At 37.5% G+C, this 456,374-nt stretch overlaps 1 protein-coding gene across 1 annotated transcript; it reads right to left on the bottom strand.

Annotated features, from left to right (window-relative positions):
- Positions 1-22,153: 22,153 nt before the first annotated feature.
- Positions 22,154-436,789, bottom strand: scat (VPS54 subunit of GARP complex scat). The gene is made up of 24 exons (XM_090376331.1): positions 436,317-436,789; positions 402,264-402,577; positions 387,743-387,842; positions 365,349-365,383; positions 300,674-300,805; positions 284,546-284,688; positions 252,952-253,051; positions 252,704-252,846; positions 232,326-232,452; positions 213,337-213,444; positions 193,839-193,897; positions 193,643-193,739; positions 180,980-181,071; positions 139,696-139,828; positions 130,290-130,421; positions 111,651-111,700; positions 85,950-86,032; positions 80,543-80,642; positions 61,913-62,018; positions 57,291-57,378; positions 52,034-52,155; positions 34,503-34,583; positions 34,199-34,401; positions 22,154-22,259 (listed from the first exon to the last, which is right to left on the bottom strand). The coding sequence occupies exons 1-24, from the start codon at positions 436,564-436,566 to the stop codon at positions 22,154-22,156; spliced, it is 2,904 nt and encodes a 967-aa protein (XP_090232457.1). The 5' UTR covers positions 436,567-436,789.
- Positions 436,790-456,374: the final 19,585 nt, after the last annotated feature.

The following is a 456,374-nucleotide window of genomic DNA, read 5'->3' on the forward strand; positions in this document are numbered from 1 at the left end:
GAGTACAGAGAAGGGCAACAAGATTAGTGAATGGAACAAAGGGGTGCTCTTACGAAGAAAGGCTTAAGTTTTGCAAATTACAGTGTCTGGAGACTAGGCACCAGCGAGGTGATCTGATAGAGGTGTATAAAGCCTTGAATGGTTTAAGCATGCTCAATGCTGATGGGATTCTTCCTCTAGCTCAGAAAAATCACCTGAGAGGGCATAAATTCAAATTGAGGAAAGACAGATGTAGGATAGACGTGCGGAAATTTGCCTTTAGCCAGCGGGTGGTTGGTTGGTGGAACAGACTGCCATCCCTTGTGGTGGAGGTTGATAGCCTAAATAAGTTTAAGGCTCAGCTGGACAGGTATTTTGAACGAACAGAGGGGTGAAGTGGAAGTGGGTTTTTTTTTTTTTTTTTTTTGGCTGATGCTGCATAAGCTTGCTTTCTTGCATCAAATGCCTCTACTAATGCTAATGCGTCTGTTAAAAAAGGTATGAAGCAGAAACAGAATGTCTATGAGACAGAGTGGAGAGACTTTGTAAGAGATGGGTCATTAATTAACCTGAGTGGAGTTTAGAAGCCTAAGGACAGTTATGGGGTTACTACCCTAGAAGTGGTAACAATATTTCGTGGTAGAGCAGATTTCGTTGAGCGTAAAAGAAAAAACCCAATTTTTTAATATGTGCATTGCTCTGCACTCATCACTAATCTTGTTGCCCTTAAGAAACCTCTGCAGATTTTTTTTTTTTTTTTTTGTTCCAATGTAACCATTGTCTTTACAAGGTAGTGGTTAGACTGCTAACCATTCATTCCTTTCTCTACTAAGATCATATAAATCAGACAGAACATCATGTGCCTTGCTAGCTGCCTGTTAGATTGTATCATAATACCTGTGTCAGTATCATCTATTAAAATTAGAAATTGGGGGAGGGGGCTTGGCACTGATCCCTGAGGGACCCTATTTATTACATTGGTCTACCCTAAAGACTGACTGTTTATTATAGCCCTTTGTATCCTATTTTTTAATTAGCTTGCAATTCAGTGTAGGAACTTACCAATAACTTCAGCTTCTTCCAGTTCCAAATTGAGGCTAAAAGTAAATAATGTACCTGTGCTGATGGAGTCTATCCAATTATATTAAAAAGAAGCAGTAACGAGAAGTAACTTCTAGCCATAATTAGGAGAGCATGGTCTCCTCTGTTCATAAAGGGGATCCAAGGGTAAAGTAAATAATTATAAACCTGCTAGTTTAACTTCTGTTACAGTGAAAATAATGGAGTCTGTGTCAAAGAAGTAATGCAGGTATTCTTGATAGGGATGCAATTATATGGCAATCACAGCACAGATATTGTCAGATTGCTTATAATCAGACCAATCTGATTATATTATATACTATGAAATAATTTTGACACATGCTTAGGATTCAATAAAGCTTTTGATACTGTTCCACACAAAAGATGTATACAAATTGGAACAGTGTGGCAATAGGGACAAGTTACTGCTATGGATAAATGGATGGTTGAGTGGCAGAAGACAGAGTGATTATTAATGGGAACTGTTCTTTTTTGACTAATGTTGTTATTGAAGTTCAGTTCAGCGCCATCTATTGTTCTCTGTTTATTAGGGATGTCGATGAAGGCATGTTAAGCTTAACTTCTATAAGTTTTGAGATGAAAGGTTGGCATGTTGACAGGAATCAGTAAATGCTACTGCAAGACCTAGAAATATTACAAATGGGCTGAAGTGCAGACAGGTTGCTAAGACGGCTCACAAGGTTCCGTGTTAATCTGGCATATACAGGAACTTCACCAGTAGAGAGACATGTAGCTTTACATGTCCCTTTGTGTAAGACAATCATTAGGCTGCATCTTGAACACTGAATAATAGGTCTGGAAACCTCATTTTAGGATGGATGTAGATCTGCTGAAACAGGTGCAGAGAAGAGCAACAAGATTAGTCAAGGACACTAAAGGATATTTCTACCAAGAAAGACTTCAGTTGGATACCTGAGGAGACCTGATTGATGTGTTCAAGGTCTTAAACAGATTGAGTAAATTAAATGGTGTTGGCATCTTAATTCTTGGTTCAGATGACACATGTAAGGAAACATAAATTTAAACTGAAATGGATGGTTTGAGGATAGATGTGTGCAGAGAGTAATTGATTGTTGGACCAAACTGCAGCTTGTGTTGTTGTAAGTAGACAGTTTGAATAAATTCAAAAAAGGGCTAGATAAATTAGAGGGCATGGGCAAATTGATGTGGGCACTTTTTTTTTTTCGTCCTTACATAATTTGCCACCCAAAAGCCAAAATGCTAATCTGCCATTTAGCTATTGCCTCATCGAAAAAAATGGCTGGAAAGGTTTAGTCACCATCTGTTTCAGCAAATGTGAAAATACCAATGTGTACTTTGCTTCTTTGTGTTATATTCATATAATGCCAACTTTCCAAAGCAAGCAATATCAATGAATTTCCCACTGTGATATTGGTTCAGATTGTCATGTCCATTGATGAATAAAATCTTTTAAATTTCCTTATATGATATATTAACCATTACCAAAGTACTGAAGCAAAACTGTTGAGTCAGTCCTGGAATTACAAACATAGAAAATATTTGTGCAAACAAAGATTCATAAAATAAGCAGTATAATGTTTTTACAAATGAAAAATTAAATCTTCAAATATTCATTTAAGAAAGGGTAAAATTTGCTACATCAACGTTGAATAGAAAATAATTATGAAATGCTTTGAAATGTTATTATGAAAAACAGCTGATTCTCAAGTGGATCATCAGATTTATTCATTTTCCTAACAGCCAGAAAACTATATTTTACTTTTATTCTATAAAATATTTGTTATGTTGTATATTTTTATAAAGCTTTATTTCTTACATTATGTCAGCATTTATAAACATGTTTTAATGTGCTTATTCCCGATGTACAAGGCCTTTGGGTAACTTTTAGATATGGATTGGCATGTTACAGGGTTTTTCCTATAACAAAGCTAGGAATATGCACATTCTTTGAGGTATCATGCATCATAATTTTTATCTCACTGATTTAAGTTTTATGTACCCAGGCAGTGCATGAATCTGAGATTTATCCTTTCCACCAGAAGACAAATTTAATGCCATTGTTTGCAAGGCTCATAATGATTATTTTGTTGTTGTTGTTGTGGGGGTTTCATGGCACATAAGCTACTTTGGCTATGAATGCGCCTATTTGTTTTTTATAAAAAGGAAATGAGAAAGTCTTGTACTTCTGAAAAGTCCTTAATCAGAAAAGAATAAAAATTCCAGTTTGCTTGAGGAGGTGGTTTGGTTGATGAAGGTTAACCAGTGATTGCAAAGTTGAAATCCTATCTTGTTTATAATAGGGGCAGTCAATGAGAATGTGTTTAACAATCAGATTTCCAGTTCATTTCCCAAAATAGCGTGAGCTAGAATTCAACAGAAGGTGACCACCCTGGTGACGTTCTTCAATTTGCAGTAATAAGTTTCTAATTTCATCAAGAACAGGGTGAGCTTTATCTGATGAATTACACAATGCCTTGACTGAGAGAATCAGTGTAAATTACAGATTTTAAGGAACAGTTAGAATAGAGATTTTGTAAAGCTAGTTTAATTGCAAATAATACAGCTGAAAAGATATTGAATTCAGATGGGATGCTGATACAATTGGATTTAGAGCCATCTGTGTATATTGGGAAAAAAAATCATATCTTTGAGAATGAACTGCATGAAGTTGTCTGATATTTGATGCTTTCAAAATATTCTTTCCCCATTGACAGAGGTAAGTGTCACAGGTCGGTATAGGATTTTTTTTTTTATTCGTAGTTGTTGGCGCATAGGTATTCTGTGGCCATAATGCACCTCACAAGGTTTTTGCAGTACTTTGATCCAAGCCCGAGGCGGGAATCGAACCCACGACCTTTGGGTTGCCAGGCAGGCACTTTACCCACCCGGCTAGCCCGGTCGGCTCGGTATAGGAGATGGAACCCATAGTGGTTGAGCACAAGTTGCTACCTTTTGTACAGAATGAATGTAAACATTCGAAACCTGCTTTTGTTCAAGAAGGCGAAGGCCAGTTGGTTTTACTATGCTAGGTTTATTTCTGTACAGATTTTCTAATGGTGGATTGAAAAGGTATGACTGAATGAGATGCAAGGCACAACTTTATCTTGACAGCATACTTCAGCAATAGCGATAGTGGGGACTACTCATAAGCATCAATGTCAAGGAAATGTTCTGAATGCACCAAGTGCAATCCTCAGTGCACTGTGTTGAACTGGATCAAGCCAGCATAATGTGCTCTTTCTGCTAGAATCATAGATGGGAGCTCCATAATCGAGACAGGATCTGATTAATGCCCTGTATAATCGAAGCAGGGATGTACAATCTGCATCCCATGTTAGGGCAGATAGTGCTCTCAGTATGTTTATATTTTTTAGACAGGCAATATGTACATTTTAAATGTGCTCTAAGAAATTTAACTTGTTGTCCAGGATTAATCCTAGAAATCTGATGTTATTAGTGACTGGGATGGAGATATTAGAGATTTGAAGTTCAGGTTCTGGATGAAACTTGCATTGTCTAAAAAATTGGATAGAAACTGTTTTCTGCTGCAAGAGTCGATAGCCATTGCCCATTGCTGTATTTTATTAAGTGATATCTGAAGTGATAGCCATTGCCGTATTTTATTAAGTGATATCTCCTGTCATTCCCAAAACATGAGATCAATAGATCTCATGTTTTGGGAATGACAGGAGATGGAAAGGTCATCTGCATAAAGGTAAGTCTCAACTGTATTTGGAAGTTTAGTGATAGTCTATTTAAGAGCAAAAAGAATGGCACTCAGTACTGATCCCTGTGGAACACCTTCCTGAATGAACGTTGCAGAAAGGGCATGCTGGTATTGAACTTGAAATGATCTAGTATGTAGAAAATTCTTCACAAATATTGCAGGTTGCCCCGCAGACCAAGAGAATAAAGATCTCTAAGTTGTTATTTGTTGTTATTTGGTTTTTAGGAGCATTAGCAACTAAGGCCATATTGCTCCGGGATATGCGGTGGTCATTCCTTGACCTTTCCGCATACTCCGTATTTGGTGGTGACGGGCTCGAACCCCGGTCTAATCAAGAAGCATGTGCTACGCACTGCTGCTCCTTCCCACCTGGCTGCGGAGGCACCCAATCTCTAAGTATGCTGTGTCGCCAGGTGGTGTCAAAAGCCTTCTCTATATCTATTGAAACCATTACTAGATGCTTGCATTTAACAAAGACATTAATAATAGCAAATTCAGCCTGATCTGTTTTGATGAAAGCCATATTGATTATGGCTCATTAACTTGTTGTTATTTGGTTTTTAGGAGCATTAGCACCTAAGGCCATATTGCTCCGGGGATATGCGGTGGTCATTCCTATCCTCTGTATTTGGTGGTCACGGGCTCGAACCCTGGTCTAATCAAGAAGCATGTGCTATGCACATCTGCTCCTGGCTACGGAGGTGCCATGGCTTATTAACTGTTCTGACTCAATGATGCAGATGAATCTACTGTAGACAATTTTTTCAAGGATTTCGCTGAGGCAGCTTGATAGGGATATTGGTCCATAGCTATGGGCATTTGTTGGGTCTTTTCCAGGTTTTAGCAAAATAGTAGAATGATGCCAAGAAGCTGGATAAACATTTTATAGAAAATACGGTTGTACAAGACCAGGAGGAGGCAAAAAGCTTTGTCATCAATATGTTGTAGTATGATATAATAGATCTCGTGTGGTCTGGCACCATTATGAGCTGTTCCAATGCCTGCATGCAAGAGTTCAGACTATTGCAGAGGTTTGTTATATGGTAGAAGATGTTCGAATGTTCGAGCAGTTCGAAAGTTAATAGAATGTTCTTCTGCAGTGTTTTTAATTCTTTGGAATGATGGAGTATAAGCTGATGCTGCTGAGATTTCAGCCAATGTGTTGCCCAAAGCATTTGCAATATCTAAAAGACTAGATTAGATCTCGCCTATTGCAGGAGAGGATTGGAGAAGGTATGGTAGGAAACTTACCAGAAAGCTAATTTTTTTCCATATTATTTTAGTGTCAGCATTTTTGTTAATGCTTGATGCAAAACAAGTCCAGGATTCTTCCTTGGCTTGCTTTTGCGTGAAGTGTGCTTTTGCCTTTAATTTCTGATAATTAATGAGCTTGGTTGTGGTTAGACATTGCTGGAATAAATTCCAGGCTTTCTTTGCTTTGGTGCAATCCTTATCACTAATAATTATAATGCTTTCGGCCTGGGATATTTGATAGTGGTATTGTCTTTATAGCCACACGATGTAATCTGTCACATTATCAATTGGCTGGAGGCGGATTTTTTCCTCATCAAGGCCAGTTGATGACTGAAATTTTGCCCAATTTGTTCGGACAAATTTCCATTTTCTGCAGGGTTGAGTTGAAGGAGTCTGTGCTATCAAAAAGTTGGCATACTATTGGTCAGTGGTCACTGCCCATGGGATCATTTATTACATACCACTGTATGGTCAGATGCAGTACTAGAGAACAAATTAAGAGATCTACTGCTGAGGTGTGTCCAGTTGGGAGCTGTACGTGCATGGGTGCACCAGTAATTGAGTATGGTGAGATTTAGTGCCTGTAAAAAGCTTTCAATTAGTTGACCCCATCTATCTAATTTAGTAGCACCCCATAAGGGCCCATTAAAGTCCCCTAATATACAGAGAGGTGGAGGTATCTGTATGAAGAGGTCTTCGAGATCATTTAAAGAGTAAATATGACTTGGCAGTAGATTGAGACAAGTGTTATTGCAATATGGAGAGTTATACAAACAGCAACAGCTTCTATTTCCATTTGATGTGGTATGTTTAGTTGGGATCTCTGAATTTACTAAGATAGTCACACCACCATGGACAGCATTAGCTGTATTTTGCGAGGTTAGGTACGTTTCCTGAAGACAAAGGGCAACTGGAGAATAACAGTTAATTAGATCTTGGATATTGTCTGTGTTGCAATGAAAGCCATAGCAGTTCCATTGTAAAATACAAGGCGATATTTGTGTTTAGTTGATGGAGCTGAAGGTGCCTGGTTTATGACATTCCAATTTTGGTTTTTTTTTTTTTTTTTTTTTTGGGGAAAACTGGCCGACCAGTGTCCATTTCTTCTTCTTCAGCATGGATTTCTAAAATAGGATCTTCCTGTATAGATGTGCCATCTGTATCCATGGTTTTGTCCTGAATATTTTTAATAGCATTTGAGTTTGTAATATGGGATGTAGTAGCAATCACTGGAGGAGGGATATTATTTGCTTTGTCTGAGGTCTTGGATTGTTTCTTGCGTACACTTGATTATTGCTCAATCAGAAATTGATTTATTAGTAGGAACTGTGCCATCAGTTTGAATGGAGACTGATCTTATTTTACTGCATTTGCATAGGTAATATTTTGATTTATAGTTGGTGCAACTAGTTTTCTTGCTTCTTGGTAACTGACTTTGTTCTCAACTGTGTACGTTACTATATTTTTTTTTCTCGGTTTTCCACTTTTCATGTCTTGGAATAAGCAGGATGGTCACCGTTGCAATTTGGACAGGTCATTTTGTAGCTGTATAGTCCATTTTGTATGTGAGGACCCACAGTTGAGAATGGCTATACTTTTGGCATTTATAACATCTTAAAAGGTTGGGAATGTAGGGACGAATTTTTTTGCTTCAATTATGTTCTGTCCCTGCAGTTCTTGGGTTAATTTTTCCTTGGTGACATTTAATAAATCCCAACTAGATATGACATCCTTAGATGAGATGAATTTAGGGTTGCATGAGGAGATATTTTTACAGGAATGCCAGCAAAGCTTGTTAATTATAAAAGCTTTTCAGAATGTCTTTGGTTCATGGTTTCTACTAGTAGGTCTCCTGATTGCAGTCTCTTCACTGTCTTGGGAGATCCTGCAATACCCTCCAGATCTGTATGACAAAGGGAGACAATTTACTCATTGGATGATTAAGAATGATGGACAAGGTTGTTCCATCCGATCAGTCTTTTGTCTCTTTGGATTATCGTTTTCAATATCCTGATGGTCTGTGTTTGCTCCTTTTAGCCCTTGGCAAGAGGAGTCTTCTGCCAAGGTTTCCAGCTGTGCCATGGGGAGGCAGGAGCAGTGGTGCTAGGAGGCCAAGCGGTTAAAGTGGTAGTTGATTAGTGAACTAGAAATATATGGATAAATAATTTGTTTATTCTACTGAGGCTATAACTAATTTAAAACTCTGCGAATGCAATGGTGTGGAGCAATGGTTCTCAAAGTGGGTGCCGCATCGACTTACATCGTGGCCGTCGCTACAAAAGGTAATTGAATTTCATGCAACTCTGTAAATTAGAAATCGTCATGAAATTATTGCTGACTGCATCGCAGTGTTTATGTACATACACCTACATATATGAAACAGCCGAGCCGTCTGTCGCATACACTATTTGAAACAGCACCACCTTACAAAATATTCTGCCAGTGCCCATTGCACCTGGTGCCGGGGTGCCTTCTCATTAAAAAGTTTGAGAACCACTGGTGTAGAGTAATACATATAATTTAAACTTGATAGTGTAATATGCATTATAACATTTAGGTATCTATCAGCTTAGTGTATTATTTTCCAAGTTAAATTGAATTTAAATGAAAATCATGCTTCAAACTAGAGCAGCAAAACAACAGGCTCAAAGTAGCAAGATTGCTATGGGGGAGAACTGAAGGGGTGATTCTGCGAATAATGGCCTAATGAAATATATTACTGTGTACTTTGTGATGATGAACTGATCTGGAACTGGACATGATAAAGTTAAGAGGGATGTCTTTATGCGTGTTCAGTGCAAAGAATATGAAGAAATTAGGTGAGAAATTGGAACCCTGATTTTGGATTTGTCCATTTCCAGCCCATCTCATTTACCTTGGGATGATTTCCTGATTTTGTCTGCATTAGCTTTAGTGGTTATCTCAATTACCAGTCCAGTCTGTCTGGTTTTCCTGAGTCCCTTGATTTTGATTGACTGAAACTAATTTTCCAAGTTTTTTGTGATGGCCTCATTTGTGTCAAGTTTTCTTTAATGCTTTAGAAGGTCTTAAGATTGAGTTTGTTGCTTCTGTATTTCAATTTCTGTCTCTTTTGTGTTTAAATTTGTTCTCAAAATTTGATTTTCTTTGTGTAGATCAGTCAGATGTAGATCATGTTCAAGTATTGTCCAATAATGGATTATCTTTTCTCTAGTTGTAGCAGTGATCCTGCCAGTTTTCTTTGTCATTACGTGCTAAAGTTTGAGCCTGGTCATGATAATTTTATCCAGGGCAGTGCCAGCTGCCTAGAAGGAAGTATATGTCCTCTATGTTGGCCTCATCAGAACCCCAGGTATTCTCTTCTGGTTTTGGGGACTCAGAGATAGATCTGGTTTTTGTATTTTGCTTTTTTTTTGAAGCAGAAGCTGGAGGGATTTCTCCATCCTCTCAGGTGATTTGCACATTTACTTTGTTTGTACAAGTATGGTGCACTTTAGGTTGCAGATTATGACTGCCAGTGTCTGAATCTGTGTCCATTTCTCTGTGGAATTTTTGCCTATCAAAGATTGGTTCAGTTTCAGCTTTGCTTCTGAACTCCCAAGGTCCAAGGAATCCAGAAATAAATCATAAATAAAGTAGCTCTTTACTGTAGGATCAGTATAAGACTGTAAGCTTAGTTCTGTAAACAGGGGACATGTGGAATTGAACAGTTAAGTTTGCAGGATAGTCGATTCGAAAATTGCAAATGTTTGACATGTTTAACAGTCTTATGTAGTTTTAGTAGGATCTATGGTAATCTCACACTTACCTTTCAGGTTCAGCCAGATCAATAACAACAGTGATCATGATTGAGATCGCCATTGTTAGTGCTCAGAACGTTGAAGTGGTCAGATCCAGTAATATACCTCAGAAAATATTGTTAAAATGAATCTCACTAATATATCTCTATTTTTCTGCCTTTAGAGAAATAACACATATCGATTTCTATAAATAAGTAGAAATTATGCAAGAAAGGCTCTGACCTTGATCTCCAATACCCACTGTGATTATCATCTTTTGCCGTACACATAGAAGTTTTCATTGTCCTTCCCTAGTGGAGATATTCTGCCATCTACATCAAGAGCAGCTCGGCAGCACAAAACTGTTCACCTTGACACTCTAGCAGACCATTGCAGAAAGGACAGACAAGATGGGGAGGGATTATGCTCTTGATTAAGAAGCACATAAAATCTAAGGCATTGCAATGGGAACGCAAAAGTAAAGAAAGCCAACATAAGAATTACAGCAAAGAACAGGAAAATTACAGGACAAACTGGTTTGCTACTATTGTAGTTTCTCCCTGCATTCTCTGTAAATAGATGGTGCATATTATCTGTAGTGGCAGTAGAAGTCGAGAACGATATACTGATTGGTGCGTGAATAAAACAGATAACATCATAGCGTTAAGTGATTGATTGACGTTATGATACACACACACATATATAAAGAATCTTTCTTTCTTTTCCTATTATTTCCTAACCTAACTTTTAAGATTAGGTTGGGAAATATAACAAACGATAAAGAAATCTTCGTAAAACTTCAGAACAGGGTAAGCACTCCAGCATAACATAATCTAACCTTTTTTCACTAGCCTGCTTGAATCTGTCCCAAATTGGTGTTAACTAACCTAACTTTTTTCACTAGCCAAAGATGAATCTCTATTAAAAAAAAATAAATAATAAAAACCTCACTAAGCTGGAATGGGCACCCTGTTCTGAATTTAGCTAAAACTGGTCAAGCTCTTCCTTTTTTAATAATTTAATCTTAAAAACGTACAAAGAAATCACTAATATGATTTTTAGTAGTAAAAACACTATTGAACCCCAATAATCTGCTTTTAATAATGAGAAAAAAACTAACCATTGCCTTGTCTGTAACACCTACATGCCAATCAATACAGTGGACCCCGCTTTACAATATTAATTCATTCCAGAGACACCATCGTATCGTGAAAATATTGTAATGTGAACCCAATAACACATTGTTTTTTGGTAGTGCGTTCCAAGACTTCTGAAGTTGAAATATTCACTATACAGTATAACTAAGCTATTTATCTCTCTAAAAGGTGATTTTTATGGTGGAAATTGTACATATTGATTAAAAATAATTTATTATTAAAATATTAATTAAAGCACAACAAGCCAGAAACTAGCAAATCCGCTATATACATACATATATTATATACTATGAACCAGAGCTGTAATGCTCAATACGTTCTATATTGATATCAATATTTGTAAAATAATAAGAGGAGTTTACCTCAATATAGTATGCAGAACACTTCCATATAATACTCTCCAGAAATTAAAACAAAAATATCAAAAACCTTACATGAGAGTAACAAATAATTAAAAATAAAATTAATTAAAAGAATTTTAATGAAAAAAATGCAAAACGATTTTTCTTTCCTGAAGCTGACAGTGCTATTCGACTGTATGTCGTGATCTCAGGAATGAAAATATGCAATTTTTTCGTTAAAATTCTATTAATTAATTTTTCTATTTTTAATTGCATTAAATTGAGTTTTAATTATTTGTTACTCTAATGTAAGTTTTCAATTTTTTTGTTTTAATTTCTGGAGAGTATCATACGCTTTGCAAACTCATTACTCTGTATCTCACTTGTGTGTATCTTGCTAGTTGCAATTTGTGCGTGCAGTGTTTTTTGTTATTGATAGCTTATCTTTTTTACTGTTTTAAATTTTACAACCCCAAAAAAATGTCAGTGAATAGAAAAATCAATTAGTTAATATGTATATATTACAGTATTAAATGGCGCCTCCATAGCCAGGTGGGCAGGAGCAGCAGTTCGTAGCACACGCTTCTTGATTAGACCGGGATTCGAGCCCGTGACCATCAAATACAGATGATGTGCAAAGGTCAGGGAATAACCACCGCATATCCCCGAAGCAATATGGCCTTAGCTGTTAACGCTCCTTAAAAAAAAAAAATAATAAAAATAACAGTATTAATTAAACTATGTAAGTAAGTGTCAATTTATTTTTATTTTGCGAACGTGCGGAAAATATTTTTCCAATTTTCACATATCGTTTAATTTTGTTAATTGGTAAGCGAATAAAGTGTAAATTTTTCTTTATATCTTTACTTTTATAGCCTGTGGATAACATTCCTCCTATTTTCACTTATTAGAATCTCTGTTTAATAGAATTAAAATTCAGTTCGCAAAGGTGATCACAAAGACCGGCACTTACCACGTATACTGAATGGTATTTTATTATGGAGAGTTCATCTATCGTAAAGTGATTTGATCATACAGTGAACCAATAATAAAGCTGGGGTCCACTGTATATTGTTCTTGACTTCTACTGTGGATAATACGCACCATCTGTTTGCTGAGCATGCTGATGGGATTCTTCCTCTTGCTCCGATTAAGAACCTGAGAGGGCATAGATTCAAATTGAGGAAAGACAGTTGTAGAATAGATGTGTGGGTAGTTGATTGTTGGAACAGACTTCCATCTGTTGTGGAAGTTGATAGCTTAAATAAATTTAAGGCTCAACTAAACAACCATTTGAAGTGACCGAATGGGTGAAGGTATGAAGTATAAGGTATGTTCATGTCAGACAGCACCTGGGATTTCTCCCATCTCCGCGTGTGTTTCGCTGTAGCGAGGACAGTACACTGTCAAGCCAGAGACTTGAAAGTGTGTGGGCCGTGTCTATGCAGTGTGATATGTCGTGCCCATTGTTTATCCGGCTTATTGGCCGCCGGGGCCCGACGTTGCCCATACCCTGCCACGTGGAGGCTAGCCAGGTGTATCCAGTATCATAACAAATTGCTCTGGCAGGTCCTGCCACCTAGTTTCCTGGGATTTCAGTGGCTAGGATCTATTTAAAAAAGAAAAAAAAAATTGCGTTTGACATTAATGCTTAATGGGATTGCTGTTAGGAAATCGCTGGTTGGGGTTGAACACTAAAGAGATGTGTTAAAGGCCAAATAGGTTGGGCAAAATTTTGGTGTTATTAAATTTAGACATGTGAGGCTATACGCTAGATAAAAGCTAATAGTGTTAGTTGTCTTAGAGATTTACAGGAAACCGGTAGAATTTAGACGTTGATTAGAATTTGGTGGCATTGTGGTGTACTCGGTCGATTTAGTGAGAAAGGGAGGAAGACTGAAGACTGGCGGGAAAACAGAAGAATAGGGATGATAGAGTAGGCATCCCTAAAGAGGTCAGTGGAGACAAGCCCCCACCAGGCAAAGTATGGGGGTAGGCAGGGAGGAGAGGAGACAGAGATCCGTCTCCTCCCTCCCCTGCCTGGGGATGGGGTTTTAAAGGGAACCAGGTTACAGTACCCAGTTCAGATCGCCAATGGTGCGTTGGCAGCAAAGCTGCAGAATGTCTTCATCGGTGTCATGTCCAAGGAGTGTTGAATCCGGTATGAAGGTTAAGCTGCCCATCCCGCTCCGGGGGTGGGATATGTTAGCTGGCAGTGGGGAACCCATCAGGCGAGGGGGTGGGAGAGAGACACATTTACTTCATTCATAATCTGCATTCTTTTTTTTATTTATTTTATTTTTTTTTAAATACTTTTTTTTATATATATCTATATATATATATATATATATTTTTTTTTTTTTTTTCACTCAACTCATTCATCTTTTTCTCACACACCAGGAGGGGATGCAATGATGTGTAGTGTAAATTTAAATACTAATTAAAACTAGGGTTAGTGTGTACTTAACTGTAGCATTTATGGTTTGTGTTCTTTTTCTCACATGCTTACACTTTTATTCATTCTTCTAGCTCTCATCTCATTTATTCGACTCTTACTTTCTGCACTGCACTCTCTGGGCACCTCAACTTACTGTTATGGTGGAGGCCTAGCTTCAAATTTTTTTCCCCGCAAGTTTCACGGAATGGGTGAAATGGGAATTTTTTTTTTTTTTGGCTGATGCTGTATAAGCTTTCTTTCTTGCATCATATGCCCTAACTAATGCTAATCTCATTTACAAACCGAGTCCATTGAATATCTCGATTTGTGAATTTTCTTACATTTCATATGAACGTTAATGCAATAATCATCATCTATACTCCGTGGCAAATGATTGACCATCAAATTAACATTTATAATTTGGTCCAAACCATCTTAGTCTCCTAATTTGCATGAAAGAATACAAGAAGAAATATTCGGTCACTAAATCCAATCAAGGCAGATGAATAGCAGAATACAAGAAACTGTTGCTCTTCGAAAATGTTGGAATGGAATCATTTTTGAGAGATGCTCGACAAGCATTACAAATCTTCATAGTCGTTACATCTGCAGTTGGAAATTCTAAGAGAAGTAACAGATAACTTGGTGGAGTGCACAATTTTGCATCATTTTCATACCATAATCGATCACAAACAGCTCCAAATGTTATTTTTCAGAAATTGTTGTTCAGATTCTTTATAGGAGTTACAGTCATGTTCACTGTCCTTTTAAATTATTTCATGCTCAACTACTGTTGAAGCCTGTGGCGGGTCTACAGCAGGTGCTTGAGCTCATCAAAATATCTGTTCTAAAATACATGAGTTGATAGAATGTTTGAATTTGAATTTAAAAAACAATTAATAATGGAAATAAAAGACTCATTTCTTTTCTGTCATATTAGATAACTCGGAACATTTAAAAAAAACATCATTATCTGTACACATGTCAAAATGTTCAACAACAGTGACACTGTAAATAAACTTACAGGATTAAAAATCAGAGTCTCTTCTTGGCTTCATTCATGTAACCAATTGAACTGCTGCAGGTATAGCGACGACTATTTTTTTTTTTTTTTTTATGTGAACCCCAAACACGATTAGAACCTATAGTACTTAGTACCGTGCTTGGGTTGGAGGTTGAGAAGATGAAAGAAGATATTTGTTGACATTGGACTTGAACTTCTGTAGATTGTAATTGTCAGGAAATACGTATGAAGGACGGTTGTTCCAGAAAATGGCAGTTGAATGAATAAATGAGGAAGATGAAAAGTTGGTTCTGTGGGTTTGAAGTTGGACAGTAAATGGATGTTGGCTGGTGGCGGCACATGTTCGGACTGTTTTGAAAGAGAGAGTGGGAATTATAGAAGCCAGTTCAGAAGAACAGTGCCCATGGAAGTATCTGTACAAGAGGCATGCTGCAGAAACAGTACGTCTAAGAGAAAGCGGGTGGAGAGACTCTGTTAGAGATGAATCATTAATTACCCTAACTGCCCTCTTCTGAATGGAATCAAGAAGCCTGAGAGAGGTTTTGGGGGCACCACCCCAGATGTGGGAACAATATTCCATGGCAGAGCGGATTTGTGATTTATACAGAGTGAGCAGCTGTTTGGAAGAAAAGTAACGCCGAGAGCGAAAGAGAAAACCAAGTTTTTTAGATGCAGAGGAAGCAATATTTGTAATGTGCTTGTGCCAAGAGAGATTAGAAGTCAGGGTAATCCCCAAAAGAGATATATCATTTTGTCTAGAAATCAGAGTGTCACTAAAGATAAGCATAGGAGCAGAAGAATCCTTTTTCCGAGATATAAGACAACCCTGAGTTTTAGAAGGGTTGAAATCAACTAAGTTGTCTTTGCCCCACTGGAGAATTACCTGGAGATCGACATTTAAGGAATTGGTAGCAAATTTTCGAAAAATTGAAGCTGATTGAGCAGGACAAGGTTTCTCGAAATGGAAAGTGGAATTTAGCTCAATTTAAGCTAGCAACTTCCACAATGACAGATGAAAGTTTGTTCCAGCAATTAAACACCCCTTGGCTAAAGGCAAATATCCACACATCTATTCTACAACTGTCTTTCCTCAATTTCAGTTTATGCCACCTTAGGTTTGTAATCTCAGCAAGTGGAAGAATGCCATCAGAATTCAACACGCTCAACCCATTCAAGGCCTTATACACCTCAATCAGATCACCTGCCTAGTCTCCAGCCACTGCAATTTGCAACACTTAAGCCTCTCTTGGTAAGAGGATCCTTTCATCCCCTCACCAATCTTGTTGCTCTTCTCTGTACACGTTCAAGCAAATATATATCCTTCCTAAAATAAGGCCTCCAGACTTGTACGCAGTACTCAAGGCATGGCCTGACCATTGCCTTATACAAAGGGATAATCACCTCCCTTTCCCTGATAGCAAAATTCCTGTATATCATTGACAAAACCCCATGACATGCTCTTGCAGCCTGTCTGCATTGCTAAGAAAACTTCATATCTGACTGCACAATTACTCCTTATTTTTCATTTTCTACCACCCTAAGTGTAGTACTACACAGTTGGTACGTTCCTCTTCTGGGGTTACTCCTACCCAAAGGCATGCTCTGCATAAGAAATATCAATTACTTTGAATTTGTCAATGTGAAACTTCAGTTGCCACTTCTCAGCCTGCTCGTACAAATTTTCTAGATCCTGCTGCAGTAGCACACCATCACCAACCTTGCCAACCTTTGTATCATATGCAAAATTCGGACACTAAGCCTGATATACCTTCATCAATATCATTGATAAATATACAAAACAACAGTGGGCCCAACACCGAACCCTGTATAACTCCACTAATAACCGCACCCTCTGTCTCCTCCTACTCAACCACTCTTTTATGCATTGTAGCAACTTACCCTTAATACCATTCTGCTCCAATTTCTACAGTAGTCTTCCATGCACAAGTGACAAAAGCTTTCCTGAAATTATTATTATTATTAGCTATATGGTGCAAGGAAGCCTAAGGCTTATGCTGCACCAGCCAAAAAAAAAAAAAAAAAAATCCCCTGAGAGAGATAAGTAGAAGGGAATCACCAAGAAAGAGATTGATAATGATATCCACGGTGTGCCAAGCCCAAACTCACCAGAAGTGAGCCACTGGGATAATCCAAGTATATGATATCAAAATTATCTTTGCCATTCAGTTCCTTTGTGACTACATCATAGTATCTGATCAAATTGGTCAGACAAGACTTTCCCTTAACAAACCCATGCTGTGTCTGAATTATTGCTGCAGTCTTGTCTAGATGATCCTGCAATGCATCTTTAACCAGTGACTCCATTATTTTACCTGGAACAGAAGTTAAACTAACTGGTCTGTAATTACTTGTCACCCTTCAATCCTCCTTTGTGAATTGGGGATACATCTGCACATCTCCCGTCCGTGGGGACCTACCCTGAGTCCAAGTCCCATTGAATGCACAATAAGAAAACAAGATGCAGGATGCAGCACAGCTTCTGTTTAGTTTCATATTAACCATGTTTTAATCTTCAGGTGAAGAACCGATAAAGGCTTTAAAAAAAAATAAATTCAATATATTTCGATTTCCCCCCCCCCCTTTATTTACTTCTGTGGAGCCATAAAAGGGTGCATCCACTCACAAAATAGCAGGTATTACACATGCAAGCAGGATACTAGAGTTACCTAGACGCTCTAGCCATATATTCAACAGGTCTTTACTATATTCCAAGAGCAAAAGGATGGAGGTCTACTGAAGTACAGCTGATCAGGCCAACTCAGGACTTCCCACCTTGGTCAAAGCATGGACCAAACTGGTTTATTAATGCTGTACCCCTCAACCACCAATCTATCCCTTTCTGGCAAGTCTATGGGTCACAGCAAATGGCAAACATGCTGGATTCTAGCAATGGTAATCTAGAACCTATAACCTGAACGGATCTTGGCAGAAGCATCTGTAGTTCAACTTCCTTATTAGGGATTTTGTTGGATTGCTTCATACTGTTTGTCAATTATTCTGTCTCACCCTGTCACTTAATCTCCCATACGCCATTAGTGAAGGTGCTCACAGACTGGAATGCACACTGGATCCCAGTGATGCTAACCTGAAACCTAGTAGCCTCACTGGGATGTCCCTTTATCATATACAGGTGCACCATAATCTAACCAAGAACTGATTAGGACATGGTATAGAAAACAGTGTACTTGTCAACACACATTGTGGCAAAATAGCTCTATGGATTTTTTTCAAACAAAAAGTAGGTAAGTTTAGTTTACTATTGAGTATTCAAGCCACAAAATGGATATTGTTAGTAGGTGGAATAATGTGATTTTTCAGCCATAATTCAGGTTCAGAATGTGAATATTATCATTCCATATTATGTGAATGGCACGAAATAGAAAAATAGTTCCCATGCAGACTACCTTGCAAAATATTCCATATAATATTTGGGATACCTTGTGCCATGTGGTTTATTTTATTATAGAGAGTGTGGCATGTTGCTGCACCCAGTATCGATTGTTGGGGGCAATGCCTTCATTTCTGTAAATGAGGAAACTGATTTAGTAGTGACAGAACTAGAATTCGTATGGTGTACAAATCTTGGAGAATACCGTAATGTGTGGTGTTACAGGCCCTGCTCTCTATCCAGACCTAACTTAGTATGACTAATGTTCATTCTTAATAAATGCTTATTTTTGCATTAACCATCAGGTTTAGTGAAGGTCTGTTTCATCAATAGCTGTGTTGATTTTGATTCATAATGGCTTTGGAGTCAAGAAGCCTGTATGTACTGTTTATTCCTAGGCTGCTTAAGAAACTGGTAACTCCAATATGCGGTTAATCATGAGTTCATTTCCTGCTTTGGGAATAGCTACGATAATTGAATTCACCAGGAAAGAGGATAATTCTCAGAGAATTTTTTTCATTATAGAATTTTAAGAATGAGTATATGGCTGTTCTATTATGAGGTGTGATCAAAAGAGGTCTGGGACTGAACTAAGATTTTGGAAATAATGAAGCTTGCTTGCTGGCTATTCAGATGGATCTCTTTTGAAGTAGTCTCCTTGACACTGTATACCCAGCACCTCTGCAACTTCTGGAAACATTCCTGATAGGCTTCTTTTGCAGTTGCTAATAGTTGCTGTGTCACTTTCTGACTTTTCAAGGGGACTTAACTTGGCGATTTCACAGGAAGCTTAATCTAATGATGGAGTGCTTTGTAAGAAATTCTTTAGCGGAAAACACTGGTGTGCAGGGGTGTTGTCATAATGGAAGCACCAATTCCATGAAGCCCACTGCACAAAAACACAGTAGAACTGTTGTTTGACCACATGGGACAAATTCATAATGCCTTTCACCCCAAACTTTTGATCATACCACATATATATGATCTGTATCAAGTAGCACTATTGGATATTTTATGTAGGGATTCTTTTAATTCTTTTCAAATATTGTAACAGCTGATTATAAGAGTGACTGGTGTTAAAATTTATTCTCTACTTTTTCTGCTATTGGAATGCTGAATCATATGATGCTATTACAAATACTTTGAGAAAGGTTTTGGATAAGGTACTTGCCATTTCGATGGTTTGATTAGCTGCCATCTATTCTAATATAAAATGGAGTGAAAGGGAGTCAGAGCGTATTGTTTGTTTGTTATTTGGTTTTTAGGAGCATTAGCAACTAAGGCCATACTGCTCCGGGATATGCAGTGGTCATTCCCGACCTTTCCGCATCCTCCGTATTTGGTGGTGATGGGCTCGAACCCCAGGCTAATCAAGAAGCGTGTGCTACGCACTGCTGCTCCTTCCCACCTGGCTACAGAGGCGCCTCAGAGGGTATTTTCCGATGAGTTGCTGAACTTTCTTCCAGATCAACTTAGTATTTCATCTCTTTTGTTATGATGGAGGCAGATTGAAACCAAGAGTGTTGGTCTTTAATTTTAAGTTTCTTTTAGTCAATGAGGTAGAGTTTGGTAGGTACTTACAAAACAGGTGTCATGCTTTATTCCAAAATGCCATCAATGATGATAATCATTAATGGCATGTTTTACTCATTATATTACTCATATAGGAACAGAGAATAAGATTATAGGTTAGTAGCAACAACAAAAAAGAAATATGGATTTTCTTTCAACTCATAAGGTGAAATTCTACATTATGGAAAAAAAAAAAAAAAAAAAAAAATGGATACAAAACTAAATACAATAAACTCTAAAATCAACAACTCTCAGGGATTGAAAGGTACTCAATTTTAAAATTTCAGATTTTAGAGAGGTATACATAGGGGATGTGAGCAGTTTTGGAAAACCACATTCAAATGAATATGAAGTACTAACTGAATTTGTTTAATTATAAATATTTATGATGAATATCTTGTCCTTTCATCTGTTTTTGTAAGCAGGATTTAATGCCATAATGCATTAAATGGTCTTAATTCTCACAGTAAAACTTTCATTTGTAATAAGTTGTTCTAATATTGCACAACTTTCAACTCAGAATTAGCTGTATTACAGCTGTCACATTGACAGCTCATGTCACATTGACATGAGCTGTCAATGTGACAGCTCACATTGAACAATTTCTTTACAATTGTTTTGTTTGCATGTTGTTACTAGAGACCACTTGCTATCTAATAAGAGACTAATTACTTCTGAGGCAAGCTATCAAGGCAGCCACATCTTTTAAACAAATGGCCAATTAACCTATCAGCAAGCCATCTATTTGAAGGTAGTGCAATACCAGGGAAACTTGTTGCAAAGGCTAAGTTTGTTCTGCTGTGAGAACCAAGACTATTGCATTATATATGGAGTTTAAATCCTTCAGCATCTTATAAAGAAAAATATCACTCTTTTTGGTGCATTAATTCTTAAAGACAAATGCAATCATTGATAAGAAACTGGATTTTTTCTTAATATTTCTAGATTCTGCACACATATTGACACCATATTGATATCTGCTGTAAGTAAACCACTAAGTTCTCCACTAAATGTAGTATGAGAATATATAAATTCCAGTGTGCAACCATATCTTGGCCTCATTCGTGTTGCAAAAGGCAATATATCCTGAAATTGTCATCTTGGACAGGTTTGCCTGAGTTGTCTACTGAGAGCCAGCAGGAGACCGGAAGTGAGTCGGTAACTGTACCACTTTACAGAATGGCTTGATGTGCCATTAGTGAGTTGGAATAATAGCAAAGCAAGGCAAAGAGGATAATAATTCTCACAGAATGTTCAATTATAGAATTTTAACAATGAGCATATGGCCATTGTAGTATAAGGTGTGATCAAAAGAGAGTCTGGGATTGAGCTAACATTTGGGAAATGAAAGCTTCGTCATTTCTCAAATGTTAGTTCAGTCCCAGACCTCTTTTGATCACTTTTGCTACAACATCCATATGCTCATTGTTAAAATTATATAATCGAACATTCTGTGAGAATTATTATCCTCTTTGCCTTGCCTTGCTATTATTCCAAGAAACTGATTTTACAACTTGCTGATGGCACATCAAGCCATTTCATCCATAGGCAAGGCTACACTGCATTTTCTCCTTGCTTATTGCAATGAACACTATCCAGCTCAGATGTTTTGTGGCAGTGACCCACATTGTAAGGTCAGAAAAATGTGGGCACTTGTAAACATGTAATTGGACTGACAAGAAATGGCACCATGTTATTATTATTATCATCATTAGCTATGTGGTGTAAGGAAGCCTGAGGCTTTTGCTGCACCAGCCAAAAAAAAATATTCCTGAGTTACCCAGAGAGAAGGGAATCACCAAGAAAGAGAAGAATGATGATACCCAGCTCAGGATCCTGGGTGTGCCAGGCCCATACTCACCAGATGTGAACCCCTTGGGTTAAAGTGCTCTTCATGAGTCCGGGTAAAGCCTGCAGTAGGATACCCAAGGAAGACAGTGCAGTGAAAAACTGCACTTAAAAAAGACTGGCAACTGATTCTGCAACAACTCATTGATACTTTGCAGATATGAAACATGTTTGCCAATTGCATGGATCATACCAAAGTCAATGTCCATGCTATCCACAAAGGTGACAGGCTATTTCACACTTAAATTACATCAACAGGTACATATGCCATTACACAAATATCACTCGACGTTGTGATCCCATAACGGTTTTGGCCAGTGTATTTTAAAAAATAATATTACACCTGGAATTTCACTTTGAATTTGAAATTAATGCTTGGGAAAACCAGTAAATCTTCATTATAGTTCAAAGTATGTTTTTACACACAATATCAAAACTCAACTTCAAAAATAAAAATAGTATTTTTATGTTTCAACAAAATCTGTACATTTTAATTACAAAGATCACATTTTCTGGTATTGAAAATATTTTGAAAGACTGTCACATTTCATCCATAATTAAAATTCATCTTGACATCCATAAACCTTCTAATCCATTGTAGTTATTACCACAAGGAATGTTCATACTCTTCATATTCTGTGTATAAAATGTTACTTCCTGAGTTACCAACCTATCAGGTAAATAAAAAAAAAAAGTATTAAAGGATAGGGTTTTTTTAAATTATCAGTATTCTAAAAATGCTGTATGCATGAATTCAGTAGTTTAATCCTAAGCACAGAAAAACTTTGAAATATGTAAATTGAGTGCCTACACTAAAGTAACTTCATTTCAATGGTATCACAGGATTACCTATCGTACCATTAATTTTTTTGAATTTAGTTTACATCACCAAATGCATGTTTACTTAAGTTTTTAAAAAGTGCATACCTTAAAAATTAATTGCAGTCTCATATCATCAAAAAGCAAAGCGCCATAGCAGCACCAGTTTAAAGTGTCTATATTTTGCTTTTCACAAGGTTTCTCAAACTGGAAGGGAGAATAAAACATGCTGTCATCTCAGCACCATACCAAGATATTTCTGTGCCTGGGCAGAAAGATTTTTCGGTGCCCTTTATGAAGGATATATATTTTTTGCCTCCCCTGCTAGTCCTTGCCTTAATCTGGCACTGTGTCATCTGCAAAACTATGGATAGGATTTTATGACAGTAGAAGAAGGTCATTTAATATGCAAGGTAAAAAGAATGGGAGAAAGAACTGAACCTTGGGGAACACCAACAGAGAGAAAACGAGATATCCAAACACGTTCAAAAGTCTTAGAAACATCACAAGCAAATGCTCAGGTTTTACCAACCTTTTCCGCTGGATTGACACGCAAAATCCATATTGGCAATCATTGATCAGATGGAAAGGTTTGGGTGGTTGATTGGTTTCTCCATTATTCTGGAAAGAATAGAGAACTGAACTTTAGCATTTAGAGGTAAGTGCAATGGGACAATAACTGGCAGAATATGAGCAAATCTCCAAGGAGGAGGAAAGATATTAGTGAAATAAGAAAATGTAAAAAGGTAACATAGAACAGGAGCAAGTTCAAGATCACAGGTTTTGAGAACAAGTGGAGAAATGCTCCTCAGGACCCGGAGCTTTCTTGACACCAAAATATCCTCTTGATGGAATGGTAGGAGGTGGTTTGCCAAGACTGTCAATACAAGAGTTAGAAGAAAAGTAGGAAGCTAGTGAGTGTTGGCTTTATCTTTAGCTGCTACAATAATAAAACTATCAGGTTTTACCAGAGGTGGAAAAATAGATGGGCAAAAGTTTGGGCCAATAGCTTTGATAAGAGATCAGAATGTTCAATTAATGTGCAGACAAGGATCAAGTTTTCTACTCTTAGCCTGTTCACATTCTAGTTTGGATTGATTAATAACTGCTTTATAATTGTTGTAGGTATTGGAGGTAAGCCAATTGTGATATTCTCATCGCAAATAGCCTTAACACATTTATGAGAAAACCAAGGTTTAGATATAGGATGAGACTTAAAACTAATCCAACCAAGAATTTTGCATTCTTATAAGGACAAACAACATAAGGCTGAGAATGGCCAGAAGACCACTCACCTCTATTATGTACTTGGAATGGTTGTTCGTGAGAAAGAGTGTGTGACGCATGTGTGTGGTTAAAATTGTCTGGTATTCTCGTAGGTAAATGAACAATCTTTGCAAGATCATTATTAGTAATTGCAAAAGCCTCAGATTCTATCCCAGCTGGAGTTTTGTATGTTAAAATTGCCAAAGAAAATTATCTCATTGTTAGAAAAGCTGAACAGGAACTTAAAGAATTCTAAGTGTTAGAGGTGGTGGGAGAATGATAAAGAGATTTTAAGTCAGAAAATTAACAAAGGATTCCAAATTACGAAATATTTGACAGGGAACATCAGAGCAGACATATGCAGAAGTACCACCTTCAAAGTGAAAGGAATTGTACAGCAAATATAATGAAGGCAACTGAGATCATCCATGTGGTGATGCAATAAGTTTGCAGACTGGTGCTGTTGAGGTTATGTTCGATGGTGGTACAGAGATTGTCCAGTAGGGAAAACATTGCAAGTAAAATCCAGTTTCATTAGAAGCATTGAACAAATATCAAAATTTGCTTTAAACTGGGGCAATTTGCAACAGAAATGTCACAATGATTCAAGAAATGGGGGGGGGGTCGTCAAAATTTTGAAATGGTACAGAGATGCGATGCAAAAGTTCAAGGAACTGGAAAGAGATCATTGTATGGCCTGAGAATAACTGGTGATGAGTTGAATAATGTATAAGGAGACAATTCGTCAAATTCTCTCTGATGATTTAGGGAAAAGGAAGGTCTCTGCAAAATTTGTGCTTCAGAGACAAGCAGAAGCAACCAAGAGTGTTATCACAAAAAGACTTCATGCAGACTTGTCAAGACAATCCTAATTTCCTTGACTGAAGCTGAGAGTTGGATGTTGCAGTAGACTTCAAAATAATTACCACCAAGATCCAAAAAATTCCATTTACACAAGACATCCAGGATCAAGACTATGTTGATCATGTTTTTCGACAACCAGTGGGATTCACAAGAACTTTGTATCTGAAGGAGAGAAAGTTAACACTGCATTCTACACACACAGGTGCTTCAACAATTACTGGGTGAGACCACAATTTCTAGGGAAAAGCAATTGGTTTTTGCTGCACGATAGTGCCTCTGCCCAATCCACACTTTCTGATGAAACAGGTGGGGCTTCTATGATGGTTGGGCAGAAGTCTGTTTGTTTCCAAAATGAAATCTGAATTAGCTTCTCTCAACATAGCAGAGAAAGAATTTACCACCACTGCGAGGTCAGTTGTTCCCACTGACCTCTTTGGGGATGCCTACTCTATTTACCCCATGCTTCTACCTGCTTTCCCCCAATCTCCGCTCCCCCCGACTCTAACTAAACCAACCAAGTACATCCCTAACAGTGCTGCCAAATTCAAATCAGCATCAAAAAATTCAAGTGCTTTCTCATAAACCTCTTTCGGCCTTTCCAAATTCTAGTGTTAATTGCCCCCCCCCCCCTCTAAATATACAGATCTTGCCACTGAAATCCTTGGTGGTAGAGCCTGCCAGAGTATTTAAATAATCCACTGGGTGCTTGACCTGCCTCCTCGTGGCAAAGTGTGGGCAATGGTGGGTCCCAATAAGGGCCTAACTGCTAAATGGTCAAAGAAACAACAGAACATAACACTACCCACACACTTTAAATCTTTGGCCTCCACAGAGTCCTGTGTCACTTGCAGAGATGGGGAAAACCCCCCGTACCATCAGACAACTAACACACTTTACACTTGCAAGGTCAGTTACGAAAATGTTGTGTATAGTTGTTTCAAGCATAAATTTCATAAAATCACCAATTAAACAATTTCTTGAAGAGCTTGAGACTGAATATGGAAGTCTTGTATACTACTATGAGATTCATTGGTTGAGTAAAGGAAAAATGCTACAATGATTTTATAACCTTAGAGAAGAAATTTGCACATTTATGGAAATGAAAGGTAGAATACCCCAAAGTTTAGAAGTAGTGACTGGACTCATGATTTTTTTCCTTGTTGACATTACACTCCACTTAAATAATCTGAATTTAAAATTGTAATGGGAAAAGTTGACCCTAACCATTCCCTTACAATTAGCCAATCACAAGATGTTTGAATATGTTTTTTATGCTGATAAGCTAATGGCCATTTACAAAGAATTTAGTTCAAGCTTTAACGACTTCAGAATGAAAGAAGTGGATTTAAACCTTTTTTCAAATCTAATTAATGTACATGTTGAGCTGCCGAAAAAGGAACTGCAGATGGAATTAATTGAACTCTAGAAATGAGCTTCTGAGACAAAAATTTCACGAATGTTCTTTATTGCAATTAAGATTAGGAGTACCTATAACTGTAAACAACTATTTTCTCAAATGAAAGCTGTCAAAAACAAGATCAAGACTGACTGACATACACCTTGAAAACAATTTGTGAGCTGCAACATCTAAGATTCTCCCAAATGTTGAAAATTTAGTCAGTACAAATATTTTTTCGTAAACTTTACCACCTAAAATTTTATAAGTGTATTGCTTAAATTCCAATCCATACTGGGGGCCTTTTTGTTTTATTTTTTACGGCTTGCCAGGTTCCCAGATGTTTGCTGACAGGTGAAAGTGCAACATGTAAATAATTAATAATTTATTACACCATACAAGTCTACAATTTAATAAAGAATGTATCATTTTATTTATTTACAGATCTATTTGATGTTTAAATATTTTTGCTAGAAAATCAGTTAGGGCTGCCTTGAAAATCTCACATGGCCTGCAGCCAACAAAAGGTTGCCCATTCCTGACTTATGGCATCATACCCACATTTCCAGTCAGTCTTAACCCTGTCCCAGGGCCAAAAGGAAGAATGCCTAGTGGAATGCAGTTGGCCTTAGCAGTAAAATCCACCCACCAACTGATCCCAGTTGTGCTGTTCCATGACCTACTGTCTTGTCGAAGCAGGGGCCAAAGTGGTGATTTAGGGTTAGAATTTCCTTTTTGGAGTTTCCATGGGTTGTGGTGCACAACTGCACATTAGCATCACTGGGAAGTCACCTCATCATGCAAAAGTGCCCACATCAAGGAGGGGGGGGGGTAAAATAAAAAGAAAAATCATTTAGCACAGTAGCATTAAAAATGACTAGGAGTCTATTGTGTTCAGATAGACAGGGGGTAGAGTGATGCTAGAGCAGCATACCATAATTGAATTAAAAAAATGATTTTGTCAACACCTTCCAAACACATGGTTCCATTCTGAATTTAAGTTTTTTAACCGTTCTTTCTTTTTTCAGTAATGTCTTAGAAAAAATCCAGGTCATGATATTTACAAAGTTGTATATCTATAACACAATGTTAGTTGGTTGATTGTTTGGTGTCAAAGCAACTTTGGTTGGTCATATTGCACCTATCTGTTAGTATTATGAAAAAATGATGTTGCTTAATTATGATTTATATCTGACTGAAATGTTCTATTAGTTTTAAATAAGTAGATACATTTTCAATGTTAGAATTATCACCTATGATTTGCGATAAGGTCAGGGAATCATGAATATTTACAGGAAGATGAATTGTTGTACTATATGGTACTGTGGACATTCGATAAAGAAACAGAATGTCCATAGTGTGAGATAAGTATGTCCAATATAAGAATATTTAATTTAGAAAGACTTCATTGTGCCAATTTCTATGGAGACTCAATTTCCATAGTTGAAAGTTCCTATTGTAGCTTCAGAAGTTTATTATTTAGTTGATTTTTGCAAGATTTGTGATTACTAGTATTGAGAGTTTGATGGTGTCTGTAACCAGAATGTGGAACTTTATAGAACAGTAGATTTGTATTTGTAGTATTCTTTGCTGCTCGATCAGCACATTTATTTCCATCAATGCTTGCATGTTCTGAGATCCAACAGAAATTTACTTGCCACCTTTTCTTTTTTGAGCTTGTATCGGATGAAGGATGGGATGAGATGGTGCATGCTTTTAATGGAGATCAAATATTATTACACTTAATGAATCTGTATATGAGATGTGTCAGAAGAAGAGGGTTTCAATATATTTCAAGGCTATTTGCCATTCAAATAGCTCAGCAGAATAATTATAGCAGTTGTTTGGGAGTAACTGTGAGATGACAGTGTGTAGAAGGACCACTCCAGTGTCCAATTGGGTATCTGTTTTAGAACCATCTGTATATATTTGAAGATATTCAGAGAACTGTAATGAGTAGGCTGCATGCATCTGTTTTATGTTGACATTTATCAGAGCACTTTTCCCATCTGTTGAAAAGTGTCACAGTTAGGAGTGAAAGTGTGCCATGATGGATTTGTTATACTATTATCATCATATATGTTGTCTAAGCTTAGGCCCAGTTTTGAAACCAGTTTTTGTAGTCATATTTCAGTTGGTTTATTTCTTTAGAGGTTCTCTCACTGTGGATTGAAAAGATATTGCCAAGTAGCCTGATGAGAAAGACTTTAACGGCATAGTTTAACAACAGCATTTGTCTCCGGAGATATAGTGGAGGCTCATAGGCCTCTGCGTATAAGCTTTGTATAGGTGATTGTCGGTATGCACCCAGAGCAATTTGAAAATGATGTATGGAGTCAAGCTATTTAACAACACTTGGTCTAAATGAGTTGTAGATGGGGACTCCATAGCCTGTAATCTGATGTAAAACATGATATAAGTGAAGCAGTTTGTACCGGATCAGCTCCCCATGTCAATGCAGAAAGAACTCGAAAAATATTTAGTTTTTTAGGCAGGTTTAGAGCAATTTGATATGTTTGAACATCCTTTGCATGTTCCAAGGATCATGCAAAGGAAATGTATGTTGTTTTCTAGAGGTATCAGCTGATTTTCTAGCCTTATTTCTGGATCTGGGTGCATTTTTAACTTTCTACAGAAATGTATGGCCATTGTTTTTTGTCCACAATTCTATTTTTTTAATTGCATTTCAATCATGCTCATGTTTTGTGAAGCATGAAATGGCAATGTCGTCTGCATAAAGGAATGTTTTAAACTGCGTTTAGTAAGCCTTTTGTAATAGAATTTATTTCGATTCCAAACAAAGTAGCACTAAAAACTGAGCCGAGGAACTCCTTTTTCTTGAGTATGTGATCATTGAAGATTCTGTGCTTCAGAAAATTTTGTATTAAGACTGGTAGGTGTCCTCTCAAGCCATAGCTATGGAGGTGGTTCAGAATGCCATATTGCCAGGTAGTGTCGAAGGTGCCTTTTGCTCTATCAAGACTGATCATAATTAGATGCTTATTCTTTAAAAAGCACTTCAAATATTTGCCTTTGCTTTTATTATGGGGTCTGGAAATGATCTATTTTACGAATTATGATTTATATGTAGTACATTACATGTGTCCAAGAACCAGGTTAGTTGATTATTCACCATTTTTTTCCTGCGGGCAACTTGGGAGGCTTTACTAGTCAATAATTTGTGGGATTTGTATTAACTTTTCCAGGCAATAGAATGACGCCAGGAGAGTTTGAATAATAGTTTTCCCATATAAATTCTATTGTATGATAGAAGTAACGTATTTAGAGATTTTTGACTAAGTTGCCATATCATTTGATAATTAACACCATTGGTTCTGCTGCACCCTCCATGCCTTAGCCTACATTGAAAGACTGGTTATATGGGAGTTGTTGATTGGTATTAAAGTTTAGTTTATATTTTTCAGCTAAGGTTTTCATTTTCTGAAAGGACAGGAGGGATATATGCCGATACTGCTGATAAATTTGCAACAGTATCTGCAAGAATGTTTGCGATTTCCTCAGAATTAGTGATATCCTGTTCATTCTAGTTTGTTGGAACTGAAAGGTATTCTAATTGAAATATCTTTGAAGCATGATTTTATTCTATATTTGTAGGATCTGTTGATTGTGGAGGCAAAACGTATCCATGATTCCTTTCTACAATTATGCCAGATATATCTGGCTCTATCTCTGGCTTTCTTAAAATTTATAGGGTTGGTGAAGGTGGAATACTTTCAGAAGAGATTCCAAGCCTTATTCCTTTTCTCTCTTTGCTATACTGCATTCATCATTCCATCACATGGTGGCATGTTTATAATATTTTCCAGAAAACTGAGAATAATATTTGGTTTTTGACATAGGTTATAGCTTGTCTACAGGCTGAGTAGTGATTATTTGTTCAGTGTTGTATATTTTGTCCAGTCAGCTTCTCCATCTTTTTGGCCTTCGTGATGTATAACATTATTTGTTAATATTCTGCAGACCACAGGGAGATGGTTGCTATTAAGTGAACCATTCAGTGAATGGGTATAGGACTGGTAAACTTATGTCAATGGCAGAGGCTATTCCTGTTTGTACTGGTGTAAAGGAGTGAGAGATTTTGCTTTTCCAATAATTTTTAAATAAAATTTCCTCATTTGTCTTGATAGTTAAGACACCCACAGGGGGTGGTTGCTGAGTTACTTACACTTGATTTGAGGGAAGGTAAAGTGAGACCAGTGAGAATGTAAACTGGACTGAGATTCATACTATAACTGCTTCCAAAGATGTTTGCAGCAGGTGAAGGAGTTTAAATTTTGGAGTGGATCAAAATAGTCACTCTACTACTTTCTCCACAGGAGGGAAATCGGTCTTGTTGATTTGTACCATAACGATTCACTGTTATGTTTGCTTGTGGAGTTAGGTTAGTTTCTCGAAGGCAGACACCTACCAGATGATATTTATCAAACAAGTCACAAATGTCATCAGCAGAAACCTTCACAATTCCACTGTATTATTTTGGTTTTTATCTCTATTAGTATCTGTCTTTTTGCATTATTTAGGCTTTTTCTCTTTTTGGAAGAAAAATGGAAGAACATCCATTTCTTCCTCAGCATATATTTCTAAGATTGGTTCCTCTAAGACTTCTTTTTCATCTGTATCCATATGATCATGGATAGAGGGTTTGTCTTCTGTATCTACATCTTTAGCATTTGTGGTTGGCTGCGAGGTAGTTTTAACTGGCGTGTTGATGGCTTCAGTGATGGAGCTAGGTTTGAGCGAGTCCAATCAGCTATAGAGATGTTGGGAGGAACTGTAACATTGGTTTGAACTGTAGTAGTAGTGTTCTGTTTGTGTTGTTGGACAGTTTGCTGCATATTTTTTTTTTTTTTTTTTTTATTAAAACCCCAAACACGAAAGGTATCAAAACCTATAGTACTTAATACTGTTGGGGGGGAGGGGGATGCCGGAAACTTTGCTCTAGAGACTAAACATGGGTTTCACCACTTCAAGTCTTCAATAAGCAAAGGTGGTATTTCGCCGGTTGATGGAAGTCATCTACCACCTGTTTTGCCACTACTAATGCCAATACTAATATTACAATGTGGATAAAACAGTTACATACACTTATGAGTAGGTAGCCAGCCATGCCCTGAAATTTTAACGGTTCGAGTCCTAAATTTGCACCATTTTGCATTAGTTCTGCTTTACTAGTTCCGCACATACAGAAACATGGATTACAATTCCTTATCAAGTTGGTGTCATAAGCTAATCACCAAAAGAATTAATTCGTTTGATATGTTCCAGATAATTCGCCTGCCATTGCAAAGGGCCATAAATATTGAATTAGCAAGGGCAGCCGGATTTTCGGCACCACAATTAAAATGGACTTTGCATTTTTTTTTTTGACAGTGAACAAATTAGAACACACAGTCTTCTTATCTGTGGTCGCGGAAGCTAACCAATGGACACTGCTGGTGGGTTACCAGGAATTTGTTTCCTCCTAACATACTTGCTAGCAACTAGCTAGATTCAACCCAGAGAATTTTTGCAGAGCCAAGATTACAGACAATATACTGATGCATCATACCTTTATTGGCAATGCGGCTGAACAATACGTCTCACCACCTAATCTCAAGGTAGCACAGTGATTATGATCTCTATAAACTCCCTTTACTTCCCCTCCCCATCTGTGTAGAAAAGGCCGGATTCGAATCCCGTATTGATAACAAAATGAGATGAATTTTTATGATTTTTTTTTTTTTTTCGGAAACTCGCGGATATTTATTCAGCAAACCAGTCAATCCGACCACGAATACACTGTCGCCTCAACACATTAGTTGCCTTAGCGTTTAACACATACATACATGTGCTTCCATCTAGTAGCAGCGCTGCATACTAGTGATATCTTTGATCTCTTGAAATAAAAACTGGTTATTTTACTTTCGCATACTGATGCAAAAAGCATGCTCATAGAGCATCAACAAAATACTGCATACTGTGTATATATATAAATAACACTACCAACCTCATATCATCTATACAACCACTCTAACAATTTTCTAATTCTTCTTTAAATTTATTCAAATTGCCTACAAATTGTCCACAACGACAGATCGAAGTCTGTTCCTATAATCAATCACTCTCTGGCTAAAAGCAAGTTTTCATAAATATATCCTGCAGCTATCCTTTTTCAATTTATGTCCTACACTCATTGGCCAAAAATTTATAAACCTTCATTCAATATCCATTAGGGCCACTTTTTGCCCATATTACAATCCGTACACGTCGTGGCATAGATTCCATCAGGTGTCTGAAGGAATCTAGTTCCACATTTGACCATTCTTCCATTGGGATATTTGTCAGCTGCTATATACCGTGAAGCCAAACTGCTCCTAATAGCTTATCCCAGACGTTCACAATTGGATTCAGATATGGAGTTGGTTGCCTAAAAAAATCATAAGTGCATGTTACTGTAATTGGTGATATTTGTGGAGTGTTACTTGTGCTTTGAGATAACTTTATGCTCAGTTTTGTATTTCTGAATCATTTTTATTTTTTACATGTTTCAGTCTTTAGAAGACTAAAACATGTAAGATATAAAATATGAGAAAATAATAAGTGATCTGTAGAGTTTGACTTTACAGTTTGGAAATTGTAAAGACTGTGCAGAACCATTCAGTACGGATATGATCCTTGGACTCATACAAAGCACATACTGCAGTCCTCGACATACTGTGAATGCCCAAATTTGAAGCATCCGATAGGGTTCAGTATATGTGGTTGAACATGACAGTTCAGATATTTGGCTTTTATTTGGGTTCAACTTCCCAAATCCACCAGATGCTGGTGGATTTGGGAAGTTGAACCCAAATAAAACTTCCCAAATCCACCAGATGCTGGTGGATTTGGGAAGTTGAACATTAGTATGAAGTTTCTGGTTGGAACTAATGAGCCATTCCTTTTAATTGGGATTCTCTGTTTAATTTTTTCGTCAGATAGTTGTAGAAGGTCCCATTATGTTATCATTCCTTTCAAGTAGTTTAAGGTAGTATGAGGAGGTACTTGTATGGAGGTTCCCTCCAAGTGTTTTCAATTTAAGTAATTGTACAGCATTCTTTAAACATTTCTGGATCAGAAGAGGGAAGAGCTTACTGAGTGGTTGGTCAGTCAGTGAATGTATTATAAGGAAGTGAGGCCAGACATTCTGGTCTGTATCTGTCTTTTAGCATGGGAAGGGTTCCTGTTCCCTAGAGTGTGGTGGGACATTTGTCCTGCAAGAGTCAGTATTGGTATAGTCTATATTTGTTCCATTCAGCACTTGGCAGATTAACTCTTCTGCCAAGTTTTTCAGCAGTGCCTGCTGCCCCGTTGCAATGACTAAGGAAAAATTAGTAGGTGTTAGCAATAAAATTGTGAGAAACAAAGAGAGGTGCCTTTCCTTTCTTGCTCTGTACGAGTACTTTTGTAACAAGAGCTGTTATTAAATAAATAGATTTCTTAACAACAGGAACATAAAAGAACTATAATTTCCTTATAGGAAATTATAGTGAAAGTTATAGAAATTGCTCAGTCACAATCATTTGGTACCTAGTGCCATAACACAATGTGTGCTGACCACCACTTACTGTGAACACTAAGAAACTAATATGAGACAGCATTGAGTAAAATGCTACCCTTCAGTGTGATGATAAAATAGTTACAGATACATTCTCATTTATTCAAACCCCCCAAATAGTGTTTTTACGATGGTAATATTCTAGGTCTGAATTTGATGTGCAGCACCTCTTATTGTTAATGAAAGTTATAATTGTGCATAGGTAAATGCATCAGGTCAATGTTACTTTGCATCAGATGGTTCCGTATCAAACACAAAATCATCAATATTTTGTAAATAAGTGACCTAATATGTGAATTTAATGCATTGCAGCAACTAACATATACTTAAATTCCATCTTTTATTAACAATAAGAGTGCCATACATTTATATGTAAAAAATTTTGATTAGCATATTGAATAGTTCTGCAGGCCACACTGACTAAAAGCATAACATTCATCAGATCAGTCTTTTATTTCTTTAAGTGCAAGTTTTTTTAAACATCCATTGTTGAAATGAAATTTGATAGGCCACTGTTTGCCTCTCAAATTTCATACCAATGATTTGTGAGGCTACGTTTTCACATATTCATCGATGCCATGTATTCATTTATAGCATTTGTTTGTTCTGGAGTCCCTGTAAAAGTTATCTCTACAATATTAAGACAAGAGAAAGCAGTTAAGCTTACCCATGTTGTGGTCCACCATCATTATTCACTTGAAGCCGTATTAAATGATGCCTTAGTTTGTTTTTGAATACATCATTCATTCTTTGAAATAGTTCCTCTAATTGATTTGAAGGCAGCAGGTCAGATATCAGGTCATATAACTTTCCAAGTTGCTTAGATATGGCTCGAAAGCAAGGTGAAGGAACTGGAGCTTTCACTTCCCACTGTTGATTCAGTAAAATATCAGAAGATTAGGAGGGTCTTGAATAAAAGTACATATGATAATCATTTTAAAATTTGTCTACATTCATTTTAAAGGACCCACCTTGCAAAGTTGGCTTTCAAACATATCACTGATGATTGCAACCAGTTTGTCAGATATTTCTTGAATGTGTTTGATGTAATCCTATTTAAAGAAAAAATCCACTTTTATTTAAATAACATTCTGTAATTGGAAATTATCATTTAACAGATCAACAATCATTTGCCAACAACAATTAAAAAATCTTGAGAATTCCTAATACCTCAGCAAACAATGACAACCTCCACCTGATTTAAATTTAAAAAAAAAAAAAAAAAAAAAAAACAACTCTTTACTCTTTCCTAACCTTAAATCAGATTGACGGTATCTTTAAAGAAAAGTATTTCCTGTTTTATTTACCAATTGTATGAAGTATTTTATGACATGGTAATTATTTGGGAGTCTATCATTGCTCCTGAAATCATATATTCATGCCTTCATATTTTACATTTATGTTAATTATGCAGGGTCTGAAAATGTAAAACCTCTTTTACTGCAAATTAAATTATTTATTCTTCCATGTCCATGAAAGACTTTTTCAACTGCTCCTTATTTTGGCCTAAAATTTTTGAAAATAGTGCCTCTCAATATTTTGCTAGATAAAACTAAAAAAAAAAAAAAAAAAAAAAAAATCAAAGCAAATGTCTATGAATCTGGAGAGAAAACAAATGAAAAACAGTTAGTCAGCATGTACTCTTAAGCTTTCAGTTTCAGGAGGCAGCCAAAAAAAAAAACCCCAATTTCACACATCCATTCCCTCCTTGAATTTATTTAAGCTATCAACTTACACAACAACAGATGGAAGTTTGTTCCAGCAATTAACCACTCGCTGGCTTAAGGCAAATTCCACACATTTATTCTACAACTGTCTTTCCTCAGTTTTAATTTATGCCCCCTCAGGTTTATTATCTGAGCAAGTGGAAGAATCCCATCAGAATCCAGCATGTACAACTCATTCAAGGTCTTATATGCTTCAATAGGATCACCTCGCAGGTGCCAGTCTCCAGCCACTGCAATTTGCAGAATTTTTAAGCCTTTCTTGGTAAGTGGGTCTCTTCGTTCCCCTCACCAATCTTTTTGCCTTCTCTGTACACACTCAAAAGCAACTCGACATCCTTCCTAAAATGAGGGCTCCAGACCTGTATGCAGTACTCAAGGCCCTGACCATTGCCTTATACAAAGGGATAATAACCTCCTTTTCCCTACTAGCAAAATTCTTATATATCACTGACTGCTCTGGCAGCCTGTGTGCATTGCTCAGAAAACTTCATATCTGACTGCACAATTACTCCCAGATATTTTTCATTTTCTACCACTCTAAGGGTAGTACCACAGAGATGGTATGTTTCTTTGAGATTACTTCTACCCATATGTAGTACTTTGCATTTGTGAATGGTAAACTTCAATTGCCACTTCCCAGCCCATCTGCCCAATTTCCTAGATGTTCAGCCAACTGCCGAACACCTTGTAGATCAAATGTCTCCATGAATCTGGAGAGAAAACAAATGAAAAAAAATGTTAGTCAGCATGTGCTCTAAGCTTTCAATTTCAGGTCTATAAGATGTTCATCCAACTGCTGGCTTACCACAGAATGGCCATCCTTATTCTCTGATATCTTAGTGAAACAAATGAAAGTTGAAATGGGGTGGGGACAGTTAAAGAGGAACCAATGGTATAAATGTGTCTCTACATATTAGCAATGCAGAAATAAAAGCTCTGATCTTTCTCATTTTAAAGGGATTCATTAACAGTTAAATTTTGACCCAAACATCTATTACTCCTTGCACAACTCTTCAATTTTCATATTATTTTATTGTTTTATTTGTATGTTTATTTGGTACAAGAAAAATGGGAGTAAAACCTTTTGTGAGGGAGGGGGATAACTTCGCAACACAAATGATTTTAACCATCGTGTTCCACAAACGCTTCAATGTTATAACTTCATGATTATGTATTTGCAGCATCTTTCAGGGGCTCCAAGGCAGACTGTTAACTATTAATAAAAAGCACTTTATTAGTGGAGACCACTGATACAATGTAAAATTAAGGCATCTGAACTGGGTATATTCATGCAAGCGTGTGTGTGTGTAGAATCAGTGGTGAGCTATAGTGAGCTCACAAGAGCCCATTGTTATTTATTATTTTTAGTTTTTGAAAATTTGCAAGCCCATTGTTGAAATAATCATTTATTTTACCAATTAAATCCTGAATTCCATAATTATAATTATGAGATGCAATCATCTCGCCTGCCTGGTCACTCCAAATGTTTTTCTAGTTCAGCCTTATATTTATTTGAGCTATCAACTTCCACAACAGATAGAATTATGAGGGTAGGTGCAACAAAGAATGTAATCAGTTGAGTTTCAGTGCAAGGGAGAAGTACTGTGTATTGCTCATTATTAAGTATTTATTACAAGTTCTATGCAAATAATATTTAAAGCACTTTTTTAAATTTATTAGCCATGAAAAGACAGTCCAATTTATTTTTTTTTTTTGGAAAAGACAAAAGAAGAAATCTGCTTCTACAGATACTGCCAGTGTAATGAACAAAATTGTTCGTAGTGAAGTTATTTCGTCAAATAATTCTACGAATAGTAATGTTGATAAAGTGGAACAGCAACTACCTGATTATTGGAATGAGAAACAAGCTTTTTTTTTATAAACTCGGTACAAATGGCTATACATCCAAAATGGAAAATTAGGTTGTTCTGTTTGTGCTAAATATAAAAACTTGGGTGTTAAATAAGAAAAACATTGTCATGGTTTTTTCAAAAGAATGGGTGGAAATTAATGCAGAGCCAAATGGAAAGAATAAAAATAGTACACAGGTATCTTGCACAAAAAACTATCCATTCAGTGGCACATAAAAAATTCTTAAGAACAAATGAAGAATCACAAAGGCATATGCATCCAAATGTCATTGGCAAACTAAATGATAAAGAAATTTGAACTGCCAAAATTTTTAATTCAGCGTATAGTCTCGTAAAAAGAAATCGGCCAATGTCTAACTTGCCAGCTGAATTGGAATTAGAGTAAAAATGGTGTTGATATAGGAGTTTCATTGCATTCAAGATTTTTAGGCATTAGAATCTCTGAACATATTTCAAAGGAAGTAAAAAAGGAAACCTTTACTAAAATAATACAAAATGCCAAAACCTGCATAATAATTGATGAGTCCACAACATTATCCAAACCAAGTGCCTTAATTATTTTCCTACGTAGCTTGCTGAGCCATGTATGATTTTTATAGATCTTACTGAACTAGAAAAGACAACCGCTGAATGCATACATGCTAGCATAATTACAGCTGTAAATAGCTATGGTTTTTCTGAAAAATATTTAAAAGAAAATCTTACTGGATTTTGTTCCGATAGTGCTGGTGTAATTCTGGGTAAAAGTCCGGTGTTTCAACCAGACTTTTACAACAATTTTCAAACATCATTATTTGGCAATGCCTGGCTCATCATTTGAAATTGGCATTAGATGATTCTATAAAAAATATAAAAGAAGTGAATCATTTTGAAATATTTCTAGATCAACTTTATGCAATATATCACCAATCTCCAAAAAATCAGCGCAATTTAAGGATGACTGCTAAAGAACTTGATGTGGAAATTTTAAAGATCGGTAGTGAGTTCGGGCCACAATGGCCAGCTTGTAACTTGCAGACAACAATTGCACTTTGGGGGAATTATCCAGTTTTGTGCAAACATTTTGAATCAGAAGTTAAATATTTGGGATTATTAAACCGACTTTTAAATCTAGAATTTCTTAATGATTTAGCTCTAATGATCGACATACTGTAGGAACTCTTTTACCTTTCAGAAGCTTTACAAAGCCACAGCATCATTGTAAAAGCAGATAAATTATTTATTTGAACTATCAATGCTATTGGTAATTTGAAAAATTCTGCAGGAAATTATGAAGATAAAAGTGAGAGCATGTTGAAGTCAAAAGAATTTGAAGGAATCGAAATTACAAACACATTCAAAAAATTACCTTGTGACTGTGACAAGTTATTAAACTGTATTGTTTTATCCTTATAGGATAAGCTAGCTAATGCAACAGAGTAATTTTAAATTCTACTAAGTAAAGCAGAAGATCGACAACAAATATTAAGAAAATAAATTTTTCTTGAATATTTGTGTAATATTTTTTTTATGTAATCTGATTTTTGAGTACCTTTTCTAGAATAGTTTGTGTCTTTTGTAATATTTGTTTTTATATTCCATAACGTTTTGTGATAGTGTTTTATGCTATTTGTGATATTGGAAATATTTCGTGTTATTTTTTATTCACAAAATTAAATTTATCTAGTTGTAAAATAAAATAAAATTAAAAAAATCAGCAAAACTGCCAGATCATTGTTAAAATATTCACAGCTCACCACTGTCTATAGTTCCATATCAGCTAGGAACACTGCAGTATTATTGTTGTGCGTGTGCATCGCATAATTACTATGATAGTAGTGTAATACTGATGTATAATTTAATTTTTTAATGAAATTATACCTTGGATTAGAGTAGCAAAGTGTATGTTCCAGAGAAGTGAAGATGTCTTAGTTCAGGGACAAACTGTTGGAGGCAGTTCTCCTACAAATCACATACTTCTCTACACTGTTTGTGGCATATGTGCTGGCCATGCTTGTAACAGAAACACTGAATATATGACAGAAAGTCTGTCTTCTGACTTAATTTTACTATTTCTCTTTTTCTTTTCACAAAAAAATTATAAAATTATGTTAAAATTGGAAATTTTTTAAAATTTCTGATTTTGATTAATGAATTGGCTGTTAGATGAGTGAGTAAGTCTATGTGCCAAAACAGAAAAGCAGAATAACAGCATTGTTCTCTGTAACATGCAACCAATACTTGTGTGGTGTGAAGTTAATTACCATTGTCTTTCAGCAAGAATATACTACATATATACATCGATGAGCAAAAACATTATGACTACCTACCTAATATGATGTTGGTCCTCCACATGCAGCCAAAACAGCTCGTACCCAACGAGGCATGGACACTACAAGATTTCTAAACGTATCTTGTGGTATTTGGTACCAACATGTAACCAGCAGATCCTTTAACTTCTCTAAGGTCCGCGGTTGAGATGCCACAGATCAGAATTGCTGTTCCAACACAAACCACAGATGCTCAATGAGATTGATGTCTGGGAAATTTGGAGGCCAGGGCAATACCTGGAAGTGTTCCTCATGTTCCGCGAACCAGTTTCGAACAATTTGGGCAGTAGGTCATGGTGCATTATCCTGCTAGAAGACGGCACCACCAGAAGGGAAGACTGCTGTCATGAAAGGGTGTACCTGGTCAGCAATGTGTGAGTGTGTGTGTGTGTTACCTGAGCGGAGCTCGGAGTTTTCCCCATTAGCTGCTTCATGTCTTCTTGTTTCTTTCTAACCGTCAACTTAGCAAGTGGGGGGGCAGAGACACGAGGAGGCGCCAGGTTCTACTATCATCTGGCTGAGTGTCCCTGAGAGATTCAGAAGCACTCAAGTAAGGAAGAGTGATAGAAAGGGGACAACTCCAAAAATAGGACCACCCTAAGAAGAAGTGATGAGAGTTTTAGTAAGGATAAAATATCTCTCACTCAGGGTGGTGAGAGAGAGGAAAGTCTGTTGTCTTCAGTCAGGATCAAGGTTGGTAGTTATGTTTAGCTGTGTGTGCGCGCGTGCGTTTGGGTTGCCTGAGCGGAGCCTGGAGTTTTTTTTTCTAACTGGCAACTAAGCGAGTGCAGGGCAGAGACACGAGGTCTCTGCCCCCATTCCTGCCACAAGGAGGCATGCCAGGTTCTACCGTCATCTGGCTGAGTGTCCCTGAAAGATTCAGGAGTACTCAATTTAGGGGGAAGTAAGGAAGAGTGATAGAAATGGGGAAAATCCAAGAGTAAGACTGTCGGAGGTTGAGCTGGCAGCATATTTGAATAATGCATAAATGCATCTGGGTTGGGAGCTTCAGATCAGGAAGCTATATGTCTGATCTGTGGTTCCTCAACATGTACCACTACGGTGGGTTTTTTTTTTTTTTTTCCTTCTTGGTTTTTGGGTTTGGGCAACCTGAGACCAGGAATGTTGGCACCCGACAGTATTGCACTTTTTCTGTCGGGTGCAGGATTGTGCTTTGGCACTAAAGATCATAATAGTAGAGCAGGTCCGGCTCCACGTGCCGGGTACGGGCATCACTTAGCAGCTGTGGATGACAGCTGCTTCCTGATGGCAAAGTGACCTGACATTAACAACACACTATACACACAAACACTTCTTTAATACAATTTTAACCTTTCCTATACAAAATTCAGTTATTAGTTTTAGATCACTGTTCAAAATTGAATCCATCTCAAAATTTTCTTCTTTTGAATATTCTATTTCTTAGCTATAATTCAGGCCCACTTTACAGTTTTTCTGTTAAAATGTTTTAGGTGGAGATGGACACACACACACACACACACACACACACACACACACACACACACACACACACACACACACACACACACACATGCCCTAAGAAGTGATGAGATGAGAGTTTTAGTAAGGATAAAATATCTCTCACTCAGGGTGGTGAGAGAGAGAGAGAGAGAGAGAGAAAGTTTGTTGTCTTCAGTCAGGTTCAAGGTTGGTAGTTATTTGTCAAATCCTGTTGCCCTCTCTCCTAATGGACTTTCTTCTCTTAAAGGCCTTAGTCGTGAAGGTGTTGAATGCTTTGAAATTGTCCTCACTTTTTGTGAGCTTTGCTTGTCAATTGGTAAGGAGAAGAGCTCCTGCCTTAGATCCTGGTAACAATGACGATCGTTGAGTACATGGTCAGCAGTTTCAGGCTTGCCGCAGTAACATTGTGGTGTCTCTGATAGGCCCAGTTGGTATAATTTAGTGTTTATATTTACTGCCATGGCCCGTCATTAAGGAGGAGGCATATAGGCCTGGCACTAGCTATAATTTTTCCTTCTTGATTAGCTCTTTCACATTCAGGATGTATTGTCTTGTTGTTGCTCATTTTTCCGTGGTTGTCCAGGTGTTTTGCCAGTTCGCCCTCATCACATTCCTTATTCTTGCTATTTCCGTTTTCTTTTCAGCCTGCAGGTCAAACAGTGATGTCATCAATAGTCGTGGGTATTCTTTTGTTTATACTGTACTTCAGGTATCTGAATTGTACTTCTAGATTTGCTAGCATTTTCCCTAGTAGAGCTTATAATGCCATTGTTGAAGTTGTTCGGCATGCCCTTGACACGGTTAAGAGCACCAATCTTTGTGTTTGTTCCAGATGATTGCTCTATATCACCACGCACCCGCTCCGTAAGTAAGAATAGAAAGGAAAACACAGTTATAATATAACCTTAGCATGTGTGCTTTTAGGCCCCATTCTCTTCTGGTTATTTTATTGAGGGCCATCAGGAAGGTCTTGGTCTTCTCTCTTAAGTATTTTGTGTGAGGGAGGAAGCTGAATGTTTCATCCAACTAGATACCTACGCGTCTAGTTGTTTGTGTATATTTGATTGTTTGATCTTTGTATTTGACGAGTAGTGGGCATTCTCTATTGAGTTTCCCCTTGATCAGCATTTGCGTTGTTTTTTTTGTTGTGGATACATTCAATTTGCATTTATCTGCCCATGTGGCAAGGCTCTTCTAGGATTTGGTTTGCATTATTTTCTATCTCTCTCCTGGAGTTGCTGGCTGTGACAATAGTGAGGTCGTCTGCGAAAGCTATTAATGTTGTTGATTGGAAGGTCTTATGTAACCAGGTGTTGAAAACAAGGTTCCAACAGTGGGCCCAAGACTAAGCCTTGTGGGCATCCCCTTGTGATTTTTATTCTGATTTCCTGAACACCGCTCCAAACCATCACCTTCCCGGTCACAGAAGTAATCAGAAAGCAAGGAGAAAAGTGGAGCAGAAATGGGCCTTCTCTGAGCCTCGCAAGGGCGCTCTGCCACCAGAGTGCGTCAAAGGCCTCCGCAAAGTCCACGAAGATGGCTAGGAGGTACTTGCTGTTAGAGTTATCTCTTGTGGCAATCAATTCTGAGATGGCATCTTCTGTGCTGCACCCGAGCGTGAATCCATACTGCTTTGATGAGTATAGGCCTTTTGTTTTGTAAGTGTGAATCAGTCTGGCTGCAATGACCTTTTCCAGACTTTGCCCATGACCAGGAGGAGAGCGATCAGACGTTATGAAGTAGGGTCTTGCCGAGGTTTGTCAGGACTTTTCAGAATGATTTTGAGGTTTGCCAGCTTCCAGGTCCTGGGGAAGGTGCCAGAAAGGAGACAGGAGTTAAGGGTACTTTGGATGGTGCAGGGGGCCACTTTCCATGCCCTCTTTAGGACTTCCAACTCCAAGGCATCGTGCCCCGGGCATTTCCTATTCCTCATAGTGGCTATGGCTTGGCCTATCTCCTCCAAGGTGAATGGCAATTCCTCTGGGAGTCCTCGATATGCTCTGTTTTGTTTTCTCATTTCTTTTTTGGTATAACGTCTCTTCAGTTCCAGGTCTTGATAGGTGATCGTACCCAGGATCACATTGATGGTTTTGCCAGGTCATTTGTGGAGGTATTTCCCTGGACTGTGAGGGGATATTGCTGTTGAGCAGTTTATAGACTAGACCCCATGGGTCTGTGCTTCCTTTCGTTTGAATTAGTCTTTCCCAGGCTGCTTTTTTCTGTTGTATGGTTTGCGTCAAGGATGGTAACGTTGTCTCACCTGTCTTGCAAGTTATTGAGTTCGTCTTGTGGCCTAGTTGGTACTCATCGAGCTCTTTGATACTCCCTTCTTGTTGTCCTGCATTGTTGTTTCAATTCAGTGAGGGTCACCGTCCACCAAAGGAAGTGATACTTTTTTTTCCCCCTCAGCTTCATTGATGCTTTGCATACTTTGATTTTATCTTGTAATTCCAGTATGTGTTGTTCTGTGTTCAGAGTCTGTAGGGCAGCTACTTGTTCCTCAGTTAATTCCTCCTTTAGGGAGGTATCAAATTTCTCCCAGTTTGCTGTTTTTGTTTGGAATCTGTATTGATCTGTGTGGTCTGCTCTTGTATGCTGAAGTACAGAGAAGGTTATGGCATTGTGGTTGCTTGTTGAGATTGCCGGTTGTACCTTCCAGTTTTGCACCTTCTGTCCCACAACTGGGGTAGCTAAGGAGGCATCAATGTATGAGGTATCAAGTGGCATGACACAGGTTGGAGAATGTCCTTGCATATTGAGTACCTGCGGTCTGTGTGTGAGAATGATTTCTTCTATGATCTGTCCTTTTTCATCTGTTTGCTGCAGACTGTTCCAGGGGGTCCAGTTAGCATTGACATCAGCCAGGATAAGCACGCTTTTGTTTCTAAGCTTGTTGAGTGCTACCTCCAAGTAGCCAGCGTATGGCTGTATTGGATTAGCTGATTGTGAGCACTGGCAGTAGAGTGATATGACAAAGAGCTGGCCAAAACTGCCCTCCAGGCAGGTACGAGCAGCATGTGTCATGCACAGTGAGGTGACCTTGATTACTATAATGATGGGATCTGCTATGACAGTGGCATCCCAGATCCATCTTCTGGCATTGCCGTCATGTCCCACTGTTATTGAGTTTGATTGGATTAGCCGATATGACAGGGGTATCGCCTTGACCAGGTCCTTGTGTGAGTATGGCTCTTGAATTGCTGCAATGTGTATGGTTTGCTCTATGATAATTTTTGTTAGATCATTGATGACAGCTATTGACCACTGGCAGTTTAGTTGAAGAACTTTTAGGTGTTTGAGATTGATTTGGTTTCGTCTTCAATTTTTATTAATTGGCGTGTTATTCATAATCTGTTTTTGACCTGATGAATTCAACTGCTTTGGTATATTCTGGGCATTCGGGATCTTTAAAGTGATGGTTATTATTTCCTTTCCTTTTAGTGCAGCTGGGACAATCCTGGGTGCTGTGTCCTTCCTGCACACAGTGATCAGGTGATTTTTGGTATTTGGTATGTTGAGGGCCTTGCGGCTCCTGGGATTTCTCCCATCTCCGCGGTGTTCTCTGTATCGAGTGACAGTACCCTGTCAAGCCAGAGATTTAAAGTGTGTGGATCGTGTATAGTGTAGTCTGTTGTGCCCATTGTTCATCTGGCTTATTGGCCATCAGGCCCCTGATGGGACCCGATGTTGCCCATACCGCACCACGTGGAGGCTAGCCAGGTGTTACCAATAAGGAATCAGTACTCTGGCAGGTCCTGCCACCTACTTTCCTCAGATTTCAATGGCTAGGACCTATATAAAAAAAAAAAAAAAAAAAGAAAGAAAGAGACATTGCTTTAATCACTGTTGGTGCTTTGTTTGGTCATAGAGATTTGCCTTAAGAGCGAGAATGGATTGTATGCTGGATGAGTTTTATTTTTGGCCGAAAAGGGTCGGGTAAGCAATTTTGGTGTAGTTACAATTTTGATATGTGGGGCTGTGCGCTGTGAAGGTAGACAGATTTGGGTGGGGAGAAGGAAGGCTGGAGGGTAGAAAAAGAAGAAAGGGACCGATAGAGGAGGTGGCTGCCAAACGTTCAGTGGGCATGCCCATGCCACACCAGAGGGAAAGTGGGTTTTTCAGGGAGAGAGGGAGACAGGGGTGTCCTCCCACCGGGAAAAGGAGATAAAGCAGGCCTGGAAAGGTGTCATTTCTGGGTCGCCATTGTTTCAGGGTGGTGGGAGTGCTCTTTGCCTCGCTAAGAGATTTTGAGTGAAAAGCGTGAAAGCCTTATAGTTTTCTTCTTCCTGCAGCACTATGTCCTCCTGATTTCTAAGGATGGAGCGTAGTTTGGTAAACAGCAGGCCACGGAGGTCTTCATATATATTACATTCATAGAGCAGGTGCTCCCAAGTTTCTTCTTGTCCACATCTACACTGCGCTATGTCTGAGATTCCAAAATCGTGTAGCTTCTTCCTGAAGAAGCCATGCCTGGACTGTCAGGAGAGTACCAGGTCGGGGAAATGGGGTAAACACATCCAATGTCTGGTATGAAGCTTCTAGTTATGCGGCCTTTAGTGGAGTCGTTCCATCGATTCTGCCACACTGTCAGGAGAGTACAGTCCAGGAGAGTACCAGGTCGGGGAAATGGGGTAAACACATCCAATGTCTGGTATGAAGCTTCTAGTTATGCGGCCTTTAGTGGAGTCATTCCATCGATTCTGCCACACTGTTCTCAGTGGTGTGTAAGACGTCTTTTTTCCTGTGGTCTAGTCAGAGTTGTGATCAGATAAGCGGGATTCATGAGTACACTGTGCTATCTGATGACCATATCCCAGGCAGTTAAAGCAACGTGGGACCACAGTGTAGTCTTTAACCGCATGGGCTGTCCAGCCAATGTAGACCCCCCCCCCCTGGTGTTTGTGAGTAGCTTTCTTCTTATTTCTCCTGTCACTTGGAGGATCCAGTTTACATTTGTTTGATTTTCCTTGGGCCTAGTAGAAAAGAGAGGTTTAATTTGCAGCTTGACTTCCTCGGTGTATCCAGATCACTTATTATTTGGTCATATTATGAATGTCATAGATGGGACCAAGTTTTTTAGGGACCTCTGCTTGTAGTAGCCCTGCCTGGTGCAGCCCCGGGCATCCTTTGATCTCGCCTAACTCTTCCTTGTTAGGTGCCTCTATGATCACCCCCATTCACTCTTATTTTTCTGATGGTTGTGATTTTCACGTCTCTTAGTACTGAGGCTAATTTAGTCTTAACTTCTTTTATCTCCTCATTTGTTGCATTTCTTCTTTCCGTAGCTTTGATGATATTAATGTTAAGTCTTTGCAGCATTGTGTTTCTTTTGGGGTGGTATATGTCAGTTATTTGGGCATAAGATGCCTGAGTTCAGCTGTTTCCGTCTTTTTGGTTTAACTTCGGCCATGGTGTGCTTCCATCCCCTGTGGAAACTCCAGGAGGGTTTTTTTTCTCTTTTTCCTTGGCTTCCAGTGTGTTGGGCAGCTTGTTTAGGAGCTGTGTCAGGATATCTATTCTTGCTTGCAGTTCAGTTGCCTGTGCTTTCCATCTCTCACTGTCCAGCAGAAGTGTCGTGTTGAGGATCTCCTACTCAGCCCATAGTGAGAGAACACAGCTTGCAGTATCATTTGGGATATCTTCATTTGTTGTGAGACATTTACACAGTGCTATTTTGTTTGATTCTGGAATTTTCCTCTTCAGGTTCAGTTGTTGGGTCATCACATCTACCTAGTAATATTCTTGAGGTTCTTTTCTGTCCATCTGTTGGAGTCATAGTTCTTGTTTCAATGTCATCCCTTTTCTGCTCAGGGTTGGGTTGTGAGATAAATGCATCTTTTTCCTTCCACTGGGATTGTGTTTCTGTGCATGTTGCATCCAAACCAGAATGGGCCCCTGTTCCAGTTAGGTGCTGTAGAGTGGATGTCGCGAAGTGAATTTGTTTTCTCCCTTTCTTCCTCTTTCTTTTTATGGCTCTTTGCAGTTTCCTTATCATGTTTTTCTTTTCAACTAGGCTTGATTTGATTTTTTCTCTGTCCAGAGTCACTTCATATATCAGTTTCTCCAACTGAGCCCACATCCTTTGTGCTTCGTTGAATGTTTTCTCAGTGAAGATTGTATAGTGTCTATAATCGATGAATCTAGTTCTGTTTGGGTCAGATTGTCTCTTGTTTGCAGGGAGTTGTTGGGATCTTCAGAGTTCTGTTCATGGGGTACCTGTTCTGACATGAGGTCGCCAAGTTTTGCAGAGGGATCTTGTATTTCCACCAGTGCTTCCTGTATGGCCTCTTGGGTAGTGGAGACCTCAAGGACTTCTGCCAGATTCATGTCTGGGGTGTAGACCACTTCTGGTCCCTGGTCACAATTGCTTCTATTATTGTTCCTTGTTGTTTCCATTTGCTGCCTTGCAGGCTTAGGAGCCTGTAGGCAGGGGGTCTCTGCCGTGCTGGTTGTCCTCTTCTTCCGAGGCATATGTTGTATCATATTACTTGTGAGTTGTTTGGTTTTGCATTGTCACAGTTTCTAGATAAGTTTAACACTCACCTTTCAGCTCACTGTGTGTGTGTGTGTGTGTGTGTGTGTGTGTGTGTGTGTGTGTGTGTGTGTGTGTGTGTGTGTGTGTGTGTGTGTGTCGTGAGGTTCAAGATCAGTTATGTTTATAATGATGCTATAATGCTAAATTACAGCACAATTCAGTTCAATAATTGAAGTTCAAAAGATAAGGCAGTCTGCAGAGCTAGAAGAGGGGGGGGAAGAATCCCGCAACCACCCAAAAGTGGAAGCCAGCAGGGTTTTTTTTTTTTTTTTTGTGAGACATGGAACTATCCAATCTCAGTCCCACCCACCTCAGCACTGCAGACCGCTGGGCAGTTTAAGCTGCCATATATAACAAGCCACAATTCTAAAGGTTATAATAAAATCATATATAGTGGGAGTCACAATTAAACATTTATCTAGAAGAGTAATGCACTATTTGTGTATATTAACACGTGAGTACTGCAAGTATTCTACAATTACTACTGCATTTGGAACATAACATTTTTGTCTTATATGCCATTTCATGTGGTTTAACTAGGGCCATGTTTTGATATTAATATTTTCTCTTATATTGAAAATAGACTTTTAGGAAGGATTTCCTTTAATAGAGGGACCCTTTACCTTTAAAATGAGGTATCAGGGCTGGCTATTCGATTCATGTAACCTCCTAAAAAATTTGCCGATTTTTGGTTAATTTTCCTGCATTAAATTTACGATGGCCTCATGGAGATGGTTATGACCACATGCACTGGGGATATAAATATATTTCATTGCTAGAATCAAACTTTATAAAAAAAGAAATAACAATAAATAAATATATATATATTGTAAGGGTTAACTGTTGTTATTTGAAGCATGTATCAATACCGAATTAATTTTATCTGCATTATATCTTTAGATTTTGTCCTTTTACTCGTTTCCGATCCAATATGGCGTTGCTATTGTTACCTCAAGTGTCGGATCAGGAACGCGTGCGGGAGCAAGTAAAAATACATTTTGTAGTATATTTGAGGTATTAGAATAGTAAAATTTTAGGTATACACTGGTTAGAAGTTATATTAAGCCAATAAATAAGCTATTTTAACATACCAGAGGTTCACCTTCAGCAAAACAAAAGCCATCAATAATATTCATGTTGAAGTATAGGCAAGTATACCGTTACAATAGCACTGTATATAAGAATCACATAAGTTTACATTGTGACTAACAAAATCACTCGTATTTCTAAAATTAATGACTCTAGTAGAGTCCTAAAATTTCACCTGATTGTCCAGATTTTCATTCTCTTTCATCTAACATCTTTCTTCTGCATTAAATCCCAATATTTCCTGAAATATAAAAACTTTTCGGTGGAGCAAACTTTTCACAAGTTTTGACTCGAACAAAAGTTTTCTTTTTTTTTTCCTGTTGTTTAGGTATGTATTTGTCTTGGGAATGTTTGTTCATCTCCGCCACGCTTCAATTTTAAATTAGAGGATTCTGCAGAAATGGCCAGAAGTGAACTGGCTGTTTGGCTACCCAGAATCGGCAGGTCGGAAACATGCCACCACCACAATGGGAAGGTAGACCAGGAGTAACCAACCGGCGGCAACAGAAGAGAGGGACGCCAAGAGCCCAACAAAGTACGAGCCAAAAATAGTAAAAAAAAAAAGGAACTTATACAACTATACAAAAATTAAATACTGTACACAAGATAACCTCAACAGATTGAGGTAAACCCAGATGATACTTTGAGGTTTCAAAGTAAGCAATGCAAGTAATCTTTTGCTTATTTACATAAATAAATAAAAAAATAAATAAAAAAACAAGGTCAAATAAAATAATTAAGGTTAACAGTACCATTCAACCAACAAAACCCTTACACAAGTATTTTAGCCCAGAAGCAGGCACAAACCTTATAAACAGTTGAGGTTAAATCCAGTAAGTCCTGCAGTCATTAGTAGCAAAGTCACAGTCAATCACCAATAAGAAAGTCACAGTCAGTTAACAGCCATCCGAGCAAAGGAGCACAGGAATTTTCATCGCCAAATTGAGTTGTAGTTCACTTGTAGAGTTTCAAAAAAAAAAAAAAAAAGAGCACAAGTCCAGAATTGTAGATCTTGTTGAGAAAATGGACGTTGTTGCAGTGAAGGTGAAGAGTCCCGAGCTGAATTTGAAACATTCGCATGTGCAGTCACATTGCAGAAAGGATTGCAAGCCTTTTATTGAAGGTTGCCTTAGCAAAATCCTGAAGGGCACAATAACTGGTGGCATTTGATATAAAATTAGGTTCCAATCCTGATGAAAAGTTGGGAATTGCATTCTGCAGAATTACTCGAAATTCATTGCATGAGGGACAAGAGTACAGCACGTGCTGCCAATCTTCCAGACCACCACAATGACAGAGTTTCGTAGGAGACAAGCGAAATTTAAACAGTTTCTTATTTAACGATCCATGTCCTGATATCGAATAGGAGGTAAACAAATTTAGGTAGGTGGTAGATGTCAAAGTGCATTGCACATGGATGACTGGACTCTGGTATCCCAGCAGAACATCGCCCAAAGCACAACACCACTGCCACTGGCTTGTTTTCGTCCCATGGTACATCCAGGCGCCATCACTTCCCCAGGTCTCTAATCATGGCAGGGTAGTTCTGGGGGGTACCCAGGTCAATCCGGTTTTGTCTGTCAGGGTGCAGAATACGGCTGTCCCAACAGTTTTTAAGTCATCATCTGGATGATGTGGGCAATTTTAACTATTGATTATTGTTTAATTGGTGGGGGGTTGAATTTCCATTTTTTGGATAGTTCTGTGCATTTCGAATACTTTCTGTGTGAAGGTTGTAAAGGCTTTATAATTTCCCTCTTCTATGATGAACAGATCTTCTTCTCCCCTGGGAAGGGGGGGGACAATCTGTGCTATTAGCTATGTTCTGGTGATGTCATAAATTATACATTCGTATAGAATGTGTGCCCAGTCTTCACTCTCGCCACATGTGCAGTTTGGGCCATCAGTCAGCCCTAAGTAGGTTTGTTTCGCCTTTAGAGAGCTGTGATCTGCCAATATAAATGTTGTAAAAAAGTTCAAGGGCATACAACTTAGGTGGCTTTGGGCTAGCCATTGCCACCAGCGGCAATGGTTAGCCCAAAGTTTCTGGTAACCAGATCTCTGGTTTTCTGCTCCCACTTTGTTTGCCATAGCTCATGGAGCTTTGTGTCTATTTTTTTATCTCAGCATTCAAGGTGCTGGCTGTATCAAGGGCTATCCCCAGAAATTCTGTGGGTATGTCCATAATATAAGCCTCTTTTGGCTACTTCCAAGTAAAGTGTGAGAGCTCGGGCCAGCAACTGTAGCGCAGGTGTGCTTACTGTGCGACATGCTCTGGTAATAGTGAGTAGTATTGTCCTTTGTATCAATCCTAATTTTCAGTGGATGACATCAAAGAAAACAGCAAAGCGACTCTATATGCAACACTATAAAAACACAGATGGAGCATGTGTGCATGCGCAGAAGAAAGGTACTTTGAGAGTGATCAGGTCCAAGTTTTAACTCAAACTTTTATAGTAAAATTACAGTAACTCTTTTCACTAATAGACCATCTATTAGCAATCCCTACTGCTATTGTAATACAATTAAATAATACACAATAATGCATGTATTTTAATCTAAGTGTGAAATTATATTTTCAAGGAATTTTAACACCCATAAATCAGAGTAGCATCAGTTTGTTTTATAGTAAAATGATGATAGCTGATATTAGATATTTAACACTGAAATGCAGAAATGCAAAAACAACAATACAAAAATCTGTGTACTATTTTAAATAATCCAGAATTACAAAATTTACTTTTTTTTAAAACTAATATTTTAAAAATAATGCTAATTATTTACATATTGATAGGAATTTCTATAGGCACTTACGAACATATGTATGATTTATTAAATATTTATGATGTTAATTATACACCTACAAAATCACATATTCAAGAATTACACCTATTTCTGGTTCTATATGGAAACTTCCCAATTCTAACACTGGAATTAAACTCAAAACTATTATACTTGTGAATTTCTGCCCAAATACTTATTGATGGCAATGGTTGAATTTACAATAAACTATTAAATTCAACTTTTAAATATTTAGATAAATACAAAAATAAGTAAATCTATATAATTAAGATGATGCTTAAAACTATTCCTTTACTATAAATTATAACATTAGTTAAGCACAAAACCAATGCTTTCACCTCTTAAAAAAGAGTAAAAGCATTATCTCTGGGTATTGCTCAGTGAAATTTTCTTATTAATTTAATTTGTTTAATATTAAAGTAAACTGCTAAACGCATAAACTAATGTGGATAACACTACCTGAAAGTTCCCTGATTGGTTCAAATGATCCATAGTTGGATAACTGATAATTACTGTACAGTGATATCCCACTGTACAATAATTCTTTTGTGTAAACAGTTTTTTTTAGCATTGTCCTGTTTAACGCTAAATGTCTATGGAGGCAGTGCTAAGTGATGGGCTTTCCTATAATTATTTATCCCTTAAATCAAACAAAATGTGCCAAATTCTATTTTAGTAGGGCCTTACCTGAAGTACCTGATCGAAATGTTTGGTCATAAACTGTTGTTTTAGTGTTAACAGTACTTCAAAATGACATTTCACCTTTGGAATGAAAAACACCATGAGCTGAAGACATCTAGAGGCCAATGCTAAAATTCCAAAAAAAAAAATGAAAATAAATAATTAAAAATAATGCTAACATACTAAGTCATTTTTTAGAATAACACAGTATGAATAAAAGGTCACAATAAACAACTTCTAAGTCTTTAATGTATGCAAGCATTATGATTTGCTTGATAGCCATTATGATTTGCATTCCTTATATGTTTGAAAAATACAGTAATTGAAAGGAAATAAAATTTGTATGCTTTACTTTGCTAAATTTTTGATTATGGGGGCCATTCTACTCCCACTGAAGATCTATGCTGAGAATTTGGTGTTAAGACTTTGAATTATTTCACAACTTTAATGCAAAATTTGTGAAAAAATACAGTCATCCACAATTCTGCCTAAATTACTAATATATATATATTTTTAAATTGTACAGCATCACTTAAACAGGTGAATCTGCTACCCATTTAAAAATCTTCTCAGACACTGCCAGGACAGCTGTTTCAAAGCACTATTGATTTCTCATTGGCTGGCAGTTGGCTTCTATTTATGAACATATACTGAACTGTGAATAATGTATTTTGTCTAAGTAAACAGCCAAGCAGTATATGGAAATAAATTTCCATTTAAACACAACCATTGTGTGTGCTTTACCCTACACATGGGGGGGGGAACACAGTTAACTGGGCTGTGTTTCCCTGTGTAGTACAAATACTATAGGGTTACAGGGGAATATTTCAGCACAGTAGATGAAATCAAATAAAATTCATAACACTTTACTGTGTTTGATTTCCAATCATGGGATCATTCTGCTAACTTAACTAAAGATAGTATTCACAAGGGTTGTTCAATAAAGAATGAACTCCTCCCCCCACTACATTAATCATCTTTATTTTGATGGTCCTTTTCAAAGTAGTCCCCATTTGATGAAATGTACTTACTCCAACATTTCTGCCACTCTTCAAAGACATGGAAGCAATTTTTTTTTGACATTTTTGAGAATCACCTCCAATGTCTGTACAACATCTTCTGGTGACTGGAAACACTTTCCTCGCAGCTCCTTCTTTAACTTTGGAAATTAAAAAAATTATAATAAATCAGAGGGTGCGGGGGTAAGACTGAAGTGCAGATGAGGAACACATTTGATATTAATGCTGACTCAATGACAGTATGAGCAATGCAAGGCTCACCCAGTTGTGATTGTTTGCGACCAATGTGATCCTGCAAAGTGTACAGTTCAGTTCTCCCATAACAGTCATATGACTGTGGCACAATATGCTCGTAAACCATTCTATTAATGCCAAAAGAAGAGATGATCGTTACCTTTTCAGTAGAAGCCACAACTTTTGCTTTTTTCGGTGTTGGCGATGAGGTAGCCTTCCAAACAGAGCTTTGTTCCTTATAGTCCGAGTTGAAATGGTGAAGCCATGTATTATCCACCTTATAACCTTGTGGTAGATGACTTTCATCAACCGGTGAAATACCACCACTTTGCTTATTGGAGGCTTGAAGTGGTGAAACCCATGTTTAGTCTCTAGAGCAAAGTTTCAGGCATCCCCTTGCCCCATACTTCTCCTTCAACCCATGCACGGTACTAAGTACTATAGGTTTTGATACCTTTCGTGTTTGGGGGTTTCATAAAAAAAAAAAAAAAAAAAAAAGAACCTCACCATCTTCAGTAATCATCTGTTGAAGCTTTCCATGCGAACTTGCTGTTGCTCAGGTTTGAGTAGTCTTGGAACCCAGTGTGCACAAACGTGTCATATGCAAATAGTCATGGAGAATACGGTGTGTGCTTCTTACTGACATTCTCAATATCTCTGCCAGTTGCCTTACTGTTATATGATGATCTCTCACTATTACAGAAACAGTGTTATGGTTTCTGTTGTGACAGCAGTGGTTGAAGCTCCAGGACCACTGACTTTTGTGATTGAATAATGTCCATCTTTAAACATTCTAAATCACCTGCAAGCTGTGCTATATAGAAGTGTATATTCATAAGCCTATTTTAACATTTTATATGCTTCAGCTGATGTTTTCTTGAGATGGAAACAAAATTTGAGATCTGCATAATGTTCCTCGTGTGTCATGTCCATTGTTACTTAGGCAAAACAACAGGCATAAACTTGACCAACTGTCAAGGTCACAATGCGCACAAATGAACTGCACACCTGATATGTAATGCAACTTGGTTTGGTCTTAGGTTCTGCAGATCAGCTAGAAATAGCAAGCAGTACATTCTTTGTGAAAAATAATGATTGTTCTTTACTGAATAGCCCCCGTATTTGTCTCCACATTGAACATAAGTCCAAGGCATAGCTGGCAAGTTTTGAAAAGCTAATTAGTTATTTGTAGGTAGGTAGAAAATGAGAAAATTTTCAAAAAAAGCAGGTTTTTTTTATTTCACACTGCACTATAAATTAAATTTCACTGACAAAATACACATTTTCTATTAAAATACAGCTATAGGACTGTTTACCAATACAGGATTCTTATAAACAATAGCTTAACTACCATTTTCCTGTCAGTGGATTTTTGTTTAGATTGACTGTTAGACATCAACTGATTGTGATTGCTTCTAGAAAGGTATTACAGCAGACTAAATAACTGGACAGATTTGGATTCAAGAATATTTCCAAAACTGCACTGGAAAGACCAATCTATGTTTGTTTTTTTTTTATTTCACTTTTCTTTTCTTTTTCTGGCTAACTATTGTGGCAAAATATTCTTTATCAAGTTCATATTTTTTAATGAAATTAAGGAAAAACAAAATCAGATCTACCGCGCATGCATGTGTACTGAGCATGTGCGGTAGATCTGAAACATTCTTCATGTTTCTTTTAAGTATTTTGATTTGTATATATTGATTACAAAATAAAAGAGCTTTTGTACTATAAATATTTTATTGATCACTCAAAATTTCCATAATTTCTGCTGGAAGACAAGACAGAAAAGATTTATGATAGCTAAAGTAAGAGTATACTTCCGATTGCAACATATCTAAATGTCTCTGGAAAACAGCATTGATTATGGTACCCAATTTCCTAGCTGTTTCAAATGTTTCTTGTAGGAAAATAATTAATGATTTGGTTTCTTCCAATCCGAAGTTAATGTTGAAATCATTGCTCATGATCATGGGTATTTTACATAAATCTTTCTTTATCAGTGCTGCACTATGAGTGTGGCAGCAAACAAAATGAATGAAGTCAATTATATCCTGTACTCACTGTTAGGAGAAATAAAGACAACCATTGTATCACTTGGCCATTGGATAACAAGCACTCCGCTGTAAAAAAATCCGCCAATGGGTCAAACGCTGACTGTCGAACCAGTTGTTTGTTGACAAATGACATCTAAGTATGGCATAACAACGTGTACCTTGTCCTTGTTGTGATGTATTGTGGCTCCAGCATCTGTTTGGTTTCACGCTTGAATTGAACTACACAATTGAAGTTCAGGCTGTTGACACTCTTGTTATTATCTAACCAAGTCTCAGCAAGATCGGCATTGCTGTGTAACAGTGTCAGTGTGGTGAACCTGTGGGCTTTGGCAGTTGAGTGAGAGAACTGAGAGTTCCTTCCTATCATGGATGAATTTGAGCAAGCTGTCCTCGTCTTGTTTGTAGCCGATTAGTCAAAAGCCTGGCAAACTCATTCTGTAGATCGGTGGTGGATGCAGCATTTCTCTGGAGCAATATGGCCTTAGTTGCTAATGCTCCTAAAAACCAAATAACAAAATAATAATAACAAGGATCTTGTCTAGGTCTATACGCTACTTATAGAAAAAAAATTTTATATAACAATTAGTCAATTAAGCAGCTAAATATAGCTAAAAAACTTCCTGTTCGCCAAAAGCTGCAAAACTTGTAAAACATGAGGATTGGGTACCCTTACCGATACAAGTAATAACCTACAAAATCTCTATCTAAGTTAAAATTTAAACTAAGTATCGTAACTGGAAATAGATAGCTACTCTAGAAAATAAGTTAATATGCCAATTTAAGTTAATATAACAGAAAAATCTTCTGTATTTTCTAGAGCCGTAAAAGCTTTGCCTGCACAAGGCTACTCTCGTTTCCAATCTACACAAGAAGTCCTGGAACATATCTCTTACGTAGACTTACTGTATAAATGAAACTTGTGTGGATAAGATGGTATTCTTAGGGAATTATTTGACATAAGAATTTCAATGCAGAGATAAATGGGAAAACTTTAAGCCCAATTTTCTTTCCCCTCCCATGGAAGCAATGAATACAGAATAGCAGTTCAATTCTTTTCATAATCAGAACTGCTTCTGAAAATTTGCGATGAAAGTTTTGATTCTTTTCTTTTCGGATCTCACTTATAATATTCTGCTGACGTGTGTACCAGATTTAATGTGAAAATGTCAAGCTATTTCCTTTCAAGTACAGCTACACAAATTTCAAGTACTGCTACACACCCATTACTTGAACATTATGTAGTTAGGTTTTGATAACAATTCTTGAGTACAGTCAACATATTTAGTAGTTGAGAAGATATGTTTTGATCACTGAATGCATCCAAAATGTAATGCAATGTGTACATTATTAAACTTCTGCTTAGTGTTATAGAAGTGGATAGTTTTGAAAAAATTGAAAGAAGGTTTGGACAAAATTAATTGGCAGAAATGGGTAAAAATGAAATGGGCAATGTTGTGTTTTTTTTTTACCCCTGCTGGTACTGTATATGCTTTGTTTCCTAGCATCATGTTGTCAATACTAATAAAACTTGTTTAATGTTAAGAGGCTCACATCTGGTGAGTATGGGCTTGGCACACTCAGGGTCCTGAGCTGGATATCATCATTCTTCTTTCTTGGTGATTCCTTTCTACTTTTCTCTCTCTCTCTCTCTCTCTCTCTCTCTCTCTCTCTCTCTCTCTCTCTCTCTCTCTCTCTCTCTCTCTCTCTCTCTCTCTCAGGGTAACTCAGAAATTTTTTTTTTTTTTTTTTTTGGCTGGTGCAGCATAAGCCTCAGGCTTCCTTTGGCTAATAATAATAATAATAATAAAAAAGGCAGCTGACTTCTTGATAATAATTTAAAACTAAATGATAAAAAAACAATGTTTTTATATTTCACACATGCATTATTTCTCAGTTAATACTACTCTGATGCTAATAAGAATATGCAATGAACTTAAATATTTATTCACTTACCTAAGTGTCTTGTAGTGATAGTTTTCAATCCCACCAAATGAAGAGCACCAGCTCCAAGGACAAGCTGACATGTTCTTGAATTAAACAGCTACATAAAAAAAGTGGTATGATACGTTGTTACATAAAGCACAGTGAAGCAGCAACGAATTCATATTTATTACAGAAGAATGCAATTTTCATAACTCAAAATCTGAATTTGAAATCTGATGTAATAACGTGTGTACTGCCAAGACTAGCATACGTTTTATTCACCCAGTATAAATTAGTATATTTTATCAAAAAAAAAAAAAAAAAAAGTGTAAAAAAAAACAAAACTAAATTTGTGGAAAAAAGTTACTGGCCATAACTTTTACCATCTATACCCACGGTGGGCAAATGCAGCTCTTCGTTGAGTTAAGTGTGGCTCCCATTGAAAATTTAAATCCGTTTTTTTTATTATTATTATTATTTCAGAACTTTTTTCACTAAATCTTGTTAAATTAACTAAGTAACTAATATTTTGTTATATGGATTTTATGTTGTGTTTATTTTTTTTAATGTCTAGATATTTTTCTATTTTTATTTTAATTATAAATAAATCCGCGCGCAAAAAGCTGGTGCCATCAGCAGACTTGTACGTAAAAATTACGAGTGTAATTTTTCCATGCCGTAAATTAATTTAATTATTTTGTTTCAATTTCAGACTTTGGAACTAAATTTATTTAAAATTTTTGATAACATGACCTCAGAAAATATCAAAAAACGAAAATACGAACAAGAAAATAGAATCTTTCAAGAATGGGTAGAAAATTTTGCCTTTATTGACAATAATGGAAAGTCGTGTCTTATTTGTAAAGTTACAATTTCAAACTACAAAGTAAGCAATTTATATCGATATTACGAAGTAAGTCATCCCCACCTTTCAACTCAATATCCACTCAATTAAAAATTGCGAACAGAGAAACTTAAGTCCTTGCAATCTGGTCTTCATAAGCAACAAGGACTCTTGTTTTCTTTTAGTCACGAAGATGACAGAGTAAACGAAGCTAATTTTTTGATAGCTTGGAATATTGCTCGTGCCAAACGTCCATATGGAGAAGGAGAATTTATTAAAAGAAACTTGGAAGAAGTGGTTAAAGTTTTGGATCCAGATAATACAAAACTGCATAAATTGATTGCACAGGTTCCTATGCATACAACTGAGTGTTGTATTGGTGCAATTAATAAAAATGTTGAAAATAGTTTGATGTGTGATTTGAAAAATTGTACGGCATTTAGTTTAGCTCTCGACGAGTCTACAGACATTCAGGATGTTCCACAATTGGCCGTTTTTTTGTCTGCTATGTATCTGCAGACGTAAATGTGAAGGAAAAAAATGTTAGACCTAGTAGCTCTTATCGAAACAACTCACGGTATCGATGTTAGAAATGCTCTTGATGAAGTAATGAACAGGTTTGAATTGCCTCGTGATAAACTTGTAAGTGTTGCAACTGATGGAGTGCCTGCAATGACAAGAACAAACCAAGGTCTCATTGGTCTTTTAAACAACAATCCTAAAATTCCACGTTTTTTACCTCTTCACTACATAATTCACCAAGAGCATCTCATAGCGAAGTACTTCAAATACAAAAATGTGTGGAAGACTGTTTTGCAGATTGTGAATTTAATTAGAACAAATGCCAAAACACATCGTCAATTTACGAACTTTTTAGAAGAGTTGCGAGTGAATGACGAAACAGATGAATTGCCCAGTGATTTATCCCTATGGTGTGTTGTAAGATGGCTGTCAACTTACAATGTTTTGAGCCATTTTGTGGAACTCCTAAATCCTATCATAACATTTACAAAAGAAAAAGGAAAAAAATACCCAGAATTAGAAAATGAAACTTGGCTCATAAGGACTCCTTAAAAATCAAGAGCATGATTTACCCTTAACAAAGCTAATGTTCCTTACAGACATTATAGAACATTTGCAAACACTTAATTTGGCTTTACAAGAGAAGGAAAAAATTATTATTGATTTGTCACAAACTGTATTAAGTTTTGGAGCTAAACTTCGGCTTTTTGTGTACGATCTTAAGAACAAAATATTTAATCATTTTCTACGAGTAAAAGCAAATATAATATAATTAATATCAAAGAAGAAAAGTTAGACGAATACAAAGAAAAATTGGAAGAATTGCAAGAAGATTTCAAACGTAGGTTTGAAGATTTGAAAAGTTTAAAATCTACATTTATTTACATATTTTGTGAACCCATTTATTTGTGATATTATTGAAGATGGATTTCCAATTTCTGAAATAATACTTGTTGAAAAAGCGGCTGGGGAATTGGAGTTATTAGAGATGAAAGAGGATCAGGCATTGCAAATGCAGCACAAATCTACTTCTATAATTGAATTTTGGAAACTCATGCCAGAATCAAAATATCCACATTTAAAGAAAGCTGCTTGCCGTCTTTTTAGACACAAAAATTTGAATTTCAATGTATAATTTCAAATATTGCTGTGAATCTTTGTACTCCACAATGAAGTTCGTGAAGTCGAAATATTGTTCACAGTTGACCAATCATCATCTCACTGAATTGCTGCGAACAGCTTTAACAAATTTTACGCCAAATTTCAAAGATTTGACCAAACGTCTTCGTTAAATGTTTTACTTTTTATTAATGCATTTTTATTATATTTTATTTTTATTATTAAAATTTTGAAATAATTATTTTGTATTTTCTTTCTCTTAATTATATTTTCTTATATATGTATACTTTACATAGCACTTAAGACTTGTGTAGAATATGTAATCATATTAATTAAATTAAATTAAATTTGAATTTGTGTATTTAATACTATGTAACTATGGTGTGGCTCTTTATAATATATGAAAAACCGGAATGCGGCTCTCATTGACCTCATGCGTGCCCACCCCTGATCTATACTTAACCTCTTAAAATTTGATGGTTCTATTTCCTCCTCAGGTAATACAATCAACTTACAAGCATCCTTTATTCTAATTATTGCATTAATAATCTAGGTAAGCCACTTTCCAGTGCACAACTCAATACCTCCTGTGGTTTTCCATTAAAAGGATGTCAGAAGAATTTTAAACAATCTTGATGCAAAAAAAGTTCCAGGTCCTGATGGTATTTCTCTACTTGTTTTCAAAACCTGTTGTGTTACAGATTTAATATCAAAACCTGATCCATAATTACTTGCTTAACTGGCTTAACCCATGGCTTACATAGGTTGGCAGAGGCAATTTGGGAGAATTCTGGTGAAATTAATGAACTCATTTCTATTATAAAAAAGATTTTGTCAAAAGCACCTTTGAGAATAGTAACTTGCCTACTCTTCCTCTCCCACCTGATCCTGTTTTCATAAGATGGAGAACATGGTTACAAGCAGCATTGTTTTATGCTAAAAATTTTTATTCTATAAAAAGTTGCTGATTCCTTAGATAGTATACATTCAGCAGCTATTGGTAGTACTAAGGCAATGCTTTCTGATTCTTATTGTTCATTCAGACCCATTTCTATATCTAGTTATATAACCAAACTTGAAACATGAGGACTTTCTTTGAGTGGCACAATTGGAGAGATGGAAAAAAATTGAATTGCAAATTTCAACTATGCCTGGATTCAAAGGAAAAGAAATAAGAAAATGCAATAATATTTTAGAAAAGAATTCAGAATTTCACACGTTAAGGAAAATAGATAAATTCATAAATGGGAAAGGAAATGAACTTCCATTTAAAGTGGAGGCTTCAAAGAGCTCACATTATTAAATACAGCCAGTCACTTCCATAAAAGTAGAAAGGTCATTCTCTGCATATAAAATGATGTTGGATGATAAATGCGAATTAATTGAACCATAGTTCAATAAGTATTTTTGACTTGTTTTTAGTGCATATAATCTGATGTCTAGTTATCACAAAAGTCTCCCAGTTATAACTTGGAATATTTCTCATATTCCCATCCCTAAAGACCTTTTCACACGAGAATGTAGATGCAAACTATTTACTGTCTGTCAGCAACTTGAAGAGGATCATCAATAATTATGCCATTCATATTTAGTGGACCAGTGTGTTTCATTGTTTCCTTTAAGTATTAACATAAGCAAAGAATTCTTTACATCCTTAGCCAAAGACCTGTAGCTTGTGTAACCCCCCCCACTATTGACTGGACTGCAGATTAGTTTGTACTGATTGTAAGTTTTGTATCCCCTGATAATTTATAATCATTCTGCATTTTTCTTCTTCTTCATCACCAATCTCATCAGTTTATATGACATCTATTGAGGTCCGAACCTTGAACACTATCTCTTAGTATAAAAAGCTTAGCAGCTTCAATGATTACCTCTCTGAATGCTTCCCATTTAGAACTTGTAATCGGTAACATCATCAATAATAATAATAAGTATAGATAAGAATAAATATTGTAATTTTATTTACTTCTACAGTAAAATTTAATTTAAAAAAATTAATTTTAATAAAAAAAATTAATTTTAAATTTTAATTTGAAAAAAGTGTCTTTCAAACAGTGAGTGCAATATTTTTGTTTGACACAACTAGTTGGAAAAATTACATATTAGATTACATTTATATAAATATTAGTTATAAACAGTATTTCTTTAATATCAAAATTCCTACCTTTAATAGTTCTAATACTTTAGTCAGCAAATCAGGAGCAATCAGAGGAATATCTTGTGCACATTGACAGTACTCCACTACCATTTTCAACAGCAAAAGTGCAGTTCTATAACAACAGTTTAAAAACTGAAATTTATGACAAGTTAAAAAATCTCCAGCAGTATCTGTGAAGTAAATGCATACTGCAGTCATTATCTCATGTGGAATAATTCTTATGAAAAGTAATTAAGAAAGAATTTACTCTTAACCATACAACATACCTCATGCTATTCTATTAAATATTAGCATTAGTAGTGGTAAACGATGCAGGAAAGCAAGCTTATACAGCATCGGCCAAAAAAAAAAAAAAAAAAAAAACCATCAAATGTTATATAGAATGTAACATGTTTTAAAATATTGTCCCATTTCTTGATCATGTGTGACACTGGTGATGGATACAATCTTATATATTCTGCAGTGGCATGACTGTTTCACCAGATCAGAGGCTTTTTTAAAATATTTTTAATGATAATCCCAAATGCAAAAGAAATTTAGAAAAAGCAGTACCCATAGAAGTGTCCAAACAAAAGGGATGCAGCAGGGATGGAACATTTAGTGTGGTAGGTAGTAGAGTGAGTTTATAAGATACTGATAATTAATTTGATTGCTTTCTTTTAGAGTTGGGCAGTTTCAGAATTTTAGAGGTATCACTCCAGATGTAGGAACTATTCCATGTTAAAGACGTATCTGAAATTTGTATAATGTTAGCAGCTGATCAGAAGGAAAACGATGCCAAAGGCTAACAAGAGCTGTTGTTTTTTTTTTTTTTTTTTTTTTTTAATGCAAAGGAATTAATATTTTGCAGTTTCTATTTATTAGACCAAACAGGTGACCTGGAGAAGTATAGTTAAGAGGGAATTCATAGTAAAGTTACATAAAATCAAACCAACTGTTGGCTAATTTAGGGAAATTCCTTGAAAGAATTCTATTACAATTCCTTCTCTCTTTCAGGATTGATATTTGAATTGCTAAAAATCAGTTTGGTTTCAATGCTAGTCTTGACAAAGAGGAGGTACTTGTTGAGCTTATTCACACAGAGGAGTTATTAAGGGAAGAAAATGCCAGAAGTTTATCAAACTCTAACAGAGTATTTAATGATTTTGTAATAACTGAGACAAAGTGGAGGAGAAATTGTTAAAGCTAAACATAAGAAAGGCACCTGGGGAGGATGGGATCTATCCAGTTATAGCAAAGGAGATGGCAAAGGAAGTAAGCAAACACTTAGCCATAATTATGAGAGCATCCTTGAACTCAGGGGAAGTCCCCAGGGACAGCAGATGTGCAAATATATCCTCAATTCACAAAGAGGGATCTAAGGGTGACATAAGTAATTACAGACCAGTTAGTTTAACTTCTGTTCCAGGTAAAATAATGGAGTCACTGGTTAAAGATGCATTGCAGGTTCACCTAGACAAGATTGCAGCAATAATTCAGACACAGCATGGGTTTTTAAAGGGAAAGTCTTGTCTGACAAATTTTATCGGATACTATGATGTAGTTCCAAAGGAACTAGATACAAAAAATAATTTTAATATCATATAGTTGGATTTCAGAAAAGCTTTTGACACTTGCGCATGGAAGATAACTGTAAAAATTGGAGCAGTATGGCATTAAGGGTAAGTTGCTACAACGGATAAAAGGGTGGTTGAGTGGGAGAAGACAGTGGTAAGCAATGGATGCTGCTCTTCGTGGACTAATGGTATTAGTGGAGTCCCCAGGGTTCGGTGTTAGGCCCACTGTTGTTTTGTATATTTATCAATGGTATTGAAGAAGGTAAATTAGGCTTAGTGTCCAAGTTTGCAGATGATACAAAGGTTGGCAGGGTTGTTAATGACAGTAATGGCAGTGTGCTACTGCAACAGGATCTAGATAATTTGGGCAGATGGGCTAAGAAGTGGCAACTGAAGTTTAACCTTGACAAATGCAAAGTACTGCATATGGGTAGCAGTAACCCCAGAGAAACGTACCAACTGTGTGGTACCACACTTAAGTTGGTAGAAAATGAAAAAGACCTGGGAGTAATTGTGCAGTCAGATATGAAGTTTTCTGAGCAATGCAGACAGGCTGCCAGGGCAGGTCATGGGGTTTTGTCAATGATATATAGGAATTTTGCTAGCAGGGAAAGGGTGATTATCCCTCTGTATAAGGCAATGGTCAGGCCATGCCTTGAGTACTGCGTACAGGTCTGGAGGCCTCATTTTAGGAAGGATGTAGATTTACTTGAGCGTGTACAGAGAAGGGCAACAAGATTGGTAAGGGGAATGAAGGGATCCTCTTACCAAGAGAGGCTTAAGTTCTACAAATTGCAGTGGCTGGAGACTAGGCACCTGTGCGGTGATCTGATTGAGGTATATTAGCATTAGTAGAGGCATTTGATGCAAGAAAGCAAGCTTATGCAGCATCAGCCAAAAAAAAAAAAAAAAAAACACTTCCACTTCACCCCTCTGTTCGTTCAAAATACCTGTCCAGCTGAGCCTTAAACTTATTTAAGCTATCAACCTCCACTACAAGGGATGGAAGTCTGTTCCCCCAAACAACCACCTGCTGGCTAAAGGCAACTTTCTGCACTTCTATCCTACATCTGTCTTTCCTCAATTTGAATTTATGCCCTCTCAGGTGATTATTCTGAGCTAGAGGAAGAATCCCATCAGCATTGAGCATGCTCAAACCATTCAAGGCTTTATACACCTCTATCAGATCACCTCGCTGGTGCCTAGTCTCCAGACACTGTAATTTGCAAAACTTAAGCCTTTCTTCGTAAGAGCACCCCCATTGTTCCATTCACTAATCTTGTTGCCCTTCTCTGTACTCGTTCCAGCAGCTCTACATCCTTCTTGAAATGAGGCCTCCAGACCTGTATACAGTACTCTAGGTGTGGCCTGACCATTGCCTTATACAATGGAATAATCACCTCCTTATCCCTGCTGGAAAAATTCCTGTATATCATTGACAATACTCCATGAGCTACTCTTGCAGCCCGTCTGCACTGCTCAGGGAACTTCATATCTGCCTGCACAACCACCCCCAAGTCCCTTTCATTCTCTACCACTGTCAGTGTAGTACCACAGAGTTGATACGTTGCTCTGGGGTTACTGTTTCCCATGTGTAGTACTTTACATTTGTCAATGTTAAACTTCATTTGCCACCTCTCAGCCCATCTGCTCAACCTTTCCAGATCCTGTTGCAGCAGCATAGTGTCAGTAGTGTCCTTGACAACTCTGCCAACCTTTGTATCGTCTGCAAACTTGGACATTAAGCTTGATATACCATCATCAATATTATTTATAAATACAGACAACAATAATGGACCCAACACTGAGCCCTGAGGGACTCCACTAATAACATTAGTCCACGATGAGCAGTGTCCATTGATTACCACTCTTTGTCTTCTCCCCCTCAACCACTCCTTTATCCATAGCAGCAATTTGCCTCCAATGTCACACTGCACCAATTTGTGTAGCAGTCTTCCATGTGCAACAGTATCAAAAGCCTTTCTAAGATCCAAGTATATAATATCAAAGCTATTCCCTGCATCCAGTTCTTTTGTGACTGCATCATAGTATCCAATCAAATTGGTCAGGCAAGACTTCCCCTTAACAAAACCATGCTGTGTCTGAGCTATAACTGAAGTCTTGTCTAAATGATCCTGCAGTGCTTCTTTAACCAGTGCCTCCATTAATTTTCCTGGAACAGAAGTTAAGCTCACAGGTCTATAATTACTTGTGTCAGCCTTTGATCCTCCTTTGTGAATTGGGGTCACATTTGCACATTTCCAGTCTATGGGTACCTCCTCTGAGTCCAAGGACGCTCTCATAATTATGGCTAAGGGTTTGCTTACTTCCTTTGCTGCCTCCTTTAATATAACTGGATAGATCCCATCCACCCCAGGTGCCTTTCTTGTGTTTATCTTCAACAGTTTTTCCTCCACTTTACTCCCAGTTATTTCAAGATTCTGTAGCTTACTGCTAGAGTTGAATACACCTCTGGCATTCCCCTCGCTGAATAACTCCTCATGTGTAAATGTCGATGCAAAATATTCATTTAGTTTGTTAGCTACCTGAGCAGGATCATGAACAGTTGACCCATCAATATCAAGTGGACCAATCTGATTCATCTCCTTCCTTCTAGAGTTTACATAAGTAAAGAACTCTTTGCTGTTTTTCTTTGCATCCCTTGCCAAGGATTTCTCGTAATCTGCCTTCGCCTGCCTAACCTCCTTTGTAACTTGGCTGCATATCAACTTGTATCTATCATAGGCTTCTGTGTCATGTGTTAATTTGTAAGTTGACCCATTCAAGGCCTTAATATAAGGCCTTGAATGGGTTGAGCACGCTGAATTCTGATGGGATCCTTCCACTTGTTCAGATTACGAACCTAAGGGGGCATAAATTCAAATTAAGAAAAGACAGATGTAGAATAGATGTGTGGAAATTTGCCTTTAGCCAGCAGGTGGTTAATTGCTGGAACAAACTTCCATCTGTCGTTGTGGAAGTTGATAGGTTGAATAAATTTAAGGAGGAACTGGACAGGCATTTGGAGGGAATGGTGTGATTTTTTTTTTTGGCTGATGCTGCATAAGCTCATACACTTGCTTTCTTACATCACATGCCACTACTACTACTACTGCCAATGATAAACAGGAATTTTGCTAGCAGGGAAAAGGAGGTGATTATCCCTTTGTATAAGGCAATGGTCAGACCAGGCCTTGAGTACTGCGTACAGGTCTGGAGGCCTCATTTTAGGAAGGATGTAGAACTGCTTGAGCATGTACAGAGAAGGATAACAAGATTGGTGAGGGGCAGGAAGGGACCCTCTTACCAAGAAAGGCTTCAAGTTGTGCAAATTGCAGCAGCTGGAGACTAGGCACCTGCAAGGTGATCTGGTTGAGGTGTATAAGTCCTTGAATGGGTTGGGCATGCTGAATTCTAATGGGATTCTTCCTCTTGCTCAGATTACGAACCTGAGGGAGCATAAATTCAAATTGAAGAAAGATAGTTGTAAAATATGTGTGGAAATTTGCCTTTAGCCAGTGGGTAGTTGATTGCTGGTACTTAAATAAATTAATTCAAGGAGGAACTGGACAAACTTTTAGAGGGAATGGATGTGCAAAATTTTTTTTTTTTTTTTTGGCTGATGCTACATAAGCTCAAATGCCTCTATTTCTACTACTCAGGGAGGTTCCTAGAGTATGTGGTGCCCGGGTGCAAATCGCAATTTCGCACTGGGCTGCTAATTGAAATTTGGCATCCCCTTAAAAATTTTCTTCATATGTGTATGTAAGTTTCAGGTTTTCAGGCGCCCCTTGAAATTTGCCAACCAGGTGTAGTGCAACCCTTGCACCCTCGGTAAGGCCCTGCTACTACTACTTTTCTCAGACAGGTCTGTGTGGAAGTTATGATATCTTGCCTCATTTGCTTTGTGTTCTATATATAAGGATCTAAGAAATGAACTATCTATTGACTGGAATAACTACTTCTGGGCAAGAATGCAATTTTATTGCAAATTCTACTTTTTTCCAACAATTACAGCAAGTAACTTCTCCTTTGTAAAGGCATTACAAAGAAGAAGTTATTTGCTGAAGAGATAGAAAAGAAACAACTAACTTCAACATTAGATATCTTTAAAGACATTGGAAAGCAGTGCAGGATTGGTTTCCAAATGCAGAGAGAGAGAGAGAGAGAATCCTCCTGATAGTAAAGAATTGAAAGTATGGAACTTTCTGTAACCAATTATCACTGTAATATATGCAAGTAATTTGTTCTATTACATTACTTCCTTGTAAAAACCAATTAATACCAGATATCAAGAATAGCACTCATTGTATTTATTTTTCCATACTTTTTTGTAAAAATAATAGATATTATACACTTTTAAACTGTTTTCACCATCTTCACTCTCATGTATTAAAATGCCATGCCTTCTTTCTTGATATGCCTACATACTATATTTTTAAATCTAACCTATATGATGAGCCTCCATATTTCACACTTTCAGAATTGGAAAAAACAGTGAGAGCAAATGAATGAACATTGGATTAAAGGCAGAATAGATCACCCCTCCCTCAATTCATTATGAATTATTTCTCAACTATTTGATATTTAATTTTAACAAAATGCAATAAAGGAAAGCAAAACTGATTCAGAGTTTAATTCCCACAGAACTTGGAGAAGAGCCAGTGCTTGTCTTTCTGAATACCAGTTATCTTATATTGTAAATAGCATCTCTTAATCATTGTTACTCGATCTCCTACTCTGTTTCACCCATTACTTGCCCCAGTTAGAGTTTTCCCGCTAACACCCTTTGTATTTGTTACAAGTATAAGATTGCATCTCTAGAATGACACAATCTGAGCTAGTATTAGGATAAAAATATTTAAAACAGTAGTCAGAGACTCCACTGTAAAAGAGACCAACAAGTTATCATCCTAAGTATCTAAACACACAACACACAATTGCTCTCTATAGAGGACAACGTATTCTTGTATGCAAATATACTGCTGAGTCATCTAACAGCAAAGTGCCAAGGCCAGCATTAAAAAGAAAAAGAAAAAAATCTAATGAAATGTTTGTATCTTTATGTGTATATTAATGTGTGTTTTGTTGTATGTTGTAAGCCAGCACCTGGCATTTAGCAGTCAGGGGGCAGGGGAACAAAGGTCCCATCCCAAGCCATGAGGAGGCAGCCAGGTTCTACTATCAAGAGACATGTATTGAGGTTATCACAAGGAGAACCCCAAAATAATTTAGAAAGGAAGGCGGGAAAGGGGGAGAGAGAGTATGAAGAGAAAGGAACAAAAGAGAAGAGGAATAGAGATATCCTATAGAAATATAAGAAGAATATAAAAGAGAAAAGTAAGAAGACTACAAGGAACATGTAATTAAAAACTAATTATCAACAGCTATGCAAATATACATACAATCAATTTTACCCCAGTAATCACAATAAACCCAGTCATAATATCAACCATTAGGGCAGATAATAACTTACCAATAAGCAATTGAAAGACTGCAAATCAATAAGATCACAAAACCTTGAAAAACGTACATCTAAAACAGCCAATTAATCAGCAAAACACCCAACAACACAATTAATGCAAGATAACAACACATAACAATGTATTTAATCTAATACCACTTCCAAAACCCAATCGGAGAGCAAGTCCAAATAGGCAACTTGAAATTTAATTTAACAATAATCAAGCAGTATTTTACATTTTAACAATTGATAGTCTGAACACAACCCCGACACCAGAAAACTGGGATCAGCATCAAGCCAGCAAACACATAAATACAGGCTGTCATGACAGAGACATCCAATTAAAATAAGAAGAAAACACTAATGTTGAGAATCTTTAACCAGTACTGATGGCAAATTACTAAACAACCATGACAACTTCTATAATATACAAGTTCAGCTGAAACTATAAGTATGAACAATCAAATAGAAGTTAACACGACAAAACAGGACATAAAATCTAAAACCCTTTATGCAGCGACTCGCATAAAATCATTTTAAATAAGTTTAGGTTTAAACAACTATTAAGGTTATTAAGACAACAGAGCCCCTGCTGCCAAAGACATATGACCCAAGCCATGAGTGAAAGGTCCGACTAAAACCCCAAATCACCAGCTAAAAATAATTGGGATGAACAATTCATCAACAAAACAAGGTGAATTAACAAAATATAGTTAGCCAACTAAATGCAATGACCCTCTGCAACCCGCAGAAACAACAGGATGATATATAATTCACCAACGAAATGGTCTTCTGCAACCTGCAGAGACAACAAAATAATACAGTGGAACTTCTCTATTACGAACTTCTATTTAATGAATTTCTCTATATTACGATTTTTTTCGTGAAACATTGCACCTTGAAACGAAATTACATGTAAAATTAACCCCATATAACAAAGTGTTAGTCTCTCTATAACGAACTTTTAAAAAAATGAGTAAAAGCATATTTGAAGATTTTCAAGCATTTACTGCTAAACAGCCACTCAAATACTGCTTTCTTCCTTCCGAAATTGCACATTAGCATCTGGAATTAAATAATCATCCTTTTAGTGAACACTTGTGGCCATTAATGCCCATAGGAGGGTCTTTGTTTCATTTTTGTTATTTATTAAACCAAATGGGTTTTCTTAAAAGTGGTCGTAAACTTTACAATAAATAGGGTAGATTTGTAAATTGATGTTGGCTCAGGGGAAAACGAAATTCGCTGCGGTAAACCCTTTAGCATGCTGTGGCGGCAATACATAGAATGCTACCATAGTCGGTTTTTAGTAACGCCTACTGAGTGACATTTGCTTCTCACCTCAATTGTACCACGTGACCTTCGTGTCAATCATTATATGATATGTCCCTTCTCGTCTAACTGGATTCCCAGTAGATGGTTTTCATGATTTTTTTTTTTTTTTTTTTTTTCTGAAAAGTAACATACAGCATACATTAATAATAAATTTTATTTCGTGTATATATGAATGAAAGCAAAATAAAATAAATTCATAAAGTCGTATATTTCTTTAAAGGGAGTGATACTGTTGAATTGGCAAGCGAATGTCATTGAATAGGCGGTACCTATACTAACAATTCACTATAATCCCAGCACAGCAAAGTTTGCGGTGTATGTATCGGCAAGAGCTGCAGTCCAGTAATTTTTACAATTGCGAAAACAATGTCGAAGAGAAAGTGTTTAAGTCTTCTTCTTCTTCTTCTTTGGTCCTTAGCTGGCAGCTGGGGGAGGCGGTTGGCCACGCAACCAGTATGCTGCTGTAGGTGCCGCAGGGTTTCGGACTTGCTCTGTGATGTTCTTCCATACCTTACGATCCATGGCGTCGGTCCTGGCCTGGTTAAGGTCGAGACGTCGGCTCTTCAAGTCATTTTCCACTTGCTTGGCCCACGTTTTCCTAGGCGCGGTCCGTTGGATGCTCCATTGGGTGGGTCGTTGTCTCCAAAGGAGTGTGGATGGTATTCTGTTCGTGCCCATTCTACATACGTGGCCAAACCATCTAAGCCTTCGCTTCTGGATTTGGTCGGCAATGGTTGGTTGCTGTTGGCATCTGGCGCGGATGGTATCATTAGTGATGCGGTCGCGAAGAGAGATGCCCAAGATCTGCCGCAGGCATCGCATTTGGAATACCTCAAGTTTGTTCAAATCTAACTTGAGACAAATCCATGTTTCCGATCCGTAAAGAAGAATGGGCAGGATCAAAGTCCGGAAGAGTCGGATTTTAGTCTTTGTGGAAATGTTGGTCCTCTTCCACAGACACCATTTGAGCGAGGCGAATGCAGTGGCCGCCTGTCCAATTCTGCTGTGGATTTCCATGGTGGATGCAACTTTCTTCTCCTGGACCAGCGACCCAAGGTATTTAAAGTCCTGCACTTGCTCGGTCTGGACGCCTTCGAGATAGATGGTGGCTTGCGACCCATCTGTTGTCAGGGCCTTTGTCTTACCAGCATTGATCTTCAAACTGTATGGCCGGGCAATGCGGGCAATGTCGTAGAGGATGTCCGTGGCTTCAGCGTCGTTACCAGCAAGGATAGCACTATCATCAGGTCAGTCACATAGTGATCCTTGTCATATTGTATGCCCTGTCTGTTTCTGAATGCTTGCCTCATAATGGCGTCGACCACGATGTTGAAAAGCAACGGGGAGGCTACATCCCCTTGGCGGACTCCAGTTTCGATGGTAAATTCCTCAGATAAATCGTTCTGGATGCGCACCTGGCTAGTTAAACCGTTGTATGCAGTTTGGAGGAGTGTGATGACTTTTCGAGGGACATGTTCAACCTCTAGTAGTTTCCATAAGGCAGGCCGGTGGACACAGTCGAAAGCAGACTTAAAGTCAATGAAAACAATGACGGTTCGCTGTCCACACCGGATCCTCTCCTCCATCAGCTGACGAATGGCAAAGATTTGATCACAGCATCCTCGCCCGGGTCTAAATCCTGCCTGTTCTTCTCGACTGGTTTGCTCGCGATGTTTTTGCAGACTTGACTGGATGATCTTCATAAAGACCTTTCCGATGATGGAAAGGAGGCTGATGCCACGGTAGTTCTTGCAGTCCCGGTTATCACCTTTCTTGTGGATCGGTACGATAATGGCTTTCCTCCATGTTAGCGGAATTTGTTCAGTGCACCAGATGGTTTTGAGGAGTGAGTGTAGTCAGCAAAGCAGTACATCTCCCCCAGCTTTGATAGCTTCTGTGGTGACTTGGTCCACTCCTGGTGCCCTGCCATTCTTCAGGGATTGTATGGCTGCTTTCACTTCTTCTACTGTAGGCTCAACATCGACCATGGAGACCTCAGGGGGGGTCGATCGAGAGTGCTGTTGCCGGCGGTCCCTGAGGTGGGTCGTGATTATACAAAGCTTTGAAGAATTCACTCCACCGTTGCAGGAGTTCGGATGGTGATCGCACGAAGGTCCCATCAGCATTCTTGATGTTGTCACTAGTCAATTTGGTCTTTCCACTGAGACATCTGAGGGTGCGGTAGAGAGTGCGGTACTCATTCTTGGATGCCGCCACTTCAAGATCGTCTGCCACTTGGTTCCAGTATGCTTCTCTTTCTGCTGTCATTCTTTGTCGGACTTCTCGGTTTAGCTGCCGGTACCGTTCAAAGTCGACCAACTTTGCCTGTTTCCATTTGTCCACCAGGTCGAGGCACTCGTCTGATATCCATGGTTGTGTTCGACGTCGGGCAGGTGGACATAGGGGCTTGGCACATTCCAGGATGGCATCAGAGATCTGCTTTTCTTCTTCATTTATATCCTTGGGCACGGCCAGCATCTCGAAGTGGTTGGATAGGGCGATCTGATATGCCTGTTTGTTGGCAGCATTCATTAGCTGCCTCCAGTCCAGCTTGGCTGACCGAGATGATCTTTTTGCATGCCGTAATTTGAGCTGCACCTTAGCCCGGATGAGGTAGTGATCAGATCCGCAATCAGGTCCCCTCATGGCACGAATGTCCATGAGTGATGAGCGAAATTTGGCATTGATCAAAATGTAGTCCAGGATTGCTGAGTCCTTGCCAGATGGATTTCGCCATGTAAGTTGATGTTTTTGAGGGTGCTGGAAATGGCTGTTTCCAATGATCAGGTTGTTAGATGCGGCAAAGGACATCAAACGTAGTCCGTTGTCGTTGATCTTCCCATGGCCAAACTTGCCCATTGTTGTTTCCCAACCAGATCTGTCCACGCCAATGTGGGCATTAAAGTCCCCTGCAAGGATGATCACTTCTGTCTGCGGAATTGAATCCAGCGTATGTTGGAGCTGGTTGTAGAAGTCATTCTTGGTCGGGTCCAGGCTAGTCTCAGTTGGCGCATAGGCGGAGATAATATGGGTCTTGATGGTGCCCTTGACAATAAGGACTGCCAGGCGGTCCGATATTGGTTGGAAAGCGATCACACTACTTGTGGCCTGAGCATCGACCATAAAGCCCACTCCTGCTTCTCGTTTCTCACCACCAGAGTAGAATAGCATAACCGCTTCGTTAGGTGCTGGTGGTTGGATGATCATCGTTCCAGACCCGGTAAGCCTTAATTCGGATAATGCCGCGATTGATATTTAATGATAAAGCAAAGATTGTTATGATATTGACCAGGGTTTTAAGAAAAAAGATGTTTCGGAGAAATATGGCATATTTGCAAGGAGTTTATCTAAAATTTTTAAAAAATCGAGGATAAATTTTAAATGCAACTGAAGGAGGAGCAGACAAGAAGCAAATTAAGTTGTGTATATACGAAGATGTTGATAAAATTGTTCTAAAATGGGTGCAAATGATACGTGAAAAGAATATCCCAATATTGGGCCTAATAATTAAGCAACAAGCTCTGAAATTTGCACAGTCCCTTGGACATACAGAATTTAATGTGAGCACTGGGTGGCTAGATAAATTTAAGAAGCACCACAGAATTGTGGAAAAGGTTATTTGTGGAGGAAGTGTTAATGTAAGCGAAGAATATTGCAACAGTTGGAGGAACAATACCTTAAAGAAGATTTTGGAAGAATATGAGCGTAAGGATGTTTCTAATGCTGATGAAATGGGTTTATTCTTTAAATGTTTACCGAATAGAACACTTGCTTTTAAGAATGATAAATGTTTTGGCGGAAAACAAAGCAAAGAAAGAATTACTGTGCTAGCTGGAGTCATCGGAATATCAAAAAACCCAAGATGTTTTAGAGGCACAAAATATTTGGAAGTTGACTACACCTTTTAATAAAAAAGCATGGATGACAAGTGATATTTTTAAAGAATGGATATTAAAACTAGACATGCGTATAACAAAAGAAAAAAGGAAAATCGTGTTGGTAACTGACAACTGTCCACCACATCCTGCCAGTATTTCTGCCAAACTTTACCAAACGTAATGTCAAAACTCCAGCCAATGGACCAAGGCATTATTAAAAATTTTAAATTTCATTATCGAAAGAGAATAATAATGAAGATTGTCAATGCATTACCAGAAAATAGAAACTTGGAGGTTACAATTAACCTTAGAGATTGCATCTCTGAACTGGCAAAAGTTTGGACAAACAATGTCACTGAATATACTATTCAAAATTGTTTTTCGAAAGCGGGATTTGCACTGAATACAGAAGTCGAACAACAACTGAATGAACAAGATGAACTGCCCCCTTCACAACTGAAAAACTTTTGGACATTAGAATCGTCCAGAAACATCGAAAATGAAATAACACTGGATAGTCATGTTTATGTAGATCACAGCAGAACATCCAAATGAACATGAAATACTGCTGAACAATGTTAAACGCGACCATGATCACGAAGAAATTAACGATGATGCATCAGAACAACCTGTAGAAAATCCAACTCGCGAAGAAATGATTAACGCTTGATTAACGGTTCGTATGGGTCTACAGTTTTGTTAAAATGTTCCTTATAATGTTTTTAATGCTCTGAACAGATGTGAGGTTTTCTTTGAGAATTGGACAATTTTTTAATTGTACTGTGCAAACGAAAATTACAGATTTTTTTAATTTGTGATACTTACCGGCGAAAATTGTGTAAACGTAATTTAAATAAGTATGTTTTTGAAATAAAATACATTAAAAATAAATGTAGATTCGTTTTCATTTTCTAATTAGATAACAATTTCTAATAAAAAAGATATTCTCTGTATAACGAAGTTTCTCTATAACGAATTTTTTCACTGGATTTCTTGAATTTGTTATAGGGAAGTTCGACTGTATTTACATTATTAACAACACAGTAATTTTATAACCCTTAGAAGACAGTTCACAACATTATCGAAGTATATAGTTGGAGCAATATAAGGTGCAGAAACTGCAAAATTCAATTTACATTATTAACAATACAGTAATTTTAAACCCTCATAAAAGAAAATTCACAACGCTAATTAAAGTATGCAAAAGAAGCTTACATAGATATTACTAATAATAAGCTAGACTTACCACACAAAATATCAAGTAATTATCAAAATACATTTAAATAATTGTACAAGATAATTCAACAAGATAAAAGTTTAATGCCACCTGCAGTAGACAACTAAAACAAACAATTTTTTACATCAATCACAGAGAAGCTTTGTTTAAGAACCCATTAATAATAATAATAACAAGATTTAACTCAAATCATTATATACAGAAAAATACGATCTAGAGCTGTTGACAATAACCAGAACCACTGATTTAAAAAAAAAAAAGCAAGAGGGATACAACCAAAACATGAAAAAAGAAAAACAGCACCCCAAGCAACCAAAATTCTATCAAACAAGCAACAGCACAAAAATAGTAGCTTTGAAGTCCAAATCCAAGAAAAGACAAAACTATAAATCAAGAGAAGTCAATGTCTTATGAAGTTTGAAGATTTTTTCCACAAAAGTAGAAAAAGCATTAAATATATTAAATATATAAAAAAATTAAATATATTTATATTAAGTATTGTTATATATTAGTGTTTTTTGTCTCCACCAATTTTGGAAGATCATCAACATGAAAAATCCCAGTGATCAGTTGAAATTCAGACCTAAAGTCAACGTACTGAATACAATCAAAAATTAGGTGAATGGCAGATTCTACCTCACCACAGGAACAATTTGGGGAAGGAGCAAGACCCAAGTCACCTTAAGTAAATCTTACATCAGTACACTGTGATCACTGAGACCTAGTAGTTGCTTTATCTGCAAATTCTTAATGCACGAATTATCACTGCTGGTAACCAGATCAAGAGTATTTCTGGTTGCCTCTCGAACATGTTGCAGCAGAAAACAATCATCTAATAAATCCACAAAAGTCTTGCTAGTGTGTGAGTGACCAACCACAAGTTCCAGTTAATATCTGGGAAGTTAAAATTCCCCATTATAAGACATTCTGATTTACTGGCCCATACTATTCCTCTGTACAACTGTTTGTTGAACTCATTACAGTCATTAAGCCTATAACACACTGGTTTTCCCAGTGCACATGCCACAGGCAAACTGATTCAACAGTGTCAACTGGATGCGCTTTCTTAGATTTTGTGTTTCTTAACTAACAGCATAATCCCTCTTCCCTTCCTATCCTTTCTGTACACATTGTATTCCTCAAATTCCAATGAGCCCAACTGTGTGACAATGTGTCTCTGATATCCCAACAATTCTGCCTTTGATGTTTTGACCAGCACTTCAAATTCATCAAATTTATTTATTATACTCCTAACATTGGTGTACATGCAAGTATACATGCACCTATTCTTATTTTTAGTTACCTTAACATAGCCAATGTATTTATTTGTTCCATGATGACTCTCACCAGTCCCTGAAACCCCCAGCACCCTGCACTTCCTGCCACTGTTCATTCTAATAGTTGTTGTTGTTGTTGGTGGTGGTATTGGGTTTAATGACAAAAGGGCTACTAAGGTCAAATTGTGTCTGTTCATCGTTAATTCACAAGAAGCATATCATTAGAGATGTTAAATTATATGCTTCTATATGTTTTAGATACAATAAAAGTTCTTCAATATTTGCTTCATTTTGTAAGAAATGAGATAAATCAGGTGGAGAGAGTGAATGAGAAGTGTTTGACCGGATGGTTGAATGTAAGGGACAATCAACCAGAAAATGACAGACCATAAGTTGCGTCTGACAGGATGAGCACTGTGGTGTGTTTTCTCCCAGTAATAGGAATAGATGAGTAGGATGAGTGTGTCCAGTTCTGAGTCTTGTCAGTACCACTTCCTCTCGCCTGTTTTGTCGGAAGCCAGCTTTGGATCTTCTTTTATCTGGTAGAGTTTATTGTTGGTGTCACTTTTCCAGATCTGAGACCATTTATCATAGCATGCTTTGCATATGACAGACTTATAGTCAGTGTAAGGAACCTGAGGATGTTGTGAGAGAGCGCGTTGAGGATGTTTAGCGGCAAAGTCAGCACTTTCATTTCGCGGAATGCCAGAATGGCCAGGGATCCAGCAAAAACTGACTGCAGGAGAATAACTGGAAATGAATCTGTTTCAATGTAGAATGAGAAGACGAGAAATTCTTATTTCTCCTTCATATTTGACTACACAATTACCTCCAGGTATTTTTCACTTCCCTGATTTGACTTTTGTATGTAAAAGAAGCCTCACATACTGTTCTTCATTATCAACACAAAAATTTCTGAAAAGGCGATCATATTTGCTATGTGGCTTTATTTTATTGATGGTTTTAATAACTATACTGAGAGATTGATAAAGAACTGGACTAATATTTTTTGCAACCAGATGTCAGTGCACAATGCAGTGTATTGCAAGAACTTCGGGACATACTTCCTTTAGGCGGGTTATAATACCTTTGTCTTCCAACCATGGAGGTAGTACCATCAGTGGCACAGGATACCAAATTTTCAAACAGTACTTGTTTTTCCATCAAACCATGTTTTTACAGCAACAAAAATGAATGCTCCAGTACAGCCAGTTTCTATAGATTTTACAAGCAACATTTCTTCTTGCAATTTACAATCATCATCGAAATAACGAGCATATGCCATTAAAAGGGCCTTATGTCAGCAACTTATGGATTCATCAATTTGAATAGAAAGTTTTCTCATTTTCAGTTTGTCAATTAGCTGCTCTTCAATGTTAACTGACATCTCATCAATTCATTTTTGAATTGAATCGTTGCTCAATGACAATGCTTTTAAAATATTGGAAGGATTCTGATGCATCACTGATGATGATGTTGAAATTACAGTCTCTAATGCAGATTGTATAACAGTTTCAGAAACTGTATTTGCACTATCAGTTTTTGCAATAATTTCTGCAATTTTATAAGAGGCAATCATTCCATCATCATTCGTTTATATGTTCTTCTTAAATAAGGAAGTTATGTTGCTGAAAATTCTGTTTTAAATTTTTAAAATATTCGATATGTTTACCAACTTGATCAGGATGTTTCCTTTTTAAGTGATCTAAAAGTATTGATGGTTTCATAGCCTCATTTGAAAAAGAACTATTACACATAAGACACATAGGCTGTCTTGGGTTGAATAGGCTTTCAATAAAACCATAAACTAGATATTCATCCAGTTACTGTCAACACTTTTTCTTTCCAGCACTTGACATGATTGATGATGTGTTGAATAACTACAAAGAATTAAATAATAAAATATAAACTATTTTTATTTAACTCTCACAGTCCATGTCCCCTCACAAAAGCACTGTGGATCAAAAATAAACAACTTCCACAAGGAAACAATAAATCAATTCTAATTGTCGCTTAGAAAATACAAACAATACTATACACTGAAACATATCCTCATTCCATCCATGCCTCATATATTGACCAAAGAAACAAAAGAATAAATAAACACATTGCCACCAAGGTCATGGCTGTCGGAAATGCGCAAATGGCAAGGAATGCTGAGACATTACCTCTGAAAGTACTTAGGCATTTAATGCCTATGAAAAGCAAAGGTGGTTAAATTAAATCATGCCCACTATCTTCCTTTTATCAAAATTTCTCACTCACACCTAAAAAATATATCTATATGCCTCAGATGAAAAGAAAACCCAATGAGAGAAATTAAATATTAAAGAATAAGATGTTGTCAGGTAGGGTTGAACTTCGGAGGGCCACAAATCATTGTAATATACACGGTTTTTTCGTCCCCCCAATAAACAATTTCCCCCCCCCAATAAACAATTTTCGCCCCAGTTAAAAATCCCTGCTATAAGCAAATGCTTATATTGTGAAACTGCAAATGCATCACAAAAAGTTGAGACCAGTAATGGAGACATTTGGAGGATTGTCTTTTGTGAGTAGATACAAATGTATGGTGATCGTGTCCAATACACATTCTTGCTAGAATCTTGCACATGAAGAGAGAGATGGAATGCTGTGTCCCATTATTTGATCAAGCACAACGACATAAGCAAATGCTTGTATTGTAGCACTGCAAATGCTTAGCAGTAAGTTGACTGCTTAGCAGTAAGTTGACAGCAACAGCAAAGACATTCTTGAGGATTGTCTTTTGTGATTAAGTACAAATATACGGGTAAGTGTCCATACATATTCTTGCTAGAATGGCTTCTTCATGCTGATCACATGGAAACTTGATTTCCATTGCATGAGATCCTGTTTTATTTGTAACAGTTCATTATTTGCATAAACTTCACACGACTTGCACCTACTGATTTAAGTATCCTGTTTGATAAATTTGTTGTTGTTGTTTTGGTTTTTAGGAGCATTAGCAACTAAGGCCATATTGCTCCGGGATATGAGGTGGTCATTCCCTGACCTTTCCGTATTTGGTGGTGACGGGCTCGAACCCCGGTCTAATCAAGAAGCATGTGATACGCACTACTGCTCCTTCCCACCTGGCTACGGAGGCGCCCTGATAAATTTGTAGACAGTATATAGAATTTGACAAGGTAGGTAGGTAGGTATGAAGTTTGACCTTGAGTTTTTTGCTGCCCAATCAGTATGCTTATTTACCAGGATACCAAATTGAGTCTCATAATCCAATCTTTAAGTTTCATAATCCAAGGATGAATTTTACACAGTACTGGATTTTTGGGTGTGTGTTTTTGTCAGAGGACATGCATTACACTCAGTGAGTGAATATAAGACGTTTCGAAAGATATTTTTAATGAATTCCAATACTACTAACATAGCAAATAACTCAACTGAGCAGTTGCCATATTCATAAGGTCCAATACACATTCTTGCTAGAATCTTGCACATGAAGAGAGAGATGGAATGCTGTGTCCCATTATTTGATCAAGCACAACGACATAAGCAAATGCTTGTATTGTAGCTATTCCAGCCCACCTCACTATTCCAGGTATGTCTGGAATAGTGAGAAACCTATAAGAATGCTGTATGTACTCTCATATTAATATTTTCCAGTTTGTTCCCCCCCCACCTGCTGAAAGTAACTATCACATTCTGGTATAAAAGATTTTCAATGCTAATTTGTTACAATATTATTGTGGAATGTGTTATTGAAACTACTCAGTTTCTGGTACTATGATGGTTTATTTCCATATAGATTAAAATCATAGCATTTTGTAATTTAATAGCAGCATTTGTCTTCTGAGATTCAGTGATGCATGCCAGGAATAATCAGAATATAATGCAGTTAACTACTTACCCAGTAACAATATAACTTTCTAAAGAAACACTTAAAAAGCTTTGAGGTTGTCTTTTTTCACATTCTTCCCTCAAACTTTTCTTAGGAATGGTGAGGGAACCTGTATAAAAGATATAAAATATATATGTGAAATTCAAAAATACACTACAAGATCATATACGTGCTCGATTCACACTATGTTGCATTTAAATTGATTGAGAGAAATAGTTTTTAATAGCACTTACATGAAAGTACACCCACAGTTCTCAACTTTTCAGCTAATTGTAAGGAAGAAAGCAAGAGATTTTTGGGTCATAACAGGAGGGAAAAGAAAGTTTTTCAGAAAAAGCTAGAGAAGGGCAGATTTTCTGTTTTCTATCAGTGGATTTCTGTTTGGATTGTCTGTTACACATCAACTAAGATAATTCTGCAGACTGCATTCAGAAATGAGTCAAAGTTTTGCTTACAATGATGTCTCTGCTGACTAAACTCAGCTGTCGAGAGCATTTATAAAGCTTCAGCAGAAAAAGAATTGAACTCAGTTTTTGTTTTTTAATCTTGCTGAATATTCTCACATGCTCAGAATCCCTATAAGGAATTGTTAAATAGCAAACATGATTTGTGATAATTTCAGTTTAAGTAACCTGACATCTTTATTTTGAGATCCACCATACAGCAATTTTTTTCTTCTTTCACAATAGATCTTCTAATCAACTTCTGATCAGCTCTCATGCTGAAATTGGCAGAATTGATGCTGTGAAACATCTACCACACTTCATCTAGTTTTTTATCTTCAATGATACCAAGAAATACTAGAAACCTGTAAACAAAAATTTCCAATTTAAAAATTCACTGCCAAATGATGAAATCTGTGCTAATTTTGCAATTAAAAGAACAAATTTTCAATGGGAAATTGTGCACAATGTAATCACACATACGGCAATAAAGTACTTCCTCATTGAACAGAACAGAATCTTCTCTTGTTGTACACTCTCTAAAACTTTGACAACAGAAATGACCATGCCTAAGTCAGAATCGCCCTTCTGATTCAATCCAGTTGGGTAATTACTTCTAAAATGGAAGTGGAAGATTAAAACTGTTGATATATGAAATTTACACATTTACACTCTTCAACCTACCTAGGAGTTTTTTTTTTTTTTTTTTTTTTAATTTGGTAGTTATTGGCGCATCGGCTTCTGTGGCCATAATGCACCTCCCAAGGTTTTTGCAGTACTTTGATCCAAGCCCGAGGCGGGATTCGAACCCGCGACCTTTGGGTTGCTAGGCAGGCACTTTACCCACCCGGCTAGCCCGGTCGGCTACCTAGGAGTAATGATCTAAGTGCATTGATGTGCACTTAGATTGGTTGTAGAATAGATATGTGGAAGTTTGCCTTTAGCCAGCAGGTGGTTGATTGCTGGAACAGGCTTCCATCTGTTGTTGTTGTGGAAGTTGATAGCGTAAATAAATTCAGGGAAGAACTGGAAAAAATATTGGAGGGAATGAATAGGTGAAACAAGAGGTGTCAATTTTTTTTTTTTTTTTGGCTGATGTTGTATAATCTCACTGCCTTACATAATTTGCTACTGTTAATATGAGGTCTGCTGGAGTGAAGGTTATGTGTTGATTTTCAATGCCAGCATATTCAAAAGAAAAAAGAAAACTGCTTTATTCCAGCCAGAATAGAGAGGCACATGAACAGACTTTCCAGACTTTTAATTTGTTTTCTTTTAAAACTGGATAAGGAACTGGATTTGAACATGGGACAGTACCATTCACTAGTGATCGCTTCTTATATTTTTCAATTTGTTAACTATGAAAAGTGCTCATATGGCTTTTTCACCACCTCTAACCTTTTCTTTAAATATGCTTGTCAGAGGTTACCGCTGTTTTACCAGTATAGCTAAACATTCACCCAAAGAGAGCCAATGTCTACACACATGCTACAAAATCCTTTTTATTTTAGTGGTACATATTATTTGAAACTATTTTAATCCATCTTTTCTTTTAGTACTTCTTTCTAAATAGCAGAAAAATATCCACTCTCACAAGAGTGGTACAACCCTCTTTCCATCACACAAATCATATTAATGAGATGACAAGGGATAGCCAATTACCACCATGTGCTCAACTCCACTTTTAACATCCTTACTATGTCAGCTTTTCAGCCTACCATAACAGATGACTTATCAGCACTAAGTGCAAGACAGCTTTTCAATGGAATCCCACAGACTTTCAGTTTTTTAAGAAATCCAAGCTGACTTTGGAAGATGACCCTGTAAGGAACAACCTTTGCAGAGTCACCTTCCAATGCTGGCACTGAGAGCAAGTTTCTTTCAATTTCACATTATTATGATTATTATTAGAAGAGATCACCACAATGCAATATAGACCGAGTCACACTGATTGCTGCCATCTGTAGCAATTGAAAATAAAACATTTTTCAGAGCCATCACAACCTCTTTTTCCGTGCAATTTCACTAATAGCACCTGCTTGGTTTTTGTTCTTCCATAACCATTATTTTTTTGTTATTTCACTACTGGAAAACGTTTCTGAACAGCACAAGTGGATGAACAGATAAATCAGAGGAAGACTATATTTTGTGATGAACAATGCACATAAATATTCATTATAATATGACAGTATCATTGTCACTGTGAAATGCCACATTTATTTTTGTGTTCCTTCCTATTCAGTGTATATCATCTTTATGATTATTTGTTTGAAAATGTATTATTTGTTTGAAAATGTCTGATTACATCACACTTCCCACCTCTTGAAATTAAAAAATTACATCTACATATAGTACACAAAGTAAACATGTTACTGATTTCTCAAACCAAAATATTTCTCAAATTGATTTCTCTAACCAGATTTCTCAAAATATTGTGCATATATCTTCTGAAATTTTGCCTTACTGCTTTGGCATTTTAATGAAGAACACTTAATTTCATGCCACACAGTTATGATAAAATGCTGCTGTCACATATTACTGAAAACAATGCTGTTTCACACAATCAAACTTTCACAAATATAGCTGCCAAACCTGACTAGCAAAAAAGCTGGAGATTAGGTATTTGTAAGCAGAAGGAAAACAGGAGGGTAATATTATTGAGGTAGTCTTTCTACCTCATTATAGGTAGAAAGACTGCATGATAGTACAGATTCAAGGTGCTAGATTTTAAAACCCATTCCTTGTTTGCTATTCTGACAATTAGCCCAGAATCCTTTTTTAATTTTCTCTTTGATGTTTGGCATGATGAGTAAAGGAGAATTTATTGTCTATAATGGCACAGAGGTAATTGTAGTTGGTTGCTGATCTTATTTTGTTCTTCATTATATTTTATGAGAGGGAGGTCTATTCTGTCTAGTGAGCCATTTAGTAGTATCTGAATTGTTTTCTTGGTTGATACTGTTAGTTTGTGGTTTTGCATCCAGATAGCAAGCTCCTATAGTACCTGATTTGCCTTCGTTTCCAAGTTGCACTTAGAAGTTCCTTTGATTAATATTGCCGAATCATTGGCATACATGATGAATTTAACATTGGGATACTCCCTGGCCAGTCAGATATCAAAAACCATATTCCATTATGTCGGGCCCAGTATGAATCCCCAAAAACACCCTTATGACTTTGTGGATTACCTTCCCGTATTTTGTTTGTATACAGGCACTCCCCGGCTTACATAACATTCAACTTACGGAAATTTGATACGAAAGCTTCTGCCAGCTGGTGCAACCTTAAAACAACTGTGGAAACATATTTTGCATCCCGTAGGAATAAATTATCGTGATAATATCGTAATGTGAACACAATAACACGTTGTTTTACACTGGGGTTTTTTTTTTTTTTTTTTTTGGTAATTCGTTTCAAGACCTCGGAAGTTGAAATTTTTGCTATATAACTAAGCTATTTATCTCTATAATGGAAATTGCGCTACACTTTCATCGTTATTATATGTGCCGATATAAGAATCAATTTTGAAAGCCTTTGTAATATTTTTCTAAAACATTTCTGGAGGTCACTACCATAAAACAATAAAAACAATTGCACTTTCTGGTTTATTGGGCTCTTCTGTTAGCAAAATCTATTATAAACAGGTAGTAAATTCAATCTTATTGTATTGGCGATAACTGGAACTCTGTGGGTTTTTCCGTTACGGATTATGGTGAAATGAGTTACCCTTCACTGAAATCTTCAATCATATAAATAAATTTTCAGAATCTTCTCTTCATTCCTATTTACTTATTACGATAGTGAAGGGATCGATGGAAAGTGCAAGTGATGGCAGTGCTAAGAAACGAAACGAAACAAAACAAAACTGATTTAGAAATAAAGATGAAAATGATTAGGAAGTAAGAAGCAGGACAAAGTTTATCATCTATTACACGGAATTAGGTCTTACTGCTTCAACAGTGAATACTATTTTAAGGAACAGTCTGCGTATAAAAGAACATGTTAAAGGATCAACGCATTTAAGATCAACATTGATCACAATTTTTTTTAATATATATATATATATATATATATATATATATTTTTTTTTTTGCTTAAAAAAAAAAAAAGAGTAAAATGTTGAGGAAAGACTTATTCTATTTTTTCATTATCTGAAACTCAACAGTAGTATAGCATTGTTGGAAGGAGCTGTAAGACAAAAACAAAAGGCTAAGAGAAATGCCTGGAAGTTGAAGCTGAGGGAGATGCTTGTAAAATTAGAAAGATCTAGTTGACAAACTGCTTGAAAATTACAGAAAAATGGTGTGGAGAATGACAATCAATCAAGCTCAAATATATGCACTTTCACCGGGATTTTTTCAGATATGTTAGTGAAAAATTCCATCAGGATATAGTATCAATGGAGAAGAAATACTAAGGAAGGTGGGATGAAGCCATGATGGGTGGCTCTTGTGGTCAATGTGATCCATGATGGGTCACACAGACCACAAAAGACAAAAATGTTCAAATGTACATTTTTAAGAATTTCCTTTTTCTTTTTTTTTATAACTCAAACAGGGTTCCTACTTTATAATTTCTGATTTTTTTTAGCTTGTTTATTTGTAACAAGATTAATACTCTACTCCATACAGAAGTTAAAACATTGTTAATAAAACTGATGCAGTGTAGTATTATTGCATATTTACATTTCTTTTATCTATGGACAAACTGTTGATGCTATACAAAAACTAAATAGTATCCAGAATCATCATACCCAAGTTAATACAAAATCATCAAGAAATCCAGAAACGTTTTGAAATTTTGTTATGCAGCCTTATTTAAAATGAAAAATTAAGCATTCATTATAAAAACAAGGGAATACTGTAAACAGATACAGTATTCCCTTGTTTTAATTTCTATTGTGATACAGAAAGAACAGATTACAGCCAGAAAGAAGTGATTATATTTTATATAAATTATTTTTAAGCAAGTACCTTCTTTAAGTATATGGTCAACTAATTTCTGAAATTCTACTGGGACATCAGCTTGTTTCCACTGCTCACTCTCCAAAATAAGTCTAACAAAATAAAAATAGTCTATTAAAATTAGTTCACTTCAAAGAGATTTTTATTTTCAGTATGTAAAGGATTAAATTTTAAGGAATTCCAAGAGTGCTCTGCACATATACTAACCATGCTCACATTACATAATTGGCAAGATTAAGTGCAGCTTAGAACCAATATACATAATTTTTTAAACAGTAATCTATCAATTGTCAAAAAAATGTATATATTGTATCTAGTAGTACAAACAAGCAGGAATATATATTAGATGTGTTGGTATATGGAACAGGCCCACTAAGAGCAACTTCCACAAATAGGAAAATTATGTACATGGGCCAATTCACTAATCACAAGACTACTGATGCATCAACACATAAAAGTTAGAGAACCTGTGATGAGGAATTATCCCCAGCCTAGTGATCCTGTTACCAGTACTTGTCTATGGATGAAGTGAGTTTAGGGTTAACATGAACTTGTAAAGATGCAATCAGTCACGAACAGTTACTATTTGACATGGAGTAAAGATAAGCAGTGATGGGATTAGATGAGAGCAAATAAAATTTGTCCATACGTATGGCATACCAAATCAGCAATCCAGGTGTCCCCCGAATGCAGCACAGTTACCATGTATGTGTGTGTGTGGCTTCCTGGTGGTATGCTGTAATTAATTGGGAAAAATATGATAACCTCAATTCCTGACAATAAAACAAAAAAATGTTGTCTAAAAAATGCAATATATGGATTGTGGAGATAATTATGTCAGCAAGACAAATGTAAGGCAACAGTGGGCCCAACACCGAACCATTCCAGGGTTCGGTGTTGGGCCCACTGTTGTTTTGTATATTTATCAATGATATTGATGAAGGTATATCAGGCTTAATATCAAAGTTTGCAGATGATACAAAGGTTTGTATCATCTGCTCACTCTCCAAAATAAGTCTAACAAAATAAAAATAGTCTATTAAAATTAGTTCACTTCAAAGAGATTTTTATTTTCAGTATGTAAAGGATTAAATTTTAAGGAATTCCAAGAGTGCTCTGCACATATACTAACCATGCTCACATTACATAATTGGCAAGATTAAGTGCAGCTTAGAACCAATATACATAATTTTTTAAACAGTAATCTATCAATTGTCAAAAAAATGTATATATTGTATCTAGTAGTACAAACAAGCAGGAATATATATTAGATGTGTTGGTATATGGAACAGGCCCACTAAGAGCAACTTCCACAAATAGGAAAATTATGTACATGGGCCAATTCACTAATCACAAGACTACTGATGCATCAACACATAAAAGTTAGAGAACCTGTGATGAGGAATTATCCCCAGCCTAGTGATCCTGTTACCAGTACTTGTCTATGGATGAAGTGAGTTTAGGGTTAACATGAACTTGTAAAGATGCAATCAGTCACGAACAGTTACTATTTGACATGGAGTAAAGATAAGCAGTGATGGGATTAGATGAGAGCAAATAAAATTTGTCCATACGTATGGCATACCAAATCAGCAATCCAGGTGTCCCCCGAATGCAGCACAGTTACCATGTATGTGTGTGTGTGGCTTCCTGGTGGTATGCTGTAATTAATTGGGAAAAATATGATAACCTCAATTCCTGACAATAAAACAAAAAAATGTTGTCTAAAAAATGCAATATATGGATTGTGGAGATAATTATGTCAGCAAGACAAATGTAAGGCAACAGTGGGCCCAACACCGAACCATTCCAGGGTTCGGTGTTGGGCCCACTGTTGTTTTGTATATTTATCAATGATATTGATGAAGGTATATCAGGCTTAATATCAAAGTTTGCAGATGATACAAAGGTTTGCAGGGTAGTAAATGACAGTAATCGCAATGTGCTACTGCAACAGGATCTAGAAAATTTGGGCAGATGGGCTGAGAAGTGGAAACTGAAGTTTAACATTGACAAATGCAAAGTACTGCATATGGGCAGAAGTAAACCCAGAGAAATGTACCAACTGTGTGGTACTACACCAAGGGTGGTAGAAAATGAAAAAAGATCTGGGAGTAATTGGGCAGTCAGATATGAAGTTTTCTGAGCAATGCAGACAGGCTGCCAGAGCACGTCATGGGGTATTGTCAATGATATACAGAAAAATGGAGGCGATTATCCCTTTGTATAAGGCAATAAAAAACAACAATTTTGGAATTCAAAAGTACATCACCAAGGGTGTCAAGACTACTACTCAGGATTTCTAAGAGGTATAAGCTAACGGTTATAATGATTTATGCACCACATCAAGCCACGATGAAAAAGAGGTTGAAGAAATGTACACCGAAATTGAGAGTCTTCTAGATGAACAGAAAACTCATTAAACTATCATTATGGGGGACTTCAATGCCAAGATTGGAAAGAGACAAAACAGTGCAGAAAGGGGAACTATAGGAAATTTTGGAATTGGTGAAAGAAATGAAAGACTTGTGGAATTTGTAGAATCTAGAGGAATGTCAGTAATGAACTTTTTTCAAGAAAAGGGTGAACAGAAAGTGGACATGGAAGAGCCCAAATGGATTAACAACTAATGAAATCGACTTCATCCTCACTAACAGAAGATATATCATGAAGGATGTTACTGTCCTGAACAAGGTAAATGTTGGAAGTGATCACAGAATGGTAAGATGCACACTTGCTACAGATGTAAGAAAAGAAAGGAAAAAAAAACTGACTCGAGTAAATAATCCAAAAGTCTTTGAGATAACAGAAGAGGAGACAAAGCAGTATGTACTGGAATTTAAGAACAAGTTTGAGCTTCTGCAGACTGTTCAGGACCAAGACATCGACGAGGAATATTACAATTTTCTGAAAGTGATAAAGCCCAAGAAAACTATAGGTAAAAAGAAATCCAAAGAAGAAAAAAATCAGTCAAGAAACATTTGTCATGATGAACCGAAGACGAAAAACAAAGAGCAAGGAAAAACACTGACAGGGAGAAAATTGAGTATACTGAGTTATGCAAAGCCATTAGAAAGAGACTCAGACATAAGAAAATTTAACTCAAGAAAAGTAGAACAAGCATTAAGGGAAAACAAAGGATTTAAATCAGCAGTCATGAGCAGTAATACAGAAAGACATAATTCAAATAGCAGAAGACTACTACAAAGAGTTATACAAGGAGCGAGGGAATGATGCCAGCAGTGGGGAAGATGGATCGCAAATTAGTAACACACATAACATACCTGATATCCTTCCTGATGAGGTAGAACATGCGTTGAAGAAAATGAAGAATCAGAAAGCTCCGGGGGAAGATGAAGTTACTGTAGAGTTGTTAAAATTGGGAGGAAGAGACATAACACAAAAACTGGCAAGATTCGTCACAAAATGCATTAGATAAGGTGTGACGCCTAAGCAGTGGAATAATGCAATCATAGTTTTGCTGCATAAGAAAGGAGATAAATCAGAAATTGAAAATTATAGACCAATTAGCTTGTTATCCCACATCTGCAAGTTGTTCACAAGAGTCATTACTAATAGATTAGAAAGAATACTTGATGAGAATCAACCGAAAGAGCAAGCTGGCTTTAGGACACGATTCTCAACTATGGATCACCTTCACGTAATGTCACAGCTAATGGAGAAGGCAAATGAATATAAAACACCACTATGCCTGGCAGTTGTGAATTATGAAAAGGCATTTGATTCCATACAACATAAGGCAATGTTTCAGGCACTGGAAAGACAAGGCATAGATACCCCACATATTGTGATTTTGAAGAAAATATATGAGAATGCTACCTCCTTTGTTAGACTAGACAAAGACAGTAGGAAATTTAAAATTGAGAAAGGAGTTCGACAAAGAGACAATATCTCCGAAGCTGCTTACTGCTGCCCTTGAGGAAGCTTTCAGAAGATTAGACTGGTCACAGAAAGCAGTCAATGTGAACGGAGAGTACCTAAACCATTTACGATTTGCAGATGACATTGTGGTCATAAGCCACGATCCCAAAGAATTAGAGGAAAATCTTAATCAGTTATGCATGGTTAGTAAGGATTTTGGACTAAAGTTGAATATGGCTAAAACAAAAGTAATGACGAACAAGTATGCCACAGAAAGGGATATAATGCTTGAAGGAGCAGTAATTGAAAATGTGGATTCATATACTTATCTGGGACAAGTCATTAGCTGTAATAACGATAAATGGCTGGAAGTCAAGAGAAGAATAAATTTTGGATGGATAGCATTCGAGAAATATAGTCACATACTGAGGAGCAATATCCCAATTTGTCTGAAACGTAAAATAATGTTTGTTGTTTGGTTTTTTTAAGGAGCATTAGCAACTAAGGCCATATTGCTCCAGGATATGCGGTGGTCATTCCCTGACCTTTCCGCATCCTCCGTATTTGGTGGTGACGGGCTCGAACCCCGGTTTAATCAAGAAGCGTGTGCTACACACTGCTGCTCCTTCCCACCTGGCTACGGAGGCGCCGTAAAATAATGAACCAACGTATACTCCCCACCATGACTTATGGAAGCAAAACATGGGCACTCACCAAAAGAATGGAAGAGAAGCTGAGAATTGCACAGCGAAGAATGGAACGAATTATATTGGGAATCAGACTGTTAGATAAGAAGAGAAACACATGGATTAGGCAGCAAACTGAAGTAAAGGACATTCATCAAAACTAAAGAACTAAAATGGTCTTGGGCAGGACACATAGCTCGAAGACAAGATGACAGATGGACTAAGAAAATAACAGAATGGTATCCAAGAGGAGCTAGAAGAAAACCTGGAAGACAAAGGTGGAGATGGATAGATGAAATTCATGAGTTTTTGGGTAGTAAATGGATGGCCATTGCACAAAACAGAAGGAACTGGAAAGTTGCTGGAGAGGCCTTCATCCTGCAGTGGATTGAAAATGGATGATGATGATAATAAGGCAATGGTCAGGCCACATCATGAGGTCTAGGTCTGGAAGCCTCATTTTAGGTACAGGTCTGGAAGCTTCATTTTAGGAAGGACATAGAGTTACTTGAGTGCATACAGAGAAGGGCAACAAGATTGGTGAGGGGAACGAAGGGGTTTCTTACCAAGAAAGGCTAAAGTTCTGCAAATTGCGGTGGCTGGAGACTACGCACCTGCAAGGTGATTTGATTGAGGCGTATATGGCTTTGAATGGGTTGAGCACGCTGAATTCTCATCGGATTCTGCTTGCTCAGATTATGAATCTGAGGGAGTATAAATTCAAATTGAGGAAAGACAGTTGTAGAATAGATGTGCAGAAATTTGCCTTTAGCCAGCGGGTGGTTAATTGCTGGAACAAAACTTCCATATGTTGTGAAAGTTAATAGCTTAAATAAATTCAAGGAGGAGCTGGACAAACTTTTAGAGGGAATGGATGTATGAAATTGTTTTTTTTTTTTTTGCTGATGCACTTGCTTTCTTGCATCACATGCCTCCATTACTACTGCTACTATTATTATAAAATCAAATTTCATATACAGTCGAACTTGGTTATAAAGAGCATCAAGGGACCGACAATTTCCTCATGATAACCATTACTCACTATATCAGTGATAATGGCCAGAAGAACAACGGCACATGATATAACACATTCCAAGATCCACGCACTTTAAAATCTCTGGCCTTTACAGCACACTGCATCACACCACAATGTAAACTACATGGAGATGGGGGAACCCCCTGGTGCCATCTGACGCTAAATACACTCAGTGATGAGTTAGCTTTCTTTAAAGATGATATTTTTTAGTATTGGTACCTCATATGGGAATCATATTACCACTAACAGTTCTTGATCATAAGGACTTGAGTGAATGAAGGAAGTTTCTCTCACAGAGGGCAAGTTTTTCTTGAAAAGGCAGCATTCCTTATTATATATTGTTTTAACCTGTATAAGTGATCTTCAAAACTTAAACTACTAAAAAAGTTTGAACTGACATACTATTTTTTTAATTCTCAATAACTTGATAAAAATATATATTCAAAAAACAAAAGAAATATTGGAGAGAAAAAAAAATAATACAGTGGATTCCGGTAATTGGGGCACCGGTTAATCGGGACAGCCATTTATTTGGGACAAAACATGAAGAACAGAAACAAAACAGGAATTAACCTGAATTTGTTTTGCTTATTTGGGCCAACTCGCCACTTAATTGGGGCAGTGAGGGTCGTGATCGAACAACAACTGCTGTATGTATGTATGTAGATGGCGTGCATGCTCGTAACACAGAGATCAGGCGGACAGCAGCTGAGTCAGTAGTTATTGTGAAGTCTTGCTTGTAGGGTGGTTGTGTTGCATTTGTTCTGTGTTGTGGTAATTAGATTCTGATAGAAATTTTGCTTGCAGTATACAACTGTTTACGATCACACCAGGTACATATACAGGGTGTCTCAAAAATACACAGCATAACTTCAGGAATGAGTTCCTCATATTAAGACAATAAAAATATTTTATATCAACATAGTTCCAGAAATGCTTGGTTTCCGAGTTTTGAAGGTCTGTCTATGACACTTAACTGTTCACATCACCTTATAGTAATTATTCAAAATGACCACCTCCTGCCTGAATACAGGCCTCACATCGACGTCTCATGGACTCGTGAAGACGGTGCCAAATTACTGGGGCATGTTCCGTATTGTCTCACAACCTGCCACAGTTCGATTGCGGAGAGTTTCCACATCAGCTAACGGAGTTGAATACACTAATGACTTTAAATGGCCCCACAAATATCTGTGAATATTACTAAGGCAGAAAAGTGAGGAGTAGTACCACACTGCTGCAAGAACCACTGGCAGAACAACATTACTCGCACAGGGTAATCTGCTGGTGACAAGGCCTGTACCCGTTGCAGATGGTGAGGATACAGTTGGTGTTCTCGCAACACTCTCCAAATAGCTGAATGTTGAAAAGCCAGTTGCATTGCTATTCTGCATGTGCTGATTCCAGGAGTGGCATGCATAACATCCAAAATCTCCTCCTCTACTTCAGGAGTCGTAGATCTTGGTTGTCCTCTGTTGGCAGCACAAGGTGTAAAGGTCCCATGTTCACAAAGGCAGTGAAGGCAGTGATGGATCCCTTCAAACATTTTCCTGTCTGGACATCTTCGTTCTGGGAACCTTTTGTGGTACAAACAACGATCCTCCAGAGTATTGCCATCCGCCAAACCATACATAAAGTGCATATCCGCTTGCTCCTGATTTGAGTACATGGCCGGAATGCAAAACCACCAGATTCTGTCAGTACCTTGTAATGAAGCAAATCACCTGTGGGAGATAAGACATTATGGTTAATAACTCGGGAACCAAGCAATTCTGGAACTATGTTGATATAAAATATTTTTATTGTCTACGTATGAAGAACTCGTTCCTGAAGTTATTTTATTTTATTTTTTTTTTTGATTTGGTAGTTGTTGGCGCATCGGCTTCTGTGGCCATATTGCACCTCCCAAGGTTTTTGCAGTACTTTGATCCAAGCCCGAGGCGGGAATCGAACCCGCGACCTTTGGGTTGCCGGGCAGGTACTTTACCCACTCGGCTAGCCCGGTCGGCTCCTGAAGTTATGCTGTGCATTTTTTGAGACACCATGTATATACATCTTGTGGGTTAACATAGATTAAAAACTGTACCAAACAGTGCACTGATTTTTCCCCCCAGTACATTTAAGACCCCTGTCAAGATGCCACGTAAAGATTTGTCACTTTCAGAACAAATCACTATTCTTGACAAGATAAAAAGTCAACCTCCTAACAACAGTCATCGTCAGCTGGCAGAGATAATTAAGGTGCCAAAATCTACAATTTCATGACTGCTACAGCAACAAGAAAAACTTAGAGAGGAGTGGACATTGCATGTGGGTTTAAAGAAAACATCTGATAAGTGAAAGAGGGAAGGCAAAGATCCAGATGTCCGAGATGCTTTAAATCAATGGTTTCCTACTGTATCTAAAAGAGGTGTGTAAGAGTTGGCCAAACAGCTAGGTTACATAAATTTCAAAGCGATGGATGGTTGGTCATCTCGATGGAAATGTAAACATGACATTAGTTACAAAAAAGCACATGGCGAGAAGGATAGTGCTGATGCTACGAGCACTGAGCAATGGAAATCTGAAAAACTGTCAGAGTTGCCTAAAAAATCTAGTGGGATGACATTTACAACACCGATGAAACAGGCTTGTATTATCATCCTACGCTGAATAGTTCCCTGAGCTATTAACACATAACACGGTTCAAAGAAAGCAATGGATCGTGTAACAGTGTTGTGCTGCTAAAACATGTCAGGAAATGATACTCAAACTTTTGGTTATTGGTAAAAGTACTAAACCTTGTTGCTTCAAGAGGCTTACAATAGGCAGTTTTCCAGTTTTGCATTATGCCAATAAGAAGGCGTAGATGACCACATATATTTTTAAACAATGGCTAATGAACTGGGACATAGAACTGCAACTGAAGTCCAGAAAAATTGTTGTTATTGGACAACTGCACAGCACACCCTAATGTAGATGGTTTAAAAAATATTGAACCACAATCTTTACCCCCTAACGCCACATCCCTGATATAGCCCATGGACATGGGAATTATAAAAAATTTGAAGACCTATTATTGCAAAAAACTGGTCAATCACATCCTTGAAGCAACTGAGGAAAATCTGCTGACATCATCTTCAAAATCAATAGAAGTTAGTTCAAAGTTTCAATGTTAAAATCTGTACAATTATAATGTTAAAATCTGTACAATTTATCACCGATAGCTGCTGACAAATAAGCAGCAAAACAAATCAGAATTGTTTTGCTAAATGTGGTTTCGCAACTAATTTTGATTTAGACATAATGAGCTGTACAGAAAATGAAATAGCTTTGGAACTGCAACACATCCAAAATTGCAAAGCATTTTTGAGGATTGGCGATAATCTTCAATGCTATGATGAAAATGAAGATTATGAGGAAACAATTATTGAACAGATTGTGGAAAAAACATCCAGATACACCAGAAGACCAAGAAAATGATGACCATGATATACCTAAGCAAGTGACTAACCGGGATGCCAGGAAATATATCGCTGAATTGAGATGCTATTTCATTCAGGAAGGCAGTCCTTTATCAGCATTAAATACCTGCACCGACTTTGTTCAGTTGCAATTCATAAAGAGAACACATCAGGGTACACTTGATAATTTTTTAAAAGTAAGTTCCCTTAAGTAATCTGTAACGTTTGCTTGATACAGACATTATTATGTATCATCAATTTATTTATGTACATACATTTTTTTTTTTTTTTTTTTTATGAAAACCCCAAACACGAGATGTATTAGAACCTATAGTTTTATAAAAAAAAAAAAAAAAAAAAAAAATAAAATTAAAACTGAGAAAGGAGTTCGATAAGAAGACATAATACCTCCGAAGTTGTTTACTGCTGCCCTTGAGGAAGCTTTCAGAAGATTAGACTGGTCTCAGAAAGGAGTCAATGTGAATGTATTAGTATTAGTATTAGTATTAGTAACGGCCGCATGGTGCAAGAAAGCCTATGGCTTATGCTGCACCAGCCAAAAAAAAAAAAAAAAAAAAAAAATTAAAAAAAATAAATCCGAACAAAACAATGATAAAAACAAAAAAATAAAAATAAATAACTAAATAATAATAATTAATAAAATAAAAAATAAATAAAAAGGAAATTAAACCTATCATCCTATGTGCTTCCCTTACCCGAAAGTACTATCCAGATGACCTTTGAATTTCCCCAAACTGTCGGCCTCTACCACCCATGAAGGCAACTTATTCCAGTAATTTATAACTCGCTGGCTAAAATAGAACTTCCTGCAATCCAATCTAAACATTTCCCCCCGTAACTTGAATTTATGTCCCCTAGTTCTAGCATCATTTATAATCTTGAAAATTTTGTCCTCATTCATTTTACTGATGCCTCTCAGAGCCTTAAACACCTCAATCAAATCTCCTCTAAGGTGTCTAGTTTCCAAACTCTGCAACCCACATATTCGAAGTCTTTCTTCATAAGGACGCCCTTTTGCCGATCTCACCAGGCGAGTTACCCTTCTTTGCACCCTTTCAAGAAGCTCAATGTCTTTCTTCAGGTGCGGTCTCCATACTTGAACACAGTATTCCAAGTGTGGTCTAACATAAGCCTTATATAATGGGATTATCACGTCCCTATCTCTACTTGCAAAAGTTCGATAGATCATTGATAGGACACCATGGGCCTTCCTTGCAACCTGTTTACAATGCTCAGAGAATTTCATGTCTGACCGTATCGTAACACCCAAGTCCCTTTCCTCCAGTACTGGCTTTAGTTGAACTCCACCAAGTGAATAAGTTTTTTTGGGATTACTGTTTCCCAGGTGTAATACCTTACACTTTGTTGGATTAAAGCACAGCTGCCATTTTTCTGACCATTCCTGAAGTCTATCTAGGCCTCTCTGAAGAAGCTCAGCTTGACAGTGATCATTAACTACTCTCCCAATTTTAACATCATCTGCAAATTTAGACATCACACCCTCTATCCCTTCATCAATGTCGTTTATGAAAATTAAAAACAACAGTGGTCCTAATACTGATCCTTGGGGAACCCCACTTCTTACATCAACCCAATCTGAGGAATAGCCATTTATCACAACCCTCTGCCTCCTGCCCTGAAGCCATCCTTCTATCCATCTAAGGATTTTCCCAGTGATTCCAACCTGTTCCAGCTTATAAAGCAACCGCTCATGTGGGACTGAGTCAAAAGCTTTGCTGAAATCTAAATAAACAATGTCGAAATTATTCCCTAAATCCAGCTTGTGAGTGACCCTTTCGAAATAGCGAACCAGATTTGTTAAACATGATTTTCCCTTTACGAAACCATGCTGAGTATCCTTGAGAATTTCAATTCGATCCAAATGATCCTGAATTCCACCCTTGATCATTGCCTCCATGATTTTCCCTACTACTGAAGTCAGACTGACAGGTCGATAATTTCCAACTTCACTTTTAGAGCCACCCTTATGTATGGGAGATACATTTGCACTTTTCCAATCCAAGGGAATCTCCCCAGAGTCTAATGATGCTCGCATAATTAGCCTCAATGGTTCAATGCACTCGCTTGCCGCCTCTCTTAAGATTATAGGGTATATTCCATCAACTCCAGGAGCCTTACTGGTCTGTAGGCTCGAAAGTTTTTTCATTAAATAATCTTGCGAAATTTCAATATCATTAATTACATATTTTTTAACTTCGCTCCCACAATTTCCCTTTGCCACAAAAGGCTTTTCATTTGTAAATATCGATGCAAAATAACTGTTGAGTTCATCTGCAACGGCAGCTGGTGTATTTATTACTATCCCCTTTCCCTTACATAAAGGTCCGATCTGGTTTGTCCTGCTCTTCTTGGCATTTATATATGTGAAGAATTCTTTATCCCCCCTCTTTGCTCTGTTTGCTAGTGATTTCTCATAAACTGCCTTTGCCTGTCGAACCTTTTCTGTGGCTCTATTACACATCACCTTGTAGCTGTTATAGGCTTCAGTACTTTTTGTTGTTCTGTAACCTTTCCATGCCACCTTTTTCTGCTCAAGTAATGCGGCAACTTCACTAGTCATCCAACTTGGAACCCTCCTCGTGGAGTATTTTTTTAATGGTATATACGCATTCAAGGCATCTGTGATTAATGTTTTAAAAGCGTACCACAGTTCAATTGTATTCATTCTCTGCGCGATATCTACCCAGTTAATAGAGGCCATGTAGTACCTTAAGGCATCGTAATTTCCTTTTCTGAAATTAAAACCCATTCCTTTGCCTTTTATTTCTGCTACCTCTCTTGTCATCATCCACCGTAGAACTCCGTGATCACTTCCTGCTACTGGTTCCTCTACTGTCAGCCCTGTTATGTCATCTGATTCATGTGTGATGATGAGGTCTAGGATACTCTTTTCTCTAGTATTTTCCCTGACATGTTGATACAAATAACAGTCATCTAGTTGATTTAAAAATTTTGTTCCCCATGTCGAGTTTCCTTCCCATTTACTCCATGGAGAAGTAAAGGAATGGAGAGTATCTAAACCATTTACGATTTGCAGATGACATTGTGATCAAAAGCCTCAATCCCAAAGAATTAGAGGAAAACCTTAATCAGTTATGCAGAGTTAGTAAGGATTCCAGACTAAAGACAAATATGGTTACAAAAGTAATGATGAACAAGTATGCCACAGAAAAGGATATAATCATTGAAGGAGTAGCAATTGAAAAGGTGGATTTATATACTTACCTGGGACAAGTCATTAGCTGTAATAATGATAAATGGCTGGAAATCAAGAGAAGAATATATTTCGGATGGATAGCTTCAGGAAATATACACAGGAGCAATATCCCAATTTGTCTGAAATGTAAATCAATGAACGATGTATACTCCATACCATGACTTATAGAAATGAAACTTGGGCATTCACTAAAAGAATGGAATGAATTATATTAGGAATCAGACTGTTAGATAAGAAGAGAAAAACACATGAATTAGGCAGCACAAATAAAGAACATTCTTATCAAAACTAAAGAACTGATATGGACTTGGGAAGGACACATAAATTGAAGACATGATGAAAGATGGATATAAGAAAATAACAGAATGGTATATCCAAGAGGAGCTAAAAGAAAACCTGGAAGACAACAACGTAGATATTCACGAGTTTGTGGGTAGTAAATGGATGGCCATTGCACAAAACAGAATGAACTGGAAAGTTGCTGGAGAGGTCTTCATCCTGCAGTGGATTGAAAATGGCTGATGATAACTTGTAGTATTAAAATAAGATGATATGCTCGATTAAATGCTCCTTGACTTAAACACGAACAAGATGCAACTTTCTCTATCTTTAGTAGCAACCTGAAGGGAGATGTTGCAGTACTGGTTATGGGGGGGGGGAGAAAACACACACTAACTAAACTGTGTGAACTGCATATGATCATAAAGATAAATGCCACACTAGTGAATACTAGATCCATTTATATTTCTTCAGGGCTGAATGATAATATAAGAACAGAAGTCTTTATTGCTGTTCTTTGAATTCTAGGACAGTTGTTGTTATTTGGTTTTTAGGAGCATTAGCAACTAAGGCCATATTGCTCCGGGGATATGAGGTGGTCATTCCCTGACCTTTCCGCATCCTCCATATTTGGTGGTCACGGGCTCGAACCCTGGTCTAATCAAGAAGCGTGTGCTACGCAGCTGGCTATGGAGGCGCCCTTCTAGGCCCGAGAGTTCTCATTATCTGCCTTAGCTTGCATAATCTCTTTTGTGACTCGATTACAGAATTATTTATATTTATTTATATACTGGACCCTGTATATATATTTATTTATATATACAGGATCCAGTCACACTATTATGACCACTTACCTAGTATCCAGAATACGTGCCTTTTGCAGAATGCACCGCATCTAGCCGCCATGGGAGGGACTCAATAAGTCAGCGGAAGGTTGCTACAAGTATCTGTGACCATGCAGACTGCAGTGCACCCCGAAGTTCCTGTAGGTTCCTTGGTGGAGGATCCATCCATCTGATGTCGATCGAGGTGGTCCCATAGATTTTCAATTGAGTTAAGATCTGTGGAATTCAGTGGCAAAGGGAATAGCTTGAAGTCTTCATTGTGCTCCTCAAACCACTCACGGACAATTCTGGCGACAGGGCATGGCGCACTGTCTTGATGATAGGTACCATCGCCTCCGGGGAACACTGTAAACACGTACAGGTGTACCTGATCAGCGACAATCGAAAGGCAACCATTTGCATTCAGGGTGCCCTCTAGAGGTATCAGCAGACCCAAGCCATGCCATGAAAATATTCCCCAGACCATAACACTGTCCCCACCAGCTTGCCTTCTGCCAACAATCGTGTCTGGGTGTCTGTTCTTGGAGGTTTCATGCCTAATATGCCACCGTCCTACCAATCGATGGTGGCCTTCTCCGATGTGACTCATCGGAGAAGGCCACCCATTGCCACTCGGCCGGGGTCCAGTGTTGGTATCGCTCTACAAACTGACGGCATTGTTTGCGGTGAATGGCCGTCAGCATGGTGGGTGCTATCACCAAGCATCTTCTCTGGAGCCCAATACACAACAGGGTTCGCTGCACTGTTGTGTTGGAGACCTTTCTGGTGACCCCATGGTTCATTTGGACAGCCAGGTGAGCAACAGTAGTGTGCCAATCAGTCCTGACCAACCATTTCAGCCGACGTTCACCTCTGGGATCAATGCCACATGGGGCTCCACAAATGGCATGTTGGGTTGTCAAAGCTGTCCCATTCGTCCCAGTCTTAATACTTGCAGCACGTTACCATTTCACAAAGTCCGCTGTTTTGGAAATGCTGGCTCCCCTGGCCCATTAGCCGATGTTCATGCCTTTTTCCAGGCCTGATAGGTCAAGTGCTTTGCCCATGACAGAGGCTGTTACTGTGTTCACGGATGCTGAACATCAAGCCTTATATGCTTGCGGTGTGTGTGTGTGATATCTGCATTGGTGGAGGGGAGTCATAATATTGTTACTAGACTCTGTATATCATAGGCTTCTGTATCACCTGATAATTTATATGCATCTCATACATTTTTCTTTTCTGCTACAAGTCTGATTTGACATCACTTTTGGGTGTAAAAAGTACCTTGAACAGTATTTCTTAGTTGGTATGAAAAGCTGAGCAGTTTCTAAGATTACTTCCCTGAATGCTTCTCATTTACAATTTACAGTTGGTAACATTATCGGTTGGTACCATTACATAGATTTAAAAAATGTCTGAGATCACTGTAGTCACTTTTATGAAAGGTTCCCCCTTTACCCTTGACAATAGTTACGTCTTTAATTAAATTCCACATTAATACACTGTGATCACCGCCACCCAGTGGATCTTTTACCTGCAGTGTTATAGGCATAATTACTGTAATGAGTATAATAATCAACTAGACATATACTGAAAAACAAGCCAGTAAATCAGAATGTTTTGTAATGAGTGAATCGTGGATTTTATCTTCTCAGACACTGACTGGAATTGTGGGATGGTCACTCACACAGTAGCAGGAGTAGTTTATTATCAGGTGATAAAGATGCCTACATTATATGTATATCTGCAATCAAGTTACAAGAGAGGTTCGGCAAGCTGAAGTACATTACAAGTCTCTGGCAAGAATGCAAAGAAAAGCAGCAAAAATTTCTTTATTTATGTAAACAGTAGAAGGCAGCTGTTGAATCCCATTACCCTGCTAAATATGAACTGATTACCAATTGATGATCCTGATTAGGTTACTGATAAACAAACAGTATTTTGCACCTATATTCACATAAGAGGAATTTTTTAGGAATGGGATGCCATAATGTGTCAAATTGTCATAGGGAGCTGAATGATTATACAATGACTGGAAAATGGAGAAGAAATTGTTGAAGCTAAATCTAAAAAAGCACCTGGGTCAGATTGGATTTATCTTGTTATATTAAAAGAGGCAGCAAAAAGAGATAAGGAAAACTTTACTCGTGATTACGAGAGCATCACTGGATTCAGGGAAAGTCGCTATGGATGAAATGTGCAAATGTAACTCCAATTCACAAAGAGGATCAAAAGGGAGACATAAGTACAGTCAGTTCTGCTACAACATGCATTTTCGCAACGTGAATTTGCTCCAACGCGACTGATGATATATTAGGGAAAAATGCGAGTGTAATGCTATTTTCGCACTGGCTCATGTACAATTTCGTCTGTGGATAACACCGGGTGAATGCAAAACCGGCACATAGCTGAACATAACGAGCTGCGCAGCAATTCATACACGTTTACAAAGCTTAAAAAATGTCAAACGTCAAATGTGTGAGAGCTATATTCCCATTTACTGTAGTTGTATTGGTTGGAGACACACACACTGTTGTGATTCGCTGTATTCACAAGATAATAGATAATATTGTAGGCTGACTCACGTTTTCAGGAGCTCACATTTTTCTATTCCAACAAAAATTTTGTGAGGTGGGATAGCATGAGCAGAGGAGCACATTTCTGGAGATCAATACCATAAAACAATTCCCAGTTTATTAGGCTTTTCTGTTAGTGCAATCCAATTATAAACGGGTAGTAAATACGATCTTACTGCATTTTGATAAAACCGATAGCTGGAATTGTGTGTGTTTTTACGTTATTATGGCAAAATGTGTTTCCCCTTCCATGAAACTCCAGTCATATAAAAAACAAATATCAATTAGTATGTATATATAATGTAATATAAATTAAAGCCAAATAATAAATATATACATATATAAATAAATAAATAATAAATATATTTATTATTTATTTATTTATTAGAAATTTAAGATGTTTAAACCGGTGATTGTAGGCTGACTCACGTTTTCAGGAGCTCACATTTTTCTATTCCAACAAAAATTTTGTGAGGTGGGATAGCATGAGCAGAGGAGCACATTTCTGGAGATCAATACCATAAAACAATTCCCAGTTTATTAGGCTTTTCTGTTAGTGCAATCCAATTATAAACGGGTAGTAAATACGATCTTACTGCATTTTGATAAAACCGATAGCTGGAATTGTGTGTGTTTTTACGTTATTATGGCAAAATGTGTTTCCCCTTCCATGAAACTCCAGTCATATAAAAAACAAATATCAATTAGTATGTATATATAATGTAATATAAATTAAAGCCAAATAATAAATATATACATATATAAATAAATAAATAATAAATATATTTATTATTTATTTATTTATTAGAAATTTAAGATGTTTAAACCGGTGTTAGCAATTTTATTGGGTTTCTAACTTTTTTTCAGTGTTTTGCTTACCAGACTAAACATTTTTTTAATGCTCTGCCCCATCCCTATTTTTCCCACAAGCCCTGTTGTTTTTAATGCATGAAATACCATAACACGGAGATTTTTAGGAACACATATACCGCATTATACCAGAACTGACAGTAATTGCAGACCTGTGAGTCTGACTTCTGTGGCAGGGAAAATAACGAAAGCACTAATTAAAGAAGCAATGCAGGATGATCTAGACAGGACTGCAGTTAAACTGCAGTCACAGCATGGATTTGTTAAGAGGTGATCTTGTCTGGCCAATCCGAATGGATACAATGGCACAGTAACAAAGGAACTGGATAAAACAAATAACTTTGACATCATATACTTATATTTCAGAAAAGTTTTTGATACTGTTGCACATAAAAGCCTGCTATATAAATTGGAGCAGTGTGGCATTAAGGGATGTTGAGTGAAGAAGACAGAGTTGTTATCAATGGACACTGCTCTTTGTGGACTAATGTCCATAGTTCAGAGCTGAGTCTACTGTTGTTTTCTATATTTATTAATGATAACGATGAAGGCATATCAAGCTTAATGCTTTTTTTTTTTTTTTTTTTGTAGTTGTTGGCGCATCGGCTTCTGTGGCCATAATGCACCTCCCAAGGTTTTTGCAGTACTTTGCACCCAAGCCCGAGGCGGGATTCGAACCCGCGACCTTTGGGTTGCTGGGCAGGCACTTTACCCACCCGGCTAGCCCAGTCGGCCTCAAGCTTAATGCATAAGTTTGCAGATGTACAAAGGTTGGCAGGGGAGTTATTCATGATATTCTACATGCAACAAGAACTAGACAAATGCAATGTACTTCATACAGGGAGCAGCAATCCCAGAGTAATGTAACAGCTGTGTGGCAATACACTCATAGCAGTAAAGAATGAAGAAGACCTGGGGATAACTGTGCAGATATGAAGTTCTGAAATGAAACATAAGTAAAATAGATATGAAATAGGCTGCCATGACAGCTCATGAGGTTTTGTCAATGATATAAAGGAATTTTGCCAGCAAGGATAGGGAGGTGATTATCCCATTGTATAAGCCAATAGTTGGCCACATCTTGAATACAGTCAGTTCTGCTAAAAAACAGTACATGTTCCTAAAAATCTCCGCATTATGGCATTTCACACGTTAAAAATAACAGGGCTTATGGGAAAAATAGGGATAGGTGCAGAGCACTAAAACAAAATGTTCAGTATGGTAAGTAAAACAACAAAACAGTTAGAAACCCAATAAAATTGCTAACACAGGCTTATGGCATCCCATTCTCTTAAATTTCTAATAAATAAATAAATATTACAGTAAATATAGCACTGTAATATATACATACTAATTAATATTTCTGTTCACTGACTTTTTTTTTATTGTAAAATTTAAAACAATAAAAAAGATAAGCAATCAATAACGAGGAATGCGGCATGCACAATTGGGATACACAGTGACAATTTCGCCTTTTAAAAATAGGAATGAAGAGAAGATTCTGAAAATTTATTTATGTTTTTATATGATTGAAGATTTCATGGAAGAGGAAACACATTTCACTACAATAAAGTATAAACCCACACAATTCCAGCTATCAGTATTATCGCAAATACAATAAGATAGAGTTTACTACCGATTTATAATTATATTGCACTAACAGAAAAGCCCAATAAACCAGGAACTGCAAATTGTTTTATTGTTTTATGGTAGTGACCTCCAGAAATATACTCCTATCTCATGCTATCATGCCTCAAGAAATTTCTGTTCGACCTGAAAAAGTGAGCTCCTGAAAACGAGTTGGCCTATAATATCTTGTGAATACAATGAATGACAACAGTGTGTCTCTGACCAATACAACTACAGTAAATGGGAATTATAGTGGGAAATATAGTGCTAGATAGCTTCTTATGCAGCCATATAAATTTTTCAGCAGTTGGGCAGCCCTGAGTCTTGTGAGGATGCTCAGCTACGATTTTTTTTTTTGATTTGGTAGTTGTTGGCGCATCGGCTTCTGTGGCCATATTGCACCTCCCAAGGTTTTTTTTGCAGTACTTTGATCCAGGCCCGAGGCGGGAATCGAACCCGCGACCTTTGGGTTGCCGGGCAGGTACTTTACTCACTCGGCTAGCCCGGTCGGCTGCTCAGCTACCAGAGGGCATTGAACACCCTCGAAAAGTCTATAGAGATGAGAAAATATTTTTGTCAGTAGCTCTCCACCATGTTAAGGATACATTCCAGTGCATCGAGGGTTGACTTTCCTGGCTTAAAGCCAAATTGTTTATTTGCTGTTAAGCTAGCAGTGAGATAGTGCAGTTTAATCCTGTCTGAGCAGCTGCTCCAATACTTTGCTGAGCACAAACAGAGAGGCATTTGGCCAATAGGAGTCGGGCTTATGCTGTAGTTTTGATGGATTTTTGAGGATCAATTGTTTGCCACCTTCCAGTCCGTTGGGAACCAGCCTGAGTGGAGACGGGTTGTAAAGGTCAAGGAGCAGATCCGGGGTGTACTCTGCCACTTTCCTAAACAGTTCCGGCTTGAGTATATCTAGTCCTGGGTATTTCCTCTTTCTTATCTTGTTAATGGCAGTTTGGATTTCTGTATGGGTGTAGGGCTCCTCCGTCCTGGGGGATTTGTATGCAGCAGTGGCCTGGCATTGCAGTTGCTGTTCAGGGTTGTTGTCTGCTTCAATGAGTTTAAAAGTGACATCTAGTATATTGTTTACAGTGTCATGCCAGTTGTTGATAATGGCACCCTGGGGGGTGATGGTGGTGGCTACCTCCGCCTTGACAGCTTATTTGTGGTTATCTAAAAGATGATACTCCAGGGGTCAGAGTTGCCTAGCATAGAGACCAGATGCTCCCAGGACAGCTGCTTCTGCTGACTGATTATCGCAGTATAGGTGTTGCTGGTCTCCCTGTACAGTTGCCTGAGTGGTTCCACTTTGGGGGGGGGGGGGAGGTCCGCCTGGCTCTTTGAAAGGCGCGTCTCTTCTGTTTCACTGCTCTTCCAAGCAGATCGAGTTCTTGCGACCATCATTGGACAGCTCCCGGCCAAGGAGTCCTTCCTCCAGATTGTTTGATTAGCTGCACTGACAATGGCACTGGTAACAGTGCATTGGTGTTGATCCAGAATCTGCTTGTGGAGCTGGTTGGGTGGACGGTTGTGTGCATTTCTAGTGATGGCCTCTTTGAATTTTCCCCAGTTTGCTTTATTGACAGCATATCTATTCTGTTTGCAGCAGTTTATCTGGGTATGGTGGAATGACCTAGGCATAGTAAAGGTGATGGCCCTGTGGTCAGAGGAGGTCCAATCCTCTTGCACCATCCAATTATTGAGGTGACCGGCTAGGGATCTAGTGGCCATGGTAGCATCCAATCTGGCCTCCTAGAGAGTCGAACTGAATGTGGGAAGATTGTTAGCACGATTTATGACAATGAAGCTGCTGTTGGCCAGGAACTCCTCCATATGTTGCCCCTTTCTGGAGACTATGCTCTGGGGTCTCACTGTGCCTCTGAGGTGAGCGGCAGTTTCAGTCAGCGGACACGAGGATTTTGGCTCCTTTTAGTTCAGTTTGCACTTTATGTAGATATTGAATGCACGAGAGGATATCTTCTTCTGGATGACAGTACAAGGAAATAACAGAGTTCCCTTAGAGAGGTCACAATATGTGCACAGGATGCCCACTTGTAGCGTGAGATCCTGGTGATGGTTATATTAGAGTTTCTTACAACAGCAGCCCATGGGGTTGCTCCTTTCATCTGGACAATTTCATAGCTGAGTGGGTATCCTCAGACAGCACACCTGCGCAGGTATAAGGTTCCTGCAGCAGGAGGATGTCTTGATTTTCTTCTTCAGCCCCTTGCCTTATCAGTACCACTACAGTGATAGCTCGTTGTGCATTGAGCTGGAGGAATTTCATACAGCTGTTGTAACTTTTAGGCACAGTCCCCATAATGAATTCTTAATTGTTGGGTGCTTCTTGTTTTTATATATACTGAGCATTTGTTACTCTGACTGAGTGTGTGTTGGAGAGCTTTTGCCACTTGCTGTTTGTGCAGGCTTGGTCGCTTTCTTTATTTAGACAGTTTGCATAATCGTGCCCCTTCTCGGCACAGTGTCCACAAGTTGGCTCCTGCTGGACGCACCTGTGAGTAGTGTGGCCGAATCGGCCACACCAGAAGCACTTTGGCACAGCGATGTGTTCCCTGAAGTGATGGGAGCTCCAGTTTATATATATCCTCTCTTTTTTTTATTATCACCCTCCATGCCTCAGGGGCCAAACTGATCAGCCAATTTATTGAGCCACCATTCCCAATCTTGGTTTGGTGTTTGGGCATGATTAAGCTTGCACGGTCCCTGTCAGGTAAGTCTTGTTAGAGGTTTCATTTGTATATCTGCTCACAGATGGATGTGTGAGCAGATATACACAGCTCTTTCGCTTTCTAGATAAGTATTGTGCAAAATTGTCTCCATCTTGTGGAAGAGGGTGACAATCTGTGATCTCAGGCCAGAGGATACCCTATTGAGATTTTCCTTGCAAATGTTTTCAAGGGCCATTTTTAGGAAGGGAGTTTTCTTGTAAACAGAACCCTCAGGTAAAGTATGGTCCAGGGGTGGTTCTTAGTGTTTGTCGTCATTAGTTTCTTTCTGCAATGCAGTGGCTTCCAGCTGTTCAATTGCCTCGGTTTGGGATCGTGTTTCCTGTTCTGATTTAGGAATCACTTGCTTTTGATTTTTCAGCTTGGATGGGGGGCCCCTGACCAGGCATCCTCCATCTATTCTGGTTAGTCAATTATGACGGGGTTGTCATTATGGTTCAGTCAGGAGATCTTTGTGTATCTAATTTCCCCTCCATTTTGTTGATTCCAGATAACCAGGACTGTTCGGTTTATCGGGTTCACAGTGTTGAGATCACATAGATTGTGAAGAATGTTGGCGCTTGATGCCCACCACCAGTTCATGGGTGCTTTTGGAGGCACACAATAGTTTCTGGAAATTTTGGAGTGTCCTAATTTCTATATTAGGTGTCCCCCCCACAGAACTTTGGGGGGACACCTAATATAGAAATGCTCCTAAAAAGACGAGACTACTTTCCCGGGGGGAGTTCAGTGACGGTGGAGACATTGATGACATTAGAATTTCTGGTAGCAGCACGAGTATGCAGATAGTTCCTATCCATGGACAGTTTATGGTTTGGGTGGGGGAAGAGACACTAAAACACATATTTCGCTGATAAAATTGTTCATTGAAGACACCTTTGATGGAGCACAGTAACTGCTCAGTTTTCACTAGTAGGAGCACCTCCCAGTCAAAGTGTCAGGTGGAAACGTGGCCACCACGTTATATTGGCAGCCTCTCTATAGCCCTGTTCGTCGGTCACATGGTGACCATGCAGTCTGGCAACAAAGGATATAAAGGATACCAAGGCAACAAAAGATAACGCTTCAACCCGACCAAATTTCCTGGTAAATTGGCAAAATTTTCTCACCAGTAGGTTCCTCAGTTCTTTATAATCCTGTGAGTACACTTTTCTTGAGCTAGAGAACACTTAAAACACATATTTAAGTGTAAACAGAACCCTCTTAATACACATCCGAATAGTAAGGCAGCCATATTGGCGATCTTGTGTAGGTGTGGGATTTTGTGCGTTTCGGCATTACAGGTGATAGAGGACCCAGGCCAGGCTCCTCGTATCTTGGGACGGTGTCACTGGGCAGCAGTCGCCCAGGTGTTAGCTGCTCCCTAGTGGTAGAATGGCCTGGCACAAGCAGTACAACAACACATGCACGTTAGGCTGACACACAAGTGCCAACACTTTTTGGGCCACTCTGCCGAGGTACTGCACCACCACCACCACCATAGATGAACAAGGTGGAGATGGGCAAATGCCTAGGAGCTAAAAGTGATAGTTTCAACATTACTTATTAAGTTGTTTGGTATTTCTTTTGGGGCAACGTGAAAATATTACCCAGACACTAAGGGCCCTGTCAACTGAGAAAGTTTGGGAATCTCTGCTCTATTCTATACATATATTTACTTTTCTTTCATTTCCCAGCACACCATTTATGCTATGGAAATACTAATTATATAAGTCCAAAGTGAGACCCATAAATTCATAAAGAAATACCAAGACATGCTGATAAACAGAATGTTTTTAGAAATTTGTTACATCATCATCATCATTAGCCATTTTCAATCCACTGCAGGATGAAGGCCTCTCCAGCAACTTTCCAGTTCCTTCTGTTTTGAGCACTGGCCATCCATTTACTACTCAAAAACTCATGAATTTCATCTATCCATCTCCGCCTTTGTCTTCCTTTGCCTTTGTTATTTGTTACATAGCATTATCCATCAGATACTCATTTGTCTAAATGTGGGATAAAATCAAATTTGGATTCCTCAGGCCACCTACTTTATACTTCTTCTACAGGATGCCTCAAAAATATTGGTACAAATGTTTAGGGGAGGTAGGTAACATCTAAAGGAATGTGAATTGCATAGGAACCCATACCGGAAATGTCAAGGGAAAGTAGTAGCAGAGGCACAAGAAGCAGAAATGACACAATACAGTAATTAGTGGCAAACATTTATTTGACATAATATTAACAATACAGTACGAGATGGATGCATTTCATGGTGTTACAAGAGATGCTCGAAGGTTCCACCATGAGACGTGATGCATGTGTGACACCGACGGAGCATGGACTGGTGGACACAGTCGAACACACATGGAGTTTCTTTGACAGTAGCAGCAGCGCAGACGAGTCTCGCCACAAGATCCATTTCCATCTCCACAGGCGATTCATACAAGATAGATTTGAGGGGCCCCACAGAAAGAAATCAAGGCTCGATAAATCAGGTGAGCGCGGGGGCCAGGCAACGGGTCCACCACAGCCAATCCATCGACGCCCAAAATGCCTGTTCAAATGGTCACGAACACACCTTCTACAATGGGCAGGCACCCCATCATGTTGAAACCAAATGTTGCGTCTCACATTTGCTGGAATATCGTCAAGTAACCCTGGTAGAACTTGTTCAAGAAATATCCGATATTTAGCGGAGTTCATGTGGGATGGTAACAGGTATGGGCCGACTAAGCAGTCACTGACCATACCTGCCCACACATTTATTGCAAAGCGATGTTGTGCCGCATAGGGGCACACGCCGTGAGCCCACACATGAGCATTGTGCTGATTGAATAAGCCTTCCCGAGTGAAATAAGCCTCATCCATGACCAAAACATAGGCTGGAAAATTCAAGTCTTGAACACTTTCTTGGAGAAACCATTGCACAAAAGCCACACGTGCAGGATGATCTTGGGGGAGCATTAACTGAACCCTTTGGAGATGAAAGGGGTGTAAGGAATCGTCATGCCAAACACGCTGTACACTGCAACAAGACACTCCTAAGGCAGAGGCAACGGCATGTGTGCTGGTAGTAGGATTATTCTGGACGGCATTCAACACACTTTCTTCTGTGGCAGGAGTTCGCGTCGAATGTGGTCTGTCCGCACTACTCCTGTTACCTCTAAATGACCCATAATCGTACAAATTTTGATGCACACGTGCAAACAAACGGTGGCCCGGTACATGTCAGCCTGGGAAGTATTCTCCATAAATTCGCTGAGCGGCTCGTCCATTGCCCTCTGCTAATCCATACACTAGGTGCATGTCTGCCAGCTCACAGTTCGTATATCGATGCATGCTCTTCATGCAGCGACTACTGTTTGAATGAATAAACCAGAAATTTTCCCTTTCGCGAACTGATGAACAGCACCGTGTACCGACTTACATATGAGCATTGTGCTGATTGAATAAGTCTTCCCGAGTGAAATAAGCCTCATCCATGACCAAAACATAGGCCTGGTTATAGGTTTCCAGTTATGGGTTCCTATGTGATTCACATTCCTATAGTGTTACCTACCTCCCCTAAACGTTTGTACCAATATTTTTCAGACACCCTGTATATGCCAATGCACAGTGAAAAGAGCTACACAGAACTTGTGCAACTAAGCAGCAAGGGACATGGCAGGCAGGTCTCTTGGTCAGTCAAATTAAAAAGAATGAGGCAACTGTTGTATCTCACAGCAGCTAATTTGTTAACAGATTAAAATCAAGTTCAATTAAAATGCAGACTTATTCAACACAAGGAGAGCCAGCAGGCCTTATGACTATCACAATCAGAGAGTACAATGGCAAGATTTTAAGGGAAGCAGAACATACTGTAAAAATCCATATAATTTCATTAAGGACTGTTTAAACAATAACAGCTATGAAAAACAGTGACGAAAACAGAAGATTTGGGAAAGAAAACAAACATTTCCCAATCGTGGAATGTCACATGAATAAAGACACTAAAGTTGTTTGTTGGAATTTATCATTTTCCTTAGGCAAGACTATCTATATATGTCAACTGCTTACATAGAGTAAACTCTTTTATAATACACCCACCTTTGGCACTATTCTTCTGGTCCCATAATCAATCTTATGTGTGCATTTGCTTTGTTTGGTATTAATCTTTATTCCTCATTTATTTAAACTAATGATACATGTACAAATATCAGCAGTTATCTTAAACATAAGTCACATAAGTCCAGTGATGATGTAAGAGGTAAAATATGGGAATGGATGGGAATAGATAAAGACACACTGGACAGAAGAATTTTAGATTCCATTGCAGTTTCACAAGAATATCTGGACACAAGACTTGAAAAGTTTTATTTTACAGCCGAAATTAAATTTAGGAAAGTGCAAGTGTACATGCTGGGGAAAGTGGCATTTCAGATTTAAAACAAAGAATAAACCACATATAATATATAATCTTAAAAACAAAAAATAAAATAAACTTACCCAAGCTTGGTTTTCCTTTCCTCATGAAAACGAGTCACAAATCTTTCACACTAGAAAATAAAACTATTTTTATATTAGTGAGCAGACACCAACTATAAAAGTGTTTTATAAAACAATAGTATACAACCTCCATGGAAACTAATTACATTATTTACCTAAACGTTTCTCTATAGCTATAATATAATTACAGCTTTCAGAATGTTTCATTTCCAAAATAAAATTTTCAAATATTTTTATCATTAACAAACTAAATAATTTTTTCTCAGCAGAATCAGCATTCTTTCCTAATTATAACTAACCCAATGACCTAAGCTAAGAAAGCATTAGACTCTTAGTTCTGGCTCAACATTTCTAAAGTTAAGTGCACATGATTTTAGAACACAAGTTTTTGTAATAAGTTGACATTATGTCACCTCTTATTAAGCATACTTCTAAGTGTAAGCATTAATACAATGATTTCAATTAAGAAAACTAATAGATTTTAGTTTTTTAATTATACTTTTTCACTATTAAGAAATATTAATATATTAAAGAAACATTGAAAATATTAAGTTATGTTTATATTAATACAATCAAATATAGTAAGAGAATTAGTATATTAATACAGTCAGCCCTCGTATAACATGTGTTTACACTACATGAATTCGATCTTACACGATTTATAAATAGGGGAACGATATCATATATAACACGAACGGAATTCGCTTATGCACGATTCCCCTTCATGTTTACAAGAAATGGCAGTCGAACACGGAATCACCCCAACTAAACGCAACACGATAGGAATGAAGAGAAGATTCTGAAAATGTACTTATGTTTTTTGTATCAGTGAAGGGGAAACACATTTCACCCATAATAATGTAAAAACCACACAATTCCAGCTATCGGTATTATCGCAAATGCAATTAGATCGAGTTTACTACCAGTTTATAACAGATTCCACTAGCAGGAACGCAACTGGAAATTTTTTTGTTTTATTGTAACCCCTAGAAATGTGCTTTAGTAAAATGTGAGCTAGTGAGGTGTTAATAGTGTGTCTCTGCCTTTACGGTGTTGTTTATTCAGTTGCTACACGTGTGCAGCTTAGTTTATGTGTATCAAGCGTGCCTCATTTTGTAATTGTGCTTTATTCCCTAAAAATGAGTAAAATACTTAAAAGGTGTGAAAAGGAAGCGTCCTGGTGAAGACACTACAGATTCAGAGAAAAAAAGAAAAGCAATATTGATAAACAGGGGCGGACTGGGTCAAAAATTCTTACCTGGGAAAATTTGTAGTGGCCTCATACTATGGTTTATGGCCAAAATCACACTGGCCCCCAGCCCACCGGGGTTTCCCCAGTAAGCCTTATGGCCAGTCCGCCCCTCTGTCAATAGAGAAAAAATATGAAATTGTGAAACGCTTTGAGCGAAATGAAAGACCATGTGATATTGCACATGCTACAGGCCTAAATTAGGCAACGCCGAGAATTACAAAGAATGCAGAGAAAATAAAAACAACTTTGATAGCAGGAACAACTCAAAGTGTAATTAAAATCCATTAGATCAAGATACAAAGAATTGGAAGAGATGGAATGGCTGTCATCTGTTTGGATAGAAAATCAAACAAAAAACAAGTTTGCTTACGATAGAAGCAAAAGCATTAGCTTTTGTATTACGTAATAGTCGTAATAAAATAGGTAAGTATTTTATTACGATTATTTATTGTGTTTGGTAATGTTTTGGTTACAAATGTGTTCAATCTTGGGTAGTCGGCACCTAACCCTATTTTTCCCATGGGGCCTATTGTTTATACTGCACGATTTTGCATTGCACGGGCGTTTCTAGGTTTATTGTTGTTTGTTTGTTATTTGGTTTTTAGGAGCATTAGCAACTAAGGCCATATTGCTCCAGGATATGCGGTGGTCATTCCCTGACCTTTCTGCATCCTTCGTATTTGGTGGTGACAGGCTCGAACCACGGTCTAATCAAGAAGAGTGTGCTACACACTGATGCTCCTTCCCACCCGGCTATGGAGGCACCTACGAGGGTTTCTTGGAACACAACTATCATGGTATACGAGGACTGACTGTATCTTCTCCTCCAAAATCTTCCATGTTGTGGTTGGCCAGTTTCTTCCTACAAACTCATTGAAATGAGGTTATCCAAGTGTTGGATAAGATTTTGCAGCTCAGGCAAATACTAAGTTTTTATTTATATTTAGCCGTTTTATTAAATTAATTGTCATATTAACTTATTTTCTATAAATAGCTTTATGGTCCTAGTCAGGATCCTTGATTTATTTTGAATTTAGATAGCGATTTTGAAAGTTAATACTTAGTGTGCATAGATTTTACCATTTATAATTTGGCACCATTTTTATACAATACAGAATAGCATAACACATACTCCAAACTTGATAGCGTAAGGTATAACGTAAAGCTAGAAAGCAAAATACGTAGCACTATATTAGAAATCTGATATCTTAGTATAGTATTATAAATTAATCAGTAAAATTTATTAATCTTTGACACATACTAGAGCAGCAAAGCAACGTGCAGAGATTAGCAGGAATGCTGTGGCTCGTGGGAGAACCGAAGGGGGCGATTCTACGATGCATCGGAGTCTAAAAAAATGTGCGAAATGTGAAATGTTTGCAGACCTTTCTAGAACAGAACATGATCTAGCCAAGGAGAATGTCTGTGTGTGTGTGTGTGCTAGGTGCGGAGACTGTGAAAAAATTAGGCGCCAACTCGCGTCTATGAGAGTTTGAAGTGTAGAGTAGATGGCCCCCTTCGAGGGAATTAATATGAGGCGCTCATCACGCTCTCAGCTGGCCAACTCAACACAAGAGCTCACATCCAGAATTTAAAACAAATACACCAACCGTTTAATTAAAATGGTTTAATACCAGAAACTAAAATGAACCAAACGATATTACACTGTAAAATGATATATGCAAGATTTACAAAATAAATATATACGATGAAACTTTAATATACAATAAAATAAATAAATAAATAAAATATTTAAAATACAATAAAGCTAAAAGCGATAAAACATTGACTGAAGCTTTCGGAGGCTTCCGCCTCCTTTCTCAACAACAATGATGTTAAATCAACACATCCTTAAGTAACAGGCTCACGGCACACGTGGTTGACCAGGCGCATACTCAATACTTCTTCCATACGATCCAGAACCGGAAGCGGCTCGGGAGCGTGGAAATATAAAACGCTCGTCTTTTGCCAGGACCACAGCTTCTAGTAGGGGGTGAAATCGAACACCCCTGTCCCTATTCATATTATTGTTCTCAGACGAGCCTATCCACAAACTCTCTAGCCACTTACGGTCCCAGAACCTATGCGCCCGGTCAAGGATGACAGCATTCACCGGGGAGACCTGATGATGTTTCTCCCAATAATGCTGAGCAATGGCGGACTTATTGAACTCTGCGGTCTGTATAGCTCGCATGTGCTCCCCCAGACGGTCTTTTAGTCGCCGTCCTGTCTCACCCACATAACATTCCCCACAGTCCGGGCATTCGATCTCATATACGACCCCACTACTGGAATCCCCAGGAATGGGGTCTTTGACCTGAGACAACACTGTGTGCAACTTCCGACCCGGAAGCTGCACACAGCGTGTCTGAAAGTCACGTAGCATTCTTGAAACACGATCTGACAAGCCCGGATAGTAGGGAATATAAACTGTGGCGACTGGAACGGACGATATTTCATGATTAGGCTCCACGCCTCTATTATATTTATCAATCACCCTCTGGGGGTAACCGCATTTCATAAGATCCGCCCTAACTCGCCCAATTTCTTTCTCTAACGTCCTGACACATTTAACATGTGTCAGGACGTTAGTTCATAATAGGGTTGGTAGGATTGCACATTTATATAAGATGAGGCACATTAGCAAATTCAATACGTTATTGGAAGAACAGGCAAATATGTATAGGGCTAATAAATCTAATTTTATTCATAATCTGAGTGGTAAACCTCTAACAACAGAGCAAGAGGGGCTATTGGCTTTAGGGCCTAAGTTTGCCTTGTTACCCCCTAAACCTCCGATTACTGAGACAGCTATGGGTATTGAGAGGGCAATTCGTAAATTGCCAGAACCCATTGCTAATCGTATTCGGGTAAAAGCCTCAGCCATCCTATGTCAGGCCAGAAAGGCTACTCCTAATCTCACCCGTAATCAAATGAAAGCATTAAAGGAACTTAAGCAGGATGAAGATATTGTGGTTCTGCCGGCAGATAAGGGTAGATCTACAGTAGTATTAAATAGTGATGATTATCATAAAAAAGCACTAGATTTATTACAAGATGATAATACATACAAGGTCATCCACAGAAACCCTCTAGCCGGTTTAGAACAACGTGTTAATAAGATTTTACAGCTCTGGCTAAAAACGGGTAAGATTTCTAAAGAAAAGTACTGGTCTATGCATGCAACGGGGTGTCAGCTGCCCAGGTTTTATGGGCTGCCGAAAACACATAATTTGGGGGTCCCGTTACGACCCATTCTTTCTTTTGTTGGGAGCCATACCTATGCTTTGTCAAAATTCCTGGCGCAGCTGATTTCTCCTATAGTGGGACGGTCCATGTTTGTGGTTAAAGACAGGGTAGATTTTGTGAACTTCGTTAAAAATCAAAATGTAGGGGAGAATGAAATAATGGTGTCGCTGGATGTGGTGTCATTATTTACTTGTATACCCATAGCCCATGGGGTGGAATGTGTAAAGGTGGCACTGCAAAGAGATGATACCCTAAGTGCTAGATCGCACCTAAGTGTAGAGGATATATGCTGTGGTGTAGAGTTATGTCTTTCGAGTACGACTTTGCTGTATAAAGGAGTGATGTACAAACAGGTTCACGGCACAGCTATGGGTTCTCCTATTAGCGCCATTGTCGCAAACCTGGCAATGGAAGAGTTAGAAAATAGGGTTTTTACAAGTTTGGAGTTCCCTATGCGCAAGTAGAAGAGGTACGTGGATGACACGTTCACTTTGGTGCAAAAGGGGAGGGAAGAGGATGTAGTTGGCTTTCTCAATGATTTCTCTCCTTTTATACAGTTCACCTCAGAGGTGGAAGTGAATGGTTCCCTCCCATTCCTGGACGTAATGGTGAGTAGAGAAGGCTCCAAGCTTAGTACTACAGTGTTTAGGAAGCCTATGTGTAGGAGCCAGTACACCCATTATAGGTCAGCACAGACTGCCCAGCATAAAAACAGCGTGGCCAGGGCACTTTTGGGTAGGGTTAGGACACATTGTAGTACCTCTGAGGAGAGAGGGAAAGAAATTGGGCGAGTTAGGGCGGATCTTATGAAATGCGGTTACCCCCAGAGGGTGATTGATAAATATAATAGAGGCGTGGAGCCTAATCATGAAATATCGTCCGTTCCAGTCGCCACAGTTTATATTCCCTACTATCCGGGCTTGTCAGATCGTGTTTCAAGAATGCTACGTGACTTTCAGACACGCTGTGTGCAGCTTCCGGGTCGGAAGTTGCACACAGTGTTGTCTCAGGTCAAAGACCCCATTCCTGGGGATTCCAGTAGTGGGGTCGTATATGAGATCGAATGCCCGGACTGTGGGGAATGTTATGTGGGTGAGACAGGACGGCGACTAAAAGACCGTCTGGGGGAGCACATGCGAGCTATACAGACCGCAGAGTTCAATAAGTCCGCCATTGCTCAGCATTATTGGGAGAAACATCATCAGGTCTCCCCGGTGAATGCTGTCATCCTTGACCGGGCGCATAGGTTCTGGGACCGTAAGTGGCTAGAGAGTTTGTGGATAGGCTCGTCTGAGAACAATAATATGAATAGGGACAGGGGTGTTCGATTTCACCCCCTACTAGAAGCTGTGGTCCTGGCAAAAGACGAGCGTTTTATATTTCCACGCTCCCGAGCCGCTTCCGGTTCTGGATCGTATGGAAGAAGTATTGAGTATGCGCCTGGTCAACCACGTGTGCCGTGAGCCTGTTACTTAAGGATGTGTTGATTTAACATCATTGTTGTTGAGAAAGGAGGCGGAAGCCTCCGAAAGCTTCAGTCAATGTTTTATCGCTTTTAGCTTTATTGTATTTTAAATATTTTATTTATTTATTTATTTTATTGTATATTAAAGTTTCATCGTATATATTTATTTTGTAAATCTTGCATATATCATTTTACAGTGTAATATCGTTTGGTTCATTTTAGTTTCTGGTATTAAACCATTTTAATTAAACGGTTGGTGTATTTGTTTTAAATTCTGGATATGTACTCTCCCAACCTTAGAGGCCTTTTTGAAGACAAGAGCTCACTCCTGTGCATCAGGCAACACAGCGGCAATCTCCAACGCAGAATGCGCTGGTCCCACGGGATCTAGTTATTGTCGGTGAATGTAATGTCAGGGAGACGGGAAATATATTAGGCAAAAAGTGTAGGTGGAAAGGACCACGGTACGTATGTCAGGGGCAAAAGTTGATGACACTTTAGAGCAGATATCTTTTAAGGCCAAAAAGGATGCTATTGTTGTACACATTTGACCTTAAGAGATCTGCAGATTTACTTAACAAGCACAGGTCAATGTTAGGGTTAACTTTGAAAGTGTCTGCAATCCTGCCCAGACATGATAGGAAGAAGTATATGATGAGAGCATTACCAATCAATTCGGCCCTGGAGAGATTGTGCAAGACTCATGGGGTAGAATTTTTTCAGCATGTTCTGTGCTTGCTAACAGGAGGGACTGCTTCTACAGAGATGAGATACACTCAAATAGAAAGGGTGCAAGAATATTTCTGATTGGTGATGCTATCGAGGCAGTGATAGGTGGGAAAACTGCAACCCTGGGGGGAGGGGTATTCACAGAATAAAAGATTAACAGTAGCCCCAGGCAGAGGCGAAAGTGATTCTTGCACTGCTTCTATGGTAATGAGCAGCAGCCTAGAGAGAAATTTCTGGGGATTTCAAGAGCTGCTGGGAGTCATCATAGAACAAGTAAATACATAGGCTCTATTAGGGTAACTAAGAGTAAGAACAGGTGCATGTATACTTGCATGTACACCAATGCTAGAAGCATAGTATATAAATTTGATGTATTTGGAGTGCTTATCAAGACATCAAAGGCAGATATCACTGGGATATCAGAGACATGGTGTCACACATATATATATATATAAGCAGTGCAGAATTGGAATTTGGGGAGTACAATATGTATAGAAAAGATAGACAGGATAGGAAGGGAGGAGGGGTTATGCTGTTAGTCAAGAAACAAAATCTAAGGAAGTGCATCCAGTTGACATGGGTGGTGAGTGCAATGTTAAGTCAGTTTGGTGTGACATTCACACAGGGAAAGAGAAAATGAGTAGGAGTGTGTTATAGCCCTAATGACTCTATTGAGTAAAACAAACAATTCTGCAGAGAAAGAGTGGGCCAGTAAATCAGAATTTTTTGTCTAAGGTTAAATTTAATTCTTCTAAGAGAGGTTTTATTCTCATAACCAAAGGACGATTAGCATTAGGGCGGTTTTGGTATAACCTGCTGTGCCGTGATATGAAAAGTATGGGCCAGTTTGGGTGTTCTGGCATAGATCTAATTTTATAGGCATAATGTAGTATCAGTTGTTGTCGCCTGAATTAGAAAGGGGGTTCGTGTGCTTCAGCATATAAGCTATGTGTTGGAGATGTGTGATATGCCCCTAAAGCAACGCATATTCCACTATGATGGATAGGATCGAGCCAGCGAAGGGCACTAGGTCTTGCTGAACTATAGACTGGTGCTCCGTAGTCAAGTTTTGATCTTATTAATGCTTTATATAACCGTAATAAAGTAAGGCGATCAGCTCCCTAATTAGTTGCAGAGAGAATCCGGATGATATTTAGTTTTTGTTGACATCAAAGTCTTTTGATAAGCTCAACGAAAGTGAGTTTATGGTCTAAAGTGATTCCTAAGAACCGTATGCTGGGATGAACTACTGTTGGTTGGCGATTCAGTTGTAGCTCCGGATTGGGATGGAGTTTGTGTTGGCGGCAAAAATGGATGCAAAATGTTTTTTCCGGACAAAATTGAAATCCATTAGTCTGAGCCCATGAACAGATCTTACTTATTGCCCCTTGCAACTGTCTCTCAATAGTATTCATGTTTTTCGCATGACACCAAATACTAAGGTCATCTACAAACAGTGCTTTATCAACAGTGTTTGGAATTTGTCCGGCAATGGTGTTTACTGCAATTATAAAAAGTGAAGCACTGAGCACAGAGCCTTGAGGAACTCCTTCTTGTGAAAATACTTGGGACAGTGAGGTTTTAAATCGAACCTGGAATGTACGCTTGCATAGGAAATTCTGTATGAAAATCGGGAGGTGACCCCGAAGTCCATGGCGATGTAATTCACGGAGTATTCCATACTTCCACGGGGAATCATAGGCCTTACTGATATCAAAGCAGACTAACACATGATGTTCCAATCTGAGGAATGCATTCCGAATGGAATTCTCTAATCTGACTAGTATATCTAGTGTAGATCTGTTTTGTCGAACACTGAATTGTGCAGAATGTAGTAGATTGAAATTTTTGAGAATTTTGCAAATGCAACTGGTCAAGGCGATTGGTCCATAATGAACTGGTTTAGGGAAGGCAAGGACCGTAGCACGATGCCATTGATTAGGGAATTTGTCTTCCAGGAAGAGTCTATTGAATAGATGAAGAAGTGGCTGTAATGATTCGGTACTTAGTTTCTGTATCATGGAATAATGAATATTATATGGTCCTACAGCACTGCGTCTAGATGTTGACAAGGCTCTATGTAATTCGTGGATGGTAAAAGGTAAGTTGTATTGTTCATCTCCTTTTGAAGGGAAGTTTAACTTTTGTTTTTCTAAACTTGTTTTTAATCTTCTGAAGGTTGGTGTATAACTTTCTATTGCTGATGTTTTTGCAAAGGTTTCACCTAGTATATTGGCAATTCCAGCACGATCATTTACATTCTGCCCTCTCCATTCCATGATGGGTAGAGGTATCGTTTCATATTTACCAATCATTTTTCTGATTGCTTTCCAAATTTTATGTGTAGGAGTTGCTTGATTGATAGTCAAAGTGAAGCGGATCCAAGCAGCCTTTTTATTGAGGCGTCTAACATATCTCGCTCTTGCTCTAGCGCGCTTATATTGAATGAGACTGGTTGTAGTTGGACTCCGGCGAAAAGAATTCCAAGCTTTGCTTTGCTATTTTTAAGCCACAAGGTATTCATCACTCCACCAGGTTTTTGGATGAATCGGTAATTTTGAAGAGGATTTCGGCACGGTTTTTTCTGCTGCATGTAATATCGTTTTTGTGACATAGTCAACTGCTTCATCAGTTGTGGAATTTTGGATTATTTCGGGATCAAGCTTAGTTAATTTTTTATAGGACTGCCAGTCTGCTTTTTCAGTGAGCCCATGTGGAATTTTAGTAGGATGATGAGAGGGCTTATTAAGTAATTCAATTATTATGGGGAAATGATCACTATGTAGTGGATCGTTGTTTATCGTCCACTTTAGAGTAGGATATAAGATTGCTGAGCAGATAGTTCAGATAAGGTTGCTTCAGGAACAGTACTTGTTCCTGAAGGAAGGTGAACGTATGTAGGTGAACCGTCATTTAGAAGAAGGAGGTTGTTATTATCTAGACACTGTTCAATTAGTTTTCCTCTTTGATCGATGTTGTTGTTGTTACCGCACAGAGTGTGATGCCCATTTAAGTCTCCCAGGATGAGGAAAAGTGTTGGGAGTTGAGTTATAAGATTCTTGAGATCATTTTGTTGGAAGGTATAGCTTGGTGGGGGGGGGGGGTGTATAAGGAGTAGATTGTCATATGGATGTCAGCAGCTACATGGACTGCTATTGCCTCGAGGTGGGAGTTCAGTAAGACCTGTTTGGTAGGAATATGTGGGTTTGTTAAAATAGCTACACCACCATGTGCAATATTCTGATTGGTTCTGTCTTTTCTAATAATGTTATAACGAGACAGTTTTGGTGTATTTTGATGTTTTAAATACGTCTCTTGAAGGCAGAGACATATTGGTGAGTATTTACAGGAAAGATCGTATAGGTCATTGACATTGGCACGGAATCCACGACAATTCCACTGTATTATTCTGTTCGTTATTTATCTCTTTTCAGACTTTCTGAGTGTTTACTGTTTTTCACTTTTGTTTTTATCTTTTTTTGGGAAGGAAGGCCCTTCTGGTGTCCATGTCTTCTTCAACAAAAATTTGAAGGACAGGGTCATCTGCTGATTTTTCTTTAGTGTCCATTTGTTGTTGGTGACTAGAAGTTAGGATATGTTTTTCTTTGAGTCCTTGATCTGGAGTGTGGAGATTTTCTTGTAGTATGAAAATTGGTGTATTGACTGCTTGGGTTTGAGTTGCACTGTACAAAGATTTTACGTAATTCGAGAAAGACTCTTTTGGGGGTACTGTTAGTTCAGTTTGCAATGCGGTTGATTGGAATTTTTTGGTCGCTTGGGCATACGTAGGTCTGTTTGCACGAGTTGGTGGTGAGATGATTCTTTTTGCTTCTTGGTAAGAAACATTATGCTCGGTTTTATATTTCCGGATAAGTTTCTCACTTTTCCAGCGCTCACATGTTCTAGGATAAGCGGGATGATCTTTTTTGCAGTTTGGACATACTGATTGAGGAGCATTACAGTTTTCGCAATCATGTTCAACTGAACCACACTTTGTGCAAGTAGGGGTTCTCCGGCAAGCTGTCTGGGAATGTCCATACTTCTGACATTGGAAACACCGTAGCGGGTTTGGGACATATGGTCTGACATTACATACCAGATATCCGGCCTTAATGGATGATGGACGACTCGGTGTATTAAAGGTCAAGATCAGATTGCGGGTAGGGATCAGATTGCCATCTTTTCTGGTGGAGATTCTCTTGACATGAATAACTCCTTGTTCTTTCAGTTCTTCTAGCATTTCTTCTTCAGATACATCTAGTAAGTTCCAGTCTGAGATCACTCCTTTAGAGGTGTTCAGTGATCTATGGGGCGTTACAGTCACTGGAAGTCCTGCAAAGAAATTAGTTTTCAGAAGTCGCTCAGAATGTTTGGCATTAGATGTCTCAATGAGAATATCTCCTGATCTGAGTCTTTTTACAGATTTCGGAGATCCTGCTCTACTTTCCAATTCCTTTTGAACTCTAAATGGAGAAAGTTTGCCAACTGCATTCTCACCAGTTGAATGAATGATCAGATAGGTTGGAATTGGAATTGGATAGGTCTCTAGCTCAGTTTTTTGGCACTTTGCAGTTCCTGCTATGGAACTATCTTTCTTTTTTGATATCTGGGTTGCGTCTGGCAGCCCAGATAAGTCTGAGTTTGACTTACTCGTGATATGCTCTTTTTGGCCCCGGGAGATTCTTTTTCTCCCAGGTTACCAGCCCCGCCACGTGGAGGCAAGAGCGGTGCCACCTAGTGACCCAAGCGAAGAAAAGGGTTAGTATTAACTAAAAGTAAAAGAGGGATTAAAGAAAGGTGGCTTTCCTTTTTAGGTTATAATATTTGAATATATCTATTTAATTATAATATTCAGGAGTTATCGGACTTTCGAAACTCAGGAGAAACGTATTTACAGTTAAGCGTACTAGATAATCACTCTGGAAAGGCGATGTGGTCACTAATATCGCTTGGCACTCGGGGCCCTTAATTCAGGTTCAGGATGAAGATTAAGCTTATGACAAAAGTGTATGCAAATGGTCTTCTGCAGCAAGAACCTGAACCCATTAGCAAGTGCCCAGGAATTAAGGTTTTCAATGGCTTGTTGCAGTTGTCTTTCAATAACCCTCGTGTTACATGACTGAAAAAATATTCTAAAGTCGTCAACATAGAGGGCACTCTACAGTTTGAGAAAGTTGTTCTGTGATGGAATTTATCTTGATGGTGGAAAGAATGACACTTAATACTGATCCTTGTGGTACTCTCTCCTCTTGGCAAAACGGATGAGAATGTGAGGATCCCACACGAACTTGGAAAAACCAGTTGGCTAAAAAGTTTTTAATAAAAACAAGGAGATGCCCTCTCACACAAAGACTATGCAAATCTTTTACAATGCCAAATCTCCAAATTGTGTCATATGCTTTTTCCATATCATACAATACAGACATAAATGTTCACATTTCAGGAATGCTTCCAGTCTAATAAGACAGTCCAGAGCAGACCAGTTCCTTTGGAAGCCACACTAGACGTTGGAGAGAATTATTTGTTTTTTTGTTTTTTTTTTAGGAGCATTAGCAACTAAGGCCATATTGCTCCAGGATATGCGGTGGTCATTCCCTGGCCTTTCCGCATCTTCCGTATTTGATGGTGACGGATTCGAACCCCGGTCTAATCAAGAAGCGTGTGCTATGCACTGCTGCTTCTTCCCACCTGGCTACGGAGGCGCGTGGTTGAAGAGAAAGTCATTTGATTCTAAATACTATATTAAATGAAAATTAACCACTCTCTCCAGGATTTTGCACAGACAGCTAGTTAGAGCAATAGGATGATAATTAGTAGGGATTTCAGGATCCTTTCCTGGCTTTGCAGAGGCAGGAATGGTGGCTATGTGCCAGGCACCTGGAAAGTGCTCTTCAATATAGATTCTGTTATATAGAAAGAGCAGGTGATCCATTGTTTTTGGTGAAATGTGTTTAGTCATTTATACTGGATGCCACTGGTCCAACAGCATTTGACTTAGAAAGCAAGAAAGCTCTTTTACATTCCTGTATAACGGATGGCCCGTTGTAGGGATAAAGGCCCTTTGATAAGACATTAAGTGCCTGTTTTTCACTTTTATGTTTCAGAACCAAGAATTCTGGAGAATAGGAAGATATCGGATGTTCGAAAATGTTTCCCCGAGTCCATTGGCTATTGCAGTTCACTCTGCAATAGTGCATCCATTATATTCTACGATTGATGAAGGGTGATATGTATATTTTCTCATCATTTTCCCAATTTTTAGGCCACCTTAGTGCTGGTGGGCTGGGTAATAGATGACGTAAAATGGATCTATGATTCCTTTTGACTCTTATGGCAAATGTAGTGTGCTTTGGCTTGTGCATGTTTAAAAGCTATTAGTTTGGCTGTGGTAGGATATCATCAGAATAACCCCCAAGCTTTGTTTTGAGCCTTTTTTGCTGCTGTGCATTCTGAATTCCACCAAGGTTTGGAAAAGGTTGAAGCCGGGTAGATGTTTTCGGAATGGCATTTGCAGCTGCATGGACGATATTTTCTGTGATGTATGTGACTACATTATTGAGAGGCTCCTGACTGACTGCAGTGATGTCAGACTCTGCCAGATATTGAAAGGCATTCCAGTCAGCCAGATCAATCTTCCACTACAGTAACCTAAATGGAAGACATGATCTCCCACTATGTAAGCAGGTTATCAGAGAGAAGTAATCACTTCCATATGGGTTCTCCTCCACTTCCCAAGTGAGCAGAGAAAGGAGCAGATAGAAAGATCAATGGCATATAACATAAGGGTTGGCATGTGGAAGGTGTTACTTCTCACATTTAGAAGGAAAAGGTCATTTTCAGTGAGCATATGCTCTACGACATGCCCCCTTCCATTAATATCGGTAATACCTCATAGGGTATCATGTCCATCGAAATTCCCAAGAAGTAGGACAGGGGATGGAAGCTGGGCTATGTGATCATCCAGGTCTGTCTGGGGGATGTCGGCAGCCCCAGATGGCAAATAAACAGAACAGACTATTAATAAAAATCTAACTGTAAGGCAAATCGCTACTGCTCCTAAGTTGATGAAAAGCAGTAGAGGTTGGTTGTTTTTGTTGTTATTTGGTTTTTAGGAGCATTAGCAACTAAGGCCATATTTCTCTGGGGATATGCGGTGGTCATTCACTGACCTTTTCGCATCCTCTGTATTTGGTGGTCATGGGCTTGAACCCCAGTCTAATCAAGAAGTGTGTGCTACGCACTCTGCTCCTGCCCACCTGGCTACGGAGGCGCCAGTAGAGGTTGGAATGGGATCTAGTTGCCCACAAGGATGGCAACTCCTTCATTGCCAGGTTCATCCTCAGTTCTATCCTTACATATGATAGTAGTACAGTAAACCCCCACTATTCGCTGGGGTTACGTTCCTGAGAAATGCCGCGAATACTGAGTTATGGCTCCCATAGTAATAAAAGGGTTCCGTTCAAAAGTATGAAATATATAAGAAAAACTAGTCTAAAATTTTGTCTATGTATATATATATATATATATATGTGTGTACCTTTATAATATGACTATGTACATAGACAGTACATAGTGAAATACAAGCATAAGGCATTGAAATGAAAATAAGAAACAATTTAATATTAAATGTAATATTTATTAGAAATTTCAAACAAATCTTTCAAACCAGCGCCTTTGCTAGCTAAAAAAAACTTAACCCTCCAGTGCTATCACCAGTTTTGCTAAAGTGTTGATAAAGGTGTTTTGCCTTTTCACGAATGATGAGTGAAATTAACGGAATTTTATTTTGAGTTCGGTCTTCTATCCACATATTTAAAGCCTTTTCCATTTTTTCTAATTTAACATCATGAGTTACAGAGCAAATTTTTGAAGCAATTATCGTGTTTTCATGGACACTACAGTGGATTTTTTTCTTCCAATTTCTAGATTGATTGCACCATTGGCTCATTGATTTTATAATGTTTTGCCACAGACAAGACTCACCATTAGAAATTTTGTCTAAAACTCAATTTTACCCGCTAATGTTATCACCTTTGATCTTTTCACAATTCCCTTGTTATTCGTAGCCAATATTTTTGTAGGGGTTAGAAAAGAACTTGTCCACAATAAAGTCACTTTCTTTTCACCGTTAACACACTCGAAAAAGTCTGTTTACGCTAACACACTGCAAAACGGTAGATTTTTCACTTTTGTAAACATCAATTTATAAATTTATTCAATTTATAAGCATATCAATTAAAAGCAAACAATGAAACCGTCCATGACAAGCACATAACATATATTGAACAAGGATTAACAGGGAACATCCACTCTCACGATTTTGTCACCCCTCAAACTGAGCACTGTTTTGACCAGGAAAGATGATTTTAACCATACCCATGTTTTTCTATGGTGGAAAATGTTCACGGCACTTTAAAATTCACATTTTTTAGGTTTCATTTTATATTAAATCAGCAACCACGAATACAGATACCGTAAACAGCAGGGGTTTACTGTATTATGAATTAATGGGTTTTCTTTAGCCTTTAAATATGTCTCCTGCAAGCCAAAATAGACTGGCCTTATCTCTTCAGTATTTCGCTAGAATTCTCAACAATTACACTGTAGGAATTTAGCCATTATTTGGGCTTGGTGGGGTCATCAGGTGACTTCCGAAGTGCTGAAGACTTACTTTACTCAGTCTTGGATTTATCTCTTTTGGCAAAGTATGGGCACTGTCCCGTGTCCATTTCCTCCTCCACAAGGAGTTCCACGGTTGTTTCATCAGGTACCTCCTTCTCGACATCCACTTTTTCTTGAGAGCTAGTATGTACATCAGGTTTCTTATTCTTTTCTCCAGTGATTTCTTTTGTTACTAGTGGAGCATTAGGAGGTACAGATATAGGAGTGGCAGCTGATTAATCCTTCTGTGCAGATTTTGTTGAACTTAGCAGGTAGCATGCAATGGGAGCGGATGACTCTTTTGGCGGGATGGTCATTTTGGTCTGAGTTCCAACGCTTGCTACCTTCTGAGTGTAGGTTAGTTTATTTGCATTCATACTTGCCTCCTGACACATGTTCAGCTCTGCCTTAAGTCTTTGTATTTCTTTTTCTTCCTTCTACCTCTCATGCTTGCAAGGTGTTCTCCTTGGCAGTTAATGCAGGTGGGTTTTGTGGCTGAACATGATGTAGTTTCATGGTCCTTTGCAGCCATCGAGCACATGCAACAGCTCCACGGCAGGCCATTTGCAAGTGTCCATATTTCTGGCACTTAAAGCACATTAACAGATTTGGGCCATATGGACATACCAGACAGTTGATATAGCCAGCTTTGATCTCATTAGCAGACATTGGCAAATTACAGGTCAGGATGATGTTTCTAGTGGGAACAAGTTTTCCATACCTATGTATGAAGATTCGTTTGGCAACTGTCACTTCTTGGGGTTTTAATTCAGAACAAATTTCCTCTTCTGACACTTCTATGAGATCCCACGGGATGAGTTAAGTGTCTTGTGGGGGGGGGGGGCTAACTGTGATAGGCATTCCCTCGATAAATGTGGCTCACAGGAGCTGTTCTGAATGTCTGTCACTTCTGGTCTGCACAATGAAGTCTCCTGACCAAAGCTGTTTTACTGAATTTGGAGATCCTGCCAACCCTTCCAAACCTTCCTAGATAAAGAAGGGTGACATTTTTCCTTGATAACACACTTTTAAAGTGTGTTATCAAGTAACAGGGTGTTGGACCTGATATGGTTTCAGTTTTCTGTCTTTTTTCTGAATGACATCAGCACGGTCAATTTTAAAATTTTTGGATAGGAACCATGTTAGGGCCCCAGAAGAAAGACCTTTACCAGGATCATAGTTTTTTTTTTTTTTTTTTTTAATTTGTTCAGTGTCTGGGCTCCCCACCATGGAGCCCAAATAGGATGCCCACAACCCAGCAAGCAAAAATGCACTCAGGAGTGGGATGCAAAGACTACCCAGACACTATACCTGTACTGCCAACCATCCTCATCCTGCTCCTTGCACCATGACAGCAGGCAAATGGCATTGTCACAGTTGACCCTTGCAGGCTAACCCACTAGCCATTTGATCCTGGCTGATATATCCAGAACCACCTGTCTTTTCGAAGCAGAGGCCAAAGTGGTGTGTTGAAGCTGCCCCCCCAACCATCAAGATCCCCCTTTCCAAATTTCCATGGGTTGCAGTGCAGGGCAAACACGTTGGATTCCTAAGTTGTTAAGCCTGGAACCTAGGCTGTGGGCAGTGGATCTCAGTGACACTAATCTGGAAGACCAGCAGCATCACTGGGAGGTCCCCTCACCTCGTACAGGTGCCCACATCAAGGACACCTGTACATGGAATAACTTTAGGTAGTCTATCATACTTCAAATTTCTATCCACTCCATGAGCGAGCACTGGCTAATTATCTATTCTCTAACATCACCTCTATCGTGGTAATCGGTGATATAATTCCCATTTGAAGATTTGCAAATTGTTTCTGAAATTTGTTTATGGAAATATATTCTGTTTCATCATCCTTTACAGGCAAAATGAAGGAACACAATTTCAGAAAGTAGTGAATACAAGAGAAACTTGAAATTTCAATATGAACAATTCTGACAATCTCTACATATTTTGGCACTTCACTCTTCAAAGGAACCTTATTAACAACATACTCATATGACAGTTCCCAACCACCATATCACTGTTCTCATTTTGGTTATGAATAATAAATAGAGCAATAATGTACCACCCCAGAAATGGGCTGCTTTTAACAGCACTAGGATTCACAAATTTTACAAACAATTTTCTCAATAATTCCATTAAGAGATCTTAAATTGTGAATCCGTATAGATGCAGTTTAAAGAATTATGTTAATTAATCAAAGGTGGGTAATGATATTAAAGTAAAATTACATGTAATTCATGGCTCAAATCAGAATAAGGAAAAACAAATATATTTTTCTAATGACTTAGAAAAGAATTTTGACAGTAAGGAAAATCTTGGCATCTGTATCATTACTGCGATCAGTTAAAAGAGAAAATGGTTTGTTTTGCAAATGCTGCATAACTCTAGTAGTAGTTGTAATCCAATGCCACTACATTCAAAACAGCTGCTGCTTCTGTCTTACCAAAGCTGCACTGTTTAGCACTTTACAATTTAGGAAATATTTTTCTGAACCAGCATAATCTGTCAGAGTTAGGGGAAGATTATGAGCTACCAAAAATGGAGTAAAAAGACACTCTGCATAAATTCAAATTGAGAAAAGACAGTTGTAGAATAGATGGGCAGAAATTTTGAGTGGTTGATTGGTGGAACAAACTTCCACCTGCTATTGTGGAGGCTGACGACTTAAATAAATTCAAGGAAGAACTGGACAAACTTTTGGAGTGAATTGGAAATTTTTTTTTTTTTGCTGATGCTGTATGAGGTTGCTTTCTTCTATCATATGCCACTACTAATGCTAATGATCAGAATTTCAACTACTTACATTAAAAAAAAAAAAAAACTTTTTTTTTTATTTTCCTCTTGACACCCGATGTTACTAATGTTTTTCACATTCAATATGGTGACAAATATCACTTTCCCACTATGATCACAAGTCATTAAATGTAAACTGAGAATATAAATTTCACAAAGCACAAGACAGCACAGAAAAAGACTGCCAAGTTGTACATTCAGTATACAACATTCAATGAAGAGCTGGTACTATGTCAATAGTTAGATAAAAAATTGGCAATGAATTTTTATATGACCCTGTCTGATTTACTTATGATTTGAAAAAGATCTTTTCCAATTTTTTGTGCAGAATAACATTGCACTTAAACTTTTAATTCTATTAATTATTAAAAATATAATAGATGAAGATAAATTTCATTTTCAATAAGATAAAAAAAAAATAATAATAATAAAAGGCAACTAATGAATGAAAACTGAGAAACCTTTAATTTTTAATTTATACCTGACTCTGAAGGGCTAATTTTAAAGCTGTACTCCTCCTTCCACATAATTTCGCACATTCTGAGGTAAATGACTCAATACTCTGAGAAATGGATACAAATTCCAGAGGTGTTAATTTTTGCAATGAATTATCCTGAAAAATTCAAGAAATACAATATAAATTTTAAAAATCGTTATTTTTATTCAGTGTTTACAGTGTATAGGGAAGATGATTTGCAAATTTTTTCAAGTTGAAAAAATCTGATATGTTGGTATATACAGATACTGGATAAAATTAATCACTTGTGGTATTTATGGCATATAATATATTGAGTACACGTACCTTCTATGCTTACAGCACTGAATTAGAGTATAAGGTTAACCTGTTATTTACAGGTATGCCAGCTTTCCACCATGAAAGATGGAGTGCAGAAAAGATGTTAGTGAGTGGAAAAAAAGGAGTAATAGTATTTGACAGGTATAAAGGACATCCTGTTAAAGAAAGAGCTGAATTTGCTGGTGCTTTAGAAAGAACGGTAATAAGAATTTTTAAGAAATAATTAAAAAATCAACCGAATCATGGTTGAGAGTCTGTATAAAACAACAGTGATTGAGGAAAAATATGGCTTCTAGTAAACTAAACACGATTTCAAAGATGAGAACTGTTGCAAAAACACTCAACTCTTCTCAGAAATTGGATCTCATTGGCCAATTTCTGAGAAGCAATGTAAAGAGAACTGCATAACATGGATATCAGGAGTAGACTCTCCCCCAACAAAAAAAAAAAGCCAATGTTAACAGCTATGCATAAAAAATGCCCAGCTAATATGGGCTAAAAGGAACAAAAAGTGGACTGCTAATGATTGAAAAGCTGTGACGCCGTGTCATTCCAACAAGACTGTGTGCAAGATGTCATACAAGCTGGTGGTTGGGTCAGCAATGCTTTGGGGATGTTTTACCTATTATGAACTGGGTCGTCTACATGAAATACCAAATAGGATGAATCAAGCTGGCTATACAACTGTTCTGGATAATCAAGTTGTCTTTTGCTGAATGTTGGGGGGATGTTCACAATTTCAATACTTGTGTATGCCAGGATGACAACCATCCGGGGTCATAGAGCCTTTACTGTTTTAAATTGGCATGAGGAAATGGAAGGGCATTTAAACTGGCCAGCCAAGTCATCATATTTAAACCCTACAGAGAACATATAGGACTATCTTGAATGGAAAGTGAAAACACAACAGCATCGGGGAAACCTGAATGAATTATGGCCTCAATTGGTTTTCAGAATGGCCTAATACTGATAGCAACTGTTCAATGGACCTAGCTGAATCCCTACAAATGAGAATTCATGAAGTGATTCATGCTAAAGGAGAGGTTACACTTCATTAATCAAAATATTATTACACATATGACTAATTTTTTGCAGCAACTGTATGATACAAACAAAAGCAAAGTGGGGAAACCAGGCATTCCATAGATTGCTTGAAAAAATAGGGGGAAAATTTTTTTTTTTTTTTTTTCATGTTACATTTAGTACTTTAACTAGGTATTATATTAAATAACAAAATTAATTTAAGCAAAGTGTTACTTTTAATATTCAATAATAAAATATGAATGAAATATATGCATGTAATGTTCTTTACTGTCAACAAATTAATGAACAAATATTATAATCAAATGTATCAAAGAATTAAAATGATTACAACAAGTAAAAATAACTTGCAACAAGTTTACTTATTGCAGCAAACAGAACTAGAGTGACATTTATAATTGCAAAGTACCTTCTTTTTCACACAAAAATATTTTGTGGTTTGGGGTGTATGAGTACACTCAAAATATACTTAAGTGTATGTGCAAAACTTACCTTTCTGCATAACTTAAGAATCCCTGTAGCTAGTTGAGTAGCTCCTGACCTGAAGAATATTTATTTGTATGCTGGGACCTCTTTGTATGTGAGGCTGATGATGCAATAAGGGCAGCATTTCAGGCATTTGCTTAAGTGGTAGTGGAAATACCACAAAACATGAGTGAATAATCTCTGGTCCTTTAAGAAATTAAAGACAAGTTACATTCTATGCAGGTTATTCTATGCCGGTCCTTGAGGTTGTCACAGACATTCTCTCAGATATGCCAGACATGCTGCACTTGTTACCTGGGAGTCTAAAATGCTAATGGAACTGATATTTGGGTGACACTTAAATCAAGTGGACCCAATTTCGGCAAAGTACGGACGGTCTGTGACAGCCAAATCCTCTGCTTGCACCTTCACGATGGTGGGACTGTTAGTAATCCTGGGTATAACCTCCATGCACAAGTACATGGTGGATGACCACCCAGGTGTGAACCAACATAAGCAGGGGTCGAGATGTGGCGCCCACACCACATGGAGGAATGCTGCCCCCTCTATGTTACCAGGCAGTACTAGGGGGCAGATAACTCTCATCAACCGGTGCAATACCACCACTTTGCTTATTGGAGGCTTGAAGTGGTGGAACCCATGTTTAGTCTCTAGAGCTAAGTTCTGGTCAATTCTTCCCTATCTCTTCTATCATGCAGTATGATTGATAACTTGAGGTTATGATGAACATCGTGGCGAGATCCAATATTCCTTACATTTCAAGGGTTCAACTCTAAAACGGTGTTCCCAGTCCGGCTGCCAGTTCGTACACAGGACTGAACCTATTGGCAACTCTCTAGGAGGCTTCCGGATCAGCGAGTGTATAATCTTGCTACCTCTACTCTGCCAGATAGTGACTGGAGGGAGTCCGAATAGTGTGTATGCGGGGAGCATTTTCGAGGCCACGTTATCTCAATGATATGGGTATATTCTTACCATGTGTATGCCATATCCAAAAATTTCATTACTTTATACAGCATGTCTCCCCCCCTCCACTTTTTCTTACTATTGAATACACCATGAATTGTCAAACTAATTGAGCAAGCTTATCTGCGAAAAGATCTAAACCTCCCAAGCACTTCCTAATTCATTTCACAAATATACGTGGTCTCAATTCTAATCTTAACGATGTCCATTTCCACTTGCAGTCTACCAAATACCATGTACTTTTTTTGACAGAATCTCAGTTATCGGTTGATTCAACTACTGCTCATCTCTGCATATATCCGTTCTGATATTCCTTGTCAGAGATTTGGCAATTTGGAATCTCCTCTCTTTGATCTTCTCTGGTTTAAAATCTCTCTACCTAATTGTGTCAAATTCATCTGCAGCTTTCCACCATGATATATGAATTTGTCTCATACAAATGTACTCCTGTATTTATATTTGGTAAGACATCTGCTGTCTCTACCGTTCTCCCAACTCCACTAATCACTTGGAGCTCATTTGACTTCCTCTCTTTGCAACTTGACTTTCTCCAGTCCAACTTTCCTAACAGTGAGGTAATTTTCCTTGGTGATTTTAATGTTCACAACTCCAGCTGGCTTCCGTTTTCTAGTCACACTGACCCATCTGGTCGCGATGCTGAGGCTTTTGCAATTACTAATGATCTTGCACAGATTGTTCATTTACCTACAAGAATACTGGACAATCCTAATCATACAGCCAACACCCTTGATCTTTTTCTCAAAAACAATCATTCTAAGTACACGGTCGAAGTGAGAGATCCTTTAGGTACTTCAGATCACAATTTGGTGATTGTCTCTTCTCCAATGGAGCCTTTATCTCATGGCTATTCCCAACTTCGTGTTGTTTGGCATTACAAGAATGCAAAATGGGATGCCTGTGAGATTTCTTTTCTTCTTTTCCTTGGTCAGATTACTGTTTCAAAACTTCTGATGTCAACGTTTGCTCAGATCATGTCAGTGAAATTATTCTTGCAGGAATGGAATCCTTTATCCCACAATCCACTTTAAAATCTCGTCCTTTATCTAAACCTTGATTTTCCAATAAATGTGCTAAGGCTGTTCAAGAGAAGAATGTTGCATATCGTAATTGGCTTGTTTCTAATTCTTCAGTTTCATTTTCTGCCTACACCAAAGCTCGCAACAATTGTAAAGCAGTTATTAATCAGTCCAAACTAGAGTTTGAACAGGCTAAGAGTAGAAAACTTGCTTCTTGCCCTAATGGTGGCCGAGCATTCTGATCTCTTGCCAAAGCTATTGGCCGCAACTTTTGCCCATCTCTGCTCCCACCTCTGTCCAAACCAGATGGTTCTGTTGTCACTTCAGCCAAGAATAAAGCTGACCTGCTAGCATCCCATTTTTCTTCAAACTCATGTATTAATGATCTTGGTAAAACACCTCCCACCATTCCCAACACGCTCCATTCAGTGCCTCGTGTGGTCTTCTGTCAAAAGGATGTCAGAAGGATTTTGACGAATCTTGATGCTAAGAAAGCTCCAGGTCCCGATAGTATTTCTCCACTTGTTCTTAAAACCTGTGCTTTTGAACTTACTCCTGTTCTTTGCTACCTTTTTTCACTTTCTTATTCCAAAGGTGTGTTTCCTTCTGCTTGGAAATTTGCTCATATCTAGCCAGTTCCTAAAAAGTGTGACAAATCCCTCCCATCCAATTATCGTCCCATTGCAATTACTTCTACTCTTTCTAAAGTAATGGAGAAATCAATTAACTGCCAACATTTAAACTACCTAGAAACCTTCCATCTGATCAACGATCGCCAGTATGGATTCCGTCAGTGTCGATCCACTGGTGATATTCTGGCTTATGTTACCCATTTATGGACTAATTCAATGGAAAGGTTCGGTGATACACAAGTAGTTGCTCTTGACATCTCAAAGGCTTTTGATCGTGTTTGGCATAAAGGTCTTCTAAACAAGCTTCCATCTTATGGTTTGCCAACTGTTTTTAGTAATTGGTTATCCAGTTTTCTCTCTGATCGCTCACTGAGGGTGATGGTAGATGGCTCTCTGTCTTCTAACTTCTTTCCCCTACTCTTTTCCTCTTGTATATTAATGACCTTCTTCCATTGACTGGAAATCCTATCCATAGTTTTGCCGATGATAGCACATTGCATTCCATGTTCCATTTTGAGAAACCTTGCCCTGTTCAATCAGCTTCAACTTCTCAAAAATCTGCTACCAATTCCTTAAATGCCAATCTTCAGGTAATTCTCCAGTGGGGCAAAGACGACTTAGTTGATTTCAACTCTTTTAAAACTCAGTCTTGTCTTAAATCTCACAAAAAGGATTCTTATGCTCCTATGCTTATCTTTAGTGACACTCCGATTTCTAGGCAAAATGATATATCTCTTTTGGGGATTACCCTGACTTCTAATCTCTCTTGGCACAAGCACATTACAAATATTGCTTCCTCTGCATCTAAAAAACTTGGTTTTCTCTTTCGCTCTCGGCGTTACTTTTCTTCCAAACAGCTGCTCACTCTGTATAAATCGCAAATCCGCTCTGCCATGAAATATTGTTCCCATATCTGGGGTGGTGCCCCCAAAACCTCTCTCAGGCTTCTTGATTCCATTCAGAAGAGGGCAGTTAGGTTAATTAATGATTCACCTCTAACAGAGTCTCTCCACTCGCTGTCTCATAGACGTACTGTTTCTGCTGCATACCTCTTCTACAGATACTTCCATGGGCACTGTTCTTCTGAATTGGCTTCTATAATTCCCGGTCTCTCTCTTTCAAAACAGTCCGAACATGTGCTGCCACCAGCCAACATCTATTTACTGTTCAACTTCAAACTCAACTCACAGAACCAGTTTTTCATCTTCCTTGTTTATTCATTCAATTGCCGATTTCTGGAACAACCTTCCTTCATGCGTATTTCCTGAAAATTACAGTCTACAGAAGTTCAAGTCCAATGTCAACAAATATCTTCTTTCATCTTCTCAACCTCCAACCCAAGCATGGTACTAAGTACCATTGGTTCTAATACCTCGTGTTTGGGGTTTACATTTAAAAAAAAAAAAAAAAAGAGGCTAAAGTGCTTTGTTCTTAATAATTTCCATCTAATACTTTTTTTGGTTGTGTTGCTGGGCTCAGGTTGACCTTGGGCAAAATTTTCATACACTCTCTCATCATTAATATTTTTCTCGATCAAGTTAACAATCTTTTCCAATACTTCCTCCTTATCAACATTTTTAAAAAAATTCCTGTGGGAAATTCAGTGTTTTCAGCAAAATGGCTGAAATAAAATCAAATTCATATGTATTACCTGTATTGAATTTTAATTGTGGAAAACTTTCTGTTCTTGCCAATGCAGCAAATTCAAATTTTGGTATTTGGTGAGACAGCAAATACTCTATTCATGATCAAAACTAAGCATACATAACACATACAAATTTTTATTTTAACTAAGAAGAGTTTATGTAAAATTTGTATAAAGGGGTCATTTTACAAAAGCTCCTTCTGGCTAAAATCAAAACTCGTGCATTTGGTTTCAATCATGTAGAGACTTTCCATTCTCACTGAACACCAAGCAGTAAGTCTTGGCCCTAAAGCTCTAACTTATGTTCAGCTTAGAGACAAATACCCTTATCCACAGTTCTGTCCAAGTTGCAAAACTGTGGCATTGCCGGAACAGAGGAATCTGCTATACATATAAACATCTAAGGCACTAACCATTTTTAAATGTACAATGAATTCACCTACTCAGGTTATTAGCATTAGCAGAGGCATATGAGGCAAGAAAGCAAGCTTATATGGCAACAGCAAAAAAAAAAAAAAAAAAAAAAAAACCTTCCCATTTCATCCATCCATTCACTCCAAACGTTTGTCTAGTTCTGCCTTGAACTTATTTAATTTGTTGACTTCCACCACAACAAATTGAAGTTTGTTCCAACTATCAACCACCCGCTGGCTAAAGGCAAATTTCTGCACATCTATCCTACAATTTTCTTTCCTCAATTTGAATTTATGTCCTTGCATTTGAGTAATGTAATCTGAGCAAGAGGAAGAAATCCCATCAGCATTCAACTTGCTCAAACCATTCAAGGCTACACCTCAATTAGATCACCTTCCAAGTGTCTAGTCTCCAGATGCTGCAATTTAAAGAACCTAAGCCTTTCTTGGTAAGAGCACCCCTTTGTTCCCTTCACCAATCTTATTGCCTTTCTTTGTACTTGTTCCAGCAGCTCTACATCTTTCCTAAAATGAGGCCTCCAGACCTGTATACAGTAAGAGATGTGGCCCAATGATTACCTTATACAAAGGGACACCTTCTTATCCCTGCTAACAAAATTCCTATATATCATTGAGAAGACATCACGAGCTACTCTTGCAGCCTGTCTGCACTGCTGAGAAAACCTCATATCTGACTGCACAATTACTCCAGATCCTTTTCATTCTCCACTACCCTGAATGTAGTACCACCCAGTTGATACGTTACTCTGGGGGGGGGTTACAGCTACCCATATGCAGTACATTACATTTGTCAATGTTATACTTCAGTTGCCACTTCTCAGCCTATCTGCTCAACTTTTCCAGATCCTGTTGCTGGTAGCATACTATCATTACTGTCATTAACAAGCTTGGAAATCACAGTTGGTAGTAGGGTGATCCGCCGCCAGGTGTCACTTGGGAAGTAGATTTCTGTAGCTGCTGCAAGCCGACAAGTTTTCCTTGAAATTTTATCGTATTTTTGATTAGTTAATGTATTAATTTGTTTTACAAATAGATTAAATAGGCTTAGTAATGTTGGTTAGCATAAACAAGTACAGCAGACTCTCGATTAACTGGGACACTTCAAAACTCCAAATTAAAAAAAATCAACCAGAAATCAAAAATTCAAGTAATAACCTAGAATAGGTATAAACAAATATTTTGCAAGTTGTAAATAAGCAACAAGCTGCATTATAAGTTGTCATTGAGAGATTAGTGCACCTAAGGTATTATCTTGCAATCCCCGCTGTCTTCACACCCACCGCTCAAAAAAAAGAAAGAAAAAAGAGAGCAAATGTTTAGTTTGTTTTAGTGTGTCACGTTGATTGTTGTGTTCCATTGCAGTGCAAAAGGACAAATTTTGTTTTGTTATTTATGTCAGGGATGTCGGAATTTTTTTTTTTTTTTTTGTTTAGAAATCACGAAAATGGTGGGTAAACGCAAAAGAGTTGCGTTTTCAGTTAAACAAAAACTTGAAATTATTCAAAAGTTTGAAAACGGTGCATCTGTTAAATCTCTAAGGAATCATTATAATAAGGATGTATTAAAATGGCCAAACATTAACAAGTATCGTGCGGAATTCAGATTTGTCAATAATAATATAGTAGCAATACATTATTAGTCATTCTTGAGTTACGTAAAACTGAACGAAGTAAGAAGTCCTGAAACGTATCTCTTACATATGTTGGGGACTTTTGTATTTTTGGATTAACCGGGAAATTGATTATCCAGGATTTGTTTTTTACCATCTATCCCGGAAAATCAAGAGTCTACTGAATTTTGGTTGGTTAGCGTAAATAAGTATTTTGAAGGTTTTAACCACTTTTTGGGCATATATCTTTTGTATTTAGCTAAGGATATAGCTAAGGTATAAGATACAACTATATAGCAGAATACGTATTACTCATCATCAGCCATTTTCAATCCACTGCAGGATGAAGGCCTCTCCAGAAACTTTCCAGTTCCTTCTGTTTTGTGCAATGTCCATCCATTTACTACCCACAAACTCATGAATTTCATCTGTCCATCTCTGTCGTTGTCTTCCAGGTTTTCTTCTAGCTCCTCTTGGGTACCATTCTGTTATTCTCTTAGTCCATCTGTCATCATGTCTTCAAGCTATGTGTCCTGCCCAAGACCATTTTAGTTCTTTAGTTTTGATAAGAATGTCCTTTACTTGAGTTTGCTGCCTAATCCATTTGTTTCTCTTCTTATCTAACTGTCTGATTTCCAATATAATTCTTCCATTCTTCGCTGTGTAGTTCTCAGCTTCTCTTAATTTCTTTTGGTGAGTGCCCAAGTTTCACTTTAATAAATCATGGTGAGTAGTATACATTGGTTCATTATTTTATGTTTCAGACAAATTGAGATATTGCCCCTCAGTATGTGACTATATTTCCTGAATGCTATCCATCACTTTGTCTTGCATCTTGTAGGCCATACTACTAATAATGAGAGACGATAGATAAAATAAGAAATCTGGTATAACTCCATGAAAATGTAAAAGCACTGTAGGTCAAAATTCACAAAAAGGAAATGTGATAGCTTATAGGCCTTCTGAAAAAACTGGAGCCATCCTATTCCACTTCAAGTACTGCTTTTATTTTAAAATTTTAACTATATTTTTTGATGTATGCTTATAAATATTTTCAAAAAGAAATTACTCTCAAAATTCAAAAATTTTGCTTATATACTGGAATAGAAATAGTCTTAGGGCAATTACAAAATTTGTAAACTAAAATGAAGTAAATTTTGCATTTTTCCATTTGTAAAATGAAAACACGTAAAAAGCAAATTAAGTTCTAACTATATTATACATAAAATGATAGTACTAACTCTGGCTCTTGCAGCAAGAAGTTTAGCACAACGTTCATTGGCATGGTCACTAACTGCACACAGTGATTCTTTTAATGATGAAATAAGTTGCACACGGTGTTCTTCTGTTATCATTACTTCCATTTCTTCATCTCTAACAGAAAGAAATAATATCTTATAGATCTGAAAACATCACAAAAAAAAAAAATAAATAAATAATATATATACAGTCGATTCCGGTTATTTGGGACACATCGGGACTAGTGCATTTTGGCCTGATTAAGCGGCTGCCCCAATTATCCGAAGTTTTACCCCCCCCCCTTTACAATTAGTTCACTGTACAATCAAATCACGTTACGACGAACTCAAAATAGTAAAGTACCGTTCACTATACGATGTGCAGTAAGCGCCGGTCATTATGATCACGTTTGTGAATTGAATTTTAATTCTATTAAACAGCGATTCTAATTAGCGAAATAGGAGGAATATTATCCATAGGCTATAAAAGTAAAGATATATTAAGCACAAATTTACCTTTATTACCTTACCAATTAAAAAATTAAATTATATGTGAAAATCGGAAGAATTACGTGATAATCGGAATAATTAATACGTACTGTAATATGTACATACTAACTAAACTAGTTGACATTTCTGTTCACTGACATTTGTTGGTGGGGGCTGAAATTTAAAACAGTAAAAAGATAAGCAATCAACAACAAAGAACACGGCACACACAAATTGCAAGTAACACAACACGCGCAAGTGAGAACGGAGTAACAAATTAGGAAGCTTTAAAAATAGGAATGAAGAGAAGATTCTGAAAATTATTTTTTTTATATGATTGAAGATTCCATGGAAGTGTAAACACATTTTACCATAATAACCCACAGAATTCCAGCTGCCGGTATTATCGCAAATTCAATAAGATCGAGTTTACTGTCCGTTTATGATAGATTGTACTAACAGAAAAGCTCAATAAACAGGCGACTGCTAATTGTTTTTATTGTTTTATGGTTGTGACCTCCAAAAATCCGACCGAACTACGTGGTACGGTCGGAGACAATTGTAGGGTAATCTCCAGTGCTGAGGTCTCCTGCCCCGATTAAACGGCATTTTGTCCCAATTAAGCGAAGTAAACCCTGGCTATTTTCTCGATTGGTTTTTGTTTTTTTAAGATTTGCCCCAAATAAACGGCTGCCCTGATTAACCGGTGGCCCAAATAACCGGAATCCACTGTATATATTAATGGGTGATTCACTACCAGTGCGACAAACTTGCAGTAGGTGTAGGGGGCACAAAGACGAATCAGAATCACATAGCATTGCAGGGTCCAAAATGCCTTCTTCGCCATGCGATAGAGGACATTGAATGGGAGGTTGCGTGAACAGCGATCCCGCTGGAAGTCAGCATTTGTGAACCATTTCTGTTGAAGAAACCAAGTAGCAAAAGTCCTCCGGAGTGGATAATCCGCAGGCTCCAATGATTGGACGCATTGCAGATGGTATGAACTCATTTGGTTTGTTGACAGTATCCTTCATACAGTGGATTGGGAAATACCCAATCGTTGGCCTGTCGTTCGAGTACTCATACTCAGATTGCCTTTTGCAAGACGTAGGACATTCTCCTCATTGTCTGGCATCCTCATCGTTCGCTCTTGATTCATGGTACCTCTCGTGAAACAACCAGTCTCACGTAACCTTCTGTGCACACGTGCGAAAATCGTATGATGAGGAGCATGCCTGTGCGGGAAACGTTCCTGGTACAAGCACAGAGCGGCGCGTACGTTACAGTCCACAGCTCCATATGCGAGGTGCATGTCGGCCAGTTCAACGTTTGAATACTCGTCCATCCTACTGCCTCGGGAACTGGTTCGAAAATGCTGACTTCCAGCGGGATCGCTGTTCACACGACCCCCTGTTCAACGTCCTCTACTGCATGACGAAGGCATTTCGGACCCTGCAATACTATGTGATTCCAATTTGTCTTTGTGCCCCCTACACCTCCTGCCAGTTTGTCGCACTGGTAGTGAATCACCCTATATATAAAAATATACCAGATGCCACAAAAGGTATATACCAAATTTAAATCTTTATTTCTCCTTAACTATTGTGAATACCAAGTTTATTCAAATAGTATGCAAATCAATTAACCATAGAATTTATTTTTTATTTATTTTGTTGCAAGTGATGTGAGGATTACAAAATGGTGTCATACACATGAAACAGTGAATATCCATAACTGGAATACATGTGAAATATTTCACCAATAATGTTTCAGAGAAGAAGTAAAGATTAATATCGAAGTAATTACAAAACCTCTCCTTCGGCTCCCTTTGATGCTAGCTAAGGAGTCAGTGGGAGAGAGTCAGATAAAAATGCAATTTGTTAATTTTATACATGACTATACTGTCCATTAAAAAACTTACAATCATTGCACAAAAATTAGCTGAACCAGGAAACTGCTATATGTAATTGTCAATGAGCAAAAATGCCAACTTTAAATGGCAAGCTGGTTTTATTGGCAGCTAAGCCAATTCTTGAGATTTAAAAATCGGGAAATCACGGTATGGATTTGTTATGGGGCTGTCATTTCTAACCAATCTAATGAGTTATTGTGATGCAGTGACCAAGGAACTAGATGCAAAAAAATAACTTTGTTATCGTATATTTGGATTTCAGGAAGGCTTTTAATACTGTTGAACATAAAAGACTGCTGTACAAACTGGAGCAATGTGGCATTAAGGGCAAGTTAATGCTATGGATAAAGGGATGGTTAAGTGGAAGAAAATAAGAGTGGTTATGAATGGGTGCTGCTCTTCATAGATTTATTAGTGAGTACCTCAGGGTTCAGTGCTGGAACTCTTCTTGTTTTCAGTATTTATTATTGATAAAGGTATGTTAGGCTTAATGTTTAAGTTTGCAGATGATACAAAAGTTGACAGGATAGTTATCAACAGTAATGAGAGCATGCTATGCAACAAGATCTAGAAAAATTAGGATGATGGACTGAGAAATGGCAGTTGAAGTTTAACATTGACAAAGGGTAACAGTAATCCCAGAGTAATTTATCAACTGTGTGGTACCACACTCAGGTAGTGGAAATGAAAAAGACCTTAGGGTAATTGCACAGTTAGATATGAAATTCTCTGAGCATTGCAGACATGCTGCAAGAACAGCTTGTGGGGTTTTGTCAATGACATACAGAAACATTTCTAGAAGCAATAAGGTGATTATCCTCTTGTAGAAGACCATGGTTAGGCCATATCTTGAGTACTGTATACATTCACCTTAATTAATCAATTCAAGGCTTTAAACACCTCAATCAGATCTCCCCGCAGGTGAAGCCTTTCTAGGTAAGAGCACCCTCTTGGTCACTGCTTCATCAGCTTGGTTGCCCTTCTCTGCACCTGTTCCAGCAGATCTACATTCTTCCTGAACTGAGGCCTCCAGATCTGTATACATTACTCAAGATGTGGCCTAACCATGGCCTTATACAAAGGGATAATCACCTCATTATCCCTGCTAGCAAGGTTTCTGTATATCATTGACAAAACCATGTGAGAGGTCCTGGCAGCATGTCTGCACTGAACAGAGAATTTCATGTCTGACTGCACTATTACCTTCAGGTCTTTTTCATTTTCCACTACCCTGAAATTGGGTCAATGTTGAACTTCAGCTGTCATTTCTCAGCCCATCAAACCCAATTTCCCATATATCTTGTTGCAACAGCTCACCCTGATGACTGTTGTTAACCACCCTGCCAACCAACGTATCATCAGCAAACTTGGACTTTAAGCCTGATATACCTTCATCAATATAATTGATAAATACTGAAAACAACAATGGGCTCAGGACTGAACCCTGGGGGAACTCCGCTAATGGCATTAGTCCACGAAAGATGGTGCCCACTGATAACTACTCTGCCTTCTCCCATTAACCATCCCTTTATTCACAGCAGTTAACAGGAGAGACTGCTTCTACAGGGATGAGATACGCTTAATTAGAAAGGCTGCAAGAATATTTGCTGATGCTATCAAGGTAGTGAATTAGAAAGGCTGCAAGAATATTTGCTGATGCTATAAAGGTAGTGTTAGGTGGGTCAGAAAACCGCTAGCTTGGGGGATTCACAGACTAAAAGGTTAAAAGTAGCCACAGGCAGAGGTGAAGTTGATTCTTGCCCTACTTCTATTAGAATAAGCAATGGCCTGGAGTGATGGATGCTGGGGGTTTCAGGGACTGATGACAGTCACCAGTCCCTGTATTTGCAGATAAAGGAACCATTGGTGGCAATGATCACAGTGTACTGATGTGGGATTTACTTAAGGATATAATTCTCTAGGGAAACTGTTGTCATCTAATTCCCATGTTTCATGCACTGCAATGTAAAATAGCAGATAAATATTTTGCATAAACATTATAAAATGACCCTCGTCAACCGGTGCAATACCACCACCTTGCTTATTGGAGAGACTAAACCCATGTTTAGTCTCTAGAACAAAGTTTCCAGCATACCCCCCCCCCCCCATTCTTCTCCTTCAACCCATGCACGGTACTAAGTACTATAGGTTTTGATACCTTTCATGTTTGGGGATTTCATAAAAAATCAAAATTACCATTAGGGGTACAAGAAAGGGTTTTTGCTTCCATAAAGGTGGCTACCAGTGATCTCAGACAGTTTTTAAATTCTATAGAGTGGGATTCAACTGATGATGTTAGCAACAGCATATTCTAATTGGGAAGCATTCAAGGATTTAATCATGGAAGCTACTAAAAGTTTCTTACCTATTAAGAAATATTGTTCAAGGTTTAGGCATAAATGGTTGTCAAATGAACTAATGAGACTCGTGGCAGAGAAGAAAAATGCATACGATGCATATAAATTATCAAGCGACACAGAAGCCTATGGCAGATATAAGTTAGTCTGTAATCAAGTCACAAAGGAGGTTAGGCAGGCAAAGGCAGAATAAGAGAAATCTTTGGCAAAGGATACTAAGAAAAAGAGCAAGGATTTCTTTACTTATATAAACTCTAAAAGGAAGGGGATGAATCCGATTGGTCCAGTTGATATCAATGGTTCAGCTGTTTATGATCCTGCTCAGATAGCAAACAAACTGAATGAGTATTTTGCATCTACATTCACACATGAGGAGTTAAGGATTGAAAATGCCAGAAGGTTATCAAATTGTAGAAGGGTGCTTTGTTTTCGTAAAGGCGACTATGATGGTCTGAGACAGTATTTAAATTCTATACAGCGGGACCAACTGATGATGTTACCAACAGCAAACTCAAAATGGGAAGCATTCAAGGAACTAATCTTGGAGGCTACCAGGCTTTACATACCAACTAAGAAATATTGTTCAAGGTTTAGGCCTAAATGGTTGTCAGATGAACTAATGAGACATGTGGCAGAGAAGAAAAATGCATGGGATACATACAAATTAATGGGTGACATGGAAGCCTATGATAGATATAAGTTGGTATGTAACCAAGTCACAAAGGGGATTAGGCAGGCAAAGGCAGACTACGAAAAATCCTTGGCAAAGGATGCAAAGAAAAACAGAAAAGAGTTCTTTACCTATTTAAACTCAAGAAGGAAAGGGATGAATCAGATTGGTCCACTGGATATTGATGGTTCAACAGTTGAGGATCCTGCTCAGGTGGCTAACAATCTAAACGAGTATTTTGCATCTACATTCACGCACGAGGAGTTATTCAGGAAGGAGAATGATTTAGGTAAAGTAAACATTGGCAGTGAGCTGAATGATTTGGTAATAACTGAGAGGAAAGTGGAGGAGAGATTGTTGAGGATAAACATAAAAAAGGCACCTGGGGTGGATGGGATCTATCCAGTTATATTAAAGGAGGCAGCAAAGGAAGTAAGCAAACCCCTAGCCATAATTATGAGAGCTTCTTTGGACTCAGGGGAGGCACCCATAGAATGGAGATGTGCAAATGTAACCCCAATTCACAAAGGAGGATCAAAGGCTGACAAAAGTAATTATAGACCTGTTAGTTTAACTTCTGTTCCAGGTAAATTAATGGAGGCACTGGTTAAAGAAGCACTGCAGGATCATCTAGACAAGAATTCAGTTATAGCTCAGACGCAGCATGGTTTTGTTAAGGGCAGGTCTTGCCTGACCAATTTGATTGGATACTATGATGTAGTCACAAAAGAACTGGATGCAGGGAATAACTTTGATATTATATATTTGGATCTTAGAAAGGCTTTTGATACTGTTGCACATGGAAGACTGCTGCACAAATTGGAGCAGTGTGGCATTGGAGACAAATTGCTGCTATGGATAAGGGGATGGTTGAGTGGCAGAAGACAGAGAGTGGTAATCAATGGACACTGCTCAACGTGGACTAATGTTATTAGTGGAGTTCCTCAGGGTTCAGTGTTGGGTCCGTTGTTGTTTTTGGTGTTTATGAATGATATTGATGATGGGATATCAAGTTTAACGTCCAAGTTTGCAGATGATACAAAGGTTGGCAGGGTTGTTAAGGACACCACTGACGCTAGGCTGCTGCAACAGGATCTGGAAAGGTTGAACAGATGGGCTGAGAGGTGGCAAATGAAGTTTAACATTCACAAATGTGAAGTACTAGATATGGGAAACAGTAACCCCAGAGCAACGTATCAACTCTGCGGTACTACACTGACAGTGGTGGATAATGAAAAGGACCTGGGGGTAATTGTGCAGGCAGATATTAAGTTCTCTGAGCAGTGCAGACGAGCTGCAAGAGTAGCTCATGGTGTCTTGTCAAAAAAGATAAACAGGAATATTTCTAGCAGGGATAAGGAGGTGATTATTCCCTTGTATAAGGCAATGGTTAGGCCACATCTTGAGTACTGTATACAGGTCTGGAGGCCTCATTTCAAGAAGGATGTAGAGCTGCTGGAACGGGTACAGAGAAGGGCAACAAGATCAGTGAATGGAACAAAGGGTTGCTCTTATGAAGAAAGGCTTAAGTTTTCCAAAATTACAGAGTCTGGAGACTAGGCACCGGCGAGGTGATCTGATAGAGGTGTATAAGACTTTGAATGGTTTGAGCATGCGCAATGCCAATGGGATTCTTCATCTTGCTCAGAATAATCAGCTCAGAGGGCATAAATTCAAATTGAGGAAGGACGGATGTCGGATAGATGTGCGGAAATTTGCCTTTGGCCAGCGGGTGGTTGGTTGGCGGAACTGACTTCCATCACTTGTTGTTGAAGTTGATAGCCTAAACAAATTTAAGGCTCAACTGGACAGGTATTTCGAGCGAACGGAGGGGTGAAATGGGAGTGGTGTGTGTTTTTTTTTTTTTTTTTTTTTTGGCTGATGCTGAATAAGCTTGCTTTCTTGCATCATATGCCTCTACTAATGCTAAAGCTAATGCTTCTGTAATAACTGAGAGCAAAGTGGAGGAGAAATTGTTGAAGTTAAACATAAGGCACCTGGGGTGGATGAGATCTATCCAGTTATATTAAAGGAGGTGGCAAAGGAAGTAAGCAAGCTCTTAGCTATAATTATGAGAGCATTCTTGGACTCAAGGGAGGTCCCGACGGACTAGAGATGTGCAAATTTATCCCCAATTCACAAAGGGGGATCAAAGGGTGACACGATTAATTAGAGACCAGTTAAACTTCTGTGCCAGGTAAAATAATGGAGTCAGTGGTTAAAAATGCATTGCAGGATCATCTAGACAAGACTGCAGCAATAATTCAGCATGGGTTTGTTAAGGGAAAGTTTTGTCTGACAAATTGGATATTATGATGTGGTTACAAAGGAACTAGATGCAAAAAATAATTTTGATATCATATACTTGGATTTCAGGAAAGCTTTTGACATTGTTGTGCATGGAAGACTACTGTACAAACTGGAGCAGAATGATATTAAGGGTCGTAATCAATGGGTGCTGCTCTTCATGGATTAATGTTATTAGTGGAGTCCCACAGGGTTCAGTGTTGGGTCCACTCTTGTTTTATATATTTATCAATGATATTGATGAAGGTATATCAGGCTTAGTGTCGAAGTTTGTGGATGATACAAAGTGTTGGCAGGGTTGTTAATGACGGTAATGGCAGTGTGCTACTGCAACAGGATCTAGAAAATTTGGGAAGATGGGCCGAGAAGTAGCAATTGAAGTTTAACATTAACAAATGCAAAGTACAGTCAGTCCTCGTATAACACGTGTTTACATTACACGAATTCGATCATACACGATTTATAAATAGGGGAACGATATCTTATATAACACGAACCGAATTCGCTTATGCACGATTTGCCTTTGTGTTTACAAGAAATGCCAGTCGAATGCAGAATCACCACAACCGAATGCAATACGATAGGAATGAAGAGAAGATTCTGAAAATATATTTATGTGTTTTATATCAGTGAAGGGGAAACACATTTCACCATAATAAGGTAAAAATCCACACAATTCCAGCTATCGGTATTATCGCAAATGCAATTAGATCGAGTTTACTACCAGTTTATAACAGATTCCACTAGCAGAAACGCACCTGGAAATTGTTTTTATTGTTTTATGGCAGTAACCCCTAGAAATGTGCTTTAGTAAAATGTGAGGTGTTAATAGTGTATGTCTGCCTTTACGGTGTTGTTTATTCAGTTGCTACACGTGTGCAGCTTAGTTTATGTGCATCAAGCGTGCCTCCTCAGTTTGTAATTGTGCTTTATTCCCTAAAAATGAGTAAAATACTTAAAAGTTGTGAAAAGGAAGCGTCCTGGTGAAGACACTGCAGATTCAGAGAGAAAAAGAAAAGCAATATCGATAAACAGAAGCGGACTGGATCAAAAATTCTTACCCGGGAAAATTTATAGTGGCCTCATACTATGGTTTATGGCCAAAATCACACCGGCCTCTGGCCCACAGGGGTTTCCCCAGTAAGGCTATGGCCAGTCCGCCTCTGTTGATAGAGAAAAAATATGAAATTGTGACATGCTTTGAGCGAAATGAAAGACCATGTGATATTGCACGTGGTACAGGCCTAAATGAGGCAACGCCGAGAATTACAAAGAATGCAGAGAAAATAAAAACAACTTTGATAGCAGGAACAACTCCAAGTGTAATTATAATCCATTAGATTAAGACAGAAAGAATTGGAAGAGATGGAACGGCTGTCATCTGTTTGGATAGAAAATCAAAGAAAAAACAAGTTTGCTTATGATAGAAGCAAAAGCATTAGCAATATTTTATTACGTAATAATCGTAATAAAACACGTAAGTATTTTTTTACGATTATTTATTGTGTTTGGTAATGTTTTGGTTACAAATATGTGTTCAATCTTGAGTGGTCGGCACCTAACCCTATTTTTCCCATAGGGCCTGTTGTTTATATTGCACGATTTTGCATTGCAGGAGGGTTTCTAGGAACACAACTATCGTGCTATACGAGGACTGACTGTATTGCATATGGGTAGAAGCAACCTCAGAGAAAAGTACTAACTGTGTGGTACTACACTTAAGCTGGTAGAAAATGAAAAAGACCTGGGAGTAATTGTGCAGGCAGATATGAAGTTCTCTGAGCAATGCAGACAGGCTGCCAGGGCAGGTCATGGGGTTTTGTCAATGATATATAGGAATTTTGCTAGAAGGGAAAAGGAGGTGATTGTCCCTCTGTATAAGGCAATGGTCAGGCAATGCCTTGAGTACTGTGTACAGGTCTGGAGGCCTCATTTTAGGAAGGATGTAGATTTCCTTGAAGCATGTACAGAGAAGGGCAACAAGATTGGTAAGGGGAATGAAGGGATCCTCTTACCAAGAGCGGCTTAAGTTCTGCAAACTGCAGTAGCTGGAGACTAGGCACATGCAATGTGATCTGATTGAGGTGTATAAGGCCTTGAATGGGTTGAGCACACTTGAATTCTGATGGGATTCTTCCAGGATCCGGAAAAGTGGCCCTCACATTTCACCTCCGGCACATTTCGCCCCCAGTAGGTAATGAGTAGGCTACAAAAATGTAAATAATATATGCCTAATTTTTTAATAATTCTTATTTATTTTGTTTTAATAGAATAAATGCACATTATTATTGTTTAAAACTCGAAGTTGTATGCAATGCCTCTAAGGTAATCAATCACATTACGATTTTGAAAATCTTGGGCTAATCTTTTAATTCTAGCAGAAATTGCAGCATACTTCTTGTTTCTTTGATTGCCTGAATTACCAGCAATTAGTTGTATAATTCTGAAATTGTGCAGCCCTTGTTGTTTCTTTAAAGAATCAATGAATCGATAAATATTTGGTAATAAAGTAGCACAAGTTTCCTGAAATCCCCTGTGCTACTCCTCCACGCCATTGTTGGTACATTGCTGATCATTCAGTGTTCGTGTGTAAACATTCCACAATTCGATGGGAAAAATGGGTAATTGCCGGCCTCTCCATTGTCTTCTTCCAATATATGTATCTTCAAAGTAGTTTGCAATCACCATAGCTTCAATGGGGAAGTCATCAGCTTCAACTAAATCTTCAAATGCTTGAATAACGTTAGCAGGAGGAATAAATGCCAATGCCGGAATCATTCGGATCCAACGAGCAAATCCATGGTCTTGTTCATATCAGGCTTTTAAACCTTCATTCTGTACCTTTTGCTAAATGCTTTGGGAAAGATGAAAAAAAAACAACCGGTATTTACAATACCAGGAAATTTTTGTTGGAAGGCTTGCATGGCACTCTGCTCGAGATCTGTAATAAGTCGCTGGGATTGGGGATCCAGTTGTAGATTTTTAACTTCTTGAAGCAACTTGACATATGTGGCATGAGTTTTGTTTGGCAGAAGCACTTAGACCACTGGAATAACTGCATTGAATTGAACCACATGAATTGTATAAAGCTGCTGGAAATGCGTGGGTACTGTGCTAAGAGTTCCATCAGAAAACCACTCCTGGCTACGCGCCAATAACTGAAGATTGTTACTAGTGGAAAAAATAAGCATACGACCCGGGAGCAGTTCATGCTGAGAATCATACATCAAAAACTGTTGTACATTGCAATCGATAATAATTTCTTGATAATTTTGTGGAATTACTAGGTCCTGGAGATTGCTCAGTAAAGCAGGAGTACCATTGTTCCATTGAACATGACGAATGATTTGTTTAACTGAATCTTTTTTAGGAAGTAATGCTGTCACATTGGCATGAGCCTCTGCAATTACTAATGCAACAATCTGCTGTGGCCGCTCGTTCGTGGTTGTTGCATGTTGCCGTATTTCACCAATCAATTGCAACGCTTCCGACCTTGCAGCTTGAGCTGCATGGTTATGTTCAGTTATGACTTTCACAACTGGGCCCACCCTCTGTCCAAACACACCCTTTGCAGGTGGAACGTTTTTCACAAACCCAAATTCCATGTTGTTCATCTACAGTTCCCTTTGAAAACACGTAAATGTGGTTGTCATCATCTACCAATGTTCTTTTGCCTCTTAATGACGGAACACTTTTTGCCATTGTATCATCATCATCATCATCAGCCATTTTCAATCCACTGCAGGATGAAGGCCTCTCCAGAAACTTTCCAGTTCCTTCTGTTTTGAGCACTGGCTATCCATTTACTACCCAAAAACTCAGGAATTTCATCTATCCATCTCCACCTTTGTCTTCCAGGTTTTCTTCTAGCTCCTCTTGGGTACCATTCTGTTATTTTCTTAGTCCATCTGTCATCATGTCTTCAAGCTATGTGTCCTGCCCAAGACCATTTTAGTTCTTTAGTTTGCCATTGTATACACAGGATTAATTAATCAAGATGCAAAAATAATATGCAGATATTGCACTGCCTTCAACGCTCAGCTTGTTCACATGATGCACCGCCGATAATGAGGTGCCAAAAACAGCAATTAGGCTCTGTCCACTGTGCCAGGAAATGTGAGGAGAGCCAGATGCACGAACTTTTGTTTGAATTTAAAGAAATCAGAACAAGATTAACTTGTTACTGAAAAGACTCCTATAAGATTAGTCACTGTTTCCTCCCCCACGTGTCCATCACTAACCACGTGACTATCGCCCTCGTGGTCGAGTATGTATTCTTTCCATTGTGAAAGGATTAACAGTTCCAGTTAATCCTTTCACAATGGAAAGAGAACACTGAAGACATACAAAAGGGGAGAAATTAGTTTAAAAGCTACATGACAATTTGTACACAAATGTAATTTTGAAAATTTGTTCGGAAAAGATAGAGTTATCTGAAGTTCAGTTCGAGTAATCGAGAGAGTTTAACGTTCAATCTCCACTAAAGGGGCTTGGACTTCAATAAAAATTCGAGTTATCGAGAGTTGACTGTATTTACATTTTTGTAACCTACTCATTATCTACTGGGGGCGAAATGTGAGGGGCCACTTTTCTGTAAAGCGATTCTTCCACTTGTTCAGATTATGAACCTAATGAGCATAAATTCAAATTGAGGAAAGACAGATGAAAAAAGATAGTGTCCAACAGTGTCTAGAACTTTCAGAAGATAGAACAGATGTGCAGAAATTTGCCTTTAGCCAGCAGGTGGTTAATTGTTGGAACAAACTTTAATCTGTCGTTGTGGAAGTTGATAGGTTAAATGAATGTAAGGAAGAACTGGACAAACATTTAGTGGGAATGGTTGTGTAAAAAAAAAAATTTTTTTTTTTTTTTTTTTTGGCTGATGCTGCATAAGCTCATATGCTTGCTTTCTTGCATCACATGCCACTATTACTACTACTACTTGCCCTTAATACCACATTTCTCCAGTTTGTACAGCAGTCTTTTATGTGAAACAGTATCAAAAGCCTCCCTGAAATCCAAGTACAGTCCATTCTGGTTATTTGGGACACATCGGGACTAGTGCATTTTGGCTCAATTAAGTGGCTGCCCCAATTATCCGAAGTTTCACATAAATAGTTAAAAATACAATGTACCCCCCCCCCCCCCCTTTACAATTGGTTCACTGTACAATCAAATCACGTTACGATGGAGTCACCATAGTAAAGTACCGTTCACTATACGATGTGCAGTAAGCACTGGTCATTGTGATCCTGTTTGTGAATTGAATTTTAATTCTATTAAACAGCGATTCTAATTATAGAAAATAGGAGGAATATTATCCACAGGCTATAAAAGTAAAGATATATTAAGCACAAGTTTACCCTTTATTACCTTACCAATTAAAAAATTAAATATGTGAAAATTGGAAGAATATACATGATAATCGGAATAATTAATACGTACTGTAATACATACATACAAACTAGTTGACATTTCTGTTCACTGATATTTGTGGATGGGGGTCAAAATTTAAAACAGTAAAAAGGTAAACAATCAATAACAAAGAACACGGCACACACAAATTGCAAGTAACACGATACGCGCAAGTGAGAGCGGAGTAACGAGTTACAAGGCTTTAAAAATAGGAAGAAGAGAAGATCTGAAAATTAATTTTTTTACATGATTGAAGATTTCATGGAAGTGTAAACACATTTCATCATAATAACCCACAGAATTCCAGCTGTCGGTATTATTGCAAATTCAGTAAGATTGAGTTTACTGTCCATTTATGATAGATTTCACTAACAGAAAAGCCCAATAAACAGGTGATTGCTAACTGGTTTCGTGGTTGTGACCTCCAGAATTTCGACCGAACCACATGGTACCGTCGGAGACAATCGTAGGGGAATCTCCAGTGCTGGGGTCTTCTCCCCCGATTAAACAGCATGCGGTCCCAATTAAGCAAAGTAAACCCTGGCTATTTTCTCGATTAGTTTCTGTTTTTTTAAGATTTGCTCCAAATAAACAGCTGTCCCGATTAACCGGTGGCCCAAATAACCGGAATCCACTGTATATGATGTCAAAATTATTTTTTGCATTCAGTTCCTGAACTTTTGCATTCAGTTCCTGGTAATTGCATCACAGTAACCTATAAGACTGGTTAGATAAGACTGCCCTTTAACAAATCCATGCTATTACTGCATATAATTGCATGACTTTCCAGAGTTATTCAAGTTCAAAGGGCTTTCTGGACAGAGGGACATAAACAAATTATTATAATAGACTGAGGAACACGAGAGGTATTAGAACCTATAGTAATTAGTACCGTGCTCGGGTTGGAGGTTGAGAAGACAAAAGAAGATATTTTTTGACATTAGACTTGAACTTCTGTAGACTGTAATTTTCAGGTAATACATACAAAGGAAGGTTGTTCCAGAAAACGGCAGTTGAATGAATAAATGAGGAAGATGAAAACTTGGTTCTGTGAGTTTGAAGTTGGACAGTAAATGGACGTTGGCTGGTGGCGGCACATGCTCGGAATGTTTTTAAAGAGAGAGCGGGAATTATAGTAGCCAAATCAGAAGAACAGTGTCCATGGAAGTGTCTGTAGAAAAGGCATGCAGCAGAAACAGTACATCTATGAGACAAAGTGGAGAGACTCTGTTAGAGATGAGTGTCCAACAACAGTGTTTAGAAGTTTTGGAAGATAGGATACATTCTGGATGATTACTCTCAACATAGCTGGTCATCAACCACAAGAACATTCAAAAACTGAGAGAAACATTTGGGAGAAGTCCAAAAAAGTCCATCAGTCTGCAGTGCATCCTTAAGCCTGACCTGCATTTGTTTTCATACAAAATATAAACATGATAACCACTCACAGAGGGCAATGCTATTGCAGGATTAGCCTTTGCTAATGATAAGCTGAACATATCTGAAAAAGAAGAAATTGACCCTGCCTAATCTGGTTCTCTGACAAGACACATTTTCCCCTTCATGGATTTGCAAACAAGCAGAGCCGTCTCTGAAAATCTCCACGTCACAGTCTCTGCCTGTTACTGTTTGGTGTACATTCTCCACATGTGGAATTTGTGACCCAATGGTCATCAAGGAAAATATCACCTCTCATCTATAATTCCCTTATTGCAGGGTTTCCAAGGCTCAGAATTTGTAAAGGCCTCAGTGGTCATTACTTTATGCAAAATGGAGGCTGACCCCCCCCCCCCATCATTCACATTTTCGACCTTTTGAATGGATATTTCTGGGAGAATGTCATTGCTCTGGACTATCAGAAGCACTATGGAAGTGGCACTGAATGGCCTGCCCATTCTCTGGATCTCACTCCATGTGACTTCTTTCTGTGGGAATATGTCAAAGACAGAGTTTACCAGTGCAACCTCATGAACTTTGGAACAACTTCATCATCAATTCAGCATCATGCATGTTTTTTGATATTTTGAGCGAGGTTCTCCAGAGCATCATAACAAATTTTAGAGTAAAGCTCAGGAAAGTCATTGAAGTAGGGGGATACCACATCAAACACAATATCATATAAATACGGTGAGTAGTTCATTTGCATAATATTTGAATAAACTTTGTACTTTTGATAGTTACAAAGGGTACTAGGAAAGTTTTCAATACAGCTTTGTTTATTTAATTTTTTCAAAGTAATTTCCTCTACATTCAATACACCTCTCCATCCTCCGAAACCAATCTTTAAACCAGTTCTGCCAAGTTTCACTAGGGAGTACAGCACACTCATTGTCCCAAGCCCGTAGAAGGTCCTCATCACTGGAAAACCGCCTCCCTTTTAGCTTCATTTTCACATGCGGGAACAGTGCAAAGTCGCAGGGAGCAAGGTCTGGCCTGCAGGGAGGGTGCTCGAGAAGTTTCAGTCCTGTCGTGGTCAAATATTCGGTGCAGGCTTTGGCGCGGTGAGCTGGAGCATTTTCGTGATGGAGGTGCCAGGTGTCTATTCTTGACTTTGGCCGCAGGTTCTTCATAGATCCAATGACTTTAGGCAGGCATTGTTCAGTATACCACTTAGCTGTGACTGTCTTCTGCGTGTCCAAAACGACACGTTCCACAATTCCACTCGATTTGAAAAATACAGCTATCATTTTCTTCTTTACAGATCGGGATTTTCTGACAATTACGGGTGTGTCGTCATCATCAAAGACCCAAACTTTGTTTTGAGCCTTGGTCGGCAGATCGTAATAGTACAGCCAAGTCTCGTCACCTGTCACGATGTTGTTCACATACCGAGATTGTCCCTTATCAAACTTTTTTAACATCTCCCGGCACCAAGTCACACGTCGTGTCATCTGCTCTTCAGTCAGTTGATGCGGCTGGCACCCAGAGAGAACAAAGTTTCTTCGCGTGCAAATGATCTTGCAGAATCGAACGAATTGCTGGTGCATTGAGGCCCAAAGTATCCTCTATCTGTTGGTAGGTCACTCGCCTGTTTTCGTCAAGCATTTTCCTCACAGCAGTAACGTTTTCCTCCGTAACTGACGTTCGTGGCCTTCCCGGCCTCTCAGAATCCTCCAGAGTGAAATTTCCCCTTTGGAATTCTCTATACCACCTGAATATCGTTGTACGATGTGGACAATCATCATCTAGTGCAAGAGTCATTTCTTCTAAGCACTGGTCTATGGTTAAACCACGCACGAAATTATACCGCAAAACGTCCTTATCTCATTTCGTGACCACGATGCCATCGTAAGCACTTTACACTCTCACTACTAATGAATAACTGAGCCCATCGACTTGGCGCGGCGGCTACTATGCACGTATGAACATGTCTCAACATGCAGCAACAAGCAGCTTCCTGTGATTCATTGTTGCGTCATATTGCAAAACTTTCCTAGTACCCTTTGTATAGAGAAATAAAGATTTATACTTTGCAGGCACCTTTTAAGCCACCCAGAACATACAGTAATTTAATGAACTGATAATTAACATATACAGTAGACACCCGCTTTATGACTGGTTTTCTGTATGATCACTTTACGATGGATGCTCCATAATAAAATACCGTTCACTATACGATATGTAATAAGCGCCGATCACTGTGATCGCATTTGCGAATTGAATTTTAATTCTATTAAACAGCAATTCTAATAAGCGAAAATAGGAGGAATATTATCCAGAGGCTGTAAAAGTAAAGATATAAAGCATGAAGTTACACTTTATTACCTTACCAGTTAATAAATTTACACTTACATACATAGCTTAATTAATACTGTGATATATGTACATATACACTAACTCCGTGGTTTTCAACCTGTTTTTTAAAAATGGCACCCCTACTCAATTTTCTGTCTGTTAGATCTGATTGTGTGTGTGTGTGTGTGTGTGTGTGTGTGTGTGTGTGTGTGTGTGTGTGTGTGTGTGTGTGTTATTAAAAAATATATATGTTATATGATATTTATTGTAATAAAATAATTATAAAAATTACATTTCATAATCCAAATTATATATATATATATATATAGTATATAATTTTATTCTTTATATAGAGGCACTAAGTAAACATCAATTATAGATCACAACAAAATTAAAAAGATACTGTACACCTTTTTATAATGAAATAAACATATAAATTAAAAAATAATAAGTTTAAGTAACTTAAACCCAAATTACGTGGCACCCCTGGAATGTTGTTGCGACACCTTGGCACCCTGGTTGAAAACCACTGCACTAACTAATTGATCACCTAACTAATTGACTAACTGTTTGCTGACATATATTTTTTTTTTGGTTCTAAAATTTAAAACAGTAAAGATAAGCAATTATTAACAAAGAACACGACAGGCACAAATTGCAACTAACATGATATGTGCAAGTTGAGGTATGGAGTAACAAGTTTATGAAGCTTAAAAAATTGGAATGAAGAGAAGATACTGAAATTTTTGTTTTTTTTATATGATTGAAGATTTCATGGAAGGAGAAACACATTTCACCAAAATAACATAAAAACCCACATAATTCCAGCTTTCAATATTATCACGAATGCAACAAGATTGCATTTACTACCTTAATAGATTACACTAACAGAAAAGTCCAACAAACCGGAAACTGCTAATTGTCTTTATTGTTTTATGGTAGTCACCTCCTGAAAATATCACAAAGGTGTTCAAAATTGATTCTTATAACCGAACATATGATAACAATGAAAGTGTAGTGCATTTTAATGATTTTAATTGGTTTTTTGAAATTTGTTTCTATATAAGTGGCTGTTTGTAAATGTGTTGGCCTCGTGTTTTGTTTTTGCATCCTTTAGTTGAAGTGATTTTTTGTGCTGTGCTTATTTGACACAAATTTACTAAATACAGTATTCCATATAAAACGAATACAATTTCGATTATAAAAATAACCTTTTAAAGAGATAAATAGCTTAGTTATATAGCAAAAATTTCAACTTCTGAGGTCTTGGAACGAATTACCAAAAGAAAAAAAAAAAAAAAAACACAATGTGTTATTGGGTTTACTGGGGGTTTTTTTTTTTTTTTTTTTTTAGGAGCATTAGCAACTAAGGCCATATTGCTCCGGGTATATGCGGTGGTCATTCCCTGACCATTCTGCATCCTCCATATTTGGTGGTCACGGGCTCGAACCCCGGTCTAATCAAGATGCGTGTGCATCTTGATTAGACCACTGCTGCTCCTGCCCAACTGGCTACGGAGGTGCCATTGGTTCACATTATAATTTCATGATACAATTGTGTCTCTGGAACAATTAATATCATAAAGTAGGGGTGCACTGTATACAAATATGTATCTGCCACATTACAAACTACAAAAGTAAACAATTTTTATTTGGACCATTAAACTTTTCTGGTACTCCTATTATTCATGAACCATTTCCTATTTCCAACCAACTCCTATTATTATCCAATGATTCCATCCATTAAATTAATAAGTACAGTGATGAAATATAATGATAATAATAAGTAGAGTGATAACTATTTGTATTCTTCAAATACAAATAATTAAATAATTATATTCATAAAACTAGTTGATTTCTTTAAGTATTTATGGAGAGGCAACTAAGGTCATGAAATTCAGTATACTGTGTAAGTAAAACCAGAGATTCCCAAGTTTAAAAAAAAAAAAAAAAAAAAAAATGAATCCTTGCGCTAAACTATCTATTTTAACTATAGTGCCATAAAAGCTACCCCCCCCCAACTAAATCTTAACGAAATTTGAACCTTACCTTCTCCACTGTATTAAAGAACACTGAACAATTTTATTATCAAGTCAAAACATAACGGTTGAAAGACACGAAGGGATATTAATATTAGTGAAAAATATGCCACAATATATTGCACAGATATAATATGGAATATTTAATCAAAAGATATATTGTAAAATCTCATTACAACAAAGTTCACGGAGGGTTCACAAATCATTTTATTGTACATAAATTTTTATTCTAATGAATTCTGCTTAAATTATTTTAAAAAGTCATTACTCAAATATCTTTTCTAACATACAAAAGTAGTAATTTCTGCTTTGTTTTGCTTAAATATTGACTTTGAAATCAATTATAAATTAAAAAAATGACAGAAGTATGTATTAGAAAAGCAAAATGTGTATTCAGGATGTGCAAGTTAAATTAGATTACTAATTGTAAGAAGGTTTTTAGGGGGAAAAATTAACATTTCACATCACCCCTACTCTTTTTTTGGGGGTAAGAGGGAGGGCAGTATGCTGTATCAATTGAATTTGAACATAATCATTTAAAAATATAGAATTTTTTTGCCGCATCTTTCAAAATTTTTTCCCCCCAACTGAAATCCATCCATATGAGGGATATTTATAGCGTCATTCATAATTTTCACATACAAAAACCAATACCTTTTATGTATAAGTGGACTTGGAAAGTAATTTGTATTACCAAATTTTCCAACAGAACTATTTCGTTTAAACAATATTTAAAACTCATTATTATTTATATAAATAATATATAAAACACTGTATAAACTATTAGATGCAATAATGTGATATGTGTGCTACATGTGATATGAGTGACATGTCTGTTGCCTTTTTTTGTAATTTGCAGCCCAACAGTACTTCCTGCAAGTTCAATTGGGGGGCAACAACTCATTCATTCTTGTTGGGGGGGGGATAAGTTCCAATAAGATATTGGTTGTTTTCAGGGATGTACCTGATCAGGTGAATTTCATGTTTCAAGGTATCAGTGTGCAATTTTTTAGGGCACACAAGGATTAATCTCTTGTTATAGAAGTATTAACTAGAGGGTATGTGGTGTAATAGTTCAATACTATTAAAGTATTGTGTTTGTCTATTGCATACTGAAGTGCTGAACTGGTCATAAGATATATTAATCTTGATTGGTAATCTTGACTAACTTTGTTTAAATACTTATATTTTAAATTTTAAGATTTCAAGAACATCTCACATTTTAGGAATCTGAAGACTGGTAGTGGATGCAGGGGCTATTAATACAAATAGAAACCACACTACACTGTGATGTTTAGCATACTGAAAACTGTCTGAAATGTATATACACCGCACTCTATAGACATAATTTTGAGTATTCAATCTAAACATATAGACATATATTCACTAAAATAAAGTACACGGAGGTTGAATGTTCTTGATCTAGTTCTCAACAAGGATCTGTGCAATATCAAAAATATGAAAGTTCAGGAACTGACTGCAAGAAGTGATCATTGTCATAAAATGGACAGTATCCAAGCCAAAGGTCATCAATATGGAATGAACAGGTGCCTTGCAACTATCTTTACCGTTGAAACCATATTAGTGCCAAGGAAGAACAGTGAAGCTAAGGTGAACCACTGTAAAATAAGTGACAGAATAATATTAGAGAAATGCCTATCTGAAAAGCTACTGAGACTGAGCAAATGTAAAGCCCCAGTGGCTGACTGTGTGCATCCAATTATACAGGGTTTCTCAAAAATATTGGTACAAACATTTAGGGAAGGTGGGTAACATCTAAAGGAATGTGAATCGCATAGAAACCCATAACCAGAAACGTCACGGGAAAGTAGTAGCAGAGGCACAAGAAGCAGAAATGACACAAGACAGTAATTAGTGGCAAACATTTATTTGACATAATATTAACAATGGAGTACGAGATGGATGCATTTCATGATGTTACAACAGATGCTCAAAGGTTCCACCATGAGACGCGATGCATGTGTGACATGCATCGCGTCTCATGGTGGAAATGGCCCCTCGGCACCATCATAAGGCCATTTTATGAAACACAAAGCAAAAAAGAAACAATACCTTCAAATACCCCTGAGAGGTGTCCACAACAGTCCAGACTCTGACTAGACGATGTATATTTATTCCCAGCTAACAACCAAACTGCTCTACATGGGATTGGCCATAGCAAAAAGGTAATTCCATATTTCGCCCTAACATACCTATGGAAAGGGGGCTCCCAACAGTGAACGGTGATTGAAAACTACTCAATATCTCCGGCATCTCTATCTCCGAATTTTACGATCCCTGTCATCGTTTCAACAAATCAAAAACCGGCAATGCATCACACAGACAGATCAGACAGTGTACATCCGTCGTCAAGGTCAAGAGAACAGCTTCATTCCAACTGCTATTTCAAAATGTGTGATCCATTAGGAACAAATTGAATGAAGTTGAAGAGCTCTTGCTGTCTCCCAATAAAACTAGATCACATTCAACCAGAGTGGTATGTACTTGCCTGTTCTTATCTGGGACCTGAATGGGGGGGGATCACTTGACAGGCCACAAGATACACAAGTTCCCAATGAGCTCCCAATTACTTTTGTTTCTAGGGCAAGCATTCATTTTTTTCAGGACTCAAATTCTTCTCATAATGCACCAAGTTCTAATTTGAGATCGGTACACTTCTTACATTGGGTGCAAAGGGAAAAAAAAAAATCATCAGTTGCGCTAGGTTTGTCCACTAGAGCAACCTTAGAATACATGCCACAGGCTATATAAATGACACACTCATAACTGACAACGGAAATGTCTCTGAGTATTTCCGTCTGGGTCATGATGTCCTTGCACTTTGTATTAAAGGTGAATCTTGTAGGTACCATTATTAACGTAAAATTTAAACTTCAGAAAGATTACAAAATTTAAATTCACAATATATTACAGAAATGAAACTGTTGACAAAACTTTAACTACCAGATAAGCTAAACTAAAGCTAACAAATGAAGGTTACGAAGTTCCTGCGAAAATATTGATAACAAATGTCTTCTGAATATTAAGCTGCAGCTTTATAAATACTTAACTGAATACAAAAATAAACTAACCAATGTGACTATATGAATTCAAACTATATATGAACTACAGTTTAGTGTATTAAATAAGAAAACTTAAAATTATTCCAAAAACTAACCTGCTATGAGGTACCAAAATGCACAGCCACTGTATACAATCAAGTTCGGCAATGTGCTATAGGTCTGCAGAAGCTGACATCCATTCCAACAAAAGCACTGGGAAAACAAAAATGAGAGCACGAATGACTCTGATGAGTTCAACGAACAACTGTACAGATATAGGTACAGAGGTATAGTGAGCCAGTATATCAGAATGTCTTATAATGGTGGATTTTAACTTTCCAGATACTGACTGGTAGGTTAGTCACTGCCACACTAGCAAGGGTTTTGTTAATTTATTGGATGACATTTTCTACAGCAGCATGTAAGAGGCAGCAAGTGAGCAATTCAGGCATAATGATCTGCAGATAAAAGAAATACCAGATGGCAGTGATTACAATGCATCGATGTGGGATTTACTTAAAGATTAACTACCATCAAGGTTAAAGGGAAGAGAGTTTTTAATTTCTATATAGTGGTACCAACTAATGTTGTTATCAAGAATAAATTCTAAATGAGATGCATTCATAAGGGAAATAATCACAGAAGCTACCAAGCTTTTCTTACCAACTAAGAAATATAGTTCAAGGCTTGGACCTAAATGGATGTCAGATGAACTATTGAGACATGTGGGAGAGAATAAAGATGCATGGGAGGCATATAAATTATCAGGTGATAGAGAAGTCTATGGTAGATATAAACTAGTCTGCAATCAAGTCACAAAGGAGGCTGGGCATGCCAAGGCAGATAACAAGAAATCTCCCACAAAGAATGCCAAGAAAAGCAGCAAACACTTCTGTACTTTTATCAACAGTAGGAGGAGGAGTTGAATCACATTGGCCCACTTGATGTCAATTGTTTAACTGATGATGATCCTGCTCAAACTGACGGCAGGCAGAATAAGTATTTTGCATCCACACTCACACAAGAAGAATTCTTTAGGGAGAGGGATGCGAAACGTTTATTGAACTCTAACATTGTGCTAAACAATTTTGTGATATCTGAAAGGAAAGTGGAAGATAAATTTTTGAAGTTAAACATAAAAAAGGAACCCGAGGTGAATTGGGATCTACCAGATTATATTAAGGGAGGCAGCTAAGGCAATAAACTAACCATTAGCAATAATTATAAGAGCATCTCTGAAGTCAGGGGAGATCCTGTGAACTGGAGATGTGCAAATGCAGTCCCAATCCACAAAGGGGGATCAAAGGATGACATAAGTAATTACAGACCTGTTAGCTTAACTTTTGTCCAGGAAAAATAATGGAGTCACTGGTTAATGAAGTAATGCAGGACCATCTAGGAGTGCATTTATACTCCAGTCATAGCATGGTTTCTTAAGGGGAGATCTTATCTGATCAATTTGATTGGATACTATGGTGCAGTGACAAAGGAACTAGATGAAAAAAATAATTTTGATATCGTACACTTGGATTTCAGAAAGGCTTTTGATACTGTTGAACATAAAAGACTGTTGCACAAATTGGAGCAGTGTGGTATTAAGGGAAAGTTGCTACTACAGATAAAGGGTTGGTTAAATGGGAAAAGACAGAGCGGTTATCAATAGATACTGCTCTTTGGTTGGGTCCCACAGGGTTCTGGGCCCATTATTGTTTTCTGTATTTATTAATGATATTGGTGAGGGTATATCAGGCTCAATGTCTAAGTTTGCAGATGATACAAAGGTTGGTAGGGTTAATAATGGCAGTAATGAAGGTATACTCCTGCAACGATGTCTAGAAAAATCATGCAAATGGCAATGTAGTGTAACATTGACAAATGTGAGGTACTGCATATAGGCAGCAGTAATCCCACATTAACATATCAACCATGTGATACTACATTTGCAGTGGTAGAATATGAAAAGGACGTAGAGGTAATTATGAAGTCTGATATGAAGTTGATGAGCAGTGTAGACAGGCTGCCAGGACAGTACATGGGGTTCTGTCAATGATATACTAGTTTTGCTAGCGGGTGAATATCCCATTGTATAAGACAATGGTCACATCACATCTTGGGTGCAGCATACAGGTCTGGAGTTCTGATTTTAGGAAGGATGTAAAGTGTCTGGAACAGGTTCAGAAAAGGGCAACAAGGTTGGTGAGGAAAATAAAGGGATGCTCTTACTAATAAAAGCTTTATTTCTGCAAACTGATCTGACTGAGGTATTTAAGGATTTGAAATCTTTGAGCAAATCCAATGCCAATGGGATTCTTCCTCTTGTTGTTTGTTGTTTTTGGTTTTTTTTTAGGAGCATTAGCAACTAAGGCCATATTGCTCCGGGATATGCGGTGGTCATTCCCTGACCTTTCCGCATCCTCCGTATTTGGTGGTGGGCATGCACTTTGTGCATGCCCACCACCTTGTGCGTAGCACACACCTTGATTAGACCGAGGGTTCGACCCCCCCCGGTCTAATCAAGGTGTGTGCTACGCACTGCTGTTCCTTCCCACCTGGCTACAGAGGCGCCTCTTCCTCTTGCTCAGAATAAACACCTGAGAGGGCATAAATTCAAATTGAGGAAAGACAGATGTAGGATAGATGTGCGGAAATTTGCCTTTAGCCAGCGGGTAGTTGGTTGGTGGAACAGACTTCCATCCCTTGTTGTGGAAGTTGATAGCCTAAATAAATTTAAGGCTAAGCTGGACAGGTATTTCGAATGAGCGGAGGGGTGAAGTGGATTTTTTTTTTTTTGGCTGATGCTGCATAAGCTTGCTTTCTTGCATCATATGCCTCTACTAATGCTAATGATCCTGAACTGTAGATTACTGGAAAGAATTGCCTTCAATAGTGGCCGAGGTAGACAGTCTGATAAAGATGTCCAGATTATGGGAGTAAAGTTCACCCCACGCTCCCACTACACAAGAAACCCCGGATCCAGAATAAAAATTTGGCACTATTCTATTGGCTAATGTTGTTAATCACTCACTTAAATTAACTGCTGGCAGATAAGAATTTAATGTCTTTGTATTTACCTTATATTTAATGTTTTCTTTTGTAATGGCAACTTAATACTTTTAGAATAGTAATTTGTAAATTGGTAATTATAACTGTAATATTCAAAATTTGTAACCTTTCCTATTTTCTGTTTCCCTTTTTTTTAATGATTTTTTGTGTTTTGTTTTTTATATGATTGAATATTTCATGGAAGGGGAAACACACTTCACCATAATAACATGAAAACCCACACAATTCCAGCTGTCGATACTATCACAAACGCAAGAAGATTGAGTTTACTATCCGATTATAATTGATTGCAGTAACAAAAAAAGACCAATAAACTGGAAACTGCAAATTGTTTTTACTGCTTTATGGTAGTGACCTCCAGAAATGTGCTTCAGAAAAATATCATGAAGGCAATAACAACTAGCGAGTCAACAGCAGGGATTCACAAACAGGAATAGAAACATTGAAAATTACATCTAACATAATAGCAGGGTTTTCCCAGCACAAAAGCTCAAAAAATACCGTGTTATGCGATATTTCCAGCAATTCTCAAACAGTGTTGTGTGAGGATTGCTGCACTATCAATCGTGTTAGAGCGAAACCGTGTTATACGGGGGTTGCCTGCACTAACATCATCACAACAGTATTCCTTTAAACTTGATATTATTACCAAGTGAATTTGTTCCTTAATGGTGTTAGGTGTTATGCCATTCTCACAAATCAAACTAAATGGATTGAAATACAACATTAACAATTTGTGTACATATTAAGTTCTTAAACTAACATAATTACAGTGGCTAAGCTGGAGAGAAACAGCTTTAATAACAGGAATACCAGTTCTGAAATTCACTTGCATTACAGCCTAACACAGTGATCTACAATACAACTGCCTGAAGGTAAATTTTATAAGATCCTACCTTCTGTTATTACTCCCCAAAACTTTATATTTATGAACTCTAGTTCAATTTTTCCTACTGGTAAAAAATATATATATACCTATCTTGTTCATTTCACTGATTCCCTTCAGGGGTCTTAATATACCTCAATCTTATCCACCCACTGAGATGTTATATAAAGGGCAATGACATCCTACATATCAGAAACAGGACACCATATTCCTTTCTAACCACTTGTTTACAACTGCATTGAAAATTTCATGTCTCTCTGAATCATAAATCCATAAGTATTTTTTGTCTTCAACCATTTTAACTTCTTTTCCCTTAGCTCAGAGGTTCTCAAACTTTCGCAGTTCACAGGTTCCTTAGTGTCTCAGTAATTTTTTCACGGTGCCCCTATGCCAAAAGAAATACCTAACAGTTCCGTTTATTAAGTAGTTAAGTCCAAACAACTTAATAAGTAGTTATGTCCTAACAACTTAGTAACCGCTTGAAAAATAATACACATAAATTGAAAGAAAAAATAATATTTTTATTTCATTCTAAAATAACCACAATTACTTACTAATATTTTCCCTTGAAAATTTAAAATATCCTGTGGCGCCCCTGTGAGTTCGCTGCAGCGCACAGTTTGGGAACCATGGCCTTAACTTATAAGTAACTCCTGCATGTCTGTTCTCCAGGTGCTAATCCTTATATTTAGAAGCATTATGTTTAGAAAGATGTCTAGTTGTTATTATATTCAGAAAGATGTCTAGGTGATAATATATTTAGAAAGATGGCTAATGTCAGACCATTTGTTCAACCTATCTTAAGTCATTTTGAAGCAAAAAGACAGCCTGCTTCTGGTTGTTAAACATCCCTTCCTACCTTTATATCATGCAAACTTTAAGTTAATTGCACTCCATCAATGTCATTAAGGAAGACAAGTAGAAGTGGTCCTAATTTTATCTACATCATCATCATACTAATTTTATCTACATCATCATATACTTTAGGAAGGATGTAGATCTGCTGGAATGAGTGCAAAGAAGGGCAATGAGAATGGTGAAGGGAAGAAAAAGGTGATCTTACCAAGACAGACTTCAGTTCTGCAAATTGCACTATCTGGAGACTAGGCACCTGCAAGGTGGTCTGATTGAGATGTTTATGGTTTTGAATAGATTGAGAAGCTCAATGCAGATGACATTCTTGTTCTTGCTCAGACTACACACACAAGGGGAGCATAAATTCAAATTGAGGAAGGATGTTTGCAGGATAGATGAGCTGAGCCAGTGGATGGTTGATTGTTAGAACAAACTTTTAAGGTGTTGTGAAAGCGAGCAGTTTGAATAAATTCAAGGAAGAACTACACAAATTATTAGAGGTGGATGAAACAGTGATGTGGAAGGGTTCATTTCACACCCTCTTTTCTTTTCTTTCTCAGCTGATGCTTTATAAGATTGCTTTCTTGCATCATATGCCACTACTACTACTAATAATAATACCGATCGCTGAGGGACTCCACTTGATATGTTGATCCGCACTGAGGAATGTTCATTTACGATTACTCATCATCATCTATTTTTTAATAGACCCCTTGATCAAACAAAGGATCTTATCAGTAAACCAATCTGCTCTGGTTTATATAATAGCCTTTCACAGAGAACTGTGTCAAAATATGAAAGTTGTTTCAAATTAACTCAGAATAATTAACTAGGCTGGTCAGGCAAGCCCCCCCCCCCCTAACAACCTGATCTCAATTAAGCCATTCCCATCAACATGGTTCTTTATCATGTCCTTAATCAATGAGTTCATGATCGTTCCCACCACTGAAGTGAAAAGTTAGTACTTTTCCATTCCAGTGAGAAATGTCTCACAATCTACTAATGATCGCATTAACATTCCCAATGTGATAAAAACACATTCACCTTTTAGTATGTATTATAAATGGAAAAATGATACAAGGAAGTGGGCATTTCTTCATCTGTAAAATGAAAAAAAAAAGGGGGGGGGAATTAATTTCACTCATATCACCCCTGTCGCTAAAATGGGTCTATCCAATTCCGCTTTGAACTTTACAAACTTTACTACTCTCCACCTCAAGAGTTTGGTAGAGTGGTACTGTGACAGGCAATTTATTCCAATGATTTACAATACTTTTCCCAAAAGTAAACTTCATGAGAACCAACTTTCTGTTACTCCCTTAATTTTGTATTTGTCCCCCCCCCCTTCTCTATTCTACCATTGAAAATACACCTATCTCATTCATTTTACTGATTCCTTTCAAGGCTTTATATACCTCTATGAAATAGCCACCCTAGTTGCAAGCTTTGCAGTTTACACCTTTTAAACTATTCTTCATTTGGATATCAATTACCAGTCTCTTATATTCTCTTACCAATCTGGTTGCTCTTCTTTGAACCATTTCAAGTGTAGCCTTCAGATCTGAACGTAATCAAAATTCAGTCTTACTATTTGTCATATAAAGAGGAATGATATACTTTTCCCTACTTGTGAAAGACTTGTTATATCATAGACAGCATACAATGTGCTTTCCTCACCACTTGCTTACACTACGTAGAAAATTAAACAGAAAAAATTTCATGTCTGATTGAATTATAACCCCCACCCAAGACCACCTAAACATCCCACCCCTCCAGCTTATAAGTAACTTCGGGATTCTTTTTCCCTCAGAACTTAACATAAATATTACATTAGGAAGCATCAAACTGCAGTTACCATTTGTGCCAATCAATTTTGAAACAAAATGGCCTGGTTCATTTCACTGACATCCTTCCAACCTTTAAATCATCAGCAAACTTTAATAAATTTTACTTTTTTTGTCTAACATGATATATACACTGAGTGATCACTGAATTATGACTACCTCCCTAATACTTCGTAGGTCCTCCTTTTGCCCTCAGTACAGCAACTATCCAACTTGGCATTGATTCAACAAGATGTCGGAAGCGTCCGGGAGTTATAGCCAACCAAGCAGTTGACAATAGCGGAGACCAGTGATACGTTGTTCCACATGTACCAGGGGTCCAAGTTCCTGCAAGTGAAATATGCCCCACACCATACAACCACCTCCACCGGCCTGCATTTTTGATACCATGCATGATGGATCAAGAGCCCCATGTTGTTGACCCAAATCTGTACACAACCATCCATGGTGTGGAGTAAATAAAGTGACTCATCTGACCAGCACACCTTCTTCCAGTCTTCTAAGGTCCAACTTGCATGCTCTTTGCACCAGGCGAGTCTTTTACGCCGATGAACCTTGGTTAGAAGAGGATGCCATAGGGGTTGTCTGCTGGTATAGCCCATGCGTGTGAGCGTGCAATGCATGGTCATGCCAGATATTGTTCTTAGTTTGCCCACGTTGTATTGAGTAGTCATCTCTTCAACAGTTCTGCACCTATTCGCCTGTACGAGTCATCAGACCCAGTGCTAACCTCTAATGTCAACCTCTTGCTGACCTTTGCAGTTTTGCCGTCAGGTCATTTTTGATGCTAGTCTTGGTACACTTTAACAACGGCAGCTCTCAAACAGCCCACCAGTTCGGCTGTTTGGGAAATCGATGCACCAGCTCATCGAACTCCCACAATCTGTCCTTTTTCAAAGTCCGATAAATCCTTCCTTTTACCCATCACACTCGGAATTTTACTACCTACTGAACCACTGACACCTCATCTATGCTACATAGGTTGACTAACTGCACACTCTCGTACCTCACATGGTCAACGGGTCACATTCAGTTTTCATAGGGGTGGTCATAATTCAGTGATCACTCAGTGTATATGGTCCACTCTTGGAGCCTTACCTTTGCTCAGCTTCAGCAATTTTACCTAGAGACTATTCTCCAAGATTGCTATATTATTTAATTTACAGCAGTCTGATTCCTTGCACTGTTCCCATATGATTGGAATGGTCTTTCAACTGTAAAAATCGTTACAAAGTTATATTTACAGGTTTTCAGGAACAGAATGGAGTAGATGACACTAGAAACTATTTTAATGCAATGGCAACTACAGCAGTATATTTACATTTACACTGAATAAAATACTTGCGCTATACGGGTATGCTGTGATCTGCAGTAGAGACTGTTTTGAAATGAAAGCAAGTACATGTGTCCTTGTGCTGCATTCCTAAAAACAAGACATCTCTATCAATATATCTCACACTGAAACACAGCATTCAAGATGTAAAACAAATATCTCTACAGTTCTCATAAAGCTGCCTTGCTAAATAGTTTGTTTCAGCTCTTTCTTTTGTTCATCAACATGCCAAGTAGCTGCATCTTTCAGGACAACTCTGCCCCTTGTCATTGGGCGAAAAGTGTAAGTATGCACTTCTGTAGTTACTTCAGCTTGATTTCTGCATTACCTCATGTAGTGGTAATGTCTATCCATGCATTTTGTAATGATCTCACTTCAGTAAATTACCACCAGTGGGAATGCAGCAGTGCATGACAATGGTGAAAACTAATATTTTATTCACATTTTATGTATTTTCCAAGGAAAATATTCTTTTTATCAATCAAAAGTACAAAATAGTGGTGAACACAACTGATGTAAATATATACAACAGATTATTCCCTGCATTTTACTTCTGAAGGTATCATCACTTATAATTACCCATATCAAACAGGATAAATACATAGTTTATTTACATACAAGCTATGTATTATTGTCATCAATCTTTCTAAGAATTAATTTAATTAAATCAAAATAACCCATGTTAAAGGTTTAGACCTTTAACATACATCAAATGTGAAAAAAAAAAAAATAAATAATAAATAAAATAATAATAATAATAATAATAATAATAAATAAATAAAAAAAATTTTTTTCTTGGTTATACTCTGGTATGAACACCAGGTCAGTGGAGTTTACAATAAATCAATCAATACAAATGTTAATAATATTTAGCAGTCATAGGTTTGAACCCTGGTCCACTCAAAGAGTGTGTGCTATTGCACTCGTGCTCCTGAACACAGCTACTCAGGCCTAAACTCTCTTCACACAAAACACAGGAAAACAATCTCAAATTTCTAGATTTAAACAATGGAAATAGCATTTAAAACCAAATTCTAAATAGTAATTTCAACACCATAAAAATTAAAGCCAACTAATTTTCTAAATTACTTTAATCAATTTAATTTGCAAATTAGAATTACAATGTAGGAAGAAAGTTTAATGACTAGACATACACTGGTGTTCAAAGAAAGTGCATCACTCCTTAAAATTGTAATTGTTGTCCGAATAACGTAAGTATAAGGCAATATTTCTTACGAATTGCATCAGATAAGATTGACACACATAAGGGATGATGTAATATTGCATCAGCTATATAAGCACACTCTGCAAGAGTTGCAGTCATTCCTTGCTTGTGTCAGGATGGACAGTTATGTGCAGTTGATGCCACGAAAAAAAGTGTTATTGTTGCTTTACGTGAAGGAAGGATGTTCTTCCCATCATATTGCTTATAGAGTGTCTTGTAATCAGTCGACAGTGAGTAGATTTCTTTCCAAACTCAAGAATACTGGTTCTGCTGATAGGAAAAAAGGAACTGGACACAAATGAGTCTTTGTGCCAAAACAGGACTGCATTTCCAAGCGCATATGCCTTAAAAACCATAAACCTTCTTCGTCTGAGCAGAAAAGAGAATGGGAAGAACATACAAGGGTAGTAGTAAGTGCAGTAACAGTCAGAAGATGCCTCTTCAAAAATGGACTCCCCACACAATAAATGAAAAAGGCCCAATTAATTTGGTGTAAGGAGCATGTCAAATGGACCCCCGAGCAGTGAAAGTCAGTTATTTTCTTGGATGAGAAGAAATTCAACCTGCATGGCTCTGATGGGAGACAAATAATTTGCTATAGATGTGGTAAAGAATACCATCCAGACTGTATGGTGTCTACGATGAAATTCCCTACCAGCCAAATGATATGGGGGTGCATTTCTTATTGCAGAGTAGGTCACCTGCAGTTTATAAAAGGTTCTGTAAATGCCAATGGATACCTAGCTATATTGGAAGCAAACTGCTGCCAGCCATTAGAGACCATTTCAACCTGCCAAGTAGCTGCATCTTTCAGGACAACTCTGTCCCTTGTCATTGGGCGAAAAGTGTATGTAGGCACTTCTATAGTTACTTCAGCTTCATTTCCGCATTAGAGGTTTGACAGTAATGTGTTAACATTTGTTACAGGTGAAAAAATGGTTGGAAGAACGGTCCATTACAACTGTTAGCTGGCCAGGAAACAGCCCAGAAAGGAACCTATAGAGAACTGTTGGCATCGTGTGGAATCTGCATTTGCCAGAAAGAAACCAAAGACCCTTCGTGAACTCCAGCAAGCCATAATTCATGTTTGGAACCAAGACCCATTCAGTTGATTATCTTCAGAAACTGATCTTGTCAATGACTTAACTCAACAGCATGCCGCTGGCTATCATCAGGGCCAGAGGCGGTTCAACTAAATATTAGTTTGCACCTGGTGAACTCTTCATTTTGTTTTCCATTTAAAATGATAAACTGAAGCAAACTGAGGGTTTCTGATAACATTTCAGCCATAATTGTCGTGTTTACCAAAACTGGTGTATAAAGGTTGCAAATGCTCATTTTGGAATATTTTGAGAGCAACTATCAAATATTACTTAGCTTTGCCTTAACTATTAATAAACATCTTTTGTTTATATTTCTATTTGTGATGCTAGACATTAATGTAACATACCATTGTGAAAAAGGGTTAGAAATGTGAAATTCCTAGGTGATGCACTTTATTTGAACACCAGTGTATATAATATTTATATATAATTATGCATTAAATTTTACAAAAAAACAAAAAAAGTATAAATAACCAAGGGTCATTATCTTGTGCTATTTACACTTTTTTTTCCAGTTATATAAATGCAAAAAACTTTGAGTCCTTTTTTTGAAAGTTCCCTGATTGCACATCAAAGCTGTCATAAGTTTTGTTTCACTGTAAAATACTTCCTTTAATGAGTTTTTAGTTTACAAAAAAAATAAATAAAAGTAGCATGATAATCACAGAAAATTAAGGGAGTGAGGTCAAAATTTTCAGACGATATCAAGATTGGGAGAATGATCAATGCCATGCAGGACTGCTTCAGAATTATTTGGAGAGGCTTCAGGGATGGTCCGAAAAGTGGTAGTCGTTTCAAAGCTGAGAAGCGCAAGGTTTTGTATTTGGAAAACAGCAGTACCAAAAATGACATACCATTGGTTCCCAAACTGTGCTCCATAGGATCCGTGGATACACTTCTGTAATGACTGTAGGTTTACTTATTTTTTTTAATTAAAGGAATGTTTTGTTCAAAATAATCACAAAACTTCATAATTGGTGATATGTTTATTTTGCATGAACACTAGAATATCTAGTTAAGAAACCCCCTGAAGCAAGTGACAATCAGTTTAATTAAGGTCAAATCAATACATAACAATGCAATGCATTATTACATATGCTACTAATATATATTCATGACCATCTGATTAAAAGTATGTTGCATGTGAATGCAGAACAAAAAATATGCATGTTAAATTAACAAACTTGCATTGTTGCACCTACTACTATAATCTGTTGCTATAGTAGTCTCTAGCTGTGACTTCCACCACAATGGATCACTAGTTGTTTAGTTGTAGTTCATTTAGCATTAACATAATTACAAGGGAAGTGAAATAGTTATTTTTATTAGCTACAGTAGTGTCAGTGAAATAACGTGCAGTAATTTAAATGTTAATTTGTTTTTATTTATCATGGATCAGTGGCTAAAAAGGCGTTGTTTAAGTAAACAATCAAGTACTGCTACAATAAGTACAGATGTAGCCAATGTTATCTCAACGTTTTACATCACCATCCAATATTGGCAGTTCTAGAACTGCAGAAAGTAATAATATATGGAAGTACAATGATACCTATTTGTCTTTGGGTTTTGCATATACAGGTGGCGAACTTGCCCCTGATGTCTTATGTGCCTTGTGCAACAAAGTGTTATCAAACATTTCTATTTTACCTGCCAAACTTCGTAGACATTGTGATACTAATCATCCTGAATAAAGACAAAGATATAAGTTTTTTCAAGCATAAGCTTGAGGCATTAACAAACTGTCAGAGCTTCATGGTGAAAAGTTCAAAAACTGATAATGGAAATGCTACTGAGGCTTCCTACAGAATAAGTTACCATATTGCACTTGCAGGAGAAGCCCATAAAATTACAGAAACCCTAATTAAGTCATGTGTGGTGGAAATAGCAACTTATGTGCTTGGTGAACAATTGAAAAAGAAACTTAAACCAGTTCAATTATCTAATAATACTGTTTTTATCTGCTCACAGATTCAGGATCTGTCAGCAGATAAAAAAACAATTGGTGTTACAACTTAAATCCATCTTTGCTTTTTTGTTAAAACTTGACAAATCAACAGACATATCAGGGCTAGCAATATTACTTGTATTTGCACATTACCTGTTCCAGAACAAAATCAAAGAAGATTTACTGCTCTTTAAATCTCTTGAAAGTCACACGACTGGAGAAGAAATGTATAACGTCATAAATAGTTACATGATAGAACATGAAATCAATTTGAAAAAGTATGTTGATGTGTGCACTGATGGGGCCAGAGCAATGATAGGAAAAACAGCAGGGATGATGGTGCGTATCAGAGTTGGCGGCATCTTGTTTGAGTAGTCACTGGGTGCTCCACTGACAAGCGCTTGTCACCAAAACGATGGAAAGAGACCTAAACACTGTTGGATGATGCTGTAAATCTAGTGAACCACATTAAATCTAGACCACTTACAGCAGAGTGAAGAAACTGGCAGTGAACACACAATGCCGCTGCTTCATAGAGAAATAAGGCTTTCTAGGGGAAAAGTTCTTGTTGAAGTTTGCTTAGAAATTAATTCTTTTTTTTATTGATCACCCATTTTATCTTTCTAACTGTTTGGTAAATACATCTTGGCTGCAGAAACTGGCATACTCAGCAGACATTTTTACAAGAATTAACTGAACTAAATCTAAAACTGAATTAATGTCAAGGAATGAGTGTGTCAATATTCACAACAAGGGACAGAATTGTGTCTTTTCAATGTAAACTTGAATTTTGGAAGAGGTGCGTAGAAAAAGGGCAGTATGAATTCTTTCCAACTCTGAATGACTTTTTGATAGAAACTACATATGGCAACATCATCCAATATTTAATTCGTTTGCAACAGGTGTTTTAGAAATACCTCCCATCTTCTGCCGATGACGCTACAGGGATCCAAAATCCATTTTGTGTTTAAAGAAACTGGATGGCATGTCTATGCAAAATTATGAGTGTTTGAGAGATTCTACATCTGATATCAGCTTGAAGCAGAAATTCAGTGAGATTTCTCTGGTTGAATTTTGGTGTGGTCTTCTTCAAGAATATCTGCAAGTGTCTAAATATAAAGTGCTCAAACTTCTTCCTTTTCCCACAGCTTATCTATGAGAAGCTGAACTTTCAAGGTATACAGCAACAAAATTTAAATATCATTACAGACTGAACGTTGCATCCAACATGAGAATTCAGTTGTCTATAATCACACCCAACTTTAAGGACTTTGCGAGATGAAGAAACAACACCATTCATTGTTCTTCTGCCTAGTAGTCTATGGGATATGATTGAATGTATACCCAGATAGTGATAGTTTATAAAAAAAATCAGTTCAGAGACAAATTTTTAATATTGGATACCTATCATCTGGGCACCTTATATTTATGTGAGAAGGATATCAGGATCTGTGGTTATTTTTTGAAGCAAAAAGGGGGTCCACTAGCAAAAACATTTGAGAAACACTGATTATACACATTAGGAGATTAGTTAAAGAAGTGGTAGAGAGATATTTGGAGGTTACTATCCAAGAAGACAAAGCTTTCCATGTTGTGTAGACTGGCAGCAAGGTAGTCCATGGTGTCTTATTGATAATTTATAAGACATTTGCTTGTAGAGATAGGAAAGTCATAAAGCAATGGCAGGATCAAACTTTGAGTACTGTGTCCAATTTTGGAAACCACATTTAAAGAAATGTGGAAAGATCCAAAGATCAAAGATACAGTTGGTGAAATCAGTAAAAGGACACTGATAGAAGGAAAGACTTTGAATATGACAGCTACATAACTTGGTAAATAGGCACCTTCGAAAGGAGTTCACTGAGGTCTGTAAGGCTGTGGGAGGGGATAGTAAAATGAATCAAGGTGCAATTTTCATGGTTATGAATGATGTTAGAACTAGGGAACAAAAATTAAAATTATGGGGTTGCCCCAAAATCCCCAGTAAAGACCAAATTTTAGGAAATTTTCTTTTAGTCAGTAAGTTGTACAGTAGACTTTCAAAATAACAGCACCTTCAGGGATTCAAGGTGCTATTATTTCGATTTTTCTGTTATCTAGAAAATTTTATTTTTAATATATTTAATGCAGAAATAATGAGGCTAAATAAGAAATAGAGAGAGTAAGAATGCAATTTTATTAACTGCACATAAAAACCAAACATGTTGACAATCCAAGGTTATATTCTGTCATTAATACACCCCTGCTCATGCCCCATTCTATTTTCTTTATTAGATCCAGTTTGTCACTAAGCTTTAATGTTGTTTTCCTGAGTGAGGGGTTTTAAATTTAAAATAAATGTAAAACAGCGGTATAATCCATGATATCAGTACAAAATTCACTTTCAAAACGGTGAACATAAACAAATACAGCAATCGTGTGACTTGCCATTTTCTCTTTTCGGCACTGCAAAATGTCTTGCAGTGCCATATCTGCACTGTATGTAAACGTCCGATCTCAATGTGGCATTAGCTCCAACGTTCCATTATTTGGGGTGCCGTTATTTCGACAGTCTACTGTAAATTGTTGGAATAAGTTATTTCATGTTTAGCTGAGGCTGAAGTTTGGAAAATTCAAAGCTCAGCTGGACCAGGGAATGCATGATGAGTGGAATATTTACTCTTTTTCTCATAATTATGTAAATGCAAAGAAAAAAGTTTCAGATCTTTTTTTCTTTCGCTTTTTTTTGTAAGTTCCTTGATTCCACATGTCAAAGCTGTGATAAAGGCACCTGGGGTGGATGGAATCTATCCAGTTATATTAAAGGAGGTGGAAAAGGAAGTAAGCAAACCCTTAGCCATAATTATGAGAGCATTCTTGGACTCAGAGGGAGGTCCCCACAGACTGGAGATGTGCAAATGTATCCCCAATTCACAAAGGGGGGATCGAAGGGTGACATGAGTAATTACAGACCAATCAGTTTAACTTCAGTTCCGGGTAAAATAATGGAGTCACTGGTTAAAGACGCATTGCAGGATCATCTAGACAAGACTGCAGTAACAATTCAGACACAGCACGGGTTTGTTAAGGGAAAGTCTTGTCTGACAAATTTGATTGGATATTATGATGTGGTTACAAAGGAACTGGATGCAAAAAATAATTTTGATATCATATACTAGGATTTCAGGAAAGCTTTTGACACTGTTGCCGGATAAAAGGATGGTTGAGTGGGAGAAGACAGAGGGTGGTATCAATGGGTGCTGCTCTTCGTGGACTAATGTTATTAGTGGAGTCCCACAGGGTTCAGTGTTGGGTCCATTCTTGTTTTGTATATTTATCAATGATATTGATGAAGGTATATCAGGCTTAATGTCGAAGTTTGCAGATGATACAAAGGTTGACAGCAATGGCAGTGTGCTACTGCAACAGGGTCTAGAAAATTTGGGAAGATGGGCTGAGAAGTGGCAACTGACAAATTTTAACACTGACAAATGCAAAGTACTGTATATTTTTTTTTTTTTTTTTTTGTTAGTTATTGGCGCATCGGCTTCTGTGGCTATAATGCACCTCCCAAGGTTTTTTTGCAGTACTCTGATCCATGCCCGAGGCGGGATTCGAACCCGCGACCTTTGGGTTGCCAGGCAGGCACTTTACCCACCCGGCTAGCCCGGTCGGCAGTACTGTATATGGGTAGAAGTAACCCCAGAGGAAAATGCCAACTGTGTGGTACTACACTTAATGTGGTAGAAAATGATAAAGACCTGGGAGTAATTGTGCAGTCAGATACGAAGTTATCTGAACAATGCAGACAGGATGCAAGAGCAGGTCATGGGGTTTTGTCAATGATATACAGGAATTTTGCTAGCAGGGAAAAGGAGGTGATTGTCCCTCCATATAAGGCAATGGTCAGGCCACACCTTGAGTACTGCGTACAGGTCTGGAGGCCTCATTTTAGGAAGGATGTAGATTTGCTTGAGCATGTACAGAGAAGGGCAACAAGATTGGTGAGGGGAATGAAGGGAAGTTCTGCAAATTGCAGCGGCTGGAGCCTAGGCACCTGCGAGGTGATCTGACTGAGATGATCACCTCTGACTTGAATGGTTTGAGTACGCTGAATTCTGATGGGATTCTTCCACTTGTTCAGATTATGAACTTATGGGGGCATAAATTCAAATTGAAGAAAGACAGACGTAGAATAGATGTGCGGAAATTTGCCTTTAGCCAGCAGGTGGTTAATTGCTGGAACAAACTTCCATCTGTCATTGTGGAAGTTGATAGGTTAAATAAATTTAAGGAAGAACTGGACAAACATTTAGAGAGAATGGTCGTGTAATTTTTTTTTTTTTTGGCTGATGCTGCACAAGCTCATATGCTAGCTTTCTTGCATCACATGCCACTATTACTATACATTCTGCTATACTTTTCCAGTGAAGCAAAACTTATTAGAAGGATTTTTTATTTTATTATTATTTATTTTATTTTGCTGGTGTAGCAAAAGTCTAGGTCTTCCCTGTATCACATGGCCAATAATAGTACTAATACTAAATTGTCATGGTGTACTTTACAATTTTAATTTGACCTCAAATCAGATCTCTTCCTTTGAATTGCACCTCTCAAGTGCTTAATGATTTCTTTGCACATTGTCTTATTAACAGTAAGCTCTTATTGCATAAAGTCAACTTTGCCTTTAGAGTCATAAAATAATTGTAGCATTTAGATAATAATTTGCTTATCTCCCTCCGTTTTCCCTGTCGAGGTGCTCTTTGAACTTAACTCAAAGACTAAACAAGCTTTTTGCCTGATTCTTTTCACAATAAGTTTGTTTAGCAGTAAAATAGAGGGAGTAAAAAAATCAAAAAAATTTCCAACTGATTTTTAAATCCTAACAATTGATTTAGCTCCAAGTGAAACTAACTTGCCATTTACTTTGAAGAGAAGACAATTCCCTAGCTTTTGTCATCACAATCAACAAATCTCAGGGTCAGATTTTCAACAAAGTTGGCATTTCTCCTGATGGACAATTTTACATAAGTTTCTAGGTCCAGATAATTTTTGTACGATAATTGTAATTCTTCTATAGAACAATATAGTCATAGATGTAAAAAATTGTCAAACTGCATTTTTACCCAAGTCCGTACCACTGACAGCTTGGGTAGCAGCAAAGGGAGCCGAGGGAAAAGTTTTTGTAATTACTACGATATTAATTTTTACTTCTCTAAAACAGTTTTGGCATAATATCTGCCATGGTATTCTAGTAACTTTAGAACTATCAATCCAATTTTTTTTTTTTTTTTTTTTTTAGTTCCTGAGAGAGAGAGACTTCAGATGACAAACTTCCATCTGAAGAATTTGTTTTTCCTATGAGACATAACAGTAACACCACATTTAATCCCCTTTCACTATTCTTTAAAAAATCCTAGAACACAATCACATATTTCAAATGGTGTTTTTAAAGTTCAACTCTTGTTTCCATCTAATTTGCTGGTTTTTTGTTTTTCCCCCCACCCCTACATTTAAAATATCAAATATAATGACTTGAAAACTACCATATGATATTCTGAATGAGATGCTATGTCTTCTATTCTCATTTGATGATCAGCCAGAATAATGCTTCTAACATGGAAGAGTAATTCAACATTTGTTGATGTGCAAAGATTCCACACCTTGCATCATCCTTAATGATACTGCATCCATTTTTGAGGCATTTACATCATTCAAATAGCTAGCCAATTAAAAAAGTTGTTTTTTATATATATATATATATATATATATCATAAACCTCAAAAGTCATTTCAGGTCTCTGAGACAAATTTCTTTAACAAAATGCAAAAAAAAAAATTCTGATTCAATGTTTGCAGGTGGTAGATGACTTTCATCAACCGGTGAAATAGCACCACTTTGCTTCTTGGAGGCTATGTTGAAACCCATGTTTAGTCTCTAGAGCAACGTTTCCGGCATCCCCCTCCCCCCCCATACTTCTCCTTCAAGCCATGCACGGTACTAAGTACTATAGGTTTTGATACCTTTCATGTTTGGGGTTTTCATAAAAAAAAAAAAAAAAAGATATTTTTAAACAAATTTGGTCCCAGAATTTTTTTTTTTTTTTATCACATCCTGTATATAAAGTTCATCAAAGTGATAACGTAATGGTTTGGTATACAATACAACCAGACAACAAAATTCAAATATATACAGATTTTGAAAAACACAACAATTTATTTATTCACAGTAGAGCACCAAAAATCCAAATGAGCCAGTATTTATTTATATTTTATGCTGGTGCCATAAAATAATTACAGTAAGCACTGGTTATTGCTATCACATTTGCAACTTGAATTTTGATTTTATTAAATGGCAATTCTAATAAACGAAAATCAGAAGAATATTATCCAGAAGCTATAAAACTAAAGATATAAAGCACAAATTTACACTTTTATAACCTTACCAATTAACAAAATTAAATGATAATGTGAAAATCGACAAAACAAAAAAACTGTATGCTCAATCGACAAACAATCAATAAACTGAATGCTTTCCAACTCAACTACTCTTGTGGAAAAGAGTGAGAGATCTGGCAGCAAAAAAAACAAAGTTCGAAAATGGTGCAGCAAAAAATAAGTAATTACTTTTGTTAAAGGCCTATATATATGTGTTATTGTGGCTGAAAGTTTCTTTTTGTTTTTTTTTTTGTTACCTATGAATAAATATACTTAATTACAATTTAGTGCTTTTATTTCTAAACTTACTAAACTTTTTTTTGTTTTAAGTCTCCAGAACAGTATTTTTGAAAAGTTTGAAAACCTTTTTGAAGAAATCGGAAGTCCAATTAGTCTCAATTTGTTTGAATTTTCGATGCGCTACTTTTTAACTTTCACTGGAAAGCATGTTACTGAATCACTGAAACTCAAATACATTCACTACAGTACAATACAATACAAAGTGCTTGATGAAAATTACATTTATCTGTTTATATAAAGTTTATATTAACATAATTTGGTTACTGAATTTTTTCAGACTGCTTCTGTATAAAACAGCACATAACATAAAGATATTTTAAGTATCACTTACATAGAAACTAAAACTGAAGTACCTAGCACTCTGGAAGCATGACTTTTGCCTGCAGCAATATTTATTGTATCAATCATCACTGCCTGTATCACCTGCAATTAGTTGTTAAGGCAAAAAATTATTACTTTTCCAAATATAAATGATATATCTGCAATATAATAATAAGGCAGAAAGCACTTTTCCAAATCAATAATCAGGAAAAACAAAGCACTTGCAAACTTTTAATAATCAGTTGACAGTATTAAATTCTGTCATCATTGAACTTCCTGCAAATTGATCATACATATATATATATATGATCAGATCTATATATATATATATATACACACATACATACATACATGCACACAGGTAGTTCTCGACTTTGAGTTAATTCGTTCCTAGCACATGCTCGTAAAGTGAATACTCGTAAAGCGGGAATTTATTTCCATAGACAATGTTAAAAATAGGGGATACGTTCTCAACAACGAAATTAGTTAGCATTAGTTTATGTTTAAACAATGATTGATTTATACAAAGAAATGAAAACATAGCCTGTAAAATCAAGCAAATTATAATAATAGAGAAATTATTTACGACTTACAAATGTTAAAGAATGTTTATTCTTCATTATTGACTAAATGCACACTCGCCGATCACTCATTATTGGCTCAGCACTCGTTGGTTTGTTGCACAAGGAGTAATCTTCTTCAAAAATGCTTCAAGAGGCGTTTGTTTCCAAAATAATCTTCTTTTAATTATAAATTTCATGATTGCTTGCATAAGCATTTTTTAAAGGGCCACACAAATTGCAACTAACATGTTTCACGTGGAGTAACAAGTTTATGAAGCTTCAAAAAAGGAATGAAGAGAAGATTCTGAAAATTTATTTATGTTTTTTATACGATTGAATATTTCAGTAAAGGGAAAACACATTTCACCATAATAATGTAAGAAACCACACAATTCCAGCTATCGGTATTTTCACATATGCAATAACATCGAGTTTACTACCCATTTATAATTGATGGCACTAACAGAAAAAACCGGAATGTGCAAACTGTTTTTTTGTTTTATGGTCGTGACCTCCAGAAATGTGCTTTAGAAAAATGTCACAAAGCCATTCAAAATTGGTTCTTATAACAGAACATATGATAACGATGAAAGTGTAGTGCATTTTAATGATTTGAATTTGTAACTAATACAATTTACAAACCACCCTCACAACCTTTTATATGGCCTTAAAGTCACGCTTGTGACCTTAAAAATTACATTTTAGAGAGATAAATAACTTAGTTATACAGCAAAAATTTCAACTTCCGAGATCTTGAAACGAATTACCAAAAAACAATGTGTTATTGGGTTCACATTATGGTATTTTAACGATACGATGGTGTCTCTGGAACTGATTAATATTGTAAAGCGAGGTACACTGTATTGTATATTACATGAATTGTATATTTATGAATGTTTAACATTCATTTTTTGCAATTAATTTTCACTTGTTTTTGCTTTACGAAAACTCGTAAAGCGAAAGCTGCCTGTATATATAAGGTCAAAGTCCCGATTGATTTTTGTTTTGCGAGTGGTAGCGAAAATTTTTATTATTTTGGGCAGGAGGCATTACCGGTAATTAAGGCCTAACTAACTGGCTAGCCATCGTTGTTCTAGCAGTTGTTGATTCACCTATAATTCTATGTTAACAATTAACATGAACTAAAGTTAAGAAGTATATAAATGTAAAGTTTGGAAAGATTCGAGGATAAAGGAAATAAAGGGAATTATTACAGATTAAGTCAAGAAAAATTAGGAAAGTAGCTAGGAAGAATTAGGAAGGTAACGTTTCTTCATATGGCCACATCTCTGCTACTTCCTTAGGGGTTTTGATCAGACAGATAGCCATACTAAAAGAAAGTCTCATGCATACCCCGTTTCTGTAGTCTCAATAACAGTTTTGCTTAGTAAGTATTCATGTTTAGTTATGGATGTCCTAATGTAATAAGGCAAATAAAAATTTTGATTGTTAATTTATTTTAGTTTTAAATTTTTTGTATTATAATTAGCTGCAAACTGGGATTGGGACCAAAAGCCCAATGGGTATGCATCAGAGTAAATATAAAAAGTATATAGGTATTTACCTGCAAACATTATAGCTGGTGGTTGGTATGAGAAAGCATATGCAATCTGCCCAGAAGTCGCTTTATAAGAGGCCAGGGTGCCATCTGGTCTGATTTGTTGGTTGGTCTGTCATTATTAATTATATATGCTTAAGGGATGGGTTAATTTGTTTGTTTGTAATTATGTGACCTGTGTCAAATTTGTAATCAATGGTTAGGAATTATGGTGAATACCTATATAGATGTTTAGGTTAATACATTTTAAGATTACACTTTTTTTTTTTGATAAATCAAATTGGTAATGTTATCCACTGGACAAGGACGGGTATAACCTTTCTACAGCATAACAGCCCGTGTATGCCTAGTGGGATAACTATATACATATTTACATACCCCCCCCCCCATCGGTGATTTTAACCTTTTGGTGGTTTGGACTTTATAAGAATTTTAAGCTGAAGGCGAGGTGTAGCATATTTGCTTTTGTTGCCATTTATAAAGAGTTGGGATTGGTACATTCAACCCCATACCAATCTCAACGCTATATAAATACCTATATACTTTTTATATTTACTCTGATGCATGCCCGTTGGGCTTTGGGACCCAATCCCAGTTTGCAGATAATTATAATACAAAAAATTTAAAAAACTAAAATAAATTAACAATCAAAAATTTTATTTGTCTGTTATTGAGACTACAGAAACGGGTATGCATGAGACATTCTTTTAGTATGGCTATCTAAGCCATACTAAACGAATACTGCTCAAAGCCACTGAGGAAGTAGCAGGGAAACGGCCATGGTGAAAGAATGTTACCTTCCTAATTCTTCCTAGCTACTTTCCTAATTTTTTTTTGACTTAATCTTTAATAATTCCCTTTATCCTCTAACTTTAAACCTCTAATCTTTCCAAACTTTACATTTATATATTTCTTAACTTGAGTTCGTGTTAATTTTAACATAGAACTATAGGTGAATCAACAACTGCTAGAACAATGATGGCTAGCCAGTTAGTTAGGCCTTAATTACCGGTAATGCCTCACGCCCAAAATAATAAAAATTTTCACTACCACTTGCAAAACAAAAATCAATTGGGATTTTGACCTAATATATGAGTGTGCATGTAATGTTTAATTGTTTAATCCTACAACAGCATTAATGCTGCATAATTGCAGCATTGTCACAACTTAAAATTTAATAAAAATAGAACATAGGCTTAAAAATAGGGTCAAGTGTATATACAGGTAGTTCTCGACTTTACGAGTTAATTCGTTCCTAGTGTGCACTCGTAAAGCAGGAATTAAATCCCATAGACAATGTTAAAAATACGGGTTACATTCTCAACAATTAAATTAGTTAACTAATTAGTTTATGTTTAAACAAAGATTGATTTATCCAAAGAAATTAAAATGTAGTCTGTAAAACCAAGCAAATTATAATAATCAAAAAATTATTTATGATTTACAAATTTTAAAGAATGTTTATTCTTCGTCATCGACTAAATGCACATTCGTTGATCACTTATTATTGGCTCGGGCCCTTGTTGGTTGTTGCACAAGGAGTCGTCTTCTTCAGAAATGCATCAAGAGGCATTTGTTTCCAAGATAATCTTCTCTTTTCTTTATGAATATAAGCAGTTTTTAACGGAATGCACAAATTGCAACTAACATGATTTGCGCAGAGTAGCAAGTTTACAAAGCTTTAAAAAAAAAACGAATGAAGAGAAGATTCTGAAAATTTATTTATCTTTTTTATATGATTGAAGATTTCAGTAAAGGGGAAACACATTTCACTATAATAATGCAAAAAACTACACAATTCCAGCTATCGGTATTTTTGCAAATGCAATAACATCAAGTTTAGTACCCATTTATAATTGCTTGCAGTAACAAAAAAAGCCCAATAAACCGGAAAGTGCAAATTGTTTTTGTTTTATGGCCGTGACCTTCAGAAATGTGCTTTAGAAAAATGTCACAAAGCCATTCAAAATTGGTTCTATAACAGAACATATGATAACGATGAAAGTGTAGTGCATTTTAGTGAATTGAACTGGTAACTGATACAATTTGCACTATAAAAACGACCTTTTAGAGAGTTATATAGCGAAAATTTCAACTTCTGAGGTTTGGAATGAATTACCAAAAAACAATGTGTTATTGAGTTTCACATTACAATATTTTCACGATACGATGGTGTCTCTGGAATGGTTAATGTCGTAAAGCTGGGTACACTGTATTGTATAGCTACGCGTGTGGTTTGAAATGCCGTATTTTTTCAATGAATGTTTGTATTTTCAATTTTGTTGATAATTGATACTTTGAAGAAAAATAAAACACGTAAACCAGGGAACTCGTAAAGAGAGAACTGCCTGCCTGCCTGTGTGTGTGTGTGTGTGTGTGTGTGTGTGTGTGTGTGTGTGTGCGCGTGTGCGTGCGTGCGTGCATAATATCTCTGAGATTCCGTGGATCAACCCACCATTTGGATCCTCCACCATGATCTATTCCAGTTCTATGGGAGACAATCCTGGTGATGTGGTACAGATACCTCCTGCAACATTGAGTCTTTGTAGAGTTCATGCCTTGATGTGTGGTAGTATTAGTGGAAAGAGGGGGAGATACTTTTAGGTAGGTAGGTAGTCATAATGTTTTGACAGGACAGTATATTTTTTTTAATTAAAAGAAAAATTTTAGAGAAGCACTTGTGAGAATTGTCATGCGATACCAACAGAATTGAGTATTAATCTAAAAAAAACACACAAATTAAAAAGTAGAAACTCTCCCTGGGTTAATAAAAAAAATTTCCTAAAAATGCCCATGTGAACATCTTTGTGGTTAAGTGCAAACATCCTGAACCCATCATAGTGTCATCCCTTGGTACTTTTTTTTCAGTGACTGTAATGTCTTGGTGGAATCTCCCAATGCTCTTAACATTTTTGCAAATTTTAAGAAATTGGGAAAAATTAAAAAAATTTAAATCTGATCTGCAAAAATACAGGTGAAACTGCAAGTAATGGAGCTTGCGTGACATTTTCAATTTTTTTTCCCCCTTTGTTTTTCAAATTTTCAATTAACTTGTAAACTAGTTATTTGCAATTACTCTTAACATTACCAAGAAACCATCTCACTACTGTCTGAAAGAACTTCCAGAAATTTCTCTATCAGGAATTCTGTCATCCAGTTCTTTTGGTGCCAACATCTGAGTACCTTGTGGACCAATAAATATGCTACCTTTCACTTTTGCATTAAACAATTTGGAAACAAATTATGTGCTTCAAGGTGTCACCTTCAGGAACTAATGCTTTAACAAATTGTTTAACCAGTCCTATATGAGGTTCAATGGTGAACTTTGTTTCTTAGAACATGGATTGTTTACTACAATGGATACACTAGGCTACATCTCAATTCTTGCAGACCATTATCTTCTCTGTAGTGCACTCTACTGCCCTGATGTCCCATAGGCAGAGAAAACAAAGGAACTCCAGCATCATGAAAGCCAACACAGACATCCCATTTATACTGCTCATACTAGATCTTCTCTAACACATGCTTCATATTACTGTAGTCTTCTTCATACTAAAGAAGAATGCATTTCTATAGTCTTCTTTAATATGAAGAAGCAAAACAGGAATGTCGAAGGTAAAGATTTTTTTCCTGTCGAAGGCACGCAAAAGTTCAATAAATTTACCAGTAAAAGTACTTTGACGTAACGGCATTTGTATTGTTGCTCGCTCAGTATACATACAGTGGGTGCTATCGGTCAAGAGTAGAAATTGAATCCCATGGGAGATTGAAACCCTCCTGAAGTGGAGGGTATAACCTGACCTTTTCTCTTTAGAATCACTGGTGGAATAGTGGATAAATTGTTTATTAAGAAAAAAAAAAGGCAACGGTAAAGGAAGCCCACACGAGAAGCACGGCAAACTTCAAAAAAGTTTAATGGTGAAACTACGTTATGAACATTTTTTACGACGCCAGAACTTCCAATATGACTCAGTTCATGATTCAATTAGTGATTCTAAAGAAAAAAAGGCCAGATTACCCCCTCCACTTCGGGAGGGTTTCAAGCTCCCATGGGATTCAACTTCTACTCCAGACCGATAAACCCACCACCTGTTTACAGAGCGAGCAACAATACAAATGCCGTTACAGCAAAGTACTTTTACCGGTAAATTTCATCAAACTTTTGCATGCTTCTCGTGTGGGCTTTCTTTACCTTAGCCCAGGAATCTATGTGTGTGTGTAAAGTTTTACTTGAAATGTCAATGAAAAGACTCCTCACTTCCGAATTTTGACTAATGCCAATTTCTTCATAAAGACCAATCAAAATGATACACAGAGACTCTGCAACAGTGTAAAAACATATTTATAGCTGACCAGGGTGAGGCATAATCTCAATCCCCCCCCCCATCAGCTTCATCATCCAAGTTTGAATCCTTCTTTGAAAGATGGACTGGAAATTGGCAGGTCTTCATTGTGTGTCACTGGAGAAATACAGGATGGTATGTTGGGATACACTACAACTTTTACACATTTCAAACACTGATATACTATACACACACTTTGACATACCACACAAAAGTAGCTGACGTCATGATTTGTGGGCTTTCTCCATATTTGAAGTATAACAAAAGCTATACACTGAGAACTACCACAATAACTATTCCCCTATTGTTGACTTGCAACTGGCACAATAAAAATGAGCTACCCACTACCTGTCTTGATCGTCCATAGGCATTTCAAAATGGGGTTGGTGCCACCAATGAAGTTACATTTCAATTTTTCTGTGTTTATATAATACCCACAAACATGGCAGAATGAGTCTGGATTTAACTTATACCTTCATTTGGTAGCCACAGCAAACTGCAAAATAATAATAATAAAACAAAAAATATAAATCATTACATGATTATAAGAAGCTCTTAAATAACACAATACTGATATGCACTTATGAAAGTACATATAAATAAAATCAAGGCATTGAAATGTAACAAAATCATAAAATCTTCAACTGCCATCAAAACAGATGACCTTTTCTGAGAAAGGTCATAACACTACAGGATTCAGCAAAGAAAATACATATAAGAAACAGTTGGCATTAGTAGAAGCATATGATGCAATAACAAGCAAGCTTATACAGCATCGGCCAAAACAAAAAAAAAAAAATTCTCATTTCACCACTTCATTTACGCCAAAAGTTTGTCCATTTTTTTCACTGAATTTATTTAAGCTATCAATTTCCACAACAACACATGGAGATTTATTCCAGCAATCAACCACCTGCTGGCTAAAGGCAAATTCTGCACATTTATTGGACAACTGTCTTTCCTCAATTTCAGTTTATGCCCTGCCAACCTTTATATCATCTGCAAACTTTGACATTAAGCTCGATATACCTTCATCAAGATCACTGATAAATAAACAAAACAACGATAGGCCCAACACAGAACCCTGGGAGATACCACTAATAACACTAATTCACGAAGAGCAGTGTCCATTGATTACCACTCTGTCTTCTCCCACTCAACCATCCTTTTTATCCATTATAGCAACTTGCCCAATTTATACAGTAGTCTGCCATGTGCAACAGTATCAAAAGCTTTCCTGAAATCCAAGTATATGATATCAAAATTATTTTTTGCATTGAGTACCTTTGTGACCATGTCATACAAACCAATCAAATTGGTCAGACAAGACTTCCCCTTAACAAACACAAGCTGTGTCCGATTTATTTTTTATTATTATTTTTTTTTTTTTTTGGTAGTTGTTGGCACATTGGCTTCTGTGGCCATAATGCACCTCCCAAGGTTTTTGCAGCACTTTGATCCAAGCCCAAGGCGGGATTCGAACCCGCGACCTTTGGGTTGCCAGGCAGGCACTTTACCCACCCGGCTAGCCCGGTCAGTGTCTGAGTTATTACTGCAGTCTTGTCTAGATGATCCTGCACTGCTTCTTTAACCAGTGACTCCATTGTTTTCTCTGGAACAGAAGTCAAACGACCAGGTCTGTAACTTGTGTGTCTGTAATCATTTAAATCCTTGTTAGAGTTTGATAAACATCTGGACTTCTGCTCCTTGAACAACTCCTCATGTGTGAATGTAGATGAAAAATACCTATTTAGTTTGGCAGCTATCTGAGAATGATCATCTACAGTAAAACCATTGATATCAAATGGATCAATCTGATTCATCCCTTCCTTTTAGAATTTATATAACTAAAGAAATCTTTGCTGTTTTTCTTTGCATCCTTTGCCAAAGATTTCTCATACTCTACCTTCACTTGCCTAACCTCCATTGTTGTTGTTGTTTGGTTTTTAGGAGCATTAGCAACTAAGGCCATATTGCTCCAGGGATATGTGGTGGTCATTTCCTGACCTTTCCGCATCCTCCGTATTTGGTGGTCACGGGCTCGAACCCCGGTCTGATCAAGAAGCGTGTGCTATGCACTGCTGCTCCTAATCACACGGCTACAGAGGCACCAACCTCATTTGTGACTTGATTATAGCTTATATCTACCGTAGGCTTCTGTGTCACCTGATAATTTATATGCATCCCATGCATTTTTCTTCTCTGCCAGGAGTCTCCTTAGTTCATCAGACATCCGTTTGGGACTAAACTTAGAACAGTTTTTCTTAGATGGAACAAAAAGCCTAGTAGCTTCCAAAATTACTTCCCATTTAGAATTTGCCGTTGGTAACATCATCAGTTGATCCCACTGTATAGAATTTAAAAAATCTCTGAGCCCACTGTAGTCACCTTTACGAAAGCATAAACACTTCCCTTTACCCAGTACACTATGATCACTGCCACCTAGTGGTTCCTTTATCTGTAAATTTTTAATGTATGAATAATCACTGCTGATAATCAGATCAAGAGTGTTCCTCCCTCTGGTTGCCTCTTTAACATGCTGCTGTAGAAAACAATCCTCCAATAAATCCACAAAAGCTTTGCTAGTGTGCGAGTAACCAATCCACAAGTTCCAGTCAATATCTGGGAAGTTAATATCCCCCATTATAAGACGATCTCATTTACTGGCCCACTCTATATTTCTCTGTATAAGTGTTCATTGTACTGATTAGAATCATTAGGTCTATAACAAACTCCTACCCTCATTTTTGCTTTCCCAGTGCTTATGTCACACCAAATAGACCCAACATTGTATTGTCCACCAACAACAATTGGATGCACTTCCTTAGATTTTGTGTTTCTTCACTAACAACATAACCCCTTCTCACTTTCTATCCTGTCTATCCTTTCTGTACACATTGTACTCCCCAAATTCCAGTTCTGCACTGCTTATGTCTGTGTGACACTATGTCTCTGATATCCCAACAATATCCACATTTGATGTCTTGACCAACAATTCAAATTCATCAAATTTATTTACTATACTCCTAGCATTGGTGTACATGCAACTGGTGCATTGGTGTATATACACCTGTTCTTATTCCAATAGAAGCAGTGCAAGAATCACTTCCACCTCTGCCTGTGGCTACTGTTTTAATCTATTAGTCTGCAAATTCCCCCCCACCAAGCTAGCAGTTTTCTGACCCACCTAACATTGCCTCGATAGCAACAGCAAATATTCTTGCATTCTTTCTATTTAAGTGTATCCCATCCATGTAGAAGCAATCTCTCCTGTTAACAAGCACAGACCACACTGAAAAAAATTTCTATCCCATGAGCCTTGCACAATGTGTCCAGGGCCAAACTCATCGACAAGGCTCTCATCATATATTCCTTTTATCGTATCTGGGCAGGATTGTAAACATTTTCAAATTTAATCGTAACTCGCAACTTTTTTCTAGCATTTACCTGTACTTGTTAAGTAAACCTGCAGATCTCTTACTCTTAAAGTCATTAGTGCCAAAGTGTACAACAATATCACCTTTTGTGCCCTTAAAATATATCTGCTCTACAACGTCAACTTTTGCCCCTTGCAGACATACCCTGTTCCTAGTCCACCTATCCTTTTTGTACAATATATTTCCCGTTTCAATGACAATCGAGTCCCCAACGATAACTAGCTTCTGTGGGGCCAGCGCATTCTGCCCTGAAGATGGGCACTGTGTTGCCTGGTACACAAGAGTGAGCTCTGGCATTGAGTTGGGCAGTTGACAGCCTGATGTGCCCTGCATTTTAATTCCTTCGAGGGCATCTATCTGACTCTTCAAACTCTCATAGATGCCCATCAGAATGCCGAATTGGCAACTAATTTCTTCACATTCTCTGCACCTATCATAAACAGACTCCTCTATGGCTAGATCATGTCCTGTTCCAGAAAGATCTGCAAACATGTCACATTTTGCACATTTTTTAAGACTGATTTGTAGGAGAATCAACCTCTTCGGTTCTCTCCCAAACCACAGCACTTCCGCTACTTTGTGCATATTGCTTTGCTGCTCATGATTTCCATTTAAATTAGCAATAAAAATTAATAAGATTTATAAATTTAATTGATTAATTTACAATACTATACTAAGCTAACAGATTCCTAATACAGTAATAATATTACGCTATCTAGTTTTCCATTATACCTTATGCTATCAAGTTCAAGATATATTTTACGCTTTCTGTATTGATCTAATAAACTACAATGGCAGTAAATTTTTAACGGTACATGTTTAATTGATACTAAGTAAGATAATAAGATACCTAAGTAATAACCTACAAATTCTCTATCTAAATTCAAAATATACTGAGTATAAAGCTACTTCCCTTATACTGAGTATAAAGGAATATAAAGCTACTTCTAGAAAATAAATTAATATTCCAATTAAGTCAATAAAATGGCAAAAATTTAAGAAAAACTTCTCTGTTAGCTAGAGCCGTAAAAACTTCATCTACACAGAGCTACTCTCATTCCAACAAACATTTTTTATCATAGCATTACTCTCTTCACTATTTGCTGTATAAAGTATTATAAAAAAGCCCCACTTTATTTGTATATCTTTTGTATACAACTTGTATGTATTTACCACATATATCAGTGTGTGTTTGATGTCTCTGAACTAAGCATTCTTGGAAGAATGTGCTGCTCCCAGTGGTAACATATTTAAAAAAGATGTCACAATGGCAAAAAATATTGCTTAAGTTCATTATGCACCACTGAAAGGTGCCTGAAAACAGAACTAGGATGAGATATTTCTGTGCTCAAGGCAACTATTTAAAAATATTGCCCCACCACACCATGTGAACTATATCATAACAACTTACATAATTAAATCCTTAATCCTTTTAACTCTTGCTTCCCTTTCAGCCATGTTCCTGAAGAAGATGCCTCTGTTGCTATACATGCAGTCCAGCTCTGTCTGAAAAATCTGCAGAACTTCATAACTTGAATTTGGAGAATTGTCAATGTATAGGATTGTACAAAAGAGATATGACACTTTCTGTACAGCATTCAAATCCAGCAATCTTCTACTGGCAGTGATAAAGCAGAAGAGGCCACTTCTATAACCAAATTATTAAATTTTAAATAATCCTGCGAAATGTATGGCTTATAGATGATGCCTCAACTGCATGGCCCACAGAAAACTCAAATGAAATGATGCAGACTGATTTAAACCTCTCAGAAATATACAATATGATGTGCTCTTTCAGTTCGTGATATTGTTGACCAACTGACTGTTGACAGTTATCTAGGTGCAGATAACTATGAATAGTTATCTGCACCTCCTTGAAGAACAATGTATCCTATATCTACCAAAGTGTAAGTGTCAATTTTGACCAAACATTTTTTTAAACTGGATGGAACCTGACTACAGATAGCAAACACATTGCTGGATGTTGTCAGTATTTTCACAACTGAATTTTTTATTTAACTAATTTTCTGCACATTTTGAGTATGGATATTTCTGGCCTCTGACTTTTCAGATCTAAACCTGTGAGTACTTCTTAAGCAGTTTTCTAATGATACTGCTTACATAAACAATCCACAGAATTTAAAAACTAAAGCAAGAAAATTTAGCAGTTGTTAAATAACAAAACTGCATAAGTATGCTATATAAGCTTGCTTTCTTGCATCATTTGCCGCCACTACTACTACTTCAGCCCTCGGGCACATTTTAGACTTACCGTATTTCCCCATGTATAAGACGCACCTTAATTTTGGGGCCCGAAACTTGAAAAAAAAAAAAAAATGTATTACATAAAGTTATTGAACTCAAGTTTTATTCATCATAAAATTCATACAACTCCTCATAACTTGAATTCAGCACTGTACGAAAATCTTTTCTGAGCCATTTCTGGCCAGAACGTGGCAAAACGTAACCTAATATACCGGGAACAAGTGCGAAACAATGAGCGCAAAAAAGCAGGAAATGCAAGTAAAAAAAAATCTACAACCACTATATAAGACGCACCCAGTTTTTAGACCCCAAATTTTTCGAAAAAAGGTGCGTCTTATACATGGGGAAATACGGTATATCAAGTTAGCAATTGCTATAATTTCTGAATATGAGAAACAGCTGCTTTGCAAACATTTTAGCAAATTTCTTACTGATCTAAATGCAATCTATATAATGATATAGTGTTAGATAGCAAAATGAGAATGAGATGAAATTAAACTTACTTACATGAATTCGTTTTAAAAGTTTCTTTAAGTTTTCAAACACTTCTTGAAATAAAAGAAGCCAGCTTGGAAAATCCAATTGTAATATTTGGTCTGCTAAACTAAAAGAGACAATTAAACACAAGTGAGAATTTTATATAAAAAATGAAAACATCATGATGAAATATATTTAGGGGTAAAAAAAATAAATGCATATATACCTTCCAGTATTTGGTTCTGAATCAATGCTTTCAACTTCTGATATAATTTCAATTATAGTCTGAAATAAATAAATATACCAAAATTAGGCTCTTTGTGTGAGAGTGTGAATAAAATCTGCAAATACAAATTATAAAAAAAAAAAAAACATGTGCAAGCGCAGAACACATAAGCTACATGAAAATTAATATATATATATATATATATATATTAATTTTAAAAAAAAGTAGTAGTAGTATCAAAACTACTTTTGGCAAGTAGTTTTCTACAGAAAACTACTTGCCAAAAGAACAGAAATTCCGAACAGTAGAAACAGAAATGGCAATGTAATTAAATTAATAATGTGGAATAAAAATAATATCACTCATCATGGCTAAAAATTAAAATTTTTATATCTGGCAAAATACAAATTTTGCCAGATACAAAGAGATCAGAACCACAACCATCCAAGTGAGCCAATGGTCTAAATTGTGAAATATCACATACACAACAGCAGCAATTGCATTGAATGGCTGCAACAATTATGCTGCCAAAACACCATAAAAGGAAAGATGCTATAATATTAAACAAACCTAGAACTCACCATAACATAGGCATAAAGAAGCAAAAACTGAAAATGAAATCCAATATAAACACACGTGAATACTAGAGCTCAAAACGCCAAGTAAATCTATACAAACTATAAACAAACAAAATAATTTTTATAGGACAAGGTTATGATGGGCAACAACCAAAGTGAAAAGCTGCTTATAAGTACAGTAATACCCCGAAGTTACGCGATAGGTGGGTCCGACGAAAATCGCGTAAGTCGGGGTACAACTTTGCATATAAATACATATAAATTTTGCTTAATTGGGACCAAGGACTAACAAAAACACTAGTTTAGAAGAAAAATATTAATAAAATTGCAGTTCTTTATACATATTAATACAAAATATGTATTAAAAAAACAAATGACTTACGTAAAAAAGTTATTTCGATGTCGATGGCTTCATAAAATCTAACAAATTCGTCTGACGACACAGCGCGTTCTTTTTTTCACGCAGAATTTCTTCGTAGCAAGCTAATAATTTTTTTATTCCTTGCTTTGTAGCTATAACGCGTTCTTCGTTGGAGTCTATGTTTTCTAAAATTTTTAAGCCCTTTACAATTGAGCCCTTTTCAATTTTCAACCTGTCAAGTTTGCAATTGTCATGTGCTTTTCGCCTCATTTAGGCCTGTAGCACATGCAATATCACATGGTCTTTCATTTCACTCAAAGCGTTTCACAATTTCATATTTTTTCTCTATCGACAGAGGCGGACTGGCCATAAGCCTTACCGGGGAAACCCCGGTGGGCCAGTGTGATTTTGGCCATAAACCATAGTATGAGGCCACTATAAATTTTCCCGGGTAAGAATTTTTGACCAGTCCGCCTCTGTTTATCGATAATTGCTTTTATTTTTCTCTCTGAATCTGCAGTGTCTTCACCAGGACGCTTCCTTTTCACACCTTTTAATTAAGAATTTTACTCATTTTTAGGGAATAAAGCACAATTACAAAACGAGGAGGCACGCTTGATACGCATAAACAAAGCTGCGCGCATGTAGCAACTGAATAAACAACACCATAAAGGCAGAGATACACTATTAACACCTCACATTTCTAGGGGTTACTACCATAAAACAATAAAAATCCAGTTGCGTTTCTGCTAGTGAAATCTGTTATAAACTGGTAGTAAACTCGATCTAATTGCATTTGCGATTATACCGATAGCTGGAATTGTGTTGGTTTTTACGTTATTATGGTGAAATGTGTTTCCCCTTCACTGATATAAAAAAACATAAAAGCAGCAAAGTTGAATTTTGTTCATCTTTCGCTCTCATTCTCCGCCGTCGCACCGTATATCGATAACATACGAAAAACGACCTTGAAGATAGTGGGTGGCAGCGTTGCCAAACGAAAAAATCAAGAACCGCGTAACTCCGAGTTCGCGTAAGTCGGGGTAGCGTAAGTCGGGGTATTACTGTATATTTAAAATATAAAAGCTGCAAATATAAATTATAAAAAATAAAAAAAAGTGCAAGCGCAAAACATATAAGCTACATGAAAATTATGTGAACAAATGTGGAAACCATAACAAGATAGCACTGCAAAGTTGCAGACACTAATTTTGCTGGAATATATCACTTAAAAAAAAAAAAAAAAAAGTCATAGAGAGAAATAATTAAAAAAAAAAAAAAGGCAAAAGCCAAGAACAATGCACAAACAAAAGGGTAAAAAATAAAACTACCGAAGAGACTATTTAACATAAAATAGTATGAAATATCACATAATTCTACAGAAAACTACTTGCCAAAAGAACAGAAATTCCAAACAGTAGAAACAGAAATTATTTTTTCCTTTGTCACTGTTGTATGGAGTGTACCGAACTAAAGTTAAAATTTAGTGCATTGCTAGAAGAATTTAAGTCACTGAAAAAAAAAAAAAAATGGGTGCTTGTCCTTGAGAAAAATGTAACTGGGAGCTTGTCAGGAACTCAACAGACACTAGTAACCTACCAAGTGCTGCACATCCGATTCAGGTCCCTAGAACAGAGTAACCGAGTGCAAACTGCTCTGGTTAAAAAGGACTTAGTTCTATTAGGTGACTCCACTGTCAGGGAAACAGGAAACATTTTTTGTAATAAGGATAGGTGGATTAGAACCAGGGTATGTCTGCAGGTGGGCAACAATTAATGATGTCACCAACAGACTATCGATATTTTAAGGGGGGGTAAAGAAAATATTATTATTCATGTGGGGACTAATTATATTACGAACACATAATCTGATGACTTGTTAGACAAATATAGGACCATGCTGAAGAAATGCATAGAGTTAGGTCAGAATATCTATGTGTCTGCAATTCTACCCAGGTGCAATAGGAGGGATTAAGCTGAAAGCCTTGTAGATTAACTCTAGACTTGAAAGACTCTGCAAGGCTTTTGGGGAGAAATTTTAATCAGCTTGCTCTGCACTTGTAGGTAGGAGTCTGTTTTGTAGACGAAACACATTTAAAAAAAAGTGGTATAAGGGTTTTTGCCGTGTTATTGAGGATACCTTAAGGTTCAGGGAAACTGCTAGTTTGGGGAGACAAGGGTAATACAGATATGCATTTCTCTGATGATACTTGTCAAAATAATGGTTACATATACCTCAAGAGTTCTTGTATGTTACTGCAACAGATCATATTAGCAAGATGTTCTAAGGCAGAAACGTTTCAAATGAGCAGGTAGCTAAAGCCAGGGAAGCAAGCTTAAACTTCACGGTGGTGTGTCAGGGTAATTAACTATACAAGAACACCAAGTCACAATACAGTAATGTCAATAAGTGTTGTCACTGAAATGACTGAATTCAAATTGCTGGTTAGGACAAGTAATGCTGACATAATAGGACTTACGGAAATCTGGTGCCACCCGGAAATACGGGATGATGAGTTTCATATGGTACGTACAATGTATTTAGAAAGGATAGGCAAATAGAAGGGGTGATGGGGTCATACTTCTTTTCAAAAGCAGCCTGAGTGCAACGAAAGCTTTCCCAGATTCAGATGTTTTGCATACTAATATAGAATCTGTATGGTGTGAGATAGTTGGAAGCAAAGGTATAATGAGAGTGGGAGTAATCTACAGGCCAAGTGATTGAGAAGATTGTGAAGAGAGCCTCTACGTGCAAAAATGGGCAAGTAAGCATGAATGTCTTATTATGGGTGATTTTAAAACTAGGGGCAATAAATTCAAGTTATGGGTGGCGGGGGGAGATGTTTAGGCTGGATTTCACGAAGTTTTATTTTAGCCAGCAACTTATAAATTACTGGAATGTTACCTACATGGGTGGCTGAGGCTGACAGTTCGAGGAAATTCAAAGGTCAGCTGGATAGTCACCTACAGGAGAAGAAAATGCATAGGTTGTCTATTTCCTTTTCTTTTTCTTATTTATTTTACTGTGTTTTTTTTGGCTTTTGTAGAATAACCCTTAGGCTTCCTTGTATCATAGGGTCATTACTAATACTAATAGTAATAAAAATTACAAAATATATAGTAGGAAGACAGAAGTGTTGTGACTGTGAAATACAAATAAAATTAGGGATCCAAAAGAATAGGTAAAAGCCAAGAATAATTTAGAACAAAAGGTAAAAAATATGGTCCCTGAAGAGACTAGCTTAACACAAAACAGTGTAAAATATCACATAATCCAATGGAAAACTACACATTCCAACCATTGGAATCCACTGAATTACAGAATATTCTGTAAAAGCATCAAAATCTTACTTCAGTGGCATGCGTCATTGAAATTGTTCAATTCAATCTTTGATTTTAACACTTCTTTCTAGATAGTAGTAAATATTAATTAACTATTCACCTACTTTCATGGGAAGGCACACAGCTCCCTTTTCAGCATACAAATTAATAAGATGACAAAAACAGTTTACTACCAGCAAGTGTTCAACCTCTTCTAATGTCTTTGCTACTCCAGTTTTTAGGACTACTATAATAGGTGCACTATCAAGAATAAGTGTCAGACAGTTTTCTAGAACAAATCCCACACGGTTAAATAAGATGTCCAACATTGTACCCTGCAGAGACATCTTCCAATGTTGGCACTGAGCACAAGCTGCTTTCAATTTGATGATTTTTTTTTTAATTACAAAAAGTGAACACAATAGAACATAACTTGGAATCACTTTGATTAATGCCATCTATCTGTAGCAATAGAAAATGTCCCATTTTCAGAGCCATCTACACCCCTCCACTCTCTCTATCCATACAATTTATTTAACAATTCCTGTTGTTTTTGTTAAATTCTTCTGCAACCATATTTTACTGCTATTTCACTATCAGGACACATATTTCTGAACAATTCATTTGCATGATTAGCACAACTCAGAGGAAAATTATGTTTTATGACAACAGATGCAAACATTGGCACTATGAAATGCTACTCTATTTTTTGCATTTCTTTCTATGCATTCAACACTGTCCTTATGCTTATTTGTTTGCAAATGTCTGATTATATCACATTTCCAAACACTGGCATTGAGAAATCGCATCTACATATGGTAAACAAGGAAAACAATGTTGCCTTTTCCAGATTTTATAATATATGTAAAATTCTGAATACATATCCTCAGAGATTTTACTTCATATTTCTCTCTTATCTTACTGAAAGACATTGTTAATTGGCATAAAACCACAAAATACAATGAAATGTTGCACATTATGGAAAACAATGCTATTACCCTATCAGGTGTGCTAGCCTACATCTGTAAGGTAGAATAGTGCACCCTGCCAACCTGTTATCAAAAATAAGCAGAGATTCACAAATTTCTTTTAAAAAACATTCGTGTGTATGCACAGTAGTTCTACTATTGTTTTTGGACTATAAAGCAATGCTTTCACACTATACTTATACATAGTCTATTGTTTTTGTTAAAAGTAATAAACAAAATGAATTCTTCAGAAAAAAATAACAAATGCTGTGGATAGAACTTCAATCCAATGAAACAGATTTAAGCAGGAGGTTTAAATGAATTCTCCTAACACAAATAACAGTTTCCTTTAACCCTTAACCTGGCAGTCATGGCAGGTAACCTGACAAATGATCCTCGAAAAATGTTTTTGCTTCAACTGTTAATTAACTAAAAATCTGAAATTTTTTCTATCTTCCTAAATATAGTCATACTTTCACCACAATAGTTTCTGAAGTGATTTTTTTCATGGTTTTCATACATAAATTGTGAGTAGGAACTTATTAAGTTTCCTGCTACCATATTTGCAACTATTTGGACTTATGCTTGAAGAGAAGTGTGATATCAGATGTGTGACTATGCTGTGGTTGTTTAAAAGTTTCAGGTTATTCATTGCCCACTAGTTCAATAAAAATCTTATTCTACATTCTTATCCTAAATGTTTTAAAAGATTTAATATCATTTTCACAGCACAGAGAAAAAATGATTAAACGAAACCCAATATTCTCTCCAGGCGGTCATTATGCTGAAGAAAGCAAGATAAGTAGTTTTGAATTTTGCACACTATGAAGCACGCCAATTTGGAATAGGTTCTGAAATAAACAGAACTAACTAATAATCCAATATATATAATATGCAGAAATATATGCGGATGCACACATTTGAATTTCATATACTTGACAGTCTTTTAAACTAGAAAATGGAAGAGAATTATGTCTAAAACATTTTTTGCAAGTTTCAGCAGAATTCATATTTTTTTGTTCTTTTCAAAAATAAAGGGTGAAAAAGCCAGCATATTTTGAAATTTTTTTATTTTTTATTAAAACTTAAAAAAAGTACATACAATAAGTATTACAGGCCATTAAGAAGAGATGAAATATTGGCACTTTTTAAACAGAATTCAAAATATCCAACACATTTTCCAGAAATTAAGAGAAAGTTCAGCATCTGTCAGGTTACCCATCACTATTTTTGCTTCATTTTGGGCACTGCCTTGTTAATGATACTGGCAAAGACTCTTGCACCGCCCATGTTCAAAGGTATTCCTTCTCTACAAAACAGGTTTCTTCTAGGAAGTGCAGACCATGCTGATAACAACTTTTCCTCAAAAGCTTGTAGAGCCCTTGACATCTTGAGTTAACACAAAAGGCTTTCAGAATATAGTCTTCCATATTGTATCTGGGCAGAACTGCATGCGTGCATGCACACACTAATTCAAACTTGTAGAATTTTGTTTATGTAGTCTTCCTATAAGCTTCTAACAAATCAGTAGTTCATGTGCACTTAATATCAATACTCCCCACATGAATAATGCTCTCTTTAACACCACCTCCCTTAAAAAGTGACAATCTCTGTTGGTTACATTATCAATTGTTGTTCCAAGCAGTTATCTGGTTCTCTAACAATAAAATTTCACAATAAAATTAAATCCATCTGAATCACAGTAGTATGCACTTGACTATTCTGTTCTGAGCCCCAAATCACAGGTAATTAGATGGTTCAGTGTCTGACAATTCCCAGTTTTGTTGGTGCCTACAGCTCAACACTGTTCCTTCAGTGTCTGAATTTCAAATTTCTTTCAGTGACTGAAATCCAATTTTTAAGAGTGGCACACTTCTTACACTGGGAACAAAGAAAAGAGTGATCAGTTGATCTAGCATTAGTTGCTAGATTGACCTTAGAATATTTGCCACAAACAATAAGTGATGAATTCCTGGTGTACATGAGTACGTCATGAGCTCATCATATTATATAGCCAATGGTCTGTGTAATTATATCTTTGTACAAAGTATTCAAAGTGGAACTTGCACACAAAAAAAATGACTGAATTAACTTCAATATATTACAATAAGTAATTTAACAATTTTTCGTTTTAATGAAACTGCAAACACAAAAAGGTATTAGAACCTACAGTACTATTAGAAACTACAGTACTGAAAAGATACTTGTTGGCAGTAGGCTTGAATATCTGTAGATTATAATTTCTGGGAAATACATATGAGGGAATGTTGTTACAGAAAATGGAAGTTGAAGAGATAAATGAGAAAGAATAAAAGTTTGTTGCTCTTGGCATTTCAAAGGCTTTCTAAATGTCAACAGCAACTGCTTCAGTTTCATCAAACATCCAATGAATGTGTTCATAGATGGACAACATAAGCCGTATATCACCAGTGGATTGACAATGAAAGAATCCATATTGGTGATCACTGATGAGATGGAAGATTTCTAGAGAATTTAGGGGTTGACAGTTAATGCAATGGATTTCTCTATTACTTTAAAAATAGAAATGGGACAGCAATTGGGTGGGAGGGATTTGTTACCCCTTTTTAGGAAGTGGCTGGATACAAACAAATTTCCAAGCAGAAGAAAATACACCAGTGGAATAAAAAAAAAAGGGGTTAAGAGGCAATACAGATTCCAAGAACAAGTTGGGATTTTGATTTGATTTTTTATGGTGCATTGGCAGCTAAGACCAACAAGTTGGGAATACCATCAGGAGCCTCCTTAGCATCGAGATTGTTTAGAATTTTTCTGATATTGTTTTAATGAAAGACCACAGGAAGCAGTGGATGGTTGTTGTTGTTGTATTTGGGCTTTCTGGCACAAGGGCCTCTTGGGCCATATTGTGCCTGTTCGATATTTGCTTATCACAAATTTCTCATGTTATTGTGATCATAGGCTATTATAGTGATTTATCTGTTTCAAATAAGTAAACAATTCCTCAAAATTTGCGTCATTGCCAAGAATCTGCAATAAGGTTATTGGTTCCTTCAAATGGGATAGAGAGGTAAAGCTTGATTTTCTGGTAGTTGAAAGTTGGGGACATTCAATGAGAATATGATTTATTGTCAACTGCGACTGGCACAACAAACACTGAGGAGGGTTCTCTCCCATAAGCAAATACAGATGAGTTGGATGTGAATGTCCGATGCAGAGCCTTGCTAGAATTACTTCTTGTCACCTGCTTTTCCTGATACTAGATGTCCACAGTTTTGGCTCTTTTTTTTTATCTGCAGAAGTTTATTATTTATTTGAGCTTTCCAGAGGTCAGACCATTGCTTCCTACATGATGTTTCAATGATGGATTTGTAGTCGGTGTAGGGCACTGTTTGTTGCCTGGAAGTGCTTGAGTCAGGGTGTCCGCGGCGTCCGCTTGTTCATTATCTGGAATGCCTACATGACCAGGTATCCAGCAGAAGGTAACCTTCTGGTTGGCTTTTTGACAGTAAAATAACTTGGACCATATCTCTTTAAGAATCGGATGAGAGGGCGACAGGGTAGTTTGAATGGCAGTGATTGCGCTTAAGGAGTCTGTGTATATCAGAGATTGCTTTATACAGCTGTTGTGTATTCTATCTAGAGCTAGTTTAATTGCAAATAATTCTGCAGTATAGATAGTGCATTCCACAGGAAGAGACGCAGCAACTGAGAAGGCGGAAGAAACTGCTGCAGCATCAACGGCTGCATCTGTTTTGGAGCCATCAGTATAAATAGGTACTTTATCTGAGTTTTCCAACGAATGAGTTTTATGGAGCTGTTGATAGTTTATATTTGCCAGAGAGGATTTTCCCCATCTTAAAAAGAAATTGTTGCAGAGAGGTGAGAATTCAGTCCAGGGAGTTTCAGGAGTAGCAAGGTCATGGAATATGTTGTGAAATTTAATATCCCAACTGATCATGAGTTCTTGCAGCCGAATCCCTGCGGGGCGGTTTTCATTAGACTTATTGTGATATAATTCAGCATATTGGGGATCAAACAGGTACTGCCAGCTGGGGTGGGATGGAATGCTTTTAATTTTTGCTGCATAATTACACAATAAGGATTTTCTCCAGACATGCAAAGGGAGTTCATTTGCCTCAATATACAGGCTGTGGACCGGAGATGTTCTGAAGGCTCCCACAGCTATCCTAAGAGCACTATGCTGTATGGTGTTCAGACGTAATAGTGAACTTTTCCTAGAGGAGTCATAGACAGGTGATCCATAATCTAAGCGTGATCTTATTAAAGCTCTATACAGATGAAGGAGAGAGCTTCTGTCAGCACCTAAGGACTTAGCAGAGACTGCTCTCAGGATGTTCAGTTTTTTAAGACATGTAGTTCGAAGGAAAGCAATATGGGAAGCAAAATTAAGTTTGTTATCTAAATATAACCCCAACAGACGGAAATTGTTAATGACAGGAATCAGGTTGTTTTTTAAAAATATTTCTGGATCCGGGTGAAGTTTGCATTTTTTACAAAAATGAATTGCACTAGATTTCTTTTCTGATAGGGAATAGCCATTCCGCAATGCCCATGATTCAATTTGAGCGATGGAAATTTGAAGTTGTCTTTCAATGGTGTTCATGGTTTGGGATTGACAAGAAACAACAAGGTCATCAGCGAACATATACGATTCTACTGTATTAGGTAAATCCTGTGTCATGTTTGTAATTCTTATTGAAAATAACGTCTGACTAAGAATGGACCCCTGAGGAACACCCTCCTCTTGTTCAAATGATTTGGATAAATTGTTCATGTATCTGACCTGAAATGTTCTATGGCATAGGAAGTTTTGTATAAAGTGGGGTAAATGACCTCTCAAGCCAAAAGAATGAAGATCTTGAAGTACATCGTATCGCCAGGTGTTATCAAAGGCTTTCTCAATATCAAGATTGATCATGACCAGATGTTGTCCCCTTATGAAGGCATTTCGGATGTTTGCTTCTGCTTTTATCATTACATCTAATGTGGACCGGTTCTTTCGAAACCCATACTGATTGCTATTTAGCAAGTTGTTAGTTTCCAGGAACCATGTTAGCCGCCTGTGAACCATTTTTTCCAGGACTTTGCCTAAGCAGCTGGTCAGTGAAATCGGCCTGGAATTATGTGGAAAGCTGCGATCCTTTCCTGGCTTTGGAAAGGCTAGTATAATTGAGTGATGCCAGGAGTTTGGGTAAGTATTTTCTAGAAATATTCGATTGTAATATTTTAACAATGCCCTTTTTGTTCTGTTGTTTAGTTGGCTTATCATGACATAGTAGATCCCATCTGGACCAGCAGCACCACTGGAAGTTTTATTGAGCGCCCCTAAAAGTTCTGTTAATGTAAATGGCTGGTTGTACGGGTGTGAAACTCTAGTGGAGAAATTGATCTTATGCTGCTCTGATGATTTTTTAATTTTCTGAAAGATTGGGTTGTAGGTGGATACGCCTGATATGCTGGCAAATGATTCGGCTAAGGCATTTGCAATTTCTGCCGGAGAGGACAACTCCTTTCCATTCCAGTTTAATATTGAAGCCGGGGACTGGACATATTTGCCATCAATTGTTTGTATTTTCTTCCATACGAGTCTGATATCTGTGTCCTTGTTTATACTAGAGGAAAAGCTAATCCATGCTTCTCTTTTTGCTTTCCTTCTTATTTGGGGGAACTTAGCTTTCATTCTTTTAAAACTAATTAGGTTACTGGTTGTGGGGAATTTGCGGAACAAATTCCAAGCCCTATTTTTTTCCTGTTTAGCATATGTACAATCCAAATTCCACCAGTAATTATTGTGTTTGCGTTTCCCAGGCAAGGACTTTGGTATTGTAGAGTTGGCAGCTTGTAATGTTTGATTAGTTATATGTTGTGTGACATAATCTATAGGCTGAAGTTGAATTATTTCATCATCTAACTGAACATTTGAAGCATATTCATTCCAGTGTGCCCTACGAAATTTCTATTTGGAGCGACCCGGCAAAGGGGAGTTTACATGTGTTTGCAGCTTGCAGAGAATTGGTAGATGATCACTATTTAGTGGATTTTCAAGAACAGACCACTCCGTATTAATACATATGGAGGGAGAGCAGATTGAAAGGTCTATTGCACTCATGGATCCTGTAGAAAATGTATATAGGTAGGCTCACCAGTATTCAAAAGGGTAAGTTGACACACATCGAGAAGATTTTCTATTTGTCGATTGTTGGAGATCCCCACAGCGAATGATGAGCATTGAAGTCTCCGAGCAAATAGAAAGGAGGTGGTAGCTGGTCTATTAGATTTTCTAGATTTTCTGAGGAGATTGAGGAATTTGGGAGAATATATATAGATGCTATTGTAATAGTCATGCCAATTTCCGCGCGCATTGCCACTACCTCAAAAGGAGTCTGAAGAGCAACAGGTTTAGATGGAATATTATTTCTAACAAGAACCGCCACGCCTCCACAGGCCAGCGAGTCAATACTCCTATCTCTTCTGAACATGGTATAATTTTTAATGGTAGGACAACTTGTGGATTTATATAGGTTTCTTGTAGGGATATACATGCTGGTTCATAGTGGTTTACGAGATCATGCAAGTCATCTTTTGCATTAAAAGCCTCTACAATTCCACTGAAGAATTCTTTCCATTATGCATTCTTATTAGTTGTTTTTGCTTCTGACAGTTTTTTGGTTGTAGCTTGTTTATACCTCTCTATTTTTACTTTGTCTTTCTTAGGAAAGAAAGGACATGTCGTGTCCATCTCATCAGTTGCGTGGAGTTCTAAAATTCCATTATCTGAATTTTTCTGCTGATCAATATCCATTTCCGTTGAAATCCGTGGATGCACCATTGGGGTTTCTGTAGCTTTTAGTTTCATTGTTGATGCATCAGCTGGAATGGAGATTGGAGTATTGCTGGCTTGTTCGGTTGTTTGTTGTGAAGGACACTATTTGGGAGAAGTGAGTATGGATCGTGCCCAATTCACGATAGATGTATTAGGAGGAACTGTAACGTCTGTTTGGATACTTACTGATTGCATCTGTTTGGCAGCTGTGCCATACGTACACTTTGGCTCCATTTTGATTATTTCTCTTCTCGCCTCTGAATAAGTGACTTTGTTCTCCACTTTATATTTCTGTATTTTTTTTCCCTTGTTTCCATAGTTCGCATATTTTGGAGAAAGCTGGGTGATTACCTTTACAATTTGGGCAATGGGGAGTGGAAGCATTGCAATCGGATTGGTTGTGGTCCTTCGGTCCGCAGTTAGGACATATTGCCTCACCTCTACATGCAGTCTGAGAGTGTCCATATTTTTGGCACTTATAGCACCTGATTGGGTTTGGGATGTAGGGTTGGACACGGCAATGGAGACAGCCTGCTTTGACAGATGTTGGTAAGATGGGAGAGCTAAAAGTGAGGATTATGCTCCTTGTTGGAATGAGAGTACCATCTTTACGAGTCATGATTCTCTTGGCTTGGATGACTCTTTGTTCTCGTAGCTCTTTGACTATTTCCTCCTCTGATACGGTTAATAAGTCCCATTCTGCAATTACTCCCTTGGAGGAATTTAAGGTGGCATGGGGAGTGACTTTTATTGGATGTCCGCCGAAAGTTGTCAGATTTAATAACTTTGCAGAATGCTGGGATTTTATGGTCTCTACCAGAAGATCCCCATACTGGAGTCGCCTTACTGATTTTGGTGAACCTGCGACAGCCTCTAAGCATTTTTGCACAAGGAATGGGGACAATTTACTCAAAGGCTCGTCTGATGTAGAATGCAGTATGAGAAATGCTGGTATCTCCTCTTGAGGATTTGTTTTCAACCTCTTGGGTTGGGAAAAGTCATCATCGGTGTGTTTTGTCGCTAGTTTTGAGCTCGGAGGCTCTAAAGGTGGGAACGTATTGTTATCCATCTTTGCTCCTTTCAGCCCCGGGAGAGTGGATTTCTTCTCCCAGGTTACCAGCCCTGCCACGGGGAGGCAGGAGCAGTGCCGCTAGAGTGACCAAGCGGTATAAAGTTAGTATATTAGTTTAAATGGAAAAAAGAAAGGTGATTTGCCTTTCTGAAACTTAGTTACAGATCGTAAGTCTAAGTTTACTATTATTTAATGAAAACGTAAGAAAACTTTTATAACTGAACAAAAACTGCACTTTCAAGAAAAATGCTCTAGAAATCACTGAGAATCGCTTGATCACTATAACACTTGGCACCCGGGGCCGCAGTGGATGGTAGAAATAGGTTATGTTACAATAAATTAAGCAGATACCAAATTTTATTGATTAATGAATTTAAGCATTCGAATTTATAAGATACTGAAAAAACACTAACATATGAGAATTAGCTGTATAAAAGTTAAATTTACAAGATATCACAGAAAACTTCAAAAATGACCAAAACTGAATTTATAAAATAATAAAAATTAAATTTACAAGATTTTAAAGAAATAAGTAAAAACAAAAATTAATCTACTGAATTCTTTACCCAAACTTCTAATATTTTAGAATATAATCAACCAAACAATAAAGCTACTTGAGATGCATTTGTTCTCTGAAAATGTTCCAGCAGTCTTCTCAGCATAGGAGTGAAAACATTCCTCCATCTCAACAATTGATGGAGAAAGTAAAAGCTTAATCGAATGAAATGAAAACTGAAGGTGAATGCAATTATTTTACCAGATGGTTTCAGAAATCATCTAAAAATTTCTTGCAAAACAACTAACTGCCGATCATGAAGCTGCAGAACAATTCTTGACAATGATATAATAACCACAGTTAAGAGCACATCTATAACAGTGACAAGAGATTAATTTTGTGCAGAATGCTTCTTTTCTAAAAAGTATATTAAAAAAATAATAAATCAGCATTAGGTGTTGAGGAATCCAAAGAGTTACGAGGAATCCAAACGGTATTAATGTGTGGTAATGCTGAAAGATAACCACAAGTACAAGCTTATTGTGATAAGAAAGAATGTAAAACCTTGCACCTTCAGGTATATTAAAATTTTTGGTGAAATTCACTTTCAACAAATGTGTTATGATTATTTGACAAATCTTAGTGATTGGTTTAAGTATAATTTTTTGATATAGGCCAGGACATGTGCCAAACAATGCAAAAATCTTAAAATTCTTGCTCATCCACAAGGAAGACTTAGGTCCATTTCAAACAGTTTTGTTACATATTTTCCACTAAATTACAAACTAGTTTTCACTTCAGAGTGAGATGATGAGACCAGTTAGTGGTGGGGGATTTTGGTTAATTTCAAGGAATTAGCCAACAGCAAAGAAAGCAGCATGGTGTATAGGGAATGTCTATAATTAGTTAAACCTACAGTTCTGAAGCAGTGTTGGCACAATATTTTTCCAGTTAATGTTCACTGATGCTAATTTTTCATGTACCAGGTGGTTATAAAATAAGTTTCCCTATTCAGGAGACCCTAGGGTCAAAATGGTTAGAGTTAGCATTGTAAATAGGTGGGTATAGGGAAGTGATTTGTAGAAGAAAAAACATTAGTTCAAATTTCCACCACTAGGGTGGAAACAGCGTGCACATATGTAAACGTTGTCAGTTACTTCAAGACACGCTGCTTACGCAAATGACATCCGGCTAGATAAAAGCAGAAAGGCCAATGTCATCAATAACCATTATAGCTCTTACACAGAAAAAGGAACGTGCTCTTTAAGTAAAACTGTTCTACCATAATGCTAAGGCAGCACTACGTGAATATCGGAAAGTTGAAAGGTTTGTGTAAAGGACCTTTGACATCAGTAGGGCTTCGAAAACTAATAAAGAAATTTTAAATGACCAGGGAATTAGGTGTAATTCCAGGCAGGGGACAACCATATATCAGAATGGAGGGTAGTGAAGTGGTGGTTGCAATGGTCAGAATGCGAAACACTACCAGTCAGTAGTGCCTGACAGAGGTGTGTCAAGAGACTTGAACCTTCTTTGGTCTACTGTATGTAAAGTACTTCGAATAATTTTACACTGGTTCCATTACAAGATTCATGTAGTGCAAGAACTAAAGTCTTGTGATCAGCAACAACGAATAGACTTTACTCTACGATTTCTGGCTTGTATGGAATTTGACGATACATGGGCTACAATGATCTTGTGGTCTGATGAGGCACATTTCACTCTTCGTGGGGCAGTAAATGTGCAAAACTGCCAAATATGGGGAACTTTTCGTCCATCTGCTGTGCATGAAAGACCACTACAAAGTCCATATGTTACAGTATAGTGTGGATTCACAGCAGAGTTTATAATTGGATCATTTTATTTTGAAGAGTCTACTTATGGTCCCGTAAAGTGTATGGTAACTAGTGCATGGCACTGCACTCTTCTAAGAGTGCACATTATTCCCACTCTGCAGAAAAGCAAAGCTTGGAGACCATAATGTTCATGCAAGATGGTGCCATTTCCCATGTTGGTCGACAAGTGAAGGAACTGCTCCGTTCAACATTCGGAAATGATCATATCATTTCTAGAGACTTTCTGCAGTTCTCGCCAGCCCGATCACAGATCTCAATCCCTGTGATTTCTGCTACGGGGATACCTGAAAGACAGAGTTTACCGTGGTGGCACAGATGCTTGTCGATTTGAAAGCAAGCATTAAGCAGTATATAGCATTAAACAGCTAACAATCCCAATGAGATGTTACACGAAACTGTGTCACATGTTGTCCTCCGTTTTCAGAATGTCATCTCAAGTGAAGGAAAGCACATAGAACAATATCTGAAGATTTTTAAGTTCTGATATCAAAATCTAATCCTAAGTTAAGTATTCCAGCTCATGTTCACAGTGCCAATTTCTTCCCTGGTGGCGGAAATTTTTCCCCCCGTCTAAAAATCGCTTCTCCACTGATTTTCACAGTGCTATCTCTAACCGTTTTGACACTAGAGTCTCCTGAATAGGGAAACTTATTTTATTACCACCCAGTATTTTAAGTATCTGAAAAAACTAGTGAAACTTGCTGAAATAATGAGTAATGTAAAGGGATTAAGTGATACTGTTACAAACATTAATAATTCTGGCAATGTTTTGGGAACTCACTGTTTCCTATCTTCAGGCCTTTATTGTTAGATACACTGGTTTGAGGTACAGTTTCATAGAAATTTTTACAAAATTCTATTAACAATCTAGTTACGTTATAGATTTAATTAGTTAAAGTTGTAGAATTGTCAAAATCTTACTAATGTGATTACATTTGCTTGGTTTCCACTTTGGGTTACAGAATAATTATTTTATGAATAATGTTGAATGTTGATAACATTCAACATTATTACAATATTATACAATATCCAATTAATTATAGCATTTTTATAAAGACAGTAATAAAGTATTCCATAAGTAATTAATTAATCTTAATTCACATAGTTTAGCTGGAATTCTTAGCGTTACTCTCCTGTGATATTAAGTTGGAAAAGCTTACATGTTTATGTGCCTTTGGAGTGGAGTTTCCTCCACTGGAATGTACTTGGAGTGGCCTGTGAAAGGGTTTATATATAGGTAGGGTTCATTTTTGTGTGGCCAATGGAGGGTTTTTCTATGAGACAATTTTTGGGCACAGGGATACATATTTTTTTATTATTATTATTATGGGCAATTTACCTCCAGGCGTGCTGGTAACAAGAATAAATTTATGGATTTTGTTTAGGGTTGTTGGAATCTTCTTTTTCTTGTGATCTTTTCCTAGAATTTCTGCTTGGAATAAATTATAACAGGCACCGTGGAAAGTGACTCCTTGTTTCTCGAGCTTCCGAAACATTTTATAAAGTATGCTTCCTTATGTGTTCTTCTGGAGTATGATGAATCTATTAAAAGTACTAAGGTGTTCGTAAAGTCCCAAGTGCCTCTGTAGGAAAGGGCATGGGCGGTTGTTTCATATCTGTGAATTCTACCATGCTGGATGTCTTTCTTGAGTTACTATATTTTTTTCCTTTAATCTTCTATATGATTTGCCAATGTAGGCTGAGTTGCATTCTTGGAAATGCTTCTGCTTTAGGGATTGGTTTCCTGCATAGAATGTAGGTACGTTACAGGTTTTTGCTGCTTTAGCTATAATGTTGCTGATTCCTGGAATGTACAGTATGATGAGTTGGTTCTTTGGTTTTTTTTTTTTTTACTTTCTTCTGCTGGGGTTGTAACTATCGTTGAGAGTTCTCTTAATCATTCAGTTTACTAATGTTAGAGGATATTGGTTCTTCAGAGCTATAGCCTTTATGGTTATGATTTCCTGTTGAAGTAATTGTTGACTGCAAATTCTTAGATATCTCTCTCTCTCTCTCTCTCTCTCTCTCTCTCTCTTAATGTAGGTCCTGATCAGCCCTACCTATATATAAACTCTCTCTCAGACAACTCTAAGTACTTCCCAGAAAACTCCACTCCAGCATCACATAAAAAGGTAAGCTTTTCCAACTTAACAGCACAGGAGAGTAACTCTAAGGGTTCCGGCTGAACTATATGAATTAAAAATTAACTAATTAATTACTTATGATATATTTTATTACTGTCTTTGCAAAAATGTTATAATTATTGTAATTGGATATTGTATATTATATAGTGTATACATTGTAAAATATTGCAATTAAGACTCATAATAATGTTGAATGTTATCAAATTACACTTAAAAGAATTATTCTCGAACTCAAAAGTTGAAACCAAGCAAATGTAATCACATCAGTAACTTCTACAACTTTAATTATTTAACATAATTAGATTATTAATAGAATTTTGTGAAACTTTCTATAAAATTGTACCTCAAACCAATTGTTCTAACGATACAAGCCTGAAGACGGGAAACAGAGCATTCCCAAAATGTTGCTAGAATTGTTTAAGTTGTTGGAACTGAGGTGTTTCAATCATTCGAACTGTAGTATTTCAATAATAAATTACTGAACTCTACCACATAATATGATAGTGTAGTCTCAATTAATTATCTCACAGTAATGAACAGTCATTTATATCCCCTCTTTCAATTAATGTGACTACACTGTTATATGCCCATGAAGAAGATCCTACCAATGAGGATTTTATTGAAATGGTACAGATGGATCATGGTGAAGAAGTTGCAACTCCTCATATATTTACAGTTCAAAGACTTTCAGAAGCATTCGAATACATTGAATGAGCACTGAATTTTTGAGACTTATACTCCATATTGTAAACACAGTTCAAAGATTATTGCAGCAGTAAGGAATGACTGAGTATGCTACAGAGAGAATTATCATGAGGAAGAAGGTATCCTCAGTTCAACAATCACCAGACTTATTTCAAGCCACTCAATCTTCAAACAAAATCCCAATTACCAACAAAGTCCCTTTAATCTGCAAATCCTCCAAACTCACCTTACCATCTATTATTCATTGGTCTCCATGTACTTTCTAAGTGAGGAAGGTTTTAAATAAACTTTAATGTGTACGGTTTTTTTTTTTTTTTTTTTTAAACATAAATATTTTTAATTGCACTTTTTTGGATTTTATTTCATGTATTTTAATGGTGAAAATTGGCATTTTAGTAAAAGCACATTTCACATTATAAAATATTACCATGGCACTTGTGACACTCACTTTTGTGATGCATAGCAACAATTTGTTGTTATGCATCTATTTGAAAGCTATACATGGACCATTGTGCATGGAAGGATAACAAACCTGAACTAGTGTAACTTGAAAATTTGGGAAACCAACAGATTATATTTAAGATTCTAGATTCCATTCAAAAGAGAGCAATTAGGTTAATTAATGACTCATCTCTAACAGTCTCTCCACTCTCTATGTCAGAGATGTTCTGTTTCTGCTGGATGCCTTTTCTATAGATTCTTACATGGGCACTGTTCTTCTTAATTGGCTTCTATAATTCCCGCTCTCTTTTCCAAACCAGTCCAAACACATGCTGCAACCAGTCAACATACTTTTACTGCCCACCTTCAAACTCACTGAACCAACTTTTCTTCATTCTATTTCTCTGTCTTCTGGAGCAACCTTCCTTCACACATATTTCCTGAAAATTACAATCTACAGAAATTCATATCCAATGTCAACAAGTATCTTCTCAACCTTCAGCCCATGTAGGTTCTAATACCTCTCATGTTTGGGTTTTGTTAAAAAAAAAAAAAAAAAAAAAAAAAAACACACATTAAATTGAAAAGTTATATGCTAATAAGAGTTACACTGTTTAAGCTGATGCTCTGTGAGAACACACTCAGCTTGTACACAGAAAGCAGAGTACACAGGAATGTGGCATTTAGAAAAATATGAGGTCTAAGCTTAAAAATAAATGAAGTTTCTGTCCTACCTGTTTGACAGTGGCTTTTAAAGCAGTACAGGATTCTTCTTTATAAATGCCAATGAAATTATAACGCTGAAGTCTCAACATTCCCAGAAGAATTGCAATTAAACGTTCCTTTAAAAGGGAAAAAAGAAAAGTCAAATACTTTAAAGAAAACTGACCAATTAGAAAAATGTTACCAACAGATCTTTCAAAACTCATAAACACTGCTTATTATGTAATCATTATATATGAAGAAAATAATAATATAAATGAATTAACTAATAAGTAAAAAGAAATCAATTAAATAATAAAAAAATGTTATAAACGCCTGATCAAGTGAAAATGGCAGTTTACATACTGTATTTAGTATTTGTATTGTTAACATGATGGAGGAAGCAAAGCTTATACAGCACCAGCTAAAAAAATAAATAAATAAATCTTCATTTGTCCATTTCTTCCAACAACACAGACCAACAAGTATTTTTCATTAGAAAAAGAAAAATGTGAAATAGATAGATCTTTGGATGTTGATTCCAAACCTATGAGGGGCGTTCAATAAATTATCTACCTATGTACGCACGCACAAAAATGAGATAGAGGCAAAAATCTGGTTTTATTTTTCAATATAACTTCCCTGAAGTTCTCTGAAGGAGGAAATACCAGACAAATAAAATTCTTTGTCCTATCCATCAAAGAACGCTGAAACAGCAGACTTTTACTATAATCAGCAAAGCAATGCCCACGTACATTTTTATTGAGGTATCAAAACAGGAAATAGTCACTGGGGGCCAGATACAAACTAAGTTGGATGGGTAAGTTCTGTAAATTCAGTCTCTCAAAGCAGCAACAGCATGTGACCTGTGCACTGGTGTGTGGTCGTGAAAAAGCAGCATACCTCTGGAAAAGTTTTCCATGGCTCTTTTCCTTTATAACATCCCTTAGATTGTACAGTAGGGATGCATATGACCCCCCAGTGATAACAAACTAATCAAAGTGAAATACGAGGGGATAAGAATTTTTCTTCTATCCTCTTTTGCCTACTTAAAAATCCCCCCACACGTTTGAAATACTACAATGGAATGTGCCTGGTCCATATAAATACAGCCTTCAAACACGTTACCTTCCCCTGTGAAGATGATATAAGCAAAAAGCCCCCATCAAGCTTTGGGTATTTATCTCCCTTTATACCTCTAATTATTTGCCATGCATGGATTCAGAATCAAAGCTTGCTTTCATTCCTTTGTCCTGTTACAAGGTTCATCTCTCTTTAGGCAGGCCTTTCAATACTATTTCCATCTATTCTAATTAAACCTTACCTGGATGCAGTTATTCCTGAAAAATTTGAAAAAAATCTCAGGTAAGAGAATTCTTGGCTTAAAAGTTCTAAAATATCTATAATATTTCTTAATATCCATATATTTCATTTAATATTTTATTTTTATTTGATTTAAAATCAGATCTTTTAATTTAAAAAAAATCAAATTAAAAAGGACATGGATCCTCTACAAGAGAAAAATCACAATAAGTTAGCATTTGTCCGATACAGACAACTCGTGTAATCGTGTCTCGATTACACCATTTGTCTGTCCAACGTGCCGTTACAATTCTGGAGATGAAAGTTTCGGGATCAATTCCATAAAGTTCTAAATTCTCCTCACAACACCGTACTCTGAATTGCTTCTGCACAGGGATCAGAAATATGGGGACCCAAGTTTCACTGACCTTGTCACCTTGACTAATCACCAAATGTTCAGGAAAGATGGTTATCACTGTTCCCTCAGATATGTCATATTCCCTAGAGATTTGGGACACCTTTAAACGCCTGTCATTTGGCACATTTCTGGAGTGGTCGCTGTCACAGGCCTTCCTGAACGACGGATCATCTTCGATAGGCTCTCTAACCCACTTGAATTGTTTTGACCAGAATTTCACCTGGTACTCTGAAGGTGCACTGTTACCATACACAGCCACCATATCCCTTCATGAATGGCCTTTGGCCCATTTCCTTGTTTGGTAAGAAACTTGATGACTGAACAGTGCTCCAATTTCAGCAAATCAATAATTTGATACAGGTGTCTTTCTTCTTTATGTTACAGTAGCACAACCTAAAAATATAGTGGGATCAAAATTAGTATGGTTCAAGTTGAGATAAGTAGGAACATGATAAATCATGAATCATTGAAATATAACTATGAGAAGTACCTTAGGTAGATAATTTATTGAATGCCCCTCATATTTTTGATTTTCATATAATATCTAGTTTTTGTGACAAGACCAATTACATGGTCACAATTACACTGATTATACCACTCAGTATATGCAGCCACCTATGTGAATATAATTTTTATTTATTTATTATTATTGTTTATACATTCGCATTTATGTAATTGTTTGAATATATCTATATCCTTGTTATATCAAAATTTAATTATATTATACATTTTCATGTAAGATTCAGTAAATATTTTAGCATTAAATCAGCTCACACACCAACCATAAGAATAAGTACTTACTGTAACTAAAATATATACATATTAAAATAAAATAAAATAACTATTTACAAAAACTGCTATTATATTAAATTAAATTATATACATGTAAAAACATTAAAACTGTGATAAAATCCTTAAGATAAAATACACTAAAATAAACCGGATTAAAAGCGATAAAAACAATAAAAGTTTCTGGAGCTTTCGGAAGCATCGGCTTCCTTCCTCAGCAGTAACAAAACTTCCTGCAGCACGTCCATATATAACAGGCTCACGGTACCTATACACGTGGTGCAGTCGGTGCATGGTCTGAACTGGAAGCGGAAATAGCTCGGGAACGTGTTAAGCAGAACCGTTCATCCGTACTTAGGATGATAGTTTCAAACAGAGGATGCATACGCATACCTCTGTCCCTATTCATAATATTGTGGTCGGATGAACAGATTCATAGGCTCTTGAGCCATTTACGGTTCCAGAACCCATGCGCTCGATCCACGATAACCGCATCCTCTGGGGAAATTTGACACGTTCAAATTTCCCGAGCTATTTCCGCTTCCAGTTCAGACCATGCGCCGACTGCACCACGTGTATAGGTGCCGTGAGCCTGTTATATATGGACGTGCTGCAGGAAGTTTTGTTACTGCTGAGGAAGGAAGCCGATGCTTCCGAAAGCTCCAGAGACTTTTATTGTTTTTATCGCTTTTAATCCGGTTTATTTTAGTGTATTTTATCTTAAGGATTTTATCACAGTTTTAATGTTTTTACATGTATATAATTTAATTTAATATAATAGCAGTTTTTGTAAATAGTTATTTTATTTTATTTTAATATGTATATATTTTAGTTACAGTAAGTACTTATTCTTATGGTTGGTGTGTGAGCTGATTTAATGCTAAAATATGAATTTACCCAACCTCAGAGGCCTTTTTCAGGAGATTCAGTAAATTACTGAATCACATTCATCATCACACCTCAAAAGTGTAAGAGTCATCCCTAACAAATTCTGCTTGTGTGGCTATTTCACAATGGCATATGAACACAACAGATATTCATAAAATTTACCAACTATACTTCAGTTGTTCCCAAGGTGATCCAAACAAGGTGTGAGCACCACATATCCTTTGTACCATTTGTTCAATTCAATACACGACTGGATGAACAAAGGGAAAAGCCTATGCCATTTACCATTATGATATGGAGGGAGACAAAAGATTGCGATGGTGACTGTTACTTTTGTAATGTTATGTAACTGGATTCTCCGTGAATAATAAACACAAGATTGTTTATTAACCAGCATTCAGCAATGAGATCAATCCTTACAATGAAAGTACGCCAATGTGATGAAAGTGCAATTGATGGAGACCTGAGAACTTTGGCTAATCCTGAGTGCATACGTGATAAAGAGATGTTGGAGTTGGACCTATTTATCCAAAATTGGTTGAATAACATCATTAGAGATCTAGACCTCTACAAAGATAAAGCCAAACTCTTCACATCAAGTCTGAAGTAGAAACACTTAGTTAAGGAGAACATCAGAGTGTTTCAATATCAAAAAATAAACCAGGTTTTGGGGATATGCTTAATAATAAATAGTCTGCTCTGTTAGTATCAGGACAACAATGGGGTTTTTAGGGAACTGTCATAAATACACATTACATCTGGATGATGCCTCTTCAAGAGTGAAGTTTGATAGCTGTTCTCTTGCACACCTGGAACTTACAAGCCATCTATCCCCCCCTCCACTCACTCTGTTCATCTAAAGATGACATACTATAACATGAGGAGATTACTCAAAAGCAATTTAATATAGCACTCATGAATGTAATATCTGCAGAAACCTCAAAAATATTGGTATGCTAATGGCCATACAAGGAGTGTCTCATGCCTATGGGACAGCATTACATCAGAAACGACTGGCCTCTAAGAAGCATGTATGAGTCTGGAATGAATGGTGTACAGTATGTTCCTAGTGGAATGAATGAATATTTTCTTTCCACCTCTCTACTTGACCTAATGAAGGATTTTGTAAAGTTTTACTTTTCAATGAAGAGTTTTTATTTGAGAGGATTTCATTACTCAAGTTAGAAATTTCCAAAAATCAGTGCTGTGAAAGCGAAAAAGAGACTCTTTGTGGGCATCAATTCAGAGTTTCTGCAGGATGGAGCCCAGAAAGTGCTTGATCAATATAAAGAAACGGGATGTTGTATGTCACTGAAACTTCATTTTTTGCATTTCCATTTAGAATTCCTTTGCAAAAATTATAGCACATTGAGTGACAAGCAGGTGGAATAATACCATCAAGATATTAAGTCAATGGAAAACCACTACCAAGGTTTATGGAATGAATGTGTGCTGGCAGACTATTTCTGGATGTAACACCATGACATTGCAGACAAAGCGTGCCAAAGGAAATCATCCATACAACATTTTTTAAATTGTATATTTATATATTTTTACAATAGTGAACTATATTATTTTAACTATGGGTATAAAATGTATTGGGTTTAAACTATAAAAGTGATAAAAATGTAACTGTAACCAGTCTGGTAGTTTTATAATGAAATCCTCTTTTAACTTGTACTGATATCACTAGAAGTTGTATTATGAAGATGATGTGTATTACAAAAGAACCAAGAACATATTTGATCAGGTCACAAAACTGGTTTAGAAAAGTTTGTTTACACCTTTAATGTGGTGGGAGGGGGTCATTTTGTTCATCAATTTGTCCAAACTACCCACTTCCACAACACTAAGTTTATTCCAACAATTAATTATACTTTGGATGAATGCAAATTTCTTCATATCTATCCCTTTTTCAATTTATATTTATAAATACTTGTGTGTGTCATCTGAAAAAGTAATGAAACCATTAGCATTTAATTTACTTAGCTGATTTATAGAGCTTCTAATTAAGCTCTTATTGCTATTATTAAGCATTTAATTTACTTAAACCTTCTGGAGCCTTATACACTTCAATTAGTGTCATTGTGCAGATTCCCACTTGCCAGAGACTGCAATTTACAGAACCGTAGCCTCTATGGCAGGAATAACCTTTTGTGCCTACAAGTAACCTTTCACTTTTCTTTGCACCCTTTCCAGCAGATGTATGTACTTTGTAAATGAGATTTCCAAAGTTACATGAAGCATTTCAGATGAGGATTGCTGTTTCCTAACCATCTGCCTTATACAGTGGTATAATCATCCCTGCTGGAAAAATTCCTGTATATCATTAACAGAACCTTGTGGGCTGTTCCAGCTTGTTTGCACTGCAGAGAGTATTCCATGTCAGACTGCATAATTATCCCCAGATCTTTCTCATAACCACTAACTTGAGTTTGTGGACTATGTTATATCAAATAGTATGTTATTAATATCAGTATTAGCAATGGCCACATGGTGTAAGGAAGCCTAGCCTATGCTGCACCAGCCAAAATATATATATATATATATATATATATATATATAATAATAATAATAAAATAAATAAAAAAACAAAATAATAAAATGAAAATAATAATAATAATAATAATAATAATAAGAAGAAGAGAAGAAGAAGAAGAAGAAGAAGAAGAAAATTAAAAATATATAATAATAATAAGAGAAAAGGAAATGGACAACCTATGTGGTTCCCTCCTCCCATACGTAATTATCCAGCTGACCTTTGAATTTCCCCAAACTGTCAGCTTCTACCACCCAAGTAGGTAACTTATTCAAGTAATTTATAACTCGCTGGCTAAAATAAAACTTCTTGCAATCCAGTCTAAACATCTCTCCTGTAACTTGAAATTATGGCCCATAGTTCTAGAATCCTTTATAACCGTGAAAATTTCGTCCTCATTCATTTTACTTATGCCTCTCAGAGCCTTGAACACCTCTATCAAGTCTCCTCTAAGGTGACTAGTTTCCAGGCTGTGTGACCCACATATTTGAAGTCTTTCCTCATATGGAGGCCCTTACACCGATCTCACCAGGCAAGTTACCCGTCTTTGGGTCCTTTCAAGAAGCACAATATCTTTCTTTAGGTATGGTCTTCATACTTGAACACAGTATTCCAAGTGTGGTTTAACAATAGCCTTATACAGGGTTATTCAAAATGAAGTCCGGTGTTTCAGAATTTTTTTTGGGAAAGCGCATGTGTCATAATCATTTGTAGCCATCTCGAAAGAACGCATAACATCTCAAGTTTCGTTCCCATGCTCACTATGTTCGGTATGCTGCACGGTTAACCACCAGATGGCATTGGATGCATACCGCCGTGCTGTCGTTCGTTTGCCTGTGATGCCAGTTCTGCTCTGTTGCCACATGGCTTTGGAATGTAATGAGAAAGCTTTTACTGTGTTGGAGTTTCATGTAAGTAAATCTGCCACCGTTGTGTAACGCCACTTTCGGACAGAGTGATTTTTTCTGATGAATCGACCTTCCATTTTTCGGGGAAAGTGAATAAGCAGAATGTGCGATTTTGGGCAATTTCACTAAAGGCTCTCATATTGAACATTTATGAGGTATGTAAAAAAACTTCATTACTATACTTGCATTCTGGAAATATTTTTTTCTTCTTTTTTTCTTTCATGTCTGCTCATGTGTGTACAGGAATTGTTTGAAACCCTGGACTTCATTTTGAATAACCCTGTATAATGGGATTATGATGTCCTTATATCTACTAGCAATTGTTCGATAAATCATTGACAGAACACCATAGGCCTTCCTCGCAACCAATCTACAATGCTCAGAGAACTTCATGTCTGACTATCACATAATACCCAAGTCCCTTACCTCCACAACCGGCTTAAGTTCAACTCCACCAAGTATATAAGTTATTTTGGGGTTACTGTTCGCCAGATGCAACACTTTACACTTTGCTGGATTAAAGCATAGCTGCCATTTTACTGACCATCCCTGAAGTCTATCTAGAATCCTCCATATGGAGGATTCTAGATAGTGTTCAGTCAGGTGTTGTCAGTCCAGTTGGCGATGTCTAAATCAGTGGTTGTTGATTTCAGAAGGTTTGTTTGGAAGTGGCCAAGAATTGTCCTACCTACAGTTCTGTTATTACTGGTGGGCATCTTGGTTCAGCGGATATATCTGTATGACAGTGCACAGTAGGACCGTGTTCATTTGATTGAGTCCATTCTCAGTTTTTGACGTGAGATAAGATGGCCCATTAATAATTGGTGAGTGCTGCATTGCATGGAGGGGGAGATGGTAAGTTGATGATGTCAGCCTCTCCCTCCCGAATTACCTCCCCAAGCTGCTGTTGTTGTAAACGTTGCAAAATGTGGATTATGTAGTTTAGAAGTGAATTGTATTATGAAGTTTTCGTATTTTTTGCAATTTTGTCGTTAGTTATTTATTATGCCCTTCTGTTTTATCTGTTATTAGTGTTTGTGTTTTACAAACATGCCTACATGGTCCAATGTGGTGATTTTTGAAGACTAGGTGTGAGATGGAAGAAGAGGATTCTAAGCCTAGGCCTATGGACAATTCTGGTTAATGATGAAGAATTGCAATCTTCTGAGTCATTTCACTACAGTAGTTCAACAAGGGATATACAAAAAAGTCCGTCTTTACAATGAAAGCTACTTATCAATGGGTTTTGCATCAGCTGGTAATCAAAGTTGTCCTATTCCACTGTGTGTCGTCCGTGGCAAACAACTCACAAATGCAGCAATGGCTCCAGCAAAATTGAAAACACACTTAACTACAAATCACAGTCTTTGTCAAGTAAAAGTGCTGATTATTTTAAATGGCTATTGGAATCTCAAAACAAACAGAGTAAAGCTTTTGTTTAAAAAGTCTCATTCAGTGAAAAGGCTCAGGAAGCAAGTTATTTAATAGCAGAACTTATTGCCAAGAAAAGGAAAAGTCACAGAGTCGGTGAGAACCTAATAATGGCACCATGTAAAATTATAGTGAGTAAAATGCTAGGACAAGATGCAGTACAAGAGATTGAAAAGGTTCCACTTGCTAATTAGGGCAAGTAACGCTGACATAATAGGGCTTACAGAAATGTGGTGCCACGTGGAGATGGGGGATGAGTTTCAGTACGGTATGTATACTGTATTTAGGAAGGATAGGGAAGATAGAAGGGGTGGTGGGGTTATGCTTCTTAACAAAAGCAGCCTGAGTGTGATGAAAGCTTTCCCGGAATCAGATGTTTCATGTGCCAGTATAGAATCTGTACAATGATGCAAGATAGTTGGAAGAAAATAAGCATAGGAGTAATCTACAGGCTACGTGATTGTGAAGATTATGATGAGAGCCTCTACATGCAAATGGAATGGGCAAGTAAGCGTAAATTATGGGTGATTAAGCGTACATTATGGGTGATTTTAATTTACCTCTAATTGATTGGAGCAAATGGGAAAGAAACTCCACATGGGGGACAAAATTTTTAAATCAACTAAATGATTGCTGTTTGTATCAACATGTCAGGGAAAGTACTAGTGAAAAGAATACTCTAGGCCTCATCATCACCCATGAACCAGATGACATAATAGAGCTGACAGTACAGGAACCAGTAGCAGAAAGTGATCAGTTTTATGGTGGATGATGAAGAGAGGTAGCAGTAGTTAAAGGCAAAGCAATGGGTTATAATATCAGGAGAGGAAATTATGACAGCTTAAGATGGCCTCTATTAACTGGGTAGGTATTGCACAGAGCGAATACAATTGAATTATGGTATACCTTTAAAACATTAACCACAGAAGCCTTGAATGCACATATACCATTAAAAAAATACTCCACAAGGAGGATTCTAAGTTGGATGAATAATGAAGTTGCCAGATTACTTGAGCAGAAAAAAGACGGCATGGAAAAATTACAGAGCAATAAAAAGTACTGAAGCCTATAACAGCTACAAATTGATCTGTAATAGTGTCACAGAAAAGGTTAGGCTGGCAAAGGCAGATTATGAGAAATTGCTGGCAAAGAGGGGGGGGGGGATAAGGAATTCTTCACATATATAAATGCAAAGAAGAGGCCAAACCAGGTCGGACCCTTATGTAATGGATGTGTGATAGTATCAGATATCCCAGCTAAAGTTGCAGATGAACTCAACAGTTACTTTGCATCGATATTTACAAAAGAAAACCCTTTACAGCAATCAGAAATTATGAGAGTGAAGTTAAAAAAAATGTAATAAATAATGTTGAAATTTCACATGTTTATTTAATAAAAAAAAAAAACTTTCCAGTCTACAGGCCAGTAAGGCTCCTGGGGTCGATGGCATATACCCCATAATCTTAAGGGAGGCAGCAAGTGAGTGCATTGAACCATTGAGGGTAATTTTGAGAGCATTAATGGAATATGGAATGATTCTGTTGGATTGGAAAAGTGCTAATGTATCTCACGGGTGTAATTCAGTGATCAAGGGTGGTGGTGGTGGTGGTAGTAGTGGCATGTGATGCAAGAAAGCAAGTGCTTATGCAGCATCAGCCAAAAATAAAAAATAAAAAAATAAAAAATCACACACCTTTCCCTCCAAATGCCTGTCCAGTTCCTCCATAAATTTATTCAACCTATCAACTTCCACAACGACAGATGGAAGTTTGTTCCAGCAATTAACCACCCGCCGGCTAAAGGCAAATTTCCGCACATCTATTCTACATCTGTCCTTTCTTAATTTGAATTTATGCCCCCTTAGGTTTGTAATCTGAACAAGTGGAAGGATCCCATCAGAATTCAGCGTGCTCAACCCATTCAAGACCTTATACACCTCAATCAGATCACCGCGCAAGTGCCTAGTCTCCAGCCATTGCAATTTGCAGAACTTAAGCCTCTCTTGGTAAGAGGATCCCTTCACCAATCTTGTTGCCCTTCTCTGTACACGCTCAAGTAAATCTACATCCTTCCTAAAATGAGGCCTCCAGACCTGTACGCAGTACTCAAGGCATGGCCTGACCATTGCCTTATACAGAGGGACAATCACCTCCTTCTCCCTGCTAGCAAAATTCCTATATATCATTGACAAAACCCCATGACCTGCCCTGGCAGCCTATCTGCATTGCTCAGAAAACTTCATATCTGACCGCACAATTACTCCCAGGTCTTTTTCATTTTCTACCACCTTAAGTGTAGTACCACACAGTTGGTACGTTTCCCTGGGATTACTTCTACATATATGCAGTACTTTGCATTTGTCAATGTTAAACTTCAGTTGCCAGTTCTCAGCCCACCTGCCCAAATTATCTAGATCCTGTTGCAGTAGCACACTGCCATTACTGTCATTAACAACCCTGCCAACCTTTGTATCATCTGCAAACTTCGATATTAAGCCTGATATACCTTCATCAATATCATTGATAAATATACAAAACAACAGTGGACCCAACACCGAACCCTGTGCGACTCCACTAATAACATTAATCCATGAAGAGCAGCGCCCATTGATTACCACCCTCTGTCTTCTCCCACTTAATCATCCTTTTATCCATTGTAGCAACTTACCCTTAATACCATTCTGCTCCAATTTGTACAATAGTCTTCCATGCGCAACAGTGTCAAAAGCTTTCCTGAAATCCAAATATATGATATCAAAATTATTTTTTGCATCCAGTTCCTTTGTAACCACATCATAATATCCTATCAAATTTGTGAGACAAGACTTTCCCTTAACAAACCCATGCTGTGTCTGAATTATTGCTGCAGTCTTGTCTAGATGATCCTGCAATGCATCTTTAACCAGTGACTCCATTATTTTACCCGGAACAGAAGTTCCGGGTAAAATAATGTGTAAAACTTTACCCGGAAGAATACTCAGCATGGTTTTGTAAAGGGAAAATCATGTTTAACTAATCTGGTTAGCTATTTTGACAGAGTCACTCAAGAGCTGGACTTAGGGAATAATTTCGACATTGCTTATTTGGATTTCAGCAAATCATTTAACCCAGTCCCACATGGGCGGTTACTTTATAAGCTGGATCAGGTTGGAATCACAGGGAAAATCCTTGGATGGATAACTGGGTGGCTTCAGGACAGGAGGCAGAGAGTTGTGATAAATGGTTATTCCTCAGATTGGGTTGATGTAAGAAGTGGGGTTCCCCAAAGATCAGTATTAGGACCACTGTTGTTTTTGATTTTCATAAATGACATCGATGAAGGGATAGAGGGCGTGATGTCTAAATTTGCAGATGATGTAAAGATTAGTAGAGTAGTTAATGATCACCACCAAGCAGCGCTTCTGAAGAAGCTCTGCTTGGCGGTGGACACTATCAGAAGAATACTGCAGCCAACAGTTCTTGGTGAACTTGCACCAGGCTCCCTTGCCTAGTGCCCTTTAACCATCCCACCTTCACCCCTTTTTTCGCCTGGTGGAGTTCAACTTCACCTTACCTTGGGGATTCCTTCACCCATTTCCCCAATATTTCTAACTGTTGCCCCCCCCCTTCCTTCACTAAATCCCACACACTTAACTTTTTTTTTTTTTTTTTTTTTTGTCTCTGTCAAGAAGCTCCAGCGACTGGCAGAGACCAGCCAGAGAATATGGGACTGCCTAGGGCTTACCTCTCGGATGTAGTGGTAGGCAATGTGGGGTCCCATTAGGGGCCTTGTGGCAGGAAGCCAGATGAACAACACAACACAACACAACCCAACATGACTTCTGCACAAAACATCACAATTCTAGCTTTCACAGAGTTCTGTTTTACTGCACAAGAGAAACAATGGCACAGCTGTGGGAAACCACCAGTGGTATCACCAACCCAAACACTATGCCATATGGGGCTGAACAAAAATGCTAACAGGGCTGCTCGGTCACTGTCCATCACTACAAGCTCTAGTGTCGTGCAGGGCACAAAGTTCAAAAAAGATGTTTATTTATTTATTTATTTTTAAATCACAATCTCTTGCGGAACTCCTAGCGACATCTCGCAGAACCCTGGTTGAGAAACCCTGAGCTAAACAGACTGGTGAGGTGTGATTGCCCTTAAACAAATCCATGCTGTGATTTGCCTTATGACTCCACTCCATTAAGATGATCTTACATTACTTCTTTAACTATTGATTCCATTATTTTTGACTGGTACAAGAGGTTAAACTTACAGCTCAGTAGATACCCACTTCACCCTTCGAATTACCCTTGTGAATTCCTGAGTACAGAGATATATTTACCCATCTTTAATCTTCAAATACTTCTGAATCTAAGGAAGCTCATATTATGATGACTAAAGTTTTTAGCCATCATAATGAGAGCGGCTTCTTTTAACAAAATATTTCATCAGCCAAAGTTGCTTTGTTCACTTTTATCTTCAGCAATTTTCCCTCACTTTTCTTTCTGTTATTTTAAAATCATTTAACTCCTGAGCAGTATTAGACAGACTTCTACTAACCCCATTTTTAAAAACATCATGTGCGAATGCATATGCAAAATATCTATTCAGTTCCTAAACAATCCATACAGGATTGTTAACAGTTACACGATTCTTATTCAGTGGACAAATGTGATTCATTCCTTTCCTTCTACTTCTAATATACACAGAGAACTTTGCTTTCTTTGCATTCCTGGCCAAAGACTTATAATAATCAGCCTCAGCCTGCCACACTATTTGATTACACATTCCTTTGTACTTAATATATGATTCTGTATCCACTGACTTTTTTTTTTTTTTTTTAATGAAAACCTCAAGCACAAGAGGTATCAGAAACTATAATACTTAGTACCGTGCAAGGGATGAAGGCTGAGAAGGTGAAATAAAACACTTGTTGACATTAATTACACTTAAAATTCTGTAGATTGTAATTTTTAGTAAATACATATGAAGTTGAAGGAATACATGAGGGCTAAGAAATGTTTGTTCTGTGAGTTTGAAGTTGGTATAATTTTCTCTCTTTCTCTCTCTCTCTCTCTCTCTCTCTCTCTCTCTCTCTCTCTCTCTCTCTCTCTCTCTCTCTCTCTCTCTTCCAAACCAGCATTCAACCTGGGGAAGAGAGAGAGAGAGAGAGAGTGGGAATTATATAAGTCAATTGAGAAGAACAGTGCCCATAGAAGTACCTATAGAAAAGGCATGCATCAAAAACAGAATGTCTATGAGACAGAGAGTGGAGAAACTTTTAGAGATAAATCATTAATTAGCCTAACTGCCCTCTTTTCAATGGAGTCAAAGCCTGAGAGAGGTTTTGGGGCACTGCTCCAGATGTGGGAACAGTATTCAATGGAACGATAGATTTTAGATTTGTACAGAGTGAGCAGCTGTTTGGAATAAAAGCAACAATGAGAGCAAAAGAGAAAATTTAGTTTTTTTTTTTTTTTTTTTTTATGTTGAACTAACAATATTTATGATGTGCTCATTCCAAGAGAGATTAGAAATCAGGGTAATTCCTAATAGAGATAGGTGATCATGTCTAGAAACTTGAGTGTCATCAAATTTAATCATAGGAACAGAAGAATCCTTTTTGTAAGATATAAAGAGGGACTAAGTTTTAGAAAGATCGAAATCAACTAAGTTATCTTTGCCCGACTGAAGAATTGCTCGGAGATCAGAAATTTCCATGCATTTAAGAAACTGGTATTGAATATTCAAGAAAGTGAAGCTGTTTGTGCAGGGCAAAGGGTTCTCAAACTAAACAGGAAATGCAATGTACTATCATCAGCAAAACTATGGATAAGATTTCTAGTCAATGGAAGAAGGTCATCAATACAAAAGAGGGGGGAAAAAGAGTGGGAAAAAAACTGAACCTTGTGGAACACAAGCATTATTGGAAAAGTTAGAGGACATAGAGCACCAGCTACTATCACACAGTTAGAGACAAAACTGGATACTCAATTACAAAAAACATTACAAAGTTGGAAAACATGATTCCATCTTATGGTTTTCCAACTTTGTTTGTATAAAGGAGACATTTATACAAACATGATCAAAAGCCTTTGAAATGTTAAGAGAAACTACTTGAGTTTCACCAAATTTTTCCATTGAATTTGTCCATAGTTTGGTAACAAAAGCCAGTATATCACCAGCAGTTCGACACTCACAAAATCCATATTGGCATTCAGTGATCAAATGGAATGATTCTAAGCAGTTTAGGAATTCACAGTTAATAGACTCCCACACTGCTTTAGAAAGAGTAGGAGTAAGTACAATGGGACAATAATTGGAAGGGATGGATTTGTCACCCTTCTTAGGAACTGGCTAGATACGAACAAATTTCCATGCAGAAGGGAAAATATCAGTGTAGTTAGAAAGTGTAAAAATGCAACAAAGAACAGCAGTAAGCTCGGGAGCACAAGTGATGAAATACCATCAGGAACTGGCACTTTCTTGTCATCAAGACTGCTCAAAATGCTTCTGATAGCCTTTTGATTGAAGACCATAGGAGGCACTGAATGGAGTGTACTGGGAATGGTAGGTGGCAGATTACCAAGAGTTAGAAGAAATATAGGATGCAAGCAGGTTAGCTTTATCTTTAACAGAGGTAGAAATAGCACTGTCCGGTTTTGAGAGAAGTGGGACCAGAGATGGGCAAAAGTTGCAGCCAATAGCTTTGGCAAGAGACCAGAATTCTTGGCTACCATTTGGACAAGAAGCAAGTTTTCTACTATTAGCCCATTCGAATCTAATTTGAACTGATTAATAACTGCTTTACAATTGCTGCGAGCTTTGGTGTAGGCAGAAAATGAACCTGGAGATTTTGATGCAAGAACAAATGTGATATGGAACATTCCTATCTTGAACAGTCTTGGCACATTTATTGGAAAACCAAGGTTCAGATAAAAGATGAGATTTTAAGGTGGAGTATGAAATAAAGGATTTCATCCCTACAACAATAATTTCACTGACACAATTTGAGCAAACACTGACATCAGAAGACCTAAAGCAGTAATCCAACGAAGGAAAATAATAGAAATTGCACAATTCATCCATTTTGCATTCTTGTAATGCCAAACACATGAGGCTGAGAATAGCCAAAAGAGAAAGGCTCCACTGGAGAAGATACCATCACAAAGTTGCGATCTGAGGTACCTAGAGGATCACCCACTTTGACAGTGTACTTGGAATGGTTGTTTGTGAGAAAAGATCAAGAGCGTTGGGTGTTTGTTTTGGATTATCTGGTATTCTGGCAGGTCATTGCTAATTACAAAAGCCTCAGCATCTCGACCAGCTAGGTCCGTGTGACTAGAAAACAGAAGCCAGATGGAGTTGTGGGCATTAAAATCACCAAGGAAAATTAACTTACTGTTAGGAAAGTTGGCCTGGAGAAAGTCAAGTTTCAAAGATAGGAAGTCAATGAGTTCCAAGTGATTAGTGGAGTGGAACGATAGAGGCAACAGACGAATCTGACTAAAAGGGTTTTAAGTGAGAGAAGATTGAAAAGAGGAAATTCCAAATTACTAAGTTTCTGACAGGGAATATCAAAGTGGACATATGCACAAGTTCCACATTGAAGTGAAAGGAATCGTTTGGAAAAAACTAGGGCAACTGAGATGAGAAGCGGTTGAATCAATCGATAATGGGATTTTGTTAGAAAATGTATGTGGGGTTTGGGAGACTGGAAGTGGAAATGGACATCAGTGAGAATGAAACTAAGACCACATATTTGTGATATGATTTAATCATCCCATGCATTTTCCTTCACTTCCACTAAACTAATCAGCCTAAATCTTGAACAATGTTTCTAAGCTGGTATAAAAAACACTTACATTTTTTAATGACATCAGTTAGTCCCACAGAAAAGAGTCTCAGAAATGTCAGAGCACATTAATAATCATCTTTGCAAAAGCAAACTCCCTTCCATACCCGTAACAGTAATTATTTCTTTAAATAAATCCCACATCAATAAGCTATGAACACTGCAGCTTAAAGGTTCCTTTAGTTGAAGTTTCTAAATACATGGTAAAACTGATAAATAGGTCAAGAACACTGATTTCTTTTGTTGTTGCTCTAAAATGTTGGCTTAGAAACCAGTGCAAAGCAGCAAACTGCAAAATATATGTATCATTTTAGAGTCCAAAAGCATTATTCCATCCCATATCTGCCATGTCTATCCTTTCAATAAAGTAAAAATATCACATGCATAACACTCAGTATCTGAAGTACTGAATGGAACGTAAAAGGGAAAAGTGTTGCTGCTTCTCAATAATTTGTTTTCATCGCCACTGTCACATTTTTGGCTGGTATCTAGTACCACAAGGCCACTAAGGCAATGTGAGAGGCAATGTAACAGAGATAAATTGAGCTCCAGACAAAGGTTGATGATACTTCTCATCATATGATGAGTGGTAATCAATGGACACTGCTCATCGTGGACTAATGTTATTAGTGGAGTCCCTCAGGGTTCAGTGTTGGGTCCATTATTGTTTTCTGTATTTATAAATGATATTGATGATGGTATATCAAGCTTAATGTCCAAGTTTGCAGACGATACGAAGGTTGGCAAGGTTTTCAAGGACACTACTGACACTATGCTACTACAACAGGATCTGGAAAGGTTGAGCAGATGGGCTGAGAGGTGGCAAATGAAGTTTAACATTGACAGATGTAAAGTACTACATATGGGAAACAGCAACCCCAGAGCAACGTATCAACTCTGTGGTACTACACTGACAGTGGTAGAGAATGAAAGGGACCTGGGGGTGGTTGTGCAGGCAGATATGAAGTTCTCTGAGCAGTGCAGATGGGCTGCAAGAGTAGCTCATGGTGTATTGTCAATGATATATAGGAATTTTTCTAGCAGGAATAAGGAGGTGATTATTCCCTTGTATAAGGCAATGGTCAGGCCACACCTAGAGTACTGTATACAGGTCTGGAGGCCTCACTTCAAGAAGGATGTAGAGATGCTGGAACGAGTACAGAGAAGGGCAACAAGATTAGTGAATGGAACAATGGGGTGCTTTTACGAAGAAAGGCTTAATTTTTGCAAATTACAGTGTCTGGAGACTAGGCACCAGCGAGGTGATCTGATAGATGTGTATAAAGCCTTGAATGGTTTGAGCATGCTCAATGCTGATGGGATTCTTCCTCTTGCCCAGAATAATCACCTGAGAGGGCATAAATTCAAATTGAGGAAAGACAGGTGTAGGATAGACGTGTGGAAATTTGCCTTTAGCCAGCGGGTGGTTGGTTGGTGGAACAGACTTCCATCCCTTGTCATGGAAGTTGATAGCCTAAATAAGTTTTAAGGCTCAGCTGGACAAGTATTTCAAACGAACAGCGGGGTGAAGTGGAAGTGGTTTTTTTTTTTTTTTTTTTTTTTTTTTTGGCTGATGCTGCATAAGCTTGCTTTCTTGCATCAAATGCCTCTACTAATGTGTGCATGTAATACTGACTCCACACCAGCACTTCATGTGATTGCTGGTAAGCTTCCTTTGGACCTTGTATCTATATTTCTTTAGCCTGGTTTCAATTGGATTAACTAAGGCTTGCTGAGATTCTTGGCAGTAAGCTGAATCTGGCCACTGATATTAAAAGGAAAAAGAAAGAGTAATAAATCCACTAAAAAATATTTGGAAAATCCACTCGAACAATGAGAGTAAAGGTGCTATAACCAAAGAATTTATTCCAAATGTAACCTATACAAACCCCAAAATCAGGAAATGGTACTAACGTAGTACTTAATGACCTACTGATTAATGATCCCTCCAAAATCCCTTTCTTCCTGTACCATTTTTAATTCAACCCCACCAAGTGTATAAATTATTCAAGTTATTCATTCTTCAAGTCTGTCTAAAGCATCTTGAAGAAAAACTCCGCTTGGCCCTGCCAACCTTAACATCTACCAGGTTAGCTAAGGCTTTCATACATCTATTAGACAAGTGTCTGATCTGATTCATTCTGGAAACTGGAAAATGACATGAGCACTTAAATCTCCATGGGGTGTAATCTGCATTTAATTTCTTCAAGAATTACAGATTATTCTCAGACGTTTCATGGTACTTCCTGTACCACTTCTTCAGTAAGCTCCTGCAATGCTGTCATTATGATACCATCAGCCTCACATATTTATGTATGTCGGTATGTGAGGATGACGGTATGAAGCATGCATGGAGACTGTCTAAAACTAACAATACTACTGCATTAAAACTACATTTAATCTATGAATTTATTTTTAAGAATTGTCGAATTTCTATTTGTCTAATTTTAATGAAATTTGAATGTAAATATAAAATTTCTCAAATATAAAATTTCCTGAAAATCCATCTTCTGGGAGTTGAGTTTCAATGTAGACAGATATGTTGAAGACAACATGGGCATTACGCCTAAAAAAATTTTTAAAAAAAAATCATTCCTTAACAAGCAAATTACTGCTTATGAAACATGATAAACGTGATGAAATATAATGCAATACCAGTGAGCAAACATTAGTTTCACAGACTTTTCATGCTGCATAACGATTGTTTATGGTAACAAAAACTTACTAAAATTTATAATTTCTTTTTTTATTCAATTATTGATTGCCAAAAAAATTAAGTCTAAATAGATCATTAAGAACAATCTGATATGAAATTACTGGACCTAAACAGTGCTTAAATATTACTTTCTAATAATTAACAGCAATTCAACTAGTGGACTATGGCTATAAGTCAACTAAACTTACTTCCTCCATTAAGGTAGCATCCTCAGTTAGTGGTCTATTTAGATCAGCAGATATATATCTAACAAAGTCTGCCTGCATCATCTTATCTATGATTTTTTCAATCTCTGCAAGCTGAGAACCAAAATGCCTATTGAAATAAAAGTATTAATAATAAAACAGTAATATAGAGGAAACAAACCTAAACTTTAGCAAACCCATCATTTCAGCCACATATTAACTGACAGATTGTTATTTAACAAAATAAACTTTGTGATACTGAAACTGCAGTACCCTGAAGGAAAAGGATAGTTAGACTAATGATAGCAAAAAGTTCAAGAAAACACACACACACACACACCCCAGATCAATACAATGTAAACCCACCATAATTGCAGATACATTGAGCTAAGCATTTTGAAATTGAATCATACAGGTGTCAAATAGTTCCTGCTATATTTCCAACCAACACTCTTGCACCTGGTCCTGCAGACATGTGGGCGCCTCCGTAGCCAGGTGCAGCAGTGCATAGCACACGCTTCTTGATTAGACCGGGGTTCGAGCCCGTGACCACCAAATACGGAGGATGTGGAAAGGTCAGGGAATGACCACCACATATCCCCAGGGCAATATGGCCTTAGATGCTAATGCTCCATAAAACCAAACAACAACAACAACAGCAGTAGCAGCAGCAGAACATGTGTAGTCTATGCTAGCTGCAGGTGGCTCTGTAGATAGAATCAAAACATGGCTCACATGTGCTTGATGGAAAAAAAATCCAAGGATCTGGCTGGCCAAAATATTACATCCACATCAAGAAGACACTCGGAGGAAACCCCATGCAGCATGTGTGCAGGTGCTGTCCTGGTGAAAAATTGCATGAGGCACTGTAGTAAGAAAGGGGAGGGCAACAGATTCAAGAATCTGTGGCAAGCAGGAAAATTTCCACTGATGAATTTGATGGAAAGCAGCCAAATTGCCACCCACCGATAACAACTGACTACCAAAACTAATTGCTCTCCATAGCATAATACTATAAGGTGTGCAGTATGGTGATCAACAATGGCAGTTGTCACAGCTCACACATTCCATTACACAAGTCACCCAGCCTCTCAAAAGCCAATAAACTGCCCTCTATCAAAGTTGCCAAATTAGTATTAGTAATGACCAATATGGTGCAAAGAAGTCTAAGGCTCATGTTGGAGCAGCAAAAAAAAAAAAAAGTAAAATAATAATACTAATAAAAATAAATAATTAATAAATAATAAAAGAAAAGGAAATAGACAACCTATGTGTTTCCTTCCTCGTGTAGGTAACTATCCATCTGACCTTTGAAATCCCCAAACTGTCAGCCTCTACCACCCACATAGGCAACTTATTCCAGTAATTTATAACTTGCTGGCTAAAATAAAATTTCCTGTAAGCCAATCTAATTCCCCTTCATGACTTTAATTTATGGCCCCTAGTCCTAGAATCATTTATACCCATGAAAATTTTGTTCTCATTCATTTTACTTTTGCCTCTCAGAGCCTTAAACACCTCAATCAAGTCTCCTCTAAGGTGCCTAGTTTCAAAGCTGTGCAACCCACATATTCGAAGTCTTTCCTCATATGGACACCCTTTGGCTGATCTCGTCAGGAAAATTACCCGTCTTTGGACCCTTTCAGGGAGCTCGATGTCATCTTTTAGGAGCAGTCTCTATACTTGAACATGGTATTCCCAGTGTGGGGTAACAATAATCTTATATAATGGGATTATGATATTCTTATCTCTACTAGAAAATGTTCGATAAATCATCGAAAGGACACCATGGACCTTCCACTGCAACCAGTCTACAATGCTCGGAGAACTTCATGTCTGACCCTATCATAACTCTCAAGTCCCTTTCTTCTACTACTGACTTTAGTTCAACTCCACCAAGTGTATAAGTTATTTTGGGGTTACTGTTTCCCCAGATGTAAAACCTTGAACTTTGCTGGATTAAAATTGCTGATATCACGTGGTCAAATGTGATGTCTCGGCATTCTCTATAATCTTCTTGCTGTGAAGTTGGTTCCTGTGAGAAAGAAGCCACACAAACACACATTGCTTTGAACTCCACAATCTCTAGTTCGTTTTTATATCAGCCAGAGCTTCCATCTGATTGGTTCCATATTTTAATCATTTGTATATATTGGAACTCATCCATCTGCTGATTTGCATGCACTTTCTATCATCCCTTCTGGGTGTTGCAATTTCAATGTCACAGAATGTATTACTCAACTGAATATTTCCAATGTCAACTCCAATTATAAAAAAGTCAACCATCATAGTACATCACTGCATTATTACTAAGAAACCATGATATTGTATAATTAACTATGATACAATATAATTAAGTGTTATTTGTTTTCAATATATGTTGTTGTTTGATTTGTTAGTGTATCAGCAGTTAAGGACATAATGCACCTATTAGTGTATTGGAACGTGTGTTTGATATGAGGTTTTTCAAATAAATAATATTTATTCAATATTAGGAAAATGAAAAGACCATCAATATCCTTTCAATCGTCCAGTACATGTTGTAATGTCAGCTGATCACAAGAAGAGAATGCTACTTGCCACTCCCTTACATACCATGTACACACTCTAAGAAGATATGTTTTACTGTTAGTAGGGATTGACACATATTGCAGTGTGGGGAAGGCCATCTTTTGTGTTATGTTCACCAAACACTACACGTTAGGTGAGAATGACCAATTAGTAATCTGGAAAGTATACCTCTTCCGTCCTATTCTTTCTTGGGCTTGACAACAATTGCTAGGGCTCAGTTTTGATCAAGTAGTTTATTGTTCATTTGCTCTTTCCAAATAAGTATCCATTTATTTTTACAGGTCTACTGTATAATGGGTTTATAATCAATATAAGGTATCTTGAAGAAAAGCAAGATCAGGTTGAAGACAATTCTAGCATAGCAGCAGCACAAGCATGTTCACTTTCTGAGATTCCAGATTGCCTGGGATCCAACAAAAAATTATGAACTGATTATGTGTGTGAAACTGTATTTAACTGTTTTCAGATTTTTTTGTAATAGACCAGAACTAGGAGAAGAATTACATTAAAGAATCACACAGAATGTTTAAGGAGTTATTATATTGCGTGGCATTTTAGGGCAAAATGCCTCAAGTTGCATAGTGAGTTAACATGCTTACAATTAGTGCAAATGCATCAGATCTGCTCGCAGCTGACTACTAAATAGTTATAAGATTGGCATCATTATGTATATCTCATATTGTGAATATGAGATATACATAATGCCCACCCACTGAACAGGAGCCAATCAGCTCCAAAACGGTGGCGCCTGGGTGGTGGCATCTGCTGAGAATAAGTAACAATAGTCTTCTCCTATGGTAAAGAGTTACTTATTGAGGTAGTGCAATATCATGGCAACTCATTGTGAAGGTATTCACAATATGAGATATACATAATGATGCCAATCTTATAAGGAGTTAGTATATATAACAGAATGTTATAAATAGAATGTTAATGTTAATATTATAATATAATTAAGGTTATCCAAGGCTAGTAAGATGGCATATAATTTTGCAGTAAAAGTACTGCATTCCAAAGAGAGCAGGTGAGAGATGAATGTGACATGGATGTTTCCTGATTCAAAATTAATCTTGAAAAAAAATTTGGATGGAATATGCAAGGACTGATCCACAGGAAAAAGAAGATGTCAAATTATATGCTATTCCTCCCATTTTTAATATTATATTCAGAGTATTTGTGAAGATATTTTCAAATGTTTCATTTTTTTGTACTCTTACACCCCCCCTTCATTCTCTGCAGAATGGGAGGCATAACGGGTTGATCTACACAAGGGCAGATCCAACCTTCATTCTCTCCATGTTATCACCCCCTTCCAGGGCTGTGTTAACGCTAGGGTCAACCCGACCATGGCCGAGGGCCTCATTTTCAGTGAAATTGCTAGTAAAAAAAAAAAAAATGTGTAATATAAACTTACAAAAGATATAAGAATAAAATTTAAACACTTGTTAAGTGTTTAAATTTTATTCTTATATCTTTTTATTAAAGCGTCTAACATGGTATGGACATGTAAAACGGATGCAAAAAAACAGATATCCAAAGGCTATCCTGGAATGGATACCTCCTGGAAGAAGGAGAAGAGGAACACCTAGGAGGACATGGATGGATGGAGTACAGGAGTGCATGACAGCCCGAGGCTTAACCGACCAAGACACCTTGAACCGCACTTTATGGCGGGAAAAAATTGTTAACAAGAAATAACTTGTAGCCTGAGGAAACCCATTGTAAATGGAAACACTCCTCTTGAAAAAGAGATATCTTTTTATTGTACAATAAGTAAGTTAGTTTCTATTAAAATTGTTTTTATTATTGCTTTATTTTTCACGTCAAAAACATAAAACATTTTTGACTTCTTAGTTTACATTTTTATCAACGAATTATTAATCACAATATAAATATAAAAAACTTACGTAGTATTTGTATCTATATTTATATATATACAGGGTGTTTCACTACCAGTGCGACAAACTTGCAGAAGGTGTAGGGGGCCACAAAGACGAATAGGAATCACATAGCATTGCAGGGTCTGAAATGCCTTCATTATGCGGTAGAGGATGTTGAATGGGAGGTCGCGTGAACAGCGATCCCGCTGGAAGTCAGCATTTGCGAACCGTTTCTTTTGAAGAAACCAAGTAGCAAAAGTCCTCCGGAGTGGATAATCCGCAATCTCCAATGATTGGATGCATTGCAGATGGTATGAACTCATTTGGTTTGTTGACAGTATCTTCCATACAGTGGATTGGGAAATACCCAATCGTTGGCCTATCGCTCGAGTACTCGTACTCAGATTGCCTTCTGCAAGACGTAGGACATTCTCCTCATTGTATGGCATTATCGTCGTTCGCTCTCAATTCATGGTGCCTCTCATGAAACAACCAGTCCCACGTAACCTTCTGTGCACACGTGCGAAAATCGTATGACGAGGAGCACGCCTATGCGGGAAACGTTCCTGGTACAAGTGCACAACAGCGCGTCCATTACAGTCCGCAGCTCCATACGTGAGGTGCATGTTGGCCAGTTCAACGTTTGAATACTCGTCCATCCTACTGCCTCGGGAACTGATTCGCAAATACTGACATCCAGCGGGATCGCTGTTCACGACACCTCCCCTTCAATGTCCTCTACCGCATGACGAAGGCATTTCGAACCCTGCAATGCTATGTGATTCCGATTCGTCTTTGTGCCCACTACACCTTATGCAAGTTTGTCGCACTGGTAGTGAATCACCCTGTATATATATACAGTCAGTCCTCGTATAACATGTGTTTACACTACACGAATTCGATCATACATGATTTATAAATAGGGGAACGATATCGAATATAACATGAACGGAATTCGCTAATGCACAATTCGCCTTTGTGTTTACAAGAAATGGCAGTGGAACACGGAATCACCCCAACTGAACACAACACGATAGGAATGAACAGAAGATTCAGAAAATGTATTTTTGTTTTTTTATATCAGTGAAGGGTAAACACATTTCACCATAATAACGTAAAAACCAACACAATTCCAGCTATCAGTATTATAACAAATGCAATTAGATCGAGTTCACTACCCATTTATAACAGATTCCACTAGCAGAAACGCAACTGGAAATTATTTTTATTGTTAGCATTAGCAGAGGCATATGATGCAAGAAAGCAAGCTTATGCAGTATCAGCCAAAAAAAAAAAAAAAAAACTTCCACTTCACCCCTCCATTCGTTCGAAATACCTGTCCAGCTGAGCCTTAAATTTATTTAGGCTATCAACCTCCACAACAAGGGATGGAAGTCTGTTCCACCAACCAACTACCCGCTAGCTAAAGGCAAATTTCCGCACATCTATCCCACATCTGTCTTTCCTCAATTTGAATTTATGCCCTCTCAAGGTGATTATTCTGGACAAGAGGAAGAATCCCATTAGCATTGAGCATGCTCAAACCATTAAAGGCTTTATACACCTCTATCAGATCACCTTGCCGGTGCCTAGTCTCCCGACACTGTAATTTGCAAAACTTAAGCCTTTCTTCATAAGAGCAACCCTTTGTTCCATTCACTAATCTTGTTGCCCTTCTCTGTACTCGTTCCAGCAGCTCTACATCCTTCTTGAAATGAGGCCTCCAGACCTGTATACAGTACTCAAGGGGTGGCCTGACCATTGCCTTATACAAAGGAATAATCACCTCCATATCACTGCTAGAAAAATTCCTGTATATCATTGACAAGACACCATGAGCTACTCTTGCAGCCCATCTGCACTGATCAGAGAACTTCATATCTGCCTGCACAATTACCCCCCAGGTCCTTTTCATTCTCTACCACTGTCAGTGTAGTACCACAGAGTTGATACATTGCTCTGGGGTTGCTGTTTCCCATATGTAGTACTTTACATTTGTCAATGTTAAACTTCATTTGCCACCTCTCAGCCCATCTGCTCAACCTTTCCAGATCCTGTTGCATCAGCATAGCATCAGTAGTGTCCTTAACGACTCTGCCAACCTTTGTATCATCTACAAACTTGAACATTAAGCTTGATATACCATCATCAATATTATTTATAAATACAGAAAACAATAATGGATCCAACACTGAACCCTGGACTCCACTAATAACATTAGTCCACGATGAGCAGTGTCATTGATTACCACTCTGTCTTCTCCCCTCAACCACTCCTTTATCCATAGCAGCAATTCGCCTCTAGTGCCACACTGCTCCAATTTGTGCAGCAGTCTTGCATGTGCAACAGTATCAAAAGCCTTTCTAAGGTCCAAGTATATAATATCAAAGTTATTCCCTGCATCCAGCTCTTTTGTGACTGCACCATAGTATCTAATCAAATTGGTCAGGCAAGACTTCCCCTTAACAAAACCATGCGGTGTCCAAGCTATAACTGAAGTCTTGTCTAGATGATCCTGCAGTGCTTCATTAACCAGTGCCTCCATTAATTTTCCTGAAACAGAAGTTAAACTCACAGGTCTATAATTACTTGTGTCAGCCTTTGATCCTCCTTTGTGAATTGGGATCACATTTGCACATCTCCAGTCTATGGGTACCTCCCCTGAGTTCAAGGAAGCTTTCATAATTATGGCTAAGGGTTTGCTTACTTCCTTTGCTGCCTCCTTTAATATAACTGGATAGATCCCATCCACCCCAGGTGCCTTTCTTGTGTTTATCTTCAACAATTTCTCCTTCACTTTACTCTCAGTTATTACAAGATTATCAAGCTTACTGCCAGAGTTGAATACACCTCTGGCATTCGCCTCGCTGAATATCTCCTCATGTGTGAATGTTGATGCAAAATATTCATTTAGTTTGTTAACTACCTGAGCAGGATCATGAACAGTTGAACCATCGATATCAAGTGGACCAATCTGATTCATCCCCTTCCTTCTAGAGTTTACATAAGTAAAGAACTCCTTGCTGTTTTTCTTTGCATCCCTTGCCAAAGATTTCTCGTAATCTGCCTTCGCCTGCCTAAACTCCTTTGTAACTTGGTTACAGATCAACTTGTATCAATCATAGGCTTCTGTGTCACATTTTAATTTATATGTATCCCATGCATTTTTCTTCTCTGCCATATGTCTCATTAGTTCATCTGACATCCATTTAGGCCTAAACCTTGAGCAATATTTTTTAGTTGGTATGTAAAGCCTAGTAGCTTCCAAGGTAAGTTCTTTGAATGCTTCCCATTTTGAATTTGGTGTTGGTAACATCATCAGTTGGTCCCACTGTATAGAATTTAAATACTGTCTCAGTCCATCGTAGTCGCCTTTATGAAAGCAATAACCCTTCCCTTTACCCCTGATGGTAGTTACCACTTTGAGTAAATCCCACTTCAGCACACTGTGATCACTGCCACCTAGTGGTTCCTTTACCTGCAGATTCTTAATGCATGAAGAATCAATACTGATAATCAAATCAAGTATATTACTCCCTCTAGTTGCCTCCCGAATATGCTGATGTAGAAAACAATCATCCAATAAATCTCCAAAAGCCTTGCTAGTGTGTGAGTGACCAATCTACAAATTCCAGTCAATATCTGGAAAATTAAAATCCCCCATTATAAGACTCTGATTTACTGGCCCACTCTATTTCCCTGTACATTTTCTTATTATACTCATCAGAGTCATTAGGCCTATGGCACACTCTTACTCTCAATTTTGATCTCCCAATGCTTATGTCACACCAAACTAACTCGACACTGCACTGTCCAGCGATGTCGGCTGGCTTCACTTCCTTGGATTTTATGTGTTTCTTAACTAATATCATAACCCTACTCCCTTCCTATCCTGTCTATCCTTTCTGTCCACATTGTATTCCCCAAATTCCAGTTCTGCATTCCTTATATCTGTGTGACACCACGTCTCTAATATCCCAACAATATCCGCCTTTCATGCTTTGAGCAATATCTCAAATTCATCAAATTTATTTACCAAACTCCTAGCATTGGTGTACACGCAAGTATACATGCACCTGTTCATATTCCTAGCTACCCTAACACAACCCATGTGTTTACTTGTACCACGACTCCCAGCAGTCTCTGAAATATCCTGCATCTTGTTTTCCAGGCTTCCACTCATTCCAATAGAAGCAGTGCAAGAATCACTTTCACCTCTGCCAGTGGCTACTGTTAATCTATTAGTCCATGTATCCCCACCAGGCAGAAAAAAATTCTACCCCTTGAGCCTTGCACAATCTTTCCAGGGCCGAATTGATCAACAAGGCTCTCATCATATATTCCCTCTTATCGGGTCTGGACAGAATTGCAGATACTTTCAAATCCAACCCTAATTCACGGCTTTTATTCAACAGTGACCTGTACTTGTTAAGTAATTCTGCCAGTCTCCTACTCTTAATATCATTAGTGCCAATGTGTACAACTATATCACCTTTTGTGCCCTTAAAAGATGATATCCACTCTACACTGTCATGGTAATTGTTTTATGGTAATAACCCCCAGAAATGTGCTTTAGTAAAATGTGAGCTAGTGAGGTGTTAATAGTGTGTCTCTGCCTTTACGGTGTTGTTTATTCAGTTGCTACACACGAGCAGCTTTGTTTATGTGTATCAAACGTGCCTCCTCATTTTGTAATTGTGCTTTATTCCTTAAAAATGAGTAAAAAGGAAGCTGAATGCAGAGAAAATAAAAACAACTTTCATAGCAGGAACAACTCAAAGTGTAATTAAAATCCATTAGATCAAGACACAAAGAACTGGAAGTGATGGATTGGCTGTCATCTGTTTGGATAGAAAATCAAACAAAGAACAAGTTTGCTTACGATAGAAGCAAAAGCATTAGCAATATTTTATTACGCAATAGTCGTAATAAAATACTTGTGTATTTTATTACGATTATTTATTGTGTTTGGTAATGTTTTGGTTAAAAATGTGTGTTCAATCTTGGGTGGTCGGCACCTAACCTTATTTGTCCCAAGGGCCTTGCACGACTTTGCATTGCACGAGCGTTTCTAGGAACACAACTATCGTGCTATACGAGGACTGACAGTATCCTCAAATTTAAATATGAGGGGCTCATTTCATTCTTAATCCAACCCTGCTCCTCTCCCCCTTTGGGAATCGAGCTGGATTCCCAAAACTACAAAAAAATAAATAAATAAAAAAAAAATTTATGTATACATATCAAAATAAAGTAAATATTCCAATTTATATAATTCATAAAGTCTAATTAATAGAATGGTTAAAATTTATTTAATAACTTTTTTCTTTCTGAATGGTTCTATACAACATTTGAGCCATGAACAGGACATTAAGTTTATGTATATATGTTACAAATTGAATTTTAACTATATATTTGTTTAAATTTCAGGAAGAGAGCTGTAACAAAATTTTTTGTTTAAAATTTAATTTGACCAAACTTTTCCTATAAGTGTCAATACAACATGACAGCCTCATCCTGTCTTATCACAGTGGCCACCTGTTACTGGCATCCAATGTGCATGAGCCAAGTTCATTGTTTAATTGCTAATAGCATAGTTGCCAAAAGAAAATCACACTATGACAATCTTCTAAGTCATACACATAGATGTGGACCAATGAAGATGAATATGATTACCAAATTTAAATTGAAAACACAACATAAAAAGTGCTTTTAAACTAATTAAATTAAAACCATTTTTGTATTAGTCGTATGGTGCAAGGAACCGCTAGGATTTTGCTGCAAGTCGCAAAAATTAATTAATTACTAAATAATAAATAAATATTAAAATAAAATAAATTACCTATTTGACTCCCTCCTGATACAGGTTTTATTCAGCTGAACTCTGAATTTTTTCAAGCTGTCAGCCTCAAGCTTTACCCCTCCCATATGAAGGTAATTATTCCAATGATTAATAACTTATTGGCTAAAAAAAATCTCCTGAAATCTAGTCTAAATCTCTTCCCCATAATTTGAATTTATGGCTCCTAGTTCTGGAATCATTCCAAGTCTTTTGTCATACAGATGCCCTTATGCAATATTCACCAAGCAAGCTGCATGTCTTTGACCCTTTCAAGATGGTTAAATTCTTTTCTTAGGTGTGGTTTCCATACTGGAACACAGTATGGAATACAAGTATGGTCTTACCAATGGCTTATAGAATGGGATTATGACTTATCTCTAAAAGCTACTGTTCAATAAATCATCAAAAGAACATCATAGGCCTTATTGCTTGGAGAACTTTGTGTCCAACCATATTGTAACTGTCAAATTGCATTTCTCCTGGACTGTCTTCAGTTCAACACCACCAAGCATATAAGTTATTTTGGGTTTGCTACTCCCAAAGTAAAAGACCTTGCATTTTCTTGCATTAAAATATAACTGCCACTTTTCTGATCATTCTTGAAGTTTATCTAAGTCATTCTGAAGGAGTATTGCTTGGCACTGATCATTAGGTACCCTAGTGATCTTGACACTGCATAAATTTTGACATCATACTCACTATTCTTACATCAGTATGATTTAAGAAGATCAAAAATAACAGTGGTCCAGTTACAATCCCTGGGGCACCGCACTTCTTACATTACCCCAATCTGAAGAATAACCATTAATCACAACCCTCTTGTCTCCTGCTCTGCAGCCATCCTGCAATCCATCTAAAGATTTTCCCCTGTGATTCCAGTGTTCCAGCTTATACAGTAACCCCTCACATGGGACTGAGTCAAAAGTTTTTCTGAAATTCAAGTGAACAATATCAAATTATTTCCTACATCCAGTTCATAAGTGACCGTAAAATAAGCTAACCAGGTTAGTTAAACATGATTTTCCCTTTACAAAACCATGTTTCCTTCAGAATTTCATTTCTATCTAAATGATCCTGTATTGTACACTTGATCATTGCATCCATGATTTTCCTTACCACTGAAGTTAAACTAATTGGTTATTAGATAGCATTTCATCCTCAGAACTGCTTTTATGTATTAGCAACACTGCCACTTCTCCAATTTGAAGGAATTTCTGCTGAGTGACACACTCATAATTAACTTTAATGGTTCCATGCACTTCTCCCTCAAATTTACAGGGTATATGAAATCACCTTTAACCCTGAAAGTTTTTTAATAAATAATTTTCTGAAATCACAGTATTACTAATTTCATGCTTTCCAGCTTCACTTGGCATGATTTCTTTTCACCATGAAGGATCTTCTGTAAATATCAATTAAAAGTATCTGTTCAATTCATCCGCAACATCGGTTGGTTATCTAAGAATTTCCTGCACCCATTACCCAAGTGTCCAATCTGATTCATTCTTCTCTTCTTTGTATTCACATATGTTAAAAAATTAATGTCCCCCCTCTCTCTCTCAGCCAGTGACTTCTCATAATCTGCCTTTCCCAGCTTAAACTTTTCTGTGATATTATTACAGATCAATTTGTAGCTGTTACAGGCTTCATACTTTTCCATGCCATCTTTTTCTGCTCTATTAAACCAGTTAGTTCATCCATCTCAGACTCCTCCTTGTGAAATATTTTCTTAAAGGTATATATGAATTCAAAGCTTTAAAGGTATACCATAATTCTAATATTTTTGAGCTCTGTGAACTATCTTCCCCATGTTGACAGAGGCAACATAGTACCTTTAGCTGCTATGAGCTTCTTTCCTAAAATTTAAATGAATTCCTTTACCTTTAACAACTGCTATCTCTCTCCCAGTGTCATCAAGTTAGAACTTTGTGATCATTCCCTATTAATGGCTCCCCATACTGTCAGCTCTATTATACCACATGGGTGATGATCAGGATTAGAATATTCTTTTAACCACAGCTGTTTTAATAACACCAAAAGTAAAAGCCACAGCATCACACTATAAGAATATCTACAAAATTTATAAACCAAGAATGTCCACAAGTACTATCATCCCCCAATTTGAGTATATTTACATACAGTACAAAAAATGTACAAAAGGGTACAGCACAAAAATTTACCTCAGAAAGAAACATGAAAATTATTACTCATTCCATATGGACGGAGCATACAGGTTTATATATATCATTTTCTTTTATCTTTTTTTTTTTTTTTTTTTAAATTTGATTTTTATAATTTTTTTTAAAGCAGTAGCCTCTAAATTCCCCTCCTTCACACTTTCTTTCTTATACCAATTTCCAATTACCTCACACAAGTACAGGTTATGAATTTTAAGAGTGTGATAGTGAACCTGATCCTTTCAGCAAAGAGTCTTCCATATGCAGGGTGTCCAAAAAATAATGGCAGAGTTTAGTGTTGGTTTATGTGGTAATAAACACTACACAATATGCTGTGAAATATTTTATTACAGTTAATAGGTAACATAGATTCTTAAAATCATTACAATATTTCTGTGTGTGTGCCATTAACAGCACTGCACACATCTAAACGATAATCAACCTCAGTCCACACTCGAGCAAGAACGTCAGGAGTAATGCTTGCAATTGCTGCAGTGATTCTTTCCTTTGGATGGACAAGATTCTGAATCTTTTCACTGTAAACCAGGTGTTTTCACATGACTCCAAAGAAATCAATGGGGTAAGGTCTGGGCTTCATGGGGGCCAAGGAATGGGTCCATTTCGTCTAATCCTCCATCTTGGAAAACAAACACATTGTGCACAATCGTTGCAAAGTATGGTAGTGCTCCATTCTGTTGAAAGATGATGAGATCAAATTCATCCATGTTCTCGATTTGGGGAAAGAAAAATGTCTAGATACACGCTGCTGTTGACAGTACGTTCTGTAAAGAAAAATGGTCAAAAAATCCTTTTGTGCATTAAACCACACCAAACGTTGACCTTTGGAGAGTCTCTAATGTGCTCACATATTGTGGTAGGATTTTCAGTTGCCCTTATCTGACAATTGTGACGATTTACACACCCACTGATATGGAATGTAGCCTCATCCGAGAATATGATGTGATTTAAAAATCCTGGCTCACTGTCGCATCTCTGCAGCATGGTGACAGCGAATTCCACTCTACTCGACTTGTCATTGGGGTGAATTGCATGAAGGAGTTGAATTTTGTAAGGAAAAAGCTTTAGCCTTTTCACACAACGTCATGCACAGTCGATTTCGGGAGACACAATTGTCAACTTCGCCTGCAAATGGACTTCCGCAGACTTCGAACACAGGACTGCCATATTGCTTCCACATTATCATCCGATGTCTGTGGTCTTCCTGGTCGTTTATGTTTATCAGTACTGCCTGTCTCCTTAAACTGTTTAAACCATCGGCGGATATTGTTCTGATGGGGTGGATCCTTGTGATATTCTCGTATGAAATGCTGTTGAACCTCGATTACGGATTGGCATTCCGCCAACCACAAAACACACGCAGCTTTCTCTTGCACGGTAGTCATTGCCAAACTAACTGACATACCACTGACTGTCCCACTGAACAGCTATTATAGAGGGTGCCTCGCTGCGTGTGCTGCTGACTGCCTGCATGCACAACATGGCACCTGCCACAAACTTGTTGCCCTATTGACTTCATTTGAACACCTTTCCAGCCATGGTGCTTGCCATGTGTTGCATAACATTAGTACAAAACCCCACCATTATTTTTCAGATACATTGTATATTGTGCTTAAGGTACTGACTTTTTGGTAAGATATGACTACATTAATCTGAACAATGAATTTGTTTGTGAAATTTTGAAGTCTGATAAAAATAAAAATTTTGATTATAAATGATTTTAAATATTAATCTGTTTCAATTTTGACTTCATTAGTATTAAAGTGATAGTAGTACTAGTATTAGAATGGTAAATAATGCAAGGAAGAAAGCTTATACAGAATCAGGAGAGAAAAAAAAGGTACCCATCTCATTTATCTATCTCCTCTAAGTCTTGTATTTGTTCATTTCTTCCTTAAATTTATCCAAACTACCCACTTGCACAACCAGATGGAAGGTAGTTCCAACAACCAATCACTTACTCACTTACTTACTCAAATCCAATTAATTTTCGCACATCTATCCTGCAACCATCCTTTTTGAATTTAAGCTTATTGTCCCTTCTTATGTCATCTAAAAATAATAATACTAATAATAATTCGTCAAGACTAACTTCATGGGACTACTGAATCGCCTTTTAACCTTACTGACTGTAAGTAAATTCTGGGTAGGTTACTAACAAAGTAGCAAGACTTTTCGGGATTTATTGGATGACTGTTTACTACATCAGCATGTTGAGAGAGAGAGAATGAGAGAAACAATACAAATCATAAGAGGGCTCAGACAACACTGATCTGATTATCACCAGTGACTCTGTGCATTATTAATTCTCAGAAAAAGGAATCTAATAAAAGATGTAACTGATGTCAAAAGGATGGGATTTTGCTTTTGTAAAGGTGACTATAATAGATCTCATACAGGTAAATTCTATTCAGTGGGATCAACTGATGATACAAACTGCAAATTCTAATCAGCATAAATCATAAAAACTACTAATAGGCTTTTTATGACAACTAAGAGACACTGTTCAAGACCCAGACAGATGTCAGCTGAACTGAGGAGATTAATCGCAGAGAAGAAAAATACACGGGATGCATATAAATTTATAAGGGGATACAGAAACCTACAGTAAGTATAAACTAATCTGCAAGCAAGCCAACAAATTATGAGAAGGAAAGAGAAGAATCACACTGGCCCACTAGATATGAATGATATAACCTTTGTTGAATCAGTTCAGTCTACTGACAAACTGAATATATATTATATTCTGACAGGGAGCTAATTGATTTTGTGATAATTGAGAGGAAAGTGGGAAGAAAATTTGAAGATAAAAGTAAATAAGACACCTAGGATGGATGGAATCTATCGATTCTATCCATCATCGCAAATTCAATAAGATCGAGTTTACTTTTATGATAGATTGCACTAACGGAAAAGCCCAATAAACAGGTGACTGCTAATTGTTTTTATTGTTTAATGGTTGTGACCTCCAGAAATCCGACCGAAATCACATGGTACGGTCAGAGACAATCGTAGGGTAATCTTCAGTGTTGTGGTCTCCTGTCCCGATTAAACAACATGTTGTCCCAATTAAGCAAAGTAAACCCTGGCTATTTTCTCGACTGGGTTCTGTTTTAAAGATTTGCCCCAAATAAACGGCTGCCCCGATTAACCGATGGCCCAAATAACTGGAATCCACTGTATATACAATGGGACCAACTGATGATGTCAACAACAGCATATTCTAAATGGGAAGCATTCAAAGAATTAATCTTGGAAGCTACTAGGCTTTTCATACCAACTAAGAAATACTATTCACGGTTTGGGACTAAACAAATGACAGATGAACTAATAAGACATGTGGCAGAGAAGGAAAATGCATGAGATACATATAAATTAACTGGTGACACAGAAGCCTATGGTAGATATAAGCTTGTAATCAAGTCACAAAGGACGTTAGGCAAGAAAAGGCAGATTACGAGAAATCTTTGGGAAAGGATGCAAAGAAAAACATCAAAGAGTTCTTTACTTATGTAAACTCTAGAAGGAAGGGATGAATCAGATTGGTCCACTTGATATCAATGGTTCAACTGTTGATGATCCTGCTCAGGTAGGTAGCAAACTGAATGAGTATTTTGCATCTACATTTATACATGAGGAGAGGAATGCCAGAGGTGAATTAAATTCTGGCAGTGAGCAAAAAGACTCATTACAAGCATGTAATTTATAATGGATTTGTTTTATAACAGGGTGAGAGGAGATGGTATTACTGTTTATAGCAGAGACAGCACTGAGTGAGTCAGTGAATATTAAAGCAGATGGAATTAGATGTTCAATGTGATCAAGAGCTAAGTTTATAGCATAAAGCTCAACAGTGAAGATACTGCACTCTACTAGTAATGAGACAGAAGTGGTGAATAACAGAAATATTACCGCAGCGCCCACTTGGGGTCTCAGTTTTTGATTCATCTGTGTAGATTTCACAGGCCTGTGAATGAGAAAGAGAGTAAGCTGCATGTAACTGTACGATATTGGAGGGAGATAAGGTGTTCTTTCCCCCACTGTTGAAAATAGTCATCATATATTACACAGATATTTGTCCAGGGTGGATCTGGTGCTGTCATATCCTGAAATATATTACCGATTTCTATATTCCGTGATTGAGTCAGTTCCTTAAATCTAAATGGAGCAGGCTGGTTTTCACGTGGTTTACTATTGTAAAATGACTCTCATTCGGTTTTGTATAGACATCTCCAACTAGGGTGAAAAGAAAGACTGCGAATTTTTGTGCCATACAGCAGAAGTACATTTTCTGCGAAGATGTAAGGGTGGTTCGTGGACTTCGATGTAAAGACTCTGAACTGGGGAGGTTCTCAAAGCACTGTGCTGGATAGTGTTTAATCGCTCCAAAGTACTTTTTCTCGCAGAGTCATACACTGGAGAACCACAGTCCAAGCGAGACCTGATGAGAGCTCTATAAAGAGGGATAAGGGTGTGTCGATCAGCATCCCATGACAAGGATGACACACACCGGAGGATATTCAACTTCTTCAAACAGATAATTCGAAGATAGGCCACGTGCTTGAAAGTTCACTTTCCTATCTAGTATCAGGTCAAGAAATCGGATAGCGTGAGCAAGAGGAACTGGCACATTATTTATCTTTAGCTCTGGATCAGGATAAAGTGACTGAAGTTTGCAGAAATGAGTGGCAGTGGATTTCTGTTCAGTGAGATGGTATCCATTGCATAAGGTACAGGAATGAACTCTGGTTAGAGCAATTTGTAGCTGTCTTTTGATAGTATTCATACTTGGATATTGGCAGGATATGGTGAGGTTGTCAGCATACATGTATACTTCAATCGTTTTTGGAAGATCTTCCAAAATATTGTTGACCCTAATCACAAATAGGGTTGGGCTCAACATGGAACCCTGTGGGACACCCTCTTCTTGAATGTGTGATGCTGACAGCATGTTTTGATATCAAACTTAAAATATGTGTAGTTTTAAAAAGTTCTGAATTATTAAAGGGTGTTAGCCTCTCAGTCTTAACTGATGCATATCTTTAATGATACCTGGACACCATATGGTGTCAAATGCTTTATGAATATCCAGGTTGACCATCACTAGATGTCTCCTGACGAAGGCACGTCACATATGTTTGATTCAATTTTTACAAGTAAATCGAGAGTGGACCTGTTTTTACAGAAGCCATATTGGTAATCAGAAAGTAGATTTTCGGAGTCTAGAATCCAGGTGAGCCTCCTATGCACCATCCATTCAAATATTTTGCCCAAACAGTTTGCCAATGATATCGGTCTATAATTCTGAATTAGAGATGGATCTTTGTGGGGTTTTAGTAGAGTGCAAATATAGGAATGATGCCAAGAGAGAGAGAGGAGGGGGGGGGGATGTATTTTCTGAAAAGATCCTGTTGTAAAAGAGCAATAATATGCATAGATCAGCTTCACATAGATGCTTCAGAATACTGTAGTGAATACCATCTGGTCCTGCTGCACTAGATGGAGATTTGCTCAGGGTTGTTTTGTTTGTTTGTTATTTGGTTTTTAGGAGCATTAGCAACTAAGGCCATATTGCTCCGGGGATATGCGGTGGTCATTTCCTGACCTTTCCGCATCCTCCGTATTTGGTGGTCACGAGCTCAAACCCCAGTCTAATCAAGAAGCGTGTGCTACGCACTGCTGCTCCTGCCCACCTGGCTATGGAGGTGCCATTTGCTCAGGGATTCTTTCAGCTCAGCGTAAGTAAAGGGCTGGCTATATGGAAGTGAGCGACTAGTTGAAAAATGTTCTATCTTTCTAATACCCTTTCCTCAACATCAGGTGTTATGCTTCTGGGACTACCTCCTCATACTCCATGTGCAAAGCACCCATGTTCTCTAAGGTGTTGATGTATCCTGATGAATGTGTGCCAGTTTGGCTGCCTTCAGCAGGGAAATGCTTCTTGGTACAAACAAACGTGCAGCCTTGAGTGCACTGCCGTTGGCTTTACCAATACGTGAAGTGCATGTCCTCATACTCTTCATTGGTATAACCTCTTTCCAGGTTGACTATCCTTTGACAAGTACTGTTTGTTGTTGTTGTTTGTTTGTTATTTAGTTTTTAGGAGCATTAGCAACTAAGGCCATACTGCTCCGGGGATATGCGGTGTTCATTCTCTGACCTTTCCGCACCCTCCGTATTTGGTGGTCATGGGCTCGAACCCCGGTCTAATCAAGAAGCGTGTGCTAAGCACTGCTGCTCCTGCCCACCTGGCTACGGAGGTGCCTTGACAAGTACTGGTATGCCTGCTATGTCTCAGAGCATTGAGAAAGGGAGAGAATGAGCATAACCTAACCTAAGCAAACAAGTCAGTGGGGGATCCCAACTCTGTACAGTTCACCTTGTCAGTGGTGGATCCCAACTAGAAATGTGCAATATCTCAAAAACGATTCACTTAAGGACCCATGTTTACTAGGCTTTTTTTTTTTTTTTTTTTTTTTTCATATTGTAGTCTGTGCAGTTCACCTTGAAATTATTGACTATCACTTTTGACACACCCTGTATATAGATATCTTTATTTATTTATTATTATTTTTTTTTTGTGCCCATGCACACAAAAAAAGTTCATATGTGTTGTATAAAAAGGAGCAAAGCCATTAAGGGCATTATTAATGCAATGGATAAAGTTGGTTGCTTATTTAGTGTTTAATGGAGTATTACAGCAGATAAAGGAATGGTTATGTGGTAGGGGAAAAGAGTAGTTATAAACGGACACTGCACCTAATGGATTAATGTTGAGTGCTGTGCCACACTCATAACATTAATCCATGATTTGGTTCTTGGCCCCCTTACTGTTTCTATTATTCATTAATGATGATCTAAGTATTTCAATTTTAATGTTTTAGTTTGATGATAATACAAAGACAGGTTAGGTAATCAGCAGGGCAAGCTACTTCACAACAAGACTTATCTGGATGGGCTGAGAAATGGCAGCCGAGATAGTGGCAGGCCCCCTCAAAAATAATGTTCCCACATTAACCATTAATTAATGCTCAAGAACCTAAAATTTTTCCTATCTTCCTAAATACAGACAAATGCTTACTGCAACATTTTTAATGCTAATAACAAATTTTACAACTCTCTCTAAAGTGATTTTTTTTATGGATTTTGTATAGAAATTATGCACAAGAACCTATCACGTTATTGTAATTTTTATTTGGTAAACTATCAGATATAAATCAAACATTTTCTCAATAAATTAATTAGACATAAATAATGATGCAGTATGTTAGGCAAACTCTGTTTCCTCTCTGTATCCCTTTTCTAATTTTTAAGAAATTTCCATGTCTGGTCAAGTTGAGTTACTATAAAACACGCACAAGTTGTGGAACCGTGGTATCTTCTAAAAAAACATGAGATGGTTCATATTGAGTTCCAGTAATCACTGAACAAGTCTTTCAGAAACATAAATATTCTCTCTCCCTCTGCAAAATATATACAGAGAAAAACTTTAGGATGTTACACAGCATTTAAAGATAAAGTTGGTATATAAACATTTAATTTGTTCTATCTGAATAAATTCGGGTAGCCATCTGCTAAACTGATTTTTTTAGAACAACTAAACTCTACTCTTTGTTGCAAGAGAAAAGTTTATATTAACAACTTTCGATGTTTATTTTAATGTTCTCTTGTATAGCCATCTCTTTCTTAAAAGCTTTATTTTCCTATATGCCAACTTGAGTGAAGATGCCAAGTTGGTATAGTTAGATTTCCTTGATGTCAACTTGGTATAGTCAGTTACTTTTGAATTTTATGTAGCTGTAAATGGATTAAAAGACACAAAATTTAAATAAAAACTGACTATATCAATTAAAAATAATGTATACTTTAGGTTTTAAAAAAAAGTGACCTTACCTGAAACTATGAATACCAGATAACTCTTGAGCTAGCACTTCTTGACTAGTATATATGAGATCTAAGGCTCCAGCAAATTCTGATGTTGAAAGTAAAAGTTGAATTGTAGGCTGAGTTTGATGAACTGTTGCCATTAACTTCAGCTAAATTTAGAGGTGATATATATATAATTATTTAAAACACATCTTTACACTGGTTTTATCAACAGTATTATCAAAAAAATACTACCACTGCATTTATTATACTACCTTTTTGTAAACTTGAATATGATTGGAATACGCTTGTTTTAACTTCAAAATTTGAAAAGATCCTCTGACTAGAATTCCTTGTATAATATTTATTTTCTTTCTGAAAAACACAAGTAAGTTTCATAAAACAAGTAACAGTCAAAAATTTAAATACTTTCAGTATTAAGATATATGGCATGCACACCTATATTTATACAAGTAAAATTCTCAATTAGCTAGGTTGCGGTGGTTGTTCTTACATGTTCCACTTATAAGTTATATTCCTCACATATATGAGGAGTGGAGCATAAACTCAGCGATTTATGACCACATGCCTAATACTGTGTTGGAACACCATTCACACAGATAACAGCTGCTATTCACCTAGGCAGTGACACCACTAGATGTCTGAAAACATCTGTAAAGATCTGCAGCCATTCTGCCTGCAAGGCTTTCCACAGCATCAGAATAGATAAAAGATGTATGTCCATACATCCTCACTTTCCATTCCAAAACATCCCACAGGTGTTCAACTGAATTAAAGTCAGGCAAATTTGGAGGCTAATCAAGATAGGTGATATCCTCACTGTGTTTCTTGAACCATTCATATACAGTGCGGGCCTGATGACATGACTCATTATTGTCTTGGATGATCCCATTTCTATCAGGGGAAAAAATGCAACGTGACATGATGCACGTAGTCTAAAAACTGCCAGTAAAACTCACCAGTGAAATATTGGTCCAATACGCGAAAAAGGAGGTGATTTTCCCTCTGTATAAGACAATGGTCAGGCCACGCCATGGGTACTGCGTACATGTCTGGAGGCCTCATTTTTGGAAGGATGTAGATTTGCTTGAGTGTGTACAGAGAAGAGAAACAAGATTGGTGAGGGGAATGAAGGGATCCTCTTACCAAGAGAGGCTTAAGTACTGCAAATTGCAGTGACTGGAGACCAGGCACCTGCACAGTGATCTGATTGAGAAGGCCTTGAATGGGTTGAGCACAATGAATTCTGATGGGATCCTTCCACTTGTTCAGATTACAAATCTAAGGGGGCATAAATTCAAATGAAGAAAAGACAAATGTAGAATAGATGTGCGGTAATTTGTCTTTAGCCAGCGGGTGGTCAATTGCCGGAACAAACTTCCATTTGTCGTTGTGGAAGTTGAAAGGTTGAATAAATTTATGGAGGAACTGGACAGGCATTTGGAGGGAGTGGTGTTATTTTATTTTTTTTTTTTTTGGCTGATGATGCATAAGCTCATACACTTGCTTTCTTACATCACATGCCACTGCCACTACGTACTAGGGATCCTAATTCTTACCATCAAAACATGCCCCATATCAAGCAACCACCAGCCGCATGGATAGTGAGAACCATGCACAATGGGTCCATGGACTTGTGTTGCTTTCTCTACACACAAAAGCATCTGTCTGTGTGCTGCACCAGATATCTGGACTCATCTGCCATTTGGGTATTGTTCTCGCATTCTCCACATTGTATTGCAATGTCAACTGTCACATAGTGATCTGCTGTTGAACCTGTAAACGCACTGCACCCTTTGCTCACTATGAACATCCACCTTGCATACTCCTTTAGAATTCTCTTAGCAGGAGGTGATTTGACCTGTTGAACACCATTCTTTGTGCACCTTAACCACAATGAGCAACCGACAAAACATGTTGTTCATGATATGAAAGCACCTGATGCACAAGCTCCCACAATTATGCTCTTCTGAAACTCTGTAATAACCTTACTATGTCCCGAAACTGCTACTTTATCACTTTGAATTGCACAACCAGATGCACATTACCAATGCTCTAGCATACGAAACTGTTCACTTTTCTATACTGCGAGCTATGCAACATAGTCCATTATGGATAGGGTAGTCATAATTCAGTGATCACCGAGTATAAGTGTGTCTGCGTGTTTCCTCACCACTGTTGCAGCAAAAGCAGAGGTCTTACTTACACCATATAACAATAATGCTAATACTAACACACTGTACTAGCATGACAGCTTCTAATACCTTTCATGTTTGGAGTCAACATAAAAAAAAAAAAAAGAAAAAAAAGACTGGAAACTTGCTATTCCGCACATAAAAACAGATGTTCTATTCTGTATTAGTATTGATAGTTGCAAATATTACAAGATAGCAGGCTGATATACAGCATCAGCTGGGGGGGAGGACTATTTCACCTATACATCCCATCCAATAGTAGTTCTTTCTTGAATTTATTCAAATCATCTACTTCCACAACAAAGGATGAAAGCTTGTTCTAGCAATCAACCACCCATTAGCTGAAGGCATATTTCTGTTATCTATTCTGTGACCTCAATCTGAATTTATACCCCCTCATTTGCATAATCTGAGCAAGAGAAAGAATCCCATCAGAACTGAGTTTGATCAAACCATTCAAAGCCTTAACCACCTCATGCAGAGCACTTTGCAGGTGCCTAGTCTCTAGATACTGCAATTTGCACAACTGCAGCCTTTCTTGATAAGGCTGCAGTTGTACAATAAGAGCACCCCTTTGTTCCCTTCTGTACCCATGTGATGCCTGCAGACCTGTATGCAGTACTCAAGGTGTAGCCTGACCACTGCCTTATACAATGAGATAATCATCTCTTTACCCCTGGTAGCAATATTTCTGCATATAATTGGCAAAACCCCAGGAACTGTTCTGGCTTTCAGTTCTCTGAGCAGTGCAGACTGCTCAGAGAACTGAAAACAACAGATTGCACAATTACCCCCCCAGCCCTTTTCATTTTCCACTAACCTGAGTATAGTACCACATAGTAGATACATTATTCTGGGATTACTAATACTCATATGCGGTACCGTGCATTTGCCAATGATAAAGTGTATAAGTGTAATTTCAAAATTACACTTGTGCACTTTTCTCCTGATTCTGCTTTTATGTACTGCTCAAAGGTCTACAAACTATAGTAGACTCCAACAAAAAAAAATTAAGAAATTAGAGTAGCTTATCAGAAAACTCTAGTTTTCAATAAAATAACCAAAAAAATTGGAGTTGATGTGGATTTCCCAAGAGTCTACACAAAAATAAGTACAAGAAGAATTACAAGGAACAAAGGATCAAGCATTCTTATGTGTTTTCAGCTAGTTATTCTTTAAAAGTTCTGCAACATTCCATTCAAAATGATGCTCACAAAGTTAGAGATCATAACTTGAGTATAACCTTGTCTTTGGAATGGCATTCATTCAATGTGCAATTGAAATTTAAATATGGAACATAAGTGACACCTGGAGTTGCTGCACACCTACTAAGCATAAAATGTGCAGCACATGCCAGGTTCTTTCACATTACACCGTGTGAAAAACATATAAATATTACTTCAAAAATAACGGAGATAAAACTAGATCTACATTTAAGAAGGTAGAGAAAATTCCAGAAATTAATCTTGAACCTACAATTAACATGCCAAACTTTTTCTCACAAGGCACCTGATGTCCTACATGTCTGCTGCCAAGTTAAAATAAAGCTTAAATAGCTTGTGCAAAATATTAATCCAATGGACAAGCTAATTAACTGACACAAAGTGATAAATGTTTGGATGGCTACAATTCGCAATTAAAATCATGCATAAACTAACGGGCGCAAAACTGAGTGGTATAAGGAGATGATTATTCCATTGTATAAGGCAAACCTCGATTATTGCATACAAGTCTGGATGCCACATTTTAGGAAAAATGTAGAGCTGCTGGAACAGGTACAGAGAAGGGCAACGAGATTGGTGAGGGGAACAAAGGGGTGCTCTTACCAAGAAAGACTTCAGGTTCTGTAAATTGTAGCTGCGAGGTGATCTGACTGAGGTGTTTAAAGCTTTGAATGGCTTGAGCAAACTCAATGCTGATGGGATTCTTCCTTTTGCTCAGACTATGCACATGAGGGGGTATAAATTAAAATGTATACCCCCCTCATGAGAAAGACGGTTGCAGAATTAATATGCAGAAGTTTGCCTTCAGCTAATGGGTGGTTGATTGCTGATTGCAAAAATCTTCCATCCATTGTTGTAGAATGGATAAGTGAAATGGGATTTTTTTGGCTGATGCTCTATAAGCTTGCTTTCTTGCATCATTTGTCACAATTAATACTAATAAGAATGGATAGTTTTATTGAATGGTTTGATAATGTTTCCTAATAAATCATACACTGGGGAACATGCTGGAAAACTTTTTTTCTCCAGTATAAGTAAAACCAAAAGATAAATGGCTAAGATTATATTAGTATTAATTGTGATATACGTAGATAGATTTTTGGTAGACATATTTGAAGTTGTTTCCTTGGTTGACTGGCTGGAAGTCGAAGTTCTGGAGTCCAGTGGCTAACCATCAGTACTTTTCAAAATGACACATGAGAGTCATTTTACTCTCATGAAGTCTTCTTAAAGACCAAGTCTTTAACCACTTATCAATATTACAAATTGCAATAAACAAAATAGCTTTTACCACTCAATTAACAGTACAAATTCATAACATTAACAATGTACAATGGTTAATAGTTATTACTATAAACGAAGAGATACAATATCTATATCTGAGTGATTGTTGGTAGTTTAAAAAATTATATCAATTAATATTAATTATTGATATATGCACATAATACAGAAGTGAGGGCAAAATACAAACAAAATAATCTACTGTTGTGTAAAAAATATATATTGTGGATAACAAAAAAAAAAAAAATAAATAAATAATAAATAAAAAAAAATGCAAGAAACCAAAATCTTATTTTTTCCCCCTAATGAAAATCCCAAGCACAAGAGATATTAGAACCTATATAGTAATATGCATGGGTTCAAGGTTGAGAAGATGAAAGAAGATACTTCTTGACATTAGAGTAGAATTTCAGAAGATAGGCATGAAGAGAGGTAGTTCCAGAAAATGGAAGTTGAAGGAATAAATGAAGGAAAAAAAGTTCTGTGAGTTTGAAGTTCAACAGTAACAGGATGTTGACTGGCTGCAACCTGTGTTCAGACAGCTTTGGAAGAGAGTGAAAATTATAGAAGCCAACTTAGAAAAACACTGCCAATAAAAGTATCTATAGAAAAGGCACACAGCAGAAACAGAATGTCTATGAGACAGAGAATGGAGAACCTTTGTTAGAGATGGATCATTAATTAACCTAACTGCCCTCTTATGAACAGTCTAGAAGCCTGAGAGAGAGTTTTAGGGCCACTGCCCCAGATGTGGGAACAATATTCAATGGAAGGGTGGATTTAAGATTTGTATAGAGTGCGCAGCTGTTTGGAAGAAATGTAATACCGACAGCAAAAGAGAAAACCCAGTTTTTTAAATGCAGAGCTAACGATATTTTTGATGTGCTTACGCAAGAGAGATTAAAAGTCAGGGAAATCCCCAATAGAGATATGTGATCTCGTCTAGAAATCTGAGTATCGTTGAAGACAAAAAATAGGAGAAAAACAGAAATCTTTTTGTGAGATATAATACCGGACTGAGTTTGAGAAGGAATGAAATCAACTAAGTTATCTTAGCCTGACTGGATAATTACCTGAAGAATTGGTAGTGTATATTCAAAAATTTGAAGCCGTTTGTGCAGGGCATGGTTTGTCAAACTGAATGGAGGAATGCAAAGTGCTATCATTAGCAAAACTACAAATAGAATTTTCCAGTTAATGGAAGGTCATTAATACGAGAGAGAGAGAGAGAGAGAGAGAGAGAATGGGGTGGGGGGAGAAAAAGAACTGAACCTTGGAGAACACCAGCATTAGTAGGGAAATCAGAAGAAAGAGCCATCTATCATCATACAGCGAGTGGTCAGAGAGAAAACTGGATACACAATTACAAAAAAACAGTTGGCAAACCATAAGATGAAATCATATACAGGCAACTCTCGGTTTACGAGTGTTCAATTTATGAACATTGACTATAACAAACGTCACAATCATTCAAAATTTCTTAAAAGTCGCTAATAAATAGAGTTCCTTATAAAATGAAATGCCAAACGTATAGTGAACATAATTGTAAGATTTAAATAAATAAACTTTTAAAAAATGTATTTATTAAGAATAATTATCAGGAAATTGTTGAACTGGGCAATAAAATGGACCTCGACCTTGATGTGACTGATATGAGAGAGCTTTTGGACTCGCATTTTGAGGAATTAAAAACTGATGAAATAATTGAAATAGAGACATGTCTAAATTCTGAAGTAACAGAAGAACCTGATATTCCACAGCCTCCTAGAACATTTACAAGGCAGAAAATGGCTACAGCTTTTAAATCAATTTCTGAGGGGTTGGCAATCATTGAAGACGATGACGCAAATATGGAAAGAATTGCAAAAGTGAAAAGAGACGTTTATGACTGTCTAGCATACTAAAGTGAGATTTTTGAAGGAAAAAAAGAATCTAACTGGGCAATCTTCCATAAAAACATTTTAAAAAAGTGGAAAAACCAGCTGTTTCTTCATTATCAGATGCCCCTCCATCTACCTCATCTGCACCTATAGTCATCACTTATGTGGAAAATACTGAACTCTGATGAAGATACCGATGAATAAATATGTATGTAAAGTATATATATCATGTTAGTACTCATTTTCTTTTCTTTTTTTTCTTTTTACTTTTCTTTATTTTGAAACTCTATGTTTTTAATTAAAATTAAAAAAGTACGATGACATGATATCTTCTTTTTTATTATTTTTTATTTTATTTTATGTTAAGTATTGTATACAATAAACCACCGACGAGGCTAGTGGGAGTCAGACGTGTTCAAAGCCCTAAGTGGATTTTCTTATTTATCGATTTGAAATTATTGTTTTTCTAAAACTTTTGATTTAAATTTAGTAGTATAGCATTATTTTGTGATTTTCTGATTAATCTGGTGTATTTATTCTTTACTCGGCCTTGTAATTGCATAAAAGTATCGGTAAGGGTATCAAATCCACGTGTTACAAGTTGCAGCTCCACTGAACGAGAAGTTTTTTAGCCATATTTAGCTGCTTTATTGACCAATTGTTACATCAAATTATTTTCTATAAGTAGCTTATAGACCTAGTCAGGATCCTTAGTTTATTCTGAATCGAGACAGCGAGATTTGGAAGTTAATTAATACTTAAGTGTCCGTAGATTTACTGTTTGTAACTTACCACCATTGTTATACAACACAACGTTATATTCCGAACTAGATAGCTTAAGCTTAGTATAGTACAGTATATAACATAATATTGTCAATTAATCAGTAAAATCTATTAATTTTGTTAAACTTCACTGTCAATTAAATTGTACTTTTAACTAAATACATATAACGACTTAGATTACAAACGTAACATAATTAATTAATACATAACATTAGTATTTAGTATTAGTAACGGCCATATGGTGCAAGAAAGCCTATGGCTTATGCTGCACCAGCCAAAAAAAAAAAAAAAAAAAAAAATCCGAACAAAACAATGATAAAAACAAAAATTAAATAAATAAATAAATAATAATAATTAATAAATAAATAAAAATAATAAAATGAAATAAAAAATAAATAAAAAGGAAATTAATCCTATCATCCTATGCGCTTCCCTTACCCGAAAGTACTATCCAGATGACCTTTGAATTTCCCCAAACTGTCGGCCTCTACCACCCATGAAGGCAACTTATTCCAGTAATTTATAACTCACTGGCTAAAATAAAACTTCCTGCAGTCCAATCTAAACATTTCCCCCCGTAACTTGAATTTATGTCCCCTAGTTCTAGCATCATTTATAATCTTGAAAATTTTGTCCTCATTCATTTTACTGATGCCTCTCAGAGCCTTAAACACCTCAATCAAATCTCCTCTAAGGTGTCTAGTTTCCAAACTCTGCAACCCACATATTCGAAGTCTTTCTTCATAAGGACGCCCTTTTGCCGATCTTACCAGGCGAGTTACCCTTCTTTGCACCCTTTCAAGAAGCTCGATGTCTTTCTTTAGGTGCGGTCTCCATACTTGAACACAGTATTCCAAGTGTGGTCTAACATAAGCCTTATATAATGGGATTATCACGTCCCTATCTCTACTTGCAAAAGTTCGATAGATCATTGATAGGACACCATGGGCCTTCCTTGCAACCTGTTTACAATGCTCAGAGAATTTCATGTCTGACCGTATCGTAACACCCAAGTCCCTTTCCTCCAGTACTGGGTTTAGTTGAACTCCACCAAGTGAATAAGTTATTTTGGGATTACTGTTTCCCAGGTGTAATACCTTACACTTTGTTGGATTAAAGCACAGCTGCCATTTTTCTGACCATTCTTGAAGTCTATCTAGGTCTCTCTGAAGAAGCTCAGCTTGACAGTGATCATTAACTACTCTACCAATTTTAACATCATCTGCAAATTTAGACATCATGCCCTCTATCCCTTCATCAATGTCGTTTATGAAAATTAAAAACAACAGTGGTCCTAATACTGATCCTTGGGGAACCCCACTTCTTACATCAACCCAAGCTGAGGAATAGCCATTTATCACAACCCTCTGCCTCCTGCCCTGAAGCCATCCTTCTATCCATCTAAGGATTTTCCCAGTGATTCCAACCTGTTCCAGCTTATAAAGCAACCGCTCATGTGGGACTGAGTCAAAAGCTTTGCTGAAATCTAAATAAACAATGTCGAAATTATTCCCTAAATCCAGCTCGTGAGTGACCCTTTCGAAATAGCGAACCAGATTTGTTAAACATGATTTTCCCTTTACAAAATCATGCTGAGTATCCTTGAGAATTTCAATTCGATCCAAATGATCCTGAATTCCACCCTTGATCATTGCCTCCATGATTTTCCCTACTACTGAAGTCAGACTGACAGGTCGATAATTTCCCACTTCACTTTTAGAGCCACTCTTATGTATGGGAGATACATTTGCACTTTTCCAATCCAAGGGAATCTCCCCAGAGTCTAGTGATGCTCGCATAACCAGCCTCAGTGGTTCAATGCACTCGCTTGCCGCCTCTCTCAAGATTATAGGGTATATTCCATCAACTCCAGGAGCCTTACTGGTCTGTAGGCTTGAAAGTTTTTTCATTAAATAATCTTGCGAAATTTCAATATCATTAATTACATATTTTTTAACTTCGCTCCCACAATTTCCCATTGCCACAAAAGGCTTTTCATTTGTAAATATCGATGCAAAATAACTGTTGAGTTCATCTGCAACGGCAGCTGGTGTATTTATTACTATCCCCTTTCCCTTACGTAAAGGTCCGATCTGGTTTGTCCTGCTCTTCTTGGCATTTATATATGTGAAGAATTCTTTATCCCCCCTCTTTGCTCTGTTTGCTAGTGATTTCTCATAAACTGCCTTTGCCTGTCGAACCTTTTCTGTGGCTCTATTACACATCACCTTGTAGCTGTTATAGGTTTCAGTACTTTTTATTGCTCTGTAACTTTTCCTAGCAACTTCACTATTCCTGGCAACTTCACTATTCATCCAACTTGGAACCCTTCTCGTGGAGTATTTTTTTAATGGTATATACGCATTCAAGGCATCTGTGATTAATGTTTTAAAAGCGTACCACAGTTCAATTGTATTCATTCTCTGCGCGATATCTACCCAGTTAATAGAGGCCATGTAGTACCTTAAGGCATCGTAATTTCCTTTTCTGAAATTAAAACCCATTCCTTTGCCTTTTACTTCTGCTACCTCTCTCGTCATCATCCACCGTAGAACTCCATGATCACTTCCTGCTACTGGTTCCTCTACTGTCAGCCCTGTTATGTCATCTGATTCATGTGTGATGATGAGGTCTAGGATATTCTTTTCTCTAGTACTTTCCCTGACATGTTGATACAAATAACAGTCATCTAGTTGATTTAAAAATTTTGTTCCCCATGTCGAGTTTCCTTCCCATTTACTCCAATCAATTAGAGGCAAATTGAAATCACCCATAATAAGGCATTGACGCTTACTTGCCCATTCCATTTGCATGTAGAGGCTTTTGTCATAGTCTTCACAATCACCTGGTCTGTAGATTACTCCTACTCGCATTGTACGTTGTTTCCAACTATCTCACACCATACAGACTCTATACTAGCATGTGAAATGTCTAAATCCGGGAAAGCTATCGTCGCACTCAGGCTGCTTCGGATAAGAAGCATTACCCCACCACCCCTTCTATCTACTCTATCCTTCCTAAATACATTATACAAGCCATACTGAAACTCATCATCCCCAATTTCCGGGTGGCACCACGTCTCTGTAAGCCCTATTATGTCCGCGTTACTTGTTTTAACCAGCAGTTCAAATTAGCCCATTTTATTGACGACACTTCTAACGTTACTGTATAAACAATTAAGATTTACTGTTCTTGTATATTTAACAACCCTAACACAACCCTTGAAGTTTTTTAGGCTCTCTTCCCTGATATTAGCTACCCGCTCACGTGAAACGTCTTTGGCCCCAGAACATCTAGATAATACGTCCAGTTGGGGTAACAGATAAGAACTCTTAAGGTATGTGCAAGAGTTACATTGACCAATATTATCAGATAAACGCGTGTCAGTATTACCCACATCCCCCCTAACTAGCAGTTTCCCTGAGCCTTTAAGGTATCCTCAATAATACTGGCAAAAACCTTTCCACCACCTTTGTTTAAGTGTATCCCATCTCTACAAAACAAATTCCTTCTACCTACAAGTGTGGGCTAAGCTGATAGAAATTTACCCCCTAAAGCCTTGCAGATTCCTTCAAGTCTTGAGTTAATCCACAAGGCTCTTAACATATAATCCCTCCTATCGTGTCTGGGCAGAATTGCAGACACACAGACATTATGGCCTAGCTCGCGACATTTCCGGAACATGATACGGAAGTTATATAAACGGAACTCATAGATAATACTTAATACTGAAAAATATATATAGCGTTATAACTGTGTTGGGATATAAGTTTATGGTTATAATTTTGTACTGAAATTGAAATTTTATTCAAATTAAATCTAAATCATGACTCAGACCAGAGCAGCCAAGCAAAAGGCTCAAGCTAATGGGAGTGCTGTGGCTCCGGGGAGAACTAAGGGGGGCATGCATGATGTTTGTGGAGAAATTGGGTATACAGGCCATGATATTACCATGGGAGATGTCTTTGTGTGTGCACGATGCAAGGAGTGTAACGAAATCAGGCGACAACTCAGCATTGTTATGGGCCCATATGAGAGTTTGAGGGACAGGGCGGATGCCCTTGAAGGATCTAAATTGAGGCACCCATCAAGCTCACATCAATGCCAGAGCTTGCACTTGGTCATCACGCAACACAGCGACAACCCCCAAAGCAGAATGCGCTGGTCCCACAGGAACTAGTAGTTGTTGGTGACTCCATTGTCAGGGAAATGGGGAATATGCTTTGTAAAAAGGATAGGTGGAACAGAACCAGGGTATGTCTGCCAGAGGCAAAGGATGATGACTTTTAAGGGCACAAAAGGTGATATAGTTGTACACGTTGGCATTAATGATATTAAGAGTAGGAGACCGGCAGAATTACTTAACAAGTACAGGTCACTGTTGAAAAAAAGCCGTGAATTAGGGTTGAATTGAAAGTGTCTGCAATTCTGCCCAGACACGATAGGAGGGAGTATATGATGAGAGCCTTGTCGATCAATTCGGGCCTGGAAAGATTGTGCAAGACTCAAGGGGTAGAATTTTTTTTCGGCCTGGTCTGTACTTGTTAACAGGAGAGACTGCTTCAGCAGGGATGGGATAAACTTAAACAGAAAGAGTGCAAGAATATTTGTTGATGCTATCGAGGCAGTGTTAGGTGGGTCTGAAAACTGCTAGCTTGAGGGGATACAACGACTAATAGATTAACAGTAGCCACTGACAGAGGTGAAAGCGATTCTTGCATTGCTTCTATTGGAATGAGCACAAGCCTGGAAAACAAGACGCAGGATATTTCAGAGACTGCTGGGAGTCATTGTGGTACAAGTAAACACATGGGTTGTGTTAGGGTAGCTAAAAATAGGAACAAGTGCATGTATACTTGCGGGTACACAAATGCTAGGAGTTTGGTAAATAAATTTGATGAATTTGAGGTATTGCTCAAAGCATCAAAGGCAGATATTGTTGGGATATCAGAGACGTGGTGTCACACAGATATAAGGAATGCAGAACTGGAATTTGGGGAGTACAATGTGTACAGAAAGGATAGACAGGATAGGAAGGGAGGAGGGGTTACACTATTAGTTAGGAAACACACAAAATCCAAGAAAGTGAAGCCAGTCGACATCGCTGGACAGTGTAGTATCGAGTCAGTTTGGTGTGATATAAGCATTGGGAGAGTAGGAGTGTGCTATTGGCCTAATGACTCTGATGAGTATACTAAAAAACTGTACAGGGAAATAGAGTGGGCCAATAAATCAGAGTCTTATAATGGAGAATTTTAATTTCCCAGATATTGACTGGAATTTGCGGTTTGGTCACTCACACACTAGTAAGGCTTTTGTGGATTTATTGGATGATTGTTTTTGGATGATTTGATCATCAGTAGTGATTATTCATGCATTAAGAATCTGCAGATAAAGGAACCACTAGGTGGCAGTAATCACAGTGTGCTGAAGTGGGTTAAGGGAATGGTTTTTGCTTTCGTAAAGGCGATTACGATGGTCTGAGACAGTATTTAAATTCTGTACATTGGGACCAACTGATGATGTTACCAACAGCAAATTCAAAATGGGAATCATTCAAAGAACTTATCTTGGAAGCTACTAGGCTTTACATACCAACTAAGAAATATTGTTCAAGGTTTAGGCCTAAATGGATGTCAGATGAACTAATGAGACATATGGCAGTGAAGAAAAATGCATGGGATACATGTAAATTAACATGTGACACAGAAGCCTATGATAGATATAAGTTGATCTGTAACCAAGTTACAAAGGAGGTTAGGCAGGCAAAGGCAGATTACGAGAAATCTTTGGAAAAGGATGCAAAGAAAAACAGCAAAAAGTTCTTTACTTATGTAAACTCTAGAAGGAAGGGGATGAATCAGATTGGTCCACTTGATATCAATGGTTCAACTGTTGATGATCCTGCTCGGGTAGCTAACAAACTAATTGAATATTTTGCATCGACATTCACACAGGAGGTACACTGTTATTCACTGAGAGTAAAGTGGAGGAGAAATTGTTGAAGATAAATACAAGAAAGGCACCTGGGGTGGATAGGATCTATCCAGTTATATTAAAGGAGGCAGCAAAGGAAGTAAGCAAACCCTTAGCCATAATTATGAGAGCTTCCTTGGACTGAGGGGAAGTACCCATGGCCTGGAGATGTGCAAATGTGACCCCAATTCACAAAGGAGGATCAAAGGGCGACACAAGTAATTATAGACCTGTTAGTTTAACTTCTGTTCCCGGAAAATTAATAGAGGCACTGGTTAAAGAAGCACTGCAGGATCATCTAGACAAGACTTCAGTTATAGCTCAGACACAGCATGGTTTTGTTAAGGGGGAAGTCTTGCCTGACCAATTTGATTGGATACTATGATGCAGTCACAAAAGAACTGGATGCAGGGAATAACTTCGATATTATATACTTGGATCTAAAAAAGTCTTTTGATACTGTTGCACATGGAAGACTGCTGCACAAATTGGGGAAGTGTGGCATTGGAGGCAAATTGCTGCTGTGGATAAAGAGGTGGTTGAGAGGGAGAAGACAGAGAGTGGTAATCAATGGACACTGCTCATCGTGGACTAATGTTATTAGTGGAGTCCCTCAGGGTTCAGTATTGGGTCCATTATTGTTTTCTGTATTTATAAATGATATTGATGATGGTATATCAAGTTTAATGTCCAAGTTTGCAGACGATACGAAGGGTGGCAGGGTTGTCACCCTGCTGACACTATGTTACTGCAACAGGAACTGGAAAGGTTGAACAGATGATCTGAGAGGTGGCAAATGAAGTTTAACATTGACAAATGTAAAGTACTACATGCGGGAAACAGCAACCCCAGAGCAACGTATCAATTCTGTGGTACTACCCTGACAGTGGTAGAGAATGAAAAGGACCTGGGGGTAATTGTGCAGACAGATATTAAGTTCTGTGAGCAGTGCAGACGGGCTGCAAGAGTAGCTCATGGGGTCTTGTCAATGATATACAGGAATTTTTCTAGCAAGGATAAGGAGGTGATTATTCCCTTGTATAAGGCAATAGTCAGGCCACACCTTGGGTACTATATACAGGTCTGGAGGCCTCATTTCAAGAGGGATGTAGAACTACTGGAATGAGTATAGAGAAGGGCAACAAGATTAGTGAATGGAACAAAGGATTGCTCTTACGAAGAAAGGCTTAAGAGTTTTGCAAATTATAGTGTCTGGAGACTAGGCACCGGCGAGGTGATCTGATAAGAGGTGTATAAAGCCTTGAATGGTTTGAGCATGCTCAATGCTGATGGGATTCTTCCTCTTGCTCAGAATAATCATCTGAGAGGGCATAAATACAAATTGAGGAAAGACAGATGTAGAATAGATGTGAGGAAATTTGCCTTTAGCCAGCGGGTAGTTGGATGGTGGAACAGACTTTCATGCCTTGTTGTGGAAGTTGATAGCCTACATAAATTTAAGGCTCAGCTGGACATGTATTTTGAACGAACGGAGGGGTGAAGTGGAAGTGGGTTTTTTTTTTTTTTGGCTGATGCTGCATAAGCTTGCTTTCTTGCATCATATGCCTCTACCGAACAAAACGTATAACAAACATCGTCTTGGAACAGAACTTGTTCATAAACTGAGAATTGCCTGAATAGATCTTTATGCCAAACACGATGAAAAGCCTTTGAAATATTAAGAGTTACTCAAGTTTCACCAAACGTTTCCACTGAATTTGTCCATATAACCCATTATATCAACAGTGGATCAACACTGATTGAATTCATACAAGCAATCATTGATCAGATGGAAGGTTTCTAGATAGTTTAGGAGTTGGCAGTTAATGGATTTCTCCATTAGTCTAGAAAGAGTAGAACTAAGTGCGATGGGACGACAACTGGATGGGAAGAATTTGTCATCTTTTTAGGATATGGCTAAACATTAGCATTTCAAGCAGAAGGAGAAAACACTGGTGGATTAAGAAAGTGTAAAAAGAACAGGAGTAAGCTCAAGAGCACAGTATGGAGAATAAGTGGTGAGATACCATCAGGACCTGGTGCATTCTTGGCATGACGACTGCTCAAAATTCTGACATCCTTTTGACAGAGTTTGAGTTTGTTTTGGTTTTATTGGCGCAAAAACAACTAAGGTTATAGTTCACCAGGAAACCCTTTTGACAGAAGACCATAGAAGGTATTGAATGGAGTGTAATGGGAATGGCAGGAGGTGGTTTACCAAGATCAATACATGAGTTAGAAGAAAAGTAATATGCTAGCAGGCCAGCTTTATCTTTAACTAAGCTGGCAATGAAACCATCCAGTTTTGAGGGAGATGGGAATAGAGATGGAAAAAAGTTGCAGCCAATAGCTTTGGCAAGGGAGCAAAATACGTGACTACTATTTGGGCAAGAGGCAAGTTTCTACTCTTAGCCCATTCAAAATCTACTTTGGACTGACTCATAAATGCTTTACAATTGTTACAAATTTTGTGTATGCAGAATATGATTACGAAATTTGTGTAGGCAGAAAATGAACCTGCTGAACTGGATGCAAGCCAAATCTGATAATATAAAATATTCTTATCTTGAACAGCCTTAGCACATTTATTAGAAAACCAAGGTTTTATTTAAGTATGAGATTTTAATGTAGAGTGTGGAATAAAGAATTTCATCCTTACAACAATAATGTCACTGACACGATTGAGCAAACACTGACATCAGAAGACCTGATGCATTAATCCAACTATGGAAAAGAAGAATAATAGAAAATGGTCACGAGAGAAAGGCTCCATTGGAGAAGAGACCACCATCAAGTTATGTTCGGAGGTGTCTAGAGAACAGCCCAACTGTGTACTTAGAAAAGGGTTATTTGTAAAAAAAGATCAAAGGATGTGGACTGTGTGGTTCAGATTGTCTGGTACTCTGTTAGGTAAATGAACAATCTGTGCAAGGCCATCAGTAATTGCAAAACACTCAGCATCTCAATCCACTGGGTCCTTGTGATTAAAAAAAAAACAGCTAGCTGGAGTTGTGAACATTAAAATCAACAAGGAAAATTATCTCACTGTTAAGAAAATCGGACTTGAGAAAGTAAAGTTTCAAAGAGAAGAGGTCAAAGAGTTCCAAGGTAGGTGGTAGATGACTTTCATCAACCGGTGAAATACCACCACTTTGCTTATTGGAGGCTTGAAGTGGTGAAACCTATGTTTAGTCTCTAGAGCAAAGTTTCCGGCATCCCCCTCCCCCCATACTTCTCCTTCAACCCATGCACGGTACTAAGTACTATAGGTTTTGATACCTTTCGTGTTTAGGGTTTTCATAAAAAAAAAAAGAAAAAAGTGATCTGTGGAGTTAGCATAACAACAGAGGCAACAGATGAATTTGACAGAATGGGGGTAGAGAGATTTTATTCCAGAAAAGATCAAAAAGAGGATATTCCAAATTACTAAGTCTGTGATTTGATTTGATTGGGTTTTAATGGTACAAAAACAACTACAGTTATAATGGGCCAGGAAATGGTTGAGATTCAAAACGATCAGGATATTGTTTTTTTTACATATAATGTTAATCCCATCAAAGGATTTTTCACATAAATCAATAAATAAAATACGGTACAACTAAAAATCAATTGCCAATTTATGCATGTATATATAATAATATCCTGTAGGAATTTAAAAACTGCTGACATGAGGTCATTGTCAGATAAAAGCTGAATGAGTGCATAAGGCTCAGTCAGATGTTTAAAAGTGATAAAACAGCATTTCTAAAATTTGTACATTCGATTAAAATATGCTTCATGGATAAAATGGTGTTGCATTGCTCACATATAGGAGGCTCATTGGCCCTCAGCAGAAAGGAATGTATCAGATGACTGTGTCCTGTGCAGAGCCGAGCAAGAACAACTTCCTCTCCTTACGATTCCTGCACATAACAGACTGCCATAATTTGTTTACAGGCTTAATCTGATACAGTTTGTTTGTTACATGCCCATGCCATGAGTCTTGCCACAGAAAGTATAATTTATTGTGGATTACTTGCCTATATCTGTATAGGGGACTAACAGTTCAAGGTGATTTGGCTGCATTGTCAGCCAGACAATGTTTCCTTGAATGCTGATGTGGCTAGGGATCCAGATATCGAAACCATGTTCATAGAGGGTGTTATTGTTATTTGGTTTTTTTTTTAGGAGCATTAGCAACTAAGGCCATATTGCTCCGGGAATATGCGGTGGTGATTCCCCGACCTTTCCGCATCCTCCGTATTTGGTGGTGACGGGCTCGAACCCCGGTCTAATCAAGAAGCATGTGCTACACATGCTGCTCCTTCCCACCTGGCTACGGAGATGCCTTAGAGGGTGTGTATTATCTGCTGAATCCGGGACAGAATTGAATGAGTAGTATGTCGCGTCACTGATAAAGCCTATAGCACACCTAAGGAATCAGTGTATATAATAAACTGTCAGTATTGGCAAGTTCTAATGTGGTCCAAGGCTAACTTTATAGCATGCAAATCTGCAGTGTATATGCTGTATTCAGGAGGAATCTGCTCAGATATAATACAGTCAGAAAAGATAGAGGCAGATCCCACAGACAATTCTGACTTCAGGCCGTGTGCAAAAATGGGCAAGAAGTCAGTGTTTGGCTTGGTGTTGTGAACAGAACTAATGGCAGATGGCATAGCAAACTTCATCCAGTTTTTAAAGAAGTCACATGCTGGAATTTGAGCATGCCATGGTGTTTCTTTAGTTATTAGCATTAGTAGAGGCATTTGATGCAAGAAAGCAAGCTTATGCAGCATCAGCCAAAAAAAAAAAAAAAAAAAAGTAACATAAATAAATAAAAATAACCACTTCCACTTCACCCCTCTGTTCGTTCGAAATACCTGTCCAGCTGAGCCTTAAACTCATTTAGGCTATCAACTTCCACGACAAGGGATGGAAGTCTGTTCCACCCACCAACCACCCGCTGGCTAAAGGCAAATTTCCGCACATCTATCCTACATCTGTCTTTCCTCAATTTGAATTTATGCCCTCTCAGGTGATTTTTCTGAGCTAGAGGAAGAATCCCATCAGCATTGAGCATGCTCAAACTATTCAAGGCTTTGTACACCTCTATCAGATCACCCTGCTGGTGCCTAGTTTCCAGACACTGTAATTTGCAAAACTTAAGCCTTTCTTCGTAAGAGAACCCCTTTGTCCCATTCACCAATCTAGTTGCCCTTCTCTGTACTCGTTCCAGCAGCTCTACATCCTTCCTGAAATGAGGCCTCCAGGCCTGTATACAGTACTCTAGGTGTGGCCTGACCATTGCCTTATACAAGGGAATAATCACCTCCTTATCCCTGCTAGAAAAATTCCTATATATCATTGACAATACACCATGAGCTACTCTTGCAGCTCGTCTGCACTGCTCAGAGAACTTCATATCTGCCTGCACCACCACCCCCAGGTCCCTTTCATTCTCTACCACTGTCAGTGTAGTACCACAGAGTTGATACGTTGCTCTGGGGTTGCTGTTTCCCATATGTAGTACTTTACATTTGTCAATGTTAAACTTCATTTGCTACCTCGAAGCCCATCTGCTCAACCTTTCCAAATCCTGTTGCAGCAGCATAGTGTCAGTAGTGTCCTTGACAACCCTGCCAACCTTCGTATCGTCTGCAAACTTGGACATTAAGCCTGATATACCATCATCAATATCATTTATAAATACAGAAAACAATAAAGGCCCCAATACTGAACCCTGAGGGACTCCACTAATAACATTAGTCCACGATGAGCAGTGTCCATTGTTTACCACTCTCTGTCTTCTCCCCCTCAACCACCCCTTTATCCATAGCAGCAACTTGCCTCCAATGCCACACTGCTCCAATTTGTGCAGCAGTCTTCCATGTGCAATGGTGGAATGGGCTTTGCTTGGGCATTGTGCCCAAGAGGAGAGGAGGCTTGGGCATGAATACAAAAAGGATTATTGGCAGTCTGACATGTGTTATAAAGATTTTCCCATCACGGTTCAAAAACTGATGTCCACATGGAGTGGTCTGGCAGGGAGTTCAGTTTAAAAGCATATTGTACAGACAACTGTTTTCTTCAAAGGAACAGGGATGGTTGGTTAGCTTTCACATACAAACTTTGGACAGGTGATTCTGAATGCACCAGTAGTAATACAGATGGCCTGATGAATGGGGTCAAGCCACTGAAGGGTGCTATTTCTAGCAGACTCGTATACCCGAGATCATAATTTGTTTACAGGTCACAATCTAATTTTGACCGCATAAATGAGCGATATAGACTGAGTAAAGTGCACCGGTCTGCACCAAGACGTAGAGGAGAGAGCACGGAGAATGTTAAGCCATCTCATGCATTTTGTATGTAGGTGACAAATATGCTGGAGGAATGGCAGCATTTTGTCAAGTATGAGTCCCAGGATTTTTGTCCCTGCTACTATTGGGATGGTGCTTTGTCCAAGTCTTAATTCAGGTTCAGGTTGAAGGTTACGTTTGTGGCAAAAGTGGATACAACCGATCTCTGGTGAGAACCTGAAACTATTTGCCATTGCCCAGGAGTTTAGGTGAACAATAGCTTTTTGCAGTTGTTGCTCAATAACCCTCATGTTGAATGATTGAGAAAATATGCCAAAGTCATCAATGTAGAGTGCTCTGTTTATAGTTGGAGGAAGTTGTTCGGTATTAGAATTAACTTTAATGGCAAAGGACATAACACTGAAGACAGATCCTTCTTGGCGAAATGGCCAAATGAAGGTGGATCCTATTTGAACTTGGAAAGAACAATGGGATAGAAAAGTTTTTTTATAAAAATAGGCTGAGGTTATAAAGATCTTTTAAACTCCTATATTTCCAAGTTGTGTCAAACTTTTTCCATGTCAAAGAAGATGGCCACCTGGTGCTCTCTTTTTAGGAAAGAATCTCAAATAGATGTTTCCAGTAGAAGTAGATGGTCCAGAATGGACCTATTCCTTTGGAATCTGCATTGAAAACAAGAGAGAGAGAGAGAGAGAGAGAAGGTTGTTTGATTCTAATTACCATAAAAGATGAGCGTTGACCATTCTTTCCAATATCTTGTACAAACATCTAGTCAGAGCAATTGGTAATTTTTTGGAAATTTAGGATCCTTTCCTGGCTTAGCAAAAGCAATAATAATTTCCTTGCACCAGCTGTCCTGAAACTGATCTTCAAGGAAAATTCTGTTATATAGGAAGAGCAGATGGGCCATGGATTTAAGTGACAGATGTTTAATCATCTCATAATGGGTGTCATCTGGTCCAAGAGCACTAACTAAGTCTGTGACGGAATATCAGAGCATATATATGTGCAAGTACCACTTTTGAAGAGAAAAGGAATTGTATATCAAATAATCAGAGCAACTGAGATGAGCAATGGTTGAATCAACCAATAAGTTTGATTCTGTAGGAAAAATTAAGTGCAGCATGGCAGACTGTAAGTGGAAATGAACATCGCTGAGATTGGAACTGAGACCACGTATATTTGTGAAATGAATGACAAAGTGTTTGGGAGATTTAGATCTTTTCACAGCTAAGTTTGTTCTATTAGTTTGACTATTCATGATATATTCAGTAGTAAGAAAAGGCGGGGAGGGCATGTTGTACGAAGTAATAAAATTTTTGAATATGGCTTACACGTGGTAAGAATATAGCCAGCTCCTCCAATGTGGCCTCGGCAATGCATCTCTCATACACACTACTCAGCCTCCCTCCAGTCAATATGTGGCAGATTAGAGGCAGCAAGATAATTACCAAGGTAATTCTGGAAGCCTCCTAAAATTACCAATAGGTAACTCTAGGAGGTGAACTATCTAGCAGCCAGCCTGCAAACACAGTTTTTGAGGTTACCCTCAGTGTAAGGAAGACGGAATTTCATTATGATGCCCATCATAACCTCAAAAGACATCAATCATACTACATGATGGAAGAGATTGGCGGTGGGGTTAGCCAGAGCCTTTTTTCTTTGAAAACATAGGTTCCACCACTTTGAACCTTTTGATGTGATGTGACATGCCGCATTATAGCCATAGTTATTTTTTTGCGCCATAAAAACAAAAACAAACTTCAAACCTCCAATAAGCAAAGTGGTAGTATTGCACCAGTTGATGAGAGTTACCTACCACCTGATATTGCCTGGTAACACAGAGAGGCAGCATTCCTCCATGTGGTATGGTGTGGGCCACACACCTGGACCCCTGCTCATGTTGGTTTGCACCTGGGAGGTCACCTCCAGTATACTACATGACATATTTTGGAACTTGCACACAGGTTACACCCAGAATTATTAACAGTCCCACAATCGTGAAGGTGCAAGCAGAGGAGCTGAGAAGAACGTCTGGACTTCACTGAAATTTGGTCCACTTGACTGCAGTGTCACTTGAATATCAGTTCCACAAGCGATTTAGATTCCCAGGCAGCAAGCCCAGCTTGTCATGAGAGAATGTCTGTGACAGCCTCAAGGACCAATTTTGCCCATTTAGAAGAAAACCATAATTAGCTTTTAAAAAATCTGAACTTAGAAAGAATTAGAAAGACTGGCTGATAGCAGGAATTAATTATATAATGTTGCCAGAAATACTGCATATTAGTAAATATAAGTAGCTTTGTTTTACTTTTTTTTTTTTTTTTTAATTTCTATCCTTTTTTGTATTTCATGGTTTTTTTTTTTTTTTTTTTTTTACCAATGAACAGTGGCTGGCTAGTATGTGTGCCACAGTTCAAGAAACCATGCTCTATATAATAATAAATGTCTACCAAATATTTATCCAATTTCACAGGAAGGCATGTATGTTGATCCCTTTTCAACACACAAATTAATAAGGTGACGAGAACAGCCTATTACCACCAAGTGATAGAAAAAGTTCCTGGTTTGTGGCTATGAACAGCACAGTGAGAAAATTTATAGCTCATCAAAATCGGGTTTCTTTCTTTTTTTTTTAAGTAAATATGTTGCTGTTTTTTAATAAATTAACATACTAAATTATGTTCATTAAATAGTTTAGACAGTCATATTCAAGTTAATTATAATTAGATTAAGGATTTATTTAGATTTAGATTAAGGATTTATTACAATACAACTTAATATTCTTTGTGATTGGTTATTTTGGCATGAATATTGTGTCTCATAATTAGTAACTTTTAGTGTAGTGCACCTGTAGTAAATAAGTACTTGAGATTTCTAATCACATGGGTTGGTATCTTTTTTTGCTTTCAGCAAAGCTAGAAATGAAGTAGTTATTTAGAAACAAAATAGTATAGCATATAATGTTACACAAACTGGTAACAGCACATGCTGTTACCAGTTTGTGTGGTAATTTAAATTTTTATTAAATTTAAACTAGAATCATGCCTCAAACAAGAGCAGCAAAGCAAAAAGCTCAAAGTTGTAGGAAAGCTGTGGCTCAGGAGAGAACCTTCAATGGTGTTTATCTTACAAGTCATACCTACATTCGTTCTGCTACTTGTCAGCCTTTTCGCAGAATTATCATAGTGGAATATGATACGGCCAAGAGGAATGTCTTTTGAGAGCTATCATTGTAGAGAGTGTGAAAATCTTAGGATCCAAGTCAGCATTCTGATGAATACAAGAGGGCTTGAAGAATAAGAGGTTGCACTGAAATAAATTAAAAAGACGGGCCCATTAAGCTATCAGCTACCCAGCAAAACACTGGCAACTACACTCAGGCAACACAAGGCACAGCAAGGTCCTCCACAGAAGGGTGCCACAGGATGTAGCTGTTGTCAGTGAATCTACTGCCAGGAAAACAGGAATATACTTTAATAAGTTAGGCGGAAAAGGATCGAGATTTGTCTGCTAAGACTTAAAACTGACAATGTTTTAGAGCAGCTATCATCTTTTAGGAGCACAAAAGGTGATACTGTTGTTAGTGCTAATGATATTAAGACTAGGTCTGAGAATTTACTCGAATAGTACACGGTAACATTGAGTTAGGATTGAAACTGAACAATTTAGGATTGAAATTAAAGTGCCTGCAATTCTGACCAGACGCAATAGAAGAGAGTACATGAGAGTCTTGACAATCAATTTGGCCCAGGAAAGATTGTACAAAGCTCACGGGATAGAACTTTTTCAACATAGCCTGTGCTTCTTAACAGCAGAAACTGCTTTTACAGGGATGGAATACACTTAAATAGAAGTGCAAGAGGGGGCTGGAAACCTACTAGCTTGGTAGTATATACAGAGTAGTCGTTTTAATAACAGGCAGGGAATTAGCTAAGAGATTCTTACACTACTTCTACTAGAACAAACAGCAGTCTGGAAAGCAAAATTTCGAGAATTTTGAATGATTTTGTGATAACTGTAAGGAAAGTGGAAGAGAAATTGTAAGTTAAACATAAAAAAAAAAAAGGCACCGGGGGGGTAGATGGCATCTCTCCATTTATTTATATTAAAGGAGGCAGCAAAATGGGTAAGCAAACTTTAGCCATGATTAAACGTGCATTCCTGGATTAATGACCTACAGATGTGCAAATACACCCCAAAATCACAAAGGGGATCAAAAGGAGTCATGAGTAATCACAGACCTGTTATTTGACTTCTGTTCCAGGGAAAATAATGGAGTCACTGGTTAAATAACTAATGCAAGATCATCCAGGAATGCATAGCTGCATTCCTGGATGATCTTTGAAGTCACAGTATGCATTTGTTATGGGACAATGTTGTCTGACTAATCTGATTGAATACTATGACATAGTTACAAAGGAACTGGATGCAAAAAATAATTTTGACATATAGATTCCAGAAAAGCTGGCGCCTCCATAGCCAGGTGGGCAGGAGCATCAGCAGTGCGTAGCACACGCTTCTTGATTAGACCGGGGTTTGAGCCCGTGACCACCAAATACCTGCCCACACATTTATTGCGAAGCAATGTTGTGCCGCATGGGGTGCACACCGTGTGGGCCCTCTGCTAATCCATACACTAGGTGCATGTCTGCCAGCTCACAGTTCGTATATCGATGCATGCTCTTCGTGTGGCGACTACTGCTTGAATGAGTAAACCAGAAACTTTCCCTCTTGCGAACTGATGAACAGCGCCGTGTACCAACTTATTGTGACGTTTCCGGTTATGGGCTCCTATGTGATTCACAACATTCCTTTAGATGTTACCTACTCCCCTAAACGTTTGTACCAATATTTTTGAGACACCCTGTATATATAATTTGTATTACGAAATATAATTTTTATAATTATATTATTGTAATAAATATCATAACATATATATATATTTTTTAATATTATATATATATATATATATATCGTTATTATAGTAAACACAATAAGTACTATACAGCAGCTGAACATGTATATGAACACTTCAATATACAGCTAACAGTAAACCATTACTTAGCTGTATATTGAAGTGTTCATATATACGTTCAGCTGCTGTATTGTACTTATTGCGTTTACTATAATAACTAGATTACAGACTGATGAAACATACAATCAGCTATTGATGGCATTAATCCGATCTGAATATTATGCTTTCATATCTATACTTATCCCTATTGTTCTTATATATATTGAGAAAATTGAGTAGGGGTACTGCAAAATAAAAATAAATTACTTAGGGGTGCCGTTATTAAAAAAAAAAAGGTTGAAAACCACTGCCCTATGTAATGGGTGTGGGAAAGTCTTATATAACCCAGCTGATATTGCAGATGAATTGAACAGGTAGTCTACATCAATCTTTACAGAAAAACTTTTGAATAATTTTGATGTCAAGAACGCTTCACATCCTGATGGTAATTTTCCACTTGTTCTCAAAACCTGCGCTCCCGAGCTTACATCTGGTCTGTGTCACCTTTTTACACTTTTTTTATTCCACTGGTGTTTTTCCATTTGTTTGGGAATTTGCTCATATCTAGCTGGCCCCTAATAAGGGGAAATACCCTTCCTATCCAATTATCACCCCATTTCACTATCTCTACTCTTTCCAAAGTAACAGAGAAATCCATTAACTGCAGTCTCCTAAACTATCTTGAAACTTTTCATTTGATCAATGATCACCAATATGGATTCCATTAATGTCGATCCACTGGTCATATAGGGGATTATGTTACCCATCTATGGCCAAATTCAATGAAAATTTTTGGTGAAATTCTACCAGTTGCTCTTGACATTTCTAAGGCTTTTTATTGGGTTTTTGACATAAAGGTCTTCAAAACAAGCTCCTATCTTATGGATTGCTGAGGTGTATCCATTTTTATTTCTGATTGCTTGCTGCAGGTGATGGTGTTACTCTCCACTTTACAATGGTGGTGTTCCCAAAGTTCAGTTCTTTCTCTCACTCTTTACCTCTTATATATTAATAACCTTCTCCCTTGACTGGTAATCCTATCCATAATTTTGCTGATAACAGTGCACTGCATTCCACCTTCCAGTTTGAGAAACCTTGTGCTGAAACAGCTTCAACTTCTCAAACATCCACCACCAATTCCTTAATGGATTGGAATGTTAGAGATGCTAGATGCAGGAAATGCTGATCTACAGGTAATTCTCCTGTGGGGCAAAGATAACTTGGTTAATTTAAATCTTTCTAAAACTCATTCCCGTCTTATGACAAAAAGGATTCTACTGCTCCTGTGCTTATCTTCGATGATACTCAGATTTCTAATAGAGATCTGAGTGTCATCAAAAATCGGGTATGTCGTATGTGTTGCTACTTTGCAATACATACTCTCTTGGCATAACCACATCACAAATACTGGATTTTTCAGATCTTCTGGATCTGAAAAATTTGGTTTCATCTTACGCTCTCAACATTACTTTTCTTCTAAACAGCTACTCACTCTGAAGAAATTTCGAATCCTCCCCCCCTACCATGGAATATTGTTCCCACACGTGGGGATGCCCCATAACCTCTCTCAGGCTTCTACTCTCCATTCAAAGGAGGGCAGTTAGGTTAATTAATGACCCATCTCTTATAAAGTCTCTCCACTCTTTGTTTCACAGATATTCCATTTCTGCTGCGTGCTTTATCAATAGATACTTCCATGTGCACTATTCTGAAGTAGCCTCTGTAATTTCCTCCTCACTTCCAAACCAGTCTGAACACATGCTGCACCCAGTCAGCATCCATTTACTGTCCAACTTCAAATTCATAGAACTAACTTGTCTTCTTCCTCATTTATCTTCTGTTTTCCTTCAATTTCTGTTTTGTGGAACAAACTTTCTTCACATGTATTTCCTGAAAATTACAATGTACACAAATTTAAGTCTAATATCAACAAGCATCTTCTGTCTTCTCAACCTACATATGATACTAAGTACCATAGGTTCTAATATATTTTGTGTTCGAGGTTTTCATAAAAAAATAAAAATATTGTGTGTACCCTGTATGCACGAAAGACGTTTTATTTTATGTGAAAACATCCTTGGCTTGGACAAGGTTAAAGGGGTTTAGTATGAAAAGAATCCGAACACGTTTAACATTTTAAAGCATTTATTTATTTTTTTCAACAGTTTCATGAATTCGAGGTTGTAATACATGTTCAATAAGTAATTTACTTACAATGAGTTTGTGATAGCTAAAATATAATACATACACTTGAGATTATAAAGAGTGTAAATTGTCTTAGAAACACAGCATCAATTATAGTTCCATGATTAGTAGTCGATACAGATCAAGAAGTATTTAACATTAGTCCAAATTTATTTTCTAAGAAATCAGTCAAATGTTTGGATTGAGTATCTGCAAAATTAACATTGAAATCTCCACTAAGTGTCATTGGTATTTTGTCACATTTCTTGTGAGAAAATTGTTGTAGCAATGCAGCTCCTTCAATTGTGTAAGGAAGTACGGCATTCAGCTGCACAAATGTTTCCAAAAGGTCTAACACTCACGGATTTGCCAACAGTTTCTCGATAAATCACTTCCATATATGAGTAGTAACAACATGAGTAAGATTTTCTCTCTTATGATAATCTGCTACACAACCAGCTTGTTGATCTTCTCGTTTGAATTGAATGATACAATCAAAGTTAGATATACTTACTTTGTTATCTAGCCAAGTTTCAGAAAGTAGAAGTAAACTGGATTGTTGTGTGACTGCATCAGTGAGATCGTAAACTTTGATAATTTAATGTTAGAATGGAAAGCTCTTGTCATTTACTGATGAACTAGTATAAAGTATCTTGCATGGTAAATAGAGGATTACTCAACAACCTGGTCATTTCAGACTGAAATGCATAAGTGGATAATGTAAAGAAATAATGTAAAGATCATTGATATCGGTAACTCAAGATAATGCAACATAAGCTAGTGGTTATTCGTGACATTTCTCATATTCATAAACTTCGGAATCAAAAGTATCTCTGAGATTTATGGATGGTAACAGTACAAGCCAGTATTAGTGGAAAATGATTTTGTTTAGCCGAGATTGTTCTGTTGTTATTCAATGAAATACACTCATACTTCTTGCGATCGGTATAGCTTCTAAATTGATTTCTCTAGCCATAGCAAACCGATAAGCCTTCATTCTAACAGATCCCTCAAATTCGAAGCTGGTTGTTGCAGTATACTCTGTCTAGCCGGTTCAGGAATCATTTGAAAATTCTCAAGTGATTCATTTGAACTCAAATCTTCTGAATCGAAATCTTCAGGAAGTTCTTAAATATAATTTTGTGATGCCGACAGTCCAGCTTCTTGATGAGAAGCTGATGTTGATCAAAATCTTGTGAAGCAGATTTTATTAAACTCTGCCTTTTTTTTTCCTTCTCATGTTTTTGAACTCGTTCCTTTGTCAACATGGGAAGCTTCTTTGGTGGCTTTGAAGCTTTTATTCTTGCATACTTCTCTCAATTTCCCTCAGCTGGGGTTTTAGCCATCTTCAAAATACTTTTATAGGTATTTTTACAATTCAATAGTTAGCAAAATCCATTTGTAGACTAGTATGACGACATAACCAAAAACAACTGCAAGTTATTGTTTGTTGAAGTGATTGTATTATTGTTGCGTTCTTGAATCAAAGCTGTTTAAATTTTAAGCAATGAAATGGTCTTGTGTGAAAGAATATTCTTTAACAAAATCTGCAGATTTTATTAAAGTCTGCATTTTTTTCGTTCTCCATGTTTTTGAACTCGTTCCTTTTTGACAAAAGAGGTTTCTTCGATAGCTTCAAAGCTTTTATTCTTGCACAATATTACTACCCGCTGCTTACTCTAACAAATCAACATTAGTGACTGAGTTAGCCGCTTTTAGGAAGTGACATCATTTCTATATCTTAGTATGAACTTACTCTATTGAATCAACTACTTACCCCAGCAAATCAACGTTAGTGACTGAATTAGCATCATTAGCGCCATTTAGAAAGTTATGTCATTTGCATCATTTAAAATCTAACAGCCACCTAATAAGAAGTGATGTAATTTGCTTCATTTAAAATCTAAACAGTCAGCTTTCTTCATTACCAATAAATTGCGTTATTTTCGTTACAAGAAAACTTTGTTACCAAACGATTTACTCTAGTGCCACCATAGATGTTTTCACATCAAAAAATTCTGAGAGAAACACAACATTGTATTTGTAAAGGGAAAATATTTAACCAACTTGGTTGGCTGTTTTGATAGTCATTCATGAGCCTGGATAAAGGAAATTATTTTGACATTGTTTAGCATTAGCATGAGTAGAGGCATATGATGCAAGAAAGTAAACTTATACAGTGTCAGCCCAAAAAAAAAAAAAAAACTTCCCATTTACCCATTCATTGGCTCCAAAAGTTTGTACAGTTCTTCCTTGAATTTATTTACATTATCAACTACATCGACAGATGGAAGTCTGTCCTAGCAATCAATGCCCACTGGCTAAAGGCAAATTTCTGCACATCTTTTCTACAACTGGCTTTTCTTAATTTGAATTTATATTCCCTCAAGTGTGTAATCTGAGCAAGAGGAAGAATCCCATCAGCATTGAGCTTGCTCAAACCATGCAACCAATCAGATCGCCTCACAGTTGCCTAGTCTCCAATGCTGCAATTTGCAGAACTTAAGCCTTTCTTGGTAAGAACAATCTTTTATTTCCCTTACTTGGTTTTCAGCAAAGTACATTTGAATCTGTCCCATATGGTTACTGCAAAAGTTGGAATATGCTGGAATCACAGGTAAAATCCTTAGAAAGATTGCAGGGTGGATGCAGGACAGGAGGCAGAGGGTTGTGATTAATGGTTATTATTCAGATTGGACTAATGCAAGACATGGGGTTCCCCCAAGGCCCATTTCTGGGACCACCAGTGTTTTTCATTTTCTTAGATAATATCAACAAAGACATACAGGACATAATGTCAAAAACTGATGTTGATGTCAAGCTAGCAGAGTAGTTTATGATCAGTGTCAAGCAACAATTCTTCAGAATTAGTTAGATTTTCTGACTAATTATTTAGAATTAGTCCGAAAAATGGCATTATGTTTTAATACAACAAACTACAAGGTAAAACAAACTAGTTAGTTAAACTAGGGGAAATAACAACCTGAAAATAACTTATACACTTGAAGTCAAATTAAAAACAGCAGAAGAAAGGGATCTGGAAATTAAGATATACGATTAGATATGAAGTTTTTAAGATATACGATTAGATATGAAGTTTTTAAGATATACGATTAGATATTAAGTTTTCTGAGCAGAGTAGAAGGCCTTATCAATGATTTATCAAACAGTTGCTTGTAGAGAGTTCATAATGCCACTATACAAACTCTCTCTCTCTCTCTCCCTCACAATATCAAGCTTCTTTAAAGGTTCGGTGACTAGGCACTTTAGAGGAGACATTAGACATTACTGAGATTATAAGGTTCTCAGAAGAGAAAGTAAAAATGAATGATGGTGAAATTTTCACTGTTATAATAATTCCAGACTGTAATTTGAAATTAATTCTAGGTGCATTAATTTCAAATTACAGTGAAAGAGATTTAGACTAGATCACAGGAAGTTTTATTTTTGCCAGCGAGTTGTTAATTACTGAAATAAGTTGCCTTCATGGGTGGTTGATGTTGGCAGCTTGGGGAAGTTCAAAGGTCAGGTGGCCACATGAGGAGGGAATCAAAGGTAGTTTATTTTATTATTTATTTATTTATCTAAACATGGTGTATAAAGTATTTTCAATTGTTAATTTCTGGATAGATATCATCCACAAAAGAAAATGTTTTTTAAGGCCATAATTTAAAAAAAAAAAAAAAACACACACAATTTATAATTACTGTTTAGCTGTAGCTGGCCTGTATTTGTCCTCTTAATTTTTCTGATACCTGCTATTCTTATATTCTATTCTTAAGTGGTCAACCAATGAGTGTCATACATGTAAAGGCATAAGAATTAACTACTTAGTACTGGCACACTGATTGTATACTTTGCAGTAATGCTTGACTTTTGTTTATAGACTTTGGCACAATTTTATTCGTTCTTTGCTTGTGTTGACATCAGTTTACATACATGAATAAACTTTTAAGATTTGTTCCCATTTACAGTTCAGTGTAAGTATTCATTTATGGCAATGAATTCCAAACTTTTAAATATTCAACCAATTGTTGTTGTTGTTATTTGGTTTTTAGGAGCATTAGCAACTAAGGCCATATTGCTCCGGGATATGCGGTAGTCATTCCTTGACCTTTCCGCATACTCCGTATTTGGTGGTGACGGGCTCGAACCCCGGTCTAATCAAGAAGTATGTGCTACGCACTGCTGCTCCTTCCCACCTGGCTACGGAGGCGCCCATTCAACCAATTATGTACAAATTTTCGGAATACTGATTTTTCCAATATTCGAAAAATTACAGCACACTGAATGGGTTCCCTCACATTTAGGTGGCAGTAATTGTGTCGTTATTTAGTTTTTTTTTTTTTTTTTTTTTTTTTTTTTAAGGAGAATTAGCAACTAAGGCCATATTGCTCCAGGGATATGCGGTGGTCATTCCTTAACCTTTCCATATCCTCTGTATTTGGTGGTCATGGGCTCGAACCCGGTCTAATCAAGAAGCATATGCTACGCACTGATGCTCCTCCCACCTTGCTACGGAGGCACCAGCAATTGTGTTAAGCTTCTGACATTGACAGATAGACTAGATAACTGCATAAAATAAATTATATATAACCATCAAGAGAGGATCCACTAAACTATGCTTAGGATTATTAGGTATAATAAATCACACCTAACCATCCTAAACATGCCAAACCATATGAATTATGATTGCAAAGAATCATAAATTAAAATGTGAAAAATACAGGACAGAAGATTCACAAATCATAGTCAAAAGTTAAATTACTATATAAGAAATCACATAACAAAATAATTAAATAAAATAATCCCTCTGTGGTGGCTATCACACTAAACAGAAGATGACAATAGTTTCAATCTACTAACATTAAATAAAATAAGTTTAACAGAAAAAGGTTTTAACAAATTAAATTTATAATAACCCTAAAATTTTTAATAACTTCTAAGAAATGCAAGCTATTGTTTATGGAAAATTGCTACCAAGGCACATTAACAACCGTTCCTTACCTAAGCTCACAAACTGATTTTATGACATTAGATAATTGGTCCATCACTGCATCTCTAGATGTCATTGCATGGAAAAAAGCTTCTGAACGCACAGATATCTGCTGTGCTATCTGTACTTCGACTATATCCAAATAATGACTTAGCTATAAATAAATCCAATTTATATGTGAAGTTTTCTGTTGAATAATAAATTTTATTACTATAATAACTGCAAATGAATCAGAAATAATACAATAATATACGGTGTAGAATAATTATGGTGACGTGAATAATATGACAATGAATCAATTGTGACCTTAGTTTTTCTATAGTCAGAAATGATTTATTTCATTTTCAGGTGTGGTAAGATAATGGAGGTAACCAAACACCAGCTACTCTCTCAACCCAGCTTTGTGGTAGGGTTTGGGGATTTTGTTAAATACTATTTCCATTATTCTGTTTTTATTATTTATACAGCCCTTTTGCATATAAGGTCATATTTTCTACGTCTGTACAAGTGTATGCTCATGGGCCAATTTGCATGTTGTGCAAGCTGGAAAACCAAAATGTAGAAAAGCCCTACTCCTGCTGGCTGTTTTTGAGTTTCAGGTACATCAGCAACTCAGAAAGCAACTATATTATGCCTGTAGGAGCTGATCTGCACATTTTACTGAACCCAGAATTACACATCCCTATTTCCTCCACTTGGCAAGCAGATAAGTACAGCCCCCAATTAAAGAGGCCTTTAGAAATTCCTCCAGTCTATGAGGAGATTAAAATCAGGACCTTTCAAATGAGTTATAAGTGATGAAATCACTATACTGTCATGTTGGATAGTGAGACTAACTATAACCAGGTGAGACTAAAGACTAACTATAATCCCCTATCAAAGAGCCTTTAAGAATTCCTCCACTCTCCAAAGATTTTAACCAAGACCTCTCTAAAGGAGGATGACCTATTCTGTTATGTTATAGATGGGGCCTTGGCAGATGAAATCCTTCATATAATTTTAAAGGAATTTATGTTTGGCTTACATTAGTGTTATCAGATTTTATGTTCAGCTTTTGCACTAATCAGGGTTTCATAATCACGGCATTGGTACACATGATTTATTCCTAGGTAACTGGCACAAGAGACAATAAATACCCTGACAAGTTCATGGAATGGTTTTTCATTTTTATATTATTTCACAAACTTTTTTTTTTTTTCCCCACAGTCAAGGTTTTATAATCTGATATTGTCAGTGCGTCAACAAATCTTTTACACACCAAATAAATAGAATCACTGACTTTTACAAGAAAGTGTATCATACTTATTTTGGTATTAGAATTGGTGACTAAAACAATCATGGGACTTATATTATATCTGACATCCATAAAACATGAAACAATGGGCAAATAAAAGACAAAAATCATTAGCATTTGGTTTGCCTGTACTCTGACATGAACCCAGAGAGCAGAAGCTGGACTGCTATTTTTGCATGTAAAAAATTAAACATTATAGAATCAGGAAAAAGCTGTAATACAATATCCAAATCTACTATCAACTATTTATCCTCTTCCCAAGATGTACTAATTCAGCTAAACCTTAGAACTCTGATATTTCTAGTACAGACCCTGATTTTGATGTTTCTCAAAAAAGCAAAGGGCTCGGCAATGGGAGTATCCACAAGCCAGTCAAAGAATTTTCAGCTCCAGGAAAGAGAAAAGTTTTCAAAAAATTTTACCGTTTTATTGACCTAACTGTCATATTAAATCATAATCTATAAGTAGTGGGCCAACCGTACTCTATAAGTAGTGGGCTTTATAGTCCTGGTCATTCTCGTTAGTTTATTTTTTAATTTAGCTAGACATTTTGTAGGTTACTACTTAATATACGTAGAACCTTTGTATTGTTCGAATCTTGCCACTACTGTTATAGTCATAGAGCAAGGGATAGGGATATTCTAATTTTTAAAAAGTGGTAAATAAGTAGTTATAAAGTTCAAATCACTTAGGTTGGCACTAGTTGGATATTTTTTTTATAAATATTAAAATTAACTTATAACTTTCAAGTGCAACAGCCATAGCCTAATACACATAACACAAACTTGATAGCATGGTAGTATTATTGCTGCATAACTGGGGAAATGGAGTAGGATTGTTATTGAATTTAACTTTTCATTTAGAATTAAAAGGATAGTTATAATTTGTGATTCTCTGATTACGCTGGTGAATTTGTTTGTTACTTATTTATAATTGCTTAAGGAACCACATTTGATTTCTGCTGCCATTTATTTTTTGTATTAATATGAACATTTGAATTTTAATTATACAAGGTGTTTCAAAAGTGATGGTCAATAATTTAAAGGTGAACTGTACAGACTACAATATGCAAAAAAAGCCTAGTAAACATGGGTCCTTAAGTGACTCGTTTGAGATATTGCACATTTCTAGTTGGGATCCACCACTGACTTGTTTGTTTAGGTTAGGTTATGTTAGGTTAGGTTCATTCTCTCCCTTCCCCCTCTCTCAATGCTCTGAGACAGCAGGCATACTAGTACTTGTCAAAGGATAGTCAATATGGAAAGAGGTTATAGCGACGAAGAGTATGTGGACAAGCACTTCATGTATGGTAAAGCCAATGGCAGTGCATTTGAGGCTGCACGTTTGTACCAAGGAGCATTTCCCTGCTGAAGGCAGCCCAACAGGTGCACATTCATCAGGTACATCAACATCTAAGAGAGCATGGGTGCTTCACACATGGAGTATGAGCAGGTAGGCCCAGAAGCGTAATATCTGGTGTTGAGGAAAGGGTGTTAGAAAGAATAGAACAAAATCCAGGAATTTAGACAAGGAGGGTTGCTCTGCAAGAGCGTGTACTGAGTCATAGCAGTGTGTGGCAAATTTTACATCGCCGAAAGACTGTATCCCGACCATATCCAGCACGTACAAGGTCTCAGCAATACAGACTATCCTCCCAGAGTGAACTTCTGCCAGTGGATGCAACAGTGTGTCCCGAACCCTCAATTTTTACTAAGAAAGACTTAAGTTCTGAAAATTGCAGTGGCTATAGACTAGGTACCTGCGAGGTGATCTGATTGAGGTGTATAAGGTCTTGAATGGGTTGAGCACGCCTAATTCTGAGAGGATTCTTCCACTTGCTCAGATTATAAATCTGAGGGGGCATAAATTCAAATTGAGGAAAGACAGTTGTGGAATAGATGTGCGGAAATTTACCTTTAGCCAGCAGGTGGTAAATTGCTGGAACAAACTTCAATCTGTCATTGTGGAAGTTGATAGCTTAGATATGTTCATGGAACTGGACAAACTTTTAGAGAAAATGGATGTGTGAAATTGAGTTGGTTTTTTTTTTTTTTGTTTTTTGGTTAATGCTACATAAGTTCATATGCTTGCTTTCTTGCATCACATGTCTCCATTACTATTACTATGATATTGGCAAGGGGGGGAGGGGGTGTATTTTCATGTGCTCAATGTAAGGAGTGTGAGGATATTAGGTGTTGTTATGGGACTTTATGAGAGCTTGAAGAACAGGGCAGATGCCCTTGGAGGAATTAAATTGGTGGGGGTCCATCAAACTCTCAACTGACAAAATCAATGGCAGAGTTTGAACTTAATCATCAGACAACACAGCGGCAACTCACAAGGCAGATTGCACTGGTCGCACAGGAGCTAGTTGTTGTCGATGCCTTGATTGTCAGGAAAATGGGAAATGTATAGTGCAAAAAGGATATTGTAATCAGTGATAGAAGGTGAAATAGATCCAAGGTATGTCGACAAAAGTTGATGATATTGTACAGCAGATACCATCTTTTAAGAACATAGAAGGTGATGTTGTACAGGTTGGCACTAATGACATTAACAATAGGAGATCAGCAGACTTACTTAAGAAGTACAGCACAATGTTGAAAAAAAAGTTGAAAGTTAAGGTTAAATTTGAAAGTGTCTGCAATTTTAAATTTAAGTTAAATTTGAAAGTGGGATGCAGCAAAAGGAGGTAAGCAAACCCCTAGCCATAATTATGAGAGCATCCTTGGATTCAAGTGAGGTCCCTGCAGACTGGAGATGGGAAAATGAATCCACAATTCACAAAGGGGGATCAAAGGGTAAAGAGTAAATATAGCACTGTTAGTTTAACATCTGTTCCAGGTACAGAACAGATGTTAAACTGTTCTGTACCTGGAAATAATGAAGTCATTATTTCCAGGTACATAAATAATGAAGTCACTGATAAAAGAAGTAATGCAGGATCATGTAGACAAGGCAGCAATTATACTTCAAACAAGCAGCAAGAGCTTGTTAAGGGGAAACCTAGTCTGACAAATATGATTGGATACTACAAGGAGGTCACAAAGGAACTGGATGCAAAAAATAATTCTGACATCACATACTTGGATTTCAGGAATTAAGGGTAGGTTGATGCTATGGATAAAGGGATGGTTGAGTGGGAGAAGACAGAGTGATAATCAACGGACACTGCTCTTTATGGACAAATGTTATTAGTGGAGTCCCCTACATCCGGCCCACTGTTGTTTTCTATATTTATGAATGATATTGATTAAGCACATCAGGCTTAACATCCAAGTTTGCAGCTGATAAAAATGTTGGAAGGGTGATTAATGACAAGATTGACAGTGTGCTATTGCAACAGGATCTAGAAGTTAGGCAGCAGATGGGCTAGGAAATGGCAATTGAACTTTAACATTGACAAATACAAATATTGCATATGGGTAGCAGTAACCCCAGAGTAACATACCAACCGTGTGATACTACACTTGGGGTGGTAGAAAATGAAAAAGACCTAAGAGTAATTGTGCAGTCAGATATGAAGTTCTCTGAGCAATGAAGACAGACTGGACTCATGGGGTTTTGTCAATGATATACAGCAACTTTGCTAGCAGTGATAAGGTGATTAGCCCATTGTATAAGGAAATGGTGAGGCCACATCTTGAGTGCTGCATACATGTGTGGAGACCTCATTTTAGGAAGGACGTGGAGCTGCTGGAATGGGTACAGAGAAGGGCATTGGTGATGGGAACAAAAGGAGTGCTCTTATCGAGAAAGGCTTCAGTTCTGCAAATATAGGTAACTGTGAGGTGATCCGATTGAGGTGTATAAGGCTTTGAATGGATTGAGCAAGCTGAATACTGATGGGAATCTTCCTCTTGCTCCATCTGTTGTCGTAGAAGTTGATAGCTTAAATAACTACTGGAGGGTACTGATAGGTGAAATGGAAAGTTTTTTTTTTTTTGGATGATGCTGTATAAGCTTACTTTCTTGCATCAATATGCCATTACTAATGCTAATGCAGAAACATCTACACAGAAATGAAGTTATATTCCAGTCACAGCATGTATTTGTTACAGGAGGTGCTGTAGGGCCAAGCTGATTGGATACTTTGATGCAGTGAGTGAGGCAGAGGATTACACGGGGCAAAATTTTAGTATTTTTTCTTCCAGCCTGAAGAGAGTTCTGTCCAAATGCAAAGAGTATTGCTGCTCTCTGAGCAGGGCCAAAGCATGAAGACCATCCAGCTGAGCCCATCCAGGCCTCTTAACTTGACTATTGAGTGGTGTATCTCTTCATACAAACTGGCAATTTTGTTAGAATTTTTTTCTAGATTGAAGTTATATCATATCATATGATTAATCAAGTTGTTTTGAACTCCTTCTGATGAGTGTTCTAAGAAGTCATAACAATTATTACTCTCACTTTTTTTTAATGCATGGCTTGAATGTACATACAGCAACTTATTTTACTGGTTGTTTTTATTCAATCGAGCTAAATAACAGCTACAGAATAGATGTACATAAGAATGTCTTTAGCCAGCAGGTGGTTGATTGCTGGAACAAATTTTCATCTGTTGTTGTGGAAGTCAATAGGTTAAATAAATTCAAGAAAGAACTAGACAAACTATTGGAGTGAATGAATGGGTAAAATGGGGTGGGGTGTTTTTTTTTTTTTTTTTTTTTTTTTGCATCATTTAGCATTAGTAGAGACTTTTTTTGTAAAATAATAAGAGAGGTTTACCTGAATATAGTATGTAGAACACTTCCATATGATACTCTCCAGAATTTTACAAATTTATTTTACAGATATTGATATCAACGTAGAATGTATTGAGCATTACAGCTCTGGTTCATACTATCTAATTAGTAGAGGCATATGACATAAGAAAGCAAGCTTATATAGCACCAGCCAAAAAAAAAAAAAAAAAAAAACATTCCTATTCACTCATCCATTCACTCCAACAGTTTGTCCAGTTCAGCCTTGAAGAATTTAATTTAAGCTGTCAACTTCCACAATGACAGATGATAGTTTGTTATAAAAATCAATCACCCACTGACTAAAGGCAAATTCTGCACATCTATTCTACAAACCCCAGGGGCTCACATCTGGTGAGTATGGGCTTGGCACACCCAGGGTCCTCAGCCGGATATCATCATTCTTCTCTTTCTTGGTGATTTCCTTCTACTTCTCTCTCTCTCTCTCTCTCTCTCTCTCTCTCTCACACACACACACACACACACACACACACACACACACACACACACACACACACACACACAGGGTAACTCAAATTTTTTTTTTGGCTGGTGCAGCATAAGCCTCAGGCTTCCTTGCACCATATGGCTAATAATAATAATAATAATAACTGTCTTTCCTCAATTTGAATTTATGCCCCCCCCCCACATGCAGAATCTGAGGAAGAGAAAGAATCACATCAGCACTGAGCTTGCTCAAACCATTCAAGGTCTTATACACCTCAATCAGATCACCTTGCAAGTGCCTAGTCTCAAGATGCTGAAATTTGCAGAATTTAAGCCTTTCTTGGAAACAGCAACCCTTTGTTCCACTCACTACTCTCATTGCAGTAGCTCTACATCTTTCCTAAAAAGTGATCTCCATACCTGTATGCAGTAGTCAAGGTGTGTCGCCTGACATATATATCATTGACAAGAGCTACTCTTTCAGCCTGTTTGCACTGCTCAGAAAACTTCACATCTGACTGCACAATTAACCCCAGGTCTGTTCATTCTCCACTACCCTGAGTGTAGTACCGTACATTTGGTATGTTACTCTGGGGTTACTGCTACCCATATGCAGCACTTTGTATTTGTCAATGTTAAACTTCATTGCCACCTCTCAGCTCATCTGCTCAACTTTTCCAGATCCTGTTGCAGTAGAGTGTACTGTCTTTACTGTCATTAACAACCCTATCAACCTTCATATCATCTGCAAACTTGGACATAAGCCTGATATCCCTTCATCAATATCATTGATAAATATAGCAAACAACAATGGGTCCAACACAGACCCCTGAAGGACACCAATAATAATATTAGTCCATGAAGAGCAGTGTCCATTGATTACCACTCTGTCTTCCATTTGATTGTAAACGGTACTTGTTGGAGTTGACATTTAATGTAAATTGTTGCTGAAATGTTAATTTTGTTTTGTGTTGTGTGGAACATTGCTATATTCCAAAAATTTTGTAAAAGTTAAGCCTAGTTTCCATATAGTGAGGTTGTTTTGTGGTAGTTTGAGCAATATGCATACTTTTGCCTTCATATATTAGCATTAGCTGAGGCATATGATGCAAGAAAGCAAGCTTATACAACATCAGACAAAAAAAAAAAAAAAATTCCCATTTCACCCATCCAGTCATTCCAAATGTTTGTCTGGTTCAGTCCTATATTTATTTAAGCTATCAACATCCAGCAATCAACTACTCACTGTCTAAAGCCAAACTTCCGCACATCTATTCTACAACTGTCTTTCCTCAATTTGAATCTATGCCCACCTCAGGTTCTTCATCTGAGCAAGCAGAAGAATCCATTAGCATTGAGCCTGTTCAAACCATTCAACACCTTGTACACCTCAATCACATCACCTCGCAGGTGCCTAGTCTCCAGATGCTGAAACTTGCAGAACTTAAGCCTTTCTTCATAAGCGCACCCCTTTGTTCATTTTCACCAATCTTGTTGCCCTTCTCTGTACTCTACATCCTTCCTAAATTGAGGTCTCTAGACCTGTATGCAGTAGTCAAGGTATGGCCTGACCATTACCTTATGCAAAAGGATAATCAAGTCATTGTCTCTTCTAGCTTCCTATATATCATTGACAAAACTCCATGACCTGCTCTGGCAGCTGGTTTGTGCTGCTCAGAGAACTTCATAACTGACTGCCCAAATACCCCCAGGTCTTTTTCATTCTCCACCTCCCGGAATATAGTACCACACAGTTTGTACGTTTCTCTTGGGTTACTGCTACTCATATGCAGTACTTTGCATATTCAATGTTAAACTTCAGATGCCATTTCTCAGCCTATCTGCCTAACTTTTCTAGATCCTGTTGCAGTAGCATACCATCTTCACTGTCATTAACATCCCTGCCAACCTTTGCATCATCTGCAAACTTGGACATTAAGCCTGATATACCTTCATTGATATCACTGTTTGTTTGTTTGTTTGTTTATTTTTAGGAGCTTGGCAACTAAGGCCATATTGCTTCGGGAATATGGGGTGGTCATTCCCTTGACCTTTCCGGATCCTCCGTATTTGGTGGTGACGGGCTCGAACCCCGGTCTAATCAAGAAGCATGTGCTATGCATTGCTGCTCCTTCCCACCTGGCTTTGATATCACACAAAACACAAAACAACACACAAAACAACATTGATAAACACACAAAACAACATTGAGCACAGCACCGAACCCTGGGGGACTCCACTAATAACATTAGTGCACGTAGAGCAGTGTCCATTTGTTACTACTCTCTGCTGTTTCCCACTCAACCATCCCATTGTCCATTGCATCAACTTACCCTTAATGTCACACTGCTGCAATTTGTACAGCAATCTTTCATGTGCAACAGTATCAAAAGCTTTCCTGAAATCCAAGTATATGATATCAAAATTATTTTTTACATCCAGTTCCTTTGTGGCCACATCGTAGTATCCAATCAAATGGGTCAGACAAGACTTCGCTTAACAAATCCATGCTGTGTCTGACCTATTACTGCAGTCTTGTCTAGGTCAGTGTTTCCCAAACTGGGATCTGCAGACCCCTGGGAATCCGTAGACCAGTTCCAGGGGGCCGGTGAAACGGTGGTTGACCATATATATATATATATATATATATATATATATATAACATATGAATGTTATATAAAGGGCCACACAAAGCTTTTTACAGTTTTGAAGGGGCCCATGAACTTTTTTTGATTTTTGAAAGGGTCCGTAGATCTCAATAGTTTGGGAACTACTGGTCTAGGTGATCCTGCATCACTTCTTTAACTAGTGACTCCATTATTTTCCCCAAAACAGAAGTTAAACTAAGAAGTCTATAATTATTTGTATCACCCTTTGAAACCCCTTTGTGAATTGGGGATACATTTGCACATCTCCAGTCCATGGGGACTTCCGCTGAATTTAAGTATGCTCTAATAATTATGGCTAAGGGTTTGCTTACTTCCCTCATTGCCTCCTTCAATATAACTAGATAAATTCCATCTGCCCCAGGTACCTTTTTGTATGTTAACTTCAACAATTTCTCCTCCACTTTACCCTCCATTATTACAAAATCATTTAGCTCCATGATAGAGTTTAGTAAACTTCTGTCCTCTCCTTCCTTACAGAATTCCTCATGTGAATGTAGATGCAAAATACTCATTCAGTTTGTCAGCTATCTGAGAAGGATCATCAACAGCCCAACCACTAACATCAAGTGGACAAATCTGATTTATCCTCTTCCTTCTAGAGTTTACATAAGTAAAGAAGTCTGTTATTTTTCTTTGCATCCTTTACCAAGGATTTTTCATAATCAGCCTTTGCTTGCCTACCCTCCTTTGTGACTTGATTACAGACTAGCTTATAGCTGCTGTAGATTTCTGTGCCGCCTGATAATTTATATGAATCCCATGCATTTTGCTTCTCTGCCACAAGCCTCATTAGGTCATCTGACATCAATTTAGGTCTAAATCTTGAACAGCATTTCTTAGTCGGATGAAAAGCCTAGTAGCTTCCAAGATTAACTCCTTGAAGGTTCGCATTTAAAATTCGCTGTTTTTAACATCAGTTGATCCCACTGTATAGAATTTAACAACTGTCTGAGATCTGTGTAGTCACCTTTATGAAAACAAAAACCCTTTCCTTTACCCTTGATGGTAGTTACAACTTTAAGTAAATCCCAAATCAGTACACTGTGATTACTGTCACCTAGTGGTTCCTTTATCTGCAAATTCTTAATGCATGAATAATCACTGCTGATAATCAGATCAAGAGTATTACTCCCTCTGGTTGCCCCTCAAACATGCTGCTGTAGAAAATAATCCTCCAATAAATCCAAAAAGTCTTGCTAATGTGTGAGTGACCAATCCACAAGTGCCAGTCAATATCTGGAAAGTTAAAATCCCCTATTATAGGGTATTCTGATTTACTGGACCCCTATTTCTCTGCACAACTGTTTGTTGTACTCAGAGTCATTAGGCCTATAACACACTCCTACTCTCATTTTCTCTTTCCCAGTGTTTATGTCACACCAAACTGACTCAACATTGCACTGTCCACCCATGCCAAATGGATGCACTTTCTTATATTTTATGTGTTTCTTAACTAACAGCATAACCCCTTCTGCCTCCCTACCCTGTCTATCCTTTCTGTACACATTATACTCCCCAAATTCCAATTCTGCATTGCTTATATCTGTGTGACACCATGTTTCTGATATCCCAACAATATCTGCTTTTGATGTCTTGATCAGGACAGGAGGTACCATGGCAAGGCATAAGAAGGGTAAAGATACTATGGTATATAATAATCAGGTTGAGGATGATGAAGGTTCTGCTGATGCTAGTAGTGAGTTGTTAGACTCATCGCATCAGACAGTAAAAGCTCTATCTGTGCAATTGAAAAGATTAGAGGATATGGGAGAGAATAGTTGTGAAGAAGAAGAGGAAAGAGTAAATCAAGGGAAGGAGAAATATATTCCTGAATTTAAAGATATAAGTGAAGTGAAGATGCAATTACAAAAATTTTTGTTTTGTGATGCTAATAAGGTGACTAGAGCTGCCATGAGTTTCATACTTAAAATGTGGGATATTTTGTAAGCTAGAGCCATACAAATTTTTATAGAAAATCCAGTGGAGAAGGCAACAGTAAGAGATTGTCATACAACTGCAGAACATGAGTTAAAAGAAAAATGCTGCTATTACAGCAAGAGATAGTGATAAAGAGAATGAAAAAAGAGAAGTCAGTGTATACTGTATTGGCTAAGTCTGATATTGAAGAATTAAAACAAGCAAGGTAGAGCAACAAGAGTTAATGAAATGTGTGAAACCAGCTTTGAGAACAGTTAAAATAAAAACAATAAGGAAAATAAAAAATAACGGTGTCATGATTGAAGTGGACTCGCAAGATGATATAAATTTAAAACTGTGAAAAGTTTTCTGAAATTGGAATGTAGGTAAAAAGCCAAGATTGATAGAAAAACAATTGTGTATGGTCTAGATCTTTATATAGGAAACAACACCTTGATGGAGCAAATATATGAAAAAAAATTTGAAAAAAACATGGCTATTCCTATGAAGATATTAAAGAACAAATTGACGTGCATTCTATTAATAGAGCAACAGGATAATTGTTGAGGAAATGGATACTAGAAGTGTCTTCTGGTATAGGTAAAATACTTGTGCAGAGAAAGCATATATATAAATTGGTCATCTTTACAGGGTACACAACATTGTTATTGTACCAAAGTGTTTTAAATTGCCTTACTTACGGACACACTTTCAAATTTTGTAAAGGAGAACTGATGGGTGGGCATTGTACCAGGACAGAGCATGTATATAAAGACTGCAATTATAAAGAGGAAAGACCAGTATGTGTCAACTGCAAGGCCCAAGAACATTGGGAGAAAATGGAGATACAATTTTGGGAGTAAAGTAATTTTAATTTAAATCTCTAATTTCTTGGTGAGCTGGAGAATCAAGAACTGGGTCATCAGGAAGAAATAATTTGTCTACATGAGACTTTAGTAAAATTCCAATTCCACCCGGGAGTAGTAATTTCTCTGTTAATCTTTTCCCTGAAGGAAAATGTAGTGAATTTATAATAGTGTTCTGAAGAAAAAATGCAGTGGTCGGAAGATAAGTTAGAGAGGGTTTCATCAAAATCAGAATTGAGTTGGAAGGATAAAACAGAATTTTGACCAGTTTGAAGTTTTAAGAGAAAAAGCAAGGTAAAACAGATGAATCAGATGTTAAATTAGGAGAGGAGATTTTAAAAGAAATTATACAATGATCAGATAAACACCAGTTATCATGAACAGTTCAAGAGCGAAGAGAAAGAATCACAGAAGAACAAATTGTAACATCATTTCATCTTATCCTATCCAAGGAGACAAAAGAAAGTGAAAGGCATATCAGGTAAATTAAATACAAAAAAATTAGGATTAAGAATAGAGTCATCTAAAAGACAACCATGTTGATCTGTAATAAAAAAACAGTATCAGGTTGAAGATTTTGCATTAAAATCTGCACAGATACAACATCTAACAGAACCAAGAAGGTGAAACACACAATCTAAAAAAGATAATAGTGGGTTCCAAATCATCTTTGAAAGTTCAATAGACTGAAAAGACTAGAGATCAAAACACAAGAAATGAATTGAGTACAGAATTTGTTAATAAGAGTAACTTATAAGGAATCATTAAAAATAATTAGGGCAGTATGAGGATGGTCATGATTATAGAAAATGATTCTTTTAATAAGGAGGTATCCAACAATTTTCTCAGCACAGTAGTAAGGTTCTTGAATGACAGTTAGATCAAAAGATTTTTCAGTTGCTAAATGGCAAAGTACACCAGCAACATGTTTTGACTTATGTGCATTAATCTGCATAAAAACATTCCAAAATTCAGAACCTATGCAAATTCACAAGTACACCAAGTAATGTCAGCACCCTCTCTACTCAAATGTAATGTTATAAATAATTCTAGAATGGCCATAAATTCAAATTATAGGGGAAGAGATTTAGACTACATTGTAGAAAGTTTTCTTTTAGCCAGCAAGCTGACAACAGAAAGTTTTCTTTTAGTTAGTGAGTTGTTGATTACTGGAACAAGTTGCACATAGTTGAGCTTGCCAATTTGAAGAAATTCAAAGGTCAACTGGATAGTTATGTAAATGAAGAGGGATACACATTTTTTTTTTTTTTTGGGCTAAAGCAACAAAAACCTGTGGCTTCCTTGCACTATATGGTTAAATCCAACACACTAAAGAAAGACTGTATAACCGTTGTATATTTTCATTGTAAATAGCTGATTACAATACTCTGCATTTTTAAAAAATATTCACTGATGTTTTCTCAGAAAAGGATGTTTCTGAATCATTTTCTAATGCTCATTTCAAAAATGACTTCCATTTGTTTCTGTCATGGTTGGTTTCTTCAAAAATCACGAAATTTAGATTTTCACATATTTTTATTAACTTTGGCAGAATTTTTGCATAGAAATTATAAAAAAATGCTACTTTTATCAGACCTTTATATTTAAATACTACTTAAGGGCAGCATGGTAGAAAGTACATTAAATATTCACTTCTCATTTTAAACACTGATCTACAATGGGCCAAATTTTCGTTTCTTTGATTTTCTTTTCAGATGCTTGCATTTTACTGTCCCTCTTCTCTTCTCTTCATGTGAAGTTATACGATATAAAGTTAGAACATATAAAAAAAAGGTAAATTTTCATTCTGTTAGAAATTAACATGTTTACTGATACAATCATATATAAGTATTAAAAACCAAAGTGGAAAAATATACAAGTTATTTTATTTCATACCTTTGTTTAAAAAATGAGATCTTAGAAAACGAAATGCACTGATAGTCTCATCACTGAGTCACAAGAAAATTTTTTGTGTAGATATTACCATCGCAGAGAAAGCTCATTCCAAATCAATGCCTCACAGAATGGTGAGCTGGTATTGATGTCAATTCCAAATATTTCCCTCTAATTTCTTCCTCTTCAAATATTATATCTCTTGTTTTTTTAATTTTGAGATCTTTTTGGGTGTTTTTTTTTTCTTTTTTTTTTTTTTTTGTAGAGACTAGGGATCTTTTTATTGATGGCAAGCTCTATATTTTGTTTCACCAAAAGCATTTCTGGCTCATCTTTACCTTCTTTAGGTTTATCATGCATACATGAAGGGGCATAGCAGGAATTAGTAATTTCAACCTCAATAGTGTCTTCTTGATATTCCACTATTTCAGAAAGTTTTTGAACTAGAATATAAATAATTCTATCAATAGAATCTCTGCTTTGTCAATTCCAATTTTCTTCATACTCTTGAGGTTTATGGAGGTAAAGAAGAATGCTTTCTAAATCGGTGCACCTTTGTTCTACTTGAAATTTTAATGCAGCATACAATTGTTTGGAAAGAGAAGAGTTATGTTCAGCAAGTGATTTCATCATAAACTATATAGTGGCACTTGTAAATAGCAAATTGGTGTCTTGGCGACACAAAATGCTTCAATGGCGATTGTCACTGGAAGAAGTGTTGAAACTGTCATTGATACAGTATTGAATTCGTCCTCAATGAAAATAATTTTAGAATTAAGATCAATCAATGATTTTGAACAAATTTCTCAATTTATATAAGACCCATACTGAGTTCCTATGATTCGCTTTTCTGTCTTTAAATTTAATGTTATTCATTCTAGGCAATATTCTGTAAAATACATTAAATACAATAACTAAATTATGAATTATTAGTAGATATAATAATTAAGTATAAATTATGTATTATGTTAATATTAGCAGAATGTATTAGAATAATCGATCAATAAATTATGTATTATGTTAATATTAGCAGAATGTATTAGAATAATCGATCAATTCATAACAGGGAGAAAAAAAACAAGAAAACCTTGTCTCCCCCCCCCTCAAGTTGGGGCAGTCCCAAGCCAGACTGTAGCAAACCGGGCAGGTGTTTATGTACATTTGTCCTTTCAATTATATCACACTAGTGTGATATAATTGAAACTTGGAAAAGTTTTTGAACTCCAAATTTGGGAAGCTCTTCATTAATTGGCTACAAGGTGCCACTAGCCCTGACTGTTGAAAATCCCATTGCTTACAGACAATCACATAGGCATATTATCGCTTTACACAAGTGGCTTGTTTATCACAAATCGAAACAGTTTGTGTGTACACACATATCTAAATTGAAAATTTACCTTTGGTTCTAGAATCTAAGGCTGGAAAGCCAAAATACTGATATTTTACTACTTTAGGTATGCCAGAAACCAGTATTGCAATCCTTATAACTGATCAAGGCAATTGGCCAATGAGAACTTTTGTCAACTATGTGTATTTGTTACAGGAAGTTTAGAGTAGAACAATGTAAGGTTTAAAGTTGCAATAAACAGGTCAGTTTCTGCCAAAATTTGCAGAAATCACTTTTTCTCCTTTTGTAAGCAAAGTTTTGGAATGTGAAGTTGTGTTTTTGTTCAAATCATGTTTTTAAAAATGAAATGTGCATTGCATATGAACATGAATTTTCTGAAATTTCCCTCTTGCATGATGAGGCATAAATGGAAATTTGCCACATGACTGCTATACATAACTTTATATGGAATAAAAACAACTAATTTTGAAATGTTTCCAAACTTATTGAGCACAAACACCCGTGGCATATGTTAAATGAAATATTTTGGCAATTTCTCTCATCCATAAAGTCCCAGAGGTTATCAATACTAATTATGAATCAGGCAAACAAAAGCATCAATAAGAAAGAGATTTCCACTTTGAAAACAACCACTGTATATGAACTGGCTGCTCTTTGAAATCATAAAACATACACTGATATGTTGTTATGGGGGTTTGATGGTGCATAAGCTACTTTCACTATAATGCATATGCTGATATAAATAAATGTTATCTACATTCAGTGTTAATGCTTAATGGAGAGAACCTTTGTCTTCACTTATTTTAATAACAATATAAGTTTGAAATAATAAAAAAAAAAAAACATTCCTGTTTTTAATGTTAATAAGCTCTTTTTCTTTTCAAGACTTAATAAAGTGACTACTTCTAATCTGATATATATGATTCTGACTTATATTATTATTTTTATCATAACATGAATTTCTACCTTTTCTTGTAAAAGCTTGGTAGAATTCCTAAATGGAATGGTACCTTTTTTCTGAGGATGTTTGCGGAACCATGGGAAAACTGCATCAAATGTTTCTGGATTGTCAAGGGCAAACTCAGCTTGTAAAAATATCTACAAGTAAAAACAAATATATAAGCCTATGCATGTTTAAATCAACAAGTAAAAACACAGCAGTTCATACTGCTCATTCTGCAATATGTATAAGGTATTTTGACCTTTAAAAATAAGTTGTCAACATGAATAATTTAAAGTAGTAAATTCCATATAGATGACATTTTTAAAATTTTGATTATTTGTTCAATCCCAATTAAATTTTATTTATTTTAGTTTAGTTCTAAATTATTGTATTTTGATAATATCCAAATCAAGCTACATTTTTTCTGTCCAATACAATGGGCAAGTAGAATTTACTCTCACCTAGAAATAGCTGAATTAGAGATTTGATATTATGTATATGTGTACTATAAGTCTCATAAGTTAATGCATATTTATTTGTTTTTCTAGTTTCATTAGGTACTGAACTAGGCCATGAACACAACAGCAGGTAGTATAGTGAAGATTGAGGTCTGATATGTTATAAATTTCTTAATTTGCAAAGCAAAGAAGCAAAACAAATCCATGAGGAGATGAAAGCTGCGTATGGAGAAGATTGCCCATCACACGAGACTGGAAAAGATAGGTCAGGTGTGGGCAAAGCAGTGTGCACATTGACCCAAAAGAAAGAACACTGATTTCAGCCACAGTTCCTGCCATTTGTGGCTAAAGTGCAACAGCTAGTCCTTGAAGATATATGTGACTATAAATTTTTTGGCAAATGAAGTGAACATTAGCCATGGGTCTGTTTGCAACATAATGTAGGAGTTCTGCAGATGTCTAAGATGGCAGCATGATTGGTTCTGAGATCATTGATAACCCCTGAAAAGTTCCACGAGAAATAGTGTTCTGTACAATTGTTGAAGCTTTGTAGAGAATGTTGATTTTTTTTTTACCAAATTGTGATGGTGGATGAATTGTGGGAACTGGGGTTTTTGTTTTATCTTATTTAACTATATAAACATCTCTGTACTTTGGAACCCAACTAGATAGTTGTTATAATTTTTCAAAGGAGAACAACTGGTTCCTCACTCCTACAAAGCCCACAAGCTATCTGACTGCTCAACTATTTAACCTTTTCTTGTATCAGAAGATACACAATTATGAGGTTTTCTTTTATTTTCCCCAATCAGGATAATTCTCAATGTATTTTTCTTAGGGCTGTGTGAACTTCTCTTGAGTAAAGAGACATATTCAGTATTGTAACCATAGCAGAAATTTATTTTCAATATCAAAATTTACATATAATATTACAGCATTCTGAGTAAAATGTACAAATATCTTTGCACTTTACCACTTTCCGTCTCAAAACATGTGTACATGAATTTCTGCTTCAAGTAAAGAAAATCTAGCTCCTGTACCAAATATCTTTTCAATCCTTCAACACATATAAGTTAATATACATAACCTTTGTTACTTTGCTGGACTTCTTGGGCTAAACTACCAATATTAATTCTATCTGTCTAGTAGGCTGCTATTTCCCTAGCCAAAGAACCAATTACCTTTCTTATGCTGCTCAGCTATACATAATTTAATGAGCACTTATGTATATATTCCCTTTATACATTCTTTTAGACCTGAGCATACAATCCTCATATTCTGACGTCTTCCCTCAAACAACAAACTTGCATAATGTAAGAGTTAATTAAACATGTACATATATACTTACATAACCTTAACCACATCAATATTAAACTAGAACATAAATCTTACACTTTACCTAAGATTCCTTCCTGTAAACAAAGAATTTCAAAACCTTTTCTCACAATGCTTTTGAATCATAGAAGGATAATACATTCTCTCTCATCATTCTTTCCTAATAATTAACACAGTTTCTCCACTTTTATTTTAGTTAGTTATTTCTACAATGCTACCTAACTCATTGCAGTCTCTAGATGCAGTTAATTCCATCAGTTTCTAAACAATCAATACTAGGGGACTTACTTTTCTTTGCCTTTCTCTTTCCTCCAGTTGGCAATCATTCGCTTTTTATCTTTCCTACACTTCTATGTGGCTGCCTTCCTGGGTCTGGCTTACTGGTCCGCTAGGTGTACATCTCTAGAGTCGCTCTTGGATCCTTCGTTTAGGGGCCGGGTTATGAACTTCATTCTTTGCTAGTTCTCTCAATAAGACAAGGCTCTTGCTTCTGGAACATTCCTCTGGCAATCCATTTAGACTTTCTTCTCATTTTCTAGCACCTAGCAACGCTTCTCTGCACATTACACCTAAGCACTTGTACTTCTCATAACATTTTCTTTCTTAACCTTTCCCAACACTTACTCCTAATTACCCGCTGAACTGCTCTGGCCCTTTTCTCACTCCCCTCCAAAATCTTTCTCCCCACTTCTTCACATCACTTCCATTCTCTCTTCTCAATTGCTCCGTTCCTCTCTTCTCCTTTTTGTTCTCCCTTTCCCTTCTTTTGACCAATCATTTTCATTTTCTATTTCTGCATCTTTATTCTGATTTGCTCTTGTCTTCTTCCTTTGTCCTTAACGAGTCCTATATGGAGAAGCCATCCTTAACAAGAAGTATATGTGTTGTTTACGACGCTGCCTCCCTCGGCAGCTTTTCCGTGGTGGTTACCCCTCTTAATCCCTTTTGCTACACTCTTTACCAGACCTAGTCACCTTTTCCGTTTAAAACCGCATCACAGGGTCGGTCACTTTGTACCTACCCAAAGCTTAAGGTATCTGCCATCATCAGGGTCACGGCTTATTTTTTCCTCTGAAGTACAGACCATTTCTTTGGCAGAGTTGTTTTCTCTCCGCAGTCAATTCTAACTATCCATCCTTTTATCTTTACCATACCACGATTTATCCAAGTCATGCGCTTACTGGCTTTAAGGAGCAATTCGGGGATGGTGCCTTTTTTCCTTTCCCAACTTATCCTATTGGCTATTACCTGAGTGTTGAACCACTATAATTTTAAGTAAACAGACCAGTCTCCCACTGACCCATTTCAATTGTTCCGTTCTTAGTCCAAACTGTCCCCACTGTGGGGACACAGTGGGGACAGTGCTAATAATGCACTCTACCTCAACGAACACCAGTGGTAACTTTATGTACAAGGAATTAACCTAAACTTATCTATTTAAAAATAATTAATTCCAAAGACAAAAATTTATAATTTTTCTAGACTTGTAAGATAGGTATCTTACAGAATGCTGGGTACATCACTATGACCTAGAAATAAAACAGATGAGCAAGCTATGGAAACATTCACCTTCACAAACCCCCAAAAAGACACGGTTCAATTTTCTGCCAGCAAGACCATGTTGTCAGCCTTCTGGGACTCTCGAGGTATGGTCATTACAGATTACTTCTAAACAAGCATCACTGGGGAGTACATCAGAAACCTCCTGGGAAAGTTAAGAGAGGCTATTAAGTTGAAGAGATGTGGAAAACTATATGCCTCCTGGCCAACAGTGTACCTACTCACAGTGGACTTTGCAATCAGGTGTGGTTCTCTACATCTACCTTATTTTCTCAAACTCTGACCTTCAGACTCCTTCCTCTTTCTTAAATGAAGAAACCATCACAGGGCTGCAGATTTCATGCTGAAATTGAGTTCTATTTCATGAGGCCTGAAAAAGCATATCCACAGATGGGAAAAATGAGTAGCTCTAGAAGGTAGCTACATAGAGGAGTATGAAAGAGCCATTCAAGTTTCAAATCCCTAACTTAAATATTTCTAGGTGACGGTAAACACTTATTAACTACCCCTCCTATTTGAACTGATTTATCATTACATGATCTGTAATGCTCTTTAGTTACTAATCTCTTCAAATTTCTATCTTCACTGTCATCCAATACATGTGATATGAACACTTATCCAAGTTTTGACAATAAGAGCAGCATTACTGCACAAGGTCATACATTGGTAACATAGCAATACATTGTCATTATTATTATTATTACTGCACCTTCATGAATCTTCAACACTTCCAGTCTGAGTTCCAACATGCAGACTGATGTACTATCTTTACAAATCTGTAGAGAAAGCACCAACTTCAAAGAAGAAAAATGTCTTGTTTGAAAATAATAAAGCACTCAAAACCTACACTGTTATTATTATGTTTTATTTACAAATTGGAAATATGTACATAATGGAGTCAAACATTTCATGGTATTTTCTTACCACTTCAGTGACTGCAAAGACAGTAACTAAGGGCTCCTATTATGGAATTCTTAAATTTTTTTTTAGTAGAATTAAATTTCAGTAAATCAAACTTAGATCAAATTCAAAGAATTTTGGTTTAAGGTTAATTTTATATTGTAATTAATAATAATAACAACAATAATAATACATCACTTATGAGCTGCTCTCTCTTTGCAATATCACTGTCACAATTGCAAGCAACCCTCCAGCCAAACCCTCCCCCCAACTAAGAAGTAGATTATGACCTAAATCAATCCCTACCAACCACCTTAGAAACAGAAGGTCTTAATCTGGTAAAGTTTTTCAACAATATTATTTAGATTATGTAATTTAGTTTATTTAATTTTTTCTATTCTATTTTAATTTAAACAATTTTTATTTCTATTTATTTACTTTTTATCACATATCCTTAAATGTGTACCAACATCCCCCACCATTACGCCAACAACATTACACCTGCAATAATGATACCCTCAGGGCACAAGTAAACCCTTAAATTCTTGTCCACCAAACCACCTGGAAATGAGATTAAGCAAACCAAAGTATATATATGTTTCACCCACAAATAAATCAGTAAGTTCTTTTGTGGCAGTAATATTGCAAAGATAGCTGGTTTAAGTGTTTATATATTATTAGTGTTATTTACAATACAAAATTAACCTTAAAACAAATTTCTTCAAATTAGATCAAAGTTTGATTTACTAAAACTTTTAATTCTACTAAAAAAAAAAAAAAATTTAAGAATTCCATAATAATAACTCTTAGTTACTGTCTTTGCAGTCACCAAAGTGGTAAGAAAAAAACCACAAAACATTTGTCTCCGTTATGTACGCATTTCCAATTCAGAAATAAACATAATATCAATGGAGGCAGGCTGGTGCCAGGATATTTTGTGCCCTAGGCAAGGCTAACTACTTGCACACCCAAAAAAAGATGTCTTGTACCAAAATTAAAAGTACAAAACTTGAAACTGCCAAATTTCTTTTAAATTAGAAGAATAAGTAATACAACAATCTTTGATTATCTTTCTCAAATACAAAAGAAAATGTTTTAGCACACAAATCATTTTGAATAACCTTGTGAATTGTGATGTTAAAATTTAAGTTTTTTAAAAGTTTCAATTTCAGGTGGAAAAAAATTATGCAAAAATTGCAAAAACAGACTGTTACTCACTCAATGACAACATGATGTAATGTATCCTGCTATGAACAACACATTTCCAACTAAGATCAATAAGAGATTTTTTTTGCTTAGCCAAAAATATCACTAAATTTCAAAAAGAAAAATAGAACATATAAAAAGGATAAATAAAAAAACAGAGTATAAAAAAATTTTATAAGACTTTATAAGGTGGGTGCCTAGTTGGCCTAATGATAGCACCAGCCCTGAATGTAGGTATCGAGTTCTTTATTATCTTCAAAAAATACAGTTTACCAACGCATCATGCCTCTGGAAGAATAGCTTAAATAACAATGTCTGTTGCTATATGTTTTGTCACAGTTTTTTTTTTTTTAAGAATGATTGAATATTTTCTTAATATGACCTGGAAAGGAGGGTGTGTCTGTTGATTCACCTGCAAATAAGTCTTATTTCTTCTATTCAATGTAGTACATATGTGGAACTTTTTCTAGCTAATGTTGATGAAGTTGTTGATTACTAATGAGCTAGCACAGATTGTTCATTTACCTACAAGAATACCGGACAATCCTAATCATACAGCCAATACGCTTGATCTTTTTCTCTCAAACAACCCTTCTAAGTACACGGTAGAAGTGAGAAGTCCTTTAGGCACTTCAGATCAAAACTTGGTGATTGTCTCTTCTCCAATGGAACCTTTATCTCATGGCTATTCCCAACCTCATGTTGTTTGGCATTACAAGAATGCAAAATGGGATGACCTGCGAGACTTCTTTTCTTCTTTTCCTTGGTCAGATTACTGTTTCAAAACTTCTGATGTCAACGTTTGCTCAGATCATGTCAGTGAAATTATTCTTGCAGGAATGGAATCCTTTATCCCACACTCCACTTTAAAATCTCGTCCTTTATCTAAACCTTGGTTTTCCAATAAATGTGCTAAGGCTGTCCAAGAGAAGAATGTTGCATATCATAATTGGCTTGTTTCTAATTCTTCAGTTTCATTTTCTGCCTACACCAAATCTCGCAACAATTGTAAAGCAGTTATTAATCAGTCCAAACTAGAGTTTGAACAGGCTAAGAGTAGAAAACTTGCTTCTTGCCCTAATGGTAGCCGAGCATTCTGGTCTCTTGCCAAAGATATTGGTCACAATTTTTGCCCATCTCTGCTCCCACTTCTGTCCAAACCAGATGGTTCTGTTGTCACTTCAGCCAAGGATAAAGCTGACCTGCTAGCATCCCATTTTTCTTCCAGCTCATGTATTAATGATCTTGGTAAAACACCTCCCACCATTCCCAAAACGCTCCATTCAATGCCTCCTGTGGTCTTCCGTCAAAAGGATATCAGAAGGATTTTGAAGAATCTTGATGCTAAAAAAGCTCCAGGTCCCGGTGGTATTTCTCCACTTGTTCTCAAAACCTGGGCTCCTGAACTTACTCCTATTCTTTGCCGCCTTTTTTCACTTTCTTATTCCAAAGGTGTTTTTCCTCCTTCTTGGAAATTTGCTCATATCCAGCCAGTTCCTAAAAGGGTGACAAATCTCTCCCATCCAATTACAGTCCCATTGCAATTACTTCTACTCTTTCTAAAGTAATGGAGAAATCAATTAACCGCCAACTCTTAAACTACCTAGAAACCTTCCGTCTGATCAACGATCGCCAGTATGGATTCCGTCAGTGTTGATCCACTGGTGATATTCTGGCTTATGTTACCCATTTATGGACTAATTCAATGGAAAGGTTTGGTGAAACACAAGTAGTTGCTCTTGACATCTCAAAGGCTTTTGATCGTGTTTGGCATAAAGGTCTTCTAAACAAGCTTCCATCTTATGGTTTGCCAACTGTTTTCAGTAATTGGCTATCCAGTTTTCTCTCTGATCGCTCACTGAGGGAGATGGTAGATGGCTCTCTGTCTTCTAACTTCTCCACTAATGCCGGTGTCCCCCAAGGTTCAGTTCTTTCCCCACTCTTTTCCTCTTGTATATCAATGACCTTCTTCCATTGACTGGAAATCCTATCCATAGTTTTGCCAATGATAGCACATTGCATTCAACTTTCCATTTTGAGAAACCTTGTCCTGCTCAATCAGTTTCAACTTCTCGAAAATCTGCTACCAATTCCTTAAATGCCGATCTTCAGATAATTCTCCAGTGTGGCAAAGACAACTTGGTTGATTTCAACCCTTCTAAAACTCAGTCTTGTCTTATATCTGGCAAAAAAGGATTCTTCTGCTCCTATGCTTATGTTTAGTGACACTCTGATTTCTAGGCAAAATGATATATCTCTTTTGGGGATTACCCTGACTTCTAATCTCTCTTGGCACAAGCACATTACAAATATTGCTTCCTCTGCATCTAAAAAACTTGGTTTTCTCTTTCGCTCTCGACGTTACTTTTCTTCCAAACAGCTGCTCACTCTGTATAAATCGCAAATCCGCCCTGCCATGGAATATTGTTCCCACAACTGGGGTGGTGCCCCCAAAACCTCTCTCAGGCTTCTTGATTCCATTCAGAAGAGGGCAGTTAGGTTAATTAATGATTCATCTCTAACAGAGTCTCTCCACTCGCTTTCTCATAGACGCACTGTTTCTGCTGCATGCCTCTTCTACAGATATTTCCATGGGCACTGTTCTTCTGAATTGGCTTCTATAATTCCCGCTCTCTCTTTCAAAACAGTCCGAACACATGCCGCCATCAGTCAACATCCATTTACTGTCCAACTTCAAACCTACAGAACCCAACTTTTCATCTTCCTCATTTATTCATTCAACTGCCGTTTTCTTTAACAACCTTCCTTCATACGTATTTTCTGAAAATTACAATCTACAGAAGTTCGAGTGCAATGTCAACAAATATCTTCTTTCATCTTCTCAACCTCCAACCCAAGCATGGTACTAAGTACTATAGGTTCTAATACCTCTCGTGTTTGGGATTCACATAAAAAAAAAAAAAAAAACAGACGGACAACCGAGTGACATTTTAAGGATCCTCTGTTAGACTATGCACCCTAAAAATAATAAGTAAAAATAATTTTTTAATGAAGTTTTTGTAGAATATTCAAAAATTTTTAAGTTATCATCCGACAGACACCCTATGCCGACTTCTTTTCTTAATCTTTGTGTGTCTGAATGACTTTTCCGAAGCGGACACGAATCAACATGTTTTGCTGGATCGAAGCGGGTCAGTGGTGGGCATACAATTTTAAGAAAAAGTAGTGAAGAAACTGTTTTTGTCATCAACAAAGCGCTGGTTGAGCTGACAATCAGATTCATTTGTGAAAATCCTCGTTCACATTCACTCGATAAAATTGGTATTGTACTCAGAGCGTTCATCAAATGCTTCAATTCTTCCGAAACCATCTTTTCAATTAGGTATTCCTGAAATCCCCGAATTGCATTTAACTGTAACCTAATTGACAATTTTCTAACTTAATTTTCACCAAATGCCAACAATTCATGCTTAGAAGGTTTAATACCTTTGTAGTCCTCGTTTTCCTTCTCTCGTCATCAGTATTGTCACTAGCTCTTAAATTTGAATTTTTTTTCTTTTCTTTTTTTGAAATTGTCCAAAATATCGGTGTCATTCAGATATTCAGGTACTGTGACCATGTAAACAGAGATAGGGAAAATTTACGGAAAAATATGGATAACGCACTTTCGCGAAACAACAGATGATTATTTGTCGGGGTAAAAGAAAATCACTTTTCTAATTCTCGGAGGGAGAGGCTTACAGTTGATTCACAGAGGTGTCCAACCTACGGCCCGCAAGGAAAGTGAACTAAAACAGCATTTTAAATTTTGTTAATTATCAAAAAATTTTCTCATTAAATGTTTTTGTTCAGTAAATGTAATTGTGTATTGTACTTAATAAAAGTTTCAAATATTTTCAATTTTACTTGGTTTAATATGGCCCCTGTACGGGAAAAGGTTGGACACCACTGCAGTAGAAGGTGGTTTATTTCAGAGCCCATTGGGAATACCCCTTGATCTGCTCACTGCAGACCAGTGCAACTTCTCCGTATGTGGGGATGGGTGGTCAGATAGATTTTACCAGGTACCACTAAGTTGTAGAATGGTAATCCCTTGAGCTCTCTTAATTTGGGCAGCAGTTGTTGCTGCTGTTTGATTTTTAGGAGCATTAGCAACTAAGGCCATATTGCTCCGGGGATATGCGGTGGTCATTCCCTGATCTTTCTGCATCCCCCGTATTTGGTGGTCACGGGCTCGAATCCCAGTCTAATCAAGAAGTGTGTGCTACACACTGCTGCTCCTGCTCACCTGGCTGCGGAGGTGCCTTCACACAGCACGGCAACACTAATTGCCTAAATTGCCAGAAATGCGAACAGTGCGTACCGAGTTAATTCTCTCCTAATCCGATTGCTATATGAAATTTTTCTTCGCTCAACGGAAACTATTTTAAATGTAACTTAACTTTCAAGGGGAATTCAAAATAATTAAACAGAGGTCCGACTGAGTAATTTAGAATTATAAAAATGGTTATACAGTTTTATATAGAAAATATCTTAACAATAAACAGTGAAAAATGTAAATTTAGTTAAATAATTTTAAGCTTATTTGAATAGTATGTAAACATGTGAAAAAAATTTACAGAATATTACAAATTTCAAAGTGCACTGCATCCAAATGTCACACATCACTGTTAATAAAGGTGCCTGTACGGCGTACCATTGTGTACCGTCACAAAAAAAACACTGTCATTACTTATCCTTTCTCAGCCAGTAATAAACAAGCTTCCTTCGAACTAAAATGGACCTAGAGGAGGAAATGAAAGAGCTCCCCACCCCCAATAAATGTCCTGAGGTAATAAATTCAGACTTCAACAAAGATGCTATTTGCACCCATTTCCTGTTCTGTTCCGCACCCACTACCATTAGGCGACAAAGATCAATCAGAAAGTCGTTAACAGAAGTTGCTGACAGCACTGACAAAACAATGACCTTTGTTGCAGGAGTACGCTTTTGATTATTAAAAAATATCAATAAACTTAACAGATGTTGCAATCTACAATCTATGTGTAATACACAATTCAAAATATTAAATATTTTTCTTAAAACTAAGGTTACGTTACATTTAATTCCCTGTCAGATAATGCCAAACAACTTGTGTCATAAAAGTGAGCTATACTACTGCCGGGTTAAAAAAACTGGATTGAGCTATGCTGATTTGCGTGGAATTAAATTTATTGTTTGAGCATTAATTAAGTTGCTTTATATGGTATCATAAAATCATAATCATAAATTTAAAAATGATAATCATAAATTTAAAAAAGCAAACATTTTTACAGCTGTACCCAAACTGGACATTTTTGATCTCTCCCAGCTCTCAGCTGTTTTAAGGTGGCATCAAACTGGTCACTGGCTCACGCAAGCAGTAATAGGACCAGCAAATATAGCTGTAATTTGTAAAGGCAGTTCACATGCTAAATTATAAAGTTTACTGAATAAGTGAAAGCACTAAAAGAGAGAAATACCACTCTTTTTTGCATTGATTTTTAAACTACCAATACGAGTGATAGACAGCTTTATCTATTAACTCCTATTAACTTTATTCAGCAGACTGCAAAAAATGATGATTTTTTATTTATTTTTTATTTTTTTTTGTAAAATATGCCATATTTTAAAGAATTCTGGATTGTAAAGGGCAAGATTTTACAATCCAATACTTGCTTATAGAAGGCAAACCAACCATGCCACCCATAGTCAGTTTGTTTTCACAGTAGTGGAATACAGTAGTTGCTGCAATTCTCCAAAAATTGTGTTATTTTTCACCTTAGACATGTGTGCATGCATGTTGACATTTCCTTAGGGTTTGTGCATGTGTGTGTATGGAGTTCTTGCTTTGGCTGCAGATGCATCAACGTTGCAGTTCTATGGCCAACATACAAATTGGCCCATGTATTCACAGGCCAATTTGTATGTCATGCAGGCTGAATAATTTATAGTGAAAATCTTACTTCCTCTATACCCTTTAGAAGGAAGTCTGTACAAATTCCTGTATGGTTTGAACTTAGGCTTCTGCAAACAAGTGACAAAAGCATGTGGAAAGTAAAAAGTTACAATGAAGTTGTAAATTCCTTTGGCTATAATAACCAGTGTCGGCAAGTGACTCTGATGTATGGGGGGTGCTGCTTCTTAAAGTTACATAAAATTGCCTTGATTATAAGACATGCAGACATAGATAGTAATAATAATAAGCAAGTTAAAAATACTACAAAACATTAACTGGAGATTTACCATTAACAGACTTGGGTGATCTTGAAATTTTATTTAAAAATAAAATCCATTCTTCGGTTTTTATTTGTGGAAAATAGATTAACTTTTTCATTCAAGTTTTATGCACTGTTGACTAAGCTTTTCTCTACTGAAAGCATTGCTTGAGCATTTAGCCTTTCTTGATTCATAGTGCTCCTTAAAAATGTTTTTATTCTTTTTAATGTTGAATGGCAGTGTTCAGGCTCTGAAGTAGTCATCGGAATGGTTAAAAGAATTTTATGAGTTTTGTAAGTTCACGAAGAATTTCAGCTAGATTATTTTCTGAGATAAATTTCAGCAAGTCAATTAATTTGCAATAATTGTGTAGATCATTGTCTGCTATAGAAAATTTGTAATTTCGTAAGAAATATTTCTCTTTCAATCATGGGATATGCTTCAGTAGTCTCCCTTACCTCTTCCATAGGCATTTTCGTACAAAAAATAACAAAGTTCTCCTTGTTAAACAATTTAACAGCAATTAATTGCTTTGTAAAAGAATATCTCTCTCAGACTCTCACCTGTGTCAACACTTACATAGTTACATACTTCCTTCGCTTCAATCATGAGTGTTTTTGAAGGATTTTCACAGTAATTTTCACTAATTCATTTCCCCGGATCCCAATGTGGCTTGGGATCCAGCAGAAGCGAATGTCAAATTCTGATTCAAAGGCAGAACAAAGCATCTGCCGGATCCGGGACAGGACCGGATGAGAGTTGTACCTCATCGATACTAGAGCCTGTAACACGCTCAATGAATCACAGTAAATCATGTACCTTTGGTAATCGCTATTTATAATGAACTCAAGGGCTATTTCAATTGCATGCAACTCTGCAGTATCAATGCTAGCTTCTTGTGGGATCTTGAATGATAATGTCTTCTGAGGAAATACAACAGCAGATCCCACATAAGATTCTGACTTTGAGCCATCTGTATAGACTGGCAGAAAGTCAGAATACTGCTCTCTATGTGATGCGAAGAGTTGCAGATAGACGGTCGCCGGTGTATTAGCCTTCTCCATGATCTTGAGAGAGAAGTCACACATTGGCAAATGTGCATACCAGGGTGGAAGGAGTTGCCTTGGTGACTGGGCAACATTGTTTACCGTCATGTTTAGTTCATTTAATAGCCCTTGCATCCGAATACCAAAAGGTCTGTTGGCAGTCCGACGGGTGTTATAGAGATTTTCCCAACGTGGCTCAAAAACTGATGCGCATGTGGGATGATCAGGCAGGGCTTTCAATTTAAAGGTGTAATGTAAAGACAACTACTTACGTCGAAAAGATAGGGATGGTTCATTTGCTTCGACGTAAAGGCTTTGGACTGGAGATGTACGAAATGCTCCTGTGGCTATCCGAATGGCCTGATGGTGAACTGGATCTAACCACCGAAGTACACTATCTCTAGCAGATCCATATACCTGGGACCCATAATCGAGTTTAGAACGGACAAGGGCTCGGTAGAGATGAAGAAGAGTAGAGCGATCTGCACCCCATGAAGTTGACGAAAGGGCACGAAGGATGTTAAGCCCTTTAACACACCTTGTCCTAAGCTGACGAATATGTTGAAGAAATGTCAACTTTTTGTCGAAGGTAAGTCCAAGGAATTTGACTACTGCTACGATTGGGATGTTGTTTTGCCCAAGCCTTAAATCCGGTTCAGGATGAAGATTACGTTTGCGACAGAAGTGTACACAAACGGTCTTCTGTGATGAAAATCTGAACCCATTAGCCAATGACCAAGATGTAAGGTGATCAATGGCTTTCTGCAGTTGCCTTTCAATGACCCTCATATTGCATGAGTGAAAAATATAGTAAAGTCGTCAACATAGAGGGCATTGTTTATTGTGGGCAGAAGTTGTTCCGTGATAGTTTATTCTAAGTGTCACGCTTCTTCAAAAAGCGTGACACTTAGAACGGACCCTTGTGGGACTCCCTCTTCCTGACAGAACTCTCTCTCGAGAGTAGATCCTAAACGCACTTGAAAATGACGATTCGAAAGGAAGTTTTTGATAAAGAGAGGAAGGTTACCCCAAGACCAAAGTTGTAGAGGTCTTTTAATATTCCAAATCGCCAGGCTGTGTCGTACGCTTTTTCAATATCAAAGAAAACTGCTACCAGATGCTCGGATTTAATAAAAGAGTCACGAATATATGTTTCAAGTCGGATTAAATGATCCAAAGTGGTTCTGTCTCTTCGGAAGCCGCATTGAGTCCTGGAAAGCAGATCATTTGTTTCCAAATACCACACAAGGCGGGCATTAACCATTCTTTCCAGGACCTTGCACAAACAGCTTGTCAGAGCAATAGGATGATAGTGACTTGGATATCTAGGATCCTTTCCTGGTTTTGGGAAGGCAAGAACAATTGCTTTCCGCCAGGAATCCGAAAATTGTTTATCAAGAAAAATTCTGTTAAATAGAATTAATAAGTGATTTTTAGAATGTGGTGACAGATGTTTTATCATTTCGTAGTGGATGTCATCGGGCCCGACAGCACTTGCATGCGTATGAAAGAGTGCTGCATTTAACTCTTCTTGTGTAAAGGGCTTGTTATATGGTTCGAGCCCTTTTGAAGAGAAGTTTAATGGATGTTTCTCACGTTTTTCTTTCAAGGCCAAGAACTCTGGAGGGAATGATGTTGTTGCAGATATTTTCGCAAATGTTTCCCCTAGAGTATTTACAACTGCAGTTCGGTCTGCAATTAGACATCCATTGTGCTCGAGAATCACCGAAGGGCACGGTGGGTATTTGCCCTTCATTTTCCGGATCTTGTCCCAGACTACTTTTGAGTTGGCAGTCTGGGTTATGGATGATGTAAAACGGATCCAAGATTTCCTTTGGCTCTGACGTTGGATATAACGTGCTTTTGCACGCGCACGTTTAAATGATATTAGATTATCGGTCGTGGTATATCAACGGAATATCCCCCAGGCTTTGTTTTGTGCCTTTTTTGCTGTTGTGCACTCTGAATTCCACCAAGGTTTAGGAAATAGTGGAAACCGACTGGATGTTTTTGGGATTGCAATTGCAGCTGATTGGACAATACTTTCTGTAACGTACGCGACTGCATCATTGATATGTTCCCGACTGACTGTAGCGATGTCAAGATTTGCCAGATGTTGAAAGGCATTCCAGTCAACCTGATCAATCTTCCACCGCGGTAAACTAAATGGCTGACACGGTCTACCACTAGTTAAGGTGGTTATCACGGGGAAGTGATCACTTTCATATGGGTTTTCTTCCACCTCCCATATAGCTGAAGGAAGGAGGGAAGGGGAGCAGATAGAAAGATCAATGGCAGAAAAAGTACGGGTAGGCATGTGGAAGAAAGTGTGTGTTCCCACATTGAGAAGGGAGAGGTCATTGTCAGTGAGCATATGCTCTATGACTCGTCCCCTTCCGTTAATGTTAGTACTACCCCACAGGGTGTTATGCCCATTAAAGTCCCCAAGAACTAATAAAGGGGGAGGCAATTGCATGACGAGATCATCAAGGTCTTCCTGGAGGATGTCAATACCAGGTGGTAAATAAAGAGAGCAAACAGTTAATAAGAACCCCACTTTAAGGCGAATTGCTACAGCCTCTATGTTGGTTGTAAGTTGCAAAGGCTGAAAGGGAATCTGGTTGCTCACGAGGATTGCAACTCCTCCATGAGCAGGACCGTCCCCAATTCTGTCTTTACGAATGATCGTAATGTTACGTATGGTGGGGTCATCATTCGCCTTTAAATAGGTTTCCTGTACACAAAAGCACAATGGCTTGTACTTTTGCAGAAGTGCCTTGATGTCATTAATGTTTCATCGGAATCCACGACAGTTCCACTGTAGGATTTTAGCCATTATTTTGGCTTGGTGGGTCCATCAGGCGGCTTCCGAGGTGCTGAGGGCTTACTTTTATCAGTCTTGGATTTGTCTTTTTTGGGGAAGAAAGGGCACTGCCCTGTGTCCATCTCTTCCTCCGTAAAGAGTTCCAAGACTGAATCGTCATGTACCTCCTTGGTTTCGACATCCATTTTTTCTTGTCCTGGCATGGGCTCTTGATTTTTTTGTACTGTTACTTTAGTGCTCGCTTTTGATAGTGCTTGAGCACTGGGAGGTACCGATATTGGAGTGGCAGCTGACTGAGATTTCTGTGCTGGTTTTACTGAACTTAATAGATATCGGGCGATGGGCATGAATGACTCTTTTGATGGCACAGTCATATCTGTTTGGGTGCCAATCGAGCATTTATTGGATACCTTTTCGGCGTATGTTGCTTTGCCGCTATTTACTGGTTTAACTGCTTTCCTGACCTCTTGGTATGAGATGTTAAGTTCTACCTTTAGTCGTTGTATTTCCTTTTCTTCCTTCCACCGCTGGCAAGCTCTTGAATATGCAGGGTGTTCTCCATTGCAGTTAATACATACGGCTTTTGTAGCTGAACATCCAGTTATTTCGTGGTCCTTTGCACCACATCGAGTGCATGCAAGGGAACCACGGCAGGCCATTTGCGAGTGTCCATATTTCTGGCATTTGAAACACCGTAAAGGGTTCGGAACATATGGACGCACGGGGCAGTTTATGTATCCAGCTTTAATCTCATCAGGAGATTTAGGTGAATTGAATGTCAGGATAATGTTTCTGGTTTTAACCAGTTTCCCATCCCTACGTGCACTAATTCTTTTGACTGCAATAACTCCCCGGGACTTCAATTCCAAGCAGATTTCCTCTTCGGTAAGGTCGAGAAGGTCCCACTCTGAAATTACACCTCTCGATGAATTTAGTGTTCTGTGTGGTGTCACGGTTACAGGGATTCCTCCGATTGATGTTACTCTGAGTAGATGTTCAGATTGCCTGTCATTTTTAGTTTCAATCAAGAGATCCCCAGAACGGAGCCTCTTAACTGATTTGGGTGAACCAGCTAACCCATCTAACCCTTTCTGTATAAAGAAAGGTGACATTTTACCAATCGGTTTTTCATTGGTGGAGTGCATGATTAAAAACCGTGGGATAGGCCCTGATGGTAGTTCAGTCCGCTGCCTATTTGAAGCAATAGTGCTGTCGGTGTCTATATTTTCAGATAGGGACCGGGTTGGGGCCCCCTGAAGAAATAAGTTTATCAGGATTCATGGAGTTTTTTTAATTATTCAGTGCCCGGGCTCCCCACCCACCACGGAGCCCAAAGGGACACCCACTACCCGGCATGCAATAAATGCGCTCGGGAGTGGGACGCCAGGGCTACCCAGACACTATACCCGCACTGCCGCCAGCCTGAATCCTGTCCCTCGGACCATGAGGGTAGGGGCGTGGCATTGACACAGTTGACCCTTGCAGGCGAGCCTACTAGCCGATTGATCCTAGCCGGGCCTTCCAGGACCTCCTGTCTTGTCGAAGCAGGGGCCAAAGTGGTGTATTGAAGCTGGGCCCCTCAACCACCAGGATCTCCCTTTCCGAATTTCCATGGGTCGCAGCGCACAGCAAACACGCCGGATTCCGTTGATGTAAGCCTGGAACCTGGGCTGTGGGCGTTGGATCCCAGTGATGCTAGTCTGGAAGTCCAGCAGCGTCACTGGGAGGTCCCCTCACCACGTACAGGTGCTCACGTCGAGGGGTTCTTCACAAAATTTCATATAACTCCATTGACTATATATTTAGATTTAAATATCTGGGGGTGCTGCAGTTCCACAGTGCCTACCAACGGAACCATCCCTGATAATAACTGTACTGAATATAAATGGAAATTTTTTTATTTTTTTTAATCATTTTATGGCATTGAAAAAGATCATCTTCACTTTACTTATTAATCTTCAACAAAATTCAATCCTTAACATTAAATAAAATCATCTTAAAAGAACATCTCTGCAGGCTTTCATCAGGGCAGTACTTTCTAGATTGTTTTCATCTACTACACATAAAAAAGTGCTCTATTCTTATACGTCTGAATGACAAAAAATCTGGTATATTTTGAAAAACAGTGTGTTCATACACTTTAATCTATGCTATCTTGAGTTATTCCAATCAGTTTAGTCTACACATTAATCCTATGATGCTCATTATGTCTTCAATAAGCAATCTGTTTCCATTCAGTCACTGCCCCATATTTGTGAACACTATTAAAACTGTGACTTCACAAAGAATGGTACAATGGCTCTAAACTTCAATTTCACTTGCATACAAATAATCTAAAACAGTGGTTGGCAACCTTTTTATCTAAGGCTAACTTTAACCGCCTCCCCCCCACCCAGACACAGTGTTCCACCTCTGACAAGTAAATCATGGAACAGGGTTTCCAGTCAGTGAACAAACTAACAAAATAATGGGTTTTAGTTTTGTAATGACTACTTCTGAAATTCTCATTTATCTAATTTTACCTCCTTTTAGCTAGTAGAAAACTAATGTCTCATAAGCATTACATTGCTAATCTCTGACCTAAAGTCCTTCTCCTTTAATATATAGGCTGACTCATTAGTCAAAAATTAATCCCTAGCACTTAACAACTGACATAACTTTTTACTTCGTTATTTGATACTGACTTCTTTTCTCCACAAGAAAAGAAAAATCTGACATTCTGACTTCTAAAATCTCCACTCCCACCTTCAACCTAATCCCAACACAACCATAACACACATCCAGTTTTCAGCAAATGAGTCTTTTCTCTCCCTTCTTAGGTTTTCCAATTTATCCCTTTTTTCTTATCATTGCCATATTCATGTTGCTATCCTAATTCAAATTTTGTATCCCTCTCTTCCTGCTGCTTTTAAGTTCCTAAAATTTGGATCAGATTTCTGAGGTAACAATGGTGGACAAAAAAACTACATCACCTTAAAAAAAGTAACATTTGTAGTGAAACGTATAAGATATTGTTTGATTATAGTCATTCTGGTTGTCGCAAAGCTAAGGTATTGCATCACCCGTTTCTATAAATACGGTGTTGGAAGGGTATACACACTCATTAGTATCCTGTTTTGCGGAGGTGTAAATTTGGCTTCATATGTTCAGTTGACACCAAGAAAAAAAAAAGTGTAGCTGGTGCTCTGTCCCAGGATTGGCTTTCTAAGCGTATATCGCTAATAAAATAGGCTGCCACTAGTCAACAGTATCTCAGGTGATCAAATTAAAGAGTGAAACAGATGATGTGAAGAGAAGACCTGGATCAGGCCATAAGAGAGTGACTACGCCTTCCCAAGATCGATATTTGAAACGGCTATGCCTTCGTAATCACCATGCTAGTGCTCCTGATCTAAAACTGGACTTTGAGATGGCCTCTGGTGTTGAAACAAGTGCACGAACTATTCAAAGATGGCTTTTGGGATGTGGTCTGTATGCCTATCAGCCCAAGAAGCCTTTGTTGACTCAGCAAATGAGGAAGAAGCGACTTGCTTGGGCTAAAACGTATGTTTCTTGGACAAAAGAGCAATTGGACACCATCTTTTCTGACGAATTGAAATTCAACCTGCATGGCTCGGATGGGAAGTGATATGTTAGAAGACGAAAATCAGAGGCATACCATCCTGACTGCATAACACCGACTGTAAAGTTCCCCATCAGTCAGATGATCTGGGGATGCATAACAAGCAAACGGGTGGGGCAAATTAAGTTTATTAACGGAATGGTGAATGCAGAAACCTACACTGCTCTCTTGGAGGAGTGCCTGAAACCCATTATTAGGGATCACCACACAGACGTACAAAACTGCATTTTTCAAGAGGACTCAGCACCATGCCACACAGCAAAATTGGTAAGTTTTATGCTATTTAGATTTAATGATGAGTTTGTCTTGTCTCACATGGCTTAAAATATACTACATAATATCGGTGTAGATACACCATAGCTTACCCATAAATTTGAACTACGTATTTAGTGTAAAGGTATCATTTTAATTGTATCTCATATTGTGGGTGCCTTCGCAATGAAATAGCTGGTATTGCACTACTTCAAATAAATAATGCTTCTCTAGTAGAGAAAGCTACTGTTATTTATTTTCAGTGGATACCACCACCCAGACAATCGTTTCGAAGCTAGTGGACTTCATCATCAGTGGGTGGGCAGTTACCCTGGTAATGCAACATGCCATCACAGTTGAAGTCATTTCCACAATATGTGAGATGCCAAATGGTGTAGGTAATAATAATGTATTAGAAGATACAAGGCACAAGGAAAATATACTTACACCAATGTTTTCCCTTGTTTTTCTCCCTTAAGGTGCAGTCATACCTCAGAAATGCTGGCATTACAGTGTTGGACTGGCACAGCAACAGACTAGATTTGAACCCCTATTGAAAATGGCTGGTACATAATGTCGTCTAAAATTGCACAGAAGCCAACAAGTAAGATTCGGCTGCAGGAGAGCATTGTAAGGGTGTGGTACCATGAAATTGGGCAACTGTATATCCAGAAGTTGATTAACTCTATGCCAGATCGTTGCAAGGTGTAATTGCAGCTCGAGGAGGAACAACAAAATATTGAGAACTTATTTTGCTGATTTTAGCATTAGCATTAGAAGAAGCATATGATGCAAGAAAGCAAGCTTATGCAGCATCAGCCAGAAATAAAACAAAAAAAACTAACACTTCACCCCTCCGTTCATTTGAAATACCTGTCCAGCTGAGCCTTAAATTTATTTAGGCTATCAACTTCCATGACAAGGGATGGAAGTCTGTTCCACCAACCAACTACCCGCTGGCTAAAGACAAATTTCTGGACATCTATCCTACATCTGTCTTTCCTCAATTTGAATTTATGCCCTCTCAGGTGATTATTCTGAGCAAGAGGATGAATCCCATCAGCATTAAGCATGCTCAAACCATTCAAGGCTTTATACACCTCTATCAGATCACCTCGCCGGAGCCTAGTCTCCAGACACTGTAATTTGCAAAACTTAAGCCTTTCTTCGGAAGAGCAGCCCTTTGTTCCATTCAGTAACCTTGTTGCCCTTCTCTGTACTCGTTCCAGCAGCTCTACATCCTTATTGAAATGAGGCCTCCAGACCTGTATACAGTACTCAAGGTGTGGCCTGACCATTGTCTTATACAAGGGAATAATCACCTCCTTATCCCTGCTAGAAAAATTCCTATATATCATTGACAATACACCATGAGCTACTCTTGCAGCCCATCTGCACTGCTCAGAGAACTTCGTATCTGCCTGCACAACCACCCCCAGGTCCCTTTCATTCTCTACCACTGTCAGTGTAGTACCACAGAGTTGATACGTTGCTCTGGGGTTGCTGTTTCCCATATGTAGTACTTTACATTTGTCAATGTTAAACTTCATTTGCCACCTCTCAGCCCATCTGCTCAACCTTTCCAGATCCTGTTGCAGCAGCATAGTGTCAGTAGTGTCCTTAACAACCCTGCCAACTTTTGTATCGTCTCCAAACTTGGACATTAAGCTTGATATACCAACATCAATATTATTTATAAATACAGAAAACAATAATGGACAAAACACTGAACAATGAGGGACTCCACTAATAACATTAGTCCACGATAAGCAGTGTTCACTGATTACCACTCTGTCTTCTCCCCCTCAACCACCCCTTTATCCATAGCAGCAATTTGCCTCCAATGCCACACTGCTCCAATTTGTGCAGCAGTCTTCCATGTGCAACAGTATCAAGAGCCTTTCTAAGATACAAGTATATAATATCCAAATTATTCCCTGCATCCAGTTCTTTTGTGACTGCATCATAGTATCCAATCAAATTGGTCAGGCAAGACTTCTCCTTAACAAAACCATGCTGTGTCTGAGCTATAACTGAAGTCTTGTCTAGATGATCCTGCAGTGCTTCTTTAACCAGTGCCTCCATTAATTTTCCTGGAACAGAAGTTAAACTCACAGGTCTATAATTACTTGTGTCAGCCTTTGATCCTCCTTTGTGAATTGGGGTCACATTTGCACATCTCCAGTCTATGGATACCTCCCCTGAGTCCAAGGAAGCTCTCATAATTATGGCTAAAGGTTTGCTTGCTTCCTTTGCTGCCTCCTTTAATATAACTGGAGATATAACTTGTGTTTATCTTCAACAATTTCTCCTCCACTTTACTCTCAGTTATTACAAGATTATCTAGCTTATTGCCAGAGTTGAATACACCTCTGGCATTCCCCTCGCTGAATAGCTCCTCATGTGTGAATGTCGATGCAAAATATTCATTTAGTTTGGTAGCTAACAAACTAAATATTCATTTAGTTTGTTAGCTACCTGAGCAGGATCATCAACAATTGAACAATCGATATCAAGTGGACAATCTGATTCATTCCCTTCCATCTAGAGTTTAGATAAGTAAAGAAAACTCTTTGCTGTTTTTCTTTGTATCCTTTACCAAAGATTTCGCGTAATCTGCCTTCGCCTGACTAATCTCCTTGGTAACTTGGTTACAGATCAACTTATATCTATCATAGGCTTCTATGTCACATGTTAATTTATGTGTATCTCATGCATTTTTCTTCTCTGTCACATGTCTAATTAGTTCATCTGACATCCATTTAGGCCTAAACCTTGAACAATATTTCTTAGTTGGAATGTAAAGCCTAGTAGCTTCCAAGATAAGTTCTTTGAATGCCTCCCATTTTGAATTTGCTGTTGGTAACATCATCAGTTGGTCCCACTGTATAGAATTTAAATACTGTCTCAGATCATCGTAGTCGCCTTTACGAAAGCAATAACCCTTCCCTTTACCCCTGATGTTAGTTACCTCCTTGAGTAAATCCCACTTCAGCACACTGTGATCACTGCCACCTAGTGGTTCCTCTATCTGCAGATTCTTAATGCATGAAGAATCACTACTGATAATCAAATCAAGAGTATTACTCCCTCTAGTTGCCTCCTGAATATGCTGATGTAGAAAACAATAATCCAATAAATCCACAAAAGCTTTGCTAGTGTGGTGTGACCAACCCACAAATTCCAGTCAATATCTGGGAAATTAAAATCCCCCATTATAAAACTCTCTGATTTACTGGCCCACTCTATTTCCCTGTACAGTTTCTTATTACACTCATCAGAGTCATTAGGCCTATAGCACACTCCTACTCTCAATTTTGATCTCCCAGTGCATATGTCACACCAAACTGACTCAACACTGCACTGTCCAGCAATGTCGACTGGCTTCACTTCCTTGGTTTTTATGTGTTGGTGTACACGCAAGTATACATGCACCTGTTCTTTTTCTTAGCTACCCTAACACAACTCATGTGTTTACTTGTACCGCAATGACTCCCAGCAGTCTCTGAAACATCTTGTTTTCCAGGCTTCTGCTCATTCCAATAGAAACAGTGCAAGAATCACTTTCACCTCTGCCAGTGGCTACTGTTAATCTATTAGTCCTTGTATTCCCCCAAGCTAGCAGTTTTCTGGCCCACCGATCACTGCCTCGATAGCATCAGCAAATATTCTTGCACCCTTTCTATTTAAGTGTATTCCATCCCTGTAAAAGCAGTCCCTTCTGTTAACAAGTACATACCACTGAAAAAAATTCTACCCCTTGAGCCTTGCACAATCTTTCCAGGGCCAACAAAGCTCTGATTGACAAGGCTCTCATCATATACTCCCTCCCTATCGTATCTGCGCAGAATTGCAGACACTTTCAATTCAACCCTAATTCGCAGCTTTTTTCAACAGTGACCTGTACTTGTTAAGTAATTCTGCCGGTCTCCTACTCCTAATATCATTAGTGCCAACATGTACAACTATATCACCTTCTGTGCCCTTTAAAGATGATATCTGCTCTACGTCATCAACCTTTGCCCCTGGCAGATATACCCTGGTCCTGTTCCACCTATCCTTTTTACAAAGCATGTTTCCCTGACAATAGAGTCACCAACAACTACTAGTTGATTTACAGTACATAATACTATTACGTTAACTTGCCATTTCAGTTTTTACATGTAAATGCAATAAAATGTATGTTTGGGTGTCATGATTTCTCATATTTCCATTAATTATGCTTACTCAATTATTCTTACCCTTTGGGAAGATATTTATGGAAATTAGGTATATATCAGGTGGAATCTTTTTATTGGATTTCATTCACAGAGATATATATCCCATCTAACAAATGCATTACGAACATTTCTTCAACCCACGATGCAATGCAAAACATTTGCAAAATTAATAAGTAATGCAATTTTTTTGTCCGCCACTAAGTAAATCTGCAATGTACTTTTAAATACAGTATAGAAATTCGATATCTGGAATGGATGAAAATTTAGAATTTTATCCTTTGACCAAACTAATTCTTGTAAAATCTCTGTTGTACTTTTCAAAATTTTTTTACAAATAAAATATGTGCTTTTCACATATCTTCCTAGATTGTCAACATCAACACAAACTCTTGATGGGAGAATTCTAGCCTTTCCAGATGTTTTCCTAATCCTGTCCTACAAAAAATTAAACTTCACAAAACTAATTTATCTTTAATAAATGTTGATGCAACTTACAAAAGGTGGGATTTACATTATTAATATACTATCAGTTTATATCAGTTGTTTTTCAAATAACTTTTTCAGTCACAGAACCTTTTGTAAATCCATACTCTACCCAAAACTCTATATATATATATAGTGGGAGAATTAAGATCTTCAAAATAGATGGGTTTTTTGGAAAAAATTTGATATTTTTTGTTAATTAACATACAAAAAACTGAGTTCACTAAATAGTTTTAATAGTTCTAATCATTCATTTGCATATTTTTAAATTTATGCTAAGGATTTAGCAAGTATTAAAATCAGCAGCCATGAGCAGTAATACAGAAAGACAAATGATACTGAAACTGAAGAATAGTGATGGTGTACTTATAAACAGCAGAGAAGGCATAATTCAAATAGCAGAAGACTACTATAGAGAATTATACAAGGAGCAGGGGAATGATGCCAGCAGTGGGGAAGATGGATTGCAACGTAGCAACACAGACGACATACCCAATATTCTTCCTGATGAGGTAGAGCATGCATTGAAGAAAATGAAGAATCAGAAAGCCCCGGGGGAAGATGAAGTTACTGTAGAGTTGTTAAAATTGGGAGGAAGAGACATAACACAAAAACTGGCAAGGCTCTTCACAAAGTGCATTAGAAAAGGTGTGACGCCTAAGCAGTGGAATAATGCAATCATAGTTTTGCTGCATAAGAAAGGAGATAAATCAGAAATTGGAAATTATAGACCAATTAGCTTGTTATCCCACATCTACAAGTTGTTCACAAGGGTCATTACTAACAGATTAGAAAGAATACTGGATGAGAATCAACCGAAAGAGCAAGCTGGCTTTAGGACAGGATTCTCAACTATGGATCACCTTCATGTAATATCACAGCTAATGGAGAAAGCAAATGAATATAAAACACCATTATGCCTGGCATTTGTGGATTATGAAAAGGCATTTGACTCCATACAGCATAAGGCAATGTTTCGGGCACTGGAAAGACAAGGCATTGATACCCCATATATTATGATTTTGAAGAAAATATACAAGAGTGCTACCTCCTTTATTAGACTAGACAAAGACAGTAGGAAATTTAAAATTGAGAAAGGAGTTCGACAAGGAGACACAATATCTCCGAAGCTGTTTACTGCTGCCCTTGAGGAATCTTTCAGAAGATTAGACTGGTCGCAGAAAGGAGTCAATGTGAATGGAGAGTACCTAAACCATTTACGATTTGCAGATGACATTGTGGTCATAAGCCATGATCCCAAAGAATTAGAGGAAAATCTTAATCAGTTATGCACAGCTAGTAAGGATTTTGGACTAAAGATGAATATGGCTAAAACAAAAGTAATGATGAACAAGTATGCCACAGAAAGGGAAATAATGATTGAAGGAGCAGTAATTGAAAAGGTGGAGTCATATACTTATCTGGGACAAGTTATTAGCTGTAATAATGATAAATGGCTGGAAGTCAAGAGAAGAATAAATTTTGGATGGATAGCATTCAGGAAATATAGTCACATACTGAAGAGCAATATCCCAGTTTGTCTGAAACGTAAAATAATGGACCAATGTATACTCCCCATCATGACTTATGGAAGTGAAACTTGGGCACTCACCAAAAGAATGGAAGAGAAGCTGAGAACTACACAGCGAAGAATGGAACGAATCATATTGGGAATAAGACTGTTAGATAAGAAGAGAAACACATGGATTAGGCAACAAACTCAAGTAAAGGACATTCTTATCAAAACTAAAGAACTAAAATGGTCTTGGGCAGGACACATAGCTCGAAGACATGATGACAGATGGACTAAGAAAATAACAGAATGGTATCCAAGAGGAGCTAGAAGAAAACCTGGAAGACAAAGGCGGAGATGGATAGATGAAATTCATGAGTTTGTGGGTAGTAAATGGATGTCCAGTGCTCAAAACAGAAGGAACTGGAAAGTTGCTGGAGAGGCCTTCATCCTGCAGTGGATTGAAAATGGCTGATGATGATTATGATGATGAAATCAATTTAATATTAATATTCACTAAATAACTTAATATTAAATTGATAATATTCGTAGTAACACTTAATATTCGTAGTAACCTTTATTATCAGTGATTTTGGCTAGAATAGTGTACAGGCAACTCTCGGTTTAAAAACATTCACTATAATGAATGTCACAATTATTCAAAATTTCTTAAAGTCGCCAACAGATAGAGTTCCTTGTAAAACGAAATGCCAAATGTATAATGAACATAATTGTAAGATTTAAATAAATAAACTTTAAAAAATTTATTTATTATAATAATTATCAGGATATTGTTGAACTGGCAATAAAATGGACCTTGACGTGAGAAAGCTTTTGGACTTGCATTTTGAAGCATTAACAACCGATGAAATAATTGAAACAAACATTTAAATTCTGAAGTAACAGAAGAACCTGATATTCCACAGCCTCCCAGAACATTTACATGGTAGAAAATGGCTGCAGCTTTTAAATCAATTTCTGAGGGGTTGGCAATCATTGAAGAAGATGCAAATATGGAAAGAACTGCAAAAGTGAAAAGAGGCATTTATGACAGTCTAGCATGCTACAGTAGGATTTTTGAAGAAAAAAAAAAAAAAGAACCGAACTGTGCAATCTTCTATAAAACATATTTTAAAAAAGTGGAAAACCCAGCTGTTTCTTCATTATCAGATGCCTTTCATCTACCTCATCTGCACCTAGTGCCACTTATGTGAAAATATTGACGAATAAAAGTTGAGTACATACTTATGTACTCAACTTTACATATATTATGTTAGCACTCATTTTCTTTATTTCTATTTTGTAACTCTTTTTATGTTTTTAATTAAAATTAAAAAGTACGATATCTTGTTTTTTATTATTTTATGTTACGTATCGTATTCGATAAACCATAATGGATACCTACATTATAATAAAACGTATTGCATAGACCAGTGTTTCTCAACCTTTTTGCTGTTACAGCACACTACAATCACTATTATACTCATATATAATAATTATATATACCTATATATTATAAATATATGTAAATAATATATATATATATATATATAAAAGTTTGTATTAATATATTGAATAAAGTATGCATAAATGGATGTGAAAGTTATACAAAGTGCCAGTAACTAGAAGGGTGAGGAAAGTAGAAAAGAAGTGTAGTAGATTTGTGAAAGGTGAAAGAATGTTAATATCCTAAAGGTTATGATGAATTAAGAAAATTATGGTCTGAATTACCAAGCCAATAGAAAGTGGAAGAACTGTAAAGTAAAATTAGTACATCAAAATACTAATAAAATAAAAATAAAAAGTAAAATGCAAATAAAATGAAAGTGGTATAGCTGTCATCAGATATGGGGAGGGAAACATATTTAGAAAATGGTCGAATATAGGTAAGGCAAATATGCTTGATCTGATGTCAGCTGAAATAAATATTGATACATGATCAGGTATTTCATCAGGGGACTACACCTGATGTGTATCGGGAACTGCGTTTCTATACTTGTCCATAGTAGTAGAAGAAAAGTGAAAGGCCAAAAAGCAACGAAAATTAAATTAGCACATTCTAATACAGTATGGGCAAGGCAGTGTGATTTATTTAGGTAAAAATAAGGATCAAATTAGAATAAATATGCATACTTTATTCAATATGTTAATACAAACTTATATATACTCTTGCATCCTTTAATACAGCTTTGCACTTTTAGGTGCATCTGTCATACCTGACTTATTAATATTTCATTCACTCAAACCATTTCATCAACTGAATACCTCTTTATCCTATGTAACTATTTAAACATTTCCTTTAAGGGGTTACATTTAATATTCATTTATATATATATATATAAAACTTATATTAAATATTAAATCAAAATTAACGCCAGTAGCATGGCAAAACTGTTGAGGGAAAAATAATAAATTAAACATAATAAATCAATCAACAGGGAGGGAAAAGAAAGGGTAAGACCGAAAAATTGTAGCAGAAAATCTTCAAATAAATTTAGAAAATCCAATTCAAAATAATAAATCAATTTTAAAATTTTATCATCATTGACTAAATGCACACTCGATCACTCATTATTGGCTAGGCACTCGTTGGTTTGTTCCACAAGGAGTAGTCTTCTTCAGAAATGCGTCAAGAGGTATTTGTTTCCAAGATAATCTTCTCTTTTCTTTATAAATTTCAATAGCATGCATACGCATTTTTTAATGGAACGCACAAATTGCAACTAACACGATTTGCGAGGAGTAACAAGTTTACGAAGCATAAAATAAAAGGAATGAAGAGTAGATTCTGAAATTTTATTTATGGTTTTTTATACGATTGAAGATTTCAATAAAGGGCAAACACATTTCACCATAATAACGTAAAAAACCACACAACTCCAGCAATCGGTATTTTCAGAAATGCAATAATAAGTTTACTACCAGTTTATAATTAGATGCACTAACAGAAAAGCCTAATAAACTGGAAAGTGCATATTGTTTTTTTTGGTTGTGACCTCCCAGCAAGAAATGGGATAACTTACTGGGGTCGTGTAGGTTTTGGCAATCTGTACTGCTGTGGAGAAATAAATGGTTTAAGTTGAGTGTGGGCTACAGTATATGGTATAAACTAGCGACCCCTGGAGTAAGAAATTGGGAAAATTTAAAATTAAATAAATTAATTAAATAAGTTGGGCTAGTTACCCCGTGCATCGCAAGTTGGAGATGTATTAAAATACTTTAAATTGGCAAAGTAGTAATTAAATTAGTAAATTAAAATTAATTACACCAATATGTTACGAATATAAAAAGGGGTTAGTGGTAGGGTTACCCTTTGCATTCCGTCACCTGTTTAACAAGGTTAAACAGGTGAAGGAATGCGTCCCAAGATAGAAATGAATATTGCTTGTTATTCTTTTAATCTTTACTTCCAGCATCTGTCGAGTCAGCCATGAAATATTCGTGCCTCGTAATTAAAATAATTAAAAAAAAAATTTTTTTAACTAACTTTACCTACTTTTCATGTACACCTTGTGCGGCATGTATTTCATGTCAGAAACAGAGGCTTTACCCACTCATTGCCGCTCCCTCCTTTGATTTCGACGGCTGGCCCTTGAAAAAGGCACCAAGGGCACAGGACAAATGGCACTAAGTTATTCTTATTACTTCCCCTTTATCTTAGCACCCTTCTTTGTTCACCATAATAGTGATTTCTGTTCCATTCACCCTTTGTTCTCCATACTTAGCATTACTAGTACCGTAACGTTAGCACGTTGCCTTTCACGATTACTAACTTATATATATATATATATATATATATATACACACACACACACACACACACAGACACACATGAGTATATATATATATTAATAATTGTGTCATTTTCGATAAGCCTGACAAATGCTATGGGGCTTTCCCGCTAATATCTGTAGAATTATCTACTTGAAATGCAAACAGTTGCTCAAAAGTATTAATATGTTGAACAATTTATCCTTCAATATCATTGGACATTTCTTTTATACACTTGCTAATTGTGCTGATCGAGAGTGGCCCATAATCTTTTTTCCAACTTCCTCTCCCAAAATACTTTTCACAATTACTCGACATGCTGGTAAAATCAGACACTCTGCAATCAGGTGAGATTTTTTTTTTTTTTTTTTGCCACCAGTTTGGCTACTAAATAGCTGGCTTCTTGAGCTTTATCAGATATTTTACCCCTGTTATAAAATTCTGTGCCTTGTTTTCTAATAGAGGCCTGCAGTTTTTTAAAATATTCCATAGTTTTAGACGATAAATTCTCGTGTTTCATAGAAAAATGACTCTGCAATTTACTCGGCACCACTGATTCATTTGACAATTTTAAACCACATACCATAACATAAAGGTAGAGGATAATCTCGGGTACCAGTATATGAAGATCTCATTGCCAAAAATAAATATCATCATATTTACGAAGTGTTTTCTTCCCTTTTGAGATGTTGATGGTCACTTGTTTTTGTCATTTTCTCCAAGCTCGTTATCAAGTTGCGTCTTCTGATTTCCTTTCACTAACAATTTATCCATCGCTAATACTTTCTAAAAAAATTCAAGTTGCTTCTGAACGTACTAATAGAGTTAACTGAAAATGCCTGTTCTATACGACTTAACTGAATATGGCATTTTAGTAATAAAAAACCAAAAAGTACTTTTAAAACAAAGGAAATTTCTTACTATGCTGCTGACAAGTTGCACTTATATAACTGCAGGGTGCCTGGGAGAGACTCTCGAGTGATAAGAATGGCCGAATAAAGGTCAACAGATGTACTACTAGGAATCAAAGCTGAATAAAGGATTAAAGGTGAATAGATGTAGTACTAGGAATCAAAGCGTGACGTCACAATGACCGCTGGAAGGTGATGGGATCACTGCAGCATAAATAAATGAATTTTTTATTTGAATTAATTATTATAAAACCCTAATTTATTATTTTTTTTTTTTTTGTTCGCATTTTCTGCGGCACACCTGAAGCATACTCGCGGCACACAGGTTGAAAAACACTGGTATAGACCATTCAAAGTTTAGTACATGGTTTTAATGCTTTAAAATGGCTGTAATTTATATGATACGTATTATTAAAGCTCAGAAATGCAAGGTACACATACCAAACAAAAGGTATAACGAACAATGTCTTGGAACGGAACTCGTTCATAAACCGAGAGTTACCTGTATCTCATAATTAATAACTTGTGGCGTGTTGCATCATAGTAGTAATTGTAGTGTTTTAATTATATTAAATAAGGGTTCTAATCATGAAGGTTGGTATAATTTTTTGATTTTAGCGACGAAATTAGAAAGGCAGTAGTATTTAAAAACATATCATAAAATATAACAAGTAACATAATCTGGTAATAGCATGCACTGCTGTAATCTTATCTCTTAGTTTGTGAGGTAATTTTAATTTTTAATTAAATTTAAACTAAAAGTGCATCTCATACAAGAGCAGAAAAGCAAAAATCACAAAGTTCCAGAAAGAGTACTGTTACTAATAGTGGCATATGATGCAAGAAAGCAAACTTATAAAGCAACAGCCAAAAAAAAAAAAAAAAAAAAAATCCTACATCACCACCTCCAATAATTTGTCTAGTTCTTCCTTGAATTTATTCAAACTGCCCATTTCCACAAACAACAGATGGAAGTTTGCTCCAACAATCAACCACCCACTGGCCGAAGGCAAACTTCTGCACATCCATCCTCCCTCAATTTTAATTTATGGCCCCTCGTGTACGTAGAGTGAGCAAGAGAAGAAAGCCATCAACAATGTTATTGAGCTTGTTCAATCCATTTAAAGCCTTAAACACCTCAATCAGATCACCTTGCAAGTGCCTAGTTTCCAGATGCTCTGATTTGCAGAACTGAAGCCTTTCTTGGTAAGCCACCCTTTTCTCCCTTCAATCTCGTTGCCCTTCTCTGCACACTTTCCATCAGATCTACAGCCTTCCTAAAATGAGACCTCCAGACTTATATGCAGTACTCAATATGTGGCCTAACCATTGCTTTGTACAATGAAATAATCAACTCCTTATCCCTGCTTGCAAAGTTGCTGTATATCATTGGGAAAAAAAACCCCTTGAGCAGTCCTGGCAGTCTGTCTGCACTGCTCAGAGAACTTCATATCTGACTACACAATTACACCCAGGTCTTTTTCACTTTCCACTACCCTGGGTGTAATACCACGAAGTCTGTACATTACTCTGTGGTTGTTACTGCTACCCATATGCTGTACTTTGCACTACTCATCAAGGTTAAACTTCGAATGCTTTGGTTCGGAGGATAACTATCAATGGTGGTTCTCTTGCAAATCATAGCTACATTTCTTCTGCTACCTCTGGCCTTTTGTTGAGAAGTTATCTATGTGAAGCATGAAATGGCCAGGGGAGGATGCTTCCATGTGCTTTGCTTTCATTGTAGAGTCAGTCAGTGTCATGTGTTATGAAGGCCTTATATGAGTGCTTGAGGAACAGGGTAGAAGCCCTTGAAGAAATTAAAAAGAAATTAACCCTTTAAGCACTCAGCCAGCACAACATTGGAGACTACACTCAGGCACAACAAATCATCCACAGTTTGTGGATGATTTGTTGTGCCGAGTGTAGTCTCACAAAAAGTAGCTGTTGACTACTGTCAGTAAAACAGGAAATACGCTTGGTAAAGAGGATAGTGGAATACAACTAAAGTATATCTGTGTGGGACAAACGTTAATGATGCTGTAGAGCACCTACCAGCTGTTAAGGGCACAAAAGGTGATAATATTATACACATTATTATTAATGATATTAAGAATAGGAGAAGCAAGAACTTACTCAACATGTACAAGGAAGTGTTCGTCCAAAGTCATGAAAACCTTGACAATCAATTTGGTTGTGGAGAGACTGTGCAAGGTTTATGGGTAAAATTTTTCTCAGTATGGTCTGTGTTGCTTGTTAACAGGGAAGGCTGTTTTTACAAGGATGATACACTCTTAAAATAAAAAGGGTGCAAGAACATTCTCTGCTATCAAGGCAGCGTTAGAAGGGTTGAAAAAATGCTGGCTTCAGGGAACACACAGGATAACAGCAGCTGCAGGTAAAGGTGTGACTCTTGTACTGCTTCTGTTAGGAAGCAAGCAGTAGCCATGAAAGCAAGGTGTTTGGGATTTCAAGCACTACTGGTGGTCCTCGTGGAACAAAAGATATATCAGCTGTGTTAGGCTAACTAAGAGTAAATAGTTGCATGTATATCTGCATGTACACTTATGTAAGAGCATAATAAATAAATTTGCAGCATGGGTTAAATCAAATGCAAACACTGTAGGGAAATAGGAGACATGGTGTCACTCATACATAAAGGATGCAGAATTTGTATACAGGAACTATGTGTACAGAAAGAACTGAAAGGACATGAGGAGGGTAAGCTATGCTCTAAGTTAGGAAGCCCATAAAATCCAAGGCAATACATTCATTGAAATGGATGGCAGTGTAATGCTGAATCAGTTGAGTGTGACATGAGCACTGGGAAAACAAAATTAAGAGGAGGAGCATTATAGGCCTAATGAATTTGAGGAGTATAATGAAAAACTGCACACACAAACAGATTGGGTCAGAAAATTAGATTGTCTTTTTAACGTGTGCTTTTAAATTTCCTGATACTAACGAAAATTTTGGTTGGTCACTCACAGAGTAGCAAGATTATTCTAAACCAGCATGTTAGGGATGCTGCACACACATTTTTTTAAAATCTATTCAGTGGGACTGATGATGTTATCAATGGTGAATTCTAAATAGGAAGCGTTAGTTTAGTAATGATAAAAGCTACTACTAAGCTATTTATACCAACTTAAGAGAAGCCATTCAAGGCTAAAATGACTGATGGTGTATAGACAGCTGATGAAATGTTGAAAGCTGTGGCAGAGAAGAAAAATACATGGATGCATATAAATTATACAGGAAAAGAAAACTGATAGTAGATATAAACTAGTATGCAATCAAGTTCCAAAGGAAGTTAGGCAAACTGAGGTAGACGGAGAAGTCTCTGCCAAAGAATGCAAAGAAAAATAGCAAGGACTTCTTTACTTATGAAGGAAGGGAGATGAACCTCACATTGGTCTACTATACATGAATGGTTTAACTGTTGATGCTCATGCTTAGGTTGTTGACAAACTGAACTGATATTTTGAATTTACATTCACAGAGAAGAAATATTTTAGAGATGGATAAGAAAGAAGTGTATCAAATTCTAAAAAGTAGTGATTTTGTGATAAAGGAAAGAGGAAGAGAAATTTTGAAGCTAAACATTAAAAAAAGGTTGGTTGGTTGTTGGGTTTTATTCGCGCATTAGAAAAAAAAAAAAAAAGGCATCTGGGGTGGATGGGATCTATTCAGTTATATTAATGTAAGCAGCAAAAAGAGGTAAGCAAAACTCTAGCCAAAGTTATGAGAGCATTCTTGGATTCAGAGGACATCCCAATAGACTGCAGTTGTGCAAATGTATCCTGAATTCATACAGAGGAACCAAACAGTGAACTGCATAATTACAGGCCTGTAAGCCTGACTTCTGTGCTCAGGAAAATAATGGGTACTGATTAAAGAAGTAATGCAGAACCATATAAACAGGAATAAAGTTATACTGAGTCACATTATAGAACTGTTGGGGAGGGAGGAGGAGAGAGATACTGTCTGACTGATCTGATTATCTGTTGTGATGCAGTAACAAAGGAACTGGATACAAAAAATAATTCGGAAATCATATACTTAGATTTCAGAAAAGTTTTTGATACTGTTGCACATAAAAATACTGCTATACAAATTGGAGCAGTGTGGCATCAAGATCAAGTTACCTATGGATAAAGCGATGATTGAGGGGGAGAAGAGAGACTGGTTATCAATGGGCACCACTCTTCTTAGACTAAGATTATCAGTGGATTCTCCCCAGGGTTAAAGTGCTAGGCGCAGTGAAGAAAAATTTGTTTCTTTACTTTTCTGTTGATACAATAAAGGAATATTGGATATTCATGTCAAAATGTCAGATAATGTGAAGTTTGGCAGGGTGGTTAATGACAGTAATTAGGGTGTGCTACTGCAACAAGAACTATAAAAATTAGACAGATCAGCTGAAAAGTGCCAATTGAAATTGAACATTGAAAAATGCAAGGTACTGCATACAGATACCATTCATAACAAACCATTTGTGTTGCTGCACACTCAGGGTAGTGGAGAACAAAAGAGATCTGGCTGTAATTTTGCAATCACACATGAAGTTTTCTGAGCAGTGAACCAGGCTGTTAGGAAAGCTCGTGGAATTTTGTCATTGATATACAGGAATGGTCCTTGAGGATATTGCAGAATTCTCTCAAACATGCCAGACAAGCTGTACTTGCAACCTGGGAGTCTAAAACGAAGATGGAACTGATATTCAGGTGACACTTAAGTCAAGTGGACCCAATTTTGGCGAAGTCTGGACAGTCTGTGCCAGCCAAATCCTCTGCTTGCACCTTCACGAGGGTGAGACTGATAGTAATCCCGGGTATAACCCCCATGCGCAAGTGAACTGTGAGTGACCACCCAGGTGTGAACCAACATAAGCAGGGGTCGAGATGTGGCACCCACACCACATGGAGGAATGCCGCCTCTCTGTGTTACCAGGCAATACTAGGTGGTAGACGACTCATCAACCGGTGCAATACCATTACTTTGCTTATTGGAGGCTTGAAGTGGTGGAACACATGTTTAGCCTCCAGAGCTAAGTTCCGGTCAACCCTCCCCTATCTTTTCCATCTTGCAGTATGACTGATGTCTTTTGAGATTATGATGAAAACTGTGGTGATATACAAACTCCCTTACATTTCGAGGGTACAGTTGTAAAACGGTATTTGCAGGCTGGCTGCTAGTTAGTACACTGGACAGAACCTATTGGTAACTCTATAGAAGGCTTCCGGATCAGCTAGTATATAATCTTGCTACCTCTACCCTGCCAGATAGTGACTGGAGGGAGTCCGAATATGTATGTGGGGGGGGGCACTGTCAAGGCCACATTACGTCAAGGATGTGGATATATTCTTAGCAATATGTATGCAAGGATGTGGATATATTCTTACCAATATGTATGCAAGGATGTGGATATATTCTTACCAATATGTATGCCATATCCAAAAATTTTATTACTTCATACAGCATGTTGTTCCCCCCACCTTTTCTTACTATTGAATACACTATGAATTGTCAACCTAATAGAGCAAACTTATCTGCGAAAAGATCTAAACCTCCCAAATATACGTGGTCTCAGTTCTAATCACAATGATGTCCATTTCCACTTATATTTTGCCAAACACCATATACTTTTTCTGACAGAATCTCATTTATCAGTTGATTCAACCACTGCTCATCTCACAGTTGCCCAAATTATTCCTTTCGCCTCAAAGGTGGTACTTGTGCATATGTCCGTTCCGATATTCCTTGTCAGAGACTTAGTAATTTGCAATCTCCTCCTATCGATCTTCTCTGGCTGAAAATCTCTCTACCTCATTGTGTCAAATTCATCCGTTGTCTCTACTGTTCTCCCAACTCCACTAATCACTTGAAGCTCTTTGACTTCCTCTCTTTGCAATTTGACTTTCTCCAGTCTTAACTTTCCTAACAGTGAGGTAACTTTCCTTGGTGATTTTAATGTTCACAACTCCAGCTGGCTTCTATTTTTTAGTCACATCGACCCAGCTGGTCGAGATGCCGAGGCTTTTCCAATTACTAATGACCTAGCACAGATTGTTCATTTACCTACCAGAATACAAGACAATCCTAACCATACAACCAACACGCTTGATCATTTTCTCTCAGACAACCCTTCTAAGTACACGGTCGAAGTGAGTGGTCCTTTAGGCACCTCAGATCACAACTAACTTGGTGATTGTCTCTTCTCCAATGGAACCTTTATCTCATGGCTATTTCCAACCTCATGTTGTTTGGCATTACAAGAATGCAAAATGGGATGACCTGCGAGATTTCTTTCCTACTTTTCCTTGGTCAAATTACTGTTTCAAAACTTCTGATGTCAATGTTTGCTCAAATAGTGTCAGTGAAATTATTCTAGTAGGAAATGAATCCTTTATTCCACATTCCACCTTAAAATCTCGTCTTTAATCTAAACCTTGGTTTTCCAATAAATGTGCTAAGGCTGTTCAAGAGAAGAATGTTGCATATCGTAATTCACTTGTTTCCAATTCTTCAGTTTCATTTTCTGCCTACACCAGAGCTCGCAACAATTATAAAGGAGTTATTAATCAGTCAAAACTAGATTTTGAACAGGCTAAGAATACAAAACTCACTTCTTGCTTTAATGGTAGCCGATCATTCTGGTCTTTTGCCAAACTATTGGCTGCAACTTTTGCCCATCTCTGCTCCCACCTCCGTCAAAACCAGATGGTTCTATTGTCACTTCGGCCAAGGATAAAGCTGACCTGCTAGCATACCATTTTTCTTCCAACTCATGTATTAATGATCTTGGTAAAACATCTCCAACCATTCCCAGCACACTCCATTTAATGCCTCCTGTGGTCTTCTGTCAAAAGGATGTCAGAAGGATTTTGACGAATCTTGATGATGAGAAAAACTCCAGGTCCTGGTGGTATTTCTCCACGTGTTCTCAAAACCTGTACTCCTGAACTTATTCCTGTTCTTTGCCACCTTTTTTCATTTTCTTATTCCACAGGTGTTTTTCCTTCTGCTTGGAAATTTGGTCATATCCTAAAAATGGTCGACAAATCCCTCCCATCCAGTTATCATACCATTGCAACTACTTCTACTCTTTCAAAAGTAATGGAGAAATCAATTAACCGCCAACTCTTAAACTATATAGAAACCTTCCACCTAATCAATGATTGCCAGTATGGATTCTGTCAGTGTCGATCCACTGTTGATATTCAGGTTTATGTTACCCATTTATGGACAAATTCAATGGAAAAGTTCAGTGAAACACAAGCAGTTGCTCTTGACATTTCAAAGGCTTTCGATCATGTTTGGCATAAAGGTCATCTAAATAAGCTTCCATCTTATGGTTTGCCAACTGTTTTTTGTAATTGGTTATCCAGTTTTCTCTCTGACTGCTCTCTGAGGGTGATGGCAGATGGCTCTCTGTCTTCTAATTTCTCCAGTAATGCTGGTGTCCCCCAATGTTCAGTTCTTCACCCATTTTTTTCCCTCTTGTATATTAATGACCTTCTTCCATTGACCGGAAATCCTATCCATAGTTTTGCTGATGATAGCACATTGCATTCCACTTTCCAGTTTGAAAAACCTTGTCGTGCTCAATCAGCTTCAAATTCTCGAATATCTGCTACCAATTACTTAAATGCCAATCTCCAGGTAATTCTCCAGTGGGGCAAAGAAAACTTAGTTGATTTCAATCCTTCTAAAACTCAGTCTTGTCTTATATCTCCCAAAAAGGATTCTTCTGCTCCTATGCTTATCTTTGATGACACTCTGATTTCTAGGCAAGATGATATATCGCTTTTGGGGATTATCCTGACTTCTAATCTCTCTTGGCACAAGCACATTACAAATATTGTTTTCTCTGCATCTAAAAAACTTGGTTTTCTCTTTTGCTCTCAGCATTACTTTTCTTCCAAACAGCTCTGCATCTAAAAAACTTGGTTTTCTCTTTCGCTCTCGGCATTACTTTTCTTCCAAACAGCTGTTCACTTTGTACAAATCGCAAATCCTCCTTACCATGGAATATTGTTCCCACATCTGGGGCGGTGCCCCCAAAACCTCTCTCAGGCTTCTAGATTCTATTCAGAAGAGGGCAGTTAGGTTAATTAATGATTCATCTCTAACAGCACCCCTGGAATGTTGTTGTGGCACCCTAAGGTGCCTCGACACCCCCGTTGAAAGCCACTAGTCTAGTCCTTCCTTGTATTTATTCAAGCTACTCACTTCCACAAGAATACATGGAAGTTTGTTCCATCAGCCAACAACCCACTGGCTGAAGTCAAACTTTCACACATATATCCTGCAACCATCCTCCTTCAATTTCAATTTATCCCACTTCATGAGTAGTCTCAGCAAAAGAAAATGCCATCAACACAGAGGTTACTCAATCCAATCAAGGACTTAAGCACATCAATCCAATTTCCTGCAGCTGCTCCAGATGCTGCAATTTTCAGAACTGAAGCCTTTCTTTGTAAGAGCAAATTATGAAATTTTGAATGAAGTGTAGAGAAGAGTAACATTTTGAAATGTTGCCCCTCTCTGCACCTATTCCAGCACGTCTACATCCTTCCTAAAACGAGGCCCTGATACAATAAGACCACAAAAAATCTCAACAACTGAATAAATTGGCTGCATTTCAAATTTCAATATCAAAATCCATATTCAGGCCAAGGTTTTTAGATCTGGGAGGAGTTCTAAAAACTGACTAGGAGAGACTACAGAATACCACTAGAAAGCGAGCAAGACCAAATTGTATCACACTGAAGAACTCTAATTAGCAGAGCTCCTAGAGTGATACAGTATGGTCTGTCATGTTCAAGTTTTAGAACTCGTCCAAACCCAAAAACTTTGGCGTGAAGACATATTTCAATACTAAAATCTGAAACAGAGTCAATGTATTTCTGTTTGGGGTTTAACTATACCAACTGTCCTTTGCACACCAATAAACTAAATAAAATACTTCACTTGAAAAAGTATCTTATTTTAAATCTTTTTTAATTAATAGTAATCCACTAACTGTTCTCAAGTTTAATATATGATTTTTATTCATCCAACCTGAACATTCCTGCATAACTACACAGAGGCTTTCCATGGATTAATATTCAATATTATGGAATTAAATATTCTTAAATAATATTAAATTCTAAGATAATTTAGATTTGCATTGCAAATCTAAAATATCTCTCTTATAGATGAGACAAAAGATTATACCAGTGATGATGGAAATATAAACTTTTTCTATTCCTAAAAATTGCATAGCAGTTGGAGAAATCATTATTACAGTAGATAGCAACCTTTTTTCTTGTCACTATGACTATGAAAATCTTCATGCATGCCAACTGGACTGGGGGATTTAAAATACAGGATAGTTCAAAAGTAGTTTCAATATGTATGTGTTCACTACAGTCAATATGTGCTGACAGTGGTAAAACTAGTGTTGAAGTTTTCGTGATACTTTGTTATTGACATTATGTTATTTGTTACTGAATAATTTGCTATTGACATTATACTATTTCTGAACCATACAATTATTCAGAAAAAGTATGTCAGTAAAAATTACTGAAAAGAAGGGATTACTGAAAGATATGAAAAGAAGTAAATAACACGTTAAGCCAAAATTTCTTAAAAGGTTCAGCAAAACTCCATCAAGCAGACATTTGGTCTATAATTGAAAAAAAGCCTGAAAAAAAGCCTGTTGAAAAAAAGCCGTGAATTAGGGTTGAATTTGAAAGTGTCTGCAATTCTGCCCAGACACGATAGGAGGGAGTATATGATGAGAGCCTTGTCGATCAATTCGGCCCCGGAGGGATTGTGCAAGGCTCAACGGGTAGAATTTTTTTCAGCCTGGACTGTACTTGTTAACAGGAGAGATTGCTTCTACAGGGATGGGATACACTTAAATAGAAAGGGTGCAAGAATTTTTGCTGATGCTGTCGAGGCAGTGTTAGGTGGGTCGGAAAACTGCTAGTTGGGGGGGGATACAAGGACTAATAGATTAACAGTAGCCACTGGCAGAGGTGGAAGTGATTCTTGCACTGCTTCTATTCAAATGAGCAGAAGTCTGAAAAACAAGATGCAGGATATTTCAGAGACTGCTGGTAGTCATTGCGTTACAAGTAAACACATGGGTTCTGTTAGGGTAGCTAAGAATAGAAACAGGTGCATGTATACCTGCGTGTACACCAATGCTAGGAGTTTGGTAAATAAATTGGATGAATTTGAGGTATTGCTCAAAACATCAAAGGCAGATATTGTTGGGATATCAGAGACGTGGTGTCACACAGATATAAGTAATGCGGAACTGGAATTTGGGGAATACAATGTATATAGAAAGGATAGACAGGACAGGAGGGGAGGAGGGGTTATGCTATTAATTAAGAAACACATAAAGTCAAAGGAAGTGAAGCCAGTTGACATCGATGGACAGGGCAGTGTCGAGTCAGTTTGGTGTGACATAAGCATAGGGAAATCAAAATTGAGAGTAGGAGTGTGCTATAGGCCTAATGACTCTGATGAGTATAATAATATATTGCACAGGGAAATAGAGTGGGCCAGTAAATCAGAGAGTCTTATAATGGGGGATTTTAATTTCCCAGATATTGACTGGAATTTGTGGGTTGGTCACTCGCACACTAGCAAGGCTTTTGTGGATTTATTGGATGATTGTTTTCTACATCAGCATGTTCGTGAGGCAACAAGAGGGAGCAATACTCTTGATCTGATTATCAGTAGTGATTCTTCATGCATTAAGAACCTGCAGATAAATGAACCACTAGGTGGCAGTGATCACAGTGTGTTGAAGTGGGATTTACTCAAGGAGGTAACTACCATCAGAGGTAAAGGGAAGGGTTTTTGTTTTCGTAAAGGCGACTATGATGGTCTGAGACAGTATTTAAATTCTATACAGTGGGACCAACTGATGATGTTACCAACAGCAAACTCAAAATGGGAAGCATTCAAGGAACTAATCTTGGTGGCTACCAGGCTTTACATACCAACTAAGAAATATTGTTCAAGGTTTAGACCTAAATGGTTGTCAGATGGACTAATGAGACATGTGGCAGAGAAGAAGAATGCATGGGATACTACAAATTAATGGGTGACATGGAAGCCTATGATAGATATAAGTTGGTCTGTAACCAAGTCACAAAGGAGATTAGGCAGGCAAAGGCAGACTACGAAAAATCCTTGGCAAAGGATGCAAAGAAAAACAGAAAGGAGTTCTTTACATACTTGAACTCGAGAAGGAAAGGGATGAATCAGATTGGTCCACTGGATATTGATGGTTCAACAGTTGAGGATCCTGCTCAGGTGGCTAACAATCTAAACGAGTATTTTGCATCTACATTCACGCATGAGGAGTTATTCAGGAAGGAGAATGATGTAGGTAAAGTAAACATTGGCAGTGAGCTGGATGATTTTGTAATAACTGAGAGGAAAGTGGAGGAGAGATTGTTGAGGATAAACATAAAAAAGGCACCTGGGGTGGATGGGATCTATCCAGTTATATTAAAGGAGGCAACAAAGGAAGTATGCAAACCCCTAGTCATAATTATGAGAGCTTCTTTGGACTCAGGGGAGGTACCCATAGACTGGAGATGTGCAAATGTAACCCCAATTCACAAAGGAGGATCAAAGGCTGACACAAGTAATTATAGACCTGTTAGTTTAACTTCTGTTCCAGGTAAATTAATGGAGGCACTGGTTAAAGAAGCACTGCAGGATCATCTAGACAAGAATTCAGTTATAGCTCAGACGCAGCACGGTTTTGTTAAGGGCAGGTCTTGCCTGACCAATTTGATTGGATACTATGATGTAGTCACAAAAGAACTGGATGCAGGGAATAACTTTGATATTATATATTTGGATCTTAGAAAGGCTTTTGATACTGTTGCACATGGAAGACTGCTGCACAAATTGGAGCAGTGTGGCATTGGAGGCAAATTGCTGCTATGGATAAGGGGATGGTTGAGTGGCAGAAGACAGAGAGTGGTAATCAATGGACACTGCTCAACGTGGACTAATGTTATTAGTGGAGTTCCTCAAGGTTCAGTGTTGGGTCCATTGTTGTTTTCGGTGTTTATGAATGATATTGATGATGGGATATCAAGTTTAATGTCTAAGTTTGCAGATGATACAAAGGTTGGCAGGGTCGTTAAGGACACTACTGACGCTATGCTGCTGCAACAGGATCTGGAAAGGTTGAACAGATGGGCTGAGAGGTGGCAAATGAAGTTTAACATTGACAAATGTAAAGTACTACATATGGGTAACAGTAACCCCAGAGCAATGTATCAACTCTGCGGTACTACACTGACAGTGGTGGAGAATGAAAAGGACCTGGGGGTAATTGTGCAGGCAGATATGAAGTTCTCTGAGCAGTGCAGACGAGCTGCAAGAGTAGCTCATGGTGTCTTGTCAATGATATACAGGAATTTTTCTAGCAGGGATAAGGAGGTGATCATTCCCTTGTATAAGGCAATGGTTAGGCCACATCTTGAGTACTGTATACAGGTCTGGAGGCCTCATTTCAAGAAGGATGTAGAGCTGCTGGAACGGGTACAGAGAAGGGCAACAAGATTAGTAAATGGAACAAAGGGTTGCTCTTACGAAGAAAGGCTTAAGTTTTGCAAATTACAGAGTCTGGAGACTAGGCACCGGCGAGGTGATCTGATAGAGGTGTATAAGGCTTTGAATGGTTTGAGCATGCTCAATGCCAATGGGATTCTTCATCTTTCTCAGAATAATCACCTCAGAGGGCATAAATTCAAATTGAGGAAGGACGGATGTCGGATAGATGTGCGGAAATTTGCCTTTGGCCAGCGGGTGGTTGGTTGGTGGAACCGACTTCCATCACTTGTTGTTGAAGTTGATAGCCTAAACAAATTTAAAGCTCAACTGGACAGGTATTTCGAACGAACGGAGGGGTGAAATGGGAGAGGTTTTTTTTTTTTTTTTTTGGCTGATGCTGAATAAGCTTGCTTTCTTGCATCATATGCCTCTACTAATGCTAATGCTAATTGGCATAATTTTATAACTACTGGATGTTCTGCATACCATGGTAAGAAGACCAGTATGCTTAATGCAAAAGATGATAAACCATTGAGGAAGGAAAAGACGTCATCTGCTGTGAAGAAAAATCAATGTACTAGGTGTACAGTTTACTAAAAGAAAGAATGTGATGAGTATTGCACAAGCAGTTGCATTTAACATATGTTGCAGTAAGTATAAGTCATTATGGCTGACAACAAGATCATATGTCACACATTGTGTATGGACAAATACCAAGATTACAGAAAATGAAGAGCTATTTAAACATTGTTTTAAGTGACAAGCACACATTCCCAGTCACAAAGTGAACACACATGCATGCAAGCACGCACGCATACGCACGCACGCACACACGCACGCACGCACGCACGCACGCACGCACGCACGCACGCACGCACACGCACACACACACACACAGCATAAGAATATTGGAAAATAACCCAAAATTAGCATGTTTTGTGTTGAAATTGTAGGCAGGTGTGTGGCCCCATTCTTTCTCACAGAAAGAATAATCATAAGTACTGTGTATCGAGAAATGCTGGAAAATTACTGGTTGCTGCAATGGCTCTGAGTGATGCCAGCAACAACATGCTCTTCAAAACAGAATGACACACACACACACACACACACACACACACACACACACACACACACACACACCTTATTACCAACGTGTATTTATTGCCGGTCTCCTACTCTTGATATCATTTACTAATGATATCAAGAGTAGAAGACCGGCAGAATTACTTAACAAGTACAGGTTACTGTTGAAAAAAAGCCATGAATTAGGGTTGAATTTGAAAGTGTCTGCAATTCTGCCCAGACATGACAGGAGGGAGTATATGATGAGAGCCTTGTCGATCTATTCGGCCCTGGAAAGATTGTGCAAGGCTCAAGTGGTAGAATTTTTTTTCAGCCTGCACTGTACTTGTTAACAGGAGAGACTGCTTCTACAGGGATGGGATACACTTAAATAGAAAGGGTGCAAGAATATTTGCTGATGCTAACGAGGCAGTGTTAGGTGGGTCGGAAAACTGCTAACTTGGGGGGAGACAAAGACTAATAGATTAACAGTAGCCACTGGCAGAGGTGAAAGAGATTCTTGCACTGCTTCTATTGGAATCAGCAGAAGCCTGAAAAACAAGATGCAAGATATTTCAGAGACTGCTGAGAGTCACTGTGGTACAAGTAAACACATGGGTTGTGTTAGGGTAGCTAAGAATAGAAACAGGTGCATGTATACTTGTGTGCACACCAATGCTAGGAGTTTAGTAAATAAATTTGAATTTGATGTATTGCTCAAAACATCAAAGGGAGATATTGTTAGGATATCAGAGACGTGCTGTCACACAGATATAAAGAATGCAGAAATGGAATTTGGGGAGTACATCTACAGAAAGGATAGACAAGAGAGGAAGGGAGGAGGGTTATGCTATTAGTTAAGAAACACAAAATCAAAGGAAGTGAAGCCAGTCGACATCGCTGGACAGTGCAGTGTCGAGTCAGTTTGGCGTGACATAAGCACTGGGAGATCAAAATTAAAGAGTAGAAGTGTGCTATAGCCCTAATGACTCTGATGATAATAAGAAACTGTACAGGGAAATAGAGTGGGCCAGTAAATCAGAGAGTCTTATAATGGGGGATTTTAATTTCCCAGATATTGACTGGAATTTGGGGGCTAGTCACTCACACACTAGCAAGGCTTTTGTGGATTTATTGGATGATTGTTTTCTACATCAACATGTTCAGGAGGCAACTAGAGGGAGTAATACTCTTGATTTGATTATCAGTAGTGATTCTTCATGCATTAAGAATCTGCAGATAGAGGAACCACTAGGTGGCAGTGATCACAGTGTGCTGAAGTGGGATTTACTCAAAGAGGTAACTACCATCAGGGGTAAAGGGAAGGGTTATTGCTTTCATAAAGGTGACTACGATGGACTGAGACTATTTAAATTCTATACAGTGGGACCAACTGATGATGTTACCAACAGCAAATTCAAAATGAGAAGCATTCAAAGAACGTACCTTGGAAGCTACTAGGCTTTACATATCAACTAAAAAATATTGTTCAAGGCTTAGGCCTAAATGGATGTCAGATGAACTAATGAGACATATGGCAGAGAAGAAAAATGCATGGGATACATATAAATTAAAACGGGACACAGAAGCCTATGATTGATACAAGTTGATCTGTAACCAAGTTACAAAGGAGTTTAGGCAGGCGAAGGCAGATTACGAGAAATCTTTGGCAAGGGATGCAAAGAAAAACAGCAAGGAGTTCTTTACTTATGTAAACTCTAGAAGGAAGGGGGTGAATCAGATTGGTCCACTTGATATCGATGGTTCAACTGTTCATGATCCTGCGCAGGTAGTTAACAAACTAAATGAATATTTTGCATCGACATTCACACATCAGGAGTTATTCAGCGAGGGGTATGCCAGAGGTGTATTCAACTCTGGCAGTAAGCTAGAGAATCTTGTAATAACTGAGAGTTAAGTGGAGGAGCAATTTTTGAAGATAAACACAAGAAAGGCACCTGTGGTGGATGGGATCTATCCAGTTATATTAAAGGAGGCAGCAAAGGAAGTAAGCAAACCCTTAGCCATAATCATGAGATCTTCCTTGGACTCAGGGGAGGTACCCACAGACTGGAGATGTGCAAATGTTACCCCAATTCACAAAGGAGGATCAAAGACTGACACAAGTAATTATAGATCTGTGAGTTTAACTTCTGTTCCAGGAAAATTAATGGAAGCACTGGTTAAAGCAGCACTGCAGGATCATCTAGACAAGACTTCAGTTATAGCTCGGACACAGCATGGTTTTGTTAAGGGGAAGTCTTGCCTGACCAATTTGATTGGATACTATGATGCAGTCACAAAAGAACTGGATGCAGGGAATAACTTTGATATTATATATTTGGATCTTAGAAAGGCTTTTGATACTGTTGCACATGGAAGACTGCTGCACAAATTGGAGCAGTGTGGCATTGGAGGCAAATTGCCGCTATGGATAAAGGGGTGGTTGAGGGGGAGAAGACAGAGAGTGGTAATCAATGGATACTGCTCATCGTGGACTAATGTTATTAGTGGAGGCCCCCAGGGTTCAGTGTTGGGTCCATTATTGTTTTCTGTATTTATAAATTATATTGATGATAGTATATCAAGCTTAATGTCCAAGTTTGTAGATGATACGAAGGTTGGCAAGGCTGCCAAGGACACTACTCACACTATGCTGTTGCAACAGGATCTGGAAAGGTTGAGCAGATGGGCTGTGAGGTGGCAAATGAAGTTTAACATTGACAAATGTAAAGTACTACATATGGGAAACAGCAATTCCAGAGTAATGTATCAACTCTGTGGTACTACACTGACAATGGTAGAGAATGAAACGGACCTGGGGGTGGTTGTGCAGGCAGATATGAAGTTCTCTGAGCAGTGCAGACAGGCGGCTGGTACCTAGTCTCCAGTGTCTGGAGACTAGGCACTTTAATGGTTTGAGCATGCTCAATGCTGATGGGATTCTTCCTCTTGCTCAGAATAATCACCTGAGAGGGCATAAATTCAAATTGAGGAAAGGCAGATGTAGGATAGACGTGCTGAAATTTGCCTTTAGTCAGCGGGTGGTTTGTTGGTGGAACAGACTTCCATCCCTTGTCGTGGAAGTTCATAGCCTAAATAAGTTTAAGGCTCAGCTGGGTAGGTATTTCAAATGAATAGAGGGGTGAAGTGGAAGGTTTTTTTTGTTTTTTTTTGGCTGATGCTGGGACATCAGCTTGCTTTCTTGCATCAAATGCCTCTACTAATGCTAGTAGCCATTTGGATCTCCACTTTCCAGTTCAACTGGTATTGCACACAAGTCCAATTCACTTTAAATTTTTTTTTTTTTTTTTATTCTTTTTAATGAAAACCTGAAGTATGAAAGGTATTAGAAGCTACAGCACTAAGTACCATAAATGGGTTGAAGGTTGAGAAAACAGAAGACAGTTGTTAACATTAGACTTGAGTTCTGTAGATTGTAATTTTCAGGAAATACATGTGAAGGAAGGTTGTTCAGAAAACAGTAATGGGAGGGATAAACAAGAAGAAAAGTTGGTTCTATGGGTTTGAAGTTGAGCAGAAAGTGAATGCTCATTCGTGACATGTTTGAACATTTTTGGAAGAGAGAGAGAGAGAGAGAGAGAGAGAGAGAGAGAGAGAGAGAGCAGGCATTATGGAATATCTACACAATATCTACAGAAAATGCCTGCAGAAGAAAGAACATTTAAATACCATCAGGGGGTAAAGGGAAGGGTTTTTGCTTTCGTAAAGGTGATTACAGTGGTCTCAGAAATAGTTTAAATTCTATACAGTGGGACTAACTGATGATGTTACCAATAGTAAATTCTAAATGGATAGCATTCAAAGAATTAATCTTGGAAGCTACTAAGTTTTCATACCAACTAAGAAATACTGTTCAAGGTTTAGGCCAAAATGGATGTGAGATGAACTCATGGCAGAGAAGAAAAATGCATGTGATGCATATAAATAATCAGGCAACACAGAAGCTTATGGTAGATATAAGCTGGTTTGTAATCAAGTCACAAAGGAGGTTAGGCAAGCAATTATGAGAAATCTTTGGCAAAGGATGCAAAGAAAAACAGCAAAGACTTCTTTACTTATATAAACTCTAAAAGGAAGGGGGTGAATCAGGTCGGTCCACTTGATATCGATAGTTCAACCGTTAGTATTAGTAATGGCCACATGGTGCAAGGAAGCCTATGGCTTATGCTGCACCAGCCAAAAAATAAATAAATAAATAATAATAAAATAAAATTACAAAAAATACATAAAATAAAAATAAAAATAAATTAATAATAAGAAGAAAATTACAAAAAATAATAATAATAATAATAATTAATAAGAGAAAAGGAAATGGACAACCTATGCATTTCCCTCCACCCTTAGGTAATTATACAGCTAACCTTTGTATTTCTCCAGACTGGAAATGTTGATGATCCTGCTCAGATAGCTGACAAACTGAATGCGTATTTTGCATCTACATTCACATACAAGGAATTTTGTAGAGAAGTGGAGGCCAGAAGTTTTTCAAATTCTAATATGGAGATAAATGATTTGGTAATAACTCAGAAGAAAGTGGAGGAGAAATTGTTGAAGTTGAACAGAAGAAAAGCACCTGGGGTGTATGGGATCTATCCAGTTATATTAAAGGAGGTGGCAAAGGAAGTAAGCAAACCCTTAGCCATAATTAGGAGAGCATCCTTGACTCAGGAGAAGTCCTCACGGACTGGAGATGTGCAAATGTATCCACAATTCACAAAGGGGGATCAAAGGGTGATACGAGTAATAACAGACCTGTTAGTTTAACTTCTGTTCTGGGAAAAATAATGGAGTCACTGGTTAAAGAAGCATTGCAGGATCGTCTAGACAAGACTGCAGTAATAATTCAGACACAGCAAGGGTTTGTAAAGAAGCATTGCACGATTGTCTAGACAAGATTAGTAATAATTCAGACACAGCAAGGGTTTGTTAAGGGGAAGTCTTGTCTGACCAATCTAATTGGATACTATGATGTGGTCACAAAGGAACTGGATGCAAAAAATAATTTCAGTTTCATATACTTGGATTTCAGAAAAGCTTTTGATACTGCTGCATATGAAAAACTACTGTACAAACTGGAGCAGTGGCATTAAGGGCAAGCTGCTGCCATGGATAAAAGGATGGTTGAGTGGGAGAAGACAAAGAGTAGTAATCAATGAACACTGCTCTTCGTATTATGTTATTAATGGTGTCCCCCAGTTTTTTGTTTTGGGCCCATTGTTGTTTTGTATATTTATCAATGATATTGATGAAGATATAACAAGCATAATGTCGAAGTTTGCAGATGATACAAAAGTTTAGTAGGTTTATTAATGACAGTACACTACCGCAACAAGATCTAGAAAAGTTGAGCAGATGGGCTGAGAATTGGCAACTGAAATTTAACATTGACAAATGAAGTACTGCATATGGGTAGCAACAACCCCAGAGAAATGTACCACTGCATGGTGTTACACTCAGGGAAGTGGAGAAGGAAAGAGACCTGGAGGTAATTGTGCATTCAGATATGAAGTTTCCTGAGCACTGCAGATAGGCTGCCAGAGCAGATCGTACAGTCTTGTTAATGATATACAGGAATTTTGCTAGCAAGGATAAGGAGGTGATTATCCCCTTGTATAAGGCAATGGTAGAACAAGTACAGAGAAGGGCAAGAAGACTGGTGAGGGGAACAAAGGAGTGCTCTTAGGAAGAAAGGCTTAAGACTAAAAGCAAATTGAGATTTGTACATAGTTGTTTAGAAGAAAAGTAATGTAAAGAATAAAAGAGAAAACCCAGTTTCTTAGACGCAGAAGAAGCAATATTTGTAATGTGCTTATGACAGAGATTAGAAGCCAGGGCAATCCCTAATAGAGATATGTGATCTTGTTTAGAAATCTGAGTGTCATCAAACATAAGCACAGGAGCAGTATACTCTTTTTTTGCAAGTTATCAGAGAGGACTGAGATTGAAATTAACTAAGTTATCTTTGCCCCAATGGATATTTACCTGAAGAGCAGCATTTAAGGAATTGGTGGTAGATATCTGAGAAGTTGATGCTGTTTGTACAGGGCAAGGTTTCACAAAATGAAAGATGGAACACAATATTCTATCATCAGCAAAACTATGGATAGCATTAACAATCATGGAAGGTCATTAATATACAACAAAAAAAGGCAGGAGAAAAAAAATGAACTGTGGGCATTTGTGGAAAAGTAAAAGGACAGAGAGCTATCTACCATCACCTACAGGAATTTGTCAAAGAGAAAACTGGATACCCAATTTCAAAAAACACTTGGCAATCAATAAGATGGAAGCTTGTTTGGAAGACCTTTACGACAAACATAACCAAAAGACTTAGAAATATCAAGAGCAACTGCTCAGGTTTCACCAAACTTTTCTACTGATTTTGACACAGATGACAACTTAACACCAGTGGTTCAACACTGATATAATCCAGACTGGTGATCAGTTGGAAGGCTTCAATACAGTTTAGGAGTTGAAATTAATGGATTTCTCCATTGCTTTCAAAAGTGTAAAAAGGTGCCGCAAAATAGGAGCAAGCTCAGAGCACTGGTTTTGAGAACAAGAGGAGAAATGTTATCAGGACCTGGAGCTTTTTTTGACATCAAGATTGTTCTGACATCCTTTTGGCAAAAGAACATACGAAGCATTGAGTAAAATGTATCAGGAATGGCGGCACTTCATTAAACCAACTCCTACCGTTCCCAATACACTCCACACAATACAAGAGTTAGAAGAAAAGTAAGATTCTAGCAATGGGGAGTATACGTGGGCAAAAGTTGCATCCAACAGACTACCATTTGAACAAGAAGCACGTGTTCTACACTTTATCCTCTTCAAAACCTAGTTTGTATTGATTGATAACAGCTTTACAATTTCTGTGAACTTTACTGTAGACAGAAAATAAACCTGGAGATTGAGATTTCGATGCCAAGCCAAGTCCAATAGCACACTCTTTGAGTGGACCAAGGTTCAAGCCTGTGATTGCTAAATATGATTAACATTAGTACTGATTGATTTATTGTAAACTCCACTGACCTGGTGGTGTGCCAGAGTATAAACAAGAACTTTTTATTATTATTATTTATGGAAAAATCAAGGTTTAGACAAAAGACAAAATTATAACGTGGAATGTAGAATAAAGGATTTCATCAGTACAAAAACAATTTAATGTTCTTGTTTATACTCCGGCACGACTACCACGTCAGTGGAGTTTACAATGAATCAATAAATACAAACGTTAATCATATTCAGCAGTCATGGGCTTCAAACCCGATCAACTCAAAGAATGCATGCTACTGACCACTCGGTTTCTGGCATTACTGCAGCAAACATTAGCATTAGTAGTGGCATATGATGCAAGAAAGCAACCTTATACAGCATCAGCCAAAAAAAATTAAATAAATACAAAAATCCCATTTCACCTATCCATTTGCTCCAAACATTTGTTCAGATCTTCCTTGAATCTATTTAAGCTATCAACTTCCACAATAACAGATTGAAGTTTGTTACAGCAATCACCCACTCACTGGCTAAAGGCAAATTTCTGCAACTGTCTTTTCTCAATTTGAATTTATGTCCCCTCAAGAGCATAATCTCAACAAAAGGAAGAATCCCATCAGCATTCAGCTTACTCAAACCATTATACACCTCAATTAGATCACCTCACAGGTGCCTAGTCACCAGTTGCTGCAATTTGCAAAACAAAAGCTTTCTTGGTGAGAGCACTCCATTGTTTCCCTCACAAATCTCTTTGCCATTCTCTGTACTCGTCCCAGCAGCTCAACATCCTTCCTAAAATGAATCCTCCAGACCTGTATGCAGTACTCAAAGTGCAGCCTGTCCATTGCCTTATACAGAGGGATAATCACCTCCTTATCCCTGCAAGCAAAGTTCCTATATATCAATGACAAGACCCCATGAGCTGCTCTGGCAGCCTATCTGTACTGCTCTGCAAACTTCATATCTGACTGCACAATTACCTCCAAGTCTTTTTCAATCTCCATTACAACTGAGTGTAGCAATGCACGGTTGGGCATTACTTTGGGGTTACTACTACCACTATGCAATACTTTGCATTTGTAAATGTTAAACTTCAGTTGCCACCTCTCAGCCCATCTGCCCAACTTTTCTAGTTATTGTTGCAACAACATACCATCCTTACTGTCATTAACAACCATCCAAACCTTTTTATTGTCTGCAAACTTGCATATTAAGCCTGATATACCTTCAGCAATATCACTGATAAATATAGAACAACAATGGGCCCAAAACCAAACCCTGGGGTACTCCACTAATAACATTATTCGACAAAGAGCAGTGTCAATTGATTACCACTCTCTGTCTACTCCGACTCAACCATCCCTTTATCCATAGTAGCAACTTGCCCTTAATGTCATACAGCTCCGATTTGTAAAGCAGTCTTTTATGTACAACAGTACGAGACACTTTCCTAAAATCCGAGTATATGATGGCAAAATTATTTTTTGCATCCAAGTTCCTTTGTGACCACATCACAGTATCCAATCAAACTGATCAAGCAAGATTTCCCCTTAACAAACCCATGCTGTACAGAAGTTAAACTAACAGGTCTGTAATTACCTCTGTCACCCTTTGATCCCCCTTTGCAACTTGGGGATACATTTGAACATCACCAGTCTACGAGAACATCCCCTGAATCCAAGCATGCTCTCATAATTATGGATAAGAATTGGCTTACATTCTTTGCTGCCTCCCTTAATATACCAAACATTACGGGATCATCAACAATTGAACCATCGATATCAAGTAGACTGATCTGATTCATCCCGTTCCTCCTAGAATTTACATAAGTAAAGAAGTCTTTGCTGTTTTTCTTTGCATCCTTTGCCAAAGATTTCTCATAATTTGTCTTTGCTTGCCTAACCTCTGTTGTGACTTGATTACAGACTATCTTATTTCTACTGTAAGCTTCTGTGTCACCTGATAATTTATATGCATCCCATGCATTTTTCTTCTCTGCCATGAGTCTTATTAGTTCATCTGACATGCTTTAAGGCCTAAAGCTTGAACAGTATTTCTTAGTTGGTATGAAAAGCCTAGTAGTTTCCAAGATTAATTCCTTGAATACTTACCATTTAGAATTTGCTGTTGGTAACATTATCAGTTGGTCTCACTGTATAGAATTTAAAAACTATGTGAAACCACCACAGTGACCATTACGAAAGCAAAAAAAAAAACCTTCCCTTTACCCCTGATGGTAGTTACATCTAAGTAAATCCGACATCAGTACACTGTGATCACTGCCACCTAGTGGTTCCTTTATGCATGAATAATTACTGTTGATAATCTGATCAAGAGTATCACAATCCACAAAAGTCTTGATAGTGTGCGAGTGACCAGCTCACAAGTTCCGGGCAATAACTGGAAAGTTAAAATCCATAGACAGTGACATAAGAAGATTCAAAACAGTAATATAACCAACGAATTGAAAAATAAAAATGTCAGAAATCATCCTATTTCAGTGGTTCTCAAACTTTTTTGCCCCATGCACCCTTTTCACCATATGTCAGAATGTCATTCTCCCCTTTCCATGATTGTCTGACACAAAAGGTGCATTCCAAAAAGATAAAAAAAGTGAAATATTTATCTTTATTTTTAACTTAATATGTGACATCCAATGAAGTGTGATGTCCTGTACATTATGTACAATCTGTAGAACTATAGTTTGTAGAAAGATCAATATTCCAACAGTTTGAATCTGTCAAACTGTGATCCCAATTCACCCCCCCCCCCAAAACTCTAAAATCCCCTCAGTTGAGAACCCCTGTCCTATTTGGTATTCTTAGAATGCCAAACATGGTCAATTCTTAGGCTTATGTTATTTAGCATTCTTAGAATACCAAATGATGCAAGGCTAAGAATGGCCATGAGAGAAGGCTCATGTGGAGAACAGACCATCAAGTTGTAATCTGAGAAGTCCAATGACCACACACCTTAAACATATACCAGGAGTGGTTATAAAATAAGTTTCCCTATACAGGAGACCCTAGTGTCAAAATGGTTAGAGATGGGACTGAAAATCGGTGGGTATGTCATTTAGAATATGGGGAAGAGATTTGTAGAAGAAAAAAAATTAGTTCAAATTTCTGCCACCAGGGGAGAAATTGCTACTGTAAACATGAGATGGAACACTTAACTTAGAATTAGATTTTAATATCAGAACTTAGAAATCTACATATATTGTTCTATGTGCTTTCCTTAACTTGAGATGACATTTTGAAACTGGAGGACTGCGTGCGACACAGTTTCGCACAGCATCTCATTGGGGATGTTAGCTACATGCTGTTTAATGCATGCTTTCAAATCAACAAGTGTCTGTATGCCCCACTCTGTCTTTCAGGTATCCCCATAGCCAGAAATCACAGGGATTGAGATCTGCTGATCGGGTTGGTCAGAACTGCAGAACTTGTGCATATGTCTCTAGAAATTATGTGATCATTTCCAAATGTTGAACGGAGCAGTTCCTTCACTTGCTGACCAACATGGGGAGGGACACCATCTTGCATGAACACTAACTAGTCTTCAAGGAGTGCCTTTCTTGCAGAGCGGGAATAATGTGATCTCTTAGAAGAGCGCAGTACCGTGCACTAGTTACCATACACCTTACGGGGCCATGAGGTATACTCTTTAAAGAAAAATGGTCCGATTATAAACTCTGCTGTGAAGCCACACCACACTGTAACGTATGGACTTCGTAGTGGTCTTTTATGCACGGCAGATCAACAAGAAGTTCTCCATATTTGGCAGTTTTGTGCATTTAGCCCCATGAACAGCAAAATGTGCCTCATCAGACCACAAGATCAATCTAGCCCATGTATCGTCAAGTTCCATATGAGCCAGAAATCGTAGAGCAAAGTCTATTCGTTGTTGCTGATCACGACTTTAGTTCTTGCACTACATGAATCTTGTAGAGGAACCAGCATAAAATTATTCGAAGCACTTTACGTACAATAGATCAAGGAAGATTCGAGTCTCTTGACACACCTCTGTCAGGCACTAGTGACTGGTAGTATTTTGAATTCTGACCACTGTAACTGCCACTTCATCCACTATCTCCGTTCCGATACGTGGTCATCCCCTGCCTGGAATTACACCTAACTCCCCGGTCGCTTCAAATTTCTTTATTAGTTTTTGAAGTCCCACTGACGTCAAAGGTCCTTTAAGTTTCCGATATTCGTGTAGTGCTGCATTAGCGTTAGTATTATTCTTGTAGAACAGTTTTACTAAAAGAGCACATTCCCTTTTTTGTAAAAGCCATAATGGCTATTGATGGTGGCATTGGCCTTTCTGCTTTTATCTAACAGGATGTCATTTGCGTAAGCAGTGTGTCTTGAAGTAAATGACAACTTTTACATATTTGCAGTGCCGTTTCCTCCCTGGTGACGGAAATTTGAACTATTTTTTTTTATTCTACAAATCGCTTTCCCATACCCTAAATGACATACCCACCGATTTTCACAGTGCTAACTCTAACCGTTTTGACACTACGGTCTCCTGAACAGGGAAACTTATTTTATACCCACCCAGTACTTTGAAGTGATTTCCATGACAAAAAAATGTTAGGAGTGTGCTTAGGATTGTTGGTATTCTAGCAGGTAAATGAACAATCTGTGTGAGGGCATTAATAATTGCAAAAGCCCCTTAGTATCTTGACTAGCCGGATTTGTGTTGCTAGAAAACTGAAGCCAGCTGGAAAGGTGAAAATTAAAATTGTGAAAGCAAATTACATCACTCTTAGAAAATTTGGACTGGAGAAAATTTAGTTTCAACGAAAAGAAGTCAAAGAGTTCCGAGTGATTAGTGAAGTATGGAGAAAGGAAGCAACAAATGAATTTGATAGAATGGGTTAAAGAGGTTTTAAGTCAGAAAAGACTGAAAATATGAGATTCCAAATTATTAAATCTTTGAGGGAATATCAGTGAGATGAGCAGTGGTTGAGACAACCGATAAAGCCAAAAAAGAAAGTTAAAACACACACACAAAAATAACAGTGTGAGTAAGGAAAAACCCAACATGATTTTAGAAGAATTTTTTAGGGAATGGGTAAACCAGAAGAGAGTAAAATTCTGTCAGACAGCTGAATGATTTTGTGATTATGGAGAGGAAAGTGGAGGAGAAATTATTGAAGCTAAATGTAAAAAAGGCACCTGGGGTGGAATTAGCATTAGCATTAGTAGAGGCATTTGATGCAAGAAAGCAAGCTTATCCAGCATTAGCCAAAAAAAAAAAAAAAAGAAAGTAACATAAATAAAAATAACCACTTCCACTTCACCCCTCTGTTCGTTCGAAATACCTGTCCAGCTGAGCCTTAAACTTATTTAGGCTATCAACTTCCACGACAAGGGATGGAAGTCTTTTCCACCTACCAACCACCCGCTGGCTAAAGGCAAATTTCCGCACATCTATCCTACATCTGTCTTTCCTCAATTTGAATTTATGCCCTCTCAGGTGATTATTCTGAGCAAGAGGAAGAATCCCATCAGCATTGAGCATGCTCAAACCATTCAAGGCTTTGTACACCTCTATCAGATCACCTCGCTGGTGCCTAGTTTCCAGACACTGTAATTCGCAAAACTTAAGCCTTTCTTCGTAAGAGCACCCCTTTGTCCCATTCACCAATCTAGTTGCCCTTCTCTGTACTCGTTCCAGCAGCTCTACATCCTTCTTGAAATGAGGCCTCCAGGCCTGTATACAGTACTCTAGGTGTGGCCTGACCATTGCTTTATACAAGGGAATAATCACCTCCTTATCCCTGCTAGAAAAATTCCTATATATCATTGACAATACACCATGAGCTACTCTTGCAGCCCGTCTGCACTGCTTAGAGAACATCATATCTGCCTGCACAACCACCCCCAGGTCCCTTTCATTCTCTACCACTGTCAGTGTAGTACCACAGAGTTGATACGTTGCTCTGGGGTTGCTGTTTCCCATATGTAGTACTTTACATTTGTCAATGTTAAACTTCATTTGCCACCTCAAAGCCCATCTGCTCAACCTTTACAAATCCTGTTGCAGTAGCATAGTGTCAGTAGTGTCCTTGACAACCCTGCCAACCTTCGTATCGTCTGCAAACTTGGACATTAAGCCTGATATACCATCATCAATATCATTTATAAATACAGAAAACAATAAAGGACCCAATACTGAACCTTGAGGGACTCCACTAATAACATTAGTCCACGATGAGCAGTGTCCATTGATTACCACTCTCTGTCTTCTCCCCCTCAACCACCCCTTTATCCATAGCAGCAATTTGCCTCCAATGCCACACTGCTCCAATTTGTGTAGCAGTCTTCCATGTGCAACAGTATCAAAAGCCTTTCTAAGATCCAAGTATATAATATCAAAGTTATTCCCTGCATCCAGTTCTTTTGTGACTGCATCATAGTATCCAATCAAATTGGTCGGACAAGACTTACCCTTAACAAAACCATGCTGTGTCCTAGCTATAACTGAAGTCGTGTCTACATGATCCTGCAGTGCTTCTTTAACCAGTGCCTCTATTAATTTTCCGGGAACAGAAGTTAAACTCACAGGTCTATCATTACTTGTGTTTGATCCCCCTTTGTGAATTGGGGTCACATTTGCACATCTCCAGTCCGTGGGTACCTCCCCTGAGTCCAAGGAAGCTCTCATAATTATGGCTAAGGGTTTGCTTACTTCCTTTGCTGCCTCCTTTAATATAACTGGATAGATCCCATCCACCCCAGGTGCCTTTCTTGTGTTTATCTTCAACAATTTCTCCTCCACTTTGCTCTCAGTTATTACAAGATTCTCTAGCTTACTGCTAGAGTTGAATACACCTCTGGCATTCCCCTCGCTGAATAACTCCTCATGTGTGAATGTCGATGCAAAATATTCATTTAGTTTGTTAGCTACCTGAGCAGGGTCATCAACAGTTGACCCATCGATCTCAAGTGGACCAATCTGATTCATCCCCTTCCTTCTAGAGTTTACATAAGTAAAGAACTCTTTGCTGTTTTTCTTCGCATCCCTTGCTAAGGATCTCTCGTAATCTGCCTTCGCCTGCCTAACCTCCTTTGTAACTTGGTTACAGATCAACTTGTATCTATCATAGGCGTCTGTGTCACGTGTTAATTTGTATGTATCCCATGCATTTTTCTTCTCTGCCATATGCCTCATTAGTTCATCTGACATCCATTTAGACCTAAACCTTGAACAATATTTCTTAGTTGGTATGTAAAGCCTAGTAGCTTCCAAGATAAGTTCTTTGAATGCTTCCCATTTTGAATTTGCTGTTGGCAATATCATCAGTTGATCCCACTGTATAGAATTTAAATACTGTCTCAGTCCATTGTAGTCGCCTTTACGAAAGCAATACCCCTTCCCTTTACCCCTAATGGTAGTTACCTCTTTGAGTAACTCCCACTTCAGCACACTGTGATCACTGCCACCTAGTGGTTCATTTATCTGCAGATTCTTAATGCATGAAGAATCACCACTACTGATAATCAAATCAAGAGTATTACTCCCTCTAGTTGCCTCCCGAACATGCTGATGTAGAAAACAATCATCCAATAAATCCACAAAAGCACTGCTAGTGTGTGAGTGACCAGCCCCCAAATTCCAGTCAATATCTGGGAAATTAAAATCTCCCATTATAAGACTCTCTGATTTACTGGCCCACTCTATTTCTCCGAACAGTTTCTTATTATACTCATCAGAGTCATTAGGCCTATAGCACACTCCTACTCTCGATTTTGATCTCCCAATGCTTATGTCACACCAAACTGACTCGACACTGCACTGTCCAGCGATGTCGACTGGCTTCACTTCCTTGGATTTTATGTGTTTTTTAACTAATAGCATAATCCCTCCTCCCTTCCTATCCTGTCTATCCTTTCTGTAGACATTGTACTCCCCAAATTCCAGTTCTGCATTCCTTATATCTGTGTGACACCACGTCTCTGAAATCCCCACAATATCTGCCTTTGATGTTTTGAGCAAATTTATTTACTAAACTCCTAGCATTGGTGTACACGCAAGTATACATGCACCTGTTCTTTTTCTTAGCTACCCTAACACAACCCATGTGTTTACTTGTACCCCAATGATTCCCAGCAGTCTCTAAAATATCCTGCATCTTATTTTCCAGGCTGCGGCTCATTCCAATAGAAGCAGTGCAAGAATCACTTTCACCCCTGCCAGTGGCTACTGTTAATCTATTAGTCCTTGTATCCCCCCAATCTAGCAGTTTCCCGACCCACCTAACACTGCCTCGATAGCATCAGCAAACATTCTTGCACCCTTTCTATTTAAGTGTATCCCATCCCTGTAGAAGCAGTCTCTCCTGTTAACAAGTACAGACCAGGCTGAAAAAAATTTTACCCCTTGAGCCCTGCACAATCTTTCCAGGGCCGAATTGATTGACAGGGCTCTCATCATATACTCCCTCCTATCGTGTCTGGGCAGAATTGCAGACACTTTCAATTTCAACCCTAATTCACGGCTTTTTTTCATCAGTGACTTGTACTTGTCAAGTAATTCCGCCAGTCTCCTACTCTTAAGTTATAATAAAGGAGGCAGCAAAAGAGATAAGCAAACTTTAGCCATCATTATGAGAATGCTCCTGGAATCAGTGAAGTCCCTATGGACGTGTGCAAATGCACCACGGGTTCACAAAGGAGATTAAAAAGGAGGCCTGAGTAATCAGACCTTAATGCCTTAATGATAAAAATTAGCATTAGCATTAGTAGAGGCATTTGATGCAAGAAAGCAAGCTTATGCAGCATCAGCCAAAAAAAAAAAAAAAAAACCACTTCCACTTCACCCCTCTGTTCGTTCAAAATACCTGTCCAGCTGAGCCTTAAACTTATTTAGGCTATCAACCTCCACCACAAGGGATGGAAGTCTGTTCCACCAACCAACCACCCGCTGGCTAAAGGCAAATTTTCGCACGTCTATCCTACATCTGTCTTTCCTCAATTTGAATTTATGCCCTCTCAGGTGATTATTCTGAGCTAGAGGAAGAATCCCATCAGCATTGAGCATGCTTAAACCATTCAAGGCTTTATACACCTCTATCAGATCACCTCGCTGGTGCCTAGTCTCCAGACACTGTAATTTGCAAAACTTAAGCCTTTCTTCGTAAGAGCACCCCTTTGTTCCATTCACTAATCTTGTTGCCCTTCTCTGTACTCGTTCCAGCAGCTCTACATCCTTCTTGAAATGAGGCCTCCAGACCTGTATACAGTACTCTAGGTGTGGCCTGACCATCGCCTTATACAATGGAATAATCACCTCCTTATCCCTGCTGGAAAAATTCCTGTATATCATTGACAATACTCCATGAGCTACTCTTGCAGCCCGTCTGCACTGCTCAGAGAACTTCATATCTGCCTGCACAACCACCCCCAAGTCCCTTTCATTCTCTACCACTGTCAGTGTTGTACCATAGAGTTGATACGTTGCTCTGGGGTTGCTGTTTCCCATGTGTAGTACTTTACATTTGTCAATGTTAAACTTCATTTGCCACCTCTCAGCCCATCTGCTCAACCTTTCCAGATCCTGTTGCGGAAGCATAGTGTCAGTAGTGTCCTTGACAACCCTGCCAACCTTTGTATCGTCTGCAAACTTGGACATTAATCCCGATATACCATCATCAATATCATTTATAAATACAGAAAACAATAATGGACCCAACACTGAGCCCTGAGGGACTCCACTAATAACATCAGTCCACGATGAGCAGTGTCCATTGATTACCACTCTCTGTCTTCTCCCCCTCAACCACCCCTTCAAGAAAATAATGAAGTTACTGATTAAAGAAGTAATGCAGGATCATCTAGACAGGAATGACCAAACTGATTGAATACTATGACACAGCAACAAAGGATATGGATACAAAAAATAATTCTGACATCATATATTTATATTTCAGAAAAGCTTTTGATACTCTTTCACAAAATGACTGCTATACAAATTGGAGCAGGTGGCATTATGGGCAAGTTAGTGCTATGGATAAAGGGATGGTTGAATGGAAGACAGAGAGTGGTTATAGATGGGGCACTGCTCTTCTTAGAATAAAGTTATTAGTGGAGTCCCACAGGTTTCGGTGCTGGGCTTATTGTTGTTTTCTATGTTTACTAATGATACTGATGAAAGTATATCAGGCTTAATGTTTAAGTCTGCAGATTGGCACAGCAGTTAATCACAGTTATTAGAGTACACTACTGCAACAAGATCTAAGTAAATTAGGCAAATAGGATGAGAAGTAGCAATTGCAATTTAATATTGACAAATGCAAGGCACTTCATATGGAGAGCAGTAATCCCATATTAACACATCAGCTGTATAGTACCACACTCAGGTCAGTGGAAAAGGACTGAGATAAATGCGTAGTCAGATACGAAGTTCTCATAGCAGTGCAGACAGGCTACCAGGACGACTCATGAGATTTTGTCAATGATATACAAAAATTTTTCCAGCAGGGATAAGGAGTGATTATCCCACTGTATAAGGCAATGGTTAGGCCACATCTTGATTACTGCATACAAGTCTAGTAGCCTCATTTTAAGAAGGATTTGATTTGATTTGGTAGTTGTTGGCGCATCGGCTTCTGTGGCCATATTGCACCTCCCAAGGTTTTTTGCAGTACTTTTAAGAAGGAAGTGGATCTGTTGGAACAGTTGCATAGAAGGGCAACTTGATTGATGAGGTGGAGCAAAGGCTGCTCTTACTAGGAAAGAGTTCAATTTTGAAAATTGCAGTATCTGGAGACTAGGTGCCTGCAAGGAGGACTGGCAGAGTTTAAGGCCTTCAATGGATTTAGTAAGCTCAATGCTTGTAAAATCCTTCCTCTTGCCCATATTACACACACACACACACACACACACACACACACACACACACACACACACACACACACACACACACACACTGCAGGTCCTGGCATGGGCCCTACCTCTGGACCTGGAGATTTTAAGATGCAGCCTGCTCTATCACTTGTCAAAAGGAGTTTCAACGACATTCATGGGCTTCACCATGGTACTGGCAAATGGCAAGACAGCAGAAAAGAATCGACTGCAGATTCAACTGAAACAGGAATGGCCAACCTCAAAAAGGAGAGAGAATGCAGAGATATCTAGTTCCAATAAGAATTAGATAAAGCGCTAAACAGGTGAAGTGCCAACTTTTTTTCTCTTCTTTCTTTTTTTTTTCCCTTTTGACTGATACTGTATAAGCTTGCTTTCTTGAGTCATTTGCCACTACTATATCCGAAATGGTCCCAAATTAACATGTTATAGGCTGAAAGTCATAGAAAGGGCAATGTATGACCCATTCTACCTCACAGAAAGAACAATCACTAGTCTTGTGTATTGAGATGTGCTAAAGAATTATTGAATTATTTAAATTGCCCAGGATGATCCCAGCAAACAATATGCTCTTCCAACAAGATGCCACACACCTTACTTCCAATAAGAATATTTGAAGCTGCATGGATCTTCACTTTCCAGATCATCAGATATGGTTCACAAGTCCAATTCACTTATCAAACCTTACACAATTGGGCTTCTCTGTAGAGTTACATAAAGGACCAGAGGTACAAATTCTCTTTCTAACTGATCTGAACTACTTGAAGAGAATGATCAAGTTGTTTAGATCAGCTGGACACAATTATACTAACCATGTAATAACACATCTGGCAAGAAGTTGATTACTGCTGGGATGTGTGTTGCATTACTGCTAGAAGCCATAATAAAATTCTCAACTGTTACTTTCACTGAAACTTTAGGTTTCTACTAATTTTCTCTTAGTACAATATTTTTTCATCTAAAAATATTAAAAAGTTATAAGGCACCAAAATATGAGCAGCTGCTTTTAACTTACCCTGTACAATATGTGGAAAATTTAGAAAACATACCACCAGTATGCTGCAGATAATCATCTTCATTAACACATCATAAGGTTGCCAATGTATGGATTATTCCAAAAACAAAACTGCAATCAATATTTTTGAAATGGTCCTCATACGTAGTTGGTAAGGTAATATATGCAGGGTACAGGAATAGAACATTTACAACTGCATGTAGCATAAAATCAACAACCAAAGTGAAATAATTGAAATCTAACTAATGAGAGCATGGGACTGAACAAAACTATAAGGATATTTTGGTGATCTCTCATCAAATCTCAAGTACAAAAAAAAAAGCATGGATCAAAACAAAACTTAATAATACAGAATTATGTAATAATGATAAATAAAAATATGTAGGGAAATTACTATAAAGTGTTAAAGGGCAAAGGCCTCATGCTACGAGGTAGAATGACTATCATGTAGGTTAGTGCAAATGCATCATTTTAACATAGCTATCTACCAAAGTAGTTGAATTAATTAATTACATTGGCATCGTTTTGGTTATATCTCATATTGTGAATGCCTTCACAACAAGTTGCCATTGTATTGTACTACCTTGAAAAAATAACACTTCACCAGTGGAGAAGACTATTGTTATTTATTCTCAGTGGATACAACCACCGAGACTGCACCGTTTCAAAGCTTGTTGGCTTTGAAACAGTGCCATCCGAAGAGAAGCCAACACGTCTGGGTGGTGGTATCCGCCGAGAATAAATAACAATAGTCTTCTCCACTGGTGAAGTGTTATTTATTCGAGGTAGTACAATACCATGGCAACTCATTGTGAAGGCATTCACAATATGAGATATAACCAAAACGATGCCAATGTAATTAATTAATTCAACTACTTTTGTAGATAGCTATGTTAAAATGATGCATTTGCACTAACCTACATGGTAGGGAAAATACCCAATCAAAAGATATTAAAAAATATATATATATATGTATTCTTTGAAAAAATAAAATGATTCTAGAGAATATTTGTGAATAGAAATATACAAAAGAATTATAATTAGTTTAGTGTAAAGGAATATATTAGAAATTGCTTACGAACCTAACCAGTACATAATTTCAGCTGAGGCTGTCTCACTGCAGCTCATAAAGTAAAATAAAGTAGAATGTAAAATACTAAGTTAAGAAGTGAAGAACTAAACAGTAAAAAAACTCTGAACCTAACAAATAGATATATTCAGCCTGAGACTACTCAGGCTGAAGTATGGTGATAAAAATAAATAAGATAGAAAAAGCTCCTTTAGGGAAAAATCCTTAAATGGGGTGAGCAATAGAAATCAGTAAAAACTTGTGGAACCTGGATATTCTATATTAATGGCTAAAAGAAGTCTTAATCTTCAGAAGGGGGGAAAAAGTGGGGGGAATAGGAATGGAATCCTATTTATATAATTTTTATTCTATTTTATTTTACAAATTCCACACCCTCAAAAAATGCAAGTTACAGAGGAGACATGATAGTCTCATATGCATTATGTACTTTTCTTAAGTAGTTTCCAAAACATTCCTTTTAATTAAAACCAATGTAATGCATAATATGTACCATACAAAGTGCCATTATTTTAGTTAAAAGAACAATTTAGAGATAAAAGTATAAATTAAAAAAAAAAAAAAGGTACAAGTAAATTTCCTAAGGAAATTTACCTGTACCTTTATCTTAGTTTCATTTTACATTACATATCAACACTGATGCAATCACTTCTACTACAATTAAACTTGTAATGAAAAGAACCTAAGTGTTCAGTATTAATGTTCTATTTTTGAATTAAAAAAAAAAAAAAAAGGTATAATGATATATCATACCTTAGGAATACTCTCAGAAGTTGTGGACATTTTATCTGAAAAATTTAACAAATTTATAATTAATTTGTTAATTGTCATAATCTACATAAAATTCAAAACTAAAACACAATTAATACATGTTTTCATAAGATTCAAAGCTGCTGCTTTTCCAGAATCTACCATACTATTCCATATTTTCAAGGCCAGTATTTAACAATCCTCTTCTTAAATGCATTACATACTTTTATGCACATTCATCACTACTATAATCAAGCTCCCACGCAGTTGCATTCACTTTCTCTTCGACACTTGTAAAAAATCTAATATACATAGTCTGTTCAGTAAGAAACTGACACTGGGATTTTAACCAATCCCAGTAAAGGGATTTTTTTGACACTGGGATTTTAACTAATCTCAATGCATCTATTAGTTATTCATAAATGCACTTCTAACATTCATTACTTGGAAAAAAGCATGAATGGCCTTCTTAGCTCTGTTCTGTTAACATTATTAGTATCAAAGCCACAGTCGATGTTTTACTGACGAACAATTCCCTATGTTAATGTCAGCAAGCAAAATGGTGGTGGTTAATCCACATTAAACTTTAAAAGAAATGACCAGCCCCATACTTAGATTCCTGAGGTCTGTTGTAAAAATTCTTCCAGTAATGACTTAAGCACCTAAAAGCAAGTAAAAAAAATGCTGATGGAGCTGATACTTAGGTTCCACCCATGAGTCAAGTGGGTTAAATTTTGGCAAAGCCCAGTTATTCTGCAACAACCAAATCTGTCTGCACCCTGGGTATATATCTCCCATGTGCAAGGTCTTAAAACACTGCCTAATGTGCTGGAGGTGCCCACACAGATTAGAACCAAGGTAAGCAGGGTATGATAATGGAATTCAGTCTTTTGCCAAATTTAACACATTCGCTGGCTGAACACAAACTTACATCAAAACAAATGGCAATTTTTTTGCCAAGGCAAATATGCATCCACTGAACTGCAGTCAATAAATGAGTGCCATAAAAGAAAAAGCATATAAAATGAACAACTGAGCGGTATCAGCACTGACTGAACCATGAGCTATTGCATTACATCTGAGAATTTGTTAGCATCAATCGCACTGTCTAGAGAGCACTATAAAAAGCTGTATACTTGGTTCACAATTTCATATGTTCTTTGCTTATGTTGAAGTTATTTTAGTTTAGTATTTCCCACAAGAAAAGGTAAAATTTTTTGATGAAGATAATGCTTGCTAAATTTTAATTCTTTAGTTTGTGACAAACAAAACATCATCCTTATTTACTGATAAAATTTTGTGTAAAAAGTGCTTCCCCATAAAATTTTACTCTAAAGGGTTGTTATAATGGATCCACAGCCTGGAAGATCAGGACTGAAAAGGAACAGGGATGGACAGTATGTTGAAGCTGATGACATTGAATCAGCTCTTTATAATATGACATTTGATACTGAAATAGTATTTAATTTAAGTGATGCAGATTCTGAATCTCGTTAAATTCATCTGTTGATGTTAGAATGCTACAAAACACAGATGCCGGTGTTTCCTGGATTGATGATTCTTTACAGATGAAATACAGATGCTTATTTTAGTAAATGGACTTATTTAGTAAATGGGATGAATCCAACACTGAAAAAGATGCTGCTGGATTGCAAAGGAGTATTACTCACCTGATCTCAGAACTTAGTTTGTTGCTGGTCAAATAGGATAGTTTGAACCCAAGCAGAGATTGATAAGGTAATAAGGACCATAACAGCAGTTTAGGTGGTAAATAGTTGATGCTTCTGTACAACACTGACATAGGTAGCAAAAGTTTGGGTATATTAGATGCAATTAGTTTCCTTTCTTCTCATAGCTAATTTTGTGTTCAACCTTATGTTTTACTATTCTTTTTTCTCACTCCTTCAAATGTCCTAACCCTGGTTGCAGCCTCTGCTGCAGATATCTCCCTAGGTCAAATTTAAATTCATAAATTCTATAATTTTTACTCTGTCTACAGAGCTGAAACTCAGCATAGCTGGAACCAGAACTGTTTTCTTGAATTTTCCCACTTAAAATTTCAGAAGGTTCCAGTGATTTTCAATGCAAATGACAAAAATGCGACATCAAGTGTGCATTTTTTAGGCCTTTTTCAGTTATTTTCTTTATCCCATGAAACGAGGTACTCCATTCCTTCTTTTTTTAGTGACCACATGCTGTGTTTGCAAAATATTTACCTTGCCATCAGAGCTCTCCACACCGCATTATCAAGAAGGCAGAGGCAACTGTTTGTTGCCATAAGAAACAACAAAGGAATCCACAACATTTGTTTTTGAAAAAGAAAAGAGACCGTATTTCTTTCTTCAATGTGTATTGTATCTACAAACAGAAAATCAAAGAAATTCATTGTTGGAAACCACACTGGAAATAGGAAAAACTCGTGTAAAAATCAAATGCACATTTGATAAAAAAAAAAAAAAAATTGCTTTATTGGAATTGTTTTTAGAGAACTACACCAGAACAGCAGTTTCCTGGATGTATATTTGATCTTCTAACAAAATTTCTAGAAAATATTTCTACTGATAGCTGCATTACAAACTTCGAAAATTTGTGCACAAAAGAAGAGAAAAAAAAAAAAAAAAAATCATCAGCTATGAATAAAGAACTGTTTATTGAAATGTGTATTCTTCACAAAATTGCAATATTTTTTAATGATACAAAGCTAATTACGACTAACGCAGCTAATGGGTTGTTCAAAAAGTATTGTTAGAAAATATTTCAATATTTCCTTGGTATGCTCTGATGTTATCACAAAGAGAGAAATTCTTTTTTAGTACACAAGCCGAATAAATTCACCATCCACGTTCATATGCTGTTCTGAGCTGCAATAAAAAGATATACCCTGCTGAAAAATAAATTTACTTCCTATCTCTTCTTTTTGTTTTTACTGTGGGAAGGTTATTTCACACAATCAAGCCTCATGACTGCTAAATGTGGTGCTCTTTCGTGTATTCTCTCTATCTTGGGAACTCCTCTGACCATGTGGTCATCCCAGAAAATATAAACAGGAAATTTGACCAAAGAACCCTGTGAGGTCGGGAGTTGGATATATGTTTACTTGCACCGACTAAATGAAAAGAACTTTATTACTAAACGAGCGAGTACGCACAGTAAAACATAAAATCGAAACTGACACCTGGCATAGATATTCAAGAGAAAACATATTAAATTTAGCACAAATCAAGAACATAACACAGAACAGTGGTTTTCAAACTACTGAGATCTATGGACCACTTCAAAAAAAAAAAAAAGATTGTGAACCCCATATATATATTTCTATGTTGTGTGTGTGAACACTGGGTTTTCTGAAAAGAAAATTCAAAGTTTTATGTTTAAAGCAATGTAACTTTATTCTTATTTTTGCATAAATATATAATAACTTATACATATGCAGTAAACCCCCGCTATTCGCGGTCACTGATTTAATATAAAATGAAACCTAAAAAAATGTGAATTTTAAAGCGCCGTGAACATTTTCCGCCATAAAAAAAACATGGGCGTGGCTAAAATTATCTTTCCAGTCAAAACAGCGCTCAGTGGGTGGGGAGGGGGAGGGTTGACAAAATCCCGGCGTGGATGTTTCTCGCTATTCCTTGTTCAGTATGGGTTATTAGCATTAGCATTAGTAGAGGCATATGATGCAAGAAAACAAGCTTATTCAGCATCAGACAAAAAAAAAAAAAAAAAAAACACACACACACCACTCCCATTTCACCCCTCCGTTCATTCGAAATACCTGTCCAGTTGAGCTTTAAATTTCTTTAGGCTATCAACTTCAACAAGAAGTGATGGAAGTCGGTTCCACCAACCAACCACCCGCTGGCCAAAGGCAAATTTCCGCACATCTATCCAACATCCGTCCTTCCTCAATTTGAATTTATGCCCTCTGAGGTGATTATTCTGAGCAAGATGAAGAATCCCATTGGCATTGAGTATGCTTAAACCATTCAAAGCCTTATACACCTCTATCAGATCACCTCGCCGGTGCCTAGTCTCCAGACTCTGTAATTTGCAAAACTTAAGCCTTTCTTCGTAAGAGCAACCCTTTGTTCCATTCACTAATCTTGGTGCCCTTCTCTGTACCCGTTCCAGCAGCTCTACATCCTTCTTGAAATGAGGCCTCCAGACCTGTATACAGTACTCAAGATGTGGCCTAACCATTGCCTTATACAAGGGAATAATCACCTCCTTATCCCTGCTAGAAAAATTCCTGTATATCATTGACAAGACACCATGAGCTACTCTTGCAGCTCGTCTGCACTGCTCAGAGAACTTCATATCTGCCTGCACAATTACCCCCAGGTCCTTTTCATTCACCACCACTGTCAGTGTAGTACCACAGAGTTGATACGTTGCTCTGGGGTTACTGTTTCCCATATGTAGTACTTTACATTTGTCAATGTTAAACTTCATTTGTCACATCTCAGCCCATCTGTTCAACCTTTCCAGATCCTGTTGCAGCAGCATAGCGTCAGTAGTGTCCTTAACAACGCTGCCAACCTTTGTATCATCTGCAAACTTGGACATTAAACTTGATATCCCATCATCAATATCATTCATAAACACCGAAAACAACAACGGACCCAACACTGAACCCCGAGGAACTCCACTAATAGCATTAGTCCACGTTGAGCAGTGTCCATTGATTACCACTCTCTGTCTTCTGTCACTCAACCATCCCCTTATCCATAGCAGCAATTTGCCTCCAATGCCACACTGCTCCAATTTGTGCAGCAGTCTTCCATGTGCAACAGTATCAAAAGCCTTTCTAAGATCCAAATATATAATATCAAAGTTATTCCCTGCATCCAGTTCTTTTGTGACTACATCATAGTATCCAATCAAGTTGGTCAGGCAAGACCTGCCCTTAACAAAACCGTGCTGCGTCTGAGCTATAACTGAATTCTTGTCTAGATGATCCTGCAGTGCTTCTTTAACCAGTGCCTCCATTAATTTACCTGGAACAGAAGTTAAACTAACAGGTCTATAATTACTTGTGTCAGCCTTTGATCCTCCTTTGTGAATTGGGGTTACATTTGCACATCTCCAGTCTATGGGTACCTCCCCTGAGTCCAAAGAAGCTCTCATAATTATGGCTAGGGGTTTGCTTACTTCCTTTGCTGCCTCCTTTAATATAACTGGATAGATCCCATCCACCCCAGGTGCCTTTTTTATGTTTATCCTCAACAATCTCTCCTCCACTTCCCTCTCAGTTATTACAAAATCATCCAGCTCACTGCCAATGTTTACTTTACCTACATCATTCTCCTTCCTGAATAACTTCTCATGCGTGAATGTAGATGCAAAATACTCGTTTAGATTGTTAGCCACCTGAGCAGGATCCTCAACTGTTGAACCATCAATATCCAGTGGACCAATCTGATTCATCCCTTTCCTTCTTGAGTTTAAATATGTAAAGAACTCTTTTCTGTTTTTCTTTGCATCCTTTGCCAAGGATTTTTCGTAGTCTGCCTTTGCCTGCCTAATCTCCTTTGTGACTTGGTTACAGACCAACTTATATCTATCATAGGCTTCCATGTCACCCATTAATTTGTATGTATCCCATGCATTTTTCTTCTCTGCCACATGTCTCATTAGTTCATCTGACAACCATTTAGGCCTAAACCTTGAACAATATTTCTTAGTTGGTATGTAAAGCCTGGTAGCCTCCAAGATTAGTTCCTTGAATGCTTCCCATTTTGAGTTTGCTGTTGGTAACATCATCAGTTGGTCCCACTGTATAGAATTTAAATACTGTCTCAGACCATCATAGTCGTCTTTACGAAAACAAAAACCCTTCCCTTTACCTCTGATGGTAGTTACCTCCAGGAGTAAATCCCACTTCATTCAAAACACACTGTGATCACTGCCACCTAGTGGTTCATTTATCTGCAGATTCTTAATGCATGAAGAATCACTACCGATAATCAGATCAAGAGTATTGCTCCCTCTTGTTGCCTCACGAACATGCTGATGTAGAAAACAATCATCCAATAAATCCACAAAAGCCTTGCTAGTGTGCGAGTGACCAACCCACAAATTCCAGTCAATATCTGGGAAATTAAAATCCCCCATTATAAGACTCTCTGATTTACTGGCCACACTATTTCCCTGTACAATATCTTATTATACTCAGAGTCATTAGGCCTATAGCACACTCCTACTCTCAATTTTGATTTCCCTATGCTTATGTCACACCAAACTGACTCGACACTGCCCTGTCCATCGATGTCGACTGGCTTCACTTCCTTGGACTTTATGTGTTTCTTAACTAATAGCATAACCCCTCCTCCCCTCCTGTCCTGTCTATCCTTTCTATACACATTGTATTCCCCAAATTCCAGTTCTGCATTACTTATATCTGTGTGACACCACGTCTCTGATATCCCAACAATATCTGCCTTTGATGTTTTGAGCAATAACTCAAATTCATCAAATTTATTTACCAAACTCCTAGCATTGGTGTACACGTAGGTATACATGCACCTGTTTCTATTCTTAGCTACCCTAACACAACCCATGTGTTTACTTGTACCGCAATGACTCCCAGCAGTCTCTGAAATATCTTGCATCTTGTTTTTCAGGCTTCTGCTCATTTCAATAGAAGCAGTGCAAGAATCACTTCCACCTCTGCCAGTGGCTACTGTTAATCTATTAGTCCTTGTATCCCCCCAACTAGCAGTTTTCCGACCCACCTAACACTGCCTCGACAGCATCAGCAAAAATTCTTGCACCCTTTCTATTTAAGTGTATCCCATCCCTGTAGAAGCAATCTCTCCTGTTAACAAGTACAGTCCAGGCTGAAAAAAATTCTACCCCTTGAGCCTTGCACAATCCCTCCAGGGCCGAATTGATCGACAAGGCTCTCATCATATACTCCCTCCTATCGTGTCTGGGCAGAATTGCAGACACTTTCAAATTCAACCCTAATTCACGGCTTTTTTTCAACAGTGACCTGTACTTGCTAAGTAATTCCGCCGGTCTCCTACTTATGTGCTTGTCATGGAAGGTTTCGTCGTTTGCTTTTAATTTATATGCTTATAAATTGAATAAATTTATAAATTGATATGCTTACAAAAAATGATAAATCTACCGTTTTGCAGTGTAAAACAGATTTTTTCAAGTGTGTTAACGGAAGAAAGTGACTTTATTGTGGACAAGTTCTTTCTAACCCGTACAAAAATATGGCTACGAATAACAAGGGAAATGTGAAAAGATGAAAGAAGGTGATGACATTAGCGAATAAAATTGAGTTATTAGACAAAATTTCTAATGGTGAAAGTGTCTACTCAGTGGCAAAACATTATAAAATCAATGAGTCAACGGTACGATCAATCTAGAAATCGGAAGAAAAAAATCCGCCGTAGTGTCCGTGAAAACGCGCTAATTGCTTCAAAAATTTTCTCTGTAACTCGTGATGTTAAATTAGAAAAAATGGAAAAAGCTTTAAATCTGTGGATAGAAGACCGAACTCAAAATAAAATTCCGTTAAGTTCACTCATCATTCGTGAAAAGGCAAAACTCCTTTATCAACACTTTAGCGAAACTGGTGATAGCACTGGCGGGATAAGTTTTTTAGCTAGCAAAGGCGCTGGTTTGAAAGATTTGTTTGAAATTTCTAATAAATATTACATTTAACATTAAATTGTTTCTTATTTTCATTTCGATGCCACATGCTTGCATTTCACTACGTACTGACTATGTACATAGTCATATTATGAAGATACATATAATACATACATAGACAAAATTTTAGACTAGTTTTTCTTATATATTTCATACTTTGGAACGGAACCCCTTTATTACTATGGGAGCCATAACTCAGTATTCGCAGCATTTCTCAGGAACGTAACCCCCACGAATAGCAGGGGTTTACTGTATATATCATTAATTTGCTATACATAGAACGAATCATTTGACCAGTTCCAGAGGGTCCATTTCCAGCCCCCACTTTTTTTTTTTAAATCAAATGTGCTTGTGTTAACAGTTTTATGCCAGTTTTTTTTCTGTTTCCACTGTAGCTTCCAATAGATGAATTTTCTTGATTTTTTGTTAGTAGATACAATACATACTGAAGAAAGGAAATATATTTTTGTTTGTCCAAAACAATTCATTGCAATTCTTTCCATTACTTTCTTATGCCAAAAAACAGTTGCATACGTATTTTTTTCCTCCCTGTTGGCTATGTCAGTCACCTTGGTAACTCTGACGGACTTAGCTTCAAAGTCAATCATGGCTCCATGTAAGCTGATTCGTTCTAGCCAGAGGCACCACGATCACACAGGAAATTCCAACGTATGGAGTGAAGTGTTATATAGTCAAAGAGATCGGCTGCTTGTTTTTTGCAGGCATATTTCGAAAATGCCTATATGATTGCATATTTTTGCTGTTTTTGAGTTAATAGTTTTTGCTGAACTTTAAAGGTAGGAAATGAAAGAAAAAAAATTTTTATTTATGTATACAGTAATACCCCGAAGTTATGCGATAGGTGGGTCCGACGAAAATCGCTTAAGTCGAATTCGCGTAAGTCGGGGTACAACTTTGCATGTAAATTTTGTTTAATTGGGACCAAGCTTGGCAACAAAAACACTAGTTTAGAAGAAAAATATTTAATAAAATTGCAGTTCTTTATACATATTAATACAAAATATGTATTAAAAAAATAAATGAGTTACGTAAAAAAGTTATTTCGATGTCGATGGCTTCATAAAATCTAACAAATTCATCTGACGACACAGCGCCTTTTTTTTTTTCATGCAGAATTTCTTCGTAGCAAGCTAATAATTTTTTTTATTCCTTGCTTTGTAGCTATAATGCGTTCTTCGTTGGAGTCTGTGTTCTAAAATTTTTAAGCCCTTTTCAATTGAGCTGAGACCTTCTGTCAAGCTTGCAATTGTCACGTGCTTTTCTGGGGAAACTGGGTCTGAAGTGTCGGATACTTCAGTGACGTTTTGCTCAAGCATCTCTATGAGCTCATTCATTGTCAGCTCCTGACTATGTGAATTCAAAAGCTCATTGACATCATCACCATTGACTTCCAAATCTAATTGCCTGGCAAGATTAACAACTTCTTCTATCACATGAGCAACATGATCAGTTTCTGGCATTGTTTTCCTCTCGTTTTTGAAAAAAAAAATGGACAAAGTTTCTTCCAGACACCATTCAATGTTTTTTTGTGAATTTCATCCCAAGATTCTTCGATAATTCTTACAGCATCTAAAACATTGAATTGTTTCCAAAAATCTTTAACAGATATCTCACTATTTTGTCTCATAGCTTCATTCAGACGTGCAAACGAACGCCTCATGTAGTAAGCCTTGAATGTTTTGATGACTCCCTGGTCCATCGGTTGAAGCAGGCTGGTTGTGTTTGGAGGCAAAAAACACAACTTTCACACATGGGTCGAAATGATTAGGGTGGCAGGAGGGTGACCGGGTGCATTGTCAATAAGAAGCATCACTTTAAATGGAATCTGTTTAGACGGAATAACGTTCGACTTCGGGTATGAAGTGGTGACCAAACCAGTCCTCAAAAATGGAAGCTGTCACCCAAGCTTTATGATTTGACTTCCAAATCACTGGTAAGCTAATTTTAGATATACACCAAATGAAAAAAATCAAGAACCACGTAACTCCGAGTTCGCATAAGTTGGGGTAGCGTAAGTCGGGGTATTACTGTATTGACAGTTTCAATTTTGTAGATTGAGTAGAAATTTTAGAAATAATTAGTTTCTATCACGAGGGCAATTTTCAAATTAAACTTAAAAGTAGGCTTAAAATAACGTCGGCCTGTTTAAGGGTTAAAGGGTTGGGAATGTAGAGATGAATGAGGGTAAGCTGGGGATACTTGAATGTGAGAAAAATATTCCTGGTAAGAATAAGTTAATTTTCTTTTTAATTATCTTTTTAAGCTAATTATAATTCACTTGGCTTGAATTACATTTGATTCCGATAGTTTAACTCTTGGGAAATGTCTTCCTCTGTAACATTCAATAGATCACAGCTGTAACATTCAATAGATTGTGTGGATATAACACCATCAGATATATTTAGAGTTGCATGAGCAGATACTTTTGCTGTGATTCGAGCAAAGTTTGCAAGTTGCAAGGGTTTTTCAAAGTGCCTTTGTTTCATGGTTTCTACTGAATCCTCTGATTGTAGTCTCTTAACCATTTTGGATTTCCTGCAATACTTTACAGGTGGTCCTGAATAAGGAAGAGAGACAGAAGAAGGGTGTTCTGAATAAGGAAGGGTTGTTGTTGTTGTTATCTGGTTTTTAGGAGACCTTCACTTCATCAAGAATGGAATCCTAAGGAATCACAGCATGGGTTCATGAAAGGTAAACCTTACCTGACCAATGTGATTAAATGTTGTTATGCCTCATCATATGCACTCTACCACATATCAGATCCATGACAGCAGAAATCAATCATTTCTGCTGTCTGGTTCAACTGTTGATGAACCTGCTCAAATAGCTGACAAACTGAATGAGTATTTTGCATCTATATTAACACATGAGGAATTCTTTAGGGAAGTGAAGGCCAGAAGCTTATTAAACTCTAACAGGGAGTTTAATGACTTTGTAATAACTGAGAGCAAAGTGGAGGAGAAATTGGTGAAGTTAAACAAAGGAAAAGCACCTGTGGTGGATGGGATCTATCCAGTTATATTAAAGGAGGTGGCAAAGGAAGTAAGCAAACCCTTAGCCACAATCATGAGAGCATCCTTGATTCAGGAGAAGTCTTCACGGATTGGAGAAGTGCAAATGTATCCCAATTCACAAAGGGGGATCAAAAGGTGACACAAATAATTACAGACCTGTTAGTTTAACTTCTGTTCCAGGGAAAATAATGGAGTCCTGGTTAAAGAAACATTCCAGGATCATCTAGACAAAACTGCAGTAATAATTCAGACACAGCACGGGTTTGTTAAAGGAAAATCTTGTCTGACAAATTTGATTTTGATACTATGATGTGGTTACAAAGAACAGGATGCAAAAAATAATTTTGAGATCATATACTTGGATTTCAGGAAAGCTTTTGATACTGTTTCACATGGAAGCCTACTGTACAAATTGGAGCAGTATGGTATTAAGGGCAACTTGCTGCAATGGATAAAAGGGTGGTTGAGTAGGAGACGACAGAAAGTGGTAATCAATGGACGCTGCTCTTCGTGGACTAATGTTATTAGTGGAGTCTCCCAGGGTTCGGTGTTGAGCCCACCATTGTTTTGTATATTTATCAATGATACTGATGAAGGTATATCAGGCTTAATGTCCAAGTATGTTGATGATACGAAGTTGGCAGGGTTGTTAATGACAGTAATGGCAGTTTGCTACTGCAACAGGATCTAGAAAAGTTGGCAGATGGGCTGAGAAGTGGCAATTGAAGTTTAACATTGACCAATGCAAAGTACTGCATATGGGTAGAAGTAACCCCAAAGAAACATACCAACTGTGTGGTACTACAGTTAGGGTAGTGGAGAATGAAAAAAAAAAACCAGTGTAATTGTGCAGTCAGATATGAAGTTTTCTGAGCAATGCAGACAGGCTGCCAGAGCACGTGATCATAGGGTATTGTCAATGATATACAGGCATTTTGCTAGTAGGGAAAAAGAGGTGATTATCCCTTTATATAAGGCAGTGGCCAGGCCACACCTTGAGTATTGCATACACATTTGGAGGCCTGATTTTAGGATGTAGAGTTGCTTGAGCATGTACAAAGAAGGGAAACCAAGATTGATGAGGGGAATGAAGGGGTCCCCTTACTAAGAAAGGCTTAAGTTCTGCAAACTGCAGGGGCTGGAGACTAGGCACCTGCGAGGTGATCTGATTGAGTTGTATAAGGCCTTGAATGGGTTGAGCACACTGAATTCTGATAGGATTCTTCTGCTTGCTCGGATTACGAACCTCAGGGGGTATAAATTCAAATTTAGGAAAGACTTATAAAATAGATGTACGGTTGTTGTTATTTGGTTTTTAGGAGCATTAGCAACTAAGACCATATTGCTCCGGGGATATGCAATGGTCATTCCCTGACCTTTCCGCATCCTCCTTATTTGGTGGATCACAGGCTCGAACCCCGGCGTAATCAAGAAGTCTGTGCTATGCACTACTGCTCCTGGCCAACGGAGGCACCTAGATGTACGGAAATTTGCCATTAGCCAGTTGGTAGTTGATTGCTGGAACAAACTTCCATCTGTCATCGTGGAAGTTGATAGCTTAAATAAATTCAAGGAGGAACTGACCAAACTTTTAGAGGGAATGGATGTCTGAAATTGGTTTTTTTTTTTTTTTTTTTTTTTTTTGGCTGATGCTACATGAGCTCATATGCTTGCTTTCTTGCATCACATGCCCCTACTTTTACTTTACTGCATGTAAATGACATAAGCATTTATAAAATTTTTGAAACCTAAACAAACCTCAGATTTCAATCTCTTCCTCGACTAGTAAGAAAACTAATATCACCATTCAGTTTCAAGTTCTTCAACTGTGCTAAGGAAATGAAGAAATGAATGGAGTTTTTGTTTTTTTACCACAGCTGAACATCTCGAGAAGGAGATCAAAATACAGTAGATTCCGCTTATTTGGGGCAAATCTTAAAAAACAGAAACCAATCGAGAAAATAGCCAGGGTTTACTTCGCTTAATTGGGACAGCATGCCGTTTAATTGGGGCAGGAGACCGCAGCACTGGAGATTACCCTACGATTGTCTATGACGGTACCATGTTTTTTTTTTTTTTTTTTTGATTTGGTAGTTGTTGGCGCATCGGCATCTGTGGCCATATTGCACCTCCCAAGGTTTTTGCAGTACTTTGATCCAAGCCCGAGGCGGGAATCGAACCCGCAACCTTTGGGTTGCCGGGCAGGTACTTTACCCACTCGGCTAGCCCGGTCGGCCACGGTACCATGTTGTTCAGTCGAAATTCTGGAGGTCACAACCATAAAACAATTAGCAGTCACCTGTTTATTGAGCTTTTCTATTAGTGAAATCTCTCAAAAACAGACAGTAAACTCAATTTTACTGAATTTGCGATTATACCGACGGCTGGAATTCTGTGGGTTATTATGGTGAAATGTGTTTACACTTCCATGAAATCTTCAATAATATAAAAAAATTAATTTTCAGATCTTTTCTTCATTCCTATTTTTAAAGCTTTGCAACTCGTTACTCCGTTCCCACTTGTGTGTATTGTGTTACTCGCAATTTGTGTGTGCCGTGTTCTTTGTTATTGATTGCTTATCTTTTTACTGTTTTAAATTTTAACCCCCACCCACAAATGTCAGTGAACAGAAGTGTCAACTAGTTCGTATGTACATATTAATTATTCCAATTATCACGTATATTCTTCCGATTTTCACGTATATTCTTCGATTTTCACGCATCATTTAATTTTTTAATTGGTAAGGTAATAAAGGGTAAATTTGTGCTTAATATATCTTTGCTTTTATAGCCTGTGGATAATATTCCTCCTATTTTCACTAATTAGAATCGCTGTTTAATAGAATTAAAATTCAATTCACAAACATGATCACAATGACTGGCACTTACTGCACATCATATAGTGAATGGTACTTTACTATGTTGAGTTTGTCATAATGTGATTTGATTGTACAGTGAACCAATTGTAAAGGGGGGGATACATTGTATTTTTAACTATTTACGTGAAACTTTGGGTAATTGGGGCAGCCGCTTAATCGGACCAAAATGCACTAGTCCTGATGTGTCCCAAATAACCGGAATGGACTGTATATTAGTTTAAAGTTTCTTAGCATAACTGTTATTACATGCAGTGAAGGGTTCTACTTATTTTACATTACCCTTTTTCTATATTCCTCCTCCACATGGGCATTTTTTTCAAAATGATGCATATTTTGTAATTATCCCATCAGCTGTCGAATATATTGGCTCAATGTAAAGATGTGTTATCCTCAAGTTCATCACCACTCAATTTGCATCCAACTTCATACCATGCAAATCCAGATATAATGGAAGCTAAAAGCCATCATCTGCCTACTGACATTTCTTGCATCAAAGAATAATTTCCTTGAGAACTGGACTTCACAATTGGCTTATTCCCCTGGATATACAAGATCTGCACCCACTCTGCTTAAGAAAAAAAGGAGTCCATCATCTTCAAACTTTACCAGACTGAAGAAGATGGACTCCTTTAAAGCTGTGAACTGGCCAAAAATCGAAATCAGAAAAACTTGACCCTGATTTTTAGTTTTGAAATTTGGCCTATATGAATAAGGCAAATATGACTAAGACAATCTCTCAATTTCCAAATTATTGTGTAATTTATATTTTTATATAATTTATGCATTAATATATAATACAATATATACAGGGTGTCTCAAAAATATTAGTACAAACGTTTAGGGGAGGTAGGTAACATCTAAAGGAATGTGAATCGCATAGGAGCCCATAACCGGAAACGTCACGGGGAAAGTAGTAGCAGAGGCACAAGAAGCAGAAATGACACAAGACAGTAATTAGTGGCAAACATTTATTTGACATAATATTAACAATGGAGTATGAGATGGATTCATTTCATAATGTTGCAACAGATGCTTGAAGGTTCCACCATGAGACGTGATGCATGCGTGACACCGAAGCAGCATGGATTGGCGGACACGGTCGAACACACCTGGAGTTTCTTTGAGAGTAGCAGCAGCGCAGACAAGTCTCCCCATGAGGTCCATTTCCGTCTCCACAGGCGATTTGTACATGATAGATTTGAGGGCCCCCCCCACAGAAAGAAATCAAGGCTCGATAAATCAGGCGAGCGTTTGGGCCAGGCAATGGGTCCACCACGGCCACTCCATCACACCCAAAACACCTGTTAAAATGATCACGAACACACCTTCCATAATGGGCAGGCGCCCCGTCATGTTGCACCTCACATTTGCTGGAACATCGTCAAGTAACCCTGGTAGAACTTGTTCAAGAAAGATCCGATATTTAGCGGAGTTCATGCGGGATGGTAACAGGTATGGGCCGACAAAGCAGTCACCGACCATACCTGCCGACACATTTATTGCGAAGCAATGTTGTGCCGCATGGCGACGCATACCGTGTGTGTCCTCTGCTAATCCATACACTAGGTGCATGTCTGCCAGCTCTCAGTTTGTTTATCAATGGATGCTCTTCGTGCGGCGACTACTGCTTGAATGAATAAACCAGAAATTTTCCCTCTCACGAACTGATGAACAGCGCCATGTACCGACTTACGGTGACGTTTCTGGTTATGGGTTCCTATGCGATTCACATTCCTTTAGATGTTACCTACCTCCTCTAAACGTTTGTACCAATATTTTTGAGACACCCTGTATAATATATATTAAATATTTATATTTATTATTATTTATATAAATAAATATAAATTAGTTTTCAATTAAATATTTTTTTATATAACTTATACAGGCAAGTTACAAAACTTGCTGAATAAAGTACCAAGTTTTTATACCAACTCTTTTATTGTGAATCCTCCCCTGTAGTTAGCCTTTCCTAGGGTATTCTCCTATGTCAGAACAAATTAACAACGCAGTAGGTATAATGTAGTAGATGTAATGTTTGTTGCCAGGTGGCTGAACTCAGTCTGTTTTATACTGTCAAAGTGTAATCGTGTTGACTGCTTTCCAATTGCACTGTTAGTGAACAAAAAGCTGTGATCAGATTTCTATGGTCAGAAGAAAGTACATTCCTCCTAATTTATAAAGAATGTTAGCACAATATGAAGAAAAGTATATGAATGGGTATGTTTTAGAAGTGGTCAAACAAGTGTTGATGACAAGGACCATTCAACAACAAAACAATACTATTCACGTTAATGCTCTCATCAAAGGAAAGAGACAGATTACAGTTTCTGCTGCCAGAAAGTTAGGCGACATCTACAGGTCTGCATATTCAATCACACACAACACTTATCCAACAAAACAAATTCACACAACACCCTCAAATTGCAAAAAAGAGTGTGCAAGGAGCCCCACACTTGTCACAGAGGAGTATAAATACAGGCAATTAAAGGTTTGCATGCAATTCTTGCAGCAGTATCACAACTACAAGCCTGAAAGCAAGCAGTGTAGTATATACTCGAAACACACATCAACCCCAACAATCAAAAAATTTAAAAGATGTACCTTATTCCAGCAAAGTCACATTGATTTTTTGTGATTTGAACAGGCCTATTCTGTAATAACACTACAAGGAATATGGAGAAACTATCAATAGCGCAAGTTACTATGCCACATTGAAAGAGAAACTTAAACCTTCTCAGCAGGCAAGCAGAAGTTTGTTCAAAAGGTGTTATATTCAGGTGTCAAAAGGTGGTTCTGCTGCAGTATCACAATGCCATTCTCAGTCAGTGCATAGGTTTTTAGAAACAATTCAAAAACATCATTTTGAACTTCTCCCTGACCCACCACACTCCTGACCTTTAGACTGTCACCTTTTTTGGCCCTCTACAAAAAGCTTTCATGAACAACTGAAAATGTTTTTCTTAGACAGCATTAAGAAGATTATGGATGAATGTGAGATGAATTTGGAGAAGCAAGGGACTATGTGGAAAAGTAGCACTAAAATTTCTGTGTATTTTCCCTTTCTTAATTTAAGAAAAAAATAAAATGCTTTTACTTTTTTTGATTTATCCAATGTATGTGTGTCACTCTACCCCACTTTCATAGCTATTACATAATATCATATTTGAAAATAACATAAAGCAAAAAAGCTCAAAGGTCAAAATACATCTAATTTTTTTTATTTTAAGTAAAAATAAAATAAACAATATGCTTAAAAAGATAAACTTATTTTTAAAAGTACAAAATGTTAGTTTAGTGCCATCAACCAATGATGGCTGCTGAAATTTACCACGTGTTACCTAAAAATGCCTCCACATGTCACTGTTTCACCATCATGCAATTTACATTATAAACATTACTGTTCAACAAGTAAATAGTAAAGTTGCAATCATTCTTTAATTAAAAACTAAAAAAGAAAGATAACTTATGTCTGGAAAAAATTTAACCCAAAGAGGCTACAACTGTCATACTAGGGCATTAAGAATACCAAAGGTTACTATGGCAATGATAGTGTAAATTCATTGGTTGTTATTACTTAGAATAATCTTAAGTAATAGACACTTAAGTCCACATAAATTCTTAGCTTAGTTTGAAAATTATTAGATATTGAGTATAATTCGATTACATTTTAGAGAACTAATTGAGTAAATAAATTGACCTTGAACTCAAATACTTCACAACTTTGCTGTTATTAGAATGAAGTTTCAAACGATGTTTGGATTCCTTCTGAAGTCTAGGGAGGAAGAGGAAGAAGAAGAAAAGGCTTTGTTTTAGTACTCCGTTATATGTTACAAATTTTTTTGTAGAGATTCTATTGTATTATGAAAATGAACTCGAAATGACAAACCCTTAATAATATTTATATAACGTACAAGTTAGTGCAAACGAATCACATTAGTACGCAGCTAAACTGTGTTTGCACTAACTTGTACACTGTCTAAATCTATCGCAGCCTGAGGCTAAAGCCCTTAACGTATTTTAATATTTATATATTATTATAGAAAATGTGAAATCAATTAATTACTTTGATGATGTTCCTGTAATTCCTGTTTTGTGCCTAACTTGAAAGTATGAACTGTCATGTTGAAAAGGTATGGCATTTATTACTATGTATTGGTGCTTTGTAATTGATTACTCCATTAATCTCTAACATTCACTTATGACGATAAATACCACACTTTTTTCACATGACAATTTCACACTTTCCATTTAGCCACAGGACAGAAACAAATCACAGTAATTAAATGACTGCTTTTATACATTTCATTTCATCAAATGTAAATAGCAAAGTAAATATATTATTATTATCTAAAATAATATGTAAATTATTAAGGTTTAGAATAATGTAAAGTAAGTTGTTTTTCAAAATACAACAGAATATTTACAAAAATTTCCTAGCCCATAAAAGAATACTACAACAAAACCTTTCTTCTTTTCCCTAAAATTCAGAATAAGCCTCAAAGTTTGGGCTCAAAATATAATCTTTAAAAAGAGTGACGTTGTTAAGTGGTTAAGTATAGGGTCAACTTACTTACTCATTAGCTTATGTTCATTTAGATAGTATTAGGACACAACATATGTTTATTCAGATAGTATTAGGGCACAAATATGACGAAAGAAAAATGAACTGATGGAAATGTTTATATTCAAAACAAAATTGAATGCAAATACATGTAGTTAAAATGAACTATAACACAAAAAATATGATTATGTTAGGTAATAAATTTTAATTAATGTGCTAAATATTATTCATTTTAAATTTAATCATATGCACATGGTCCCTCCAACTAGTCTTTTTTTGAAGAAATTGTAAATTTTTCAATGAGTAAAGGTCCTATTGTACTGTCATTTCATAACATGGTTCTTCAATTCTCTCAGAGCATAAAAATATTTTTCAAACTCCTCTCAGAATTAGCTAATTTAAAAGCAGTATCATGGTAGTCTCAGGCTCTGTCTAATTTAACTTTCCTTTCTTTACTTTCTTCTTCTCCTAGATAGTTTTCCCTTTAAAATTCTGTTGATATATTTCTTCTTCTATTATCACATGATACCCAACCTCATTTTCTAGGTTGACAAAATTAAAATAATTTTTGCCTTTTTGTCACTATTCTATAACACATTTTGACAACCTTCACTCTTGATTCCATTTAAATCAATAAGATCATCATCATGATTTAGTTGCTTCCATGTGCTTCTGTACCCTGCTTCATTCCAACTTGCAGCCCAGCTGTGAACAGTATCTTTTATATTATAATTTTTGGAACTGACAACTGTCTTTTCTCTTCATATCTGGCTCAGTGTCAGAATCACCAAAAAAAAAACTTCAATTTCTTACTTTGATACATTTACAGGTACATGATTCCCTCATCCATAGGTTATGAGGAATGTGATACAGGAAAGTAAAAAAGAGCAGCTGATTTTAGTTAATAAAATTTCAGCAAAAGGATGTACAAAATAATAATGCCTTAATGTTTTTATTTGCATTTACTTTTTCCTTTTGTATTGTATTATAAAGTGACTGCGAAACCATTGATTACATAGTTGCCAACTTCTGATTTTAAAAAGGCTTAATATCAGGCATTTGTGGGCAGGAAGAAAACAAATTTTTGAGCCAAAACAGTTGAAGAGGTTTTTTTTCGAAAAAAAGTAGGAGTGCTTCCCAAAAAAACAGGAGCAAAACAGACCTTTCAGAAAAAGCAGGAGGTTTTTAAAGTCCACACTGCACTAGAAATTAAATTTCACATTTTATATTAAAATATAGCCATAGGATTGTTTACTAGTACAGTATGCATTTAAACATTAATTTACCTAACACTTTTCTATCTGTGGATTTCTCTGGATATGCTATTAGAAATCAAATGATTTTGGTTGATTCAAGAAAGATACTGCTGCAGACTTTGCCTTCTTCAGTCAAAATTCTGTTGATAACAACAGCCCTACTGTCCAGATTTTACTGTTAAGAGCATTTTCCTTTTCTCTTATGAAGTTGAATATCCTGTCATGCTCAGCACTGCTATGAGGAATGTTAAAATGCCAAGCATGACTTTGGATATTGTGTTATATTAAAGCTTCATTGTGCACATGTCAATTCCCCAACCAAGGACCACTGTATATCAATTCTTGCTTCTTTTATAATAGCATCTGGTTGTTTCTCAGATTGAAACAGATGCTGTAATACTGTAAAATATCTATTGATATCTATTGCTGAAACTGAGATGCTGTAAAATATCTATTGTTGCAACTGAGATGCTGTAAAATATCTATTGCTTTGTCTATTTCTTTAATTTTAACTAAACCAAGAAGTACTGAAAAACTGTCTACAAAAGATTAAGTATTGAAAATGATGCACAACCAACAGATGAAATCGAAGCTACCTCATCATTTAAAAGAATATTTTTCAGGTGAAACTGTATATCATGTAGTCATGTGCAGCATAAAGTACTTTCAAATTGAAAAAAAGAAAAGACCTTGACAATATAAATTCTCAGAAGTAGGTCAGAATCATCCTTCTGGTTTAGTCTGCTAGTGTAACCAACTGCCAAAATGGAAGTGGTAAATTTAAAAGTGTTGGTATAGCAAATCTGCACATAACATGCTTCACTATATCTAAAAGTAATGACCTAAGTACATGGATGAAGAAGCTATTTTCTAACACTGGCATAATATTTAAAAGAAACAAGCAAATTTTTTTATTCAAGCCAGAAGAAAGAAACATGAACAGACTTTTCTGCATAAGTGAAGATAACATTTCTAAACTTGTCAACTTGCTTGACCCATTAAGGGATTGCTTTCTCACCAATTCTAGCCTATTTAAACAGACTTGTCAAATGCTGCCTCTGTTCTACAAGTCTAGTTGCACATTTAACTGAAGACAACAAACTTATACAACCACGCTTCAATTTTTTTTTTTTTAATTCAGAGGCAAGCATTGTTTGACTGCAAACGGTGCAGACTGTTTTCCTTTTAACATTTCTTCCCAGATAGTAATGAATTCCCATCTAGTATTCATCTCCTAGCACATGAAGGCATGCAACTCCCTTTCAGCACATAAATTAGCATTAATAGTGGCATATGATACAAGAAATTAAGCTTATACAGCATCAGCCAAAAAAAAAAAAAAAATCCCATTTCATCTATTTATTCCCTCCAATAGTTTGTCTAGTTCTTCCTTGACACTGGTGTACGTAGACTGCTGAACAAATTGGAGCAGTGTGTCATTAAGGGCAAGTTTTTTTTTAGGAGCATTAACAACTAAGGCCATATTGCTCCGGGAATATGCGGTAGTCATTCCCTGACCTTCCCGCATCCTCCGTATTTGGTAGTGACGGGCTCGAACCCCGGTCTAATCAAGAAGCATGTGCTACGCACTGCTGCTCCTTCCCACCTGGCTACGGAGGCACCTCATTAAGGGCAAGTTACTGCTATGGATAAATAAATGGTTGAGTGGGAGAAGACAGAGTTGTTATTAATGGACACTGCTCTTTGCGGACCAGTGTTATCAGTGGAGTCCCCGAGGGTTCAGTGTTGAATCCACTGAACCCTAGCATTGTTTTCTGTATTTATTAATGAAAGTATATGAGACTTATTGTCTAAGTTTGCAGATGATACAAAGGTTGGCAGGGTGGTTAATGAGAGTAATGACGGTCTATAAAAATTAGGAGCATTAGCAACTAAGGCCATACTTCTCCGAGGATATGCGGTGGTCATTCCCTGACCTTTCCGCATCCTCTGTATTTGGTGGTGACAGGCTCGAACCCCAGTCTAATCAAGAAGCGTGTGCTACGCACTGCTGCTCCTTCCCACCTGGCTATGGAGGTGCCACTGAGAAATGGCAATTGAGGTTTGACATTGAAATGCAAAGTACTGCAAATAGGTAGCAGTAATCCCAGATTAACATACAAACCATTGAATTGTAGTGCCAACTGTGTGGTGCTATACACAGGGTAGTGGAAAATTAAAAATACCTGGGAGTAATTGTGCAGTCAGATATGAAGTTCTCTGAAAAGTGCAGAGAGGCTGTCAGGACAGCAAATGCGGTTTTGTTATTGATATATAAAAATTTTGCTAGTAAGGATAAGGAGGTGGTATTCCATTGTATAAGGTAATGGTCAGGCCACATTTTGAGTACTACATACAGGTCTAGAGGACTCATTTTAGGAAGGATGAGGATCTACTGGAGCAGGTACAGAGAAGGGCAAAGAGATTGGCGAGGTGAACAAAGGGGTACTCTTACTGAGAAAGGCTACAGTTCTGCAAATTGCAGTATCTGGAGACTAGACACCTGCAAGGCAATCTGACTGAAGTGATTGATATCTTCCTGAGGTGTTTAAGGCTTTGAATGGATTGAACAAGCTCAATACTGACGGGATTCTTCCTCTTGTTCAGACTATGCACATGAGAGAGGCATAAATTCACACTGAGGGAAAAATAGTTGCAGAAATGATGTGTGGAAGTTTGCCTTTAGCCAACAGGTAGTTGATTGCTGGATGAAACTTGTGTTTGATATTGTGGAAGTGGAAAGCTTGAATAAATTTAAGGAAGAACTAGACTAACTGTTGGAGGGTGTGGATAGGTGAAATGCTGCATATTGCAATATCATTAGTTGAATCATTTACAACTTTGCAATCACTGACAACAATATGTTGCTAAACAAGGACACTAAGAGAAATGTAAAAAAAGCATATGCACTCACTAATTTAAAAAAAAAAAAAAAAAACTGGGAACTTTTTGAATGTACTACATATTTCATCTAAATAACTGGTAAAGATATTCATATATACCTTGATACTTGACAGAAGAGAAGGTGTGCAAGTTTTCTGAAATTCCAAATGTAACTTTTGTTGCACTTTGTACAGCTGATTTTGAATGCTGCCTGGCTCTCTAATAGTTTTTTAAGAAAGTAAAATCCTTTGTTATTTATAATAAAATTTATTACAAATATTTTTATAACAGAATTATAAATAATCATTAAATTAAACAAATCAAATTAAGAGTTAAGTCAATTAATTAAATTAGATCAGTAATTAAGTGTTCAGAATTACATAATCAACTTCTAAAGTGATTTTTGACACTATTTTTTTAACAAGCATTGAGTAATTTACAGATATCATGAAAACCATTACAGTAAGGAAATTATAAGTTGGTGAGCCAAGTGAAAGGTCTACACACACTACTGTATTATGATAAAAAAAATAGTGTAATGATCATTAAACCTTAAGAAATATGACCAGAAAGTAACTCCAAATACAGGATGGACAATATAATGTAGTTTCTATGATATACGTATACGCACACACTTTTTTTTTTTTCAAACACATTAAGCACCACTAATTATAATTATTTCTGTTGTAAAATATTGATGGTTAAAAATATTAACATTAAATTATGATCAAAATTTAAGAATTATCAGAACCAATTTAACTGTTTTAGCATTACAGTTATACACTGAAGGGTCACTGAAATAGGACGAGGAATTGAGTAGACTGAATCACAGAATAAAAGCTTGGCATCTTGAATGCAACCCACTTATGTGTATAACATGTAGTGTTATACTTGATGAGTACAGAAGAAGCCTTGATATGAGACAGACCTTCAACAAGGCATGATTGCTGGTGCAAGGTGGGACCATCTCTAAAACATCGTGTCTAGTGAGCTGTACCCATCATACCACTGTACAAAGTGTTCCAGTAATAGCAGACAAAACAAAAAAACTAGCTTACACAAAATCTGTAGTGTGAAACTGATGGTAGATGAACAACTGAAGTGGCTCATATGAACTAATGGAAAGGTAAGTAGCACAAATGACTGAAGGGTATACAATGTGGGACAGTCCAGAGCACACCACAACAGATTCTCCATGGAGGATCAGAGTAGACAGTCAACTCAGTAACCTCTGCACTTCTGGGTCGCCTGATATCCTCCAACACCACAGTTCGATAGCAAATGACTGGAAGGTGTGATGGTTGAACAACTCAATTTTATTCTGTATCATGCTGACGACAAGAGATGACAAACCCAAAGTGAATGGTGTGAACAGTACAGAATGGTAGCACTGTTCTGGGTTGTGGAATATTTTGCTGGATACCCTCAGTCTTCTCATATATGTGCAAGAACATCTGATGGTGGAGATCTATCACACCATCATTGCTGGTCAAGTACACATCCAGGTTCCCGAATGATGGTTTTTCACAGTTTCACAGTCAACTGGTGAAATACCACCACTTTGCTTATTGGAGGCTTGAAGTGGTGAAACCCATGTTTAGTCTCTAGAGCAAAGTTTCCAGCACCCCCCCTCCCCCCATACTTCTCCTTCAACCCATGCACGGTACTAAGTACTATAGGTTTTGATACCTTTCGTGTTTGGGGTTTTCATAAAAAAAAAAAAAAACACATCAATCCAAGTCTGAACTATGAGAACTCCAACACCATGACCCCAACTTCCCTAAACTTTATTGTAGGCACAATACAATATGGCAGATGAAGTTATCCAAGAATACTCCACATTGATACTTGTCTCATCTGATGTCTGTGTAATGCCGCTTGTGACTTCATATGACTAGTTTTCTAGTTCCATGGTCCAAAGAGGAGAGATCAGCAGCAAAGCAAACGACGTTTGGTATTCACTGATTTTATATGGAACTTGTAACAGCAGGTCTACCAAGAAAACTTATGCTGTGAAGCTCTGGATGGACAGTGGATACACTCAGGGATACTTTTGTGAACATCTGGAGTTTGAATACATTTCTGAATGATGTCATTTGATTAACTTTCAGCAGTTCCTTCTGGAATGAAAGATTCCTATCTGTGTTGTTTTTTTTTTAAACTTGTGTGTGTGCAACAAGCTGTTCGGTGAGCCCGTAAACAAGTATCATCTTTCATATTCTCATCCTTCAACCCATGCTCGGTACTAAGTACTGTAGGTTCTAATATCTTTCGTGTTTGGGGTTGATATAAAAAAAGAAGCTCCAGATCTCAAAGATGCACTTGTTGCTAGAATACATACAGTGTTGCACATGGACATGTTGCCACCTATCTGCAGATTTTCTTGTTTTTGACTATAATATAGCTGCTAATTTTTGACTTTTTTACTTTTTTTTTTTTTTTATGTGAACCCCAAACACGAGAGGTATTAGAACCTATAGTACTTAGTACCGTGCTTGGGTTGGAGGTTGAGAAGACGAAAGAAGATATTTGTTGACATTGGACTTGAACTTCTGTAGATTGTAATTTTCAGGAAATACGTATGAAGGAAGGTTGTTCCAGAAAACGGCAGTTGAATGAATAAATGAGGAAGATGAAAAGTTGGTTCTGTGGGTTTGAAGTTGAACAGTAAATGGATGTTGGCTGGTGGCGGCACGTGTTCGGACTGTTTTGAAAGAGAGAGCGGGAATTATAGAAGCCAATTCAGAAGAACAGTGCCCATGGAAATATCTGTAGAAGAGGCATGCAGCAGAAACAGTACGTCTATGAGAAAGCGAGTGGAGAGACTCTGTTAAAGATGAATCATTAATTAACCTAACTGCCCTCTTCTGAATGGAATCAAGAAGCCTGAGAGAGGTTTTGGGGGCACCACCCCAAATGTGGGAACAATAATCCATGGCAGGGCGGATTTGCGATTTATACAGAGTGAGCAGCTGTTTGGAAGAAAAGTAACGCTGAGAGCGAAAGAGAAAACCAAGTTTTTTAGATGCAGAGGAAGCAATATTTGTAATGTGCTTGTGCCAAGAGAGATTAGAAGTCAGGGTAATTCCCAAAAGAGATATATCCTTTTGCCTAGAAATTGGAGTGTCACTAAAGATAAGCATAGGAGCAGAAGAATCCTTTTTGCGAGATATAAGACAAGACTGAGTTTTAGAAGGGTTGAAATCAACTAAGTTGTCTTTGCCCCACTGGAGAATTACCTGAAGATCGGCATTTAAGGAATTGGTAGCAGATTTTCGAGAAGTTGAAGCTGATTGAGCAGGGCAAGGTTTCTCAAAATGGAAAGTTGAATGCAATGTGCTATCATCGGCAAAACTATGGATAGGATTTCCAGTCAATGGAAGAAGGTCATTGATATACAAGAGGAAAAGAGTGGGGGAAAGAACTGAACCTTGGGGGACACCGGCATTAGTGGAGAAGTTAGAAGACAGAGAGCCATCTACCATCACCCTCAGTGAGCGATCAGAGAGAAAACTGGATAACCAATTACTAAAAACAGTTGGCAAACCATAAGATGGAAGCTTGTTTAGAAGACCTTTATGCCAAACACGATCGAAAGCCTTTGAGATGTCAAGAGCAACTACTTGGGTTTCACCGAACCTTTCCATTGAAGTAGTCCATAAATGGGTAACATAAGCCAGAATATCACCAGTGGATCGACACTGACGGAATCCATACTGGCGATCGTTGATCAGACGGAAGGTTTCTAAGTAGTTTAAGAGATGGCGGTTAATTGATTTCTCCATTACTTTAGAAAGAGTAGAAGTAATTGCAATGGGACGATAATTGGATGGGAGGGATTTGTCACCCTTTTTAGGAACTGGCTGGATATGAGCAAATTTCCAAGCAGAAGGAAAAACACCTTTGGAATAAGAAAGTGAAAAAAGGCGGCAAAGAATAGGAGTAAGTTCAGGAGCACAGATTTTGAGAACAAGTGGAGAAATACCATCAGGACCTGGAGCTTTCTTAGCATCAAGATTCATCAAAATCCTTCTGATATCCTTTTGACGGAAGACCACAGGAGGCATTGAATGGACCGTGTTGGGAATGGTGGGAGGTGTTTTACCAAGATCATTAATACATGAGCTGGAAGAAAAATGGGATGCTAGCAGGTCAGCTTTATCCTTGGCTGAAGTGACAACAGAACCATCTGGTTTGGACAGAGGTGGAAGCAGAGATGGGCAAAAGTTGCGGCCAATAGCTTTGGCAAGAGACCAGAATGCTCGGCTACCATTAGGGCAAGAAGCAAGTTTTCTACTCTTAGCCTGTTCAAACTCTAGTTTGGACTGATTAATAACTGCTTTACAATTGTTGCGAGCTTTGGTGTAGGCAGAAAATGAAACTGAAGAATTAGAAACAAGCCAATTACGATATGCAACATTCTTCTCTTGAACAGCCTTAGCACATTTATTGGAAAACCAAGGTTTAGATAAAGGACGAGATTTTAAAGTGGAGTGTGGGATAAAGGATTCCATTCCTGCAAGAATAGTTTCACTGACACGATCTGAGCAAACGTTGACATCAGGAGTTTTGAAACAGTAATCCGACCAAGGAAAAGAAGAAAAGAAGTCTCGCAGGTCATCCCATTTTGCATTCTTGTAATGCCAAACAACACGAGGTTGGGAATAGCCACGAGATAAAGGTTCCATTGGAGAAGAGACAATCACCAAGTTGTGGTCTGAAGTGCCTAAAGGACCTCTCACTTCGACCGTGTACTTAGAAGGGTTGTTTGTGAGAAAAAGATCGAGCGTATTGGCTGTATGATTCGGATTGTCCGGTATTCTTGTAGGTAAATGAACAATCTGTGCTAGGTCATTAGTAATTGCAAAAGCCTCAGCATCTCGACCTGCTGGGTCGGTGTGACTAGAGAACGGAAGCCAGCTGGAGTTGTGAACATTAAAATCACCAAGGAAAATTACCTCACTGTTAGGAAAGTTGGACTGGAGAAAGTCAAGTTGCAACGAGAGGAAGTCAAAGAGCTCCAAGTGATTAGTGGAGTTTGGGGAACGGTAGAGACAACAGATGAATTTGACACAATGAGGTAGAGAGATTTTAAGCCAGAGAAGATCAAAGAGAGGAGATTCCAAATTGGCAAGTCTCTGACAGGGAATATCAGAACGGACATATGCACAAGTACCACCTTTGAGGCGAAAGGAATCGTACAGCGAATAATTTGGGCATCTGAGATGAGCAGTAGTTGAATCAACCGATAACTGAGATTCTGTCAGAAAAAGTACATGGGGTTTGGCAGACTGCAAGTGGAAATGGACATCATTGAGATTAGATTTGAGACCACGTATATTTGTGAAATGAATTAGGAAATCCTTGGGAGGTTTAGATCTTTTCGCAGATAAGCTTGTTCTATTAGTTTGGCAATTCATGGTGTATTCAATAGTAAGAAAAAGTGGGTGGGACATGCTGTATGAAGTAATGAAATTTTTGGATATGGCGTACATGTGGTAAGAATATACCCAGATCCTTGACATAACGTGGCCTCGACAATGCTCCCCGCATACACACTACTCGGACTCCCTCCAGTCACTATCTGGCAGAGTAGAGGTAGCAAGATTATACACTAGCTGATCCGGAAGCCTCCTAGAGAGTTACCAATAGGTTCGGTCCGGTGTACTAACTAGCGGCCGGCCTGCGAAAACCGTTTTAGAGCTGTACCCTCGAAATGTAAGGAATATTGGATCTCGCCACGACGTTCATCATAACCTCAAAAGTCATCAATCATACTGCATGATGGAAGAGATAGGGAAGGGTTGACCGGAACTTAGCTCTAGAGACTAAACATGGGTTCCACCACTTCAAGCCTCCAATAAGCAAAGTGGTGGTATTTCACCGGTTGATGAGAGTCATCTACCACCTAGTATTGCCTGGTAACATAGAGGGGCGGCATTCCTCCATGTGGTGTGGGCGCCACACCTCGACCCCTGCTTACGTTGGTTCACACCTGGGTGGTCACCCACCATGTGCTTATGCATGGAGGTTATATCCAGGATTACTAACAGTCCCACCATCGTGAAGGTGCAAGCAGAGGATTTGGCTGTCACAGACCGTCCGGACTTCGCCGAAATTGGGTCCACTTGACTTGAGTGTCACCCGAATATCAGTTCCATCAGCGTTTTAGACTCCCAGGTAGCAAGTACAGCTTGTCTGGCATATCTGAGAGAATGTCTGTGACAACCTCAAGGACCAACTGCTTTTGTATCAGGCTAACTGTAAGCAAAAGGTCATTGTTGTTATTTGGTTTTTAGGAGCATTAGCAACTAAGGCCATATTGCTCCGGGGATATGCAGTGGTCATTTCCTCACCTTTCCACATCCTCCATATTTGGTAGTCACAGGCTCGAACCCCGATCTAATCAAGAAGTGTGTGTGTGCTACGCATTGCTGCTCCTGCCCACCTGGCTACAGAGGTGCTGTAAGCAGAAGGAAAACAGGACATTTTAAGGACAGAACAGGTAGAAAACAGCATTGTCCCCAAAAAACAGCTCTTCAAAGAAGAGGAAGGAAGTAGAAGATATTTTAAAGTTCACAGAAACAGAAATTGCAGTGTAAACTTTAACAAAAACTTTTCTCAAGTCATCACCAGAAAAGAAGATCTAGATTGTCATTCTTTTTTCTCACAAGGCTGAATAACTTCTCACACTCAGCACTTCTACGAGTTACTATGTTAAAATGCCAAGCATGACTTTGGATATTGCATTATACAGTCATCCCCTGCTGATCAATATTAATTAGTTCCATCAAATGTCATTGATTAATGAAATGTCAATTAACAAACTTAGAGGGGTGGAAGAAACTTCAAACATTTAAAATCATTTTCTATTCATTTATTTTTATTTTTATTTATTCTTCTACCTACAGACAATTTTTTAAAATACATACAATTAAATTAAAATTACCAGACCATATGCATATTTAATTAATGATGATAGCATCTTCTTCTTGGTTTTTGTGTTCACCAGAACTTTTTTTTTTTTTTTTATGAAAACCCCAAACATGAGAGGTATTAAAACCTACAGTACTCAGTATCATGCTTGGGTTGAGGTGGAGAAGACAAAAGAAGATATTTGTTGACATTAGACTTGAACTTCTGTAGACTGTAATTTTCAGGAAATACATATGAAGGAAGGTTGTTCCAGAAAACTGGCAGTTGAATGAATAAACGAGGAAGATGAAAAACTGGTTCTGTGAGTTTGAAGTTGAACAGTAAATAGATGTTGGCTGGTGGCGACACATGTTCAGACTCTTTTGAAAGAGAGACCGGGAATTATAGAAGCCAATTCAGAAGAACAGTGCCCATGTGAGTATCTAGAAAAGGGATGTAGCAGAAACAGTACGTCTCTGAGAGAGAGAGAGAGAGAGAGAGAGAGTGCTACAGATGAGTCATTAATTAGCCTAACTGCCATCTTCTGAATGGAATCTAGAAGACAGAGAGGTTTTGGGGGCACTGCACCAGATGTGGGAACAATATTCAATGTTAGGGCAGATTTGCGATTTGTACAGAGTGAACAGCTGTTTGGAAGAAAAGTAATGCCGAGAGCAAAAGAGAAAACCAAGTTTTTTAGATGCAGAGGAAGCAATATTTGTAATGTGCTTGTGCCAAGAGAGATTAGAAGTCAGGGTAATCTTCAAAAGCGATATATCATCTTGCCTAGAAATCGGAGTGTCACCAAAGATAAGCATAGGAGCAGCCTTCACCTTCACATTTGGAGGTGAAGAAACATGCCTTTTCTTGATGATGTCCAAAGATCATTGTTTAGCTGCCTTCCTCTTTGCATTGAAAATTTCTTTATAATATCTCATGATGTTATCCAAATCTCTTATCACTTTTGAACTCCTTCCAACTAAAGGGTTAAAATCTCCCATTATAAAACATTCTGATTTTCTGACCCACTATTTCTCTGTACAGTTGCTCATTGTACTCATTAGGCCTATAACACACACTCCTACTCTTATTTCAGGCAAGTTATTGAAGATCCTGTGTGTTCAGTTCTTGGTCGTGTAATATAAGTTCTTGAACATTCATTAAAAACCAAGCTGCCTTGTAGGAGAGTATTATAGGCCTAATGTCTCCGATGAGTACAATGAACAACTGTACAGGAAATAGTGGGTCAGAAAATCAGAATGTCTTATAATGAGAGATTTTAACTTTCCAAATATTGACTGGACCTTGTGGACTGGTCACTCGCACATTAGCAAGATTTTTGTGGATTATTGACTGTTTTAGACAGCAGCATGTTAGAACAACAACAGAGGGAGTAACACTCTTGGTGTTTATTATAAGCAGTGATTATTCATGCATTAGGAATCTGGAGATAAAGGAACCACAAGGAAGCAGTAATCACATTGTATAGATGTGGGATTTTACTTAAAGCTGTGACTACCATCAAGAATAAAAGGAAGGGTTTTTGCTTTCTTAAAGGAAACTAAAGTGGTTTCAGACAATTTTTTTAAATCTATACAGTGGGATCAACCGATTATGTTACCAAGCAAATTCTACATGGAATGCATTCAATGATATACTGCAACTCCACAGCTTACGTAATACTCGACTCACAGAAATTCGACTTTACGTAAGTTTTTGTCTGCTGTTGTGAACTTAAAAAAATAGTGGAAACGTATTTTGCCTCCCGTAGGAATAAATGGAGGTACTGTGAAAATATTGTAATGCGAACCCAATAACACATTATGATGATGAATAGAAACGGGCTAAGGGCAGAGCCCTGGTGTAAGCTGATGTTAACAGTGAAGGCATCGCTAAACTCCAGCTGCACTACGTACTCTGGTACATATCCTGGATAGGCTTGACATAGGTCTCAGGAACACACCTCTTCCTCAGACACTTCCACAGAAGACTCCTAGGTACTCTGTCATAAGCCTTTTCTAGGTTTATGAAGGCTAAGTGGAGAGCTTGTTCTTTCTCCCTACACTTCTCTTTTGCAGGACCCATGCTATAAATATTCCATCTGTAGTGCTTCTTCCCTTCGTAAAGCCAAGCTGGTTCTTGGTAATCTGGTCTTGCAGTTTAACTCTGTCTTCTTTCGACAATCCTCTCTGCCCACTTCATTGTCTGGCTCATTAGTTTGATAGGTCTATAGTTGTTGCAGTTATATATGTTTCCTTTCCTTGTTTTATAGTGGTGCTATAAGACTCTCCCTCCAAGCATCTGGTATCTTGGCTTCTCTCATTATTTTATTCATTAGCCTTGTCATAAATGAGACTCCTCTCTGTCCTAACCCCTTGAAAGTTTTAATGGGTATCATGTCAGGCCCTGCTGCCTTTCCTGACTTCATACTATGCATGCTAGCAAAACTTCTTCCTCCTTTATATCTTCAATGTCCTCATCATGGCCGTCTAGCTCCTGTTCTTCTCCAGTGACTGTTTCACTATTCATGATCCCTTCAAAAAACTCTTTCCATCTTCTGTTTTCATAAGAACCTCACCAGTCTGATCTTTTACTACTCTTATCACTCTTATATCCTACTGTTTGTTGAACCAGGTTCTGGAAATCTTGAATATCTTCAATTCCCCTTCCTTAGTGTTCATACTATTAGACCATCCTTCCACAGCTCTGTCCCTGTCCCTTTAGCTACTGCCTGTTTAGCTTATCTTTTCTTTTCCTTGTACCTATTCTTGTTTGCATCAGTTTTGTCTCTCTGCCATTCTTTAAAAGCTGTCTTCTTGTCCTTCAATGCCTCCTGAACCTCTTCACTCCGCCACCACGTTTCTCTCTCTCTCTCTCTCTCTCTACATCCTTTGGTCTTCCGTATAATTTCTTCTCCTCCCTTCATAATCTCTATCTGAGCCTTGTTCCATATTTGGTCCACAGTCATCAGGTTTGGATCCTTCTCGATTTCTTTATAAGCCTGTAGGAACTGCTCCTGCAGTCTTAGTTTAGGCTCATGTTCTTGTAGCCTAAACCATTTTATGCACTCTTCAAACTTTTTGTGAAAGCCTTGGCAAGTTCCTTCAATAGTGAGATCACATACCAGGAGTCTGTGTTTATTGAATAAGTTTTGTCCTGGGATGACTTTGCAGTCTTGACACCATTTCTTATTTTTGGCTCTCAAAATCATGTAGTCAACCTGAGTACTATGCCCACCATTATGGTAGTAATAAGGTGTTGGTCTCTCTTCTTGTACTGAGTATTAGCTATCCACAATCCATGAGCCACAGCCATCTCAGGATTCTTTCTCCATCTGCATTGCGCTCGCCTCATCAAAGCTGCCATGGACTCCATGGTAGCCTTGGATTCTCTGGCCTACATGTCCATTGAGGTCTGCTCCAATGATTATTCCTTCCTTGTCAAGAGTGCTGTTGATCACCTCATCCAGGTTAGTTAGCTGGAAATATTTATTGCAATAATAATAATACAATTTGATATATTACAATATTTCCCTTCACAGCCACAAGGTTAACAGTAATAGTCAAATATGTAAGAGAAAGAACATTAATAAATTAAACATATGAAAATACATATGTGGACGAATAAAAAGGAATACAGCTCAAAACTCAAGGTATGATACATTTATATACACCACAATGTACAAAGGATATTTAGATGGAAAACTGAAGAGTTAGTAAGCCATCTTCATGTCATATGGTAGTGCTGGCTTCTGGCATTAAGGCAAGGTTCAAGGAGAAGAATCAGGGACAGGGAAATACAATTTAGGGATATGGCATCTGTATTCCCTGTCACAAGCAAACTTATTAAGGTCAGCATCCAAAGACTGTGCATATGAGAGTAGATGAAAGGGCAGAAAACTGTCAGATAGATGGAGATGGCTGAGATGTGGGCATAGAGTTGGAGTCGCCCTGAGAGATTGTCCAAGAGCACAGGTCCTAGAATGATGGTGTCAAAATCTTACCAGTGATCATTTTGACAGTCGTAGTAAGGCATTTCATCCTAATCAGCGTGGCAAGCCTGTGAACTTTTATCAAACTGGCCATTTCAGTTGTCCTTAGCTGTGGAAGAAGTTTATGTTTGTTTATGGCCCATTTTAAGAGCCAAAAGTGGTCGAATTGTGCTAGGGGCAACGGTTCCTCATAAAAGGCATCACATCCTGCCTGTGGGGCATAAGTGCTAATGATATTCAGCACACATTTGTTAATCAATAACAGTTTAATTTTAATTAGCCGGTCACTTTTCCTACACGCTTGCACTACTGCATCCTTTAGGTTATCTTCAACCACAACTCCCACTCCATTCCTCCTGCTCTGATCCATAGTATATTAATTTGTAGCCCTCAGCTAGTTCTTTACTCCTCATCCCTCTCCATTTTGTTTCCTGGAAACACAATACGTTGATTTTCCTTTTCTTCATAACTTCCACAAGTTACATTCCTTTCCTGGTCATTGTTCCAACATTAATCGATCCCATTCTGAACTTTGTCCTCTTATATTTGGTCTTTCTGTTATCCTTCATTTTTGCCCTTGATTATTTCTCACTGCAGTGCACAACTTACAGCGTATGCCCTAGCCCTCATACTATGCCTTTGTTGTCGTTCCTCCATGTTGAATATGTCTAGCCGAATTTACAAGCTGGCTGGCCAGGCCTGATGCTCTTAGTTATATTTTGGTGTTTCCTTCACCTACACCTAGTGGACAGCCTTCCCGGGCTATTGAACTCCACTGTCTAAGTTTGCAGATGATACAAAGATGGTTAATGGCAGTAATCAAGGTAAGCTACTGAAACAAGATCTAGAAAAACGAGGCAAACAAGTTCAGAAATCACAACTGAAGTGTAATATTAACAAATGTAAGGTACTGCATATGAGAAGCAATAATACCAGATTAACGTACCAACTTGGTGTTTGTTTGTTGTTTGGTTTTTAGGAGCATTAGCAACTAAGGCCATATTGCTCAGGGAAATGCGGTGGTCATTCCTTGACCTTTCCGCATCCTCTGTATTTGGTGGTGACGGGCTCGAACCCCGGTCTAATCAAGAAGCGTGTGCTACGCACTGCTGCGCCTTCCCACCTGGCTACGGAGGCACCTACCAACTTGGTGATAACACACTGAAGGTAGCAGAAAACAAAAAAAAAAAGACTGGGGGGAAGGATTGTGCAGTCAGGTATGAAATTCTCTAAGCAGTGCACACCAGCTGCCAGGACAGCTCATGGGGTTTTGTCATGTTACATAGGAATTTTGCTAGAAGGGATAAGGAGGTTAAGGCATGTTAAGGTCTCATCTTGAATTTGTATACAAATCTGGAAGCCTCATTGAAGGATGTGAATCTGTTGCAACAGGTACAGAGAAGAGTAAAAAGTGAGGAGAGCAAAGGAGGTTCCAAGAAAGATTTCAGTTCAGCAAATTACAGTGACTGGAAACTGAGCATCCTGCAAGGAGATCTGATTAGTGTTTAAGACTGAATGGACGCTAACTGTTGACAGTATCTTTACTCTAGCTCAGACAACACATGTAAAGGGACACAAATTTAAACTGAGGAAGGATGGTAGCAGGATAGATGTGTGTAAATTTGCTTTCAGCCAGAGGGTAGATTACTGTTGGAATAAATTTACATCTGGTGTTGTGGAAGTGGGTAGATTGAATAAATTTAATGAGGAATTAGGCAAATTATTAGAGGGGATAGACAAGCAAGTGGTAAGGGAAGTCTTTTTATTTTGGCAGATGGGATGCTGTAAAAGCTTTCTTCTGTACATCATTTTCCAATACTAATACTAAGTGCAGTCTTACAAATTCCTTATACGGTTAGATTATGACCTCCCTATCTCTAATAGTAAATATTGATAAATCATCAAAAGGACACAATTGGTCCTTTCAATGATTTATCAACATTAATACTGCACCTAACCCTTTCAAGAGGGTAACTTATTTTAGGGTTATACCAAAATGTAAGACCATTCATTGTGCAACATTAAAACATATCTGCCACTCTTCTGGCCATCAATGTTGCCAATTCAATCTTTTTCTGAAACACTATCTCAATCTTGATATCACATGCAAATTTTAACATTTGTCTTTTATCCCTTTATCTTTAAAAAAAAAACAAACACTGGTCCCAGCACCAAATCTCTGAGGTAATCCCTTAGCCAATCTGAAGAGTAACCATTAATTATTTTCTACAACCAGCTAAGGAGTGACTGTCAAAATAGCTAATCAAGTTAATTAAACAAGATTTTCCCTTTACACGCTGCACTTCCTTTAATATTTATAATTAGCATTTCTATCTATATGATATAGATATAGTGATAGATATAGATATTAGATTGAGTGCCATGCTCCTGCATGGCACTCAATCTCATCACCTCAATGATTTTCCTTACTACTTAAGTCAGACTGATCAGTCAACCCAATTCCCTGTTAGAATTATGCCTTTATGATACTAGATGGCACTCCTATCCAAAGAATCTCCCCTGAGTCCAGTGACACCTTTATAACTAAACTTAATGGTTTAATGCACTCTCTTGCCACTTACTCCCTCAAAATTAGTGGGAATATGCCATCAACTCCAGAGGTTTTACTTGCCTTTAGACTCTAAAGGTTCTCTAATAAACAACAGAATGTCATTTCAATGTCATTAGTTTCATAATGCTCAGCTTCATTTGCACAGTTTCGCCTTACTGTGTTGGATCTTTTGTCTGCAGACAATGCAAAGTACTCCTTCAATTCAATAACATGCTGGGTTATCTAAGGCTTTTTCACATCCATTACATAAGAGTCTGATCTAATCATTCTTTTCCTCCTTATTACATAAGGTCTGATCTGATCATTCTTTTCCTCTTTGTATTCATATGTGAAAAAACCCTTTTCTCCATTCTTTGCTAGTTCTCATAATTCCTGTACGATGCCTGTGATGCCAGCTGGTTGTCAGGTGATGATCAGGTCTCAAATATTCTTCTCACTAGTATTGATGCTGCATAAGCTTGCTTCCTTGAATGTTTTCCACTACTAATTCTAACATTCTTATATAAATAAAAATTGTCTGGTTGATTTTAAAAATTTTTTCCCCATGGTGAGTTCCCCTACCTTTCATTTACTCCATTCAATAAGTAACAAACTAAAAATCACCTATAAGAAGGTACTGCCAGTTGCTTGTCCATTCCATCTGCATACTCTTTCTTCATACTGTTCTAATAGTAAACCCCCACTCCCATTACAGTCTAGTTCACTATTGTGGTATGGCAGTATATCACAATAAGGAAATTATAAACATTCAGGAAACAACAGCTTTAGTGTGACACAGTGCATATATCAGTTTTATTATTTTATTTTCTATATGTGATCAAATTAAACTGGGTACGGGGAGGTTGAAACACATTTTTTTTTTTAACTTGCAACAAAAAAAAAAAGGAAGTGACATAAATGAGGTTGTTTAAGAGAATAGAGTTTATATATAAATAATTAACCAATAAGCATTATATATTGCTTTCACTCTAATAACTAACCTTCCTGGTAGAATGCTGTAATCAACTTATGTTTTAATTTCACAATGTAAGCCACATCAAATTAACCGAATTTATTATTTTCTGAAATTAAACATTAGTTTTGATACAGTATATCAAATGGGCGAGTTTATTTCAATAAGCAAAAAAAAAAAAACAAAAAAAAAAAAGATAATAATACTAACCTTGGATGTTTTAATCAAGTATTCATTAAATTGTTCCCAACCAATGTGAGGAAGGAGTGGAGATGAAGAAACAGAAATATGATCTGTAAAAAAGTCGCCCCATGTTTTGGTGAAAAAAGCAGTTTCTCGCTTTGTGCGTCGAGGATCATTAAGTACTGCTGGCAAGTTTTGAGTACTATTATAAACGGTCCAATTATACTGATCACTGACAAGATTAGGTTGGTGGTTGTAGTGAAAGTCATTTGGGGAAACTGCTGGCATTTGATACTTTTTCTGCATATCATCTATGTCATTGGACAATATATGAAAGAACTCTATAACACAAAAAATTTATTAGATCTCCATTTGATGTAATTTCAAAAGTATAAACTAAAACCAGAAAAAAAAATGGCTAAGGTAAAGAAAGCCAACACGAGAACGACGAGAAACATCGGGATAACTTACGCAGAAAATTAGTTTCCCGACACCAAACTCTAGCGCTGCTCGCTCGGTAAACAGATGGTAAGTGTTATCCGATGGTCTGGAGCCGAAATCGAGAAGGATATATTGATTGACAGGTAGGCGTGGCAAACGATGAAATGATTGGAGGTGGGCGCGACAGAGGACAAGCTACTGTGTAGTCGTTGTTGTTATTTAGCTTAACGACACAAGGGCTACTGAGGCCAAATTGTTTCTGCTCGTAGTTTATTTAGTCGAAATATACCGCTGTAGATGTTAAATTAAATACTCCTATATAGGCCAATACATTTTAAATAGATTACAAGTTCTTTTATGTTTGCTTCATTTCCCAGGATATGAGTTAAATCATGTGAGGTTCAACCTAGAGACCGACTGAAAAGTGTTTGACCGTATGGTTGAATATAAGAGACAATCAAAGAGGAAATGCCTAACAGTAAGTTCACTATCACAGGATGAACACTGGGGTGGATCATCTCCCAGTAGCAGGAACAGATGGGTATGATGAGTGTGTCCAATTCTCAGTCTTGCCAGTATCACTTCTTCTCGTCTGTTTTGTCGAAAGCTTGAGAGCCACAGCTTTGGTTCTTGCTTTATCTGGTAAAGTTTATTGTTGGAGAATGGCCAGGGATCCAGCAAAAATTGATTGATTGATTGATTGATTGATTGGACACACTGCAGGAAAATAGCTGAGAATGAATGTGTTTCAAGGTAGGATGATAAGATGAGAAATTTGTCCTTATGGCAGAAACAGCACTGAGCGAGTCAGTGTAAATTATGACAGGTGAGATGGAAAGTTCAATAATTTTACTAAGTGATAATTTGATGGCATATAATTCGGCTGTGAAGACGCTGCAGATTAATGGTAGTGAAGCAGTAACCGTTAGAGAAGGAAAAACTGCAGCAGCACCAGCAGTGCTGGCTGTTTTGGATGCGTCAGTATAGACTTTACAGGCATGTGAGTTCAGAGTAGTGTGAGCTAAGTACAACTGCCTGATATTAAAGGAAGGTACAGTATTCTTTCCCCACTCCAGAAAAAATGTATCATGGGAGGGAGAAACGTATGTCCAAGGTGGAACAGGTGCAGTTGTGTCCTGAAAAATATCGCTTAAATTGATATGCCAACTCTGAGAAAGCTCTTTAATCCTGGGTGAAGGGAGTCTGTTTTCATTTGGCTTGCTGTCATATAACAAATCCCACCAAGCATTATAAAGATATTCCCAACTGGTGTGAGATGGAAGACTGGATCTTAGCAGCGTAGTGGAGCAATAATGATTTCCTACGAAGATGTAATGGAGGATCATGTGCTTCGATATAAAGACTCTGGATTGGAGAAGTCCTAAAAGCGCCCAATGCAGTCCTGAGAGCACTGTGCTGGACAATATTTAGACATGTAGTGCTCCTGGCAGAGTCATAGACCGGACAACAATAATCTAGCCGTGAATGGATTAAAGTTCTATAAAGATGCAGTAGAGTATACCGATCAGCGCCCCATGACATAGCCGAGACTGATCGCAGTATATTCAGATGCTTTAGACATGTATTTCTTAAATGAGAGATGTGAGCTTGGAAGTTCAGCTTGCTGTCTAATATCACTCCAAGGAATTTAACGGTACTTACAAGTGGAATTGGAATATTGTTTATTTGTACTTCCAGATCAGGATGGAGAGCTCGTTTCTTGCAAAAGTGGGTGAGAGTGCATTTCTTTTCTGATAGTATGTAGCCATTCCATGAAGTCCACGATTGTATTTTGGTAATGGCAAGTTGGAGCTGCCGTTCGATGGTGTTTATACTTTGAGACTGACAAGAAATTGTAAGGTCATCTGCATACATGTAAGTTTCAACAGTTTTTGGGATATCTCTTGTTATGCTGCTAACTCGGATTGAAAATAGTGTTGGACTAAGTATCGCCTGCGGGACTCCTTCTTCCTGAATGTGAGATGCAGAGAGTACATTTTTATATCGGACCTGAAAAGAACGCAATTGAAGAAAATTAATTATTTTCGGCAAATGGCCCCTAAACCCCAAGTGGTAAAGGTCCATAATAATCCCATGACTCCATGTAGTGTCAAATGCCTTTTCAAGATCTAGGTTGACCATGACAAGATGTTGTTTCATGCGCAGATATGAGATTCGGCTTTGATAAACACGTCCAGCGTTGATCTATTCCTTCCGAAAGCCATACTGATGATCTGGAAGGAGATTTTGTGACTCCAGGATGTAAGTAAGCCTAGTGTGAACCATCCTTTCGAAAATTTTGTCCAGGCAGCTCGTAAGAGATATTGGCCTATAGTTTTCAACACAGGAATGATCTTTTGGTAAGGCAATAATGAAAGAATGACGCCAGGAAGAAGGATAGGCATTTTCGGAGAATATCCGATTATAAAAGATTAACATGGTACTCAAATCTTCTTCAATTAAATGCTTCAGCATAACGTAATGAACTCCATCTGGGCCTGCAGCATTGTTTGAAGATCTCTATAACAATTCTTGAAGTTCTATGAATGTAAAGGGTTAGTTGTACGGGAAAGAACAGTGTGTGAAAAAGTTGATTTTATATCGTTCTGCACTAGCTTTGATGTTCTGAAATGTGGACCCATAGGAGGCAGAAGCAGAGATTGTAGCAAATGATTCAGCAAGTGCATTAGCAACTTCTTCAGCTTGTAGATAGGTCTTTCCCTTTCCAATGAAGTATTGGAGATGGCATACGAGCGAATTTCCCATTTAGTGACTGTATTCTTTTCCAGATGAGGCATGTGTCGGTGTCTTTTGTGATTGTTGAGGCAAAAGCGATCCACGAGTCTCGTTTCGCTTTCCATCTAATTTTACTGTGTAGTCATTGGTTGGCATTATAATGTGTATTTATGAGTAAAGAACGGTGCAAATAGTTTTGTAATGAAAGGTAAACAGCTAATAGTAGCGATGAATCTTTTAAAAATGGAAAAATTTGTAAGGAAAATAAAACTTCGGTTGATTTTTTGATGAAAACTAAATTAATAAAAGTTTCGTTCTGTTCATTTTTAAGTTGTTCATTATGTTTTTTTCTCATTATTAAAAGCAGATTTTTAGAGTTCACGAGCGTTTTTACTATACTGTTGATTTAGGTTTGGATACGAATAAAAGGAAAAGGTTTCTTTATTTTTCGTTATATTTCATAACATGACCTTAATTGGTAGGTTAGGAAATAATATAAAAAAGAAAAAAGATTATATATATACATATTGTGTTCTTACTGAAGACTATAAAAATGATATTTGGTAAAGTTTACCGTAATAGATACCTGTCAGGTGTGCAATGTTAATGCTATTGCACATAGAGCAATTAGGCATTATATGTGCATGAAATTATATTAGTCAATTTTATTTAATGGTACCTATCTGTAGGGAATTAGGTGTAAAGGACCAAACTAACAAGTTAGTAAAAGTAAACTAACTTTAGCCTGGAAAGCCTATATAAAATTATATTAATAAAAATGGAAATAAAAATAAAAATATAAAATAAAAATAAAATTACAAATAACATTCTTCCACTCGGTCGTCGGTCTGCTACTTCTTCGGGGTCTGCTCAAAGCCAGACTAAAAGAATGTCTCATACCTACCCGTTTCTGTTGTGCCCATTCCAGTTTTGCCTGATTTTAATTTTTAGGTGATTGTATAGAAATTAATAGAAATTAAATGGGAAGTACTAATAAATGAGAAAAGATAATGTGTTATATTTATATTTTGTGAAAATACTCACAAAATATAAATCAGAATCAGCAAACTGGGATAGGCGACACAAAGCCCAACGGGTATGTATCAGATTAAATGAGAATAGGTTCTTACTTCCTTTCGGTACTGTGGTGGTCAGATTGAAAAGGGATCAATTCCCACCTTCTGGTTGTTTTATGTGTGCTGATTAAATGATACTGTGCAGCCGTGCTTTTCATTGACTTTGGCGTGATGGTGAAATTGCCGTAGGCAATATGTCCTATGTCAATGCAAATGTCCTGATAACCTTGAGAGGGTTTTTATTTGAGTTAGTTGGGGGGGGGGGGGAGATTTGCCTTTGATGGCAGAAGGAACCTATATAAATGAAATGATGTGTTTATACAAGTACATTAAGTGTTAGTATGATTAAATAAAGAAGTATGTTAATGAAAAAGCGTGTTAATGTAAATATATAGGAAATGCTATCCCCTGGACAAGGGCCGTTATAGCTTTTCTAAGGCATAACGACTTGTGTATGTCCAAGGGGATAGCTATATACATATTTACAGCTTCCTTCAATGTGAATTTTCACTTGTGTCTCTAGGTTTTATATTGTGTTTGTAATTAAATGAAGGGATTATGAATGTTATGTGTTTAAATTAATACCTTAGGCACGATTATTCTGTTGTTGGGAGTTTGATACAAGTAGATAAATTACCAATTATTAGATTGGCTGTTTTTGGGTGGGGAGGATATTTTTGGTCAGCCGGGTTACAGTGTAGTCAGATGACGGAGCTTCTTCTGAGCGCAATAAACCCGGGAATCAAAATTGGGAAGTCATTTCTCTGGGCAATAATCTTTATCTTAGTTTGATGAAGAAGTGGTTTTTAGACAACCAGGCAATGATGGACTACGGTCCATTTATTGGTGTTATTGTTCTAAACTGGTTCAGTGTATTTTCAATAAGTGTATTGGGACTGGCGTTGGGGTGGTGTAGGCTGAGGTTCGCAAGTATGGCCACTTTAATATGTCTGCTGTAATTGGCAGGTATATTATTCTTCATGAGAATATCTATCAGCTTTTTTATTGCTTCCTTCATGTTATCTAGATTACTGCAGATGTGTTTAACCTGTTTGTCTGATTTCTAATAATGTTGCCATGGATATGTTTAGCCAAATTGCTCTCCCAGTTGGTAAGCTTGGGAAGCTAAAATGGTCTCTCTTATCATAATGTCGAGTGTAAACATTGTTATTAGTGATAGTGATTTGGCTGTCAAGATAGCAAGCTTGTAGGTTGCTATGCGGGTTGGTACGTTCTATGGTTAAATCTGCGGGATAAATTTCCTGGGCTATAATATCGAAATTGTCAAAATTGATAACCAGGACATCATCAATGTATCTTAGAATATAATTTATTCTTTGATATTGTTTTCGAAATAATGCAGGTAAAGGTTGGCTATGGAGTAAGAACTACTAGCCCCCATAGACATTCCCCAACTCTGCACATAAATGCTGTCTCCCATAAGTACGTAATTGTTTTTGACACTAAGATTAATAAGGTTTTGCCAATACTGTTTATTACATCCCATTATATTCTGATAAGTTTCATAGTAGTGTAAGAGAACTCTTTTTAAATTGTCGTGTGATATACTGGTGAAAAGGTTTTTAAAATCGTAAGTGTATAGACTTCTGATTCTATTGTTTTTAATGTAGTCTAAATATCTTCTGTTATTGGAGATAAATTTAGTATTAGTGAGTTGGTTGGTTGTGATATTTAATTTGTCCTCCATTAAATTACTGGATGGTTTTCTGCCGGAGGTGATGAACCTTTTTCCAATCGAGAATTTATGGAATTTGGGGATCCAATATACAAAAGAGTATCTTGTGTTATCTATTTTTAATTTGATTTTTTTGTGAATGCCTATGTTTTTTGGTAATGCAACTAGGTGTGGAGTTCACGAGCTTATATGTATCTCTGTGGTCCATCTCCCCTTTAAGCATGTCTATGTAGAATTTTTTGCATATAACGCTGAAGTTGTTATTGGCCTTATCTGTATTTGTAATGATAAATTTATTAAGGAATTTTATAATTAATTCTTTTAAGGGTGTATTGTTTAAATGTAATTTTGGTGTGGTATGACTTCTTTGAATCTAGCCAGGATAAGTTCGGTGGAAGTATTTATCCAACTTTGAAAGGCTTCTACAAGTGTGTTGAATTTGTAGGCGGTTTTGAAGGCAAATTGTAGAAGATCCATGCAAATAGATTTTGATTCCCGGGTTTATTGCACTCAGAAGAGGCTCGTCATCTGACCGCACTGTAACTAGGCTGACCAAATATCCCCCCCACCCAAAAACAGACAATCTAATCACTGGTAATTTATCAACTTGTATCAAACTCCCAACAACAAAATAATCGTGCCTAAGGTATTAATTTAAACATAACGTTTATATCCCTTCATTTAATTACAAACAGTATAAAACCTAGAGACAGGCGAAAATTCACATTGAAGGAAGCTGTAAATATGTATATAGCTATCCCCTTGGACATACACGAGTCATTATGCCTTAGAAAAGCTATACCGGCGCTGTCCAGGGGATAGCATTTCCTATATATTTACATTAACATATTTCTTGTACTAACACTTAATTGTACACTCAATGTACTTGTATAAACATATCATTTCATTTATATAGGTTCCTTCCGCCATCAAAGGCAAATCTCCCCCCCCCCCCAACTAACTCAAATAAAAACCCTCTCAAGGCTATCAGAACATTTGCATTGACATAGTACATACTGCCTACAGCAATTTCACCATCACGCCATAGTCAATAAAAAGTGTGGCCACGCAGTATCATTTAATCAGCACACATAAAATAACCAGAAGGTGGGAACTGATCCCTTTTCAATCTGACCACCACAGTACAAAAAGTAAGTAAGAACCTATTCTCATTTAATCTGATACATACCCATTGGGCTTTGTGTCACCTATCCCAGTACTGTTGCTGATTCTGACACTATTTTTACAAAATTTAAATTTAACACATATTTTACAAAATTTTAATTAAACACACATTTTACAAAATTTTAATTTAACACATTTTACAAAATTTTAATTTAACACATTACCTTTTCTCATTTATTAGCACTTCCCATTTAATTTCTATTAATTTCTATACAATCACCTAAAAATTAAAATCAGGCAAAACTGGAATGGGGACAACAGAAACGGGTAGGTATGAGACATTCTTTTAGTCTGGCTATTGGTCTGCTCAAAGCCCCCGAAGAAGTAGCAGACTGACGACCAAGTGGAAGAATGTTATTTGCAATTTTATTTTCATTGTTTATTATCATTTTTTATTGTTATTTTCCTTGTTCATCATTTTTTATTTCCATTTTCATTAATATAATTTTATATAGGCCTTCCAGGCTAAAGCTAGTTTACTTTTACTAACTTGTTAGTTTGGCCCTTATACACCTAATTCCCTACAGATAGATACCATTAAATAAAATTGAGAAAATATTACTAGTATAAAATACATTAAGTAGATGTTTATGCATGGAAATGAACTAATGAAAATACGGTGTACCCTGGGAGCGATATATGTTGTGAACGAAGATGGGAAGAAAGGAACCGGAAAAATAATTGTAACGATAGAAAATTAAACCAAATGAATATTTTTGAAGAGACGACCTAGGTGGGAATAGCATTGCAGAGTCTTTCATAATTTTTGTGTCTTCATCAGAGGTCATCCACCAAAATCATGAAAAAGACAGCAATGCTCTTACTTCTATTTCTGACATGCTCTGTATGTCAAAGTACACATGCAAAAGTCCACGTGGTAATATCAATATTAAAATTTTGAATAAAATTTTGAATAAAATTTGAATAATATTATACCAAGTTAGCAATTACATGATGTGTTAATAAGTTATAGCATACAGAACATAGATGACCTTACAGAAGTAAGTGGAACGCTATGAAAGTAGAAAAGGCAAAGACAAAGGCAAGGAAAATCCGAATGACAAGAACTTACCGCTACATGCCAGACTGACAGAAAAGACTGTGTCAGTGGGTTACCAGTGTATTTATGCATGGGTACGCTAGCGGCGGCGCTTAGCGTTAGACAAATTTTGGTGTGTGTTTTTTGAAATAACGTGGACGGTGAAGCTACGCTAGGTTAAGTACATGATGCTCAAACTGCCCAGGATAGTTAAGAAATATAATAGCTGACAAAGTAGCGATAGAAGGCAGCTAAACTTTGTTAAGGCGAAAAATCGGTTGGGTAAAGTTAGAAAAATAGAGCCCTGATTTCGCGTTTGGTAAACTAATGGCTCAAGGGCATAAGATGTAGAGGCTAGTAAAGTGGAAAGACGATTATGGTAGAAATGGTATAATTTCTTGGTATAAATTTTATTCAAAATTTTAATATTGATATTACCACGTGGACTTTCGCACGTGTATTTTGACATACAGAGCATGTCGGAAACAGAAGTAAGAGCATTGCTGTCTTTTTCATGATTTTGGTGGATGACCTCTGATGAAGACACAAAAATTATGAAAGACTCTGCAATGCTATTCCCACCTAGGTCGTCTCTTCAAAAATATTCATTTGGTTTAATTTTCTATCGTTACAATTATTTTTCCGGTTCCTTTCTTCCCATCTTCGTTCACAACATATATCGCTCCCAGGGTACACCGTATTTTCATTAGTTCATTTCCATGCATAAACATCTACTTAATGTATTTTATACTAGTAATATTTTATATATACATTATGGCTGTAGGGTACTTTTGTGATAGCAGTGACCCTGATCCACATTATTGTAATTCAGTCTTATCTAATCTTATTTAATCTAATTCTTAATTTTCTTTCCCCTATAGCATATAACTTCTCTATTGTATTATTCTTGATGATTATATATATATATATATATATATATATATAGGGAATAGCTGTTGGGGTGTTGATTGACGTTATGATACGTGTGTATCTGCACAAGTGTCTTTAAAAATAAAAGTACACTAATAAAAAAATAATATTTTATTTATAAACAATTTATACGCTAGTCCACATGATTCTAAAGAAAAAAGGTTAGATTACCCCCTCCATTTTGGGAGGGGTTCAAGCTCCCATGGGATTCAAGTGGAGGTAACCTAACCTTTTTTCATCATTAGGGCATATTATTGAACAAGAAAATAAAAATACAGTCATTAAAAAATTTATTTTTTTATGAATGTATTTCTAAATATGACTGTGATTCTAAAGAAAAAAGGTTAGGTTACCCCCTCCATTTTGGGAGGGGTTCAAGCTCCCACGGGATTCAAGTGGAGGTAACCTGACCTTTTTTCATCATTAGTGCATATTATTGAACAAGAAAATAAAAATACAGTCATTAAAAAATTTATTTTTTTATGAATGTATTTCTAAATATGACTGTGATTCTAAAGAAAAAAGGTTAGGTTACCCCCTCCATTTTGGGAGGGGTTCAAGCTCCCACCGGATTCAAGTGGAGGTAACCTGACCTTTTTCACCATTATGGAAAGCGTTCATTAGCACAAGTTACCATTAGTGCTTCTGAGTGCTACTAAAAGGATACTAACCCGATGTTATCGTGTGTTGTGTTGGCGCACCAATCAGCACATTGTTTGCCATGCCTACCTGTCAATCAATATATCGTTCTCGACTTTGCTCCAGACCGATAACATCTACCGTCTGTTTACTGAGCGAGCAGCGCTAGAGTGCCGTATCGGAAACTAATTTTCCGCATAAGTTATCTGATGTTTCTCATTGTTCTCATGTTGACCTTCTTTACCTTCGCCAAAAAAAATCTTTTAAATTATTTCAATGAACACTGTACATAAAACAACTAGTATCAACAAAATACCAAGCTTTTACAAAAATTTATATGAATAAATGTACTTATTTATTTTGCTTTTTTTTTTATGTCATAAACAAAAACTTTTCCATTAAACTGCATAAAAAAGATTGTTTCTGTTTTAACTGAACACATAAAATTTTAAGTTCACTTAATAACAATCCTGATCATTAGACTGAATTCAGAAATGAATATAATATTGTTAACAGTACACCAATGATTCTTAGAATAAACTAATATCAATATACTGTAATAATACAAGTTTTTCTTTGTGTATATTAAAAAAATTTTGAAATTTGAAATAAACCAAATTTTTGTATATTTTAATGTAAGTATTCAGAATAGAGCTTTTAGCACTTCACAGATGTTTGGCATTTTTGAATTCCCATTATTTGGTATTCACAAGTAACTTTTTGAAGGAATTAGTATTTAGCTCATACAAAACATCCTATTTAATAAAATAAGGAAAACTTGCAATTATCTAAACAGTTTAGTCTTTCAGATCTATTATCTAAACAAGATATTTCAAACACACACACAGCCAAACTGAGTCACTAAATATCATACCTTTTATATTTCACTTCATCCTACCATCTACCATCTCTTAGTCTTAAATTTAGTAATATAAATACTGTAACAAAATACACTGTAAATCTGATATAACACAAACACTGGGGTCAAAAATTTGGGCCGTCTTATAAATCTGCATTTTATTGGTGGTTATAAACCACCAACCTAATGGATGTAACTACAAATAATGATCGTTACATGTGAATGAGCGAAAATAGTTTAAAAGAAAAAAGTGTAGTAATAATAATATCCTTCCCCATCTCTTCCATCATGTAGTATGATTGATGACATTTGAGGTTATGATGAACATTGTTGCGAGATCCAATCTTCCTTACATTTCGAGGGTACAGCTCTAAAACTGTGTTCGCAGGCCAGCCGCTAGTTAGTACACAGGACCGAACCTATTGGTAACTCTTTAAAAGGCTTCCGAATCAGCTAGTGTATAATCTTGCTACCTCTACTCTGTCAGACAGTGACTGGAGGGAGTCCAAGTAGTGTGTATGCAAGGGGGCATTGTCGAGGCCACGTTATGTCAAGGATATGGGTATATTCTTACCGTCTATATGCCATACCCAAAAATTTCATTACTTGATACAGCATGTCCCATTTTCTTACTATTGAATACACCATGAATTGTGAAACTAATAGAGTAAGCTTATCTGCGAAAAGGTCTAAACCTCCAAAACACTTCCTAATTCATTTCACAAATAAACGTGGCTCAATTCTAATCTCAACGATGTCCATTTCCACTTGCAGCCTACCAAACCCCCATGTACTTTTTCTGACAGAATCTCAGTTATCGGTTGATTCAACTACTACTCATCTCAGTTGCCAAAATTATTCGCTGTATGATTCCTTTCCCCTCAAAGGTGGTACTTGTGCATTATGTCCGTTCTGATATTCCCTGTCAGAGATTTGGCAATTTGGAATTTCCTCTCTTTGATCTTCTCTGACTTAAAAACTCTTTACCTCGTGTAAAATTCATCTGTTGTCTCTACCGTTCTCCCAACTCCACTAATCACTTGTAGTTTTTGACTTCCTCTCTTTGCAACTTGACTTTCTCCAGTCCGACTTTTCTAACAGTGAGGTAATTTTCCTTGGTGATTTTAACGTTCACAACTCCAGCTGGCTTCCGTTTTCTTGTCACACAGACCCAGCTAGACGAGATGCTGAGGTTTTTTGCAATTACTAATGACCTTGCACAGATTGTTCATTTACCTACAAGAATACCGAACAATTATAAATCATACAGCCAACACATTTGATCTTTTTCTCACAAACAACCCTTCTAAGCACACGGTCGAAGTGAGTGGTCCTTTAGGCACATCAGTTCACAACTTGGTGATTGTCTCTTCTCCAATGGAGCCTTTCTCTCATGGTTATTCCCAACCTCGTATTGTTGGGCATTACAAGAATGAAAAATGGAATGACCAGTGAGATTTCTTTTCTTCTTTTCCTAGGTCGGATTACTGTTTCAAAACTTCTGATGTCAACGTTTGCTCAGATCGTATCAATGAAATTATTCTTGCAGGAATGGAATCCTTTATCCCACACTCCACTTTAAAACCTCGTCCTTTATCTAAACCTTGGTTTTCCAATAAATGTGCTAAGGCTGTTCAAAAGAAGAACATCCATATCTTAATTGGCTTGTTTCTAATTCTTCGGTTTCATTTTCTGCCTATCTCACAACAATTGTAAAGCAGTTATTAATCAGTCCAAACTAGAGTTTGAACAGGCTGAGAGTAGAAAACTTGCTTCTTGCCCTAATGGTAGCCGAGCATTCTGGTCTCTTGCCAAAGCTATTGGCCACAACTTTTGCCCATCTCTGCTCCCACCTCTGTCCAAACCAGATGGTCCTGTTGTCACTTCAGCCAAGGATAAAGCTGACCTCATAGCATCCCATTTTTCTTCCAACTCATGTATTAATGATCTTGGTAAAACACCTCCCACCATTCCCAACACGCTTCATTCGATGCCTCCTGTGGTCTTCTGTCAAAAGGATGTAAGAAAGATTTTGACGAATCTTGATGCTAAAAAAGCTCCAGGTCCCGATGGTATTTCTCCACTTGTTCTTAAAACCTGTGCTCCTGAACTTACTCCTGTTCTTTGCCACCTTTTTTCACTTTCTTATTCCAAAGGTGTTTTTCCTTCTGCTTGGAAATCTGCTCATATCCAGCCAGTTCCTAAAAAGGGTGACAAATCCCTCCCATCCAATTATCGTCCCATTGCAATTACTTCTACTCTTTCTAAAGTAATGGAGAAATCAATTAACAGCCAACTCTTAAACTACCTAGAAACCTTCCGTCTGATCAACGATCAGCAGTATGAATTCCGTCAGTGTCGATCCACTGGTGATATTCTGGCTTATGTTACCCATTTATGGACTAATTCAATGGAAACGTTTGGCAAAACACAAGCTTTGTTTGTTTGTTATTTGGTTTTTAGGAGCATTAGCAACTAAGGCCATATTGCTCCGGGATACGCGGTGGTCATTCCCTGACCTTTCCGCATCCTCCGTATTTGGTGGTGACGGGCTCGAACCCCAGTCTAATCAAGAAGCATGTACTACGCACTACTGCTCCTTCCCACCTGGCTACGGAGTCACCTCAAAACACAAGCAGTTGCTCATGACATCTCAAAGGCTTTTGATCTTGTTTGGCATAAAGGTCCTCTAAACAAGCTTCCATTTTATTGGTTATCCAGTTCTCTCTCTCGTCGCTCACTGAGGGTGATGCTAGATGGCTCTCTGTCTTCTAACTTCTCCACTAATGCCGGTGTCCCCCAAAGTTCAGTGATTTCCCCCACTCTTTTCCTCTTGTATATTAATGACCTTCCATTGACCGGAAATCCTATCCATAGTTTTGCCGATGATAGCACATTGCATTCCACTTTCCATTTTGAGAAATCTTACCCTGCTCAATCAGCTTCAACTTCTAGAAAATCTGCTACCAATTTTTTAAATGCCACTCTCCATGTAATTCTCCAGTGGGGCAAAGACAACTTAGTTGTTTTCAATCCTTCTAAAACTCAGTCTTGTCTTATATCTCCCAAAAAAGGATTCTTCTGCTATGCTTATCTTTGGTGACACTCCGATTTCTAGGCAAAATGATATATCTCTTTTGGGGATTACCCTGACTTCTAATCTCTCTTGGCACAAGCACATTACAAATATTGCTTCCTCTGCATCTAAAAAACTTGGTTTTCTCTTTTGCTCTCGGCGTTACTTTTCTTCCAAACAGCTGTTCACTCTGTACAAATTGCAAATCCGCCCTACCATGGAATATTGTTTCCACATCTGGGGTGATGCCCCCAAAACCTCTCTCAGGCTTCTTGATTCCATTCAGAAGAGGGCGGTTAGGTTAATTAATGATTCATCTATAACAGTCTCTCCACTCACTATCTCATAGACGTTCTGTTTCTGCTGCATGCCTCTTCTACATATATTTCCATGGGTACTGTTCTCTATTGACTTCTATAATTCCCGTTCTCTCTTTAAAAACAGTCCAAACATGTGCCGCCAACATCCATTTACTGTCCAACTTCAAACTCACAGAACCAACTTTTCATCTTCCTCGTTTATTCATTCAACTGCCGTTTTCTGGAACAACCTTCCTTCATACGTATTTCCTGAAAATTACAGTCTACAGAAGTTCAAGTCCAATGTCAACAAATATGCACAGTACTAAGTACTATAATAAGCCTCTAAAATACCTCTTGTATTCAGGGTTTACATTAAAAAAATTACTTTTTTTTTTTTCCTTGGGTGTTAGAAATAAAGATTTGACTCAATTTTTTTATGATTTTATTGCTAAGAACAAAAATTCACAAACAACCAAGCCCACACATGCAAAATTCAGAAATACCTGCACTCTACCATTATCAATTAAAAAAAAAAAATCATAACGACACCTAAAGAGTAAGATCATGGAAATAACAAGACGTGCATATTCACATTGAAATAACTGTCTGATATGAGTACTTGGTGTCCACATAGTACCTGATTACATTGTGGTTTTTAAATAAATAAATCAGGAATTAACTGCTTTGTGTCTCCTGTTTCTTCTTTTTTGAAATTTCAATAATTGATTTCAAATGGAGGATATTAATTCTATCTATATTTTCTGATTCTAGCCATTAGAGTACAGTTTCCATGGCTTCTAAAGCCTCTATTAATTTAGGAGCAGAGCAAGTGGCATGCTTTCTTCCTCGCTGTTGCAAGATGTGGCTTCAGTTTGAACTTGGAAACAGAGCATTTGATGCAATCATATGGGTGCCTCCATAGGCAGGTGGGCAGGAGCAGCAGTGCGTAGCACACGCTTCTTGATTAGACCGGGGTTTGAGCCCATAACCAAATACGGAGGATGTGGAAAGGTCAGGGAATGACAACCGCATATCCCTGGAGCAATATGGCCTTAGTTGCTAATGCTCCTAAAAACCAAATAACAACAATAGCAATCATATGGTCACTTAAGTTTTCATAAGTAGAACAATCATCATGGATCTAATCATAAATGTCATGACTGCCAGACTGTGTAAAGAGTTCCTGATAAATTCCATTTGCCTTGTCGATGTCCTCTAGAGTAAACCTCCTCACACTCTTCCTCAGAGTATGACCCTTCTTCCTCGTCTTTTTCTTGTTCCTCTAAGTCAGGTGCAATCGCAAATGCTTCACACAAACCTCACTCCCAACATTTCTCAATTGTAGATGGCGATCAAAAACACTAGCCAGTGCAAGCTTCTTCAGGCATTCTGTTATGGATGCTTCCTCATTAATTATTCATTTGATTAAATTTTCCCTATAGTACATTTTGAAGGTTGATATGCCTTGATCCAAAGGTTGGACCTTTGAGGGCATATTCTTTGGCAAATAGCTCACCTTTATTTTACTGTCATGGCTCCATAGGTTCCATAATTTTCTTTTCTAACCTGAAGGTTCCATATATCTTTTTTTTTTCTTAAATGAGCACTCACAGATGGAACAAAAAGTTTATGAAATCATTCCTCAAAAATCTCTCCAGTCATCCCGGAATTCTTACTGTGGCAATATGAAAATGCTAATGCCTGCAAGTTTTTGTGGTTTCCACTACAAAAATATGCAGGCATTAGTGTTCTCAATTTTCCTACGCACGGTGGTTTGACTTTGTGTATGCCAGTTTTATTGACACAAAACAGCAATGTCACCCTGTCCTTCATCACTCTCAAAGCCCTCTGTCTTTCATTCATTGCATTTACAAGCTAGTATCTTATTGGAAAGCATGAGATAAAGTCCTGTTTTGTTGAAATTGTAACTTTGTTCTAGAACATAGCCACCTTCTTGTATGATAACTTTTAATTGTGATGGATGGTCATCAAACGCCTTGGTGTCTACAGATTAAATTTCACCCAAAATTGCAACCTGGCAAATTCCATGCCTCTTTTTTTCACCAGCTGAGCCAGCCCTTCTCGCTCTGAATTGTCTCGTATGATTGTACTCCTCACTGGTTGTCTTTCTTCAGTTTTTCAGTTTAATGCCTGATAATTTCACCAGATATAGGTGAAATTATCGGGCATGGTGAAGAGTAATTTCCTCTGCACATTCTTGTGACCCAGGGGATCACATCTGGTGAGTACGGGCTTGGCAAACCCAGGGTCCTGTGCTGGATATCATCATTCTTCTCTTTCTTGGTGATTCCTTTCTACTTCTCTCTCTCTCTCTCTCTCTCTAACTTGGGAATTTTTTTTTTTTTTTTTTTTTGGCTGGTGCAGCATAAGCCTCAGGCTTCCTTGCACCATACGGCTAACAACAATAACAATAGCCGACCGGGCTAGCCGAGTGGGTAAAGTACCTGCCCGGCAACCCAAAGGTCGCGGGTTCGATTCCCGCCTCGGGCTTGGATCAAAGTACTGCAAAAACCTTGGGAGGTGCAATATGGCCACAGAAGCCGATGCGCCAACAACTACCAAATCAAAAAAAAAAACAAAAAACAATAACAATATCCTTATCAAGTGGGCTGTCGCTTACTGTCTTAAGCCATTTTTGCTCAAGACCTACACTAGCATCAGTCATTTATTGCTTGCTTTAAGTTAGCTTCATCTTTTATCCATCCCCTGAGAGTGCATTCTTCCCCAACACCCATGTGCCAAGACACCTCTGCCTGCATCTTTCCTCACTTTAATAAGCCCAGTGCAGTTAGCTTTTCTTGAACTGACCATGCTTTTCTTTTTTTCTTTTGAGAACTTTCCATGGACATTAATTTAATTTTTTTATTAAAAAGGAAAGAAAATAAACAAAAAATATGAACTGTAGAATAAGCTTACATCCAATTTCCAAAATAGCACACGTAAACTTTACAACTGTTGCACATTCCATGTCAGCTTTGAATTTATTCACATCACTGAATTTACCTTCTAAAGCTACAGTTCAATGAAAATAAAATAAAAATAAATTAAAGTAAAATAAAGGGAATTATTATTTGACCATCTTAAATTAGCTGCCTCAACCTGAGCTGCATTAACTTAATACAAAGGCAAAAGTAGCATTAAGAGGACTGAAACAACAAAAGAAATTAAAAGTGGTGTTATAAAGTTTATTCGTAGGATATCATGTTTACAGATAGCAATTGTGCTAATCGCTCTATGAGGCCTATAAAAAATCAGCGATTATAAATGTTCACCAAATCAGTAAATGCATTGGAACAATCACAAATCAATCAAATTAGAAGCACATGAAAAGGGTGGGGGGGTGAAACTGGGGTCCAACCTTTGACCGCATTATAAGCGATTCTGTGTTATCTTGTTCCCCTCATACTAAAGGTATGCATATTCCTTCAAAATAGCAACCTTCAGAATTTCATTCATAAATTACTTGAAATGAAAGTTCTTCACCTCTGTAGGGTTTAGACTATGGTACTTTTTTAAATCTGGTACTCTTTTATGGTTGTTGGTGTGTAAATTTTGTGTATTATGTCATGTCATTACTTTAGTGCTTTTGACTTTATTTAGTGCTCAATTTATTGCTTTTTAATATATATACAGAAAATATAAAAATTAACAAGTAACAACAAAATATGGTGAATAAATATTTAGCACCATAAGAAGAAACCTTAAAATGGTGAGCCAATTATAATCCAGATTTTTGTTTCAAGAATTATTATTAGCCATATGGTGCAAGGAAGCCTGAAGCTTATGCTGCACCAGCCAAAAAAAAAATTTCCGAGTTACCCAGAGAGAGAGAGAGAGAGAGAGAGAGAGAGAGAGAGAGAGAAAAAAGTAGAAAGGAATCACACCCAGGGTCCTGAGCTGATATTCAGCTCAGGACCCTGGGTGTGACCAGATGTGAGCCCTCTCCCTCCAAACGCCTGTACAGTTCCTCCTTAAATTTATTTAACCTATCAACTTCCACGACAGATGGAAGTTTGTTCCAGCAATTAACCACCCATTGGCTAAAAGCAAATTTCCGCACATCTATTCTACATCTGTCTTTTCTTAATTTGAATTTATGCCCCCTTAGGTTCATAATCTGAACAAGTGGAAGGATCCCATCAGAATTTAGCACATTCAAGGGTGAATGGGTTGAGCATTATGGGTTTAACTATTATACTGGTTTTCTCTTAGCCATGTGCTTCTTATCATGTGGTTTATCAATTGGATTCTCTCTCTCTCTTACATAATTATCATATTACTTTAAGGAATGAGATAAAGGGAAACATTGCTCCAAAAGCTACTTTGCATGTATATTCTCACTATTTTTTTTTTTTTTTCACTTTTAGTACTTTTATGTTTATTTTTAGGCTGTTACACTTTTATTCTACAATATTTTCGTTGTTTTATCAATAAAATTTTTAATAAAGCTTCTTCACCATTATTTCATGATATGCTTGTTCCTGACAGACAAGGACTTTTTGATGGCATTTTAGTTATCTTAGGCTTCCTCCATAAGTAATGTGACAAATGGGTTCAATAATGTAACAGTTGTACAGTCTCTCTTAACATCTTGTTCTCAAATCAATCACCCCATTCAGGCATGCTTTGTATTTTCATTGTTTCTTTCTGTTATGGAGCCATAGAGCAAAACTGTATACAATGACAAACTGCTGACTTCCCCCCCTTTTGTCACTACATAACATCATTGTAACTCTAAAAAAAAAAACCCACAAATGATTCATTAGCTATGGGATTAAAAAGCATTTGTCCATTTCATATACAAACAGAAAACATAACATTTAGACTACAAAGTATTAAAATCTGACACACAGGTCAAAGACTAGAAACTATTTATAGTAGGTTCCTTATATGGTCAAAAACTTGAGCAATTCATCATGATGGCAAGTGAAAAACTAAAATTTTACTTTAAATTATGGCATAACCAAGACAGTACAAGGGGCACTAATATCCTAGTCTAGTTCTCACTAAGGAACCTAACTGTATAAAAAACTTAAAAGTAGGGGAACCAATAGCAGGCAGCAGCCACAATGCTATAAAATAGGTTGTAGCTTAAGAAGCTTAAATGGTCAAAAGTAAAGGTGAGAGCTTCAATTTCAAGAAAGAGCACTCTATAATGGAATAAGGTATTTCTTGGGCTTTCTTAACAGAAAAAACTATTGTGTGCTGTCAGATACCAATATGAAATAGGAAATAAATCTCAATTCATTCTCATAGCCACAAATATCTGGGTGCGAGGTCTGGGTGCGAGGTTAGCCTGTGCGGACATTGCTCCTTAAAGCTCTTCAAACAGACAAGTTTTTCCTGATTTATTTTCTGCTTTATTAGTTTAAATTGTCATATTACCTTATTTTCTAGAGTAGCTTTATATTCCTAGTTACGATACTTAGTTTAAAGTTTAACTTAGACAGAGATTTCGTAGATATTACTTAGTATCGGTAACGGTATCAAATCCACGTGTCACAAACCAAATTTTTTTTTAACCAAATTTAGTCGATTTATTAACCAACTGTTATATCAAATTATCATCTATAAGTAGATTATAGACCTAGTCAGGATCCTTAGTTTATTCTAAATTGAGATAGCGAGATTTGGAAGCTAATCAATACTTACGAGTCCGTAGAAATACCGTTCGTGATTCCCGCCATTTTTACACGATAGCATAAGCTTAGTGTCGTATAGTGCATAATATAATATTGTCAATTAATCAGTAAATCTATTAATCTTGATAAACTTTATTGTCAATTAAATTGTACTTTTAACTCTATATATATATATATATATATAACGACTTAATCGTAACAAATAATTAATACATAACTATAGTGGTACACGTGATACGGAAGTTGTATAAAGGGAACTCGTAGAAAACACTAGATACCGAAAAAAATATATATATAACATAACTGTTTTGGGATATAACTTAAGGATTTAATTTTTGTTTTGAATTTTATTGAATTAAATCGGAATCATGACTCTGACCAGAGCAGCAAAGCAAAAGGCTCAAGCTAATGGGAGTGCTGTGGTTCAGGGGAGAACTGAGGGGGGCAGTTGCCCTCTGAATCACAGTCTATTAAAATGCACTGTTTGCTTGATGTTTGCGGAGCAGTCGGGTACGGGACATGATACTGCCAAGGGGGATGTCTTTGTGTGTGCACGATGTAAGGAGTGCAAGGAAATCAGGCGACAACTCAGCGTTGTTATGGGCCTTTATGAGAGCTTGAAGGACAGGGTGGATGCCCTCGAAGGAAATAAATTGAGGGGCCCATCAAGCTCTCAGCTGCCCACATCAACGCCAGAGCTTGCACTTGGTCATCAGGCAACACAGAAGCAGCCCCCTAGGCAGAATGCGCTGGTCCCACAGGAACTAGTAGTTGTTGGTGACTCTATTGTCAGGGAAACGGGGAACATACTTTGTAAAAACGATAGGTGGAATAGGACCAGGGTATGTCTGCCAGGGGCAAAGGTTGATGACGTTGTAGAGCGGATATCATCTTTTAAGGGCACAAAAGGTGATATAGTTGTACACGTTGGCACTAATGATATTAAGAGTAGGAGACCGGCGGAATTACTTAGCAAGTACAGGTCACTGTTGAAAAAAAGCCGTGAATTAGGGTTGAACTTGAAAGTGTCTGCAATTCTGCCCAGACACGATAGGAGGGAGTATATGATGAGAGCCTTGTCGATCAATTCGGCCCTGGAGGGATTGTGCAAGGCTCAAGGGGTAGAATTTTTTTCAGCCTGGACTGTACTTGTTAACAGGAGAGATTGCTTCTACAGGGATGGGATACACTTAAATAGAAAGGGTGCAAGAATTTTTGCTGATGCTGTCGAGGCAGTGTTAGGTGGGTCGGAAAACTGCTAGTTGGGGGGGATACAAGGACTAATAGATTAACAGTAGCCACTGGCAGAGGTGGAAGTGATTCTTGCACTGCTTCTATTCAAATGAGCAGAAGTCTGAAAAACAAGATGCAGGATATTTCAGAGACTGCTGGTAGTCATTGCGGTACAAGTAAACACATGGGTTGTGTTAGGGTAGCTAAGAATAGAAACAGGTGCATGTATACCTGCGTGTACACCAATGCTAGGAGTTTGGTAAATAAATTTGATGAATTTGAGGTATTGCTCAAAACATCAAAGGCAGATATTGTTGGGATATCAGAGACGTGGTGTCACACAGATATAAGTAATGCGGAACTGGAATTTGGGGAATACAATGTGTATAGAAAGGATAGACAGGACAGGAGGGGAGGAGGGGTTATGCTATTAATTAAGAAACACATAAAGTCCAAGGAAGTGAAGCCAGTCGACATCGATGGACAGGGCAGTGTCGAGTCAGTTTGGTGCGACATAAGCATAGGGAAATCAAAATTGAGAGTAGGAGTGTGCTATAGGCCTAATGACTCTGATGAGTATAATAAGATATTGTACAGGGAAATAGAGTGGGCCAGTAAATCTGAGAGTCTTATAATGGGGGACTTTAATTTCCCAGATATTGACTGGAATTTGTGGGTTGGTCACTCGCACACTAGCAAGGCTTTTGTGGATTTATTGGATGATTGTTTTCTACATCAGCATGTTCGTGAGGCAACAAGAGGGAGCAATACTCTTGATCTGATTATCAGTAGTGATTCTTCATGCATTAAGAACCTGCAGATAAATGAACCACTAGGTGGCAGTGATCACAGTGTGTTGAAGTGGGATTTACTCAAGGAGGTAACTACCATCAGAGGTAAAGGGAAGGGTTTTTGTTTTCGTAAAGGCGACTATGATGGTCTGAGACAGTATTTAAATTCTATACAGTGGGACCAACTGATGATGTTACCAACAGCAAACTCAAAATGGGAAGCATTCAAGGAACTAATCTTGGAGGCTACCAGGCTTTACATACCAACTAAGAAATATTGTTCAAGGTTTAGGCCTAAATGGTTGTCAGATGAGCTAATGAGACATGTGGCAGAGAAGAAAAATGCATGGGATACATACAAATTAATGGGTGACATGGAAGCCTATGATAGATATAAGTTGGTCTGTAACCAAGTCACAAAGGAGATTAGGCAGGCAAAGGCAGACTATGAAAAATCCTTGGCAAAGGATGCAAAGAAAAACAGAAAAGAGTTTTTTACATACTTGAACTCGAAAAGGAAAGGGATGAATCAGATTGGTCCACTGGATATTGATGGTTCAACAGTTGAGGATCCTGCTCAGGTGGCTAACAATCTAAACGAGTATTTTGCATCTACATTCACGCATGAGGAGTTATTCAGGAAGGAGAATGATGTAGGTAAAGTAAACATTGGCAGTGAGCTGGATGATTTTGTAATAACTGAGAGGAAAGTGGAGGAGAGATTGTTGAGGATAAACATAAAAAAGGCACCTGGGGTGGATGGGATCTATCCAGTTATATTAAAGGAGGCAGCAAAGGAAGTATGCAAACCCCTAGCCATAATTATGAGAGCTTCTTTGGACTCAGGGGAGGTGCCCATAGACTGGAGATGTGCAAATGTAACCCCAATTCACAAAGGAGGATCAAAGGCTGACACAAGTAATTATAGACCTGTTAGTTTAACTTCTGTTCCAGGTAAATTAATGGAGGCACTGGTTAAAGAAGCACTGCAGGATCATCTAGACAAGAATTCAGTTATAGCTCAGACGCAGCATGGTTTTGTTAAGGGCAGGTCTTGCCTGACCAATTTGATTGGATACTATGATGTAGTCACAAAAGAACTGGATGCAGGGAATAACTTTGATATTATATATTTGGATCTTAGAAAGGCTTTTGATACTGTTGCACATGGAAGACTGCTGCACAAATTGGAGCAGTGTGGCATTGGAGGCAAATTGCTGCTATGGATAAGGGGATGGTTGAGTGGCAGAAGACAGAGAGTGGTAATCAATGGACACTGCTCAACGTGGACTAATGTTATTAGTGGAGTTCCTCAAGGTTCAGTGTTGGGTCCGTTGTTGTTTTCGGTGTTTATGAATGATATTGATGATGGGATATCAAGTTTAATGTCCAAGTTTGCAGATGATACAAAGGTTGGCAGGGTCGTTAAGGACAATACTGACGCTATGCTGCTGCAACAGGATCTGGAAAGGTTGAACAGATGGGCTGAGAGGTGGCAAATGAGGTTTAACATCGACAAATGTAAAGTGCTGCATATGGGAAACAGTAACCCCAGAGCAACGTATCAACTCTGCGGTACTACACTGACAGTGGTGGAGAATGAAAAGGACCTGGGGGTAATTGTGCAGGCAGATATGAAGTTCTCTGAGCAGTGCAGACGAGCTGCAAGAGTAGCGCATGGTGTCTTGTCAATGATATACAGGAATTTTTCTAGCAGGGATAAGGAGGTGATTATTCCCTTGTATAAGGCAATGGTAAGGCCACATCTTGAGTACTGTATACAGGTCTGGAGGCCTCATTTCAAGAAGGATGTAGAGCTGCTGGAACGGGTACAGAGAAGGGCAACAAGATTAGTAAATGGAACAAAGGGTTGCTCTTACGAAGAAAGGCTTAAGTTTTGCAAATTACAGAGTCTGGAGACTAGGCACCGGCGAGGTGATCTGATAGAGGTGTATAAGGCTTTGAATGGTTTGAGCATGCTCAATGCCAATGGGATTCTTCATCTTTCTCAGAATAATCACCTCAGAGGGCATAAATTCAAATTGAGGAAGGACGGATGTCGGATAGATGTGCGGAAATTTGCCTTTGGCCAGCGGGTGGTTGGTTGGTGGAACCGACTTCCATCACTTGTTGTTGAAGTTGATAGCCTAAACAAATTTAAAGCTCAACTGGACAGGTATTTCGAACGAACGGAGGGGTGAAATGGGAGTGGGTGTTTTTTTTTTTTTTTTTTTTTTTTTTTTTTTGGCTGATGCTGAGTAAGCTTGCTTTCTTGCATCATATGCCTCTGCTAATGCTAATGCTAATGCTAATGCTAATATATTTGAGGCAGTGGTTAAGTTCTGTAAATGCAACCGGTCAAAATAGATGACAGATGAGGTTAAGAGTTTAAATGAGCAAAAAAAAACAAGCATGGGACAGTTATAGACAATCACATGATCCCAATTTGTATGAGCATTATAGGAGAATATGTAACAAAACCTCTAATAGGGTAAAAACTGATTACAAGAAAGCACTAGCAATGAAATTAAGAAAGGGTGGGGAGTTCTCATATATGAATACAAAAAAGGGAGCAAATCAAATAGATCCCTTAATTGGTTGCAATGGAATGCCCACAGAAAGCCCAGGAGAAAAGACAGATGAGTTACACAGATACTTCTCTGATGTGTGGATTTATTGGAGGATTGTTTTCTACAGCAACATGTTCGAGAGGCAACCAGAGGGAGTAATACCCTTGATCAAATTATCAGCAGTGATTATTCATGCATTAAGAATTTGCAGATAAAGTAACCACTAGGTGACAGTGATCAGAGTCTACTGATGTGGGATTTACTTAAAGATGTAACTACCATCAAGGGTAAAGGGAAGGGTTTTTGTTTTCGTAAAGGTGACTACAGTGGTCTCAGACAGTGAGATCAACTGATGATGTCACCAACGGCGATTCTAAATGGGAAGCCTTCGGGTACTTAATCTTGAAGGCTACTAGGCTTTTCATACCAACTAAGAAATACTGTTCAAAGTTCAGGCCTAAATGGATGTCGGATGAATTAATGAGGCTCATGGCAGAGAAGAAAAATGCATGGGATGCACGTAGATTATCAGACGAAACAGAAACCTATGGCAGATATAAGCTGGTCTGTAATCAAGTCACAAAGGAGGTTAGGCAGGCGAAGGCAGATAACAAATCTTTGGCAAAGGATGCAAAGAAAAACAGTAAAGAGTTATTTACTTATGTAAACTCTAGAAGGAAAGGGGATGAATCAGATTGGTCCACTCAACATAGTTCAATTATTGATGATCCTGCTCAAGTAGCTGATAAACTGAATGAGTATTTTGCATCTACATTCACACATGAGGAGTTATTCAAGGAGAGGAATGCCCAGAAGTCTGTCACACTCTAACAGGGAGATAAGTGATTTTGTAATAACTAATAAAAGTGGAGGAGAAATTGTTGAAGTTAAACATAAAAAAGCACCTGGGGCAGATGGAATCTATCCAGTTATAATGAAAGAGGCAGAAAGGGAAGTAAGAAAACCCTTAGCCATAATTATGAGAGTAATTATGAGAGCATCCTTAGAGTCAGGGGAGGTCCCCATGGACTGGAGATGTGCAAATGTATCCCCAATTCACAAAGGGTGACACAAATAATTATAGACCTGTTAGTTTAACTTCTGTTCCGAGGACAATAATAGAGTCACTGGTTAAAGAGGTGATACAGGATCACCTAGACAAGACAGCAGTAAGGGCTATACTAGACGAGCAATTGAAGAACGAGCATAAGCTGTTGTTGTCAATGCCTCCAAAACAGCAAACTACATGTAGCACTCCTAATGTCAGATCATTTCAAACTAGACAAGGTGCTTCTAACATATCATTAGATATCACCAGTGACTCACTTTTTCTATTCCAGGTTTGAAGATGGACGTTGCTCAAGTTGGATGTATTGCTCATTTATGTATAGTGTTCAGTGCAAGTAGAAAGAGAAAACGACGATGGCAGATTCATCCAGCTAATTCAAATAGGTTAAAAAAAAGAAAAACGTTTTGTGTTTGAAACACAAAGGAAGTCTCCTGAGAATTTTTTTATTTCATTTTACAGAATGTCAATACAGTTTCGATGAACTTCTAATGTTAATTAGTGGGGGGAAAAATGCAAAATTTGATACCGTGATTCAGAAATCAATAACAATGTTTGCATCTATGCTTTTTGTGCTGCACCAACAGGCTAACTGTCACTAATTTTAATATTTCTGAAATATTTTCTTAGTTTGTAAAATTATTTTATTTCTACCCGCTATTTTTATTCGGAGATTAAGGTATTTGTAAGACTTGGTGTCTTGCGGAATTACTTTTGGTAACTTAAAGGGTAACTTTCTGTTTGGTTTTACCGCACGGGACTGCTCAGAATAAAACACCTGTTGTTACTGTCTTCCCACCAATTGACATTATTTCCAGATGGAATATTGACAAATACTTTCCATCGTTTTAAAGCAGAAAACATTCTCCACTACCCACACTGTAACGGAGTACTTTTCTTGCAATAAAGGGTTAGTGTTGTTTGATTTAACGAATTCTCATGCGAAGACACCAATATTCAAAGTTTGTAAAGCAGCAATTAATAGAAATATTTTCTTGAAATTTCATTATAAGATCAAATATACATCCAGAAAAGGTGCTGTGCCGATATTGATACCTAAAAACAATTACAATATTAAAAACAATTACACTTTTTTTTTTTTTAAATCAAATGCACATTGCAGTATTAGTTTTACTTATCAGGCTCAACAATTAAGATGATACACAAAGGTTGGCGAAGTTGTTAGTGACAGTAAAGACAGTATGCTTCTGCAACAGGATCTAGAAAAGTTAGGCAGATGGGCTGAGAAGTGGCAACTGAAGTTTAACATTGATAAATGCGAAGTACTCCATATGGGTTGCGGTAACCCACAAGAAATGTACCAAGTGTGGTAATACACTCAGGGAGGTGGAGAATAAAAAAGACCTGAGGGTAATTGTGCAGTCAGATATAAAGTTCTTTAAGCAGTGCAGATGTGCCGCCAGAGCAAGTCATGGAATTTTGTCAATGATATATAGGAATTTTGCTTGCAGAGACAAGGAGGTGTCTCTGTACCTTGAGTACTGTAAACAGGTCTGGAGGCCTCATTATAGGAAGGATGTAGAGTTGCTAGAACAAGTACACAAAAGGGCAACAAAATTGGTGAGAGTAACAAAGGGGTGCACTTATGAAGAAAGGCTTAAGTTCTGAAAGTTGCAGCATCTGGAAACTAGGCACTTGCAAGCTGATTTGATCGAGGTGTATAAGGCCTTGAATGGTTTGAGCAGGCTCAATGCTGACAGGATACATCTGCTTGCTCAGATTAAGAACCCGAGAGGGCATAGATTCAAATTGAGAAAAGACAGTTGTAGAATAGATGTGCAGAAGTTTGCCTTTAGCCAGCAGGTAGTTTATTGCTGGAACAGACTTCAATCTGTTGTTGTTGTGGAAGTTGATAGTTTATATAAATTTAAGGTGAACTAGACAAAAGTATGATTGACTTGTTGGTAGACGTAATTTTTAACTTCTTTATAGTGATCCTCATTGAGAGTAAATTTTGCTTGCTTGTAGTTCATTAACTATTCATGTGTTATCAGCATCTATTAAATTGCATCTGCTAAGGTGATGCTTTCTCTTGTCACAGATCAAAGCTGCTGAGAAAAATTTATATTTCTGCCTAAGGAAAAATTACCTAAGGATAGATTTATTCTCTGGAGCATTGTTTACTCCAAATATATTAAGGGTCTAGCTCTAAAAAAAAAAAAAATTTTTTTTTAAATCCATTAACCCCAGAAACAGTTTGTAGCTTTTCAGGTGGATGAAGTTTCAAACATTACCAAGCAGAAGTTAGTTGTCATTATCGTCCAGATCTATTGCTGGCACCTCCGTAGCCAGGTGGGCAGAAGCAGCAATGCGTAGCACACGCTTCTTGATTAGACCGGCGTACGAGCCCGTGACCACCAAATACGGAGGATGCGGAAAGGTTAGGGAATGACTACCGCATATTCCCGGAGCAATATAGCCTTAGTTGCTAATGTTCCTAAAAAAAAAAAATAACAGTAACCCAGATCTGCTATACTTAACAAGTATATTGGATGTAATACCATGATTTCATGGTATTATATCAATGGTAGGCGCCTCCGTAGCCAGGTGGGCAGGAGCAGCAGTGCGTAGCACACGCTTCTTGATTAGACCAGGGTTCGAGCCCGTGACCACAAATTATAGAGGGTGCGGAAAGGTCACGGAATGACCACAGCATATCCCCGGAGCAATATGGCCTTAGTTGCTAATGCTCCTAAAAAAAAAAAAAACCATACATCAATGGTATTACAACTCAGACCTTCTGGACTATCGTCGCCCATTCACTGTTTTCTTCTGTACGATCTTGCTGCCTTACTTTCAGTTAGATTTTTAGGCCTAGCTAGACTGAGCCCTCTTTTTTGTGCCGCCTTCTGGTCAACGGCCTTTAGACCTATTACTATTCATTTTTGCTTTGGTTATGTATTTCGCTGATCTCCTTCCCCTTCGGAGTCTTATCTGTGGACCCATGCCAACTTAAAGTTTCTTTACTTTGATTGGATATCTGTCGTTCCAAGATTTTTTTTTATATATCTTGTTTTTGATCATATTTTTTATGATCTTCTCATTACTACTATCTGTCTGCTATTTTCATTTATTTTTCTTAAAAACTCTCATTTCTAGAGTTTAATTTTTGATCAATTCCTTCATTTTTTACTCAGCTTCATAGATTGGAGTAGGCTTAAAAACTATTATGAATAACTAATTTAAACAGACAACTTCTGGCTAATTTATACTTTGCTTATTTTTTTATTTATTAATAAATAAATAAATTTCTTTATTTATTTGTATAATCCTCCTATATTAAAGTGTGTTCCTAGATAGAGAAAATTACTTTTTCCAATTTTTCATTTGTGAATATCTTTTTCATGCCATATTCTCTACATACTTCATCTGTTTTGTTTGGAGAACACAAAAACGTCTGCATGTAATAATAATACCACAGGAGATGCTAGGGGCAGAGAGGAATTTTGTTGAACAAATTTGGAATGCTTGAAGAAAAGGGTTGTTGCCCTGGAGGAATTAAACGAGGGGGACTCCTCAAGCACCCTACTGCTCACTGTAACAATAGTGAATAGAACAACCATCTTTTAATGGCACAAAATGTGATATTATTGTACATTACTGTACTCAGAATGCCTATGCTTAATAAAAAATGCGCGTTCTGAGGCATTGCTTAAAGAGTGTGAGTTAGGGCTAAATTTGAAATTTTCTTGAATTTTTTGAGCTTTGTAAGTCAGCCTTGGTAAGATTGCTGATAAACTGAATAAATATTTTTCATCTCTATTCACACATGAAGTTTTTAGAGATGAGGTTAGCAGAAGAATTTTGAAACACTGATTTAGAATTAAATGACTTTATAATAACAAAAATTAACGTTGTGAAAAACTTGTTACACCTAAAAGTGAACAAAATGCCTGGATCTAATGGAAGTCTAAAACGCTGATGGAACTGATATTCAGTTCCATCAGTTCCATCATTACTTGCACCACAAGTCATTGTGGTGCAAGTAAACACATGGGTTGTGTTACGGTAGCTAAGAATAGGAACAGGTGCATGTATACTTGCGTGTACACCAATGCTAGGAGTTTGGTAAATAAATTTGATGAATTTGAGGTATTGCTCAAAGCATCAAAGGCAGATATTGTTGGGATATCAGAGACGTGGTGTCACACAGATGTAAGGAATGCAGAACTGGAATTTGGGGAGTACAATGTGTACAGAAAGGATAGACAGGATAGGAAGGGAGGAGGGGTTATGCTATTAGTTAAGAAACACATAAAATCCAAAGAAATGAAGCCAGTCGACATCGCTGGACAGTGCAGTGTCGAGCCAGTTTGGTGTGACATAAGCATTGGGAGATCAAAATTAAAGAGTAGAAGTGTGCTATAGGCCTAATGACTCTGATGAGTATAATAAGAAACTGTACAGGGAAATAGGGTGGGCCAGTAAATCAGAGAGTCTTATAATGGGAGATTTTAATTTCCCAGATATTGACTGGAATTTGGGGGCTGGTTACTCACACACTAGCAGGGCTTTTGTGGATTTATTGGATGATTATTTTCTACATCAGCATGTTCGGGAGGCAACTAGAGGGAGTAATACTCTTGATTTGATCATCAGTAGTGATTCTTCATGCATTAAGAAACTGCATATAGAGGAACCACTAGGTGACAGTGATCACAGTGTGCTGAAGTGGGATTTACTCAAAGAGATAACTACCATCAGGTATAAAAGGAAGGGTTTTTGCTTTCATAAAGGTGACTACAGTGGTCTGAGACAGTATTTAAATTCTAGTCACCTCTGTAGCCAGGTAGGAAGGAGCATCAGTGCGTAGCACACGCTTCTTGATTAGACCAGGGTTCGAGCCCATCACCACCAAATACGGAGGATGCAGAAAGGTCAGGGTATGACCACCGCATATTCCCGGAGCAATATGACCTTAGTTGCTAATGCTCCTGAAAACCAAATATCAAACAAACATTTAAATTCTATACAGTGGGACCAACTGATGATGTTGCCAACAGCAAATTCAAAATAGGAAGCATTCAAAGAACTTATCTTGGAAGCTACTAGGCTTTACATACCAACTAAGAAATATTGTTCAAGGTTTAGGCCTAAATGGATGTCAGATGAACTAATGAGACATATGGCAGAGAAGAAAAATGCATGGCATACATATAAATGAACATGTGACACAGAATCCTATGATAGATATAAGCTGATCTGTAACCAAGTTACAAAGGAGGTTAGGCAGGCGAAGGCAGATTACGAGAAATCTTTGGCAAAGGATGCAAAGAAAAACAGAAAAGAGTTCTTTACATATTTAAACTCGAGAAGGAAAGGGATGAATCAGATTGGTCCACTGGATATTGATGGTTCAACAGTTGAGGATCCTGCTCAGGTGGCTAACAATCTAAACGAGTATTTTGCATCTACATTCATGCATGAGGAGTTATTCAGGAAGGAGAATGATGTAGGTAAAGTAAACATTGGCAGTGAGCTGGATGATTTTGTAATAACTGAGACGAAAGTGGAGGAGAGATTGTTGAGGATAAACATAAAAAAGGCACCTGGGGTGGATGGGATCTATCCAGTTATATTAAAGGAGGCAGCAAAGGAAGTAAGCAAACCCCTAGCCATAATTATGAGAGCTTCTTTGGACTCAGGGGAGATTCCCATATACTGGAGATGTGCAAGCGTGACCCCCATTCACAAAGGAGGATCAAAGGCTGACACAAGTAATTATAGACCTGTGAGTTTAACTTCTGTTCCAGGAAAATTAATGGAGGCTGGTTAAAGAAGCACTGCAGGGTCATCTATGCAAGACTTTAGTTACAGCTTGGACACAGCATGGTTTTGTTAAGGGAAGGTCTTGCCTGACCACTTTGATTGGATACTATGATTCAGTCACACAAAAGAACTGGATGCAGGGAATAACTTTGATATTATATATTTGGATCTTAGAAAGGCTTTTGATTCTGTTGCAAATGGAAGACTGCTGCACAAATTGAAGCAGTGTGGCATTGGAGACAAATATCTGCTATGGATAAAGGGATGGTTGAGGGGGAGAAGACAGAGAGTGGTAATCAATGGACACTGCTCATCGTGGACTGATGTTATTAGTGGAGTCTCTCAGGGTTCAGTGTTGGGTCCATTGTTGTTTTCTGTATTTATAAATGATATTGATGATGGTATATCAAGCTTAATTTGCAGACGATACAAAGGTTGGCAGGGTTGTTAAGGACACTACTGACGCCATGCTGCTGCAACAGGATATGGAAAGGTTGAGCAGATGGGCTGAGAGGTGGCAAATGAAGTTTAATATTGACAAATGTAAAGTACTACATATGGGAATCAGTTTCCCAGAGTAATGTATCAACTCTGTGGTACTACACTGACAGTGGTAGCGAATGAAAAGGACCTTGGGGTAATTGTGCAGGCAGATATGAAGTTCTCTGAGCAGTGCAGACGGGCTGCAAGAGTAGCCCATGGTGTATTGCACTGATATACAGGAATTTTTCTAGCAGGGATAAGGAGGTGGTTATTCCCTTGTATAAGGCAATGGTCAGGCCACACCTTGAGTACTGTATTCTGGTGTGGAGGCCTCATTTCAAGAAGGATGTAGAGCTGCTGGAACGAGTACAGAGAAGGGCGACAAGATTAGTGAATGGAACAAAGGGTTGCTCTTACGAAGAAAGGCTTAAGTTTTGCAAATTACAGTGTCCGGAAACTAGGCACCGGCGAGGTGATCTGATAGAGGTGTATAAAGCTTCAAATGGTTTGAGCATGCTCAATGCCAATGGGATTCTTCCTCAGAATAATCACCTGAGAGGGCATAAATTCAGATTGAGGAAAGACAGATGTAGGATAGATGTGTGGAAATTTGCCTTTAGCCAGCGGGTGGTTGGTTAGTGGAACAGACTTCCATCCCTTGTTGTGGAAGTTGATAGCGTAGATAAATTTAGGCTCAGCTGGACAGGTATTTCGAAAGAACAGAGGGGTGAAATGGAAGTAGGGTGTTTTTTTTTTTTTTTTTTGGCTGATGCTGCATAAGCTTGCTTTCTTGCATCATATGCCTCTACTAATACTAACATTTGGAGTGACTGGATGGGTGAAATGGGAAGGTGTTTCTGTTGATGCTCTATAAGCTTGCTTTCTTGCATCATATGCCTCTGCTAATGCTAAAAATAAAATTCGCTCTCTTTCTATGCTACACTAGCACATTCCTCATCAATGTAAGAATGACTGACACCTAGTTTTCTTTATTACCACCCAATGTATGTCAGCAGAAGAATGGACTGCACCTTATCTACAATCTGATTAATCCCCAAGTACATTCACCTCATTACCAATCAAGGTTCCTGTACTGCACTTTTCTGTGCACTTTTAGTGTTAGCTACTCAATCGTATTCATTTATATGTGTTTGAACATATAAATGTTCAAACTCACTGATCATACTGTATCATGCTTCATATTCATTATAACTTTAGTTAGTGGTATTCAACCAGTGGTAGGTGTATCCCTGACCACATGTGAGGTCCTTTGAGGAGATATGTTGCCATAAAAAAAAATTGGCTTCATTTAAAAATTATACATAAATTTTTGATATCTATACAGTGAATATATTTGTCTTCGTCTTATGTTCAAATTAATTTGTCAGTTGTCACAAATATTATAAAAGGCATGATCTTGAAAATGTATTTTGGGAGAAAATTTTGTATAAAATAAATATAAGAGTAGAGGATTCTTAAAGAAAAGTGAGAAGCATCAACAAAAAATTGAATTGTAATGGCCATGTCAATAAAACCTTGAAGCATGGAGGAGGAAGGGGATGTTATAAAATGTTTAAATAGCAGTGATTTAAGTTACACATGTATCATATGCAGTAAACAAAAAATATAGTGATATATGAAATCAGACATGTTTAACGCCTGCTCTCTCTCTCTCTCTCTCTCTCTCAATTATTACATACTATTACCATTAGCCATATGATGCAAGAAAGCCTGAGGCTTATGCTGCACCAGCCAAAAAAATTCTGAATTACCCTGAGATGGAGGGTGGGAGAGAGAAAACTAGAGTAAGAAATAGCAGGGAATCACCAAGAAAGAGAAGAATGATAATATCCAGCTCAGGACCCTGGGTGTGCCAAGCCCATCTGGAAAGTTGTATAATTGAGTTGAATAATACAAATAATTGTATTATTTACAATATTCTGTACTGTATTTTGAGAGTAAGCATACTACCAAACATAGCACACACTCTGTAATACTCAAGCAACTCACCTCCCTTATTGATCTTTTCCCCAAGTTTGCAATCCATACATTAAAACTTTCCCATGTTTGTTTGTTGTTTGGTTTTTAGGAGCATTAGCAACTAAGGCCATATTGCTCTGGGGATATGCGATGGTCATTCCCTGACCTTTCTGCATCCTCCGTATTTGGTGGTCACGGGCTCGAACCCCGGTCTAATCAAGAAGCGTGTGCTATGCACTGCTGCTCCTGCCCACCTGGCTACAGAGGCGCCTTCGTTCCCATTCCTTTATTGAACTAACCCTTAATGTCATAAGACCAGAAAAGAAAAATGGGAAATTACGATTTTGCATAGTCTCCTGAGAACTACCCTTTCACAAAACATCCCACATCATCTTTCAAAATTAACTTCTGATAAGGCAATTTTTAACTCTTAATTATTCTCACTGTGCTAGTTTTAATCCGTTGGGTCACGTGCATTAAATTTAAAAAAATATATATTAATCTATACGTAAAAGAAATACTCACTTTTGTGCTGCTGTAAGACATGGTGTTTGATAATATGATGTTCATAGTCTTTATCACTGACACCTTCCAAAGGCAGTGAAAAGCACACATCGTTATATCCATATCGGCACATAAATGATCCCCCTTCTTTGCTACAGTGCAGTTCACGTAAATGGCATATGAAATCCTGGGGACTTTTAAATTTTGTTTCAGTTTTGCACACTCCACACTGTCTCCAATTCCATGCAGGTGAAATTGCGGTGCTTGACATGTTAAAAAATTAAATACAATAATCAAAACCGGCTAACTGTAGATTTTCCTTCATATTGGACAAGTGTACAAAGTGCACGAAAATTCTTCAAGTAACGACAAATCAGCAATTAGATGGTACTCCCAAAATAACGAAGATACGTGAAATCTGTCTTAACCTGGGGTTCCACTATCACTAGTTTTCAAAGTGCAAAATCCCACTGTACAATGAATAAAAATTGAAAGTATAAATGCAATTTTAAAACATAAATCAAGTAGCAAAAGCATATATAGTTAATTAAGCAAACTATTGCTTATTCAATCACAATATGGATAAGGGGTACATTGCTCCACAATAACTAGTAATTCTGAAAACTAAAAATATACATTGCACGAAACACTTCCAGTTTTCTTTTAATAAAAATGTCATGTTATAATTAATACAAAATATCGAATAATAATATTAATAAACTATCCTCAAATACACGAATCCAATAATTTTCACTCGGTTATCACAAAACAGCCACACACTATACATTCATTACTACACGTAAAATACCATGCCATCTGTAGTCAGAAGTTCACAATTCATCAATAATTTCAAAACTAGAACCAAATATTTAAAAATTTTAATTTAAATTGCAAAGAAGAGTTGAACTCCGAGAGTAAAGGAATGCACTTTAAATTTAAAAAAAGGGATGTATTTCTCCACTGGATATTTATAGTAATGCAGATTTAGAGAAGTGCAGTACCACAGCACTGGGCACCGGTAGCATGGTGCAAGAGCACCACCCTTAGATTCCGAATAATACACAATTTTTAATATTTTCATTAATTTATTAAAACATTAAAACAATACAAATTCTACAAAAACAGTCTTTACGAAACGTTGGCCCGGCTGTACATGTAAATCAGTGAAACTTGACTTAATTAAGGTATTCCATGTATTCGAAAATTTAGTGAACAAAAATTATTCCCACGTGCACCACCTTCCAAAATATCCTGCCGACGCCAATGATCACAGCCCATAGTGGCGAAATGCCTCCACAATATGAAATTCATGCACTAAGACCTCGTTTGCTTACAGCTAGGCACAGAAAGAGAATATGCTCGGCCCACCGTTCCAAACCACGAGAAGATGGGCCAATTCTGCTATCTGCAAAACAGTCCCAAAAGAAAAGAAATCCTACACCCACAGGAGAAAGTGCAATACCTGTGGGTGCAGGGAAATCCCGGGAGCCACAAATCAGGGATAAAAATATATATAGTGGAAATGGTCCATGACAACTTCCAAATACTGCTAAATATACATAAAATATGTGCATGATTGAAAAATAAATAATTTTAACAATAATTATTTACAATAAATACAAGTCAGGAATAAATCTTCATCATCATCAACAGCCATTTTCAATCCACTACAGGATAAAGGCCTCTCCAGCAACTTTCCAGTTCCTTCTGTTTTGAGCACCGGCCATCCATTTACTACCCAAAAACTAGTGAATTTCATCTGTCCATCTCCGTTGTTGTCTTCCAGGTTTTCTTCTAGCTCCTCTTGGGTACGATTCTGTTATTTTCTTAGTCCATCTGTCATCATGTCTTCGAGCTATGTGTCCTGCCCAAGACCATTTGAGTTCTTTAGTTTTGATAAGAATGTCCTTTACTTGAGTTTGCTGTCTAATCCATGTGTTTCTCTTCTTATCTAACAGTCTGATTCCCAATATAATTCGTTCCATTCTTCGCTGTGTAGTTCTCAGCTTCTCTTCCATTCTTTTGGTGAGTGCCCAAGTTTCACTTCCATAAGTCATGGTGGGGAGTATACATTGATTCATTATTTTACGTTTCAGACAAACTGGGATATTGCTCTTCAGTATGTGACTATATTTCCTGAATGCTATCCATCCAAAATTTATTCTTCTCTTGACTTCCAGCCATTTATCATTATTACAGCTAATAACTTGTCCCAGATAAGTTTATGACTCCACCTTTTCAATTACTGCTCCTTCAATCATTATTTCCCTTTCCGTGGCATACTTGTTCATCATTACTTTTGTTTTAGCCATATTCATCTTTAGTCCAAAATCCTTACTAACTGTGCATAACTGATTAAGATTTTCTTCTAATTCTTGGGATCGTGGCTTATGACCACAATGTCATCTGCAAATCGTAAATGGTTTAGGTACTCTCCGTTCACATTGACTCCTTTCTGCGACCAGTCTAATCTTCTGAAAGCTTCCTCAAGGGCAGCAGTAAACAGCTTCGGAGATATTGTGTCTCCTTGTCAAACTCCTTTCTCGATTTTAAATTTGCTACTGTCTTTGTCTAGTCTAATAAAGGAGGTAGCACTCTCATATATTTTCTTCAAAATCATAATATATGGGGAATCTTGTCTTTCCAGTGCCCGAAACATTGCCTTATGCTGTATGGAGTCAAATGCCTTTTCATAATCCACAAATGCCAGGCATAATGGTGTTTTATATTCATTTGCTTTCTCCATTAGCTGTGATATTACGTGAAGGTGATCCATAGTTGAGAATCCTGTCCTAAAGCCAGCTTGCTCTTTTGGTTGATTCTCATCAAGTATTCTTTCTAATCTGTTAGTAATGACCCTTGTAAACAACTTGTAGATGTGGGATAAAGCTAATTGGTCTATAATTTCCAATTTCTGATTTATCTCCTTTCTTTTGCAGCAAAACTATGATTGCATTATTCCACTTCTTAGGCATCACACCTTTTCTAATGCACTTTGTGAAGAGCCTTGCCAGTTTTTGTGTTATGTCTCTTCCTCCCAATTTTAACAACTCTACAGTAACTTCATCTTCCCCTGGGGCTTTCCGATTCTTCATTTTCTTCAATGCATGTTCTACCTCATCAGGAAGAATATCGGGTATGTCGTATGTGTTGCTACTTTGCAATCCATCTTCCCCACTGCTGGTATCATTCCCTCGCTCCTTGTATAATTCTCTATAGTAGTCTTCTGCTATTTGAATTATGCCTTCTCTGCTATTTATAAGTACCCCATCGCTATTCTTCAGTTTCAGTATTATTTGTCTTTCTGTATTACTGCTCATGGCTGCTGATTTAAATCCTTTGTTTTCCCTTAATGCTTGTTCTACTTTTCTTGTGTTAAATCTTCTTATGTCTTCTCTGAGTCTCTTTCTAATGGCTTTGCCTAACTCAGTATACTCAATTTTCTCCCTGTCACTGTTTTTCTTGCTCTTCATTTGTCGTCTTCGGTTCATCATGACAAGTGTTTCTTGACTAATTTTTTCTCCTTTGGATTTCTGTTTTTCTATATGTTTCTTGGGCTTTATCACTTTCAGAAAGTTGTAATATTCCTCGTCGATATCTTGGTCCTGAGCAGTCTGCAGAAGCTCAAACTTTTTTTTAAGTTCCAGTACATACTGCTTTTTCTCCTCCTCTGTTATCTCAAAGACCTTCGTATTATTTACTCGAGTCAGTTTTTTCCTTTCCTTTCCTACATCTATATCAAGTGTACATCTTACCATTCTGTGATCACTTCCAACATTTACCTTATTCAGGACGGTAACATCATTCACAATATATCTTCTGTTAGTGAGGATGAAGTCGATTTCATTAGTTGTTAATCCATTTGGACTCTTCCATGTCCACTTTCTGTTCACCCTTTCCTTGAAAAGTGTTCATTAGTGACAGTCCTTGAGATTCTGCAAATTCCACAAGTCTTTCACCTCTTTTATTTCTTTCACCAAAGTGAAAATTCCAAAATTTCCTATAGTTCCTCTTTCTGCGCTGTTTTGCCTTTTTCCAACCTAAGCATTGAAGTCCCCCATAATAATAGTGTAGTGAGTTTTCTGCTCATCTAGAAGACTCTCAATTTCGGTGTACATTTCTTCCACCTCTTCATCATCATGGCTCGATGTTGGTGCATAAATCATTATAATCTTTAGCTTGTACCTCTTAGAAATCTTGAGTATTAGTCTTGACACCCTTGGTGATGTACTTTTGAATTCCAAAATGTTGTTTTTAAAATCTTTATGGACCAGAAACCCAACTCCACCTTCACTCCTTTCACTGTTTCCATTGGTGTACAGCACATTTCCACTTGATAAACTTATAAGTGATTCATTTCTTCTTCTTGTTTCAGCCAAACCAATGATATTCCAATTCATATTTTCTAATTCCTTTTCCAGCTCTAACATCCTGTCTTCACCGATGAGTGATCGTACGTTATAACAGGCCAAGTTCAGTTTCCGTGCATGGCAGCCTGGTCGTACCCAGAGATTCTTAGCACCCTCTGCTTCCACTCTGATCCTCTCGCTGCCGTAAGAGGGAGAGTGAAAGCTGCTGGGGACTGAGGGCCATTTGTATTGTTGTGTTCTCATAGGCTGGAGGGTTTGGTCTTTTCCTCTTCACACTGACCAGGCGTCTTGAAGAGAACCACTCTACACGTTCGTTGCCACCTAAGTGACATAACAGGGCTTACCATCGAGAAGGTGTGAATGAGTGGATTTTAGGGAGGCAGGCCAACCGGACTTCTCCTAATATCTGTAATAGAGAGATATTGGATCCATCTGTGTTTTAGGCTGAGTGTCTGATAACACACAGGATACCTGTTCACCTCTAAGCCCTATAAATCTTCAAGACCACCTCAAAGAGTATATGTCAACTAGACAGTGACAGAGTTTCCTCAAAAGGTCAAAGTCTTCTCAGAGGAAAAGTCGTATTCAATTACGTAGGCACATCAACATAACTCTATAAAACCTAAGTATAACAATGAAAAGTTATAGAAAACTAGGTAAAACCTATAGCCATATTACATCCAGTGAAGGTAGTAGTTGAAGGTTATTTAGAAAATTCATATTATTTCTGGTTGTGCAGGAAAATACTCAGTAGGTGGAGCGCGCCACAAAAATGTATTAAAAATAAGTAATTGTCTGAGGATGTCTTAAACAAAATTCATCCACTAGAACTAGAAACCACGATAGAAACCAGTGTTTAAACCTAGACACTGGGCACAACAGGTTAAGTCCACAAAATCCTTGGTTAATGAATACCGTGTGTTCAGTCACCGCTCGCACGGATAACAGCCGCCATTAACCTAGGTAAAGTGTAAAGTGTGTTAGCTGTCTGATGGCACCAGGGGTTTCCCCCATCTCCGCGTTGTACACTCTGCTTGTGTATCACAGTATTCTGTGGAGGCCAGAGATTTAAAAGTGTGTGGGGAGTGGAATGTCGTGTACTGTTATGTTCTGTTGTCCTTCTGACCATTTAGCCGTTGGATCCCTAGTGAGACCCACCGTTCCCCACACTTTGCCATGAGGAAGCAGGTCAGGCACCCAGTAGATTAGCCTTGGTGCGGATTCCCCCAGTTGTCTAAGACAGTGGTCTTCAAAGTGCGGTGCACGGATGATTCATGGGGTGATCCAAGGATGATCCATGGGTGATTTGGTAAGCAGAGCGAGCGATGCAATCCTTCCATTTGAATCAAATTACCTATGTGAGGTGACTTTCTCTGTAATGACTCTCATTAAAACCACGTTTAGAAATAAACTACCTTGGAACCATATATTTGGTAGCTGTGTCCCAAAATACGAAACCAAGATATACTGTAATAATGAAAAATATTCAAGTACATTGTTCCCTCTAAAGAATGCTGTTAATTTGATTAATAGCACTTTGTACTTTAATTTCAGTTTCGTTTTGTTTCTATTTTCTGCATCGAATTAGATTGTGATCTTTTCAAATTATATATGACTTTCTATATGTGATTCTAGATATAATGCATACCAAACCAAATTATGACATTAGGGTCCCCTGTAAATGATTACATCTACCCATATTTTTATTTTGTCTGTAAATTGCGGGTGTTCCCTGGTCGATTTGCCTGTTTGCTGGATGAAAAAACCCCAGTTGTTCATGGGGGAAAAACTTTGCTATCTACGCCTGAGACCGATTAACTCAGCCACGGAGTGAAAAAAGCCCACTAAAGTTCCTCGCGTCATCGACGGGATTCGAACCCGGGCCTTTTCCACCCGGTGTGAGGAGGACGGTGACGATGCCACTGTGCTACCCACACAGAACTATAATGAATACCATGTAAATTACTTGTAAATAAAACAAATAGTATCACATTACATTTACTACACTTGTTACATTAATGATTTTATATTATTGTGAGCCGCCGTAGCCGAGTGACCTCGCGCGTGAGTAACCGCGTGCCTGACCACTTGAAACCCGGGTCACTTGAGTGACCGGGGTTTCAAGCCCGTGACTGCTGAATACGGTGGTTCCTTGCATGTATTCTCTCAGTCTTGTGAACTCCTCTGACCATTTGGTTGTCCCGGAGTATAAACAGAATTTTTTTTTTATTTGTCCTTGAACTTCAATTTAATTTTTTGTATTTTTTTTTTTTTTTTTGTGATTTTTTAAAATTATATGTGATTTTAGATATAATGCCTTCCATGTAAATGATTTGAAAAAAATTTTTCAAGTCAAGGAAATTGTGGTCAACTCTTTAAAGCAAGATTTTAAAGCCATTAAGGTTAGAAACCTGAGAATGATTAGAAACAAGGGGGTGCTTATTGAGACTGAAAAGGCGGAAGATGCTAATAGCATAGCAAGTTCTGATCAATTGGTAGAAAAAGGAATTATGACAAGATTAAATTAGCAAATCCTACTATATTAGTTATTGATGTTCCCAAAGAAGTGACTAAGGAGGAACTCATGGAGGATCTAAATCATAAAAATTTGAGTGACTATGGTTTTCTGAACAAGAAGTGAGAGGTGGTATTAATTTCAGATTTAATACAGGTTCAAAAACCAAGGTGACTAATTGGGTTATCACTTTACACCTGCAGTTGTATAAGAGTTTATTTAATAATGACAGAATTTTTATTGGATACAATGCTCATAAGTTTAGAAAATTTATAGTTGTGTCTAATTGTTTCAAGTGTCTTGGGTATGGACATTCTTCGGTTTATTGTACCAATAAATCTGTGAGTTGTGGACATTGTGCTCAGGCAGGGCATATTTTTAGTGATTGCTAAAGCAAAGATTTACCTTCGAAATGTATTAATTGTAAACGGAGGGGTAGTAGTTGTAAACACTCTGTAAGGGATACACAGTGCCCTGAGTACATCAGAGCTCTGGATATTTCAAGTACGCGTATAAGTAATGAATAATAATAGTGTAGATGATAACAATAATGATATTAACAATGTAATAATGTTAAAGTTTATGAAATTAAGACTTCAAGCTACTTGCTTCACCACCGAATTCCTCCGATCTTAACCCAACTGAAAATCTATGGGACCACCTCGATCGACTCATCAGACGGATGGATCCTCCAAGGAACTTACAGGAACTCCGGGGTGCACTGCAGTCTGCATGGTCACAGATACCCGTAGAAACCTTCCGCGGACTTATTGAGTCCCTCCCACGGTGGCTGGCTGCGGTGCATGCTGCGAAAGGCACATATTCTGGATACTAGGTAGGTGGTCATAATGTGACTGGACCCTGTATATTCCATCTAACAAACGCATTACGAACATTTCTGAAACCCACAATGCAGCGCAAAACACATTATTTGCAAAATTTACAAGCGATGCAGTTCTTTTGTCCACCACTGTAGTTTGCTTCAGGTCTGATTACATTTCTCTTTAATAAGAAAAATTTATTCCTGATTACGTTTCTCTTTAATAAGAAAAATCAAAAATGGTTTTCTGTGAATATGTATCTGTCCTTTATTTTGACAGGTCATGGATCACTTAATAAAAAATTATTTCAACTAGATCTTTCACAGACTGATGTTTTTCATGCGATTCTTAGGAAAACTGGAAACATCTTTTATATTCATGCTCTCTGTATAATGGTTTTCGACAAGTGCCGCCACAGGAACCTCTACTTCTTGAAAATAGTGATAAATTACACAGTTTACAAAATTTTGCACAGGATGTTTTTATCTCATAGTTCTAATGTAACAAATGTCACTGCTCTAGAGTCACTGTGATTACTAATTTTACCAATAAGTGCAACCAGACTACTTGAGGCAGTTGACAATTCATCTGTTATTAATGTGTTTTCTGAAATTAGAGGGTCTTGGGTATTCTAATGATACATAAATAACAATTTAGACAACATGAAAAAAAAAATCCTTTTATTATGATCAATTGGGTAGAATGCGTTGGTGGCTTCTATTGTACAGTCCATTTTGACTCCGATGATGCAACTGTCAAAATTAGTTTGTTGACATTAATCTAATGAAAATTAGATTAAAGTCAACAAATTAAGCAAACAATAAATCTGATGTTTTCAGAATTCAAGCTATTCCTGAATAAATTTAATTTAATTTAAAGGAATCTTTCATCTAACTTATACGTTAATATTATACTGTTGATTTCAATATAATGAAAATTATTAACCCAGGTGATATAGTTATCAAGTTTTATATTTTGTGTTCCCTTTCTCACCTGAAATTGTCTTGGAATTGTCTGTGCATGGAATACTAATTGATGACTTTCTTCTAATCAATTACTGGAATAACTGTGCATGTAATTTCGTGGACTCTCCTAATAGCTGGTACAGGAAGACTTTGCATGAAAATTTTACTGATATTTTAACCTAACTCAGTCTACTTTAATCTTTATAATATTTGCAAGCATTATCATTACAGTTCCTTGGTTATCATCAAGATTTGTGGTAACTGAGACTTATCAAACTATATTAACAAACTGAACTTTTATATGCTCAGCTGTCATCAGGGGTCTTAATTTTCTTAAAGTATTACCTGCTGCTGCATGAGGACTATTACAGAATCTCGCTTCAGAATTACCAAAGATCAATTTTGCCAAATGATCTGTCCATCAAATCTGATTTATGTGTTGTGCCTACTGACTTAAGTGAGAAAGTTTATGGAATACCAACTGATGTTCATTCTTTTAATTACTGTGACTGATATGCAAGTGCATGGATAAATGCGTGCATGACGAATTAAAATTTATATAAATGTCCCAAGGAAATAGAAGTGCACTACCTCGTTCCTGGTTGTCATTTGAAAAATTGAAACTTAAAATAATATGAAATAAGCGAGGCCAATAGTCACAACGAATGACTTTCGTATTAAACGTCATCGGTTGGCAGTGATAAGAAAGAAAGAAATCATGTATATGAAGGATTTCTATGTTCCCATAATGCATTTTGCGACATATGGAAATCTTATGTGCGTAAGATTCCAGACCGGAGAGAGGTTGGTGGGTAGTTTTGTATTTAGAAAGTTAAGTTTAGTGTTATGGCGACACCATTCTATGATAAGTGCCTCGTGTTGGAAGATTTTGTAACTAGATCTTAATTTAATAAATGCAATGACCGAATCGACTAGGATGTTGTGGTTGTGAGAATGTACATGTTGTGTAAGTTCGGTGCTTGTTTGATTAGTTCTGAAGCTGTTATAATGGTAATAATATACATGATTTTTCTTTCTTATCACTGCCAACCGAAGACGGTTAATACGAAAGTCGCTCGTTGTGACTATTGGCCTCGCTTATTTCATATTATTTTAAATTTCAATTTTTCAAATGACAACCAGGGAGGCACCTCCGTAGCCAGGTGGGAAGGAGCAGCAGTGCATAGCACACGCTCCTTGATTAGACTGTGGTTCGAGCCCGTCACCACCAAATACGGAGGGTGCAGGAAGGTCAGGGAATGACCACCGCATATCCCGGAGCAATATGGCCTTAGTTGCTAATGCTCCTAAAAACCAAATAACAAACAGACAACCAGGGACGAGGTAGTGCACTTCTATTTCCTTGAGCAAAATTTTAATAATTCCGTATTCATTCAACTAACTTATTTTAATTTATTTTAAACTTCAATTTAAACTTAATTTCCACCCCAACTTCATGTAATTAAGCAGATCAACTAAGGTGAGTACCGTCTATTAAGCTTTACTGCTATTCACGTTATTAAGTCGATTATACAACGGTACATTAAGAAGTTCTATAATTTATCGAAGTATAAAAATCCCTTAATCAATAGTTTATTAAAAAGATTTATATATAATTTACAACTAATTTCCCCTCTTTTGAGAACTGCTCGTGGTGTCATGGTATCTATTTTTTCCTGGTGACTCATTTCCTATTGTGATAGAATAGACTATTTTCTACTTATGAAACCTTCTTTGCCTCTACAACTCAATTTAATGTTCGTATATAAACAGTTCACAGGATATTGGCACAATTTTGATCTTAATCTTATAACTTATGATGCACACAAGGAATTTCGAGAATTCTACGAAGAAATACAGATCATAATCATTACTAAAGTGGATTATTGTGTTATATTAAATTGGGATTAGCAACGATATATATATATATACCGTATTTTCCCATATATAAGACGCACCCATTTTCGAAAAATTTCGGGCCTAAAAACTGGGTGCGTCTTATGCAGTGGTTATAGATTTTTTTGCTTGCATTTCCCGCTTTTTTGCGCTTGTTGTCTTTGCACTCATTATTTCACACTTGTTACCGGTATATTAGGTTACGTTTTGCCACGTTCTGCCCAGAAATGGCTCAGAAAAGATTTTCGTACAGTGCTGAATTCAAGTTAAAAGTGATCCAGTTTGCAAAAGTGAATGGAAATCGTGCTGCTGAACGTAAGTTTGGTCCTTCTCCAACTGATAAAACAATCGGAGACTGGCTACGGGAAGAAGAAACCCTACTGAAAACGCCACGGCAGAAGAAGGCCATGAGAGGCAAGTCAGCAAAATGGCCTGGTTTAGAGAGGGAATTGAAGATATGGATTGAAGAGCAAAGGGCAATTGAAATTCCTGTGTCCACAAAGATGGTTCAGCATGAGGCAAGAAGAATTGCTGATGAAAAAGAAGTTACTTATTTCAAAAGAGGACACAATTGGTGCTTCAGGTTCATGAAACGGAATGGACTAAGCATGCGTACACGCACCAGACTTGCCCAAAAGATGCCTGAAAGTTATGAGCAGAGGGTCCTTGAATTTCATCGTTTTGTCATTCAATGTCGGAAGACACATCAGTTTAAGTTGGGACAGATTGCAAATATGGACGAAGTCCCCCTTCAATTTGATGTCCAAAGTAACAGAACTGTTGATAAGAAGGGGGTGAAAACTGCAACTGTGAAGACAAGTGGACATGAAAAGAGCCATTATACAGTTGTTCTAGCTTGTTGTGCCGATGGAACCAAGCTGCCTCCTATGCTGATTTTCAAACGCAAAACAATGCCAAAAGAAGACATTCCTCGAGGAGTGATTGTCCACGTTCATGAAAAGGATTGGATGGATCAGGATGGGATGAAGATCTGGTTTGAGAAAGTCTGGAGCAGGAGACCAGGTGGGCTCTTACGCAAACCTGCCCTATTGGTGCTTGATCAGTTCAGGGCACACACAAAACAAAAAAACACAAAGAAGATTACTACAGAGCAAAAAACAAAACTTGCCGTCATACCTGGAGGGTTGACATCCCAGCTCCAACCACTTGATGTCAGCATTAACAAACCCTTCAAAGTTGCCATGAGAGACGAATGGAACCAATGGATGAAGTCTTCTGGGGACAATTTGAAACCAGCAGGAAGAGTGAAGAAACCAACTATAGGAGAAGTTTGTACCCGGGTGAAAAGATCCTGGGATAATATCAAGATTGAGATCGTTGTCAAGTCATTTAAGAAGTGTGGCATTTCAAATGCCATAGATGGAACTGAGAACGAGGCAATATATGAAGACAGTGATTCGTCATCAGACACAGATGAGGACAAGCTAATGGATGGGAGTTTTGACAGTGATGAGGAGTTGTATGAATAAAACTTGAGGTCAATAACTTTATGTAATACATTTTTTTTTTTTTTTTTTTAATTTCGGGCCCCAAAATTAAGGTGCGCCTTATACATGGGAGCATCTTATACATGGGGAAATACGGTATATAATTTTTTTAAGGCAAACCCCTGAGGTTTACTATTACTTGTAATATTATAGTAATAATATTACAATTATTAATAGTAATAATATTACAATAATATTACAATTGTGTAATGTTAAAATGGAAAGAGCAAAGAAGGAAAATAATCATATCTATTATAATTTTTTTCTTCTTCTTCTTCTTCTTCTCTGGACTGGGTCCCAGGAGAAAGGGTGGAGTGTCTCGCTTTGTGAGACCGTACGTGTTTGTCTTTGCTACTGGACTTGGCCCACCTTCCTGTGGTATGGACGAGTACTCAGAAGCAGCTTTCTGATTGCTGTTTTTGGGTAGCCAAAAAGGCCAGAAGAACACAACACACACTATACACAAAAACCCACACTACATACACATCTGGCCTGTTTTACAGTGTTACTGTACCATCACATTGTAAACGAGGCGGATCTGAACGAATGCTCTAGATGCCGTGCTAACCTATATGAACTCAGTGATCACTGAATTATGACCACCTACATACCATGTTGGACCACCGTTAGCATGGATAGCAGCTGCTATTCGCCTAGGCATTGAATCCACTAGATATCTGAAGACGTCCACAGGGATCTGCAGCCATGTTACCTGCAAATCCTTCCAGTGTTGGAATATATGACGGTTGACGTCTCACTTCCCGTTCCAAAACATCCCACAGGTGTTCAGTGGGATTGAGGTCTGGTGAACTTAGAGACCAATCAAGATGGCTGATATCTTTACTGTGTTCTTCGAACCACTTATGCACAGTACAGGCCCAATGACACGGCGCATTATGGTCTTGGAAGACCCCGTTTCTGTCTGGGGAAAAATGCAACATGGCAGGGTGCACATGGTCTCCTAACAGCTATGGGTAAATCTCGCCAGTGAAATGTTAGTCAATACGCACCTGAGTCCTAGTTCTTGACAGCAAACCATGCTCCATATTAAGTAATCACCACTACCTGCCTGGACAGTGAGCATCATGCACGATGAGTTTACGGATTCGTGTAGCTTGCACCACACACAAAAGGGTCTGTCGGCGTGGTGTACCAGGTATTTGGATTCATCCGACCAGCACACTCGTTTCCCAGTCCTCCAACGTTGACAACACAGCATTCGCCATCGACAATGATCAGCCTTCAGCATAGGGTATCTCATACGAGTGTTTGGCGCATCATCGTTTGGGACATTATTCTTGCATTTTCCATACTGTATTTCGATGCCAACTGTTGAGCTCGTACAATGCACTGCGCCCTTCGCTCACCTTCCGCAATCCTTTAGTTCTCTCTGCGGTGGTTTGACTCGTTCGATATTATTCTGTACACCTTAACTACAGTGGGCCGTGAGCAACCGATAAGACATGCCTTTTCCGCTATCGAAGCACCCGACGCACGAGCTCCCACAATCATGCTCTTTTGAAACTCCGTGATATCATTATCTATATGTCCATGTCCACGTCAGTCCGTCCGCCCGCATGTAACAACTCGGCTCCCAGTGGACGGATTTTCATGAAATTTTATATTCGGGCCTTAAAAAAAAAAAAAAAAAAAAAAAAAAAAAAAGAAAATGCGGAGTCATTCTAAATTTCATTAAAATTGGAACAAATAGAAATCCTTCAATTACTATTTCTTTTTTTTTTTTTTTTTCATACAAATCGCATGGAAAATGAATGCATTGATTAAATGTAGTTTAATTAACTTCAGACAGATTTTGCACGCTTCGCGTGTACATAAGACCCGCGAACGTGGTGTCGCTTATGAAGAGATACATGTATATAGAGAAAACTTATTTCAAAGTAAACGAGAAAGAGCAAAAATATAAAGCTGCAATTAAAGTGAAATGCTAAGTTAAGAAACGTAAAACTATAGTGTTCTAAGTTAGTTAGTTAATTAGTTCTAAGTTAGTAAATAGTTTTCTAAAACTATTAAGAATTCTATAATTTAATCTTAATAAATAATTTATAAGGAGATAGTGTAATCATATTTACTTTTCACTTGTGTTAATCACAGAAAAAGAAAAGAAATCACTTAACTTAAGAAAAGAAAAAAAATCGAACGTGCCAAATGTTCATGGTTTGGCCTGGGACCATTCGTTATTTCGGACAAAACAACGAATGCTGAGGTCTATCTACACGTCCTGGGCAAAAATGCGTTACTTACGTTGTGGCAGCACGTCGAGGAAGGCCCATACCTGTATTTGCAAAACAACGCTCCATGTCATGCTGCTTGCGTTGTGATGGACTAGTTTGAGGATATGAGCGTCGAAAAAAATAATGGATTGACCAGCCAAAAGCTCTGACCTCAATCCTATATAGAACCTCTGGGATAAACGTGATCGTCGTGTGTGTAAGGAGAGACGTTTCAAAAAAAAAAAAAAAAACTGGTCACCGCTTTGACTGCCGAATGGAGGAAATTATCGGAGGACATTTACAAAAATTAGTGGAGTGTATTCCACGAAGATTTGAGGCTGTCATAAAGGCTAAAGGTTTCAGCTAACCCTTATTAGTTTTTCTGTAAATAAAGTTTATCTGTAGATATGCAGGTGTCCGTATAATAATGGTAGAGCAGTGTATATACAGAAAGTACAAATAGAAATATAAAGAAAATATAAATAACAATTATTTTATATACATAATATAAATAATATAAAATAAACTGTTTTATTTTTATTAGTAATAAATGAAGCTGCATGTGATCCAGAAATTCACATATGCTTGTAAATTGTATGCTGTCTGGTTTTGTAATCAATTCACAGACAGGACTTCCAACATCCCAATATTTCTCAGAAAAACTTACATCTAGAAGTCTTGTCCCATTACTGTATTCATCACGGTCAGAGAGACCGATTTTTCGTGTTTATGCATAATCATATGCTGAATAATATTTTTCCATTAACTTGTTCATAAAGGAATTTGACTATTTCAAATACAATTCAAAATTTTGTTTCACTGACCAAGGATAGCAAAATGTTGGCTTTGTCCATCAATCTGGGGAAGGGGCTTTTCCAGGACACGGTTTAGTACCAAAAAAAAAATAAATAAATAAATAAATTATGATTTAGGGTCACCCGTAATTTTATTATTTTGTCTGTAAATTGCGTGTGTTCTCTGATCTATTTGCCTGTTTTGCTGGACGAAAAAACCCCAGTTTCTGGGGGAGGGGGGAACCTGAGGCCGACTAACTCAGCCACAGAGTGAAAAAGCACGTTGTCTTGACTTTTGCAAAATAAAACAAATGGTTTAGTACGAAAAACATGCCCTTGGAGGCACTATTCAATAATGAACAACCTTCAAGATGAAGTGGGAGAGGATCCAAACAAGGATTTGTACCGCATCCCATAAATTGATAACTGGGCTCTGCACACCAACAAATAAAATTAATAGAAGCTGTTCTGCAACGATTGATATTTCTTCATAACTTCATGCGCTTTTTGCTTTTCTAAAGTCATAGGATAAGTAAGGTTGATGCATTTGCAAGAAATTTAAACTTTTTTTTGATTACTCTAGAATTATAATTCATTTCTTATTAGAAAAGTAGAAACAGTTGTAAGATAAGAGTTATAAGTTATTATATTTTTATAAGAAAGTGAGAAAAGTTATACCATCTTACAAGCGCTTTAGCTGAAGATATATTGGTTATATTGATCACAAAATGGTTATTAGCATTAGCATTAGTAGTAGTAATAGTGGCATGTGATGCAAGAAAGCAAGTGTATGAGCTTATGCAGCATCAGCCAAAAAAAAAAAAAAAATTCCCTCCAAATGTTCGCCCAGCCCCTCCTTAAATTTATTCACCCTATCAACCTCCACAACGACAGATTAGCATTAGCATTAGCATTAGTAGAGGCATTTGATGCAAGAAAGCAAGCTTATGCAGCATCAGCCAAAAAAAAAAAAACCCACTTCCACTTCACCCCTCTGTTCGTTCAAAATACCTGTCCAGCTGAGCCTTAAACTTATTTAGGCTATCAACCTCCACCACAAGGGATGGAAGTCTGTTCCACCAACCAACCACCCGCTGGCTAAAGGCAAATTTCCGCACGTCTATCCTACATCTGTCTTTCCTCAATTTGAATTTATGCCCTCTCAGGTGATTTTTCTGAGCTAGAGGAAGAATCCCATCAGCATTGAGCATGCTTAAACCATTCAAGGCTTTATATACCTCTATCAGATCACCTCGCTGGTGCCTAGTCTCCAGACACTGTAATTTGCAAAACTTAAGCCTTTCTTCGTAAGAGCACCCCTTTGTTCCATTCACTAATCTTGTTGCCCTTCTCTGTACTCGTTCCAGCAGCTCTACATCCTTCTTGAAATGAGGCCTCCAGACCTGTATACAGTACTCTAGGTGTGGCCTGACCATCGCCTTATACAATGGAATAATCACCTCCTTATCCCTGCTGGAAAAATTCCTGTATATCATTGACAATACTCCATGAGCTACTCTTGCAGCCCTTCTGCACTGCTCAGAGAACTTCATATCTGCCTGCACAACCACCCCCAAGTCCCTTTCATTCTCTACCACTGTCAGTGTAGTACCACAGAGTTGATACGTTGCTCTGGGGTTGCTGTTTCCCATGTGTAGTACTTTACATTTATCAATGTTAAACTTCATTTGCCACCTCTCAGCCCATCTGCTCAACCTTTCCAGATCCTGTTGCAGTAGCATAGTGTCAGTAGTGTCCTTGACAACCATGCCAACCTTTGTATCGTCTGCAAACTTGGACATTAAGCCCGATATACCATCATCAATATCATTTATAAATACAGAAAACAATAATGGACCCAACACTGAGCCCTGAGGGACTCCACTAATAACATCAGTCCACGATGAGCAGTGTCCATTGATTACCACTCTCTGTCTTCTCCCCCTCAACCACCCCTTTATCCATAGCAGCAATTTGCCTCCAATGTCACACTGCTCCAATTTGTGTAGCAGTCTTCCATGTGCAACAGTATCAAAAGCCTTTCTAAGATACAAGTATATAATATCAAAGTTATTCCCTGCATCCAGTTCTTTTGTGACTGCATCATAGTATCCAATCAAGTTGGTCAGGCAAGAGTTCCCCTTAACAAAACCATGCTGTGTCTGAGCTATAACTGAAGTCTTGTCTAAATGATCCTGCAGTGCTTCTTTAACCAGTGCCTCCATTAATTTTCCTGGAACAGAAGTTAAGCTCACAGGTCTATAATTACTTGTGTCAGCCTTTGATCCTCCTTTGTGAACTTGGGTCACATTTGCACATTTCCAGTCTATGGGTACCTCCCCTGAGTCCACGGAAGCTCTCATAATTATGGCTAAGGGTTTGCTTACTTCCTTTGCTGCCTCCTTTAATATAACTGGATAGATCCCATCCACCCCGGGTGCCTTTCTTGTGTTTATCTTCAATAGTTTCTCCTCCACTTTACTCCCAGTTATTTCAAGATTCTGTAGCTTACTGCTAGAGTTGAATACACCTCTGGCATTCCCCTCGCTGAATAACTCCTCATGTGTGAATGTCGATGCAAAATATTCATTTAGTTTGTTAGCTACCTGAGCAGGATCATCAACACTTGACCCATCAATATCAAGTGGACCAATTTGATTCACCCCCTTCCTTCTAGAGTTTACATAAGTAAAGAACTCTTTGCTGTTTTTCTTTGCATCCCTTGCCAAGGATTTCTCGTAATCTGCCTTCGCCTGCCTAACCTCCTTTGTAACTTGGTTGCATATCAACTTGTATCTATCATAGGCTTCTGTGTCATGTGTTAATTTGTATGTATCCCATGCATTTTTCTTCTCTGCCATATGCCTCATTAGTTCATCCGACATCCATTTTGGCCTAAACCTTGAACAATATTTCTTAGTTGGTATGTAAAGCCTAGTAGCTTCCAAGATAAGTTCTTTGAATGCTTCCCATTTTGAATTTGCTGTTGGTAACATCATCAGTTGGTCCCACTGTATAGAATTTAAATACTGTCTCAGTCCATCGTAGTCGCCTTTACGGAAGCAATAACCCTTCCCTTTACCCCTAATGGTAGTTACCTCTTTGAGTAAATCCCACTTCAGCACACTGTGATCACTGCCACCTAGTGGTTCATTTATCTGCAGATTCTTAATGCATGAAGAATCACTGCTGATAATCAAATCAATCTACAAGAGTATTACTCCCTCTAGTTGCCTCCCGAACATGCTGATGTAGAAAACAATCATCCAATAAATCCACAAAAGTCCTGCTAGTGTGTGAGTAACCAGCCCCCAAATTCCAGTCAATATCTGGGAAATTAAAATCTCCCATTATAAGACACTCTGATTTACTGGCCCACTCTATTTCCCTGTACAGTTCCTTATTATACTTATCAGAGTCATTAGGCCTATAGCACACTCCTACTCTCAATTTTGATCTCCCAATGTTTATGTCACACCAAACTGACTCCACACTGCACTGTCCAGCGATGTCGACTGGCTTCACTTCCTTGGTTTTTATGTGTTTCTTAACTAATAACATAACCCCTCCTCCCTTCCTATCCTGTCTATCCTTTCTGTAGACGTTGTACTCCCCAAATTCCAGTTCTGCATCCCTTATATCTGTGTGACACCACGTCTCTGATATCCCAACAATATCTGCCTTCGATGTTTTGAGCAATACCTCAAATTCATCAAATTTATTTACTAAACTCCTAGCATTGGTGTACACGCAAGTATACCTGCACCTGTTTCTATTCTTAGCTACCCTAACACAACCCATGTGTTTACTTGTACCGCAATGGCTCCCAGCAGTCTCTGAAATACCATGCATCTTGTTTTTCAGGCTTCTGCTCATTCTAATAGAAGCAGTGCAAGAATCTCTTTCACCTCTGCCAGTGGCTACTGTCAATCTATTGGTCTTTGTCTCCCCCCAAGCTAGCAGTTTTCCGACCCACCTAACACTGCCTCGATAGCATCAGCAAATATTCTTGCTCCCTTTCTATTTAAGTGTATCCCATCCCTGTAGAAGCAATCTCTCCTGTTAACAAGTACAGTCCAGGCTGAAAAAAATTCTACCCCTTGAGCCTTGCACAATCTTTCCAGGGCCGAATTGATCGACAAGGCTCTCATCATATACGTCTATAATCGTTATAAGTCTGTCGTCTCAGTATCAGCATTGTTAAATCCTACTGCATGTGCATCACAAGATTAGTGTCAACAAACCTGACAGCTTGTGACTCAGCGGCATCAAATGGGACAAAATTTTAATCAGGAATGATATATTCCTGATGATTTATACTAGTTTATAGCAAATTTCTCCAAATTTCACTTTGTTGTGCACTCATATAGTAGTTACCTGATGATAAAATGTTTTCAGCAGTTTAAACATAACATTCTCTTTTCAACATATTCCCTAATCTCTTGACCATTTTAGATGGTCAAGAGATTAGAGAATTATAGAAATATAATTTCTATAATAAAAGAAATGCATTCTCATTGAAAGTAGCCAGTTTTGTAATAACAACTTGATGCGAAAATGGTAAAAGCTAATAAATCCAATAAATAAATTTTTTTTTTACAGTTCAGGGAAACCTACATATTGGGTTGTTCAGTACATAATACAACTGAACACTAATTAAGAATCTCCAATTTACTGAAATGTTACCATAAGCAGGCTCGATTTTCGCGGTATTCTGGAAACGGCGTATATAGCCCATTCGGACGCCATTTCTGACAGTTATTCCCGTTTACAATGTGCTCTGTTGTCTTTTTCAGATTTTAGTTAATAATGCATTCCCTAGATGGCACCACAATAGAAAGTAATTTTATTGTTTAAACAAAAAATATATAATAATAATAAATAAAAACACGGTGTCTTTTACTGTTTTATATAAAAAAAAAAACTCATATTGCGCTTGTCTTTTTATATACTAGTATGTAAATATAAATGTAATAAAA

Source organism: Mastigoproctus giganteus, chromosome 6 (assembly GCF_048544385.1).
Source record: "Mastigoproctus giganteus isolate SK-2022 chromosome 6, ASM4854438v1, whole genome shotgun sequence".
Lineage (NCBI taxonomy): Eukaryota > Metazoa > Arthropoda > Arachnida > Uropygi > Thelyphonidae > Mastigoproctus > Mastigoproctus giganteus.

Coding starts and splice junctions, on each gene's coding strand:
- scat (XM_090376331.1), bottom strand. CDS start 436,566: ATGTCAAGCACCGCAATTTCACCTGCATGGAATTGGAGACAGTGTGGA. Junction 213,445..232,325: donor ATGCTACCTTAATGGAGGAA/GTAAGTTTAGTT, acceptor TCCCTTTTAAAG/GAACGTTTAATTGCAATTCT. Junction 52,156..57,290: donor TATCACTACAAGACACTTAG/GTAAGTGAATAA, acceptor TTGGAATTTTAG/CATTGGCCTCTAGATGTCTT.